The following is a 576,716-nucleotide window of genomic DNA, read 5'->3' as shown; positions in this document are numbered from 1 at the left end:
CCAAACAGCCAAGGCAACCTGGAGAAAGAACAAAGCTGGAGGCATCACTCTTCCTGATTTCAAACTATAGTACAAAGCTATAGTAATCAAAACAGTATGGTACTGGCATGAAAACAGACATATAGATCAATGGAATAGAATAGAGAGTTCAAAAAAAAAAGATCCATGTGTATATGATCAATTAGTCTACGACAATAGAGGCAAGAATAGAAAATGGAGGAAAAGATAGTCACTTCCATAAATGGTGTTAGGAAAGCTGGACGGCTACGTACAAAAGAATAAACGTAGATCACAATTGTATATCATATACAAAAGTAAATTCAAAATAGATTAAAGGCTTGAATGTAAGACCTGAAATCATAAAACTCCTAGAAGAAAACCTAGTCAATAAGCTCTTTGACATTGGTCTTAGCAATGTTTTCTTGGACCAGTCTCCTCAGGCAAGAATAACAACAGCAAAAATAAATAAATGAGACTACATTCAACTAAAAATCTTTTTCACAGTGAAGGAAACCATCAATGAAATGAAAAAGCAATCTATTGAATGGGAGAAGATATTGGCAAATCATATAGGAGATAAAGAGTCAATATCTAAAATTTATAAAGAACTGACAAATTTTTAAAACACTTAGGGGTTCACTAAAAGGGTTGTGGAACTTAAAGATATACATTTTTCTCTTACAAAAGTGCAAAATTTATTGATATTTTCTGTAATGATGAAGGGCTATTCACTTGGCAAATATTTTTGAAATATAAAAATGCAGTCTAGCTCTTTGACATAAAATTAACATTTTAATAACATGTGGAGAGGTGTCTGTTTTACCAAAAAAAAAAAAAATTCTTGTTTTGGAGCATTTGGAAAGTGGATATTTAGAAATGTTTCCATTGTTTTCTGATTCTGTGCCACATATATAAAAAAAAAAAACTCATACCTGCAAACTTAAAATAATTAGAAACATAATGTATTCATTTTTATTGTTGTATAACAAATCACCAGAAATTTAGCATCTTAAAAGAACACACATCTTTTAACGCACAGTTTCCCTGGGTCAAGAGTGTGGAAACAGTTCAGGGTCTACCACATAGGGTCTCGCTAGCTGTAATGAATGTCTCGGCTTGACTATTTTCATCTGGAGGCTCAACTAGGAAAGGTTCTGCTTCCAAGTTCATTCAGGTTTTGGAAGAATTCGTTTCCTTTGAACGTATGACTGAGGCCCCAAAGTTTTTGCTGGCTGCTGGCTAGAGATTACCTGCAGTTCCTACAAGCTCCCTTTAGTTCCCTGGTATGTGGGCTTCTCTAATATGTCCACTCATTTCCTCCAGATCTCGAGGAGAGTCTCTTATTCCAGTCTGGTAGAACAGAGTCTTGTATAACCAAACACAACCATGGGAGTGATATGCTATCACCTTTGTCATATTCTATGGGTTGGAAGTAAGTCATATATTGTGTCCATACTCAAGGGAGAGGGATTCCACCACACTTCAGGAGGGGAAAGTCATTAAGGGCCATCTGAGAATCTACTGGACACACAGAATTGTCCAATTGCTTTGCCCATCTTAATGAAAGTTTCATTGGGCTTCGAATCCATTTGTTAAAAATAAAAATATAAGAGTGCAACTAAAAGAACCACTAACTAACATCAGGGAAGTAGAATATATGTGATAATTTATTGCCAAGACTTTGGCATAATTAGTGGATGGGATTTAAAAATAAGTAATATGATTTCAAGCACACCCAAGAATGTGTTTCAATTTTTATCTATTTATCTTTTATCTATTTTTCAGCTTTGTCAGTCATTAATACCAAGGATCAAAATAAACTGAACTTAGTAACAGACCTTTGAATTGTTAAATTATAAGTATTGCAATATTAAATCAAGATTTTCAAATATAATAAGGCTTATTTTATCACATTGTGTTTACTAATAATAGTTATGTTAGTGAGACAAAATTTTGGAATTACCAATAAATAAAGAATTTAAAGATGTGCTTATTAGGAAAAAATGGACACACATCCCAACATACACAGATTTCTTTAGAAACTGTTCACATGGATCATTTTACAAGTATATACATTCTAAAGTACACAAAAACACAAATCAAATCAAATATAGATTAAAAAAACACTACAAAGATGTGTTTTATGTATATGATTTCTAAAAAGTAAAATAAATACGCATATGGTGGGATGTATGTTCACTTTTCTCTTAATGGTCACGAGCCTTAAAACAAGTTTGGAACCCACTGCTCTCATCCTGTGTTGTCTAGTATAGTGGCCACTAGCCTCATGTGCTACTGAGCACTTGAAATGAGACTAGCCCTAAACGAGACGTGCTGCATGTGTAAAATACAACCAAGATTTCTAAGACTCAGAAAAAAAAAATCTCACTTGAATTTTTTATGCTAATTACATACTGAAATAATATTTTGAATATGTCGGGTTAAATAAAATATATTATCAAAATAATTTTACCTGTTTTTAAAATTTTTTTTAATGTAGCTACTGAAAAATTAAAATTACATATATGGTTCACTTTCTATCTATTGGCTAGCACTGCCATAGAGGATTTGATGGAGTATTAGAAAAATCAGAAGTCTATTCATTGGGCTTTCTGGACTACGCAACAATGGGACTAATCTAAGTGACTTTAGGGAAGTCCTGGCCTTACCTGAAATGATTTGCTATTTTTCCTGCCTTTCTAGCTAATTGCTTTCTTCATTCATCACTAGTGGTTAGTGTGATATTTTAATGTCATTAATGGTTGAAGCAGATTCTAAAATGATAAACTGATTTCCCCTCTGGGCTGTACTCCCCGCTATTTACATCACCAGACAGGCTGATACCACTGATAACACAGCAGTGTCCATTTGGGTCTTAGGATTAACAGCTATGGCCCCTCAGGGAAACATCCCAACAGCCATGTGTGTGTTTGTGGAAATGCACTCGCATCGGTGCAGTGTGGTGAATTCTTTTTATTAACTATTAATGAAAGGATGCCAGACATAGAGCAAAGTGACAGGTAAATTCAGCCAGGTACTTGAGGTATAATTTTTTTTTTTTTTAAACTGCCGTATAATTAGTTTACATTAAGTCACACTCTTAAATAACCCAATCTCAGTTCTGATAATTTTACTTGCAAATTAATTACCCATGATTCTATTAAGAAATATACAACTTTCACTTTTTTCTCCATAAATTTCAGGAAGGATTCTCTCTCTAGAGCATCCTGTAACTGTCCTGGTGAGGCAAATCTTGCCCTTCATTTCCATTCTGAAAAAACCTCACACTTTGAGCTTTGCTCTTACTGGCCTCTCCTTTCTGATATTTTCCTCGCAACTGGACTCCCTCTGAGATGCTATTAAACTCTAGAAGCCTGTGATAATTATAATAATTCTCTCTGGAGGAATTAAAATAATGTCTAACTGCTGAAAGCCTTCCTTTTGTTGCTGCAATGCCTACTTTTCCGTAACTTCCAATTATTAGCCTTAAATCTTCGCTCTAAGGATATACAGAACGCACTCCCTCCATAGCTAATTCTAATACTTCTAAATCTTCTCTGGGTTACCCGGTTTCTCTAAGTATTCCTCTTATTCATTAAACAGATATTTACCAGATGCTGTATTAGTCTGCCCTCGCTGCCTGCTGGCTGTGTCCTCTCCCGGCCTTTCCTGTGTGTCCATGCTTCTGGTGTCACCTTGTCTTCTTCTGAAGATACCGGTCCTCTTGGATCAGGGCTATATGACTCTTATGAACCTTATTTCATCTGAATTACTTTCTTAAAAGCCCTATTTCAAAATACGGTCATATTATGGGTTAGGGCTTCAATGTATAAATTTGGGGAACACAATTCAATCCATATCAGGTGCTTATATAAAACGGCAGAAACTAAAACAAAATCCTGGTACTATGGACAAATGATATAGCTTCAGGTATTTTAAAAATGGTTGTTAAGGGATGCAGTTGCTAAAACCTAATCCAATACTAGATATGAGAACTGACTAACATTGACTGAGTGGGACCATCTCCTCCCTCTTTATGGAATTTATACCTTTACTTATGCAGCCCAAGATCGTATTTACTCTTGTAGCACACCTGTTGACATGAGAACCCAGCTTTATATATTTCTCTAAAATGACTATACATTTATCAGTGTAACTTCTGTCACCACACTAGATTGAAAGCTGGCTGGAATTGAAGGTAATATCTTTTCATTCTTTTCATGCATGTACTGTGACAAATACTGTGCACTGCAAACAAAGAATGGTATTTGCTGACCGGGGTCGGCTTCATGGGACTGTGATCTATGCACTTGTTTAATGCTCTGCTGTGGCAGTCTTAAACATTTGAACAAGGAGCCTCATATTTTCATTTTTTGCTGGATGCTACACATTATGTGACTTATTAAAAGGAAATGTTTATGAGAAATGTTTAGACTAGAAGTCAGAAGACTTTGGTTCTGCCCCCGGGTTCTGCCACTAACTAGCTAAATAAAAAGACCAATGCTCATTTATCTCCCCACCTAAAAGACCCTCTTTTCTAAGTCAAAAATTATGCGATCCTTCTTTAGCAAAAGCTTCATGCAGAGGACCTCTCCTGTTTTTCCTGCCAAGCATCCACTCCCCGATTTTCTTCTAGAACTGTTCCTTCTCACTCTCTGTCCAAGTGATTACTAGGTTCAGGTGAATGACCCCACTTCACCCCTAATCCCTACAGCAGGGTGGCCTTATGGCCCGAGTTTGGTCAATCGGCATGGGTATATGGCTTGGTCGAGGCTGATGGGATCCTAATACAGGAATTTGGTGGACTCTTGGGGTGGCAGTTCTCTCCTCTGGCACTCCTGCGAGGATGACGAAGACCTGGATATTCTGGTAATCACTTTGCTTCCATAAAAGGAAAGCTGCCTGAGTAAAAAGCCAACCCAAGGGAAGATCGACTGAAAGATGAAGTGAGTGAGACCAAGTCCTGAGGACATGCTACAAGCCTCTGGATGAGCAGCTGTGCCTGCAGCCAGGGCAGTTATAAGAGCCAGTGAAAGCCCTGAGTCTACTGATTGGGTGTCTGTCCCTTGTCAGGATGAGGATTATTCACTGCTGAAGCCCTAGCACACAGCAGAGTGCGGCCACATAACGGACACTGGAAGAGTGCTTTGTCATGCATAGAAGTCACTACAAGATATAAATCTAAGTGATGCAAGGTAAAGAAATTCTGAAAATATACAAATGATTTTCATTGTTTATAGATATATTTCAGGGCCTCAGAGGTCACTGAGAACTAGCAGACATGGCTCACAAATAATCGGTACACAAATAATCACTTTTTATGATTGCAAAATCAGTCTAATGGAGCAGGATCTAAGACAAACTTCCAGGAAATAGCTTCTGAAATTTAAAGTCATCTTTTAAATTTGGGAATTTGGCTTTCATGTGAGTGTATATTCTATTTATTAAATACATGTTTGTGTGATGAAGAATGAGGTAATGGTCTTTTCTAAATGAACAAATAAAGCTAAGAAAGCTTGAAACAGTCTATCTAAGTATGTGGTAGGTAATGAAATAGTTTAATTAAATTATTATCTTTAAAATACTATTATCTCTTTGATATTGAATTGTTTTACAATGTTTTTTTGGTCCCAGCAGAGAAGGTCTGCAAGTTTGCCTTTGGGCACATACTCGCAGCTTTCCCTATTAACAGGCAGCTGACTACATGAAAGGAGCAGAGAGAAGGGGCAGAGCCTGTTACGGCGCACAGAAAAACATGGATAACTGCTATCGCTATATAATAGTGCAAAAGGACATCTCAGAATGTAGGGAGCTCTTTGTTTCTAGAGGCATTACAATCAAAGGTATGTGATCTCTGCAGGGAACACTGGAGAGAGGTAATAGGTAGCTGATAATTAAATTGTTCTCGAATTCTGCAAATGTTGGGAGAAATTGCAGGAAATCCTGATATTCTAAGTTCGTGGCTTCATCTATCATTCTCGGGGTGAATGGAAGAGAGGAGAAATCTGACACTTAAGCAAATATGATTCCCTCCCAAAGATTCTAATTATTGATCTGTATACTCAGCAACTTGTCCATATGGGCCTCTTCCTCTCCAGCAGGGTTCTTGGCACAAAGTGAGCCTGAGATAACTATTTGTTAAGTGATTGAACTAACTAACTAACTAAATAAATAAATGTATTACTCAGCAGTTACAAGCTCAGTTTTTCCTAGATTTCTTTTTCCCCATACTTTTTTCCATTTAAAAATTAATCTTGCAACTCCTTGTGGCATATCACATTACTCGCTTTGCACTGCATTATTTAACTTCTTGTCTGTTTATGTCTTACCTTTTAAGATGGATCATGAGTTCTCTGAAGCAGGTCTTATAATCGTTGACAAGCCTTTCAGTATTCAAACAGTCTAAGCAAGCTAATGACAATGTTTGTGGAGATCACATATAGTTGGTGTAAGAACTGTGCCCCCTCTCATGAAGGTCCCAAAGCCCCACTGAGGATATTGCTAGTTCCTAGTATAAGCCCAGAATATCTGAAGATCCCAAAATCAGTTGTTAGCAATTCTATTTCTCAATTCACAGGATCACTTTCAACATGGTGGACTTTAAAAATCAACCCAAGTACAAAGAGATTGGCAGGTCACTGGAACTCGGGGATGGTCTAAGTCAATGCCCTCATGTTGGCTATGAGTAAGCAAGGCCAACCTGCAGAGTGAAAATGTTTGCTCAAGGTCACAAAGCAACTGCAGGAACTCAGCGATCCTGACCCCAGTAGCGCCTCTCCTTGACGGCATTACAGGCCCCTTGGTAATGGACACTGCATCAATAAAAGCTTAACTTTTTATTAACTAGATTTAAAATTTTCAAACATTCCTTTTCCAAAAGCTCCCATCAACAAATGCAAAAGAAGAGAGATTCCTCTGAGTATAAAATGCTCAGAGGTTTACACTTCCCCTTTTCCACAAATCAGAAAGATAAAAGATTGAACGTTAGGACTTGTACCACGCAAGCCCCCTCTGAAGGGATTGAAAAGATTTTACTGTACTCTCTGAAAGTTAGTGATTAAATTTCAAAAAGAAAATAAAAGTGATAAATATTTCCCCTTGAGTTCAAAGACTCCAGCTAATTTTACCCTTTAACACTAAACTCCTGGTATTAAACTATAAATGTGGTACAGATTGAAACACCATTCACCAGCTGGATGCCTGAGGCTGCGGGGGGCCTGTACAGGATCTATCCTCAGCACACACAGCTCATCCTTCAGTTACGGCCTTGTGTCATAGTTAGTGATGTAGCTTATCAGCTCCTTGAGGGCAGCAGTTGTGCTTTATTCTTACTGACTTTTTAAACACGTACATCACTTCAGGTCTCTCTTCTACTGAAAGCCGTCTGTCTGATGACTTTAAAATGAATTGAAAATAAACCCCCGCTCCTTTCCACAGCCTGCAAGGTACTAGAATAATTTGGTCGTGCCAGTCTTTTGGTCTTACCTTTTACTGTTCTTCCCTTACTCTCTCGGCTCCCACCGACATGGCTTTCTTCCTCGTCCTCGTACACACCAAGCTTGCTCGATGCCAGTGTATACTGTTCCTTTTCTGTGTATACAGGAATGCTTTGCTCCGAGATCTGCAAATAATGATCCCTTCTCATTTTTAAGGTCTCAGATCAAATATTTCCTCTGAGAGGTCTTCAAAGCACACTCTATCATAGTCATCTTGTTTTTTTTTTTTCTTTTAGGACAATTTCCATTTATTTGCTGATGACTCTGATTAAATATACTTAAATATAGCAGAGATTAAAGAGTCTGTCAGTTAAAGCCATTTCTTACCAATAGCTAAAGCTGGTCTGTGAAGATGAACTTGAACATCATCTTCACTCTGAGGTGGCTCTGGTTGTGACTAAACACACTTCAAGCATAGAAGTTACAGAGTGCCAGGTGAAGCCTTTTCTTGCTAATAACTAAGGGTGGTCCGGGGAGACTAAAAAACACCTGGTAGTATTTTGTTTCTACAGCAATTCAGTCACTGAAGTTATCTTGTATATTTATTTTTTATTTGGTTATTGTCTATCTGGCTCTTCTGACATGTAGGCTCTATGAGAAGGGTACCTGGCACACAGAAGATATTCAATAAGTAGTCATTTATTGCTGCCCCCGGAGTGCCTTATACCATGGTGTCATAGGCAGAGAGGTCAAACTCAAAAGAGAGAAGACTGCCATCTAGTCAATAGTTAAGATTCCATAAGCTTGATGGCCACTGTTACATGGCTAATGGAAAGATAGGTTATTTAGTTATCTATGTTCTTAAGTATCACTGCCATTTTAAAAATGATGATAGAAAAATTTTATGCCGGACTTAAATAGTTCCTTTTACTGTTGGACGTATCAACAGTGTGTGGTAGAAAGAGCCCTGACTCGTTAGAAATAGCAAATAGGTTTATCTCATGCGGACCAATGTGAACTGAAAGAAAATAGCTGTCTGGAGTACTGAGGTAGAGGCAGTTCAAGAATAAATCCAAATTCACATCTGCTCTGCTGTTTGGGGAGTGACTGTGTCAGTGATGATGAGTTCCAAGGCTTTCCTATTCTGATGGACTGCCTTCTGTCACAAAAAAAAGCAAAGTGCTACAGACGTGAGCTCTGGGAAAGTGGTTTAATTGAATTATACAAATATCAAGGCTAACTAAATCCAAGACTTTTACTTTCTCCTTGGTGCAATAGTAAAGAAACCAACTTGCCTCCATCATGGTTAGCATGTGGCTTTGGACAGATCATAACCTCTCCATGCTTCAGCTCTCTCGACTCTAAACCGGCTCAAATAATTTCAACCTATATAAGTCATAAAGTGAACAAATAAAAAAATACCGAATCGAAACCTTCATAATTATGCTATATAAATGTATGATTCTTTGTGGAAATCTGAGAGCCTTCAGACTATATTGGCTTCCTGTGTACCCTGAATTTTCTAAGCCTTACCCTCTGGCAACTTTGGAGTGCTGCTATGTGGTCACTTATCACCCCTAGCAATCACCCATGTCCTTTTAAAGTAAGCTCTAAATTCCACATAAGACAAAGGCTCTCAAATGGCACTTGATAACCACCTAGGCAGTGGATCCTGAGCCTTACTTTGTAAATATCTTGCCTCATCTGGGAATTTGTTTTGGAATATGTCTTGAACTACAGATTGTTAGCTGGGAAGCCGGTAGATTTATTAGCTTAATTAATGCTGGGAAAGTAAACAATAGTTTCTCAGAGATTAATTTTTAGGCTCAAGACTCTTTTTGGGAAGGAGTCTTGTGTATTTTTCTGTTCCTAAGTTTGTATGCCTTTCATTTCCTGGCCAGAGTTGAGACTTCTTGCCAGTTTTTCATAAAATATTCAAAAGGAAAATGAGAAAGAAAGCACCAGGGAAACAGAAACACAGCAAAGGGTTAAGCAATTCTTTAAAAAGTCTTGGAGCCACAAGAGAGAGGGAAGCAGAAGAAGGCTGTGCTGACTGACAAGACATGGAAAATCACTGAACCATAATAGACCTCGCTTGTATTGACATGTGCTAACTGAAGTGAACAGCTGGGGCAAAGTTACCAAGCATCTTATTTTGGAGTCTGGCAGTGGACCGAATTCTATTTGCAAAGCAGACAGCTATGACAGGATTTTACAGGTCTAACACAGAGCAAAAATGCAGTCACTCAGCCCAGCGACTGAAGTATTGCAATGGGCCATTACTTCTGTTAGACACTCTGCTTTTATGGATGGACACCCACCGGCTCTCCTTTCATATCACAGCATTTGAGGTAGCATGAGCCTGCATTTGATTCCCTTCAGTGGAGTCAGGATTGTAATGGAGCGGCATGTTTATGCAGGTGATAGGCTACAGCTGCCGCTTTTCCCACACAACCTGAAAAACAACACAGAAAAGAATTTACATAGTCTTGCTACTTCTAAAAGCCAACATTAACTGAACACTTATTCTGCGTCAAACACTGTGCTAAATCTTTTTATAAAGCTTACCCGATTTAATCCCCACAGTAACCCTATGTGGTTGGTACTATTAATATCTCAATTTTGCAGGTGGAGACCGAGGCTTGGAGACATGAAGTCATTTGCCTCAAGGCAGTGTTAGAAGTGACAGAGCGAGAATTGCAACCCAAATGTGTCTGACACTCAAGCCCGGGCTCCTCCTTATGCAATCCCACTATCTCTTTATTTACACACCTCTAGTGTCATGTTCTAGATGTTGCACTCTCAGCCTCAGTGTTTAACATTATATCGTGTTCTCATTTGTCTCCCAGTGTTTTCCTATGATGTTGATGCAGCTCAAGAGGGTTTGTCAGCAGGTAGCTGGGTCATTTTGGATTTACAAGTGATTCTCTCTTATATGGGAAGTTTGCTTCATGGAGTTAGAAAACTAGTGGAAGCAGGAAAAGAGGGAAGGCTGATTTCCATTCTGTTTCCTTGGGAGGATAACAGGCTTGAGCACCTGAAGGAGAGGTGAGCTCCATGAGGGTTAGTTCCATGCTCCCACCATTTCTACCTGGAGCACTGATTATGGTAATTCTGGGGTTTTGAGAATGTGAATGGGAGAAAAAAAAACATTTTATTTTCATTCTTGCCTTACTGAAACACAGCATTCTGTTCAATTGTAGACATAGACAACAATACCTATGATTTTGTCACCAACAGAGTTCAAATACTTTCATACCACATTTCGGATGCTTAGATAGCATGGAATATCATTTATGCTGAATACTTCTTCGAAATTATGATAGCCACTGACCTAACATTATAGTTTGTTATTTAATATGTGTGATACTATATCTCGGTTTAAAATACTTTGACTATTATATTTAAATATAATTGCTTTCCTCTGAATTCTTATTATTTTTAATTTTAAAACACTTTATTCTAAGACGAGAGATCTATAGTTTTCACTAAAGGGATGCTTAGCACAAAAAAAAGTGAAGAACTCCTGCTCTTCCTCACTCATTTAGAAGTATTTTACATGTATTAATCATTTGATCTGTACTCTCACACTCTGAGGTGAGTACTAGACATTATTATTATCCCTCATTACAAAGAAGAGGAAACTGAGGTACTAGGATGTTAAGGAAGTTTTTTAAGGTGAGTTCAACATTTACTGAGTGCCCATTGTCTAGATTCTTTATTACTAGCTCAGCATCATTCTCTTCCATGTCTGTACTTCCTACATCCCATGGAAAAAGCTGGGGAATGATACATCTTCCCAAATGCCCAAAAAGGAGGAATCTAGAGGCCATCTTGCTAACAAGAAGTACCACGTGAGGTTCGGGAGGTGAATGAGAAAGAGAAGCCATTGTCTCCTCCGGCATCAACAGGCATGTGCACAGGATGTTGGCTGGCTTGAGGTTTGGGCATTCCAAAGCGATTCATCCACTCTGATACTGCTGGGAGCTTTGGCTGCTGTTTTTGTGAAATTTCTGTAGTTTCCTGATCTTAGGAAAGACAACAAAGTTTTCTCTGACCTTCCTTCCCAAGTCCTTCCAAAGATTCTGTAAATCAATGGGCTAAATTCCTTCTGGAGTGAAATACCCAGAGGGGTTTCGGTCCTGACTGAACTGTAGGTCTACTAGGGGCCAGGAAAACATGGGTTGATAGCAGGAGACAAAATAGTCTGTTAGTATTCTAATAGGAAATGGGGTAATTGAAGAGTGTTTAACAAAGGGACTATTTACAAAGGTATAAGAGAGTTTAAGAGAAACCAAGAAAGGTAACAAGTACCCCAGGCTAGCAGGAGCCGATAGCTCTTACCCAATCCCAGCCAGGAGCTGGTAGGGAAGGAGGCAGTTATAGGAGCCCAAAGAGGTGTAGCTGTAATTGCAAGAGATAGTCTTTCCCACAGGAGTGACCCTGGGGCAAGGAAGTAACCGGGACATAACACCTCAACATTTCTGTCTTCCAAGACCCTTATCTACAGCTAATGCCCATTGTATTAGCCAAATCTGACCTGAAGTTTGAGGGTGGGGAACACTGATTGCTTAGTGATCAATTTTCTGGGGCACAGAGTAGCATGGGGGAAAGGATAGAAAGGGGACTTGGAGGGAGAAGCAGAGAATATCCAGCAAAGTGACATCACTGTAGACATCACTGTAAGTAAACCTATTTTCATAGTTTAAGTTAAAGAAAAAGGAGAACTTAACTGATTATATCATAATATTATAAACAAACCTTTTTTTAGAGTGACCAACTCTTAGTAATATCTCAATTTGTCAGTACAGCAGTTATTAATTAGAAATGAAGAACTTGAAGATTTTGAAACATCCCATAAAACCGTGCTGATCAACACATACGGGCACTTTCCTTCTGATGAGTTCTCAACCCCACCCAAGTAGACACTGGAGACACACTGGCTAGGTCTGTGATCTGTAACAGGGAGCTGTACAAAGATATTCTCAAAGGATGTTTTAAACTCAAACATTCCATCACTCTATGTGTTCTAGGGCTGGTTACGCATAGCTTTAGGTGAATTTTTTTGTGGCAGCCAGTATCCAGCTACTCATATTTTCCTACAGGTGATCAACTGCTGTGTCTGGTGGCTCTCCTATTAGTGACTGAGGTCCAAAACATCTGGATTTTCTGAGTGCGACTGAATAGAACTAGACTAGAGGGGCATTGGAAATAGTGAGCCAGTTACTGTATTAAATGAAATTTATCTGTCTGTCTACCTATCTATTTATCTAATTTTTTCTTCTCTAATCAGGTTCCTGAATTTTCTTTGTATATTTCCACTGACTTTATCTAGTAAATAGCATGGGATTATAACATCTTGCTAGTTCTTTTTAAGAAGTCATTAGACACATTATAACTGACCCTAATCAATTTCTCCAGTACCAACCCATCCAGTTTCTCATTGTTTGCTTCCAAGATCCCTAGTTCTTATTTATACAATGAGGACAGGCAATTCACCAGGCATTCTGGTTTCACACACACATTTGGAAAATGAAGCCTCTATTCGTTGCAGATATACTCAAAATTCTCTAATCATAAATACCTTTGGAAACTAATGCAAACAGGAAAAGAATAAAAAGTCAGTCAGTTCTGTGATAGCTTTTTAACATTCAGTATCACATTTTCTTTATTGTTATCATAATTAAATCTTTGGCCCATTGGTCCCTTTGAAGACCTAATGAGAGTGATGGGAAGATATGAATAGTTGTAAAGCCATCTACTCTCTACCTCAGCTGTGTCTACCAAGAATTCAGAGGTCCTCCCAGGTCTGATGACATAATAAGAGGTTTCACGGGAGAAATTATATGTAGGAAAAAAAATCTAATCGTGCAGCCCTTAGTACATGCTGTTTTCTGTCTGTAGTGTTCTTCCCCAGGTCCCCAACCTCTTCTTATCCCTTAGGTCTCTGCTTAAAAGTCATTTCCTCACAAGGGCCAATCTTGACCACAATTTAAAGTAACCCCCAGGCACTGTCTACTCCTAACCTTGTTCTATCTTTTTATAACACTATTTTCTTGTGTGGCTGGGGATTTGAGTATTATTGTCAGTCTGCAGTAGAAAATACACTCCACAAGAGTAAACACCTCGCTTGACTTGTATCCCCAGAGCCTAGAATGGCAGCTGGCACAGTCAAATGGATGAATAAATGGCAAGGAAATCAAGTTAAGACAAAGTTTCAAGCTAAAACAGTGTTCTATTTGTTAATCCATGCTTTTAAAAAGATGAGTCTAAGCTCTTTTGAGAAGATACGCTAAATCCAAAGGGTATCTTAGTACATGTACATATCTCATTAAATCACGGGGCAAGCTACGTTCCCTGAGATACAGTGGCTATTTTGTGTGAGCTGGAAGAGCTCATGAGACACAGGATTTGGTGTTTGGGCCTCTCACTTCTTGTTGTATATCTCTAGACATCAAAAAAAAAAAAAAATCAAAACAGTTTTCTTTCTTCACTGGTTTTACATCTTTTCCTTCTCATCTGTACTGCAGACCTATTTAAATATATAGACGATTTTAAAATAAACTTATTAAAATAAACATTCTCAAATGTCTTTAAAATCCCATATTCTTCATTTATTTTCCCCTAAATCATACATTAAGTTTCTTATGTATTTGATTTCATTTCTCCCTTTTCTTTCCATTCCTTAGTAATTATTTTGACTCTTTGGTAAATATCCTAATTATAAAAATGCAGCACTGACATGACGTAAGCAGGAAGGACAAGGAAGAGAGGAGATGCTACAAAGGATGAAAATGTGAGTGAACACACACCTATAGTCTATCCAAATACGAAGTGAATAGTCCTGAGCACTCTACTGGCTTAGCAATTGTTAAAAGCCAAAATTCAAGAAACTTAGACTTGAAGTCTAAATCTACCAACATAAGCTGTACAAATTACTTAATTTTGTTGTGCCTCAGACAACTCATTGTCAAATGGCAATAATAACAATATCTAGCAAGGCTGTTGTAAAGATTAAGTATTAAGTGAAGCTCTTTAACACAGAGATTGGTATATATGGAATATCTTCAAATCTGAAAACAGCCATAATGTAGTAATAAGTACTTGGACTCCCATTCAGAAAATGTGGGTTTGAGTCCTAACTTCACCAATTCCTAGCTGTACGATCTTGGAAAAACATTTAAATTTAGTCTCCTCATCTATACAATGTTACCATACTAATCTTAGTGAAAATGAATCTTTGTTTAGGGAAATACCTTATAAAGGGCCACTTAGTTATGGCTAAAAGGTTGAGTTTAGATTGGAAAGAACTTGTGAAAAAAACAGGAGAGACTGTTTCAGGATTTGTTTTCTCTTGAGATGGAGGTAGTTTCCAATCCAAGTTGGTGAAAATAAAGACTATTTTAACAGAAATTGCTCACAGTTCTGCAATGCAAATGCGCTCTGCCTTCCTACCTTTGGCTATACATGCAAAGGTCTTGATAAACTTTTTTTGTATTTGTATGTGTAAATGCAGACGTGGAGTCTAATTCTATGTCTGAGTTTTCTAGCCAGGAACAGCACTGTGGGAAAATGAGGCGACACTTAAACAGAAGAAACTGAGCACAAGTAAGATCTCAGAGGCAAAGCAGACCATGAAAACTTGAGCTCTTTGAGGGTTCAAAGAAATAGTGAGAAAGACTCTGAACCGGGTTAAGATGGAATGAGGGTTGGAGTCAATCTCTCTAGATATTCAAGAACTCAGTGACATCCACAGAGTTCTCTAGCTTATGTTTGTACTTTAGGCTGGATCTGATTTGTTCATTATCCAGTGGGGCCTATCATGATCCCCACAATACCTCGTGTTTAGAAATAAAACAAAGATTAAGAAACATGCTAAAGGGCACACAAGTAGAAATGAAAAATACTTGGTTTGAATGCAGCTTTGTCTAGTTCTAGAACCTATATTCTTAAATCCAAAACTGCTGGCTTTACTTCCAGCCGCTGCCCCTAAATTCCTAGTTTTAAATTTTCCTCTTTATAAGATATGATCCAGCGTGGGAAGCCAAAGTCATAGGAGATCATAGTTAATATAATAACATCTGAAAATGTGGAACCAGTGTATCTAGATGATATATTTGGCATCTTTGAATTTAAATAAAAAAGATTATTTCCAAAGAATCTCATCTTGGCACACACACACAAAGGTTAATATCAAAGCTTTCTTCCAACATAAAGGGATGAAGAGTTTAACCTTTGCTCACGGCTAGCATTATGGGTATGTGACCTGTGTAGTTGCATAATCACCAGCACTCAGAAGCACCCATATTTGTTTAATGCTCTGCTGTTACTGTCTTGGGATTCTTAACAATTTAATCTTTAAATTTGTGTTCTATAAGAGAAGACCAATGAGAATGTAGCGTACTTGAGATCAGAGAAGATAAATACAATATGCGTGTCCACCACTCATCTTGCACTGGGCCCTGCAAATTATGTAGTGGCTTCTGCTTGCTCCCCAAATGGAAGATAGGCTTTAAAGACATATATAACTAGCAACTAACCATTCTTCTATCTATCTACCTTATTGATTAAAATGGTTTTCTCCTAATTAGGAACCAGTTAGCCTTCTTTTACCAGAAATTGATTTGCTGTGGTTAATTAAATATAATACAAGGTCATGTAGCCTGTATTCCAAAGGTTCTTTCAAACATGAATATCTTTGGCTCAGAGATAATGTCCTAATTTTTAATATTTGATGCAATTCAACTTCATAAATTTTGATGGTTTCAGATTCTAAAGCTTTTGAAAAAGAAAAAAGAAATAGAATGATATATGCATGACCCTCAGGCCAGTGGATACTTGTATAGAATAACTAGCCCTTGGGACTTCAAGGATGGCAATGGCTAAGACTACAGGAATGCCTGGCTAGTGATGACTATGCTTTGCTCTCTGGCCATGTGATTCCTTTCTAGTGCTTGTATCAACACTTGTACTTTGTCTTCAAGTGAAGGTTTAATGAGCTGAATTGGACTGGGTATTTAAGAGCACAGTTCTTAATTTCTAGTATCTGCAATTAAGAATGATAATCACTTAAAAGGAGATAAAGCTAAGCTCAAAAACTGAACATATGTAGATGTTTGGGCTACAGGGAATCAATCTTCCCATTAAAATGCTAATAAATGCAGAATATCCTCATCCTTAATTAATTGGTTAACTAAACAGAAAGGCTAGGGTGAAATACAAGCATGATTATTTAACATGGAAAATCAAGAATGCTGGATGAATAACAATTACATAATTAACAAATAATAAAGAACATTTGAGTTTCAATTAATCCTTATTGGCAGCTTAGTAACATCCACCAGAACCTGTTTCATTTCATTGCAAACTGGGCCTTCCAAGTTTAAACAATTTTAACACTTGGTCTCTAATATAAATCTACTCATTAAAAATGTTCAGGATTAGCATGATACATTTAACTACAAGAGCAAGACCAATTAAGAAACTAATTTGGTCAAGTAAAGATGTATTATTCTCTTTGTTCGAATACATATTTAAAAAAAAAACATTTTCGGGGGGGTAGCCTTTTATTTTGATATAATTGTAGATTCATCTGCAGTTATAAAAAAATTAAAGGATTCTATTGCTTGAATTGAGTATGTTACTTTGTAAAAACAGTTATTCTACTCATAAGTTATAAGGAAAAAGATGGATGCAGCAGAATGTTGGAGAGGTCAGAGAACTGGCAAAAGTAGGCAAGATGCTTGATAATGAGACTCCTGGTTCTCCAGAAAAACAGGACCAATAATATGTATACACACACACACACACACACACACACACACACACACGTATATACATGCACACACACACACATATATGTGTGTGTGTGTGTGGATATGTGTGTATGTGTGTGTATATATTCACATACACACACACAGAATAGGAGATATTTATTTTAAGAAATTGGCAGGCATGATTGTGGGGGCTGATAAGTTTGAAGTTTGCAGGGCAGGCCACTAGGCTGGAGAGTCAGGGAAAAGTTGATGTTGTAGCTTGAATCCAAAGGCAACCTGGGGGCAGAATTCCCTCTTCCTTGAGGGACTTCAGTCTTTTCTCTAAGGTCTACAACTAATTGGATAAGGCCCAACCACATTATGGAGGATAATCTGTTTTACTCAAAGTCTACTGGTCTAAATGTTAATCACAGGTAAAAAATACCTTCACAACAACATCCAGACTAGTGTTTGACCAAAAACTGGGTACCATGTCCTAGACAAGTTGACACATCATAGAGATCTAAGGGTGTAGGAATTAAATTCCAAACCCCTGGGATTCTGATGTAATTGGCCTAGGATCAGACTGGGCATCAAAATGTCTAAGCCATCATCCCCAATTACCTTCTCCAACTTTTTCTCCAATTCAACACCTACCAAAGATTCTAAAAGACATCAAAATTTAAAAACCAAGAACAAAAAGTCTGGAGATGATTCCAAAATTTATTTTCCTAAAATTAGGAAAGGGAGAAGGAAAGGTAATTTTAGTCAAAGCAGAGAATTTGGGGGCAAAATCAAACCCTGAAATTGAAAACAAACAAGAAAACAAACAAAAATATGTCCTACCTAAGCAAGGTCTCCAAATCCATTGCTTTTTAAATAATCTTCCTAGATCTATCTGGATTTTAAATTTTACTGTGCCTCAATACCTGAAAATAAGTTGTCTCTGTCCATCACATAGAGAATTAATTACTAGTTTTTAATGAAATTGAACTTTCAAAGTGTCATTTGGTTAATTCCATACTATGGTGATTGAAAAGAGACCGCATGACCGGTGTGCTGGTTCTCCAGGAGCCTGGGGAACCAGGTGGTGGTGGCAGCGAATGTTGCAGAAGCAACTGTGGAAGGCAACGCTGTGACCAGAGTGGGTTCTGTAGAACACCAGCCCTGGAAGAGCTGCACTTTGAAGGGGTTTCTTGACCAAAAATGTTTGGGGACATGGAACATTATAGCCCCCACCCCTGAAGATTCATAATTTATTTTTGCTTAATCATCTTCAAAAAATCTTGCTGTAAAGAAACCTGTTTGATGTGCTTAATCCAGCATTTCTCAAATCCAGTGTGCATCATCGTTTTCCCCCATGCAATGCATATTCCCATCTCAAGAAGCACAATTTAGAAAATACATTTAAATAAAGGCCAACAACAACAGTCTATATAATCAAGAAAAATAACATCATGATTTGGGTTGCATTTAATGAACTGAAAAACACAGTTATGGTTAGATGCCTCCTTAGAGCAGGCCGGGAACATTCTCAACTTTCTGAGTCATTGAGCCAAATTCCTAGGGCTGAGGCTACTGCTGCTCACCTTGTCCCCAGCCTTAAAATTATACCACATTTGTGGATGACTCCACAAACCAGTAGATAAGTTGTTGGCTGCCTTTGCTAAAGCAGAAATGGTTTCTTTACTAAAATTGCCACTGGAAAAATGTTAAGACAATAACAATTATTAAGCCACATCCAAAACACCTAAGTGGGACTAATTTAAATGTCTTGAAACAGTGATGTCAATCTTTTGGCCCTCTGTGTTAGAAACTGGGGTAGAAAAACTACTTTGGAAATAACTGTTTTTGGCTATTTCCATAAAATCAAGAAATTAGAGGCAGGGTGGCACATGGCCATCTGCTAGCATTCTGGGGAGCCTTTGTGAATTGTAAGAAGATATTCCATCAGGGCACATTATATAAAGGCATCCTTCCTCTGGGTTCTCTGCAGCCTTGCACCAGAGCTAGGGCTTGAGGCTGTATTTCCACCCTCACTGGCCCCACTGGCTGGGTGTCTTTGTGTGGAGCAGAGTACGAACCAAACACTACATGTGGGGGTTGGAGGCAGTGGTGGGTTTGAGCAGGGAGAGATCATATTCTAGACAGAGAGAAAGAGTGAGGAAACGAGTGCAAGCTGGGATGCTGAAACTTGTTTCAGACCTCAAGGACTTCTGTAGAGTTTAGTACTGCACGCACGGTTGGTAGCAGGCATAAAAGGTTTATAACATATTTGTTTGAGTTTAAGGTAATCCTAGACTTAAGTTTTTCTTAAAAATAAGAATATATTTCCATTATTTTATTTAGGAAGAGAAAGACTTGGACCAAAAGCCATTGTTCCATGAGCAAATGGATTTTAGGACATTCATTTATTCATTCATTTACCTAATGTTAAATGAATTGAGCAATTTCAATGAATACAACACTGCTCTGGTCCCAGGAAATACCTTGCAAGACAAGTTAAATATTATTTCTGCTCTTTCTGAGCTTATACCCTAGCAAAGAAGATGAGAGAATTAAATAATAACAATAATTGGGTGAGAGTAATGGCAGAGAGAATAATGGAGGTGAGTAGAGGGGATATCCCTCTCTACCCCAGTATGACTTTCTTCATGGGCCAGGGAGGTGTTCTGAACAAAGTGGCCCTAAGAACAAGAAGAGGCAAAAAGGTAGAGAGGAAAGCTTAGAGAGTTAAGAGAATCCCAGGATAGGGAGAACTCAAAATCATATAATTATTGAATAGAATGGTGGTCTGAGTTAAGGATGGATATTTGGACAGAGCACAGGGCTTTTAAGGTTATACTATGGGTTGCAGTGTGACGAATTAGTGAGGAACAAGACTAAAAGCAGAGAGACTGTTGCAGTAATCAAGGAGAAACATAATGGTGGTAGTAGGGGTGGAGAAAAGTGACTGGACTAGAAAACTACTTAGCAGGTGGAGGCAACTGGGTCAAATGGACATCTATTAAGGAGGGAAAAAAATGGGATAGAAGAAGTTAAGGGAGAATGTTTCAGGGATGATTCCAAGGGTCCTGAATAAAGCAGCTTAGGGAACAATAGTAACATTTAATGAAATATGGAAGCAATTCTGGGAAAGAAGCATGTTAAGATGGAATTTAGTTCAATCATATTGGATCAGAACAGTCTATGAGACATTTCAGGGGATATGTCCAGTAATCAGGAATATCTAGGTCTGCAGCCACTGAAATGGATGATAAGATTACCCAGAGAGAGGTTACACAAAGAAATGAAGAAGCTAGGATGAGTTTGATGAAGAAGAGATGTTAGCTTCATGGTGCAAACCCAAAGGACGGCAGCCTTTCAAGAGGGAATTAGGATTGGGGTCTATGGTCATCGAGATATTAATAAGAACTGAAAAAATGCCCATCACATTTGGCAATTAGGAGGTCATTGATGACTTAAGCAATAGTACCTTGAGTGGGCATTAGGGACAGGATTCAGAGATAACTGAGTGTGCAGAGGGGGACTGGAGAGATATGAGACAACCTGGGAGGAGTCTAGTAACGAAAGGATAGGAAAAAAGTTTGGAGGTATAACATGGTTGGACCATTTTATGGTAAAAAAAAAAAGTTGGAGAGAACTCAAATATGTTGGAGAGAACTCAAATATGATGGCATTGAAAAATAAGAGGCTAAAGATACAGGAGAATAAAGGAATCAGTGATGGGGCAAAGTCCTTGAAGAAGGCAGAACAAAATGGACCATGGAGTTAGCCTTTAGCAGGATGGCACCTCTTCCCATTGAGCACAGAATCCAAGTGTGAGTGTGGACTGAGAGGTAGCAGTCAGGAAAGCTAAGCCAGTTCCTCCTTGATAGCTTTAATGTGTTCTATGAATTGGGCAGTAGGATAACCAGCTGAGGGATGGCCTCATTTATAGCTATTCACTATGCTTTTTCTATATTCTTTATTATTCCTCATTATACTGATTTCTCATTTGTTGTACTGATTATTGTTTGCATATGTCCCAAAAACGTCTTTCTCACATTAAACACTAGAGATTTCTGCCAAAGTATGCACACTGGATGGTTATTAGAGGAAAATTTCCTATAAAAAAGAGATATCTTGGATGATGTGAAGCACTGTTGTGACCAGAGAGAACATTTTACCTTGTATTGCACAAAATAAAGCTTTAGAGAAAAGATTTCCAAGCATTTCACTAAAAGAACATGAGAAAATTCTAAGTGACCAGGGGGACTTTCTCCTGCTACCTCCCTCCCTCTTGCCCCTACTTTTTTTTTTTTTTGTATCATTGTTTTCAATGAACCAGCAGTTGTCAAGTTTACAATACTGTCTTTCACTTCTGACCTAAAAAGTTTTTTGTTTGTTTTTCTTTATTTTTTCATCCAAAGACATTTATATGGCAAAACGTTTTTTTCAAGTTGTCATAGAAGATTGACAAAATACCATCTGTATATAAATATGCAAAAGATCCTTTTAAAACATATCTTAAGATAGTAGTTTGTTTTCTGCTTATCTTTATGACCTCTTTCCTTAATCGGGTTTATGGATGATGTCCAATATTTGGGCCTAGGTGAGAGATTCCATCTTATCCAGAGTTAAAAAGCTACAAAGCATCCTGAAGCTACACAGGGCAGTTAGAAAGGCTGGTTGAAGAGAGGCTGCTGACTTACCTCTACCCATGCCCTTCCGAAGTGTACTTTATGAAGATTATATTTCAGGGCTGCCACAATAATGCAAAACCAACCTAGATTGGTGTTTCAAAAACCATACTTGAAATGACCAAACAGTCTGGAGAAATCTATAAGTATTGCAGATTCGTGCTCCAGAATGAGTTCTGGCAATTTAGTGAGAAGTTTTTATATATTAGGTTCCATTTTCTCTCTTCAGCTTCCCTTTTCTTTTTCCTGTCTGTGAAAAGACTTTTGAAGAAGAGCTACAATAGTGGAAAAATAAAATTTGAGTCAAATGTGAATTTTTTTTTTTAAATTTTCACTTTTGCTCTTTTTCTTTGGGCACAAAATCTTGTGTAAAACATTGTACTTAATAGACAACCTTCTTGGAAGTATAGCTTATAATTGTTGTCTCTGCTTTTTCATTTCTCATTCATTCTTTTATTGATTTTTTAAATCATAAAAGTAATATAGGGTCAAATAACATGAGTTTTTTTTTTTTTAAGTTAGTATTCTCTGCTACATTCTTCTGTACTATCCGTCTCCCCTCAAGGAAACCAGTAATAATAATACTTTGGGTATTTCCTTCTATTCCTTTCTCTACTCTCACATCTAATCACTCTTATGCCTACTGCTTGGTCACCAATCAAATATCCATTTCTTTTCAATCCTTATATTATTTGACCTCTAAACACTATGTAACACTGTTACTCTTTCCTTCTTTAGACCTTCTCTTTTCTTGCTTTTTATGACCTTCTACTTTCTGGTTTCTCTCTTACCTTTCTTGTCATTTCTTCTTCCTCCTTTCTCCTCATTCCTCCTCCTTCCACCTCCTTCTCTTCCTCTTCCTCCTTTGCCCTTATTCCTCTGCCTGCCTGTCAACCTCAGTTTCTATCCTATGCAGGACAACCATATCTCAGAAAACTTCCTATAAGAATTTGGACTAAGAAAAAATTGTTCCAATCTCTTTGTTTTTATTGATAAATGAACCAAGGAAGAGAAAGTGAAGTAACATATCTAAGATTATTTTAGAGCCTAAAACAAAAACTTCCTGACTTAGAATCTAAATCTTGATAAAGATCATTTCCTGGTATGTTTATTTACTCTTCCTTTTTTATTCTTTTTTCTCTTTTGGCTTGGTAATAGTGGAATTGCAAGGTAAACCTACTCTTGAAAGATGCTTTTTATGACCCCAGTAGCAGCCACAGTATGCTGTGTAGGAATTTATCTGGGGCAGCCAACAGAAAGAGTGAAGGAGAACAACTTGATTTGTTTTATTTATCCTGAGAACATAAAAGGGTAACAAGCTCCTCTAAAGATTGGGATAAATTATAATTGGCACAGAAGGAGAACTGAAATTACCCATGATAAGGCTCTTCCCAGAAGTGTTTTGGAAGTTATGGACACTGGGAACAGCCATAACTCAAACTCACTGATTAGCTCAATAATTACCTCATCTTCTAAGGTAAAAGCCATGGAGTGTGCACTGAAGGTCTGGGGGTACCACTTATATACTTGGCCTTATGTTAAGCCCTTTGTATATAGTGACCACATTTTCAAAACTCAAAACTAGGGCATATCATATCATAGAAAAGATCATTTGAAATCTGAGTCATTTCATAACTGCTATTCTATAGAGTGTTATAGAAATATAACTCATGGTTTTTACCACCCAGTTATTGCAATCTATTTAGTTAATAAGTTACAGTATATAGCAGGATGGCAAAATGGAACCCCGTGCATCACATTTTAGCTGAAATCCCACAACCTGGAAACAAAAATTATAAATTAACAAAAGTTATAATTAAAGCTCTTCTTTAGGGCAGGCTAGGAATTCTAAAACCAGCTCTATCTGCCATAGTAATCTCACCCCACTGGCTCTGAAAGCAGTTCAGGTTGAAGAAGCTAAAGGAAGAAGAGAGAATTTCTGTGAGTTTGTCTCAGTTGTAGAGAACTGACTCATCCAAGGTCATACCCCTTCCTGAGACTGACATCCAATGACTGGCTGATGTGGGTATATGAAGGACGAGCCATCTGGAGAAAACTCCCAAGGCTCCTGGAGCTCTAGCACTCCCTGTGGGCATGGTCGAGGCTGTCACTAGACCCCATAGCTGCTCTATTCCCCCAGCTGCACAACTGCTTCCATATCTTTTCTTCTGTAAGTGTTGATCCTATAGGCACTCCTTAAGATTATCTTACACACTAAGTTCTGTCTCAGAGTCAGCTTCCAGAAAATGCAGCCCATGACAGGGGTGGGTGGGTGCTTCCCTCTCACTTTAAGCCAAGCCCGTGCGAGCTCTGCAGAACCACTGGAGACCTTAAATATGTGTCTCCTGGACTTGAGAAACACAACGAACTTGGATCCCTCATGTCAGGGAAGATGAAGAAACCACAGGTAGTGAAGCAGAGGACAGAAAGGAAAAGAGAGAAGGACGGGGATTGTGCAGGACTGGGAGTGAGTTGTCTTATTCCAAGGACAGGGCAAGTGTGTGAGAAAGCAGAGATCAAAATGGCATACAGAGCAATGAGGCCATGCAAGCAATTGGCCAAGGATGGAGAACGTGATTCAACTCCATGCCTACTTCAATTCGTTGATAGTGAATGCTTGAATATTAGGGTTGAAATGAGAGTTTCAGTCTGCATCTGGATTTAGTTAGAAAGATGCTAAAACTGATTAGCTACATTTCTATGGATGAAGGAAGTGGGGGATTGGAATATATATATTTTCCATTTCTGGAATAGATGAATCATGAATAGATGGGTGGGTTAAATACATTACTGATATTTGACATAGAAAATAAGTAGAAAGTGATTTGCCATCCTCCATGTTAGAGCCAGAAGTAAATTTTCAGAAAGACAGACCTGTTCTGATCACTCCTCTGATGGAAGCCTTCGATAACTCCATACTTTAGAAAGATCCAGAGGCTCTGCATGATTAACTATTGTCAAGCTTGCCACATGCTCCCGCTATTAGGCCCTCCGAAGCTACTCAGGGTTCTCTTTTCATATTTCTTTCATACCTCAGTATCTTTAGACAAGGTGGTTTCTCTGCTTAAAGTTTCCACCCCTCTCTACTCCTACTTGGTCCTTAATCCCCAGGCTCAAGTACCTTCTGAGAAACCTTCCTGAAACACACCTGCCTATCCAAAGTTGATCCCATTTTGGGATATCACTTTATTTGTATCGCAAAGTATGTATCATATTGTGTTGAAATATCTATTTTTCACTTTGCAAGTTCCTTGAATTTAGGTATGCTTACTCACCTTTGGTTCCTTAGCTTTCAGTATTTTAGCTGACATACAATAAGCATCTACTATTTTGAGATAGCAAGAATCATTAAGGGACCCTTCATAGAGTGGGTCAGAATTAAATACGATGCTGAAATTCTTGGGCCAAGTGGCTTGGAGAGGATTGTCCATTGTTTCCCATGAAAACCAGAATCCAAATCCCCAGAGAATCCTGAATAGATATTACTACAACTCAGCTTTTCATAGCTGAGAACTTTTATAGCATAGACAATAATCCACCCCACTTGGAATTCTTGCTATTTGAAGAAGGAAATCTCACCTGACAGACGGATTAATGTTCAGGCAGACTGTATTTGTACAGCTGCAGAATCTTTCTCAAATGAGATGTTTAAGCTCTCTTTATACAGGAAATTTGGTGACCAAGTGAAAACATTAAACCATTTAGACGGAGCCTGGAGAACCGTGGGAAGCACCATGTCCAGTAAAAATCACAGTTTATACAAATCTTTTTAAAGGTTTCCCTCTTCTTTCTGTGTGTGTATGTATTTTGCTTTGGGGTATAAGGAAAGCCCTTCAAACTTTACCATGAATCAGGTAAAAATGGCAGCCTGAATGGCCAGGTGTCTAGACAACCCATCAGAAGCCTGACCACATGACAGACACTCTTAAGCTGTGAAAATAGTGTCTTGTAGAGTTTGTCCTGAAGTAATTTTTTCAGTTCAGCTTCTCTTTGCTCTGTAACCGCCTTACTGAATGGAGAACTACAATGATGCAATTCAGGAGAAATAAGCTTTGGCCACAACTGCATAGAATGCTTATTCAGTACAGTGCTCATAGAGGAACTAAATTCTAAATTCACATGTGTAAGGTGGCCAGGCCATGTATGGCCACAAGACAGACATCAGAAATCTTCCATATAAGCTAAAAAGAGCTGCATGGTTTATACAGGGTATCAAACATTGTAGTGAGATTTCTGGGGGCAACTCTACTGGCTTAGCCTGTGGCTTTGAGACTTTGGGGCTGTAGGTCTCTCCTTTGTTGAATCACATAGGAAGGGTGCCTAGCCCTTTCAATCATTATATCCGAACTCTTTGAGGTTTAAGATAATGAGGGAAAGGGTCTTGAACGGACAAAAATATGGGACTTTGGGATTTAATGGCACCTTAAGTTCAAATCATTAAATGTGCAAGAAGAGTAGAGGCAGATATAGTGAGAGCTAAGGGGCTCCAGTCTTGGTTCCAAAGTTCTGTTAAATAATAATTACAATGGAAGGGTAAGTGGGAATAAAGAGTTATGGTATGCTCTACATTTCCAGTTTTTGAAGCTTTTCATGGTGTCTAGTACCATTCTTGGGAAGAGGTGTGATGGTTGAAAGATCAAATTCAACTGTTAAAATATAAAGAAAAGGTTGGGTACATAGAGAAAAATTAAAATCATATCCAAATATTCTGCCTCTTTCAAAAGGAGAAAATGTCCATGTGCCCTAGAATCTTTGAGTCTGGTTAAGAGAACATTCTTTGCCTCTGTGTAAACACATCTTTGTTCAATAGCGGGGTTAGGGGAGGAAAGGAGGGAGGGGGAAGTTTAGAGAGGGGGAGAAAGGGAGATAGAAATTGCAAACTCTCAAACTCCAGATCAGAATCTCTAGTGTTCAAAATCTGAATAGAATAATCCACTGTGATTATCCTTCAGTAGAAATATACCAGGAGGTCCAAATAAATGTAGCTTTAAGAACCAAAAATGTTATACTGAAGAGCCCAATGGCACATGGCCTTTGTTATTTTGGTGAATGGTTCAGGGATGATTATGTGCCTCAAGTCAAGAAAATGAAAACATATTGGACTTCTGCAGGAGCTATTGGTAAAAATAAAAGGACTCTCTTTGGGGGTTGCTGACTTGGAGAACCTGCCTGAGAAAATAACGAACAGGAAAAAAGGCTGAACTGAAAGATGAGGAGTGAGACTGGCCATGGTTGTCTAGTTTGAGGCCCTAGATCTGTCTTAAACCAGAAACAGCCCTGGATCTCCGGTTAAGTGAGCCAATCAATTCCTTTTTTTTTTCTTTTTATCTTTTTTTTCTTAAGGAAGTTTGAATAGGTTTCTATCATTTGCCAAAAAAAAAAAAAAAAAAAAAAAAAAGTCTTGCCTAATACAGAAATGCAGAACAGAGAGCAGAGCTGGAATTTCTTAGCTTGGAACCCAGACAACCTTAGCTAAGTCAAATTTCAGAAAACGAATATTATCTGGAACTCTGAAGTTACAGCTGGCAAAAGGGAAGAACACAATGCTATCATCTTATAGAAGCTCTTCCTAAACAACTCTCACACTTTTTTACAAGGTTGTCTTTCCTGTTCACTGGCATGTGGACTCTTAAGACAGCCTTGTAGCAGTGGATTGGTAAAAAGTATCTTTACCCAGTTTCTCCTTTGCCTCGTCTGAGCCTCATGCCATTCCCCCAAGTAGAACTCACTACTCCCACCTTTCTTACTTGACTTCTCCTTGTCTGTCTTTCTCTAGTGTAACATCTGGTACAACATCACAGGTGGATGCTTCCTAAGCTACCTATCCCTCCACATAGACTGCTCTCCCAGACATCAGAGACCACCCATATTCATGCATACATTCCTGGAGCCTGGTATGACGTCTGCCACGTGACATGTTACAAAGTTCATAGGTGCAGAAACTGAGGCTCGGAGAAATTAAGCAACTTGCCATAAATCACTCAGGTGTCCAAAGCTGCACAATTACTTAATTGTTTGTTGGAGTAGCATGGACCTAGCTCTTATTACTTTTACTTAGAAAGTTCTGGTGAAGACATCAGAGAACTCAAATATCACTAGGTGAACTGGCCTTTCGGTGGCTCCACAGCCACATGAGCCTCAGCTTTGTAGATAAAGAGCTTGCACCTTTGTAGACTCAATTCTGTGAAGTCAAACTGTGAGAGGAGCAGCTGCTGAAAGGAGAAAGAAAACATGCTTCTTGAGCTCTTACAGTATCTGAGAACCAAGGGCTGAACATATGAACTTACTATCCCATTTGAAGCTGTTTTGCACTTGGCCAGTGGAAGTGCTCAATGGCCAAGGGCGAACCCTCTTCCTTTTTCCTACTCTTCCTGATGCTCCTCATGGAGGTGATCTGGCACAAAATAAGAAAAGAGCTGGAAATTCTCTTTTAATTTCAGCCTTGTAGATTATTCAGATTGCAAAAAGGTCAATGTCGAGTCTAAAATTATCTAGATCAGCTGTGTGTATAGATTAAATAATCCAAATGACTGTGTGAGTTACTATAGCAGTAAAGAAAGTGGTTTCACCATAGAGTGAACCAATCCAGAAAGTTCTGGAACAATAGATTTTTTTCACATGATCGAATTTTTTCTTAGTTTAGCTGGCTTAAATTTACTGTGCAATTTCCAAAACTTCACTTCACTTGGGCCATTTAAATAGTCACGATGTTGCCTTTTTATATAAAAGATTAAAAACTAAAAAATGAAATTTGATGGGGAAGAATGGCATTTGGAATAAAAGATTAATCAGTTCTGTCACTCTTATTTGGGCAGCAAAATCAAGCCTCTTGTTTGGGAAATACTGCTAGGTGGGATCATTTCCACGTTGCCAGGCTCTTTTTCTTTTTAATATCACAGTTGATTTGCTGTGGCAGAGGCTGCTGCAAACTGCTGGCACCATTACTGGTTAGGAAATGTGTTTGCCAAACCACTCAGGGGAGAGGAAACCATACTGTATTCTTTGATGGTGGGCTTCTTTGCCAGGGAACAGGCCTGCATAGAAAGAGCCTTATTCATCTTCTCTCCTATATCTCCCCTGTATCAGATTGTCCCTGCAGAAAACAGTGATAGAAATTTCTATACTCTTCTCCAACCAATACTGCTGCTGGAGACTTTCAGCTGATGTTTCAGCCACATACTTCCTCTTATCCTTGCTTCTTAGTGCACATGGCAGCAGAAATCCAGAAAAATGCAGATGGCTCACCTCTGCCACCTATGTGCTTGAGAAACAAATGCCAGTGGGTGCCAAATGAATCCATCATTAGTTGTCAAACACTCCTGCCAGTTCTCTTCTAAATAGAGAAAATATAAAACCAGAAGGACCTAGACAAAATTATAAAATGTAACTCTCTCTCTCCTGAAAAATCTCAGATTAGTCTACTGTACTCTGCGAGTGATGATTTTTTTTTGTCTCCATTCACAGATGTCAATACATGGTGAGTGGTTTCCAAAAATTTACTTCATTTGCAACTAAAAGCAAGAAGGGAAGGCAGCACAAACCATACTGGCATGCTGACAGCTCAGCACTCTCCACTAGGAACATAGCTCTATGCCAATCTACTCCTGGTTGCCAAGGCAAGGGCACGCTATTTAAGGACACATTTTAAAACAAGAATTAAACTGCCGCAATACCTACCTTCTCCCTTTTTCTAAATCCTTCCTTAAAAATCAGCCTCTCACATTAGAGGAAATAGATAATGATTCAGAGTTAAAGGTGAATGAAAATGGAATATTTTAATTCATTTCAAACTTGTTTGGAGAAATGACATTGTTTAGTGAAACAAATGAAAAATTTCCTTCTCGAAACAGGCTACTGACATTAGTGAATAACAAGATAGGAAGGGATGGGATGAACGAATGGAACGAGTACCATGGCCATCACAGAATTTTACTCTCAGTTCTACAAGTCATTTGACTCCACTTTTCATTTATTCAGATATATATTCAATACTGAGAATTTAGAGTGGCCTCAGAAATAAAAATTCAAGGTAATTTTTATTGAGCTCTGACTACGTGTCAGTCGCTGTTCAAAGTGCTTTACTTGTATTAATACATTCAATCCTTACAAAACACTGAGGTAGATACTTCTTACCCGCATTGTACAAAGAGAAAATGGAAATATTAAGAGGTTAAGTAATTTGCCCAAGGTAACACAGCTGGCAAGTGCAGAGCAAAGGCATGAACTGAGATAGTCTTACTTCAGAGCTGCTGTCTGAAATAACTCTATTCCATTAGCTAGACAGGGCTTTGGAGCAGGCAGACAGCTACCCAATGAGCCATTTCTGCTTCTGAAGGGTTTATTTTTATTTCCTTCCTGACTTCTTTACAGGGGCATTTTGGGAATGAACAAAGGAAGTATCCTACTGGTAAGAAGAAATAGATGACTCATGTTGAAGAAGGAGGAGGGGGAAAAGAACCCTTTCAAGCCACAAGGATACCATTTTTTTGCACCAGAGGAGGTCACTGAATTCATCACAGGAGAGAAATGGATCTTGAGAGGTCACAAGGATAATAGTCTCACCTTTGGGGAGGACACCCTGCTGTCAGAAGAGAAAAAAAAAAAGACCCGAAAAGAATCCTTGCTGCAGTGAGGGATTAAGTTACTTGTGCTGAATAGAGCCCAAAAGCAAATGCTTTATTAAGTTGACCAGATGTCCTGTTTGGTCAGGCCTCTCTCTAGGTATTTTAATGGCTTTGAATAGAGTCCTGGAAATCTGAGCAGGCACACTTGGTTCTAGATCCCCTATTGACAAGTCGTAAAGGACTTTAGATTACTTTGTATGTTACTATTTGCAATTGTTCAGATCAGCAAATAAGTCAGAGGGCTTGGTAGTCTCGCAGTAACTCAATATTCCTTTTCTGCCCTAGTCTTATTTATTCCAACAATATTTCCTGAGTGTTTCTTTGGGCAAGCCACTAAGGATACACAGATAAGCAAGGAATAGTCCTTTTCCTCAAAGAGCTCACACTAAGGAGGGCTGAGGTCCTATGAATTCTGCACGAGATCCTCTGGTCCTCTGCTACTCACCACTAAGGATGTGTAAGATGTGGAATAAACAGGTTGTCATTTTTTCTTTCTTCTGATATTCCGTCCTCCAGATGCCATCTTTCTTTCCTACTGGACTTGATGTCATTATGCTGATCCAGTGTTTGACGATTTTCAGATATGAATAAAAAATAATGGCTCACAGTATAAAAGCTCTGCATGTGGCACTCATTTCAGCCTTGCAACAACTCTTTGAGCTAGTGTTTGTTACTATCCTCATTTTCTCAATAAGGAAATCAAGGCACGGGAAGTTAAAAAATGACCCCAAAGTAAAACACTAATCAGTAGTAGAACAAGAAAGTTGGGCTTCAAAGTGCATTATCACAACCATTGCTGTACACTCACTGTGTCTTTGATAATGCTGTCATTAAAGAGAATATTTCAAGAGGAAATAAGAAAGAAACTGAAGCAGAGATGGGCAAAGACTCTGAGGAATACATCATAGCAACAGTCACATTTAGTAAGTGTGCAGAGATTACCTCAAATGCTCAGAGCCTCACTGCTGGATGATTACTATTTTACATGCAAGGAATCTGAGACTCAGAGCAGCTAACCATCAAATAACTGGTATTTGGCAGAACCAGGATTTGAATGCAGGTCTACGTAACCTCCTAAGGCTCCTTTTATTGCACTATCCCACTTCCTGGCAGTAAGCAGAGTAGCACAGAGAATGAAGACAGAATCTGCCTCAAAATGGAAGAGAATATCACTGAATGAATGAGATAAAACCACAATTTAATAGAGAATATCAGAATTAGACCATCCTAGAAATTACTCAATACAACCTTTCATCTGATGATTTAATTTCCAGCAACATTCCCATTGAAAAGGTTGGAGACAAATTTGTGAATCAGAGTGCCTGATAAAATTTTGCTTTGAAAACCTAGATGTTGATCCAAGCCCTGGAAAGACCAGAGTATAAAGATGTCACATGATTCTTTGTTAAGTGAGGTCTCAGCCTAGGAAATTACCTTACTGGCTTGATACTAGCATTTTGCATTGTTTGTTCATATCACTCTGATATAACTTTGTTCCATTAAGGGAACTTCCTCAGGGCTGGACCACGGAAGCAGTGCTGGTAGATTCTTACTGTTTCCTTGGTGATGCAAGCTTAACAGAGTTGTCATTTGCAGTCAGAGATCTAGCTGTGATTAATAGAAGATTATTTCACTGATTACATAGGTCCACAAAGGGACAGAGACTCACATACACACTGTGTAGAGAAACCACAGCCTCTGTTCTTACCCGAGAGTGTTCTGTGTGTTTTAGATCTTGCACAGACCTGCCACTACCCTTACATATCACAATTTAACTTGCTTGATGCACCTCTTCCTTCATTTGTCAGTGAGTCTTTCTCATCCATAATTTTTTTTCACTTCTTTTGTGAAGAGAGTTCTACCTTAAGAGGAACTAAACTCCTCCAGCCCATTTTTTAAGGGCAAGGAAACAAAAGAATAAAAATAGATAATAATAAAAATTGAACGCACGCTCTCTGGCATGCTCTGAGCTAAGTACTTCACACAAATTAGCTCATTTAATCCACACAAAACCCCTAACAAGGTAGGTACTATTATTAACCCCATGCTACAGGTGATGAAAACTTGGGTTATGCAACTCAAAATACACAGTGATTCAGCTGGCACTCAACTCTGGCCCAATGGACCTCAGCTTTCATCATGGACCCGGCATCTCTTTGTCTCCCTGCAATTTTTGAAAGTATGCCAGGCCCTGCTAAGTTGAGGGTAAAAGCTATTTTTGGATGGATAAAGGAGGAAATATTTGCTATAATCCTCATTTCCCTATAATTCTAGCATGAGGATTCTGGTATATGGTTTAATTTTCTTAGTGACTTAACTATCGAGTTTACAACCTGCCAGATACACTTTTTTTTTTTTTTGCCCAATAGGAGCATTTTCTTTAGAAAAAGATATGTGAGAAAGAAATGTAGGCTCTGTGAAGGAGGGGTAATTGTTTTTGTTAACTATTCCATCTTTAGAACAAAGAACATGTGCCTGATACATGGTAAATGGTCAATTAAAATATTTATTGATTAAAGGGACATAAAGAAGTTTAAAGAGTCACATAAATGCCTCTCTGACAAGATCACAATAAACTTCTTGAAGTTACCACTAAATGCTGACCCCTAACTTCCCAGAGGCAAATTATTTTGAAATCTGGGGATACTGTTGCATTTATTGAAAGGGTCCCTTATCCCTGGGTGAGAAAACCAAGTTACATGTATTTGTGCCTCCGTGTTAAGTATCTATGTCTCTTTGGGAATAATTAGAGGGCCTGATAGAGAGCAAAAAAGGGGTGAACAGGCAATGCCATTTACAGTGTCAACCTATTAAAGCCATAATCCATGTGGTTCAGTCCATGAGAAACTTGAAATTCAAAGTCATGTCATTCAAATAGGAATTCTAATGAGTTGTAGCATCTCTCAAGCAACATGATGGGGATAGTATTAAAATGATCTGTTCTCTCCAATGCTCTCTGGGACATCTCATCCTCCTCTATCGAACCATCTCCCTCCTCATCTCCTCCATTCAATCTGTTACCGCTCTTGTTGCCACCTCTCCCTTAACTCCGTGCTCTGCTTAAGGTCCTCTAAACAGTGAGATTTCCTCTGTGCTTTCAGCTGTTCCCTTCACCTAGTCTCCTATTTTAGCATCCCCAGTGGAAGAACCCTCTGTGGAAGATGAGAAAGGGAAAGAGTAGGCAAAATCCAAACTCTTGCAGACAGAGAAGAGGGAAAGTTGTGAATACTCATAAACTGATATTTTCATTTATTTAATCACAAAGTGACTGCTGTGCATTACCAGGATAGGTCTCCCAAATCTGCAAAAGTGTTAAGGATCCACCAAAACCCTATTTCTTAAATAGCACATATCGGTCACCAAAGAACTCTTACTTCGCAGAGAGAAATGATGTTTATAAATCCATAGGCCAGGCTTAGAGCAATGTTTTGTCACAACTCAGCTTTCTACATTACTTGGTAGTTCATTTGCTAATTCAAACCAGCATTTAGTTATTTTGTGCAAAACAGATTTAGGATCTAAATCCTGGCCTACAAATAGATTTAGGATCTATGTTCCTTCTCTTTTTTCAGCACAGCCTACTTGGTTGGTACTATATTAAACTGAGAATGCTCACTTGATCTAGCCCCCCTCCTCGTGCATATCAAAACTTCTCATTGTCACATTTCTGCTCGGATATTAATAAACATGAGTGGGAAGGGGAATAAATGCAGAAAGTGGTGCTGCTTAGCCTTTTTAAGCCTGTGGAGCTTTCCACTTTGCTTTGGATGAAGATGGGTGGCGATTAAGCACGCTGGGAGTCCAGCTGTCTTAGGAAAATTCCCTAAAGGGCAAATCTGTCAATTGAAACAAGATTTTGGATTCCAAAATGGAAACCTGGATGCAGCCAATTTCCATGCTACAGCACTGCAGTCAGTACTGGGTGCATCAGGATAACAGGAGGCAGGTGGCTTTCAGGAGAATAAAAAATTCAAGGACACCACACATAAGGTCATATTTCCCCAACTTTGAAGGAATTCTGCCCTGGAAATTATATGTTTGTTCTCTCTCAAGCAAAAAGGCAAATAACCCTCAAAAGGTACCATGTATTTCTTTTAATAAAAAAATTGACCCTTGTACCTTTGGAAGAACAAACGTTTATCAGTCTTGGGGCTAGAGCAATGGAAGTCTGTTCCGGGAACGGTTTTTTATTTATTGAAGGAAGAAGAGGCTGTAAAGCTTAGAAATGACAGACCTGGATACAGCTATTCACAGGGATGACCTAAAGAGACCTTGGAACTCCTGTCGCCTTAGGACTAAGAGCACAAATTAGAGATGAGAGATGGCATCCAAGAAATCCAGGACAAGCCTCTACTTATAGGTATGTTTATCAAGCACTCAAAATGTTTAAAGAAACACATATGAAATAAATAGATGCTGGCTTTTTAAAATTAGGAGATTTTACATCAAAAAACATTCAGATTACTGACTTGTAGAAAAATCAGAAGACCTGGACCCACATTCCTGCACAGCTTCGAAATGCTTGCCACCCCTGCAAACATGCATGTGCTCTGGCACTTTCCATGGCCCCTTCCTGGCCTATTTCACTCATTTGTATTAATTTCCTTGACTACAAGGCCATGAACCCCTTTGTCTTGGGTTCCAATTCTGGCTTGGTCATTATGGTTATGAGTCCTTGGTCATGTCACATAAGGTTTTGGAATCTTTATCTACTCATCTTTACAATGGAGGTAAATACATCATCACAGTGTTGGGTGAGTTAAATAAGATATTGCATATAAAGTGCTTAGCCTATGACATATGTACTAAATATATTTTAACCATTTTTATCACTAATGTGGTTCTTAACATTTAATAAGCATGTCTAAATAATTTTACCACTTTTCTTTTCAATATAAATGAGGAAATATGAAAATAATGATCACAGATATCAGCCTCCCATTGGCCAAATCTTTTGGGTCACTAGATGTACTTTGGAATAATTAGGTTATGTAATTTGCCCAAAGCCATATATAAAATGGGCAACTGACTGTTTCAGTTAATCATCATAAGGAGACAGAGCTGAAAACTAAGGGTTCCATGGAGAACTGCCATGGTGTACAGCAGGCCAGATGTGGCACAAAGGTCCATGGCCTCATCTGGCTGGCTATACAGACACTCGCTAATCACTAGTGACTGCCAATGCAGTACAGAAGGACATCACAGCTGGGAGACACCAAAGTTTAAATCACATGTCCATTACCCCTAGGTCACTTTGGTCAGACAGCTCTGCAGAGTTTTGAGTTTCATTTCATAATCTGTAAAACAGAAATGGTGATTACCTATCTTGGAGAGTTGTTGTGAATGTTAATTTAAAAAATGAGCATATAAATGCTTAGCACGCAGTAAGTGCTCAATACGTGGTCATTGCAAGTAAGAGCCAAAGTAAATTATAATATGTCACACATTAAAAATAATTAAAATCTTTATTGAAAAATAATAATCCCTAAGAGTTTAAAAAAATCAAGTAGGAAATTATCACAAAATACACATAACCTCAAATTAGAGCCATGTCCTTTTGGAGCCCATTATAATTATCATTATTTACTGATTGTGTTATTTCCATTAATGCCTCATTACTCCCAATGACATTCCTGATAATGCTCCAGGAGGTTTTGTTTGATTTGTATTTTAAATCTGTGATGCATGGTCTCTTTCTGATATGAACGATATTATGCCTTCTTAAATTTTAATTTGTATATAAAAATTCTGCCTTAGCGCTCTTCTCTATGTCAGTCTAATCTTAGCTGATTAGAACTGAGAGTTGCAAATTATATTTGTACATAATATTAAAAATACCCTGCTACTTACTGAGGTTTTGAAGTGACTTGGCATGAATATTTCTTGGTTCTTAAAGTGACCAGCATGTTTATTCAGTCCAGTCTCCTCTCTTAAGCAGCCCTACTTCTAAAGCCTACAGAAGCAGCCTCTCTTTCTTGTTGATCCATGGTTATAATGGAGGTTTAGGATAGCATTTTATCCTTTACCTGGAAATCAAGCTGTAGTAATGTAATTTTCCTTCACACAATATTCTGCAACATTTATTAAATGCCTCCTAAGTACCAATCCCTACTCTAATAATAAACTGTAATGAGCATTTCTATGTCACCTGGCACTATGTTTAACTGATTTTATAATCCCATTGATTTCACCCAATGACCTTGTGAGATAGGAGCTGTTAATGTCCCTATTTTATAGAAGGGAAACTGAGGCATATAAAGGTTTAGTAATTAGCTCAATGAACTCAGCTAGTTAAAGGTTAAGCAAAGGCATAATTTATATCTGTTTGATTGCTTAGCCCTAACTCTTAAGCACTGCACCAGTGTTTCCCAAAGTGGGGTCCCAACTTTATGACCAGCTGCATTAGGATCACTTACGGTGATTGCCAAAAAAAATTGCAGTTCAGATGAATGCCCTACACCTACTGAGTCAAAGTTTGCATTTTAAATAAATTCCCTGGGGCATTCATTGAGAGTCAATGAGAAGCATTGGTAGATACCAAATCTAAGAGAATAAGGTGAGATGAGAAAGCAATTATTTAAACTAAAGGTGAACTTCCATGAAAGAAACTAGATAGGGGCTTACATTGTTAAGAGTCAGTTGTGAGAGATACTCTAAGGTTACTCTAAAGAAGTGTTATATAATTAAAATATACTTAAACTCTACTTCTGTACAAAGCTCTAGTCACAAGAAATATGATTTCAAAATACAGTTGCAGGTAGGATAGTACTGAGTCACTTTCTAGAATTATGAAAAAAAAAACATGGAAAAAATTTATGAAAAAGAATTCCAACCAGAATTTCCAAAGGAAGAGGTTTTGGGGGCGTCAATGTGGTTGGAAGTGGGTCTCAGAAACTTGAATATTTCAGTCAGCTTTGGAGGCGTTGAGAAAGATTAAAAGGTTATTCCCAAGATTCCCCTTATGTCATGACTGTTGCCAACACATAGTGACTCTCCAGCATCGTATAATGTCAGTAAGAAAGGAATTAACTCATATAGGGTAGACATTTATAAACTTGTATAACGAATGTGACAAGGCCCAAATTGCAAGTGTGATTCCCTGTACAACCAATTATGTGTGTGACGAAAACATCTTCCTCCAGGTAATTTATGTTATGAATGAGTTCCCTTAGTCCTGGGAGGCTGGCGTGGCCATTTCTCTGCTTCTCAGAAAACAGCTTTGAGCCTCCTACCTATAATACTCATAAGTCATCAGTGTCACCTTCGTGGACAAAGGCTCAGTTTAGCCTTTCCTGTGACCATGTTCCAATGTGACTAAGAACCTTGTTTAAATGCAATGCTGTATTAAAGCAAAGACAAAAATGCTTCAACATTGGGGGAAAAAACAAAATTAGAAAAATGAGAAAAGCAAAACTCAACAAGGAAAAAGGAAACCTTAGACATAAAATAACCAGTACTGTACCCTTACATGAACTGACTGCTTTTTAAAAATTTAAGTTAGTAAAAACTTAATAACAAAGGGAAAACATGTAACATGCTCTTCTTTTTGAGCTCTTTACTTTTTATGTTCTTAAAAGATTGAAGAGAATATATTTTAACTGCTCATTAAAGCCAAAGTCCCTCTGACTTTTCTTTCCATACCCATAAAGTTTTATGGCATTCCTTATTTTGGAGCCCTGCAAAGTAAGGATATCTGTCTTAAAACAGGACTGAGCTTTTCATCACTCCTTTGCAAAGCAAGAACTCCCAAAGGACACTGACCTACAGACCTCAGGCTTAATTCTCTTGTTTCATGCAAGATGCCAACTAGTCAAGCTTATTATTGGGTCCGTTAACATTGCTTCTTCTCTCTATCCTCCATTTATCCACTCTCTCCTTCCCTTATTTATTTTTGTTTGTCTATTTTTGGTGGCTTCACAAACCCTCTCTTCTTTCAGGGGTAATAATATTGACAGCTAGATTGGATTTTGCTTGTCCATCATCTCTTCTCTGTGCTCTAGTAGCAGGACCTCTCTTTTCCATTTGGTAATCCATCCACATCGTTTTGGTAAAGGTATTAATCAAGTGAAGGTAGACACATGACCCAAGCCCGCCAACCAAGATACCGAGCCCTGGATCCAGCGGCAGGTACAGGAACTGGCACTGACGGATGCAGGACCAACAGGGCCCTCGGGAAGAGAGTTACTCTATGTGGAACCACTAGCTAAGAAGATTCAAGTGCTTTCTAGGGAAAACAGCTCACCTCTTTCACTGGAAATGCTAGCTGTGAGAATGATAAAACCCAATGATAAGCTGTTGTGACCATATATACTGGCATGCAGATAGAGCCAAAGCTGAGAGAAAGAAATCTGCACATAATTTTAGTTCTTGGATTCGGCCATGTCTGGAGCTAGCTGCTCCCCTTAGACTTCCATGTTCTGAAAACCAGCAAAAAATATTTTTAGCTTAAGCTAATTTGAGTTGAGTTTCTATTACTTGCAACTAAAAAAGCCCAAATTCTTTTATTGCTTCCAAAAATTCTGCCATCTAGTGAAGAAATACATAACATAGGAAGGAAGACTGATATGTGCATGGAGGGGAACTGCGTAACTCATTAAAGGAACATAAACAAAGATAATTAAATCCAACTGAGGGCACTGAGGAAAGCTACAATGAAGGAAGAGGTAGCATTGGAAATGGGCATTGTAGAGTAAGTAGAATTTCCAGTAGTGGAAAAAAAATGAGCAAGGGAATGGAGAGAAAGTGATATTGAGAAAGGGCATCACACTCAGAAGGGTCATTGTGAAGAAACGTGTGGCATGTTCAAGGACTGATGAGTAGTTCAATGTGGCAGGACCTAAAAGTATGTGGACGTATACCTGGAGAAGGTAGTCTGTGGTCTGAAGTAAGGTTTAGTTAACCTTGGAAAACATTCTAAGAAGTAAAGTCATTATTCTGTAGGTAATGGGGAACTGCTGATGTTTTCTCTAACAAGATTAATATGATGGGATCTGTCTATAAAAAGAAAATCCAGACTCTCTCCCTGTACTCAGCTCAGACACTGTTTCTGGGAAGATGGTCTCCGTGGCCTCCCTGATTTACTGCATTGCCTTTATTATCTGTTCCTTGCATTTCATCCCACTTGAACGTAAGGTACAAAATCTGAGCAATGAGTTTCTGAAACAATTCTGAAACTTTAACCAGAAGATAGGGTTAGAGAAGCTGGCACAGCCTGGCCATCCAGCTTAAGGGCATTGGTACCACGTGGGTGACTTGAAGCATATCATTTGATATGGTGGACCATACTGATGCTTCACTCAAACTCCCTATCTCAGGAAGGTGCATGCATCTCCCAACTGATGATGATGATGTTGATGATGATGGTAATGGTGATGGAGATGGTAATAATGACGACAACGACGATGATGATGATGATGATGATGATGATGATGATGATGATGATGTGTTGGCTGATAACAGCTCACAGCTGCCTTTTTTCCAGAGAACTGTCTGAACCCTAACCCCTGCCTGTAGCCAATAACTGACTGATGGAAGGTCTGAATGACCAGGCCCCAAGACTCAAGTCAGTTCAACCTATAGTATTAGTCATACTCCAGGATGTTCACAGGATCCCTTGCTTCTCTCACTGCCTCAATAAATCACTTACCCTAGAAAACCTACCTTAGGCTCTGCTTTGAGGGAACCTAACACATTTGACTTTATTTGTAAACTGGTGTTGCTGTAAGAATTAATGTTAATACAAGTAATAAATAAATGAAAATCAGTTGATACAATTAAATAAAATTTAATGTATATTAATATAAATAAAATGCTTAGTGCCAGGCATATAGCAAGTGCTGAATAAGTACTTGTTTTTACTAAATATCTTATGAAAATCTCACTTCTTCAAATATCTTAAGAAAATCTCCTCACTTCTTTGATCTAACCAGCATCGCTCTAGGCAAGAATTTCCCCATTCATCATTTCAATGACAAAAAAGCAGTCTCCTTATCTGATTTCCTCTTCTCCTACCTTCTACAAATATTTGAGCACTAATTTATATCAGGCATTGCTGTAGAGGTGAATTAGGGCAATTACCTAATCTAGCCTCAGTTTACTCAGTTGTAAAATAGGGCTACTGTAAGTCTAACTATATAGGGTATTTGAGGTGGGGAGGTTAAATGAGAAAATGCTCAAAAAGCACTTAGCTTATGCTTGGAAAGCACTCTGCAACCTTCCCCCCACCCCACCCCACCCGGCTTTTTTTTTTTTTTTTTTTTTTTGCCCTCTTCCTGTTAATCATTTCCTGACCTGACATAGATAGCAGAGACACCAAGAGGGGAATTATTTACTGACCCTGGGTGCCATTTGATAGATATGTTATTCCTCTATTTAAAGGGCCAGAGGTAGAGCTTCTCTAATTATAACCTTGCTTTTCCCAATGAAAGCACTGTGATCCCTGCATATATTACTGTAATGTGCATTCATCAATATAAATCTTGTCAAATCATGACTTGATATTAAGTGCTATGTCATGAATTGCCATCAAGGAGTCACCTTGAGTAGGTTAGTGGTCTCCTTTATGTCAAAAGTCCACACTGCACGTTTGCAGGTAGCTGCTCATATTCATGAGAATGGGGCCCATGATGGAAGCCTATGTGCCAAATGCAAGCCTAGACAGCAGCAGTGAACTCGAGAATAAAGCAGAGTTTGAACCCAGTTATGTAAACAGTTCTTTCAGTTTCCTTGATCTCTGGGGGAAAAAAATTTTCATCCTGCCTCTTTCATTTCAAGTTCAGGGCTTCAGTTTCCTGGGCTCCTTTTGAAGTCTGCTATAGTTTAAATGAATAAAACAAAATAAGCAGAGTTTCTCTCAGATTCCAGCAGAAAGCAACAGAACATATTAAGCACACTGCTTGGTGAATTTGCTGTGTTGGTGGTTGGGGATCACACCTATGGGGAGGTGTGAGGGTGGTGTGCTGTGTGTGTGTGTCTGTGTGTGTCTGTGTATGTTGTGTGTATGTCATGTGTGTGTGTGTGTGTGTGTGTAATCACACTGAATCACTTCTACGCTTTCATTTTATTTTTGAATTTTTTCCAAGTAAAGTTCATTTTTTACTTGAAAATAATTATCTAGGAGTTTTGCCCTATTGAGAACTTACTTTTTTTTTTTTAATGTCAAATACAAGACAGTAACTGAAGTCTAAAATGCTGTGGGATTTCACCTTTTTAGTCATGACTTTTCACAATGATTTATTAAGACAGCACGTATTTCTTTTGATTTATACAATCTCAGGTAAATGCTGTCTATCATCACAGCTATGATGGTGCTTACATAGGCAAGAAACAAATAAGTTTTAGCCTGAATTTCTTGCTTAATATTTGAACTTCTACTGATGTTATGATTCTTTCATATAATTAGGTAGCTTACTTGAAAAAGGAATGCCTCAGACTGCATTAAAAAAATAAATATTAATACAATATAAAATGGTTAGAAATGAATAAGGAGTTGTCTTGAAATTGTAATAACTTGAAATTCATATTCAATATACTTTGCAGTATTTGCTCTACGAAACTATTATTCAAGAAGATTTGAAAGAAAGGTCATAATATTCATAATAATTATACTTATGTATTGTCCCTCTCTTCTCAAGCACTTAAAGTGCTTCAGAAACATTGTAGGTGAATCAACAGAAGGAAGGGAGTGGGTCTTTTAATGACTGACTTGAAAGGGAAAAGGTTAACAGGTTAGTAATGAGGAAACTAGAACATGAATAATGCAGGTCCAAGAGAGTGAATTGCTATTATATCCTTCACACAGGTACAGGGTACAGAAAAAAACAACTGTCTATGTATTTTATTATATGCTTATTAAATTTTTATTCTGCAAATCTCTGAGCTAGGTGCAATGGAGGGAAAAAATCTGAATCTTTCTTGGTCTGTGTCTCAAGGGAGATGAGGATCTCATGGTGAGACAGAACGAATAAAATGATGCTCTCACTAGAATGGTGTTCACACTTTAGACCACAGCTGAGGGTCATGGTGAGCTCTGTGAGAAAAGCTCTGAGGAGGGGTCCGAATATGAAATGAACCAGTTTCTGGGCTATATCAGGTAATAACACCATCACAATGCAAATTTACCCCAGTAATCAAGTTAGAGCATCCTACCTGTTGAGTCTGGAGCTGGAAGAGCACAGAGGTTCCTGCCAGTATACACGATTTCATCCTTCCATCCCTTCATGAATCCACTCATCATTTAGTAAAGTCTTGAGCATAGTGAGTTGTGTGCTGGGTGTTGAACACGGTAGGAGCTGTGATAGGAGCTGAGGACAGAGAACCAAAGACAGTCATGGTGCTTACATTCCGCTACAAAAACTGATAGTTAGCAATTATTATACAACTAACTATACCTGGAATAAGAGCTTCATAAGGGAATGTCTAATCTGGTATGGGACAATCAAGTAAGCTTTTAATGGAAGTAAAAATAGCTAAATTGAGGACTGTAGAGGATAGCTGAACGCAAGTCTAGAAGAAAAAGTAGGGGTACAGTGAAGGAAAGCATTCTGTGTAGAGAGAATAAGCTTAAATCCTGAAGGGATTTAAGAACTCAAAAGTTGAGCAGGGTGCCTGCGTGCTGTGGGTGATGTGGAAACCAGGCTCTCTAGGTAAGTAGGGTTTAGTTGAGAAAGAGCTGGGAGGGTCGCTTGTGAAAGTTTGTATTTGATCCTTAGAGTAATAGGAAATCCCTAAGGGATTTTGAACAAAGAAATGACCCAATAATATTTGCATTTTAAATGCTCTCTTGGGCTGCAGTCTGGAGAACAGACCGAAGGGGCCTGGATAAAGGAGGTGGTGATGGAGAGAATACAGACCTGAGAGAGACTTAGAAAGGGGGCTTGTTGGCAGCACTGAGCACCACCTTTCCCTTTTCCCTCTTTTAGCGTGGAGTCCCTGTGTTGCCCTCAGGAACCCTGGCTCTAAGGAGGGACATAGCAGTAGTGCTTGTGTCCACTCAGCAAAAAGGGTGCCTGATCGCCTGCACCAGTTTTGGGAGGCAGAAGCTGGTGTTATTATTACACATAGTTCTAAGTAGTGTGTCTCTCAGCCATTCAACTGCTTCACAGGCACTGTAATCAGAGAGGCAGATGTAAGTTAATGCTTTACATAGTATGACTACAACCCTTTGAGTAGGAATGTATTCTGATGGTAGTTTGATATACTCCATAGAATTTGATATATGTCATAGAATTTGCAAGTGGAATATAAAGTCAACTCATTTTAAATACCCAGACTGGTCTTTAAAAGGAAAAGCAGAAAATATGAGTTTCTACTTCAGGTATTAGATAAAATAAAAAATTCGTTGGCCTTTTTCAGTCTAGCCAACCAGAGGACTGCTAAGTCCATTTTTACTATTCGAGTTCAGTTTAGTTCCTAATTTAGTTTTGAAGTGAACTTACCTTTGAAATGTTTGAGTTGATGTTTTAGTACTATATTGACACAAGTTCTCTAACAATCTTAACGGCTCATGGGTTTCTTTGTTTAAACCGCTAAGGCCACAATTCAAAATGTTATAGCATAGAAGCTAAAAATCCAGGTAAATGATTAACTGACTTGTGTAGTGACCTAGTTTGATGACCTGGAAATGTGCCTTTGGATCATGGAATTGCATCTCATGTTCTGTAATTAAGGAGATTTTGGAAGTGTAGAGTACGCAGCATAATAAAAATAATAGCTGCTATGTACTGATATAGACACTACATTTTGTACTTTATAAAAACAAACGTGTTTAATATTTATATAAACCTCATAATGTAAATGCTTTTATTGCACTAATTTTACGAAGATAAATGAAGCTTAGAAAAATAATGAATTTTCTCAAGATGACAGCTAATAATTTGGAGCTTCGGGATTTGGCAATTCCAAGTCCAGAGTTGGCATTTAAACCATTACCTGTGCACTGTGCTTCTCTGAAAGGCAAAATAAAATCTGACAAATCATTCCTTAGTGTTACCATCAGAAATTTACCTCAAATTTATTTATTTATTTACTTACTTACTTTAATCACTTTTAATTATACCTGTGAATGTCCTAAGTACTGATTTTGTTTTTTTAGTTTGCATATTTGTCTTAGATAAACTGAAAATTATCTAAATGTATTTGGCTTATATTCAGACTAAACTGTGCTTGTAACCTTTATTGTTTATACATAATTACAGAAACAAAAGAAACTTAGAGATAGCCTTAATAAAACCCAGGCCCTTTGACAGCCATTAACGTAAATCTTATTATTTCAAGAAATGGGGAGAATTAAGAATTATGAATAAATGTGTCAATTTATTTAGATGATCTAAAAAGCTCAAATTTTTCATGTGTCTTTAATATATTGTTATTTTTACCCCCAAGTTTTTCTATTATACTGAAAAAAATCTGACAGGAGTAGAAGAAATAGAAAGCCAATTGAGAGATTCCATGGAAACAAGTAGAAGAGTTGCTGAGGAGAGAGAGGTTTGCATATTGGAGAAGACATAGACTTCGGGGAGAGTTAGGCCTTGGATCAAATATTGGCTCTGCCACTCAAGAACCTTGACCATTTGCAGGTCTCTTACACTCTCTGAGCTTTAATTTTCTAATGTATAAAAATGGAAAACTTCTTAAAAGGACTCATGTAAAGACTTCTATTCATTGCTATTTGGTTATATTATGTACTAGTCATTACTTATCTCAAACATAAGATGAAAAAAATAAACACTTTGAAGTGTCTTTATCCCATTTTGTAGATGAGTGAACTGAGGCTCAGAGAGGTATGTTATTTGTCTAAGGTCATAGAACTTTTGAGGAAAGGAGTTGTGATCCATGTACATCTGTCGTGACTGCTGAGACCCGGCTCTTCAACAGTTTGATAAACTGCTTCAGTGTCACAGTGAGAGGTAACATTTAACAAACTTTCTGTATGAGTCTGTGCTGAACGCTGTATGCACATTATTTGCTTCAGCAACAATCTGATGAGATAGGCATTAGTGTCCCCATGTCACAGATAAATCAATTTTGAAATAGAAAACTTCAGGCATTTGGCCAAGCTCACAGTGGTAGGTGATGGACCTGAGCTCTGAATCCAGATCAGTCTGATTTTAAAGCTACAGCATGCTGCCTTCCATGACATGTATTAGGGCTAGGTTAGAGTTGCCTTATTATAGGTGGTGCTGGTGGTTTTTATTGAAATTCTTTTGTTATCTTATCAATCTCTAACTCCACAAAATAGCTTGACAGAAGTTTCAGTAGAACTAAAAAGATGAGAAAACTCTTCTGGCTACTCCAAGCCAAGGCAACTCAGTTCTATCCTTGACTCTTTAAACCCAAAGATTTTTCTTCTATAACTTTTAATGGTAGCCCAACCTCAGGATTAGAATATCTGACTACGAGGAGCATAAAATGCTGAAAAAATCTGGTCAACAATTTAGTGTTTGTAAGCATGGCATGAGTGTTAGTTATTTAAGTGTTGTATGATTCTAGGTCCTCTTGGCGAAACCCAAAGAGAAGGCTTAATCCTTGCCTTGAAGAAACTTGCATGCGATGTAGTTACCCTCTCTACCTGGGCCTCCTCCCAAAGGACTGACAGTGGTGTTAGAAATGTTGTTTTCCATAGGACTGTTGTGCTAAACACCGAAGACTGACTGATGTAGGGAGTGCTTTGATACCTTAGGTTATACCAGAAAGATGATCTTCTATTCTGCTGATCCATTTCATGGGCCTTTATGGGCACCAGGGCTTTAGGAAAGAAAAACTCCACACTGTTATGTGTTAAGGGTCAATATTCTTACTAGGTAACTATGAAGTGGAAAATGTGTTGGACTGGGAGAGTGGAGACTTGGGTCATAGTTACGATCTGCCTCTAACCAGCTGTGAGACCTAGGGGCAAGTCATTTACTCTCTTTGGGCCACAGTTTTATCAGTGGCAAAATGAAGTGATGACCTGAATGGCTTCTAAGGTTATCTTCAGAGCTAATGAGGGATTTGAACCTGACTTTTCTTTGGTAAGGAGGCTCTTCCTGCTACTCATGTGAGGTTGGATCCTTGTAGTAAGTTAATAGGAAAAACGTGCACATAATCTGAATCTCCTCGTTTTCCCCTCCTGACCGAGGGCACCCTAAGTTATTGTCCATACCAATATTGATGTGAGGATGACTCTGCCTGAAGTTCTTAGTCACATGGACAGACTGCTTTAAAAGCAACATACATTCATCTGAATTCAAGTTTATCAGAAATTATGTTTATCCTCTTTTTTTACGTAAGAGTTATTGCTTGATTGCGACAAGCAACAACTGCAAATAGAAAGTGAATTTAAAAATAGAATCAAAGTAGGAATAGAAAGGCAAAATTACAGATGCTATTTTGTATTATCTCTCAAATGAAACTGCATTTTAGAGGTGCGGTAAGAAAATCTAATTTAAAATATCACTCTGTGAGTGCAGGAAGTGTACAGAAAATAGAAAACAGAATAAGTTATTTGGCATAGGTTTGTTCATAAGAAAGTTTTGAGTGGGAAAACAAGAGCCATTTAACAATTTTAAAAAATGTTAAAAACAATTGCTTTTCATTGACATTATCTTTTCATAACACAAAAGAATTGTAAACACTTTTGTCTTTTTGACAAATTATTTCCTAAAATGATCATTTTGATTATTAATGGCTATCAGATGAAGATTCACTGCTGGTCAGGCTCTTTGTCATGCTACTAGACCTAGAATTTATTCTATGAAGAATGTCTCATGTTTCATAATGACTCAAAGATTAATTTGCAGAGAGAACAGACCCAATTCAAAAGCTCATTTTATTCCCCATTGTTCCTTAACACTTATCCTGGGTTTTGAAAATGTCTTTTTTCCAGCACGGATCATGTCTATAAGCACTACATGAGTGGACTTTGATTTAACCAGCCCACTTAATTGGGAGCATCTTAATAGTCACTGGTGATCATAGGCTTTGATAGATTCAGCGACGGATGGATTGATCATACAATGTTAAAGTTAGTTCATATTGCCCTGGTTAAGAATACAGAATCAATTCAACTGACTGAGACATTTAGAGGATCCTGGTGGGTGAGCTATATCTGATTCTGCCAATATTGTAAATGATTTGTAGAGAAGAATCAACATGCTATTTAAAAAGCCTATAGACACTGTAATGTAAGATGTCATTAATATAACTGAAATTAATAAAATAAAAAATGATTTGGAGCTTCTACAGAGGTTAAAACTGGTACTGAAGCTGAATAATAATCGCCACAGAAAGAAAACAAAAACTCCTAAGATAGCGAGTAAGAATCACAAGCATAAAGGTTTTTGTTTGGAAAATATAAGATTAACTTCGTATAAACACTATCATTTGGGAAATAGAACTGAATTAAACATAGATGCTTGATGCACCAGGATGAGAAATACAAAGGTAGAGTCTTTTGGTAAGATCAATAAAAGAGAATTACATGACCATAACAAAGGTCCTTTTCACACTTCTCTGCTTTTAATTGCTGGTCACAGTTAAACGAGGCATTTGCAACTGCCTTTACATTGGGAGTCTCTGTCTTCTTTGAAGATTAGTCTTTGAAACAAAATTAAGCATGGGAAATACTGCATGGAAAGAATTCTAGGTCTAATACTGTGTGTGTGTGTGTGTGTGTGTGTGTGCGCGCGCGCGCGTCTGTGTGTGTGTGTGTGTGTGTGTGTGTGTGTGGTCTAAGAGAGTGTAGCAATTCCTAAAACCCAGATCCAAAGAGAGAAGGTAAGCATTTTTAAAAAATTATTTTACCCGATCAACTTAATTCAGTACAATCATGTGCAGTCAACAAATAGTAGAGAACATCTATCCTGAATCACATACCAGTGCAGGGATATCTTTATTATTTTAGTTGAAAACATTAATCATTTAGACTAAAAATCCCACTTCATTGTGGCAGAAGACTCACTTGAATCCGGATATTTTCATAGGAATTTTGTAAGATGGATTTAATTTCTTCCTTAAGACATTAAACTAATGTCTAGGTCATATGTGGTTCATTATTTATTCCCTCAGTATGTGTTTTAATGATGCATATTCTATGGTTGCATCCACACATGAGAAGTTAATGGAATAACTAAAACCATTGAGACCACATGAGAAAGAGTGGAGGGTCCAAAGCCTTTCATAAATATTTATTGAGAACTCAACTCTGTATGAGGCCTGCTTTCAATGCTAAGAGTGATGCAAAGATACGTTGGTTAATAATGACACTGAACTCTGTGTTAGTCAAATTATATCTGAAGAAATGTGTACAGTTTTATGTTCCTTGCTTTAAGTGTTTAACCTGTGGGTAAAATAACATGTTATATGGAGAAATGAAAAGGAATTAGTAGTGATAAGCCTGAAAAAGAAGAGGTTTGGTGAAAATAAGGTATTAACCTTCAAACTCCATGAGGTCAGGAACCAGTTCTGTTTTATTCCCACAGTTCCTTGCATCCTAGCATAGAAAAATATTCAGTAATTATCTGTGAAATGGATTTTTGAGAGGAAATGAATTAGAGAGGAATTATATATATTTTGTGCAGTTCAAAGAAACAGAGGTAGGAGTAAAGATAGAAGTGTTTAGCCATAGTTTCTGTTTAATATAAGGAAGAACTTTCTAACACTGGCTCATAGAGGCTGCTTGTAAAGTATTGAATTTATTAAAAGAATAAGTAAATGTTCTACTAAATTCTGGGTAGTTAATACAGAGGTCATTTTTGCTTTGGATAGAAGATTTAACAAAATAATTGTCAATATTCTATAATAGTATAATTTAGTTATTTGATAAGTTTTACATCAATTGTCTTAATGGTTTATAAGAAAACATGTCTGCACATTTCTTTCATTTTTTCTTTTCAGTATATCTGTGAAAATAAAGCCTGATCACATACATAAAGAATCATGACTTGGACACTTAATTTGTGTTTCAGCTGTTTTTTATTCTTAATGGTGAAAATGGTTCTTTGACAAATTTACAACAGAAATCCAGCCTCTATACCTAGCCATAAATATATGGAGCTGGGATGTTCATGTGGCATGAGTAGAAATATCTCCTAAAATTTAGCTGTAGCAGACTGACTTGTCCAAAACTGTGATTTATTTTTCAATTTTAACCCCAACTCTGATTTTCCACTGCTACTCTGTATAGACCAACATTCAGAGAGCAAGCCCGGCCATCATGCCTTCCTGTGATGCCAGCCAGAGCAGAGGACCTCATGCTGCTCTTTTAGCCACTTCCAGAGCAGTAGATAAGGTTCAATAATTCCACAAGTGAACAAACAAAGGTACGATTTCCAGCTGGACCTCTAGGCGTGGTGGGTACAAAATGAGAAAGGAAATTGGCAAACTGACCAAATTCTACTATCCCAAATTGGTTAGTGAAGATCAGATAGAATGGACTTTATTTATGTGACAGAAAAAAAGAAAAACCAGACCAGTTAATAAACTCACCATATTTTCAAACGACAGCAATCAAATGCCTATATTTAAGTCATAAGAACTAAAAAATTTTTTCTTATAATTGTTTTATGATTTATATCATCTAAAAATTTAAACTAATGACCTTAATATTTTATTTTGTTATATCTACCTTAATAACTTTAAGTACTTAGAGTTCTCAGTTCTATGTTTTGCTATTTTTCTACTTGAATTTACCCATATTGGGTAAACCCATATCGGTTTAACTGATATATAGGTTAAAACTCTCTGGCCCTAGCTTAAAATACTTCCAGTGGTCTACATTGGAAAGAACCCTCTAACACCACAGAGTGATGATGATGATGATGATGACAATGACGACAATGACGACAACGACGACGATGATGATGGCGATGACGACCACCACCACCACCGCCACCACAAACATATGAGCAATTATTATGAATTAACATCCTTTTAGCTACCTTAACAAGGGTGGTTATATTCTTATTCCTATTATTAAAATAAGAAATCTGAAACATTGAGAAGAAATCTGAAACAGTAAGCAACTGTCATAAGGTTACACAGCCACTAAGTGGTAGATGTAGGATTTGAACCTGTATCATTTGACTGTGGAGTCCTTCCTTTTATCTACTACCATCTCCTCCTGTTCATAGTTAGAGAATAAAAACACCAAGAAGACTCTCTTCTCACTGAGAATGAAAACCATCCGCACAGTACAGTGCCTACAATTATTAACATGAATACTATTCCACTGTTTTCATCAGCATAATTTTACTTTTCCAGAAGACTCATGAACAGGAAAAAAAAAGTTGCTGCAAACTTTATTGTTCCTTCTGGGAACTGAAAAACTCATTAAATTCTTGAATAGAATGCACCAAATAACAGTGTACATTCTAAGACTCTTTGAAACCCTTACCTCCATATCCTCACCCTGATGTTTCTACCAATATTAAACTGTTATATCATGACACTTATCCAATGCTACCTAAACCCGTTGAATTGAAACACCTATCTAAACCAGACTTTAAGATCTCAATATATATTGCAACTTTGTCCTCTTCCCTCAGAGATGTCACTAAGGTCCCTCACTTCACCAAGCAATAAACAGCTTTGTCAACAGATGGTTTTGGTGGTATTGTTGCATAATTTCTGGGGCCAACATTTAATATCTTTCAAAGGAAAGTTGATTACTTCTTCTAGAAAGCTTTCTTTGACATCCCCATGCCAAAAGAAAACAAATAGGACTTGCTCAGATTCTGAATATACCAAATTTTTTGACATTGTTAGAATATTCATCATTTTTCTTGTTATTAAGTTCAAGCAAAGTATTCTCAATATATAAATATTAGAGAATTCATGATGTCAATTTATATTAATGTTAAGTGTTTTCTCTTTGTTTAAAATTTCTATGAGACTTCATCAAAAGCCATGCTTTGTTTGCCTAAATGAATTATTGTCAGTAGAAACAGCATAATTTGGTGGGAAAAAAGGGAGAAAAAAAATGGAACATCTTTAGTCAGATGTCATCAGGAAGGTCTGAGATACAAATCAAATTGATATGTTGTGAAAATGTTAACTTCTTTTCAAAAATAATTTACTTTTTGTTTTGTTTTGTTTTTTTATATACATGATAATACAAAGAGTATTTAAAATGTGTATATATAGTTTAAGAAATAATAACAAAAGAAGCACCCATGTATTCACTACCCAGGTTAAAATACACAATGTTACCAGGACATGAAATGGCCCTATTTTATGTTTTTACAGTGTATTATCATGGTTTTGAAATACTTTTTCGAGGATAGTTCTCAAAATTAGTGGCCATTGGCTACGTCAACTTTCTTCTAGTGGCATCTTAGTCTGATTTATGGTAAGCATTTTACCTGTTTAGAAAGGGGGTTGACAATAAACCTTTCACATGAAATATCCTAGTAAAAACCAGAAAAAGCCTTGGCAGTTTACTCAATATAGTGACTTTTTTTTCTTTCTCCTTTAGTCCATAATGAAATTGTCCTTGAATGCTTCCCTGCTCCCACGACAATTTGGACCAGGGCCCACCCTCACACCCCTACATCATCCAGAGCCCTATCTCTGCACTATCACTTATAGACTTGAGTGGGAACTGTGTGTTTGCCCACAGTCCTGCCTCCAGCACCCCGTAGAGCCTTATACCTAATATGTGCGCAGTGCATTTTCATTAAATCAGTGGCTACCATTATCAATAGTCTGTCCTTTAACATTCTCATTCATGTCTCCCCTTTGCTCTTCCTACTCTCATCGCCTGTATCAGGTGTCTTCCCCCAGCACCGATCACAGGTTATTGACAGAGTATAGACAGATAGATTGATAGCTTTGATTTGTCATGGCTTCTCTTTGCTTTCTTTCTTTATTTTTTGATCATTTATTTTCTGTTACAAATTTTCATTAACTTCCCCCCCCCCCAAAAAAAAGTTATGTTGTTTGCAAGAAATGAAATGGTCCAAAGATATAGAAAGAAATGTCTTTTTTCCAATCCTACTTTTCTGCATAACCAATGGTAACAGCTTAGGATATTCCAGTCTTTCATTAATGTTCTCAGAACTACATACAAATCTCTCTCTCCCTGTCTCCACAGAATTTTCCTCAACTTGTCATACTTCCCCCAGAAGGAACTGTGTTGTACACATTATTCTGAAAGCTTATTTTTTTCACTTAACAATAAGTCATGGTTTGTGGATGTAAGTCTAACTTAAATTTTTTAATGGCTATTTATATTCCATAGTATAGATATGGTGGAATATATTAAACCATTTCTAATGTATATTCTGGTTTTGAGTTCTTTGTCATTTCAAGATCAAAGCTACAGTAAAAATCCTCATGTGTGTGTCTGTAAATTTTCTATTGTTTGCCATAAAATGCCAGAGATGGTAGATATAAGAAATATTTGGGACTTCTTTTCTTGAAATTCTTGTATCTTACAGGAGTTTCTTTATTGAGAATAAAATAAGATCTCCAATAAGGACATGAGGCATTTCAATTAATTTCTAAGAGGACATGAAATTTTGCTAAAAGATAAGCTGAAATGAGACTAAAAAAAAATGTTTCTAATTTCACTGTGGTGCTGGGCACACCATCAAAGAAACATAATCAAAATTAATAAATAAATAAAAGCTTTCTGTTCAAGAAAAATATAAATAGAGACCTAGAATAAGTCTGATGGAAGCAGTTCCTTGCTGGAAAAAAAAAATTGTTCTAATTCTTTTTGGGAGTGATGTATGTTTTAAGGCACAATTCCTCTTGTTAATCACAAACTCAGAAATTGAATCTTCAAGATATGGGAGGAGAGATTTCAAACACTCAGATGCCTATCACAGAAACTCTATAATTGGAGTAGAAGGAGCAGAGATAATGTATAGCACTTACTCCACATAAGGAAAGTCCGTAGGCTTGCAGAAATTGTTTGCACTCTATTCAAAATATTTGTGACAGAAAGGATTCTTATAACTAGTTTGGGAACTAAAATTTAAAGCATAATTCATGCTTATAAAAGTACTTATAATGGGAACATTTCTTTTTAGAATATTACAGAATTATACCAAACTTTGTTTCCCCCCACATACACACATTTACTTCATTCATCAAAATTCATTTCTTCATTTTTCAAGGATAAAGCCTTCTTATAAACCCCAAGCTATGCTATATAGAGTATATATACAAATATAGTTTCTCCCTACCCTGGCCTATAGTGAGGAAATGAGTGATTATAGTGCATTGTGATGAGTGTTATAATGGTAGAAGTCCAGGTGCCATGAAAGGAGGTATCTGTCCTTGGCTTGGAGTCAAGAAAAACCTCTGGGCCAGTGATGTCTAATCTAGGCTGTGAGATAAATTGTAGTTGGATGAAAATTATTTCAGGGAGAGGATACATCTTTGAAAATCAAAGAGTGATAGAGAACACAAATTCATTAAGACATTAAAAGACATTTGAAATAAAGAGAGCATAGTAAATAAGAGGTGAGGAGAATATGAAGGATCAGGCTGTAGTCAGAGGAAGGAAGGACATTTGAGATTTTTGATTCTGCAAGATCATGCTGGACTACAGTGTGAAGAGTAGGATAAGACCAGAGACCTGGAGAACAGTTAGGCTGTTGCCAATTTTTTAGGTAAGATAATGGCAATCGGAATTAGGGAAATGGTACTGGAGATGGGGAAAAAGAGATGGAATAAGTTTCTCAAAGTTACCCTTGGAATCTCACTTATTTGGAAATAGAACATCGGATAGTCCTGTACTTGATTTAATGGCAATATTTTTTTTTTCAAAAAGTAAAGGAAGCAAGATTGAGTATTCTTTGGATTTAATTCGAACCAACATGGAAAAAAAGCTTGATGCTATGGTGGCTGCTCCAATGGAAAGGTCTAGTAGTTTGACTGACTAACTAGCCAGCCAAAAAAGCTAGTTGTGACTCAACAAGCATGATGAGAAACTGATCCCAAACACAGAATTCCCTCTATTATTGAATAACTTTAGTTCTGGAAGTTTATTTTTCATTCTCATGTTCGAAATAACAGTATACAATTTTGTTTGTTGCTGGAGTTCAGAAATGATACACTTTTTATGTGATCTTTGTGCTTAAATAGGAATATTAATACATGTCATTTTGGGTATCATTGTTTAATAAAAGGGAAATTGGTCAAATAGAGAGTGCCTAGAACAAGGTAATCATAATGATAAAAGAATGCTAAAACATGACACCTGTTAGAATATTTTTGAGCATGGACTGTGAATAAGGCACTCTTCCAAGAGGCGAAGACATAGTGGTGAAGAAGGCAAACCCAATTCTGTCTTCCAAGAATCATATGGGGATACGTTAAAGAAAGCAGGAGCTGGAGAAGACTGAGCACAGGATCTGGCTTCAATGAGCTGTCAAGTAGAACAGGAATTCATTGAATTTATTCTCTGAGATGTTAGAAAATAAAAATAAGGTCGACGAGTAGAATCTGGGAGAGGAGGATTCCAACTCTCTAGGAAAAACAACTTTCTGAAAATTCTGGTTGTATAGTTGTGAGACAAACTGTCTGAGGTGGTGCAGTAGTGAGTTATCTCTTTAATTAACTGGATGCGGCAATTGACATGCCTTATTTCACTTAAACTTCAAACCACTCTGAGATCATTGCAATTATTAATCCCATTTTACATATAAGGCAGCTGAGGTTTGGAGATCACACAAAGCAGAGCAGAGGATGGTGTAACTGACTATGCTTTTGCCCATCATGAGCTCTACCACCTCCCCTTTTAGTAGAAAGCCTACAAAGGTGGCTGTCAAACGATTTCTCCAAGTAAAAGGAGGATTAAACTTAAGGCTGGAAGGGTCCTCTTGAATCTCACATTCAAGTATTCTACATATTTCTAGAATAAAAGAGACATATACAAAAAATATGTTTCAAAAGACAAAATTATAGAGACAGAACAGATTAGTGGCTGCCACAGGTTGGAGGATGCATGGTAGGTGTGTGTGGTTGTAAAAGGGATCATTGTGGTGATGGAACTGTTCTGTATCCTGATTGTAGTGGTGATTGTGGATTCTACAAGAACCTACACGTGTGATAAAATTGCATAGAAATCACATGCACACAAGTGCATGTAAAACTGGAGATATGAAAACAACATTGATGGATGTCAAGTTCATGGTTGTGATATTGTATAATTACATAAGCTATTGTTACTGGGGTGGACTATGGAAGGATATACGTGATCACTTTGTATTACTCCTTGCAACTGAATGTGAACCTATAATTATCTCCAAAAGTTAAAAATACATATGATCCAAGCATGCAGAAATGACTACGTGACCACTGGCTCTGGTCCTTCCCCTGTATGGAAAACCTGGAGTCACTGCAAAACACAATCCCTCTGTATTTCGAAGTCCAAAATGACTTAAGATATTTACCTCTAAGTTTCTGGAGACATTAATAATTCTAATTACTGCTTTTATTAAAACTCCTTCCCATCATTTATGGAAAAAAAAATGCATGCCGAGAGGATAACAAAAGGTCCAGTATTTAATGTTAGTTCATAGAAATATTGAAGATAATGGAACTAAGAAGGAAAAATCTGCATGACCAAACTACAAAATTAGATCCTGTCAGTATTTTATAAATACAGAATTTAGGTGGTAGCTGGAATATTATCACCAAATAAGACTGATTGAGAAATTCGAATTTCCAAAGAGTGTCTACAGGCATACTACCTTCTTATTTTAACCCTCTGATTATAAAAGTAACACAACTACATTATGTTTTTTAAGCCTAAAAATCACCTATAATGCCACTACTCAAATACACATCAATATTTTTTCAGTCCTTGTTCTTAATTATGACATTTAATTTTAAATGGTAGACACTCATTAAGACGTGGCATGCCTCAGGTATAACCAGATCCAGGGGCTCAAATGACACATTCTCAGGCTTTCTGACTTTTGGCTGTTTGCTTTTATGTTAGTTCCATTCCCAGGCAGATTTCTTCCTCTTGGTGGCAAAAGTGGCTGCAGCAAGTCCAAGGATCTATCTCATGCTTAGGCCCTGTTAGATGGAAAGAGAACTCCTCCTTCCTTGTAGTTTTAATAAAAGTCCCAAGGCTGGGTCTAAGTAACTGGACTTGGCTAACCAGCTATTTCTGAGCCAATCACCAACCAAATAGTAACACTGCACTCATTTTCCAGGTCTGGGTTGTGGACATGAAGTCAGGCAAGTGGTGAGGGTGCAAGATCAGAGAACTTTACAGATGTAATTCTATTACATTATGTATTAGTAATCACTAAATCACCTCTGTCACTAAATCACCTGCAAATCAACGGGTTTCTCCTATTTTCTAGTCTTTTGCTCTAACTCCGTGGTGGTAAGGATATTATCTTAAACATAAAGAAAAAGTGCAAATAAATTTAAACCACTATTGTAAAGCTAATATCCATACAGTACAACAAATCATTATAGTTGTAGGGATAACACAGCTTATCATATGCTGAGACTGAGAATCAGAGTTGGCTACTAGTTCTGAGAGTACATATGACTAACAAAAAGGGATAGTGAAAAAGACCATAAATAAGAGAATATCACTGTGCAGTTTGATGTTTTATGAACTTTGAGTTATGATTTATTTGTGGGTCATGAAAGCAATTTTGAGAGTTATGGCAAATTTAAGAAAAAGAAATAGTGTAGCAAACATGAATGTGCAGCAGATATGGTGAAGTTAAGGACCGTTTCATAGAACTTTGGTTAAGTTTATGCGTGAGCATGCACATGCACGGACGCGCTCTGGGTCACAAGGTAAAATATATTTAACCATAGGTTGGTTAACTGAAATCACTATTATGATTGGCGTAATTGTAGCTGGTATCTAAAATGTTAAAAAGGAAAGTCCATTTAATATATTCTGCACTGACTGTGAGTCACCACTGAATGAGCACTTTTCAATGTTCAAATCCCATACAGCCTGAGAGGGTCAATGGCTTGCATTGTGCTGGGATCATCTGGTTTAGATTAGAACAATTCTCACTGGGCTTGGAATAAAACTCACAGATCTACCTACATGTGTCTTCAATGCTATTTTTGCTAAAATGTCCTTGGTAAATATTGGAGTCTCCAAGGAACACTGGTCAAGGTATGTCGCCTTTTCTTTAAAATAAACACCTCTTTGTTTCTCAGTGAGGACTGGTATCAACAAAACTGAAAAATTCCAGCAAATTTCAAACTGGTTGAACTGCCTTATCATTTTTTTTTTTTATGCTCTGATCATTCCTTTTAGTGACTTGCTGACTTTTTTACACAGAAATGAATTATAGTTCTCATGGAAGCTGAATAGTTTTAACTGTCTAAAAGCACTCCCTATATGGGATTAGGCTCCCAGTGCATCCCTGTCCACCTACTTTAACCTCCCCTTTCTCAAGGTACCCACGTCCACCCCCACTGGGTGGGGGTTCCTGTGAGGATGGTAGTTGTGCTAAGAAAGGGGCCTCCAATCAGACTCAGTCCTAGCACTTTCCTAACCTGAGAACCCACACAATAAAAATGGGGACTAAGAAAATAACAACAATAATAAAATAAATAATAAAATAAAATAAAAGCACTGCCTGTCCACCTGATCAATGCATGAGGCAGTGGTAGCTCCTTGGAAGCCCTCTCATAATCATTGTTTCTCTTTCTCATTCTAAAAATAAACATTTATTTCTTCAATGAGTTGTAAACTTCTATATAAGCAAGCTTATGATTCCACCTTACAACTAGATTCCCACTTGTAGATTGCCTCCCCTTCCCCATTCGGAAATTCTGTACCAGTCACTCTCATATTTCTTCAGAATCCCAGGGACTCAGCGTCGAACCAAATCTGTCTTTCCTCAATGTCTGGCACCCTTCAAAATATCTTATAGGTAATAAATGAAGTTAAAATGGATCAACATTTCTTCCCACCATCCTTTCAAGAACAATTCCAAAATCTTTATTCCAAGGCTTTCAAAGGCCAGGCCTATAATGCCAAATACAAGATGTTCTCCATTTTAAAGTCCCTCAAACTCCATAAGTCTAAATCTGATCTCTTATTTGTCTCCTACCACAACTATTTCTCCTGCTGACTTTCCTGTGTCTGTTAGGACCCACTATTTTCCCAGATACCAAGACTTAAAATTTCAAGATCATTTTGGATTGCTTATTTGGTCTTCATCTTTCATAACCAATCTGTTACAAAAGTTTGTATCATTCAACCAGGTCTAAGTCTTCCTTACTGGGCTCTTAATCTACTCATTCTGTCCAAGAACATATCTGAGAGTGTTTCCTAATAGACCAGTTTTCTATTTCTAGCTTAAATTAAATCTTAAACATAATATGAGCTCATTGGGAAGAGCAATTGGTTTTATAATTATTTGTTATTTTCTTAACAACAGCTAATCCTCCTTCTCACTATCTCAATAATTAAATACCCATTCCAACATTAAAAAAGAATATATATATATATTACTGTGTATGATTATATTACTTCATTTCATATTTAAGTTCCTTCTACAGGGGCATACTAGATAGAAGTAGAACAAAACCCAAAATTCCCATTCTATTTTTTTTTTCTAATTCTTCTTTAAATGAGCTACTTTTCATCTCTCTTTTCTACAATTAGGGAAACAACAAATACACATTTTAAGCCAATGAAGGCAGATAGGTTTCAATTTCCTTATCAGCGGAGATTGCAAATTGCTACCTGGAAAGCTGTCAGAACAGACTGCGGGCACGGCCAGGTTCTGCCAGGAAGAATGCTGTGGTCAGTTAGTGAGGTTCACTGTGGGCATGAGGAGAGATGACGATTTCCATGTCACCTGGACTGTAGCAAGAATCAAGGACAAACTTAAAGAAGATAGAAGAGATCGGCACCTACATGACATCATTTAAATGGTGGGTAATTAAGCCTTTTGGCACAAAAGTTGCTACTTTGCCATTCTGTTACAATATAAAAATTCCAGGAAGAAATTCATGAAGAATTTGTGAGGACTTTCACTATCAAATTTTTTTTTTTTTTGAAAACATTTACTATTTAGCTACAACTATTTCTCTTTTCCTGGGAGAGATATGGACTTAAGATATCATCAGCAAACTTCTAAGAAGGGACTAATCTATCGGATTGCTTTTCAACCTTGAGTGTGAATAAAAGAAATGATCCTTTGCGTTGAAACATGGGAAAAAGTTATTAGAAGGAGAAAGTGAGAACTAGGAGGATAAAACTATGAATGGACAGAGAGAAAAATGAAAGAGAAATGGCATCAAAAATGTTTTTGCCTTCTTAAAATATAACACCCTCTCCTTACCCCCTGCCAGAAAACAAAAACAAAAACAAACAAACAAAAACTTAAAAAACTAATCCTCTAAAAACAAAAGTAAAAAAAGTCAAACTAAACAAAGGATAAAAACAACAACCTGATAAGATTTATCCCTAATATTTTTCACAAGGCTCCAACTGCCCCTTGCCCTCTAACCTTGATAGGGCAGCTGTAGGTGCATCCAAGGAGCACAGAATTGAATTCTATTCCAGGTAGAAATGGCTTAGCATCTGCTCAAAGGAAAACAGAAATTTAGGCCCTGTAGCTTGAGGTGGTGACAGCGGCAACAGTGTACGGCATGTCTCAGCTCTGCTCTGACTGTACACAGGGATCTCATCTAGTCTCACCAACTCCAGGGGGCATCACTCTTATTATCCTTGATTTACAGGTGAACTTCAGTAGGCTGCTTAGAGTCACACAACAAGGAAATGATGGAAGAATTTGCACCCACGTCTGTCTTAGGCCAAAGTTTATTCCCTCCTTCTTCCTGTCCTCTCCCAGCTCCTAGCAGTTTTAGTTAACTGTCCACATCAGCCTTGAAGCTCAGACAAGACTTACAAATGCAAGACATATGAGGGAGTTAAAACTTCACAGCATGAAAAGCAATTTTCTCATCGTTTATACTTAAATGGGACCCTCTGAACCAAAATTCTCTCATTTCCGCACTTTGTGTGGATGTATAAGTTGTTCCAATATGGGATTCTCATGACGTTTACATAGCAACATTAACCCTGAGTCTCTCAGTGGGGAAAATCCTGTGAACTAATGCTGATCTTCACATTGACATAGGAGAACATGGACAAACCAAAGAAAATGCTTTCTGGTTTGTGTACCTTATATAAACAGATGTTTAAAACTTGAGTTCGTCTACACATACATGTGTTTTTCTACGTTTACCAAGCATACAAGATATAATTAAACTAAAATTCCATGGAAAGCCTTCTAAAAGCCCTAGTTTACTCATCTAGTATAAACACCATGAATGAATAAAATGTGGTGTATTAAACAATTTAAATATAGAGCCGTGGTTCCTTAAATTCAAGAAATACAGTATTCCAGTTGTGCCAAGTGACCAAAAATGACTAAAGTTTTTTTTAATTGGAAGAGCAATTAATACAAAAAAGCATAATATATAAAAACATCCGTTTGTCCTCACTTCAGAATTAACTAATATTAACATTTAGCCATATGTACTTCTAAAATTGTTTTAATAAAGAAAAAATAAAGCAGTCTGAAGAAAGCTAAAGTGTGCTGTATTCCTGCCCAAGCCTAATCCCTCTCTGCTTTTCTCCCTCCCCAGAGACAGCTGCTCTTCGGAACTTTGTGAATACCCTTCTAATCCATGTTTTCGTATTCTACTAGGTAGCCAGAAACCAAATATTATATTACTGTTTGTGATTTTCAATTTTATAAAAATGGTCTTGTTTTTAATGTGCCTTCTGCTATTTGCATTTTTAAACTGAATGTGCCATCTATCCAGCTTAATACATAAAGATCTTAAGTTAACGGCTGCATACTTCTCCTTTTTTCAACTATATCAGAGTTTATGTGCTTCTTTGCCAGTGACGTTCTATGGTCCCCTGTCCCTATTTTTTCTATTACAAACTTGACTTCCTGTGTGCCAGTACACGTGTTTTTCTAGGCTATATATCTAGGAGTGAAATTGCTGGTTTGTAGGCGTTTGCGTTCTCAACTTTACTAGAAAATTGCCAAATTGCTCTCCCAAGTGATTGTATCGTTTTACACACCCCACCAGCAGTGTACTGGAGTTCCCATTTCTGATAGGCTTACAAAGACTACAAATTGTCTGATTTTTGATTCAGGAGTCCTATTTTAATTTCTTATTTTGCCGGCCTCTATGTTGGTATGGATTATATCACAGAAGCTGTTGGCAGGCATTTTTATTATTATTAACACAGAGCACAACATAAGTAGCATTGATATCTTAAAGTCACATTTGTAGCAGATTACATATTAAATGCATTTGGTTATGAGACAGTATAATAGAACAAAGCAAGCATTTCTTTTTGTAGAGCTTTACTGAATCAAGCAATTACTAGACCATAAACACAAGCTTGGAAAAGTATAATTGTTGCTTTACATTAGTTTCCATTACTTGCAATATCAACCACTTTTTATCTGTGCTTAGCACAGTGCTGACATTGACTTATTCTCTTTTACTTGTATTCAGACAGTCTTTGCTTGGTAAGGAGGCAAAGCAACTGTTTCATCTAACCACTCCTGAAGGATTGTATTAATGTTATAGTAGTTTCTACATAATACAGTCCTACAAAACTTTTTGATATAAAGGTAAAATGTCAAGCCCAAAGAAAGAAAGAGACGGTAAAAGGATAAGATAGGAACAGGGACATGATAAGATGAACTTTCCCTTTTTAAATGTAACATTTGAAATCGATATTTTCCATTACATCTGATTGTGATGATGAAATATATAAGATCTCAGCAGATAATATCTGAGTGGCTGATCCATGAAAATGTATTTCTGTGGGTTGATATTGATTCTATGTTCTCCTTTTAGACATATGAATGAGAATACAAGTTTACAAAAAGGGGAAGAAACAACTAAGTAGTACTTATAGGTGCCATTCAAAAGACAAATGAAAGCTTAGAAGCTTAAGAAAAGAAAAAGAAATATAATGTTTGCTTCCTACCTTTTTCCTCTTTGTGAGAGTAAAAATGATGGTAAGCCAACAATAACAACAACAACAAAAGACACAAAAATTTATGCATAACCAAAATTAGAGTGTCAGGGGCCACTGGAGAATATCCAATCTAATGCTTTCATTTTACAGCTGGAAAATCTGAGACATTAAAATAACTTGTCAAAGGCGCACTTTACACTTCATTACTCTGACTTTTATTGTTTTCTCCATGGAAGGGAAGTCACTGCTCCTTTCATAATGAAATGTCTGAACTTGGTTGGCTTCAATTACCTGATCTTTGGAGCTTTACACTGAAACTCACACATCAATGTGTCATTAAATTTTCCTCTGAAATAGCATCAATGGCAGAGGAATGTAAGCATTCACTGGGAGAACTTTTCAAATCTATTTTGAAAACCCACATAAATTTTGCACTTCATTTCATAATAAAACTGTGCTTGTTTTGATTTAAAAACACTACAAACTTTTGAGTAAAAGATTTTACCCCAGGAAAATGTGCCATGTCTGTCTCATTCTTTTATTGAACAAATATTTATTGAGAACCATTTATCTGATGAGAAAACAACAAAGGTCACTGCTCTTTTTGGCATTTATAGTATAATCACAAAATACATAATTATAAATAATTACACAAAGAAGAGGAAGGTGTTATGGCATATTTAGAAAGGAGAAATAAATCAGCCTAAAGTTTAGGAAAAGTAGGTTTAAAGTAAAAATTGAGTAGGAGGTAGCTTTGAATACTACCTAGCTCATATTCATTAAATTAAGAGAACCATGAAATAATTTTTTCACCTTGGTCTTTGCTTAAATAATGCTTTTATAATGCATTGAGCTTTTATTTTTTTCCACATATCATTTTAATTCAAATAGAAATTATATTGTTTAAATTATTGGTTGTTCTGGATTTTTGGCTCATTTTCCTCCCTATCAGCATATTAGTTGGTTAAGTGTGAGCTCAATAATCTTAGTGCATGCAAATGTTGAGAGAGGTCCTGGATTCTAAGATGGGAAGAGAAATAATCCAGAAGAAAGAATTTCAGGGATTCCCTTGAAAAATTCAACTTAATTGCCTAAGCATAAAACTCAAACCTCTGGAATACTGACCTCTGGTTCTAATCTTGGAAGGCCCTGCTTTTCCCCCCTCTGTGTAAAATGGGAATTGCACAATAGAGTTGACTAGTAATTAATTTTCTTTGGTACATATTTTGCATAACTCATTTGTCTTCAGCTTCTTATATAGTTAAGAAGACCAAGCTTTCAACTAATAGCAAAGATTGTTTGTTTGCTAAAGGTCTTAGATTTTCATTATTTATAAGAAAATGAATTAGGAATGATGAATAAACATGGATGACAATTAGTTGATTCTGTGTTGGGTCCTCACATGGAACCAGATGGTCAAGTGATGCATGTAAATAGATAATTTATTTCATTTGGAAATCTGAAAGTTGAATAAAGAATTCAATATTTGTTATTAAAGTGCATTTACCAATGTGCTCTAATTTAATACATTGTTAAAATAAATGCAAAGTAAAGTCAAGGGACTTAAATTATTTTGGTCAGCTGGGAATAAATTCAAAAGCTTCTCCAGGATTTGAAGCCTACAATTTCACTGCTATGGACCAAATGGTTGTGTCCCTTCTCAAATTCGTACAGTGACACCCTAACTTCCAAAGTGATGGTGCTTTGAGGTCAGCCCTTTAGGAAGTGATTAGGTTTAGATAAAGTCATGAGAGTGGGCCCTCATCATGGAATTAGTGTCCTTATAAAAAGAGACAGAGCTCTCCCACTCCCATTACCCCTCCCTCCCCCTTCTCCTCCTCCTTCTCCTCCTCCTCCTCCTCCTCCTCGTCCCCCTTCTCTTCCTTTTTCTCTCTTCCCTCCTTCCTTTCCTCCTCCCCCCCCCACGCCCCCACTCTCTTCCTCTACCCCAGTTGAGTATACAGTGAGAAGGCAGCCATCTGCAAGCCATCTCCAGGAAAAGGTCCCTTATCAGGAAGGAATTTGCTGGCACTTTGATCTGGAATTCCCTAGCATTCAGAAATGTAAGAAAATAAATTTCTGTTGTTTTAAGCCACCTGGTCTATGACATTTTGTTATATCATTTAAAAATTACATTAAAATTAATCATTATAATTAACAAAAATTGATTTGATTTGGCTTTGGAACCAAAGGCAATCTTAAATGCATATTCCTGATGATTAGCTCTTTCACTTCTAGGAATCTATCCTACAAGAATAATTATATATGTATCAAAAATATATATAAAAATGTTTGCTTAGGCATTGTTTGGAACATTAAAAGTAGTCAACATTAAGTAAAACTTACTGTAGGTCAGGCATTGCTCTAATGATTTATGGGTTCTACCTATTTAAACCATACTCAAACCTATGAGGTAGGTAAAATTATTATTCCTATTTTACAGTGAGGAAACTAAGGCCCATAGAGGTTAAGTAACTTGCCTAAGGTCCCACAATCAGTAAGTAGAAGGAAGATCCTAAATGCTCATCCATATGAAAAGGCTCAACATATTGTGGTTGATACAAACTAGGCAACTATGACATCATAGTTAAAAAGAATAAAGTAAAACCATTTATGTTCAGCAATCTCCAAGACATCACTGTAAAAAAGAAAAAAAAAAAAAAGCAAGTATATTCTCATCTATATGAAAGATTAATGTGTGCACAAGCATACATGTGCAAGTAAAAGTATATAAAGAAAGAAGGAAAAGTGTTCTCTAAACCTCTGAAAGTTATTACTTAACCTCCAGGGATGGAGGAGATAAAAGGGAGAAGTTCATGCTTTGTTCTTCCTGCTTCTGAATTAAACTTTTTTGTATGGAGATGCATTCTTCTATTTCATGTATAGTAAAAATTTAAAAACAATTTTAATGTTTGAATTCCTAGAAGAAAAAATTCTCAGTTGGCAATCTCGAAACTTAAAAAATTCTGGAAGTCAATCTGAGATTAAAATCCGGAAATGTGGAGATCTAAGCATTCCTGCCCAAGGTTACTTATTATTCATACCTGTGCTGGGCATGAATGGTTTTATTTTGTCTGGTTTTTATTTTAGTTTAATTTAGTTATTGAATCATTCACATGGCTTGGAAATGTCTCTAAAATTTGTGAAGAGAAATCCTCAAATGCTAATGGCTTTGCCCCTAAAGCAAGTGTCTGCAGTGGAATGTCACTTATTTTCAAGCCAGCCTGAACTGGTTCCTTCCTGAGTTCACCTTGAAATAGCAGCTCTTCAAAACTACCTTTTGATTCATTGGGAAAGGAGTCTGCAAGCCTGCTGCCATATTCCAGCCTAGTCCTGTAACACTAAGGTTCTGAACTATAGCCTGGCCTTGGCTAAGAACTGGCCATACTGCCATGTAACACGGATGAGCAGAGATTATGGCATCAAGAAGGTTACTGATTACACATAGGGTCACCCTGGTCCACAGGGACCAGAGTCTTGGTGAGGAGTGGGACCATCTAGATGCTCATTCCTGTCCTTTCGTCATCACCTGGTTTTATCAGCAAGGCAGTGGAGTACACAAGAATCACCTAGGGAGCAGTATATAAAACACATTCCTGAACACCATTCTCCAGAATTTTAATTCAGTAAGTCTTGGGTGGAGTTCAGGACTCTGCATTATTGATAGGCTTCCATAATGTTGTAGGTAGAATAATGCCCCTGTCCCTCCTTCCCTCCCTCCCTCTCCCTCCCTCCCTCCCTCCTTCTCTCTCTCTCTCTCTCTCTCTCTCTCTCTCTCTCTCTCTCTCTCTCTCTCTCTCTCTCTCTCACACACACACACACACACACACACACACACACACACACAGATTTCTACATCCTAATCCCTGGAATTTGTGAATATATTACCTTACATAGCAAAGGGACTTCGCTGAAGTGACTAAATTAAGAATCTTGAGATGGGGAGTTATCCTAGGCCTGATGTAACCACAGGGTCATTAAATGTGGATGAGGAAAGCAGAAAGACTTGACAAGCCATTGCTATCTTCGAAGATGCAAGGGGGTGACAAGCCAAGGAATGCAGGCAGCCACCAGGAAATGGAATGGACAAGAAAAGAGATACTTCTCTAGAGCCTCCAGAAAGGAATCCAGGCCTGCTGACACCTTAATTTTAACCCAGTAAAACTCAGTTAAGACTTCTGACCCCTAAATAAGATAATAAATTTATGTTGTGTTAAGCCATTACACTTGTTGTAATTTGTTACAGCAGCAACAGGGCATGAATACACATAAAATTATGAAAAAGTCTTTTGTCCTCTTCACTCTCTATACTCATTCTCATAATTTCTTCCACGCTATAAGTACCATCTTTATGCCCAACATCGCTAAATTTAGATTCTCCCAAACCTCTCTCTTGAATTCAACACTCATACATCTAACTGCCTGGGCCACTTCTCCAGTTGGAAGCCTAATAGACATCTTAAGCTTGACCTGTCCAAAACTCAACCACGAATGCACCCCTTGCTCCCTCCAAAGTCTGCTCTATGCACAGGCTTCCCCATCTCAACTAAAGGCATCTTAGTTCCAGTGTTTCTGAAAAGAACCATCATGTCATCCTTAATGTCTTATTTCCCCTTTTCTCTTGTATCCCACTTTTAATTGCATAGCTCTAAATTGTATTGATATCTGAGAGTCTAATCATTTTTAATTACCCATCCACCACCCTAGCTGAGTCATCAGCAACAGCCTCTTCTCTGGTTAACCCAATTCCATCTTGCCCTTCACATACTATTCTCAACTCAGTAACCAAACTCATACACTAAGACATATCTCACCTCTTTATTCAAACCCACCGTTAGCTCCTCATTTCACCTATAAGTCTGCAAGTCCTAAATAATCTGCTCCCACCTCCATCCACATCACCTCCTTGATCTCCTCTCCTTCTACTCCCACCTTGCTCTCTGTCACACTGCTCCTGCCTTAGGACTGTCCTCTCTCCCCAGAATGCTGTTTCTGCAGACATCTGTACCTGTCATTTCCCATCTTCAAATGCCATCTTCTCAAGAAAGCCTATTCCAATTACCCTACTGAAAACTGCAGCCCTAACCCCATGCCCCTGGCACTCTTAATTCTCAATTCTCTTTTTAGCTCTTCCTGATAAACACTATTGTTTATTCATTTATCATGTCTATCCTTTATTACCTCTCCCTACTGGAATGTAGACTCCTCAAAGGCAGGAGTTTTGTCTGTTTGGTTCGCTTTTGTACCTTGTGCTCATATTACAGTTTCTATAAGGGGCTAAATAAAAAGTTGTTAAATTTGTTGAAATAAAACTCTTTGAGAAACAGAAATAAGCATTTCTTGCAAGATGTATTTATCACATCAGCATGGTGGCATGAGAATAAATTTCATATTAACTTATATTATTAAATATCAGAATTGTGTTCTTTGAATAATTTGTGACTTCGGGATCACAAAGTCTCAGTCTCTTGTACAAGATAATCTTTTCTCCTAAAAGGTCAACTTATTTTGATGGTTTAATGAAGCATTTTAATGTGTGGCCCACATGGAGCTCTCTCAGGGATTGTCATTAGAACGTTTTGTTCCCTGGACCCTGAAACTAAGTTGTGAATATGGAGAAATAAGTGGAGCCTTATTTTTTACTTTTTTTAGAGAAACTGTAATGGTCTAGAGTTTACATTGTTTGTACTTCCACCCACTGAAAGGAACCAAGTGCAAAGTAATTACGGAACACATAACATTTCTAGGCTTATGCCTAAAGTTGAAGAAAAATGTCTAATTGAGGGAAACTTGCCAGAAAATAGTGTCATGCATTTTGGAGGTCAGTAATATTGTGTTTCAAATATGTAATTGAATCTGTATCTCAATCAACAGAATAAGCAAATCATTAACATTTGTCAGTTGGCTTTTCTTTCCTAAGTAGTCTAGCTTGATTTTCTTTGATTGAGTGTACCAGCAAGTTAAAAAAAAAAACCTACATTTTCGCTTGCTCAATAGAGCTGATTCTTCCTGGGATGTTTTAGAAAGTGGCAATTACTGAATAATGGGAATATTCTTCAGAAAGGGTGATTTTACCTTTGCTACCTTGCATTCGAGCTTCGCAAAACTACTACTGTACCAAACATTTATTGTGGTCAGTCTTACCTCAGCATCTTACACATTCCATTCCTCTTCTTTTTATCTTTTGAGTCTGAGCTCAAGAGCCAGCGTCCTTTACCTTCATTATTTAATCCCACCGCTTCCTTACAATCCTATGTTGTAATCATCTCAACCTTTACCATTCTATGTTGTAATCCTATTGTAATCAGGTTTCCTTGGCTGTTCTCTACTAGACCATATCTTTCCTCTCTGTGTTTATTTCTACCAAGGTGTATGGCACATAGTTCTAAGTGGGCACTTGGCAGAAAATCCTTTAATTGATCAATGGATGGATGAAAGGAAGTTGAGCACCATTGGGGGTTAGGTCATCAGCAGGCAGAGAAATTTTTACAGAGCCTGATACTTGGACATCAGGTAAGAGAAAACTACTCTGATCCCTGTAGAGCCTTTGGCTAGAAAGTGTCCTCTTAGAGAGGAATTAGGTAACCCCCACCAACACCCCTACCTCTCCATATTGTATACCGGGCACTATATTTATACCATTTCACTCCACTCTATCAATCCTCTGTATGAGGCCAATGTTCAGAGAGGCTAAGTAATGTTCTCTAGGTCACGTAGCTACCAAGTGATAAAATTTGTCCTCGGGTTTTGTTTCCAACCCAGAATCCTTCTATAACATCGCGCTGCTTCCAAAAAAAATCAGAGGAATCACCAAAGTCTTAGCTATAAAAGAGCATGATTTAAATCGCCAGATATAAAATAGAAGTTTTCTACTAGACAAAAGAAACAAGAGTGGTATGGTTGCAATCATATTAGAAGACCCAGACTATGGTAACTGCGAAGACCATTGCTTCATTTAACTAGCAACAACTCCAGCTTGCCCACAGAAAGACTCGTTGGTTTGTGACGAAGTCTTTTTCAGCCTAAGAGGGAATGTAGAGACTCCTTTTTCCCCTTTACAACTTCATCACAATTTTTTGGCAACCATGTAAAAGAGAACCATCCAGGAAAATAAAGATATGATTTTTTCTAAATGAGCCCTTTCTGTTTGGCTGGCACTGAGTGCTTCATGGGTACCTCGCTCAAACCTCTTAACAGCTCAGTGAATTAAATTCTCCATTTTATGAGTGAAGAAACCGAGTTCATTTGCCTAAGTTCACACAGATAGTGAAGACCAGCTCCTGGGTCTGAATCGTCTCCACCTGGCCTTGAAGTGCATTCTTTTATACTGCTACTCTCATTCCCCTGCCTTGAAGTTGGCAGCTAAACACAACCACCACCATTAAGTGATACTTTCAGATAGCTAGTATATTTAAAACAGTGTCTATTAATCATTATATAACGCCTCTTTCTCGGACTCTTCAGAGAAAAACTTTAGGAAGTGGGTGTAGGCTGTGTCGAGTGTACAGAGGCTTTTGCTTTGTATACTTTAGCAAGATGAAAAAGGTCTCAGCCTGTGGCATATATCTCTCCTGCAAATGAGAACTACTTCTCTAGAGGAAGCCATCTTTTGAGGAGAGAAACAATTAAACATAAATCGAACCCCAAAGAACAATCAATTGACCTAGGGGTTAGACAAGGAGCAATGGACCATTTCCCACTTGGTGTTCTGGATTAATAATTTCCTACCTCTCTGGGCACTCAATGCTCTCTCTAGAATGGCCTGAATAAACTGATGAGTTCAGTCCCTAATCCCAACAGAAGCATCCATTGTTCTCTCTCTCCATTTACTCAACCAGAATATACTGAGAATACACTATGTGTCAGGCCCCATATTGGGTGCTTAAGAGAAAAGAAAACAAAGCCCTTTAGATCCTGCTTGTGTGAAGCTTACAGTGAGAGTTTCTATTATTAATCAAAGAATCACACTGATAAATGTCTATTAACAAATTGTGATGCAGAACTCTGATAAAAAAGAACCAGGGTGACATGACACCATGCAGGAATTAAATGGGCCTAGACTCGGGTAAGGCAAGGCTTCACTGAGGAAGCAAAGCTTGAGCTGAGATCTGCATGTGGTGGAGGCGAGACTACTCCAAGCAGAAAAGATGGCACATGCAAAGACCACACGGCAGCAGGCAGCATGTGCACGCAGGAAATACACAATAGGAGATGGGAGGGAGTTGGGCCATGTGGGCAGGACTTACAGCCCTCATCCAGGACTCTGGTTACTGTCCCCGAAACCCTGCATAGGTCTTGATTTGTCACAGAGGTCCAGGAGGGATAACATGTACATGCCTTTATTCTAAGGCCCTCTGAGACCTCATGTCTAAGATGATAGTTATCTCTGAGTTTTAAGGAGGGGGCCTATAGAGAAGTTCTTTCTATTTGATTTCATTCTCTCTCTCTCTCTCTCTCTCTCTCTCTCTCTCTCTCTCTCTCTCTCTCTATATATATATATATATATATATATATATATAATTCTCCAAATATATATATAAATCAAATATATATATATATTCATTCTCCAAATATATATATTTGGAGAATGAATATATATATATTTGGAGAATGAATATATATATATATATATATATAAAATTTGATTTTTGGGGGGCCTAAAGGCAGAGATTTATTTTTTAGAACCACATTCATTAAAGCACTTGGGATTCCAGAAGTAAGACCAGACAACAATAATAAAGGTAAAAACTAATGCTTACTGGGCTTCATTAGATTCTGACTAGGTATCATGCTGAGCATTTTATATGAATTATCTTATTGAATCTGCTCAACAAACTTGTAATATAGGAACCCTAGAGACAATGGGGGTCTTAGATTCTGAAAACTTGAAATGTGGCCAGTGGAAACTAACACAAGCAAATTTACATTGTGGGCATCTGAGAAGAGCCTTTAAACCATCTGAGCAGTTACTGCAGGAATACCAAGCAGTGGTTGGCTGTTAATTATGCATGTGGAAAGGGCTTTCTGAAGCTGTTAGGAACATCCACCCACAGGCCTTTCTCTTTTTTATGTCAGGGGCAAGTTCTATCCTACTCAGGGTGAGTGTGCAACTACACATCAGAGATAATCATAATGCTCAGTGTTTGTACAGAACAGGTTGTTTCCAAATGGCTTTGCATTCAATGGCAAGGTCATCTCCAGGGCCTTCCTCTCTTGGGCAGCATGATTTGCCGCCTCCCTACTATTAGTCAGGCCTCTTGATTCTGGCAGTGGGAGAAAGGGATTTGATTGGCTTACATAACTGAAAAGCTCAGGGGTAGTCAGGCTCCTTCCTGGCTCGTCCTGTTCCCAGCTCATTGTCTAGCGTCATCCATAACTCTCCTCCTCCCTCTCTGTGCACCAGCAGAACTGAACCTCTCCTAGGTCTTTCGATTAGAGTTATTGTACCTGCCTTCCAATCAGCAAAGATGTTGCTTATGCTTCTCTCTCCATGTTGACTGATTTGTACTCATTTCTCCCCCTGGCCCCTATTCTCGAAAATAAAATTATTAAGCACCTAGAGGGGTGGCTAGTCTCTAAAAATGATTCCCCAATGAACCACACTTCCCCATGGTCATAACCTTGTGCAGTCCTCTCCTTTGCTGAGTCAGGGTTGGCCCTAGGACTCACTTTAATGAAAACGTAATATGAAGTAACTGTGGCTCCATTCCAGTCTTGCTTAGGCCTTAAAGACATGGCGACTTCCACTTTTACAGTTTTGGGATATCTTAGCTGTCATGTAAAGTCCAGCTACCCTGCTGGAGAAACCACATGGAGAGGTCATATGGAGTAAGAGAGGCCTTGGAACTGACCAGACAGAGAGACCCAGTGGTCCCAGTCATCCCTGCCAAGGTACCAGGCATCTGAGTGAGCCACCTTTAAATGAGCCATTCCTGTCCCTTTGAGCCCCTACATGACTAAAGCCCAAGACAATAGCATGTGGAGCAGAATAATCCTCAGTGAGATCCCACCAACCCATAGAATTATGAAAAATAATAAATTTTTGTAATTTAATGCTGTTAATGCAATCAGAGAGCCAGATGGTGTATGGCTTTTTAGGCTTTTATGTGATTTTGATGGAAAACCATTGGAAAGATGTGAGCAGAGAAATAAATTATCTGGTTTATGTTTATCTATGCTGGCTTATATTTATCTATGCTGAGAATAGGTTGAAGAGCAAGAGTGCGTAAGCCATTTAGAAGTTCATGGCAATAATCTAGGGGAGAGGTAATGGTACCTTGGGTCAGGTAGTAGTTAAGGAAGTGTGAGAAATGAGTGGATTTTGTTATAAAGTGAACAAGATTTTCTGATGAATTTGATAAGGATTATGAGCTAAAGAGAAGAGTTAAGAATGACTTCAAGGCTTTTGGCATAAGCAGCTAGAATGATGAGGTTGTCATTTACTGAATCAAGAAGGCTAGAGACTAACAGGTTTGGGGTACATAAAACACTCAATATATGATCAGTACACCACCTCTACCTGAACTTCAACAATTCAATTGATGATATTTCTAGCACAGGTAAAGCATGGCTCAAACATCTTCATTCTTCCCTACTGGAAGCTCTATTCCAGCTTTTAAGAATCAGATAATTTAATTTTATCTCTTCTATCTCAGCCATGTGTCAACCCGACTTTCTCTCCTTCAAATTTGTCATGCTGCCTTCATTGGGCAATCCACCTCATCCTTTTGAAGTCAGGTTTACTTTTTTTTTTTTTTTATTTACCTGGATGTCTTATCTTTAACCTAAAGGGATTCTACTGGGCTTTAAAAGTCCACCATAGTTCCCATCTAATCCATGGAAATTTCTCTGATTATATCGTTTTATCGCATAGATAAAAGGTACATTATGACTATTTGTAATATTCCTTCTCAAAGTATGAAGATTCCTGTTTGTTGGGTTAGGACCAGGGATTTCCTTTAAAGGTCCGATGTCAAATAATCAGCAGAGCGAAACACAAAACTGTGAAATCCGGAGCAGCGATAGAGGAGATAGAAACAGTTGAGAGAGTATACGTGAGAGTGAAAAAAATATATATTTTTTTAGGGCAGAGGATAAAATGCGATGAAGAAAGAGAGAGACTAGAATAGGCATCGCGTTTGTGAGTGCAATTAAAACTGAGAATATAGAAAAAGAAGATTCTTTAAAAAGAGTTGATGTTTAAGAACATATTCCTCCTTTTTTTAAAATTGAAGATACTGAGTAAAGATTGAATTACTTTTATTTATCTTTTTCTGCAGGTTAGCTGTCTCTTTAAATAAAATTCTATGATTAGGCTAACCATGTGGAGTCCTGGTTTTAATATTATCAAGTGGTCAGGGTAAGTCTCAGTAAGGAGGTGACATTAGAACAAAGTTTAAGAGGCAAGAGTGTAGCCATCCAGTAGACATCTAGGGGAAGCGCATTCTGGAGGAGGGTCAAGGCCTATACGAAGACCTTGAGCATGCCAGTGTGTTTGCAAAGCAGCAAGGAGGGCAGGGACTAGTGGAGTGCCTGAGCATGAACAAGGAGTAAAGAAGTTATAGATGAGTTAGAGAAATAATAGGGCCAGATCATGTAGGGTACCATAGGCAATTGTAAGGACTTTGGCATTTAATCCAAATGGGAAGGTATCATGATTTTGAAAAGAAGGGTGACATGGTCTGATTTACATTCTTAGAGCACCACTCTGATGAACTGAGCATAGACCATGGAGGTGGGAACAAGGCAGAGAACAGGAAGATCGGTTAACAGGCTATTGCAGTACCCATTAATCTGGCTGATAATTCCTCAGGCCTTAGTGACAACGGTGGAAATAATGAAAAGTGTTCAGCTTCAAGATGAAATTTTAAGGTAAACATAACAGGATTTTGAGAGTCTGGTAGAAAGAATATGATCAATGACAACTCCACGGGTTTTAATCTTAGTAACTAGAAGTTTGTATTTACTATTAACTAAGAGGTGGAGAGGCCAGTGGGTGATGAGGCTCACGGTGGGGATATTAGGATTTGGTTATGACTAAAATCCATGCCAGATTTGAGAACTCTAGATCTCTTAATGAAGATGTGTAATAGGTTGCTGGATATACAAATCTGGGGTTCAGGAGAGAGGTCTAGGTGGAGATGTAAGTTTGGGAATAATTGGCATAGAATTGCTATTTAAAGCCATGAGCCACCAAAAGTGTGAGTGTAGATAGAGAAGAAGGAAAGCAAGATTAAAAAGCTGAGCTCTGAATACCGCAATGGAAAGAGGTCAGATTGAAGAAGAAGTAACATATCATATATTTCCCTTCTATATCCTCAAAGAATTTAGCAGGAAACTGAACATACAAGAGAGACTAGATGCTGCTTGTTGAGAATTTGATACAGTAAAGATGAGTTCTCCAACATCGAGACAGAATAGCTATAGATTTCAAACGACTGCTAAAGGGTTCTGATACCAATTCTAATATGTGTTTTTAGAGGGGTGATTTCCTCATACCACTAAGCAGTTCTCAAACACTAGCTGGGTATCATACAATTGAACTCAATTCTGACACTGCCTGGAGAATAGCAACAGATCCCACCGGTTAAGGGCTCAGTTCCACAGACTGCCAAGTTCCCATGACTCCCTCTTTCCATTTGATTAATTTGCTAGGGCAGCTCATAGAAGAGAAGCATTTTACTTACTAGATTACTGGTTTATAATAAAAACATGTAATTCAAGAACAGCTAGATGGAAGAGATGCATGGGGCAAGGTATGGGGAAAGGGTGCAAAGCTTCCATGCCCTTTCCTGGCACGCCACTCTTCCCAAATCTCCACATGTTCAACCTGAAAGCTCTCTGAACCCAGTCCTTTTGGGTTTTTATAACAGTTTCATAATACAGGCTTGAGTGCTTAAATCATTGGCTATTGACAATTGGTTCAACCTCCAACTCTCCTCTTCCCTCTAGAGGTTAGAGTATAGGTGGGAAAATTCCAGCCCACTAACCACCTGGTGGGCTCTCTTGGCAACCAGCACCCATCCTTAGGTGTGGTCCAAAAGTGGCCTGATTAACATAACAAAGGACAACTTTATCGTTCTAATCACTGGAAATTCCAAGAGTTTTAGGAGCAATGGGCCAGAAAAAAAGATGAAGAGGGTATGCGCGCGCGCGCGCGTGTGTGTGTGTGTGTCTACGCATCACACCTGCTTCTTTCTTTATCAACTATCTCCATCTCTTTCTGGCTGTACCTTAACAAAGAGATTACTCATTCCGGAGGCAGGTATAGCTAACACTGATCTCATACTTCTCTTGAACATGTACTTCCTAATATTAAAAATATCATTCCTCCCATTCTTCTTCCTATTGTTACCATTGGTCATAGTAATTCCACCTCACAAAAGATTTAGTAACCTACTCTAAATCATTCCACTTGATTCTTCCACTGGAGGAAAAAAAAAGTAAATTGCAAAATAATAATTCTAGCTATGATTAAATGAGCACATCCTCTGTGCCCAGTACCATTATCTCACTTGATCTTTTCCTTTACCAAATGACGTAGGCAATGTTAGAATAGGACTAGACCTCAGAAATATCCAAGGGAAAATGACCTACTTAACATCATAATAAATACTTAGGAATGGACTAAGGTTATTTTGTACCCATGATTTGTAGGCAAACATAATCAGGGCAGAAGAGTCAATTGGGAAGATATATAAAATTTTCATGAAATGGTAAAAGCAAGCTTTATACTTTGCAGAATCTTCTTACCGTGGGGGTAAAATCTTTGGCAATTTTTATGACCTCATGAAGAGCCGAAGACTCGAGAAATCAGTATCTCCAACTGTCTCATCTCCTGGTTTATGTAACATGTCCAATTTTCTATTTATTTTTCCATAAAGTTTATAACCTTTTCTATAAAGTTTGTTGATGTTTGTCTATCAATCCCATCACTGTCTTGTGACCACCATACAATTTCAATTCCTCTCTGAGAAAACAGAGGTTCGTAGTGCATTAAAAACTTGCCTGAGATCACATAGGTAGTTAAGTGGTAGAGCCAGGTTTGACCAAGGTCCTCATGCTTCCAGACACTAAGCTCTGAACCTCTGCTTCATATTCTTCCTCTAAAAATGAGCATATTTGTAGATCTCTTGGAATTCTCCAGTTTCTGTCAGTCAGTAACCAAATGAACAGAAGAGCCACATGGAGCCATTTCCGCCTTCTAGACACAGTGAAGTCTCACTGTTCTTCTCAGCCATAGATGCCCCACAAAATGAACATGAGTAAAGGATTCATGAGTAAGGAAACTGCAGCTATTGTTGGGGAAACAAGACATAGAAGTTGGTATATCTGAGAGCTGAGATTCCACAAGTCATTAAATGTGGAAAAAAAGATTGAAGTAGAGTGAGATGGGGATTTCCTTCCTCCAGAACAAAGAACATAGGCGAAGGCAGGAAGAATGTGTGGTAAAGTCAAAGAAGACGACAATCTCCTATTAATAGGTTGTCCTCAAAGAAGAAGCCATGATTATCCCCTTCTTAAGTGAGGGCTTTGATGCAAATGATAAACATAGAAGAACAATGTTATATATGGCTGAGATATTGGGGGCATAGACCCCAGGACCTTGAATGTTAGGTTGAAGAGTATGGACTTCACCAGGCAGGTTATGAGCATCACTAAGAAACAAAGCATCTGAGTGATACGATCAGTATTGCCCTATAATAATAACCAGTAGAATGGATCTGGGTTGGTAGAGAGAGAAGGTGAGCGGGAAGACCAACCAGAAAACTGTTTCAGTAGATATGTGGTTATACGCTGTTGGGATAAAACTGTGCATAGTAGGTAGGTGGAAAATGTCTGTTGAGGAGAGGAAGCACCTTTATGCCTAAAAGTACAAATGTCTCAAACTGAATATGTTCTAAGATTACCTGATACTCTGCAAAGTAGATTATAATGCTATTTAATTTGAAAGCCTTATGATTACAACTTTTCTCTATGCCAGACATATAGTGGAATTTAGTCATTTTCCTTTACTTCAGAATCATTTTGAACACATGACTGGTCCTTTAGGTTGTCACTGAAATCTTACTCTACAGGGCTCAGTGTTTCCTCTGAGGTTTAATATCCTTGTTGTAAGTTAATTGCAAGTGCCTCCATACAATTTACAGTAATTGGAGTTTGCCTTCAATATGAATCAATGTTCAGAATGCTCCTTATACTGCCTGCATCACAAATTGAAATTAACATGTTGGTGGAGATAATTTTTATTTAAGAGTGCTGAAGTTAAGTTTCTCTAATTTAAAATGAGGTAAAAAAATTCACAGGGTAGGAAATTTAATCAATCATCTAGTTCTCTTCATGTCAAATTACTTAAAAACATTGAATGTGTTTTCTCTGAAAAAAAAAAGAAAGGAAAAGAAGGGATAAAAGAAGAAAAATTATATTTATTTGCAAAGGAAGAGAAGAAAAATGTAAACAAGGACTGATGCTTTTAGAACCCTCGGATTTATTATTTCCTATTATTGGCTTTGTATAGGCTAATTTCAAACAGCTATCTTCCTGCCTATAGTACGAGAATGGTGCATTTGTAACATAGCAACGTATTTTTAGAAATAGACAGGCCTCCCACCATAGGGAGAGACCAAATGCGCCCTTATTGAAGACCGTTTTTTCATCTACTTTAATGAGAATGACTGAAAAGATTGACTGCTTTGGAAATAGAATTCTGGAAGTTTAGGACATGGTAAATAAACTGTTTCAAGATTAAGAATTTTCACTGAGTATATCAGGAGGAAATAACATGCGTAGCATTTATTGAGAGACCTATATAAAAGAAAACTTAAATTTGTTATGCCTTAAAATATTTCTTTCTAAGCAGAATATTTTATTTTACATTAAATACTGGCATTCATAATTAGGTTTACCTTACTGACCAATGAGATCAAACCATCGGACATATACATATTGTTCCCAAATGTGCTCAAGTTAGGGCAATATTTTAGTGAATACTCAGCTTTCACTCAAAACAGATCCAATTCCATAGAGTAGTTAAGATAAACTCATATTTCAAGGTTTTTTTAAACTCTTAGTAACATATGAACGCACTTATAATAACAGTCCCTCTTCTGAATCTAAATCTATTGAAACATGTCTATATAGATAATTATTAAATAGAATTATTTGAGTGGCCTAAGCCAGAAGCCTGGGAGTCATCTCTCACTCCTCAGCCTTAACATGCCCTTGATCATAAGGCCCATCTATTTGACTTCTGTGGTAGACAATACTGATTGTCTACCCAAAAACTGTTTCTCATCTTCCTTCTTTCTTGATGAGGAAATTCCATTTTTGTTCAAGTACAGAGTGACCATGTGCTTCAGGAGAGACTGGGTGATCTAAGTCTAAGCAATCACAGTCTTTCCATTCCCCTTGCAAGTGACTGGTTCAGAAATGGGTGAGTCATGCAGTTCTGGCCAATCGAATAAGGAGACTACTAATAAGAAACATGTGGAGTTAAATAGTTCCCTCTCCCCTGTTCTGCCAAAGTGATTATTCTAACACATAGCAATCTATGTTGCTTCCCTAAATTCTAAACTTCACATACAGTTCTCTGTGCCAGGGCCTCAGCCTCATATCCTGATATTCCTCTGAGTGCACTGTGTCATATTAATGGAACTGCTCGTGATTTCCCAAATGTACCATGTAGCATACCCAAAGCACCTTTATGCCTGTTTATTTTCTCTGCTGAAATGGCCCTCTCCATCATTAATTCATCCTGGAAAACATTCATCCTATGAACATTCTCTCCCTATTAGAATTACTCATTGCTCATTTCATGCTATAGTATATACTGTGCACCCACTATTATAATGATCACAATCATTGTAAAAATTTATTGATGTATCTCTCTTCTCTATTTGTCTACAACTTCCTGAGGAAGACATTAAGGTTATCATTGCATTCCTAGAATCAACTATAGACCTTAGCTAGACATTCAATATATGAATATTGAAGGAAGGGAAGGGAAGGGAAGGGAAGGGAAGGGAAGGGAAGGGAAGGGAAGGGAAGGGAAGGGAAGGGAAGGGAAGGGAAGGGAAGGGAAGGAAAGGGAAGGGAAGGGAAGGGAAGGGGATCCATGAGTGAAAGCTTGCATAAAGTGAAAACTGGTTTGAGCATCTGAATGTACTGTATGGGCTGTTTTCTATGCTTATGAAATAATAATAGTAGCAGCAGTAACAACATCAACAGCTAACACTTATTGATTTGATAAGCACAATGCTAAACATTTTATAGTATTTATATCATTTAAAATTCATGACAAGCCAATGAAGAAGATACTAATATTATCGTCCTCATGTTATAGACAAAGAAACTGAGGCTAAAAGATATTCTTTTTTTCAAAGTAAGTTATTGCAGAACCAGGATTCAAACCCAGGTCTGACTCCAGTGCTTTAAACATCTATAAATAAGTTATTCTCTTATTTGTTTTACACACATGTTGTCATACCAAACAGAGGGAAAATCTGAGCCTGGGGCCTTTGGCTGGTTTTCTCTCTATTATAGACTATCTCCCTCAAAATCTCCCTTCGAGAGAACTGGAATTTCAGAAGGATCAGTCACTGAGAAGCAGTTTCGTAAACCAGAAATTTCTTCTGGTCCTCAACAGGAAATCCTCTTTTGAACCCGAGAGTTCACCAGAAGCAGCTAAGCTAATAACCTCATGAGTCTAATACCTATGCTATCTACCATTCGGGTAACTAATAATGAGTGCAGGTGAACAAGATGAATGACATGCAAGGCTGGCTAATCACTGCTAATAGCTAGAACTTTACTTTAAAAGGACCCCAGCAGTTCTGAAAGACTTCTCCAGAAAGACACGTCAGAAAGAATTCAACCTCCTTAGAGTAGGCTGGACCATTGACCCTCCACAAGGACTTCCCCCAAACCTTAGGCTTCTAATGAACCTTCTACTTGAACCCCATCCTGGGACAGAGCTTAAAGTTCTCTTTTCCCCACAACAAATGATGAGCCCTCCTCAGAGACTCTGGACCTCTTCATTCATCAATTGAGTTGAGTTGCCACTATGGACTACATACAGGTGCTATGCAGATATTATGTAGAATTAATGCAGACTTGGTTCCTATACCTAAGTTGCTGCAGTCTAAAATACACTTGTATATTTAAAAGGTAGAGAAAGTGTTATTTAAAAGTTGCCAACAGTTCTCACTCATCAGACATGAAAACACCTATGGAACTCACTTTGCAGGTTACCATAGTGGGAACTGAAGATAGTCTAATGTAATTTCATGGCTACTGTAAAAAACAAACAAAAACAAAACAAAAACCTGTAAGGTCATTACTTCCCTGAATGCAGATGCTTCAAACTGAGATACTGATTCATCTGTTTACTGAGGTAAGTTGAGTCTATTATAGAAATGTATACTTACATTGTTAAAGAAATGTGTGAATTTCTCATATGTATAGATTTTGATTAGTTTGTCCTTGATAATTTTTATTTATTCTCAGGAAATGCAAGGGTTGAAAATTAACTAGAAAAAATATATAATGAGAACTTTAGAATTCTATGGGAATTTAGAGGCAAACCAGCTTCTAGTTGGTGGGATCAATTATAGAATAATTCACAGAGAAGTTGACATTTGAGCAAGATGAGGTTTTTGACAGGTAGAGAAAAATCATGTGAGTAAAAGCATGGCAATATGCAGGCATGTATGTTCAGGTAATACTATAAGAGGTCTGCTTTGAAATGAGTGTTATATCCTTGAAAAGGAGGTGAGAAAATTTCTTTTAGGATATATTGGGTCAGTAATCTTTCATCATGCCTAAAAATGCTGCCCATTCTACAAGTCAGCTGTGGACGAGAAGCTAGCTGAAGTGGTCAGGTGCTTGGATTTTTTACTTAGCCTTATCTGGCTCTTTTCTGGATCAGCATTCTGTATAACTTGCTTAAGGTTTATAATTTCATGATATTCTCACACTATTGTCACTGTTCATGAAATTCCTCCAAACTCCAGTTATTCAATGCCTCTCTGATCTTAAAAATTCCCTCTTTATCCTCATTCTTCAAACAGAACCATAGTTTATATCTCTCTCAATGGAAATGTGAATACAATGGGACCGAGAGGGTCTTGACAAGAACAGGTGAAAGACAAGAATCCTTTTATATGGTTCTTGAGTAATAAGATTTTTTTTTTAAATATTACTTCAACTCCTATTAGCCATTGTTCACTAGTCATTTTATTTCTGTTAAAAGAATCAATGTTTCTCCCCTTGAAGTGGGTATTTGCTGCTTTGAGGCCACTCAGGAATCCCTTCCCTCTTCCTAAAAATATTTCAATTTCTGTTGGGAATTTAACTCTTTTTCATTGGGTATTATTGTGATGAAAGAGTAAATCTACAGGCCTGCCACCAACAATGAACCCCAAAGGAGTCCCTAGAGGCCATCTCTCATGGATTCTGCCTCTCATTACTCTGGCTCAGCCAAGAGACAGGTAACCAGAGCCCAGATAATCAGACACTCCCTTCCCAAACTGCTGATGGTGGCGCCCTAGCCAGAGTGCTATTTCTTCTTAGAAGACCATCCCTTTGCTTTCTATTTCCTTCTCATTTTCAAATGCAAATCTCCAAATTCCCATCAATAGTTGCTTTGTTTTGTTCTGTTTCTTAAGCATGCTAAAGGCCTTTGCACTTGCTCTTCCCTCTACCTGAAATTCTTACCCCTCCAAATCTCTGAAAATGCATGCATTGAATAGAAATGTTTTTCATTTTCCTAGGCAGTTATATAAGAATATATTCAAAGGAGTTACTGGAAGCACCAGAACAATTTCAAAGGTGATGTAATACCATCTAAAATATTAATTTATAACATTGCATTTTCTAAAAACTGGGAATATCGTATACCCAGTTTCTCTAGATGTTATTTTCCTGATCCAGTCAATAAAAAATATATATATATATATTATATATATAATATATATTATATGTGTATGTATATATATATTAATGTGTTCAAGAACTAAATTATTTTTTTTGACATATAGTATACTTTTTTTTTTCACCTAGCCAAGGTTCCATCCCACTGAACAACATGCATAATACACACAGGCTTTTCTATCACTATGTCTTAGCTCTGCTGTTTGCTTTATCCCCAAAATTTTTACCTCCTTCTTCTTTCCCTCTCTTTTCTACATATATATTTCTAGATTAATAACCACTTTTTCCACAAGTCTCTCATGACCAGCCACTCAGAGACATTTTCTTACTGAGTTCCCAACGTACTTTATGCATACTCTTTCTATAGGACTTAATACAAAGTAGGAAGTTCTATTTGTAAGTAAATTTTTTGTACCCTCCTAGACTATAAGCTTCTGACTAAGGGACCAGAGTAGGGGTCTTTGTTTTGCATCACTGAGATGCCTGACATCCAAGTATTTAATGAGTACTCTTCTATGCAAGACATTATTCTAGGTGTTTCAATTACAAAAGTAAAATAAGTAATGCTAGCTACTGTCATAACCCACATGTGAAACAAGAACGATCTAGGGAAGATAATAGTTAACATTCTTGTCTTTTAAAAATGATCTAGAAGTTACATTCAATCAAGTAGTAGAAAAATATACAACAAACTACACAAGAGAAATATTGAGAGAAAATAAGGTTGGAGGAATCATGTGTAAGAAAATAAATTCTCTGGAGGAGAAGGAGGTTTGGGTAGGCTTCACAGAGGAAGCACAGTAGTTTGCACATAATAATTCAGTATATATTGTGGAAGAAAAGGATATGCACGGATGTATTTAACACACTGTCTTATGCTGAGTTTTATGTTGGAGGGGAGACCAGTGCCTTGGAAAATGCATAGTCAAGAATGACTCTCCCCAAGTTTACATTTTGAATTTGAAATGCACTACATGATTTACACACCTGATTATTTCTGCCATTTACTTCCCAGAAATCAAGTCTAATACATGTGAAATAGACCAAAGAAGGAAAGCCATTCTGGAGCTAAAATCTACCGTGGATGATTCACTTAGTAATTGATTGGGAATTAGCTACATTTAGCTATAAAAGAATATAGAAAATCCGGCTATAAGAAACTCTTGGAACATTGGTACTGGAAAGTACAGCCATGCAGGCTACCTCTTCGACTTCGTTCTCCATGAAGACCGCAACTTGCCTTGCACCTGCAGGTAGGCAGTGATGAAGAAGTGCACTTTCTTTTGAGAATCCAGCTGTTTACTAGGCAGCCAGTGGATCTAAGGCAGGAGCTTTTTTAACCTGAAATGCCAAATGCATTTTTTTTCTAGTTAGATCTGGATCTACTCCTACCATGGTGAAGCTACCATGTTTATTTCCAACTGATCAATAGTGACACCTGCTGGCTCAGGAAGAGAGAGGCTTGTTTGTCTAAACTGACTAAACTATGGGGAATTGTGGATACAGCCATCAATCCTAAACACCAAAATAAAACAACTTCAAGACCAAGCTGATTATGTGGACATTCTCAAGATGATGACAAAAATAAATCCATATTAGGATGTAGACATTGTGGTCATGCAGAAACATGGCCCTACGCTTGTGTAACCCTTAGAGAAAAAGCAAAGATAACCTACTCTACCTGGCTCTCCTTGCCTCACCCCTGGATTAGGAGAGCACTTTCCAATCCTTGTTTCAGCTTTTAGTCTCATTCTGCTCCAATTCATCCTACCAAAGCAACTAGAATAATATGTTACATTAGGGGTCCCCCAACCCCTGGGCTGTGGACCAGTACTGGTCAGTGGCCTGTTAGGAACTGGGCCACACAGCAGGAGGTGAGCAGTGAGCCAGCAAGCGAAGCTTCATCTGTATTTGTAGCCACTCCCCAGCCCTAGCATCACCACTTCAGCTCTACCTCAGATCGTCAGGCATTAGATTCTCATGGGAACACCAGTCCCTGGTGCCAAAAAGGTAGAGGCCTGCTGTGTTACATTGCACTCATACTCCAAAGCCTGAATGTGATTTATGAGGGGAAAAGGAGGGAGCTATGTGTTACACAGTCTCACTGTAACACCCATTCATATCCAGAAGCACGACCCACGCTCATGACCAGGTTATTCTCTGACTGGCAAAGATGCAAGGGCTAAGGGTCTGAGCTGACATATTTCACAGTATAGTGCCTGTGGTAATAGGTCTGTGGGCTAGGATTCTCTCTTAGGCCCTCCAGCCCCTTGTTTCTGTTTTGCTCTCAACTTTAGCTGCTGCTTCAAGTGTCTCCTGAGGCCAGATTGCCAAGGCTATGCAAATTCCCTTCACTCCCACAGCTCTGCCTCCTCAGTCCATTATTCCCGAGACAGGGAAGCCCATGCTCTGATATTACTCTTGATGACTCCTCCTAGTTTCTATTCCAGTTGGTACCTGCTCTTAGTTATCCTAGGAAAATGATGATATCAAAGTCAAGTTAAGTAAATCCCTATTTTCAATAAGAACATGTTGGCAGGGTATACAGTTAGCCCAAAGTTATATATCTTCAATGCCCTAATGAGCATTGTGCCAAAGAGCAAGAAAGAGATATCTGGGGTGGGTAGGGGGTAACCCTTCCAGATCCACTGTAAATACATACATACAAATAATAATAAGTCATTGTTAATATTTATTGGATACTCACATGCATGAGATGTAGTACTATACATTTGACTTTTCTTACCTTATAGAAGAATTATAACAATCTAATAAGTAGGAATCATTATACCTAGGTTATAGATAAGGATACAATGTTCAGAAAATGTAAATAAGTTGTCTAAAATCACACAGCAAATACATAGTGAATCTGGGATTCCAATATAGGATATTTCTAATTCAAAACCCAGGCACTTAACCAGTTATGCTCTGTTGTATGTTTCCTGTAAGGCTGGCCCAGATCATCAATGATATCTAACTGCTTAGACTAAGGGAACAAAGGTATAGGCTCCACAAGTAACAGTCCAAAGGAACAATTTTACAAAAAGAACCAGGTGAACTGTGAAGCTCTGTACACCCAACTAATTATTATTTTAACAGAAAGAACATGGCATAAAGTTTTAGCTTTTCTATAGTTCTATAGGCAATATGGAGTGAAAGGAAAGTTCAGCATGACAGGAAGCTGGGACCAGATCATCCCAACAAACACAATGAATTCTTCATTTTGTAGCCATGTTTTCACATAAACATAGAGTAGCCAGGCTGGATTTTCCTAAACTACATCTGCCCTATGCTCCTCTTGCAATCAATCAACCTCATTCATTGAGCATCTGGTGTCACCAGCATTGCCTTAGGTCCTGAATATGTATAGTACCATAGAACTTTTATAAGACAAAAACCAAAATATTGACCACGTAAATCATTTACCTGCTTCAAATATAGAAATGATATAAAAAGGCATACATGAAGAAGTTCATTTTTATACCATCCCCATTCCCCTTGTTCCCTTTACCCGTACCATCTTATTAATAGACACCATTTCATTAACAGTTTATTTATACTTCCAGTGCCACTTTATGCAAGTACAAGAAATATAAATATATATTCTTATTTTCCCACTTATATAGAACAAAAAGTATCATATACATTGCTCTTCAAATTCATTTTTTTTCACTTAAACTTGTCCTAGAGATTTCCCCCTGTCTATCACCTATCTACTGCATAGTATTCCAAATTCTCTTTACTTTTAACCTATGTGGGCTACATACCAAAAAATAACAAAAGACTAGTATTTATTTCTAAGTGTGAGGAGTGATAACATAAACATGAGAGGACTTCAGAGAAAGGAGAGATCACAGATGGGATGGGCATCAATAAGCTATCTTGGGGAGTAAGGACGAGAAGGGACACCAGGCCATTACAAGGCAACTAAACTATCACACAGAACGGCAGGTGAATTCCTTACCCATGCCAATGAAACACTTTTTACATTTTCACAGTTAGCTTCCTCTAGTCTCCATTTAGATTCAAGCCAAGAAGCACGAACACTGTGTTAATTGGTACATTTTCTTGTAGAAAGTAATTATAGCCTGATGCTGTCAAAACAAGGCAAATTTTTAATGATGCTTTACCTAACAAAATAGAAATAAAACTATTTTGCCACAAAGAAGGATGCTGAGATTGTGTCACAAAGCCATTTTAATAACAATCATTTTAATAACAATCATAAAAACTAAGAAGACTGCTGGAAAGAATCCATTCTGGTCCCATCATGCTTACCTGGCTTTGTGGAGTGGGGGAAAATGGGAGGTGGGCGGGAGGGAGCATATGCCCTTGACTTGGGCTTCAACATTCCAGATGAAGGTACTAAAAATAAGAGTGTCTGTAGCATGTAGGATACGCAGGACTCCTGACTTTTTTCACAGATGTACACACAGACATTCTGTAAGTTGTTTGGAAGCATTCATTCATTTGTTTAACAAATGTTCACCAAGAATCTCCAATGTGCCAGGTACTGTTCTAGGTGCGGGGAACACAGCAGGTGATAAAACAGAATGAAAAACAAAGCAAAGCAGAACAAAACAAAACAAAATAGCAAAACCCTGTCCTGTGCTACTTACATTCCACTGTACAAGACAGGCAATAAATAAGACAAATAAGCAAAATAGATGTATGTCAGAAGACAATAAGCTCCATATAGAAATAGAAAGTAGAGGAATTGAATAAGGAGTGTGGGGTTCGATTTAAAATAGAAGAGCTGGAACGGGACTCAAAGAGAGGGTGGCATTTGAGCAAAGACCTGAAGGAGGTAAGGGATTAAACTCTGTGGGTTTCTAGAAAAGGAGAAAAATAGAGTAGGGCCAAAGCTGGCATTCATCCATGAAGTTTTATAAGACCAAATGGCTGTTAAAATACTGAAATACGTCTGCATTGTTTGGTATATCCACTTTCCCAAGCAGTAGATGACCAAAGGATGAACTCCCACAGCAGAGGGTAGCCAGGACTCAGCTCCGGCCCTCTGGCCAGCATGGACTCTGGCTGGTTCATACCTGAGCATGGTAGTTAAATATTTGAATATCACCTCTGGATCAAAGAAACAACAAGTACAGATGACCTAGGTGTCTGAAACAAGGAGGCAGGAAGCCCGATGGCTGGAATAGAGAGAATAAAAGAGAGGAGGAGTGGAGTGTGGAGGAAATGGCAGATGCCATAGTCTGGAAGGCCGCTGGAAGAATTGTGGTTTTTGCTCTGAGATAAGAAGCCATTGGAGGGTTTTGAACAGGGGAGGGACATGATCTTCAGCTCTGGAATGGTTAGTCTGGCTGTTGTGTTGAGAATATACTTAGGACGTGCAGGTGGAAACAGAGTCGAGTTGGGGAGGCTATTGCATTTATCCAGGCACAGCGTTACAGTGGCTATTTTTATTTCTCAGTGCTGCCATAACAAATTACTACAAACTTGGTGACTTAAAACAACAGAAATTTATTCTCTCAGAGTTCTGGAGGCTAAATTTCTGATGTCGAAGTGTCAGCAGAACCATATTTCTTCTGAAGTCCTCAGAGAAGAAGCTTTCTTTGCCTCTTCCAGCTTCTGGTAACTCCACCTGTCCCTTGGCTTATGGCAGCATCACTCTAATCTCTGCCTCCATCTTCACATGGCCATCCTCTTCCTGTGTAGTATCTCTTCGTGTCTCTATAACCAAATCTCTCTCTCCTTTCTCTTATAAAGAAACCAGTCATGAGATTTAGGGCCCACCCTAAACCTGTATGACCTAATCTTAATTTGATGATCTCTGCAAAGACCCCACCTAATAAGGTCACATTCACAGGTACTGGGTTAGGATTTAAAAATACCTTTTCAACCTATTCTAGTAGCTTAGACCATGGCAGAAGCAGTGGATGTGGGAAGATGCATTCTGACACTCAAAATATTTTGAAGACAAAGCTAATAAGATTCTCTGAAATTTTGGTGATATGGGATAAGACAGGAAAAGAGAAGTCAAATTTGATTTCAAAGTTTTTGTTCTGGGGACCTGGAAAGATAAAGTTGCTATCAAGTGATAGAAAAGAGTGAAGCTGCGGGGGTGAGGGTGGGGAGTGGGCAAGTTTAGGGTAGAAATCAGGATTTCAGCTTTGAATGTGATGAGACATCTATTAGACATCAAAGTAAAGGATGAATAGGTAGTTAGATTCTGTCTTCTAGGTTTTATATTTTCCTTATAACCTACCCACTGTGAGACATGTCAGATAGATTAATAAATATTGGACATATGTATAACTGAGTAAATCAATGACTATATGTAGGAAAAAAAACAGTTAAAATGAGAATTTTTTTAAAATATTAGGATAAATATGATACTTATTAAGAGCAGAAACTAACACTTGTATACTCTTTCCCATTAGCAAAATGCTTTTCACCTGCCTTATTTTAACTATTCCTTAAATAAATGGTCTATAAATGCTATACCTATACCTATCCTATTGTAAGCAGAGAACTAGAGAGGTTAAACCACTTAATGAAGCCCATCCTGAAAGGAAAGGAAGAATGGGACTTTGCCTCTGCCCTCTGATCCCAAATCCCAAAACCTTTTCACTACACAGAGTTCTCAAGGATGTACATTCTAATCGGGAGAGATTAGTGAACCTATTCCTACTGATACTTAGAAATTCTTCTGCCATACTCAGTATCAGAAAATTAGCTCAGGTTGTTGCAAATGGTATTCAAGTCACACTTTCTAAACTGCCAATCTTGTTCCATTTGAAATAGGTGACAAAGTTTGAAAGTAACTTTCCTAAATATGGATATTCCACGTCTTTGCTGTAAAAATGGTAGATACTCTGTGCTTCTACTCTGACATTCAGTAAAACAGTGCTGGTTTGGAGGAAGTACTTATCTACAACATAGAAATGCCTCCCTTTACTCTGAGCACATACAGCAGCGGGGAAATTGATAAATTTGAATTTTGAGTTCCACATGCCTCACCATCCCTTTGCAAAACTATAGTGAGTCACAGATATGGCAAAAGTAAAATGAAGGGTTGATACTTATTGGTCTCAAGACAGCACATACAACATGGTGGTTTCGACTGCACATGAGCTCTGAAGTCAGAGAGAATTGAGGTTCAAATCCTAAGTCTATCACATACTACCTATGTTAGCTCAGGCAATCATCATCTTTACGCCTTCATTTCCTCACTCCTAGGATGGAAATAATGCCTTCTTTACAGCATTGACGTATGGATTAAATGAGGCAGTGTACAAAAAGCACTTAATACGGTGCCTGGCATACCATAAGAGGTCAATCCAGCTGATAACTTCTATTATCATTAGGATATTGTGCATCCTTGCCCTTCAGAAAATGTGTGGTACCCATAACAGGTGGAAGCCAGATAATGCAGTTGAAAGAGTATAAAAATCAAAGCCATGATGCCTCATTTCTCTAATTTACTAATTTGTCTGTGACCTGTACTTTACTGTTGTCATGATTTACTGATCTTTAAAATGGGCATCAAAGTACTTCTTGCTTTCTTTTTTAAACACTCAGGGTTAAAAATTACTATATATTCACATGCCTTGTTTCCCTAATATTATCAATTACCCCTTCCCTTTACATCATTAGTTAGATTTAAGTCTCTTAAAAAATCTTTTATCTTTATTAGAAAAAAAAAATATGGAAGTCAGTTAACTGTGAAATGCAGCAAATTATGGCATCAGAAAAACAGGCAAAGCTGCTTCCAGTAACAAAACTTACTTATGACTAAGAACTGCTTAAGAAAGCACAGGCTATTTCCAGTAACATACAAATATAGATGCCCTGATATCACCTTAGTTTCTCCTGCATGAACAATATTGTTGCTAAGATAAAAAAAAAAAAAAAGACATTTTATTGATTGATTGGGAAGCAAAGAGAGAACACCGTAGGCAATAGATACACATAGGCTGAAATACGATTCCAGAACTGTATTGTTTGCTAAGTTGTGAGTTGAGAATCCAAGGCCCGGGTTTCCCAACAGTGGGTAACTACAAAGGAATGTGGGTGCTCCTCTCCGTTACTTAAGCAAGTCAAGTACAGTCTTTTGGCTCCTTCTGACATGGTCTGCTACTCAGAATTAGTTTTATGCTTATTACTTTGCTTTGGAGTTGATCTTGAATAAATATTTGTTGGGTGAGCAAGTGGAAATAATTCGAACAGTTCATTTGACCATGATCTGCCCTCCATTATAGCTACTCATACATGGACTGTTTTCTACCCAGCAAGCAAGGCTTACTCATGTTGGAATCTCAAATACCTTGCAGGTAGTAGGGACACAATCCATAGTCGGTTTTGTTAGATCAAATGGCTTTTAAAACTCTTTAGTATGACCCTAAGGGAAGCTGATGCCTGAGCTTCCCTTCTCCTGACACTGGTGCTTCCCTGAAGAGCCTCTCTGGACGCCCTGGTCATTGCTCACCCAGAGATTTCCAGAGTCCTGTTCTCTGCAAGAGATACACTGATAACCCAGGCAAGGTTGTTACCCTCAAGGAGCCCACTTTCTGGTGAAAATGACACACACAGAGATAAAAAAAAAAGAGAGAGAGACAGAGAAATGTGATAATGTGATAACAGAGATAAAATCAAAAGCTAGAGAACACCACTGTACCAAGGTGATTTGTTATGTAGGAAAAGTTTTATATTGAACATTTTAAAGATAAGCAGGTGAGACTCTCCCTTATAAAAGAGGTATGGCCAGCAGTCCCTGATGCAATGTATCATGACTCACCTCTTTGGGATCTAAGAAGACAATAAAAAGATGAAAACTAGTCACATTGAAGACTAACGCTTAAAGGAAGCCCATGGCTGGAATTTAGGATGAGTTTCCACTCTAAGATCAATGGAGCTGGTTGAGGAAACTCGATTAGGAAAAACTGTATCTGAACTTTACCTCTTCGAACAGCCTTTTCAATTATAGAAAGATGGCAGAAAGAACAATCCTTCCACCACTGCCTGCTTCCTGGTTCACATGTAGCCAGGAAAACATGGTTACAAGTTTTGAAGATCCCACTTTCTATATCCACTTGGAAACAACTTTCATAAAATAACTGGCTAGAATGGAGTGGTTGGAACTAGTTTTGTTACATTGTATCCTGAGATATAGTTCCTATAAAGATAGAAAAACTCGAGAAATAATGTGTGCTAGAAATTATCTGTGTTTTAAACACTGCATTAGCATCAAAGAACTAGACAGTATGTGTTGGAGAAAACGTTAGTCCCATGGAAGAGAGCCATACTACATGCATGGCTATTTGACATGAAGAACTGAACTGTAAGTTAGAAACCACCACCAGGAGAATTTAGAAGAGAATTTTATCAATACCCAAAAGGATGATGACAGGGACAAGCGAGAGCTTTATAATCTATCTATGAACAAGTACCAGGCTCCAAAATCTCTTCCTTTGCTTGAGGCTGAATAAAGAGGACCTAAAAATCCACCAAGGGCCCTACAAAAAGATTCTACAAAACAATGAAAAGCACGAATCATTCTGAAACTTGGGAAGAACAGTCTTCTAAAAATGATTAATATAGAACTCAGAAGAAAAGTTTAGAATATCACGTGACATGATTAATAAGATACTAGAAGATATGGTCTCTAATTTTTTTTTTTTAAATGCCTACAGCACCTGGTATTCCTAAGTAATCTCCCATCCAAGTACTAACCAGGCCCAACCCTGGTTAGCTTCCGAGATCAGACGAGATCAGGCACGTTCAGGGTGGCATGGCCATAGACTAGAAAACATGGTCTAAATGAAACAGGAGCAAAAAGTTGGCAGGAGAATAAGTTGAGATGAAAACAGGATGCAGTCTAAAGATAGTGAGCTGAGATGAAAAGGGAGCTGAATAATATGATCAAGAATTCAAGGGAACTAAAATTGTAATAAGATCATCAAAATCTGTATTGGAGATAGTAAAAGCAGGCTTGTCAGCAGAGAAAATTGAGTCAGTAATGTAGAAGACACACTTACAAATGCTCTCTGAGGACACTGAAGAAAAATATTAAAAATTGAAGGATGAAAAAGAAGGTAGTATGTAGGGAGAAGAAAGAAATAACAGATACCTGAGAATCAAAGGAATTCTCAAGGATCAAGCTAGAACAATTGAAGTATAAGAAATAATTGAGGGTAAAGAAAGTTTTCAGAGATGAGAAAAGAATGAATTAGGATAATAGAAAATAATGGGTAATAGTAATAACAAAGACTACTGAGCATTTACTGTGCCAGGCATTTGCATAAATTCTTCATTCATAATAATTTCATTAAGTCAAAACAACTATATAAAATTATGTTCTCCACTTTATAGATAGAGCAACTGACTCACATATTGGCTAGCTAACTTGCCCAAGAGCAAAGAAGCAAATAATGAGATTGGGACTCGATGTCAGGTAGTCTGGACCCAGAGCCGATGTCCCTAACCGCTAACCTATAACCACAAAAAGAAATCTGCATCCAGATAAATCTCCACAAACACTGGCGTTGCCCAGGTAAAGAAAAAAATCTGGCCAAAATACTCAAGCAAAAATAAAAACAATAAGAGCAAAGAAAATCTATTCATCTACAAGGAATAAAAATCAAATCTAGTGTTGCTGAAGTTTTAGGGAAACAACTATATTCTCACACAGCAAATGAGTTCATATCATGTGACCGAGGAATCATTTCTAAGATTCTAGCTTAGGAATATAACTGAAGATTTATATATATATATAAAATAGTATATATAATTATCTAGCCATCTATATGTATTTATATAACATATAAAATTTATGTAAAATTTATCACTATTACTTATAATAGCAAAACTCCAGTGATAAATGTCTAAAAATTAAGATGTAATTAAGTAAAGTATGTTTTGTATGTATAATGAAACCATTATACAGTCATTTAAATTATGTTTTGGAAGACTTTTTATAAAATGGAGATAGGTCTCTGATAAAGTGTTAAGAGGAAGAGCAAGAAATGAACCACTATATACAGTTTGATTTAAATTTTTATGATAAAAAATGTGTTAGCAGTGGTTATCTCTGGGTGATGAAATATCAGGTGTTTTTATTTACTTTTCAATTTTTCAGAATTTTATGAATTTTATATAATAATGATGCACAGTTTTAAATACAGAAGAAAAGACATAGTCTTTGCAAATGTTCAATGACAACTACCATCCTATGTAAGGAGAAGGCCAATGATGATAAATCAAGGGCCTTTGACCCAGAGGCCGAATAAAGTTTAAGCACTGGCTCTGTCCTCATTAGCTGGAAGACTTCATGCCTAGTCCTTAACCTTTACAGAGTTTCTACACCTGAAAAACAGCTTCTCCTTTTGGGAAAATAGTATCTACTATCTTTCTTACTATTATTTTTTCCAAAGAATCAAATGAAAGTGATATGAAAGCTAGTTGTAATTTGTCAGCTTTATGAATGGGAAGAACTCTATTGAGGAACTACATGTTATTATTTTAGGGATTCCAGCACCCTTTGTATGTCTTCCCTATGTTTGAAGAATTCCCTACCTTTTGAGTTTGTACCTCTCCAAGACAGACAATGGAAATTCACTTTCTAAATCTTTCTTGCAGATGGACCACAGGCAGTGACCTAGGCTTTGGCAATCAGATACTCCCGTATGAGACTCGGATTGCAAGCTAGGACATGAAGGAGGAGGCAGAGAGAGGAATTCCTTCTTTTGTAACAGATGAGGCCAGCTCCAAGAGACAGTAGAGAAGGTTTCAGGTGGGGCTCAAGGATGAAACAAGCTGCTGGAAAGTACCTGACAGTCGTAGACCGGGGAGTCCACTGCAGCAGTCACAGGTCTAATTAAGACTATTTTCCTTTCTATGTGGTCTCCATGTCTGAGAGTTACCTAACAATCTTAAATAAATAAATAATTTTTCTATTTAACATAGCTAGAGTAGATTCTGCCTTAGCCTCAGCAAATAACCTGGATTTGAGTTCTGCTCTGGCTAGTGATCAACAGAAGTCATATACTTGCTCTAAGCCTCAGTGTCTGCATACAGTATCTCATTTAATGACCACAATAACCTCATGAGATTGGGTCTGACTTCTCCCAATACCCTAGTCATACCCTTCAAAGGCAATACAAATGCTTTCTTCATTCCCAAGTTAAAAGCCTATCTCCCTACCCCTTCTGTTTGTAAGGATATGTAAATTTAGCCCATGGGGTTAAATGAATCAGAATCCTAGAATTTAGGGGCCAGGTAGGATTTTAAAGAATTTCTAGCTTACCCATTCATCTAATATATGAGAAGTCAACACTGGGAACTTGTATGTTGACATTAGAGTCCCAAACCATCCAAATAGCTGAACTTACCCTGGGTCTGCATATTGCCACAAAAGTGGAGCAAAATATGAAATTAGCCAGATGTTTTGTCTACATGTCACCTAGTTTGAGCACTTTTGATAAATTGACTGAAGTGATTAGTAGTTCATGTATTGGAGATGCTCATCCAAACATCCATTCCAGAATACAGTAGACATAACAATTTTGTGAATCATTTTCCTGAGAAAAGCTGGCCTGGCTCTTCACCTTTGTCAATCACTGTCACCTTCACTGACAAAATAATATCTTACAGTTCAAATACAATTCTGAAAGAGTCATGCTTGGCAATAAAACAAACTGTATTATCAAAATTGTTCTAAATTTGAACTTCGGCAGTTTCTTCTAAGTGAATTACTTACAAACCAGCTAGATCTAGAAAGCTTCTACTTAAATTTTTTTTTTGTATATTTATAATTACATGCTTCTCTCTGTGTTGTTGTCCTTTGTCCTGGTTAGCATTTCACGCTAAATGCCACAGAGGCTCTATCTCTTTGCGTACCTATGCTTTTATACTGTGGGCTTTTATTTTCTGGTTGAAGGCTCCCAGTCAGTGACCACGTTTTGCTTTCAGAGCATTATGTTTCTTATTTATGAGTGTAGGCTGGCACAGATGCCACTTGACACCACACACAGATGCTGAGGGCAAAGAAAGGCTTTGCAGATGAAGACCAAAAGCTGGGCACAGACTCAGAGACCCTCCACTGTCCAGCTTTAAATAGCTAGGATAGGCAATTCCCACCTGTTCCTAGAGTCATCATCTCAGAGGGTGTCTTCACCATTGCTTTGAGGCAGACATTCTGGGGCTGGGATTTAAGAGTGGACTTTCACTATCCAGTGAACTATTTGGCTCCATCATATGAGTTCTGCCACCCACAGGAGTGCCTTTGCATGCATGCATCTGCTAGTGTGTGCGTGCGCGCGCACACACAGACATACACACACCAGCACGGTCTGCTGGTCCACATGCAGACACAGTTATCTTCAATGACTCCAGCCCTGCCTTTGGCATTCTGGCTTGGCTCTCAATCCTAAGTGGCATTTGCACACTGCCCAGGGCTACAGGGCTCTCATCATCTCCTTTTACATACCAAATTGAAATCTCCTCTAAGTTTTAAAAAATCATTCACACTAAAACTTTCAGGCTGTTATCTTCTGAACTTCTTGTAACTCTTCCTCATTCGTCAATGACTTGGCCACCTGAAAAATCAGGGAATAAGACTGGAACACAAAGTACGAAAGATAGGAAAATAAAAATGCTTGCTCACATTGTAGTGAGTAACAACCACCCATAGCTTAAAATTCCCTGGATTTTTACATTTTGATGTCTTTACAATTCTCCCAATTAGTTCTGTTCATAAAAGAGATTAGATACTTAGTGAGAAATGGTGCTTTTTAGCAATTAATTAGCTTGACATTTATTGTGGTCAGGATTTTCACATTTTTTATACTGCTTAGTTGTGGGGAAAATCCATCCTGTTATTACAAATTCACTGAGTCCATCATCTTCCTTAATCTGCACATAAACTGAGCTGTATAAATTTGCATGTTTATTTGCTTCTTTCTGATGGGAGAGACTGATTCTGAAACTGAGTTCATACATGAGGAATGAAGCACAGCTCAATGCCAGCAGGCCTGGAATTTGGCTTTTTTTCCCCATGTATCCAGGACTTCAGCAAAGCTTAGATAAAACTAAAAGAATGAAGCAAGATATTGGAGCAGCTATACCAAACTGTGTAGACTCAGACCCTTGTATCAGTGTTTTTTACAATGGCCACCTATATTTGATGGGTCAAAAGTAAAATTCTCTTCCCTTCTGGCATTTCTTCAAATGACATTTGTCACCACTGAGAGGCAGTCAGGTCACTGGAGGTAATGATTTCAATTCTTTAAAGCTTTTAGTGAATCGCATTTTCATATGAAAAATGAATAGGCTGCTGTTTCTTTCTCTTGGGGACTTCACAGCAACCTCTCTCCTTTACCCCTAACTTCCCAGTGATTTTTTTTTAAAAGATAGTCTGGCTTTGACCTATTTTAGTGACTTGGATCACCTGAATTCCTGATTTAAAATATCTTCTGCCCAATTCAAACCGCCCATTTACTTTAACAGAGAAAGTTGATATTGAGGAATATTTTTGAGCAGCCAAAAGGCTAGAATGTAAATTATCTGAAGTGACATTGAGATGCAACAAAGACATGTTGGCACTGTCTGTTCTTCAATAAACCTTAGTTCTAAAGTGGTGGGAGCTATTTCATCTCCTTTTCAACAATGACCTATGCCTCTTGTTCCCTCAGTGGCCAGATGGATCCTGAACCTAACTTTAAACTGATATCAGGTACTTGAGCTCTTTCTCTAGGCTTCTGTGCTGGAGGGTTGGTTAACAGTCTATAGGTGCCTCCAGGACAGTGAGATACAGTTTGCTATGTAAGTATGATGTTCCCTTGGTCAATTTAGACTCCATTTGTTACTAAGAAGAAAGAAGTCTGAGTCACAAATCAGTAAATCAAAGTAAGCCATTCAAACTAGAGTAGAAGGAGTACATTTCTTGAAATGTTATAATAGTATCCCACGGAAGCCATGAGGAGGAATTGGACCCTATGAGACAGGCAGTCAGGGACAGGCTCTCCCCACCTCTTTTGCTCCATTCCTGCCTCCGTGCATCTCTCTTACTCATTTACTCACTTACTCAACATCAGTCTACATAGTAGGTAAGAGAGTACACTCTGGAGCTATACGTCCTGGGTTTGAATCCTAACCATTCTGTGCCTCAGTTTTCTCTTTTGTAAAGTGGTATATCATAATAGTATCTAACCCTGGTGTTGTCTTAAAAATTAAATGAGTAAAATGTTTTGTATAACACTTTGCACTATTAAGCTCCCCTTAAACTAAGCATTCTCTTCTTGTTTATAAGGACTCAAGGATGGTGACCCCTGTTCTGATTTTTATAAGCCTCTTTTCAGGTCTAAAGCCCTCTACTAATTAACTCTGCTATCCTGAGGGACAGTTCCTTATTCCCAAGGAGGTAGTCATGCCTGATCCAACTATCCATGGTTGAAGGGAGCAATGTTGAAACTGTATGAGCAGGAACTAATAATCATTGTATGACAAGTCCTGTTCTGAGCAATAATTCTCTTAATTCATAACCCTAGTGTAGTTACTATGATTAACTCCACTTGCAGTTAAAATGAGGGCCAATAAGATAAAGAAATGAGAAAATATATAAAAATATATGAGAAAATAATGGCACTAATAATGGGAGAACTAGAATTTGAGCAAAGGACCCATGGCCTGAACTAGGCTATCATAGTCTCCCTCCTCCCTCCCAGTTATGAAGTAGATTCTTGGAAATGAGGGAAAAGCAGGTTCAATAAGAAGGGGATTGCAGACAGGGAAGAATGACTAGCCTGGCTTGTTAAGAAAAACCTCGAGGGTATAAACCTTTGAAGAAGGCAGAGCCTCTGCCTATGTGAATTAACATTAAATTCTGATGTAATCTGAAACCCCAAGAAGCAGAATTATCTGACTCTAATTCTCCATGGCCTTTGAGTAAGTTGTTGGAATCACAGAGAGATTCAATATTACTGAGGCACATTGATGGAATTTGCATTTTAAGCTCTTAAATATAATTATCTATAGGCATTTGTTTAAAATTCCTCTCTCTCTTTCTCTCTCTCTCTCTCTCTCTCTCTATATATATATATATATATACACACACACATATATATATGCATGTATTTATATGGATGCATTTATATAAATGGATGCATATAATCCTAAGCATATATAGATGCCTTATGCTGCGAGTTGTGTGGGTGTATATAGTACTGTGGGAATTCTTAAATCCAAATATCAAATAAGGTTAAATATGAAAGTTTTAAGTTCCTGACTCATTTAAATTCCAGTAAAGATAAAAAATAAAATAACCCTCTAGTCACAGGGCTATAGTCTCTGATTTTCAGCTTCATTTTGGCTCTGATAAGAATAGAAATAGAGATCTTTGACTTTTTATAAAAGTGATGCTTTTCTCTTTTCCTCTCTGGATCTCTAGCCACCTTTATTTTTCCTGTCTCCAAAAAAAGAAATCTTATTATAATCCCCTTACCTAACACTTCTAACCCCCACTGGCATCAAACAAATCTACCACTTCTGAAATGCTTCTTTGTTGCAGACACAAACCTTCACTGTACACTAAGAATCACATATTGAAAAAGCACCTGCGGCTTTTCTGGTTCCCAGTGATTAACTAGAACCCCTGCAAATGAGATCCAGCCATCTCAAACCACCCCAAGAATTTAACGACTAAAAAGGATCCTTATTCAGTAAAGAGTTTTGAACTCCTTCAAATTTTATAAATTACTAAGCTCTAAGAGGGTTCATATGAATTCATTCCAAAAATATTAGACTGCCACCCACATTCAAATTGAATTTGGTGTGGAAGGAGAACATAAGATAAGTGAAACTTGTGGCTGCCCTTAAGAGTCTTAAAATTAGAAGGAGAAATGAAAGTGTGTATACAAACTGTATCTCAAGGGAGAAAGTGTTAAGAGCCAAACAGATTACTCTGTACCCTTTAACTGTCACGGCACATGTTTAAAAACTAAAAACTTTAATAGTTTAATGAAAAGACTCAAAGTAGCACTAAAAGATATCAGCAGCAATTATTGTAGCATAATGTAGGAAAAAATGTCTACCAGTGTATGGAAACACATTATAGGACCAGCACGACCATTCCTGGTCAACACTTTGGTTTCTGCCATTTGGCCACAACTGCTTACTGACTTGACCCTGTCATTTTAGATACTTAGAGGTAAAGTCCTCAGACATTCCAGTGAAGAGGCAATCTTTTTTTCATTTGTTGAACTTTGTTCTACCCTCTTTGACTCTTCTACCATCTAATTTCTTACATCAAATTATGCCCAACCCTGCCCCATGTCACAGGAGGCACTTACTTCAACATTCTGACACTGCAAAGCACTATAATGTCATATAACCTCTGTGGTAAGGAATGCTATCACATGCATTTGTATCAGCTCGGGCTCTTTTGTTGGCAATGGGTAGAGTAACTAACTACCCCAGTTTCCTCAAGACTGAGGGGTTTCCTGGGATGCAGGACTTTCAATACCAAAATGGGAAAGTCCCTCACAATAGATAGGAAAATCATTTCGAACTGATTCCATTTAAAAGAGCATTCGCTTATGTAGCAGGAAAGACAAGTAGCTTTGGGCGTGACTGGATCCGAAGGCTCGAAGATCAACAGTTTCTTTCCATCTCTTGGTTCTGTTCCCTCTCTCCGTGCTGGTTTTAATCTCAAACCTCATAAGGTAGCATATCGGCTCCAGGCCTAAAACCTCCCAGATTCAAATATAGCAAAATAAAGTGTGTGTTTGGGTGTGGGGGATGCTTCTCTCTTCTATTCCCAACAATTTGAACAAGAGTCTGGATTTACTGGTCCCAGCTAGGTCCTGCATGCATCCCTGAACCAAATCCTGAGCCAACAGGAAAGAAGTACTGGTTTGCTTAGGCCTAAGTCACATGCCCACTGATACAGCTAGTACTGGGGTCTAGCTACCCAAAACTATGGGAGGTTCCCCAAAGGAAACTCAAAAGTGTTTGGTGGGGGGGAGGGGGAGAGTAGATTCTGGGAAGCAAAAAAAATTAAAAACTATACAACAAAATTTGGTGATATCCCTGTAGCACTAGTATATGGACCAGATTAGTCAAGAGCTACTGGTTTAAGAAAGGCTTGTAGTTGTGAGAAGCTGCTAATTGGGAGAGACTGTTAACTTATGTGAGGTGGTAATACAGCCTGGCAGTCAGGGTCAGGGTGGTGCATATCGATAATTCATTAACACTGATGCTACTGATTTTAAGGTAGCTTTTCAGAGATCTTCTATTGTTTTTACTATGTTTCATAGTAAAATTCTCTGAATTCTGTTATTGCTTGTTCTTGTTCTAGGCGATAGCATTTTAGCTAAGCCATAGACCCACAGAAGGCAGAAGCTACATGGATGTCAGAGGGGGTTTGGATTTGGTTAGTTCTGGGTCAGTATCTACATTGGAGTTCATTCAAATTCCCTCATCTGTTTTTGACTGAAGTTTCAAGAATAGATGCTTGGCTTTGTCGTAAAGTCATAAAATTCATTTCATCCTGGTTTTAAAGAAAGTCAACTGGGGCCAGAAATTTAGGAACTTTTAATAAGAATAAAGTCTTGATTAAAAATAAATGATTTCAAATCATACTCTCTAGCTGGCTTCACGAATTCTCTTGGGGGGCTAAGCACTCAATTTTATGAAAAATAAAAGTAAAAACAGGTGTCAAGACTGTACCCTATCTAAACCATAGACAGGGAAAAATGAAATAATCTCTTAAAATGCCTTTGTCCTCCTGGGAATGAAACAACAGCCAAGTCTCCGAGTTCCACAGGTGGCCTATTCATCCTAAGATTTCTTGGGAATAGATAACAATTCTTATTTCTTATTATTTCAGCTTTTACATACAATGTTCTCATTCAGTTCTCACAACAAACCTGCAAGGTTGGGAGATAATCTGTCCCATTGTACAGATAGAAGAAGCTGGTGTGAAGAGTGGTTAAATAACTTGGCCAGGGTTACACAACTAGTTCACAAACTTAGGATCGCCCACCCCAAGCTGTGCTTTTTTGTGTCATGAGCACCAAGTACCATTCCCTATAAGCTGGGTAGGTTTGTAGTTCTGCTTCTCCCACACTGTACCCTGGTATGCCCACATACAGACTAATTTGTTAATTCTTCATTTACCGAATGCCAACTCTGTCCTGAAGACTCTGCTGGGTGATGGAGATACAGAGATGAATAAGGCACACTTCTGCCTGCAATGAGCTCTCTATCTAAACTAATTTACTTTCTTTATGTGTCACAAGAAGTTAAACATAAATGATTTTTGTACTGTGTATCATTTTTTTTTGCTTTGTATACTTCTATTGTAATTATTATAAATTTAGATAGCAAGCACAATAATTGTAACTATTTATTATATTCCAATAACTGTGCTAAGCACAAATTTAATTCAGCTTTTAAACCAGATGTGCAAAGCAAATAGACCTTATTCAATTTGTCTATAACTTATCTGGTCTTCCTTCCAAGGCCCCATGCTTTGGTTAAAAAGAAAAAAATAACTTTTGTTCCAATTCCCTTTAGAGCTTAATAATAATAATTTAAACAGCCTTTTAGGAACTGTTCAGGCAACAACTGGGAAGCAAGTCAAGCCTTTCTGAATAATTCCATTTTGAATGTCAAAGGTTAAATATACTCTCTGCTTCTCTGTATTTTTTTCTGAAACAAATTCAATACCTCCTTCCCCACACCCATTTCCCCTTTCTAGTCCTTCCCAAGATAGGTGTCCCATGCAACTAAGGAGAAGGCCTTGCACTCTGAAAGGCTAAAACATCAATCATTTAAAAAATATAGCTCCTGTGAAATAGACATTATCTCCCAAAGTTTTCACAGACACTCTAAGAGAGAGGTGCTATTTACAGATGAATTAGCTGAGGTACAGAGAGATTTAATGCCATGTTGAAGACCACAGAGCTGATTTGTTCTGACGTGTGCTTAATGATCTTGGCATGCTGCTTTCGGTGTGGCCAGGCCCACATTTTATAGCTGAGAAACCGAGGCTCAGTATTCTTTACTTTTGCAATGTCACAGTAATCTTAGGGCTGTCTGATTTTGGAACTTTTTTGAGAACTATGCACTTCTGCTTTCTAACGGAATGACTATCATTCTGTAACCCCAGAGTGTCTTAGTCATAAAAGAGTCAACTCAAGAACTCAAGCACCTACCTTGGTTCTTGGCAAGGCTTAGCTCTATATGTCTTGCTTTTATACCTCTTAGAGGCTGCAAGCCATACTGGAGAACAAGTAGAAAACATCACCATTGAAATTTGAGTTGGAAGATGACTCTGACAAGGTCACAAGCTTCATAGAAATGTGGGATGAGAAGCACTGTGGCCTTATTGTGAGGAGTTGCAGGGGCTGGGATTCTACTCCAGGCTCCAGACTGTATCTCTTCTTAGCTCTGTGCCCTTGGATAAGGTAACTGTGTTTCATGTCCTTCCCTCAGAAATCATGGTTGTGTACAGGGGTATTAAATGAGATAGTCTTCATAAAGTGCTGAGCCAATAGCTAGACCACAGTCAACATTCAAAATATATCACCTAAATCAGTAGTCCCTGACCTTTTACACACCAAGGACCAGTGCTCCTATGAGAATCTAACACCTGATGATCCGAGGTGGAGCTGAGGCAGTGATGCTAGTGCTAGGGAATGGCTGCAAATACAGATGAACCTATGCTAGCTCACTGGTCACTCACCTCCTGCTGAGTGGTCTGGTTCCTAACAGGCCACTGACTGGTACTGGTCTATGGCTCAGGGGTTGGGGACCCCTGATCTAAATGGAAATAAAGAGATGGAAAAGCTGGGAAAGAGCAGGAACAGCCAGGAGACTTGCTGAATTTAGACTCAATGCCTAGAAAAAGCTGGGAGACCTGAGAAGTTATTTCCATAATTCTGATATTTTTATGGCTTTATGTTTATCTTTCCCCAGCCCTGTTAACTCTGCATCTCTGTTAACATTGACCTTTCAATAAAAATAGCCAAAATGTGTTAGGTGCCCTATATGTGCCAAGCACTGTGTGTGCTAAATATAAATTATGTTAATCTTCTAAACATTTCTGTTCAGCAGGCATTATTTGATCCCTATTTTACAGAACAGGAAACAGAAGCACAGTAACATTGAGCAGGGGTGGACCAGGATTTGAACTCAGCTGGATATTTCCTGAGTCTTTGCTCTTAACCATTTGATATCTGTTGATGCTGCTGGTGCGGACAACCATTACCAGCATCATCACCCTCCTGATCATCATCCTTATCATCATCACACCTAAGTTCTACTGAGCTGATCACTCACAGCTTCTCAGGATTGTTTTTAAAGCCTTACATGTATTAAATTGCTTAATTCATGCAGTCTTATAAAATGTATATACTTAGCATCTCCATTTTACAAACAGAGAAATGAAGAGCTTTATTCAAAGTCAGGCTATTGGTGAATGGTACAGTTACAGTTTAGATCCAGGAAGTCTGGCTCCAAAGCCCATCAACTCAATTCTTTGCCAGTATAACACCTCATGATGGATTCATGTGCTGCCATTTAAAAAAAATTCATAGTTTCTGTTTTGAGCCTCACCATCTTCCTTTTAAGTAGAAAATATTTTTCTCATTTAATAGAGGAGGAAGTTGAGGTTCAGGGATATGATGTGTCAAAGGTCACCAATTGGTCAGTAGCAAAGCCAAGACTAAGCCAGGTCTGTCTGAGTTCAAGTCCAGCACTCTTGCTATCATACCACAACTGCCAGTAACTGCCTTAACCCCACTCCATCACACTCTTCTTCTCCCCAGTCCACGGACACCTTATATACCCTTGTAACCCTTTTTTTATTCAAAATATCTCAAGTATGATCTGATTCTAACCTCACCCTAGTCTTTAACTATAAATCAATCTGAAAAACCAATTCATGTGAAGATGTTAAATGTTAACCTACCCAGAAAAACAAAAACGAAAACAAAAACAGAACTTAATATGGTATTTAAGTTGAAAAAATTACACTTTAAAGGTAGGACTTCAAGCAAGCACCAGACCAGCAAAATGGTTATGACAAAGTTCTTCCAATGCCTCTATCACCACACCAGATGTCTGGCTGACTACAAAGGAAACCTGTTCTCTTTCATCCCCAAACAGGCTTTAGGAGGCAATTCAAAGCCTGATCTCAATCTATCCTTCTTTATCGTCAATCATCCCCCAGTCATCTTTAATCCAGGAAGAAAGTGGCATACAAGTCTGGGACTCATGCACCATAAAAGAAGAAAGAAGATTCTCCTTACTCTTCCCTGTCCCATAGCTATACTTCCTAGAAGAGAGTAGAACAGCTGAGGTGGCTGGAGAGAGGAGCTTAGGTTGGAGGAAATAAGGCGAGTAAGGATTGATTACTTCCTTACAATAAAGAGAATACCTACACCCCAGAAGAGAAGTCTGAGACCCAATATCCTACACCTCTGTATAAGCCAGTCATGGTGAAACCAACAAAGGAAAAGAAAAATAAAGGAAAAACAATCTTTCATCTGGTTATTAATATTACTGTGTGCCTACAGATTAAATTTGTGAAGGTTATGCTCTTTCATCTTGGTCATCATCTAAAAGTATTTTAACTGGATACATTCTTTGTGGAAAAAAGACTCTGTATTACTTTTTTCTTTTTTGCATATCATACACTGTATGGCAAATAGAAATGTTCAAGAAAAAATTTTTCATATCGAATCATTGATTTAATTAAAGTAGATTCAATATTTTTGCACTATTACATTAATGCTAAACTTTCTAATTAAAACCTCTACTTTCATTTTTATTCACTAATTTGCATATATTTGTTAAGTGCCTACTATGTGCCAGATATTGTGATATGCATTTAAACACACACACAGTTGCTGACCTTTGGGATAATATAAACAAGGCGGATGATTAACAAGAAGTAATTACAAATGAAATGAGTTATATAACAAGGAAGCCAGTATACTATAGGAAGACAAATATGGCAAATTCTCCTTGTGTGGGGCTTTGAGGACGTCTTCTCTGAGTAAAGAAGATTTAGTTTCAGAGCTGAGTGGAACTTAATGTCAGAGGGGGAGAGAAAATGGGGTCCGGGAATGTGTGAAGGTTTAGATGCCATAGAAGAAATGCTACTTTAGAAATAAAGTAGAAAATGAAGCAAGTATGACAAAAGTGAAAAGGAAATCAAGGATATGATGTTGCATGGCTTCTAAGCTATGGTAAAGACTTTAGGCTTTTTCCTAAGTGAATATTAAAAAGATCTTCTGACTGCTCCATTGGAGGACAGATAACCCAGAGTGGATAACAGGAGGCTACACCATACTACATACAAGCAAAAATGTGCTGGGTCACTTTATTCACCAGCAAAAAGAAATTGCTCAGATGGAGAACATTTAAATTCAGGTAACCACCATATAGTTTTTGTAGCATTCTCTCCAGAGATCTATAGAATTTGAAAAGGGAAATAATAAAAGCCTAGTGAATAAAAAGCAAGATCAGATGCTGAAGGGTAGGCAGGAAAAATTAAATGATTAGTCAGCATGTAAGTGTCGAGTGCCTTCTAAATGACTATGAATATTCAGGTAAATGTGTCTGGCTGGAAGATTACTGAAACGGCAGGCATTCAGTGGACAAAATGTACTCGAGTAAATGTCTAATTAGCAGACAATGGGATATTGACTGACGCCTGTTAGGTTCTAAGCCTGGGTGTACAGATGGCAGCCAACATCCAGACAAAAGATTAAATATTCACTTACCATCTGGATAGGCCATCACACCAGACATCTAGATCATTGGAAACATCTGGAATATTGATCCGAGTTTCTACTTTTTCTTTGAAAATCCTCAGTGCTGCAAGTCCAGCCACAGGGACTTGGTGGGATTACAGTTATCTACCGGCCATGGTAGGAGTTCAGAGAAATATGTGTCCAGGCAATTTGGATCAATTTCAATGCCTCAGCTAGCTGCTTCGATGCCCAAGAATCCATTTCTTCTTCTTTTGTTAAGAAAAACTTGACCTAGAGGGCTATGCTGAAATACTGATGACTCTAAATTAGTTGTCATTCCAAAACAATTAAATTCCCATCTCCTGAAACATGCTCAGCAAACATGCTATCCCATGACATAAAATGTCAGTGATTCCCCAAATTATCTCAGGCTGAGGTATCTAAGACAGGGACACCTGTCCCAGCTGAAGTCGAGGACTCCCCATGGTGTCCTGCAGAGTTGGCTTTGCTTGGTTATTTCCTCTTAGATGCCATAAATTAGTACTTCCCTACCTGGTCTCCTCCAGTTTGAAAATAGATTTAAAACTAGACTTTTAGGGACATTTGCTAAGTCCTGATGAAGCATCATTCTAGAGACACTGAAAGCGGACTTAGAAGAGAGCTGTGAAGACCACCGGAAACCCAGAACTTCAATCTCTCCTCCGGTGCTGACTGTATCTACAGGGCAATGTAGTTTTGTTTTTGAAGTGAACTGAGAAAAGAAATGAAAACAACTAACAAAGAGAACACATTTACTCCTTCCCAAGAATCCTTTCCTGATTAAACTGTGTCACTCCTCAGTTTGTTGAATATCAGACTGTGTTTTAACTTAAAGTATAACACACTCATCAAAATGTTTGGGAATGGCACTCTGCTGTATTCACTTTAGTTCTAAGAAATACAAATTCTGCTACTAACTCTGTTGCTTCCTAGCTGTTGGAACTTTTTAAGCCTAAATTTTCTCATCTGCAAAATGGGGGTAATAAAGCATAGATTTCACAGGATTTTTCTTTTTTTGAGGATTAAGTGTAATAATCAGCACCATGAATGACACTCTATTTAGCACCCAAGGAATATCAACCGCCAAACTTTATATGAAAGAGAACCGATGTTGGGTTCTTTTGAAAAATGAAATATTACCTCTAAGTTACTATTTGTATGAATTTTTTCATGTTCACATATAAAGTATACTTGAGGTCAAATACAGCTCTATAATCTATATAACAGTCCTCTTGAGTTCTTTTGCGATTCATTTTTCTTCCTACCCATAGTAATGATCTAAAGCATAGACATCTTTCTACCTACCGCATATAAGAAGGCTCTTCAAAGAGATAAATACATATTTGTTAAATAATCTGAAACAGTTCATCAAAAATATGTTTTAAAAAAGCTGATTGTGTAAATATAAACTGGTAGAACTTTTTTCCTGTTAGAAAAGTAATATGGAAATATTGTAAAGAATTGGGAGGAATATAGAAGCTATAAATAATAAAAAGGCATAAATAGTAAATTCACATATAATCACTCCATTGAGAGAGAACTGTCACTAACATTTAGCTGTGTTCCTCTCTGCTTTCCCTTTCTCTCTTTGTGTGTGTCCATGTGATTATTAGTATTTAACAAAATTGGGAGCACCACATATTGTTTTGCATCCTAACTTTTAAAAATTAAGAATATTTTCATTTCCCTTTATTATTTTATGTAAATTTGATTCTTAAAAGGCTGGCTAATTTATTTAAATATTGATACTTATCCATGAATAGGTATTGGGTAACATGTAGGAATTCCCAATGTCCTAAGTCAAGGATTTCCACTTTGCTATTCAAAGAGAAAAAAAATGAAGATTTGTTAGAAGTCCTTTGTCTAAATAATAATAATAAATAATAATAATCAGAGAGATTCCTACAAGATTTCAAACATGAGTTTAATTGTCTGCTACATGTTATCCCGCCTGAGGGTGATGGAATTAGTGACTATCTTCTTGATCTTAAACTTTAAAAAAGCAGTTGCAAACTTTGTAGTTTATCTTTTCAAAGAAAAATTTACCACACTTGGGGTGCCTACTTGCTTTCACCTATAGGAATTCTAAGATGAACTAAAAGTGAAAAAAATTTAGTGTCTCAAGAAGAAAAACTTTGTATCTCCAAAATTTGAGGAAAAAGGAAAGCTAGATGAAAGGGAACTTTACTCATACTGCAAATAGATTAAGCTTGATTCTTTTCTCTTTTTTTTCCCTGCAGAATAGGAAAAAACAAATTTTAAGAAATCAAAAGGAAATATTGATGTGACTGCTTTAAACAAATATTAATGATTTATGAAGACCTACAAGGCCTAGAAATAGAACTTCCAAAGCCCCTCCCATCCTTCCTCCTTCCCACTTCCTCTGCTATACCCTCAGCTCAGGCCCTGTCCCTCTTGGCTCATCCCTAAACCTCTCTCTTTTGTCCAGGGTGCCTAAGAATAGCTGGTCACAACCAGGTGGAAGAGAAAACAAAGCAGGATGTGTGCAAGACTTGTATTTTCACTTTCAGTACATCGGGGGAGCTTTTGAAGTTTTGGGTAGCAGAAATACTTGGGTGCCACTATTACAAATTTTTTAAAAACCAGCTCTTTTCTCTTCAATATGTAAACTTAATGGGTTCTACTGAATCTACTGGAAGTTGGTTCCTCATCATTACTACATTTCTGTAGAGTCCCAGGTATCCCAGTACACGGAAGCAAGCAAATTAGGTGAAAGGCCTATATCCTTCCCTTGAAATCTCTTTGTTTAATACTCCACTTATTAATTTTCATATAATCGATTGAGTTATTAGTCCTAAAACTTCATCTTTCTTTATCCACACCTTCTGTTACTGGCCAGTGGAGTGTGGGTAGATGTGACAAGGTACCAGTTTTTAGCTTATTCTTTAAAATGCATCATATGTTTCTGCTTGCTCTCCTGTGCTCCTGCCTCCTTCTGTGAGAAGAATATACTCTAGCTAGCCTGCTTGTCCAAGAAGGATGAGAGACAGGCAGCAGACCCAACCTACAGCTTAGAACCAAGCCCAGTTAAGCTCTAAGTCAATCTTTCAATAACTTTTAGATACATAAATTAAATTAATTAATGCTTATTGTCATATGTCACTAGAATTTTTATAGCTGTTACACAGCAATCATTGACTGGCATATTTATGCTTGCATTCATTCTTCACTCAACGGCCACCTGTAGAGAATCGACCATCAGGGAGGCAATGTGCAAGGTAGGCATTAGGAAGACAACAAAAATAAGATACAGTTCTTACCCTCACAAAACATATTTTATAGTAAAGGAGATAACTAGACAAGTAATTACCACATAGTATCCTAAGTGTTTGAGAGTGGAGAGTTCAAAGTGCCATGGAAGAAAACATATACCTCACCTAGAGAAGGAAGATTAAATAATGACAACTTTTTGTCTGGCTCAGAGTAGACCCTATTGTAAAATAAATTTTGAATAAAAAATAATGAATAAGCTAACACTGGAAGAATAAATAGTGAATCAAAAATAGTGTGAGAGGAAACAGCAGGGGCAAAGTCAAGACACCAGAAATAAGGAAATATGTATTCAACTCTCGGGCACCAGTTTGAGATCCTTGCATGAAAATCGATGGTGCTCAAACTTCTTTGTGTAAACAAATCAGCTGAGATACATGTCTAAAATGTAGATTCTTCATTCCAATAACCAGAAATTCTGACTTAGTAAGTCTGGGGGGGAGCCTGGGAATCTGAATTTTAGCAGCTCCCTAGGTGTATTTGAGAGAACAAAACCACAGAAGTAGAATTAATTGACTACATAAACGCAAACTTTTCTCTATTTCCTAAAAATCTTTGAAATCGAAAACAAAATACAGTTCTCAGCGCTGATTCCATTACCCGGTTCCTTTAGTTAAGTTTTGTTTTCAGTTCTTTTCTTTTCTGGGGGACAAGAAATTTTATGAGGAGACTAAAACTTTGGGGCCACTGACTCGAAAGCTTATTTCTCATACTAAAGCAAAATTCTAGCCACAATGGATAATTCTCAGTTTCCTCTCTCATGACAGATATTTTCCCCCTCAATTCTTTTTATCCTTTTTTCACTTGGTGAAACCCTCTTCAGCCTACAAAATCAGGTTAAAGTGCTGTCCTGGAATATCTCCCATAATTCCCTGCAGAATGAATGACTCATTCCTTATTCAATTATGCACTGATGTGACTGAGGTCCTGACAACTTAATACGTGCCAGGCATTTGGGATTGCATGAGAAACAAGACTTAGTTCCTGTCATCAATATTGTTATTCTTCCTAACAGCATATTGTTTACAGCTAATTTTTGCAGCTAAGTTTGCCAAGCTCTTAGTTTTGTCCAGGCTCTATGCTAAGCATCCTCCATGCATTGAAACCTATCATATATATATATATTTCATTAGTCCCATTTTATATGTTAGTGAACCAAAGTAGAGAGAGGCTTATCATTTTGCCCAAGAACTCACTGCAAAGTCACAGAACAGGGATTTGAATGCAGTTAGACTGAGTTCAGACACTTTGCCTTACTTTGCCTTAATATATCTTTATCACATTCATTGTACAGTATTACTATTAGGTATTTACCTGGCTGTTACTCTTATTACACGTTGAACAATTCCAGAGAAGGCACAAAGAGAAAATCAATTTTATATCACATAGCTCCTAGTACATAGAAAGTACATTTAAAAAATAATCATTAAATTATAGATTTTGAGATGCTTATTTCCAATGGCAAGTGTGCTTTGATAAGCAAAGCATGACCAGACTGAATTGCTGTGTATTTTTGGAATTGGAGGTATAATTTAGAGTTTGGATGGTGTTCAGTTTTAATCTTGTACTACTTGGCTAGATTCACATAGTCTAGTTAAAATAGTTTATTTTAATTTAGGCTTTAAAAAAAAAAGAAATGCATGGTAGAAAAATATTTAGTTTTTATTATGTTAATAGGAATAAAATCTCAAATCGGAGAAGTCTGATTTGATAACAAACTAAAATTTACTAAATACTCTTGTGCTTGATACTTTGCCAAGCATTTCATATGCACTATCTCACTGAATGTTCCCCAAAGACATTTGACACACATACTACTTTTATTTCCAACTTGCACTTCTGGTTTCAACTCCAACATGGAAAAGCTTGTAAGTTATCACTCCTGTCCTTACAACAACAACAACAACGACGACGACGACGACAAGCTGGGAAATCTAAAGATCAACAACTTTTCCTGGAACCATCAGAAAACTGAATTGAAGGACAAACAGCCACCCCGAAATATAAAGGAACAGGCACACACACACACAGTCGCAGCCAGAACTGCTTACCTGGAGCAAAAGCCACGAGAACCATAAAGTTGTAGGAACACTTAAAGGTGGTTTTAATGAATTGATGAAGCTTGAATATGTACTAGCATGAGAATAAGAAACAGTCTTATGAGAGGCTACAGACTTAGAGAGACCCTCAAACTTTTATGAGCTTTACCTGAAGGAACAATATCAGGTTTTCATAGTGAAGATTCAAGAAAAATCCTCTTCTGGCTTTGGCAGGAAGAGGAGAAGAGTAATCAAGGCAAAATAGTCTTGGTCTTCTCCATAATCAGCTCCAACTTTCCAAGGAAAATGCTTTCCCAGAATTATCTCGGCTGGAGGAATGGCATTTCTCCTCCTATTTCCCCCTCTTGCTTTTCTGATTCATTTAAGGGGTAGGGAGAGGGGGAAACCATAATCAACAGAGGTCAGGGCTTTAAATAATAGATTGGGAATGCTACAGCCAGGGAAGTGTGTAGGGAACAAAGGAAAAAAGCTACTCCTCTGGAGGAACACCTGTAAAGGTTGCTGCCCAAAAACTTAGGTTTACTAAAAGATTGTAATTTAATTATAAGATTATAGAATGTTCTCCCTCTTCCACACTTTATCACCACAATAACAGGGCTCCGGTATAATAACAGTAGTTTACAGCTAAAAGAGCTACAAGATACAGATTCTCTCTGAGGAGCAGTACTTAGGAAAGTCCAAAATCGAGTGGAGAGACGAAAACAAGGACACTAGTGGAATTTGAAGCCTCTGGCCCCTATAGCCACAGAAAGCATTAAACACACCTCCACTCCTGGGCAGATTAACATAAATTCCCACCAAAAATTCCTAATATCTAATATATGTTTGGCTTTCAACAAAAATTATAAGACATACTAAAACTCAAGAAAAAATATTGTCTGAAGATACAAAGCAATCATCAGAACCAGACTCAAGTATGACACAGATTGGAATTATCAGACAGGGAATTTAAAATAATTATAATTAATAGTTTAAGGTGTCTAATGGAAAACGTAGACGACATGCAAAAATTGATGGGTAACACAGGCAGAAAGTTGTAAACTCTAAGAAAGAATTAAAAGAAAATGCTAGGAATCAAAACGTAAAAGAAATAAAGAATGCCTTCGATGCACTTTTCAATAGAGTGCACAGAGCTGAAGAAAAAATTAGTGAGCTTTAAGATAGGTTGAGGGCGGATCCAGACTTCACAAGCAGCGCAGGCGGGGCGGGGCCTGTGACGCAGAGGGGCGGGGCCTGTGATCGCGGAGGGGCGGGGCCTGTGAGTGCGAGGTGGGTGCTGTGCTCGCTGGGAAGATCGCTTCTATGCATTTGGTGCTGACCGCGGCTCCGCGCTGCAAAGATTGGCAGGGTACCGCATAGATCGGAGGCTTTCTTTTGGCCGCTTCTGGCCTCGTCCATGCTTCTGGGGAAAGCCGTGGCCTCGAAGGCAGATCCAAGGTCACCTGTAACACGGCTCTCACTGGACTGAAGTGGAAACATAAGGATTAGGAAATACTTTCATTTTTGAAGAGTCGAAAACATGGCGGAGTGAGCGACATCTCGATCTCTCCCCTTGAAACAATAAAGCGAATGTCTAAAACTCAACAAAATAACACCCGAACTGCACACCAGCACGACGGAGCGTGGGATCTGCGCGTACGAACTACCACAGGTCAGAACCCCGGGTATCGGGTGGGAAACTGGGAGGAACTGGGCGAAACAAAGAAGCTGCCTCTCACAGGCAGAGCTTCCTGTAGGAGGAGGGGGGAGGGGAGAAAGTGCGGCGAGTTTCCTGAATAGCCCTGCCTGGGAGATCTGTGAGCTCTATGCGCTGGTGGCAGGGTGTAGTCATCAGGGCAGAGAGCAGAGAAGCGGGTGGGCAGAGAAATAGCAGTTGATTATTTCCAGCCATGACTGCAAAACCAGGAGGCCTAGCGGCAGCCCCTATCCCTCAACCCAGAGGGCCCCTCCTCCCATATCCTACAAGACAGAACACCCCAGAGCCTCAAGAGAATCTTAGCAAACACTGTGGAAACTATCGCTAACAATGACAGGGACTGAGACTGCGGGTAGTGAGCGTGATTGAATATCTATTAGAAAAAAATAAAGGCATTATTAAGACTATGTAAAGCAGGGATCCAAGAGGCTTAGGCGCCACCTACTGTAAACCAAAAGAAAAACACCTTCTTTGCAACAGGCTAAAGTGAGACCTTTATATAATAAATTTTCTTTTGGGGAGGGGGGGCGGGGGGGGGGAGAATACACTTCTATTAATGCCCAGGTGGAGAAATAGTCCATTAAACACCATGAACAACCAAAGTGACAAGGCAGCTCTGGAGAGAAAATCTCCAGAAAATAAGTTTACAGACATAGAAATATGCAGTTTAAATGACAGAAAATTCAGGATGATATTTCTGAAAAAGCTCAATGAGTTCCAAAATGAGTTATAGCAACAATTTCAAGAATTGAAAAAAAACAACTAAATTAGCAGAATGAGATCTTTAGTAAGAAAATTGAAACCCTCAAAAAGAACCGAATAGAACTTCTGGAGATGAAGAACACACTGAAAGAGGTGAAAAATGAAATAATGAGCTTGGGAAATAGAGCTGACCAAATGGAGGAAAAGGATCAGTGACATTGAAAACAGAAATCTAGAAATAAATCAGAAGAAGAGAGAAACCGAAGAATGAAAAATAATGAAAGAGAGAAACAAGAACTAGCAGATGCCATCAGAAGAGGAAATATAAGAATAATGGGCATTCTTGAAGGGGAAGAAAAGGAGCAGGGATTAGAAAACATTTTCAGACAAATAGTGGACGAGAATTTCCCAAATCTAAGGCATGGGCTGCAGCTTGGAATTAAAGAAGTCAACAGAACACCTAATTATCTCAACCCCAAAAAGCCTTCTGCAAGACACATTATATTAAAATTATCAAACATTAATAACAAAGAAAGAATTTTTAGGGAAACCAGAGAAAAGGAGATGGTAACCTATAAAGGAAAACCCATTAGAATATCATTGGACTTCTCAGCACAAACCTTTCAGGCCAGAAATGAGTGGAATCAAATATTTGAACTATTAAATGAAAGGAACTACCAGCCAAGAATAATGTATCCAGCAAAGTTCTCCTTTAGATATGAAGGAGAAAAAAAGACCTTTCCAGACATAAAAAAAAATGAGGGAATTCTCCACTACGAGTCCTGCATTACAGGAAATACCGAAAGGGGTCAGCTCACCTAAAACAAAGTAACAAAAAAATACATAACTAGGAGTAAGGTGACTAGCAAGCAGATAGATACAGAGGATTGTAACCCTTACTAAGAACAGGCATTATAAGCATAAACAATAAGAAGAGATTTGCTATAGCAAGATAGTAATGAGTGTTCAGTATATATAGGTACAAATTGAGACAACAATGACTGAGAAAGGAGGGTATCAAGGATCCAAATTCACAAAGGGGAATGGAGATAAGGCACACACAGAAGAAAATGGACTAATATATATAAAATTATCTTCTACATATACGTAATGGTAATCACACACCAGATTCAAAACTGAAGTATATAACAAAACAAGAAGGATCAGAGGGAAAAGCCACAAAACCCACCCCACCCCTCCCCCCAAAAAAGAAAGAAAAAAAGAAAAGAAACACAAGGACAAGGAAGCAATGGAAATTCAGCTATCAGAAAGTGAAACATAAAATGGTTATAGGAAAACCTCATATTTCAATAAACACCCTAAATGTGAATGGACTGAACTCTCCCATAAAAGGCACAGAGTTGCAGATTAGATCAAAAAACAAAACTCAACAGTATGCTGCCTCAAGGAGACACATCTCAGCTCCAGAGACAAGTAGATACTCAAAATGAAAAGGTGAAAAACGCTATTTCAGGTAAACAGCATTCAGAGAAAATCAGGAGTAGTGGTACTAATATTGGATGAAATAGACTTCAAATAAAAAAGGTAAAGAAAGATACTGAGGCACATTTCATGATGATAAAGGGAATCATACACCAAAAAGACACAACATTTATTAATATCTATGTTCCCAATTAGGGAGCCCCAAAATATATAAAGTAATTACTAATAGAACTAAAGGGAGAAACAGACCAAAACACTATCATAGTAGGAGACCTAAATACCCCACTGTCAGGTATGGACAAATCATCCAAACAGAAAATCAATACAGAAATAACATCCTTAAATGACACATTAGACCAACTAGACATAATTGACATTTATAGAGCCTTCCATCCCAAAACAGCTGCTTATACATTCTACTCTAGTGCTCAAGGAACATTCTGAAGTATTGACCACATACTGGGACATGAAGAGAGCCTAAACAAATATAAGAGGGTTGAAATCATACCAACCATATTCTCTGATCATAATGTTTTGAAGCTGGAGATCAACTGTAAAAAGAAATCAGGAAGAACCACAAATACACGGAGATTAAACAACATACTATTAAAGAATAACTGGGTCAGAGAAGAAATAAAAAGAGATCAAGAGGTACATAGAAACTAATAATGATAGTACAACATATCAAAAATTGGGGACATAGCAAAAATGGTCATAAGAGGAAAGTTCATGTCATTACAGGCCTATTTCTGGAAACAAGAATGAGCCCAAAGAAACAACTTAATGCTTCATCTTAAAAAACTGGAAAAGGAAGAACAAATGAAGCCTAAGGCCAACAGAAGGAAAGAAATAATCAAAATTAGAACAGAATTAAGTAAAATTGAAAACAAAACAAAACAAAAATGAAACAAAGAGTTGATTCTTTGAGGTTAATAAAATTGACAAACCCCTGAGTAGATGCACTAAAGAAAAAGGATGAAGGACACAAATAAACAAAATCAGGGATGCAAGAGAAGAAATTACGATAGACACTGCAGAAATACAAAGGATCATACAAAAATATGACAAAGTACATAACACCAAATATAATAACCTAGAAGAAATGGACAAGTACTTAGAAAGATACAACCTTCCTAGACTGAATCAAGAACTGGAAAATCTAAATAGACTCATCAACAGGATGGAGATTGATACAATCATCAAAAACCTACCAAAACGTAAAAATCCAGGACCAGATGGCTTCACCAGTCGATTCTCCCAAACATTCAAAGAAGTTTACCATCTATTCTACTCATTCTTCAAAAAAATTGAAGAGGAGAAAATACTTCCTAACTCATTTTATAAGGTCAATATTACCCTGATACCGAAACCTGGTAAAGATAACACAAAAAAATAAAACTACAGACCAATATCTCTCATGAACACAGATGCAAAAATCCTAAATAAGATACTAGCAAACAACAACATATTAAAAAGATTATACACCATGATCAAGTGGGCTTCATCCCTGGGGCACAGGGATGGTTCAACATAGGCAAATTGGTCAATGTGATACACCACATAAATTAAACAATAAGAATCATATGATGATATCAATAGATGCAGAAAAAACCTTTGACAAGATATAACACCGATTTATGATCAAAACACTTCGCAAAATTGGTATAGAAGGAAAGTACATTAACGTAATAAAGGCCATATATGATAAACACTCAGCCAATATTATACTTACTGGTGAAAAACTAAAAATCTTCCCTCTAAGGATCAGGAACAAGGCAAGGCTGTCCACTATCACTACCGTTATTCATTATAACATTGGAGGTCCTAGCGAGTGCAATCAGACAAGAAAAAGACATAAAAAGATAGGAAACGAAGAAGTCAAACTGTCGCTATTTGCGAGTGACATAATTTCCTATAAAGAAAACTCTAAAGATTCCACAAGAACACTACTAGAAACAATAAGCAAATACAGTAAAGTTTCTGGATACAAAATCAATGTTCAAAAATCCATATCGTTCCTATACTCTAATAATGAAATGTCAGAAAAGGAAGTGGAAAAAATAATTCCTTTTGCAATTGCAACAAAAATAATAAAATATCTCGGAATAAATCTCAGGAAACATGTGAAGAACTTATATAATGAAAACTATGAGACCCTATTAAAAGAAATTGAAGAAGATACAAAGAAAAAGAAAGATATTCCATGTTCTTGGATGTAAGAATCGACATAGTTAAAATGAACATATTACCTAAAGCATTATACAGATTTAATGCAATCCCCATCAAAATCCCATTGGCATTTTTAAAGAAATAGAACAAAAAAAATCATCAGATTTGTATGGAAACACAAAAGACCCCAAATCACCAAAGCAATCCTAAGAAAAAAGAATGATGCTGGAGGCATTACTCTGCCTGACTTCAAATTATACTACAAAATGACAATAATCAAAATGGCATGGTATTGGCAGAAAACAGAGACACAGACAAGTGGAACAGAATCAAGAGTACAGAAATAAACCCATGTTTATATGGGCAAATAACTTTCAACAAAAAAAGCCAAAAACATACAGTGGAGAAAGGAAAGCCTCCTCAATAAATGGTGCTGGGGAAAATGGTAAGCCACCTGCAAAAGAATGAAACTAGACTTCTGTCTATCACCATACACCAAAATTAACTAAAAATTGACCAAGGACCTGAATGTAAGACCTGAAACAATAAAGTACATAGAAGAAAACATAGGACCTAAACTCATGGACCTTGGACTTAAAGAGGATTTTATGAATTTGACCTCAAAGGCAAGAAAATTAAAAGCAAAAATAAATGAATGGGACTACATCAAACTAAAAAGCTTCTGCACAGCAAAAGAAACCATCGACAAGGTAAAGAAACAACCATCTAAATAGGAAAATATATTTGCAAGCAATGCCTCCAATAAGGGCCTAATATCCAAAATAGACAAAGAACTCATACAATTCTATAACGACAACAACAAAAAAACCCAAACAATCCAATCAGAAAAAAATGGACAGAGGACCTGAACAGACACTTCTCCTTAGAAGACATACAACAAATATATGAAATGATACTCATTATCGCTAGCTATTAGGAAAATGCAAATCAAACCCACAATGATATATCACCTATTAGAATAGCTGTCATCAACTGGACAAGTAATAACAAATGCTGAAGAGGATGCAGAGAAAAAAGAACCCTCATACACTGCTGGTGGGACTGCAAATTGGTATAGCAGCTATGAAAAACAGTATGGAGTTTCCTCAAAATCCTAAGAATTGATCTACCATATGATCTAGCAATCCTTCTATTGGGTATTTACACCAAAGACTTGAAAACTCATATCTGAAAAGATATTTGGGGACCGATGTTCAAGCAGCTTTATTCACAGCAGCCAGGACATGGAAGCAACTGAAGGGTCCTACAATAAATGATTGGCTAAAGAAGCTGTGGTACATATATACAATGGAATATTATTCAGCCATAAGAAGAGGTGAAATACTGCCATCTGAGACAACATGGATAGACCTTGAGATAATCAGGCTAAGCGAAACAAGCCAGATAGAAAAAGATGAAAACCACATAATCTCACTTATATGTGGGATATAAACCTAAAAGCAACAATGAACAGGACATACAGAAACTCATAGACATGGACAATAGACTAGTGGTTACCAGAGGGTAGAGTGAAGGAGGAAGGTAGATGGGGTACGAGGGGTCAAATATGTGGTGACGTTAAAGAATTAAAAATAAATTAATTTAAATAAATAAGTAAATAAAGATAGGTTAATAGAAACATCCCAAATAAAAATGCTTAGAGAAAAATAAAAACAGAAAAAAAGCATAACAAAACAGATCAGAACATCCAAAAACTATAGGATAATTTCAATATGGACATAATTGGAATACAAGGAATGAAAGAAATGAAGCACAAAAAATATTTGAAGTAATAATGGCTGATAACTTGCTAAATTAATGGCACACACCAAGTAACAGAGTCAGGAAGTTCAGAAAACACCAAGTAGGAAAAATATAAAATAAAACAAAAAGTACCTAGGCATATCAGATTCAAACTGCAGAAAACCAACTTCAATGAAAAAACCTTGGGAAAAGTCTAGGGGGTGGAGTGGGGAAACCACCTTACTTATTTATAGAGGAGCAACATAAGAATTACAGCAAACTTCTAATGAGGAATCATGTAAGAAGGAAGAGTGTGGAATGAAATATTTAAAGTATTGGAAGAAAAATCACACAAATCTGGAGTTCTATACCTAGCAAAGTTATCCTTCAAAGGGAAGAGTTGATGGAGGTTGGGGAGTCACATTAATATATAGGAAATATCTGTACCTTCTCAATTTTGCTGTGAATATAGGACTGCTTTAAAAAAAAGTATTTTAAAATATTTTTAAAGGGAAGGAGAAATATTCCCAAATTAAAGACGAAGAAATAAGACTTCAGAGAGGCTCCAACTTTCCTGAGGGCACAAGGACAGCAGGAAGAAGAAGCAGGACTCTAATCTGAGTGTAAAAGTCCATGCTTTTTAGACACTTCATAGTATTATGACCATAAGAAATACTTTCTTATCCTAATTATAAGTTTGTTGAAGAAGCATTAATGCCCTTCAAATGAATTATGATTTAAGAAAACAATGTGTTTTCTTTAAGAAAGAAAAATTTAAGTTTTAAGTATAAAGAATGAAGTTAAAACAAAAGCAAAAAAAGAAAAAATTTCAGATCGTTTGTGCTAAAATTTTTGACCTGAAATGTTCTAAAACTTGAGGCAAGGGTAAGCTTTGGGTAAATTTTTTTAAGAGAGTTGCCTGAAATCTTTATTATCCTTACCAATATCTGAGAACAAGCAATCCCAATGAAAGCCTCTAACTCCTTGGTTGAACCACTCTATTTAGGATTAATGAACTAAACTACCAAATCCGGATTATGCCAGTTAGTTATTAGTCTTAGCACATATAAGACATTCCAGAAAGTACCAGAAACAGCCACTGGTGGAAGGGAATACATTAAGATCCATCTCCTCCACTTCTAGGCTCTCACATTTACAAACCACATCCTGTCTACAGGCGCCCCAAGCTCAAGGTTAATGCCAATCTGATCCAAATTGCTCAGAGGAGGAAAGAGTCTTGTCTTCGGAGAGGTGCTCCACTGTCTGAAAACTTTTTCTTCTTCCTTTTATTATTCTTCTTTCAATAGCCAGATCACATGTCCCTCCACTGTGGAACATTCCTGAATCTCTACCTTCAGCCTCCCTCAAGACTTTTTGACAGAATATTATTTCCTCTAATACACCACTTTGTACTGGAACTTATTCTTCTCATGTCTGTTTTCTTCACTGGACTGAGAGTTCCTTAGGAGTTGTATGCTTGTCTATTTATCTTCCCTCCCCAGTATCCAAAAGTGTTTGGTGCATGCATGGAAAGTGCACACAGGATGTTATAAGATGATGATAATAATAATAATAGAAACTATTTATTGTGCATTTTATTCTATGCCAGTTTCTCTTCTAGAACACACATTATCTCATGGAATTCTCACAGTAATCTTTATCAGGTGAATATTGCCATAATTGTGATTCATATGAGCAAGAAAGTTGTGGCTTAGAGAGGTAAAATAATTGCCCATATCTCCCAGCACGGTACAATTTGAACCCAGATGACTTGTTTTCAAATCAAGATCTTAGGGCACTAGGAAACATTGCCCTATTGTGAATATCCCACCATCAAAATACAAACATAATTTCTGAAATGGAAGAATGTTTTTATCCTTATTTAGTATGAAATGTTGCCCTGCCAAAATTCTATTTTTCTACTCAGAAGATACATCTCAGAAAATTTCTTTGGAAGCACTTAGCAAATTGCCTTTAGGAGAGTAACCTTCCCTGGAGTCACTGAGGGTGGAACTTCTTTAAAAAGTGGGTGTGTGAGGAGGATGAGCGAATGGCTCCACTGCCAAGAAAAGGGAGCAGCATTAAATCTTTTGTGTTGAGGGATATAAAAGGAGACACTGTCCAGTCCCCTGGGAAGGGATTGGGTGAACCAAAGATAATCGGTGCTCTTCACCTATGAGATGTAGGAATCCTGAGCTAGTCTGTCTGAACCTGGCATCTAGAAGCTGGCTAATGGCTTGGTTAACAAAAGTTATTCTGAATGCTAGAAATGAGCCTGCATCAACACTTGTGCCAGAAGCCAGAAGATACACACTGCCACCGTGGTCCTCTGGACTGGTTGGATGTCCATTCAGTTCTGCTACTGCTTTCCTCTAGACCAGCTGCCACTCAGCTGCCAGAACCTCTACTCATGGTCACAGATAAAGATGATGTGTCCTTATTCACCTTTCCAGCTACCTAAACTGAGAAGATTCTTGCAGTAACGGCAGGGATTGAAAATATCTCTGATGCAATCATATTATCTGATGCAATCATATTAAAATGTATTGCTTTGTAATCAGCCATTTGGCTGTGTCTATGTGAGATTTTACTTTTAACCAATCTGACTAATTTCATCTAACAAAAACAGAGATGCATAATTTGGGGCAAAATGTAGACACAATCAGAGTCATCTATGAGGGGCCACTGAAGTAAATCTAGCAACTGTTGGTGGATGCCATCTAAATGCAAGACACTCTGCTTAAGGCAACAGGAGATCGAGGCTGGGTTGGGGAAGCTTTACTGTAAATTAATGCACAGAATTGGAAATCATCATTTTTCATGCTCCTGTTGAAAAGATTTGGGATCTAGAACTTTGACTTTAGCACAATTCAGCCTGAAATATAGTGGAGTTACACACACACACATAGTATAATAAAGTGGAAAAAGGAGAAAAACTACAAACAAAAGAGTCATCAAGTCTCTAAGCTCTTCTAGGGGCTTTTAAACCCTGTCCCACTACTGGCTGATGGCCCATTTTTGGTCACAGTGGGTCTTAGGGCTGCCCACTGACTTGTCTCGAACCTTTACTGTCACATGATAGGCATCTTATAGACATGGCCCCTGCCTCTGAATGTATACTCTCAGAATTGCATCAGAATTGAAATGCTGTTAAAGGGAACCTGTGTTTCTGAGTTGGGTTGTGGAGAAAAGAAAGGTTGCAAATCACATTCACTATCTTCTTCTACTGACCAACATCTCCTAAAACAGTTACTGATCTTGCAAATGCAGTTTGGTAGCTCTCATCGCTTTCAATGCTACTGAGGAAGCTTAAAAGCTTCCAGCACGCTTTCAAATTCTGGATTTGAACCATGAATACAAAAAGACTATACTGAAAGAATGCAATTTATCTAGGAATGGTGCATTGTTACTTTGAATCTCTACCTCTTTGAATATCTATCAGGGTTCCTAAAGTGGCCTGTACCTTAATTCGATATGGAAATGAGGGCAAATGGACCACAGCTCAACTTCTTTATCTTTCTACTTCTTGGAGACCTAATTTCACCCAGGATAAACTAATGGAATTTTCCAAAGGGAAGTTGTAAGAGAATTGCATTGCTCCTGGGGTTTTAGCAGTGGCTCTACAGAAAATGTTGAGCTTGGGGATTTTTACATCATCCACAGACACATCACTGATAGTTAATCCTGAAAGATTCAAGGTATGACTGGTTCATTTCAGACTCTAGAGAGTCAACAACAACAACCAAAAAGTGGCTTTCAATTTAGTAGAGACTAGTTACCTAGCAACAAAGGCCACAGGAAGTTGAGACACAATTAAGAAAGTGCTATGATTGCTCTGAGGCATTGAAATACCTCTTGAGTAGATGAACTTTCAATTTGTCTGTTTTACAAATTAGTCATTGCGTTCACCACGATTGTCTGTGTGTGTGTGTGTGTGTGTGTGTGTGTGTGTGTGTAAACAAGAAAGAATTCATAGCACTTTGTCATAAAGCAGCAGCACCGCAGACTGAATTACACTTTTCATCTAGATTGAAGATTTTGAAAAATATCTGCATACATTTTAAATATCTTTTTGACAATGGTAGGCCTCCTTTTGAGTTGAGAATTTAAAAGGTCCTTTGCTCTGAAAATGAGAAATTTTAGCTTGTTTAAGTTTCTCATGAATAGTGAAGTAGCAAATGAGATATTTGGATGTTTAATATCTAACCTGCATAATAATAAATGCTCTCAAAACAAGATCATCTTTTTATATTCTTAGTACAAAACCACATTATATGAATTTTAGAGGAAACATAATGCTTTGCATCTAGAAGGCCAATATTTACCTTCTGGTTTTTATAAAGCTGTAATAATAATTACTCATTCTTCTCCAGATCTGAACTTTTTCTCCAAGTGAATAAAAGTAAAGATGGGGGAAATTCTCATTTTTCATGCTAATGCTGAAAAGGTGTGGGCTCTGGAATTTTGACATTAGCTCAATTCAAGGTCATGTTGGAAGGAGGAGGAGGAGAAGGAGGAGAGTATGTTTGAGGCCTGAATTTAATTCAAAGTACTTGTAGACTTGTGGGTTCAAGTAACAGCAGCAGTTATAGTAATAATACTATAATGGCAACCATTTTTTGGGTGCTAATTACATGGAGATCTGGGACTAAGAGCTTTATATTTATCATCTCATTTAATTCTCACATCAACCCATGAGGTAGATTTTGTTATGATCCCTGTTTTCCAGAAGATAAAGGTGATGCTCAGAGGTTAAATGACTTGCCAGCCAGAAGAATCTAGAATGGTAGGGGAAGTTTTCCTCCCTGATACACTTCAAAAAAAAAAAAAAAAAATTATGGGTTCCCATCTGTTAGCACTTTGCTAATCATGAGAAACAGGTTATCTAAAACAAGAAACAGAATTTGGACCTAGCCCATTCCACTGCTGAGTTCATGCTTTTATTCTTATCCTACGGTCTTTCCATCAGGATCTTCTTCCTGCAAAGCAGGATACTATGCTACGATTTAAATTAAGGTCTTTCATCTTTTTTCCAAGTTGACTATGCCTACAGCACTCTTAATCCTCTGGGAAAAACTGAATGCTTCCTTTTAATTATTTTTTGTTTACTTAGTATCCAGATATTCGGGGCACAATTTAGAATATTTCCTCAAATGTAGGGTTCCTTTCCTAAATGTTTCAACCATAAAGCATACATTTAAGGAATAATTAGACAAAGAAGTAATTGTTAAGTGCAATTAAGTAATTATGCCAGAAAATGTGGTCTCCTTATTCCTTTTAGCAGTCATGTGTTCTGTATTGATTGAATCACTCTGAGAAGTTGGGTAAATCTCTTCTCTTTCTGCGCCTCCAGGACCTAAAATGTAAAACACGTATAACATGTTGAATGGGTAAACTATGTGTCATGATACAAATTTGTAACTCCAAATTTTGTTGTGTAAGAAATGTACATTTTTGTATGATTTCCATTTAAATCATCTCTAAGTCTCCACCTCCCAGGCTGGTGTGAAACTCAAGCAGAGTCACCCCGAGAGGTCTCTTTTCTCATCATCCTACACCTATCAAAGCACTGAAGACTCCTCTAGACATCTTCCCACCCTGGGTGCTCAGGAGACATTGACTGGTGGCTCTTTGTCTTGGCAGCTGGGGTACAGATTGTCACAGATACAAAATATTCTGGCACTTGTTAAAATGGTGAGGCCAGCCTTATTCAGGACTGTTGTGATAGCTGTAGGAACCACTGTGGTGGGATTTTGCAGGAGGGAAGAGAAATTAGGCTCAACTCCAAAAATGGCAAGGCAAAGTGGAGATTTATAGCCAAGAAGCAGAGTAGGAAAAGAGGTTGGTGGATGGAAAATTACTAAGACAGAAGAGTAATTCTTGCTGAACTGGCCTAACGAGGTTCTGAAGCCCAGCCAGAGCTATTACATGTCACCAGGGGGTAAAGGGAGATGAGGAAATTGGTCAGCTCCTGAGGGTGATAAGATCTCAAAGACAGGGGAGCTCTAGCTGAAATAACTTAGCAGGATTCTTGTTAAAATTGGACTCTACAAGTACAGAAATGGAAGCCCAGATTTGGGACCAGTCAAGTAGAGGGCTCAGAGGAGCCTGACTAATGTTTGCTCAAGGAGAGAGCCTTTGTCAAGATTACTATAGCATTATGCCTGGGGTCCACCTTCCGAAGTGTATCTGAAGTCAAGCCATCTCCTGCCACCTAACCTAGGGGACCACAATGCCGGACTCAGACCTAGATCTCTTACCAGTTAGCTGGGAGGCACGGGAGGCGTGGCGGGCAGCCAGCATCATCTTTAAGGAATCCAGACATTTATAAGAATCAGAAAGAACCATTCCTGCTTCTCAGCCTGTCATAAACCTCTTGTGGGTAAAGAACACAAAGCTTGACTACATTCTAGAAATGGGTGGGGAGTGGTAAAATTACAGACAGAAAAACACAAATTAGTACCTCAATAAAATCCCCTGCCCCACACATATAGTACCTAGCTCTGGGCCCATCATACAGTAGGAGCTCAAGAGAGAGCCACTCCACTATTTTTGCTCTGCTGTGCTAGTCAATTAGCCTGGTCACCGATTTTGAAAATTCTATTTTGTTTGTTCAGCAACACAACCTCTCTTCTAAGGAAAGCATATTGAGAAGTTATATTTGTTTTAAAAGAAGGATTGAGTTGCTGCCCTGTTGACCTACCTTCTCCCCTCCTCACAAGAAACCCTAGAGCTCCATAGGGCACATTTAGAAAGCTGGGACCCTCATTCAGGGCTCTTGCATCTCTACAGTAACTATTATGCTATAGACTGCCCAGAAAACAATGCTTAATAAAAGTCTGCTATAACATTTCACTGGATTTAAGATGTATCTGTCATAATATACACTGTTATTTTGTGTAGTACCAGACAAAAAACATAGTCAAATAAACTGTGACATGGCATTGATTATAAAAAATATTTGTAGTTTAGATATGTTAAAATATGGGGAAAAATGTGCTTTAGAATTGATGAAATTGAGTAATGAGATAAATTTTTAAGCAGCAAAGGAAAATGCAATCCAAAGCAAGCAAAATATTTGGATTTTCCTGTTATTTTTTATTTTTTACATGACATGCTTCAAAAGAAATGACACCTTTAAAATAACTATTTAGAGAGGTAAAGAGAGAAATGAAAAGATTATATGAGACTGTAGAAGAGTCTGAAACATTAATTTGATATAGGTCTATGGTCCATTTAAAAATGCTAACTCTAACAATGAACAAGGACAATGGAATTATTTTAGTAAGTTCTTGGTAATATATCTAATAATACCAAAATAACTAGAGAACTATTCAAACGTAACTCTAGAAAATTAACTATACATTGTTCATTTAATACCTTATGGAAACTCTGTATGTCTGATAAGCAAACAACAGAAGTTGTTTTGAGAATACATATCATAAAAGCCTCCTTTTTATGAATTAATCTTGAAAGCTGAAACATTGCTGCATGTATTACAAAGCTCCGTTACTAACAGACTTAAAATAATAGAATTAATTGTGACTACATCTTTATACTATGCTGCCTTACATTATGCTGAATCTCTGTGATCTAAAACAGTAATTTTTCTCTTTAGCATCAGATTTAGGACTGTGAAAACAAAGTGAGAAGAAGAACAAATGTTAGGGCCAACTGCTTCTCCCTGAGTGTCCGCCCCATTTATTATTTTCCACTGAATGGTTCAAGGCTGAAGGCACCCTGCTGATGACTGGGGCTCAGTTGGAAAAGTGGAGGGAACAGACGTGGAGGAAGTAATACAGGCAGCTCACATATCTGGTTAATCCACTACCTACATCAATGCGCCCTAGTCAAAATAAGGCCTTGGCAATGTGAAAATTAATTAAGACTGAAGACTGCTCAAATTGGAACAAGCAAAGCCTGTTTATTTAGAACTTGTATCAAGGGAGCCAGCCACCATTCCTTGGGTTTGGCGGAGACTCAAAACCAGAGAGAATGGAAAAGCTTTACAATGGAAAAAGGGAAGGCTTCCGGTAGGCCTTATTTGGAGGCTGTTGGCACGGGGAAGCTGGAGGCAGGCTAACTAGAAGTGAGCATCCTATGTGTGATACTGTAACTTATAGTAAATAATATATTTGGTCTTCATCGTCATTTCTGGCATAGAGCTCCTAGAACCCTTGGAGTTTGTCTTTTGTTATGGTAATGAGGTGACTTTTGGAAAGCACCTAAGGATGGGAGCTGTTGCCAGGGGAACAAGCCATGTAGTTGGAGGGTTGTAACTTTCAGTCCAACCTCTGGAAAGAGGAGAGAAACTGAAGATTGAGTTCAATAACTGATGGCCAATGATGAACCCAAAAGGCTAGGGTTCTGAGAGCTTATCGGTTGGGGAGGGAGGAGCCTTGTAGGACTGCACCCTTAATCTGTAGGATCTGATGTCACTTCTAGGTAGATAGTGTCAGAACTGAGTTAAATTGTGGGATATGCAAATGGTGTCAGAGAATTGCCTGGTGATGTGGGAGAAGAAACTACATATTGGAACTGGGAGCAGGATTATACTGTGTGATGCCCCAACCCAAGACTATCTTAGTTTGTGGGTGTTATCTTTTCTAGTTCATCAACCAAGGTTAACATTTTGAGGAGTCTGTTTTATGAGAGTGGCTTCCCACTTTGTGCAAGGTCTAGGCTTTGCCTCTGTCTCCTATGTAAAGCCAACTAAAACTGAAGATCTAACACTAGAGATTAGTGAATACCCTCAGGAGGTATCTTTGCCATCAACTTGGTTGCTTCTCTGGAACTGTGCTTTTCATTAATTTGGTTTTCCCTTATATTCTAGTGAAGCAGCTGGAAGGTATTTTTTGTTGTTATTGTTAGAGAAAATCTATTGTGCCATAACATAGGAAGCACTAATATCGCCAATCTATGTCTTAAAATACACATTTTATTATTTCCATTAAAAAGATAATTTGTTAAATGAGGCCCAAAGATAGTAGAAGAAAGTAAATAATAAAGATTAGAGCATAAATAAATGAAATAGAGACTAAAATGTCAAAAGATCAATGAAACTAAGAGCTGGTTATTTGAAAAGATAAACAAAATTGATAAATCTTTAGCTAAACTCCCCAAGGGAAAAAGAGAGAGGACTCAAATAAATAAAGTCAGAAAAGAAAGAGAAGTTACAACTGATACTTCAAGAACACAAAGGATCATAAGAGAATACTGCAATTAGGCCAACTAATTGGACAGCCTAGAAGAAATGGATAAATTCCTAGAAACATAAAATCTCCCAAGAATGAATAACAAAGAAATAGAAAATCTGAATAGACTGATTACTAGTAAGGAGGTTAAATCAGTAATCCCCCCCCCCACCTCGCCCCAACAACAAAAGAAGTGCAGGTCCAGATGGCTTCACTGGTGAATTCTACCAAACATTCAAAGATTTAATATCTATCCTTCTCAAACTCTTCCAAAAAATTGAAAAGGAGGAAATGCCTCCAAACTAATTTTAAGAGGCCAGCAGTACCAAAACCAGACAAGAACATCACAGAAAAAGAATTATTTAGGCCAATATCCTTGATGAACATAGATGTAAATTCTCAACAAAATGTCAGCAAACTGAAATAAACAATACATTAAAAGGATCATATATCATGATCAAGTGGGACTGATTCTACAGATGCAAAGATGTTTAAACATCCACAAATCAATCTACTTGATACATCACATTAACAAAAGGAAAGATAAAATGCATATGATCATCTCTACAGATGCATAAAAAGCACATGCTAAAAATTCAACAACCATTCATGATAAAAACTCTCAATAAAGTTGAGTATAGTGGGAACATACCTCAACATAATAAATGCCATATATGAAAACCTACAGCTAAAACCATACTCAGTGGTGAAAAGCTAAAACCTTTAACATCAGGAACAAGACAAGAATTCCCACTATCATTATTTTTCATACAACATAGTATTGGAAATCCTAGCAGCAGCAAAAAAGAAAAAGCAAAAAAAAAAGGCATCCAAATCTAAAACAAAAAAGTAAATCAGTCACTATTTACAGATGACATGATACTTTATTTAAAAAACTCTAAAAATTCTACCCCCCCAAAAACTGTTAAGATTAATAAATGAATTTAGTAAAGTCAAAGGATACAAAACCAATATACAGAAATCTGTGGCATTTCTATACACTAATAACAAACTCAGAAAGAAAATAAGAAAACAATTCCATTTATAATTGCATCAAAAAGAATAAAGTACTTAGGAATAAATTTAATCAAGGAGGTAAATGACCTGAACTCTGAAAATTATAAGACGCAGATAAAAGAAATTAAAGGTGACACAAATAAATGAAAGGATATACCATACTCATGGACTGGAAGAATCAAATCCATTAAAATGTCCATACTACCCAAAGCAATCTATAGATTCAATGCAATCCCTATCTAAATTTCAATGACATTTTTCAAAGAACCAGAAGAAATAATTCTAAAATTTGTATAGAATGACAAAAGACACCAAATAGCCAAAGCGATCTTGAGAAAAAAGAACAAAGGTGGAGGTATCATGCTCTCTGATTTCAAACTACACTATAAAGTTATAATAATCAAAACAGAATGGTATTGGCATAAAAACAGACACACAGATCAATGGACCAGAATGGAGAGCCCATAAATAACTACATATATATATGGTCAATTAATTTATGGTAAAGGAGCTGATATGGAAAGAACAGTCTCTTCAACAAATGGTGTCAAGAAAAGTGGACAGCAATATACACAACAAAAATGAAGTCAAAGACACAGAGACTAGAGAGGTGGCTAAAGGGGTGGGAAGGGTCAAATAAATGAAGGGGATTAAGTGTACGATGATGGCTGGTAACTAGACTCTTGTGGTGATTACTTGGTAGTATATACATATGCAGAATTATAATGTTGTACTCCTGAAACTTATATATTATATACTATTTTATCTCAATTTGTAAAAAGATAGTTTGTTATACTCACAGATCCCAAGAAGAGGGAACACATCATACCATGGATGGAAAGTTCTAGGATTGGTCAGGACGTAGAGGGAAAGGAAAATAAAAACTGTGGCAAGAGCCTTTACTGTGGTTTCTTCAGAAAGAAATTGGTGAGAAAGAGTGAGCAGGTTTAGCTTAGTCTGAACGATTCAGCAGGCTTTGGGGGATAGGGGTAGTTTCTAGTTGTTTGGTATCTGGCCCTGGGACGATTAAGGCAGACGAATAATGGCCTGGAGTGTAAGAACTCAATAAAGTTGCTGTTTGGGAATATGGGCTCTGGATCCATTGGTTTGCACGTGAAAGGTATATTCAGAGACAAGTTACTTGCTATCTTTAGGAATTAGCTAGCCCTGGGAGAAGCAGTACCTCCAGGGTTAGCAAGTCTATAATATTTCAAAGCATCAAAAAAAAAAAAAAGAGAGAATATAAAGACATGACAAATAAGGCTAATACAAATACACTGATAAATAAGGTATAACATATTTTTGAAGTAATAGTTACCTGTATTCATTTCCATTTTACATTCTGGATAGAAAGTTACATAAGGGCAAGACTTATAAATATCATAATCCCAGAGATATTGAAATTCATCTACAGTTGGAATCATGAGCTACAATTTTTAGAAACAATTAACAATGGAGCAGTTAAACATTTATGAATGAAATTCACTGCGTACTTTCAAATATTTTATTTATTTTCTTATATGTTCACTTCCCCCACCACCCAATAAATCTCTCCTGTTCTCCCTCACCATTCTTCAAAGACTCTTAAATTTAAAACAAAAAATTAAACCACAATAACATACAGTCTTTGCTGGGATTTTTTTTTTCAGGTATAAGTGATTTTAACTTTAAAATATTTGTGTGGTGGAACAAAGCAACTTCCTCCTTGGTCTTCTACTTCAACCAAATGACAACTGCTTTCAATTGTGAACTTGAGTAAATTATCTAATATATTCCAGTCTCATGTCAGATTTTTCTTCAATTGCAATTCTCCCCAGCAGTGTTTTAGAATAGCTTTCTTGGAAGGCATGCTCCTTCTCATGTCTAGATTGGATCCATGCTAAGGATAAAAGCAGTCTCTCCTACAGTTCCATTGGTTTTGCAAGGCTCTGTGCCAAATTCTCTGTCAACACAAGCGATCATTATCCAAGTTTACATGCGGTCTAAGTGTGAGTCCTATTTGAAGGAGGCTTCCATAGGAAGGGTGGAGACAACGCTGTGAACCCATATTAAAGGCATACCTTCAGAGCTGGCAATCAAGACCACCATGCCCATGTTTGTCCAAGGGCTCATGCCCAGTGGGGTGGATTTAGCACAAAATCCAGGACTTCCAATGTAACTGAAGTACTCTCTTTCCCTGCAGTGACTTAGGGTCTCTTTGAAGTTACAAACATTACTGTGAATAGGGTGGTGCTGGGCTTCATGCATGTGATAAATTCTGGGCACTTGAGACTTTAAACCATACCTGATGCCAGCAATCAGATCCATTTCTATCTGAAAATAGATATTCCCCAAAGCATAATCTTTTATTTTTTTTAGGAATACAGGCTTTCCCTGTTTCTTTGTTTAAGGCCACATAGAACAACGAGTCTTCAGACTGGCTCAATTTGCTTTCTGATAGTTTTATTCCATGTACCCTATGACAGAGGGAAGCCTTCGGTCAAAAGATATTCAGGGAAGGCTGTTCAGACATATACAGTAATATATCTCCTAAACAAAAGCCAAGGAATATTTTCTCATTTCCTCTGTCAAGTAATGACCTAAATGAATATGCTACAAGATGCTAGGACAAATGGAAGTAGTCAAATCAGTTCTCTTAGGTCTAGCTAGTATTATGGAGAGAAGGGGGTGGGGTCAACTTTAAGCAGGAAAACCATGGAGATAAATTTAGGAACTCCAGAAGCCTTCCAAAATTTTTTTCAGACTTTCGAATAGTTTTGATTATGTTTATTTGCTGAATGCTAGCTTTTCTTCAAAAAATCGTCTGATGACATAAATATAGCTATTTCTTATAGTAAATACTCTTTAAGCCTTTTTTTAATGTACTTTCCATTGGTAAAAACTTACTGAACATTCACCATCAATATATAAACCTATTTATAAATTTTCTGAATCAACTACTATTAATATATTGTTTTCATTATAAAACAGAAATCTGAAACATTCAAAGGATGAGATGAAGTTAAAATACCCAGTATTTAAAAATCTTCCTGATTTCAATAGGTTCACACTTTTGTTAACCAACTCCTCAAAGCATAAAAAATCGAAATAACAATAAAGCATTGTGGTATTCATTTTGTATATTATAAAAGCATGAATATTCACTTAGGTATTTTTTAATTCATATGTTCAAAATTCATAACATAAAAGGTCAGTAAAGCTAAATATTCATGCAAACATACAAAAATATGTGTGAAAAACACAAATTAAAGCAATTCAAAAAAAATTTAAATAGAAACATACATTATTTAAACATAAGTTTACAAATAAAACAATTATTAAAAAAATAACCAAAATATTAAATATAAAGTAATACAACTAATGAGCACTGAAAATGGAATATATTTGTTTTTTGGAATGCGATCCTAAAATGTTATAATTGTTAAAATATTATAATAATTATATACAATAATAAAGTGTTAAATTGTTATGATTGTTAGCACAAATTTGTTGCAGCTTCTGAAAAAGTTTTATGACTCTAGTTGAGAAATGGCGATGAGAGAGATATAAGCTAACTCCAAATATTTTCCTTTGAGTCCTTCCTCTTCAAATACTGTCTCTGTTGTTTTATTATTTTGAGGACATATTAAACTTCTTTTTTAAGAACTATAATTTTTTAAATGATAGTAAATGAAACTTGCTTTACAGAAAGCATTTTTTTAAATCATGGTATATACATTTTAAATTTTTTTATTTTTCAATTACAGTTGACATTAAATATTAGTTTATATATTAGTTTCATGTGTACAACATAGTGATTAGACATTTATATAACATATTAAGTGATCTCTCGATAAATCTGGTACCCACCATACATAGTTATTATAACAGCACTGACTATATTCTCTATGCTGTACTTTACATCCCCATGACTGTTTTGTAACTACCAATTTGTACTTCTTAAACCCTTCATATTTTTCACCCAGCCTCCTATTCCTTCTCCCATCTGGCAACCATCCCTTTGTTGTTTGTGTCTATTAGTCTGTTTCTATTTTGTTTGTTCATTTGTTTTGTTCATTACATTCCACATATAAGTGAAATCATATGGTATTTGTCTGATTTATTTTAATACCTTCTAGGTCCATCCGTGCTGTCATAAATAGTAAGATTTCATTTTAAATATGTAACACATCTTCTTTATTCAATCGTCTATTGATGGGCACTTAGGTTGCTTCTACACCTTGGCTATTGTAAATAATGCTATAGTATATACTACATATATAATAATAATAACACATATCTTTCCAAGTTAGTGTTTTGGATTTTTCCAAATAAATACCCAGGAGTGGAATCACTGGGTCCAAATGTAGTTATATTTTTAATTTTTTGAGGAAATTCCATACCGTTTTCCATAGTGGCTGTACCAATTTGCAATCCCATCAACGATATACGACGGTTACAGAAAGCACTTCCGATTCATCTCGGTCTAGTTTCATCATATATGAACTGAGATTCCAATGGGAATTAAGTTACCTGTATCAATTTTAGTACTGATAATTCATCTGCTATATAGCTGGTTAACATGAAATGACAACAAATATGAAATCCCGGTAAAGCTGCACTTTCCTTTTGCTTTAGATTGAAAGTAAATTAAGTTACATTTCTAATATTTCCTTCCCCCTTCCTAATAAATTAATTTGTACATCCCATACAGTGTCAGTTCCTAACCTGTATAGAGGAGACAGAACAAGTTTACTCAAAAAGATAGGCTATATACGGTGCATAGCAACCTAGTCCTGGAGAAGAGTTGGGATCCTAGATGGCGGTGAGGTGGGATAGAAACTGGAAGCACCAGGGTGGATTAAATGAGGAAGGTGGACTCATACTTTATTTCAGGCACCTCTGCTGGGGCCGTTAACTATATACCATTGTATATACAAACGGCCACAGCCTGCTGAGCACTTGGACATTCAATCAAAAGTTATTAAATTTAATTGAATTTAAAGAATTGGAACCATTATGTGACTAATTTAAGGCCTCTGGCTGGGTATACCGAACAGACAGCCAGCATTTGGCGAGGGCTAAATCAGTGCCTGCAGAGGTGGTGGTGCTACCCCAGTTCAGGGGATTGAAAGCTCCCTATTATCTGACAGGAGGTGTAGGAGGAGGAAAAGCTAGAAATGGCTCCACTAAGGAGCTAGATTCTAAATGGAGCTTAAGAATGTATAGAGGGGTTTTTGTTTATTTTTTTAAATGAGTCTTTTTTTAATATAAAGGCAAAACAAAATAATTACGACATATTTAGAAAATGCAGGTAAGCCCTCTCCAACAGAAATAAAGGAAAGCGAGGAAAGAAATGAAAAGGAACAACAACAACAAAATTACACCAACCGGAAACATTATAGACCAGAGGTAATTTTTTGGTGTATGTCTGTTCAGTCTTTTCTGTGTCAGTGTATACGTGTTCATAAAAAACAATTATTTATACACATGAACACCCTCAAAATCTATTCTTCACTACCTCTAGCCCAGGATTTAGGGTAAATCCTTCTAACTTCAGTCTTTTGATTAACACTATCATCATATTCAGTCTAATGGTCAAATACTTGAAGATAACATTAAGAGCTGGGGGAAATGAGTTTAGCTTGAAGGAGTCAGGGCAGAGTGAAATTGCTCTGTTAAGCGGGTTAGGAGATGGTTCCCATCTAGTGGCCATCACTGCTCCATAGAGGGCATCACTGCTACTCCCCAGAGCTCCCTGGCAGTTCCCAGGGTCTTGCTGCTCCTCTGGGTACAACAGGTCCTCCCTGGGCCTCCGAGACAAAAGTTCTGGAACACGCCATGCAGCATCTCCTGAGAAGTGGAGGGAACGTCTTTCTCTGCCTTGATTTACTTTCTTCCAGACACATGGATGTGATATCATTGGAGCACCTGCTGTTATAAATACTTTACGGCTACTCTACTATTTTAAAGATTAATACTTTACCCAGAGATAAACCTAGGGGACAACCCCATGGTGGAGAAAGATATCTTTGCACATAGAAAACTAAGCCTGGCTGCAGTTAGTGGTGACAGGGTCTTCTTCCTACTAGCAGGAACTCCTTCCCTGAGAAGATTCTCAGTCCTGTGCAGACTTCCCGCAAATAGAGAGAGCATGAAATTTTAGTCTTTACGTTTTTCTTTCTTCCCCAGAAGAGGCCTTACTTCTCATACAAATGGACTTTTAGCGGTCCTCTACACCTGTACCTTTGTGCTAGAAATACCCAGACATCAGAATTCTCTTAGACTTACTCATTGGCATATTTATTTCTGGCCTAGGCTCAGAAAAGTCCCAAGTACTAGCATTATAAGGTGCAAAGTAGGATTCAATCTCTGAACCCAAACTATATGAGGTCATGTTTTATAACATCTTAAGAAGAACGATGAATACCACAATAAGTGTTTGGATACAATTACATAGACAATGAAAGCCTTACATAGATAGGTGTGTAGGTGTGTGTGTGTGTGTGGTATGTGTACATGCATGCACCATTTGTTTTAAGTAAAACAGTTACTCGCTTTAGGAGCATGTGATATTTTCAGTCTGCTATGTATGTTTAGCTAAAATGTCAATATTCATAGATTTATTTTCAAGGCTGAAATGACCAGCAGTTGAAAATTTATTAGAAGATTTAACAAATAATTTGAACCAAGCCAGAGACCTTTGTCCACAATAGTGGGAATATTCTCATCTGCTCAGCATCCCTTTCTTGCAGGGAATCTTTCCTTCCCATTCCATGTATGTAGGAGTCATGAGCTAGCCCACCCACCTCCTCCTGCTCCTGGCATGTGTCTCAGGCTTAGCTGGTCAGGGTACTGTGACTTCTGGGACACAGCAGAGTTCAGGGAAGGGCATGTGATTTTAGCTCCTTCAATCAAAGTCTTCTAGAATTTTTTTTTTTTAATTCTAGAACCACAAAGAGAGATTTTTATCTCTTGTTCTAAACTCAAAGCTATAAGAGTATTGTGAGTATGAAGCCAGTCTTTGAAAATCATTTTCCCAATACAAAGAGAGAGAGAGTCTTCTGAGAATAAAACCAAACAAAGTCTAACTGAGCTGAGAGATGGAAAGAGAGAAACAGAATTCTGATATTATTTGAGCTCAGAGGGACAACCATGCTTGGCTCCCAAGCTGCATCAGCAAATAAACTGCTTTTTTCTTCTTTTGTACTTAAGTCAGTTTAGGTTGGTAACTGAACATACTTCATAATACAAAATAAACTCAGGGAAAAAAAATTGAAATCAATAAATTGACTTTAGCTCAAAAAGTGCTAAAGGAAGACTTCTCTAAACAAGAAGAAAGTACTGTCATTCTGTACTGCGATGGTAACCAGAAACCAATCAAAGGGAATCTGTTATTTATAAACTTTAATCTGTTACTAATGAGAAATTTGAGGCTCAGAGAAGCTTGCATTCTTAGCCAAGGGAACACAGCAAATAAGTGGAGAGGGCATGTATCTTCATCAGATAAGGAGAAATTATCTACTCGGTCAACATATTTCAATAAGCAAACACAAGGAGACCAAAAGAATAAAATGAGCAGACAGGTTTATAGCACTGTTACAGTCTGTTAGAATACATTATATTTCTTCCTCTAAGCCAGGAAAATGCCTGATCCATAGCAGATATATTTGATGCCCTCTGCAAACTGGTTGAGTTCCTGTTCTATGATAAAGAATTGACTTCTTTCAGCTCTTGCCAGAAACATCTTTCAATATCTCTATTCCCTCTACATCTGCTCCTATCCTTTTTTCTCTGCCTAATTCTTGTCAACTTCAACTCATCCTAACACAACAAATATTTATTGAGAATCTATCATGTGTTAGATGCCAGGCTAAGCAGGTAACCTGGCTGAGAAATGAATTGTGACTTCTCATCTCAAAAGAATGAGTGATGTTTACTTTTCTCTTGATTCATTCTCTACCCTTCTACCACCAACAACCAATCCCTCCATGGACTAGAGATTGATTCTTCTGTTGATAAAGAGAAGTAACTTGCTTTTAAAAGTCTGGGTTGAGACCACTGTTATAAGTTGAATAATATCTTCCCAGAATTCATATGTTGTAGTCCTAAACCCCATCAACTCATAATGTAATCTTATTTGGAATTTATAGGTGTAATTTGTAAAGTTAAGATGAGGTCATTGGAGTGGGCTCTAATCCAAGATGATTGGTGTCTTTATAAAAAGGCAAAATTTGGACAAACATACAGAGAGAGTAACTGATGTGAAGATGCAGGGAATATGAAGATTACCACCTACAAGCCAAGGAGAGAGGCCTGAAACAAGTTCTTTCCTCATAGCCCTTAGAAATAAACAACTCTACCGAAATCTTGATTTTCAACTTGTAGCCTCAAGGGCTGTGAGACAAGAAATTTCTGTTGTTTGAACCATATGATCTGTGGCACTTTGTTATGGCAATCCTAGCAAACTAAAACAATCACAAATTGTCTATCATCAGACATGATCTTTTTGGCCTTCATGTTTTTATTTTTTAATTGTGCCAACATGTTAAAGTCAGGAAGATTCACCTGAAAAAAATATGAATTTCTGCTTTTTATGAAAGACTGGAAAACCTACAGTTCTGGACTTTTATTCTCATGTTACATAAATCACCTGAGACTGAGTAGTAACTTCCTCCTTTAGATGGGCATGTGTTTATTACTTCACCCCAGTCCTTCCCAGTTCGCTTTGCATCCCCTGAGGCTGAGTGACTGCTACCATTTGCCATTATGCTCGAATCCACTGTGGTCCATAATGTAGGCTTACTGAAATATGGAGCTGCTCAGCCCAAGAAATCCTGAGGCTGGAGGAGGGAAAAGTAATATGACTAGAAAAGAGAGGCTGGATTCTGACAACTGAAGGGATATGGGGGGCAGGGGGACAGTGTCGAGTGACAGGAATTCACAATCACACATAAGAAGAGGCAGGGTGGGGATAGGGTATGGTTGCCTGAGTCTTGAGTTCATGTTCTGTGACATTGGGAGACATATTGAAAGGTCCAGAAGCCACTCTGGGCACTGAGGGCATAGAAGCCATGAGCAGGGGAGCTGCTCACTTCGAAATGGTCCATGTAGACAATGAAATCTCAGGGGCACCATAATGGACTAAAGAACAGTGGCCCATCCCATATTTTCAAGACAGCACTAACCCAGCAGAACTGCTGAATGCTTCTCAGGCCACTACCCTACCCCAATAATGGCCAACATTAGATTTCTTGTCAACCCTCACAAGCAAGATCCACTTAGACTTAGAAAAATATACATTAATTTCCTTACACTCTAATAATGTGGAAGAAATTTTTAAAAGAAATAACTAGTGGTAGGGCCTACTCTTTTACTTTGTACTCACTTTACAAATGAGGCCCAGAGAAGTCAAATGGCTTGCCAAAAGTATACAGCCAATAGTGATTTTGAAAACAAAACCTGTTCTGCATCTCCTCTGTGGGTTCATTAATAAGCTGCAGCAGTATGTCACACGCAGCAGAAAGCTGAGGTCACTGATTACCTCCTTTTTGCCTTTTTGGTTCTGGAAAGCAGAGTAGCTTACTTTCTCTATTCAGAGAACATAAGCCCTTTCAAAAAGGTGTCCAAGGAACTTTGCTGAGTAAGTATGAACACCAGCAATCATTCAGAATTGGAAAACAGCATAAATGGTCCCAAATGCCAATGTTTTCATCTACAAAGCTTTTCCCCAATGCTAGAGTTGGCATTTTTCATCACTGTGTTTTAGCCGATATAATACCTGGTGAGCCTTATTGAGGACTGATAATTGCAAAGATGGATTTCATAAAGTGTGAAGGAGAACACCAAATAACAAGATGCAGAAATTAATAATAAACTTACCTTAATTCTTAATTCTAGAAGTAATTTTTTACTGTGTTCAGGTTAATGAAAAGCTAACTTAATGAACATTTGGCAAAGTCTTTTTAATAGACGGATTACTCTGTCATTTACCAACGTTCTCTTCAGCTCTCAAAACCTTTCGAAAGTACAAGTAAATGGGAAGATAACCACCAGTGAAAATGGAGACTCTGGTCCTCACCTCTGTGCCCTGGACCCTTCCAGCCTCACCAGCTTCCAAAGATACACAGTTCTTTCTCTAAGGCAGATAGCACTTTTTTTTTTTTTTCTCATTTATAACTTCAAAAGAGAAGAGTGAGGAGGCTTCAGGGGACCTTAGCAAGGCTGCATTTATTGTACAGATGAGAAAAAGGAAGCCCAGAAAAACAGAGGAATATTCCCAAGATCCCTTGACTATTAACAGGACTAGAAACAGGAACTCAAGTTTTCTGCCTTTCTTCAGTACGGAATTTTCATCCTGCAGTAGGCTGGCAATGCAGGGTCATAGGGTCTCTGTGCCCCATTCCTCCCAAATCTCACAATAAGAAAACAAAGTATTTTTATCAACAGGTTTATTCTCTATGACAACATGCAAATAGTTCAGTATTTTCTCTACTTGGATGGTCTGCTTTTTAAGACTTTTCAAAAATTCTGCTTTTACTGATACCCAGAAAATTGAAATGTTTATTGGGAGCTAACGTTTATTGAGCACTTACTACATGCCAGGCTAATTTTTCCACAATGGGTAATCTCAGTTAATCTTCACAACTTTATGGAGTGAATTGCATTCAGATCTCCATTTTACTGGTGAAGAAAGTAGCTTAAGGAACTTTCCCTAGGTCATACAGATAGCAAGTAGCAGATTCTGGATGAAACCCATATTTGTCCAATTCCAAAGTCCATGTATTCTTTTTCTATTGCTGTACAACCAATTATCACAAATTGAGTAGTGTAAACAAAATCCATTTTTCTTATAGCTCTCATAGTTTTGCTGTCCTAGAGTTTTTATGGGTTTGGCTGGCTTCTACACAAGGTATCTATCTCAAGGCCCATATTAAGGTGTAGGCTGGCTAGGCTCCTATATAAAGGCTCTGGGGAAGCACCCACTTCCGAGATCATTCAGGTTATTGGCAGAAACCAGTTCCTTATGACTATAGGACTGAGGTCCCTGTTTTCTTACTGGCTGAAATTCAGAGTGCGATCTTTTCTCTTAGATATCACCTGCATTCCTTCTCACTTGTCATCTCCCTCCATCCTGAGGGCAGCAAAGTCACATTAATTAGATTAGGCCCACCTAGGCAACATCTGTTTCTTAAGATCAAAAGACATGAAACTTTAATTATACCTGTAAAATCTCTTTACAGCAATACTTAGACTTGTGTTTTATTGAATAAAACCAGTGGACAGGAATCTTAGGAATAGCAGATAACACAGATTCAGAGTTATAATATAAGTAGAGTGAAACAAGAGAGTGGTAGAGACTGGAGAGAACCAGCTCCTATGATGTTCGAACCAGCTCCTATTATCTGCAGTCACCACTGTATAGCTCACCCGGATTACTGCCACATGGGAAAGTCAAAGGAGAATTAACAGCTCTTTTCATTTTTAAAGGCCAGGGATCTGGGTTTTTATGTGAAACCACTCCATTAGAAAAAGTTTACAACTACTTTAAAAATAAAACTCATCCATCCTCAGACTAGGTGGAACCTTCAGGCCAACAGCTGGAAACTAAGCAAATTCTGTGACCATGACTGATTTTTCCCTGACTCTTTAATCCTATCACTTGTAATGTCCCCACATCTATAGTCCTGTCTTTGCCCACCAGTTCTGTGCTCTTCATCTTGAGTACCGTTCACACAACTGTTCAATGTCCTCCAAAGGGTTTTCCAAAGACAGATGACCTTCAGACTTAACAAAGTCTTTCTTAAGTACCTGTGGAAGGCTTCTCCAGATGGTCCCTATGATGGATCCTCTGTTCTCTTATGACAAATCTACACAGACTGCCCCCAGAATAGCCTTTTCCTGGTTATTGTCTGTTTGCTCCACTGTAAGTTATAAGAAAGCAGGAGCCAATCATGCCTTATTTGAACTGATATTCTCCTCTTCAAATTAATTACCTAGACACATTTAGTAATTATTTCTTGAACAAAAGGCATTCTGCAAAACTCAGCACTATCTATAAGCTCCAAAAAGTTCACTGGCCATCCAGGGTCTGCATTCAGAATGTCTCTGAAACCACAAAGGAAGACTGTCTACTTGAGAGTCTAAATACTACAGAAAGTAATCAAACAATGGAACTATTGTTTAAAAGTCTTTTGACTGGACATCCATTTTAAAAAGTCATTGTTGCTATAACAATTGAAAAATAATCCCCTCTGGGCAGGATGCAGTAGAGCTCTGGTGTGCTGAGCTGCAAATGAGCAGCTAGTGTTGTCACATAGCTCATTGGGTGGTACTGTCAGGGTGAATTGTACGAGGATTGCTGGGAATGTGGTAACTCCAAGAGCCTCTGAGTATTTTATATTTCAACAGGTAAAAGAGTCTAAAGGCACTGATTTACAAGTATATGTCTGTGTGTGTGTATACACACATAAACACACATACATGTATATATACACACACATATATACATATATGTATACATATCCTATATCTTACTCCTTAATCCTTATATTAGAAGGAAACCCTAAGGGAATATGTCTAGAAAATAGTGAGGACTAGGACCATCTGTTTTCTATCACCTTGTTCCTTTGGAGTTAACTCCAGTAATGCTGTTAATGCAAAACAGATCATACCCTGGGAATTCCAGGGAAACAAAACACTATAGTTCCGTGTCCATATTTCTGGGATGTTATCTTATGCCATGTACATAAACTAGTTTCTCTCTGATCATTATCACTGCTATGGAAATTCTTCCTAGTATGACTAGTTGGTAGCAGACAGCTGCCCTGGGCTTGGCCTTGCCAGATGCTACTCTTCACTTCACTCTAATTAAGTACTTGTTCATGCTTCCATGTTACCCCTAAAGGTAGGTGGTGTCAGTTACTTTCCTGTCTAAGTAAACATTAGTGGAATATCCTTGCAGAAAGCCCACTGACTTGGAGTCAAAAGCCCTTATCCAGTCTGATCTGCCATTAGCAAACTGTGACCCTGAGAAAATTACCTAATCTTCCCGAACCTCATTTTCTTCATCTGCAAGGATTCCCTTCAACTATGTATGTGTCACCTACTTTTATACTGACAAAAAATGGTCTTAGTTACGTCAGTACCTCCTTTCTTGGACTGTTGGCATGGATTCTGTGTGGAGTGATTTTCTTTGTTAAGAACTCAAACTAGTTCACATAGAACCCCTTCATCTCCTAAGACCAAAACAAAACAAAACAAACTATAGTTGAAACAAAACTACATGGTTACTCTAACCATCATTTTATATAGCAAAGGATACTTTCTTTGGTTATATGGGATTTGTTTTCATGCTTCTACTGATTTAAGAAAAAGAGTTAATCATTGTCTTAAAGACACTTAGGTTATTCCCACATCTTTGTTATTGTGAATAATACTACAATGAATATAGGGGTACATATATCTATACAAATAAGTGTTTTCAAATTTTGGGAGTATATACTCAGAAGAGAGATTGCTGGGTCATATGGTAGCTCTATTAATTTTTTGAGTAAGCTCCACACTGCTTTGCATAGAGGCTACAACAATTTAAAACTTAGTTTATTTCTGAAACTTTCCATTCAATATTTTTGAACAATGGGTAACTGAAATCATAGAAAGCAAAACCATGAATAAGGGGGACTACTGTAATTTCTTTTAAATAAGTTTAAATACTTAATGCTATATATACTATTATTATCCTCATGATTGAATGAGGAAACCATGGGTTAGAGAGTTTTTTTAAAAAGCTGGCTGAAGATACACATCTAGTAAGTGGAGGATCAAGGATTCAAATTCGGGTTGGACTTGAGAGCCAGATTCTCAGTAACAATACTCTTCTGTCTTTTCAAAGATTTGCTTTTCTGCTTGGCTGATCATTTGCTTGAAGAGCGTCAATTTGAGGCCAGCTACATTTCTTCCTCCCAGACTCTTTCTACATTCAACGTGCCAATTAAAAAGTCTAAAAATAATGTTCATGTTCTTATGAAAAAACTTCCCATAACAAAAGAACAATGAAAAATCCATTGAAAATTCATTTATATTTTGAAAATTAATAAACAGAAACCTCATTTAAATTAGAGTTGAAACAGCCTGTAGAGGAAGCTCTCATACCCTACTACTCATTGTCAACTACCCTAAATAGAAAGAGACATTTCATCTTCAGCGGGAAGATGTTTTTCTTCTCTAATACTCCAACAGAAAGGAGGATCATCTCTTCGTCTGGCAACCACTCAGACAATGAAAGACTGTTACAACTTAGCCAATGAAAAGCCATTACACTTCAAAATTCCTGTTTCCTCCAATGAACTCTTTGTTTAAACACCTCCTCTGAACTCCCCCTGTCCTCTTTAAAAGAATGTTCCTCTCCTTTGTTTTCTGGACTTGTGCCTGCATTTATCAAAACTGATTGGGTAGCCCACTTGAGATCTGAACATTTTTCTGAGTGTTAATTGTATTTCAATAAATAAAACTGGGAGATCTTATTCTTTAAAATAATCTCTGACCAGATTATACATGCGGATATCTATGGTGTTGTTGTCATGAGGGATGCCTTGCAAATGGAGATACGAATATGTTTATCACTCTTTGGTGTGTCCTGTTTCATTGATTTCTCAATGAGAGAGCAGTATTTGCCTCCAGGGGTCTGGAAATTACAGACTAGGAACAGAAAGAGTAAAGAAGCCTTGCCTGTGCCAACAAGACATCAGTAGTTGACTTATGTGGTTTTCAATTTCATATCCTGCCCTTATTCAGTGCTGCACATTGTAACGTCATAGATTTTAACAAATAGCAGCATGATAGGCTGACATTTCCACCAAGGCACAAGACTCCAGATGGCAATAACAATAATTTAAAGTAATTTAACACATAAATGAAGTTTACAAGTCCCAGGTTTATGAAGAATTAGTGAATATAGATGGTTACATCATGAGAATACTTAGGAAGTGCTGTATCTGTGACCTCAGGTCAAGGAAGATAACCAAGCTAGAGCAGTATCACTAATTTATTTTTGAGATACAAGACTTGACCTGTAAAGACAGATGAAGTCTATTTATATATCATGTCACCAATTAAAAAATAAAATCAGTTATACTGAATAAAATGAAAGTTTTTATATTTAACAACATACAAATAAAAGAGTGACAAAAAATTCTTTTTTATTAAATTTATTGAGGTGACACTGGTTAATAAAACTATATAGGTTTCAAGTGTACAATTCAATAATCCATCATCTCTATATTTGCATCGTGTGTTCATCACCCAAACTCAAATCTTCTGTCACTATATAGTCGACTCCCTTAAATGAAAAGTTATTGTACTGATAAGATGAAGAGTGAATGGCATTTATTGAAAATGTGTCATTGTTCAGGGGCAGCTGGTGGAACAATTGATTTATTCTTTAACTAGGAACAGATAATCAGCATGAGGAAATTATTTATACCTGTATGAGCTAACATTATTAAATCTGTCTTTGTGATTGCTATTTCTTCAATCATTTTGACCTTATATCAGTGCCCAAAATCAAAAGTAGAACACAGTTTATGTAAACAGAATTGCAACAAATATCATCCTAGAGGTTATAATGATAAAAGCTAACTTTATTGGTTATTTATTGCAAAATTGTCTCGATTCTAGGGCAGCATCAATTTATTAACATCTTTCAGAAAAAAAAAAAGAAAAGAAATACTATTAAGTACATCAATTGTGAGATACATTCCAATTTCAGAATGTGAAAATGTGTCTTAGAATACAGGAACTATACCATCTGATCCCGTGCTAAATGATTTGCATAAAAGTAATCAATAAATTTTTGCAACAATCCTATAAAGTAGAGATTATCTTTCCTATTTTAAAATTATCTTATAAGGACAATTGGCTTGCCCAAGATCATATAGTTGTAAGTGTAGGGCCTAGATTGAAGTGCAAAGTTCCCGCATTATAGGAGCTGGGATCATTTGTTATTTACTGGTCATGCTATTTCTTGTTTCTGGGCCATAAGAAGGAAAGGTCTTATTTTGCTTGGTGTCCTCTCTTCAATTATTTCTGAGGCTCCCTCATGGCTTAGCTCCAATCTTTTCAAATCTGTCTGACTTGGAACAAGATTAAAATGAAAGAAGACAAAGATGCGTGCATAAACACCAACAGAGAGTAGACACTGCAAAGGCCAGCAGACTCTTACAGAATATTTTAAGCTTTAATAGGCTAACTTGAGCAGTCTGAGGAATCTTTGTGCTTTGCAAAAACTACCACTGAGTAGCAAAGCTCCCACTCATGGTCTAGTTCCACTTCACCTGAGAAGGAGCAGGGCATTTTGTCCAAGTTATCTTAGAAGATTTAGACTTTCAAAAGCACTTTAGGAAGGAGCTAGCTTATCATTATACAAAAATAGAAGAGTCCCAGTAAGAGAAATGACTCTCCCAAGGTCCCATAGTAAATCACTGGTAGATCTATGAGTAGTATTCACATTTTCTAATCAGTAATCATTATTACTATTAGTTGTTGAATGTTTATTATGTGCCAGACCCTGTGCTAATGGTTTCATATGCAAAATTTCACTTAATCTTAACAACAACCCTGTGACATTGATCCTATTATTATTCCTACTTTACAGAGAAGGAATGTGAGGCTGTGAGAGGTTAATTACTTCACCTGAGTTCACTCACCTAGTAAGTGTGGCTTGCAGGATTCAGATTTAGATTTGTTTGATTCCAAAGTCCACAGCCCTCTACTCTTCCAATATACAACATAATTAATTGCATCAGCTCTGCAAGGCATGTCTCCCCAAGAAACCAAAGCAGAGTGACTACACACAAGGATGGAGATACCCACCATTAGCTGTACTAATACGGACAGCTACTATATTGTTTTTATTTCTTTCATCAACTAAATTTTCCTACAGAAAATAAACAAATAAAAAATTAAGATATTAATACAGCTTAGCTAATGTGTCCTTTAAAACATGTTGGCTATCTATCTATCTATCTAATCATCTTTCTAGTCTCTATCTATTCAATGATGATAAAGACTTCCCTCTTACTAATAGCCAAATAGTAACCCATCTTAGCCAATGAGTACGTTGCCATGATATTTGCCCCTCCTCCATCTCTGCTTAATTCTGTGCCAGTCGATTTCATTAGTTTGAGGAAAACCCTTGTCTAAACAATTGATTTAGGCCAATTAAGTTTTCCATAGGAATATCTGGTAATTTTTATTGCTGGCCTAGAAACCTTTACTGTCTAGAAATAGAGCTTAAATTGCCTTTCTAATTGGCAATGCTGTCCCCTCCAGTATTTCTCTATGTAATTTTGGAATTGCATAATTTCACCATGCTCTAATACCTTGCCATAATGGAGCATCTGAAAAAATGTTGTTGTCAATAAAGTTTAATCGGAACACAGACACACCTATTTGTTCATATATTATCTATGGTTGAATTGAGTGGTTATGACAGAGACTGTATGCCCCACAAAAATGAAAATATTTACTATCTGGCCCTTTATACACCCTTGGTCTAGTGGATCTATTTTCACTTTCAGGATTTCACACTGCAGTGTGAACAGAATACCTTCTTTGCCACTTAACATATCCTCACTCAATATTAGCATGTAATGAATGGCTTGCCTATATAAAGTCTGTAATAGTAGAGAAATAAAGAAGCACAAGATCTGGTCCCTGTCCTCAAACTACTATTCAATACTGGGTTCCTCTCTAAGGGGACCAGGACTTCTTATATCCTCCCCTTCCAATATTATTTTCTCTGAGAAAAGTCTCCAGCTACTCTGAGTAACTGTAATTCATGACATGTATAAGTCCAATGCAGCATACATAGAGTGCCTGCACATTTTATTGAATCCAAAGATGAGGATCTTTGTTTTCCTTCCACACTTGTAATAGAAGGCAGAGGTAGTAAGTCAAAAGCTGGAAATGAGTAAAAGTCTCCCTAAGTATGAAATACTGTAGAATAGTTATCCTACTGTTAACTAACAAGTGAAGAAAGATACGGCATAAACAATACTGATTTCCTAAAAACCAATGATCGTGACTATAACTGGTGGCCATATGATAAATTCATATAAAAATTCCTTTACCCAGAAGTCAAATTTCTCAAATTTATGACTCACTCATCATTCCCATCTATCATCTGGAACTAAATCAAATATTCAGGTCCTACATTTTGGGGATACTTCAGGTCTTAATTTATCATTCCTCTCTTTAAAAAGTCTTCAGGAAGAAGGTAACATTTTGATGGATTATATACTTCAATCTTTCAAAAGCAGTGTAGCATCCTACTGCCTAGTGTTAGAAGTAAAGATTGTTCCCTCTCCACATGTAAGCCTTTAAGTCCTACTCATTAACATTTTAGATTACTTAATGGCATTATATTTAGTGTAGCATACAATAATATCAACATAATAAATTTGTGGTGGTATCACATAAAAACAGAAGAAGAAAACCTCTATCAAAAGAGGTTTAAAAATACAACCCTAACTATTATGGTGAACATACTGCAATCTTTAAAGATGCAGAGTATGTTACAGATAAATGGATATGATTTATTGTAACTGTTTCCCAGTCTGGCCACATTCTCATGTTACTCTGATTAATGTAAGGGAGGATGATTCTGACATCTAGAAGTGTGACTTGTTTTTAAACTCCAAAAAGGAGCATGCCTTTCTGCTTAAATGTAGATATTAAAACATTTGGTAAGAATGAACTTTCCTAAAAATAATCTAGCTTTGCTGATCGTCGATATTTAAAATGAAAAGATTTACTAGATTTTAGTATAAACTACACTTTCATATAATTAATGTTGATGTTTCATATATTAACATTTATTTAGTTATTTAGTTATATATTAACTAAATGTTAATATATAAAATATATTTTAATTATTTAATAATTATTCAGTTACTAGGATAGCATTATAGTTTAATTAATGTTTAAATATTAATAGAGCTATATTTATCCATTTTTGTAGACACAGTTGATTGTCTACATGATGTTCATTCTCTCAACTTCTCTCTTCCAACTAGAACAATGATTTTGTTTGGATATTCACCTTTTTAATAAAGTCACTTGCTTCAAGGGAGAATATGTGCTTATTGATCTAAGTTAACCACATGATTGATTTAGATCAGCATGTGAAGCAGGTCAATGAGCCAAGAACAGAAGTCAGCAAGTGATTTTTGGGAAATGGTCTTCATTTCTCAAAAGCTGTATAAAGACAAGTTCATTGTTTGACATTTTGATGTCTACAAGGGATAGCTGAAACTGACAAATCATATTGTGTCTCATTGGGACCACAGGCAAGGAACTACCTAAGGACACAGTGAACAGGCTAAGGATGGCACAGGAGGAAAAAAAGGCTCTAATGACATCTTGAGCCATAGGACTAATCAACTCTGGAGTAAAGCTACCTGAAGAATTCTTGTTAGAGAAAATGATATGTCTTGAGTATTCAGGCCAATTGAAATTGGGGTTTTCTATAACTTGCAGCCTGACCGATATATACCTAAGTCAAACTACTATTAAGCTATTTGGGAGTTTACTCCCAAATGAAAAAAATAACATCAATCCAAAGGGAGAAAGTAAACATGCTGTCATCCACCATCTAGTGGGTATCAATTAATTTCCATTTCTTTACATCTAAAGAACACTTACAGTCTTCTGGGTGCCATGCTCTTAAAGTCACACTGCTCTTAATTAATCCAATTGTCCAAGGAGAAGATATTCATTCCTCTGTGACAAGTTCTCCTGTCTCTTAATTAAAGGACAATTTAAGCAAGAGTAGCAAGCCTTTTCACAAACTTGATAAAGAAAGAAACTATATAATGATTTACTAGATAATAAAGGAGAGGTCAGAGAGATTCACTATTTTGTTAAATCTCTTTAAATGTTAGCAATGAAATGAGAAAGTTCCTACTGTGAACGCATACTTTTAATCATTAGGCACCTGAAAATGTGAAAGTTTCTCACTGAGCTAGCATAAAATTTTTTCAAACTTTAAAAAGAAGTATATGCGTGTATACATATTACATACTCTTAGTGTATATTATGCACTTATGTATGCATGTATTCTCCCTCTCACACTTGTACATAAACATTAAACAGGCACATGCAGACATATGTATGTAAACTTATGTAGAAAGATCTGGAAGGATCCGTGAAACTGAATTCTCTGGATGTTAAAGCTGTGGAGGTAGGCTGAATAAGACAGAGATCAGAGGGAGCTGGAGAAGATGATGTCCATTGGTATTTTGACTTTATATAAAAAGTATAGATTTATTTTGTTTTACAGTTTTAAAAAAGGCTTATAAGTACAGGAGCCTTACCAATGTTCATACTTTTTGACTTAATTTCTCTTTACAAACTCATCCTATAAAAATAATTTTAAATGTGGAAAAGACTTATACTCAAAAATGTTTTCTACAGAATTATATATAATAGAAAAATATGTAAACATCTTTATAATCATAGTAGATTCTTATGCAATATTCAGCTAATAAAATGGTGGTTATGAAGAATTATTTGACATGCTGAAATGCTAAGTCATCAAAGAAAAAACTCAGGATACAATTACATATGTATAGCATTATCTTTACCATGTAAGAAGGCTAAAAGTTATAAAAATATATGTCAAAACAATATCAGTATTTATCTCTAGATTCATAGAATGTAGATGTTTTTATTCCTTCTTATTTATAATTTTCTGCATTTTCTATAGTCTAATTTTAAAATTTAAAAAGGTATTATAAAATCCTTAGCAATATAAAAATATATTTGACTTAAACACTACTAAGCTTAAACTAATCGAAAACATATATATTAAAAGTTTGTATATTCAAAATGAATACATAACATTTTAAAATATAGATGAAACACATTTCAAAACTTGATTTTATATTAAACCACAATGACAATCTCAAAAATTTTAAAGTATTTAAATATATTTTCCTGGATACAACACAATAAAATTAGAAATTAATAACAAAAGGATGACAAAAATAATACCCACTTGAAAATTATGACCAACCTTCAAAGTCTTAAAGAAGTAATCTAAATTCAAATTACAAGCTCTCTGAAAATTTAAAATTGGAACGCGACATGTTAAAACTTGTGGCTATGGTCTAAATGGTATTCAGTGAAAAATTTACAGCTTTTTAAGCATTTACTAAAAAATGAGGAAGAATGAAAATAAATCAGCTTGAATTTAGTGGAGGAAAGTGCTAAAATAACATAACAAACTGAAAGAAAGACTACTTACAAAGGCAGAAATAAATTACTTAAAATCTCAAATTTATAAAGAAACCAGAAATTGTTCGATAAAATATAAATAATTTTTAAAAATTTAATAAAATTAAAGTTTATTTGACACCCAAAGTTCGGCAAATCTGATCAAGAAAAAGTGGAAGAAGAAATAATCACATTGGAAATGAGATAGAGGACATAACTTCAGGTATAGAAATTTTTAAAATTATAGTACCACAGTATGTTTAACTTTTAAAACACATTTAAAATCTAGAATAAAATAAATATTTTCTAGGAAAAAAAACCCTAAACTATTCACAAAAGAAGTAAAAACCCTGAATAGACTATTAACTATAGAAGAAACTAAAGACATAACTTCTTTTTTAAAAAAAAAAAAATCATCAGACCCAAATGGTTTTATAAGATTTCTTTCATAAAAGATAATTTCCCTTCCTTAAAATAATATAGTGGAGCTTATAAAAACATGAAAAAGTTTCTAGGTTCTTTTATGGAACTAAAACAGCCATGTAACCAAAAATCTATCTGATAGCACATATGCAAAAATACTTCGTGCCAATTTTACTTATGAATATAGATTTTTTAAAAAACTAAGATATTAGCAACATGAATCAAGAAATTTAAAGAAGATGTATCATCATCATGTAGAGTTTATGCCAAGATGAACCATCTTAAGCATGACTCAATCTTAGGAAATATAAGTATCCTTTACTTGCTATACTGTATCTACCAGAAACCTATAAACATAAATGTCTTTATTTAGTCATCAGGTGGTAGAATTATTTTCTTTAAAGCAAACAAAATATAAGAACGCATATTTTCATTACTGCCATTCGATATTGGACTGGAGGTAGTAGCCAGTATAATAAGACATTTATTTGTAAAAGAAGATACAGCCCTATAATTATATTCACGTATTTTAATCAATTACCGAGAAATGAAAATTTATGAGTCCCTTCTATACATTCAGACAGGAACTTCTCCATTTCATTGCAGCAAAATCTGTAAAGTTATTTGTAAGGGTACCCATATTTCTATTTTCTCTCTTGTTCGAATAGAAAATATTTCCCTGTCCCTTTCGAAGATTACTCCCTCTACTCAGGCTTTGGATCTCATGCCTTCTCTCCTCTGCATTTTTTCTTCTCTCTCTCCTTCACCTTCGATTTCTTTCTTATGGATTATTTACTCATCTCAGCAGACAAAGGAACTCTGCCATCTAATAACTTTAGAACAACAGCAAATTTTTCTTCACCCTCTCTGCTCTTTCTCCTGCCACTTCATTTCTTCACTCCTTTTGCAGCAAAACTTCTTTAAGGGATTAACTCTCTACTCTAGCTCCTCATCTTCCACTATTATTCAACCCATTCCAACCTGTATTTCACCTCAGCATGGTTTTCACATCTTAGCATTTACTGCAACCATTTCTGTTGAGGTTGCAAACTACACCTCCTCTTTCCCAATCTCTTAGCAGCTCTCAATGAAATTCTTGATAGAGCTTTCTCCTTAAAAATCCATTTTTGGATGTGGTTCCATAGTGTAGCGGTTATTACACCTGCTTTACACGCAGAAGGTTCTGGGTTCACACCCCAGTGGAGCCATGGTCCATGGTCTACGGCCATGCCACCCTGAACAAGTCCAATGTCTGATCTCAGAAGCTAAGCAGGGTCAGGCCTGGTTAGTACTTGGATGAAAGACCACCTAAGAAAACCAGGTGCTGTAGGCGTAAATAATTAAAAATAAATAAAAATCCATTCTCTCTTGGCCTCTGTGACATCATTCTATCCTGATATTTCTCCTCCCTCATCTTCTCAGTCTCCTTTGTTATCTTCTCCTCCTATAGTTTTCTGTAGTTTGCTATCTCTTCCTCCAATAATTGACATCTAAATGTCACATTGACTCAGTTTAGAAATAGTTATTTTCTTCTGTAATTACGTCCTCTCCTTCCATTATCTCATCTGGTCCTATGGCTTTAAATTCTATCTATATGCTTCTGAAGTCCAAGTTTATATATCTAGAACTGATTATTCCCTGAGCTCTAAACTCATCTATGCAACGACATATCATTTTGATGTCAACTACATATTTCAAAATAAACGTTTCCCAGACAAAATCATTGATCCTCCCCCTCCCTTGACAAACCACTATTCCCCAGTGTTTGTTATCTCAGTAAATAACACCACAATCCATGCATTTAACCAAGCCAAAAGCCTAATAATCTCCTCCATTAAATCCGTCAGTTAGTCTGATTGATTCTACTTCATACGTTATCTTGAATACATCCACTTCTCTCTATCTACTGCTGCCAAATGTGTCAGGCAACCATCACCTCTCAACTCCTCCATTATAACCTCCTCTTACTTCTACTCTTATTTGCTGGAAGCTTTTCCTTTTACATGGTCCGAGCAATTGCTTTAAAACATAAATCTGATTGTTTCACTATTCTCATCTTTCAATAGCTTCCAACTGTACTTAGAATGACACTTGCACTCCTTGCTCTTGCCTAAAACTCCTCATAGTATCTTGGTTGTATCTACCTCTCTAAATTCCCACCTCATCCACTGTACTCTATCTACGTGGATATTCGCTTTCTGGTCCTTGGACTGCCAAGCTCTTTCCAGCTTTAGGACCTTTACACTTGCTGTTTACTCTGCCTGGAAAGTTCTTCACAAGGCTGAGTCTCTGGTTTCAAGCACCATCTCAGGGAAGCCTTCATAAAGTGCCCTTCTTTTTCTTTATCTCTTTCCTTCTCTTTCTCTCCCTCCCTCTCTCCCTTCTCATTATTCTCTTTTACTTCCTTTGTTGCACTAAAATTATTGCATTTGTATATTTGTTTCTTTGTTTTTGACTCATCTTTTTCCAGTAGAATGCAAAGTTTCTGCAGACACAGACCTGGCTATATCTTCAACATTTGACACGTAATAGCTGCTCCAAAATTACTTGTTTACTAAATTCGAGATGTTAACTGTTCAATTGTTAGAAGTAATAAATGTGTTTTAAAAGGTGACCAAATACAATTGCAATAGTAGTGTTTAAATGTCAATAAAGTTTAAATTTAATAGTGTTCTTTTTCACAAGTAATAGCAATTAGACAATATAATAGATTCTAAAAATCTCATTCATAAAGGCAGTAAAACCTTACTAAACTCTCGTCAGTAAACCTAACAAAAAATGCACAAGAATATATTTAAACAAAACTATGAAACCTAACTGAAATACATAAGAAAAATCTGAATAAGTACATTAACATATTATATTCCTGTATGATATTTAAAAAAAACAATTTTCTCAAAATAAATGTACAAATTTAACTCAGTCTTGATAATCTCAAAAGGATAAAAAAAATGAGTCACTTCTAAAATTTATCTAGAGAAAAAATAAATGACAATACATAATAAAACTTTTTTAAAGAAAAGAATGTTGGGGAAAAGATTCATTTTTTCTGGTGTTTAAAAAATTAGAATTAACTTAAAAATTAAAACTTTTTAAATAGTGTAGAGATGACATGGGATTATACAAAATCGATGTTAAGAACAGAAATCTATGTACATAAGAGAATGTGGATTAAAATACTGTGGATTAAAATAAATGTGGTATTTCAATCAAGGGTGAGAATCTTCTATTAATAGCTAAAAAATTAGCTATCAATTTTTTAAATAAAATTAAACATCTACCGGGCATTATACACAAATACAAATTCTTTACGGATTCAAGAGCTAAGCATAAAATATAAACCAGAAAAATATTTGAAAAAAATTATGATAATATTCTTAAAACGTAGTAATTGGAAAGATGTAAAACCCCAGAAACTATTAAATCGGCTGATAATTTAAATTTTTTTAATGAAAAATAAACCGCAATGATTAAAAAGTGAAAGACCTGAAGAAATTATTTGCAACATATACAATACACAAAGTATTAATGTCCAGACTATATAAAGAGTACCTACAAATCATAGTAGAAAAATGGATAGAGATTATGAACAGACAAGTTGCAGAAGAAATACAACTGGCGAATAAAAACAAACGAAAGCTGAATCTCAAAAGAAATTATGGAAATGCAAATTATAAACATTGATATTGTTTTACCCATCATCATTCTGGCAAAGAGACTGGGGGGAAAAATGGGCTTCTATAACTCAATAGCAAATAAACAAATAATCTGATTTAAAAATGGCCAGAGGAACTGAATAAAATATTTTACCAAAGAAATCAAAAAGAAACCCTGCATCACTAATCATCAGGGAAATGCAAGTCAAAATCAGAGTGAGATTCCGCCTCACACCTGTTTGAATGGCTATCATCAAAAAGACAAGAAATAAGAGCTGATGCAGGTGTGGAAAAAAGGGGATCCTTGTGCACAGTTGGTGAGAATGTAAATCGGTGCAGCCACGATGGGAAACAGTTTGAAGATTCCTCAAAAATTAAAAGTAAAACTACCTAATGTTGGCAGCTCTATTTTTAATTTTTTGAGGAACTTCCATACTATTTTCCATAGCGGCTGCACTGTTTTTACTTTCCTACCAACAGAGGAGTTACAGCTCTTCTTGGTTCTCAGTTCCATTTGGAAAATGAGGACCAAGCTATGTAATCTCTGCTTATTCATATGTAGAATGAGAAGAATAATCTGTCTCTTACATTCATTGTGAGAATTAAATTGAATAAAATAAGTAGAATTGTGAGCTCACTGCCTGGCACATAGCATGTCCTCAATAAGAGGACAAATTATTGCTGATGTTGACAGTCGTGATGAGGATAATGGTGGTGGTAACAATGATACAGCAGCAGCTCATGTTTGGCTGAGGACTCTGCTAAGTCCTTTCCATGCATCATTTCATTTTATCCTTGTAATAACTAACCTAAGGAGGAAGATATTGTAGTATATTTTATAACATCCTGAATTTACAGTTGAGGAGACTAAGTTCTACTGAGATTAAGTAACTACTGGAGGTCATCATTTAGCAAGTAAGAGACTCTGGGAATGGAGCTGAAATTTGACTGACTCCCAAGCCCCCACCCTTAAACACTGGATTGGTTCTTCTTCTTTGATCCAGGAACCTGGAAGAGTGCCTCACCTGGTTACCCAGAGAGGCAAATTACTCAGACATTGTTTCTTGAAGTACACATTTGGTGGAAAGTTTTTACCAGATTTACTTTCAGAACTAAAACCTGAGAGTAAAGCCCTGAATCATTTTTCTTTTTCTTTCTTTCTTTTTTTTCTTTTTAAACATATTCCCCAGGTAACTCTAATGAACTATGACTTTTGAGAACCACAAGTAAATCAAGCAAATTATATGGCAGAAATATGGCCAGATCTACTCTCATATGATTTTCTGTCATCAGAATTGCTGTCTGTTTTCAGGTTTTTTTCCCCTTTCTTTTCCACTGTCAAGCATAAGCCATAACTTCACACAATCCTCACCACCTATCCAAGGCACATTCTTATGGTGACTGGGGGTTACTCTTGTCCCTGATCTTTATAGTGCACTGGAAATTCCATCAAGGTTGGATTGAGTTTTTCTTTAGTCTAAGTAATTAAAGAAATCACAGAGGGCCAGGTCCTCTGGATGAGTTATACAGCACCATACGCACATAAATTCTGAGATATGCAAGCTGGCTTTAGACCAAGGAATAGGGCTGTGTGTCTTTATCTCTGCCTCTCAGCCTCCCTTTCTCCATCCCTCCTCCCCCTTCCTTCTCCTCTTCCTTTTTCTTCTCTCAGGGAAAAGAGGGAGAGGAAATTTCTTATCCTCTACCCCTTCTCTAGCCATAACTTTCGTGTTCCTGGCACCTCATTGTTTCTAGGACACCATACATTTCTTCTTAAAATCTTCTCAACCTCTTAGCACAGAAGAAAGCAAAACACTGGAAGTCATCCTCACAGCCTAGACACATGAAGGTGAAATGCTTCCTCTTTGGGAAACTTGTCACATATATTCTTTTGTTTGCTTTACTCTAGTTGTAGCAATTCTGGATTATATGTGAGTTTGGAAACTCCACAGAAACAGACCATCTATAATTTACAAGAGCATCCCTCTCTTGTTTAATTTGCATATCAGGTACAAAGGCAGGTTATTTTGGCTTCTACTATGTTCCCTGGAAAATTCGGGCTAGGAAGAGAAATGAGTCCTCTCTCAAGGAACCCATCTTAGGACAAAAGCCTGCTCAGCACCACTCAGTCTTGGTCACGCTCTGGTCCTGGCTTATACTTGTACTTGAGGGTTGTTGATTTAACTTACATTCTTCCTTTTCAAACATGCATAAAGCAGGGTCAACAGGCAATGTGAGTTTTTTCCCCTCTCCCCTCCAAAGTTTCCTGTTTGTGGGCTCTCCACAGATGTTTTTTGTTTGCGGCAGCAATGCACCAACAAGTTACTTCTAACAAAAAAGGCAAATGGCTTGCCTAATGGCAATGCAGCTCTGATGGAAACTGCCCAGCTAGTCAAGGCGGGAATGTGGTTATTGTAAACATTCATCAGGCAGTAGGTTTCTTTAATCCCCCACCCTGCTGAACCTCCATGCTGGCCTCTGACCAACCTGCCAAGACTTCAGGACTTGCTGAGGGAAGCTTGGGGCTCTGGAGGGTATAGTCCTTTCTCCTTAGCAGGAGAAGCCCTCTGCCACTTGGTGCGGGGAAGTTCAAGCTCATGCTGATGGGGGTTTTGGAGTGAGCCCCAGGCCAAAAACTGGGCCAAAGTTCTCCTCAAGGGCAGCTTGAAAGGGGGAGACAGCGTGAGGGTAGGTTTGCCAGATTTAGCAAATAAAAAGAGAGCACCCAGTTAAGTTTGAATTTCGAATAAATTACTTTTTAGTATAAGTATAACCCATGCAACATTTGAGAGATACTTACACAAAAAGTTTTTCATCGTTTGTCATAAATTCAAGTTTAACCAGGTGTCCTGTATTTTTTCTGACCCACTCTCTTGGAAGTCTTCTTTTTGACAAGTCATGGGCCTCTGCTGGCTCATTTCTTTCAAGGGATCACTGATTCTCCTTGCAGCCTGACCTGTTGGGATATGCATTTGGAAACTCTGAAAATGAAATATTCCTTCCTTCACTCCTTTCTCCTGAGGGTATCCAGGTGCATAGATCTAGTGAAGTCTTTCCTTTCATTTTCTGGCAGTGAATCCTCAGCATGGAGCCAGATTCTCCCAGTGGGCAAGTTCTTCTGTGAGAAAGGGAGAGGCAGTTCTGAAGTTGTGTTAACTCCTTCAAGCCCCCAGGATTCCGTTTAGTAAGAGATATCTTCAGGACAGGAATGCTCTAAGCAGCAAACAGCATTGTCCAAGTGCCTCATTTCGGCAACCTATAGATAGAGATCTGTGGATATCCATAGAAATAGGTTCGCATTTAGCTAATTACTGAGCAGCTGTGAATGGCTGTTTTGTTTTATACACAAACCAAATCAACAGCAATGGCCAAAGCCACCATTGGTGTTGCCCTATTGCCAGCAACGATACCAGTGTGCCTGCTGGTAATCTAACAAGTACCTGGGAACGGGGCTGAAAACACCCTGTTCTCCAGTTTCAGACCTCTCATCTGTAGGAGGATTTCAAGTTCTGTTGCACAGAACACTGGGTGGAGGCTGAGCAGTCTGGATCCTGGGCCCTTTCAGCCCCTTGCCAACCAGAGTGGCTCCATTCTTATTTTATACTTAGGGTTTTATTTAAGACTGTGTTTGAAAGAAAGGCTTTGTAGCTAAAAGTATGAAAATGACTGATCCAGGATGAACTCTAATTTCCTTAGCAATACTTCTGTTTGAAAAGACTGTCCACATTTCATCAGTTTTTTTCAAAACACTTCATGTGTCACTCTAGGCCATCCAAGCACTGGCACCGAGCTCCTCCACATGCCTCTATTCCATTTATAACAGATCGTTTATTCCCTAAATGGTCCACACTCCTTCAGCCCTCTACCTCTCTATTTTGAAAAACTCTTCTCATCTTTCTGAGCCTGATTCGAATTGGTCCTCCATGGGGAAGACCCCAGCTCTCCTCTCTTTCTCCCAAAGTTGGAAATAAGCTCTCCTTCTTCTACACTTCCAGGGAGGTTTGCTTATATCTGTGCTATGAACACATTCTTCATTCGTTATTTGTTGACACAACTCTCACACTCAGTTAAACTTTTGGAAAGTAGGAAACTGGTATCTGTGTCCCTCACAAAAGCCAGTGCAGGATCTTGCATGCAGCAGTGCCTGGGCTGATCCTCATCTCTCTTCACCAAATTCCTCCTTTCTTCAGGACCTGGATCAATAGTTTTCTCCAGGATGCCTAAGCCTACACATACATACAGTCTCTCTCTTTCCTTTCCTCCCTCCCTCCTTCCCTCTCTCTCCGTCCTCACCAAACACACTGTAAGTGCTTTTATTATATTATCACATTCCACTTATAACCATTTATTCATGTACAAATCAAACCTCAGTTCTTCCCACAAAGTGAAATCATTCAGGACACAATCTGTCCTATTCATTTTTGTAACAAAGCCCACTGTCTCATGTTGAATTTATACTTATTTTTATTGAATGAATGAATGAATGAACAACTGAAGAAAAGACCAAATGAATAACGTTCAGCCCATTACTATTTCTCATACATTAACTGTACAGTTAGGGAAGCTATATTGTGCACGAGATAAGAACATGGGCTCTGGGCTCTATTTGAATCCCAACTTCTCTACTTAATAGATCTGTAACTTTGGATGAATTAACCATATAGTGGCTCACTTTTTTTCCTCTGTAAAATGAGGATAATTATTCCTTTCTCATGGGATGATTATGAGAATCAAATTAGATAATCAAAGTAAAGCACTTCTTATATCTAATAAATTCCAAATAAATGTCAACTATGATGATGGTTCTGTAGTTCATCTAATTAAAACAGAGACAACTACTGTCCCTTCCCCCAAAAAACCAATAATCAATATGATACCTATAGTGACATGAATCCATTTTCAGCATTTCTACAATATATACAATTAGCATTGCATAACTCGTTGTTAAATATATTAAAACATGAGTTCAGGTCTACCTTGGAAAAAACAAATGCCCTTACACAAAGGCTAAACCAATCCCCAAACCAAGAGCAAACTGAAAATGTATTTTATTTCATCCCCTGACTTCACCACGTGTTTTCTGGTGGATGTGTACCGTCTGTAGGCAGAGCTGCTCCATGCCTAAGCAGCTCCATGCCTGGGGTGGAGACTTTGTCTAGTGGCTCTCAGAGTCAGCACTTCTCACGAGTCCTACATAAGCTGAATTGTGAAGGCTCTGACTGACTTAGTGACAAGACATGGAATCAGTGGCCGCTGGGGCTGTTGAACCTCAGGATTCACCTTTGTGCACTGCAGTGCCGTTTTATCTTTTACAGCATTCCTTGTCTGGTTGCTGAAGTGCCTAAGCTCTGCTGATTCCTATCATTAGCATGAGCTTCAGTAGCTTTTGGATTCGTCAGGCATAAAGTTCTGTTCCTTAATAGCTTGGTTCCTAGCCAGTGTCTGCCTCTATGAGGCATGGAAATGAGCCTGTGGAAGGAAATATATCAGGCTTGGCTGCCAACCATTTCTGCTCCAAGGCACATTCATGGGCTTGTGAGTACATACTTTGGGCTGGGACAGATAGAGGCAAAAGAGGACAGAAGGCAAAACCTACCTGAGAAGTCCTCACAGTCCAAAAATACGTAAGATTTCATAAAGATGTGGCGATACATGGCCCACAAAGGACTCAAAGTTAGCAACTGCCTATTCTGATTCCAGCATGGCCAGATCAGACCTTCCAGGTTCCAGCATGGAGACTCGTGGAGATCAGGAGCACAGGGTGGACTCTTATCAAGGCAGGAAATGTGTGGAATTTAAATTTCATGTGTGCTTCCTCGGGGGAAAAAGAATATTTGGCACACGTTATGAAAAAACAGGGTTCCTCTTATCCTTTATAATTACTGACTATTCTGCCTCAAGACTCAAATGAAGGAAGAGGACTTGGGGAAAGAGGAAGAACGTAATTTGTTTTACTTTGGTATTTCACTCCCACATGACTTAGCACTAGGGAAGAGCCCTAGATGGGGGATCAGACCCTCTGGCTCTGATTCGGCTTCTACCACTAAATTCTTGCATCCTCAGAACTCACTTCAGGGTTTTTCTATCCATGAAGTAAGGACCTCCCAGGAGCGTCTTAAAAATGCAGATTCTTGGGATCTGGTGCCTATACCTACGTCCTTAACAAGCCTCCCAGGTGACTGGGATATGGTGATCCTCAGACCACTCTTTGACCTCCCCATGACCTTCAAGATCCCTTCAACTCTTAAGTTTCATGATTTAGTCATTTTAAATGCCAGCCGAGTAACAAAATTCTATTTCAAAGGTTTAGGTTCTTATTTGGTCACAAGGACATCGGTATTCAGCCTGAAGATGGTTATCTTCCTTGGGAATTATTTGTGTTTTAAAGTCATTCCCCTCTAAATCCTTTTCTTCCAATTGAGTTTATGGTTGCCAGTGAAAGGCGGACAGTGACAGGCAGAAAGAGATTGAGATGAGTATTTGATAAGGTAAAATATATATCACTTTTCATGCCAACAAGTGTAAAATTGAGGCGTGAGAGACATCTAAAGGAGACCTGGACTTGGGGTTGATCCAGATTAAAAGACATGTACAGGAAATAGGTGTAGATCTACTTCCTCCACATTCTTCATAAGGGTTACTTCAAAAGACTCAACATATAGATCAATAAAACAGGTGGAAGTCCACATCATCTGGGGACTGGCCATCCATTGTTGTCATTATTATGAAGAAAATGTAAAGACAGGTTATCACACCCTATACTAAATATCCACTGGACTATAGGCTGCATTAGGAAAACAGGAACATATCCTCAAGGCCTAGCACAATACCTGACCTACAGTAGATGCTTATTAAAATTTGATGTACTGAAAGATGGATATTCTTTAAGTTACAAGCTATAAAAAAAAATAATAAAATGTAAATTTGTTTTGAGTTGCCTCTTAGGTAGCAATTTCAGAAAATGTACTTTGTCGTTTAATTGACAAAGCACTGTACTCCCAGTCTTTGCAATGCCTGAAAGTAAATTTGTTCATTAGTTTATGTATTCAACAAATTATATCCAGCTAGCAGTGGGCTACAAAGATGAAACAGACACTGCACTCAGGGAGCTGACAATCCGGTATATAATCACAACCTGTACAATACGATCTGAGAAATTGCAGAAAGCATTTGGTAAAGGTAACATTTTGTTTTATTTAGAATATGTAACAGAACCTCTCATACCTGACCTTCGTTCTCTCCATGGAAGAAAATTTCTTCCAAGGATTTATAATTCAACAGAGACACCTTAGATCTCAAAAATAAACCAAAAGCTCACATGCTGCAAAATAACTCAATTTCATTTCCCATCCTCATTCCTTCTTCCCTCACCACCAAAACTGCTCAGGGCCCATTTTCCTTCAAATCAAGCATGTTTCTAACTACTGTTTATCAGAGTTAGAGCCATTGAATTCCAAGAAATAAATAACCAACTTTCCAGGTGAATAAACACTGAAAAAAAGTAATAACATTTATTCTGAGAAATGTTCAAAGTTGTACCTGGAGGCTGCTGGCCAGATCTAGAACCTGTCTATCCTGCTTCACCTGTCCTTTTCCCATTATATACCTTCGAGAGTCCTCTAAGTAGGTGGGACTTCCTGTCCACTGCAGTAGGATGCTGGTTGGCCCCCAAAACTGCAGGCTCCACTAAAAACTGAGGTCCGATTGGGACTCTGACAAGGATGTCAGAAAAGCAGAAGTCTGACCAGGTATCGGCTGGTTGGAGATGGCAATGGGTGGGTTGTGTCATTTCTTTGAGAGCCCTAAAGAAATCCTGTTGACTTTGTCTACCATTCAGTACCAACTATGCCTCCTTTGTCCCTTTTAGGAATTAAAAAAGTTGAAATGCATAGTGATAGTTGAGTTTTCTAAGTTAATTCTAAGGCTACCAAATAAAGCTCCACATGGTAATTTCCTTCATAATATATATGCATGTATTTTGCTATCAATCGACAAAGTGTTTAAGTGAAATAATGTAAGGCTATTTAGAGAAATTTAGGAGTTTAATTCTGTAGCAACTCCAGTTGCTCTAACACTATTACATTATTAAAGTAGTTCTGAACAGAGGTGGTACAGCCCTTTAGTGGGCATTTGGAAATTTGTGGGGTTGTTTTGGTTAAACAATGATTGTGGGGCAATGCTCACATTGACAACACTGGGGATGCTAGATGTTCTGCCTATTTTGACAATTCAGCATAAGGAAGAATTGTCTCAATATTTGCATGATTTTTCATCTTCCCAAAGTACAATCCTGTAGCTGACTTATTTATCATTATCTTAGCATAGAACTTTTTTTTTCACATAAATTTATAGGGTTGTTGTGGGGGTTTTTTTGCACAGTTTTGATATAACACAATTTTCTAGCAGTGAAACTACTATGCCAATGAGGGAAGATTTTTTTTTTTTTTACACTTTCTCCAGAATATTACTACGAGCTGTTCACCATTTTAGAAGAATCTCAGCCTGCAGCAATTGTTCATGGCATTTTAGTCACCAATATAATTTCCCTGCCATGGTGATTCAGTGTACAGAGGTAAGCATCCAACTACTTCCATATGTCTTCAAGTGACGACAGGCCCAAGGATTCATTTATTTCTTCTTCATGTTGTAGTTGAGACATTTTAATTTTTTGCTGTTAATATTAAGTGTATAAATATGAAAAGGGAAAAATTAGAAAGTACTTATCACGGAAGAGGTAGGTAAGTAGGATTTTGTAGTCTTACTGCTTTTTAAATCTGCCTTAAAGTGAAATATACACAGTAAACATCTGAGCAACCACCATCCAGGTCAAACAATACAATATTTCTAGCACTGCAGAATCCCTCATCCCACTAGGCCCTTCTCAAAGATGATCTCCTTCTTCCACTTAAAGGTAACCAGTATCTTGACTTTCATGAAAATCCCTTTACAATTTACCACCTAAACATACCTTCCTAAATACCAGTTTAGTTTAATTTATAAATTTCAAAAACACCAGTTGTTCAAATTGCACATAAATTATAATATGGATGGTTATGATATTTGGTTTCTTTTGCTGGATGTTGTTAATGAGATCCATTTACATTTTTCAGTCTAGCTAGTAGTATTCATCTCTTTTTATTGTTGCATAATGTTCCATTGCATAAATATACCACCATATACTTTTCCATTCTACTGTTGATAGATATCGGGCTGTTTCCAGGTCTTGCTGATTACAAATAATGTTATGAACATCCCCGTCCATGCCTCCTTGTGTGTCTGTGCACACTTTTCTGAGGACTACATTTAGGATTGCCACACAAGTACAGGACATCTAATTAAATCTTAATTTCAGATAAACAATGAATTTTTTTTACTATGTCTCAAATATTGTATAGAGCATACATGCACTAAAGATTTATTTGTTCTTTATGAAAAATTCAAATTTAACTGGCATCTCATATTTTTATTTGCTAAATCTGGCCACCTTAAGTATAAACCTATGAGTGGAAATTGCTACTTCATGGAATATGTCTATCTTCAGCTTCACTAGCTAATGCTAAATTGTTTCTCTAAGAGGCGGAACTAAATTATACCTTCTCCATCAGTGTATGAGAGCTTTGTTGTAAATTATATGTCCACATTTGTATTGGCCTTTTTTTTAAAAAAAAAAAAATTCTATTCTTTTGGACTATTCTACGGTGGTACCAGTATCACACTATAATTACATAACAATAATTGATTTCTGTTAAAGCAAGTTCTCCCACCTATCTTCTTTAAAGATATCTTAGCTATTCTTGATCCCTTAAATTTCTACACAAATTTCAGTCAGCTTGTCAAGTTTGACAAAAACTTACTTGTATTTTGATTCATTATTATATTGACTCTATAGAACAATTAGGGGAGAATTTACATCTTATAATATTTAGCCATCTAATCTATGAATATTGTATGTAACTGTGTTTTGTCCTCTTTTTTTAAATCACTTTATCTTTTAACACAGAGGTCCCCAACCCCTGGGCCACAGACAGTACCAAACCATGGCCTGTTAGGAAATGGGCCCCACAGTAGGAGGTGAGCAGTGGGAGAGCAAGTGAAGCTTCACCTGTATTTGCAGCCGCACCCCAGCCCTAGCATCACCGCCTCAGCTCCACCTCAGATCTTCAGGCATTAGATTCCCACAGGGGCACCAGTGCCTCGTGCCAAAATGGTTGGGGACCACTGCTTAACATATATATATCATAGTTACTTCAAATTTTCCAGTTTGATAATTCCAATATAGCATTTATTTCTGGGTCTGATTCTAATATCTTTTCCCCCTTTTGACCATAAATTGCATTTTATTGCTTTGTTATGTATCTCAAGTTTTTATATGGTAAAAGAATAGAAGAAACAGCAGTAAACATTAACTCCCAGAAAGGCCATGTCACTTCTGAGAGGCTACCAGTAAGGAGGATTGAGAAGTCCAATCTAGAGGTAAACTGGGTCTAGCTGTGTTGCACTGTAATTCAATTTAGCTCATCACTGATTCAAACGTTCCAGAAGAGGAATGATGACTTTCCACTTATCAAGGCTTAGGATCTCGCCCTTAGCAGATACCATAGTTTTCTTTACACTTGAGAGCTTAGCCACCATGTTTCTGAACCATGGGAGATCTTACTTTGCTTTACAGCCTAGCTGCTAGCTTTTGGGGTCACTGAGGAATCCTCTTTACTCTTTAGTCAAAACTTCACCTCAGAATCTCTCCTAACCTCTATCCTGCTCCCAGTTTTGGAAAATAGCTGTGATGGACTCAGTGAACACCTGATTTTTCTTAGTTCTCTGTCCCTCCCCCAGACTTCAGAAGACAGCTTTAGTGTACTTGATGATAGTAGTTACTTTGTAACTTTTATCTTTGATTTGCTTTTTAAAAATCTAATATATAGAAATACAATTAATTACATATATTGAGCTTGTAAGCTTGTATTCAGTAACATTGATAAATTTACTTATTAATTCTAATAGTTTTTTCTTATTGATTCTTCTGAGAATCATATACAAGGAAGCTCTCAAGGACCTTGACAATCAAACCTCAGTATTGCCCACTGGTTAAGAGTAACTTCCTGACCAAATTCAAGGGTTTAAATTCAAGTTCTGCCACTTGCTAGCTGTACGATATTGGGTGAAGTTTTTTTTTTCTTCACTATTTTTGTCTTCATTTCCACACCTAAAGAGTGAAAACAATAATAGCAATTTGTTGTATGGATTAAATGAGTTAGCTTACAACAGTGCCTGGCACAGAATAAGTGCTCTACAGCTATCAACTTTCTCTGCCTTGATCTCTCTTCTCAGCATCTTTCCAGGTCTCTCTTCACATTGTTCTCTGTGCTCCAGTCTTAGCAAAGGGTCTCCTCACTGCCCAGAGCACACTTCTACTTTTCTGTACCCAGATACCTCCTTATTCCTTAATTTTCAAGTCATATAATACTGCCTTGGAAAGTGCAACCCTCACTACCATCAACATCTCAGTACCACGACAAATTATATGACCCTTCTACCAACACCAAATAGCAAGCAGCAGAAAATATTGTCCTCTGTTACATACATGCAAAGAACAGAATTCTTTTTTTTAATTTAAAAGAGCATTTCAATGTATTCCAACATTTGTACTGAATTAAGCTATTAGACTATTAGACTGTATCTTTGGTTAATTCTAAAAACTGAAAGAGGAGGATATTTTTCCATATAAAAAAGATTTAAAATTTTTTTATAAAAATTGTATGTGCTGTCATAAAATACAGCTGGAGTTTATTTGCATAATATCAGGTTTCTCAAAGTTTAGTGCGATAATTAGATACTGCTGTCATGATGAGAGTTTGGAGCTCTGCCGGGCATGTTTTTGAAAAGCTGTTGCCATCTCTAACTCTACCCTCTCTTTTGGAAGCTCTCTGCATTTTCCTTTGGTGCCAGTATAAAAACCCTATGGAAAAATATAATCATCATCCAGACTCAGAGAAAAGATCTGCACTGAGATACGCTGAAACAGTACACATATTCATCTGTTAGGGAGAGCTAAGATGTTTTGCTCGGAGGAGGAGGGTGGTTGATGCCTTCCTCATTTTCTTAAGTCTTAGAATATTATGCCTTCATGCTCTGAAACTCATTTCCCCTCCTCTGTCACCACCAATTTATTTAGGCATGCTGAGAAAATTCCTCAATTTTCTGAGTTTTAAATTAGTACCTTTCAGAGATGATCTTATAGACCAGAAGTCAGCAAAGTTTTGCCTTTTCTTCTGTTCTAAAGGGCCTGATAGTAAATCTTTATGCCTTTACAGGCCAGACGGTCTTTGCTGTGATTACTCAACTTGCTATTTTAGTGTAAAAGCCACCATAGCAATTCATCAATGAACGAGCATGGCTATGCTCCAATAAAACTTTATTTTCAGAAACAGGTGGCAGGCTAGATTTGGTCTATGGCTATAGTTTCTGAAGCCTACTGGAGATGACCACCTTAATAAATAAGGATATCATTTATTCAGTTGTTTGTTTATTCATTTACTCATTCACTCATTCAAGGAATATTTATCGAAGTTTAGCAGGTGTATCAGGCACCATTCAAGAAACTAGACACTGAGCAGCAAACCAGACAGGTAAGGACCCTGATCTCTGAAACTTACTTCATTGACAAAACGCAAACAAAAAAGTAAACAAATAATTTTAGATAATTATAGATGCTCTGAATATATTAAAGCTGAACTATCATGGGAAATATTCTGGGACCTATAGGAAAATGTGCATGGTATTTGAGATGAGTCCAAGGAGGTGACTTAGCACAGAGGCTGTGTGTCTGTGTGCTGGTGCCTTATGTAGCATTATCTTTACCCTTCATTACAACCCCACAGTTGTATTGTTAGAGCTTTTTTAAAGAGGAAAAAAATATCAGAGGCTCAGAGAAAAAAGATAACTTGCCTACAATTCACATCTAATGACAGAGCTGGGGTTCAAATTTAGGTCTACCTGCCTACAAGAGCTAAGGACTTCCAGTTTTTCCCAGGAACTATCATCTTTGCTAAGACAGTCCCATGTGATGCCCCTTCCAGCTTTCAATCAGTTACAGGAAATCAGGACTGAAAAGAAACTGACACCTTCATTCACTCAACCTTTCATCATTAATTCCACTAACAAACATTTACTGAGCACATACTCTGTACCAGACACAATTAAAGATACAATGCTGAGCTGAACAAATAAGCTCTGACCAGAGAAATGCTGGTAAATATTGAAAACTGGCTCTGCAGAGGTGGAGAGAGACTTGATTTGTACCATTTGCCAATTTCTGTGGTGTAAATACTTACCCCACGACTGGTTTCAAGCTGACAACTTATGAAATGGCTTGCAAAATTTCTGAAAATCTGACCATTGGTTTTTGTGAGCAGCTGTGACCCAGCTCTGCACACCATTGTGGGGCAGGCCCTCAGTGCTTGCCACCTAGTGGGGGCTGTTGTAATACAGAGTAAGATGTACTGTTATAGGGAGTGAAAGTAGGATGTTTTTGGTGCTGGGTTAATGCAAAGAATGGGCACTTAACCCAGACATGAAGATAGAGAGAAAAAAGCAATTGCTGTGATATACTTGACACTAAAGATGTAAATATTTGGAAACATTTGCATTCTGATAAATAGATATCTTCACTTTTTGTAACAATATGTGTCATCTTGTTGACACACTCCAAATGGTCCTTGGACCAAACAATTTAGATTGTTGCTTTAATTCTTGATTTTACTTGGTAAAAAGCGGCCTGATTTAACTAAAGGTGTGGGCAAGTTCTAGTCTCTTTCCTCTTAACTATTCCTGTGACCATGGGCAAGTGACTTGATTTGCTTTGTATTGGCTTCTAAATGACCTAATGTGTCAGCACTTCATTATTCAACCTCTTCAGTTATAAGAATTTTATTTGGAAGAAGTTTCTTTTCTATTCACCTCCTTCCCTCCTCTGCAGTGAGGACTCTCCGACAATAGGTGCAAATAAGATGGAATTCTGTTCAGGCATATTGCAAGCCACTCCCATTTTTCAAACCCTAGGACCATTAGAGAAGGCCCAATTTATAAGTGAAAATATAGTTGGACCCAAGTCAAAAATACATATAACATCCACAGTATTTTAAAACCAAGATAGAATACCAATGTCATGTGGATGGCCTTTTGAAAATGTCATCAGCTCTAAAATAGCTAGCAAACTAAGACAGATTCTGGGATTCATAGAACTTGAAAACTTTTCCAGTCACATCTCCAGGCATCTGCTCAATTCTAACACCCATCCTCTTTGTAAAGGAGACAGTGACTGAGACCTGTTCACACATTAGCTAGGAACATTGTTTGGGAAACAGTTGTTGTGAAAAGATTGATGACCAATATGTGTGTTGTCATCCACACACCCTAGAGTTGTAATTGCCTTTCCGGTATTGCCAACAGCCAGAATCCATAAGTATTTTCAGGCCGCGTCCCCAGATTCCCTGATTCTGATGGCTGACACAGGGACTGCAGCTGATCCCACTAAGACTCCCTTCCCACAGCCATCCCGATTCAGTTAGCCATTTCTTGAGTGATCTTTGTGTGCACGCAGCTCAGAACTGCTCCAGGACAAAGCACAATGATCCCAAGTCTTGTCTCACTTCATTTTTAAGTGAGGCTTACATCCCAGGGACTGGAGATGTGATTAATAAAAGGACTACAGCTGCAACCTGAAAATCTGTTTCTATGGTTGTTCCAAACATATGCATGGAGTTCATTTGGAATTCATTCCTCTGACTTTAGTTCAAAAGCAGCACCTAGTGGTCTTTAGAACATATGGAGGGTAAGCTGTGATGAGGCCTTTTCTGTAATGACAGAGCACAAATCAGACAGATCTAGAGACTCAGATTTTCCACTTAGACTATCTTCCTTGATGTGGTTAACCATGCAATGACCAAATCCATACTTCACTGTGTTCTTTATAAACCCTACTTCACTCCACATCAAAAAGCTACCCAGTATTCAAGTCTATGTGACCAACTGTAATTGTCCATCAGAATATCAGTAATTGCACACTCAACCAGATTGACTGACAGGCAATAACAGTTTAAAAAAAAAAAAATAGAGACCACAGGGAATGCTGGAGACTGTGGCAAAGTGGAAAACTCAGGCCTTGTGTACTGGAGGTAATTTCTACTTTGTTCTACCAGATTGTTGCCATGTGACAGTGTAAGCCCAGTGCTATGAGGTCTACTGATTTTTCAAAGGAAGCTTGCAATCTGGATTTTGATATAAATTCCTCTCATTTTTAAAAGTTGACAATTAGTTTTTGTTTAAACCCACAGACCAAACACACCCGTGGGTTTGATCCTGGCTTAGAGACCACCATTTTGTAGTCTCTAGAATTGGTAGGAACTACTTTCTACCATAACCTGTAATTTCTGAGATTTTGCAACAGCTGGAAAGTGTTCTCGTACTTAATCTCCCACCACTGATATGCACCCTTCTTTTAAAATGTATTACTTAAGTATAATATATATTCAGGAAAGTCCATATATCATAAGTGCACAGATTCACCAACTGAACATATATGTATAACTAGCACTCAATTCAAAAAATAGAACATTATCTGCGTTCCAGAAGCCCCTTACAGTCACAATGCGCCCCAAGATTAACCACTTTCCTGTTACCTTTTTCAAGTAAAATCAAACTAAAGAGTCAAATGAATACTGTCTGTGTATGAACTAGCTACAATAACGCAAACTGTGGATTGCTAAAAGGCAAAATATACATATATAATTGCCTTGCTAGGAACCCTGGTCTGATATTTCAGACAATTTATCAGCAGAGTTATATATAACAGCCTTGGCCAAGTTTTCCATTCACTTTGTCTATACAAACAAAGCCAAGGGAAAAGCTTTGAATTCATAGCCTTTACGTTACCTAATCCAGGTCATTTGAGCCAAATGCTTCCCTAACACATGTGTGGATAAAATCCAAGTCCATGTGCAGTTTCCTAGTCTCTCTGAATTAAGCATCAAGATGCTATCACAATTTTTTTATGGAATTAACTGTACATATAAAACACAGGACTCTGCTTCAATGCATGTATTTATCTTACCAAGTTTATGACAGACCATCAACAAGCCCCGCTGTGCTTTGGCTTCTCAATATGTTTCTCTTTTTCTCCTTCAGCAGTCACCCTACAGTTTAAATTTTTCGGTTCTCACATCCTTTGTTTTGAAAGCAACCTGAATCTGGCATCAATTTTTTTTTTTTTCTCAGTGAGAAATAAGTAATCTGTGAAGTATGTTATGGCACATTTGGCACAAGATGCTAAAACAAGAAAGACAGGGGTTTGTGGGTATGCATCAAAACAGATGCCAGCAATTGGCAAACGCAGTTCTGCTGGACTTACCATCGATTATGATCACTTCCTGATTAATTCAGCTGTTACCCATCTGCTTTGGCCTCCTGCTATGATCCTGAACTCTCCATGCCAGGCTGCGGAGCAGAGAAATAACCACATTACTCTCTCACCACACAGCTCTGCTGTCTGTGTGGATTTCTGTGTAACTGCATTGATTGACAATTTCACAAAATGCCCTTTAAAACCGCACTTCATTAATAATCTAACAAACACAATTCAAGCAACACTGAGATGCCTTTTCACCTATCAGATGTGAAGTGTGTTATTGCAATTTTCATTGCTGTTGGAATAAGACCCATGCCCGAGGAGAGGAAGGAAATGGAAATTCTCATACAACCCTGGGGGCAGCATGAACTGATACAAACATTCCTGAAGGGGACACATACCAAGTCTAGTGGGCAGGATTTCGGTCTCCGTGTCTTTTGCTCTTGACATTACAAAAGGGACTTTGCACTGGAATTAAGGCTACTAATCAATTGGCCTTACAATGAGGAGATTATTCTGTATTATCAGATGAGCCCAATGTGATTACAAGATCAGAAAAGGAGGCACAGAGTTGCAGCAGCAGCTTGAGAAGGATATGACGCCATTGCTAGTTCTGAGATATAACAAGTTCCATGTAAATTCTGGAGTGAACTCCAGGAGCTATGGGAGGTCCCAGCTGACGGCCATCAAGGAAATGAGGACCTCGTTCCACAGGTGTAAGGTACTAATTCTCAACAACAGGAGGGAGCCTGGGAACAGATTCTTCCCTCGTCTCTAGTAGGGAACCTGCCCTGCCGGCACCTTGATTCTGGCCTTCTGAGACTCAAAGCAGAGATATTAGCCAAACCCATTGGATTTTTTACCTGAAGAACTATGAGATAATAAATGAGTGTTGTTTTAATTCACTAATTTGTCTTAACTTGTTTTGGCAGTGTATTCGGTGTTCTCCAGAGAAAGAGAACCTAAAAGAGGAGAGGAGGCTTCTGAAAAATGCAAAGGAAAGGAAGAGCTTGCAGAAATGATCGACTCAACCAGTTAAAGTCCATCCCGGACTGCCCTCTCCCCCACCTCAAGGACTCTTCAGCTCACATCTGTTGATTCATGGCTTGCCAACCAACTAATGTTCTTCCTTATCTCTGTAGCTGTGTAGGAATAACAAGACTGTGTAAAACTGCCTGTTACATTACAATTGGGACTCAGCCTTTGGATAGGAATCCACTGAGCAGGTGTTGGCATTAATAAGTGCTGTTTCCTGCTTATGGCCTCGGTGTCTCATCTCTCTCCATTTGAGAACCGTATAACAATACTGAGAACACCAAGGTCACGAGTTCTATAAGACAAGTGGTCTGGAAATTCCTCCCCCCTGGCAGCCCCCTACCTGAAGCGCCTCCTCCCAATCCTGAGTTATGAGGTGCACGTGAAGCCTCAGACAAAGGAATCACGCACCCCTTGCATGGACACTGCAAGGGTATATAAGCTGTAAGAAATCTAACCGAGGGGAGATCGTGTTTTGGTGGTGTTAAGCCCCACGCGCTCTGCCGGCCAATACATTCTCCTTCCTCTAACAAAGTTGTCTGAGCCTCTGATTTCCTCCATTGGGTGGAACAAGCCAATAGGCTATAGATACAGGTATATTTAAGAGATGATAGGAATTGGTTCACATGGTTATGAAGGCTGAGAAGTCCCACCATTTGCCATCTGCAAGCTGGAGGCTCAGGAAAGCCACCGGTACAATTCGGGCCAAGTCTGAGACCCTAAGAACCGAAGGTCCTCTGGGGTAACTTCCAAAGTCTAGGACCCAAGAACCTGGGTCTTCAAAGTCCTAGGGCAGGAGAAGACGAACTTCCCAGGTTGAGGAAGGAGAGAGAAAGAGAGGTTCAAGATGGTGCCATAATAGAATCTGGCCTCACCTTCTCCACAGACACACCGAAATCCGCAGCGGCGTCATAGCGGGAAGGAAAGGCTGGGACACAATCTCACCATAAACCCTGGCCCGGTGCGGCGACCCAGAATCAGTAGGGGAGTCGAAACCCGGAGCTTGTCCCTAAGAAGAGAAAGGTTCGAACCCCACATCAGGCTCTCCAACTTTTAAGACCAAAACTTCTTGCTTTGAAAGCCAACGGGATCCCGTCGCCTAGACCCACACCGCCATGATGAGCTGAGACACTGCTCTTAAAGGGCCCGCACTCAAACTCACAAGCCCCAGGGCTTGGCGCAGAGAAAACTGAGTGAGAGGAGCCCAGACTTTATGCGAACAAATGCCCGTTTGCTAACCTTTAAGGATGCACCTGAGGGGCAGGCATCTAATTTTTCACATGTCTGGAGGCCTGCGGGCGGGCACACACCATCTTCACACTTTCGCTGCCTCACTCTAGCCGGCCCGCGCCATCTTTTTTTTTTTTTTTTTTTAACGCTATGCTTTTTTTTCTTTATCTTTTTTTTCCTTTCTTTCCCTCTTTCTCCTGCAGGCATTCTATATGTTGTTTCTTCTTGTTCCAGGTGGCAATTGCCAGCAGGCACCCTCTTTTTTTTTCTTTTCCCCTCTTTATGTGGACTTTTCTCTTTCCACATCAGATCCTTGAAAAATGTTGTTTGGTTCAACGTCATTTTGTTATAACATTGATGAGATGCCTTAGGAACTTAACTCTTGTTTGTATCAATTAGCCTATGGTAAAAATGGCTTCATTACACATCATTTCGTTTGAAGTCTCAGGTCCTATTAATGACGTTAAGTGAACACTTACTGTATGTGTGGATGTGCTGAAGTATATATAACGCCATGTTGATAGGATGTTCTAGCTGGGTTCTGACGGAGGCCCTAAAGGCCAAGAATAAAACCCTAGTGCGAGATGCTCCACAGTTAAAGGTCAGGTGCTCCACAGGACTGGCAGAGGAGACTAATGAAAAATAGCCATTCCCCTTACAGATTACGAAAGAAGTGAAGCTGAAACAATCCAGGAACATGATGCTCTGGGCCTCTTGACCATTCGTGGAAGGGAAAAGTAGCGCTTGGCCTTCGTCTTATAACAAATGAAAGAGAGGAGCTTCAAGGGGACATAGAGAGATTTGCTACCTTCCCTGGAGTTTAGAGGACACATAGATTGGGGTGTGGTACTTTTCTCAGTAACTCATTCATTCACTCATTCATTTAACCAATATTTACTGAGCCAACTAATGCATACTATTCATTGTGCTTGGCATTGGATTCCAGGCCTTTTTTTTTTTTTTGACCTTAATCTATTGTATTAAATAAAGGAACTAAAGTGCATCTTGAGTGGACATTTATTGTTTGCCTTCCCCAAATCCATTCCTCCTTAGTCTGGATAAAGTCCCTAATGTGAAATTGGGAATTTCCTCTGCTTCTACCTCAGGACACGTGCTTCACTCCTTCTTCAGCTCAAGTGTGGAATTAACGGCTTAAGTTAATCAGTGCTTCTTAGTCCCATGATTATAGTGACTGATTCCAGAATGAGCATATAATTCTAAGAGATGAATGAATGAGACACAATGAAATTTTGCTTGGGAATCCTCGAGAAGAGACAATTTCTCTTTTTCACTGGATGTGAACTTGAGAATAAGCAGAAACTGGAGCAGTTGCAGCCATTTTGCTACTATGAGAAACCTGGGAATTAAGTTACTATACTAGAGAAAGCCTGATGACATTGCTTGAGCTCAGAAAAAAAGCCATAATTAAAGCTAGACTAACCCTTGCATTAAATCTATGAGCTAATAATTGTCCTTTTGCTTAAGTCACTTTGAGTTGTGAGGCACCACTTACAACAAAAAATACTCTCATATTAACAAGATCCTGTACTACTTTCTGTTTTCAACTCTAAAATATTAAAAGCTTGTATTTAAGTTCTCAAAATAGATTTCGAAAATCAAAGGAAAGGTAGTATGATGATTTAATGAATTTAAAACTACACACACATTTTCTTTCAAATATGATAAAAATGAGTTTACATCTTCAAATATTCCTAAACTAGAATTTGAAATCAAAACACACTTAGGACAAGGAAAGTGTAATAAGCCAATTAAGAATAATGAATTTCTTTGATTAACCCTCTTGTTACTTTCTAGTTCTGCAGCCAATCTGAGAATAGGGGTCTGGAAAGAAAATGCTCAAAAGTTAAGGCAAGAGAAAAAAAGACACACTTCTATAACACCAAAACATCTGTCAGATGCCTCTGATCCCATAAAGAAACTTTGACCTTAGCTACCAATTTCTTTTTTTTTTTTTAATTCTTTTCAGCGTCTTTGCCTTCGATAACACACTAGAATACATCTTGTCATATACTTAACATCTGGAATGAAGAAAGATTTCCCAAAGGACTCTTGGCTGCCTTATACCCCTCTGGAGGAAATTCCATAAGAGTAAAGATGACAGTGTGTTAAATAGCCATCATTCATCTGTGTGACAGTTCAGCATCTCAACATATCTGAGAATAAAAGAATGAGGGCCCCTGATTTTTGCAAGCTAAGCTTGGGGCTACATTACTTGATGCCAAAACCTTCGGATTAAGATGAAAAATAGTCAGCCATCTATATATTCTCAAGAACCCAGATGTTTGACATCTTGTAAGCATAGCCTTTGATGGCACTAATTGAATAATATAAAAATTCCCATCTCCCTTGGTCATTAAGCACTTATTATCATCTACTTATGTGCCAGCCACATAAGGTTGAATTGATTCATACCATTGGTCCTGTCCATCATAGAGTTCACTATTTAGTGGCATACAAATTACACAGCAAACTACAAGAAAATGTGATGAATGGTGTATCAAATTAGAAAACTTGAATTGTAAGGAAGTATTGCATTCAATTAAAAGCAGGACTTCTACTAGCTAATTCTGTGCTTTAGTTAAAATTAGAAAAAGATGCCTCTTTCTTTGGGCAAACATAATCTATATCAGAGCACATAAAATAGTGAGCAGAGAATAGGAAGTCACCCTTTCCCCTAAAACACCCCAAAGAAACAACTACAAAGGGCTGCATAGTATGTGATCCTATTAATGTGAAATATTCAAAACAGCTAAATTACCCAAGATAAAAAGTAAATAAGTAGTTGCCAAGGGCTAAGTTGGAGAAAGGGAGTTAAGAAAGAGGATACAGAGTTTAATTTTGGGGTGGTGAAAATTTCTACAGTTAGACTATGATGATGGTTGTACGACTGAATATACTAAAAACCACTAAAATTTAAGTAAATTTTATGGTATGTGAACTAGATCTCAATAAATTTTTTAGAAAGATAAGTTATGTGTGTTTGTGACTAGCTATATCACCGCCTAGAGGCAATCATGTTAATATTTTTGTGTATACCAAGAAAACTCTTCTCTACTCAAGCATACAAAACATGCGTTTTAATGTTAGTATATATTCTATCATATATGAAACATATTTGATTTAATAATTCTTCCTTTAAAGAGAGAACTTTTCAAAGTGTGTTCACTCTGTTTATATTTGGTTTTTTATTTATGAGTTAGGATAAAAGTCTGACTCATGCCTAAGACTTTATAAATCCATTATAGGAAAAAAAAGGAAAACACAAGCATTAATCTACTTATTTTTAAAACTACTGTTGTCATAACAATTTTGTGTTGCCTTGTAAGTGAGACTCTATTTTCCTTCATGCTATATTTACAGCATTGGTTACCATAACAACAAGATATAATACATCATATAGAAACCCAACCCAAGGGGCATTCTCTATCAAGAATTTTTACATTATTTTACAAACGTCAAAGTCAACCCCATAGATTATTAGATCCAGTCTTCTGTCTCTAGGATAGATTGCCCAGACACTTCCAAATAGATTGCCTATAAGCTTATTTTAGAAAGAGAAAATAAAAAGCAAGGCTTAAGGAACCAAAACCTTATTCATTACATTTCAAAATTTGGTAAAGGATTCTGCATCCAAGGTGCAGGCATTCTTGGTGAAATATAATCCTAAATAACTCTCTCACTGATTTTTTACTGATTTTGGTGTACCAAAAAAGTGACCCAATAGCCTTTCTTAACCTAGTCCATGACTGGGCTTGAATCCTCAGTACAAAAACAAACTAGCAATGTACCTCTTTGGTCACAAAAAAGAGAATTTCTTCTATTACATTTGCTTCCACCTCATAATTAATACCAGTGATATTTAACTTTTTGCTCAGCCATCTTTTTGAGACTCTGATGAAACCCAGACTCTATTTCCAGAAAAATGCACATAACAAATGAAATTTAATTCAAATTTCAAGGGTTTCTTGAGCCCTCTGAAGCCCATCCGAATTCCTCTAGGGTTAAGATTCCTAGATTATAGACTCATAGATTTTTTTTTTACATTTATTTCATTCATTCACTTATTCATTCATCCAGGAAAACATGTAGCTCATGATATGCCAAAAAGTTCCCTAAGTCCTTTATAGTTATGTGAACTGCTGTGCCCAGGAGACTTTGTGGGGGGCCCTCAAGCTCTGGAAGGGTGAGAGTCTGCGCTCTGTGTTCCTATAGTGCCATTATACAGTGGGGGAGATTCTTCCTGTTCTACAGAGAACTGAGTTACCTTGTTTGATGCACTTCTGTAGCATCGTTTCCTTCTAGATGGATAATCCTATGTAGGTCTGTAAGAGCCTTTCTTCCTAGAAACACAGAGTTTCGGAGAGAACACAAGATTTCAGATTAGCAGGTTTGAATTTGGCCCCAGCAATACCACTTTCCAGCAAAATAGACATGGGTAGGTCATTTAATCTCTCTAACTCTTTTCACATCACCTCTCTCTGGGAGTGCGAGTAAAAAAGTAACAAAACGAGAAAGTGGATGTGAAAGTATTTTGTAAACCACAAAACATATGATCATTAGTATTATTGTTGTTGTTAGTGCTATTGTTGAAAGTCAAACCCATATCTTCACTTTGGGCTCTGCAGGGTAACAGAGAGGTGGGAGAGACCACACCTAATAAGTTCTAGTTTTCTCCTCTATATTTAATTCAAATAAAAGTTGTTGGAACAGAGCAAGTAGCACATTTACAAATCTGTGAGATCTCCCATGAGGCAATTCTCAGCCTCTTATTTGCAGCTATAATGCACTAAATTAGAGTGAATTATATTCACACACAAATATTCCCTCTACTGAAATGTAGATCACTTCTTCTAGACATTTTAAGAAATAAAAGACAATTTTAATTGTTTTTCTTAGGAGTATCTCAAAAAAACCTCTGCCAATGGCAGTAGGATTCTTTTGGTGCCAAGTAACAGAAACCAACTCTACTTGCCTAAACTTCCAGATGATGAATTTATTTTCCAACAGCAGGGTTTTATGGATCCCCTGAGCTGGCAGTCAGGAAGGGCTGAACTGCAAGTCAGAACCCTCAGAACTCCACCATTTTTTCTCTGTGTCATATGCTCGCATGTTTCCCAGCTCTTTGTCATCAGGTCAGCAGCTTCCTCTGAACCTCTGGTGCAGTGGCAGATAGAACATGGCTGCATCAACTACTGACTTGATGTGTCTGTGCAGATAGACCTAATCTAGCTCTCTGTCCCAATTCTATGTCCCCAGAGAAGAGGGTCTCATTGACCTGAGTTGTATTATGGGCCTGTTGAGATTTGAGAGGGCCCTAACAACCCCCAAACACTTTCTTTCCAACCCAGATTTTAAAACACTTGAGAAAAGAATAGGGAGAAGGAGAAGTAACCTATTAACTTTGTCATCAATAAATATGGCTTTAATGTGCTTCAACGGTGGGCTTCCAAAGCAACCAGACACCTTAATCCAAATGGTGGGGAGCAGGGCTAAAAAAATGCTCCCAATAGGCAGGAAGCACCCAGAAGCAGCAGGAGGGAGCGCTGAGGCTGAGGCTTCCTCCTGAACTCACCAATCAGGTGATTGGCTCCTCCTCCCTGAGAGGAAGCAAAAAAGAAGGCTGGAAATATAGCCCGGGACAGAGCTCTCACCACCTGGATGACAGTTTCAAGCCTGGGAAAGAAGTGTTGCCCTCAACCCTGCAGTGTCGACCCTCATTAATAAACTGTGTCTGTGGATGTGGGGTACAGTCATGGGGACGGGCATGGCTCTAGGGACCCCCTTAAGACAGGGGAAAATGAAAGAAATGACTGTGAACTGGGTATGTACTTCAAAAGATATGTACTACCCCTGAACTAATATAATATTGTATGTCAATTATAATTTAAAAAAAAAAAATTAAGAACCCCTCAAGGGTTATGATTGGGCCTTGGGTTTACTGCTGTCAGAAAAACAAGGCGGGAGGGAAGTGGAGACCCTTATACTACTCTTCCAAGAAGGAGGATTCTTCTAGCTCTTTCGTTCTTGGTGTGGCAGGAGGGGTTGCTGCCCCTTCAACTTCTCGACCTTTCCACTCTTCAACCCTAGGATGAATTTCTTGTTTTGCTTTGCTTTAGCCTAATGTGCTTTAGAAAAGACTTATGAGATAGTGACTGCCCTCTGTGGTCTTGACTAGCAAACAGGCCTGTGTCTATATGTTTTTGCTAGTGTTGCAGGGCACAAAATGAGGATGAAATTGAAGCCTTGCATCCTACTTCCTCTTAGGGCTCACCATCAGGCCTCCCCCTCTGTGTATGCATAAGCCTCTGTGTGCGCATAAGCCTCATCTCTGTATATCATAACATTGGGCTCATCACATGCTCTTGTTTATAGCATCTTGCCCCTGTTGTTGTGCAAATTGTACAGCAAAGACTAGGCTTTCCGTATTTGGTTTTCAGTCCTTGGATTAGGAATGAACCCTTCCATGGCCTATAAGTCCCTGACTGATCCCTGCCCTGCCTTTCCCCACCATCCCCAGGCCCACCCTGGCCATTCTTCTACCCACTCAGCTCTCTGTGCTCCAGCCCCTCTGGCCTTCTTTCCAATCCCAAGTGGCTTGGCTTCTTCCCATCTCAAAGCCCTGTGCATTCTCTTCCTTGGGTCTGATTCGTTTTCCATCCCCTCCTCTTTTCTCATGTAGCTGACTCCTAATTCTTATTTAACTCTCAACAGGAAAGCCTTTCTTGATTCCCAGATCAGACCAGTCATGTGTTATCAGAACTCCCACTGCTTTTTCCTCAGTATTTAACAGCTTATGGTTATATCTCTCTGAGATTATTTGATGAATGTTCATCTCTCCACAATAGAATAAATTTCATGAAGACAGGCTCTTTGTTGTTTTGCTTACCACAGTATCTTTGATGACAGGAATACAGTAAATGTTCAATTAATATAGCACAGTGGTTAAAAGTTTTATGCAGTGGTAATGCCTGAGTTCAAATCCCACCTCTACAACGTAATAGGTATATCTCAGTATCCTAATCTGTAACATGTGTATATTACAAGTACCCATCTCATAGGATATTGTGAGAAGTAATCTGACTCATACGTGGAAATTGCTTAGACTATCACCTGGCACACAGTGTGCACTCAATAAATATTAATAATAAATGAAGAGTAAAAAGATCCCAGAGGAAATTTTTTTCAGAGAAAGAGAGACAATGCCCCATTTTGAATCCAAAGACAAAAGAGACCGCTTTCTCCATCTGAATTAAGTCTAGATTATTTCCCAGTATTTGAATCCAGAAAATTCTGAGTGTTTATCAAACTTCGGATTTTACATTAGCTTGCTTATTACATCAACTTCCTAGCAAAGCCCTACAGAGTGCATATGCAGCACATTCATAGAAAAGCTTACGGTGATGAAAGAAATGAACCCATTTGTATTTACAGATATGATAAATTCTGGGGTCAGACCGTAATGTGGTTTTGTGTACTTAGTGGCAGCTATGATTCAGCTGACTCTTAACAGGACCCAGATGAAGGTGAGCTTGCAAGCCTATAGTACCTTATTCCAACTTAAGGGCAATATTAAAATAACTATTCACTCAAGATTCATTTTCTTGCCACACGTATTCCTCCAATTTGCTTCTTCAGGGAGCAAGGTAGATTCATCAAGAAATACAATGGATTTATTGTTAACATGGGTTCTCACTCATTAAAGTGGTTCTTTTGCTGCTTTCTGTTCCCTTCTAGACCATAAGTGGAACTAGGAATATGAACTAGGAATGCTGTCTTCCTGTTACTTGATAGAATCTCCAATTTTTTTTTTTTGTAGTATATTCTTTTGCTGAGCGGCACCAATGTGACTCTCCTTGATATGCTTCCTGTTCTAAAGGAATTTACCATTGATCTAGCCTTGGGTTGGAACAATTTATGGCACTTGTATGACCATGTCAGGCCACTCTAGAACCTAAGGAGCAGATGAATCTGGGTCTCACTTGAAACTAGGATCACATACACAGTCAAATACTTTCTTTCCAATTCCTAAATCTATTCTTTTTAAATATCTTTTGCTTTTCTTGCTGCCTATGGGCTTTTTTAAATAGCAGAAGTATGGTTTTTGACATTTCCCAAACTTTACGGCTTATAGCTTCACTTACCTCCAGGAGAGAATGACTTGATTATCTGGGGCTCATGTTTTACATTCCCAGAGAAATGTTCTGATTAGCCAGCTTGGGTGATGTGTCTCTCTTGAACCAATCACCTATGACAGATGGAATACAGTGAACAGTATGCAGGGATGTACTATGGAAACAGTGTGCCTAGGCAATGTATGCACATACCCCCCTACTCCTACATGTTTCTGCCATGGTCCCTACCACCTCTACCCTCCATACATTAGAGCTAAAACATTGACAAAGTGAAATGAGAAGTCAGATCCTGCATGTCCACTCTGATGTACATCACAGGCGTGTATGTGACGCGCCCCAATTCTGAGTTTCTTTCCCTGATGTGATTAAAGCTATTAGATGATATTAAAGTCACAACATCTGAGAGCTCCAGCTGGTTCTCTCTTCTACTCTCCATTCTCTAACTCTCTGGAGGAAAGAGATATTACTAACAGTAAGGAAATAAGGAAAAGCTAAGTCTCTGCCGGAACCATAAACAGAGAAGAGCTTTATTTTAAACAACCCCTGTCTTATTCCTCAATAAATGTTTCATTTCAGAGTATTTTCCTTTAAAAAAAAAAAAAGAGTACTTTAGAGAAAGAGTAAGACCCTAAGGGGGAAAAAAAAGATCCTAAGAAAATGAATCTTAAATAATGAGATTTTAGGTGTCAACAGGCAGGTTTGGTGGTGATAACTTTGCAGTAAAAGGCAGAATTTTCCAGTCACTCCTCAAATCACAACAGGACAGGAAACTGAGAGGATATTGCATGAGAATAGGACGACTAGTGGAATATTTCACAGAGGGGATGGCACAATAATTATTTTTTTAATTATTACTCCACCTTCCAGTACTAAAACATCACATCAAAGACAAACTGTGCCCTGTATTTTATACCTTAGTATAGTGCAAGTACTTTAGACTTTCAAGATGAAAAAAAAATCAGTCTGGTTGATGGGTTCATTTTGTAAATGCATTTAAGGAGGTCACAATGAGCTTTAACTCAGAAAATCAAATTTTTTTTTTAAGTTTCCATTTACTGTTGATAAGGAACCGCACATTTTACAGCTCTGTTCTGTTAGAAAAATGAATGGCCATGTACAATGATTTCCTCTTCGGTCTTGTAGAAACAATCCAGAAATTTATGGTTTTATTATCCTAAAGGATATTCACCAGTTTTGTATACCAATAAACATTCTTATTCTCTGCATGACTTATTGCTTCCCACTTCCTATGAAAACCCAGTTTTCACATCATCTTTGGAAACTTGCTTTGTCATTCTCTTAGTGCTTTCATGAATACATTAAATATATTCTTGTATTCTCTCATGAATACATAAAACCTTGACAAGTGCTCACTGTTTGCATGGAAAATGATGTTTTAATAACTCAGTTTCCCTCTGGATTCCAATTTCCCACTCCTGGCTTCCTTTCCAAATCCCTTGCTAGCTTTTTCCAGGCTCCTCCCCAGAGATTCTGGTTCCTTGAGATATTGGGGAATAAGCATTTTTAAATATTCTTTATGTGATTCTAATATGTTACTAAATTTGACTCACTGCCTTGATTAATAATAATACTAAAACTATTAAATTCATTACATTAAAGCATAGTCATAACAGTAATTATTGAGCACTTACTGATTAAGCAGCCCCTGTGCTATATGCACTTCATACATATTGTGCCATCAAATCTTACCTAATCCCTATCCAAACCCTGGAGATAAAGGAGCCCCTTGGAAAGCTACATTAGTTTTTAAAGGTGACGAGCCTAGATACTAGAATACAAAAAGGATGCCTTATAAAGTGAAAATAACAATAGCTGACCTTAATTAAGCTCTTTCTCTTTGCCAAGGTCACTGCTAAAAAAAACTTATACAGACAGAAATTCAATCTTTTTCCGTGATCCACCAATTAATTAATTCATACAAACAGCATTTGTCAGCCTTCTACCACTTTTTAATTACTACTCTTGGGACACTAAGGAACATAGTACCTTATCAAGAAGCTTATCCTGCTTACAAGGCCAAGGAATTACTTTTGATCAAAAAATAATCCCCTGGCCAACTTGGATACTTTTTATCCATATTCCAAAATTGACATAGGATTATGATCTCCCAAATGCATGACTTTGGATAATAATGATTATGGAAGGATCTGTTGAGAACTGACTACCCTCACAATTCCTGAATGCTTTGTTAAGAGGAAATTATTTTGGGGGATACTATGTCTGCAACTCTCAGTCTTCCACTCAAATGGAGTTTGATGGGGTTTGTGAAAAGTTCAGATTAAATCTTTGGTCAATAAAGAAGTAGTTATATGGCACAGAAGTCTGCAGATCCTAAGGGTTTATGGATAGAATCCAGGTCTCTAAGCTTGGATGAGAAAAATTACATATTTTCATTAACTTCTAAGTGAAATTTTAGTCATTTTTAAAGTATGCATTTAAGTAATAAGCCATGATAGTATTAACAAAAACTGAAATTTTGTCATCAATACTGATTTTTCATAACATATTACTTGTCGTAGGTATCTCTTAATATTGTTTATACTTACCATCACTTCGATGTTATAATGTTTATTAGACTTCCTGCTAGATCTTGTTATTTAATACATGAGTAGATAACTACATACATTACTATATCACACATGTTTTTAAAATATTTTAATAACTTTTTTTCATATAACTGGTTTCCTTTGTAATCCTGTGTTTTTTTTTTTAATGCATTTAAAAATGTTATTCTAAGACGGGAATCCAAGGCTCCAACACACACACACACACACACACACACACACACACACACACACACACACAAAGAATCTCTATGTAAAACTTTCTTTGTGCTTAGCCCCATGATATATACTGTAATACAAAGAGAAATATCAGACACTTGACATCTGCAAAAATGATATGTCAACACTATCATGATTACCTGAGAATTCATAAATGCCACCAAGTATAGCAGTATAAATCTCAGTATACAAACTCCGGTGTGCAAGAAGTTTATTTTCCATAACTTAATTCCTATTATGAGCCTCTTTCCATCAAGAAGCAAAAATCTAGTATCAGTCAATTCAGGGTGCACCATCTTTTTGAGGGTAGAATCTGTTTTCCAGGAGGAGGGTAGTATGGTATAGTACCCAGGCATGTGGGACAGACTTTATCAGCTTTGATGCCCTCAGCTCCACCTAATCTCAGTCCCTTGTGCCACAGGGAGCTGCTGGGTGGCCCTACCAGGTGTGTGGGGAACATCCTGCTCTCATCAAGCCATGCCTAGAGCTCTGTCCTTTTCCATCCTAGGTTCATCTTCCTGGCTACTTCTACTCTGAGGTCTCATGCCTGCTCCCTCCCCCCACCCCCAGGGCAGAACCAGAATCTGGGCACAGCTCCTCTTCTCTGTCAGATCTCTCAATCCTGTATGGGCTTTTGTCACCCCACTCCGAGAATTTCATCCACCTGGCTGGCTGGCAGTGGTGAGGGGCAAAGGAAAAAAAAGGTTAAAGAGCCTTTTGCTCAGATACATTCTTGAATCTAAGCTTTCTTACTTCCCTCTCTTCCTCACTTTAAATTTGAGCAGCTTTCCAGTCTGGGAGGCTAAGGAGCTTTGCTCCTACATTTTCTATGCCAGATTCCCCCTTCACTGCTACTTTTGAATTGTTTTGCTCTGTCTCCTCTGCCTGAGGCAATCTCTTAGTTTGATGGCTCAATTTAGAGAATTGTCAAAGGATTCACAGGAAATGCCATAGAAAACACAGCAGGTGGTTCCAAATATTATTCCACCACAGAAACATACAAATCCACATATCAAATACATGAACTATAGTTGAAAAAACTTATCTATCCATTTTTGCTGCAAATGAGAAATTCTATAAATAATTAGACACTAACAAAGGTATCATGAGACGTGTATGTTGGGCGTTTGGAGAGTTCAGTCACTTGTTACCGAGATGACTTCTGTGCATCATGCTCTCACAGTAGGGGAGTCAAAATGGTCACTCCATAAGATAAAAAATTTTCCCTGTCATCTATCTGGTAATAGGTTCTAAGCCCTCAGGTTGCATGAGTTTGTGTCCCCTATATAAAATTCTGGGTAAACATCTATCTTAAGTCAGGGAAAATTTTCAAGAGTAAGACGCTAAAGACTGAGCAATGAGGAGGAAGATTTTATTGCCAAGAGGAGTCTAGACTCTGCAGGAATGAGGTCCAAAGGAGAGGAAAAGAACAAACGTTGTCTGTGAGGTGGAAGAAAACCAAGGCTCTGTGGTGCTGACTGGCTACTTCCCCCCAGGCCAGTGGGCTGGTCAGCACTGGACTGGCTGCAGAGGTACAGCGCCCATCTCAGGACCAGTGTCTAGCTGCCTCTGCTGCAGACATGAGGGGCCAGGTTTGGATTATGGCTGTCAGTCAGGTCTTCGTTTCCCATACGCAAGGCAGTCAGATCAGGAATGACACAACTTACCACATTATTATCTAGTAATCTTTTAGCTTCATGTGACAGAGCTTGTAGAGGAGTTGAAGCATGCTTTACTCATTTTAATGATAGTTCAGCCTGTATATCCCTGTACAGCATGTACGTACGACATGCTCACTCATACCCACTCCCCAACAGTTATTGTGCACTTCCTTTGTGTGAGGTTCTGGATTTATACTTAAAGTGCACTATTCTATTTCACCTTCATAAAGAACCTCTGAGGTACAGACAGCACAACAGAGAGAATAAACACGTTGCCTCAAGTCGTACACCTGGTAAGTGACAGGGCCAAGATTTGAATCAGGAGTGGCTGAGAGAAAGCCTGAGAAGCATTCCACAGCTCCACCAGGCGTCAGGAGATGCTCTCGAGAGGTCCAGGGCAGCTGTTCTCAGAGTAGGTGAGGATTGTAGAATTTGTTTCCATGGTTGCTGGGCCTGGCAGGATTTCTGAGTACAAAGCACAGAGGTGAAAGAGCCTGAGGTTTTTAAAATTTTTTGTTCAGTTTTTTTTTGTTTTTTTTTTTGTTTGTTTCTGTTTTGTTTTTGGTCGAATGATAGATCTTGAGAGAGCCATAACTGTGTTCACCAGCTTCTTTTCCAAAGTTTCCAAAGAGGGTTCAATGTCCTGCAGCAAGAAAGCCCATAAATACCACAACCCCAGCTGAACGAAGCAGGTGCCCCAAGCTCACTGCCTCTTCTTGGGGATGGTTCTTAGGTCCCTCAAGCTCAGATTTGCTCATCCGTAAAAAGAGTGGTCGTGATTCTCACTGTGATTCTTCATCTTTGGACTGGCAACTAATAAGACTTTGAATCACAATTTCAGGTTCCTGCTCCACATGGTTTTTCTTTCAGCAGCTCTGTGGACAAATCCAGGAACCTATTTTTAAAACTCATATAGTGATTCTAATGCTCATCCTAGTTTGAAAAACACTAGTCTGGAAGATTTCCTTAGCCAATATATCATCAAAAGGCCTGCTTTTTGGATATGCAAAGATGGGCCTGGAGAATAGTCTAAGACAGAGTCGAAAGCTAAAATTATCATACATGAGTAACAACAAGAAATGTGTATTTGCACCTGCATGAGGCAGGGTTGGGGAGGGATGTGGAATGTGTTCTGGGAGAGAAAGGGGCCTAAGTAAAGTGGCAGCAGGCAAATTCCAAGCAGAAAAATGACCACTGAGACATTTCCCAGATTAGAGCTTTTGGAAATTATTGAGAAAAGCAATTTTTGGGTTTCCCCGTTAACTGCTGATAACAAAACATCTACTATGGCCCAGGCCACATACTTGGGGCTGGAGCTCTGATAAAGAAAAAGAGAGATAAGGCCTGTTTTTGTGGATTTTATATTCTAGGGAGGAGGCTAATAATAATATGTAGTATTTATACAGCATTTAATATGTGCCGAGCACTGTTCTCAGTGCTTTATATATATTAACTTCTTTAATCCTCACAGCATTCCTATGTGTTCCTTATTTTATGATGCAAAACTTTTTTGAAAACAAATCCCTTAGCCAGTAAATGTCCCAAAATCCTTAGTAAATGATGAGGTTGAGAATAGAACCCATGTAGTTTGCCTGTAGAGTTTGTCAATAAATGCAATTACAGATTATAATAAATAGTAGGAAAATAGTCTGGTGGAGAATAGCTGGGCCAGATCCACTTTTGACAGGTTAGTCCTAGAAGGCCTTTCTCAGGAGATGACATTTAAAGTGAAACTTAAATGATAAAAATGAGGCTCTTCTAGGTTGAGGAAAATATTGCATTATCCCTATACACAACAAGTTGGCCATAAATAACAACCTTAAAGGTAGTGGGGCTTTGAGGTTGTAGCAAAAAATCCCCCTCCCCCAAAAAAGGGTGACCAAAGGACCTAGGCCAAGGGATGAAGACAACACTGACCAGGACTAGACATGAGGCATGCTCACTTTCCTAAAGGTAATTCTAAAGGAAAGAAGTTCCCAAACCAAAAGCCTTAGAATGGTAGTAACAAAAGAAATAGATAAGGGCAAACCAGTCGCTGGACACTAGAGTTGTACAGTAGAGACCAGGACTGAAAGAAAAAGATAAGTTGTAGTTCCTTCCTCTCCATCTTCTTTAAAGTGTCTTTGCATAATATCCTCAGGCCAGTTTCCTAAGAGGCATTATTATAAATCGTCACAATGTAAAGTACTACAGAATCCTTTCCCCGTTTTCTGAGAATACTCACTGCTGGTGCTGTGGCTGCAGCATTTACCCCAAGGTAACTTGGAGATTACAATCCTAACCTTATCCCCAAAATTTGCCATGAAATATTTCACTTTTATTATTATTTTCATACAGCTCTTGTATAGCGATAGTCTTTAGGAACAAATGACATCATTCTATGTATAGCATTCTGTTTTTACTAGTTCGATCGCTGGAAATGTCAAATCCTAGAAAATATAGTATTCTTACACGTAATGTTACATGAACGCTAGCAGAGAGCTGCATTTTTTTTCCTAAACAGGAAAAGGTTAACCAGGTTGTGCAGTGTTCCAAATCCATGCCTACAATATACAATGTGCTTTATAAAAGCGAGAAAATGAGCCTATTTTTTAACAGAGAATATGAATAGTAACATTGCCCATTCATGGTTGATTGTTGGTTGCTAAGTGAGAAATAATTTTAACAACTTTTATTATTCAAAAGTCATCAGAACGAAATAGCTGGCGAAATAGAGCTTCCGCTGTTCAAATAAGACCCATTCCAAACTATTGCCTCAGATGTTCTGACTACAAAAAATGGCTTCTGGTAGATTTGATGTGTTTGCAGATCCATCTCCCTTGCTATCATCCATCTTGCTTCTGAATGAACCTCTCAACTTGATGAGCAATATTTGGTGACATCTTCTGCTGGCCCCTGCTGCTTAGACAGAAGGTGTTCTTATAGATCTCCACTCCACAGAGGCTCCAGCCTACCTTCATGCCTCTCCTCTCCTCCTTCCTTTTTCCTTCCCTTTGAACATTTATAGTTTCCTCATGGCCTGAATTAGATTATACCAATGTGGCTATATGCTTTCAATTAAAATATTTTCTTTAATCTTTGCAATGATTAATTTATATTAACTATTTATTACTGCATTGTGAATTCTCCTTAAACAGAATGGCTTGAAAAAACAAATATTTATTATTTTTGAATTTCTGTGGAATTTGTGTCAGGAACTCTGGAGCAGCTCAACTGGTTGACTGAGGCTCAGGGTCTTTCATGAGGTTGCAGTCAAAATGTTTACTGGGGGTGTAGTTATTTGAAAGCTTGAATGTGGCTGGAGGACCCCCATTCAAGATGGTTTATGGCTGATGGAAAAAAAGCCTCAGTTCCTCACTGGCTGTCAGGAGACTTCAGTTCTTCCACACATGAAACTCTTCATAGGGCTGCTTGAGTATCCTCATGACCAATCCAAGAGAGAGAGAGCATGGCAAAAGCCACAGTGTCTTTTAGGACTTAGCCTCAAAAGTCATGCAGCATCATTTCCATGATATGTTAGTAGTTATGCAAGCTGGCCCTTTTCAGTGTGGGAGGGACCACCAAGGGCCTATAGAATCATGAAGATCATCTTGGAGGCCACTACTACACCAGTAAAGAGTTTGTTCTTAGTCTCTGACTTAAAGATATGAAAGTATACAGAAATCAAACTGACTTGCCTAAAATGATAATCGGCTAACATACTCATTTCCATATAGTGGTATAATTAACTCACTGTTATGTTTTTGTGGATAAATTATTCATTTTGAAGATTGTCAAGGTGATTATCAAGATTATCAGAATTATTATGATTAACGGTATTTTTATTTATAATCCCTTTGATTGTCTTCCTACCATGTGTCAATCTTTGAGCTAGGCACTTTACCTGCATTTAATCTTCATAATGATCCCATGAAGTTGGTATTATTAATTAGCCTTGCTTTACGGATAAGAAAACAAACCTAGAAAGAGTCTCTAGTTTACAAACGATCTTAAAGATTGTCAAGTATAACTGCTTTACCAAAGGGACCTGAAACAGAGAGTTTAAGAGACTCATCTGAAGTCCATAGTAAACCAGTGGCTGAGTCAAGAACAAAGCCCTGGCCTCCGCAGCTTGGATGAAGCTCTCTTTCAACTACATAGGGAAGCCTTCTTGTGATCTTTTCTTCTAAACAAAATGCCAGAACTCTGACAAGACATTTTGCCCCTGTAAACCCGTTAAAATAGGCATAACGATAGAACTTATAGAATGTCATAAGGATTATACAAATAAATGAATGTAAAGCACCAAATGCTATGCCTAATACATGATCCTGTGGTGGCTGCTACTATTACCATTGTTGTTGCTGTTTGTCTTAGTCTGTTTGGGCTGCTGTAACAAACTACCATAGACCGGGTGGCTTATAAACAACAGAAATTTATTGCTCACAGTTTTGGAGTCTGGAAGTTCAAGATCAGGATGCCAGCATGGTCAAATGAGGGCTGTCTTCTGGGTTGCAGACTTCTTGCTGTGTGTGCTCATTGTAGAAGGGGCTAGTGAGCTCTGTGGGGTCTTTTTTATAAGGGCACAAATCCCATTCACAAGGTCTCCACCCTCAAGACCTAAGTACTTCTCAAAGGCCCTATCTCCTAAAACCACCATGTTGGCATTAGGATCCCAACACATGAATTTGGTGGTGGTGGGGGGGGGGGGGGGCGGGGGACACAAACATTCAGACCATAGCAATGTTATTAATTTATGAACAGAAAAACTAAACCAAGCCATCACTGAGCACCTTGATGATAGTTTGACCTTGATGACCTGTTTGATCACACCTTAAATTTAGTGCTGTGCTGAGCTCCATATCACACCCTCTAATCAAATCAGTCCGATGAGCTGATGCAACATTTTATGAACTAGTCAGCCTCTTCTATACTCCGACTCTAATCTTTTAATCAAAATGAGGTATGCCTGCCCTGGTTATATTTAAGATGATTCCAGATGAGACACGTTTTTATATTTTAATACTTATGTACTTATTTTAATAAGTATTAGAAAAATGTAACTAACAGAGAAACCCACTGATTTAATGGATAATCTTGCTTGGAATGAAGCTAAAATGGGTCAATTTAAAGACTATTAAGTGAATAATAGAAATGGTACCATGCAATCACAAAAAGAGTTGTGAAGATGGAATGCAAATGCAATTTGGGAAGCGTCCATTTAACATACCTTGAAGATTACAGGTGCTTGGCAGCTCAGAATAGCTTTATTTATTATTATTAGTTTTTTTTTTTTAATTTTACCAGTATGATCTCTTCTGAGGCAGCTCAGCCTATCTTCTTCTTTACACATACCACTCCATGTCTCTCTTCTTGTTCTAACTCTGGCTTAGCAACCCTTTTCCACTCTCATTACCTGGATAACTCCTGCTGATCCTTTAAGTTCTGAATCATTCATGGTATCGTCTAAGGAGGAGGCATCTCTATTACCTTTGCTGCGGCCTCCCAGAGCATCCTCATTACATACCTATCCTTACACTCTGTATTTGAATTAAATGATCCTGTGCCTCTGCTCTTCTGGAGCTTCTCAAGGGCAGCAGCCATGCCTTATTCATCTTTGCATCCCTAGCACTGGACGCAGTGCTTGGCATAGGGAAGGGCATTCACTTAATGTTTACCTGAAGTGAGCTATTACTATAAGCTGCAAAGTAAATAAAAGGAATGTTTCTTCTTGTTTGGCCCCTTATAACTGGCCGCCTGTCCAATGCACAGGGCCAGTCATGAACGAGCTTATAGCTGTTCTGTTTTACTCAAGAATACGGTGGCTATTAAATATTTCTCACCTTGCCAAATGTGGGAAAAGCAAAATAAGAGGTGAATATATTAAAAAGGTAGCAGTGTTCAGGCTCTAGAATATGCAAACTTCTATTCATTGGAACAGGTAACCTGATTTGAACTTGTAACTTTTAATTGGAACAAAACTGTGAAAAAAAAATCCCTCCTGTATGCAAATGATTCCATCTGTGATCCTGTTAAACATTCGTTAGTTCAGCAGAACTGTGCCAAACTGCCACATTATCTCTTCTTTTTGACAATTAACATTTGATCCAGCAACTAAGAAATGGGAAAACAAATGTAGACTATGAACTCATTTTCAATAAAATATTAAATAAAACACAAACCTGCAAGTTCATTAAGGTCCCAAAGAACTTGCCAGGAATTGCTCTTCCCTCCAGTGTGATGAATCACTAGACTACAAACTTTCCATCAAGACAGAAAAGAAAAGTCTACTTGGAGATCAAGAGATGTGGGCTCCAGCTCTAATTTTGCTCTTATGTAGGGCCTTGGAAAAGGTAGTGAGTCAACTTAGATTTTAGTTTCTTCCTCGATAAATTAGAAGTTTGGACCAGCTCTCTTAGGGTCTTTCGAGGTCCAATAAACTACCTCTAATTCATCTACCCATTTGATAAATACTTATTGAATATCTACTATATGTTAGGCATTCTACTGGATCTTTATAGGTAAGATAGATAAAGTCTGTGTTTCTATCAAAATGTTTAGTCTTGTGATGGAAGAATTAAACAAATGATTATTCATAATTATGCAAATAAGTATTAAAGTGGGGTTACACCAAGCACGATGAAGGGGAGCATGGTAGTGTGAGCATACACAACTAGAAGGCCTGAGAATAGTCCCAGAGGTCAGGGAAGGCTTTCCTGAGCAAGCGATATTGCATAGCTGTTATCTGAGGGATGAGTAGAAGCAGCCCAGGGGAAGAATAGGAGAAAGACTGGTTCAGCTAGAGGAAAGAAGCCAGGTGTTTGAGGAACTAAAAGTAGCCAGTGAGGGGCTGGGCAGTCGCATGAACTGAGACTGAAGAGGTTAGCTGTGGCCTGTCAACGCAGAACACTGTAGGCCATGAAAAGTTCAGCCTTCTTCAGTGGTAAAGGGAAGCTATCCATGAAAGTGGTATAATGGAGGTAAAAAAAAATTCACAGGAACCCTAATTAAGGAAACTTTCCTTTCTCTATCATTACCCCCAAATTGTGATAGACTCTAACTGACAAGGTCCTAACTTGAATCCTTTTGGATCAACTTACAAAAGTGACATTGCCACCTGAGGCTTCTCGAGAGTTCTTGACTAATTCCACATGGGCTCATGGACCTCTTGCATTTACAAGAGACTTTTTTTTTTTTTTTGCAATATTTCATCAAAGAACATACTGCCAACTTTTTGCATACCCTCACTAATGAAGTTACCACCCTAATGCTCTCAGAAAACACCACCTTGGTAAGAATAGCCATAGACAATGCTTTGAAAGAAGTCAGCACCTAACCTGCTATTTGGACTCCATAAAACTCACTTTCCCCACCTCTCTTCTTCTCTTTGTAAAGAATCTAACAGCTTCTATTTAGAAGTTGAGGTGAATTTAAATCACGTGCCTCCTCTTTCAAGGGCACTTGTATTCCAGAGTTAACTGTTGTATACTGAAATGCTTTGTACTCTAAGACTCTCAGAAACAAGTCAATAGGTGAGGAAGAAATTGTGGATATTGGAGGGTGGAAGGTTAGGTTGAGAATATTTTCAAGTGTGCCTATCTATATTTGAGCCATGAGTCACACTAACCCTGAAAGATATAGGAGACCCTTGGAAAATGATAACCCCTAATAAACATTATAGTTTTTTTTAAGTCTTACTTAAACAAAAATACGTCATTTTTTTCTGTGTTAAAAAAAAATACAATCCTTTCACAGTACACTGAACAATGCTATATATTGTTGGTATTCTTGATGTTTAACTGTAAACAAGCCAACCCAATTCTTTGGACCTGAACTTTTCTCTAGGACTAATTCAGAGTTCACAATCGATATAGTAATGTGTCATTATTCATCATTACACTGTTACTTTAACCATTTGATTTACAGCCAACCAAGCAGCTCACACAAAAGAGAGCGGAAGAAACAGGTAACATAACATCTAGGCTCTTTATTTTATAGAAGAGCTATGGAGTTATGAAATTGGGTTTCTAAGTGAGACTTGAGGAAAAAGCCCAGTGTGTCTGAAGATCTGCTTTACCATGGAGGTCAGGAAGGTCTGCTGGAAATTGTGGTAGTGAGAAGCTAGCTACACATTCAGACAGTGCACTGATGTTGGAGGGAACAGAAACACTGAATTCTGCTGTCCGGGGCCATACTTCAACAGTCCTTAAGAGTTATCAGAAAAATGATATAGCATAGTGTTTAGATTTTGGATTCCATGTTGATTGCTTCAACGCTATGTGACCCTGGACATTATTACTTAATTGTCTATGCTTGAGTTTCTTTAACAGTAAAAAAAAAAAAAAAAAAAAAAAAAAAATCTAGAACTGTGGTGAGCATGGCCAAGACTTTGGTGGTGAGATGAATGAGTCTCTCACCTTGGGCAAAATGGAAGGGGATGCCACAAAAGGCAGCAGTAGAGGTAAATAGTATTTTAATGTGGCATTTGCTTTCAAAAATCAAATTGAATGCCCACAAATGCACTGTGAACAAAATAGCAAAAAAGTCATTTTGAGACTGAATACTCTGACTTTTTTTTTTTTTTAATTTTTCTGAGGTTTTAACAAAAAGTTGTACAGTTGCATGCTCAGCCTTTTCTTTATACCACTGTTTTGGCAGCCATTTCTGACTTTTAGTATCTTTTGCCATTTAGAGAGTATGAGAATCTTCAAAATCATCCAGTCTTGATACTGACATACAATTTAATTATTGTATTCTGTTTGTTTTACTTCTCTCACTAGAATTTAATCTCTCTGAAGGTCTGGATTGTCTTTAAAATTTTTAGGTCGAAATAATTTTACATTTATAGAAAAGCTACAAATATAGTACAGAGAATTCACATATATCTTCCACCCAATGTTCCCTAATTGTAACATTTACATAATCATAGTCTATTTATCAACCAAGAAATTAACATCAGCACAATACTGCAACTAAACTACAGACTTTATTTAGATTTCTCCAGTTTTTCCATTGATGTCTTTTTTCTGTTTCAGGATCAACTTTGCATTTATTCATCATGGCTCTTAATCTCCCGCAGTTTGTGACAGTTTCTCTGTTTTTCCTTGTTTTTCATGATCTTAATACATTTAAAAGATATTGGTCAGATATTTTGTAGAATGCTCCTTAATTTAGGTTTGTCTGATTTTTTTTCCTCAGGATTAGACTGGGAATTTTGGGAAAAGAATACCAGAGGTGAGGAAAGTACATTTTAAATTTTATTTTGATCACTGATATGCCTAGCATACAAAAATGATAAAATATTTGTCAATTATTTGAGACAGAATTTATATGTGTCTACTTGATTAGGTGGCTAAATAATGTGTACATGCATCATACTACAGCCATATGAGGTTTTTCTAAAGAAAATACTTGCAAAATACTGACATCTTCTAAATAAAAAATAACTACTGTGAGAAATTCACTTATCTCCCAACTCAATGAGGAGAGTCTTGTTTTTAATTAACTCTAGGTCACTGACTACCAAAACCGCCTCCACGAACACACGAGAAAAAAACAAAGTCCAAAAAAACAAATTCCAAAAAACAAAAGGAGACCCAAAATGTAAGAAAGCAAGCTTGAAGCACAAATGAACAATATTTGAAAAATACTGGTTTCTTTATCAAATCATATAATCTTACCCTCAGCCAAGAATCTGTAGAAAGGAAATACTTGGGTCCTATTTATGCCCTGTACCACTAACATCCAGCATCTCACTCACCCCTTGGTGGTTCCTTATAAACACTTGCTTAAACTCGGTAGACACAATTAAACATACCGCATAAGGAGATGTGGATTGGCCCTTTGGCAGCTACTCCTCTAAGTGATGAGGCAATAATTTCACAAACTAAATCTGACTGAGACAAATATGCATTCCAATTCTAGCTCTAGTTGAGCAAATTTCTTGAACTTTCTGAGTTCTATTTTCTTCACGTATAAAAATGAAAAAATTCTTTTCACCTTTTTGTCAAGGATTAAACCAAATGACTATTTTCTTTTTTAAGTGCCTAACAGGAAAGAAGGTAGAAAGAGATGGTAAACAGTGACTTATTGCGCCTACTTGGGTGATTTGGGTAAATGCATCACACTGTCAGAGGCCCCCACACCTGCCTGGGCTGTCTCTACCCCTGTTCAAAGGGCTTTGCAAACACCACACTACTGAAAATGACTTCGTTGAAGCTCAGAAATTTATACTACAGACGTTAACATATTATTTTAATAGTAGTGATCTCACAGGCATATTGTCTTGTCGGAAATGATAAATCCACAGCATCTAGCAATGTGCTCAATAAATGTGTATGTTTCATTAGTTTAGCTATGTATTATGGTTATTTTGTTCAGTCTTATGAGTAGATTATAAGCTCATTGAAAGCAATAACCCATTTTTGTCTTTGCATCCAAGTTTGGCACTTGTCATAGGCTGAATTGTATCCCCTCCAAATTCATATGTTGCAGTCTTAACCCCAAGTATCTTAGAATGTGACTATATTTAGAGATAGAGTCTTTAAGGAGGAAATTATGAACTCATTAGAGTGGGCGCTAATCTAATATGACTGGTATCCTTATAGAAGGAAGGAAATGGGATGCAGATAGGTACATAGGGGGGACCACAAGAAGATACAGGGAGAGGATGGCTATCTACAAACCAAGCAGAAAGGCCTCAAAAAAAAAAAAAAACCATCTTGCCAATACCTTGATCTCAAGACTTCTGGCCTCCAGACTGTGAGAAAATAAACAAATAAAATAAATTTCTGCTATTTAAGCCAAAGTTTGTGGTATTTTGTTATGGCAGCTTTAGTAAACTAATACAGTGCTTGATACTTAGTTCTTAAATAAATATTTATATAAATATGTCTTAAGGAAGACATCTCTGCCCCTAGGTTAGATAACTCTCCAATTTATTGTAATAACAATTTATATTAGCCTCTATTATACCACTCATCTATCACATTGCATTATAATTATCTCATTATTTATTATTATATATTATTTATTACATCTGGTACAAGTGACAGAAAATCTGATTCAAATACCATCAAGGAAAGTGGAAATCTATTGACACTTCAGGAGTAGATCTAGCTTCAGGCAAATTTTGATTCAAGGACTGAAATGACGTCAGCAGGGCCCAGTCTCTTTCTATCTCTTACTCTGTTTTCCATTGCACTAGATTCATTCTCAGACTTCATGTAATGACAAGATGGCTGACAACAGATTCAGGCTTACATACTCTTAGGTTCAAGACCAATAGTATAAAAGAAGAAAAAACTCTGTTTTTCAATAGTTCCAGAAAAATTCCTCAGGTGGCATCTCATTGGAACAGTCTGGCTGCTTATCCTTGAACCAATAAATGTAAGCCGGGATGCAAAACTCAGCTCAGGATGGAGTCACATGCCCCACCAGGAAGTCAAACACCTCATACCCATGAACTGAGGGAAGGAAGGGACATGCTCTTTAGAGGAAAATTGAGATCCAAGAGAAGAGAGGATGAGTGTTGGGTGAGTAATTTGTTTGTTGCTCCTATATTACTGTTAAGCTCTCAAGGACGAGATACTCCAGTCTCTATCTTCTGGACCCAGCCAGATTCCCTGATTCTAATAGGCACCAGTAAGTGCGCGTTGAAAAAATGAATGCAGTAGGTTTGGAGCCATCGATGAAGCATGAGATGGAGATTTTCATTCCTCCTGCAACCAAGGCAGAGTCCCTCTTATCTGTCTCCATAGTTAGAAAATTACAAACCTGGCCTGGTGAAAGAAACGGCCTTCTTCTCTTCGCTAACGGGAAACACATAGAAACCTTGGTGAGATTGCGCATATTGACTGCACGATTATATTCTATCTGGACACTAAAGAGTGGGTGAAAATTAAAAGAGAAATAAATGGGGAAGGTGTGAGGACAAAAATCCTACCTCAAGCGTGTGTTTTTCACATCAGCCAGCCAGTGGGAATTACATCAGATAGGTTACAGAACCACCTAGTGGCCAAAAAGTATCTACACCAGTAGCATGACTTCAGTTGGTGCATGTGAGGAGCCTAATTATTGTCATCCTGGGCTCTGGGGAATAGTGCACCCTGTCACTGAAGGGTCCAGGTGCCCTCCACGGCTTCTACCTTTTCTCCTATTTTTGGGAATGCCACCGAGAGAAGAAATTTGGGATAAAATGAGTCAGCTATATTGTTTTCACTTCTACTTTTGTTATGGGAGGCGATGAGAAAGGAAAGATGTTGAAATGACAAAGCAGACTGAAAATTTTAGTGAAAATGTCAGTTAGTGAAACACGATCCTCTCATAACTGGCAATCTGTGGGGGCAGAGGTCATATGAGGAACTTTCAATTTTTACTTTATATACTTCTGTACCGTTTGAATTGATTTACATGTGTATGCATTGTTTCTCTAAGCATAAAAAAAAGAGGACATATTATAAACATAAAGAAATGGATGTTATTCATCTGGGAGGTTTTCCCCAATTTCCTAAGGCCAGAGTATGGTCTACCTTCACTAATCAATTTACAAATGTCCCATATGTATTGTTCAAATATACATTTGGCATCACAGGCACAGGCAGTGTCTTTGGCACTAAATGGTGCTACCTTTTCAACTGGAAAGTTAACCTATGGACCTCATTATCCTGAACACACCAATTTTCTCCAGAGAGTCTTGCTTCTGGAAGTATGAGACTCTAAGCCCCTACTCCTCATCCCCGAGGGAGTTGGTCCCCTGTTGGCATGTGCAGGAAATATGGCTGGGAGATGAAGGTGGGATGGTATTCCATTTGCTTGCGGACACATAGCTATGATTCCAAATGCAGCTGAGTGGCCTATGATGCTCTACATAAGGAACCCTAAAGATTTTAAATCATAATGTATATAACAGAGTTACTGACAGTTAAATACATGATATTTAGAAAATTATTATCAAAGTTATATTTGGGAAGGTTAATTTGTGGCCCGATGTATTAGAGAGAGACATGGGCTTCCAAGATCTCAATTAGAAAAGTATTGTAATAATTCAGGGGCAATTGCTATGATAATTGCCATGGCAATTTCTTTGCCAACATCAGATCTTCATTGTGCCTAGTACAGTGCCTGGCAAGGTGTAGACAATTAATAAGCACTTGGCTGAATAATGTTTATTTAAAACTGAATGTTTAATTACAGGACTGTAGCAGAAGGAAGTGTAGGAGAGATATGAAAGAATACGGAAGACTTATCTAGTACACAGATGTAAGAAGCTAGGCAGAGAGGGAATCAAATGATGACACCGCAGTCTTGATCATTATTGGAATGGCTGTGTGAGAGAGATGGAGATGGAGATGAAGAATAGGAAGAGAAAAAGATGGAGGGAGAGAGATTGCTTGAGAGAGAAAGAGAACTGTGGACTGTGGAGAGGGAGCCTATCAGAGCAGAGGAGAGAAGAAGACAGAAGATAAGTTCCATTCATTGTGAATACACTGCGTTTGAAATGGAACATCTTAAAGAAACGTCCAGCAGGCAACTGATGATAGGGATTTGAGCATGAATGAGAGACTAGTGTTCGAGATATAGATGTGGATATCTTTAATAGGGAGGCAAGAGTTGAACTGGAAAGAGCAAATGAACTGCCTTGGAGGACAGAATGTAAAGACAGAAAACTGAGGGCCCAGATTTGAATTCTGAGGAATGTTCACTATTTTAAAAAGTGTTGGGAACAATGGAGAAACTTGCAGGTGATAAGCTCCTCCAATTGCCAGTTAAACCCTTCTTTACTAAAGGCCAAGTGAAATTACTTGACATTTTAAATGTAGACTAGATAGAGAGTTATTCAAAGTCAGACATGAAGTGGAAAATCCTTCTGAGATACACAGAGGGAATAAAAATATTCCCATCTCTCAGTTTTGCTGTTTTAAAATTCTCAAAACAACAAAACCCAGGTACTTCAATTAAAAGTTTGCAGCTGAAGTTTGCTCTAATTCTCGTCCACTTGAGTGTACTTTTTCCCTTCTATTTTTGCTTTGTCTCTGCTTTGTAAAGAGGTTGTTTAAACCTGTGCATCAAATTCTCACAAAGCAACCCAGCCACTAAGGGAAAATAAAAAAGGATGTACAGTGCATTTATAACAGCTTCGCTGGGAATCAGTAGGAGGGGAAACCAAAGGATGCTGTCCAGATCAGTGACCCCTGAGCACTGCGAAAAGTTAATTGGCAAACCATGAAGGAATATAGTGGGAGGACCAAGAGTGGCTCAGGCAACCTTTTGAGGATGAAAGAACTATGCTTTTGGCAGTAACCATTTTTCATTTCCTTGCTTTCCAGTGGCCATCTTTTTGTACATTTACAAAAACAGTACCTTTCCAAACATAATCGGACATCTAGAAATAAGAGACGAGATGGGGAAGCGGCTCAACACAATTTTTGCCTTGAGTAATGCTGAGGCACCAAATAGCTTGGTGGAGGACATGTTGAAATAAATATATGTGACTTCTACTGATGGCAGAAGAAATAGTTTCTCTATCAGGAATAGAGTATGTACGTGTGTATATACACGTGTGTGTGTAAGTGCATATGTGTGTTACCAGCATCAGTTTAGACAGGTAAATGGAAACATGATTATTCCATGGAGATGAAAGTGTAATAGAAACAATACACTTTTTCACTAAGCAGATATCACATGGAAGCAGGGCCCAGGTGTTTCCTTTCTGAAGGACGCTCCCAGCAACACTGAAATTCACTGTCAACAATGAAAACACACTGGCAGAAAAGCCCAGTGATTCTCAAATCAAATATCCTAAGGCTCATAACACTGTAGTTTCAGCTCATTAAACTACTGAAAAAGGGAGGAATTAAAAAGCAATCATTTTAATTATCGTGTTTGTATCAAGTTTAGCCAACTGCTACAATAATATTACTTGGCTTGTTCTACTGTAATTAATCCAGTAAGTGTACAAAGAAAACAAATTAGAACTATTTATAGCTCTGCAGCTAAGTGGAAATGAGATATTGCCCAAGTACTATTACAATAAACAGAAGCTTGTTGACACTCCTTCAAATTATGCTTTAGGACTTTTAACTGTTCACGTTATTCTTCAACTGTATTAACCTCCATGATACAAAAAAAAAAAAAAAATGCCAATAGTGGATTTTATCAAACTTATTGTCAGATGTACATATTAAGTTGAGTGACCAGACCCTTGTTTTTATTTGCACCAAACTAGATGAATCTCATTAAAAAAATGTTAACTAATATGAAAATAATGAATACATTTCTTAAAAAGTCTCTGCAATGACATGCAAACATGAGTCAGTCCCACAGAATGAAAGCCACGGTCAAGATTCCCATCATTTAATTGGCATAGGTGCCTCCAGGTCCAGATAGTAATGAGTTATACGTAAATGAAAGGAAATATACGTCTGGCACAAACAGAAGAATCTGTCCACTGTTTAGGCACAATACACGTAAGAATAAGTATGTCTAAGTCCTCTCATGATATTGGTTTTTCCCCAATCACAGGCTAACATAGCCAGTGCATGAGCACAGAGACAGGTTTGTTATCTAAACAACAGCGCCCTACATGTGGAGCCCTTTGGACTTTGTAAAGCCATTATACGTAAGTCGTCTCTTTTGATCGTCTGGTCAGTGAAGAGAGCAGAGAAACTATTTTTATCACCATTTTATAGAGAGTATAAAATTTGACTTTATTCAAAGCCATATGATGGGTTAGGGGCAGAGCTAGAGGCAGAATATGGTTTTTGCCTTCCCGCCAAGCACTTTCCACTTCTGCTTGGCCCATCCCTATGAGGAAATATATACATAACATACACATAATTGTATCTACAACATAACTGCAGTGCCCAAAAGAATTCTCCAGGAGCCCTCTAGGCAAAGTAGGCTCTGCCCCTAACACCTAGTAGGGACAGAGCTTTATGTCCTCATGGATCTAGAATTTAGTGCTAGAAGCAAACATCTCCAGTATGTTTCAGAACTGAACCAAAATTCACTAATCCAAATCTCAGAGAGCTAGCTCAGCTTCTGATTTGTTGCTGGGAAAAAAAATAATAATAATAAGAGCCCTTTGAGAAAATAGGCAAAAGTTTAATATTCATTTAATTTTTTCAGCATATATGATTTATTTTTTCTAGTTTGCTATTAGGATTGAAAGTAAATTATAAGGTGGCAAGGATTCTTTTCAAATGTCACATTTTCAAATTTTTGTAACTATACTCTAGGTCAGATCATGGCTATACTCTCATTGTTAGCTGAGTAACAATTGGGCAAATACCTTGAGTCTTTAAAACATTCTAAAACAGTGATAATAAAAACACCTACCTCATTGAATTGTTGTAATCTTTAAATGAGATATGTATGTGATACATCTGACAGAGTGCCTGGCACATGGTATGTGACAAGTACATTTTACTTGTTGATTTAACTCCCCAAAGCATTTTTAAATGCACATTTGAAGCCAAGTAACAAATAGTGATTATGCTTTCGTTAATTTGTTTTATCTGAAAGTTGAAGTTAATCAGACTTATTGCCTAATCAAATGCATCATTCAACTGGGAACTGATATCATTGATTAAATTACATTGTTCTTCATAAAGGCTGTAAGGTGCGGAAGCTACACTGGCACAATTTTTGCCTTAGATGAGTTTCTTAGGCTTTCTCTTTACTCTCTCAAGTTTGCTTTGTTTGAATTTCACTGGCTTATGAACTCCTTGAAGGCACTGGTAGGTGTTTATATCTGTATTTTCCCATAGAATCTATCAAATAGTAGCCATGCAGTAAACACTTGTTGAACACTGATTTGATGCCAGGAAACTAAAAACCACTCGTCCATTAAAAGAATTTATATGCACTTTGAGATTCTCACTGTATTTAGTTAATAAGAGCACCTTTATTTTTCTGCAGTTAGCAAATCTGAATTCTACCCTTGGGCATGTGCTGCTTTATTATAGTCTAAGCAGCTCTTAAAAGGACCAAAAATAAAAAAAAAAGGAGGAAGATAAGAAGAGAGAAAAATATAAGACAGAAATAAGGAGAGAATAAATAGGTGAGGAGAGAAAAAAACGAATTAATGAATTTCACTTTTTACCTTTCACCAGCTACCCTTCAGTATTCAGTGATCTTTTTCTTAATATGCCCACTTATAACTTTTATAATTAAAAAGAAAAAAATGCATAGGTGTTGATTTCTGTATTAAAATATTTCAATTAGAATGGTAATGTAACTTGTGACCCGATTTGCTAACTGCAGCTATTCCCCATGATTTGGAGGTTAGTAAAAGTCCTGCAGTAGCAGAGCAGAAGGGAGAGGGAGAGAGCATGGCTGTGAAATTAGACAGACATGGCCCTACAGCAATCTGGATAACCTAGTTCAAATAATCCCTTCGAGCCTCCATTTCTTCATCTTCAAAATAAGACTAAATATTAATTATCCTTTGAAAATTAGATCAAAGTCAAGAGTACCACCTCTGGAGTTAGGCCTGCAATATGGCTCCAACATTTGCTGACAGAATAACTTTCTTTGTGCAAACTTCATTTTCCTTATGAATCAAATGTATGTTTTAGTAATAACTACCTCATATGGTTGTTAGGAGGAATAAATTAGATAATTAGGAAGAATTCCCTTCTACACATCAGTAGACTTTCATTATCAAAAATTGTACTCAGTTATTATATTTTTAAGTTTATCAAAAATTGGTGAAAATTTGTTTTCCTTCTTGATATTCATGTGGCTATATACCATATATACATTATATATATGTGTGCGTGTGTATGTATATATATATGTACACATAAATTTTATACTTATGTAATATATGCAATATATTACAAAGCTCAATATATTTATAATCTGATCTTTTACAGACAAAGTTTACTAATCTCTGGTTTAGAAGATAGGAAGTCATACTGTTCCAAGGTACTGTCTAAGGCATAACGTGTTTTCTATTAATGAAACCAATTCCATGTGGGTTAGAGCAGAAAGACTGAGGCTAGAGGAGGGAGGGAAAGGTAAACAAATTTTAAAAAGATATTCTTTTTTTTTTTACGGGAAAAAAAGAGTTTTTTTCCTTCTATTCTTTTTAGGACTAACCTAGAAAAATTCCTTATGGTTAGCTTATCGGTACCTTTCTCAGATAGACTATTAAACAAATGGGGATGGAACTGAAGATGAATATGGAAAAAAAAATTAGATTCCTACTTCATATACCAGATAGATAACAAATATTTAAATGTGAAAAAGCAAAACTATAAAACCCTTAGAAGAAAATATAGAGGCTGCTTTTATGGCTCTGGGAAAACATAAAGGAAAAGATATAGTACTTCATCCTTATGTAGGTCCCTGGGAAAACCCTGGCACACATGTACACAAGAAGACATGCACAGTATTGTTTATAGACCATTGTTTGTAAAAGCAAGCAACTGGAGACAAATAATATCCATCATCAGGAAAACAGATCAATACATTGCAATATAGTAATGGAATACCTCATACTAGTAAACAGAGCTTCACAAAGTATTCACGATAGCTAAATTTCACAAACTTATGAGTAGAAAGGGCAAGTTATAGAAGAATAACACAGCATGCTGTCATTTATATGAAACTCAAAAACATGCTAAATAATACTACACTATTTAAGGCTAGACACACATACAGTAAAAATATAAAGGAATTCTGAGAATGATAAGCCTAAAATTCAGAATACTAGTAACTTCTGCTGGAAAGACAGGCTGTAATTAGAAAATACACAGGTATTTCAACTATATCTAATGTCTTTACATTTCAACCTAGAGTCAGGATACATGAGAATTAATTATAATTCTTAAAAATCTCATTGCATATATTACATAAGTATAAAATTTAAATTTCTTAAAAAAGAACCCAAGAAACTTCCTTTCCTTTATAGGTATTTCCTTTTGAAAGCTATGCCAATTTTTTCTGTACTTAGCATGTTACTGAAATGGACATAATTGCTTTCCTCAAGAGTAACACAGCTTTTATTTTGCCCAAGACATTTTAGTTATTGAATTAGGAAAGGGTTACTGAACATCTTTGAGAAAAGACATATCCCAGGAGGGAGACCAGTGCTGATATAGATGGTCCTTGGTACCTGAGTGTGAATCAGGTTATTTTTATAAGATTAAGAGGGGTACTGATGAATGGAAAAGAAGAAATTACTCTAATGGCAGAATATCAAACTCTGGCCCATGGGTGATGTGGCTACTTAATAATATGTTTCAATGTGCTTAGACTAGAAGGACAAAACATTTAATTCGAAATTGCATTAGGAATTATTGGGACAAAATCACATTTTCTTTATAAGCTATAGTTAAAGTTTCTAATCATTTCAAAAGGTCTGGCAAAGAGTTTCTAGTTATTAATTCTCCTACTAAATAAAATATTTGTGCTAGATGAGAAAGGAGTATGTATGTGTGCATATATATATGCTTTTTTAAATAAAGAAGATATCATTCTATATATATTTTCATATAGCCTGATAAAACTAGAATATATATATAGAACACTTTCCCTTGTCTATGTATTCTTTCATTAATATAACTTAGATTTTATTACCACTTCACAAGTTACATGCATATTTATATATTTTATATACAAATTTATAACATGTTATATACAAAACATTCCATATTATATACAAAAGTTACATATATGTATTTCAGAATTACAATGCGAATCTAATATAACTTTATCTTATAGAGAAAACCAAAGCTCAAAAATGACTCAGTCAAGATCTCACTAAATTATTAGCAGGGCTAAGATAGGTATTTTTCACTTTCAATTCACAGTTCAAAAGTATGCAAGAAACTTTTTGTTCTTAGCTACACAAAAAAAAGTAAATGTAAGGTACCATTATATGCTTGTCTTCAGATACATAAAACATGCATGTCCTGATCTGGGCTGCACGATTAAAGAAAGATGTGAAAATGTGGAAGGGATTAAAAGAATTCAAGGGCAATCAAAAAAAGAAAATAAGTTGTGAAGAAAAGCATTAAAGCGGAAAATATAAATTTGTGAGGAGGAAGCCAAACGCAGTAGGCACTTAACGGCCTGGAATTGTATTCAGTGGGGAAAGCTCACTGAGCAAGCACGGGAAACATTTACTGAGCCACTGAACCAGGAAAACCTCAAACAAGGGCCTTATTAGTCCTCATATACCTTGTTAAAAGATATCCAATATATTTTCGCCACTACTTAGAGATAAAATATTTGGTTCATTTACTTTTTGAAGAACTGAGAATAGGCAACATTAAACTTTGATAAGCACAAATGTTACAAATTCATCTCATTTCTATATTAGAATCGATTAAAGTTTGAAAAGACGTAAACAGTAGCCTAGAATGAGACACCAAATGGATGTAGACAGGTAAGGATACTCCAGGCATTGGCTATATTGCCCCTCCTTAAAACACTGAAACTGCTTTTTTATAGGTTTTTAAGTGTTTCAATTCGTAGGCTCTGCTCTGAATTAGATATGCTAGCTGCCAAGGTGGAAGACTTTTTGGAGCAGCACCAGCAGCCGGAGCACTCAGCCTAGGAGGCAGATGAAGTAAAGCCCATTATGGTGGTGGTGAATGGATACTCTTCCAGGTCTTGGTCAGGTACCGCAGGTTCCCTGCTCTAGTCTTAAAGGATGGTGACCTGATTCTATATTTAATAAAGACATTGTAGCACGAGCAACTTAAATTAGTGGTTAAGAAAAATTTCTCAATCCTAGGATTGATTTGCATTTCTGAGGTTTGGTTTACTTTTAGTACTTTTATACCATGTCAATAAGTTTTATTTTGATACACCAAAAATTTTATATCATTGTGTATATAAGTAATAAAACAAATTCCTTGACATGACTTAGCAGTCTCTCCAAACTCTTCTCTGCTCTCTCAAGGCCCCAGATTCCCCTCTATCATCTTCAATTCAGTCTTGACTTTCATACTCTTAGCTCAGCTCCCATTCTGCCTCTAGCTGGGTCCTGGTTCCATGGTTTCTTCATAAATGATTCTCTCTTATTTTCATGATATGAATAAAAACAGAAAACCTGTATGACTTGTGTCATATTAAATTCTACCTTCGATTCAAAGTAGATGATCAAAGCTAGCTATGTTTAAACACCTCATTGGAGATGCAGGCTAATCTCTTAAACCACTGAAATGATTAAATCTTTTATAGTAAAAGCCCAAACCATGTTATCCCGCCAGGAAGATTGTGATCTGGACCAGAGTCAGAATAGAATGTGGTCCAAAGAGATTGTAAAAATCGAGCCTGGGTTAAGCATGACCTTATGACAGACACTGGCATTTAAGCTAGGGGATGTTGTTTAATATGCCTGCTCATTTAGTGGTTAAATGTCCCTACTACATTTAAACAGTACAGCAATAGAATTTTTTTTTTAAGTGCATTATAAAAAGCAAGCCTTCTTACAGGCCATAGAACATTATACATAAAATGCCAAAGCAAACAAATGCCCTCAAAACAAACAACTCCATCCAAAAAAAAAAAAAAAAAGGCAGAAGGAAAGCATTTTAAATCATTTTATTAAGAAATTCAACTCTTAAAGCTCAATACAAATTTATATAACAAACAGATTTCTGCAGATGTCTGAATTAAGGATGTTGATTTTAGTCTTCTTTTCAACTGCTACTGTGGTAAAATTTAACCCAAGAATTTAAATAGGAACAAATTGGGTAATGAGGCCTAATTTGAGCAAAGCCACTATCAGATTATATTAAACATTTGATCTTATCTCTGATAACGACTATTAATACTATTAAAACAAAATTGAGTTAAATGTTAGGGATGTCCTGAAATGCCTAAATTCCATGACCATGCATGAAGTTAAAAATAGGCACAGTTCAGAATTTTTTTAAAAAGCTATGTAAAACAATGACCTAAAAAAGACATTGTCAGAATGACTCTTTTAAATGGGCAAGGGAAAAAAAAGGCTCCCTTTGAATGAAGTCTTTCCTTCTAAGGTAGGAATAATTTGAAGTGTGGGTGAGACATGATCCTTTTAGCAGTCTTCACATTCCACTGCTTAAGAATAGTATAAAAACACTGAAATCATTGAGAAGCAAAGAGCAATGCCTTGCACAAACATGGATATGACTTGCCTGTTTCGACAAATCACAGAAAATTATACTTACATTAAACAGAACTATTAGGGAATAAAATGATTAAAATTTTGTAGAATTTAAATTCTGAGTTTAAATAATGACCAACCCAAGCATTATTAAATGCAAATGTGACACTCTAATAATGTACAATGCCAATACCAATGCAGCACTATTTATAATTTTTTTTAAAAAGCTACAAGATCCCAATAGTCCAACAATAAAGAACTGTAAATTAGATTCTGCTCATATAATTATAACCAGCTACTAGAGTAAGTAAATTTCAATGTTTAACATATTATAATGATGCCCTTAACAGATTGCTAAGTTTAAAAAAAAATAACTTTGAAAACGTTGTGCTAAATGAAAGAAGCCAGAAACAAAGTCTACATTTTATGCTTCTATTTATATGAAATGCCCACAATAATCAAATCCAGAGTCAGAACATAATTAGTGGTTGTCTGTGTATATGTGAAGTATATGAGTGAAATTGAGAGATATAGGGATTGTGGGGGTGATGGAACTATTCTGAAAATAGTAATGATGGTTATACAACATTGTGAATTCACTAAAACCACTGAATTGTATATTGCAAAACTTAAAATTTTCATGTTATATGAATTTTAATAAAAATTTAAGAGGCACATATATGTGTATATTCACAAATGTATACAATCCATTGGGGGCAGGAGGAGGGTTGGGGAGAGAGTAGTACTTGTATGTTCTGATAAAATGCAAACTGATCTATCCGACGGGAGTTATGTGGAGAGTGAAAGTGTTTTGGGTGGAGCAATTTCACTTTCTTGGTTCCGCATATTTTTTCCTCTGGGTAAAAGTACTAGACTTCTTTTTCCTCTATTACGATTCATTCTAAAACCCTTCTATTCTTTTAAATTCTGAAAATACAGATGTTATAACAGTTTGCTCTACCCTCCATTCTCTCTTTATGCTTTAAAATAATTGACATATAATTTGCGTATCATAAAATCTACCCTCCTGTTCATACATATGAGCAATCCCTATTCCCACCACCAGGCAACTACTAATCTTGTCTCTACATAGATTTGTCTTCCCTCATAACTCATATAAATGGAATCATGATAAGTGGTAGTTCATATTTGCCTTTTAAAAAAATTTTTACTTAGCATGTTTTTGATGGTTGTCCAGTTGTCTATGTTGAAACAATTCATTCCTTTTTATTGATGTGAGAGTTATTACTTTTTATCATAACGATGGTATGTAATCGGAAGAAATAGACACTCCCATTTTTTAAAACATACAGAATAATAGCACTATTAGGACCATTGATTACCTAAATGGGCTTTTAAAACCATTGATTGTCGTATAAATCTTATGAACGATCACAAAGCTGAAAAATATCAGCAAATGTGTCACTAAGTTTTACAAAGACTTTCCTTTGTTTAAACTATATTTACTGGGGGACCAGGGCGGGGTGGGGGGGAGGAGGGGATGAAATAACCTTATTGCTTTCTCTACTTTTAGGGGAATCATAGTTAAACCAAATAGGTATAAATTTACAAGCACCTTAAATGTTTCCAGAGTACTTCATGTTTTCTAATTTTTAAAATTATTTCTGTGCAAGTGTTGAAAAGCTATTTAAAACACCTTAATACATAATTAATCACCCTGCAAGCTATCAGCAGATTTGTGGTAGTTTCAGAAATAAAACCAAATTTATACATGCAAGGTAAGCCTAATTAGTTAAGCTCACAAAAAATGTTATATACAATTTTTAGAACCTAATGTGCTCAAGAAAGTATTTGTGCTTTTAAATTAGAAGAACAGCTCTATATTTAATTAGTCCTCATTTGAGTATGTCATCATTTTAATTTATTTGCACAAACACAGGACATTGTGCTCCATCAGCAGATAATGTTCTTCATTAACGAGAGTGGGAACTTTGTGCACAAGAGTAGAAGAAATATTCTCATCTGTGATGCAAAAATTAAAACTGCACACTACCAGATTTATTCTTCAGGTTTATGGTCACCATTCTAAGATACACATTCATTAATGATAATGTAAAACACACCTAAATACTCTACCAATCCCTAGAACTCTGCAACTTAATACTTAATGTTTCATTTTACCTATTATTGCCATTATAAAATGGGTATTTAACTATTAATGAACAAAGGAACTTATTGAAATTCAAGTAATAATAATGTACCAACATTCAAACTTCAATAATTTGAATGGCAGAAGTAGAGTTAATTTAAAAATTACTTCTTCATTGGTGTTGTAAGTAACAGCCTGATGACAGGCTTTGTTTTGGCTGCTTGAAAGGAAGCATTACATGCTTAATAAGCTAATGGCAGATCACTTATCTATTCATTTAAGCACATGAACCAGTTCCTCCTGATATCTTGCTACTTCTTCCCCCAAATCCTAAGCGCATCCTAAAAATAGAAATTCTTATGAACTACTATAATTATCGTTGCAAAGGTACTTGTTTTTGCCTCATTCTAAACGTTTCATTCTTAAAGTTCATGTGTTGAAACAAGCATATCATTAGATACAAATAATTTGCTTGAGAAATAATTTAAGCTTTCATTTTCAAATAAATTGAAATTTATAAAAATTGATCTTTTGGTAAATGGTGGCTGGAATTTGACATGAACATGACAAAATGAATCAGTGACACTTTGTGAGGATAAATTTAACTTGGGCCATTATTTGAGAAGGAAGCTTGCTCTAAAGGCCCAGTGCTATTCTTTGGTTAAAACTATTCTTTGTGCTATGATCTGTACCATGTATTATTTTTTGAAGAACTTTTGGTACTATTTTATGAAAGGCTAAACACTTTGTCATAAATATTTTTTCTCCCATGGGGAAGTTAAGCAAATCGTCTAAGTCATTACATTAGATCTGCTCTATATAATAGGCAGAATCTACAAATGAGGACTTGCTTTCCCATAATTGTCCGTGACTAGGTTGGGTAGCGCATAGAATGAGATATTATTTTAATTTCTACAGCTCTCTTTTTGCCTAAAGTTCTAAATTCTTCCATTTACATGAAAAAAAGTATATAATTTCAGAAAGGATTTTTTTTTGTAGGCAATGGGTAATACAAACATAATTGCATAATTTTAATTTTAGAAACAACTATCTTTACTTAGCTTTGGGATATATTTGAGTAATGACTACTAAGGTTAAAAATATAAACTTGGAAAATGTCAAATGCACAGTACTTAAAATATACCAAAAATCATGATTTTTTTTTAAAAATTCTTTTTGATAAGATGGCCAGTATGTGAGGATAGTCAGCATTTTAAGATTTATAAAACTTTGCACTATCTATAGTATAACTATATCTGGACAAAGAATACCTATTTCTACAAGCCTAGCTATACAGCTCTTGAAAACACCCCTTGATGATTTTACATTTATGCCATACACATCCTTGACATATATGCATAAATAATACACAGTGAGTTTGTTATTCAGTGACAAACACTGGGTAAGCTTTTAGCTATGTTGAGTGTCTCTAGTATTTAAAGGTAGATGTATGTTTTTGTGATATATAATGGGCCCTAAAAGCAAACCAGATGCTCGAGCTGGTATTAAATGGTAAAAAAGAACTCTATTTCAGTACTAGAGAAAAAAGTTACTCATATAATACTTTCTAAGACACACTATATCAGTTTTTAAAGTATACTTAAATATGGCTACATAAATTGTATTTTTAAGAGTTTTATAAGGGAAATTTTGGCTATACATGACTCTTCATGTAACCAAGCAAACTCTAGAACTAAATTCTTGCATCATTTGATGCAAGACAACTCTGCTATAGAGTTGTTTTGATAGAACAATATAGGTTTGTACCTAATCATTTGGAGTTAAATAAAAGACAACAACAAAAATCTCTACATTGATTTAAAAATTAGTTTGTTGGGGGTGAGGGAGGTAAATAATAAGAAAACTATTTGATCCATTTAAGGGATCTGGCTGGAGATTAAAAGTCTTATGTCTAACCAGAGGGAGAATTTAATTTTCAAAGCATCATCTGTCCTGTTCATTAGGAAGAACTAGATAGTACCAACAGGAGGCACTCATTACATTTGTCATAACAAGAACTGTATTTATAAAATTAATTGAAAAAGGCAAAAAAGATACTATCCAAGGATCACAATAAAAAATATTACTGTAAAACAATCTGATAGGTGAAAACAGCCAAAAACTATTAGTGTATTCCTCCAGAAGATGAAAAAAACATTTATGTGACTTCAGAAATTAGAAATCATCTTCTTGTCAGAAATATGTTTTATTATTTTAACGTCCTTTTATGATTGAAAACCAGCTCTAAAAAAGGACTCCTAATATGTCGGCTTGGCATTTTTTATTTAGTTGGAAAATCTCTTTTTCCTCCTCATACGACACCTTTCTCATAACTACAACTAAATTTGTCTCGAATCAGAGGAAATGTCTCCAGAAAAAAAGCTACAAGAAAATAATGTTGTTTAACTCAAAGTAAATTGCTTCACATTTAATCTTTTTTTCTGATTCGAAAATAGATGACTTCTCTTCTTAAAGCTTAAGATAAAATGGGGATACAAATCAAAATCAGACCCAAGTTAAATAAATGGCACACCAAGAACAGTGGTTTAGCAAAAGTAAACTCAACAACAGTTAAAATTAACTGGGAAAATTTTAATTATAAGCATCAAATGTACTTTACATTGATAATTACAACACTGAATGTGATTTTAAATATTTTTCTCAAAAAGGTTAATTTTCTTTTTCCTGGGAAACATGGAGATCCAACTATGAGCATTTACGTGGCCAGTCTAGGTCACTATGGTTTAGTTAACGCTTCAATCCAAACATGTAGTTGTCACATTTCCTGTCTACAATAAGGTAGACTGAGCTTCTTGTAGTGCTGAATTTTAGCAAAAGTTTCCATGAGATAATTTAAAGGAATGTCAAATTTTTGAAGTGCAAACTCAAACTCTACACTGGGATCACTTTTTTTGCTTGAAGTGCATCTGACTTGAGAATACAGGCAATTTTTCTTTCCTAATTCCTTGAAAAAATATTTCTGCAATAAGTCTTGTGTCTTCTTTACTACACCTGGGTTGTTTTTAAGAAAGATTATCAGCTCTGTGGTTAGTCTCCCACAGTTGATAAAAATCTATCAAAAACAGCATAATATAACTTGCAAGAAAAAAAGTTCTTTCAAAGGCTGCAGGAACAGGGAAGAAATAGCGCTTCTTATTTGTATAAGCACAAACATTTACAGCTAGTCATACTTCAGGAAAAATCAAATATAGTATTCAAAAGTTCCATAAAAATGAACAAAAGATACATGTTTACTTCCATTGCTCCGACAGTCAAATGTTAGGTCTGTATGAGAGTTGCACTGTAGCAGTTTCCTGGTCCAATTTAAGGGTCCGAAGTCTTTTTTGTGTATTTGGCCCAATGACGTCCACATCCCAGATAAATTCAGTTCAAAAAATGGAAATTAGGGCAAAGACTCCATATAACAAAGCACAAGGATATGCTACTAGCAGTTGCTGTCCTTCCATGGCTAGTGCAGAAATAAAAATTTTGGAAGCAGAAAAACTACACCATCCAATAATTCCAGCCGTGAGAACGATTCCTACCATTCCTCTGTAACCGAAAAGGAAAAACAAGGAGGACCAAAAAAGACAGTAGATGAGATTAGTTACGGAAGAACACTACAATAAGCAATTCTAAAGAAAAGCATTTTAAATCCACATGTAGACATCTGCAGAAATAACTAAGATTTTTTTTCCCAAAAATGTTCAAATGTACTTCACCTCAGTGATGCTGAACTCTTCCATGTGATAAAAAGCTAATTTATAAATACATTTTGCTCCTTTTAGCACAGGGCTCCTCAACCATGGCATTACTGACATTGGGCTGGATATTCTTTTGCTGCAGGGGACTGTTCTGTGCACTGTTAGGATGTTTAGTAGCATCTCTGGCTTCTAGCTGTGAGATACCAGGGGCACCTCTGCTACCCACAGTTGTGAAAAATAAAATGGTCTCCAGCTATTGCCAAATGTCCCCAGGGAGTAAAACTGCCCTTGGCTGGAGAACAGTGTTTTAGCAGAAAATATCTTCTGTAAAATTCATATATAAATATATCAATCTCAACAAAAGAGAAAGTGAAGCAGTTTCTGCACTGAAAATCTGAAGCATCATCTTGCCAAATTTCTGGTATCAAATAGTTGATATATGCTCTTCTCTTAAAGCTCTGTTTTAATTCTCCAAGTGTAACAAAGCCCAATCATTGCTGGTGTCCAGCACTAGCCACAGAAAGAGCCTGAACTGCTGAGAGACCACCTGAGCACTAGACACAAGGAGGAACTTTATCAGCAGTAATTTACACTTCTTTTTAACCTTACCTAAATCATTATCTAAAAATTATATTTAAATCTGCTTACAAGTACATCTGAGAAAGTGATAGGCTAGTAATAACCTTGTGCCCCACTCAAATGTTCCATTTTCAGTTAAAAAGCTGCCAAATAGAGAGTATGTTTATTATTCATTCACTTAGCACATGCCCAACATCTTCAAGAAATTGGATATAGTCTAAAAAATATCAAAAAGAAAGTAAATTTTTAAAAATTCACTTTTTCTATGCTAAATTTAATATTTAACAATCACCACTGTTTAATTCGTTTACTGGCATTGGTTAAGTGAACACAAAACTTGTGAAATTCTTTATCATAGGTAAAAGCGAGGATGGTATTAAAGATACCATCTTCAGTGTTCATCACTGAAAAGCATATAGCACAGTCCTCACTCACAAGAGGCACTATCTAGTATGTATGCTGAATCAGTGATTTATCTTAAATTGATGGCAAGTTAATCTTATTACACAAAAGTGGTCAATCAACATCCAAAATAAAGATCAATACTTACTGCAAAGAAAATATCACTGCAAAGCTGGAAAGTAGGATCATGGGAAGAAGACAATATCCAAGAACACTTGCCACACAACCAAATGAAACACCTGTCATACTCATTAAGTTTAATAAGCAAAACATCGCTAGACATCCAATTGCACTGATCCCGTATACATAGCCAAACTGGATTTTGCCAGCCTGTGGGTAAAGAAAAGATTATAGGTTAAAGTGTAAAAAAATGTTATTTTTGGCCTTATTTCACCTAAAACCACACACATTATTTATTTATTTATTTACTTTTATTTTTTTCCCTCCTGGAAAAAGATACTGTATTTATTATCAAGGAAGAAGTAATGAATAGGTGTAAATTCAAGCAACTTAATACTATTCGAAATACATCAAAAACTTCATGTATAAGCAATCTCAAAAATGGCTCTTGGTAGAACATTTAAAGATTATTCTTTAACCTCACAGGGAGAATTAAAATCTTACCAGTAACAATGTGGCTCCAAAGGCAAGGCAAAAAACCATGGGTCCTGCCAAATCGGTTTCATTCATGATGCTGCCGTCTGCTACTTTTAATGGATGTAACACTGTTAAGGTTTTTTGCCAGATGTGGTCAAAATTGATACCTAATTCTAAAGGAAAAGAAAAATAAGGAATACAATTAGGATTTGGTATATACCTTTAGTTTACCAAAATCTATGTTAGAACCAGAAACAAAATTAAATATCCAGCATTAAAAGAAGATCTAGCAATACCAGATGATATTATTTTGGTGAGTCCTCAATACCAGTTTTTATTGAATATGGTGCATATTCCATAAATATCTAATTTCTGGTTTGGTGTTGGAAAAGGGCATTAATATAATGGAACAGATACTCTTAGCTATTACTGTACATCAAAGAATACATGGACAGGTTAATAGTAAGGGGTCCTTTACTTGGGGCTTTAGGAATGCGTGGAGGCCCCCCAAAATTGTATACAGAACTATCTCTATGTATATGTATGCATTTTTCTAAGGGGCATATTCATAACCTTCATTAAACTTTCGAAGGGTACCGAATTTAAAAAATGTTCAGAACCACTGCATTATGGGTTTTGGAATACAATCTGAAACCCACTATACCTTTCAGTGATGTTACTAGTTCTTCCAGCTTATTTCCATGTATAATAATCAATACCATGCTATTTCCTTTTAATTTCTTCCACTGATAAATTGTTAAAATGAAGTAAAAGATGAGGCTAATAATATCTTGGCATATTTATCACTGCTAAAGATCTATGAAAAATCTAGTCCCCTCTAGTTCAATGTAGTTTCATATAAAATCTGTTCAAAATGGGTCACTTATTAGAAAACCATTTCTTGTAACATTATTCTTTTAAAGGAAAGGATAACTTCTCTAAACTAAGGTTTATTTTCATTGATCCTACCTTCCAATAAAGGTGGCTCATCCTCAAAGTTGTTTCCATAGAATGGCTGAGGTGTAGATGGAGTGTATGACTGAGTTGGCTGGTAAATCTGCCCGGTGTACGGCTGCTGTGGCTGCATCATGTCTGGAGGGACAAATCGGCCTTGCTGCGAGTAGTCATAGCCAGCGTACTGTCTGTAAATCAAAGTAAGTTAGTTACATTTCTCAAAATTATGTCAACCCCGCCAACAGCTGATATCCCTGAGACTAGAGAATCTTAGTCATGCAATTCCTGGGATACCTACTTTGTCAAGTTTTGTAAATAATGGCTGAAATGATTAATTACTAAGATCAAGCTGATTATCTCCAATAAGTTGTCTGTGTTTCATAGGGAATCTTCCTGTTGATGCCAACACTCGCTTATGCAGCACTCAAGCATTTTACAAACTATTAAAACTTTTAAATATTAGGTCAACAAATAAAACTTAAAAATCTTAAAAATCTATTTTTCTTCTCTGGGGGCATATTCATAACCTTCATTAAACTTTCGAAGGGTACCGAATTTAAAAAATGTTCAGAACCACTGCCTAAGACTATGAATGCAAACTTAGGATGACAGACTCTGTACCACATGGTATATAATTTTCCACTGCAATTTAGATCTCCATTGAATGAAAAATCATTCTTTACTCTTTGTAGCATGTTACTTTTTGCAAGTGTGTAAATCTCTTTAAGAACCACCACCATCAATTTCAAACCACAGAGTGGAATAATCAAGCTTCTTTTTTTTTGTGAAAGCTTTCTGAATATAAACCATTGAGTATACCTTGCATTTGAATACTGCTTCTAATTTTTCAAAGTGGCTGCACACCTACTGTTTCATTTGGTGTGTGCTATACAGCAAATCCTGCATTTTAGAGGGAAAGACCTTAACACGGTTATTTTAGTGATGAAAACAATAGGAAACAGAAGGATACTGAGGCAATATTTTTAAAAAATTGTTTCACCACGCTCTGGAAAACATATGACATCTAGAAGTGGGACTAATCTAGTTACATAGTAAGAAATACAGAAGTAAAATTATTGTTTTAAAAGCTATATATATATTTACAGTAAAAAAAATTTCCATTTTTGGAATTAGCCAGCTAGACTCATTTTAGATGATCCCAATTTTGTTGGCAACATCCAAAGCATCATAGTCAGGAGCCAGCCAAACACATGTCTTCTCTCCATCAGGCCTGATCAGGGTGTTTGACTTTGGCCTTCTCAATGTCATAGAGCTTCTTCGCAGATTGTTTACTCTGGTGTTTGTTGGCCTTGACATCCAGAAGAACACAAATGTGTTGTCTTCTATCTTCTTCATGGCTTGGGGAGAACCTGATGATGGCATAGTGGTCAAGCCTGTTTCTCCTGTGGGTGCTCTTTCAAGGATTTTTGGGCTGCCTTTCAAGCCTCAGTGTCTTAGGCCATGGAAGGGGGGTGACAGGCACATCATTTTTTTTTTTTTGTGGCTGTGGACACCTTTCAACACTGCATTCTTTGCCTTCAAAGCCTTTGCTTTGGCTCTGGGAGGGGTAGGGTTTCCTTCTTTGCTTTCAGTGCCATCTTTGTAAAAAGGGTTTTAAAAGTAAGATACAGAGCTGAGAAGCCTTAGAGAGCCTTTAGTCTAATTTTTAAAATTTTTATAGTTCCTTTTTGATAAGTATAAAAATCTAATGACCTCCATTAATTTTAGGTTTTTAAAATTAAATCTTAATTTTAAATTAATTGAGCACCTTGATTAAAAGCAAATCAAAGCGATGGCTAATTTTCAACTATGCATTGCCCTTTGGAAATTCCAATGGTGTTCTCAGGACTCACCACACTAGTCCAATCCATGCTGAAAAAAATACTATTTATTTTTCTGACTATATAATATACAATTCGCTGCAACATTATTTTAATAGCAAAAGGCATAAAACAAAATAATATGAATAACTATCAGTAAATATGTTGTTGTTTCATATGTAAACATATTGCTTTCTATTTACTTGCACCTATACGCACACATCCCACAAGTACAGCTGGTTGAACTATGACAAGAATTCACATTTTTGATTTATTGTATTGATCTGTTAGGATGCATAATAAATCTACATGTGAGTTTATGAAACAGCTAGAAAAACTTCCATATGAAGGCTTTTACAATCAGCATAAACAGATTGTATTTTCATCTGTCTTTGTCTGTCTCTCTCTCACACACTCACAATGAAAAAATATAAATATAAATATATATACAATAGAAAAACTGAAAAGAATGATATAGAGCAGTGGCTTTCAAACTCTGATTTTAGGACCCCTTTATAGTCTTAAAAGAGAAACCCAAAGATTTTTTAATGTGGGTTATATCCATCGATATATTTACATTAGAAATTAAAACTGAGAAATGTTTAAAATATTTAATTTAAAGTAACAATAAATCTATTACATTAACAAATATTTTTATGAAAAATTATTTTTAAAAATTACTGAGAAAAGTGACACTCTATTATCAATCTCATTTGTCTGGTTTAATAGAAGTGAAATAAAAATTCTTATATCTCTACATTCAATCTGTTGTGATACATTGTTTTAGCTGAAGTATCTGAAGGAAATCAAGTGTTGTGGACTTTCAGTTGGAAAACAGAGTATTTTAAAGAACTTTTCAGATGACCACAAATATTCCTTTTGAAACTACATCAACACTCAAAGCAAAGTGGTAGCTTTTTAAACTTAAGTTGCAACACAGAAATTGAAACAATATAATGAACTTTTTATAGTGTTTCATTAAAATACATCCATTGTCTTACACTTTGAATACATCCTTTCTTTACTCATTTTGTAGCATCATGCACTGGCCATTTAGAAAACATTAGTAAGAATTATGCAGATCTTCCAAATATTGACACATTTCATATAAAAAATATATATCATAAAAATATTTTTAAAGTCATGTTTGTTAGTGTCATCATTGCTTGCATCAAAAAAATGATTACTGGGCAGCCTGATAAGTTCATGGTGATGAATACAAATTTTCCAAAATCCTCATTTTTGCTTGAGAGCTCTAATTTGATCATTGGTCACACATACCATTGTTTTCCTTGAAGTGACAGGCTCATATCATTAATTTATGAGAAAATATCTGCCAAATACTCATATCTGAATAACCACATTTTATTATGTCAGTTGTTCTTTCCAATAAAAATTGTTTCTATGAAAAAGCAGCTGATTCAGCTTGAGACTCAAATTGCATAGGGGCTTTTCCTAATCACTGTACTTCGGCATGAATTAAAGTGCTTTATGACTGCTTTCCATTTTATCATAGAGAATTTTTTTTAAATGTGTGTATTCAAGAGTCAGAATAAGATTATAATTCTTACTGCTTCATCAAGGGCATCCTTAAATGAAACTGGTTCTCCCCAACAAGTGTGTTGCAATGAAGAATACAATGATTACTAGGACAATTTGATGCTATTGTCTACTCATATTCAGGTACCAGCAGTTTTACCATTCACTGCTTCTGCAACATCGGTGCAAATGTTAATGCACCTCAAAAGCTATACGATATCTTAGTATTGTAATAAAAATAGTTTTGACCTTAAAGATTCTCTGAAAGGTCTCAAGGATGGACCCTCTGGGGTCTGCAGTCCACATTTCAGAACCCCTGATATAGATCCAGAAATCTCATGTAAGGGAGAGAAATACTGCAAGCAAATGACAGCTTCAAAGGTGGCACTATCATTCCTTCTTCAAGATTCAAGGTGAGAAAGACAATATCATAGAATTTCATTATTTTCCTTTTCTGGTAGGACCTAATCATGAAAATTCCTGACTCCTCTGCTGGTTTTAAACTAAAACATAGTATGGTAGAGATAATCTTTATAGACTAAATCAATTACAGCAAGAAAAGTGGCAGATGTAAACCTGCTTTAGCACTGAGTACCAAAACAAACACAATGTCTCTTAACATACTTGGTTGGCTATTTTAAAATCCTTAGATAGTGCACAAGGCATAAAGGTATTATTAAGTAAAAAATTAAAAAACCTATTAGCTTTCAATACTTTGAAAATATGTAATTGGTATTACTATGTATTTTATAGGCATATCTATTTGGGTCCAGTCCAAATGTGACATTCATTAAACCTATCAGATTAAGATCAAATAGCCTTTCATTTTTTTGTTTTTATTTTTGTTGTTTTTATATGAATATATGAATGATACCTACAAAGTACCCAGAGAGGAAACTGCAAAATAGTAAAGCTGATTTTGTAGGGAAGATGCAAAACTATGGACTAATAGTCAAGTCAAACTTGAAGACAATCCAAGCCATATGCTATCTGACCCTAGAGTTTTATCAATAGCTAAAAGTTATCAGCTGATCTTTGTTACCAAGTTAGGAAAACAAAATATTATTTGATAAACTGAGATGGATATTTAAAATGTCATTAGATTGGAAACTTAACTGAAGGTACATATAGAAGTAGAAGGGGCCCATTTTTTAAAATAAAGCTAATACACTAGGCTTCTTGTTTCTCTAGACATCATCTATAAACTCATATTCCTTAAACGGCAATAATGGTTATGTACCTGGGACAAAACTTCTTTACTAGTACTGAAGCACTGTTTACTGGTACATAATTTGGTTAGAATGGAATTATGAGAATAGTTACCAACAGAATATCTAAACAATTGCTCTGGAAAACTGAAATGAAATAAGTGGAATGATAAATAACATCTTTAAGTGACGCAAACATGGACGGGATAGGAAAGAAAGGCAGAGACAGATAAATCTGGGAGGTTGAAATCTAAATGGAATAGTTCTGCTGAGTCCAAACATCAATATAATTGGTTTAAAAACAGGCCTGCATACAGAGCAGGTTTTCCAAAGCCTATGGCTGCACTCTGGCTGTACATTCGTCTTCTTACACAGACCAATCACAAAAAGATACAAATTTAGTTAAATAAATGAATGAAAATTTCTCAACATGATGTTTCCGATTTTGCCCAATGAACTGATGAAAACATCAGATAAATCCTTAATAATATGTAGTTGAGAATTTAACAGAAAGGAAAAAAGTGATTCATGGAAAGAATTTTTAACATGCTCACTTCTCATAGTTCACTCTGTTAAGCTTTAGGGGGAGAAAGCCTTAGAACAGGGGTCCCCAACCTCCAGGCCACAGACTGGTATCGATCTATGGCCTTTTAGGAACTAGGCCACACAGCAGGTGTGGCTTCATCTATATTTCCAGCTGCTCCCCAGCACTAGCATCACCACCTCAGCTCCACCTCAGATCATTAGGCATTAGAATCTCATAGGAGCACCAGTCCCTGGTGCCAACAGGTTTGGTGACAGCTGCCTTATGTCAAGTTAAGCAGATTCAAGGGGTCTGTAAGTTGTAAAATGTATAATCTATCCGAACAGACCAGGCTGAGGGGCTGAATTTGAGTTTTGCTTTGTTTTTTAAATTCTTGGGCCCTTTCATTCTAATTTATTAATTCAAACATGTTCTAGTACTACATGTTTCTCTCAGACTGATAAATAGTCTTCCTTTGCCCTCATCCTAAGGTAGTCTCCATGAGGTTTTTAATTCACAGCTCATAGATGAACATAAGATGACACATAAACTGGCTGTAGTCACATACACATTTCTGTGGATGTTTGAGTGCATGCACATATTTCTCAGAAATAGGCCTATACTTTTCACTAGATTCTTAAAGATGTCCTGCACCATCTAAAAAAGGTTAAGCAGACCTGGTATGGAAAATGCCTTCACTTGATGGTAGAGTGAAAAGATCATCTTTAAGGTCCTAAGAAACTAGGAATATAATGGCTTAGCAAATATTGGTAGAAAACTTCCAGTTAGTGTATTCTTGCCACAAATACCACAAATTTTTTTTTTTAAAAATCATTTTTTTAATAGTTCAGGGCTGAAAGGTTTTGAGTCCCTTTTCAATCTGCGACTGCCAACTCGCGTATATTGACAAGTTTTAGGTATAAAAAATAAAAATGACCATCAATTTCTATATGAAAATCACCTGATGAATCACCTGATGATTCATAATAAGAAACTTACACTGTTAAGTAGCGTCACTAAGCACTTTCGATTGATGTCAGGAAAATCTGAAAGTTGGGCTATTTTAACTACTAAGACAGTCATCAGAAGATATTAATTTTTAACTGGTCCTGTGGACTGATTAGCATATCTTTTAGGTATCTGAACTTCTATCCATATATAAAATGACGTAGAAATACTGTTACTACAAAAAGTTCAACAATCTACTTTTCCACCCAGAATACACATGAAAATTTTGCAGAAGATACTAAACTCTAAATAAGGCAGAACCTTCGAACCAGTGCCCTATATCTCTCCAGAAGAAGGAAGATTATGAAAAATCACATTCCTGATATGGGACATAATCACATTCAGTTTCAGGCAGAACCACTGCAATCTTGACTAAATAATTTGCAAAGTTGAAAAGTTACTTGCTATAGGGTCCTCCACTTCCTCCATAATCATAGGACTGCTGTGACTGGTCATCAATGCTGTAAGTCGTCTGGTAGAAATCCGTGTTTAAGTTATCAAAGCCTGACATTGCAAATGATCTGCAATAGAAGAGAAATGGCAAATACTGCTTATGCACAAGGTCCTATTGAATTCATTCCTGATACTTTGCTTAAGCAAATCTTCCCAGAAGATAGCAAATAATTCTGAAATTTTAGGAAGCAGCAGTTGGAGGGTGGGTCCAGGAAGGCGAGGAGAATGCTAAGGAATTGTTTAGTCTCTAACTCACGGCCTGGGAAGACACCTCCACTTCAAGGAACTGATATACCTTAGGTTAGCGGCCAGGTCGTGGGAGGAGTGGTTCCATGGGGGTCTAAAATAACAACAAAGGCGATTCCGCACCTCGGGACAGGGCTTTGTAACTGACAACGCGGCTGCCACCTTGCAAAATAAGGTGGGGACCTGCCAGAAAAGTGTAAACTCTCATAAGGCCGCCCCTGAAGTGCAGGGGCCGCGTCACAGCCAGGGCTTGAGAGCGAGGGAGGGTCCCAGGAAAGGAGCGGGCGCGGTGCCGAAAGGCGGCAACAAGCCGCGTTGCACAGGTGTGGGGAGAAGCCGAACAGTGTACCGTAGGCCTGGGGTACTCACCCAAAGCGGAGACAGCGGCAGTAGTTCCTGCAGCCCCAAATAACCTCCAACCTCAGCTGAAGACCCTGAGCTGGCCGGGTTGCTACGTGTTACAGAGCAAAGAACTGCTTCCGGGGCACGCTCACTTGCGCAGGCGTGTTGGCAGATTTTGCTTTCTTGGGTTAGACACCGACGGGGGCGGGGAACCTGATACGGTGCATGCGCAGTATCGACCAATGGGAAGACGGAAATACTTCTGGGCGCTAGTTAGCGGGAGGCAGAAAGGCGCAGGCTCAGCATTTGTTAGCCGCTGTTATGGGGCAGGAAGAATTATTCGATCGAAAAAGGACGTGGAGGAAGACATGGCAAGCGCCGATGCGGGACGGGCAGAGCCTCTTGTCCACAAACTACATACCCGCTCTCTCTGGACTTATATGATTCAGGCACTGTGCTAAAGAATTTATGCGTATTATTTATCTTTAGGCCCTACTGAGGTGGTTACTCTGTTATTCTCCCTTTGTAGGTGAGGCTCTTAACTTCGTTTAGTAACGTTGAATGCGATGTTACATGACAACTCTGCTATCTGTGCTAACTACTGGATATACTGGAGATACTATGGTGAATACAGGCTAGCTGGTACTGCTCACCCGGAGTTAGGGAGGAGGTAATTAAACAAATACATGTGAAATTGTTACTAATATTCTTATATGCTCCATGATTCTTTGAAGGGGTGTAACATTTATCTGGGAATAAGAATTTGGAAAGCCACTATGAGAAGGTGATAATCAAAAGGGTGACGTAGGAGTTTATTAGAGAAAAGCAGGAAAAGGGGAAAGGGGAGGAAAAAGGAATGGAAGACAAGAGCATGAATATTTCAGACAGAGACAGAAGCCTGTGCAAGGCCTAGGATTAGGGAATAGGTGTGAGTCAGGGTTTCTCAGCCTCTGCACTATGAACATTTTGGTCCTGATTCTGTTGTAGGGGGCTGCCCTGTGCAGTGTGGGATGTTTAGCAACATTCCTGACGTCTATTGACTAGATGCCAGTAGCACCCCCTGCCAGACTTGAAACAACGAAAAGTGTCTCCAGACATTACAAAATGTCCCTTGGGCAACATCAGTTTGGAAATCACTGGTCTAAATGAAGCCAGGGTGAATGAAGCATCAAGTGAGGCGAATCACATAGGAGTCGAGACTGGAGCTACAGAAAGGGCCAGGAAATAGTGTCTTGTTGGATTCTGGTGTTCTAAAAGAAAACAGACACCTCTAAAAGTTATGAACTGACGAGTGACATAATGAGATTTTCTTAAAAAAAAAAAAAAAAAGATTGTCGTGGCTACGGTGATAAATCACTTTCTCAAAGTGGAGGAATCCTTACTACCTACCCTTCACTCTCCTAACTCCAGATGCCGTGGTATTAACTGACGAGCAAAACTGTCTTCAGGATTTATAGTACTAAAGTTTATACTGTGAGCCCTTGCATTTTATGCTGGGACTAAAATGCTGTAGTCCTGACAAAAGCCACGACATTGCTCTGGTACCAGTTTCCAAAGGAATAATAAAATTTCACTGGTTAAAATAAAACAAACAAGTAAAAGTAAAACAAAAAACACACTCCCTATCCTACAGAAATAGCAAAAGCAAAAAAAAGAAAAGATAAAAAAAAAACACAAAAAAACACAAAGACTACTTTTGAGGGAACAGGCAGTTACCCTTTGAGGTTTTCTATTGCATCAGAGAATTTCTGAAATTGCTCATCTAACTGTTAAATTTACTACCTTTTACAAATTATGTTATAATTTATTGATGTAGGTACCAGCTGCACAACTGTAGGTAGACTGAGCATAAATCCTGATATGCTGGAGACAGCCCTGTTGACCCATTTTATGCCTGATATTTTTCAGCATAAGTATTAATGTTGTCCCCTTTTCACTCTCAAAAATATCCCAGTTTGATTGATAAAATATATGATGATACTTTCTTTAAGCTACATTACCTATGAAGCTTAGTTTCTAGTTATTAACAATATACAATAATCTATCACTTTATCAGCTTAATGATCTTATGAGTGAAAAAAAAATCTAGTGCCTCTTGATTTCCTCTGATGTTTCTTCCTATCCCAAAGAGATGTTACCCTTAAATTTGAACAAAATACAGGAATATGAGCATTAAAAATTACCTGCTTAGGATGCATTATTTAATATAGATGTTATTCAAATTATGCTGCTGAGTGTGAAAGCAATTACATATTTACTGGATTTTCTTTCTTCCCCAGCGCATACTCCAGTTGAGAAGCTAAGCAAGAAAATTGAGTTACGTGATTAAATCTTCCATATTGTTTGTTCAATTTTGAAACATAAGCCAAGGTATCCTGCAGAAGCTCCTCAGGGAGTTTGAGAACATCAGTCAATTTCATGGCTAGTCAGGTAGGTAGATGTTCCTTTTTTGGATTCGTGTGTGTGTGTGTGTGTGTGTGTGTGTGTGTGTGTTTTGAGCCTCCCTACCTCAGGACGGGCTCCAGCAAGTTTCAGTAAAAGACACAAATACTTGGTAAATGTGTTAACTTCTGTTAGAGCCATTAAGCTGGCCTCACTAGGAGTAGAAAGCCTCAACCAGGTCAACAATGATGGAACATCAAGTGGGTTTGTAACAGCTGCCTAGTCTTCTCCTGGAACCTAGTATGCCAATTATCAAACTTGTGATAAAGAAGAACACATTCTAATCACAAGTAATACCTTTTAATTAGTTTGACAGTCATGTTAGTATGCACACTAACACTTCACGAACATACTTCACAAACACAAAAATCTTCCTTTTTGTTTTTGGTTTAGGTTGGCAGGGGAATTGTACTTAGAAATCTTAGAAATGCCTTCTTTCACCTCTGTTTTATGTTAAATTGTCATGGGAAATTGTGCCAGAAAATTATGGTTTGAACATGGGTAGTTTTCCCTACTTTCAGCTATTTCCACAATCACCAAATAAGGTGGGGATTTGGCAGCTGTGAGCGAATCATGTCAAATCCCACAATGCAACCTTATAATTATGGTGAAAATCATTTTATGTGCCCAAGATCTGTTTTCACTATCTTGAATATTAATTATGTAACCCCATATCCCAAATATGACAAATTACCCTTTATCTCATAGGAAATTTCCTTGTCAAATTCTGCCTCTTTTATTTCAATTATTTTACTTTGAACAATAAGTTATTGTTTGGGGAAGACAGATTTACCCATAACAACATTGGATGCTTTTGGACAAAACTAGTTTTTAAGAGGCAAAGGAATTTAACCCCAATTTAACAATTATTCTTGGAACTTTGGCTTCAATATTGCAAGTCTCTCATGTTGTTGCAAAAAAAAAAAAAATCTTTTAAAGATAGTTTTTAAAGCAATATTGTAGGTATTTTTATTGTAGAGATCACGAACACCCTCTTAAGTAACAAATAAAGACAATTCTAATGTTAGGTTAGTGGATATTGTGGTTTGAAATTAGGATTTCCATGACAGTAATGGAAGGTCTTTATTTTTTAATTAATTTTTTTATGGTGAGGTTGGTTAATGAATCTGATAAGTTTCAGCTGTACATTTTAACAGTAAGGTATATATATATTTACTTTGCGTGTTCACCTCCCATAGTTAGATTTCTTTCTGTCACCTCACATTTGACTCCATTTACCCTATCTACCTTCCCCATCTTCCCTCCCCACTACCCTCTGGTAACTACTAATCTGTTGTCCTTGTCCATGAGTCTTTGTTTGTCCTGTTTATTTGTTGCTTTTAGGTTTATATCCCACGTGTAAGTGATATCACGTGATTTTTGACTTTTTCTGTATCTTAACTTAGAAGGAATAATGTGAAAAACAGCCTCAGAGGACTGGACTCTAGTGATGGCAGAGTCCTTCCTGCCAAAGGTGCAAGTGAAGCATTTGAAAAATATAACAGCTAATACCTATATATACTTAGTATGTATCAGGCACTGGTCTAAACACTTTATACCTTTTAACTCAATTGTTTTTCCTAACAACCCAATAAGTAGGTGCTCTATATATGACACACAATGAAACTGAAAACAGAGTGGTTTAAATAACTTGTGAAACATCATTAGACTAGGAAATAGTAGACCTGAGGTTTGAACTCAGTCTGGCTCCAGAGGCCTCATGGTAAACCACTAGACTGTATTGTTATTGTGTTATGTAATGTGAATATGGAAAAAGGCAATATTTCTGGTGAATATATTACTTAGCATGATTTTCTATATATGTACATTTTTAATATATATATAAATATAAATGTATATAATGTATTTATGCACACTAAAATTGCAATTAATTGATAATTGTATCTGTATTCCCAAATGTGTATATATTGAAGTTCATAAAAAAATTTTTCGTAATCTTCCCATTGAGCACATGACAAATCACCTAATGTTTAAGTTTACCCTATATTAGTCATGTAATTTAATTAATAATATATAGTGATTATGGGTGCACATTCTGAAGCCATTGCCAGGATTCACATCCTCTACTACTTAACTAGCTATGGATCTTCAGTAAGTAATTTAGTCTTTCTGCCTTACTTTTTTCATGTGTAAGAGCAGGATAATGACAGTATTCATCTTATTTGGTTGCTAGGATTATATGAGATAATGCACGTAAGTCTCAATGCCTAAGTACTAAGCATTCAGGGAATGTTTGCAGGTATTATCATTGCTGAATCTATATAGCTACAGAAGTAATAGGATTTTGTCAGCAACCAAAATGGATTTTTAAAAAACTATAATGATTGAGCTTGAACAAACTATTTCTGAGATTGATTACACACATTTCACTCTGATGCTTCCCTGCAGATTCTGTATTCTTTTATTATTATCCTTTTGATACAGTGAAGTGTATTAAAAATATGCTTTCTTTATCTTCTGTCCCAGATTCCCAAATTGGGCTTGTATGCATCATAAATTTTAATCTCACAAATATCTTTTGATGTCAGATTCTATTGGTTAAGAACTACTCATACATTAGAGCAGTTATACTTGAAAATTGTGAACAGTGCTACCCATATTTGATTTTTCTCAGTGTGATTTATGTTATTTCAAACACTAAAGAAAATGTGTTCATGTTTCTGCTTTATCTCCCTTTCTCTCTTCTTCTCAAACACATGAAATTTAATTTATCAGGAGACAGTGCTTAAGATGAACCATGTTGTGGAAAAGATGTTTATTTGCAAAGAAAGAAAATGGTGGTGTCCTAGCCATGTAAAACAATTGGCATAGAAATTTTAATATATAATGTTTCTTAAAATTATACAGGAATCAGGTTTTGTTCTACTCAGTAAAAGAGCAGCCTAGAAATTACTACAAGTGTGTAAGATATTACACTTATTTTAAGCAGTTCATCTTTTATATTTTTTGGTAAGAATTCTTCATGATTACCCTCTCAGTAACAGACAGTTCAAGCTACCACTGCTTTTCATTACAGTTTAACTCTTTGCAGTGATAAATAATGTAATGGTAAACTCTTTTATTATAAGGCAGTATTTCTAGGGCTGTATATTGCTGCTCTGGGAGTTTTAATTCAGATAAGTTTAAATATAAACTTAAAACATTCTTGTTTTAACTTCTCATTTTGCCTTATATATGCCCAACCTACAGAATTCTAATTTTTTATTTTAATCTGATTTTCACGTTAAAGCCTTGATAATAAAAATGTCTCACCTGAGTAAGAGATAAGTCTCTAGACATGGGAGAGGCAGCCACGTGGAAACCATGTATCCTAGTTTGTGGCCCACATATAGTAGCACAGCCTTTTTTAAATTCATTATTCTTAATTTCTTTCATGCTTTTCTAAATGTTGGAGAATGCATGTTCCCTGAGCACACAGTGTTTACTATCATGGTTATTAGAGAGAGCAGGTTACTATATCTTAACCTGAATATTTTTCATGTACTTAGATACGACTTTTTGTAATTATGACTACTAATTATAGTACTAATTCAGCTCTTTTCCTTAAATGAGGATATTTTTATTTTAAAACAATCGGAGACATATGAAATCAAACTTATGATTGTCATTAAATTCTGCAAATTTAGATCTGGAAGTCAAAGACAAACGTATTTTTTACTTTCTGATTTTACGTTAAGCGGTCAAGATGTTTGTGACTCTTATAGTCCTGAATTTGCAGAATTTAATGATAATCACAAATCTCCTACTGAGATAATTAAATGTGTATGAGTAGTTTTGCCAAGAGTAAATAGGAACATTTTTTGACTCTTGCTAACATTTTATTTTGGAAAGATTGACATCATTTAAAAGAATAGTTGATTTTAGGTTTATAAATATTTCTTTCCTGGGATTTCTTTAAAAGTTCTTCCTGATAACTCCAAAATTGACTCTATAGTAAATGTTGTTAACATACTCCCCTTACCAATCTCTGGAAATTAAATGCCTTAGCTTCACATTAAAATTAGAAGAGGGCCCTATTAGGTTAGTCTGAATTCACTGAGATATCTCCAAAGTGAACAAAAATAGACTGATCTTCACAAACAAATCATGACATCAAGTGCCTCAGAAAATGACCAACACACTGCTTGTTTGACTGGCTTTAAAATGAAAATTATAGAGAATTATAATGGATAGGAATCTTGAGATCATTCGTTCTCCATTGTCTGATTTTCCACATGGGGATCCCAGGCCAAGAGAAATGAGGAGATGTATTCTAAGATCTAACTTTCAAGTGCTTCCTTTAAGTTTCTGACCCTCAAGGAGCCCCAAAAGCCTAGCCATGAGGTCCTCTGCTTTTGGCAATTGTGTCCCATACCTACTGGGAAAGGCTCTCCACCAGGCTGGTTCTCCCATCAGTCACACCAGCTACATCCCACCTGAGGCCCTCAACCTAATTGGTTTTACCTTCCTACAAGCTGGTGAAATTATTCAAACTTATCTCTCCATGGGAACCAAGGATCACTTCACCCTATCGTTAATACAAAGTCGGCCTTCCACAGTCCCTCTTTCTGAGTGTAACCTCCACATGGCTCCTCTTGGCTTCTGGTGTCTTTCCCATGAGGGCTGTGAGAATGTGTGATTAAAAACTGCTGCCGATGTCACCTGTCCAGTGTCAAATATATCATATATTCGGCCAATCCCTCCTTTACCAACAGGGTGAATAGAAGAGCAGAACAAGGGCTTTGATCAGTTTTACTAAGGTGACTCATGTCAGATTCATCATTGTATCTTTTCTGCGACTTTCAGTTGGTGAATGACAAAGGTAAGATGGTAAATAAGTGAGTAATTGTAACCATCTAATTACATTGGAAACTCTATCAGGATAGCAGTCTTGTTATATTTACTTTATGTCCCCACTCTAGGACATAGAATAATGCTATGTTTGTGGTGTTTATTCATTTATTTAACAAATATTTATTGAGAATTTATCATGTGCCAGGCACTATAATCAACAGACAGACTCTGTCTGCCTCTTGGTATTTGAAGAAGTCCTGTTTTCCCACCTACACTGCAGGTCGGCTGCAAGCTAGCCATCTTCATTGGTCTGCTTGGAGCAATGCTCCTGTTCTCCACTGCTTCTGGCATGATGCAGTCACTAATGAGTTTCCATCCAGTGAGGCTTGCTGTTCCTTGTTTGTGGACTAGAGGTCCAGACCAGGAAAAGACTCCCATTTGCTGCTTGGGATAATGTTTATAGTAACCTGCCAGTGGATGTCAGTGATGATGACATTTGTAAATGAGACTTTCTTGTTCTCCAAGACTCTATACTTCTGAGCATTATTGAACACGGGATCATATCTTGAGAATCTATATATTTTTCTCAAGGCAAGGGTGAGTGGATACATTGGAATCCATAGAAGCACTAATTTAAAAAAAAACCCCTCAAAACTCAGTGGTTTAAAATAAACAATAATAATATCAATTTTTCTTACAAATCTATAATTTGGGCAAGGTTTGGCAAGGACAGCCATCTCTGACCCCCACAGCTTCGGCTGGGAGACTCGAAGGCCAGGTATTAGAGTCATCTGAAATCTCCCTCATTCATATGTCTGACTATTGATGCTGGCTACAGGTTGGGACCTTAGCTGACACTTACATGTGGCCTCTCCTTGTGGCATAGGCTTTCTCGCATTTCAGTGGCTGGATTCTGAAGAAGAGCATCCAGAAAGAGGGTCAGCTGGAAGCTGTATCATCATTTCTATAACATCCTTGGAAGTGATACAGCATCATTTGTGATGGATTCTGTTGGTTAGAAACAAGTCACTAAAGTTGGTCTATATTCAAAGAAAAGGGAATTAGACTCCTACTTTTGATAGAAAACTGTTAAAGATTTTTTATACATTTTAAAAACTACCACTTCCTAATGGGGTACAAGTGTAAAAAGGAGTAACACACGTTTCCTTTTTTAATCAGAATGACTGATATACATTAGTAGCATTAGTAGCAATGAAGAAATTAAGAAGAGAAAGAATGAAAGAATTTTAAATGTGTATTAGATCCTGACATGTGAGTAAAGGGCTACTTTAAGACTGAGTATATTGATTGGTGTTTTGTGGTTCTGTAGACACAATCTTATTATTCTATATATTTAGGGATACCATTCAATTACTAATGAAGTATTCTACTCCTTACATGCCATTATTTCTTAGAAAAAATGATCTCTACCTAAAATACTTTATTCATAGAATAAAGCACGCTTGAAACTATTCCTTAGAGTTCTTTCCTTACCTACAACAGCATATGACATTTGCTGTTTACTTATTTTATTTTTGTTGATGATGCAAAAGTCTGACTCCTTTTTATTTCTAGCTTTACACATCTGTAGAATGTTTATGCCATGCTCATTTTGCCCTCTAGTGGCTTTTTATGTCTTCATTCCATATTTACATTTAAGTTTCAAGTCTTTTGGAATGGAAGAAGGAAAAGTACCACTATGTTTCTCTTGCCACATGCATTTCATCTCATAGTGGAGGAAATTAAGACCCAGAAAACTTATGAGACTTGTCTCATGTCACACATCCAGCCAGAACTAGAAATTTAGTATTGTTTTCCCATTTCACTAGAAATAAGCGCCTCGAGAGGAGGACAGTCTTGTTCACTGATGAACAAGAACTGTGCTTGGCAAATGGAAGGTGCTCAGTAAATATTTGGTAAATGATAAAAATAAATGAATTAATGAATCAAGGCTTGAACAAGTATCTATGCATTCCATGCTTTACACTTTCTACTGTGTAATCTGTTTTATCATTCTCATCATAAATCATTCACATAGCACTCGATTCCATTTTATTCTACAAATGTTTCAGCTCTTTGAACTATCTCACCCTGCACTCGTTTTGTCATTAGGTTCATTCCATTATCTTTCATTTCTTCATTCAATGACAGTACCAGCTGCATCAGGTACCATGCTACCTACAGGGCTATAAAAAAAAAAAAAGGTACTTTAATTTTTTTATTTAAAGTATTTTTATTTTTAATTATAATAAAATACACATAACATACAGTTTGGTTGTGTTAAATATATTCACACTGTTGTGCAACCAATCTCCAGAATTCTTTTACCCTACAAAACTAACTCTGTATCCATTAAACGGCTCCCCATTGCCCCTTCTCCCAGCCATTCATCCATTGATGAACACTTGGGTCATTTCTACCTTTTAGCTACTGTGAATAATAGGTGTACATGTATCTATTCAAAACTCCTATTTAAATTCTTTTGGATATATACCCAGGAGTGGAATTACTGAATCATATGGTAATTATACTTTTAATTTTTTGAGAAGCTGCCATACAGTTTTCCACAGTGGATGCATTTACATCCCCAACAACAGTGCACAAGGGTTCCAATTTCTCCACATCCTGGCCAACACTTGTTTCTGTTTATTTGATGATAGCCATTCTAATGGGTGTGTGATGATATCTCATTGTGGTTTCAATTTGCATTTCCCTAATGTTTAGTGATGTTGAGCATCTTTTTATATGCTTCTTGGCCATTTGTATATCTTCTTTGGAGAGATGTCAATTCAAGTACTTTGATACAAAAAGGCATTTTTAAATCATCAGGTACTTCTGTAAACAGAAAAATCTCATCGACACAAGAGCCAGTTTTCATTTTTTGATATACTATATCATCACTTATTTAAGATCTAAATAATAGTGATTAAACAATAACTAAAATCACATCTGTACCTGTTACATTGTTCTAAATGTCTTATATTGTTAACTCATTTAATCTGCAAAACATCTCTGTAAGGTGGATACTATTACTGTCCTCAGTTTACAGAGGATGGCTTGGAGGCACTAAGAGGTACGTGACTTGTCAAAAGTCACATGGTTGCTGAGCAGTAGAGCCAAGATTTGTATCCGGACAGTTGGCTTTAGTCTGTGTACTTAACCTCACACTATTTCGTCTCTCTGACACCCACTCAATCCTTCTTTATATCGCCTTTTAAATATCACCTACATCTTTTTTTGTGACTCCTCTTCTGTATAAGTTTGGATCACAGATAACAAAAAATTAAATGAAATTGATTGTTTTGTAAGAAGAAATTCACCCCTGTGGATGGCAAGTCTAGGATACAACTTAAACAAACATCTTCAAGTCACATCTTTTTGGCTCTAATTGAGTCCCTTGCCCATTGCTGAAGTAACCAAGGCGGCAGGGAATGTGAATTCCCTGATTGATCTGCCTAAGTGAGTCACAGGCCCACACTTGGAACAGGGGTGGTACCAATACAACCTGAACCACAGCAACTCAGAGTGGCAAGGGTGGTCCCCATGCAGTATTACTAGACACCCATTCACAATTTATTGGTTTATTGGGAAGAGGGAAGGAGTTGTTTTTTTTTTTTCTTTTGGAACAAAAATGCAAGCAAAATGGTTGTTTTTAAAAGCTTTCTGCTTACAATGGTTTGAGTTATAAAAAGGTAACATCGATTTAGTGCTTACTATATACCAAACGCAGTCCAAGTATTTTAAATATATTGCTCAATTAATCCTCACAAGTATTCTGTGGGGAAATGCTATTATCACCCCGTTTTACTAATAAGAAAACTGAGGTACAGAAGTTCCCAGGTGTACCTGGAAGAGAACTTAGTAACTTGCTCTCAGTGACCCAGTCTATAAGTGATGCAGCCAAAATTCTCACCCGGGCAGGCTGCAGAACCTCTTCTCCAGTTGTATTATAAGGGAGGTTGCTTGTCATGTACAGAGGCTAAAGCCCACAAAAGAAACATAATTCATCACTTATGCAATGCCTGATATTCAGTATCAGGAAAGACATTGGGGACCCTCATTTGACTGACCCACTTTATACTTAATAGTTTGGGCTTATACTAGCATCTAGAATTTACAGATAAGGAAAAAATATAAATATGTGGTCTATTGTACTAAGTTTGTGCTAGACACTAATATTAAAAAAAATAGAGAATAATCAGCAGTCCTTGTTTAGAGTCTAAGGAAATATGATTAAAAGTTAAAAAACACACACATGCAACTATCTATGCTATCAGTCAAAATTATTCATCATCACAAGCATTGACTATTTTATCTATAAGAATTTCAGTAACATTCTAGTTTTGTAGGTGATAAAAAGCATAGATATAAAGAATCTCTCAAAACTTTTAAAAGAACCAAAAGAGGTTTTTAACTAGTTTGCAGAAGCAAGTACCAAGCTCTCTGACAAGTGTCCACATTTTCTCTTCAAGGCACTCCCAATAAACAGACAAAGCATCAAAGATAATATACCAAAGGTATGTTAAAGTGTTAATAGCTTGCAAAAAAAAAGATTAAGTAAGAGAGTTTTAAATTTTTCTTTCAAAATGGTCATACTTTAATGTAGTGATAAAAATTGTACAGGTTGGCAGTTCTCATTAATAAATTGGAAGGAGGCAGAGGATCATTCTGGAGCCAATTTTAACACCAGATGTGTGATATTAGCCTGTTAGCTTTTCTTGGCTTCAATTTCCTTGACAGAAAAATGAAGGAAAAACTAGAATGGAGATGTATCAATTTATCTATTCATTGAGCAGCTCTTTATTGAACACCTCTTGAGTGTTAGGCTCTGGGCCTGGTGCTGGGGATGGGCTATAGTGATGAACAAAAATAGATGTGATTCTTGCCCTTGCAGAGTGTGCAGTGTCACTGGGGGGAGACAAGCCTAATTCAAATAATCATTCATCAACTAGCCAAAGGACCCTTAAGATTTTTTATTTCCTAAATTCCATGTACACATAAACATAAAAGAATGGTTTATAGAACACAAATTATGTGTTTATTTGAGAGATCTGATAAATCTCATTTCATTTCTTAGACTCATTTTCCCTAGACTGTTACTTATGGATATTGCAAACCACTCATGACAATTTTCTTCCTGTGAATGACATAATTGTCCTGGCTCATTATTGTAATAGTAGTTACTATGCATATCGAATGTATAGTTTCAGGTAATATTTCAGTCTTCATTCTCATCTCATTCTTGGAACTGCTTTTTTCCCCCTAACAAGGTGAGATTGAAAAATAATAGTCTCTTATCTTGAAGTCTATAATAGCAGTTGTGATGTCAGTGTTTTCTTCAAATAAAATTTAGAGTTTAAAGGTGAGAGAGAGAAAGAGAGGTGTTTTTTTTTTTTTTTAATCTTTATAGCTTTAATGCAATATCCCTGTGTATTCCATTTTCTTCAGATTTAAATTTTGTTGGTAGAACATAAAGATGTAAAATGAGATGTCTTTACTGATTCAATGATAACCCAAGGCCAGAAAGAGGTAGACTTTTTAATTGGTTATTGTTTATTGAGTTTCTTCTTTGGCAGTTGATCTCTGTATTGCTTCATATACCACAAGTCAGGTTGTTAATTAAATCTTCTGCAAAAGTTTTGGTTTCATCTGTAAAAATTATCTTACAGTTTCTACTGAGGTAGGAAGCTGTTTATTGAGAGTCAACAAGTAGCTCCATTTATAATATTTCTACCTTAGGCTGTGATTTCATGAAAAGATATTCGCCCAGATCATTGCTTTAGTCACCACCCCTTCAGCTGCACCAGAAGTGGGTGTGGTTGGTTTAGTAGACAGCACTTTTAGCTCTGAGTATATCTTATGCATATTGCCGGACTGAGAAATTATAGATCTGGAGCCATTTTCACTTGGGTAGGCGAGAGGCTCTGATAATCTGTAGCCATTATAGCTTTCTTGCTCCTTGTCACAACAACAAGGCTGCTTTGATGTAAAAGAAGTTAAGCAGATATTTTGGTTGATAATGAACTTGTCCAAATCTTGAAGGTTTCATCTGGGTTTTTTTCTGTTGATGTGAACCTTCTCTGCAAATATTAGCTTCTGCAAAGCTAATATTATTTGCCTTGAACCACTCCAAGACCTAACTGTTATCTAGTAGTAGAGAATCAACAAGGCCAAAATGGCATAATGTCATCTTACTTTTCCCTTACACCTTTCAATAGACAGTCTATGAGAATATAAAATTAGTTGCAACAGTTCTTTTTTTGTGTGGAAGTTTAGAGATATACATCTGGAGGTAAGCTTTTTAATCCTACTCTTTTAACTCCTCCAGAATACTTAACCAAAAGTGGCAGACCAATGGTTAGTAGGTATGTTGAGCATATTCTATGTGCCAAGAACCACTTTAGGTATTGAGGATACAGCAGTGAACCCAAAATAGCCAAAGCTCCTACCTTCATGGAGCTTATATCCTAGACAATAAGCAAATAAACATGTCAGATATTAGATGATAAGTACAAGTGTGAAAAATAAAGTAGCATAAGGAGGATATCAATTACCGTGTTGCCAGGAGGGATATTAATTGAAAGTGGGCAAAGGGGACAAGGAAAGAGGTGTGAGAAATGTGTGTTCTTTAGGAGTTTAAATTTAAAATGAACTAGAGTAAGGAAAGATGTTCAAAAATTATTGTAATGATAATAGATATAACAATAGATACTACCTCTTATTATATTTATAGTGACTGTCTCTGTGCTAAGCATTATTTTATTTATTCTTCACAATAAACCCCAAATGTTATTAGTGTAATACTTTTAGGTGTAAATGAAACTGAGGAGAAGGAAGGGAGGGAGAGAACGAGAGAGAGAGAGGAAGGAAGGAAGGAAGGAAGGAAGGAAGGAAGGAAGGAAGGAAGGAAGGAAGGAAAGAAGGAAAGAAGGAAGAAAGGAAGGAAGGAGAGAAAAAGAGAGAAAGAAACAAACCAAGGCTTAAGTAAGTTAAGTAGCTTGCCCAGGTGATCCTACTCATATGTACAGCATGGACTTGAACACAGACAGTATGACACCAAAGCCTGCACTCTTAACCCAGACACTGGGTTGGGGGACAGAGATAAATAAGTCATACGGTCTGTCCTGGAATTGCTCATAGTCTAGTAAGAGAGACAGACTTGTAAACAAATAATTCCAGTGCAGTGATAGGAGCTATAATCGAGGTATAGCAGAGTTAGAGAGACACAGAGGAAAAAGTGACTAAGTGCCTGACTGTGGGTGGGATGGGAGGTCATCGAAATGCAGACATATTCATTTGTGTTATGTAATTCATTTCTCTCTCTGGGCCTGGTTACCCACAACGAATCTGCAGTTCCTTCCAAAGCCTCTTTCCGGTGGGTTTCCCCAGTCTGTCTTCACAGGTTGTGGTTAGTCAACCTCATCCTGCATGCAATAAGTAGTTCTGACACAGGGGCCACATACAGCCTTGAGAGCCATTCTGGAGAAAGAATAAAATAACCAGAGAGCAATCTTTCTTAATTACCCTCAGAAAAGGGTGAGAAATGGGACAACAAGGTAAAGTCAAATGAGATGACCAAGCCATATGATGGAAGAGAAAGGGAAAAGGATGCTGGCAACTCACCTGAAAAAAAACCCCAAGGCCATGTGCATTATGGCTGACAACACAGTCACTCAGATTGGAAAACTGTGTTCCATGAAGTCCTCATTCTCTAGCGTAAGTTGCTTTAAGCATCGAGTTCTTAACCTAGATCTGTGTGGACTTCATAAAATTCCTGAATCCCTTGGAATTGTGTGTAAACTCTATGTACCTGTTGTGAATTTTCTAGAGATTACACAATTCATGCAAATTTCAAAAAACAGTAAGTGTTCCCCAAGTAGGTTAATGAACTACTCATTTTTTACAGTATTAAGTTCAAACTCCTTAGCAACTCCCTTGCTTCGTTCCTTCACAGTCTCAGCCAAACTAGATCATTTACTGTTCTTTTCCCAACACACACACACACACACACACACACACACACACACACACGATTACTTTTTCAACTGATTTATTTTCTTCTGAATAGAACCTTAGCTTATGTTTTTCTAGATTCCACTGTCCTTCAAGGTGCAAGTACGATGTTGTCTAGTCAGGATATTTCCTCTACTCCCTCTCCCGTTCCCCTACCTTAAACTCTGAAGTTAGCCAGCTGAGTGTCTTCCTCTCTTTGCAGCGCTTACCAGATTTTCCCTGTATAGAACTCTCTCTGGACTTTGTTGTTCAGTTGTCTTCTGGGCTAGGACTGTTTCCTGGCTTTTCTGTATTTACCAGGCAGTCAGCAAATGTTTTGGAGTAAGTCAGCCTCTGGGTTTATAGCTACATATATGTACTTTTCTAGGGGTACAAAACAAATTCTTTGGGCCTGTCTGATGATAATATGTTAAATATAGAGTATTTTTTTCTCATATAGTCAATGCAGCTGAATTTCTGCCACCATCCATTCTGTAAAAGACAAAAACAATAGCTGATGTGTAGAGCTGGGTTTGTATTTCCTGAGACCACAGTGAGAAGGGCCATTTTCTCACAAGGCTTGGCAGGGCATACCTGGGTGGTAGACCAAGGAGGGAACTCATTATAACTTTGACTCAGAGCTTGAGACTTAATGAGTGAAAAGAAATGAGCAATAAAACTGTGGGACTCACTTCCAGATCCTATGTAAATAAACAGTGTTGTCTGCGTAGGTTTTTGCTTCTCTTCAAGGCATCAAATTGATACAAGAGACTGTGATAATACTGCCCCCTTCTGTTACTCTGGATTGTTAATCTCAAGTCTGGTTTGATGATCCTGACATGAATTTTTAATTTCCGAGAAATGCATGCTTAAGCAGAGAGAAAAGGAAATTATACATTCAATGCGAGGCATGATTTTATTCGATCAAGTTCTCTCTTTTTATAGTTAACTTGACCATTAAATTTTGTTGTGAGGTATTAGTTCAATGGCTTTGTAATTGGATATTATATTTCAGCGAAATGGATAGAGTCAAGGGTCATAACAAAATTAACCAATTCATTTATTTATGTGTGTTCTAAAGGGTTATTTAATTTCTTCCAGTGCCTGGAATGTCCCTGGAGTGTTAAACCACTGGTTGATGCATTGTGGCTTTTTTATTTAGGGCAGAACCTCTCAGATTAAGAGCAGTTAAAGAGATACGAATGCTGGTTCTTCACATATCAAAAGCCAGTACCACTTTCTGTGAGTAACACTGTCTGTGAAATGACTTATCTCGGGACTTTTGAACAGCTTTGTAACTCTTTTTTCCTTTCCTCATAAGCCCCTTTGTATGTATCTCTAAAGTAGTGGAGGGCAGGTACCATAGGGCTTTGAATCTATACATAACAGGGGAGCCAATTAAGATATCTGGGCAAAGGAAGGCCCCTTTAGAAGGATGGCGCTGTCAGCTTTATGTTGAATGGACTGAAATGAGAAAGCTTGGAAAGAGGGAAGACCTTAGCAGATCCATATAGTAATATCGTCACCAGTACCTCCGCAATGCATCTGAAATCCTCACGTGTTTCCTCATTTATCCTCCCTCAACCCCAGTCTGAGCCTCTAGCATCTCTCTCTTGGATCCCTGGAACCCTGTCCTCCTGGATTTCCCTACAACCAATCTTGTTCTCTCACAATTCATTATCCCCATAGAACTCAAATTCAGCTTTAACAAACAAGAGAGTGAGAACGTGTCACTTCTAACTTTAGGCATAGCAGTGACTTCCCATCACACTTAGAATGACATTCACACTCCCACCCCGGTTCAGGAGACCCAACATAGTATGTATGACCCCTGACTGCTTCTCTGACACACACTCACTTCTACTCACTGGGCTCCAATTCACTGGCTTTTTTTTTTTTTTTTTTTTTTTTTTAAGGAAAGCACAAGGTTTATTAAAGCAAAAGTGCACACTCAAGATGGGAATGCCAGCAAACCTAGAGAGAGAGAGCCATCCAATCTGGCTTCCTTGATTCCTTGAAAAAGCCAAGCTTAATCTGAGCTCAGATTCTGAGCCTTTGTTCTTGCCATTTCATCTGCCTATATCAGGGGTTTCCAACCCTCGGGCCACAGACTGGTACCAAAAGGTCCATGACCTGTTAAGAACTGGGCTGCATAGCAGGAGGTGAGCAGTGGGTGAGTGAATGAATGAAGCTTCATCAGTATTTGCAGCCACTTCCCAGTGCTAGCATCAGTGCCTCAGCTCCACCTCAGATCATCATGTATTAGATTTTCTTAGGAGCACCTGTCCCTGGTGCCAAAAAGGTTGGGGACCACTGGCCTAGAGTATGCTGTTCCCAGAATTTCACGAGGCTGGATTCTTGCCTCAGATTAAATATCATGTCCTTAAAGAGTCCCAACCTGCTGTACCCCATCCTCTTCTCTTTGTCCCCCAACCCTCAGCCCAAGACATTCTTTTTATATCACCTGGTTCTATTTTATTCATAGCCCATGTCACTGTTTCAAATTATCGTGCTCATTTATTTGTTTACTTATTTAAAGTCTGTACTCCTTGCCCAGAATGGAAGCTGCGTGAAGGCAAGAACTTTGTCTGCTTTGTTCATTTCCGGGTCTCCAACGTGTAGAGCTTATGCCTGGCTTGCGGCAAATGTTCAGGAATTATTTGTTGAATATATGAATCTGGGTAAAAGATAAAAAACAAGAGTAGGTCAAATGGAAATGGAAGAGAAGAAACACATGAAAGAATTATAGTAGAGATAAGGTGGATCGATTTGATTATTAGGTATCAGGAGTCAATAGAAAGGGAGGAATCAGATGACTGGTTTTCACCTGAGCAGTCGAGAAAGGCCGGCGATGCCATTAACTCAGAGAGAACTTGGTGGAGCATAATGGAAGGGAGTGGCAAATGGATATTTGGCTTTGGTCTTGAGTGTGAGATTCTGGTAAATTCATGTGAAGCTGCCCAGCAGGTATATAGAAGTTGGAAAGAGGCTGAGGCCAAACATTTATATTTCGGAGTCATTTTTATAATGATGATTGTCCACTGAGAATAAATCAGGTCAACAAGGGAGAGTATGTAGCAAAGGAAGAAGAGAACTTTTAAAATGCAGGTTTTTGCTCAAATATGATTGTGTACAAGAAACCATGCTGGAATAAGTGATATCTAACAAATGGGGAGCAAAAGCTAAAGCTTCATGGGGCCATAGATGGTAACATGACAATTTGACAAATAGAGAGTATGTTATCCAGACCAGGACTATTATAACATTGCCATATGGTGCCCTTTGACCTGCCCCAAACACCTCTCAATAGGAAATTCAGCATCCCGAAGGGGCTCTGTGTGACTGCTTTGCTTTCACCCCTTTGACTCTGTAAGGGTCCAGAGTGAGGACTGGCTAAGGTTAATGATGTATCTCTACCCTCTGATCTAGGGAGCAAATAATCTAAAACAGTTTGTGGAAAAAAAATGCATAAAAGTAGCTACATTTGTTGAACACTCACCATGAGCTTGGTGATGAACTAAGCATTCAATATGCATTCTCTTATTTAGTTCTCACAAAATCTCTAGGAGGAACTATAGTTATTATCAGTTTTGCAGATGAGAAAATTTTGGCTAGAGAGGTAATGTAACTTTCCTAGCTGGTAAATAATGGAACTGGGATTCAGACCCAGAACTGCTGATCCCAAAGCCCACACTTTTAACCGTGATGCCTGAATGCTTCCCTGCACAGGAAATGATCATTTTTAGTACTTAAATTGTGTCAGTATTTCTTTGTATTTTTCTTTCCCTTACCATCCCAGATTTGTGTCTATTATGTTAATAAACCAGGCAAACTTTATGAGCAGTAATGAAAGGTGACTACAGTTACTCATAAGGTTGTCATTTTGTGCTGAACAAAAATAACTTATTCTTTAATTATAAGATCTTCTCTGTGTTACACAAGTGCCTTAAAGAACTGCTATTGTTTACAGAAAGTCAACTTTCCCAAACCCTCAGGATATCCTTAATTACAGGGTTCTTAGGTTATCTGAAATAGAAATAGTATTTTGGGTCCTCCTTCACCTCCATCTGCCAGCCTTAAATTATAGGCATACCCCATTTATTGTGGGAACTTGTTCCTGGAAATAATCATATTAACTAAATTGATGCAATAAGGATTATTATGCCATTGTTACCTTGGAGATATGTTACTGATATCATACTTTGACAATTGTCCTTGTTTCTCTTCAAGTCTTCTGAAGGTGTGATGTGCCTCTGGCTATAATTTACCCTTCATACTGTGGTTGGTCAATCCTTTTGGGCTACAGTGAGGCCAATGCTGCCTTTTCAAATGTCAAAGGATTTCTACCAGGCAATAACAGTCTGCTAACATGGGTTTCTTAGACCCTATCTTTGGATATATTTGAAGCTGTTGTGAATTCTGTTTGCTACCATTCCATATCTTCCTTGATCTTTTGTAGAATCCTCAGCATTATCATTTACATATCTTTTGTCAGCCATCTTTAACCAAAGTGTTCACTGGCATACAAGTGATGGCAAAAGGAGGGACCTGGTGGAGTAAAGAAATGATTGGGAAGGGCCACTGAAATGGCTCAGTCCTCGTTGGCTGAGAACCAAATATGAATTAACTGTCCAAACTAGCACTGTGATGGGCTTACATTTATATATACATATAAAACATTTCTGAGATCAACAGAACACTAATGAGTCATCCCAGTTGGGCAGTTCTAAGTGAATTCTAAAAGAGTGCCTCTTTGCCTTCATGCCCGGTAAATGTGCAGTGATGCAGGGTGGCCCTTTCTTTAGTCCATCAATAATTTATTAATGGGCATTTTGTGCTAAGCATAATGTTCCTTAGAGTTTCAAAAAAAATGGCTTAATTTTGGTTAGTTCCATCCCTCTCTTGTATAACTTTTTCAGCTCTCTTAACAGCAGTTTCCACTTCCTTCTATGCATAACTTATTTGTCTCCAGCTCTAACTCAGTGAGTGAGTGCCTGCCTTTGTTTTGCCCTACTAGATTTTCAGCTCCTTGAGGGTAAATCTCTTGTCTGATAAATCTTTGCATTCTCTACAGTGTCTATCATAGTTCTTTGTATAAATAGATGTGTAAATATTCAAGTAAATGAAAGATGATAAGAGACATGGAGCAGAAGAGGAATTTCAAAGGGGCTCAATGCTTCTTTTGTTGGGGTCCTTTAACCTTAATTGTTATTACCGATTGGGGAGGACTCTACATTGACTGGATTATTGGTAGCTCTGCAGGTAAACTTTTGGGAAGGAGGAGTTATTATTGTGAAGCATTAATGTTCTCTACATGGACTCCATTGGTCACATTCATTGAGCAATGACTTTTTCTTTATACTTACAGTCATTAATGTCCTGGACAAAATGGCAATAAAAGGAGTGATTTTCTTACTGTCTTGGGTGCAAATAAGAAATCCATTACTTCTCTAGTCCATTTATCTAATTTTTTATCTTAATTCATGATTGTATTTAATATTCTATCTAGGGGTAATATCAGCCTCTGTGTCCAGTATAATGGCACTTGAACAAAACAGACATATGTAAGTAGTCTTAAGATCTCATTTAAATATATGAAAAATTAAAGGGGATGGTTAAGAGACACCAGGTTGAAATCAGTTTCTATCAGGTACATAAATCTTTGTTTGGGTCACTCCATTTGTTAATAGGGATTCTTTTTCCTGATAAATGGCAACCAGATTTATCAGCAAGATATACAACAATGGCTCCATTTCAAGCAGTTGCCTAATATTCTCTGACAGCCATTGAAACCATTCATTGCAACCTAGCCTGTCATTTTGAGAGACCTTTGGGTAATTGTGAGATGTGCTTGAGGCTCAGATCATTGTCTATAAAGGGAACATGCAATTTCCTTGGCAGAGCTGTGCAAATCTGCATTATACAGCAAAAAAAAAAAAAAAAAAAAAAAAAAAAAAAAAAACCAAAAAAAGTGATATTTTCCAACTCATATTTGAATTGTATGTTTTGGCTCCTGAAATCTTGTGCTGAGTATGTGTATCTGTATAGGTCAATTATTACCAGGCCTTCCTTCTAACCCAAACCCCACTGCACATGTATTTTTGGAAAGGGTGCAGAATGACTAATATATAAAATAGTTGGATTGAAATAGCCTGGTACCTTTTAGTAAATCATATTTTTTTTCAGCACCTAAACACTTAAAAACAAACAAACAAACAAGCGAACAAATCCCAGGATTTTCCTAAGATGTTATTGTTCTGAGGGAGAGTTATCCTAAAAGCAGTTTCTTATTTCTAAAAGCTTCTAGATTCTAAAACATAAACATAGAAATCTATATTATCCATCCTTTTAGATTCATGAAGAGTCATCTCTGATGCTGTGATTACAAACTTTTTATTTTTCATCTTTGGAATATTTTTCATCTTTGGAATCATCATCCCATTTAGAACCAACATTTTAGGAGTAGAGAAAATTACATATGACACATGAGATCAGACTATTGCTATATCCAGCTAAAATTTCTTGACACCATTGCCACCATCAGTAGTTCATTCATTCATTCATTCATTCACATGTGCATTCTAAAAGTCCTTTGACAAATACTTTTAGAGCACTTTCTCTGCCAAGCACTGAACTAGGAGTGGGGATGTGGTGATGATCTATGCTTGGAATGTGTTGTGCTATGTGATGCCAAATCCAAATATTGGGGTCATATTGAGGATATTAAATGAAAGGAGCTATATGACTAAATAAGTTTTGTGTAGTTAAAAGGGGGTTTTGTGATTAGACAGGCTGAGTGTGATCTGTTGTTAATTATTTAACCCCTTGGAGGAGCTTAAACGCCAATATTCAAGTATCGTTGTGGGATTTAAAAGCAATAATATATGTGAAAATGTCTGGCAGTTAGAGTTAGTTTTATTTGTTAATTTTATTAATTTATTTGACCACAGAAAAAGACATGGGCATTTTAAGAAACTGATGTCAGCGAAATCTTGAAACTGGGACCTTTGCGATACTTTACTCTTCCAAAGGTGCTCCTTTTAATGGTCTTTCATTTTTCCATTCCAGTTAGACCCCACACTGGGTACTTGAATGACCTCTCTGTAGTGGTGAGTGAAGAAAAGCTGGCTTTTACAGTCATTTCATTTCTCTGGGACATGACTACCTGAAAAAGTTCCTGTTAGCAAGGAGAACTCCATGTTTTGAGAAATAAACTAAAATCAAATACCATATATTCTCAACGAACAGCATGTTCTGACATGACCGTGTCAGCTTCTTAACATATCTTTTTCTTGGGCCATTCTGAGGATATTCTCTTGCTCCTGCAATTAAATTCAACAAACATTTACTGAGCATCTTCCAGATGCCAGACCCTATGCTACCTAGCATACCAAAATGAGTGAAAAACAATTTTTCCTCCATGGATTTCTTGCAAATAACACAAAAGGCAAGGAAAAAAAAGTGTCTGAATACCAAGTAGTATTAAGAGCATACTTGAAATTTCCAGCTTCTACTTGTTGGGTCCTGTAGGAAAAACAGTTCAGTTTCATTCCTTGAGCTGAATCTTTTTATTATCTGGTCTTTACCTTTCTCTCTGCCTTCTTTCCCATGTGCAGATGCCACTGGTGAGATTCATTTCACCCTACGAGTACGACATGTTTGGATTTAGTTGTGAAAATGCCTTCTACAAGCACTTGCTACACCAAAGTGACTGTGCTGAATCACTGTAAAATGATGTGAGATCATTTGAATGAGCCAGCCTATTCATTCACTTTCCTCCATTTGTCAACTTTTGAAAGGTATAGCAACTATCTAAGGCAGGAGAGTATGTTTTTAAATGAACTAATTATCCATCTCCAAGGACAAATGTTTTCAGAGGTCCTATATCTTTTTCTTTTTTCCTATTCCCTTCCCAGCAAGGAAAAGCAGACTTTCGGAAAAAGGATCAGTCCCGTCACCAGCACGAATGAGTAATGTGGTACTGCTCCAAGCACTCATTCACAAAAGCCCATGGGATATGGACAGAGGGTGGAGGAAGAGGGACAGAGATAATTGAACCGAGCATAAATATAATCACATTGCCCATTACTTATTGAATATGTGCTATGTGCCAAGCACTTCCAGAACATTATCTCTAATCCTTATATCAATCCTGTGGAGTGGATGTTTTTTATTTCTAATAGTATAGACATGAGGAGACTATCCTCAGAGAGAGAAAGTGATTAGCCCATGATCATGTAGCCAATAGGTACCTCTTTTAAACCCTGCTTGCCTAATTTTCAAACCTGTTCCTTTTCTTTGTAATCGGGATTTTCAAATGCTATTTCCTGCAAGTTGCTTCAGGGGGTTCAGTAAATTCCACTTGTATATACATAAAACTATTTAGAAAAAAATAAAAATGCACTTATTGCAATTTCTGACAGATTGTTTTTTAAATAAGTGTTTTTGAACTTACCACCTAAGCTTATTCGGTTGCATGTTTTGGAATGGCAATAAAGATGTCATTTGAAAAATAGATTTCCTAGGTAGGAGATAGAGGTTGACGATTACTGGCCTACAAATTACACTACTTCTTTACCAGCAGATATATTAAATAATATATTAAATGATAATTTGGCAAACATAATGAGGACTATACCAACATGAAAAATACAACCTATGTAACAAGCATCATACAGTGGATAATACAAAATTGTTAAGCAGGCTGCCAGCAGAAAAACTGTATAGGGAAGCAGATGGACTTCTTATGTTTATCATAACTCTTACTAAAATACTGCACGTGTATTTGCTGGAAACAATTGATAATATTTTATTTTTTTCTTTATTGGTCTATCCATTTGAAAAAATAGTCTGCATGTCTCTTGTTTAGGTTTCTTACTGATGAGATCACAGTTTGAAAACACATATGCGTGAATCGACCTTACGTGACTTCATGGCCAAGTTGTGCCCTCCTAACTTTGACCACTTTTCCAGACAAGTTTCCTTGCTTTGAAGAGAAATCAAAAAGGTGATTACACATCTGTGTGTAGTACAGAAACATGTATATTCCCTCCTCAAAACCATATAAAAAAACCTTAAACCCTACAAAACAGTCAATAATATCGCCTTCATGCCAGGAAGAGCAGTACTTCCTTTTTAGATCAGCATAAAAATTTGTAGATGCTCGGATCTCAAAATGACAGTTCACTTGGAAGAATTTTTTTCTGCAGACTTCCTTTCAGAGGCATCGTGGAGATATGAGCAGCTTTAGCTATTATTCGTATTTTATGAGAGTAGATAGAGTTCAAGAGTATTTTCCGGGGGAGACTGTAAGAGAAATGACTGCAGAGCATGTTTGCTATTTCCTCTGACTTTTATGTGGACCTGAGGCTGCAGCAGATGACCTCGACTGGTCTCTCCTTCCAACTTTAAGATTACACTAACCTAAGCCCAGTTTTTCCTTGTAAGGCTTTATGTTAACAAAAAGGACCACTGTTTGCTGCCCCCTTTGTGTTTCTTACCTAGCAAATTACTTCCTAATATGTCTCTGAAGATTTGACAGCTGTATTTTATCTTTATTTTTGCCACCAGTCACAGTATCTCTATAAGGGGAAACAATTTCATTTTATAGAAATAGAAGCAGAGGCCATCTGATGTTAAATGGTTCGTCCAAATCATATGTGAACTATGCAGGACCAATAGCTGAATGCAACAGCAAGCATCTTTCTGCAAATAAGAGAGACAGTGCTCAAACATCTAGAAATTTTTAATCTTTGTCTTCCATTGGTATGAGTTTGAGTATGAGTGTGCGCTTGTATGTGAGTGTTTGAGTTCAGAGATGGTATAGAATTCAGCTTTGTATTTTAAGTACCTAGCACTGTGCTGGACAAACATAGGCACTCTATAAATCCATGTGGAATGAATGAAAGGGAATGTAACTTTGTTTAGCAGAAGATAGTGGCATTTTCATTTTTAACCATTGTGGAACTGATTATTCTCACTTCTTCATTCTGCCACCCCACTTCTCCCACCAAACCCTGAAATCCTCCCATCATTAACAAATACATCTATAGCAAGCAATGATCTTTATCTGAAGCCGCATAGTGGGAAGAGCAAAGATTTTTGAAGTAAAACTGAATTTCAATCTTTTTACCTTCTTTATACTTCCACTTGAGTCCAACACCAACGAATACAGCAGCTTCTACCACTATCACAAATACTACTGGTATTTATATAGCACTTGCCTAGAGCCAAGGAGTATGTTAAGGGTCTTACATGCATCATAGTATCAAATCTGCACAACATACCTGGGAAGTAGGTCTTATTATCTCCATTTTATCCTGGCTCAGAGACATCGAGTCTTCTGTCCAGTGTCACACAGCCAGTCAAGCAGAACTGGAAGAGGGGTAATAACTGCTGTGAGTACTCGATGGCTGGCCCTGCATCAACAGGATAATGCTGTTGATAATGCTGATGATAATGCTGGAGTCTTTGGGGCCCATAGCGCAGTGAGTACAGAGCATCTTAGTATGAGTAAGTTTACAAGATCAATTCCCTCCCTTCTTGATAACCAAGACAGCAAGCAGTATAAAAGCTATCTCTGCTTGAGGGGAGAGGAAACTTAAGGATGGGTTGGGGGTGAGAATGTGGGAAGTGAGCACATTGTTCTAAAATTAAATTGTCCTTTTGAGAATGTACTCTTCAGTATTCAGTTCTGGGGGTGTGTGACAGTGGGGAACAGGAAACAGAGGCTAAGACACATTTTATCAACTCCACAATTTACCCACGGTGAATCTTGATGTGCTATATAGGCTTGACTATTACAAAGAACAGGATGGAACATTCTTCCTGGCTCTGCCCTAAAGAGAAATCTGTTGCTGTGTGTTCAGCCTTCGAGCAAGTGTGGCATCCTGTAATGTTTCAGCGGAGGGCTGCCGGAAGAGAGAACATTGGTAGTGTTATCCGCTGACACGCGGGGCAGGAATACACTCATAGCCCAGACTTGGCCTCTTGCCTCTCGTTAAGGCACCGAACAGCCAGGCTTACTGACAACTTTCCAGAGACACAGTCGCTTACTCCAGCTCTATTTAAATCTCTCTATGTCGTGTATTGCTTTGTTTCCTTCAACCCTATTATCTCTTTAATCTCACTCCTCATTAGTTTACATCCTCAAGACTAAAGGAACCAGAAAGGAAGGATACAGAGCAGAGGATTTTAACTGATCTTGAACCATTCGTCTGATCTCTCAAAAAGGTGAGAGAGAGGGCCAGATCTTCTCGATTTCTTGAGACTTCAGGTAGATTAAAATATAAGTATGCCTAAAGGGAGCCAGCAAAACATTTGTTTATTTTTTCTAACAATTTAATAAGTTGGCATTTTAACACAAGAATATAAAGTGATATAATTGTGCAAAGAATAGGATATTTTTGGTGTTTATTAAAAAATGTGAATTCTGAGTGTATTTCAGGTCGTGTGGTCCAGGTTAAGGCTGTCTGATGAACGCTGTATTTTTTCAGTTGTCAGAGTGTATCTCTTTGAGTGTATGTGTAATCTCATTTAAAAAAGAAGGTTCATAGTCCAGATTTACAGATTATTCGTAATGTGAGTACCTGGCCACGTGGTCCCCTGGTTCCTCTCTTTATTTAGCTCTTCCTAAGAGGCTTTGCCCCTGACACGGAATGCAAACTTTTATGCTTGTATGTTCATTTTTGAGATTTCATAAGATTCTATAAGCAGTCCACTCTCCAAAAAAGGTTAGAAACTACTTGTCTCAAAAATAGCTTAACCTTTGAAGCCCAGATCAATGAACAGAGCTCCTAATTTTTGAAATTCAGAATCACTTTTTTAATTGTAAAATTCTTTAGCCTCACAATTTAACTTAATATTCAAAACTGTCTTAAATGACTTGCTGTTTTTTTTTTTCCCAAATGTGTAGTGATCTTGAAATTCTTCTTTTTAAAAATTTGCTTCCTCTCTAGTCGTAACTCTAGGATATATAAGGTTAAAAACAGGAGATCGATCACACTGAATAGGCAGTGGTCCAAAACCCACCCTGCTACTCCATGGCTGTGTGATCTGTGGAAATGCTTTCCCTCTCTGGTCCTCAGTTTCTCTAAGATGGGATGGTGATTTTCATTTCCCAAGTTCCTGTTAGCTTTAAAAGGCTATGGATTTTCTTACTCCCAGTCTTCACTTGCTGCCAAACTTTCCACAGAGTATTTTACTATCCAATCTACAAAGTTATTGTCATGGTGCACTGCACTACTGTTAGAAATAAAACATTTGATTACTTTTAACTACAACCAAACCCAATACTTAATAGACACAGATTCAGACTTATTGTTTTCTTGATCTAGTGGCAACTAAACGTTTGTCTTGTCAAATTGGTAAACAGTGCGCTTCTAGTAATACTCAAGCCACTATGAAAACTTCAAGATAAAAAAAATCGAACTTTTGGCTCAAGTTGCCAGATACAGAGCTGCACTAATAGCTTAGGGACAGTAGATGGCGACATAAGTGCATCAAATAATAAACATTTCCTTCATTAGTCCAGCGTTAAGACTTCAATGATTGAGGCCAGAACAGGTTAAAACATTAGTTAAAGAAACAAAGTCAAATATAATTAGGTGTTAGAGTGTTAGATAATACTCTGTGTTCAGTAACCTGATAGTTATTGAAAGGAAAGATTATTAAACTGGAAATTAATTTACCCAACTGCTGAGTCTATCTTCAAGCTAATTCTTGGGGGTGAGAGTTGGCCATAAACAAATGTATCCCATAAAATGTATCTAATTCATATTTTCCATTTTGGGTTTTCATATTTTTTTTATAGCAGTTTTTTGAGATGGAGTGTTATTCACATGTATTATTTATAGATGAAGTACTATATTCTTATTAGGAATGTGAGTCCTAAGACACTGATGTTTTAAAGGGGAAATGGCTGACTTACTGTAAACTGTTGGCTGGGCCATTATTGACTGGCAGGATCAACTGGAAGCACTTTGTTAGTGGATTAGGTTGCCCTGGAAATGCCTTCCTGAAACTCTAATGATGCACTTAAGGGCGTCCTCTGGGACAAGAGTAAAATGTCTCTTAGCAGGCGTGTCTTCCAGCAGAGTCCTCTTGGGATGAGTGGGGAGGGGCTGGGGGCACACCCAAGGAGATGCTCAGTCAGGAAACAGCCCCAGAAAAAGGTTGCAGGTTACAATTTCTTACAGGTAAGCTGAGATATTGAAGGTAATGACTTACTGGTGTAAACTGTGAGCTTTCTGAAGGTACTAGTGCCCCCATGTATTCTTTGGAAAGAGCGTCATTCATTCATTCATTTATCATTTATTTATTGGGGGGGCAGGGAGATGGAGAAAGAAGGAAAAAAAGGAAGGCATTTGAGAGAACATAATTTAATCCCCTTTGATTAAAAAAAAAAAGCTGCTTTGTAGCTTGAAAGTTGAGACCATTCGTGTGTGTGTGTGTGTGTGTGTGTGTGTGTGTTAACAAGCTTTTTGCCCTTCAGCAGAAATTTGTGCAAAGGGTTTGTTCGTAGATTTTTCAAGTGAAAAATCACTTGTTTATCTCACCACTGGGTTGGGGACTAATTTCTGGTGGGTGGGGTGGCAATGGAGGTCTAAAGGCCAGAGGAAAGGGCAAAGCAAAGGCCCTGGGAAACTCTAGACCTCGGGACAGGGCAGGCGGGGGAGCGGCTGCGCCGCGCTCGTCCCCGCCCCAAGCCCTGAGCAACCCGAGTCGCGTGCCCACGGCCCGCGCTCGGCGTCCCCGTGCAGTCCTGGCGACCTGTCACTGAGAAGGACGTGACTGGAGCTGCCTCCGCTCTCTCCAAGCCATATTCCTTTAAGATGATGTAATAGTCATTTCCCTGGATGGTTTCTCGCCTGCACTGCTGAAACAACAGCAGCCCAACTGCACTGGGAACTGTGGAACCACCCAGCTCCGCCGCCCGCCGAAGCCCGAGCCGAGCCCCCGCCGGCATCTCCGCGCTGCGGCGGCGCCGGTTCCCACCGGCTCCCACCTGGCTGGGAACATGGGAGCCCGTTCGCCCTTGCCGGCAGGTGGGGTGGCTACCTGGGACACCAGCGGAACGCCTCCGTCTTTCTTTCTGCTTCTGGGCTTTCTGAAAAGCTTCTAAGTCCCGGTACCTCTTGCAACTCTCTTCCGTTTTAAGGATTCTTGCTAAAGGTTTGATTTTTTTTTTTTTCTTTTTCCTGGCGACGCTCTGGTTGAATATTTTTCTCTGCTTCTTCAACCCAGTCACTTCGCATCATGGTTTAACTTTTTGTGACTTGTTTTAACTTGAGATTGGCAGTGAATACATACATACATTCATACAAATATACATTTATATAAATATATATGTATAACTATTATTTTCTAAGAGCACATCTCCCTGGCACTTTTCTTTGATGCCTCTGTCCTTTACCTCTATGGGATTTGACAAGCTCGAGGTTAGTGTGGCTGTGGATCCTGACTGCTTTGCAAATGGGTATTTCTTCACAAGACTGGGTTTCCAGCACCCACTAAGGTAAGTTCTGAGGCTTATTGATTTTCCTGTCCAGCTAAAAAAATAATCACCTTTTGGAAGTTGAAAATTGCATATTCCTTTTAAATGCAGAAATACAAATAGAAACGTTTTAAATACTAATTGTTGGAGACAGAGGCATATGCATAAGCATGTAGACACAAAATAGCATGAGAGAAGCTACAATTTAGTTGAAGAATGGCCGAAATCAGTAATTCCAGGGCTGCTTATGTAAAATAATCTCTCCCTCCTTTCCTCCCACCCTCCCTCCTTCTTCCCTCCTTCCTTCTCCCTCCCTCTCCTCTCTCCGGTGCTCTCTTTTTCTGACTCATGCTGGGTTTGAGGAAATAATTTTCTTTCTTTTCCTTCAGATAGATCTCTGAGTAACTGACGACTTGGCCTGACTTATCTACTGATCCTGGGGGAAGATCGAATGGAGATGAGTTGATTATATTCCGTGAAGTAATAGCTCACCACCAGCCAAGGTTTAAACTACTTCACCTGTGGACGCTTCTAAATTTTGCTTTCTTGGGAGGGAAAAAAAAATCTGGGGTAAGAGGAGGTCTTTTTAAATGAAGTAGCATCCTTCTCCCTCCCTTACAAGTTGATGCAAAGGACAAGGCTGTGACTCCATTGGATTGCACTTTCAAATCAAAATAGGAGGAGAAGAAAGGGACAATGGCTCTGAGTGGGAACTGCAGTCGTTATTATCCTCGAGAGCAAGGGGCCGCAGTTCCCAACTCCTTCCCTGAGGTCGTGGAGCTGAATGTTGGGGGTCAAGTTTATTTCACTCGCCATTCCACATTAATAAGCATCCCTCATTCCCTCCTGTGGAAAATGTTTTCCCCAAAGAGAGACACTGCTAACGATCTAGCCAAGGACTCCAAGGGAAGGTTTTTCATTGACAGAGATGGATTCTTGTTCCGTTATATTCTGGACTATCTCAGGGACAGGCAGGTGGTCCTGCCTGATCACTTCCCAGAAAGAGGAAGACTGAAAAGGGAAGCTGAGTACTTCCAGCTCCCAGACTTGGTCAAACTCCTGACTCCTGATGAAATCAAGCAAAGCCCCGATGATTTCTGCCATAGTGACTTTGAAGATGCCTCCCAAGGAAGCGACACAAGAATCTGCCCCCCTTCCTCACTGCTCCCGGTGGACCGCAAGTGGGGTTTTATTACCGTGGGTTACAGGGGGTCCTGTACCATGGGCAGAGAGGGGCAGGCAGATGCTAAGTTTCGAAGAGTTCCTCGGATTTTGGTTTGTGGAAGAATTTCCTTGGCAAAGGAGGTCTTCGGAGAAACTTTGAATGAGAGCAGAGACCCTGACCGAGCCCCAGAAAGATACACTTCCAGATTTTATCTCAAATTCAAACATCTGGAAAGGGCTTTTGATATGTTGTCGGAGTGTGGATTCCACATGGTGGCCTGTAACTCCTCGGTGACAGCTGCTTTCGTCAACCAATATACAGATGACAAGATATGGTCAAGCTACACTGAATACGTCTTCTACCGTAAGTGAGAGGGTTCTTTTTATTTTTCGTGTGTAGTGATTCTCTTTACAGATATATATGGTCTACAGGTTCAGTTGGTGCCTAAGGAATTCTATTTGGAGATTAAAAAAAAACTCGAGGTATAGAGTATTAGAGGTTATAATTCAGCTCTCACGTCTTACCTAAGGCAACTTCTATCTGTTTTTTCAATAAAATCACAGAATATTCAAAGGCTTCAAAAATCACATGATGCAAATGATATTGGTATAGGTAATATGTGGAATGCAAAGATATATGTATGATTGTTTGCCAGATACTGAATTGTTCGGTTGGGCAACGATTAGAACTTGGCTGTTGGGCCATGGAGGTTGGTAGACTCAGTGGATGAAGTACTGCTATTCTTTTATCTGAATTTTGGGATCTATTAAGCTGGTTGCTGAAGACTTGCTTTCATCAGGGGCTTTGAAAACACAAATGGATGTAATACTGAATGACGTGATCTTGGCTAGATGGCAGTATAGACTGATAAAAGACCCCCTTTCTCTACCCCTTCAACCCAAGTCTAAAATTTGCTTTTATAGGCCTTATAAATCTACTCCTTGATTCTTTAACACTTCATACTGAGACCTGAATTGAACTGCAGACTTAATTAAGCTGAACTTCATTTAAGATCCATCTAAAAAGAACGAGATTCTTAAAATTGTTAATCACATGCAAACATCTAGACAGCTGAGGTGATAGAATTACTGACATGGAAGGAAACCAGAGGGAAAAAAGGAAAGTATTGTACTGAAGCTTTTTAAGTAAGAGTTTCTTAGAGGTCAGTTCGCTTGCTTAAATGACAACTTATGGTATGGATTGCCTGTTTTCTCGAAATGGCATTCTTCTAGATAAACTATAAGCCATTGACCTCTGAAGGGAGAAAAGTAAATCAGTCTGTAAAGTTTTAGTGCTTGATTTAACTGCTGATATTCAACAGGCCTGGGAGTTGGGAAGTGAATTATGTAAGAAATACGTTTCCAGTGTTCACAATCAATTTCCTCTATTCTTATTTTAAGGCGAACCCATACACTTAGGAGGTTAAAATGTTTAAATTTCTTTAAACATAAAGGAACAAATGAATTTCTTGGACTGATTTTTGCCTGCAGTTGTGTTTATTCCTTTGGAGATGGGAATCTGGGGGAATCGGCCAGTGGGAAGCTGAGTCGTTCCCTACTGGGTTATCACAATTTGGGTTTTCAGAAGCGAAGACACATGGATTATGTAGAAAGGACAGCCTGTGAAGAAAAACGAAATCAGCTATCAGTTCAGGAGCATATGATGTGTAGTAACAAGTATGATTTGGTCCAATAACCCTATCTATGGCCTTTATCTATAATCTCGATCTTTCTCTGTACTGGAGATCAGTCATCAGATACTGCTTTCTTTCTTCTGGTGAATTTCCCACTAGTGTAGAGATAAGACTCTAGCTTTTCAGCCTTTTCTAAAAAAAAAATTGACATTACCTGTGATTCTGTAGAACAAATATCTTCTCCTCACTTTTTTGGGGAAAAAAAAATCACCTTAAAGAGAGTCCAAATCTATTTGTGGTATTTCCCTTGTTCTCCAATTTCTAATATTTGAAAACATTACCTTTAAAAGCTTCAGTCAAATAAATAAAAACATTATCAGCCCCCCTGCCACCAAAAGAGACCATGCTAGATTTCTAATCACTGTTCACCTAAATGCGACCCAGAACCTAACTTGTATTTGCTTACTAGCTCAGTGACATTTCTGCACTCATCAAAGACTCATATGTCTAATACTATGCCCTCTTTAGGTTGATGTGGATGGGCTCTGTTCTCCTAATCATGTAATTGCTTTCTTCTTTGTTGGACTGCTGAGAGGTTGCTGAGGGGCAGTTTGCTCTCCATCCCTCCATGGACAGGATGGTACAACCACACAGCAACTTCATATTGCACAGCATGTATGTTGCATTTGACATACTTCCCCTTTGTGCCTAACATCTTTGGCTCAGTGTTAACTCTTCCTCTGTCTTAGGACCAATAAAATTGACAGCTGGCTTTCTAGGGTGCATAACAGCTTCCGCGCAGCTGCTTAGGCATAATTATTTAATTAGAAGCTGCCAACTGTGCCTATATAAGCATTAATTCATCAAGCTGTTGTGATTGGGTTAATGGGCTGAAACTTTAAAGCAGGGAGCTGACTGTCTGCAATCTTTGGCTAGTGAGCTCTAGCCCCATTGAGCCCTGCCAAGAGCCACCAAGCCCCAGGCCACTGTGTGCATTGTGGAGCTGAGTGTTCAAGGTGCAGGAGCTGTAGCCTGCTGGGTCCTAGGGGGCAGCATGCGTCCCTAGGAGTGCCCATGTACTCTCAAAACCAACCTACTGGCAAAAAGATGCTCTTTGCAGAGGAATTCAACTTCCTCCTAGTTTAAATTAAAAAATATAGATATAGATATATATGTATATATATGTGTATGTGTGTGTGTGTGTGTGTATATATATATATAAAGAGAGAGAGAATGAGAGAGAGAGAGAGAGAGAGAGAGAGAGAGAGAGAGAGAGAGAGAGAGAGAGAAAGAGAAACTCCTTAGATCCAAAGAATTAACTCTGAGCAGTCAGACTCTTCTAATAACCCAGGGATAATGCAGTTACTTTGCTTGGATCCATATCACAGTAAAGAATAAACAGTGGGAAATTAATATATTGAATATAGTGGTTGACAGTCATAGGGAGAAACCCCTTCTTCCCCTGTTCGCCTAATTTTCTTCCAAGCTTTCCAAGGGGAAATTGAGAAACCAAAATCTCTCTTGCCTCATATAATCATGTAGACCTAGAATTGATGGTCAGCCTCATGTAGTTTTGACTGAGTATTTAGTTAATGTAGAACTATGAACAATTAAAATCAACAAGTGTCTGTATGTACTTAGGAGGGCAGTAGGAAATGTGTTCGTCTACATTGCTTACACACCAAAATACAATACATGAGATATTATCTATTATGATTCACTTATCAGCAACCAAGAAAATGTGAGTGGCACAGGAACATAGAAGAGAAATGTCTTCCTAGGATTTCGATATGTCCTTTGTTTTAATTTAAAACAACGAGGAGGTACCTTTCCTCCTTTCCCACCCAGCTAGCTAAATAATTACCTCTCTCACCTTTTCAAGTGTTGCATAGAAGGCAATATCATGAACATCGGATTGATTTACCTTCAAGTGACATGGGAGCTAAGTGATTTGGAAAAGAGAAGTCCTGATTTTGAACCAGATACTTCATAGCCATTCACACTACTTAGAAACAAAATCACAGGTGCATGGAAATAAATGAACCTTTTATTTAGAGCCATTTTCCAGTGTCTGAGAAAGTAGGAAGATGGTTCTTGTTGGAGAGAATTATGCGCATTTCCTTAATCCTACTCATGGGTGAGTTACTTTAGACAAATGCCTGAAAGCACTCAGATAGAAAGCCATTTGCCTATAATAAAACTGTGATAACATGACTACAAGGAGGGAATTTAATTCATAGGATGCTCACTCTGAGTTCTGCGAATTATAGATAGAGATACCGATTCATCACCTTTTCAACAAATTGCATGTAGGTACGTTTTAACCTTCTTGACTTCATTTCCTGAAATTTAAAGGGTTGTTGCCACAAAAGTTTCTAAATTGCTTTATAAGAACAGTATATATCTTCAGGGCTGTTGACTGAGATGGGATGTTGGAGAAAAGCAGATCCGGAAGCAATTTCCCACTTAGTATTCAGCTGCATGGCCTTAAGTTAGGAGGGAATCTGTGGTTCTGGCTGCTATGAGTAACTTACCAACATTAACTTTAGAAGCATCAGGAAGAGAGTGCGTTTTTATAGGAAAACAAGTGGAAATGCATCTAACCGAAATGATTCCTCTTTTTCTCCTGGTTACTTGAAAGACAGGAATGATAAGTTCAGTTTTTATTGCCCATAGAGATATGACGTTGGCACATTCAAAATGAAGCAACAGAACAAACAGTTCAGTCAAAACTGTGAAGGTTTGGCCTTTGCCACTACAACATCTCTTTCCATGACAATTTTCTGTCTTAGCTACTTTAGCTGCTCTTTCTTCTTCCTTTTTAGTCATTCCTGCTTTCAAATTCTTTCTTTCCATGTCATAATCAAAACTTGTTGTCAGTAAAAATTCTGTTATGTCATTATTAGAATACTTTTCAGGCATAGTGTTACTTTTCTCAGGGGTTTTTGTACAGAAGAAACGTTTTAAGAGTTGTGGATCAGGGGACTTTGTACCTCGAAGTGTTCTTAAGACTTGAGGTGTCTAAATTTATAATTAAAAATACATAGCACAGTTGAAATGTAAAGGTTTCATCCAGGAGTCAGTTTAGGCCTGTGTTTGGGCAGATAGTGAATGGTATCAGTGATAATAAAGGGCAGGGGTGGTGAGTGGAGTTGTTTCTTATCTCTTTAAGATGCTGTGCTCTGAGCATTGGGCTCAATATAAAGTGATATAAGCATGTTAGCAAAATATTGTATTTTCTTTTTCATGCCAAACAAGATGTGTTACCTAAGCCCAATCCTTTGTGGAACGTGATTAAAGTAGTCTCTTCCTAGGTCTGTGACATTGCTGAATGAATTTGGCAGCAAGAAAAGTGTCAATACATAGACAGGAAAGGGAGGTCTCTGGGTGTGCCCCCAAGAGCCTCGATATGTTAAAAAACATATATATATGCAGTTGGAAGGAGAAGACCAAATGTTCCTGACAACCTAGGGAGGTTTAGATCACACTAGTAGAATTAGAAATGGAAATAAGTGATAATGTGCCACAAAACTCCATTTGGAAAACTCCAAGCGCAGACTATGGAGAGGAGTGACTATGCATAGGAGAGAGAGTGCCAGTCCAGTGCATGGAAAAACGTTCCTCCAGAAATTGACAGATCAATGCTTAGTTTCTGCATCATAACTGACCATTGCTCTTTTTCTTTGGTATTTGCTATCACTTTCCTCAAGTACTGGATTTCTTAGCAAGTCAGTTAAAAATTTTAATACAGAGATTTTCAAATGCATCCAAATATCAAGACACCTAGCTCCAATAATTACAATTATCATTACAAGACCAATCATGTTTCATATATATCCTACCTACTTTCCCTCTTTTCTGCACTGGATTATTTTGAAGCAAACTTCAGACATCTGTGATTTCATTCATCTACAGATACTGTCTATATGTTCCTAAAATGAAATGAACAACAAAAAAATCACAATTCAATTATCATATATAAAATTAATACAGTAAGTCCTCAATGTTTGTAGATAGTTTCTGTGACTTTAGGCAAAACATTGTATAACGAAACCAATTTTACCACGGGCTGATAGAAACAACGGTTAAGTCCCTATGGCATCTCATCAATATTAGAATGAAATGAAGTTGAATAAATGACATTACTCGAGGACTTGTTGTAATTCTTTAACAAGATTTATTTAGTTATTTTTTAAGATTTTTATTAAAATATAGCTAACATACAATGTTACAGTAGTTTCAGGTATACACCATAGTTATTCAATATTAATATACTTAAAGAAGTGATCACCATGGTAAGTCTAGCAACCATCTGATACCATTCAGCACTATCACAATATTACTGACTATATGCCCTATGCTGTACATTATGTCTCCATGACTTATTTTATTATACCTGAAAATTCCCTTTCACCTTTCCCCCTTTAAAAAATTTTTCAATTGCAGTTGACATTCAGTATTGTTTTATATTAGTTTGACATGTTCGGCATAGTAATATAATTTAATATGTAGTTGGCATTTAAACATCTTTGATTTTCTCACAATATTTTCTTAAAGTTGACTTGTTTAAATTAAGATCCAAATGAGGTCTATTACCTTTGGTTGCTATTCTCTCTTTCAAAATTTATATATATACATACAAATATATATGTATACACACACACACACACGCACATGCACACACATATACACATACACACACGTACACACATATGGCATGTAACGTTTATGCAACAAAGTGGCAAAATGTATAAATGTATATTTTAAATATCTTTTAATCTCTTCCTTCTTCTCTCTCTCTCCCCACCTTTTCCAATTTATTTGTTTGAAGAAACCAAGTGGTTTGTTGTGTTAAATGTCACACACTCTTGAGCTCTTGCTGATCTATCTCTGTGATCTCTGTGATGTCATTAACACATTTTTTTCTGACTCCTATATTTTCCGTAAATTCGTTAGATTTAGACTCTTGCTTCTAGAGACTTGATCAGTTTCAAATTCAGTATTTCTGGCAGGAAATCATCATAAGTGGTGGCAAGTCCATATTTAATTTGCTGTGAGACATTGAATGATGTATGCTATGGAGGCAAGGGAAGGGCATCTTTTAAATTTTTTTTTTATATTTATCATCTAGATAAATAGCAATTAGGATCTATTTTCTCCATTGTCTAAGTCGATTCTGATAATACAGCGGGCAATAAAAGAGATCCCTATTTTTCTTTCGAGTCATTCAAGAACTACCTGGTATTCCACTGCTCTTCTCATTGTTAGACTGGATTGCAGTCAGGGTGAAGTGAGCCTACCTAGATGTGCACTGGGTCCAGTTGCCCAGGAGGAGGAGGAATCATTTTGGGTGGGAAAGTTTACCTCCTGGCTATTCTAATTTTGTGTTCTTGGATTCTTTCAACTGTGCTGGAGCATCCTCTGTGTTTCCCAAACCTCTTCTTTCCCTATGTTCCTTATCTCAGTAAATGGTAATTCCATCACCCTGTTGCCCAGGGAAGAAGGAAATCTGGGTGTCATCCCTGACTATTCCTTCTTGCCACCCGCTCTCTCCAGTCCATGTCTAGTCCTCTTTGTTCTTTATCTCTCTCAAGTCCATCCATTTCTTTTCATCTCCACTGATGCTACTCTGGCCCAGACCACCAGCATTGCTTTTCCAGACTACTGTCCTCCCTATCCCATGTCTGGTGTTGTCCTTTTTGGATCCAGCAAACATAGTGAGATTTCTAAAATGTTAGTCCGACCATGTTACTTCCGTGCTTAAAGTTCTTTATTCCTTACAACTGCTCTTACAGTTAAATACGATGAATCATAGCCTTTCATGAAATGACCTCCACTTCTTTCCCCAGAACCTTCTGTTGCCATCCTGCCATTTGCATTTGTAACTTAAGCTTGTACTTGATTTCTTTGAGTTCCTGAATGCTGTTAAACACTTGCTTCTTCCAGGTGTTGTTCCCTCTACCTGGAACTCTGCCACCATTTGCGTTGATCAATAAACATTTCATGTCCGTATTTTTTTCTGGGAAGGTTTCTTTTTTCTGGGAAGCCTTTCCTAGCCCACCGTATCTGGGTTAGACACTCCTTATCTTTGCCCCCATGGGATCCTATTTTTCTTTACCATGTCACAAATAATACTGTATCATAGTTGCTTATATAACTATCTCTCCAACATTAAGACTGTCAGCTCTATGAAGATAGGAACTGTGTCTGTTACACTCATCATAATACCTGACATAGTACCTGGCAAAAATGTAGGTACTCCATAAATATTTCTCAAAAGAATGAAAAATAAATGCCCATTGTAGAGTTCTATTATGGTCGTGATGGCCCTGTCTCGAATAAACCATTATATATTATCTCTTAACAGAACTGGAGAAAAGTGATGGTGCGATGGTGCTTTAATAATAATGATATTTCCTAATACTGCTGGGTACTTCAGGTACTGAGCTGAGTGCTTTGCATTAAAAATTGGAATTCGCTCTGAAAGATGCTCTGCTCTTAGCACAAACACAGAGATTCTAGCTCAAGGGAACTGAGAAAGCGCCAGCAGCGAAGTCTCTTGTGGTCTCCTTTTAGTTGGTTCACCCAAGCAGGAGCACATTGAAGCTGGGGTGAGGCCCAGGTTTAAGGAATAACCCAGGAGGGATTTGGGATTCAGAAAAGTGCTATAAAATTGAGCAAATAGCCCCAAAAGGAGAAGAACTCTATCAGAATGCAAAGTGTGATGTGAGAATAACCATGTTGCCTTAATATTCTTACTGCTAAGTATTCCATTTCCTTCTTCCCTGCCTTCCCATAACCATTAATGATCATTCCTTGATGTCAGAGGCAGCATAACATGATGGTTAAGAGGCTGGGTTTTGGAGCCCAGGCTACTTGAGTTTGAATCCCTAGCTCTTTGATCATTGGCAGATTACTTCTGTGATCCATTTTCTCATCTGTAAAATGGAGATGACAACAGTAGTACTTGTCTCATAGGGTTGTTATGAAGATCAAATGGGTTGATAAGTATAGCGCGCAGGACAGTGCCTGGCATGCAGTCAATGCCTTGTAAGTGTTAGTGAATAATTATGAGGACCTCAAGGAAAACTGGTATGGATGAGACCCTAGGGCTTCCTCTAAATAACCTATCTGATTCTTTCTACTAGTTCCTCTTGGATGCTTTGCCCAATCTGTTGATTCTGTGCTTGCTAAAACAAGCAAGCATACAAACAAACAAAAACATCTAGAAGGGGCTTTTTAAGAGGAAATTCAAACTATTTATTTTAATTAAATCTGAATAAATATAAAGTAAAACTCTCAAAAAGCTTCAAGTTCTAGTAATTCTTTTTTCCTCCCTGGCTAGTCCATAATGGAAGTAATTAAGAATGGGTTTCCCCCCACCTTGTGGCTTCTCAGAACCTAGGAGAATATGTGGCAGAATTAGAAATTAAGGATTATAATTAAATTACATATGCAGTCATTGCAGAATTAGAATAACCTTTTATGAATCCCATCCTAGAGAATATTCTCCTTCATGGTGATAGAGAATGGTTACTGAGTATGCCACTGACAATAGGATCATTAACATTGTTATAGAAATGAAAACAAGACATTTTGCTTCACACTGTGAGTTGCTGTGTTGTGTGGCATTAAAAGGAAATAAGAGTGCTAATGGGGACTGTTGCCATGTGACTCATTCAAAAACTGCCCCATGTGACGAAGCTCGTACTTTTCTACTTTGATTCATCGGTCGCTTTGCAAAGCAGAAAATGCTAGTAATTTCCCCACACCAATTTATAGAGAGAGACCTTTTATTCTGAGAATATCTAATATAATGTGGTTGTGGACTAGTTATACTGACTAAAATAGAGGGCAACCCATTATACATAACTTGATGGCACGTTTAAGACACTTTCAGGCAGTAACATATTGTGTTTTAGACGATACTGTAGATGGTCCAGACCAACAGTACTGGGCAACTAAATAGAGAAGAGGATATCTAGGCTCTGGTAATGTGACTTTTCTGTAAAGGGAACCCTGGAGCAGCAGAGAAAGTCTGGTGACTGGGATAAGGGAAATGGGGCATATGGATGTCAGAGGGTGGCAAAGACATAAAATTAAAACCAAGAGAATTCTCTAGACTTGAAAAAGTGTTGCAGAGCTCTGAAAATACCCCAAACAGAAAAAGAGCTGGCCTACAACACAACACACATCCAGCATGGTCAAGCACCCAGCTTAAGCATTCAGTGACATCAGGTGGAGAAATTTTCCTATGGGCATGTGCCTACAAATTTATACTGTAATGCAAATGGGAAATAGAATTCACTTTTCATTAATTTGCTTTCTAGCCAACTAGGTGAAATATCTTCTTTTTTCCCCCTTTAAACAGAGGGATACCTATGTCATTGTACAATTTGTCAAGCTGCAATGAAATGGAAAGGTATTAATTCATCTCTGCATAAGAAAAGTATGCCTTAGAAAATGAGCAGTTTTGCTTGGCTTTCCTGGATAGATACTCCCGCTGGATGGAGCAGTAATGATTGATGCTATAATGTGTGATACATTCAACGTTTTAAAGGCCATTTTTAGGCCCATGGATACTCAGTAATGTAAAATATTTGTCTGAAAATATGATTGCTTCACACTTATACGACCTGTGTCGTATAAAGTACCCCCGTTTTTTTTTGGGGGGGGGGATTGTTCAGTTGAGGTGGGTAGAAAAGAGTATATCTGTATGTAAAGAACCAAGATCTTGATTCACAAAGTCCTTATGCTAATGATTTCCTAGTACTTCTCCACAGTCTGCCAGAAAAGTGATTCACAATGCGGACCTCATTGATTAGAAACTGCAGGCACTTCAGACCTTCCTTCATCTGCACCCTTCTGTAAGACAATGTGTGTATGTATGTGTGTGTGTGTGTGTATGTGTGTGTTATACGTGTATGTGTGTGTGTATGTGTGTGTTATATATATATGGTCTTGTTTTCTAACAAATCTTGACATCCCTTCATCAGAAGGATTTCCTTTAATAGGTAGATTTAGGTCTAGCCTCAGTTACTTGTCCACAATTCTGTTTGCTACCTTCTGGCCACCTGAGTAAATGCCAGGCATTGTTGACCTTGCTATGCCCTTACTTTTGTGTGTGTTAGATTCCTAGACATCTCTGCAATAATTGGCTTATACGCTACTAGACATATTTATTGAACACCTACTATGCACCTGAGACTGCATGCAGTTCCAAGAAGCATGTGGTCAGTGTACTTACAGAGCATGTGGTTTTAGAAAGGATTAAACCAGCAAGTGAGCAATTTCAATCTAGTATGATGGAGAAGTATAAATTGATTTGAGTAGAGAAGAAGCTCCTAATCGGAACTTGGGGAGTCAGAAAATTAAACTAGAATTTATATTAATGCTTAGAAGAAAATGCTTAAATCTTTAATGCATTTGTTGACTTTAAGATACTAGCTGGCTGATGGAGTCATAAAAGTTATATCCGAGGGTGGCTTAGGAGAACCTTAAGATCATTAGCAATCATTTCATTTCTCATTTAATTAGATTTTTTTCCAGTGATAGCTGTATGAATGATTTAGTTACCCAGGAACCAATATCTTTCTTTCTAAACTCTTCAGTTCTCTTTTCCATTGAAACCTTTGTCTTGCGAAAGTTCATGAGTGAAATCAGAAGCCAAATGATAGCCTTAGATGACCAGTAATTGATTTAGAGGTACTTTATAATTATGTCTAGAGTCTTTTTTTATAATTCTCAAAATGGTATGTCATTATTATTATTTTAACTTTAAGGATTTCTAATTTACCTCATCAGTCTTATACACAACTCATTTTCAGTAACTACCACAGTGCTGAACACATAGGGGGTATTTAAAAAGCATTTGTTGAATGTGTGTGTGAATTCATACCACCACATTTTAAAGAAAGAAAATGTGAACTATAAAATGAATGAAATTTGCTTCCAGCTTTATTTGTTTTGTTTGTTCATTTGTTTGTTGCTTTAAACCATGAATGCACCCTATGTGTGGGAGTGACTATATGGTTGAATACATTAACAACATCAGACCCATCTGGATAAAAACCTTAGTTTTGTCACTTGGTACAAGGGCCTACTTAGGCAAGTGTCTCAAACTTTTTACACCTCAGAACACTCATCTGTGAAAGGGGAATGAAGAAACTTCTCTCATGGCAGTGTTGTGAGGATTAAGCAAAGGTCATGCCATCTTACTAACTTGTCTCATCAACAGCCAGACACTTGTCACATCTCCCAGGTCTTGTAGTTCATCTTACAAACAGGTGTGTTTGGACATGGAAGAAAAAACTGAGAGAATATGGATCTAATAGAGCTGATCCTGCCCACTATTGAAACAAAACCCAAACTGCTGCCCACTGGTTTCACTCAGGACTATTATATGCACCCTTCATGACCTTAGAGGAAGGAAAAACATATCATGTAACACACATCCTGTAGTTCTGTCTCTATGCTCTCCTCTCCTGCCTCTTCTCAAGGCACTCATCCATCCACAAGGCTCTGTCACACCATCCGTTTGACACTTCTCTTAATAGGCCATTCTTTCTCCTCAATACACTACACTTGTGTTCCCTCTCCCTCAAACACTTTTCCTTTCACCCCTTGTCTTTCTGAGTCCTACTCATCCTTCAGAGACAAACTTTAATGGGTTTTCCTTGGAAGGGCCTTCCGTTACAATCCCAGCTGGAGTACCCTGTGTCTTTCTGGTGATTCTCTAGTCATCACCGTTTTTCCAGCATAGATGGCACTGTTCATATGTGCAATTATCTGCGTGATTTACTTGTTCATTCTCTCTCTCTCTCTCCGTCCCTCCATCTGTAGACTGTGCTTCATGGGTGCCGTAGCTGTGTTTGTCCTCCTGTCTTATATTCCTAGAACCTAGTACAATGCCTGGCACATAGTGAGCCCTCAAAAAGTGATTTTTTTCTTATCCTCCCCATCCTACTATGTAGAAATATAATAGTAGGAGTCCCTGTCATGGTGAAGACAACTGATGATTGATAGATATAGATATACATATGCATATAGACATCTATATAGATATTTGTGTATCTATATCTATAGCTATCTATTAATTGATAGTGAGAAGGAGAGACAGACAGACAGACAGAGATATATAATATCTGGCTAGTATAGTAGGAATGAATGAGGGAAAAAAGAAATGAACAACTTAAACCCTGAGAGAGAAGATAAAAGATGTAGACAAGAGTGGGGAAACTTGCTCTGATGAGTCACTTAGCCTCTCCAATCCCCAGATACCTCAACTGTGTAACAGGAATAGTGGACCTATTTAATTTCCTCATAGAACACCGAGCACCAAATAATATGACATATGTAAAGTGACTCTGTTGCTTGATTAGATGTATATTATTAAAGGTTATTTTATCTTAGCTTCAGTGATCATCCAGAGAACATCTTAAGGAAAAGTAACTACACCCAAGAAGAGACAGATTAAACTGCTTATTTAAAAAGTTGTTAAAGCATTTAGATACCAATAGTTACAATAAGCAGACCAGTTGTAATGGTTCTGCAGCACCAGCACTATTATTATATAAGATTGAGTAGCATACGGCCAAAAATATGTTGAGTGTATTTTGGTCTCTTCTACTGGTATAGTAGTCATACACTTATGGTGTGAAGATACTGGGCAAATAGATAAAGACGAATCCCTTATCAGAATCCTATAAACTGAAATTCTGGATGGGAACCTGAAGCATATCATTTATGATAGAGTACCAATTTAATTTATAAAATCAGAGTATCCTAGGAGGTGAGGGGAATCATTTCATGATCATTTCTTCTCTTTGAGTCTCTAGGCTTTAAATGAAGTACTGGGTAGAAGCCAACACACAGAATCTCTTAAAGTGGTGTTGCTGTGGATTGAAGTGGGAACGGGGTGTGAGTAAGATGGCCTTTCGTATTTCTGCTTTCTTCTTTTTTCTGATGACCCTTGGAGTTATTCTAGGAAACTTAGGGCTCAGTGTCACTGTTCCAAAAACCCTAGACCAGACATTCTAAAGAAATGGTGAATTCTGTCTTAAGAAAAATTGCCTCTTTACATTTTAGGTCAAGTTCTTAGCTGTGCATTCCTTTCCACTTCTTTATTTCTATCTGACTTACGTTAATACTCAGGCCAAGTCTAACTGAAGGACGAACCAGAGAAAGGCAATTATTAGAAATAGTGAAGAATAACAATAAATTAATTTTGCCTCCATCTTTGGTATGTTACAGAGAAAGTTACCTTCATTATCCACTTTACATTTTCTGCCATAACACAAGCAATGGAAGTTATTGCTATTGGAGGAAGGCATGGAAAATGGTCTTTACAAATGACTTTATATATTTTATACCTAGTAGTTTGGAATTGTTTTCTATACTGCGAATAAAGCCTAAGTTTAGTATATTATTCTATTAGATCAATATAATGTGTATTTCCTCCACAGAGCTTAAGGGACTGTGATACAATCTCTGGTTGAAATGGTGCTTTCTATCCTGACATGAAGAATTAATTGCAAACAAACAAACAAAAATCTATTTTGGGGTTTTTGCAAATAATCCCTCATATCAGTGATATTCTTCTGTATAAAAACAGCAGGAACACTTTCTTTTTATCATAGCTATATTTTTACATTGTTTACAGCCTGTGATTTGCCTTGGTAATTGGTTTCCTTTTATGGGAAAACAAATTTTCTTTCAAACAATCAGATGCAATGTAATCAAATAATTGCTGTCTTAATTTGCTACTGAAGACCTTGTAAGAATATAGAAATAAAACACAGGTAGGCAATGGCATATATTTAAACTCTGAGATGTTAACAGTAATCATAGCTATCTTTTGTTGAACTTTAGGTCAGGTCTCATGTCAAGTGTTTCTCATTCAATCCTCATGAAACCTCTACAATAAGAAACTGTGGCTTCGAGGTCCATGTTGGTGGTGGCTTCAGAATTTCTGTCTAGGAAAAACCTAGTAACGTTAAGTTTGAGAAAAGTTCATTCATTTATATCAAGAATGGTGGTGACAGTGAACTGATGGAGATCAAGGCTGGGTGACAGAGGGGGCTGAACTTTAAAATAACTCTCTCTACCCCACAGACCCAAGTTACTGCCATGTGATCTCATAATTGGTGCAAGCACAATTCAAACCCTGATTGCCCTGACCCCGATTCCAGCACTCTTCACTGTCATGCTGTACCAAAGAAATACCAGATGGCAGTACTTTCTTTTTTGAACTGCCAAAAGCAGCTCTTCAAGAGAACCGCCTCCCAAGATTAAGTGAGGAGCCCACGCACAGCCTCCAGCAGGGGGGTGGAATGGCAGAAGGTGCTGGACAGGGCTGATTTCCCTTTCTCCCCTTCAAATCTCAAGCTTTATGAACACGATTTTCCCATGATATAGCTTTAAAATAATTGAACCAGATTGGGCTGAAATCTGCAAATCTGTCCTCAGTTACCCACACAGAACTTCTGGGATACAATCTCTCCTCCTAGAGACTCCTACACAGCATTATTTTTAAGAATTTGATTTCCTCGGTACCAGAGATATGAAAAGGCACAAGATTTCATAGTACAAAAAGATGTCCAAAAAAAAAAAAATTAAAATGGAATGGGAAGGATTTTTCCCTTCTTGTTCCATTTCACCAAATATCTAAGAAAAAAAGTAATAAAAAGAAAAAAATATTTAAAAATTACAAAGGTATGTTAGCGGTTTCTGGCTCTTGAATGAGTAGCAAACTGAGATGAGTGACGTAGTGTTAAACAAGATTAATCCAGATGCTCTGACAGGTCGTTATTGGTCCTTAGAGAAAAGGCATATTTAAGTATGAACCTATGACTAACCAAAAACTCTGTTTAAATAATAAAATATACCAAAAATGAGTTCTTCTTTTAGCAGCTTGTCTAGTTTTAAATTTGGGGAGAGTTACTTAAAGAATATAATTTTGGTATATGTATTTTATGTTATATTAGACTTATTGTTTCATGACTGTAGAAGTGTAGCCATATCAACAGCAAAGCTACAACTGAAACTAAAATGAAAAATTGATTCTTAGTTTTAAAACCCGTCGACCCTCTGAACCCCTTCTCTTCTAAATCATGATCAAAATCATAGAACTTTAAAGATGGAGAAGCATAGGCTCTAACTCTCCCTGCCGCATTTCTTAGTTTTTGTTTTTCTCTACTTAACTGTTTACTTTTCTCTGAAATTAATTATAAATGCCACTGATCAAGTGCAAGTCACACGGAGAAACTGTGATAAGTGCTTCGTATATATCACAGTGTTCTCTCTTTAGAACAACTTTAAGTGAGGATTGTTTCTACCTCCATTTTATGGATGAGAAAACTGAGGTTTAGGAATATCCTTACCCAAGTTCACAGCTGGTAAATGATAAAATCAGGGCTTAGATTCCGGTCAAGTTTGAGTCTGAAGATTGTAAATGCTTTTGATTTGCTTGGTTACATCAGGGTGTTCATAGAGTACAGATATTTTCTATAATGTGAGATATAAAAATTAAAAATATAGCAAATGAGATCAAAAGACGGTTTTTTTAAGATGGAAGAAATAGCATATTTGTATGCTGGTAGGAAGGCTCTGATGCGTAGGGAAAAATCAATACAGGAGAGATAGCTGGAATGATATCTTTGGATAAGTAAGAATGAGATGGAGTACATACGGAGTTCATTATTTGTTATGAGCCTTGTCAGTTCATTTATAGTAATAAGATGTATGAATACAGAATAGGTGTGTAATAGATATACCAATAGTGTGTGTGTGTGTGTGTGTGTGTGTGTAAATGGATAACAAGTAGTGATAGAATATATAAGTACAGATACAGTTGGTATGCTTTGGTGGGATCTTGATGTCACCTTTAGATTGGTTCTATTTGCTCAGTAAAATAAGAAGCTGAAAGACTGAAGATGGAGAAAGAAGTATTTGAAGTTTGGAGAGAGAAAAGATGGTATAAAATTGTTATCTAGGACTATGAGAGAGTGAATGAACTAGGGCAATGTGTTATCGACTGCAAGCATTAAGGACTCATTTGAAGCAAGTGGCTTTGAATCTAAAGTCAGATCATTCGGCATGATTGTACATTTCTCTCCAGCCAAGTCCAACTTCATGGGTGCAGGAGGGGAGCAGGCCCAGATCTGATCCTAACAGCAGGCATGTGGTTTTTGCAATGTAGGGGCAGAAGAGCTGATGATGCACCCAAGAGAGTTATTAAAATATTGACTGTTAAATTTAAGTTAGAAAAGAAATACAGTGAGGACATGAAGAAGATGAAAGGTAATAAAAAAGTGTAGGATCAATGGATTGAAGGGTTGTAGGAACCTAGTACTAGAGAAAAAAGGTTGGAAAGACAGGAGGAGATGGTGGGATGTTTGAAACTGAGCTCACAGGGGTCAAGCAACTAATAGTGTCACAGTTCAGGGCATGACCGTGAAAGTTAATGGCTAAAGTTGAATAGAGGATATGACTGCTGGAAGAGAGAGAGAGAGGTTGGGAGTATTCAAAAATCATCTGTGCAGATGTTGAAAGCATCAAGAATTATTTTATTTCAACATTGTAACAATTCTTTTATTCTCATTTTAGAATGAAAAATTGAGGCTAAGAGTTGGTAGGTGAGTCCAAGATCCCAAAGGAAGGAGGCATCAGCACTGGATTTGAATCCAGTTTGTAAGACTCATCCCTCACTGTGCCTAATGGCTTCTTTGTATGGAACGTTTCGCTGCCTCAAAGCCATGTCTAGTTAAAAGGGGTTGAGGGACTTTCAGATGCTTTGTGTCATTTGCCTACCAAATTTGTCATTCATCAACATAGACTTACTAAACCCCAGTGTACTGCAGTGTTCCATGTTTCAGGGCTACAGGGATGAAAACCATTGTATGGAATTGCAGTTGAGAATTCAGTTCCAGCTGCATGATCATCTTGTATGAATGTGTGTGAATAATTATTTGAATATTTTATTGCATCTTGCCCTTATTTTCTTATGAAAATAAGTAGAGAATAGAAAGTGAAAATGCTGATATTGGTGATGAGAAACATATATCTTATAAACAATATAATTGAGACAAAGATGGAACTCTTTAAGCATGCTGGAAGAGGCAAATTTTTAGCCTCAAGTGGAATTTAAGTTAGTTGAGTGAGTTTTTAATTAGCAAGGGGGAAAAAAAATCATAGTTAAAAAAAAATGAAAGAAATGTAGGAACTCTATTTTAAAGATACTGTCTAAAATGGGAAGTGCAATTAGGCATGCTATTATTATTTTTCTTTTTTTATTTCTCAGTGCTCATCATATAAAGTATAAATGTACAGTTTGATTTATGCAACTAGATCTTTATACTCGACACAAAGGATATATTACATATTAATATATGGAACTCTTACAATATAGAAATGATAAAGGTGTTGGAAAAAAAACAAGAGGAACTAATTCCATGGAATAAATGTGATCTCTTTCTTAAGATGCAATCCTTAAGCAAAGTATAAAGAATGAGATGTTTATCAGACAGATGATACAAAGAATAGTGTTCAAGGCAGTCAGACAAGCAGGTACCGAGGCTTGAAAATGAAATTCAGCATGGCTTATTTTCTTAACTCATGGTTGGAATTTAAGGGCACGAAGCAGGCCAAAGCTCCATCTAGAGAGCTAAGTAGAGAGCAGGTGGTGTAAGGCCATATATGACATGCTAAGCTAGCTACTGGACTTTATCTTAAATGGTGGGGAGACTTGTAGGCATCTAGTAACCAAAAATATTCATACCTGTGTCTTCCGTCTGTTTTCATTGCTAGTTAAGTGTGAGCTAAATTCACGTCGCTGTTCTATGTTTATGTAACACCTTGTGATGGCTGACAATGATTCGAGGTCTACTTTTCTGGGCCCATTCTCATAAATTTCTTCTTTTCAGTTATATGGGTAACCGAGTCTTTCTCTTCATTGACTTATTTTTAAACATTTGTTGAGCACCTACTTTCTACCAGATACATGCTAAGTACTAGAGATTGAGGGAGAAAAAAGTTTCTGTTCTCGTAAAGCTTACATTCTAGTGGGGGATATAGGTAGATAAGCAAATTCATATACAAATTATGTTTTCTTAAATTGCTATTTCCTACTAATGTTATAGTTCTTTGTGTCTCATTTTTCTGACTGGGTTTTAATCTAGAGATCCAGTCTCTGGCATTTATTTCTATACTGTAGGTTAGCAGAAGCGGAGCCAACACAGTATAAGCTTAAATCACTATCCATAAATACTGCTTATAGGATTTGTATAGGATGAACGAGATAGAAGTTGACAAAGTCACTCCCCATCCTCCCTATACCTTTGCTCCCTACTAGTGTCAAGACTGTTCCAGAAATAGAAGCACCACAAGAAGAAAAGACAAAGGTTTTCAATCATATCTAATTCTTCATTATGAAGAGGGAGCTACTCAAGTCTTGAATGTTCATGCAACTTGATGGTTTTCCAAAAGATAGACTGTTATTCCCTTACAAATTCATATTCAGAGTCTTTTTCTTATATAGGGATTTTCTTAAATTCATGTTTGGAATTTCAGATGATCTCTTAATAATGTTCAAATAACAAAGCTTCTGCTAATGACAATAGTAATGGCTAATGTATTCAGGGACCTTACTGGCTAAATATATTAGATCCACTATCTGAACACTCAAAATAATGGGCTCAAAGTGGCTAAGCAACTTGCCCCAGGTCACAAAGCTGGTAAAAAGCAAAGCTGGGATTTGGACCTGTGCTCTGGGTTTTTAGAACCTGGGCTCTCAACCTGTACGTGATACGGACTGTGATGCCAGCAGGCCAAGCTACCAAATAGTCTTTTCTGTCTGGCAAATAAACACCTTTTGATGGAATCTGAAGTAGATGCCTCCCTAAGGTAGATTCTATTTCTAAGGCAGATTTTGCTGTATTTAGAACAGTACTCATCAGTAGAAACATTAAGTGAGTCATGTATATAATTTTATATTTTCTAGTAGCCACATAAAAAAAGTAAAAAGAAAGAATAAACAATTTGAATAAAATATTTTATCTTAATATATCAAAAATATTATCAATTCAATATATTTCTACATATTTTCCATCACTTCAATTTTTGAGTTTAAAATCATTGAAACGAGATAAAGTTTAAAAATCAAGTGTTTCAGTCACACTTGCCATATTTCAAGTGCTCAGTAGCTACATCTGACTAGTGGCAACTGTTCTGGAAAGTGAAGCCTTAGGGGGTTGGATTTTAAGTAGCCTCAAGCTGCTCCCTGACGTCATATATAGATTCATTGGTAGACCCCAAGATTTTGTGGTTATTTTTTAATGCAAAATTGGAAACATGGAACCTTTGTTTTGGGCAGAGCAATTGTTTTTTAACCATAATAGCATAGTCTTCCAGATTTCAATAAGTGTTTTGCAGGTACCTCCATATTTCTAGCTTGAGTGAGCCTCCGGTTTTATACAGGAAGCCATATCAACTGTTAAATCAAAGAAAGTGATTCAATCTTGAAAGTTAATGATTTTTTTGTTGTTCTTATAGACACAGGCTAAGATGAAGGCTGTGATCTTTATCATTTTTCCTCAACCCGTGGGGGAGTTCTGTCATTTTAAATTCATTATCTTATTATGTTAAAGTCTACATTCTGAGGGCTTGATACCATCAACTTCAATTCTGTTTCCATATGAATTTTACAACCAACAGGAAGCCTAACCAATCAGAGCTTTTTTCCTAAGCCTGGGAAAGAGAAAAAGAAGCAGGAAAAAAATGTTTGGAGTTTGCATGTCATCCTTCCTCACAGTTCTTTTTTATTTTCCCCACCTCCCTTTATATTTTGTTTTGTTTTGTTTTGTTTTGTTTTGTTTTATTTTATTCATTTCATTTCATTTATTTTATTTTATTGTAAAAGACAAAAAGTTTAGTGAGAATGGCTTCAAGCTCTGTCCATGGTAGTCCCATCCCCAAAGGACTGTGCTGTTACATTATTTGCACTTTAAATGGAATCTGTTGTTACAATTGGGTTTTTCTTGTTTTACACCCATTAGATCTTCTATAAGCAGGACAGATGATAAACATAAAAGAACCTTACTTAGAAAGATAAGGCAAAATTGCCCAGGTGTTTGAATCATGTTGACAGGTTTTATCTGGTCGTGATACATCCTCTCCTGTCCCTGCAGTCAGTCCTAGGGAAGGGGGCGGAGACTAAGAAGAATTTAAAAAAAAAAAAACAAAAAACCAGTAAGTAGTACTCTCCATTTAATTTCTGCGGTATTTGCTTTGCTCCTAGAAAACCATAGTTTTTATTAGAAAAAGGTCTCCAAGGATTAAACAACAATCATAATATTTTCACTTGGGCAAAAAATAACTAGCAGGAGGCGATGATCTATATTGTAAAGAATATAATCTTCAATTATTGTATTTTGCTTTTGTACAGAAGCGTTTGCATTCCCAGTCATCCGATGCCAAACAGGTGCTGTATTAGCAGCCAAGTTTCAGTAATGGGGAGGAAATGCGTTATTTTTGCTTTTGATGTTGCCTCTGAATGTTCCAAATTTAAAAGTCAAGATGAATTGTTCAAACCTTATTTGGTAGAGACTCTGGCCATTTATCTCCAAAGCTTGTGCTCCTCCCTCCTTATTCCACAAGAGAAAGTGCAGATTTTAACTCTCTTGTGAAAAGTGTAATATATAAAAGCGTCACACATTTTTATTTTCATTCAGTCTGTCTGGGTCAAATTGCTCCTATGTACTGCATATTCCTTCCGTCCCAGGGATCACAAATTATTTGAGTGATATCAAAGGTCTTGAACCCATGAGGTAATTTGTAAGCAAATTCACTCAAACTACAAAGACAGGTGAACACAGTGTCTGTTTAGTGAAAGATCATGGACTTAGAAACAGAAGGCTAGAGTTTCAGATCCCAGTTGTGCTACTTACTGCCTTTATGAGCCAAGGCAAACACTGGACAAACTGAGTCAAGCTTTCTTTCAAACACTGGGAACAGATTCACCTACCTCAACAGGTTGTTGTATGGCTCAAATAAGGTGATGTCTATAGGAAAACACTTAGCAAACTCTAAGTCACTGTACAGAGAAGATGTTAATTCATATACAAACCGTATACATCATAGTTCCTCCTTTTTCTACAGACAAAAGTTATTACGATCAAAAACGAGTTCCTAAGATAGGCCAGAAATCAATCTCTCCCTGAAGGGACCTCAGCCTTTTCTTCTCTCTCCTAATGAAAACGGAAGTACATCACCAACCATCTCTTTGGATGAAAGCTAAAAGCTGTCCAAAAAGCAATAAATAAATAATTGCCAGGAAATATATACACTAGCCTCACTAAAGCGAAGCTCAATTTCCACCTATGAAAGTGGATGGAATAAAAGGTGATGGAATAAAATGTTTACAGTTTATGCTTTTATGGGGAATCATTTTGCCTGGGTAATAATCTTGTTTTTATGCACAGAACTTAGTCTCCTAATTCAGTAATTTCAACCTCTTAATAATTCATTCCTCTGGATTGATAAAAGTCTCATGCTTCCCCTTTATTTGGAGGTCTAGTGCCTCTCTCAAGGGTGTGGCTTCCATGTCCATAGTTAAGAGAAGCTAAATGTCTGATAAGCCTCTGTCTCTTGATTAGCCCAAGGAGCTTCAGTGAATTCCTTGAGCTCTTAATTTCCATGGTTTGTATTTCACTAGAGCAGAAACTGTGGAGTCAGTCTGACTGGGTCAAACCCTCATTCTACCGCTTATTTTTTGTTTGACCTTGTGCATACAACTTACTTAAACTCTTGACACCTTGCTTTCCTCATCTATAAAATGGGAATGATGACAGTATCTACTTTATGAGGTTGCTGGGAAGGTTAAATGAAATTATGAATATAAAGTACTTAATGAAGGGTGTGCCTTAGAGTACGCCCTGAATAAATATTAGCTTTTATTTTTGCAATACAGAAATTAGAGAGGGTCTTTTAAAGCTTTTTAGATAGAAAATTATCATATAATATTCTCTCTTCCTTATTAAACTTCATACAGGTCTATTGAGATTCACTATTGAAAATGTATGCCTCTGGGAGTGAGCGTCATGCCCTTCAGAAACATTTTAATAGCTGTTTCCTATTTTAAAACCCACAATAAGAGTTTAAATAACCTGAGAGTATAAACACCCCCATTCTTTCTCTGTACCTACAAATCTTATAATACTTTAGGGGTACTGACCTGACACTTACTGACCATGATAATTATTATGCCAAAAGGCCATTGTTAATATATGGAGGCTAGAAAGAGAAAAATGGTATAGATTTTGGCAATGACTCTGCCATAACATTGACATCATTAGACAACAAAATGTTTACCTAAGTTCTCCTGCACACCAGGCACTATCAGCTGCTGAAGATTTGTAGAACCCTGTCTCTGCCATGAGGTGTTAATACTCTAGTGGAGAAACACACTCAAATACGAGTAATTATCAGATAATTTAAAAATGTTGGACCCAAGGTGCAATAAAAATGCAGCGGGAGAGATCTATTCTGACTTTTGGATGAAGGCAGGGAAAGCTCTGGAAAAGAGGCAACATTTGAGGTGGGTCTTTGAAGATGAGCAGAAGTTTGGCTGGTGGATTGGGGTCTGGAGTGAGGGGACGACCATCCAGACAGAAGGAACAGCACAAGCAAAGGCATGTAACTTCAAAGGGATGGTTCCATGGAATTTCGTGGAATTGGTGGTTAGCGTGGTATGTCTAAAACAAAGGATGATAGAGATCATGTTATTACACTTACTTAAAAATCATGAACATAGCTCTCATAGTGATGTAGAGATAACATAAAATATGAATAACTCATACTTTGTGAAATACAGTTGAAGATTCTGAAAGATACCATCTTAGAGAAACTTGCTTCCAGGATGGTAAGATTGGCAGGGAAATTTAGGAAAGGCATCAGGATGTGTACCTTAAAAAGCACATGACTTTTGGTAAGGAAGGGAAGAACTATGCAAAAGCCTTTCGCTGCTGGGACTCTGGGGGAGGCATCATGGCATAAATGCTGGTCTGGGAGAAAGAGTATTTGTTCTGCTTCTAACTGGGTGGTAACCTGGGAAAGCGGTTTAACCTTGTGGGCCTCAGTTTCCTCATTTGTAAAGTAAAAGCTTTGGACTAGGTGATCTCAGAATTTAAGGATTTATCATTACTGGCAAGAGCTATCTCAGTATTGGACTATGTTTTGACGACTTGCCTGCTCCCCACTGAAAAATGTACTGTGACTAATATATGACAGTAGGTCAAGTGATTAGGTACCAGTGACTAGCTCTAGATGGATGGAAATACTATTAAATCTCTACTTTGGTTCTCTGCCTTCATTGTGCCTTTTCATCAGTCCTAGGTTCTGGGGTGTTCTGGGCCCCTACCCAGAATGTTTCTCCTACTCTGAAAGTCTGTCGCTTGCGGCTTTGCCAGTTACATGCCTCTATTTGGTCTTGTTCAGAGTGAACATAAAGCACTAAAATAATTTCCAACCAAGTTGGTTTGGCTCTAGTTTCTCATCCTATTAAAGAATGGTCGGTATTTAGATCATATGCCATGAGGCTGCTGTCCTTGCTATCGTAATTGTGACTTGGCATATTGATACAGTAATAAATTCTAGTTGAGCAGATGGTGCCAGGGTTTAAACTTATGCTCATCAGATACAGATGGTCCAAACAGTGAACTTATCTCTTGGTTATTTTTATTTATAGCAGGTTAAACATAAATGACTTTGCATCATTTTTCTTGTGACTTTTGTCTTTTTAGTGATTACAAATGGTTTCTCTTATTCTTTATCTTTTTGTGGACAAAGACTTTAATTTTTAATTAATACATATTTTCCCTCACCGTTGTCCTGGATTGTCTCTCGTAAGCTTGTTCTATTTGTTTTCCAGTGTTTCTGGAATTGGGGGGCTGGGGGAGGGTGGGAGGAATGCAGTCCATACTGCTAATTGGTTTGGAAGAACAAGCTCTATGGTTGTTAAGAGTTCCTGATCATGTGATCCCACCCACCTCCTCTCCCAGTGACAATTATCAGTGAGTGGCACAGCAGAACTTAGCACCCAGGATCTGGAAGGGTATGTGCTCACTTTAGAGATGAAAAAACAAAACTGCAGCAGAGAAACTGAGTGATTTACCTGAGGTCACAGTGAAATAAATCTGTGGAAGAGTCAAGGCCAGAATCATGCCTTCAAACTCCTATTTGGGGCTCTTTTCAGACACCACATACACTCCTGGAACCATTCTTGTTGCTTAGCATCCGATACTGTTACTAGTGACTGGCGTTATTCCCACATGGGGAATTCAATGCCATCACTATGGAGAACAAACTCTCTGCCAACTTTCGGAAAAACCACAAGTCCTGCAAACATTTCATGGTTCTGATTCTGAAGCTGGAGCTTGTGCAACCAGATGGCTATGGATTGAAGGAAGATGTTGAAATGAAGGAGGTGGGAGCAATAATGTTGATTTAAAGTATAGGATAACTCGTGAAGGAGGTCATAGGATGCTACAGCTGAAAAAGACTCAGTAGAGCAAATAGTTCACATAGATTTCTGTTGTCTTCTTAAAGATGACAATGACAGAAGGCTTGTCAGCGGTACCTTGAGAGTTGGTGAACTCCTCTTACATTCATTTAGGATTATTAATTTCCTTTAGCTTGGTCACTTTAAGTCAAAGGTTGTCACTTCTTTTCTTTGGGGGAAGTGAGAGTTGCCTAGGGAGTATGACAGAATTGAACCTTGTCAGGTTAAAACACTTTCTCTGGAGACTGTGATGGTAACCAGTTTTCTTCTGCTGCTTCTCCGTGATCACCTGGTCTTGACTCATCTCAATGACAGGCTTTGCTCCTTCTCCAGGAGTGCAATGAGTTAATTTCTCAAAAGCTATGCTTTCTACTGGGAAGAATTGGATTGGGTTATAGGATGCTAAGATCTGAAAAAGGGACGATGTGATTTGTACTCATTCAAAACAATTACTTCGAGCTCTTTTGGCATATCCTTCTGCATCTTTTCCTGTATTCCTCATTCCTCTATTCCCAAGTGCTAGGTGCTAGGGATTCAACTAGAGCAAGACAGATGCTTGCCTGCATGCAGCTCACAGTCCAGGGAGGGTTCAGACAAACAGGTAGATGATTACAACCCTTAATGATAAGCACAGCAGTATGATAGGAGCAAGCACGTGGGGCTGAGGGAGCACACGGTACACGGGAGGCCCTCAATAAATGTTTGTTGAGTGAGACAAGAGGCCTAAATTGCAGTTCACTAATGGTGTGATTTTAGGCAAGTCTGGGCCTTGATTGCCTTATCTGTCTGCAAGCTGAGGATAATAATAATACTTTCCAGATAGCCTCTCAGAGTTTTTATGAAAATCCATTAAAATAATACACTTAAAAGCACCTAAGAAACCATAATGCTGTATAAGGGAATTGTTAAAAGAAATGACGTGCTCTTCCTGGTGTTGTATGTGGTTATGGTATCTGAATGTGAAAGTTATTAAGAATTTTGGGTAAATTTCCTGACAGAATGATTTCAGCCAAAGAAATGTGTCTATGGAAGTTCCTGAGAGGCTACTGTAAAGTTTCTTCTTTACAAGACAAAAACACATGACCCAGGCCCCAGAGACAGCAGTGAAGAATCTGATTTAGTTTGCATCTGAATAGGGTTCTGAAAGCCTTTTATTTCTTTTTAAAAGGGATTTTAAGGATATATATATACCTCTTCCAGTCCTCTTTTGACAGGTCTCTGAATTCCTGGTGATTAAATCCATGGGGTCACCGGAGTCCCCTAGAAAAATGCCATAACCATAAACTACCTTGCCTTTTCAAAGGCCCACTATATACTCAGTGTTGATGCCAAGGGAAGTATAAGAAGAAACAAGGTGGTCTTTACCATCAAGTATCTTATAGTCTAATCAATAAAACATGACTACCACACATAAAATGATAGTGAATTATAACTATACAATCCGTAAATCGTATGCAACGTTTGAGGGAGTAGAGGAGTTATCATGGGTTTATAAAGGCATTGATATTCCTTTGACACTTGGAGGATGGATAAGATTTGCATAAGGCTGAATGGAATGGGGGAATTATTAATGTTTCTGAGTGAAATGGCATAAACTTTGGAAGTTAATAGAGTGAATAGTGCCGGTTTCTATGATATATTATTAAAGGCTTTCATTTATTAAGTGCTTTCTATATGCCGGATGTGTGCTGAAAGCTTTGTGTACTACTCCATTTAATCTTCATAACGATCCTATGAAGTTGGTACTATTCCTATCCCTATTTTACATATGAGAAAATTGGATTAAAGAGAGAGGAACTAATGTGTCATTAGACACATAGCTAATAACTGTTAAAATCAGGTTTTAAAATAAGATATATCTCATTCTAAAGTCCAGATCATTAGCCATCAAGTTATGCCACCCTCTGACTGTGTGCATCAGAAGGGTTTCAAATGAATAATTCACATCCACTGAGGAATTAGTCAGCATTTTTGAACCTTCCCAAGTATCTCTTTAAATTAGAATCTTCTCTTTCCTTCCTTTCTTCCTTCATCATAACATGTGGTATTTTTTCTTTGCATTTTTAATATTTAATTTTTAAAAATTTGAGGTAATTCTAATAGGAGAATTGGGAAAAAAAATAGTACAAAGTCCCCATATACCCTGCATACAGCCTCTCATTATGTTAACATTTCATATAACCATGGAACATTTACCAGTACTATTAGCTAAAGTATAGGACTTACTTGGATTTCACCAGTGTTTCCACCAACATCCTTTTCCCAAAAGACCCAGTCCAGGAGCCTACATCGCACTCGCAGTCACGTCTTTGTGTTGTCCAGCAAATCTGTGACAGCGCCTTGTCTCTCCCTGTCTTTCAGGACCTGGATATTTTCGAAACATATTGGCCAGTATTTTGACTAATGCCTCTCAATTTGGGTTTGTCTTATGTTTTCTTATGTTTAGATCGAGATTATGCATTATTGAGAAGGATATCAGAAAGGTAATGTGTCCTTTTCAGTGCTTCATATCAAGGAATACTTGACAGTATATGGGTTATAATGTCCCTCAGTGCTACTAGATCATTTAGGCTGATGAGGTGATTGAAGAGGAACTGTATCTCAAGAGAACAAGGATTGGGTTGGGGTTCAGGGGTTGGAAGTGAGAGGCAATGAGCTCTTCTCCCTATATCTTATCCTCCACACTTCCAAGCTACTACAATGTAGAACGGGACAAATTCCTCTGTCAAGTCATTCATAGTACCTGAGCTTCCCTTCCTAACTCTGAAATTCACTCTGAAGGGTCTTAGCTTTCGTCTGAATCTGATTTTCTCCTTCAATAGCCTGAGGATGGTGATCGTGGAAAGAAGGTCACTAAATGAGTAAAAAGCATTTCAAATAATGTGATTTCTCTCTGACCCTATTCTTGCCCTCAAAACACTTTTCAGAGCATTAAAAGACGGAGTTGAAAACCCAACATATAACTTTCATTACGGTCGAGGTGGAAAGTTTATATTGAAGACACTCATCATGTCTGGGAATAAGAGGATATTACAGTAGAATCACTCTTCTCACGAGAGCCTTTGGATTTTACACGTAATGTAGATGGGAAATTGCAATCAAATCAATCAGTTAAAGGCACAGTATTATTAATCTCTGACTTTGGTGAATATTTTAATTTTATTCAGGAGCCATATAAGGCCTGTGTATGAATAAAAATGAAAGGATTGTGAATCTAAAGACTTTATTACTAGCGCTCCCCTGTTGAATAGAAAGATTTTCTGGTTACCTGATCTGAAATGAATCAGAAGTCAGTGGCATAAGAGCACAATGCAATAATTCAAGGCTCCATGTTTTGCCTGTGAAGCATAAATATTTGAACATTTGCATTACTGTTTTTGAATGAGTGGATTAAGTAGCTGTGAAATATTAACTCAAGTTCTTTTGGGTGTGATTGAAATATTACATTCAATCTTTACCCCCCACCCCCAGGGGAAAAGAAAAAAACAACACCAAAATCCTTGTGTCCTACAAAACGTTAAAAGAATCTCATTTCAATGTCTTGCTTCATTTAACTGGTGCCATGTTTGTGATATGATATGGTAACCATATTGCATTGGAGAATTTAAGATTTCCTTTGTGTTCTTGGAAGATTCAGTACACAAGTGTACCCCACTTTCCCACTTTCTCTAAAAGTTGTTGGTAAGTTGTAATTTATAAATTCAGAAGCAGAGCTGGAAATCTAAAGAGTTTTTTTTTTGTTTTTTGAAAGGGGAGGTTATTTTTGCAATGGGCTTTATGTTTTGCAAGCTTGTTATTTTAAGTATTAAGAGATATTAAAGCAAGATTCATTGCTTGGACTTCCAAGACAAGAACTAATTACTTATCTAGGGACCAAGTACCAATATCCCAGTTTATAGACAAAGGTCATATTAGTCTTATCTACAAAATAATAGAGTTCTTAGCGGGTGGTTTTTTATAGAAAATGATAAACATTTTACCATAATAGCATTTTTATTATTATTATTATCATTGGATAAAGAATACAAGCCACAGACAATTATATATTTTCCCCCTGAATAATGCTTTTGCTAACTTCCCAACTAATATGCTGTTGTTGTCACATATTTTAATTCTACATGGATTTTAAATCTCACCAGACATTATAACAATTTTGTGCAGTCAATATTTATTAGTGAACCAATATCGATATATTATTATTAACTAAAGTCCGTAAATTATTCACATTCCCTTAGTTTTTAACTAGAGTCCTTTTTCTGTTCTGTGATCCCATTAGTTGTCTTATTTCCTTCGGCGTCTCTTGGCTGATTCTTTTTCACGATTAGGCTAGGGCTGCTGGCTTTGGGGAGGAAAACCACAGAGATAAAGTACCATTTTTATCATGCCATATCAAGGGAGCGCATTATCAGCATGACTTACCACTTTTGATGTTGACCTTGATCATTTGACTGAGGTAGTGGCTGTCAGGTTTCTCCACTATAAAGTTACTATTTTTCTTCCTTTTCACACTGTACTCTTTGGAAAGAAGTCACTATGCACAGCACACATTAAGAAGTGGGAATTATTCACCTCTCTAAGAGCAGAGTACCTAAATAAATGATTTGGAATTCTTCTGCATGGGATATTTGTCTCTTTGATTTTTTTTTTCACCAGGTTATCTTTTATTTATTTATTTTTTAATTGAAGAAATTATTTAATTCCCTCCCCCATCTACCTCGCCCCTTCTTCCTCCCCCCTCCCCTCTGGTAACCACTAGTCCATTGTCCATGTCCACGAGTCTCTGTTTGTCCTGCTCATCTGTTGCTTTTAGGTTTATATCCCACACATAAGTGATACCACGTGAATTTCAACTTTTTCTGTCTGGCTTATTTCAATGTTATTTAATTATTTATATTGTGGACATTTCTACTTTGAGATAATGCAACTGCGCATTATAACTTTGCTTTGTTGTTCTTGTTATTTCAGCTTTGGCCATTAGGCAGTAGGCACTCTTTCATTCGGCTCCTGTGTTCTTTTGACACACCACCATTTGCGTGCGCACGCGTGTGTTAGCACTTTTTTACTGCTGGTGCTATAAGATCCTTCAGGCTTATTTTGAATATTTTCTGCCTTGGTCATAAGATCAACCATTTTTTAGGAACCCTGGTTTCTTTCGTTGAACAATAATAAAATCAAAATCTGGGTGCTGGGTGTGCTCATTGCTACTGGAGTTACATTGCTTTTAGGTTCTCTCATTTGACAGAGCAAAAGCATATGTGTGTATACTAACGTGTGTATATATATCTATGAAAAGTAGTATATGTATAAATATACGGATAGTGTAACCATCTAGATCTACATTAAGCTAAATATGAGTTCAAACTGATATCTAATCTGTTAACACATGGATTGTTCTGGCTTTCTCCCCTTACTTATCCGTAAATTGGCACTCAACAGTGAAAAACCTGTTCCAACTATCTGCCATGCATTTACTTAATTGCTCAATTCCAGTGTGCATGTATAGCAAATTCAGAATTGGTAAACTGTACCTTATGGGACACAAATATACCAACCAAATAACAGTGCCTATGTACAATTTTTTAAAGATTTTAGTCTTACTCCATTCATTTCTAAAGTTACTTAAGTCAACACCTTTTCCCTTTGCCTTCTTCAATGATATATTTTTTTGCATATATTTCAATATGATCAGATTGTTTGGCTCTTGATTTTTTTAAAAAAATCTTTTTTTTCTTTATGTTTTATTCTGGATATTATTTTCTGACCTATGTTCCAGTTTACTGACTCTCTCTTAAACTGTGTTTACTGGACTACTAAAAACCTTTGAGTTTACAATTTTGGTTATTATATTTTTCAGTTATCTATTTTTCTACTCTGTTCTTTTTAACAGTTTTCAGTTCTCTGTTAAATTTTCCACTTATGCCTATTATCTTTTGAACATATTAAACATAAGTTGCATCTCATGACTTTATTATTTGGGTCCCGCGTGAATTCATTTACATTGTCTTTTTTCCTTTTTGTGATCTCATTGTTTTATTTATTCTTCTGCTGGTTGGATTTTTACTGAATTCCAGAAATTATATTTGAAAAAAAAATGTCAGGATAAGGTGAGGTATAAGGTGGTCTTCTTCCAAAGAGGATTTGTTTTTGCCTGTAGCAGGAGGCTAGGGCCACTAGAAGTCCTGGATTACCTTCATCCAAATTTAAAGATTGAGAGGATTTGAAGTAGGACTTCTGCTGTTGTGAAGATTGTTCTATTTATGTAGCATAAGGAGTTTCCAGGGCTCGCATTTTTTTGGTGGACTCAGGTCCCCAATTTTTGCCTTTCTAACTCAATATTCTCAAAATCTCTCCTCAGCATGTCAGTCATATCTTTTGGGATTGACCAATGCCCAATGACTTCTGTAAAAAGGGTGGTTGGATCAAATGATCCATAAGAATCTTGAATGTGGGGCATTGAGTTGTTCTTAGGCATAGTTCTTTTCAGATTTTCTAGGAGCCTTGGTGTGGTTAGAATTCTAGACTTAACTTTGTGTCTTGTTAACTGTGTGGCATTTTAATCTTGAGTCTTTATCAGTAAATTGAATGAAATGTGAAATGAATGTGAAAGCTTAACCTGAAAATCACATGTGAATTATACATTATTAGTATTGGGGGTGGGAATATCATTGGATTATGAGCCATGGAGATAATAGGATTCAAAAGCTCTGGATATGGAAGACAATGATGAAATTCTGTTAAAAGCTGATTAAGACCCTCAAAAACCCAAATCATGACTTTTTTTATTTATTAATTTTTAATATTCATTTATCTATTTAACAAATAATTACTGGGTATCTTAAATGGGCCTGGTACTGTGCTAGCTACTGGAGACTGGAGAGCAAATATGCACACAATCTTTGTCTTTGTATAGTTTAGTGAGGGAGATGAAAAATAATCAAATAATCAAACTAATAAATGTGAAGTCACAACTATGATAGATACTTTGAAGGGGAAGTATCTATCATAGTTGTGACTTTACAGGTATGTTATTATGAGAATACATAAGGAAGGTATGGAGGGTTTGACCTGTTGAGTGAGGTCAGGGAAAATGCCCTCAAGAAAGTGATGAGTTGCTGTAGGACTTGAAATTTAGGAATCGGCAAGGTACATGGAAGAGGAAATGACAGTATTCCAAGCTAAAGGACTACCACCTGCACAAGTCCTAGGGCAAGAGGCAGCATGACACGTCCAAAGACCCTGAAGAAGTCTAGAAAGTCTGGAAGGCAGAGAGCAAAGAGAAAATGGGGCATCAGATGGGGTTGAGACAATGCAGGGTGCAGACCATACCACCCTGGTAAGGTTTCTGGCCTTCATCCCAGGGACAAGGGGGAAGCCATTGAAGGGGAATGAGATAATGATGAGGATACTATGTCCCCGTGATCAGGTGATATTCGAGCAAAGTCGGTCTTCTTAGGCTTCATCTCAGCTAGTTGTGTCCTCCATTTTCTGTCATTATGTTTACAGAGAAGAGTAATTTACTGCAAACTTTTCAGTACAAAGAGTGATTTGTAAGTTTATGCCTAGGAGTGCATTATCAAAAAGACACTGAATATAATATCGGAGAGCATTAAAAAATCATCAGACTGTGTCCACTTAGTCAGTGAATAAGTGGTGGCTATTTTGCAGAAGTCATTAGGATAAAAATAAGCCAAATTTGGCTTTGAGGTACATCCACTAAATATTCATTTAAAGAGCAAAATATCCAAACAATCAAATTTCTTCCTCAGTTAAGAAGACTAAAAGAGGCAACAGAAAAAGCCTTATGGATATCTAGAGAGTATATTTTGAATAGTAGTGCCAGGAAGAGCAAAGACATGAGGTAGGTGTTGGCATGCGTGTTCAAGGATCAGCATGAAGGCCAGTGTGGCTGGAGCAGAGTAAGTGAACGAAAAACTGACATGAAGTGTGAGAAGAGAGGTAAGCCGGAAAGATGTTATCAAGCTTCCTAGGATAGTGTGAGGACCTCGACTTTGACTCTGAGATAAGAGAAACAAAAGAGGGTTTTGGACAGAGAAGTAATATCATCTGACTTTTATTTCAGGGGGCTCCCCTGCTGGCAGCTGTGTTGAAAATAGACTGAAGGGAGACAAGGTTGAAAGCAGGGAGATAGTTAGGAGGCCATTGTAATGGTCCAGCCAGGAGGGGGGTCATATTTGGGCCCTGGTAGTAGCAATGAGAGGGTGAGAAATGGCTTCAGGCTTTGCTGATGAATTGAATAATCAAGGATGCCTTCATGGTTTTTGTTCTGAACGCTAGAAGCATATGATGACTATTTCTGAGAGAGGGAAGACCGTTAGAGAGAAATCTCAATTTTGAACATGTTCCGTTTGAGATGTCAGTCAGTCTTTGCCATGGAAAAAACATTTTTAAAGGCTTCATATCGCTGTCTCTCATAACAAAAAAAAAAAAAAATTCAGTGTTACAATGTGAACAAAGACTCTGCCTCTTTATTTGGTCTTATGAAAGATTCTGGCCATGCAAGTCAGATTAAGTCACTCTCCTATTTAAAACTATCCAGTGGCTTTTCACTGCATTTAGAATAAAATCCAAATCGTTACCACAATCTTTAAGACCCTTCCTATATGTCTTATCTGCCCAATTTACCTTGTAACACCTCCTCTTCTTTCATTATGCTACTTGTATAGGGGCTTTATTTCTGTGCCTCGAACATGTCAAGATCATTTTGGTCTTAGGGACTTGCAGTTGCTGTTGTCTCTTTCTGGAATACTTTTCTCATTTTTTTTTTTCCTGGTGCACCTGCTGACCGTTCATGTTACAGCCCTTGTGTTATCTCCTTGGAAAGTTCTTTGTAATCATTATCATTATCTTCATAGTCTTTATCATCCTCTAAAATTATTCATTCATTAATTTGCACATTCATTGATTGTCTCCCCCTCCCCCGCCAAAGTATCTTATCTGACTAGGTTGCTACTGTATTCACAGCACCTAATATAGTATCTGGCACACATTAGGCACTCAGTGAATATTTGTTAAATAATTAAACAGGTAGGAAGAAAAAGATGAGAGAGAGAAAACCCTATTATCTCTTATAATCAAATACAAAGCATATTAAATATTGTCATTATGTTGGCTACAAGTTTGCCTCCATTGATTAAAGCGTTGTATGTCGTAGACCTTACAAATTGTGAAGTATTTCATATGAAATTTTGTATTAACAGTACAAAATCAATAGGTCAGACCATTTGCATTTTACATATGAAAATGAAGCTCACAGGGACCAGAAAACTTTCTCAAGCTTACTTTGCTTTTAAGCAACAGTCTGACCTGACCTTGAATCCTTGTCTCCTTGACTTTGAATCCTTTTATATACTGTGCTAGTTCTCTGTGATACCCCAGGCACTGATACTGTCTCAAGAAGTAGCTTGTAACCAAATGGGTCTGAGAAGATTAGAGAAGTGGTCTCAAATTTTACTGATTCCAGTCTTTGTCCATTTTTAGAATCAAAATCAGATTTATTAATATATTCCAGCTCTAATATGTTTAAATAACTTTCTTTAATTTACATGCATATTTCTCAGATTGACTACTGGCAATGTAACTGAGAATACAAGAAATCCCTCAGGGAATATGCTCCTTTTCAATTTTTTATCTAATTTTACAGTCTCTGGTGGCTTTATAATCTCTGAGAAGCCAGAATTAATGTTAGTTACAATATTCACAAACCATAACATTCTCCCTGGCGCTCATAGCAAAGTGAGGGATTGTGAGCCATTTCAACCTGGGATCGGGCAGAGCTGTACAGAAAAGGACCCACCACACTTTAGATCTTTCTACAAGACTATTTCCTGTCAATCTACCCATGGGTAAAAATAGAGCACATTTAATAGAGGTAGTAATTCAAGGGAGTGGGGGAAGGGTGCTCCTCCCAAGGATTCAAGACTTCTCAGAAACCTTGAAATTGACATTTTACTTTAAAATTCTTTGCCTTTACTTACATCATTTCTGCAAACATTGTGCTCAGAACTGTGTATACATTGAGGGGATGGGGGTATTCAGAGATGCAAAATTAGCTTTGTTCCAACAAGTTTCATATGGAGATATAAAACCTACTCTCAAACAGCTGCAGTGCAAATTAGATTTGGAATTAATGCAGCCTAGAGTGTATGGTGAACAGCTTGCTTCTTGGAGTTGGACAGCGTTGGAGTTTGGGTCATGACTCTACTGCTTATTGGTTAAATTGTTTTAAAGAAGATATTTACCTTTCCTAAGACCTGGTTTCCTCCTCTGTAAAAATGGGAAAACAATACCTATATGTATTGTTACAGATAACTGCAGGCATGATATGTTTATTTAAATGGATTAACACAGTTATTGGCACATAGTAATGATCAATGAATGTTAGCTTTGACAATGATTATATATCTCTATATATTTTAAAATGGTTTTAATTCTCCTTCTGCTTTTAATAAATGATTGCATTTTATATTGAAGAAATGCATAAGTAAAATCGCAAAAAGGAGAAGGTTCAGGATGTATGGGGAAGTGGCCAATCCTGTTTTGGCGAGAGTCTGGAATCTGTGTAGAGAAGTCTTGAAATAGAAGAGTTAAATATCAAACAGTCAATTAAGGTGAAGCTCGAAGAGTTCTTAGTGACAAACTGAGGGATCTATATTTAAATCAATCGGTGTGGGCAGGTAGTAAAGAATAGTGTGCTGATTAAAAAAGAGCTCTGGAACCAACTACCTAGGTTCACACCTGAGTTTCACTGTTTACTGCTGCATGACATTGAGCAAAATACATAATGACTCTCTGCCTCAGTTTCCTCATTTGTAATAATATAACCAACATCATAGGCTCGTTGTGAGCATTATGAGATATTATATGTTCATTATTAGCTGAGAGCCTGGCAAACACTAAGTAAATGGTAGTTATTATTATTATGTATTGTTACTATTAATTTTAACAGAACTTAATTGTTGATTTGCAAGTAACAGAAACAAAAGACAGCTTTTCTAGTGTTATTTTATAATTAAAATGGGCACAGCAATAAATTTTGAGTAAGACAGCTGTAAAAGTGACATTTTAAACCTCTTCTCCAATCCCCAAATATTTGTTTTTTTTCTGAGTTTCCTGACCATTTATTCAGTCAGCTTCCAGTTAGAGGTGACTTTCAGAATTTCTATATCAAGTGGCATGTACAACTATAATTTACATATACAGACATGCCATTCAACTTGTAATTTATGATATATCAATACAATGTATGTAGTAAATCTATTCCTGAAAAGTTGAGTATACATTAGTTTTTGTGAATTGAATATTTAAAGCAAAAAAGAAAAGTTTTTCTTTAGAAAAATGCTGTTATTAATTTATTCTTAAAATGTAAAAGAGACTAGCAGCACTCCATTTTTCATCTTTCTAAATCCAAATGTTCATTCGGGTGGGCAAAAGGCTGGATAAATTCTGTCTACTAAGCAGCACTAGGAAGAGGGCTACAAAATGGCAAATCAGAGTTCATCTTGATTTTTTTCTGCCTTTTCAGAACATCTACAAATATTTCAACTTGCCATTCATTTTCGGTGTGTCAGTCATACCCAGTATGAACCCCATATCAGGTACAAATATAGGACAAGTGACCTTAATGCTTTTCATGATAACTCAGCATAGATGAGTAATATACTGGAAAGTCATTTCCCTAGATAAACTCAGAGCCAAAGTCCTCATCTTTTATTAGTACAGGCAAGGGCGACAGTTCACATCTGCAGTCTTATAGGTGAATTTTTTTCTCTCAGTGGGGTTCAACCAGATCACAAAGAATTTTTCACTGAGTTCTTCAGATTTCAGGGAGATAATGAGTCTCATGTTAGAAAACCTTAATGGAATGTTTTTCTGGAAAAGACATGTAACTGAATCATGCTACATTAGGCAAGTCAAAGGGCAGAGGCTGAGTGTCAGGGAAGTTTCATTTCATTCATGTCTAACTATTTCTAACGCAGTGATGAGAGCTGGCTATTACAGCCTAAGGCAGGTTCTTTTGTCTCCTGTTGTTTTGTCTTGTTTTTCTCTTCCTCCTGATCCCCACCCCACCTTGCTCTCTTTTCCTTCCTCGCTATGAGTTAATGTCTCTATTAGGAACTCATGTGGTCAGTGACCAATAGGAACTCAGTAGATCATTACTATGACCTATTATTTAAAGTCAGAACTGCTTTCTTTTTTGCTTTAAATTTCTAATTCTCTTTATAAAAGGGTTAGAGTTAAGAGCATTGTAATATCGATGTATCCATTTGGGAAGGTAGCACCAGCTACATCCAGGATAGTCTATGCTTGGAGATCCACGGCCATCTCACCATGTCTCCCTTTAAACACCTATTTCACTGTCATCTTCATCCCTAAGCCAGCATGTTTTCTCCTCCTACCTCATCACTTACAGGTAGATCCATATCTACTGGTATTAAATATTTATGTTATATATACATCACAGATAGATATCTTATTTATCACTTCTCTTCTAGTTACATAATATTGGATTCTGGGTATCAGTAAGCATTGTTGTTATTATGATGATCCTCAAACATCTATAAAAATAGTGAGAATAGTGCAATGAACCCCATATCAGGGACTGTGATACTTCATATATTTTTGTATCTTCATGAGCCCCAGAGTTGAGACAAGCACAAAGCAGGTACTTTATACAGGTTTGCTCATTAAGCTGACTCAAATTTATTTCCTCCTTCAAAAATAGGAAACAACTTTGTATAATTTTACTGTTTAGGACCCCTCTCCCCCTCCTCCCCTTTTTTGATTCAGAAATGAACTTGTTGCAGACCTGTGGCTGTAGAAAATAAAAGAATCATTCTTTTTAAAGGACAATTTGAGCATCTGCTGTAGTTTTCTAAAGATATACTTTTTGAATGAAGAGGGACTTTTTTCTCTACTAAAAGTGTGTCTTTTATTACAATTTGAGATCATAGCTATTTGAAGGTATTGAACCCTGAGAGATTAAGTGCCTCTAGGAGGCAGATATTAAATGTTAAGGAAAACTAGAAGCATATTTTCTACTTCGAACTTTTAAAAAAGTTTTTACTTAATTAAAAAAAAAAGTTCCTATTTTTTCTTTTTTTTTCCTTTGGGGATTCACACAAGGGTTGTTGTCTGTTATGTTTTTACTAAATCAACATCACCTTGGTTCCCACGGAGGACTTGGGGGAGAAGTAGGCCACTGATTGTGGGCATCTCCAGGGTGACAACCTTTTGTCTACTGACCTGTGTATCCAAGGCCTGGGCAGGTCTCAGGAAAAAACCAATCTGATTAGCAAATGCATACCCTAATAGAGTTCATTCTGAAATCACTTTGTTTTGCATCAGACTGTTGAGCGGCATGTAAAACTACCAAACCCTAAAGCAGTCATGGGGTTTTGAGCAAATAAAATCCATCGAGAATGTCAGACTGCTTAACAGATAGTAAAATGGAGACTCATAGATGTAAGTGACTTGGCTGAGGTCACCCAGATACTTGCTGGTTGAAGTAAGTGTTTAGAGAAGCAATTTCCTGGCTTATACACAATCACCCAGGGATATATTAATACCATAAATATCAGGCGGGACTGCATCTGTTTTTTTTTTACCCCCACACATTGTACGGGGATCCTTTCAAGCCTTCACTGGATAAAATGGCCATTATGTTGCTATTATCTATGTTCAAATCCAGACATTTCAGATCTAGATGCCTCCTTTCTTAAACTCCACTCTATTCCTTACTGGTCAGGAATTGCCTGTGGGAATAGGTACAGCATCATTTGGACAAAAAAAGAAAAAAAGTACAATGAGAGTTCTTTGCAGGAATACAAATATCACATTTTATATTCTATTCCTAGTATTTGGAGTCTAAACCCAAAGAAACCCTTCAGTTACTCTAAACATTGTGACCTTGGCCAAAACAATTGACTTCTCTGGGCCTCTATTTTTTTCCATTTGAAAAAACACAAATGGTCAATGAGATTGCAAAGTCTGGTGCTAAGAGAAAGTTTGTCAGAACATCCATGTGAGGTGCATCTGTGTAGGGTTATGCAAACAGAATTGCCTATAGTTTAGCTTTTACGAACAGAAGATACATTTACATCCATAAGTTCATTATTTCCTATGCTGTATTTTGAAGGACAATATTAAGGAAGACTGGTAGCTGAGGCCTCCAAAAAGTCCCCAAGGAGTCTTTTAATAGTGGATAGTCTGTCTGCCTGACTCCCCCTGAGGCTAGACAAAGAGGTGTGACTTCTTAACAAAACTATTAAGGCAACAAGAAGTCCTGCAAGGTCTAGTGACTAAAATGAGACATTTAGGGGAAATTCATCAGGTCCCTAGAGGAAAATCATTGTTTACTAGAAACTTTATGACTTTAATACTATTGCATGTGACAAATATGAGCCATTGGTGGGATTATATATTAGGTAAAGTAGAGGTTTAGGTAATATGTGTGATCAACCTCTTCCACACAGAACTCGAGAAGCTGTTTTGTGATACCCTAAAATCTCTAAGCAAATAATAATTTTTGAGTAGGCAGTAGTGAGAAATCAGAAAATGCAAGGTCAGCAATGTGGCAATAAATTTTGCTTTTTGTAAAGTAATGCGTGGATCATAATCATTAAGATTTGCGGGGGGGGGGAGGTTCTTACTTATCATTCTACATTATACTGAGTTACTTCTATATCTATTCGAATCTCTGCTAGACTGTAAGTTTTTAGAGGGCAGGGCTGTGCATTACATTATTTACCCCGACATACCCTGAAGTAGAATGTTAAATAATCGAATTTAATGAATTGTTTTCTTTCTGACAACCCTGCCACCACCACAATGAGGAGCCTTGATTTCATTGAAATGTAAGAAAAAGATTTTATAAATGTTCACGAATCGTGAGACAAGTTACTTCTCTCTGCGAAGTAGGACCAATTCAACTGAGGACTCTGACAGCTAGTGAACTACAAAGCCGAACATCTACTTCAAGTTTGCAAATCCTAAAACAGTTTCACACAACCATTTCTCTTCTTTACATTCCATGGCTTAATCAGCAGAGGTTTAGGTGTATTTTCCTGTTAGACTTTTGGAAATCAGCTTATCATGATGAGCAGTGCAGTGTTGGGACTGGCTTCACCTGGGATGACAGCATCACTCATCGGCACCCCCATGCTGGAAGAGCTACTAAAATCCAGGTTTCCAGAAGCTGTTTAGATAATCTACAGCCATATTTTTCCCCTTGACTATAGCTACATCCACTTAAGTCACAGAGCTGTACTCAAATGTTTCCATTTCACCAACTTGTATACAATTTATTCTTTTACACATCAAACGTATATAGAATATATTATCTGTACAAGGAGACATAATGCTACATTTTAGGAATGCTAAAATGAGTAAGATCAAGACATAGTGGCCAATGAGACTAGAAGAATGGCTGTATAAAGACAGTGTCCCACATACACTTCAGTAAGTACCTATAAATTGTAGTTTCTTGCCTTCAAAAAAGACTTATGAGTAGATAGGTATTATGGTTTGATCATAAGCATTTATCATATTAATTCAAGTTAGTTATTAGAAAAATGTACATTGAAAATTTTAAATATACTAAAAGTGCATGTATTAAAGATGCTAACAAGCCTTGTGCTCAAGGACCTTTCATTCAGCTGGAGAGACAGCATCTAGGATGGTTAAATGTATAACCATTGTGTAGTGTGAGTGAAGTATTAAATATCACAAGAGATAATAACTGATTACATATAATTACCATGAAATTAAAATGAACTTTAAGTCCGATATACACAAATTCACAGGAGAAAGAGATCACAATTGTTCAAAGTCCTTATGTTTTTCATTCACCGATGAATATACTTTAATTCTCAGGGGTGGAAATAAGGAAATTACTCATGTTTCCTGAATACTTACTGCTCTCAGGCTTTCTACAGCTATGCCTTTTTATACTTAACCTCATTTCCCCTGCACAACTTTATGAATTCAATGCTATTAATACCCATTTTAGAGATGAGAAAATGGAAGCAAGATTTAGTCATTTACCTATAGAGATAGGACTCTTAATTACGTGATGAAGCTGAACTCAAATCCGAGTCTATCTGTCTTGAAGCCCTGCTCTTACCACATCACACTTCTACCTGAAAACTGCTGGTGAGCTGTAGAAGAAAGTACTAAGCATATCATTATGAGAACAGCCAGTAGGTTAGCAGGTTAGACATGAACATAGATGCTGCCTGATCAGCATCAAATTGAGATGTTCTTCTAAACAAGTGGTGTATCCTTTTTCCTTTTCTGCGACCCCTACAGGATTTTGATGTTATTTCTAAATGTAGAGGATTCTGAGAAAATTTACCAAGCAAGTAGCTGGATGCAAAGATGTAGCCATTTGTAGACCTTGTATCTAGCCCCCTCTATATATTCTGAAGATGTCTATTTACATATAGTGACTGAAAAGTGAGTATTTCCATTTTTTCCATGCACCCTTTAAAGCATGCTTTTACTTAAAGAGAAAGATGTGTTTTCTTAGCATGTATATAGTGTAACGTGCTTTGCACTCAGTGGATACTCAATGAATATTTGATGTTGGCTGAGTAGGTGATGGTGATGTTACCCTGAGTTGCTTTCTTTCAAGTCAAGACCATCGAGCTCTTTGCCAATCAAACAGAACAGATCGGTCTCCTGTCAAAAACTAGAGAAGACCCTGCAGTCATCAAAAAGCCACTTATTTCGGAATGCCAACCATTTTCTTTATGTCCCTCAGTCTCTGTTTAGGATGCCTTGCCCAGAATAATTTAGTGATACAACTGTTTTCTGTCATGTCATAATGTTCAATACTATAGTGTCAAGATGATGTGATAAATCAAGAAGGCCAGGAGTTTACAAATCAGTCCTTAGGGCCTTTGCCTTCCATCTTTCCAGCCAGCGTGAAGTGAGGGGCATCTCTTAAGATAACTAGTTCAAAAGCTGGGAAAACTTTGAAGTAAATATATAGTTCACACAGTTCATGTATAAGGGGACAAGAGGAAATCCTGAGTTCTAAGGCTGTATGTGGGTGTACCTCTTTTGTGGCTTTGTGTGAAGTAGTCCTATAACCAGAATCATGGATGTGTAGTGTAGGATGCATCTAGCGATGAGCTGGTGTGTGCTCACTGACAGCGTGCAGGGCTTGACCTGGAAAGAACTCAACTGTGCATGGCCTCTGAGCAGCTAGAAGGGGCCCAGCTATCTCCTGAGGAAGAAGAGATTTCAGAGGCAAAGCAGTTAAAGAAAATCCAAAAGAAATATGATGAACAGAGAAAGAACATCAAGATCTATAGCTTTCAGGAGCAGTTCCCTAGGGCAAGTCTGTTGTCTGGATCCATTGAAAGAGTCAAGGAGTTCAGTCTTCTTTCAGGAAGAACAGTAAAGCAAATCAATCCTTCCCACTCCCGAGAATAAGTAATAAACTTATTTATTGCCTACATCCCTCTCTAAGCAAAATTACAAGGTTTAGAAAAACAAAGAAAGTTATATGGTCATTTGGGCACATCATAAGTACATAATTGATGTAGCATATTGAAAAAGATGGTTGCATTTTTTTTTTTTAAAGCTTGGCTTTTACTCTGACAGTTTTATAATAAATGTCTTATCTTTGAGTTCATATTTACCTTGCTGAAAGAGATCATTGTCCTAAGAAAATATTCTATTCTATTGGTATTTCTTAAGTAACTATTAATGCCATTTTAATAAATGGTATACTTAATTCATAAACTGGCAGCTTTCTTTGAAATTCTCTTCTCCTTTCTGAGCTTATTCTAATCTCTGACTGTAACTTGTAAACATCTGTCTAGGATTGATGAAATGACCCCGTTTGGGTCCCAATCAGCTCAGCAACAGAGACTGTCATGCTTAGGAACTGAGTATCACTGATGTAAGGTAAAAATTAACAAGTAAAGAGTTATGGAGGGAAAACCTCATGGATAAATCCTTCTAAAGATTCCCTTTACACAAAGCTGTGACTTTGTGAGAGAAATGTTAAAGGAAAATAATTACTAGAATAATAACTTGTGCGTGTGATTAAAACATTCATTGCACTGAAAATAAGTTTTCTTAGAAGATTAATTTGAAATATAATGTGCCAGAGGCTCCTCCTAAGTGTCCTCAACCCTGCCTGCTCCCTCTCTGCTTCCATAAAAGGGTATAATTTGACCCAACCTATTACCTCACTCTTTGTACCTCTCTGCAGAAATTCTTTCATCTAGAGATTTCAAAGTGTTTTTACAAATGTAAATTAACAAGCCTCATCATCGCTTCTCTCCATAGAGATGGTTCATTTAAGAAACAGAAATTTACCTAAATGGCTTAGTCAAGGTCACCTGGGAAGTCCTTTGTGTAATCTGGAAATGGATATTCAAAGTGCAATACCTTGCAGCCTCATTGCAGATCCAGATTCATTGCATCCTCGGCAAGTACCACTGGAAGAATGAAAAATCTTTCATCTTTACAGCAGTGCTCCTACTGGTTGGCCTTTTCTTGACCTCAGCAAGCACCCACATACCTGGACACCCAGATTTCAGCCCTTCTCTTTCCTATCTTATCTGCCCCCAAAGCTGAGTGAGAATAGAACGTGACTGTTCTTAAGATTTTGTATGATTCACTTTGATTAAATAGTTTGCCTCGTTTTCTTTTGTTACTCCAACTCCTCTGTTAATCCCGTCAACAAATATTTATTAAACACTTATTTTGCTGACACTCGCTGTGCTAGACACAGTCATGCTCCTCCCTTCATGGGAAAAACAGGCAGTAAACAAGAATCAGATATGGTGTGGCCAAAGAAGAATCAGATATGTTATGAAGATGACAAATGTAATGAGCTGAGTGAGGCGGGTAGGAATGAATGGATCAGGGAAGCCCTCGCTAGGCAGGTGATATTTGAACTGAGACCTAGACCATGAGAGACTAAGTCAGACTTTTAATGTACTCGAGGAAGAGCGCTCCAGGCAGAGGGAACAGCAAAGATAAAGAAAAGATGTGAAGTGGGTAAGAACTTGACATTTTTGAAGATGGCCGAAGCTTAGTGAACTAGAGTGAGACTAGCAGATGTGGCTGCAGAGGAAGGGCAGAGCTCATGGCCATGGGAAGGAGTGTGGATTTTATTCTGAGAACGGTGATCAATCCATGAAGGGATTTAAGCAAGGAAGTAACATAATCTGATTTATGTTTAAAACCAGTAAATTATCCTTCCTCTGCTAACATTTTTATCTGTCTCTACATATCACAAGATTCACCAGGCAGGGCAGATTTTCTTATGCCTTGTAATCACTAAAGAAATAAGAGTAAGAAAAGGTGTGTTTTCCCCACTTTAATCCTTACTACACTAGTTTCCTGAGCACGACGCACAGGGACACAAAGACATCTTAAAAGGGAAAGAACTACCTGCCTCTGTGGAGCCGAGTCAGTGTTTCCAACATCACTGACTAGCTGGTCTTGCTCTTTTCTCTGAGGAACCTGCATTGTTTCTTTGATTCTTCCATTCTTCTTCCCTGTCATCCCAACAGCATATGGCAGAGACCTATGTGTGACTCTTATCACTTTGTATTGTCATTAAGTGCTTCCCCGACCCTTCTTGCTCTGATCATCCATTCTTTAGTTCTTTGAGGGCTGGAAACTACCTTACTCACCTTTGTATTTCCAGTCATCATCACAGAGCCAGGTCCAGAGAAGGTGCTCAAGAAAATGATGGACGGATAAATGATCAACCTGGAGACTATAGTGGATTAGTCTACTATAGTGAATTACTCTCAAATGTGTCATTTGAGAGTAAAAGGGAATGTGATTAATGATTTAGCAGTGTAAAGTTGTACTGAACCCACTAACTGGGATGTGTGGTCACCTCGATAATCATTGCAAGGAATTATGAACAAAATTGTGAACTCTGCAATTCTGGAGGTCTTTTAGAAATCACTAGTACTCCATTTGCCTGAGCTATTTAGACCAGTGATTCCCGAGCATGGGAGATATAATAGCATGGGAAATATTTGTAAATAGCAAGGGCATCAAGATTAAATAACACAGATCCACACTTTCATAATATAATTCCCCTTTCAAGTCTACTTTAGCATTTCTAATTATTATAAAGAGAAACTTTCAGTTTGGTGCTAGATTATCTTTAACCTCCTCAAACTCCTACCAATTGTTCTTTTTAAATGAAAAGTGAAGAAACTTCAAGATCAGAACCTTTGAATAGGACATGGTATTTGCCTAGAATTTAATATTATTATGTTAATTATATTTATTTTTCCTTTTTTTCATGTGAAATTATCATTTTCCAGGGAAGATTGAGATATCAAATTTCATTTTCAGTTTATCTTTTGAAGTAAAAAACAAGATTTAAGACATATATGATAAAGGTCATACAGAGATTTTAGCAAAAAAGCATTAAGTTGATATACAAATGACTAAAGTTTGGGAAACTAAATCAAATGACTCCCAGCCTTGTTTCTGAGTCTACCTTGAGGGTCCACAGTTTTTTGAAAATATTCGTATGAAATTAATTTAGGGAAATATATGATATATATTACTTTTATTTATTTTTATAATCATTTTCTTGTTGTAAAGATTACGCATGCTTATTGTTGGAATATGATCCCAGAAAATACATAACAGCATAAAGATATTTAAAAAGTAAAAAACATTGAATAACACATTTCAGGGAAAAATACATTAAATATATGAGTTTCTTTTTTTTTCTTATTTTGTACCTTTAGAAATATAAGTTTGAATCTCAAAATGTTAACAAATATGTAAATCTGAATTTATGTAAAAGAAATAAAAAGGATATGGTTTTGTTTATTAAAAACAATTAACAATATAAAGACTTTTAGTATCAAACCTTCCCTTGTGTACTTAAAAGTTTAATTTACTCAAAATTACTTATCCAGTAATAAGATGCATTTTTACTCAATAAATTTCATACAATTTCAATCAGTTATAATTAGACAAGTGAAACTTCCTTTTGGAAATCATGCATTTTAAACCCTTGCTTTTCTTACTTGCTAGAGACATACGTGTTCCAGCTTTTGAAAAACTGACCTTTCTGCTGTGGAAGAATAAAAACGTAGCCGACTGATTTGTGTTTTAATTTTCAATGAGAGGAAATGGCCTTGGTTCTATTGCTATACCATGCCAACAGGTGTAGGGAGATGATTAGCCATAAGAATAGTACAGGTGTTGAAAATACCTATTTACATTTTTTTTCTCCCAAAGCAGAACGTAAGCAAGGTATAACATTATTACCTTAACATAAACAGGCAAACTTGTTAGAAAACAACTACTACGACGACAACAGCAATGATATCAAGCATTCCACACCAACATAACCTGCCACACCACGGGCAGCTTCACATTCTTCTCCCTCCCTGAGGATTTCTCTGTTCAGGAGAATGACTATGCCGTCACTTGATTTTGATGCCATAAGGTGAGAGAGGTTGGGATTACGTGATGTTGTTAGAGCGTTGCATCAGGAAACATTAAGCTAAGGGGTTAACCCGTGACCTTGAAACACACTGTCCATCCCCACCAGCTCTACCTAACCTGAATACACGCAATTCAAAAGGCTGTAGCCTCCACGAAGGCCAGGATTCCATGAAGTCGCCTGTGTTCTCTGTGCCTTAAACAGTCCTTAGTTCTGGGAAGACTCTTTAATATGGTTGCATGAAAGAGCCGTCATTATAATAACTTCTACTTCTAAACACCCAAGATGTGTATGGTACTGTGACTTATTATACCAATTTCAGTAGTTATTATTATACTGCCTCACTGAGGAAACAGGCTCAAAAATATTAATGTGTCACATTAATACAGTGATGGGACTAGGATGGGACTAGATATGTCTGAGGCCAATGCTTCATGTTTTACTCCTACAGAATAGAAAGGAAGTTACATGTCCTCAAAGAGGGCGTCACATATGAAAAAGGAAAACTCTAGTAGTGCAGACTCAGATTCTTCTGTGTGGTCTGATGATAGTAACATTACTTAAAAACAAACAAACAAACATAATCCATGTGCGTTCCTGGGTTTATGAAACAGATTTTCCCTAGTGAGTTGCCTTTCAAGGTTAGGGAAGAGCCTTGGTGAGTGAACAGACAGTATTAACACTTTTAGACTCTGTTGAGAAAATGACAACGTATATGTATATGTATGTGTGTTCATTGTCTTCAGCCTTCTTTTGTCACTGCCTAACCTCTCTTCACCCATCTGGCAGCTGGGGGTACTAGAGGCTCAGAGAGACATCTTGACTGGATCCCTCCTTCCCATACTTTGCCTCTCTCTCCTTGGCAGCTGGCAGCTGGGCTGCATTTTGAGGAGAATGGGCAGCTGTAGCCTTAGAGAGCCTAGAATATCTGCAGCAGAAGGGAGCAGAGGGTGACACCAAACAGCCCTGTAGGAGACGAGGACGTCAAAAAGATTTGTTCACCAGAGTTTGCAGTTTCCTGCAGCTTTATAAATAATTCACCTGGGTCATGTTTTATCAAGAACTGCACAATCACCTCCAAAGCCTGAGAATCTAATGGGCTTTTTTGTTTTTTGTTTTTTAAAGAAAATTCTTAATAGAAAAACATCAAGGCTTCGATCAGACAGCCTTCTCCAACTTTAGTGTGTTTTTCCTTCTTGGAAAAACATCAGTAACACACAAATGAATTTATTGTTGTTGCCCACCTACTGTGTCAAATTTCAGCTTCTGTGTCATGCTAATGGGCAACATGCACAAAGTACATGAACCCAGCGAAGCACACTCAGGATTTCTATTTTCTCTTTCTCAACAGCCAGCAGTTGGACCCTGTGCTCATCTCTGGGAAGAGGCCATTGAATCAATTCTTTATTTAACCTCTTTGCCGGCTTATATTCCCTGTCCCATGACAAAGATATTTAAGTCCATCTGCTTATTATTAAGCACAAATTTTCTCCATAGCATTTTAATCCACTGATTTGTGTTTCTTGACACATGTAACTTATTACATGCCCTAATCATAAAATCTGTTTCTCTAGTCACAAGTGAAACAGGCAAGAAAATGTGGATGATTCAGGAAACTGTATTATCACTGCCAAGGAGAGATTCTAAGTATTTGCCAAAGATGGTGGATCTTTGGAGAAGAAAGATAGGGTTGACTTTGTGGTAAAAGTGAGGGTTCTGGGTCAGACAGTCCGGCTTGAATCCAAGCCACACCCCATAAAGGCTGCGTGACACTGAGCACCTGCTTTAGCCCTTCTGTGTTTCACTTTCCTTACTTATCAGCTGCAGGTACAATTGTTCCTACCTAAGAAGGTTACTGTGAGGATTAAGTTAATAAATGGAAGGCACTTAGGGCAGGGCTGACCCATGGGAAGCGCTTTAAAAAGCTGGCTGCTCTCAATTATCCTGCCTTGTCTTAACACACTTGCTTTGTGAGGCTCTTCTGCCTGGCATGCAGAAGGCAGGCAGCAAATATTAATTGAATAAATGAGCAGTTGCTTCTCGGTTTCTACCTCGAAGCTGTGGCTGCGTATATTTCTGTTTTTCATTCTGCTTTCCATCACTGTAGGTTGTAGTTGATGGGTAGGTGCTGTCGTCTTCATATATCCTTGATTTGCCATGCAAGATTCCCACAGAGGCTGCGAGTGACCAGTGGAGGAGGCAAAAACAGTGAGATAGTTTGTCAAATTAGATGCTGTTCTTTCCTTGAAGTGACAAGTCTGTAGTGATCAAGTTGAACTGACATGATTTTGAGTTTTGACTTTTCTGCTTGTTAACAGATATCTCTATAAAATGTTCAAAGATAAACTGAGGCAAATTAAACATTTTAAGAGGTTATTTTAGCAAAAAAAAAAAAAAAAAAAAAAATTCGAATCAGGCAGCATCCAATCCAGCAGATAGAAGGGAGCTCCAAGAAGCTGTACAAAAGGAAAGACTTTTATAGGCAGAAGGGAGTGGTAACAAGGAAATTATATTAAGCAAAAAAGCAGGTTGATTTTTGCAAGGTTCCTTTCCTTTAGGGAATGGCAGGGGCCTGTCAGGCAGATTGCCTGACTAGTGCTGATCAGGTGACTCCTGATTTGACTGGTTGAAGATTCCATTTCTGAGAGAGCCAAAACTATAATTAAGTCTCCTTTTGGTGAAATAGGGTTCAGCCTAAGCAACTCCATTTTGGGTCATTTGTTTTGTTCTTTCAACAGTACAAAAGTATTATTTGCAAATTAAACTCATCTGGAGGCTTCTAAAGGGAATTTCCTTCAATAGAAAGAGATGTTAATCATTTAAAACTACATGGGCATTTTAAGGAGAACGGTTAAAAGGTTTTTCAAGAGATAGAATATCTGGATTTTCTTTTCCTTTTCTCTTTTGCCTGGTCCTCTCCTCATTCTCTTTCAAATTCTTTTTTTTCTTTCTCTTTCTCCTCCTCTTTTCTTTCTTCTTTCTCTACCTCCTCCTCTGATTCTTCCTTTAATATAGCACAAGGTGTGTGGCATTCACAGTGGGAAGTCTTCAGTGAGCCAAAGTGTGTAGGAATAGGTAGTTTGGTTAGGTTAAAGGTTACTATAGAATAAGGCAATTAATAGATGGAAAAGTAGGTAGAGGATAGATTCAAGAAAGCTTGAAATGCCAGTCTGTGGCATAGTAACCCGGAGTCATCGAGAAGAAGGAGGCAAAGAGAATGAGATGTATAATTTTTTATTGTTTTGCATACGAAGTGGTTACCGCATCAGGATTTCTCCAGAATCCACAAAAACTGAAGTGTCCATTCAGGGTTATGATTACTCTTGTGAAAATATTTAATGAGAAGGGTAGGCAGAAGCATTCACTCTGTACATTATTGGGACTCTACCTGTCTCTGAATTCAGCCTTCCAACTTCAGCAGACAAGAAATGGTGCACTGGCAAGGAACAGGAAAGAAAATTCTACCTTCCTCTTTCCTCCTTCAGAAGATCTTCCTTTCTTATAACTAACCTACCCCAACTCTTGTGTATGCATCTCTCTGCTTGAATATCTGTACTCATGGTATCAAGTCTACTTTTAGAAGGCTTCTTTTTTTCTTTCAGACTTCTGTTTTACAAGGAACTTTTAATGAAGCCCAACAAAGCCAAGGTGTTTCTGAAAGCCAGCTCTGTTTAAATTGTATCCAGGTAATTATAATTTCTTTAACGGTGGCTATTCCTCTGGTACTATGTAGTCACACTAAAAAAAGATATTTTGAAATTCTTTAACAGTATATTAAAATGCAAATCGGTCTTCCTATTAAAGATTTCTGGAAGTTCTCTGACAACACATTTAAATGCAAATTGCCAAAGTGTAGATGCTAAAATTAAAATTGGGAAACATAATACACCTCCATGGAGGTGTTGATGCTCTTAACGGCAAAGAGGAAAGCAGTGCTTCCGGACCCTGCATTGTAATCACACTGTGGGTCAGTGACCGGGTCTGGACAATGGCAGAGAAAGACGTTCCCACCTCCCACTTGCTCCTCTTTCACCTTCACTTAATTTTGCAGAATGAATCGAACAGAGTGGACCCGTTACAACCTGATGGCCATCACAGATTTTCTCCTTTTTCCTTATGTGTCATGTTGCCTAGACAGACAGTGGAAAGGAAAGCTCCTGACCCCTGGTTTTATTTACTTTGTGACTCTGTCTTGCCCTATTTACAGTCTTTCTGAGATTTCTCCCCTTTCTCCTGCTTTCTCCGGAACTGGATTGTTACAGGAGGCAGATCCCCATGGCAACAATACAAGCTGATGCCTTCCCAATTTTACTTTTGTGACACTGCAAGGCCCTTCTCATTATTCCAAGGGTATCAGAGTATTCTTAAACAAAGTAAATTTTAATTCACTCTAAATTTAAAAGTGAATATGTGTCATTCTCTGATTTGGGGCCATTGGGTGGTGAAGGATGTGGGCTGAGAGAGTAAGGGGTGGTGGTGGTGAGAGTGAAATTAAATAGTGATCTGCTCAAAAGACTTGAATTTTAATGTTATAGATGATTTCAGGCCTCTTTGGTTTCTTAAGAACAATGTAGAATGGACTCCTAATTCCTAAAATTCAGCTCCCAGATTAATATTCTAAAAGAGCCTAGACCATGAGGAAAGCCTGTGGCAAGGCTGACCATTCCATCATCTGACACTGTTTTTCCAGGTCACGTGTCTTTAGAGCCTTTCTAAGTGACCCTGTGCAAATTTCCTGATGAACTTAGGTCTCTGGTACTCTTCATTGGATCTTCTGTTTAAAAGTAATTTTTCATTATACAAATAATACATAAATACATTTTCCTTTAAGCCTCTTTTGTCTTACACCCAGTTCCTTCCTCTTCTCTTGGAAGTCAACCTTTGTTATGAATTTATGAATGTACCCTTCAAAAACAATTCTAATATATATCTATTGATGATACATAGAACTATCGTGCATATCTTTTTTAAAAAAGAAATGATATTCTACAATATAAAATTATCTCTCAATATTTCTTAGGAGATTATCAGTTTTGATGTTTTTAGCTTTAATTCATTTGTTTGCTTTTTGTATCATACAGTTTATTTAGCCAATCCCTTAATGGTAGACATTTAGATTACTTATAATTTTTCACTATTACAAATATTTTTTTCCCTACTACAGGGAATATTTTTACATGTGGTTCATAGTGAGGTAAATACTTAGAAGTGGAATAACTATGATCCTGATTTTTCAAAAAATTTACCCCTTTCTCTTAGCCTTCTAAATCTGACCGAGAACCAGAAACATTTTTATTTTGATTTGCAGGCTCTACTTTCCTGGAAGGAGAGGTTTTGTTCCCTATTAAAACTCTATTCCACAAATCTGTGTAATTAAAAAAAAAATAACAATATTGCAAGAAATTACATCCCCATGACAGGCACATCTTGTGTTTTATCCACAGTGCAAATGACAGGGTGTGAAGCAGAGCTCTGAGTGATGGAGTTAATATTTATTCAGTGTTGCTGCATATCCATAGATTCTACTTTCTTCCCTGAGGGTGAAAAATTCACTATATATTTTTCCCCTAAGTGTTTTATTTCTCTTTGGAAACTCTGCTATAGGACAGAAATAATTGCAATTGTACAGTTATTTGTGTCCTTTGGTGGGCCTCATAGTCTGTAGTATTAAATTATCTTGTGAATTCAGGCAGTGTAGATAGCTCAAAGTTGATGATGATGATGATGATGAGGATAGCTCAAAGTTGATAATGATGATGAATGACTTCCTTTTGTAGAGTGCTTGCTAAGCTTATTTAGAGAATAGACAGGCATTTGCATGGTATAATTTCAATTACAGATGGCTAAATTTGGAAAAGAAGTTAGGCCAATATCTTCATATTCCATCTAAGAAAATTGGATCTGAAAGAGGTGACATATCATGTCCAAGATCACTTAGCAAGATAATGTCAGGGCCAACATTGTAAAGCATGTTTTAAAAAATTTACTTTTTGACTTGCACACACTCCCCCCCCCTTTTTTGGTAGACAGTTCTGTGAATTTTGACAAATTTATCAACACAATCAGGATACAGAACAGTTTTATCACTCCAAAAATTTACATGCTATGCCTTTGTTGTCAAATCCTACCTTCATCTCTAACCTCTAGCAACTACTACTAATCTCTGAACTAGTAGTATAATTTCCAGGATTTCATAGAAATGGGAGCATACATTATGTAACCTTTTAAGCCTGGATACTTCCATTTACACAATATGTTTGAGATTCATTCATGTTGTTGAATGTATTAGAAGTCCATTTTTTTTTTTAATTTCTGAATGTCATTCTAATGTATTGATACACCACAGTTTGTTTATCCATGCACTCATTGAAGGACAATAGGGTATTTCCAACTTCTAGTGATTACAAATAATGCTGTTGTAAATATTTGTGTACAAGTTTTTGTGTGAACATAAGGTTGTATTTCCCTAGGGTGAATAACTAGGAGTGGAAAGGTCAACAACTAGAAGTGGGATTGCTGAGTCATTATAAGAAACTGCCAAAGTGTTTTCCAGTGTTACTGTATTATTTTGCAGTCCCACCTGAATAAGAGATCTAATTATCTACAACTTTGTCAGCACTTGTTATTATTAGTGTTTAAATTTTAGCCATTTTAATAACTTTGTACAGCTATCTCATTGTGGTGTTAATTTTGCGTTTATCCAATTCTAATCAGTTTAATATATAATGGCTCGTCTAGATCATAATCCAGAGATATCAGAAACAAAAATAGATAACAAAAATTTCTTCATGGAAATGGAAAGGAATCCTAGGGACTTGTTTTCTGAAGACCATGTCTCTCAGTACAGCATGAAAATATATGTCCCTGAACAAATGAAGAACAAATAAGAACTTTAATTACCTGGAGGATATAAATCAATTAGTTACATCAGTAAGCACTTTTTTGGTTGTGGTCACAGAAATTAAACACTATTTGGCTTACGCTAAAAATAAATGTATTTAAAAATCCAGGGTCAATATGGCATAAAAAAAATGATGGATCCAATTACTCAAGTTTTGCAGCCAGGACCCTGTCTTCCTTTTTATGGTGGTTTGTATAGCTTTCTGTTGGCTTCATTTGGCTGCAGGTTCTTCCAATAATATGGCAAGGTCACTAGTAATCCCAGGTTTATAATCTTTTCTCAAGTCAACTCCAGCCAATGGAGTGTTCTTTCCAAAACTGTAATTAAAAGTTGAAGGTTCACATCAATTGGCCTGGATTGGGCTATATTCCCATCTCTGGATCAATGAAATGACTATTATCTTGCTTTTCCAGGCCTAGGTCTAGAACCAGGCAGTAGGCTGAGCCCTTCACATAGCACCAAGCCACAAGTAAAGAAAGAACAAATCCCTCAGGAAACGTGAGGTCCTGTGGACATGAGAAGAAAGCCTTGATTGTAGAAAGGCAAAACAAGAGCTGCCCACTATGTAGGTGATGTCGAAGAAGGATGGAAGCTGTGAAAAGAACCCTTTCCCACTTCACAGCGTGGCTAGAAGCCTGTTTTGTGTGAGAAGGAAAGCCCAAAGTCTTGTTTCTATAACAGTAACAATTCTCTTTAATCCAGGGGAGTGAGTGAATACATTGAGTTTTTGTAGTCACTGATTTTAGCACTGACATGCATAGCAAATGCCATTCTCCAGTAATATTGAATGGCATATACAAAAGACAGGCCGTTCTCCTTTTTTCCCGCTAATTGCTCCCTGCTATACTTTGTTACTTATATAAAAAAAAAATAAGAAACAAATTTCAAGTTAAAAATACTTCTTTTCAAGTTAAAAAGCATATCAGATACACTTTTTAATGTCAAAAATTTTTATAGCTAAGGGGGAAAAAATCACTAAAAATGAAAAGCAGAACATTGGTTGAAGAAAATTATTTGGAAAGAGAAAATGGTAGGCATCTAAAGTTGTAGGCATTCCACTCTCTTCTTCCATAGCTCTCACCATAAATTGGTTTACTCGGGATTCAGGGTTGAGTGTCACAGCCAGAATCCCTAAGTGATGGTCTGAATTATGCCATCATAACAATACCACTGCCATTCAGCTGCCAACAGAGGCATAGAGCTGAGAAACTTGGAAACCAAATTGCTTCACAGAAGATTGAGTTTCTACCCATCAGAGGAGAGTTTGTTTGCAGGAAGGCACGAAGAAGGTCTCCACAAGGAGTCATATGTGGTAGCTGCATCACAAAAGAAAAATTTCCTGGGAACCAAGAAAGAGACCAGAGATTTAAGCAAGCCTTTTAGCCTGACGTAAATGCCAGGGTGACCATTTAGCATGCGAGAAAATCCGAGAGCCTCAAATTAGTCCTCAACATCTTTGGGATAAGAAGAAAAAGAAAGATAATGAAACAAATGTTTTAACATTTTATTGAGAGTCTGACTTGTGGAATAGTTGATGTGACTGTCTGAAAATATAGCAGAGTGAAAGTTTTATGCAAAACTTTCTTCATGTTTTTCCTCGCATCTATCCTCCTACACTTCCTATTTTCTCCTTGGCAGTCCCTCCTGTTGCAGCTCCTCTTTCCCCATCTCTGACCTTGCCAAGAGGCCTTAATATGCTCTATATGCTCCAAGTATCTACATTGAAACTCAGTGGCTTGACTGAGTTTTTTGTTCATCTGAGCACAGCACAGATACCATGGAGTTTTCACTGGGGTCTACTCAAAACATTTTCATGAAACACATGTTTCCGTAGACTATTTCACCTCCAAAGGTAAAACTACTAGATCATGAAAAAAAGCATTTCTTGTTTAATTCAAAAAATGCATCCTACCATATTGTCTATTTCACAAACGTAGGGTTATGGTTTCAAAAGAGAGTATTTTGTAGTTGATATTCAGATGATCTGACATGACAAAATACCTTTTATTCAATATACCTTTGTAAGTTTTTCCCCATTTATTCAAAACTCAGAATACTAGATAGAATGATTTTTAGATGCATAGAATTTTTGTATTTCAGCCACAGGCATGAGTGGAAAACGTGATAATAGTGGCTGTATACTAATTTTTTTTTTTTTACCCTCCCGTTAGGCCTTCTGCTAATGGTGATAATGAATGATTTTTTTTTTTTTTTGTCCTGATAAAGGATTTAAATCACTGGCATGATCACTTGATGTTCTTGGCAGGACATTTTTTATTTTGTTTTGATTCATTGCCAATTGCCAGGCCTAATTTAAGATAAAACCTGGAGGTTTGAGGGTTTTTTGTTGTTGTGGTTTCTTTTGTTTTGTTTTTAGATAGATGTCTTTATCTCTATATGTGTCTAGATGCTTTATTTGTGATCATAGTCAACCATTATATAGATCACAAGTGTACGAGTGAAGAGATGTCTTTTCCTTCTAAAAAATTAAATATTTTTATATTTAAATTTTACTCCCAATTTTGCGACTTATAGGTACAGGCATAAGTCTGGATGAGCCTATAGATTCTCCAACAGAGACATCACTGTGATTTACACTGTCATTTTGGGGAATCGACTTGTTGTACTTAATCCATAAAATGTATTTCAATTTCAAAGGGCTCTAAGATTTGTGATGGAAAATAAATCACTTAATAAATAATTACTCCTCTACCTCTCATACTGCAAGCCTCAGAATGAGCTACAAAATTTTACAATTCAATTCCACAAATAATTATGGACCTCTACCACAACCCAGCCACTGTGAGAGATACTGGAGCTGTGAAGATGAATAAGACACCGTCCCCAAGGAGAGGGCCTGGAGGTGGGGAAACAGATGTTATTACTCATGGACATTCGCATTGTGCTTTAGAGTTCGTCATTTAATTTTACTTGAAAATACAGTTTTTTGAGGGGGAATTATGCTTGTTTCTATTCTTAATTTTAAGAATATCTGCAAAGTCCTTTTTATGTAGATAGAGTTACCTAGAATTGAATTAATGATATCATTGTGAGAAAAATCTACCTCCTATGGTGCTTGTGGTAAGGGCAGTAGTAGCAATAGTAATTATAATAATGTTATGTCAAATATCTGTTGAGTACTCACCATGTACTAGATATGATTCTAAATATATTTTATGATTTACCTCAATTTATTTTTATGTATCAGTCTAAATCCTCCCATTAGCAGATGCCAAGACAGGATTCAACATGCAAGCATATGGTTAGGGGAAATGCCTGTAAGAAAATGTGAGGGGAGCCCGAAGAGGCTGCAAGTTCTGTCAGGTTATGATGCAAGTTTCCCCTCAAGTGAAAGAGAGAGGAAGGGAATGTTAGGTGGAAGTATTCTAGATTGCCATCAGTCTGAGGAAGTTAGGCAAGACCAGCAAGGAGGCCTTGATTCAAAATTAGCTATTAAAGGAGTCTCCTGTCTTCCAGAAATGGGCCTATCCTCCTGTGTCCTTCATTGGCAGGGGGAAGCCTGTGCGAGGTGGGGCGTTGGTGCAGATGCTACTGTGGATTTCAGAGCACAGGGGTCAGGGTCCTAGGTCAATTGATCACTTACATTCCCTGTAGTTGGGAGTCTGCAGATGCATTCTCAAGGCTGCCATACCTTACAACAACTCCATTGCACAGATGGGAAAACTAAGGCAGCAGGGAGATTAAATAATTTGCCCAAGGTTATCTCATAAGTGACAGAGCCAGGATCCCAAACCATGCAGTCTGGTGTCAGATTCTATGTTTTTACTTACTAGATCAACTTCTCAAGGTTATACTTAAGTAGTCTTTGATACTATAAAAATGAAAATCTTTGGTCTACGAAGTATAAAGTGCCATCTGAGGATGTAGATCAGTAATTCTTAGACTTGAGCCTACATAAAACCACCTTGAAACTTACCAAAGATGCAGATGAATCATTCCTCACCCTACAGACTGGTTTAGAAAGTTTTGGGGTGGGCTTCAGGGTTTGCATTTTTAAGGGCCATCCCTAGTGATCCTTTCCAAATCATCAAACTTTCACAAACACTGCTCTAGAGAAAGAATACCAGACTTGGAAATGGGAAAGAGTGCTTTAAATTCTGATTGTGACCATTTCTAGTTGTAAGATCTTGAACAACTCACTTAAATCCATTAAACTTGGTTTATAGAGATAATGCTAACAGCAACAATTAACTAACTAGGGCTGAGCAGTTTGTTGTGAGTTCCTGTTGGACTAGATGTGAACGCATTGCTTGATAATCTGGGGAGCATTGTCCAAACACCTGTTAGAATGATACCTGCTGGCAGCAGTGCCCTCAGCAACAGCATCATTCTCTGATTGTGTCACCAGATGGTTGGGGACCCTGGCTATTTTAGGGGATGTTTCAGATCTGAGTATATTTGATATTTGCCCTTGAATCCAGGTAAGGTAAAAAGGAATGTCTTTAAAATAGTCAGTAAATCAAAGAATTAATTTCTCCTCCAGTTCTGCAGCAAGTCACATTATGTCTTTAGAGAGCATCCTGAGTATGTTAGTGGCTTGGAAATGAAATCCTTGAAAAAAAATTTCACTGGTGCATCTTTCCCTTTATTCGTGGCATTACTACTGGTCCCTTTAGAAAAATTAACAATGATAGTAAGTCAGGGTGCTGTGGAAAATGAAGAAAATTTTCAGTTAATGTTTGTCTTTTCTTCCTGCTTTCTATGGGAGTCAGAATGTGCCAGAACCTGCATGGTATTGCATTTCCTGCTGGGCTATATAATGATCCTGTATCCCATGAAAGCAAATCTCAGGGATCGGCTTGAATGCCCCTCTGCTATGCATTTAAAAGGACTTAAGTTTAAAGCTGTGAAGTGCCTGTCATTAGTGTGTTCTGCCTGTCCATAAAGATTGCTTATCCCTGATCTCACATTACTCTTCCTTTGTCTGCCTAGGAAGCACCATCTGGTAGAAGAAGGGAATACCTATCTTTTAAGACTTGGCACTGCCACACACATTCTCTCTATTGGTTCTATCCTGGTGCTTTTTTTCCCCTCTACATTATGTTCTTGAGCCAAGAATCTTAGGAAAGAAAAACTTAGCCACTTAGCCTCCCCGAGCCTCAGTCTCTTTATTTGTAATGTGAGGGTAATAATACATGCCTTGTCTATTTCACCGAGGATCACACAAGATAGAGGCAACACCATTTTTACAACCTAATTAATTACCAGATTATGGTTACACATTAATCTGTCTTTAATACTAACTCCTATTTCCAATAGGCAAAATATGGTAATATAAACTTCTGTTTGTGCGAATGCATTTTATACTGTAAAATTGAGAGATATCAAAAATAAATAAAATGAAAAGAAAATTCAAATGGAAACTTTTAATGAACTTTATTAAGCATGTAAAACCGAATGATAGACACCTCTATCATAAATATCTCTTTTGGGAAATTTTTCTGCATGGAATAAACTGGATGAGATATACTAAAATCCGTTATTATTTTTTTGTGCTGGAATTTTACAGTATTCTTCAGTTTATTCATCTTACACACTTTTGTGATTGAGTCACTCACTGTACCTAAATGCCTGTCAATTAGAGCATAGTAAATGTTTAGGGAGAAGCAGTTTCTATGACTTCTTTTTTCAAAGAACCCTTGCTCTTTTATATTGGTGAGATCTGTTCTTCTGATTGTCCATCAATGACATTATAAACAAATGTCAAATTTTCCCTTTTAGCAGTGTAACATTACAAAGAAATTTGCTTGCCCTCAAAAAATCTAGTTTTTATTTTCTTTTAATGCCTGTCAAGAAGGGTAGTTTTACCTTCCATTATTTTAGCTCATGTTCCTAGAAATCATCCTTGAAGAGTCTGAGTCATTGCATGCAGCTCCTCTTGAACTCTGACCTCATGCCAAGCAATTATCTTTTTGTTCAGCCAGAGCCACAAGGATTTCAAGATATTATATTATATAAATTTATTTATACCCATCTTGGTCCAAAAGTATTTTAATGTGGATTACAAAGATGTAATGATATACAACATTAAAATAATTGGAAACATCCAGAGCTGAGCAGTCAATGAAGATTTTTTTTAGAGGAGAGAAGTGTTAGGTCTAAAACCAGAAAGTAGCAGTATGTATATATGTTAGCAAAGGGCGGGAGCAGTGGTGCTTAGAGCTGAGGGAGCAGAATGAACAAAGAAATGAAATTCAGCATGGACTGCCTAAAATCCTTCCTTGGCTCCTGGGTTGACTTTCCTAAGTTTATAATGTCTGGCTGGAACCAAAATCTCATATTCTTTACCTGGTATTATTCCTTTCTTTTTTCTTTTCTTTTTTTTTTCTTTTCTACCCTCCCTGTCTCCCTCCCTCTCTCTTTCCCTTTCTTTTTCTTTTTCGTTTTTGCAAGTTAAAGGAATAAAATTTTCTTTTTAATTACTACACATTTAATAATCTAGACTATTTAGTGTCTTTTTAACATTTTTATTTTTTAATTGAGTTATAATGGACATATTGTGTACATTTGAGGTGTATATCATGTTGTTTGATATGTTTATATATTATAACATGATTACCACAGTGACATCAGCTTTATCATGTCACATAATTATCATTTCTTTTTTGTGCTGAGAACAATTAAGATGTCATCTTTTAGCAACTTTGAAGTTTAATACAACATCGTTGAATAGAATCCCTATGTTGTGCGTTAGATCTCCAGAATTGATTAATCTACTAGTTGCAAACTGTCATTCCTTTCAAGCACCCTACACTCCTGCCTTGTCAGTGTCACCCAGCTCCACGCCTGTGCACACACACCCAGACATCTTGCTCAGATCATTTGTCCCCTCAGATATTTTCCTCCTCTCGCCCAGACACAGTTTACGGTTCTTTCCTTGTGCTTCCTTAGAACATAGCATGTACTACTAATATGACATCCAGTAAATTGTTCTGTGATTTGTTTAAAGATCTGTTACCCTCAACAGGTTGTGCAATCTTTAAATGCAGGTTTTATGACTTCAATATTATGCTTTATATATGGTAAGTAGTTGCTTGCTGCATATTTTAATTGACTTGCATTGAGCATGACATGTTTGAAAAATAAGATATATGTTTATTAGGGAGGAAAATTTTGTCTATTTGTAGGGGCTGCAGTGAGGTGGATCAAAAAATCGCTAGACCAGGGTGCAATTAAAATGAGATTTTAAAAACTAAGAGAATCTGGGAACCTGGTTGGGAAAATTTTTCATTAAACCTCATCTTAAATTTAATATTTATTTTAGTTATGAATTACACCAAGCAATGTAGCAGGTGTGGTACCTCTGACTTTGGCATCTGTAGAAATGACAAATATTTTTTGCATCATACCAGTAACTTCAGATTTTTGAAATATGTTTGAGATCCTTCTCCACAATTAGGGTAATTTTTAGACTGCCACTAGATCTTACTATTTAATGCATCAGCAAAGGTGCTGATATATTTCTATATTGACCTCAAAGACTGTTTTAACTGTTTTGCTGTATAATTCATTTCCTTTGTAATCCTTGTATTTTATTTTGTGCATTTAGAACCTTATCATGAGAAAAGGCTTATGGCTCTTCATCAGATTGCTAAAGGGATATTTGGCACCGAAATGGTTAGGAGTACTTGAATTGTAAGCTCGATGAGGGCGGGGCCTATGAGGGACGTTGGCAGTGGCTATGTAAACCCAGTTCAGGAGAGTGGTATTTTGGAACATGGTGAGAATGTCCTTGCTGTGGTAATGGATTTTAGATTGGAGGCTTGGGTAACCCAGGGTACTACTGAGTAGTTTTTGGTTTGATGAAATCATTCTTTTAGGAAAATGGATCTGGTTATTCTACACAGAATGGTTTGGAGGGTCGAACTCATACAGAAATCTATTGTAACCCAGGTATGAGATGAGACCCAGTCAAAGATAGTGGCCATTAGGATTTGAGATGAAGATGAAGCTCTGACCTGGCCTACACAATAGAAGAAATCACAAGAGATTAGTCTTGGAAGTGCTGATTTGAGTGGGGGGAGCAAGAGATTAATTTTTGTTATACTGTGTTCGAGCTAACATAAAAATCTTGTTGGTTTAGATGTTGGTTTGGAATTTCAATACGAAGGTAGGGATTTGAGAGCTATTAGTATAGAGGGAAGAGGTGAAATATAAAGAACAAAAGTAGTTTATTAATGGAAAAAGCAGAATGAAGGAAGAGGCTGAGCATTAGGCAGGGAGGATCAGAATCAGTAGAAAGTTCACAATTTCGACCTCTCGGGAGCCACCAGGGATCTCTGCCCAGCACTTAGCCTCAGTGGAGTCAGGATGCAAAGGAAGACTGGGCTCCCGGCTGCATATATTTTAGGAGAGCGCTGTGCTGCCCAGGAAGGGCCAGTGTTCAGCAGTGACCAAGGGCCCAGGTTGGCTTCAAACTGTGAAGCTCCAGGCACAAAATTCCTTCGCCTCTTTGTACAGAAGCTTGGGGACATTGAAGGCCAAGTCCCATGCACATTGTTACTTAACTCGTTAGAGCTTGGTTGTTTCTCTTTACTCTGGACACACTTCCTATAGCTCTCCCAGCACCCAAACCCTACTCTTGTTTCAACTGAAGCTACTCTCTGGCTGATCTCAAGTTCCTTTTTCTCTTCCATTGCATCCCCTTCTCTCCAGGGTTTTCCTCTCTGTTACATAGTTTGTTGCCCTTTTCTAGCCTAATTTTATAGTTTTATACTATCTTTCAAGCTTTAAAAATTAACACAATACAGAAACCCTTAAACCTCCAAAATTAGCTGCTCCCCTAATTCGTTCCTGTTACAAACGTTTAGGGAACCATACAGGAGTCTGCTCTTTAACATATCTTCTATTATTTAATGGTCTATGTTTACCGTTTGCATAATTTTTTTACTGTGGCTCTTCTAGAGATTTAAATCTTTGTTTATAAAGGTTTGCTCTTATAAAGATGCATTGCCGCTTCATTCTTATGTGTCATTACTGAAACTTTATTTTGAAGTACCTTACAATTTTGAATGAAACATGATCTATCTATAGAGACCTTCAAAAGCATTCATATTAAGCAGGAAAGATGGTAACCTACTTAGTAGACTGCATCTGGAATACCAATTCCCCTTAGGTCCATGCCAATTTCAATGATGAACTAACCACAAAAGCATAGTTTAATAAAACGAATATCCATTTCATTTCATTAGTCAGTTTTTATGTAATTAAACAAGAAGCCAATTACATTTTGCATATAATGTTGAATGTTTTTTAGAAGATTATGTAGTAATTTAACTAGAATATAAACCCTGCATCCTCTTAAATTAAAACTATGGGGTTTTTTAGTGAACACTGATGTCATATCTTATTTTGCTTTTGCTGACACTGAAATGAAAATAATGACAGAATAACCTGAAACAGGTTATCACGAATTTTTTAACAGTATCAACTTACTTTTAGTTGATGCCTATCAAAGATATGCTGATAACTCTATAATTCAGGGCAACTTCCTTTTTTTTAAAGACTATTTTTTTTAGAGCAGTTTAAGGTTTACAGCAAAATTAAACAAAGTACAAAGATTTCCCATATGTCCCCTGCTGCCACACATGTATAACCTCCCTATTATCACCAGCCCTCACCAGAGTTGTACATTTGTTACAGTTCAGGAATCACTCAAAGACCATTGTTTATACCAGGGTTCACTTTTGGTGCTGTACATTCTATGCATTGGGCAAATGTATAATGATATGTACCAATAATTATGGTAATTATACAGAGTATTTTCACTGCCTTAAAGTCCTCTATGTGCTACCATTTCATCCCTCCCTCCCCACATCCCCTGATAACCAGTGATCTTTTTACCGTCTCCATCATTTTATCTTTTCCAGAATGTTATATAGTTGAAATCATATAGTACATAGCTTTTTCAGATTGCCTCCTTTCACTTAGTAATACGCATTGAAAAGTTTCCTCCATGTCTTTTCATGGTTTGATAGTTTTTTTTCTTTCTTTCTTTTTTGAGTACCAAATAACCTTTCATTGTCTGGCTGTACCATAGTTTGTTTATCCACTGACCTACTGAAGGACATCTTGGTTGCTTCCAAGTTTTGGCGATTATGAATAAAGCTTCCATAAATTTCTGCAGGTTTTTCTGTGGATGTGAGTTTTCAACTTTTTTGGGTAAATATCAAGGAATACAATTGCAATTGTAAAAATGTTTAGTTTTGTAAGAAACCTCCAAACTGTATTTCAAAGTGGCCATACCATTTTGCATTCCCACCAGCAGTCAATGAGCGTTCCTGTTGCTCCATAATCTCACCAGCGTATAGTATTGTCTCTGTTCTTGATTTTAGCTATTCTAATAGATGTGTAATGGTATCTCATTTTAATTTGCATTTTCTTAATGACATATGATGTGGAGCATCTTTTGATGTACTTATTTGCCATCTGTATATATCTTCTTTTATGAAGCATTTGTTAAGATCTTTGGCCCATTTTTTAACCAGCTTGTTTATTTTCTTATTGTTGAATTTTAAGAGTTCTTCGTATATTTTGAGTAACAGTTCTTAATCAAATGTATCTTTTGTAAACATTTTCTCCCAGAACGTGGTTTGTCTTCTCATTCTCTTGACATTTTCTTTTGCAGAGCAGAAGTTTTTAATTTTAATGAAGTCCAACTTATCAATTATTTCTTTCATAGATGCAGCTTGCTTTCTAACTCAATGTCTAAGATGTGTATTTTCTAAAATACATGGAGATGTTTAATGGCACTCACATTCCCAGATATCTAACTCCCCTGGTCTGTGTGGACATGTTTGCCGTATGCATTCTTTTTTCTTATGGGAGAGACTTTTTTCTTTTTACTTACTGCATCATCAGATTTTCGGAATCAATTTTTGCTAATCCTTCTACAATTGATAGAATTACTTATAAATATGCTTGCTCCTGATCAGAGTCTTAAAAATACTTTCAGGAAGGAAGTCTTTCTTTGTTTTTTTCTGTGGAGAGTCTTCAGTCCTGTGTTCTTTTTGAATTGAACAAGTAGATTTAGGTGGCAAAATAGTACAGTTAAAGCATGGGCTTTGGAGCTGGCAAAATTGGGTTCTTTTTAAAATTATTTTTCAATTACAGTTGACATTCAATGTTATATTAGTTTCAAGTATATAGCATAGTGCTTAGAAATTTATATACCTTATGAAGTGATTTACCTGATAAGTCTAATACCCACCTGGCACCATGCATAGTTATTGCAATATTGTTGACTGTGTTCCCTGTGCTGTGCTTTACATCTCCAACCATTTTTATAACTGCCAATTTGTATTTCTTAATCCCTTCACTCTTTTCACTCAGCTCCCAACCCTCCTCTATCCGGTAACCATCAAAATGATCTCTATATCTATGAGTCTGTTTCTGTTTTGTTTGTTTATTTTGTCATTAAGCTAAGTGAAATAACTCAGACAGAGAAAGACAGATACCATCTAAAAACAACTCTTCTAATCATTGCTTCACTATTTACGATGCACATATGCTAACTTAAACTCTCCTTACCTCAGTTTCTTTACCTGTACTGTTCAGCCCCTGATTTAACTACCCGTTGTTGGGCATTTATGATATGGAAGGCACTATGTAAGCTGCTAGGGATAGGCATCGTCTTTGACTGGATGAAGTTTACACGTAAATGGAGGATGATAATAGTATATGTCATATAAATTTATGCAAATTAAATGATATTAGCCAAGGGAGTACTAAGCCAAGTGCCAGACATATAGTAAGAGTTTAGTAAATGGTAGGTATTTTTAATATAATTATTATTTCTAGTTTATAAGTCTCCTGACCAGCACTGCTGTCTTGTTCCACTGCCTAGTATGCTTCTTAGCACATATCAGCCTCTTGTCACAAGTAGGGTTCCTCAGAAGCAAACTCCAAGATAAGAATTTCTGTGCAAATAATTAATTAAGGAGTTTTCCCAGGAGAAGCTGGTAAAGAATCGGGGAAAGAAGAACAATAAAGTAGAAGAAACCAAGGAAGGGTGGGATTTAGGCAAACTCCAATGGAGGTGACCTGATGCTTCAGGAGACTCTGGAGGGTAAACTTCCTCTCAGAGGAGTCCTGACCCAAGACAAGAGAGATGCCAATCATTGTACCTGTCAATCATTGACGAAGACCATCATGGGGACTATAGTGGGCAGAATAATGGCCCCCAGAGATTTCCATGGCCTAATCTCTGGAACTTGTGAATATGTTACCTCCATGGCAAAAGGAACTTTGCCAATGTAATTAGAGGTATAAACTTTCAGATAAGGAAATTATCCTGGTTTATTCAGAGAGGTCCAGTCTAGTCACGTGAGTCCTTAAAAATAGAGAAACTTTCCCGCTAAGGCCAGAAAGAGATGTAATAATAGAAGAGTCAGAGAGAAGTGATATTATTGACCTTTAAAATGGAGGAAGAGGGACTATGAACCAAGGAATGTAGGAGGCTTTGAGAAGCTGGAAAAGGCAAAGGAATAGATTCTCCCATGAAACCTCTGGAAGAGAACACAGCCTGTCAACACCCAGTAAGAACTGTGTCTGACTTCTACAGAACTGATGTGTTGTTTTAATCCACTAAGTTTGTGGTTATTTGTTATGGCAGCAATAGGAAACTAACATGGGGACATAAACTCCTACGCAATTCAGGCTCTCTACTTTTATGTGTGAAGCAATTCTAGTCGCCTATGAGAATTTCTCCAAAGAATAATTGCAGGTACAGGAACTGGAGGCAAAAGTACACCAGAGTAGAATGAACTCAGAAATGGTAAAAGGGACCCGAGGAGATCTGGGGAACAACCAACAGTGTTTATTACAGTACTGAGTAAGTATTTGTTAACTGGATGGATGGATGGATGAATGGATGGATGGATGGATGGATGGATGGATGGATGGATGGATGGATGGATGAGTGACTAAATGACTAAATTAACAAATTTATTTAAACTCCTGGGTCAGAGAGGTTGTACAAGAAATGGCTTCTTGTCACAGGTAGGCATGTTGGCAGTTCCCATTTGAATGGAGTATTTGGCAATCAAAACATTCTACATTTAATGCCTACCCCTTGTTTTCAGGTTCTCCAAGGGGCCAGTAGATTAGAAAAGGAAAACTGTTTTATAGACATAATAAAAACAAGCAAACTTTAAATCTATGTCTATGCTGCAGAAATCCTCCAGAAAATTCAACAATCCTTTGGAGAATTCTGTTGCATTCTAAGTACCTGCCTTGTACGCTGCTGTAACTAACCAGCTGGAGAATTCATCATTCTCTGGAGCATTTGGCTGGCTTGACAGAAAAACAAAATAAATCTAACTAGAAATGGAAAGGGAGCAGCCTTTAGAAGAAAGTGTTTTGAGAAGTCAAGTTCAAGAAAAATAGCCTGAAGGAATATTTTCCATGTTTCTATGGTTATCCTCCCTCCCTACTTTCTCTTTCTCACCTTTGTTCCTGGGCAAGAATCCTAAATGAATTGTCTTTCTTGTGGCTAAATTAGACTAAAATCTGTTTGTAAATGATTGATTCCATATCTATATATTCAAGAGTCAGAGTAAGATAACTGATCGGAATATCAAACATAATAGAAATTAATTTGGTAATGTCCTGAATTTTAGGACATGATTTTCATAATTTTACATGGTTTCAGATCACCTAAACCCAAGAGATGCTTGAAATCTAATCAAATTAGAGATGAAACTATGAGAGCCAGCCTGGGAGATGCTTCTGGAAGTGTCAGATCAATTTCCCTTTCACTCTAGTTCTCCCTTTTATTACTTTTGAAGGACTTTTACTTTTTTCTCTTCTGCTAAAATTTTTACTAACACTTCATTGCAACATGAAGAATAAACTTATACCACCATGGATGTGCTCGTTTAAGATTTAAATGATACATTGGTAAGAATGCTTTTGGGCGCAAGTAAGAGAAAAATGCAACCAAAATAGGCTTAAACAATAAGGTGTTTATTACCTCTCAGAGGAAGTCAGGGGAGGTGAAAGGGCGGTGATAGCTGTTGGACACACACCCCTGGGTATTGGCACTGATTGCTGTGGTCATGAAAGGAGATGATTTGGGTAAGTCATCAGTATGGAACATGTAAGTACACTCAGTTTCAAGATGCCTCCTGGAACACTAATTTCTTGGGAGATAGTTTTCTATCATTAGCATTTTTAATGCCCAGCTGCAACACCAGGTCACTATCCAAACAAGTATGGAAAAATTTAAATATTTAATAAGTCTCTCAAGGCAGACACAGGGCAATTGTTTTGTATGCCACCAAAAAATATGGACGCGTTCTTTTTTCTCTCTCATTTATCTTCACCTCTCTAATATCCCCTCATTGTCAGAACTGCTCCTGTTGCATTTGGGGTCTTTCCCAGACTCCTGCTCATCTCTGAGTCCTTTTTCCTGAACTTTTTCTGTCAGATGTGGCTCTTTATTATCAATTTAGCCTCGCTAGTATTCTTTCAGATTTCCTTTTCATCCAATATTCTGATCAGGACAGTGGAGTCTCAAGAATGGCGCAGGCTAACACAAAATCTCTGAAGAGGCAAGGAATAAAATCGAGCAATGCGTTTTTCTTTTCCCCTGTCACTGAACTATTGCATGTTGCCTAGAGATCCCAGAGGATGGACCGCTAACACTTTGGTAAAAACCTTCAACCTTATTTAGTCTCTTCTCCAGAGAGGACCAAGAATGCAAACCACTTTGCCATTCATCATAAGGATCCACCCCGCTTTGCTGACTGCCTCGCTCTATGAGAATAACACCTATGACCTACATAGTTTGGCAAAACTCCAGGAAAGGAAGAAGTCCTGCTGATCTTAAACATACTCTTTGTTTTCTGTCTTTTTCAGTCCTTTTTTAAAAAAATTAAAGTGTAGTTCACATACTCTATTGCATTAGTTTCAGGTGTACAACATAGTGATTCAACATTTATATAACTTATGACATGATCGCCATGATTAAGTCTAGTAACCATGTGTCACCATGCAAAGTCATTGCGATAATATTGACTCTTCTGCCTATGTTGTACATGTGCACCCTATGCTGTACATTACATCTCCGTGACTTATTGCTGCTTTTTTTTTTTTTTTAATAACTGGAGGTTTGTACCTTTCATTCTCTTTCACCTTTTTCACCTCTGGCAACCATCAGTCTTTTCTTTTTATCTATGAGTCTGTTTCCATTTTGACTTATTTGGTCATTTTTTTTTCTTAGGTTCTACACATAAGTGAAATCATGTATATATAGTCATTGTCTTTCTGTGTCTGACTTATTTCGCCTAGCATAATGCCCTTGAGGTCAATCCATGTCGTTACGACTGGCAAGATTTCATTCTTTTTTTAAAATTCTCTTTTATTATTAGTTACAAGTATGCAGTAACTTGGTTAGACATTTATATGGTTTATAAAACAATCCCCCTAATTGCTCTTTCTCTCTCTCCTCTGGCTCTCCACCTAGCCTTTACATTAATGCTAACTGCATTCTCTATGCAGCGCGCCCCATCCCCATGACTATTTATTAACTACTAATTTGTACTTCTTTAACCCTCCACTCATTCTCCCAGCCTACGACTCCCCTCCCCTCTGGTCATCTTCACATTATCCATTATATTTGTGAGTCTGTTTTTGATTAGTTTGTTCTTTTTGTTCTTTAGATTCACATATAAGTGAAATCATATGGTATTTATCTTTGTCTGACTTACTTCACTCAGCATAATAACCTCTAGGTTCATCCATGTCATTGCAAATGGTAGAATAAATACCATTTTTAATTGGTGAGTAATATTCCATTGTATATATGAACCACAACTTCTTTATCCAGTCATCTGTTGATGTGCATTTAGGTTGCTTCCCTATCGTGGCTATTGTAAATTGTGCTGCCATGAACATAGGGGTGCATAGCTCTTTACGAATTATTGTTTTGGTTTTCTTTGGATAAATATCCAGAAGTACAATTGCCAGGTCAAAAGGTATATCCATTTTTAACTTTTTGAGAAACCTCCAGACTATTTTCTTTAGCAGCTGTACCAATTTGCAGTCCCACCAACAGGGTATGAAAGTTTCTTTTCTTCACATCCTCACCAACCCTTGTTGTTTTTTGATTTATTGATGATAGCCATTCCGACAAGTGTCAGGTGCTATCTCATGGTGGTTTTAATTTGCATTTCTCTGATGATTAGTGACTTTGAGCATCTTTTCATATGTCTGTGGCCATCTGTGTTTCCTCTTTGGAGAAATGTCTGTTCAAGTCGTTATTGTTGTTGTTGTTGTTGTTGTTGTTGTTGTTGAGTTGTATGAGTTTTTTTTGTATGTTTTGGATAAGACAACCAACTGAATGGGAGAAGATATTTACTTACGGTACATCTGATAAGAGCTTTATATCCAAAATACATAAAGATTTCATTTTTTTATGGCTGAGTAATATTTTACTGTATATATGTACCACATTTTCTTTATTCAAGCACCTAATGATGGACAACTAGGTTGCTTCCATAACTTGGCTATTGTAAATAACCCTACGGTTAACACAGGGTGCATATATTTTTTCAAATTTGTGTTTTTGTTTTCTTCAGATAAATACCCAGAAGTGGAAATATCTCACAGTGGTTTTAATTTCTTTCTGCCCAGGGCTGATGGTAACCATGCAGACTTGAATTCATATTTGCTTTCAAATTTTTATGCTGTATTCAAATGTTGCTCCTATAAGAGGGCACTCCGTTTGGATTTAGTTTTTCTTTTGCTACCTGCCTAACAATACCAGCTGCCCTCTAGGTTTGAAAGGAGAATTACTTACACCCGCCATTAGTTTTATAACTTTATTTTTTGTGCATTGTCTGAAATAAAGTGATCAGACGGACACTTAATTGCAGAAACAAGTTAGCTAGTGCCCTATACTTTGAGGATAATATTGCTGATTATGCCTTCAAGGGGTATTCCAACTGATAAAAGTAGAGGCTGGGTAGAAAATCCAGGTCCCTTTATATCAGATGCATTATAGTACCTTTATTTTTTTTAATTTGAAAACATCACTCAGATCTTTTACTGCTTAGGACAATTAGATCTTAAACAGAGAGATGTGTATCTCAGTGTGTCTCCTCTGGGACTTCCACTGACTTTCTTTGAAGGCCAAGGCTCTGTCCCTCAGACCTAGATGTTGGTTCATTCGAAAACAGTGGATGTATGAGGGGATGGCAACTGGTTTTTATTTGCTTTCTATATAACTAGGTAGAAGGCGGATCCCATTTCTAGCTACGATTTAGCAGGCAGAATGCTAGGAAGAGAAGTCTGGGCCCATGTCTCTTGATAACTTAGGTCATGAGACCAAGGACACATACCATAGTACTGAAGACAGAAGGCACAAGGGGTGTGGGGATGAGGGGGTACCAGGCGAACAAGAGTTTTCAGATTTGTATCCATCCAAGACTGTGACTGCTTGAAAGTACTTTTTCATGGGAGAATTTGGGGCAGTTCTGTCTATGTATTGGAATGAAAAGGTTGGTTTTGTTTTATTTTGAGTTCAGGCAACATTGATAAAAATAGTAGCAAAAAATTGGTATACTAAGCATTTCACATATATTATATAATGTAATTTTTATATAAGTCTCTGACAGTGACATTACCTTTATACTATTATTCTCATTTTATTGATTAGGTAAGAGGTTAGAGAGGTTCTGTAATTTGTTTAAAGTCCCACAGCTGATTCTAACCACTACAATAAATGACCTTCCTAAAATGCTGCAAGGATATATCAACATCCTTATGGAGAATGACATTGGAAAACGTGTAATCAAATTCAGATGTCCTCATTTCAAGAAATTCATTTTCTAGGACCAAAGCATTCACATGTCAATGAGTTATCTGGTTCATTAGAATCCTCTACTGAGAAATAAAAGGTATACCATTTTTTCAATGGTACATATATTCAGAAGTGATAAACTCTTGTTTTTTACAACCACATCCCTTGGCTTACTATTTTGGATAACATGCATATGCTGCGATTAAAATAATAGAAAAAAAGGGGACAGAGGGGTTCGGGGAGAATTTAAATGGGAAGGAAAGGTATTTCCAACTTAGCTTAATACAAAAATTAGGATTTCATTTTTTATAGAAAAAAAATATGACGTGTCTCACAAGAAAAATAAGAAACCTATAAAGCTGGTATTGTCAGCACAAAATTAAGTTTTATTGTACATGGAGAAATGAAGGGATGGAAGCCCAGTGGGTAATCATTCATGGCTGGCTCTCTTACAAGTCAATATAGATTGTTTCATAATCGATATAACTGCAGTGCTTCTAAACCAGTCATGCCTAGTGGCTGTGGCTGACTTGAATGGAACCACTCAACCACACTCAGTGGTGACCTGAGTACATGCTGTGTTATTACAAGAACAGTTTTAACTTCTCATTTGGAAGAACACTGAATCAAAGAAAATATGGATTTATCTGGAAAGTGTAAGGAAATAAGTCTCTTGGATTCCTGATAGAGCCAGTTACTCCTTTGCCAAAATAGATCTAGATATTTTGTCTGGCATCATGAAACATCTCTGCTTCACTGTCACCCTTCAAATCCTTACTCTAGATCTGTTTTCCAAAATCTTTGCAACATTTCCTGAATGCTGCTGCTAAGTTTGATAACTTACCAATTGTACTATGTAATAAGACACAGAATGCCTTGTACTATTTCAATGAGATAATGTAGCAGGAAGCATTTTATAATCCACAAGGTATTTTACAATGTCATTTATTATATGAATGTAATATGTAAGTTATAACTGATTCTACATTCAATCATGCAGTAAATACCTATTTATCATTCAACCCATGGCAGACATTCTGGTAATTACAGGGGATATGAGAGGAAAGAGCTATATCTCAGTAGCAAGGACCCAACATGAGTGTAAAACATATACTAAAACTTCTAATGGTGAAAGGTATAGCTATCTAAGCTCATAATTAATATGCAGTGTGTCTGGGGGAAGCAGAATTCTCCCAAAGCATCTCACACTCTTAGATACTCTATCCTAAGCACTAAGCAAAAGTTTGCTGGGATAAGGGGACAAAGATAGGCCAAGCGGAATACCCAGGAGGTATAGGGTAAGGGCGAGTCATGCACAGGAAGTGGTGGGGAGTGTGACTAGAACACATGGTGATGAGGGTGGGGTGAGATGAAAAAGAAAGATAGGATCGCTCAGGTGGTGAAAAACCTTGAAAGCAACGCTAGAGGAGGTTGAATTTTTTCTGAAGAATTTTAGGCCAGAAATGATTTGATCAGAGCCCCACGGAGATTGAACTGAAAGGGAGTAGGACCAGAGAGGTAAGATTAGTTGTAGGTAATTTAAATAGGTAAGAAGAGAGGTGGTGAATTCTTAAACTGGACAAGAGTGTATGTGTTGACTACAGCAAAACTCTAAGCTCCTTGTGGGAATACTAAGCATAAGTTGCGTTTTGCTTATATCATTCTTTGTTTCTAGAACAATCCTATGTCCATAGTAGATGCTTGGAAAATACTCACCTTATGAGTAGATTAGGAGCCCATTTCTACTTTAAAAAATTTACTTGGGCAATGTAATCTTGACTTGGTGAACAGTATGTCTTTGGAAAAGCTCTGTAATTTTTAACAATATGGAAATGATCATTTTATGAATCACTCCCTGAGTGAGAAAGTATCTTGATACTTACTTTGGCAACCAAGTAGCCAGAACTTTGCCATCGAAAACTCTCTCTTTTTGGATCTTCAACAAAGAAGCTTTTAAAGTTTTAGATGCTTTAGGATTCATAGAGATGAAAACAAGAAATTGCAAAATCATTTTTTTTCATTTTGTATTTTATTTGATTTTATTATTATCTTTAATAATAATGCTAGATTTCATTTATTGAATACTTATACTGGGGCAGTCATTCTTCTAAGTATTCATTTAATTTTTACACTAACACTATGAGGTAGGTTTTATCGCTACCCCATTTTTAAAATGAGAAAATTGGGGCACGGACAGCTTAAGAGGCTTGTTTAGCAACAAATAGCTAGAGGCAGAAGAGCTTCCAACCCAGATTTTTGACCCCAAAGCACACACATCACCATAATAAATGAAGAGACAGTGGTCAAGGGCTGAGACCCTAATAGCATCATTGTGGTGACATTATGGATTTTGGGGGACTCTGGGCAGGCTTCAGGGATTAAAAAAAAAAAGATGAAAAAGAAGAAAAGGAGTAGAAGGGAGAAAGATAGAGAAATGAATTCAAAACAAGAATATATGCTGTCACAGGAAGTGTACAGTAAATACTTTTTGAATGAAATGAAATATGAAAGACAGAAACAAAGGAGAATTTTATGGCAGGGAGTGAAAGAGGGCTTTTCACCATGGCCTTGGTATAAAAGAACTGTACACTTAGGCTATAAACATTTTTGTGGATTGCAGCTTTACTTACTCTCAAGCTATTTCTGGACCTGTTAACAAATTTATAAATCTTCACCCACCGGTTTTTCTTTCTGGTTAGAATGAGCCCAAATGACTCTAGCTTCCTGAATGCTTATTATTATTCTTCAAATACAGTATCAAGGAAAGAACAACTTAGCTGTGAAGCAGTCTGGTTTTTGATTGTGGGCCTGAGATTCTCATAGCCAATGAAAGCAGTGGCTCTGGTATATAAAATCTGTTCTAAAATAACATGAGCGATATGCCACAGTGGCATGTGAAGGATAGACTTTTTTATATTTGATACACACAGAATGATTAAAAAGCCCACTCACATCTTCCTTCTTCATCTTCTGTCTCTTTTAATTTGGATCCCTTTGGGTTGGCTGTAACCAGAGGAAAAGAAATGTAGTCTATAGAATGAGCAGTGGGATACTGTGGAATATGGAAATCATTTCTATTTGTAGAGGGGAAATCTAATTATCTCTATTTATCATTCATCTAGTCTTTCCTCTCTCCTGTTTTCTTTAGTATTCGGTTATATAATTGGCGTCATTAGAGCATTAGTGCCTCCTTTCACAAGGCATGTGGTTGCTGGTCATTAGCAATCTGGATAGATATGTCAAGGAGACCTGACCTAAGGATGCAAGAACACCTCCTCTCCACAGCAGCTTTCTTTAGTTAACTCATTTTTTCCCCCTGCAAATATCATTGCAATTATATTTCAGATGCAAGCCTTCTGAGCTTAAACTGCTAGTTACCTAAGCCTTGAAAGTGATTCTTCCTCTAGGGCAGTAGTACAGCATTATTATATAGGCTCCTGAGGTGTGTTTAAAATCTCAGTACTTTTATAATTCTTTAGGACTTCCAGGTGAGGAGGGCTCATGCAGAAATGACAGTAGAATTCTGGGCCTCTGTGTGGTGAGGGCAATCGGAATGGTCCAAGGTTGAGTCTCTTGTCAAAAATAAAAGTTTCAAAAGTGATAGAGCTTTTTCTATTCATTTTCGCAGATTAGTTATCTGTACCTGTTTGGTTGTCATCAAAAATATCAGTTGAAATACCCCACATTCTCGTTACTTAACTCCTTTTTCCCCCATCCCCCTGGCCATTATAATAAGCTAATAAACATGCTGATGGCAGGGCTGGGCTGGGCTGGGCTGGGTGATGAGAAGCTCCGGGTCAGGGTTCAGGCCCTCCATTAAGTAGCTCTGTGACCCTGGCAAGTTTTTTCACTCTATGTTTCATCCCAGTTGATTGGATTCAGGAGTTTAATCTCCTGCCATTAGAGGCCTGGAAAAAGAACATAAGACACAAGGTATAGAGAGCTGAGGTCTGAGGTCTGTGGCAGTTGGAGAGTGTCTGTCAACCTGGGTGAAAGGTGTCACAGGCCTAAACACATTTATAAATATCCCGTCACACAGAACACATCTGTGGGCAATACCTGGTCCACAGCTGTCAGTTTACTACTCCTAGGCTATATAATCTAGACCACCACCCCTTCCTTTTTTATTTTCGGTCTAAATTTTCTGATTCTTAAAAGAAAAATAAAAGAGGAGATGAAAGACCTAAATGAAATGTCTTACAGTGAAAAAAAGAACAAAGCGAATGATGAGGATAAGGACAGACTTAGTTTAGATAGAATGACGACAACAACAATAACAACAAAGGGTGTCATGTTAAATACAAGCTGAATGGGGATGGCTAGAGTGAGTGAGTGTTTTGTTGTGGGGAAGGGAGAGCGCGGCAACCTGATTCTGAAATGCAACGTGAAGAACAGTCACACAGCATCAGCAAGTCGTTTTGCCACTGTATTCAGCTTTGGTCTGACCTTCATTATAGGAGAGTCCAGACGTGGTCAGTGACTCTTAAAAGGGATGTGAAAAGCTAAGAAGCATCCAGAGCTTAAAATAACAAAAACTCTTTCTTTTGAGGAAAGACAAAAGGAATTTGAATTGATCAGCCTGGTGAAGAGAAGAATTTGGGTTAATTACTCTTCAAGGACATGGTGCGAAGGTAAAGCAAGCATTTTCCTCCCTGTGACTGAAGACATTAGCCGGAATAAGTGAGCACAAGCGACAGCCATGGAGATGTGATTGGTATTAGGAAGAATAAGAGCTTGAGTAGCAGGGTTGCAAAATGCTAGAAGGACCTCCTGAGAGTTGTTACTATGTCTTTGTCCCAGGGGATCGTTAGCCAGAGAATGGTTATCCTGAAGGGAACAGCAACCTTTCAGCAGTCCAACCTTGATGAGCATCACCCTCATCCTTTCCACCACTACCACCAGCTTGCCATGGCCTCCCTTAACCATAACGGTGGATCTCACCGAATGCAAGGGCCAAAGGTTCTTGGAGGAACAGAAACCTCCAAGCCACTCGAAATATCTTTTCTTTTCTGAGCTGTGCTTTTTCATTTTTACCTCCTGATCACTTGCTCTGAGTGGTTCGTTCACCTAACATATGTGAAACTCTGCATTAAGAGCCCCTTAGAGCAAGGGATCAGAGTGACTGACCATCTCTGAATTCCAATCCCAAACTCCCATAAGGAGGAAGATTCTGTTACATCTCTCTTGAGGCGAGAGTTCACCTCGCTTTAATAAACTATACCTCGGGTTAGGGTGAGAGTTACTTGGTAGGAGGACTTACCAGCATAGGTGGTATGGGATACATGGTCCCCCCACTTCCCCAGGTCATATGGTAAAGTCCCAGTACTTTAGAATATGACTCTTTGGAGATAGGGCAATTCAGGTAAAATGAGGAGGGGATCCCTAATTTGTAGGGAGGGGGTCGCTAATATGATCCAATTAGTGTCCTGACAAGAAGAGGAGATTTGGACACAAAGGGAGAAACCAGGAGCACATTGCACCAAGTAAAGGACATGGGAGGACACAGCTCGAAAGTAGCACAAGTCAAAGAGAGATGCCTCAGGAGAAACCATATTTGCTGACTCCTTAATCTTGGACTTCTAGCTTCCAGAATTGTAAGACAATAAACTTCTGTTGTTTAAGCCATCTAGTTTGTGGTGTTTTGTTATCGCAGCCCTAACAAACTAATACAGGTGGTCAGAGAAATAGCGTTTATTGTAAGCTGAGCAGATATCCCAAGAAATCTGCTGTATCACTATAATCATCACTTATATCAACAGTAGGTAATGGTTATATAGATACTTAAGTAGCTGTAGTCCTTCCCTTGTGAGGAGTTTATAACTGGATCCAAGTATTGTACTTTCCTAGGGTTGGAAGAAAGCAGAGCAGCTCAACCTTGTTCCTAAATTATTCTGAACATTCTCTAGTAAGTACGTGGTTGGGGCAGAAACTTCTGGGAAATTATAGCAGTTTGTGCTTTGGCAACACTGGCTGCTCTGAGAGGCATTCCCATTAGAACCAGTCCCACTGCCCCAACCAGAAATCCAGCCACTGCAAACCTTACCTGCCCTCTCTGCTTCCCCACCTCTGACTGCCACCATGCTTAGGGTGGATGGAAATGTTCACACCCACTTCATGCCAGTGATTGCTACTGGGACTGGCTTTACCATGCAGTGGGTTTACAAATGCCTCAGCAGGTATGAACTAACGACTAAGTGACTTACCCTTGGCCTGAATTGCTCATATTACTTCCTCAGTTCTCTGCTTGACTTTGGCCATGGGGACTTGCCTTGGGATTGCCTGGTGATATAAGGACAACTGTTAGCCGCAACTACACTTAACCTGAGGATTTTTCCTGTTTGCTAACAAACCTTTCTAAAGGCCCCCAAATAGAATTGGATGGATAATCCAGCTGTCATTTATCAAGGTCAGAGTTTCTCCCTTCTGGGAACTTCCTTGCTGTGTTGTAGGCAAACCTATTAAATTACATAGTTATTCTTAACACAGACTAGAACCAAGGAAAAATTCTGTCCCCTCTGATCTCCTCTAGGCAGATAATTCCTTTACCCTGAAACGGGTGATGGCTTCCTACTACTTACAGAATAAAGCCCCATTCCTTAGTGTGGATCCAAAAGGTTTCTAATCAGACTCCAGACGCCTTTCTGGCTGTTTCCATAACCACACGCCAGCCTCATGAGTCTACCTGCTGTTGCTCATTCACTTCTCATGCCTTTGTTCATGCTGTTTTCTCCATCCAAGGCACCCTTTCCTCTCATCACCACCTTTTAAATTCTATCCATCTTTGAAATCCTCCACTTAGCTTCTTAAAGACTGCAACAGTGTCATGTACCCTGCAGATCTATCCACCCCCCCCCCCCAGTATCTATCTAATGCCTTTAGAGTAGTAATTATCATTTACTGAGGATTTTTTATGTGCCAGTCAGTTTGCTAAGTGCTCAGTCTACATTATTTAATTTAATAGGCAATATATTTTTAATTGAAGCCTGCTAAGACTTAAAGAAGTTGGTAATTTCCCCTGGATTACAGTGTTTGGCAATGGTAGAGACAGAATTCGAACCCATTTCTTTCTGACTAGTGTATGATGTTGCCTTTCAGCATTCATTATATGCATGCCAAATTGATTTGGATGAAAGAGGCTTTCCATTTTCAGAGCTTATGTTAAGGTGAGCTCAAGAAACAGCCCCCAGTCACCATTGCTGTTGCTGTAGGTACTGCTGTTGTTACCAACCTCTTTCTCTAAGTCCTAGCCAGTGAGGTTGCCTGATAGAGGTTCAGGGAGATTAAGAGCCCCAGAGTGTCATTAAGGATTGAGGTGCATTGCTGATCTTGGCCCAGCCATGCGGTAGCTGAGCAAAGGTGATGTGTTGGATACATTTGCCATGCCAAGGAAAGAACAGCTGAATGTTAACCAGTACATTAATCATGCTGACAGATGGTCTGCCTGGCTTGGGCTCTTAAACAGACTCTTCCTATCTCACAAGCTTGCTGCTGTGTACCTATTAGTCTGAAGGCAATAATATAAGATATAGGTTGAGAAGGGGAACCAGAGAAGCATTAGTAATAGCTAGAAGAATAAGTTAGGTTCGCTAAAATTTTAATTGCTCATATTCTGCTTGCCCAACATTGACCTTTTTCTTTCTATCATATCAGCCCACCCCCATGTCATTGCCATTTAAAATATATGCTCCCATTCTGGTCCCACACCCAGGATGGTTCCCAGTTACAGCTTCACACATAGCACTGAAAGTGGCTACCGCCAACCAGTCAGGTAAGCGTATATGCTGAAGAAATTTGCTGTCCCTTGGCTTTATTTCTGTTGACTCAGTGGGCAGATTCTAAATTGAACCAGGCAAAATTTAGCTTGCCTGAGGCTGGTGGGCAGGTGTTGATTTTTGTGACTGGGCTGCTTGAATTGCTAGGGCATCCAGATATTTCAGTCTGACGTCATCTCAACAGGAAACTCAAGTTCCATTTGGTTGGGGAGTGGAGTCTTGGCAGATCCTATCTTGCACTGGTCTGACTGATAATGCCCTCATATGTTATTTGTGGAGATATTTAACTAGAGAGATGATATCTATCTATCTATCTATCTGTCTGTCTATCTATCTATCTATCTATCTATCATCGATCTACCTACCTACCAACCTGTCATCTATAAATGCTGACGCCCACTCAACTCAATGGACAAACCTCATCAGACACAAAGATAGATAAACCAGCCTCCATCCTCAATTTTTGAGGTGGGGCAGGGTGAGAGAAAGAAACTCGATAAAGAAAAATAATAGTGAAAGCAAAAAAGGGCAAAGTGTGATAGCTTTTCCTTTCTCTCTTTTGTTTTTGAATAGGGAAGAGAATAACTAGTATTCAGCAATACTCAGCACCGAGCACTGTTCACAGGGGCCCTCACTGAGTCCTCACCTAAAGCCTTTGACATGGGTTTTATTCTCCCTTTTTCACAGAAGGGAAGACTGGGAACCAGAGTAAGTAACATGGTCATAGTCACAGAAGTTGTAAATGATGGGTTGGGATCTAATACGGGTTTATCTAATCCTGATGCCCCCCTCTGTCTGCTGTGATAACTATTACATTTCTTAACAAGTTTCACATTGCCTCTTCTCTGAAACAAACCAATTAGTCATGAGAGGGGGTGAAATGTTAGAAGGAATCAATACGTTCTCCTTCATCACTGTGTTTAATGGACAGTTCTATGCCAAACTGCCCAAAGCACTTTATGTACTCTTAGAATACCCAAATTTGAAACTCTTGATCAATACATCCTCCAACTCCAGGAGAGAAGATGCCCACTCATAGTAACATTCTCTTGACTGGACACCAAGGGCATTCATATCTCCTCTGAGTTTTTTCAGGCAGAAAAGATAATAGTGGTTCAAAGTCAAGCCAATTGCTTGTAACACCCAGGAGGCATGATATGGGTTGACACATTCTTGGCATATTTTGAATGAAGTCTTCATTGGATGTTAATATTTGAGTCTTCCAAGCCTTGTTAGATTGGGAAATGGGCCAGGTCAATTTGTAATCCTGATGGCAGAGTCCTGAGACCAGACAAACTTCTGTTACTGTTTTAAGCCAAAATATTAGTGCTTAATCCTCCAGAGGTCTGGATACAGATGCCAGAATAGATCTCAGAGGCAAATCCTAGAGGCTACATAGCTGCTTAGTCAATCTACAGAGTTGTAGCTTTACAAATAACTCACACACTGGCCCTAAATTCAATAGACTCCCAAGGAAATCCTTGGAGAAATGGACCATTTTGGGATGCAGTTAGTGGGAAATGCGAAGAGTTATTTGGGAGAGTTTGTCTCCTTGGAACTTACTAAAGAACATGGAGGCAGAAAACCAGTGGGAGGAGAGAGGAGGACAGGGGAATGTGTATGCAGAGCAGTTTATTTTGAGTTCTGCGTGCTGTCATTGTGTATGTTTAAGAAATAATTTGTGAAATCTTTTTTTTTTTTAATGAATTATTTTCTTCCTTTACAAGTGTGTTTTGTCTTAAGCCAGCAAAACCGGGTTTTATTTTTAAATAATACTTGTCATCTTAATGATTAAAACTGGATATTAAAGTCTGACTCATATGACTGACCTCTCCAGTTTACAGAGGATTTCCTGAAACTTAAGAGTCAAGCTTATCGAATTGGCTTATTTTTTCTGCTTCCCACTTTATGTGGCTATGAGAGATTAATGCCGACTTGGTTGGCAAAAATTGAAAATTACCAAAACTTAAATGCATTGTAGACCTGCTTTCATGTGTTGCTCCTTCTGGTTGGGCAGCTCTGGGGAGTGAGAAAGTACATTCCCCACAGTGCCGAGGCACACGCATCCTCACACGACTGCGGTAGTGGCATCTTGGTCTTTTTAAAATAGTAGCGTAGGGTACATTGTAATTGATTTCCCAATGTTCGTTGGAGGTTGACCTTCGCCAAGTAGGTCATAGTAATTTCATCCCCTTTGCCATTGATTGTTTTAGATGTAGGCAGGTCAAGTCAATTTGGTCTTCTGAGATTTGCCTCAGAGTCCTTTAAGACACCACTTTCTCTGAGACTTAGTCTCCTCATCTGCAAAGTGGAGACAATAGTAGTATCTAACTTATTGATTGTTGTAAAGATTGAGTTATTACTTAGCAAATACCTGACACATAGTAAATACTCAGTTAAAGGATTAAATTTTCCCCATCTTTTTATCCAGACATTCTACTTCTAGGAAGTATGCTGAAAACACAAGAAATACATGCAAAGATGTATAGATACAGACAGATGTTCACACCACAGTATTATTTACAATTGGGATATAGACAGATGTTCACACCACAGTATTATTTACAATTGGGACTCTAATTATCCAAGAATTCTCCAGAAATAGTTAACAATGAAGTCTCCACCCCAAGAAATACTTTGAAGCCATTACAATTTATATAGTAGAATTATTTAATGAAATGAAAAACAGTTTATATTATTTCATAAAGAGCATGTTGTTTTTCAAAGATAAATAGAGATAGATACAACTACAAATGCAAATATAAATATAAATATATGGACACAGACAAGATATCTACCCAAAGTAGCAGAAAGATGTTTTTTAAAATTAATAGGTTTCAAAAACTATACAAGTAATATATATTAGCTGTATTTTTTAAAACAGAAAAAATATAGATATTGGAGAAGAGAATAAAATCACTTCTAACCTTACAAAATGTTAACAAAAATCTGGGAAAAATAACTGTCAAATCTTAAAAGATGATTTCTATTATCTTTGTCTCTTAAGCAGTTTCAAATGTTTCCACTGTGAACATGCAATACTTACTTATATGACTTTTAAAGCTACTAAACATATATATTGTTAAAACCATTTGCTGCAGTTTTCTGCTGAGACCCTGGTTCAGTTTCCTTCAGCAAATATTTATAAAGAGCCCACTAGAACCCAGGCACTTTGCTAGATGGTTCACATAAATGTGTGTAGTGTGCCCTTTTAGAGTTTAGATTGTATCAGGTCAACTCAAAGCGAAAAATAAAAAAAAGCGGGGTGGAAGGGAATGCATTTGACTTGGTTGTTTCTGTTCGCAGGGTTGGGAACTGGGGCTTCTGCTTCTTCTTGTCACCCTGCCCTGTGCACAGTGGCTGAGCCAAAGGCAGCTGGACAAATACTTAGCCCCATCAGTAATGTCTATCAGCCTTCACTGTTAGCATTTGTCACCCTGGTTAAACTTATAGAACTGAAGTAAGAATAAAAGTGACTTCCAGTGTAGCTTCAAAGTATGTCCCCTAACCTCCCCTTCCTATTAGATTGCCGTCCTTGAGCCCTTCCCATATAGAAACTCAGGAGCTTCCTCCACCTGTGGAAAGAAGCTGAGGCTATTTCCGGTGCTTAGTTTAGTTTGTTCATTGCCTTGACACATTGATACAGCCTCAAAATGGAATGCCATTTGCAGTCTAAATTTTTAGAATGAGCACATAGAAGAAGAGGAGAGAGAGTTCTCTGTCTTGAGTTTGTTCCCAGGTGATGCCTTGTAGGCAAAGTGCTAGAGGACTCTTCACTAGGAAGGGGTGTGAAGGGTTCACTTCTCCCTAGCACATCTTCTGGAATTTGGAATGGTGTTGAAACTCACTGTAAAAACACAATGGCAACACTCTGTGTTGGGAAGTGACAAGGCAAAAGAAACTGATTTGATTCCTAGGAAAAGCTGTCATATTTGTCTCTCCTAAGCAGTTTTTAAAGGAAGTTTTTAATAACTATCCTTCCACCAATTGCTTTAAGTTGAAACGTATAGGTAAGAGAGATGAGAATGGTAATAATAGTGAAAGATTGAGCAAACAAAGGAGAAGTGAAGAAAAACAGATATAAAAAGCATGGCAGTAGAGTTGTAGCCTATGCTCAGGTCATTTTGAGGATACTGAGAAAAACTGACAAAACATTGGCTTTTGAATTGGTGGTGAAAGCAATTTGGGATAGCTGGGGTTTTGTTCTGTATGGCTGTGATCAGATGAGAGATTAATAGAACACAGAAAGCGAGAATGTAAAATATACTGAAATAAAAGGCACATTAGGATTAATGGGTCACATTCATATGGCATCCATCTGCTGCTGGGTGTAACTATTCATACAGTCTCAACTTTTACCAGCAGAAATTTTCTGCCAAACATAGCGAGATTGCAGTGTCTTAAGCTAGAGACAAGCAGTTTTACCATGATGGTCTTGGGGCCCTTTTTACATGAATGAGCCTTGGATTATCACCTGTGATCAGACATGAAAATACTAAGGTTTGTGTTGCCAGACAGGAGATCAGAATTTAGAAACTTAAATTATGATAGCAGAAGCAACCGCTTCAGATTTATGAATGCTTTTACTTTAATGTAGTTAAATTTTATAAGCAGCAGTATCCTCCTCTGTTTGGAAACCAGAGAGTGATGACTGCCTTCTTTACAATTATGACATCCTCATAGTGGCTAGCTGAAAATGTGTGACAAAATTGATCCATGTGGGTAGTCAATCTGGAATATTAAGAGCCTCCAGAAGTACTTTTACCTCTCAGTAGTTTTTGTTGTAGTAGTAATAATAAATACTTATTGAGCCTACAGTATGTCAGGCACTGTCAAGTTATCTTCACATTGAAAGCCCTTGGAAGTAGTGTTTTTGGTATGTATTATCTTATTTTGTCATCACAATAGCATTTATTATTTCTGCATTTTACAGACTTGAAACTGAGGTTTAAAGAGATCATTGTGTTTTAAGACTGTACAGAGGTGAATAGGGGATTTTGACTTAGAAAGTCTAGTATCAGGCACTATGTAAACATACATTTACGAGAATCACATGAGAGACTGGAATTGTCTGAATAATTTCCCTCTTACTTTCATTTCATTGGGAAAAAAGAGATTTGGCAGTTAGCAGGTTTATTAGCAAATATTGGTGATTGATACAAGTATTATCTATCATCAGACCCCAAAGTATTTGGGTAGTAATAGAAGTATCTTGTTGTTGTTTACCTTCTCCTCCTTTTACTTCTCCTTCTTCTGCTTCTCCTTCTCTTTCTCCTTCTTTGAGACTGGGAGACATGAATTCTCTGGAACACTGGGAATGCTCAACCACAGCAAACTGAGACAAAACATAACTGTCTTGGGAGTAATGAAAACTCGGGCAGAGGAAATTTCTTGCACAAGTTTTAGGCTGTGTCATTTGCTTTTCTTGGAGTCCAATCCTTGGTGAAGAACCATAAAAGTGTGCCCTCTACTCTGGCTTAGGAGAGGTTGGGCAGGAAGCCCCCAAATAAAGCTTGCTAAAGACTGGACTGCAAACTCAGAGAGCACCCTGTCCCCAGATCTTGGTTTATTATAACACCAGTATCATGTTAGGCACTTAGGGCTTGTTTTGTGGGGGTGAGAGAAGTGAGGCGGAAAGAATGTCAGGATTATATATGAAAAAATCTGGTTATGTCTTCCGCTTAGGTGTACTTTCAAAAACAGAGAAGCTATTGTTTTATTTGAATACACAAAGCTTTTTTTGTTATATTTATCAGCTTAACTGTTCTTAATACATGTGCATGAGCACGTGGTGTGCACGCGTACACACACACACACACACACACACACACACATACACACACACAGAAAAATAGACCATTTAAACCTTAGAAACTTTATGTTGAAAACTGATGGGCTAATGAAAAGAACCGAACCACAACTCTAGGCTTGTATTCACTCCTCAGCCTCACCTTCCCACCCAGACTTCGGTTTTACTAAAGCTTCAGCAGAGACCCCTGGTAAACAGCAAAGAAGTATATAAAGTAGAAATGGAAGTTCTTTGCCGCCTCATCCCAAATATAATGATGATTATATTATGAAAATCAAAGTACATATTTATTAAATGTAGTGTTGTGCGATCAAATCTAAGACCCACGTAGCCAATTGAGATGAATCGTGAGCCTTTATTAGCCTGCAGTGACTGACTCTCTACCATGCAGGGTTAGAAGAGATCAGCCCTGAGCCTCCAGAGGGGATAGCTTAAAAAGCCTCCAAACCCCCTCTAGCAAGCAAGCAGGCTTACAGAAGCAGAGGGTGGCCATTAGCATATCTTTACACAGGATAACTACATGCTTAATATTAGCATATCTTTGCACAGAATATCTCCTAGAACTATACCCTGTTTAACATTAAACAATGGAAACAAAAGTTGGTTATTTGAAAATTTTCCACCCCTAACAGTGTGCCAAGCTAACCTTTAGACTATAGCTTTAGCAGATATATCCCTCACAATAGTTCTGTGAGGTGAGTAATATTATTTTTCAGTTTAGTATATGAAGGAACCGAGGGGTAAAAGGTTAACTTAACCTGTACAGCACCACACAGGTAGTCAATAGCAAAACTGGAACCTAAATTCCTGTATGTACTAAAATAGTAAAGTTTGTGCTCTAATTATTATATTAAAGTGGATCAGGGCTGATCACTGGAGGCACTATTTGAAACATTAAAGAAAGAAATAATAAAAGATGAACTATGCACACCTTACTATTTTAACTTAACTGTACATCATTTAAACATTAATTTTCCAACCATTGATGTAACACCAAAGCCATTTCTTAAGGATTGCTACACCAACTGGCTTTTGCCTTTCTTAAGTAAACCACACCCATAATATAATTTTCAACTGTTTTAATTTTATGGCAGGTGGTAAGTTCTTCAGAGTCTCTTAAAAAAAAAAAAAAAGTTCTCGTTTATAGAATCTTCCCAAAGCAATTAATTTAGTTCTCCTAAAAGAAATAACTCTTTCTTTTTGTTCTTGTATTTTACTAGTTTGTATAATGTCAAAAGAAACTGGGTCATTACAACAAGTATAAAACTGGCCTTAACCAGTTGGAGGACAAAAGCCGCTGATTCTTAATAAACAAACAGTATAACAGGTGAGGCCAGAAGTGCCTGGGGCTTACTAGCTCTCAACACTTAGCACTGCCCTTGGCATCAGCCTGAATTTTTTAGAGGAAAATAGAGCCTCTAGATGCATTGGTAAAGTCAAGTTGAGTTAAGAGGACTTCTTTACAATGGCGTTATCAGGTATGCTGAGAGGCACCCTTGAAGAAGTTGCTCATTGAGGGGAATCTGTTTCTTTTTTTCCATGCCCCCTGTATCTATGAGCATGAGCTTATCAAAGTTTGTTTACCCATTCTTTTTTCATTTTATACATCTTTTGTAAATAAGTTTGTATACCTCTCTACTGTCAATTAGTCTTGGCAACAAACTCTTCACAACAGAAATACTACAGAGAGTACAGTGAATTCCCCAGGAATTTCTAAAGCCACTCCCCTGAGACGGGGCTGACGCTAGAAAAATGAAACAAAACTTAAGAAATTAGTAGTATAAATCCAGCATTAAGAACTGCCTATGTTTTTTCATGGAGAAAGCCCAAACTTATTAGCATGGCCAGTAAGGCCCTGTATGATCTGGCCCGTGCCTCTTTACTGAGCCGAACACCCTACTCTGCTCTACCCTGCCATGCTTCTCATAATGTCAGTTCCTCCGGCTTGGTTCCTTCTTGAATTATGCACCCTCACCTTTTCCTTTCCTACCCCACCAAGACAATCTCTTCAAATCCCTGCCCACCTTGTCTCTTTTCTCTGATTCCTTCCTGGACATCTTATCTCCTAAAATTGAGGGTTTCCTTCACTCTGACTTCATTGTCATGCGCCCACTACACCTTGTATTCCTATCTGAGCATTCATCACCAAATTTGCAATTATGTTTTTGCTTGTGTGTCATTCCTACTACAACATGAAATCCAGGAGGGCAGACATGAGGTTTTATTCACCTGTATTTCCCCAGAACCTATGCCTATGCGTGGCAAATAGTGATACTTAACAAATATTTGCCAAGTGAGTGTACACAAAATCTGGGGAAAGCTGCGTTCCACTCAGTCTCCCACCTCACTGAGACTGGAAGGCATGAATGCACGTTCTCTGGCTGCGCTGCGTTCTCCTGACTGCAAGGCTTCTTTTCAACCCCAGGTAGGGGAAATTGAAGAAGGAGACTTCTTGCAGTAGACATCCTCTTGAAAATCTCTTTCCAGCCTTGAAAGAGGGATCAAAGGTGCCGTCCTGGTTTGCCTGCTCAAGCCTTTGTTAGTACTTTCCCTTTGCAGCTAGGGACTAAGAGAAGGATTTTCTGTATATATTACCACAGACTTTGATCTAATTTGGTTGACGTGGATGGTACCTTGTTCACAGTACATTGCCGGTGAGACTATGATATAATACAATAAGGGGACCATCTGTGTGACAGCAAAATGGTGCTGAAATGTATGGGTTTATTTCATTAGGAGTAATGTATTCTCAGCAGATACTGGTCTGCGTGGATAATGTGATTCTTAGGGTGCCACAGCAAATGCTCTCTGGTAGAGTGAAGTAATTGCATTACCTTGCTACTTTCAGATTCATTAAGGGAAAGCCTGAGCTCTCATCAGTTGTGTGAATCCTGCTGACATACAGAACTATTTTCCTGCAATCACCTTTTCATCAGGCCAGACATCTCATTGGCCCTGCCTAACAGCTGGACCCTAAATGCTTCTTAGCAAGAGCCTTGGCCTGACCTATGTGGTTGCAGAATTGCTTGGCAAAGAAAAGAAAAACTTTTTGAAGATGGAGAGACTGTCTTTAGGCTCCAAAGTGAGCTGTGCCCACTACTGATGATTTTAGGTGGTTCGCAGATAAACACAAATTTTTAATTGTTATATGTTTACATTAATGTGTAGGAGAAAAATAAAACCAGCACATAAAACTTGTGATTTTACGGATTTAATGTTTAGAGGAGGGCCAAAGTAGGTATTGAAGTAAGTCAATTAAAGGGAAAATTTAAATTTGGAAGGAGCAAGGAGAGTAGATCTTGAAAATTTCTGATCACAAGAAAAAAAAAATGTAAGTACACTAGTCGCCTCTTAATTTTCATTTAGCTTTCCACAGTTTCACAGTCTGAAACATTAAATGGAAAATTTCATAAATAGATAATGTGTAAATTTTAAATTGTCCCAAGTAACATGGTAAAGTTTCCCACCGTCTAGCTCTGTCCCCACGTGGGACATGAACCACTCCTTTGTCCAGCATCTCTACCTATTAGTCACTTAGTAGCCATCTCAATTATCAGATCGACTGCTGTGGTAGCGCAGAGTATATGTTCAAGTCACCCTTCTTGTACTTTATAATGGCCTCAAAGGTCAAGAGCGGCGATGCTGGCAGTTCAGATATACCAAAGAGAAGCTGTAAAGTGTTTCCTTTAAGTGAAAAGGAGAAAGTTCTTTAGTTAATAGGAAAAGAAAAAAAAATATAAGCCGAGGTTGCTGAATAAAGTAGGAACAAATCTATTCATGAAATCGTGAAGGAAAAAAAACAAGATCTTACTAGTTTTGCTGTCACACCTCAAACTGCAGAAGTTGCGGCCACAGTTCATGGTACGTGCTTAGTTAACATAGGAAAGCCATTGAATTTGTGAGTGGAAGATGTAACATTATCATGGCCTGGTGATCCTCCTTCTGACATGTCATCAGAAGGTCAGTAGCAGTGCCAATGTCATTTACTTCACATCATCTCATCACGTAGGCATTGTATCATCTCGTATCATCACAAGACACAGGGGTAAGTACAGTACAATCAGATATTTTGATCCGGAGAGAAAGACCAAATTCATATAACTAGTAATCCAGTATATTGTTTTAATTATTCAATGTATTATTAGTTATTATTGTTGTTGTTAATCTCTGGCTGTGCTTGTTTATAACTTAAACTTTATCATAAGTGTGTATGTATAGGAAAAAATATAGTAAATGTAGGGTTCATTACTCTCTGGTGTTTTGGACATTCACTGAGGGTCTCAATACCTATTCCCCATGGATAAGGGGGTACTACTGGATGTATGGTGTTGGACGTTAACTGGATTTATTGTGGTGAACATTTTGCAATATATTTATTAGAACGAATGAATAATAAAAAGTAGTAATAGTAGCTAAAATTGATTAAATGCTCATTTTAGGCCCAGTCACTGGGCCACAAGTGTTCCATACAATATCTCATTTGATTTTGACTTGTGATTTGTCATTTTATCTTCATTTCATAGATGAAGGAACTAAGGCATAGGAAAATACCTTATGCAACATCACACAACCAGTGGCGGTAGGTCTACTCTCTGTCACCAAACCCCAAGTGAATGTCTATTCATCCCTAGGTAATAGATACTGAAAAATATAACAGAGTTTTTATTTCCAGTTCCACTTAGATTCCCTAAGGTGGTAAAAATATTCCAACACATTAAAGGTTAGCTCAATTAGTTCTGTTGTGATGAGTGTGCTGCCAAGATGATGCATTTGATAAATTATGTCAGAGCTCGCCTGGTTAAACAGCATGTATTTTGTGAAGTCTTTTTAGATGTCCCTGAACAAGCTTGACTTTTATAGTCTCATCCTCTGCCCTCTTCTCTGGACTCCTGTTCAGCTTTACTGTTCGTGTTGTGAGACTGTCATGTCATGGCTTCAGCTAAGGTTTCCAGAGCCTTCATCATATGCTGACCTGAACAGTACTCTATCTCAAACAACTTTAATGGCAGTGACCGCTGCTTTGGTCACTCTGCTTTGAAAAACTGTGTTGCTTGACTCAAAAAAATAGCTCTGATGATCACTAAGACACAAATGTGAAAAGTACAGGTAAAGACTCTCAGAGTGAGATAAGAGAGTTTTTCAAAATTACTATACTATTTCTGTTGGAGATTTTGCATATGAAAGTATATTTAAATGTTATAAATTGATATTTGTCTACTTTACTTCTATTGCTAAACAATTATGCATTTAAATTGACCAAGACCTTCCTTCCTCACCCTTTGGTTTATATTCACAATGTGCATGTGCTGTATCAGGTACAATGACCTCTGAGCCAGGGCAATAAGAATGGGCTAAGTCTTAGGTCTCACAACCTCATAACTAAAATCTGGTTTTATTCTTGAAAGCTATTCTCAGAACTTTGGAAAATCTCAGGATACCAATAGCCTCTAATTTACCACAATTGTAAACTTTTTATATTTAAGACTATAGGCATTTTTTATGAATAGTCCCTAATCTGTGAAATCAGGGGGCTAAAAGAAAAAAGGCATTATGAAGAAGAATACATTAAAGAGTTTTCTTAAAATTATAAATTATTCCTCACATTTATAATTTCTTCTGCGTTACTCATTTTCTACCTAGGATAGGACATGAGTGTTATGGTTTGGAATAACTTCAGAGCTGAGTGACGTTTCTTAAAAGCTGAAAATTGTTCTTTTTCTCTTCATTTGCTTTTTTTTTTTTTTTCCATGCTAGTTTCATAGAAAAGAAGGGTCAGATCATAAGTAGATAATGGGGATCATGGGCCAGTGATCTCATCGTTGATCATTAAGATTGGAAGGAACCCTTGAAAATTTTTTTTTTTTTTTTAGAATTCCTCAAAATGTGGGTCATGGATCACCTGGGAGTGTTAAAAAAATACACATACCATCTGAATTAGTGTGTCCAAGGGAGACCAGGAAATATAGATTTCTCAGAAGCTCCCTAAGTAATTCTTATGAACATTAGAGTTTGAAAATCACTTTATTCTAATCTCTTCACAGAAATTGAGGCACAATACAGTGAAGTAACTTTTCGCTGGTAAACTAGACAGCAAATAACAAGTCACCCTGCTTGGCTGTTCAAAATCTCCTATGCAAGCTGCAGTTTTTAAATTCATTTGACGTGCATCTTTCCGCCTCAGCTCTGTAGTTATGTAACTTAATTACTTCTTAGTTTGATTTGATGGCCTTATTCTATTAGATAAGATGTGTTAATTACTCTGATGGCAATATGTGGTAATAATGGCTCTGTGTTACATTAATAATTTCAAGATTATGAATAATATGCAACACCTCTGTGTCTGAGCCATTATTAATTTGTTTCACCAGTGCTGAAGTGTTTAAAATTCAGTTTCAAGCATGTCTTCTCAGAGGAAAAAAGAATAATACATGTATTGAAAAACCTTCCCTTTATTCTTCTCTTAACTCTGTCCTTGCTACACAATTAACTGTATATTGCACCTAATTAGTGAGGTAAAATCCAGTTTTATTTTATTTAAAAAAAATACAAGTAAATCAAAGCAAAGTCTTTGCTGATAAAGAAGAAAGTAGAGACAATATAAATCCTGTTTAGTTGTATTAGTTATAATTAATCTCAAGGGATAAGAATAATTCTATAAGTAGAGTTTTTTTATTAGCCTTAATTTTTCAGTAGACTTAAGGTCATGTTCCCTTACCTAAAAAATAAAAAGTAAAAAATAAAAATAAAAAAAAAGTTCTTCTCCTTACTTACATGATGATAAAGTAGTTGATACCTAGGTAGCAGATAAGGTAGTAGACACCTCCGTCTATCTGCCCGCCCAGTATCAGTTCTCTTTTTCTGGTAATAGCACACTAATGTAGAATAACTATTTCCCTGAGTCTGTTTAGGAACAACCCTCAACATCCATAATTGGGCAGTCAACCCAGGACTGAGCAATCAGAATATTTCATCCTCTTATGAATTGTGATTGGCTTAAAGATGGCATGTGATGTAAGTTGGCCCAATCAGAGCTAATCCTAAGACTTTCCAGAGCAATTGAGAAAGCTATGCACTGAAAACATGGGTCATAAACTTGGAGAAACTGACATCCATCTTGCCACCATAGACATAAAATTAAAGTCTCCCATCATAGGAAAAATGAGGAGAGCAGCCATGAGGCCTGTTCCAGGTGACAGAATTTAAGCCCTGAATCCAGCCCAACCTTAAGTTACCTACTATTGTTTTTTTAAAATCACTTTTCAATCAAAATATTCTATATATTTTTTTTTTGCTTAAGCCATTTTAAGTTCATGTTCTGTTACTTATAGCAACAATAAGCAGACATTAAAAATTTTTTAAAAACCTTCTGAACTTATGAGTTTCCAGGAATGGGAATGGGAATGGGTTTGCACTGAATTTTGCAAACCTCCTGCCTCATCTTTATTATGGCCAGTGGAACAGATTGGTAGCTGGCCTCTGTTAGAGATGCAGTGACCATATAAAGTATTATTCAAATTATAATACTTTTTTCCCCCCTTATCCTTTTATTATAGAAAATTTTGAGCCTACATAAAAGTAACCGGAACAGCATAATGAACACCCCTGAACCCATAACCAAGCTCCAACACCAGCAATCCAGTCCTGTCTCACATCCCATCAACTCCTCTCACCTCCAGTAGTATTTTGAAATGAATCCAAGATGTCATCATTTCATTAGATAAAATTTTGAGAGGGAAAGGAGAGACTATTATGACAGGAGAAGAGGTGCCAACCAAGACTGTCCCAGAGAGACTGAAATTGAAAGTATGCAACAGATTGAAAATAAGTTAATCAGAATCTATAACCTTAGTACTATACTCTAACCATCTGCAACAGTGGACCAACTGGAGTGCTAAAAAGCCTTGAGACCTTTTCCTTTTCTATTAGCCTTTTTTTTTGGTTATATAAGTATTTTATTTAATACCATCTTAGTCTGGATCCTCCAAAAAATGGATGCCAAAACAAGATAAAATGTGCAAGAATTTTACTAGGGAAACACACCCATGAGAGAAAACAGAAAGCCAGAAAAAGCTGGGCTTAGTATCACTTAGTATCACTTAGGAGTTTAGGCCCAGTCTTTCCAGTCTGTCTCATTTTTTTTTTTTTTTTTAGTATGTTAAAGGGATCTTTCTCTGTCCTTCTCCTGAGTCTTTGCACTCAGTATTCCCAGTATCTAGATTACTTTCCTCACTCTTCTCCTCCTATATCTACTTGCTTCCTATTCATCCTTTTCTTTCAGTTGAAGAAAAATTAATTAGGTAAAACTTCTCTGACTCCACAGTCCAGTAAAGGTTGTTTTTTAAATGTAGCCTCCAAGAATTGTGCTCCTACAATTGCATTCCTTTTATAGCTGGGACTTTTGTTAGTAATTATACTTTATTCATATTTGATCAATGGTTGTCTTTCCCATGTGGAAGTAAGGATCGTGTCTGATTTTGCTTTCAATTTAAATGGCTAGCACAGCACTAGCTTAGTACGCACTCAGTAACATTTGTTAGCTGAATGAATAAAGTGTATCTGCCTCTCAGAAATAATCAAGTCCTTGTCAATAGTTTGTAGCCCATTCATAAGAGGCCGAGCCATAAAACTAGCTTGGCAATCCATTATCATAAAAAAGAGGAGGTATCGAACTAGTTCTCTTGGCAAACCACCCCATGTCCTACTTTTATTTTTGTTTTTGTTATTTAAAGATGTTTAATTTTTTTATGTGCTAAAAACACTAGACATAAGATCTACCCTCTTAAGAAATTTTAAATGCACAATAAAGCATCTTTAACAGTATTAGACACAATGTTGTACAGCAGATCTCTAGAGCTTATTCATCTTGTATAACTGAACCTTTATACCCATTGAACTGGAACTCCTCATTGTCCCTAGGCTCCAACCCCTGGCAACCATCATTCCACTCTTTATTTCTATGAGTTTGATTATTTGAGATACCTCATATTAGTAAAATCATGTGGTGTTTGTCCTTCTGTGCCTGGTTTATTTCACTTATCATAATGTCTTCCAGGTTCATCGATGATGTCCCATGTGGCAGGCAGGATTTCCTTCTCTTAAAAGCTGAATAATGTTTCATTGGAGGCATATACATTTTCTTTATCCATTCATACATTGATGATCATTTAGGATGTTTCCATATCCTGGCTATTCTGAATAATGCTGCAGTGGAAATGGGAGTGCAGATACCTCTTCGAGATTCTGATTTCAATTCTTTTGGATATATACCCAGGATTTCAGGATCATATGGCAGTGCTATTTTTAATTTTTTCGAGGAATCTCCACACTGTTTTCTATAGCTGCAGCACCATTTTACATTCCCACCAACAGTATACAAGGGTTCTAATATCTCCACATCCTCACCAACACTTGTTATCTTATGTTTGTTGGTACTTAGATATCCTAACAGGTGTGAGGTAATATCTCATATGTGTTTTTGATATGCATTTCACTGATGAATAGTGATGTTTGAACATCTTTTCATATACCTGTTGGCTATTTGTATGTTGTCTTTGGAGAAATATCTACTTGAATCCCTTGACCACTTTTAAAATCAGATCTTTATTTTGTTTTGTTTTGCCTTGCTTTGCTTTTGAGTTGTAGGAGCTCCTTATATGCTTTGGATATATTTGATAATTTTTTATCAAATATATGGTTTGCAAATATTTTCTTCCATTAAGTAGGTTATCTTTTCATTGCATTGATTTTTTTTCCTGTGCAGAGTGTCATAAATTGATGTAGTCTCACTGGTCTATGATTGCTTTTGTTGCCTGTACTTTCAATATTATATCCAAGGAATCACTACCAAGACAAAAGTCATGAAGATTTCCCTCTACATTGTCTTCTAAGAGTTTTACAGTGTCATATTTTACATTTAAGTCTTTAGTATAGTTACATTGATTTTTGTGTATCTGTCAAATGAAGGTATAATTTCTTTCTTTCGCATGTGTATATACAGTATTCTCAACACTATTATATGTACAACCTATATATACACACACATGCAAACACACACACAGATAAACTAATTCAATAAAATTTCAGGATATCAAAATCAACATACAAAAATCAGTTGTGTTCCTGCATACTAATAATAAACTATCTAAAAAATAACTATTAATGAACTATCCAAATAATCCTATTTACAATAGCATAAAAAAGAGAAAATAGTTAAGAATAAACTTAACAAAACAAGGAGGTGAAAGACTTACACACTGAAAAATATAAAACATTGATTAAAGAAATCAAAGCAGAAAAATAAATGGAAAGACATCCCATATTCATGGATTAGAAGACAATGTTAAATGTCTAAACTACCCAAACTATCTACGGATACAGTACAATTCCTATGGAACTTTGCACAAAAGACCTCAATTACCCAAAACAATCTTAAGCAAGAACACACAGCTGGAGGCATCACACCTCCTGATTTCAAAAGATGTTACAAAGCTAAAGTAATTAAAATAGTTTGTATGGTGTTGGCTTAAGAACAGGCATAGGTCAATGACACAGAGTAGAGATTTCACAAGTGAACCCAGGCATATATAGGCAACTGACATTCAGTAAGGATGCCTAGAATACATAGTGGGGAAAGTATAATTTCTTCAAAAAATAGTGTTGGGAAAATTGAGTATCCAAATACAAAAGAATGAAATTGGATCATTTTCTTACACAATACACAGAAATCAACTTATCAGATTAAAGACAAGATCAGAAACTGTAAAACTTCTAGAAGAAACAGGAAGAGCTTTTGACTTTGGCCTTGACAGTGGTTTCTTGGATATGACATCAAAAGCACAAGCAACAAAAACAAAAATAGACCCATAGACCCCATGTCCTATTTTAGTGTGACTGGAGAATCAAAATTGGTATCAGGGCGTCTTGTCTCAGCATTCATGAGGGGAAGTGAAAGAATGGTGAGAGAAACATATTGTCAGATGCAGTTAGGGATTTAAATTACTCATATATTTTCTCTAATCATGGTGAACTTTTCTCGCAGTGCTCCTCAAAATTTTATGTTTGAGAAGTACCTGGGTAGCTTATTAAATGTGAGTATTCCCAGGATACTCTGCCAAGATACTGACTTAGTTTTAATAAGGCAGGGCCCCTAAATTTGATTCCAATGAACATGCAGATCTAGAAATCACCGTCCTGCATCCCACTGATAATTCAGGACCACCAAGCATGGTCAGAACTTGGTAATTCATTTTTCCTGTCCACTGTAGTTGCTTTTAAATATGAGAAGTTTTCCAAAGATTTCCATTGCTCTCTACTTCACTCATTGCTATTCTCCATTGGAAAAAGAACTCAGTGAAAACAATGTATTTTACTTTTTCAAGCACATCGAGTGTGGAGATGGGTGGGTGGATATGTGCATAGTGTGTTTAAAAATTAGTAGTGTGAGTGATTGATTTATAGTGGACTACGAATTAGTCCACTATTTAAAAATCAAGGGTTCAATCTCCATTAAAGTTTGTATCACGATACCACATTAACATACAAAACATAAATATATAATAAAGAAGATCAGCAGATAGCAATTTATTATAATCAAGAATAACATTATCTAAAATCATGACCAACTTAAGCAGTAGCGATGTGCTTTTCCAATAGTTCATGAACTCTATGAAGGTAGAGACCAGGCCATTCTCTTTTACCACTGTATCACCTCACTTAGCACTGTGGTTGGCACTTAGTAAACACTCAGTAGACATTTTGGCATATTGAGAGCACAAGAGTTTACTTTAAAATTGTGGCAATTCTAGCTCTCTTTAGGTACATGTGCAGGATAGGAACTTTGCAATTTGCAATGTAATTTGAAACCCCAGTCTCTAAATACTAATAGTGGGTAATTTTTGTTATGAATGCCATATTTTATGAATCCTTAATTATTTCTCACAGTATATTATTAGATCATCTTTAGTTATATGTAAAAACAGAAGTATTTGGAAGAGTGGGCCATTTGCTCATTAGCTAAAGAAACAATTTGCATTTTGGGAGTACTTTGAGCACTTTCTGGAACTTTGAGAACCGCTGGTCTCAACTGTGTGTCAGTGTGGTAAAACAAGACTCAACCATAAAATTGATCATCATCTACCATAATCACTGTGGTGATCAAGAACCTTTCTGTCACTTTTTTTTGGGCTCTCTTAAAGCAGCTGTTTGCTGGATTCTCATTTTGTGATTATTTCTTCTTTGGTTTCTGAGACTATGTCCATTTAGTTTCTTCTCTGGGCTTTGTATGACTGCCATTTTGCCTGATTCATTTTTTTTTTTTTTAAGTAACTAAAAGCCTCTTTATTTGACATTCCACATCTCTCAGATAACCACTAATGACAGAGCCTCAGCATGACTGCATTTGCCTAATTCTTTACTTTCTGTTAGTAATAGACTTTATTTTCTTCTTGACACATCATGAGTAAAGTTAAGAACAGTGAGAGCTGTCGTATATTTAGCCTTCAAGCTCTATCCAAAGCTTCAAGTAACCATATACTTATTACTTTCCTACGGCATAAAGCTTCAGTCTCTCCTGTACATGCTGACAGGTCCCATAGAAGTACCAGTGACTTCAAGTTGTAGGGCTCCTTCATGTCTTACAGTCATATCCTTATGTAGAATAGGATATAAGGACTCGTTGCCACTGAAATGAAAGTGGCCGCGTTTGGAAATTCAGGATAATAGATTAATCCTCTAATTTGCTTCTCCACATTAGTGACAAACAAGTTGTGTAACTTTTGTTTCTCACTTGCTTCCAAAGTCAGTCTCTTCTCACGGGTTGAAATTCAGGAATGCTTTATAGAGAAATGGTTACAGGAGACAACACCATCTTCTCACTCAACTGCCCCCTCCCATTGCCCACAATTGCTGCAGTGTAACTAAATAGGACCCCAGGCTCCAGTCAGGTATTTTCTGAGCAGCCTGAGAGTCAATGTGTGTGTTTAATTTCCACCTATGAAGCAATCCGATGATTGCATTTACCAGCAATAATCAATCAATTGGATTTTTAAAGCACTCACCCAAAAGACTGCTTTTGTGTGCGATTTGTGGGTGTTGATTGCAGAGTTGTATAGACCTGATCTCTTCCCTGGAATCATTTGAATGAAAAGTAATGGCTATTATACTACACACACACACACACACACACACACACACACACACGCACACACGCACACACGCACACACGCACACACACGCACACACACACAGTTCTTTCCTCGTCTTCCAAATACAGGCGTACTTCATTTGATTGCACTTCTCTTTATTATGCTTCATAGATGTTGCAGTTTTTATAAATTGAAGGCAGGATGCTCCACCAACAAGAAGATTACGACTCATTTTATTGCAATACTCACCTTATTGTGGTAATCTGGAACTGAACCTGCAATATCTCCAGGGGATACTGGGTAATAGTTCAGGCACCGACATCTCTTGTTGAGATTTCTGCCATGGACTCTTCCCTAGCCAGTTTGGCCCCAGGCAGGCCTCCATCTGTGTCGTGGGAGATCCATGACCTGAGGTGACCCCTCACTGTCCTCAGGGCATTTACTGTCTAAGCTCTTCAGCAGCGTTCAAAGTTCTTCTGTGCTCTGTGTTTTCATCTCCGTGCTCCGTCCCCACTTCCCTCTTCTTCCCACCTTAGATTCCATGCTACGTCTACACGGAATTACGTGTCGTGTGCTTTCCCATTGCTGGGCCTTTGAATAATAAACTCCTCTCTTTGACTGGAACACTCTTCTCTTCCTTCTTTTCGCATCCTCTCTTCTCTTTCAGCCTAGCTATATATTGTTCTCCTTTAAGCCTCAGCTTGGACAGGACAGCCTTTAGGAAACTTTGGCTGACAAGCACATCCTGAGGAAGTACCTTGCCCAGGAGTTTACAGAGCACCAAGCACCTTCCCCTAAGCCCTTGTCGCACTGTTAGCTGCCTCTTGGCTCGCTCGCTTCCCCCTCTCTCCTCAGCTGTGAAGACCATAAACTTAGGAACTAGGACTCATTGCCAAACTGCCAGTGTCTAGAACAAGGTTTGGTACACAGTACACATCCAATAAATGTTTGTTCAGTAATAAAACAATTCATAGAGTGACTCTGCAATATGCGAATGACTTTACGTGTATTCCATTTTATTTTTATTAAAAAAACTATCAGAAAGGTATTAATAGTTGATAATGAGAGATTCAATAAAAGGTTTTTTTTTTTGATATGGTTATGTTATTGTTATGGTGCCATGTCCTGTTCTGTCATAGAACTGAGGCCATCTCTACAGTCCATTATAAAATGTTCTGCAGTTGTTAGGAGGAAGACACCAAATGGTACAAATACGTGACTATTTTTTTTCCATCAGTTACCATGGGATACCTTGCTTCAAAAACACCATCTCTCAGACGGATGCCTATGTCTATGATAATAAAGTCTAGGAAGTAAATTGACTTTGAAAGAGTTACAGTAAATATAGAATATCAATGTGATCAGAGATGATGGATGTCAGAGACCGGCAGGAGGAAAATAGAAAATAATTATCTGATAGAGGAACAAACACATCTATCTGTAAATTTTTTAAATGTTTATAGCCTTTTCTATCAAATATGCTAGTTTGTGATGAGTTGAAATACTTTGCCATCTAGCTTATCAAACTTCACTCAAAAGGTGTGCCTCAGTCTATTAAAATGAAAATGGAAACACTTGTGTCACAGATCAAATTGGACCTTGTAACTTATCGTTGTTCCTAATTTCAATACTGCCTGCTATTCTCTTCTCGATTATACATGACTGCAAGGAAATTTTTATGGGTGCTTCTAAGCCAGATATTCACCTAGTTTGAAAATCAATTTGGATTCACACAGAAAAAAAAGATAGAAAAAAATCCAGCTCCCTTCATCTGCCTCTGGGACAGATGCATCTTCTAGAATACCTTTGGGACCTGTGCTCCTCCAACTATGATGCTGGCTCTCTCTTCAGCTGCTACCTTTTTGGATAGCCTTGTTGGGCTTTCCTATCTGCTTCCTATTAGAATTCAAAAAGCCTTTCTTTTGTTTCCATGGCATCCACTATAGAGCTGTGTACGCTCGCCACACTATTTTTAAATAATTAATTTTATTTGGTGTTCTTATACACACACCTCCATCCTTCATTCTACAGATAATCACTGTAAACAGTTTCTCGTATTTCCATGAAACAAAAATTTTGCATATTGCCGTTATACATGCAACAAAATATAAATATGAGTTTTTAAAAATCATAAAAAAAGATCATATCTTAAGCCAGGAGTCCCTAACCACCCTCCCCTCTCCCCCAAGCAATGGGCATCTGTTAGGAACCAGGCTGCACAGCAGGAAGTGAGCATCGGGCAAGCTAGCGAAGCTTCATCTGTATTTGCAGCCGCTCCCCAGCACTAGCATCACCGCCTCAGCTCTGCCTCAGATCATCAGGCACTAGATTCTCACAAGAGCACCAGTCCCTGGTGCCAGAAAGGTTGGGGACTGCTGTTTTAGGCAATGTTTTTCACCTGCTTTTTATTTACTATATTTTGGATATGTTTCTATTAACACAAATAGACCTGCCTCATTCTATTAAATAGCTACCTAATAATTCCATTTCATGAATGTTCTATAATTTATAATTACCCAGGCTCTTAATTATGAGTAGTTTGTTTTACTGAAACTTTCCGTTTTTACAAACACTGCAATGAGGAATCTGTGGTGAACTTCCTTGAGTAGGTCTTCAAAATCCATCCCAGTGAGATTTCATGGTCAGAGGCCATGTGCCTGTTTAATATCAGTAGATTAACTGTAAAAAAGATGTTTCACATCAATTAGTCTCCCACTGATAGCATCACGCTATATATAAATGGGTTTATTTTTCTCTTTCCCCACCTAGAAAGTGAGAAAAATGAGTGTAGGGCAGTGCTTTTTATCTCTTGATCCCTGAAACACCTAGTACGGTGCTCAATAAATATTTGCAGAAGGAAGAAATGACAAATGAAATGTTCTGCTCATATTTTAACCTGTGTTAACACCGTCAGAGTTATGTCAGAGGTAATATTAAAGTCACACGTTAATGTGACACTAAGACACGTTTGATAATTCATGGAAAGGTGTGTGTGCGGTGGTGAATTCACCAGGCAATTAGACAGTCTTCTCATTAATCTTATTTAGAGGCTCAGGAAAGGGAAGAAGGGATAGTTCCAGAATCAATCTATATCTCTTTTCTTTCCGAGTGGGATGTCCCTTGAGGCCAGCAGATGTGCTGCCTGGTGATTTGAGTGTGTTGGATGAGAACAAGAAGGGAGGGGTGAATACTCTGTTCTTTGCCCCAAGCAAGGAGTGTGTGCTCCTGCCAGATAAAGTGCTGAAACATCAGTTTCCTCCTGTCGTTTCATATGCGCAGTCCATCATGCATGTGAAAACTGTGGACCCTAATGGCCTGATAGATAGCCTCTATACTCTCCATCCTGACCATCAAGACCCTTCATCATCTAGCCTCAACTGCGTGTCCTCCTACTCCCAGCTGCTCCCAGTTAATCCTGCTATGCCTGACAGCTGAAGACCCATTGTGGGCTTTGCCAGCCTGTTGCCTGATTCTTTAATGCCAATCATTCTTAGTTCAGATTGGCTGTCATGGTGACTTTTAATCTGTACCCAATTTTTTAGAGAATGAACTGTAAATATGCCACCCATCTATATTCTGGTCTGGAGACTCAGAGCAGTTTTTTTAAGATCTCCGGTGCTTTCCAAGGCACACTTACTTGAAATATTGTGTGCGTCCCACAATACAGACACCCCTGAGGGAGAGACAAGGTGAACTTTAGAGGTATTTACTACTTTCTCCTGACTTTTCACCGGGCTGATGCCTGTTCGGCTGATCAGCCCTGACTGGCTCAGTGAAGATTTAATGAATGTCTTAGATTACTCATGACTTTGAACTTTAATTTTTATTAGTTTGGCTCACTCAAAGAGCCCCTCTGTGCCTCCGTAATCTTTAGGTTGCCTCCTCTCTGCAGGCTGATAGGATTTATGGCCCCAGGGTTGGAAAAGCATAAAGATGAGATGGTCCTCCTGAGAGGTTTGTCTCTTCAGGTTAGTGTTGATGCAGAAGCCAGTATTTACCCACTAGCTGTATTTACCCAGGGCCATAAAAAGTAAATCCAAAGCACAGTGCTGAAAGATGGCTCTTGTTCAGAACCATTGCAGCATCTAAAACTGACACTGCAATCAATGAAAACATTTTATTGGCCCTCTTGGGTTTTACTACAGAAAATCGCAAATCTCTATTATGCACCAACACAGCAACAGATTTTGCTGGTGGCCTTGAATCAATCTGTTAGATGTATTTGAAGGAGTGTAGGTATTAGTGAAGTTGGATAGGAATTTTCAGGTAGTGCCAAGAAATAAGCTTCTACAAATAAACAATCAATCAAATAAACAAACACACAGACATTAATATTTGCATGGGTCTCAACAGTTTGCAAAATACTTTCACATATATCATATGTTCAACCCACGAACCCCAGGAATGGTCAGGTGTAATTTGTAGTCATTTCGTCTTAGAAATGAGGGCATTTGAAGTTCAGAAAAGTTGAGTGATTTGAGGTTGAAATTTTTATGAGTGACTTTGGTATCTCTCATGTGTGTTAGACTTTATGGCTTCAAAAATTACCAAGCTTCAACTCTAAATTCACCAAGGCTACAGTAGTAGGGTGAGCATCTGAACTGAAAAATAAAGTCACCATTTGTAAGATGTTCAGCTATTTAGAATAATATGGACAATCCATATGGATAGTTCAATCTCTTAAAAAAAGACACCTAGGCCTTTATTTACCTGGATTATAAAAACAATCTGATTTTTACAGGATTACTCATTTATCTCTTTATTCATTTAAAATTTACTAATTTTTCTCTATGTATTGTACTATAGTAGATATACAAAGGAGTAATGCATAAGCCCTGCTTTTAAGAAGAATAATAACAATATCAGATAATATGAGAAGTTAGGCAATGTGCTAATCACTTAAGACACATCATAACACTTATTCCTTATAGTCCCTTATATTATAGATTCTCTTATTATCCCTATTTTCCAGACAAGGTAACTGAGGCTCACACTGAAGCTAAGTAGTAAGTAGCAGGACTGAACTTCATTCAGATGCTTCTGTTATACAGAAGTCCATGCTTTTGAGCCTCTCGGTAACTCTTCCTTCATGTGCCCTTCTCTCTGGCTCCTGGTCTGTGGTAGATAGACAATTTTTTGGAACTTAGAAAGTGGATGGACAAGTGATAGCTAACTTTAACAGAGAAGAGAAAGAAAAACTTACATGGAGGGGAAAGGCAACAAGAAGCTAATTCCATGACCCTGGCAGGGCCAGAGAGACCGAAGATTCCAGGTGGCTAAGGACATTGAAGCGGACAAAGCAGAAAACAGAGGCACCCTTTGAATGCCTGAATAAGGAGCACAGAGGCTGCCCAGTGAATCACCCACAGTCTGCAGCCAAATAACCCATTCTCTCTGCCTTAGCAGGGGCAGGGAAGGTTTTATTCAGATAACGGAACCAAGGGGTCTTTGGACTCAGAGACAACAAACCCAGCAGAGGGCAACGTGAAAATAGTATACTGAAAATAGAAGGTTAAGTTAACATCCACACACTGACTCACAAGACCCTGAACCTATCTCCTCTGCATATCTCCCAGAACTCTGAATAGCTCAGCGAGAAATTGGAGTATTCTTCTCTAAAGAAACTAAAATGCTCAACAAGGAGTGGGGGCAGTGTTAACAATTAACATTCTAACACTTACAATACTAACACTTAACATTCCCCAAAGAAACAGCCAGGTCTCCATTTGATCATGTTACTGAAAAACCCGGGAGTAAATACATTATAATGCTATGTGTTCTTTTTTCCCCAACCAAGAAGATTGTTAAAAGTAATTGAATTATGAGCTTCTGGACTTCCAGGATGAAATGCTATTCCACAGCATTGAAAGCACTGGGCAGTTTTGCCAAAGGAGCTTCTCCTTCCAAATTCCCCAGCCAGAAGCTCTTGAAAAATAATACACATTTGCTACCTTCATGTGACTTTTCTTCTTTGCTTCCCACTTGGTCCCCGGTGTGTCAGTTATGTATTGCCGTAACGCTGCATAAGAAACCACCTCAAATCTTGATGGCTTAAAGTAAGCCTTTAGTTAGCTTAAGAGTGCGCAGGTTGCCCAGGTTATTGTGGTGTTGGCTGGGCTCACTCAACTCATTTGTGTGTGGTCAGCTGCTGGTGGGCCTGGCTGCTCTGCATTTTTTTTGCCTGTGTAGTCTCTGCATTCCCTTTGCATGTCTGAGGGTCAGCTGGGTGTCAGGTGGTCTAGGGCTGTTCAGGTTGGGATGATCGTGGGCTGCTCAGTTCTGCTTCATGTGTGTCATCCTCCCACCGTCTATTCTGGGAGTGTTGATGGCAAAGGCAGAGGAGCAGGAGTGAAGTAAAGCCTCTGTGTGTGAGTGATTTTCATGTCCCATTCACATCGTACTTGCAAATGTTCCAATGGCCAAAGCATGCCGCATGTCTGAGTCCAGAGTCAACGGTAGGTGAAGAATTGTGTCCACCGATGCCATCAGTCTGCTACATCTGGCTCCGCCTTATCCCTTCATCTCTCCTTTGTGTGTGGACTTCACTGCAATTTAGGGAGTGTAGATTTTGGAGGTTTCCCCTACCCAACAGTTTGCTCTTGGCTGAAAGGATCTCAAAGCTATATACTTTTTATCAGTTTACTTACATATACACGTTAGCACAAAACTAGAATATATTTGCCTCAGAAAGCCACTGACATAAAAAGGAATCCCTTAGAGGTTGAAAGGAGCCAGTTTATACAATAGACTTCCTGTTCTTTGAAATGTGGTTTTGAAGGATTTAATCAACATGGGACTGAATTTACAAATTCCAATTCAGAGCTGAAGTAATAGAATCACTTTGGAGCTTCCTCTGATCCATCTTCAAAGTCCAAACTTTCAGACCACATACTGAGTGGTATCCTAGTGGAGTAGATATCTCAGCACTTAGTTTTAGGGATCGATCTGGGTGACCTTGAAAAATCACTTGACTTGCTTCCTTTTCTGAGAAAGCGTGAGGATTATCCTTTTTGAAGAAAAGCCTATCTCATAGACTTAATGATTAAATGACACAAATAGGTGACGATACTTGTCTAAACATAAAATTCCAGAGCAATTAAAAATGGTTATATTATCATATGACAAAAACTTGAACTTACCTTGTGACAGCATTAACAACAAAAATAATAGCTGTCATTTGCCGTTTATGTGTTATGTGCTTAGCGCGATGACAAGTACTTAACCTCCAAAATTTTATTCAATCTTAGTGGGAACACCATGGGAGTTAATATTAATGTGCCTGTTCTACAGAAAACTGAGTTATAGAAAGGTCAGATAACTTACCCAATTTCACATAATATTGAAGGAGTGTAATGCAAGGAATCTGGCAGTCAGATTCAAGTGCCTATTTTCTTTTCTTTTTCTTTTATTTCTTTTTCTTTCTTTTTCTTTTTTTTTTTTTTTTGGGTATTTGGATGTTTTCACAGAGTGTGTTTTCTTAATTGCCTTTGTCATGTTGTACATGGTGACAGTCTTGTGCAATTGGAACCTTCTGCACTCTCCGAAGTGTTTGTCCTAGAACTAATCCCCATGATGTAGCAGCTTACAGTAAATAGAAGCCATGGTACTATTATTAATCTTTATTAAGTATTTACTGTGTGTTAAGAATGCCAACCTCCTCTGGCCTGCTGCTATAAGTGAGGGAATAAGAATGTGAATGAGGAAGAAGACTTAAGAAAAATGTGGTCCACGCTTAATGAAAGTAAATAGCTTATGGCCAACATGGGTGGAGGGGAGGGGAATGATGCTATTGAGAGGAGGCCGGAGGGCTGTACATGTGAAAGTGACTTATTTGTTTGCCCAACAATCATTCGTTGGAAGTCTATGAGGAAGGTTTAGGGGACAGAGAAGTGAGTAAAGCAAGCCTTGCCCTAAAGGATCTCAGGTTCTAATGAAGGGCGCAGACACACACACACACACACACACACACACACACACACACACACACACACTGATGGTGCAGCATGGCAAAGAGCTCTAATAGTGACCTCCATAATGAAACTGACTTTGATTTGGATGTGGAGAGAGGGGACAGAGTCCGAGTCCAGGAAAAGCTCCATGAAAGAGGTGACAATTGAACTGAATCATAAAGAATGGGGAGAAACTCCTCAGAAAGAAAACTATAAATAAATGGAGGAATAGAAAAGGCTCTTCTGGTGCATGCAAAGTGCTGAGATATGTGCAGGCCATAGCAGGTGTAGCATAGAGTTGGAGGGTGAAGGTGTGATGGAAAAAAAGGCAAACAGGGCTCAGGTCCTGAAGGGTCACACTGAGAAAATGGAGACATCGCTTAGAAAATGGGAGGCATCACTTTTAAGAATCTAAAATCTCCATCATTTAGGAAAAGTTAAAATGGTAAAATGCTTCAGTGTTCGTGTCAGGAGGGTCTGCCCCTGTTTTTCCAATAGGACTAGTGGAGGCACAGAGCGGGGATGCCACTTGTCCAATGCCATCGGTCTTGCTTCGAAAGGACCTTCCCGTGAGACCGCATGGCATCCCCACACTGAACAGAATCCAGGGACACAGGCTGTCTTGTGCACTGGCCCATAAAAATGCAGAGCTGCTACAGATCTGTTCCTGAAAGCTTCTAATTCTTCCCTTTTTCTGGTGCTGAAGGAGTGAGCGCCTGGTACAGCTGCTGACCTCATTCTCTGGCACCTGAAACAGCAGTATGGGCAGTGAATGAGCAAAGCATCAAGGTGTGTGCAAGCCTGTATCGCAGTGCACAATTGTGCACAGTCTGCTACTCCAAGACTGGAACAGGTTGTGAAAGAATGAGGCAACTCGGAAGCCAAGAAGAGCATCTGCATTTTCATGTCGTGAATTAGTAAGCAGGCTGCCACTGTGGATTCCCTCTAATGTCATCTTTTACTTCTGTCAGTCTCAAAGCACTTGAGAAACCTCTGTCCCTGGTCCCATACCTGACTGATGACCTGGAGATTATCACTGCTATGCTCTGGTTACATCCAGGGCATAATTTTAAAGTTCTGGGAATTTCCTACCTTTTTAAATTAAAAAAGGTGCCAGGTTTCGACAGTAGGAACTTGGTAAACCTGTTTCTGTGATTTCTTCTAGATGAAAAAGACAAACTGTTCTATCGGAGTTCCAAGGAAGAAAGTGCTCATTTACATGTTTTGGATCCATTGCACTCACATGCTCCCTCTCTCCCTTTGAAGCCTGCCCAGTTACCCTGGCACACACATCACACCCTCACCCAGACCCACACATACTTCTACATGTATCATAGTCTCAAAACTAGATGGAAGGTTACTGAGATCTGAGGAATTCACTTATACAAAACTCAGGAGAGGAGAGATAGATATCTGTGTGGGTGTGTGTCAATATTCATATTAATACACATGATGATCATTATTGTATATATTACCTTGTATTTTGCTTTATTCAGATAATAAACATAAATGTTCATAAATATTTCCCCAAGTTTCTTCACTGTCTTCATAATTACTATCTTAGTGACTACTACATAATATGGTACTAGATGATGTATCATAACTCACTTTAGTTATGGTTTAATTTTGGACATTTCCATTTTAAATCTTTGTGATTATAAGCAAGGCTATCATAGGCATCTTTGCATTGTTTGTTGCAAAAATGATTTCTCTTGGCTAAGTGTCCTAGAATGGAACCATTGGGGCAAAGTCTATGAAAAACTATAGCTGCTAATATTTATCTTCACGTCGCTTTCCAAAACAGTTGGCACAAACTTTTATGTCACTAGGAGTATGAACATACCAATTTTACCAGAATTTTCACAGAAGCGTGCTATGATTTTAAGATTTTGTTCTGTTTTATGACTCTATTAGGTGTAAAATGATAGAGCATAGTTGCCTTAATTTGAAATTCTGCGATTAGTAGAAAGCATGAACATTTTCCCAAGCTTACATAAATTTGCATTTTCTCTTATATACATGGTTCATTTACATCTTTTATATATTTGGTGTCTGTGGATTTTTCTCATGAAGTTTAATGAGACCTTAAATGGTATAGATGGGTGCTAGAGTAATTAGGTCAGTCACTTCATAAATTATATAAATGCCTAATCATTGTTCTGTGTAACTGAAACTAATACAAATATAAGTAAATAAATAAGAACAAGGAAAGCAAAGAACAATTTTTGCTGGTAGCTAACAAGAGAGAGGCTAGCATTGTGGTTTAGGATGTACTGAAGAGATATCCTTTCCTTTTATTTATACCCTGGGGCTTGAGACAGAATTATTCCAGAGAAATGCTTTCACACATACACAGAACAACTGTGAGTCACCTGGATTAGCATCACGTTTGATATGTCTCATCATCTGCCATTGATGGAGCTCTTACTCTGTACTAGGTACTCTGCCTAGTGCATTATGTGCATCACCTCATTTAATCTTGTCAGTAACCCTAAAAGCGTGTGTTCGTTTTATTCTCATTTTGCAAATGAGGAAACTGAGTCTTGGGGAGTTTATGAAGCTAGTAAGTGCTGAGGTCGGATTCGAATAGGGACTACCTGTCTCAAAAACTGCTGCTCTTTGTAGTCTGTAACATTAACTTTACACTACCTCTTTGCACAACTATTGTTCAGTTGCTGCCTTCTCTCTTTCCCCCGCTGCTTTCCCCGGTGCATAGCATTTCCTTCCTTTCCATCTCTCCACTCTTACTCTTGCCCTTGCCCAAGCTCTGGCTCATGTATTCAGTCTCTCAACATACACGGAACACATACAGTGTACCAAGCATTGCGTCAAGCGATTCTCTTTCTGTGTTTCTGTTTCCCCATACCGCTCGACACAATGCCAGCAGAAAGTACTCAATAAATATATGATGTTGTTAGATGTGGTCCAGTGCCCTCGAGGACATGAATAAGTGAAGGATATTTCAGCTGACACTCCCAAAGATGGGAAGCACTTGGCTCGCTTTCCTTCCTCTCCCTCCTTCTCTCCCCCTTCCTTTCCTTCCTTCCACAAATATTTGTCATATGAGTGTTCTATACCAAATATTATGTTAGAAGCTAGAGGTACAGATAAAAAGCACAGGGAAATGAATCTAATTGAAACATGTTTCTGATCCACAGTCAGGCTGCAGTGCACAGCTCCTGGGCCTCTGCTCTGCACTTATCCCTCACTCCGCAGCTAGCCAGGTAATGCTTTCACTGATGCCTTTTATAAAAATCCCAAATGTGACCAAGCTATTGGACAGGAAGGGCAACACCAAAGATTAAATGAAGATGGAAGGAAGTTTGGGCACTTTTATCTATTCTGTTCCATCCGCTGACCAGACTTTTTGGAGCAGGGCAGGTGGAGTCCTATGCTTACAAATTCAGATCTGATGGGCAGAATTAGAGAGAGGAGCCTGGCAGGACCCCAGGAGCTGGATGAGGCTGTGCTGGGGGCATGAAGCGCCCAGCCTGAGCGTCCACATTTCTCTAGCAACATGACTAAGTGGCTTCTGTGAATGGCTAACAGAACAGGCAGCGCTGTTTTTCTCCCCTGGGTAGATGGGTTGGGAGATAGAAGGATAACAGGATACTATCTCACCTCTCTCACTTGGGAGAAACAGTGTTTTCCACATCAAACACGCACATCAAGGGAAGTTCTGATAGAGATTGGGCAGGCGATTCTATAAAGGCGTTTCTCCTCATGCCTGCCTCTAGCCCACCCATGGACCCCTCTCTACTGTGAAATGAGGGCATAGCAGAAGACCTTCTGTTTTCTCAATGGAGATCTGAACATCTCCAATGAGCAGGACTCTGTTAGAATGGATTAGTTTCATGACAAACGAAAAGCACCTTCAAAAGTGTATTGACGTTGTTGATCTTTAATTAAAAAAACAGAACAGCTTGCATAAGTTCACACACTACTAACTGGTTGATTTAGTGCATTATGAGAGGGGACTTGTGCAACTCTGAGCTCATATTTCTCAGCTATAGTAAGATATAGAGTATGAATGATAGGGATCAGGGTATTCCCACTTTCCTATAGCATATGCTCATATATTTATTAAATTAACAAGCAGAGTATGCCTAGCCCCATAGGAAATGTAAGTGCTATTCTCTCATCCTTTGCCACCCATTAATAGTGCACATTCGTGTAACAATGGTCCATAAATCAATTTCATGCAGTTTCTTATGTAAGTCGTTTCATAGAAATTTTCTAGTAGTATATTATTGCCTTTGCCTTCCTTTCAGAGATCTCCTGGGAATGTCTGAAATATGGGACTGGCCACAAAGTTATATTATGGTAAGAAGTTTAATTAGCAGAAAATGCTATATAACGCACATGTCACACATTAATTTTTAAGGGCTGCCTGCAAATTAGATATTGCGAATTCCTGGGTGATTTCGGTCTGCAGCCCATTTTCTCCAACCACATTATTTTTGTTTTATTCTTATCCAGGCTTGATATAAAAACTCAGGGTTATCCTTACCCTCATTCATCATTTATTTGTTCAGAAGATATTTCTCGAGCACCATCTATGCCGGTCACTGTCTTAGACAATGAAAATACAGCAAGGAGCAAGACAAGTAAGGGTGCCGCTTCTGTAGTACTTACACTCTAGATCAGCACTAACTAACAGAAGGTTCTGTGATGATGGAAGTGTTGTAATGTGAGTAAATGAGGGAATGATTTGCTGTCCAATATGGTAGCCCCTTGCCGCGGGTGGCTACTGAGCACTTAAGACATTGATAGTGCTATAGAGGAGCTGAACTTTGAGAATTATTTAATTTTAATACATTTATATTTAAATAGATACACAAGGCTAATGGCCCTGGTCAGTTTCAAAGAGGTGGTAGAATAATTTAGAAACACTTTATTATTTTTTTAAATTTTAACTGGTATTATAACGCAAAAATTTAACAATTTCCATAGAGGACTTGGATTTTCAAGAACATTTTTTTTTTTGTAGATTTCTTGAGTTTGAGAACTGTCGATTTGTGTTTGTTGATTCTGGTCCACAGTCCTACTCAGAGAAGGCAGACTCTTCCTGCATCAACCCTGACCAATACCTACCAGCCCCATCATCTCCTTTTGTAAGTGCAGTGTCCATAGGCTAGAAGGGGAAGGAGCCCAGCTGCAGGGAGCTGACAGACCCTGTGGGAGAGGTGAAGATGGGGTCTGCAGGTGAAGGCTGTGACTGTTCTTCCTCCTCTCTGTTGGGGAGGCCCTGGTTCACAGGAAGAATGTTCGTTGACTCATGTCCATCTGGGCTAGCGGGATCAGACTGTGGTCTTGTTTATGGACCCAAACGGTAAAACTAATGAACATTTTTGTACATCTCTCTTATTCTCTCCTATACATCAAAGCATCCTGGGAGGAAGGAACTGTCCTGAAATCTGAGGGGTGCTGCCATGTGTTGTTTACAGGTGCTGCCTCTGTATTTTCACTGCCTAGATCTTAACCCTGGCTGAATCTCTTAGCCAGCCATGCGACCTTGGGCAAGCCTACCTCTTTGTGCCTCAGAATTAATTCACACATTTATGTCATGGTCCCTAAATGTATTTTAGTTTTTAAACATTGGTCTCAATCCTCCTCAAAGAAGAAAGCCCTGGTGTACCATACCCCACTCCCCATCCCCACCATGACAAGGACTCTTTTTATTTTTCCATGTGGCCAATGGTGCTGAATCCCTCAGGTATTTTCTTTGCTTATTAGAGAATTCCGAGTGGCATACAACTTGCATAAATTTCTCATGCTAAATACAACAACCCCTAAACCCAGGTATGTAAGAAAACTTAATTGTTGAGAAGCAAGGCAGTTGTATTTCTACTTATAATTAAGGAGCGGACACCACTGAAGTAGACTATGCTTTAAAAATAGGTTACAAAGTGTAATAAAGTGTGTGTATCCGATGGGTAATAGGTGAGAATTCTTATGATCAGCAACTTATGTTACTTCCATTCAACATGTTTTATGGAGAGGACTTTTGATCCTTGTCTTCGTTCTCTGGCTCTGTCCTCATCTTTCACATTTTCATTCACTTATAAGCATATCTTGATCATCCTGTGGAAGGTCCAATACTATACAGGGATAGGTCAGGCATGGGCCCTTGACTTCAGGGCATCCACTCTAATGAACAAGAGAGGCACTACGCAGATTGGCTCACAAATAGTATAGTATGAGGTAGCAGATGGGATAGCTGTGATATGAGTAATGTGCCATTTGGACAAGGAAAGGGACCATTTAATTCTTTTCCTGGAGTCTTTTCCAAGGATTTGATATTGGATTTGGGCCTTGGACAATGGGCCTTTACCAGGTACAGAGGAGAGGCTGGGGCAAGAGAACTCTAGGTAGAGAGAGTAGCATGAATGATAATCTAATGAAGTGAATGTGTATAACATGTTTTGAGGATGGGCCATTGTTCATTATGGTGAGAGAGGAGTGAGTGTATTGATAAAGGGTCATGAGCAATGATTTTGAAAATGTAGAATAAGACCAAACTTGAAGGCTTGCTTATGCCATGCTAGTGGATTTGTACTTCATTTTGTAGGTAACAAGGAGCTAGCAAAATTTGAAAACAAACATAATATGAGCATGTCTGCCTTCTAAAACTATAATAACATCAGTGACAAATAAATAACCTTGGGCTGTTGATTCCATCTGCAGCTTGGGGACTAATCAAATACAGGAAGAAGGAAGGTAATAAGGGTAAAAATGTGAAGGATCTGCAGATAGTAGAAAACTTTCAGATTTGTAATGGGTACCAAGAGAAGAAATACAGGCAGAGGATAATAGCTGAGCAAATGTAAGAGACTCAGTGGTGTCAGCTGGTACCTCCCTACCACCTGAAACAATCGTGATACATGTACGCCTTCTCTTGTTCTCCCCCCAGCCCCCATACTGGGGCTACTTGGAAAGTTCTTTTCATTGTCCTTTCTACCCCCAAGGCTTTCATTCCAAGTTTTCTGTCTCATAGCTAATTGTTCTTCATTTTCTATGGTAACAAAACTTAGCAAATTGAGCACTGAATTGTGGGTGTTAAAATTTACGATAGAGCGATTCGGTTGTGCCCTGTTTCCAAAGAAATGGAGACACTTAATCGTTACCTGCTTCAGTGGCAGCATTCACTATGATTTCATATGCAAAGGCAGTGCAAAATTATTTTTGAATTATTTTACCACGTGAAATCTGAACATTGGAACGATTTGTGGAAATAAATCACCCGACTTGGCACTAACGAGTATTTGAGCCTCATCTTCCAGCCATTTATTTTTAACCTCTCTGAACGTCCCCGGTTCTGCCGCCACTTACATTTACTTTTGAAGGCGCGGAGCTGTCTGATTATAAATACTGAATCAACCAACAAATCACATTTAATTAGGCTTCGTTCATCCACTTAGTTTTTAAGAAAGGTAACATGCCTTTTAAGCTGCACAAACCTTGGTAATCTAAATAGGAACAGACCTGACAAAATTTTAATTAGGTACAGACCAGGGCTAATGTTTGCCACCTGCTTCTATTAAACCTGTAGAAACTCTTGAAAATAATGGCTGCCCCAAAGGGCCATATTCGGACTGGTGCATTCTGGGGGACTTAGAACCCAGCGAGCACATTCGCTTTTGCTGGATCTTTGAATAAAGTCCTTACACTGGTCTGCCCTGCTCATTCTCCCCCTGTTTGGGGAGCACTTTGGCTCAATCACAGGTGAACACAAACAGTAGTTTCTAGGTACATTTATGTTATTTCTTTGGTCAAGGGCATGGAGCTAGAAAAGAGGTGGAAGAGGGAGCAGTGCAGTGGCTCATAGTGAAGCTTTAGAGGCAGGCAGAGCTCCGCAGGATTCCCGCCCTGGCTTCACACTCGCTACGGGCTCGGCATAATTTTCAGTCTCTAAGCCTCAGTTCCTTTGCTTGTAAATTAGGCTTAACATACTGGACTCATTTTATGTCGCTATTGTGAAAATTAAATAAAAATGCATATAAAGTGTTCAGACCGGTGCCTCATGTATTGTTAAGAACTGCGATGATGTACTTGTCCTCATGTGTTTGCATCCACATGAAGTTATTTGAGAGATGAGAGTCCTCTAGTTCCAACATTTCTTGGTTGTGCTATTTTACCACTGGAGAGCTTTTCTAGGTTTAAGGAACTAGCATTTAATGGTACTGAATAATATGCAATTTATATATGCAAATACTGATTTTCTATAGATATATACACATTTCTGTGACCTAGTTTATTTGAGTGATAATATGAATTAAAAGTAAGAGGCTTAAAATTTATCTACTCTGAGGATGGTTGTTTTAAAGAAAAAAATCATACAACATATATTTACTTCTAGTAAAGAATTTTAAGCAATTCAGAGATATATACATGTTGTATTTTCTTGACTTGAACTTACCCCCAATTGCAAGACTTATCATACAATAAAAAGTTTTTTTGGGAGGAGCAAAGAATATTTGATTATGTGTATATTTTGATTACATGGTGAATTCTGATTTCATAAATATTAAAATGTAGAGAAAATACAACTTACTGAGAAAATAGTATAGTTAAAAATGGATACTTCATATGTTAGCTTTAATACTTAACAATAACCTATATTAACCATAGAATATATTTTCTAAGCTCTTTAAAATATGTACATAGTATATACTCACTTATATACTCACACATATACACACGTATGTATATACATATAATTTAATTTTATAAAAATATACTATACATGCTGTATATGATGTCTACTTAGAAATACTACATGTACTTAGTATATATAAAGGTACCATAAATACATTCTGCAACTTAAAAAAATACTTCTGTAACTTGCTTTTATAACAATATATCAAATAAGTTTTATAAATGTCATTACATATAGATCTACACAATTATTATAAGAACTGCTACTGATTAGTCTGTTATGTGTATGGTTATTGATTTTATCATTCCCTTATTGATATTGTTCAATAGGTCCTAAGCGTTAATTATCATAGAGTCCTTTGAAAATCTGACTATAGCTATAGAGTCTTTCAAGCATCCAAGACTTACATACACTTTTAGGGATCTTACGGTACCTCTGGAGTTACCCTAGCCCCTCTCCACCCCACTACTTATAATGGCCAGTTAAGAACCTTGGAGCCTCTAAACTCTGCAAAACTTACCTGCCCTATAAAATCACACATAAATAATAACAATCTGTAAAACACAAAGCTTTACTGTATGTTGAAATTAAAATGTCTTAGTTCTAGGTATCGTGCTTGCAAAAGTTGGAATATACTCATCGAAATAGAATGATTTCATTTATGGGGAATATCTGCTTTGCTGGGTCTTAAACATATACTCAGTCCATCTATTGATTAATACAAAAATAAATTTCACTTGTAAACTAGAAAGCAAAGTAAGTTGCTAAGTGAATTTCACATGAGACTTACAAATCAGTACCTACTCTGCCACTCTAGGGTAAAACTTTCAAATTTTCTTTTAAAGTGCTATGTATTTTAAGGTATTATAGCTATAAGAGAATATTTACTGAGGACTCAACATGTTCTTGGCTCTTTATCAAGTGCTTTGTATGCCTTGTTGTATTTGGTCTCTACAAAACTGCCAGGACATAGGTGATTTTATCAACCTAATTTTAGAGATAATGGAACATAATTTATAGAGTTGAAGCAAATTGCTTAATGTACACATCTAGAAAGTTCTGGAGTCAGGAAACAAACCCGTGTCTGTGGCCTGCCCTCTACCCATTCTATAGATTAGTACTTACAGTTAACAATAATATTGAACATGTTTTTTGAGGTCTGGTCCTCTGGTTTGCTGCTATTCATAAGGCCTTATATTTTCAGGTCAAAATAAAAATATAAACTACATCAAAAAAGAAGAAAAACATTTGTTTTTTAAATTTATGTTTTCACCATTCAATTCAGAGGCTTATAAAAAGAATATTTTTAAAAAATATGTCTTTTTACATCTAAGGAATATCAAATCTCCAAACTAACTCTCAAACTAAATCTTTATGTTAGGAAATATGAAACTTCCAGAGGCATGCCACCCACTGGGAAGAGACGGGTAGTGGGCCTGGCGGGCTTGCTGCGAGACCCGCGTAATGCGGTGTGTCTCTCACACTCCGTGGGCCTCGCTTCCCTCCTGTAAAACAGTGGGCGGCGATACAATCCATCATCCTCTGTGATTCTCAAATTCGTGTGTGCCCCTGCTTATCTTTTTTCTTTTTCTTTTTTATTTATTATTTATTTATATATATTTTTCCTTTTCTTTTTTAATCTATCATTTTTTGTGTGTGTGTGATTTCTGAAAATTGGTCCTTTATAACCATTATCCATTCTGCCTTTTCCTTTCTTTCACCCCAGATTTGTTCAGGCTTGTCTCAGGTATGTATTAGGCATACACCATGCTGATTTATGGCTTCATTTTAATTTCTTTTTTTTTTTTCTTTTCTCTAGCTATTCCCCTTGCCCAGAATGCCCTTCCTGTTCTGTTCTCGCTATTAAAATCCTATCTATTTTTCCAAATCAGCTTAAGTCTGGTAAGGTCAGCCCATTTGGGAGAAATATCTCTGTAGCTTCTGAGACATGGAAAGGAGAAATTCTAGCCCTTGTTGACCTCCCTCTTGGGAGCTTGTAGAACGCAATTAAATTTTCAGATCTTCTCAATTTATTGTGGTCTTGTTTCCAATGTGAGTGTCCTTTTTCTGAGAAGATTGCAACAGTCTTAAGGCAGGGACCATGTCGTATGCTTCTATAATTACCACATAACTTAACATGGTTAGAATCTACCACAGTCTTATTCAGTGAAAAGTGCACATGCCGCGTCTGGTCTGGATGTTTATGTCCCCACAAAAATGCATACGTTGAAATCCTAACCTCAAACATGATAGCAGGTGGGGCCTGTGAAAGTTGATTAGGTTGTGAGAGTAGAACCCTCACAAATGGGGTCAGTGCTTTTATAAAAGAATCTTCAGAGAGGTTTCTTGTCCCTTCCACCATGTGAGGATAGGACAAGAAGTCTGCAGAAGAGGGCCTTCACCTGACCATGCTAGCAATTCTCTGTCGTCTCAGGTGTCACTCCGGAGTATAATCTTCAGCAGCGTAGGGTGAGAATCCATCCCTTTTCTTGAAATTTGGAATCATCTGCAACAAGTTGTAACAGAATGAAATGATAAAATAGAACACCATAGCTAGTAAATTGATTGACTGTGCAGGGTGCCAGGCACTGAGTAAATAAGTCATAACCGAGTGTGTGATCTGTCTCTCTAAAAGCTCACAGCTCAGTGGATGTTGCGATGACTGATGAAACAGAGGATTGTCTAAAAGATTTCACAAGGAGATGGTATTTGACCTGGGCCTTGAAGAATAAGCAGGAGTTTATTAGGTGAGAAGGAAGCGAAGAAAAATGTTTTAACTGTAACTTTTCAAGTTACCCGCAGTTCTCTGTAGTCCCCTTTGTCTAATATCCTGGGAGAGATACCTTTTTTCTTCTCTTCTCTTTAGCTAAAGCCCTGCCTGTCGAAATGTGCTCCCAGGACACCTGTTCAGAATCGCCCAGGGTGCTTGTTAAAATAGAGTCTCAGGCTGTACCTCAGACCTACTGAGGTAGAACCTGTAGGGGTCGGGCAGATGCATTTATGATTTTGTAATAAGCAGAGACTCAGAGGTGGTGAGATGTTGAAACTACTTCCATTTCTTGAAGATCCTGGCACAGTGAAATTGAAGAAATGCCACAACAGGGGGACCGAATCTGTGATTTTTTAATATGCCTACACTTAGTGAATTAATTTTTAATATATGTTAAAAATTTTGTGATTCTATTAATGTGTGTTATATAGATAGAGATGGAGATAGAGATAGGTAATCTCAATTGGTGATAGCACAAATATTTAACATTTGAGGCTCTTTATAAATGTGAGAGCTTAGGGAAAATGACACTCCAAGCCTCCGCCCCCTCACCCATTAACCCTATCCACAAGTTCCCCAGGGGCATCTTATCCAGCTTGCCAAGTGCTAACCTGCAGACCCTCATTTTGGACTTGCCGTGTAGTGTGTGTCCTCAGTATGCAGAGGAAACAGGGCCTCCGAAGGTTAAGAAAGTGAGAGAGATATATCTTTAACAGTATCTATAGATCTATATCCATGCCTATGTCTGTATCTATATTATCCATATCTTTATCTATACCTTACACATACCTTAATAGAATCACAATATTTTATGGCTGAAAGGACCTTCGATGTCATATGTCCATTTCCTCATAGTCCAAATGAGAAGAACATGCTGAGGATGCAGTGTGTGCCTAGTGATTGCTTGCTCAGTGGGAACCTGTACTTCTCCAGGTGCTCACTCCGCCCTGTCTCTGTAGGACTGATTATAAATGGAACAGCTTTCCAGAATGTTTCTCCCAGTTTAGGTTACAAGTTCTCCTCATTACAAACACTTCAGAATGTTTTCTGCAGAAGCATTTCCGCTCAACACCTGTCAGATGGTAGCATGAGCGGCAAGGCCCAGGAACCCTTTAGCGGAGCCACACTCTCTAGTCGGTGTCATTAGCTCTCTTTTGCGAAGAGAATGGTCATATATGTCATGAATTAAGAGCACAGACAGATTTGGGGGCGGGGGGAGGAATGTTATACTTTTTGTACGGCACTGCTTCGCTTTTTATTAAACTCCAGTTTGCTGTGTGTTGTATACTAGTAAGCTATTGTCTGCTTCTCATTCCGTATGTGAGATTTTCATGCTCCCTCCTGCAGAGGAGTGATCTCGACTGGGGCAGCACAGTCCCCCAGAAGGCATTTGGTAAAGCCTGGAGACAGGTTCGGTTGTGATCACTGGTGGTGTGCTGCTGCTGCTAGCATCTAGTAGGTAGTGGGATGTTGCTAAATGTCCTGCGTTGCAAAGGACAGCCCCGGATGACAAAGCATTATTCGACACGAAATACTAACAGTGCCGAGTTTGAGAAATCCCGCTCTAGCTCCAGGGTTCTTAATCTGCAGGTTTTATTCAGTAGTTTAGGAGTCTATGAATGGACTTCAAGGAATTTATGGACCCTCTCAAAAATTTGTGCAAAACATCGTGTGTGTATACACTGTCTGGAGGAAAAGGCCTATGATTCTCATCAGAGTCTCAAATCGCACAAATGTGACAGGTCACAAAACTCTGTCCCTGTCATTTCCCATACCAAGAAGGTTTTCCCTATGGCTTTTTTTTTGTTTGTTTTTTTCAACCATGCCTCTTCCCTTCATTGTGCTAACTGAGCATCGCTCTGTAAGTGAGTGCAGATGCGGGGGCCAACTGTCTGTTCTGAGACGCTTGGCCTAATTACTAATGACATCCCCTTTCACTCACACATGCGTCCAATCCTGGTTTGGATATTAAGTTATAAGATCATCGGTCAGATATACTGAATCCATTTCAAGCCTCCCATGATTTCAGAAATTCCTCCCTGATGAGGCATAATCTGTGTTTTGTTTTGTTTTGTTTTAAAAAATAAACTATGTATGAAAAATGCACAAATATACAGAACCCCTTCACTTCTGACTACTACTTCAGGCTTTATAATGCTTTCGGGGTATAAGAGGAGAAAAGGCTCTATGACAAGTATCACAATTACACTAAATATTTTGCTCATGATGTCTTTATACGCTCCCAACAGATAACATTTAGAAAATCTCATTATGGATACAAAACACTTGCCAAATTAGGGTGTGTTCTCATCACAATCTATGGCCTATATAGCTTAAAAATCTATAAGAAATCAAAAATCTGCATAAAACTTGGTCCCACAGAAGCACATTTTATATGCTTTATATACTTTACTATTATGAGGATGGTATATGTGTGTATGTGTGTGTGTGTTACAAATTTACCTAGAAAAATTAACATTATTCAAAATCAAAGAAAAGAATTCTGTAAAAACGTTAACATTTTTCTAAGTCCAAGAAAAGAATTCTGTAAAATGAGGTAGTTGGAATAGTTTTAAAGTCCCTTCCAGTCTAGAATTCCATGTCTGTTCATTCATTTATTCATTCAGTCATTCATCTTTCCAAAGTGCTCGAGCACCTGCCCCCAGCCAGGTCCTGGCCATGTAGGTACAGAAATAAGAATTACCCTTTTAGACCTCAAAGCTATCTGAGCTCCTTTGGGAAAGACAAGAAGTCCATATCCAGGGGGCTTTGGGAGTATGGAGGTGAAAAGCACAGCCCGGGGATAAAGAAAGGTGATTTGGACAAGGAGAAGAAAATGTGCTCATGTACCACTTAAATATGATTCAGTAATGAATTCCTGTGGGAAGTATGATTCCAAGGGAAGACCAGTGCTCCTCCACTGGATCATAAACCTCTGTATCGTATTAGGCAAAAGAGTTCACTTCATTAAGGCAGTTTCCTCATCTGGACAGCAAATGATAATAGAATTATCACTATTTAATAGGGCTACTTAATAAGCTTTGAATAAAATGATGTGTGTGGAGCACCTGGTACCGGTAAGTACTTACCAAAACTCAGTTTAATCAGTTGTTGGATGTGGGTATCCTAGTTGAATAAGGATTCAGTATGAAAGTCTGGGAGACTTGAGTACAAATCTAAGCCCTGTCACTTACTAAGTGTGTGATATTGGAAAAGGGACTTCTCAGTCCCGCTTCATCATCTTTATCAGTTAAATGAGAATAATAAAACCCACCACACAGAATTCTCGCCAAGATTAAAGAAGATGGTGTATGTAGAGTTATTGGCTCTTAGTAATAGTTTTTTTAGATGTTTTTATCTTTCTTTAATTCCTTTCATTCTTTCATTCATATTGCTCCTTAACTGAAAACTTCTATAGAGCCCCTCATTCACACATTTACTTATTTGTTTAAAAAATGTTTATTGTGTGGTAAATTTCATCCAGGCTTCAAGACCAGTCTTCAAGGAGGTTAGCTCCAATATTTTATCTGATTTATGTCATCACTATCTTTCTGCTGCTGTGGCCCCAGTATTAGTGGACTCAGCTCTCTATCAACACATGTTTCTCTGCCTTTGTCTCTTTCTGCTCTTTTGTGACAGGCTCTTCTCTATGAGATGAACATTTGACAAGTCAGCGTGGTCACTGCTCTAAGGACATCAGGGGCAAACTCTGAAGGAGCGAGTTTTCAGAGAATGATGGCCTCTGGAGCAGGTGTGTGGCCAAGGGTAGGAGGGCATGTTGCTAGGTTGTCTCCTCATTTAATTCTCACCTCACCTGTGCATGTCAGGATCTGTCCCTCAGTGCGACACCTCTCAGAGAGCATAAATAACTGCTGGGAAAGTCATTTTCTCATCCTTTGTTTTCTGCCTCCTTCAAGCTCTCTTGCCATTCATGGCCTTCAATTGCTTACACAATTGTAATGTGTGTAGTAGCTCAGGTGTAATGCATTTTTTATGGCCTTTATTTAGTTTGGTGGTGATGAACTTATTTCATGTAATTAAGATTTTTGTGAAATCTACTTCAAAGGAAAAATTATTTAAGTCTGTTAGAGGATTGTGTCTCTAAACTCTTTGTCCTCAGATACTTGATTCACTATGATCACTTTTGGAAGCAAAATAATATCCTAAGATCTTAAACAACACATTTATAATCTAGAACCAAGTTTAAGCTTCTTTCCTGCTTTTGAATCCAGGAATTTTGTGTGCAGTGATTATGTGTAGGTGATGTCGTGGTGGCACTTTCAAGCTTCTGCACCTGCAATTTTTGAATTTAAGCCACAGCTGACAAGTTTCTGTCATAAAGGACACATGCTAAAAAAAAAGAGGGTTAATTTCACACCTGTTAGAATAGCTATAATCAACAGGACAAGTAATAACAAATGCTAGAGAGAATGCTGAGAAAAAGGAACCCTCATACTCTGCTGATGGGACAGCCACTATGGAAAACAATATGGACGGTCCTCAAAAAACTAAGAATTGATCTACCATATGATCCAGCAATCCCACTGCTGGGTATTTACCCCAAAGTCTTAAAAACCTATATCCAAAAAGATATTTGCACACTGATGTTCATAGCAGCATTATTTACAGTGGCCAGGACATGGAAGCAACCGAAGTGTCCTACAATAGATGATTGGATAAAGAAGCTATAGTCCTTATATACAATGGAATATTACTCAGCCATAAGTAGAGATGAAATACTGCCATTTACAACAACATGGGTGGACCTCGAGATAAGCGAAATAAACCAGGCTGAAAAAGTTGAAAAACAGATGATATCACTTCTATGTGGGATATAAACCTAAAAGCAACAAATGAACAGGACAAACAGAGATTTACGGACATGGACAGTGGACTAGTGTTTACTAGAGGGTAGGGAATGGGGTAAGAGGGGAGAGGTAGACGAGGTAAAGGGGGTCAAATATAGGGGGAGAGGGAGAGGATGAAGTGAGTAAAGGGGATCAAATATATGGTAGCTGAAGGAAACTGGACTTTGGGTAGTGAACGCACATTAGAATATATAGATGGCAAACTATAATGTACACCTGAAAATTATATAATTGTATTAACTAATGTTACCCCAATAAACAATATTTATGGCACAAAAAAATAAAAATAAAAATAAAAAAGAGGGTTAGAAACACATTTTTACCTCTCATTTCTTAAGAAAGAAAAATGGCCTAATTGGTGTACTTGGATGAGATTGAGAACTGGTGGGAAGTGTTAGATGCACGTTTTAGTCTACTGGATTCCAGAAAGCCATGCAGAACAATGTGCATGACTCCAGAGGTTGCCGCGTGGAAGTAGGTCCCATGGTATCTTTTTGTACGTGGCTCTGAAAAATAAAGATGGACTTATTAATATGTAACTACACAGTCATTACATATTTATGCTCTATAGAATACATAATTAGAGCAACACTGACTGTATAATTTATCATTAGTCGGCGTGGTTAAGACTGTTCAGATAACTATGTACTGTAATTATGTGGTAATTGCCATTCTTTGAGTAAAAGTAGTAACCGATAAAGTGAAAACTGGCAAGTAATTGCTTTATAATTATTTTGGGAAAGGAATTGTTCCAAGCAAACAACTGGAGATAAACAGATGCATCTTTCATTTGATTGGCAATGCTAGCTAGCTATGAGAAGCCCTGCAGTCATGTCATGATAAATTCCATGCTATTTTTATTTATTCATCTTTTTTTTTTTTTTTTTTACTTTAAGCCACCTGGACAGTAGAATAATTTCCATAGAATAAATCTTATGGTTCTTTTAGTGGTTATCATTAGCGGTTGCTTTCAAAACTGTATACAAGTTAATTCAGAAGAGAGCAAAACCTTATTAATTAATTAATTTTCATCTTCCTTAGTTGTTTCCTTAATGATGAGTCGTCATTACCACAAATGTTGCACTGAGCTTATCATACGTAGGAGCATTTCCATTTGCTATTTTTAATAATCGCTAGGACAACGCTTTCTATACCCAGACTTCTTTGTTGTGAGATATTCTTTCTAGAAGAGGGTTTAAAAGATTTCCCTTAGAGAGATTCTGATTTGCTATAGCTACTAATTTATTTGGTACCAGAGGGGGTGGTGTAGGGGAAGATAGATCATTTACTCAAGGAGGTCTTCTAAACTGTCTTGTGTTCTACAAATGTGCAATTTCTTTAATATTTCTTTATTTAATCACTACTAATTAGATCAATGGGGAACATTTTTTTGTTCTCAAATTGGTTTAAGGAAAAAAAAAAGACGGTTGTAAACTAATTAAACCCATGTTGGCTTAACATCCCTTTTTCCACTTGTTTCCTATTCCCATTTGAAATTCAGGTAACATAATTGCATGCATCTCCAGGAACTAAACCAATAAGGATCAATGCTTTTTATTGTTGCTTGAGGTTACTCTAGCCTGCTATTTTCCTGAAAAATCTTTGTGTTGCAAGTAATGTAAAAGGCAGTGGGATGTGAATAGCAATTAGACAGAATAGTGGGTATAAATGAATGTGTTAGTCTGCACCAAGTTTCAATCAATGCACAACCCAGTAAAGGGTTAGAGTCTGTGGAGCTCATGGAGCCATATTAGATAAGTTAGTTTTTAAAATTATTTAATTATTTGCTATTTGTTATAAAGACCAAAGGATATTCTCAGTTTACTATAGGGTAAAAAAGACTGCTGAAGAAATGTAGGAATATTATTCTGCCATCGATATAAAAATAATAAGCTATTGATCTATGATTGTTAATACAAACACTGTCACTGGAAGGATACGCAGGAAACTGGTAACAAAATTTGCCTTTGAGAAGGGATCACAGCATCAAGATGAGAGATGTAGACTTTCCAATTAATGTATTTATTTTTACATATACATGTTTTACCTTCTCAGAATCTGTACATACATCCACATATATATATTTACATAGAATAGAAGAGTACTTAATACTAATAAACGCTCAGTGAAGATTCGCTATTATTGCTATTGTAGTGAGTCATCTAAAAGCTGGCCCATGACAGAAACATTGGTTGTACTTACTTCACTAAAGCTGGTTTCACTTTATGACACCTACAATTCCAAGTACCCTATCTAAGATGTGCCTAGTTGAAATCATCAGTGTCCAGGAAGGTCACCTTCAGAGTCTTATTGAGCTGCCGATCCAATGGAGAAGTGTAAAGATATTAAATGTCCAGACCACTGGGGTCTTTTGGGGGGGAGGGTTGTTTTTGTTTTCATTTTTGCTAGACATCACTTAAGCAAGTCTTCTCTCCCCTGACATCCTTTGCTATCATTACTTGCTGTAAATGGAGCATGTGGCTATAAGATGTTTCCATGAATTCTAGAAACTTTTCTAAGAGAGTATATTGGAAGAATAAGGAATTTAGAGTCCCAGCTCCTGGAATAAAGACCGAGCTCTATTTGTGGGTAATCCATGAAGCTTCAAGATACTGCTGTGCCTGTGGCCCTCTCCTGGGGAAAGAGCTTAAGGAAGGTCTTTTTAGAGTAATCTCAGGGATCAACACTATGTATCTATCTAGAAGAAAACCAGTCCTGTTACCCGAGTCACAAGTGACCGAGCAGGGGCGCAAGCCAACAGTGGCCATATATGGGCTGACGCGTCACCTAACAGCTACTCAGCACAAGTCTCTGGCCTGATCAGATGGATGGTGTCAATTGAATATGATCAGATCCTTACTTACAGAGAGTGTGATTGCTCTTCAGAGAGAGAGAGAGAGAGAGAGAGAGAGAGAGAGAGAGAGAGAGAGAGAGAGAGAGAGAGAGAAAGAAAGAGGACTCTTTGAGTTCTAGCTGTATCATGAAGAATGCTGAGAAACCCACTTTGGCAGCGTCTCTCCAGCGCATGGTCACTGCTTCTCTGACGGTTGTCCTCTGCAGCAGACATTCACATACACATTTGGGCCATGTCCATCCCACATGACTTTGCCCCTCTGGTTATAGGGGATTAGAAGAGAGATGAGCGACTGACTTATGCTTTCCCCCCTGAATTTAGAGTTGAACCTAGAAATCCTGGTCAAGTTTGTCACTGGGTTTGAGGGAAGAGTGAGTGTGGGGCTATGCAAAATGGCAGGTTTGCCTAGGTAAAGATTGAAGCAGATACACGGAGATGAGTGACCACATAGGAGTGCTGTGTGGATTTTTCTGAGGCTTTCTCATTCCTGGTTCCAGTTGTTGGTTATGCGAGATCCCTTTATACCCTTATAATTAAGTCCTACAGGAACTGAACCCAGGTTTGTCTGCAAGAGGCCCAAACCCAAGTTGTTCACCAATTGAGAAGTTAAACTGTAGCCATCCCAAACTGAGAGGTGCCCCCTCCATCATCCTGGAAGGTGCAATGAGTTCTACGGACATTTATGCCAGGTATATAACTCACATAACATCTTCTCCGCGTGCTTGTCTGAGAGAGAAAAGGAGCCAGACAGCAGTGCAGACGTGGCAGTGCTACCCCGTCAGGGGCCACTTAACCCTCAGGGCCTGGCTGCCACCCTCCTTGGCAACCTGAATGTCATGTCATAGTTTCGGACCATAAAATGGGGTTTCGCACTGAAGCCTGAGAGACACCGTGCATCGAGTTTGGTTTGGCTATTTCCCCTGCTACTGTTTGTTTTTAGAGATGAAATAAGGGCAAACATGAAAGAGTGTCCCAGGCCCTTCCTCTCTGTACGATAAGGTAGTCAGTGGTGCAGGCAGGCATGCAAGTAAAAAGAAGATAGGGCAGCTCTCTGCGCCTAGCATATAGTCAACATTCAGTATGCAGCTGTCATTCTTGTTGTTATTACTACGGCCGTTATTATATGATTATCTCAGGGGCACGGTGGGAAAAGCTCCCTGCCTCCAAAATGTCTGGAGTCAAAAATAAGAGATCTTTCCATTCCTTTGGTTTAAGATTAATGCCCTGTAAAATGTTTTCTTACGTTTGTCATCCATCCCCTGACACCTCTGAAATGCACATTGTTATGAGCAAATAGCAAATGGCTTAAAAGATGTTAGAGATTTTCATTCAATATAAATCTAATACCCCTGGAAAAAGGTGTTTGTCATTCATATTCTGGCAAAGCATCTCGCAGGTGTAAAATGCATACCACTTGGGGTGTGAGAAATGGTCTTAGGTGATTCACAGATGAACACATGATTTTAATTGTTATGTGTTTTTAAGATGATTGACAAAAAAACACACGTAGAACATTACATGCATGGTTTTTAACGAGGCTAAAGTTGGTAATAAGTAAAAGTAGTGTGTCCATGGGAAAAAAAATATTAAGTAGATAACTCTATATAGGGAATACGAAATAGGAAGACAGTACGAAGGCACTTCGTGGGTGACGCGTATCTGGAAATCTCTGCTTTAGTGTGACTTCTCAGTTCATCAGATGAGTACCAAAGAGGCCATTAAGAGAAAAAAATGATCTTGGTCACTTGAGGAATAAAAAAAGGACAGGTTAGAGGTGAGTGTCAAGGCCACTAGGACCTGCTGAAGAGGGCATAAAAAGCCCCTGATAGGGAAATTTGAGATCCTTTATGTCAAATGCAGCTGCCTTCAATTTTTTTTTTTTCTAGTTCTTCCTGGACCAAAGGAAAATTAAATGTGTTTCCTATTGTCCTAAGAGAGTGACTATGGCTTTCAAAATTGCTTTACTTGTGAGCAGGCTATACACTGAGAGATTCATTTATTTATTTTGTGATGGTGGAGTATACTTTAGCGTTATTTGATAGAACAATAGTTTTCACCAAATGGTATACCAAGGGAGATCTGGTTAACCTCATCCTTTTACAGACAAGAAACCTGGAACACGAAGAAGATAACTGATTTCTCCAAGGTCTCGCAGATAGCTGATGTCAGGTCTGGACCACCATCCCCGTCTTGTGACTCTTCCTCAAATATGCTCATTGTCAGAGGCGGGAAAGGAGTTTAACCTCAGGCAGGCCCCGCAGAGAGGGTCCCAGTCCTCGACTTCCTTTCTGCCGGTCTCATACCTTTGCTTGGATGTTGCTCTCTCTTATGTTCCATCGTTCTAGTCTGAAAAACCATTACAACATGTTACATATTTTACATTTTTAAATACTCGAAAAGCCACTTGTGGAGAATGTGCTCAGAGAGTAGGCAGCCGCTTTTCCCGTAACCCTCTTAGTCAGAATTCTGCATATATGCCCCCTAAAACTTTGTTTAAAGAGTGTTCGATATGACATTTTTCAAAACACCTTAAGCCAGGGAACCTGAATTAGAGTGTGACTGAGTTCTGTTAGAAATAATACTCTTTCCACAGCCCTTTCCCCAATGGTTGCATTTCCCGTATACAAGAGGCTTGGAATTCTTCAGCTCATGGGAACAGTTGTTTAGAAAGGGGAGAATCTGCTAATGATCCTTGGCATCTATTTGGAGAATAGGTATGACACAGATTCTTATTTATGGGAATATACATTGTACTTATAAGGCAATAAAGATCAAAGGTGAATTTGGCTGATGACCTGGAACAGCTGCCTTGTCTGCTGGCCTCTCCTCCATGATACTTCAGAAACAACGATCTTTTCAAGACGATACAAATGTTACTGAAAGGCTGGTGGGGATCACATTATTCCATCAGCCCTCTATCACAGTCTTAATGAAAAGGGGGCACTTCATTTCCTTGTGGGCGCCTTCATTTGAGAAACAAAGATGGAGAGAGTTCTGCTGGATTCGCGTCTCTGGTTGTGACTGCCCTGCCCTTTCTGTCCCTTCTGTTTGGGGGTATAAACTTCTGAGTTCCCCCTTTTGGGCCTAAGACCGTTTGGAGTGGTTTTAGCCACCTACAACCAAAAAGTCCTGCCTCGCTCTGCATTGAGAAGATGAGCATAGGAACCTTGTGTCTATTCGTCTCTTTACCCGAATTATCTATATCGTACAGTGTTAGGCTTTTGAGATATTTCTGGAATGCATTTTTTTCAAACATTGGTCTGAAATAATGATTTCAGTATTGTGGCATAATGGAAATTGTCCCTGTTTTGTCATTTCTACTGTGACTGAGAGGCATGTAGTTCAAGACTATTTTGGGATTCAAGAGTCAAACACTACATTGCCATGTGACTTTGCCCAGATGACAGAATTTCGGGCCTTCTGTTTCTCTCCAGTAAGATGAGGACATATTACCTGCTTCTCCTGCGTATCTAATAGGGAAGGTCTTGGAACACTCCATGTTCCTAGGCACCACACACAGCAACCAGAAGCTGCCAATTCTAGATATGTCGCCATGTGGAAATGGCTAGTGAATTGACCACTGGAATTGAAAACATTCTGTTTAAGTTCCATGGCATTGATGTCCAAGGAAAAACTCTAAGGAAGTTAAGAATGTGATGAGGAATTGAAATTCACCTTGGAGCTGTCTTCTTAATTTAGATCTAAGAAATACTTGATCAAAACCATTTCTCTTCTTTTCTCCTTTCATGCCTTTTATAGGATAGCTGCCAGGCAAGAGCTACAACTCTTACTATTAATGAATAATTAACACTCTACTTAATAACCTAAGCCTCCCTTTCCTCTCCTCCCACTAGCTGTCATTGGGTTCTCACCTTATGTTCTGTTTAATAACATTCTTCCTCACTCTCTCACCCCATTATCAAAGCAAGAAGGAATAAAGGACAGTAGATTGGACATGTTCGTCTCACTGACAGGTTAAGGATTAGGCCAGAGCCTTACATGTTGGACACTAACAGGAAAGGTCAGGAGGTTCGTCCGTCCTTCCTTCCTTCCTTCCTTCCTTCCTTCCTTCCTTCCTTCCTTCCTTCCTTCCTCCCTCCCTCCCTCCCTCCCTCCCTCCCTCCTTCCCTCCCTCCCTCCCTCCCTCCTTCCTTGCTTCCTTCCTTCCTTCCTTCCTTATAGAATTTAATGTCAGAGTCAGACTGTCTCAGTTTCTATGCAATTTCTAGATGGATAAATTTGGGAAAGTTATTTAACCCCTTTGTGTTTTAGGTTCCTTATGTATGAAATGCAAATAGTAGTCACACCTATCTTATAAGAATTCAGTTGGAGAATGTTTACACTATGCCTATTACAGAGTAAGCATCCAATAAAAGTTAGCTCATTCATTCATTCATTCATATGTCAATCTATTTGGCAACCATTTATTAAGTGCTTATTTGTGCTAGTCACTGTGCCATGTGCTGAAGGATACAGCGAAAAACAGAATGCAGTATTTTCTTTAGGAGCTCATCGGTTGGATCAAGTTGGGGCTGCAGATTCCATAAACAGTTAATTACAGTAAAACGGCAAATGCTCTAGTCTCTAGCTACATCTATGTTATGTTATGAGGACTATGAGAGTTAAGGAACTGAGAAACATAACTCAGGTAAGTCTTTACAGAAGAGGCCACCCAGATGTCAAATCCTGGAGGACGAAGCAGTGTTACTGGATAGACCAGGCGGTCATGCCGGGCGGTGAAACTGCATGTTTAAAGGCTTGTCCCTGGGAGGAGAAGTTCTGGATTATTGTCACAATTGGATCCAAGAGGTCTGGGTGGGGAATTAAGAAAAAGAAGACAGAAAGATTAGAATTAGTAGATTTTGAAAATCTGTCCCAGGCCCTTTGGAGGGCTCCTGGTCCAGAGTGAAGAGCCCATGAAGATTTGTAAGGAGGGCCACAGCTTTATTTTTTGCCTTTGAAGAGGGGAGTTGGACAAACACATTATAGAGTCAGCGAACCCAGCCAGAAGGGCATTACATTAGTCTGGGGAAGAAACGGCTAGACGACCTGATCTAAAGGTACTAATAATGGCAATGAAGAACAAGGAATAGATTCAGGAGAACTGAGGGTATAGAATGGGAGGATTTGGTAACTGATGGGTGGTAGGATGTAGAGAGGAATTAAAAACAACCCTGACGCTTCTGGCTTAGGCAGCTGGGTGGGAGGTAGTGTCATTAACTGAAATGGGAAAACAGGAGACAGAATTGGGTTAGGGAGAAAACGGAGCCTCCTGTATTAAAATCCGTGGTACTCCTAATTCTCAAGTTCACCTTTATTTCTCCCACAAAGTAGACTGGTGGTGCTTTTGGTACCGATGCAAGGGCAGCACCCTGCATGAAGGGTGGTAGAAGAGACCAGGACTGGGGTGGCAGGTACAGAAATCCTGGAAAGTCACGGGCTAAGTGAAATCTCTGTGGGCAAATAAAACCTTTCTTTGTCTAAGAGAGAAAAATCTCCATGGATTTTCAGATTGTTAAAATAATAAATGTTCATCGTAAAAAAGAAAAATTGACTCATACAGAATTGAAGAAAAGGAAGGTCATCCTGAAATGCCACCATCTAGAGATGACCACACTGATGAATTTGGAGTTTATTCTTCCACACTATTTGAAGGATGTACTCAGTTTCTGCATGCATGCTGCTGCTTATTATCTTTTACGTGATCTGTCATCTACATACAATTCAGCATATGGGTCAGTATTTATAGATCCTTCTCATTCTTTTTAATGAGTGCTTGAAATCCTGTTGGGTAAATATCCTTAGGAAATATTCCTAGATGTAGAGTTGCTGGCTCAGGCATTTACAGATGGCAAATCGAATCTTCCTGTTCGATTTATATTTGATTATTGGTAAAGTAAGATTAGTTAGCCTATTGATTTCATTGTTAAGTGGGAGAATACATATATGAGTTTCTTATTGCTGCTGTAACAAATTACCACAAATTCAATGGCTTAAAACAGCACAATTGTATTATCTTAGAGTTCTAGAGGTCAGAACTCCAAAACGAGTCTCGAAGAGCTAAAATCAGGGTGTCAACAGGGCTGGTTCATCCTGAAGGATCTAGGGGAGAATCTGTTTCTTGCCTCTTCCAGCTTTCAGAGGCTTCTATTTCAGTCATCACATCACACGCTCTGTCTTGCTTTTTTCTTATGTGGACCTTTATAATTACATTTAGGGCCCACATGGATAATCCAGGAAAATAGCTCCATCTCAAGACCTTAATATAATCACATCTGCAAAGACCCTTTTGTCATGTAAGGGAACATAGTCACAGGTTTGGAGATTAGTATGTGGATGTCATTGGGGGAGGAGCATTATTTAGCTTACCACATAACAAATATTTCAAAAACGAGAGGCTGGGATTAAGAAAGGATTGAGATCCGAAGCATTACCTAAATTAGGACCTGTACCATCCTGATGCTTTGAAAAGCGATGGCAATGAGTGATGTCCGCTGTGCTCTTCTAGGTACCCTGGGACATAGCAGAGGTTATGACATAATTTCAGCTTCTGAAGACAATAAAATGTATCATTTTTAAGGGGAATGCACCAGTGAGGTCAGAGAGCAAGGTTAACATTGGAAATGGTGGAAAGTTTCACACAATACAATAGCATCATCTGCTAAATGTGATGCAGACTAAATGGAAGAGAGAAGGTAAAGGAATTCAAATTTCTTTATAGATCTAACTTCTCTTGCTATAATGATATTTCACACTAGTACCTTTAGTTTTCCATTTCTTTCTAATGAAATTAGAGTTTGTCTGTGTGTGGCAGAAAGGAAAGCAAGCCAGTGTTGAGGTCTGTAGGCTCTCTCAAGAAACAAAAGTAGCTTTTTATTCTGATAAAGTTCTACTCGGCTAAGGTGAATGATATGCCTGTAGCCCTCATTACCACAATCTCTTTTCTGTGCTAGGCTTTCCCCTGGAGACAAGTTTGTTTTGACTCCACCTTCTTAGGTTCCACCCAATGAAAAACATGTGAAGTCTCCTGCCCATGGGTTTTCACTTTTAGTCTGCTTTTGTCTCTTGGCCTGTACTGCTTTCTTTGTTGCCCCTCAGCAATAATGTATTTTTTTCGATGAACTAACCACTTGGGCCAGTTGGGTAGCAAACTTCAGTGCTGCTTTATTCCTAACAAGAGCATCGACTGTATCTAGATGGGCCAGCCATGGTCTTCTTAGAGAAGGCCTTCATTCAGAATCTATTCATCCACTTCCTGAAGTCTCGCTTCTTCGCAGCCTGTGGTATCTTTGCCTAGCTCTTTGAGAGGGAAGACATCGAAAGATTGCCAGAGCCCTTGGCTAGGACCCTCATGTGGCTGGAATAGCCCATGATCTCGGGTGAGCATCTTCCCTTCTTGATATTTACAACACTTTGCTCATAGTCCCTTGCAAAGTATTATTCCTTATTTTTCCATTATGGTAGAATTTCAGTTGCATGACTGGGGCCTTCCATTACACACCCCTGTGCAGATAAGTGGGGAAATGTGACCAAATTCTCACCCATTAAATCACATGTGATAAAGAGTTACTTGCTTACAAAGCAAATGCTTGACTTGGACTTCCTGTCTTTCTCCCCTCCCATGATTGGAGACGTGGACATGCCAATGCCATGCTGACCTTGCAGAAGAGGATAACATCTTAGGCGATGATGGAACCACCAGATGGGTGGAACCTGGGTCCCCGAAGGGCTCATGGAGTAGAACTGCCCCTACTTGAGTGAGAAAAAGAAAATCTGTATTTCAGCAAGTGTATTTGTGTGTCTGTTTGTCACAGAGAACTTTGCCTTAGTGTTCCCATCTGAAAAATGGAAAAGTGGAACCCCAAGAGATGCTTTCTAGGGCCAGTATTCTAAGAGGACCACATCCAAGTCCTTTTTCTTAGCTTTGCCTTTCTCATTCTGACTCATTTCTACATTTTTCCTTCTCTATTTATAAATTCTTTCTTCTTCCTTGGGACATCTGGATCCCAATACTCTTCATTTACGATTTAGCTTCCGCTGGTTGAAAGCTGATTATAGATACATGTTTCCAGGAACATTCATTTTACACTGTAACTATAGAAAGTACAGTCTTTATCAAAAAGATTTATACTGAATGCATGTGTAATGATATGGATAAAATGTTATAATCTTGGTTGTTGGTATAGCAATTCTTTTATAGTGAGAGTTAGGCTTTACTGAGAAAATGCTTTGATAAGACCTGCTCATAAGAGAAACGAACCTCTGGGCTCTAGGCACCCAGGTTTCAGGCAGAAGAGGAGAGCTATTCTGCATAATAACAGAGTGAGAGGAAGGAGGAGACGGTTCTAGTTCACACGAGGACAAGGACAGGGTGAGATAAGTTAAGGATGTCTATTTATAGAGAATCCAGATATTCTTAAGAGAAGAATCATATATCACATACCTTTTTCCAGATGAAATGCAGTGTACAGCAGGATATGAATTTTTCCCATGAGCCCTATTTTTCACTTAAATCTTGCAATATTCTTGGTCTGTTTGGCTTTCTGAGAGAAGCTTATTAAAAGGCTGAGTTGTGTGTTAATGATAGTGAGATGTTGAAAGTATAAATTGGGAATTATCACCTCCTTGACTGTTGTCACTAACAAAGTAAATATGAGAGGCGATTACTCTTCTGGTATTAGTGCTGTGCTGTGCTCCTTTGTCATCCATAACCGAGCAGTCTGTTAGCCACTCAAGCTCACAGAATAAATCCAGCAGGATATCCTTTACTGGAGGCTCGGATGCATATACCTGCCCATTGAGGTTTGGGATAACGCTGGATGAGGTGGTGGAGTTTAGGAAGCAATTTCTATACTTTCCTCAACTCATTTCCTACCCCACTTTCTCCAACAGATCTTCAATCTTAGCTCTTCCGTGTCGGACATCCTTCTTGGAGCCTTTCTCTGTTCAAGGTGAAATGTTTCTATTGAACTTTCTCTCTTCCTACTTTCCCTGGGGATTCCTTGACCATCTTAACCATAACATCCTCAATTAAGCTTTTGTGGCGATATTAGATATAACACACGTGAGTAGAGTAACCAGATGTCAGACAATAAGGAATGGTGATGACCGTGGCAAACTGGTGAATCTTTTTTTATGCTGGCCAAAGGGGACAGCTGGTCTCAACCCCTGATTGCCACCAGGCAGGAAAGGTGTTGAGAGTAGCCAGATCTTCTGTTTTCAACAGAATATGGAAATTAGAAATTGTGTGTGATATTTACTAATTTTATTACATTGTATAATTTTAAAAAGGTATGTCTGGGGAATGCCTCAGTTCAGAATTCATCAGCGTATGACCTCTGGTTAATCCTGTCTTCTCTAAACTCCCCAAACCTGCCACACAATAGGTTGAAGAAAGGTGAGGAGAAGCCCTCCCAAAATTTAGGCCTCTAGGAAGATTATCTAAAAAGCAATCAACCCTTTCACAGTGGGAAGAAAACATCCTGCAGACAAGTCTTCTGCAGAGTGTCGTGTGCTAAAAGTATCATCTCAGGTTCACTGAGTCCTCCAACTTGGTAATAAGTAGGGATGCGGAAAGGAGGACCATAATAACAAAACCCTCCATTTCTCTGTACTTGGTAAATATCTCTCTCCACAATGCCAGGATTTTGTGCAATTAACTAGAAAAAGGTCTGTCCCATCTTTTTATACTGACTTTGTTTTTCTTCCTTCTATTAAAACTAGGTGAAAATGTTTTTATTAACCAAGGTCACTCCAGTAATTTTAATAAAAAAAATGAAAGTGTGTTGTGTGTGTGTGTGTGTGTGTGTGTGTGTGTGTGTGTGTGTGTGTGTAGGTATCTATGTGTCTGTCCTCTCACAAACATACATATCCTTACATGGAGTCTGCTGGTGGGGGCAGGGTGGCATTAATCTTGAGAGAAAAAAAAAAGAACTTCAACAGTCCTCATCTATTCAAGTTTCTATGCGTAGTTTGGGGTCTTAAGGATGTTTTCATGAATTTCAGAGGGCATGGACTTCCCTCCTTTTTTTCTTTGTCTCTTCTTCCCAGGTGAAGGAATGCTACTAGCTGTGAGGCTGGGGTAGGAAGGTACGTTTAGAGCTATAGGAAAAATCCGTAGTGAAAAGTAGTAGAACTTATAGCTAAGGATTCTAAACACAAGAGTGAAATAAGACTGATGTGTGTAAGGATAAATCAATACATATTATCAAGAAAAAATACCAAATCTAGTTTCTTGCTTTGTCAGATCATTGATAAGTGGTTTACAGGACTTAAATCCATCTTATTTTTTTATTTCTCAGATGCCGATCTATTTTAATCTCTTATTCTACTGTAAGCTTATAGGTAGCTCATCACAGAATGGTTTTCATATGTATAATAAAGTTAGAGAAATAATTACTTAACTTCAGATGTATGCAGATACACTAAAACCAATCTGCAGTGTTTTTTTTCTTTTTCTTTTTTAACAGCTTTGGAATCCAACTTTATTGGCTGTGTCATTTCTATGCCTTTGTTACTTTTATGTATAATTTAAATAAGATGTTTTAAGTACATCAAAATCATTTCACATGTGTCACTGATGGCAGATTAACTTTATCAGATTTAGCTCTGGTCAAGGCAGCAGAATAGACTTGTGTTCTTAAATTATTCAAGTACATAACTAATGTACCAGGCATAGATTGAGCTGGGCCCATGTATTATTTGGCCTGTTTTCTCCGCTTCACTGCATATAGACACATGGTTGCTTTGTCTTAGAGGATTTCTTACAATGCATTGATCTTAAACTAACATTCATCGCAGGAGACAATGCAAGCGTCCATGAAATGGGATTTTGCTATATTAATTGTAGGCTTTTTCTTAGGTGCCTGGCTTTGGAGTGAATATTCATTTACCATCCATAGAGAGGGGGGATACATACTTTGATTATTGCCGGAATCACTTTCTGTCCTTAGTATGTTTGTGCTTAAAAGGGAATTCAGTTCTTTCTCTTCTGCCTGTTAGGCTTTCCCATTTTTGTAACTGTTGTGTTGCTGTACTCCACGGACATTCCCAAAGATGGCGAGAAAGTCATGGGAAGGAGGCTCTGTTATTATTTAGGCTGAGTTTACACTTTAGGCGGGCTTTGGATGAGGATTGGAGGGTTAGTAAATAAAAAGATCTCTTATGTCCTAAATGAAGAGGGACTTACTTGAGATGGGTTTTGAACTGTAATGAGATGAATTTAGGCTTCTGTAAGGAAACTTTGTGGGGTCATAAGAGAACAGAGAGTTTTACTGAAGGATGCTCTGGAAGATGCTTTTGGAGGTTATCTTTAATACATCACTATGATAGATTAGAGACAAGTAATTCATTAAGGGGATTTGGGACATACTACAATCTTAAATGTAGGTATTTTGTTTCCAAAGATAATATTGTTGACAATTTTTCAAATAGATTTCTTTGCGCGAGTATGACAGAAAATACCAATATGGGACTATTTACTCCTTTTCAAGTTCCGCAAAGACAGTCCCTGCAAAAGACACCCTATAAGATTCTCCATGCTTTCCCCCTTGTGGTTAGTGTCTGCTATTGAGAATTTTATCTAGAATGAATCAGTGGTTGTAGCTTCAAATCCTCATCATTGCCTAGAGAAGTATTCCAAGGAAATTGTATTTGTATTTTTAAAAAGTAGATAAAAGAGTAAAGCAATCATCCAAGTGTTCCCAACACTTACATGAACTATATCATAAAAAAAGTCTATATGCTCAATTTTTCTTATTTTCCTCATATGCAAACTCCGTGCCCCAGCAATGTACCAGTTTCACATATCTGTTCATTTGCAAGAGTGGTTTCCTCTGCCTAGAATGTCATTCACCATTAGACAGAATTCACCCTTAGAATTTAGCTCAGACATCAGCAATTTCAGGAAGACTTCTTGACCCCACAGCCCCAAGTCTCTGCTGATAGCATGCTTAGGCTCTTCTTACTGAGCTTAACTATGTTTAGCTGCTCAATAGACATGTATTGAGTGAATGAATAGATACATAGCCTTCCTCCCATATTAGAATTTCAAGAAAACTGGAAATTAATCTATTCATATCCACATGTCCAGCAGCTAGCACCATTCCCAACATGTAGTAGATATGCAATAGCCAAGTGGTGAGTGAATGAATGTTTATTCTGGAGGAGACAAAGTCTATTCAAAACACCTTGGGATCCACTGCAAGACCCTTGATGTCCATGTCTTTTACTTCAGAATTCTCTCATACTGTTTTTTGGAGGTGCATTGAATTGTTCAAGGGGCAGCCTACTTGGGTCAAGAAAATGAGACTTTGACAATGAAATCCCCACCAAATTCTCATCACTTTGTCTAACTTATGCATATCTTGCGTAGTATTCCATCATTATTTGCACACGTTATTTCTTTGTTATTTGCACACATTACTTCCCTTCTGTCCCAAGCACTCAGAACTCTCTGGTGGGGAGCACCAGGTTGCTTTCTTGCTGTGCTCTGACAAAACAGCTTTGGCACTTTACCTCTACCCTCACCCTTCCCTACCGTTACCTCTGCAGAGGAGCAGAAACCTTCAAATTCGCTTTCCACAAATAAATGGGGCCATTTCACCTTCCCTGGTGTCTCACAGATGCGTTTGAAAAAAAAGCAGAAGAAAACCACAGTTGAGAAGAACCTGGGGACTCTCTTGAATGATAAATGAGAATTTAGAAAATTTCCTACCTTAGCTATAATCTGCACTTGCTGAACCAGTTGAGGAATTAAACTGCCATCTTTCCTCCCAGGGAGCTGAGATTTCTCTGCAGTCAGAGCTGCCATCTTGACCTTCCCTCTCACATTTTATTGAGTTAGTCACTCCCCAGCTCAGCTTCTTTTCTTTAAAATATTCATCATCTACCTTTTTTTTTTTTTCATGGGGATGGATTCTTTGTTTTCTCCCCAGCATTTACTCATGCCACTGAACTGCATCATGTGTTAATAAGCTTTTTACTGTGCTAAATTGCTTTGTTTCTGTAGCTGATTTGAAGGCAAAAAGGCCCTAGAGGGTGAAGGGGAAAGAAAAAAAGAAACATTCTAAAGTAATTAGAATGATTACAGCAGCTGAAACGTTGCTTTCCTAAAACTGCAATATTTTCTCAAGAGATACGTGTTTTTTTGTTTTTTTGTTTTTTTGTTTTTTTTCTTATATAGCCCATGAGGCTCCAGGACTAGTGTTTGCAAAGCAAATAGTGGCCGGGAGTTTTTCATGATAGAGCTGAACGCATTATTGTGACCGCCCTGGGGTTACCTCGTTCACCCTATGTTTGGTTGTAGTTAATGTCATCTGCCTTCAAGACCATTTGAGCCACAGGCTTAGCAGTAATTCTGCCGGGATTGAAACACTTGGTTAAAAGACAGTTCTCTGATAAATATATGTGAAGATCTATTCATTAAAAACGGTGAGTTGTGTCTATCTCTTTGATTAGAAAAACCAAAATAGTAAATATGGCAGCTATGAATTCACAGTTATAAAAAGATTCTTCCCCTAATGGAATATTATTAGTCCTTGTACAGTGTAAAAATAGTACTTTTTTCTCCAGGGAAAAGTTGGGTCTGATTTTCAGGCTTAGCAGAAGCCAGTGAAGTGAGAGAGGGCTTACAGTGGAGAGTTTCTGTGTTTCGCATTGTTCTCTCATGCTCTCCCCTGCTGGTCAGGTAGTACATGATGGCTCATTTCCAAATACATTCGAACCTTCGCATGAGGGGCCCATCATTTCCTTGTAATGGATATACGAATTTTAGATACGTTTTTAGCACCCTCGAAGGCTGAAAAGCTGGTAAGTAAGCAAAGGTAAGGCATCAGAACAGGAAGCTGAAGAAGAGGGTAGGAAGGAGATCGGCCAGTGCACACCTGAAATCCTTTCTCCGTGGTCTCCACCCGACATCTGCTGCCAACGCAGCACTAGCTGCATGACTGCTGAATATGTTAATACCTCACAATGACGCTTTCAACATCAATGTATTTTCCATGTAACTAAAATAAAATTCCACTGGGAGCATCAACCTCCCAATGTATATTACCCACTTTGCTAACTTCTTAGGACAAAATATGTTGAACATAATTCAACCTTTTTTCGATGGCTCAGGATGAGTTTTACAAACATTCAAGAATTCTGTCAGCATCGCCAATGTTTGCAGTGTTATTTATTTAGTGTAGAGACTAAACCCTACTAAATGAATGGACTTTTATGGTAATCATGGCCAATTTTTAAGTTGTATTTCTGGCTTTCAGCTTTTTTTTTTTTTTTTAATAATGGTTGCTTGACTACTTTTTTAAAGTTTTAAGATGGACCAATAGATAATCAGGTGTGTAAAACAAGATGTAAAGTCTCAATATAATTGTAGGATAAACCCCTTCATGAAACAAAGTACAGACATTTTGTGCTCTCTGTTGGCTGTGTAGAAGCCTGTTCCCTTTTGGACTCATGGCTAGAAGTCTGACGTTCAGATAAGTGGGGCACTGCAGTTTGTGTTTTGGCTGAAGGAGATGTGTCTGCAGCTGGGAATAAAGAATGAGCAAACTTATGAATCATGATCCCTTTCATAATACATTGTGAAATAATAATATATGAACTTGAAACTACCTGCCTTGATTATAGCTGTCAGTAAAGGAGAAATGTTGATTCGGGTTATAACCTTTCAATTAAAAATAAGGTGCACAAATTCAGAAAAAAAAAGTTTTTATTTACTCATAGGTACTGATGACTTCAGTGAAGACAATATAATATCAACAAATCATTGATAACAGAAATGTAATCAGGAACATGACATGTATTTGTTTCTTATTTTTCCATATTTACTTTTAAATAGTCTTCAGTGCTTTGAGTCAAGCCATAGGGATTTTTTATTTCCTTCACATCCTCTTCCACTTCTTTTGGGGGCAGTTCCCTGTTCGTGTTTGGAATGTTATTCTACCTTCACTGACAATGGGTGGAGTGGACTGAATAGAATCACTTTTTTTTCATATTAAATCTCTGCTTTTCCTCCATACATCTGCTTCATGCCACCCCCTTACAATAGAACAATTTTCCGTGCTTCCCATTCTCACAATGGAAAATATGGCCACCGTAGGCTCCCAAGTTCATGTATTATTTGTCCTGCCATCCAGAATAGATCGAGTCAACTCTTGACCCCAATCCCAAATTTGGAAGAATGTAAAGTTCAGAACCAGTCAGCTGTTCCATGAGTCATGCTCATATTGCACAGAAATGTTGCCCTTACTCAAGTCACAAGGCTGTGTGTGTCTGTGGAGTGGGAGCAGCTCCCTGCAAAAGGGAAAGTGGTTCCCCAAAAGTGCAGTGTCTACCTACCTTATGGGGCCTAATTGTAACGTCTATTTTAAAAAGGCATCAAGGTTGCCTTTAAAACGTTTCACATGCCATCTGCTCCTTATTAAAAATATTGTTGATGGAGAGTGAGACTGAGCTATTAGTAATCATCATTTGGGATTTTAAAGATTGTTCTTATGTGGTTTTCACGTCATCTAGCTGCCGTGGAGAGATTGTACCTCCGGAAATGTGTATAGACCGAAAATGATAAAATGAGTGCATCTTACTGGATAGGCAGAAAGACTCAGTTAAGAGCAAGGCAAATAGTGTTTAATCTCTTCTCTTCCACAGAGCTGAATCACTGTTGATTTTCTCTGTCGGTTGATTGCACAAGGTCCCTTGTGGTGAACTGAGTGTGCGCCTAGGGTGGGCGCCTTGCATATGCCTAATAGCAGCTCTGCCATGAAAATATCTCTGATGCATAGTAACCAGTCCCAGGAAATTCCAAATACCTCTGTGAAGTTAGTGGCAAGAGGAGTTTCCTGGGCATATATTCCTGAAGATTTCTAGGCATTGTAAAAAAGACTAATGATTGGTGATTTGAGATTTATGCATTTCTTATTGTTCTTAGGTGGGTATTGACCACTTTGTGGTAGCACTGTGGCACTGTGGTCACATTTGGTTTTTCATTTACACAGATTCTTACTTTGAACTCTGTATTTGCTCATATGACTGTGTAATGCATTATAAATGCTCAATATACATTTACTAAGTGAATGAATGTGTGTGTTTATAAAGGAAAAGGAGACATCCCTTCCTTTTTGTATATCCCCTAGGTTTATTAGCTTAATACAATGCTTATAAGGAAGGATCGATCAATACGTAGTGAATGAAGGAAGGAAGGAATGAAAATAGCACATTCTAAAGTGCTTTAAAAGCTTCATTTGGAAATAAAAACACCACCAGTTTCTCAAAGCATTAGAACTGAGCACGGGGACTCAGACTACATCTGTTTGACTAAATTAATGCACATGGGAAGATTTGGTAAACCGTAAAGGGGTATTACTGTTATCACAAAAGGCAACGCCAGGCTCACCCAACTCAAATAGTTTACATCTGTAGACACCTTTACCAATTGAGAAGCACTTTCATATACAGTATTTCCATCACTTTTCCTAACAACCTCACGAGGGTGCCATTTTGTTATCTCCATTTTGCACATAAAACAGGTTCGTTGAGAATGTAATTGGTTTGAGGTCACATGCTTAATAGTGAAGTCACAGTTCCAGCTCTGTATTTCTGAATCTAAGTCTGAACTCCTCCCTCCACACTAGAATAATCTCAAGGTAATAATCTTCTATTGAGTAATGTTGCTTCTTACTTATTCAACGTATAAAGAAAGAATTGGTGTTTCTTTGCTTCATCAGAAAGGAAATCAACCAACCCACAGGTTTTGGAGCTGTGCATGAGCCGAAGGCTAGGCATGGAGGTCTCTGGTGAGAGCCGAGGGATTAAAGAGCTCAGGAGTGTGAGAATTTCTGTCAGTCACATGAATGACTTTACTCCTTCAAACATGACCCAGCAAGAGCTTTGCCACTAGGTGGACACAACTCTTTAATTCTAACCTAGAAGGGGTAGATAACTTTAGCAACAACTCTGACTTTAGGAATTTGTTGGTGGCCCCTCCCATTTTATTTAACCAATCAGCAATTCTGGTGTCAGAGAGGTTTAGAAACTTGCCTAAAGACCTAATGCTAGCAAACAGCAAAGCTAGAATTTTACTCTCTCTATTAATTCTTTCACTTTTTAAGGTAAAATATTATATAGAACACACTGTTTATTATTAATTCAAAAAACAAGCTAAATTTCAATTTAGAGCAAGCTTTTAAAATAAATTAACTTCTTTTGTACCATTGTGCTCCTTTCATTACCAGTCTTTACCTTTTCCTTTATTAATTTGTTCTAAGTATTGTCTTGAATTTAATACTCTTTCCTGAGATTTTTATCCTCAACTTTTGGCTTTCGAGAATTGGATACCATAGACTATCCATCATTTAGTACACAAGCAAATTTTCATTTTAACCCTAGAAGAGTAATTTATTCAATCTCAGCCGTATATGCAAACCACAGGAAGGTCTTCCTTTATGTTTCAGCCTTCGTGATTTACAGTAGAATGGACTTTCTAGGCTATTTATCTAGCCTATTACTTTTTCTCTTCTTCCCTGCTATGCTAATAGGCAGAAACATGAAGAAAAATCTTTAGTCATTCAACAAATAATTACTGAACACCTGCAGTGTGTGGGGTGCAAGACACAGAGAACGCATCAGTAGACTCAACAAAGACCTTATTACCCTGAAATTTTCATTCTGGTAGATTAAAAAGAGGAATAGATTTTTAAAATATGTGTACGTGTGTGTGTGTGTGTGTGTGTGTGTGTGTGTGTGTGTGTGTGTGTGTGTGTATGAGGAGTAGTAAATGCCACAGAGAAAAATAAAGCTTAAGTAAGAATGATGAGGAGTAATGGATGTGTATGGGTATTCTGTACAGGTGGCTGTGGAGGACCTCTCCTGTGAGAGGTACTGAAGTCACTGCTAAGGGTAGTTTCCTCTTCCCCTTCCCAACAGGCAAGTCTTCTCTGGGGTTGCTTGTTGCAACAGAGTAAGTGAGTCCCAGGGCAGATGGAAATTCCTGCTCTGTGAGCAAGTCATTAGAAATAAATGATCGTTTAAGGAATACTGCGAGCATTGTAAGATGTACAGGTGTGTGGATAAACATTTTCTTGATTGTATAATGCTACCCTTAGTGTTGGTTATGAAAATTTTAGGTTCAGAAGTGATTTGAGCCTTTCCTTGTTTAGCAGAGAGAAAATTTAGTTTCTCTTTCTTCTAAAGGTCTTGGTTATTGCCGGAGCAGTGACCTAATTAAAGCTGGATTCCAGCACGTAGACGGTGTCTGAATGTGCGCTATCTTCTATGGAGCCTCTTGAGGATATTTATTACCTAATCTTATATTTCAAAAAATTCTTTTGTCAAGACTAATGATTCTTATCATTTATCTCTGAAGCAAGTAGCTACACACAGTTAATATTTTATGCAGCTCTTTTATATGAATGTGACTGGAATTATAGCCAATCTATTTAGCCCTTTTCTCTGTGTGTGATAAGTTATCATGGCTATCTGCCCAGTCAGGTGGTCTGCCTTGTTTCTAGTTCAGCCCTCTGAATAGTGATTTTAAATCTCCTTTTTGAGAACAAGGGGGAGCACGCACTGGGGGCACTGTGTGGCAAGAACTAGAAATAGGGGTGTGTTTAAAGGAAAAAGGGAAAGTTTGGAGTTGGATCCCATGGGGAGAGGGCGAGAGAAGAAGAGGGTCTAACTCCAGTTGTTGTTGGTAGGGCTTGTGCTTGGGGGTTGGGCGCGGTGCTCAATTTCACAGTGGTTGAAAAATCAGTCATTAAATCATTAAATAAGTTCACGAGAAAAAGTCAAACAGGCTGTAAGAAATTTTCTTCTCAAACCAGGATCCAATAGATTAGACGTATCTAGGATACAATTGTGACGTTTATCTTCTGTATTGTCATCCTCTTTTCTTTTTTTCCTTCTGTGTTTCTTCTTCTTGTTCCAAAGTGGCCGGTGCCTTGATGAGCTTTCTCCCACCCCCACTCCCAACAATTAATGCTCATTTGTTCTTTCTGTCTTCTCCCATGGGATTCTACCAAGAACTATCCTGCACTTCTATAATATTCACTCTCATAAGTTATGTGACTCCATTCCCAGCTAACCTGGTATATTACATCACGCACAGCCTCTGGCATACAGTAGGTGCTCGAAATATATTTCTCGAATACAGGTGGTCATAGTTTACCATATAACCTCTACCAAATACCACAGGTATTTCATAAAACCTTCTTAGAAACATGGAATGTTCAAAGCCCTTAAGGATGTCAGAAAGAGAGATATTTATAAAGCTGAACCCTTGATGAAGTTCTTCTTTTGCCCAATCGATTCCTTAGGGCAGGGATTCTGAAATGCATACTGAGACTGAAGGTCATTCTCTGCATATCTACTCGAATCTGGCCCAGGTGTTATATTAATATTTTTTCTTTCATTAACTCTGTCCCCATGTGAATACTTCTAAGGCTGACCTTCTTGAATCAAGAGACAGGACGGCATGTGGAAAGTGAAGCAGGTGCACTGTCAGAAGTCTCTTATTCACCCTCTGGCTCTGCCTTTTCCTAGCAGTGTAATACTGGGCGAGTCTCTTCATTCCTCTCAGCTTCTGTTTTCTCATTGTAAGATGGTAACTCCGTTAACTGACCTATCTACTGTGGATTTGCAAGCTCATTTGTCTTACTGGACACAAATCTTCTTTCCAATCTCTGAATCATTGACAAAGACATAAAGCATGTTTGATTCTAACATTTGGATTTTCACTTTAAATCCCAGATTAGTGGCTTTCTGCTATACACCTTTTAACTGAGTCGTTGATCTTTATTAAACATTAGCAAAAGGATTGTGTCAAATTTACTTATTCATGTAGTAGTTGAGGACCTACCATATGTCAGGTAGTGTGCTCAGTGCTATGTCTAGATGGTAAAATAAAATTATACTTCTTAAAGAATTTACAGGAGTAAGATATGAAATAAACACATACATAACTATATAATTATACATTTATAATTCAAATCATGTTAGTTACTCTGAAGAAAAAAAATGAGGTCTGTGAGACAGAGGTGGTGGAGAGTGAAAGCCTAGTATTGAAGGAATGAGCAAGAATAAGGATGCAGAGGGAAAGCACGTGGACAAAGTTTCATAAATTCAGGAAATTTAAAGAAGACCAGTGCAGCCAGGAGTGCAATGGGTGGTGGGACGTCCTTTGACTGGATCAAATACTGTGTAGAAGGACGAGGTCATAGATGCAAGCAGGGGTTTGATCATGCAAAGCCTTATAACCCATGGTTAAGATGCTCGATCTCGTTGTTAAGTCCAGTGCAAAGCCCCTGAAGGGTATTGAAGCAAGAGACTGATAGGACCTCTAGATTTATGTTAAGAAAGAAAGTGGGAAAAAACTTCATTCTCTCTGCATGCTATATGAATAGGTTAGAGGTGGACCTATGTGGAAACAGACTGGCTAGGAGTTTATTGCCATAGTCTAGGCAAGAAATGTGGGTGATTGTGATTGTCACTACGTATTTCTAGCTCTCCTTTTTCTGGGAACACAGTAGGACTTCATTACTCAGCTCCTTTTAAGGCCAGGTAAGAACTTTTTAAGACTTGGTGAACAAAACTGAGAAGTAACTTGTGTCATTTCTGGAGAGAAAGTTTAAGAACAAATGTGTGATTTTCTGTGTACCCTCTCTTCCTCCTTGATATTCCTGGAGACACGTGGAACTTGTATCCTGTGAGCCCCTATGTGAGCGGCTATGATTAATGGAATCTCCTGTCGATCAACGTTAGATATCCTGTGAGCTAGATGTACACCTTTGTTGTGTACTGAACCATTCAGATTTGGGGGTCATTTGTTACTACAGCAGAAAGTGTCTTGATTGATGCAATGCTTATACATAAAATTATTTGAAAACTAATTTTCAAATAAACTTTTCATTTTTACAAATATGTAGATACTATAATGAATGACCCTTTAGAATTTTGGTAATAGAACTGTAACTCATCTCTGTCATAGTCATTTTATACAATATTCTCATTCAGAGTAGAATTCTTATAACTTTAATTAATGAAATATAATAAAAACCTGATTTTTTAAGGGATATCTTTTCAGGACTTTTGTAATTCTTTTAGTTATTGTCTTTTACTCATTATCATTTGTATATCCTTCAGAACAGAGATAGAGATGACCAGTCAAACATATGGGTGGTTTGAATTATTATATTCTCTAAGTTGCTTTTTAAAGCGTTAGTGAATTTGTATGTTTCTCTATGTGAATATTAAGACTCTTGTGAGATGCTTTTCTATTTCTATGTCATTTGTACTCCACCGAGGCAAGAAGTATAATTTGGGGGATTCAAATATCTGTTCTTAGTCTCATGGGTACATTCAATAGGTATGTGTGATATATATACATACACACATATTTAAGATGTATATGTTTGTGTGTATGCGTATAAAACCTATATACTATATATATTTATATATATTTAGTTATGTATATATAAAAACCAAGTTGGTTCTTCCTCGCCACCTGCATGCCTATTTCTTACCCACTTCCCCACCCATGCTAATGGAGAGAGTAGGCCGTATATTTAAAGCATTCCCTAGCAACCTGCATTCTGGGGTCTAAATGGTTTGTAGGCTGCAGCAAGGACAGGAAGAGTTAATTGCCCGCTTTATTTTGTTGGGAGAGGCAGCTTTCATTTCACATTGATTTTCTGCATTCTCCCTGCCAATTTGCAACAGCTTGTTTCTCAGCCTCACATTTGTTTAAAGCTCTCTAACAGACTGATTCTATTTTTTTTCCCCCATGATTTTTTATTTTTTAAACTTAGGAGAACATGTCTTTGCACGTGGTTAGGAACCCAGATAAGCCACCCCCCCCCACCCGCCCAGAGACGATGATTGGCAGCTCCCCCTGTCATGCAGATGTGAAATGAGGAAAGCTAATTTTCCCACCGACTTTTTAGTTTCCATTACTATTTGTCATTTCACTTTGGCGCTCATTACAGACATCTTCTTGCCAGATGGAAGTCTGCCTACTTACTGGGTGTCTATTTTCTGCCACTCATGGATCATGACAATGTCAGACAATATGTCAGTAAACTCCTTCAATATACTTTTTTTTGCACTGGATAGATTGGTGACATTATGTAAAATACTTGATCCTGGCAGGAAACTACCTTTATGTTATATGTGAGCAAAGGAAAGGCAAGTCCAGAAAATCCAGGTTCTTTGAGAAAAGTTGCCCATGATACCAGAAGAGATGGATACCTTTGGCAACGCAGATGAATCATTTCATAGCTGTAGCTGTTCTCTGAAAACTGATCTGGAGTGACTAATGACCCATGTGAACAAGCGGAGTGTTGCTATGTGCCCAACTCACACCAGAAGGTCCTATTCTTGATGAGATGACAAGTCTCAGCTTGGCTTAATTCAGTGTTTCTTAGAGTGTGGTCTTAGACCAGAGGCATCAGTTTCTCCCAGGAACTTGTTAGAAATGCACATTTTCAGGTCCCACCCAGTTCTACTGAATCAGAATCTCTGAAGGTGGGCCCAGCGATCTGTGTTTTAAGAACCTCTCCAGGTGATCCTGATGCTTGCTTACGTTTGAGAACCACTGACTTAAACTAGCATGGATGTCAGAGAGTGGGACTGTTATTCAATTGGGTTGATAACCCAGATAGTTGTTGGTGATCTAGTTCTTTTTTCACATCTAAGCATCGCACAGGGGGTGTTTCCGTATCTGATATAGCAAACCAAATAACTTCTGGAATGTAATGAAAATGCAAGCTTGTTTTTATTTTCCAAGCTACCTTTAAATTTTATCCCCAGAAAGAGAGTCTTCCCTCCCTTGAGCGGAAAGATCCTGGAAGCCACTTCAAGGCATTCTGAGGCAATGAAAGCCTTATGGATGCTTTAAGAGCAAATAGGTTTCAATGCAGTTGTCGGGTGCTCTTACCCCGGCTGGGCTGGCTGCAGTGGGAACCTCTTCTGGGCCCCTTTGTCTTTCCTCACCCTCCCTTCTCAGTACTTGCATTCCCTGTTTACATTTTTACATTCTGGCAGCTCCCTCCACAGTGATCTCCCTGTTGAAGTTCTAGTGCCTTCCTGTAGTAGTCCTTTTGGGCAGAAGTCAAGCAGTTCCAGGGTGGCTTTCTCTTCCCAACATGGTCCTAAATCTGGTCCATGGGAAACCCTGCAAGAGCTGTGGTCAAGTAGACTGACCGCAGTGCAGCACTCAGTCTCTGGACTCTGCTGCCTGAGTTGTCTTTCAGCCTCTAGGTAAGGCTGTGTCAGCTTCTAGACAAGATACTGGTAAACTATGTATGGCCCATAGACCAACTCTGGCCTGCTGCCTGCTTTTTTTAAGTAAAATTTTGTTGGAACACATTTACACTCATTTGTTTATGTATGTCTGTGGTGGCTTTTGTACTATAACATGATAAAAACTGCATGAATGGAAAAACTAAAATATTTAAAATCTGGTTCTTTGCAAAAATGTTTACCATCCTTTCTTCTAGATTTTGGGGGGTTGGGGAGGGAGAGAAGAGAGGAAGAGAGCAGAAAGAGGAAATAGAACTCAGACCCCAGTCCATTTTTCCTCCCAAACCCTAGGGATTTATCAGGTTCTCGAGGTAGTCTTCTTGAAGCACCCCTTCCTCTCCCTTACTTTTAAAAAAAGGAAGTTGCTACATGGCAGACACTCTATCCAATAAATCTCTGTAGAAATCCTGTATTTTCCAGCTCTCAACACCTTTTTTGCCTTATATAGGTGAGGAGTCCAAGTGTCAAAAAGCTGGTCTTGGGCACCCATTTTGAAAACACACAATTTAGGTTCGATACCTCCTTTTGGTGTCTGATTCTTATCATCTGAGGTCCTTGGCCAGAACTCATTGGATTTATATCCAATGACATTTGTGTTTAGACTGTTAAATAAAACTCAAATGACCGGATCTTGATTTGAGAAAGCTGTAGGGAAGCTACTCATGGACTAAATTAAAACTTAGCTGATATTTTCTTGTGTAACTGATACTTGAAGGTCAGAGGCTTAAATTAAAAAAGTAAGCATAGAAGCTTTCTCAGATTATTTATGGATGACTTGTTAAACTAATACATTTTAGTCTCTTCTCAAATCCATATCAGGCTTTTTCCGATCAAACCTGACATTGCAAAAAATCTAAGCATTGCTCTGCTCTTTCAAATAGGTTTCATGGCAATCTATGCTTCTAAGTCTCGAAGAAAAATCAGTCTGCTTTCCCACATCTGAGATATAAACTGACTTGTAACATCTTCCAGTCAAGTGCTTTTTTATTATTGTTGGGATTTTTTTTTAGCACTCATAGAAGTATTTGTCTAGTATTATTTTTGAAATGATGGAGACACAGGCAAATGATCCATGGAAAAGAATTGATCCCCCATGCTAGTAGGGAGACCATGTCTCACATTCCCCTTGAGATGATCCAAAAAAAATTAAATAAAATGACCATGAACAGAACATGTCACACGAGGCCTCAAATCACAACAGCCCTCACTCTGGCAAGCAGTTACATCGCCATGTAGGTGAGCTGGTTTGATGAACAAGTAATGAAAATAGCTGTACCACAAAGCCATGAGTTTGATCATTTTATATGCTTATTACCCTCATCCAATGGACCATGTGGTGAACTTACTGACTTGGTGCCTTGCTGGAAATGGATACTCTGCAGCATCACCAACCCACCATATTTTGCTCAGCTTTTTATTTTCTAGTAGTGATGAGGTAGTTTGCTAATTTATACTTCAAAAAAAACATTCTGCAATGTGTTTACTACCACTTTTCATATTTACAGTGGAATGGTGGTAGAATGTCAGGTTGCAAAGAGAAGAACTGCCTGCATCTGTTATTTTATAGACTTTAATATTTTTATTAAATCTTGATTTTCCTCAGTCTTCCTATGTTTATGTCCAGTGGGATTTAGTTTAGCCTGAAATGGTTATGAGCTCATGCTAATTTACATAGGGAGAGTACAAGGCAGACTGTTAAGAGAAAGTGAGACTTTGTGGCTAATTCCCCATTAAGTCCTCTCCGCATGAGCTCTAAAAATATTAGTTACCTTATATTTCCAAGCTGTTTTTAAAATTTATTCACAAGTTTTGAAGTTTGACTGGATGTGAAAATGCCTCCTCTATAAAAAGGTTTCGAGTAGTTAACACAAATCAGCTCCTGGTATAAATGCTTTTGAATATATTGTGCACACAGAACCACCTTCACCACCACCACTGCCACACATAGACACATTTATACACATTTCACCACAGAAACTCTGGTATAGATGTAACTGTTTTAACTATGTATTTATACTATTTTTTTTTTCAGAATATTTTTATTTCTTCAAGATTTAGGGAAGGTCTGCAGTATAAACAACCATGTTGCTGTTTTATTTCAGTAATTCCTTGCATTTATACCCTATACACCATAACTTTTTAAAACCTTTGCTGGAAGAGTAGAATACGAGATTCTCATTTGGTTCCTGTGATTTAAAATCTCCATGTGCATCTTAACTGCAAGTACCAGAGAGAAATGGCAGCAAGTTGGCTAATACGGAGAAGCAGGGAGCTGATTTGTATTCTCTTGCAGCAAACGTTGGCTGAAGTCCTACTATGTGTGAAGCATGATGCCTGGTGCCAGGGGGAATCTGAAGATTAAAGCAATACCGTTGCTCTGCACAGTGAGCCTCAGGAAAGCTCACGACCTATATGTACTGTTTTATCAGAGTTATCTAACATAGAAGATGATTCACATGAAATTACATTGTGCCCCCAAGTTATCTCAGTCATCACTATTTTCTCAATTCTTTGAGTTATAAGCAGCTTGTCACTAACTGGGAATTTTTTCCCCTGGATTTTTTTTCTTTTTTTTTTTTATTACTTTTTTAATTTTTAGAATCCAGCATTAGTGTAAAATCAGAACATCACTTTTTTTTAAAGACAGTAATTACACTTTTCTGCTTTCATACTTCATTCCTTCTGATCATTTCTAAATAGAATCAGTTTTCAGTAAGCAAAGTGGGGGTGTGTTTTACCTTTTGAGGGGCTGCCATAACAATTACTAGTACATTTGTTGAAGTACAATTGTTTGACTAGATAATGAAACTATAGAAACATTTTTCTTATTTTAGAAATCTTATTGAAATGTTAACATATATTTCAGTAATAGCCACTCCAGTTCATGAAATACATTCATTGTAATCTTCACTAGTCTGATTGATAAATCAGATGAACAAGCAGCATTTCATACATAGAAATGAGTTTCTCGTGAATATAACAACAATTACCATGATATTCTTATGCTCCTCTCATTCTCATCCTCTGTCCTTCTTTTAGCATCAAAGGTGTATTGCAGTTCTGTACGTTCTAAATCTCAACATAAGAAAGGATCTAAGATTGATTCTACCTCTAATAGCAGAGACGAGGACTAATGAATTTTGCATGCCAGAACTTCTTTGAGAATCTGTAAATTTTAGTTCAAATCCTTTATTGTTTCAGCTTTTCTTTTAACTGATGCTCCCATCTTCCCCATTTATAAAGCCATAACCATAAAGTAGACACAGCTGTGCTCTCAGTGTCTCTTCACTTTCAATATTTTTACTGTCTAAATATATTGATTATTTTCAGTGCATGATACAAACTCACCCTTGGTTTTGTAACAAGGAGAGTTTCTCTCAGTTCTGCTCTAAGCAGGGAAGAAAGTAGTTTGGCTAGAGTAGTTGTGGGAGCAGGTGCCTACTGGACAGGGCAAGGGCTTTGCGGAGAAGAAGGAAAATCACTGGGACGGCATCCCTGCGAGAAGCTCACACATGCTCGATTCACATAGATGTGATGTCCCTACTGCTTTGGAACAAGGAAGGGAACCAGAGACCAAGGAAGGGAGGGGATAGCTGACTGGAACTCTCCAGAAGACAATTAGGAAGGGTTCCAAAGCCAGTATTTGCATCGGAACCTCTCGTCCAGAGCAAAGCTGCTGGGAACCTCCCACCACGCAAACCCTCATGTAACACATCAGCATATTTGTCTAGTTGTACTTTTGGTCACAGTGCTGCTCTGAGTGAATAGAAATGTAGGATGAGTAGCAGTAGGTTAATACATGATATGGAACATTAGACCTGGAGGGAATCTTAGGAATCATTCATTCACCACTATTTATATGTCGGGCACTGTTTTAGGTGCTGGAGTTTCAATGATGGGCAAGGCAGATAAGGTCCTTACCTACACAGATCTCACAGTCTAAGGAAAGGAAAGGGGAAAGGAGGCAAATAGTATTTTAAAAACAAATAAATATCAATGAATTATTAAATATTCATACATACTATAAAGAAAACAAACAAGGTCATGTGATAATAATTGGAAGGCAACTTTAGGCAATCAGAAAAGACCTCTCTAGGTGGAGGCATTGTTCCTGAGACCTGGTGGAGGAAAATGAGCCAGTTATATGAAAACTTGAGGGTTTATAGCACCAATAGTATGAAATTTTTAACAGAAATATTGATAAGAAGTAAGTGAGAGCACTCCCAGAGGAGGGGAACATACTGCAAACTTGCATCATCTTCTGCATGGTGTGGCACTATGCTCATTCCTATGTTAGACCAAAACACACAAAGAACACACAGATACATTAGTTTGTGCATACATGTATGCACAAACTAATGTATGTGAAAAGGAGATCAAATCAAATCAATTATACTTTTAATTTGTTTCCATGCAACTCTGACCTATGTCCCTGGGGAACCTCTGTCCATCTTGAGTCCATCAACAGCATTGAGAAATGGGAGCAGGCAAGACTTCCTGGGTACTCTGCTGACAGATAAATGTTTGCAATATTAGCATTACTTAGGGGCAGCAAAAATGTATCCAACTTAATGTTACCATCCATCCATCCACCCATTAAATGATGAACACTTACTAAGAAGCAACTTCTATGCATAACATCTTACTGAGATCTATAATATGCCATAAGACAAAGTCCTTGCTGCCTTATATCTGACAGATATGGACACAAGCTCAGTGGGGCGAGTCAAATTCTCAAGTTAATACAGCCGATATGAGATAGAAATGGGATCTGGATCTCAGCACATTGGACTTCTGTTCCCTTTATTTACGAAGTCTTTGTGGAACACCTATATCCCAGAGACTGCATTAGCCTTGAAATCAGGCATCAGACATGGTGCCCTCGTGGAGCTTGCAGTCTATGATGGATAGCCTTCCAGTGCCTCAGAAGTAGCCCAAAGAAATGGAGAGGAGAAGAGGATTTTCTCATATTCAGTTTTTGGAAGAACAGTTCAGCTTGGTGCACAAGCCAGACTCCACTGGCATATGCAGTGCCCAAGGCTGTTGTTACTCTTCTTCCGCTAATTGGATACTGGCACCATTAACTGTTTGGTCATTGGCTATAGAAGGGCTTTGATGAACTGATTGATTATATCACAATAGCATTTGTGGCAAGAAGATGTTTACTTGGCTTCTCTTTCACCGCTTCCCCATATGTGGCCAGGTAAACAATAGCTGTTTCCTTTGTAGGAAGACAAATAACAGGTGTGGGACTTTTGCAGCATTTGTAGGCCAGGCTTTCTGTCCAGTGGTTAGTGTGGTCATCTCTCTGACTGCAGATGGGTGGAAGAAGAGTGTGGCTTAGTGATAAAGGAAAGTATAAGCCTCGGAGTCAGATTGATCTGGGTTCAAATTCTGATTGCACTACTTACAGGCTACAAATTATTTAATGTTCCTGGACCCCAATTCTCTCAGCTTTTTATTAGAAATAATAAGAGGATTTATTGCAAGGGGTTGTTTTGCAGAGTTTAAGAGATCATCCCTCAAGAGGGCTTAACTGAGTGTTATAACCTAATTGTTACAGATTTGTGTCATGATTTGGGTGTTCAAATTCTACCAATCACTCATTTTCCTTTTGTTAATAGAACTATGTCCCCAAGTATTAATGGAACATAAAATACGAAATTATAATTTTTGAAATTACGTAATTTATCCATTCCCATTTTTGCTATAACAAATTACCACAAATTTAGTGGCTTAAAACAACACAAATTTATTCTATTGCAGTTCTAGAGTTCATAAGTCTTAGAAGAGTCTTAAGAGGTTAAAATAGACGTGTCATCAGAGCTTATTCTTTCTGGAGGCTCCAGGGGAGAATCCATTTCTTGCCTCTTCCAGCTTTGGGGGCTGCCTACATTCCTTGGCTTGTGACTGCAACACCCCATTCTCTCCTTTGTGGTCAGCCTTCTCTCTGACCTCTGCACCTCCTGCCCTTTTATAAAAACCGTCGCAATTTCATTGGGCATGGCTACATAATCCAAGACAATCTCCCTCTTACAAGATCCCTAATCACATCTGCAAAGTCTTTTGTACTCTGTACCGTGGGTTACATTGTATCTCTTAAAAAGATATGTTGAGGTCCTAATCTCTGACACCAGCAAATAAGACCTTCTTCAGAAATAGGGTCTTTACAGATATAATCAAGTTAAAAGGGAGAGGAGGCTAATCCGATTACTAGTGACCGTATACAATAAGGGAAATTTGGACACAGATGCATAAAGAGAATACCACATGAAGACACAGAGACAAAAGTGGCATACAAGAACACCATATGGCAACAGAGGCAGAGATTGGAGTGATGTGTCTATAAGCCAAAGAAGGGTATGGCTTGTACGGTCATCAACCACCAGAAGCCAAGAGGAAAACATAGAACAAATTCTCCCTGTGAGCCCCCCAAAAGGAATCACCCTGCCGACACTTTGATTTTGTACTTCTGATCTCCAGAACTGTGAAAGAATAAATTCTGTTTTCTTAAGCCGCCAATTTCTGGTAATCTTGATATACTCTGTAAGGTAATATATTCATAAATTCTGGGGATTGGGACACACATCTTTTGGGAGACCATTATTCAGCCCACACATATTTCTCAAACCTCCTCCCACTCTTTGGTAAGTAGTACCAAAGAATGAATTGAAGTTCTGGAAATAAGGGTAAATGAGGTTTCCAAAATCCCACCCCAATTCTAAGTTGGTAGAGCAAATGCAGGGTCCACTTACTCTACCATATGCATGTGTAATAAGCCCAAATAGCATGAGAGGCAGGAGCCTAGCTAGGCCTGGGACTCAGGCCTGTGCTTCCCCTGGGATCTTGCTACATGGGATGTACCCTGGCAATGCAAAATAGAACTCAAACTTTAACACATGGCACTCGATCCATTTAATAATAATACTTCTTTATGGGAGAAGAGAGTAAAAGAACAGGGAAAGTTTAGAAAATTTCTCTATAACAACCCCTTCAGCCATTGGAAGAAGGGAGGAAATGCTATGCCCTGTGGAATGATATGAAAACAGAGAGCAAAATGGGGAGAAGTCCCCACCCTTACCAATAAGTAATAAGCATCCAATGAATATCAACTGATATTATTATCATTATGTTAGCAGCTACATTCTGCCTTACCCTACACTATGCCTTACACTACACTCTAGATGGTTGACTCTCCTTCAGTTTCAGTGGATACTTCCCCCTTGTTCATTTGGAGATGTCATTTGGAGATGATGTATCTGATCTGGTTGGTACATACTCTGATAATGGAGAAATATCCATCAACTATAATTTGTGCATAGTGTCTCCTTCCCTATCTGTGTCACAGAGACATGAAGACCATACTACATCTGAGTTGGCAGATATGGACATATTTTGGAGAGAGGAAAGCAGAAATGTACTATTACAGACAAAAATTGAGTAGGCACAGCCAGGGGATTGTACTCTTTGTTGAGAAGCCAGAACAGGGCATTTGGCATCATGGTATGTTAGGGGTTTTCTATTTTAGTCTCACTATGGTACAGAGGTGGCAGGTTTGCTTGATACTCATTATGTAGGTGGAGAAACTTACACTAGAGACAAAGCTAGGGATGTCTTCCTGGTGTCTGGATATGATCAACACAGCTGGATGCAGACTGTTTCATGGTTGAACTGCTCTCCACTTCAGCAGAGCTGGAGCTAGCTAGACCAGCCATTTGGCTTCCGGTCTCTATCGGGAGCAAATTAAGACAGATCTTTCCTGTATTGTGAGTAGAATTAGGAAATGAATAACAATAGTAAAAATAAGACTTAGTTAATATTTATTAACTAATACTTTAGGGTAACCGGTGCTTTCTTATACACTGTACACATAATTATTTTTCTCATGGGGAAACTGAAGTTAAGAAATTTTCCCAAGATCACAGATATAAAATATCAAAGCCAGGATTTGAACTAAACCTTTCTAACTCCAAAGGCCAAGTTTTAAACTGAGAGTAATTGCCTCTGGAAATTAGTAGTCCATATTAAGTAAAACCCATTTGGTCGGGCATTTCCCCTGTAAAATGTAGTTTGGAAATTATGGAAAAATCAACAGAAAGTTTAAGCATAGTTTTCTACAGACCACATTTAGCTGGAGATTGGGGTGAGCTGAGGCCAATGAGAATGTCATGAGCTGAAAAGACTTTTCTAGGACCCAGTGATGTTTAGAAAATTACTTTCCAGGATGCCATAATCCCCGCTGTCACAATGTGAATCTCATTCCTCTTGTTCCATCCTCAGTAGAGGTGGAGACCTGCCAGAAACTATTTCCACAAAATAAGCCTTTATTGTGCCTGAAGACACTTTTTGGACCCCTGTCTTAGTTTCCTTTCTATGTCACACGTGAGAAGCCTCATCCTGCTAGGATGGGTACTTAGATTCTCTGCTTTTCACAGCTCACCAGGTAGCTCTGAGCTCGTAGCTCCAGGACCAGGCATTCTAGCAAGCATCATATCTACAGGGAGCTGGTTCCCTGATGACGCTGGTGTCATTGTCTTTTTGTTGCCAAACAGCTCTGTTTTTCACACAATTGATTGGGATAGCAGAAGGGACCAGTGGGGTTCTCTAGCAGAATGACTGGAAGACCCCAAACAATAGGTCCCTCTGCTCAGGCTGTGAGTCTTATTTTTCCCCAACATTTGGAAGCTGCTGGTGGTACTAAGCTCCATGGGATACCCTGCCTAAATCTGAGTTTCTGAGGGAGTGGATGAAAAGCAAAGCTGATCTTGATTCTATTTATAGGGCAGATTTGCTGAAACATAGGAAAATTGTTTGATACTCTATGTTATTCTGGTCAAATACGGAAGCTGGTTGTTCATAGCGATGTAGGTACCCTGAAGACAGGGCCATTTGCATTAGCAAATGATGAGCCTATCCTCGCCCTTGTGCCTAAGCACAATGAGAAATACTTAGATAACAAGAAAGCACCCTGGGAATTCCCAACTCTATTTCAGACTAATAAAAGGAAACCCACACCAAGCACACAGTGTTCTAGTTTGGACAAAGGTTGTCCTAGCCCTAAGCAGTGGCTGAAAGGCAGTGATTGATGTTTTCCCATCATGAGGAGCAGTTGGTTAGGTTCTTACTTTATTTTATCATCGCTGAAGGACGTTAGTTTGCTACAATATGCCAAGAAGGAAAAAAAAAGTTATTTAAAGGTCAGATAGTTATTAATGACTTGAACTGAAGAAAGGATTTAAAAATCAACTTTGTGGTAGGTATCTTTTGAATGCTTTACCAATGATGGGTTCTAAAACTTCTCATTTATAAGTGACAGTTTTTTTTTACCCTAGTTGTCAAAAGGCAAGATTTTCTCCCTCCTTATCCTGAGTCCAGATGCACTAGTTATGGTTCATCTCATTTCATAATATCACATACATCACATTGGTGCAAATAATCAAATAGGCACCTGTTTCATTAAATGCAGCCAACAACACTTATTCAGTAGCAACCACCAATGGCAGGGCAAGTGTAGTTGATGGTGATGGAGGGCGAAAGCTATTAGCAATAGAAAAAGGCAGAGGATTTAGACAGGGGAGAGTCCAGCTAAGCCAGTAACGGGTCCACCAATACAAGCTTCTCCTTGGATCTTTTCTTTCCCTGACACTTACCTTGCTACAAAACTATATGGCTGGGAAATTCTTTGGTCATTGTCAAACTTGAGACTTCCCAGGATTTAAAAACTGAAATGATCTTATTCCTGATCTACTTCCAAGTGGCTAGTCACTCTTCATGCTTAAACGCTGGGCACAAGGACAGGATTTTTAGCGGATCTTTAAAGGTATAACCCAGTTCTCTTGGTCCTGGGGTTAGGTGAGCAAACATGAGGCTTTTGGTAAAGCTGGTGAAGGGCCTATAGGTAGGCACTTCCCTCTTAAGTTCATGCCTTTGAGAGAAGAGAGGCAGATGGAAAATGGCATGTGTAGCATTACGAATCTCCAAACTCATCCTGCTTCTCCTAATATTCTTTTGTGTAATTTCTATCCCCCCAAATTTTGGGTTGAAAATGTTAGAACAGATAAGGCAGAAAATAGTTTCACCTAGGGCTTCATTAAAATTCACCACTTAAAATCATATAATTCATGTTTAATATAAAGCAAAAGTTTGGAGCCTTGAGTAACCAGGTATGTTTAAGGGAAGGTATTAGGATCTCAGCTATATTTTCTCATCACCGCTCTTATGCACATGACTAGCTCTGCTAAAGCACAAAGCCAGGAGCAGAAAGGCTGGTATTTGAATAATTTTTGTAAACAATCACTGGCTTTGCACACCCCTGGCAGAAAGAAGCCTCACCAGAACCCCATTTTGGATGCTATAACCTGGTTGAATTTGCAAGGCCTAGCTCACTGAAAGCCCCTATGCTCCACTTAGATTGCTCTCAGAATTCATTTTTATATGAGTATATTTATGTGTAACTACAAAACTTCCTCTTGTTTCTGGGAAATATGTTGGTAATGTATCCTTGGCTCATTTGCTGTATTAATTCATACATTTTTCACCCTAGTTCACATACCAGTTTAACACTGTGCTTTGGTGAAAAAAAGCCTTAGAGGTAAAGGTTTATCAATTACATCACATCTTCTCAGAGCTTCCCACTGCATCAGAATAAATGCAGATGCTTGCCTTGGCCTGGCAGGCCCTACGCGATGCGGCACCCACCTTTTGCTCCCACCTCATCTTACTTGATTATCCTTGTTGCTCTGTATGCTCCCACTGTTGTTACCTCCTGTCTCTTGCTCCAGTGCTCCAACCTTCTTCCCATTTTATTGCACAGCAGGATCTTCATATGGCTGACACTCTCTTGAACTTCAGGTCAAATGCCACCTCTTCTGAGAGGCCTTCTTTGACCACTTTATATAGCATTAAACTCTCTATTATATGTTTTTTGTTGTTGTTGTAATTCCTTTTTCACCTATCTGTTGTCTGTCTTCCCTTTCTAGAATATACGATTTATGAAGACAGGATTCTTCCTCCTCTTATTCACCCTCGTGTCCTCAGTGGCTGGTACATATCCGTGCTTAATTAGTACAACTGAATAGCTGAATGAACTGGAAGTCAAAAGATCTGTGTTCTGCTCCATCTCTCCCATCATTAAGCTGTGTTAATTCTTAGAGCTCTCTAGGTCTCAGCTTCACTCTTGTAAAAGTGCAAAAAATTGAACCAGAATCCTAAGGTTCGTTTCACATCTGACTTTACATTTTTACATTGGTTGTACTTCACTGAATCATGTTACACTTTATGAGCTTAAAAGACTATTTCCACAAAAGCGTATTATGTTTACATGTGTAAACAGCTCCCACCGAGTGAGCCTTTGACATGGTTTTTGGAACAACTGTGTTACCCATCATTCATTCAACAGACATTCTTTGAGAATCAGGCACAGTGTTAGGCTTTAAGAATGCAGCGATGAGCAAACACTTCTCTATTCTCAAGGTTCTTACCTTCTCAAGAAGACAGTTATTACAATAATTTCAATCCAGGGATAACTCCCATGATGAGGGAGTGTTCTGTGATAACCCATTGGCAGAATACCTAACGCCAGCATGAGGCATCAGGAAGACTTCCATGATGCTGTGATGACAGTTCAAGCAAGACCAAAAAGGTAGTGCTCCCCAGGAGAGTATGAGGAGAGAGTTGCAGGAAGAGGAACTGACATGTCTGAAGTCCTCTAGGAGAGAGGGGGCACAACAAAAGCTTTGCAGTTAGGCCGGCTGGAGCAGAGGCTGCACGGAGATGACTGGGAACTGCAGCGAGCATCGCCGTGTGCAAGGCTCTGGATCCTGCAGAGGGAGCCCTTCATTAGTGTCTTTGCAGACACAAGGTCCAGAAGAGGACAAATGGTTTGGTTTATGCAGCCATTAAATTATTTATTTTCCACAACACTAGCATATTAACTCTACTTCAATGGAAGATAGAGAAAATCTTAGTTCTGCCTTGCTATTTCATTTGACTTTTATGATAATACCTACACATGACTTCACATTTAATTGGGGTAAATCCAGAAGACTATTTGCAGAGAAGTTCCTTTTTTCTTCCCTTATGGAATATAGAAAATACTACTAGATGCTGTAGTGGACTGTCTTTTGTATTTTATTTTATTGTCTTTTGTTTTCTTTTCTTTTCTTACTGCTCTTCATTTTTTTTTCATTTTTCTTTTTATTAAATTTATCGAGGTGACATTGATAAATTTATATAGGTTTCAAGTGTGCAATTCAGTAATACATCACATGTATATTGCATTGCGTGTTCACCACCCATAGCTAAATCTCCTTCTGTCACCATATATTTGACCCCTTTACCCTTATCTACCTCCCCACCTCCCCTCTCTTCCTCTGGTAACCACTGAACTGTTGTCCATGTCCATGAGTCTCTGTTTGTCTTGACCATTTGTTGCTTTCAGTTTTATATCCCACATGTGAGTGAAATCATATGGTTTTTAACTTTTTCTGTCTGACTTATCTCATTTAGATTTTCAGACTTTGCCCATTCCCAGTAACAGCCTTATGTGCTTATTCATTAGTTTTGTGACATTTAGTCTTTATTCTGCTTGGTCTGATGTGTCAAGTTCCCCAGGTTCTCAGCCCATGTTGTCATGGTACCAGGGATTGGGTACTAGGTAATATATTATTGAGAAAATGGCACTTGAAAAATTTTTTGCTCTTAAAATCTTGATTATGCCTATGAATACAAAAGAAGTTATCTTGTTCTCATCTGTAAAATTCTTATAACTTCAAATTTTGTTCTTAAGATATAAACACGGCTCTGCTATGGACTGAGCATTTGGGAGCTGTGCCCCCCTCCACACACACAATATGTTGAAGTGCTTCATATAATATGACCGTATTTGGAAATAGCCTTAAAGAGGTAATTAAGGTTAAATTAGGTCATGTGGGTGGGCCTTTATCCAGTATAATTAGTGGCCTTATAAGAAGAGATTAGGACACAGACATGCACAGAGAAAAGATCATGAAAAGACAAAGGGAGAAGACAGCTACCTACAAGCCAAGGAGAGAGATCTCAGAAGAAACAATTCTGCTGACATCTTGATTTTGAACTTTAGCCCCTAGAACCATGAGGAAATAAATTTCTGTCATTTAATTTAGCACTTCGTTATGACAGTCCTCACAGACTATTAGCTCTATCTCATTTTTTAAATGAATAAATTGAAGATTACATGTAATTTATCAATCTGTGAACTACACTAGTATATCTTTTATTGATTTTGGGGAAAATGTTTACATGTATTTTTCAGAAATGTAGTATTAGTATTTGCTGTCAAGAATTTTATCAGCTTCCCCTGATAAGCCTACAAGATTTTGGGGGGTAGGAAATAAAAGAATATACAAAAGATTAAAATGAATGAGTTTGTTATTAGGAATTGCATTATTTATTTTAATAACAGTCACTCATCTCATCTTTGGGCCATGGTCATGATGAAGAAATGTAAGCTGAAATTATACCACAGGCTTTGGAATGAATATACAGTTTATAGTTTACACAATTTGTAAGTACTCTTTTGAATGGACAGGCATCAGTGGTTTAAGTAGTTGGTGTGTCGAATGAGCATCAGTGTAGAAATCTGGAGAGTGGGGTTCTGTTTCGAGGTCTGCACCGGGTCTGTGGAACCTTGGGCACTCTACTTGTTTTCTGCAAATCTCACAGTCTTCATCTGTGAGCTGAAGGGATTGTCCTAGATGACCTTGTAGGCCTATTCTATCCTTAACATGCAATGTTAAGTACGTGTCCCCAGTGGAAAAATGTAGCTGAAAAACATTTTATACCTATACAACTTTTTGGTAGGTTTAAAACCAATCCGTCCAATTACAATTTTAGAAGTCAATTTGTAGAAAAGCTTAGCTCTGCTTCTGAACTTTTAAAATGTTAGTAGAGGCATTATAAACTGTGATTTTTTTTTCAATGTTCCTCTAGTTATTTCGTCCATATTTTCCTCTCCATGGGGTCAATATCATATAGTATCGTAAAATAAATCTACTTTCTGATTGATAGTATGAAAAATGCTCATACTATCAATGCCTTTAGAACCCAAATGGGTCGTCATAGCAACTGATGACATTTCTATCCTGCAGAGTGTACTAGGAGTACATGGCTTTTGTGTCCCTGCAAACTGTTTCATGTTATTTTTATAGTGGGAAAGTTGGAGCCAGTAATGGTGTGAAGGCAGGGAGTTAGCCAACAGAAATTTTTACTTTATAGGCTTAATAGTTAGGGACAATGTCTTCTTAATCACTGAATCTCTAGGCTTCATAAAAATAAGCACTTAATACATGGTTTTTGATAAATGAATGAATAAATATCACAATCTTACTGGTACCTGACCTCTAGCATAAAATATTTAACTAATTTGACTTTGAAAAGTTTTATTTATAACAGTGAAGTGGACATTTTGGGGGTTAGCTGAGCAGCATTTACTTATACCCAAATTTTCTTCTGGGTTATAACTCTCTCCCCAACTAGTGGGTTTTGGGTCGAAGTCACTTTTCTGCCAGCCACAAGAGTTGGAAAAGTGACTTAAGTCTGGCTAATTAGAGCATTATATCTTTGCAGCCACAGTAATTGGTTTGGGGATAAACATGTGAACCAGTTATATCCAGACATGCTGTTGAGAGACAGAGGTACATGTTCCTTTTTAGACAGTCTTAACTCTGAATGTTGATTGGTTGGAAGCTGTTGGGAACCATATTATTATCAGTGGAGCTTGAGGATGAAGTCATTGTAGGGCAGAGCAGAGCCAGAGGAGGAGGAGGGACTTGGACCTGGTGGCATTGTTTGAGTCACTCTAAAGTTAGACCTTCCTTTGGCCTTATCAATTTGGTGAGCTAATAAATGTCCTGTTGTTTAAGATACTTGGGATTGCATTTTATGTCACTTGCACAGAAAACATGTCCATAGCAATAGGCCCACAGCAAGGAATAGTGGGAAGATCCTGGTCTATGGACAAACTCTGACTATTTAGTTATGGGTAAATACCTCACTGAAAAGGAGGCCAATATTTTATACTGTCCTATTTCTCATGCTTATTAAGATGATCAAACCTGAAAATATATTTATGAAGTGTTTTATAAAATGTAAAACTCATCTACTGCTGTCAGCTATTAAAATTTTTACAGTTATGAATAGGATAAGTGAGGTGACAAGGGCATCCCAGACAGAGGGTACCAAATGTGCACAGACTTGTTGATGACAAAGACTGTGGTGTTTCTGGGAGTTATGGTGACTGATCTGGCCAGAGTGAACAAGAAGCGAGAAAGAATCAGAGCTGTTGCTTGAGTATAGGGCAGAGGCCAGGTCATGATCTGTTATTTTATTCTAAGAAACACAGACACCATCCTATAGGTATTGAGGAGCCTTTGAATAGTTTTAAGCAGAACTATATCTTAATCATATTCGTTCCTTAATGTCTGGCTACAAAGTGGAGGATGGGCTTGGGAGGGCATGATTGGTTAAGAGGCCACTGCTATAATTTGGTGAAAGATTCAATAGCTGGAACTAAGACGAGAGTACTGGGGTAGAGAGGAATGAAGCAGATTATGGTAATATTTAGGAAGCGGCACTGACAAAACTTGATGACCAATTGAATCTGGGGGATGAGGGAAAAGAAGGAATCAAAGATGTCTCCAAAGTGACTTCTTAAATTGTGTGTGTGCGTGTGTGTGTGTGTTTCCTCTTCCAGATATCATGAATAACAGGGCATCTGTAGTTTTCTTGTGGGGACTGAGAACTGAATTCATATTTGGGTATCCTCAGAAGGGGAACTGCCTTTCATTTCCATCTTGGGAAGAGGCTGAACTTGAGCCTGATATATCGTATGTGGAGATAGATGATAGATAGATAGATAGATAGATAGATAGATAGATAGATAGATAGATAGTTAGTTGATGCTTAAAAATCCAAAGAGAAAATGACTTGCTTATAGCAGCCTAATATATCTTGGAAGGTGATATTCTTGGGGAACCTACAAAGGAGAAAGAATGGAGCAAAAATAGCTGTATTGTGCTTCCTGATAACCCTCAAAGTCACTCCACTCATGGCACTGCTTTGAATTGCCTTCTAAATGTGAATTTCACGCTTGGCGTATGTCATCTCAAAACCAGTGGAAAGAATTTGGGCAGACTAAATGAGATTTGTGTCATCTGCTTTGGCCTCTGTTCTCTTCCATCATGTCAAGCGTCTCTCTGCTCCTTCTCCACCTTAGTGAATTTAAGCTCCACATTGATATTCTGGTTACTCAGACCTTTTTCTAGCTGTGGTGTGGCAGGCCACAAGCGCAAATCTGGGTATGTCTTGGTCACTTATTTTTAACTGGAAAATCTTGTTTAGAATGTACATAAATAATTTTTATTTGTTTCTTAACTTCAGATGCTTTAATGTGGATGTTTCCTGATTTAGTTTCTCATAATCAGACAAACCATTTCATCTCAAAGTGAAAGCAAATGAGTCTCCCAAGCCCCACTTCTCCCCACAAGGAGGTGATTTTGTGACATGTACTGAGAGGATGTTGTTCCTCTGAGCCCACACTTACATTTACATTTGAGCTGTATGTGAATCTGTTACCCTGGGGAGTCAGTCAGGCATCTATTTGCATGGATTGACTTATAATGGGGAGGGGTGCTAAGTGTTGCCTAAAAGAGTAAGAAGCTTTTCTTATGTGTGTGTGTGCCTTGGGGCCTGGGATAAGACAGAATGACATGCCATGAGAACTCCACCTGGCTTCTTTGGCTGGATTTGAATAACAGTGGAGTAAGAAGGTAAACCAGAGCTGAAGGGATTTGTTTTCAAAGGCTTAAGTGAGAGAGTGTAACAGACAGAGATATGGCCACTGTCTCTATCTATCATTGCACAGACATCACAATTACTCTCATAACTGGCAACTTGGGGAACATCCACAGCTAGCACACACAGTATGGGCATTGATTGTAGGAATGACAAAGATGAGAAACAAGCAGACTTGACTTGAGCACACCTGAGTCAGCTCTTGAGATCTCCAGGAAGTAACTGAGAGAGACTCTGATAGGGTGGGCCTGAAGCCTTCTAAAATAAGTGAACAAAACTTGAATGGGGTTTGGGTAATCCTACCCAGTTAGTTACTGAGAGGCATGTGGGGCCTGGGGTGTTGAGTTAGCCATAAAAAGTCCTGGGGAGAAAAACATTTGTCCAAATATACAGCAAAAGTTTAATCAAAAACCTGGAGCGAGTTCCCTGGTAGAATTTAAATCACTGTTTCTTGTCTACTTATCACATTCTCTCTCAAATGTCATCTAAAATCTCTGCTTTCCGAGGACAAAGCAGAGAATGTGAGACTAGAAACAAATTGTCTGGCTAAACTCTGGGCTGCTTTTATGTAAAATCCGAAAGCACCATTAACTTTGTTGAGCTGATAATCATCAAGGCTGTGGTCTAGTGTTCGTGAAGCAGAAGCCAGGACCAGGCTCTCTGAGCTGTTGATTTACATCTAAATGTTTCTGTTTGATTGTGTGTTGATTTGGGAATCTGTGTGGCATGCCATGTACTCACTTACTTAGACAGCTTGAAAGTTAGAACATCCACTTTTTAAAAATTCCAAACAGATCCACAAATGGAAGTATTTATGCTCCCCTATTTCTGTGAAAAATACAACAGGCTGTACTGGAAATTTTCAGCAAGTGCTATTTATTCCTATTGCTTGGCACAGGTCCATCTCAGCTCTGTCTCCGAATAGCACAGCCCTATGTGTTTCATTTGGTTGTCCGATTGGAGGAAATGATTGATACTATTGAACAACATCAAAAGTCAGTTTCACCCATCATTTTTGTCTGCTGAATGAATGATAAAGGAGCTTATTTAATGGGAGAAGAATAGAAAACAAACTAATACCCAACAAAAAGTAGACTGTGATATTCTATAGAAGAATATGTTGCCATTTAAAATGAAGATATGGTTAAGAAGAATGTCTTATAACATGAGAGATACTCATAGTGTCATGCTAAGTGAAAAGTAGGTTACAAAAATCAATACATATCTCTGAATGGGATATGTGGCAGCATTGAGGCTGTGTTTGCTTCACTTATAGGTATAGTAGGTCTTTCTTCCTTCCGTAGACCACATGGAAGGATGCTGACTTCATTGGCAGTATCCCCTAAAGTTCTGTACCCCAGGTACAACTCCCTCACTAGAAGCTTGCATTGCTACTTGCTGACTCCAGACCATTTGAAATAGATAATGGTCAACATTCTTTTCTGTTGCTCGTCTGTTACTCAGCATCTCAAAAACAGTTCTAGACACCAATATCCTCCTTGTCTACCTGATGCCAGCATTTGTATAACAGCCAATTACAATGCATTTGTCATCGTTGCTATACCATAACTTGGTAATTTTATTTAGACAGGGGCATTTTATGCTGATAAATTTAGGTAGATTACCAAGTCAGAATACATTTATTAAAACACCAATTAGATCCTGCTCCCTCATCCATCACAAGACCTTTAATTCTTGTGTGGTTTCACGCAGGGTGTTCCAAGAACCATGTTTGCCTGAGTGAACGACTTAAATCAAACTGGCATTTTACAAAGATTAACTTATCTCGAAATTTCAAGGCAAGCCACCCTTTATGTATTCGATGAATAATAAGCAATATCGTTTTTATTCCAAAGGGAGATAATTTCCCAAGGTGCTTGTGGAATTGGAAAGAATGTGCCAGTGACATGAGCACAGTGGGAAGTTGAATTAGCAGCAGTTCTAGTCTGGAAAAAGAGATGGGGGCAGTGAGAAGAGCAGATGCCATTTCCTAAATGATTGTTTTGGCTGTTCCTAAGCTGAGCACAATACCATTGCCCTCCTCTGTCCCAGCCTTTGTTTTCTGCCAACATTGGTTGACTAGAATAATACTTCTTTTCTCTTGAAATGTCTTCTCTGTGTTGGGTATTCTGCTGCATGCTACCTGCCACTGACACCTTGCATGAAAACACCTGTAGCAGGTGGCAGTAAAAGAGTTCCTTCTGAAAAAGAAAAAAAAAAAAAAAAAGACAGTGTGGGCAGGAAGGAAGCTCAAATCTAAGGAAGCAGAGATGAGAAAAATGGAGTAGACGCACTTGGATGACAAACCCTTCAGTAAATCTTTATTAAGCACTTATTTGGGGCAAGGCATTATGAGTGTATTTGTCAGGGACTTTGGTCGAAAGTATCAGAAATCCAGCTTGAGCAAGCTTAAGCAAATGAGAATTTATTGGAACCATACCGGTATTGCTTACAGAATACTAAAGAGAAGAGAAGAAAGCGGGGCCCCCTATGGCTTCTTTCTCCCTCTGCAAGTTGCTCTCATTCTCTTTAGCTGTAGGAGAATCCTCCCTGAGCGAAAGGGAACATGGCCTCTGACAGTGAGCTAACACCATTTTATTCAAATAACCCAAGATGTAGAATTTTCCCTGACAGTTCAACTTAAGCAATCTTGTGCAGGACACCATCCCAGGTTGGGTCACACAACTCCAGTCATGTGGCAAAGATGGGTTGGTTGGCTGTGATTGGCTGGATCTGAGTCATATACCTATCTTTGCTGTTGATGGTATACCACGATTGACAGTTACCATGAGAACCACATGTTTCAAGTTGGAGAAACACTATTCACTATGAGAAAAGATGAGAGTGGGAATAGCAGGCAGATAGATTTTCCCTAAGCAGCAAAATGGATGTGAACTGAAATGAAGAATATAAAGATGAATAAGGTAGACAGGGATATACATGGCCCTCAAGGAACAGACATCCTGGCAGGAAACTAAGACACATTCACAAATACCTTTACCATCCAGAGATCAAAGCCAAAAGTGAAAAAAAAAAGTTAAGAGAGAAAGGAGAAATGCAAATGAAAAAAGTAAGAAACAGGCTGAGGAGAAAACAGATAGGACTAGCTCTTATAAGAAAACAAATAAATGAATGAACTAGTAAGATGAGTAAAATGACGGTAAAGGAAAAAAGCAGGAAATACAACATGAAGTGTACAAGCCCAGCTAGTCTGCATTGTCCCCGTGTAAGCTCCTTGTGTGGTCACTTTTTTTTCTTTTTAACAAGCAAAGAGGCAACACTAGAAATGTCACTTTCCTTTCTAACTTTGCAAATATGCTTACTTTCTGATTACTAATGAGCATTATTTTATATTCTGTGGATATAACCCACTATTTCCTTAAAATAAAAAGATGAAAAATTTGAATTGGGAATTGCCGACAAACCAAGTGGCAGAGAACACCCACAAAGAAAGGTGGAGCTAAGCTCAGGCTGGGAATGAGGGAATGAGGTCTCTGTGTTTGTAGGTTGGCTGGGGCGGATGCATTTCACTGGGAGGCCAAAGGGTTGGCCTCTAGGCCAGGCTCTGACTTGCCTATGGACCAACTTGCCTTGAGGCGAGTCATTTCACTTCTCTGGACATCAAATTTCTTGTCTCTAAAATGAGAGAGATTGAATTAAACCAGGGATGGCAAATAGTTTCACCAGATGTGTCAATACCGATCAATTCGCAGTCAGGGGTTTTGGGTCTGGATTCCGTGAGAAAGACTTCAAGCATTGAGACAGGTAACATGTTAAGCCATCATCTGTCTTAGATGAGGTGTCAGAGATGAGGTGTTTTCCCCTCTGGGGAAGATTATGAGGAAACTACTGCAGACTCCCATTCTTCCAGCTAAACAACATCTCTCTGTCTTTACTGATAACATCCCTGGGATGAGTTTTCTACATATCGCTTTCCCAGTTTTTATTTTATAGTGGTTTGCAGCTGTTTGTTGGTTCATAGTCCTCCCTGAGAATCTAATAGTGGCCATGGACCTCTTCCTCCAAAACATAAATATCCCATTTTGTGTAAAATTTTAGGGCTTTCATAGTCCTCCCAAAGACCAAAATGTAGCCACAGGAAGCTGTCCTGGATCATGGATATTTAATGCAGCGTCACCTTATCATTGTGTCAAAACATTTCTAATTATAAATCGTGAAACTGGAAAAGAAATTTCATTATGTATTTAAATAAAGTTGCCTCTGTCAAAACTAAGCAGCAGCCCACCTGCATGTACATATAACATGTTTAGTCCGTTCAGTAGAAAGAAAATCAGGAAAACGTTTTCTTTTTTAAATGACTATTGACTTCACTTAAGTATAATTGCCATTGAGTTAGGTAGTTAGTCACTTTAGAGAGGTGAAGGGACTTGCTTTAGTTTTCTCTCAAGTACAATAAGGGGTTGGACGTACGACTTCTTAAGGTTAGTGTCGGTTCTAACACCTTTCCTGTCCTAGTACATAGTTAAGTAATGCACCAGGTCACCATTTACTAGTGGAATGGAGGTTAGCTCTTTAGCTTAGTTGGTGTTAGCAGATGAGTGGCTCTTCCGCCTCATGGTGCACACAAATCATCTTGCATGTTAAAATGCAGATCTCCAGGTCCACACTGTAAAACTTTGAATCCCCAAGGCTATGAGAAGAGGCAAGAAATATGCATTTTTAAAACATTCTCCTGGTGATTCTGATGCAGATGGCCCCAGGATCACACTTTGAGAAACACTGAGCTATAGGCATTTTAGTGTGAGGCAAAGATCATATCTTGTTTTTATTCTGACACAATACCTTGCACGAAATAGGTACTTAATATGCACTCATTAACTTGAATTATTCCTGCTTTAGTGAATCGTAGGAAAATTGCCTGGGCTGGAAGCGTTTTGCAGAGCACTGTGCGCCGTAATATATGAAGTAATGGAAAATGTTAACACCAAGCCATATGTCTTAGGAATCACAACGAAATTTTCTATATGATGTTTTTTCAATATGTTGATCATTTTAAGCTGCTCATTTTCTAATCCTGCAAAAAGAGCCATGTGTGCTCCACAACTCAATAAAAATGAAATAGATGGCATGGTAACTTACTTTTTTTCTTATTATTCTAATGCACCTTGCAAATAGATGCTTTTGATAATATGTACATTTAGATAATCTTAGTGCCATTTCGTCAGTGTTTGAAATTACTCTGGATTTTATTTAAAAATAGAACCACCTTTTTTTTTTCTTTTTTAATCTGAGTAGGATGTTTTTCAAATGAATCATTGAATAAAGGTAAGTGGAATCACCATGTGTTCTGTTCCCTTTGTGTGCCAGGAACTTTGCTGAGGGCTTTGCAGACATCAGGCTGACTAAGCCTCACCACAACCCCTTTAGCAGCAATTGTTATACCCTTTTTACAGATGAAGGCACAGATTCAGAGAAGTAAAGGCGATTGTTCAAAGTCACCTAGCTAGTAGCCAAAAGAATTGGAAATTGTTTTTAACTAACTTTAACGACCATTTTCCAGCACACGCATGTTATCAGGACTTACAGAAATGATTCCTTTGGGGGGGAAAAAAAAACATCATGTATCAATGACTATGATTCATCAGTGGTCACATGGGCCAGAGAGAATGGTTTATATTGGCACAGATTTATACCCCAGTGGCAAATACTAAAACTAAGCCTGATTATATAAATTTACAAATAAAACTCCTCGATATTGGGGGAAAAAAACTAGGTCACTAATAAGACTCTTTAGTTTATCCAAACAAATAGCCATCCTCTGCTAATCTAATACTGTTATATCTTCTAAATCAAGCCAAATTTTCCTTGAATTACCTCTGCTTTCTTTTTCTACCACTTTTATGTTCTCATTATATGCCAATTCATATGTATATATGCACACATACATATATGCATATACATACACACATATCTACATCTAGTTAATATTCATAGCTGACAAAGAAAATAAACATTATTGCCATAAGTAGTTCTAGTTTACTATGAAAAAAAAAAAGAAAAGATTGTAGAGCGATCAAGTGATTTATTCAAGGCCAAACAAAATTAAGTGGGAAAACCAGGATTTGTTCCCAAGTCCATCTGACTTTGAAAGTCTCTTCTTAATGCTTCTTACCGGCTACAGCAGGTGTCACCAACTCAAGCGCCCATTGGAGCCAGAATAGCCATGAAAATGAGTGAAGAGCTCAGGATTAAATAAAGGAAGTGCATTTGTTCTCTTGGCTACTCCTCTGCCTTTCCATTTTGTATAGGGGCCTGGGTACGGAGAAATATTTCTCCGATATTAGAAAACAATAGGGCAAGGGGAGTGATACAGTGCGACTGCTACTGATCCCGGTGCCTAAACGCAGAAGGGAGGAGTGCAGACCGAAGGGAACTGTGCCTTTGAGAGGAGCTTACGTGACTCACGCCAACTGTTGCATGAGCACATAATGACCCACAGGGGCCCGGTTTTCTGAGTTTTCGGAAAAACGTGGGACTCTGCGTTTTTGTTATATCTCCTAATTTTTAAAAATTGGCTTTTTTTTTTAGGTTTTATTTTCAAGCATCAGCTAAATAAAACATGTATGTGGACCGAGTGAAGGTTCTAGACCACTTGTTTACTACCTCTGTCATTATTACTCACTTAACATTTAAAAATGAATAGAAACTCAATGTACGAAGTAGCATCCAGCTTTTCTGATTTCCCAAGTAGACTGTGATAAACTTCTGTTACTTCAGCTTTAGCATATTCCCCCCTTCCTTCTTGTGTCCCTGGTGGAGTTAGCATGTCTACAATAATGATGTTTGAATCCTTAAAACTTTGCCTTTCTGCTCTGAACACTGCGTTACAGCCTTTTGCTTATGAAAAACAATGTGGCGGTGTGCGCTGTTTTGTAGTCTTTGTAGTTGCTGCCGTCAGGTTTCTCGGGGAATGCACTGTTGTGGAGGCAGCTGCCCCGAGTGCTGCGGTGTCCTCTGCTGACTGTGCCGACCGGAAAGGATGTGGGAAGTGGTTCTCGCCACACACCGACATCACCAGCGGGCAGAGCCCTCAGCTCTACTAATCTGTGAAATTGTTTCCCACTTTCCAGCACACGAAAACCTAATTGCTTTCTTCAATGAAACAAAACTATCCACTGGGCCAGTTTTGTTGAGCTGGGAGATGACTCACCTGTGACAGCTTATCTCTGGGGTTGTTAAAGAAATGGTTCCTGTTCAGATAAAATTAACCTTAAAGAATGAACTCCCCATGTGGGTATCTCTACCATTATGGGTGATCTTTGTCTCTTATTTTAAAACCTGAAATTCACTCCCCAGCTAATAAGTGATTTTCCTTTACTTGATATTAGAAGTAGTCATGTACTTATGGTTGATGTAGGAATTAATACTTAAATTAATTGTATTCCTTAAAGGGCATAACAGTATCGATAAACATTATTTTCAGCATGTGGCTCTTAAATGAAGGTGGAATATGTAGCTCCTGGAATACTCTTGCTGAAATGAATTACAGTAATCCTCTTAAAAGGCCAGAGGGAGGGAAGATTAAGCCCCATCGACCACATGCTTCATCTCATTTACTTAAGCCCGTGTTTTTCAATCAGTTTTGATGCAGTGCTATACACTATACCTTTTTGCATATGCTACAGAATGTTGATTGCAACTGGACAAACCTCATAATGTTTTGAAAGAATCACTCAAAGCTAACTTCTTCATTCTAGTTGAAGTGATTAGAATATTGGCCTAATCAGTACCTAAAAACGCATGTCATAACACAGTTGGATCGCAGTGGTACTTATTATGAAATAGGTCACATAAAACGCTGTGCTCTGCATTTTTAATGTTGCACACATCTTGGAATGCAACTGAACAAGAGAGGCTTTAGTCTGAATATCAATACATGTTTCCTCATGGTGAAGGCTGTTGGCTGGTGGGACCATCTTTCTGAGGAAATGAGGGGAGCAGAGTTCTTTTTGTCGTTTCACAGTAGAACAGGGAAGTATGTAAAGAACGGAACTGAGAAATGTGCTCTCGGGTTAGGCGGGAAGTGGCCAGAGGTAAGCGTAAGAGATTCTGTGGGTCCATAGTTTCTTTGGGTTTCTTAAAAATATTTTTATAGTATTGGTTTTCTTGCTTCCTTACTCCTTTTAGCTTTATAAAAATGGTAATTCATTGAAGAAAAATAAAATCATATGGAACTGTACAAAGGAAAAACTGATAGTTGGCTTCTCGCCCTCTCTGAGTTAACCTTGGTTTGAAGTATTTTACCTCTCTGTAACCTGCTTAATTTCTTTATCTAAGTCAAAGATACAAATACGATTACCCTTATAGGTTTGTTGTGAGATTTAAATAAAGTAATGTGTGGAAAGCACTTATAGCAGTGACATTCCAGATTAATGTATCTATTGATCTAATCTACTATGATATTCCTTTACTTGCTTTTCCCTACACCAATTTATCAAGAATATTATCTCATGTCCTCTTATATAGAACCATCTCAATCTTTCAAAGTCTGCCTAATCTTTCAAAATGTGAATATAATTATCAGTCACCTGTTAATAGATATTTAGGCTATTACAAATTCTGTAATAAATATCCTTCTACATATACTCTTCTATATTATCAGAAATGGAATTGATAAGACAAAGGATCTACTTACATAAGTTTGATAAATATTGTCGATTGGCTTTCAAAACAATTGAGTTGATTTACACTTCCGTTAATAGTATATGAGCGGTCCCTTCTTCCCACACTTCGCTAGCATCAATGGAGGTGATTTTGTTGGGTGGTAGCTGTTGTTTTTGTGTAATCGTGTGTTCGTGAGTACTCTGTGGGGTATGTGTGTTACAGTTTTATTTTAACTCCACTCTCTGGCACATTGCTTTCAGCCATTCGCACACCCAAAGGACAAAAAAGCATCTGTGTTTGCAGAAGCATATTTATAGAGCTGTTCTATCTAGCTCCCCATGGAAACCACTTTGGTTTTAACTAGGTGACCTGTTGTGCAGATGTGACTCCGAAGTGGAAGATGTCCAAGTCTTGACTCTTTTCTTTTCTCTCCGTTGGGCTAAAGCTAAAGTCCTGTGGGACTTTAATGAATGTTTACTCTGTGGGACAGGAAGACCTGGTGTGGCAGCAAACGGGGTTGACTGACAACCACCTATTACGATTATCGGTTCCCTAAATATGGTTCATGCTGCTCTGCCATAGTGTTGAACATTCTCCTCTTAGGATTTAAGTTTTAGAGACCGTATGAAACACCATGCACTTTATTTTAACCCTTTGCATTCATTTAAAAAGGATATTTTTTTGTGGCCTAGGGAAAGGGCATTACGGAAAGAAATCTGAATTTGGGGTCAGGAGACCTAGATTCTTCTCCCAGGATAGAAGGTAGTTAAGAGACTAGAGGTCTGGGTCCAAATTCCACTATGCCAAGACTTATTAGACCATACTGGAAAAAATACTTAATGTTTTTAAAGATTTAGTTTCTTCCCGTGTAAAATAGTTATTTCCTACTGGTAACCATCAACGTTCTTGATTCTAGATAATAAATATTGACTGGATGTTTCAAGCAAAAGAATATTTCTTGTAAGGACATCAGGACTTCTCAGATAAACAGGAGGCTACAGATTCAGTTCTGGAAAACAGGCAGAAGTTCAGGTCCTTAGGGGGCTGGGCCACAGGCACAATCTAGCTAGGGTTTCTCATCTGCTGCCTTTGGCCTCCACTGTGAATAAATTCTTATAGATCATTTGTATTTACACTATTTCCTCAAGATCCGAATGTCCGAATGAGAGTAATCAGTTGGGCAAGCCCGAGTTAAGTGCTCTTACCCATGCATCCAGGAACCAGGAGAAGGAATAACTTTCATTTGGGCTCCAGTAGGAAACATGATGCTGCCTCCAAGACCACAAGGGAATGATTAATAGCATGGATCTGAGATCCAGATGCCAAGGGTTCAAGTCCTGACCCCACTACTTAACCCATGTGTGCTTCATGGGTAAAATGGGGATGGTTAAGGTACTTACCTCATTAGGATTATTCTGAGGATCGAATGAGTTGATATGTATAAAGTTTTTAGAACATTAGCTGACCTACAATAAGCTCACTAGACATCATCCCTTAGTATTATTAATTTTCCCAGCTAGGAAGGAGTTAATACTGATAGCCAAACACAAACACAAAAAGTAACAAACCTATCCCACCAATACTTACACTCACACACAGTAAGCCTTCAGCACTGATAGTTGTTTTACTTATTGCTGTTTATGAATTCCAGCTCTGGAACTAACTTAATTTCCTCAGTCTGGGCTATTTATGACTTTGTTCATCTGTAAAATGAAAATGTAGACCACATGACTTTTCAGGTATCTGACAATTCTAAAATATTCTGAAACAGAATTCAGGAGAAGGCAGAGAGTCTCTTTTGGGAAATGGTGGGGAATTGGCCAAGAGATTGGTTGCCCAGTGAGTTGAGCACCCACCACGTGTGGCTGTTGAGCACTTGAAATGAGACCAGTCTTAACTGAGAAGTGCTATAAGAGTAAAATGCAGAGTAGGTTTCAAAGACTTTATACAGAAACAAAGACTGTATTCTAATAATAATTTTTAAATATTGAGTATAAGTTGAAATGATATTATATGTATATATAATACATATATATGGTTGAATAAGATGTATTATTAAAATCCATCCCACTCATTTCTTTTGACTTTTTTTATGTGGGCACTAGACAATTTTAAATTACATATGTGTCTCACATTGTATTTCTCTTGACCAGTGGTAGGCTAAAGGAACTACATAATTGAGAATTCTAGACACATTTTAATGTCCTTTGATCCCTGTATTAGTTAAGATATTTTCATTTTAAATTGATCGAAATCCAACTTGACATGCTCTCAAAGAAAAAGGAGTAATTGAAATATAATGGCTCACACATACTGAAAAGTACAGGAATAGCCTAGCCTATCTTCAGACTTGACTGGATCCAAGAGCTAAATCAATGTCATTAATACCGTGTATGAATATATATGTGGATTCTGTGTAAGTCCATCTCTTTGCTCTGTTTTCTGTGGTGTCCTCACTCCTAGGCAGTTTCTCACTTTATGATAGCCACAGTAGTAATACGTGTATAGCTTTATACCTCCTAGTCTAAGAGAGCAAGAGATGGACCCATCCCTTCAGTTCTAGCTTGGGTCATGAACTCATACCTGCACCAATCGCCATGGTACAGCATATTCCGCTTTGATTAGCCAGGCCTGGGTCATCTGGCACTCCCTGGAGTACACCTGGAGATAGCCATTTGAACCTCATGGACTGAGAATGAGGTCACCAAGAAAATATAGTGTCTGTTACCAGACCAAGTCAGGGTGACTTTTGGGCAGGAAAAATCAATAATCAAAGACTCTCCGTGGGGAGAAATAATGCTTCTTTTCCTCTGCTGTTTATCTCATGCTCACCTGAGCAATAAACCGTATGTCATCTTCTTTCTCACACACTTCATCCAGTTGGTCACCAAATCCAACTAACCTGCCTCTTAGACAGCTTCATAAGTACCTCAGCTTTCCCTTCCTCTTGCACTAGCTTCCTATATGTTTTGCCTGGTTCTAACCTCATCTGGCCAAAATCCAAAATCTATTCTCCACACTACTTTCAGAGTAATTATTTATTTAATAATAATAATAATAATAATAATAATAATAATAAAAAGTTTAAGCCCCACAGATGTAGAAAACTATACAAAACAAAATGCATGGCAATGAATTATTCTAAAGCAAACATTTTTATAACCACAAACAGGTAAAGAAATAGAACATCACCAGACACTCTAGAAGCCCCTTCCATGTGACCCAATCCAAACACAACCACTTCGTGCCTCCATAAGTAACCACCACCCTAACTTTCATATTAAGCATTTCCTTGACATTCTTATAGTTATCCCTTTATCATTTCCTTTGCTTTATGATTAATCTCTTGAAAACTCAGGATGTTTGAACTGTAGAGTTTCTCAGAGTTTAGATGTGGTTGAATGGAAACCATGTATAATATGATAATACAATGTGCTCCTCTGTCCTCTGTATTTTCTGCAAAATAGCAGCTGGGTCCAGAGACTGGATCCCACTCAGAGTGGATTCCTTGGCTAGATTATGGCAAACATGTCTGGTTGTTTCTTACTTGGTGATCGGTAGCTATGCCTATATCTATTAATTCATTGTAATTTGTGGAATAATGACATGCTAATTATGTTATTTTATTTTTAATTAACATATTATTTATTTTTAACTATTGTGCTACAACTCACTTATCATACAAGTCACCCATTTAAAATGTACAATACAAAGTTTAAAAATATAACCCTATGGTTGTGAAACTGTTACCATAATCAAATTTTAGATCATTTTGTTTTCCCCTAAATGAAACCCTGTACCCATCAGGAGTTACTTAAAATCCCACCCAGCCTTCCCTCAAGTCTTGGGCAATCACTAATCTACTTTCTGTCTCTATAGATTTGCCTATCCTGAACATTTCATATAAATGGAATCATATAATATGTTTCTGTTATACTTGATTTATTTCACTTAGCATAATGATTTTAAGGCTCACTCATGTTGGAGCATGAATTAGTACTTCATTCCTTTTTAATAATTAATAACATTCCATTGAATATACTATGTTTTTTGTTTCATTCATTCATTAGTTAATGGATGTTTGGATTATTTTTACTCTTGGGCTATAATAAATAATGCATCTGTGAGCATTCATGTACACATTTTTGTGTGAACATATCTTTTAATTTCTCTTGGGTGTATACCTAGGAGTATAATTGCTGTATAATATAGTAACTCTATATTTAACTTTTTGAGGAACTGCCAAACTGTTTTCCAAACTGGCAGCATCATTTTATATTTCCATCTCTAATGTATGAGGGTTCCAGTTTCGCCACATCCTAACCAACACTCGTTATTATCTGAATTTGATTGCAACCATCCTTCTGGGTGTTAAGTAATATCTCACTGGATTTTTTGATTTGTATTTCTCTAATGACTAATAATGTTGAGCTTTTTTGATGTGTTTTATTGATTACATGTAGATTTTCTTTGGAGGAATGTCTATTCAGATCCTTTGTCCATTTTGAGCTATTTATTTGTTATTATTGAGTTGTGAGAGTGTTTACATATTCTAGATGCAAAAACCTAATCAGGTATGCAATTTTCAAATATTTTAGCCAATTCCGTGAACTTTTTTCTTACTTTCTCAATGGTATCATTTGTAGCACAAAGTTAGTGATCTGCAGAAGAAACCATAGCCCTTTGCCGTAGAATTTCATATATGGTTGGTTCAGAATTTAGAGAAGCTGAAGAGGGATATTTGATAGGACTTGAAGGTATTTAAGGTCTAGCTGATGCTAGAAACCAACAAGGTGATCTAGAAGATAGCAACTACATGGGCAAGGTATTGTCCTATGCTGGCATTCACAGAATAATGGCTTCTGTTTCATTTGTGCTTTCAAAATCGTATGCAAATGTTTTTATAGATAATTGTAATCTAGGAATATACAGGGAACAAAATTCTGAAAAACATAATTGTAGCTTAGCTAAATTGACAAGGTAATAGATTCCCACTTGAAAAAGTATGTATTTAATATTAACCACATGTCCTTATCTTAACATCTCTCTAATATTTTGATTAGCTATATTTTGTTTTAATATAGATTTCCCAGAAAGCTCTCAAGAGAAGTATATTCCCTTAGTTCTTACAGTTGATTATAGTTTATGCCATTTATATCTATAAGTTAGTTTTGCTAGATATGAAATCCTTGGCTTATACTTTCTTTCCTTGAATGTTCTAAATAAGATACTCTATTTTTTTTCTGGCATAAAATATTGCTGTCAGAAAGTCTAATGATAATTGAATATTCTTTCCTTGATAATTCACATACTTTTTCTTTTCCTTAAAGTCATATATGCAAATATGAAATAATTAAATTTTCTTGATTTATATTTTTTAGCATTTGTTCTTTTCCCTTGCTTGAATTTTCTTCTGTAGGGATGTCTATTATCTGTTTGTTGACATTTTTTTGTGCCTATCTTCAATATTTCTTACTTCCTCTAGAACCCTTTTGATTTCTTATTTTTATAAGTACAAAAGCCTCTGAGGTACTTTTAACAACCCTGATGCCAAGATTATACCCTAGACCAACTAAACTGGAAACTCAGAGGGTGGAACCAGGCATCCATATTTTTAAAAGCTTCCTAGGTGATTCCAGTGTTTGAGAACCATTGACTAGAAGCCTCTTTAAAATGTGTTCTGGCTCTTATCTGTTTCTCTATCTCTCCATGTTGATATCTCCTGACAAGCCCACAGATAAGCCATGCTTCGTTCATATCCAACTACTTATAGTACTAAAATTCATCACCTTGCTGATGCATTTTGTCTCTTTGCATATACTGTCCTCTTTTCCTGGAATTAACTCCATCCCACTAAAATAACTATACACCTGGTAGTCACCATATAGCTTGTAGGTAGCAGATCTAAAGATTATTGCAAGTATCTGATTTTAACATAAACCAAATAAAATGGCTGATTCATTGTAAATGTGGGTTTTCTTTCTCTGTACTGTGTCCAGTTGAAACCCATATGGGAATATGAGCTAGTTTCTGCTTGAAAGTGAGACTTGAGTTCTCTCTGGTTATATCTGTGAATTCCTAGGGACCAAATTTTGGTTTGGGGAAAGTTTATTGAGAAGAATGAGTTCATGACAAGGGCCTGTATAGGGTATTTGCTGCTCTGGGTGATGATTTATATTCATAACACTGAGGCTGAGGTTGGAAATTAGAGCTGCCACTTTAAAATATGCTTGGTCTGGCTCTGGAATTGTGAGGAGTGGATTCTTATCAGTGGTTGCATTAAAACAGCATCAGAGACAAGAGCAAGTGTATTTTTTAAATGACAGCTCTAAGAAGCCTTCTTGTTTTATATTAAATCATGACTCTAAAAGGCTAAGCCCCAGATTAAAGATTTTGAATTGTCTCCATATTTTCTTAATCAGATCTCCTTCTCTTAATTCTTCACCCTTAGGAAAAATGAGAAACCACTTCTTCCTAATAGCTTTTATTATATCATTAGTTCCCAGTAGATACCAAACAACTCATCTTGGTTTGAAGCAAGACAGATTTTTGGTACAACTAGTGAACCACTGCGAAGCTGTTAAAAATAATATCAAGGATTCATCTTTATCATTTGGAAAGATGATGATATAAAGGCTGGAAGGATTCACAGCAAAATAATAAAAATAATGAATCTTGGCGATGGAATTACAGGTAGTTTTAAGTTTTTTCAGTGATTTAATCTGATTATTTTATGTTCTTATAATGAATATCTATATGTATAGATACATTTAAAGAAGTTAAGTGTAGTTAGAGAGTTTTCCTCTAAGATAGTAGAGGTTGCCTTTTTTAAGACCATTGAGGGGTTTGTAGAATATATTACTCTTCATATATTTTTCATCCAAATAGCATAAACTAGCCTCTTAAAGCAACTTCATCTGCTTCCTTTTACTTCTCAATTCTATATTTATAATTACTAAGTTATAATTCCCAATTAAAGGAGAGAAAAGATTTTTTTTATCAGAATAATCAATTTGTTAATTGATTATTAATGTATACCTGCGACAGATGACACAGGAGGACACAGGGAAGGCCAACTTGTGCTTCTGTGTCTGATTTTGTGTGATGAGGATCAAGTCACCCCATAGAGCCCCGCTGTGACTCTGCTGGGTCTGCCCCACCGAGAGATGATGGCTAAGAGGGAGATATTAATTACATGTTAGAAAGGACAAACCAGTGCAATAACGAGGGACTGAAACACAAGTCTCACCGTTCTTTTTTTTTTTTTTTTTTTTTTTGGAAGCTCTATTAAAATCAAATTTTAATCACGAGTTGTGAAATAGAACACAGGCAGTTAGGAGCTGCTAAAATATTAACACATCTATTGAAACAGAAACCCAGACACTTTATTATCCTCATGACCAGCTCTGGGATTTCATAATTAAGTCTTTCAGTTTGATTTATTTAGACTCTAAGCAAACTTTCAAAGTGAGTTTGAGGGGCTTTGTACTTGGAACATGAATGCACTGCATTTCCCGAGGCAATTTGGAACTGGGGTTTCATCACTTCAACACCCTGCCTCAGAAGCAGGTATTCTGAGAAACTTCTCTTGAGCTTCTTTACTCATTAACTGTGAGAAGGACCCCAGACATGTCCCTTAGGAGGGAGGGAGGGAAGGAAACATGTTATACTTACGAGTGAAACTCTATTAGTCAGAGCATATTCATTTCTCTTGGTCTGTTCTTTTTGGTACTACAAATGGATACTTCCCTCCTATCTTCCATCTAAGCCCTTAAAGCTGGTTCTAATATTTCCCCATTGGGCAGAGTGAGTGGAAAGATGTACCCCTTCCACATTTAGACACATTATTCCTTTCATTCTCGAAGATGTACTGAGGAGCATTGGATCTAGCATAATCCTGAAACTGAATATGTTGCAAATTCTCAGATAATTTGAGTTGAAGATACTATGTAAAATTTAACCCATCTCAAGGAACAGGATTGGTGAATCAAGGAAGAGAATGAAACCTAAATATAGTACAGATTCATACTGTGACACTGTATCCAGTGACACCTAATAATCTTTGTTCCAGACCGGAGAAGGGAATGAATCGCACAGATGTGTCTAGTGTTAGTACAATGGGGGAGGTGGAGAGAGAAAGGAGAAGGACAGGAGAAAGAGCACTGTGACAGGAAAGTGTCCAGGTTTAAAAGTATTGGGTTAACTTTGGGATACCCACTTCCAGCATTTGAAAATGACTAGTTGACCTTGGTCATTTGCCAAATTAGCTGCCAAAATTATACAAAAACGAAGTAGAGTCTTTGATCACCATGATGATAGAGACAGCATAAAGGCTCAGTGAGGGGGGAAAAAGAATAAATGGCACCCCAAGAGAACAGGAAAGAACGCCTGGACCTTCCCCAAGCGCTCACATCAGTGGAGAATTTGTCCATCTTTCTCTGAAGTTCCAAGCGTCCCAGCCTATTGTTTGAGAAACAGTACAGGCTCCCTCAGAATATCTTAGTAATCATACCTGAGATGGAGGAGCTGGCTGGGAAAATCATTCAGTCTGGTGCTACCACAGATATAAGCAGTGGAAGTGTACTTGGGAGGAAGTGGAGATGTCGAATGTGTTTCACAGCATAAATTTGGTCCTGATAGGCCCTTTCGTCCCTGGAGACTTTCTTCCTTGAAGCCTGAGCTATCTGCAACTTTCTGCATTGTTAGGAAGATAATCTGTAAGTAGAACTCATCTTAGACCAAGAAGGGATAACTATTTGTCTCTGCAGCCTTGCATCTCACCCCCTTCGGTGCTCATATCCCTCCTGCTCTGTGGTGATGCCCAGGCTCCCTGTGCCTGTGGCAGCCTCTGATGCTTCAGAGTCCCTTGATGAAGTTCCCCAGCCAGCATGCTTTGACTTCCTAGTCTGATCACCTTTCTCCCTCCATCAAAGGGGTCAGAAATATCCCATCCCTCCAGTCTTCCTCTTACCTCGATGTTGGAAAGAAGCTGTTTCACCCTAAGTTGTCAGTCTCCTTATTGCTTCATGATGTCCTTTTGGTATGTATGGATTTTCATAGGAGACTCCGGAAGACAAAATGCCATGAGAAATGATGGCATTTAGACTCAAAAGCCCCCACTTTGAGTCCACACTAATTGTGGGACCTTGGGAAAGGTCTTTACATAGTCTGAATCACAATTTGATAATTTGGCAAATGGAAGAGGGCACAGTTTATTTCATAGGATAGAGTAAAATGTGATTATAGCTATGTAAACCCTACTAATAAACTATTAAGCATTGAGTGATTGTCAGTGTTTTATTTTCATCATAGTAGAATTCTTGATTGACTAGCAAAAGAAGTTTTTTGGCAGAAGAGGAGGGTGCTTCCATCAAAATTCTAACATTGGACTAAAATTTTAAAATGTACCAACCCTTTGCAAGAATTAAGTTCTCTAAGGTCTCAAAGGTGCCCCCTTTGATTCTAGTGTGACCCCATGGAAAGGCTACCAGTGTAATATTGAACATAGTCACACTTTTAAGTTGGCGTCTACCATATGCAGATATTTTTCTAGGCACCAAGGGATACAACAGAAGATAAAAGAGATGACATCCCTTGGTTTCATGGAGCTTACATTCTAGAGCATAAGAGGGGCCTTAAGTTTTGACAAGACTCGTACAAACTTTGGTGTTTTGGATGGAAGGGCCTGAGAGGTCACCGGCTCCCTGCTTTACCCTGCATGTCGCAACGGGCCCTTCTTTCTTTTCTTCAACATGGCAGCACCAAGGAGCATGCATGCACCTGAGTCTTGAGCAGATGGGAGAAAGGCAAGTGGGAGTATCTCAACTTCCTTTTATTTCTGTGTGGCCCCTTCTTTTCCAAAGTATGAAAACTTTTTTTTCTTTTTAGCCACAATCTATTTCTCTACTTAATGAATAACTCATTGCAGCACCCTAGCACCATATGACAAGAGGAAAGTACATCCAATTTCTATAACAGTACCTAGTTTTACTAAATAATAGTGCAGTCTCTTGCTGCGGTAGAAGTCACGGTGGCAGATAATTTGGATACCAAGAGATGGTAGAGAGGAAAAGTCAGAAAAGGAAATTTAGTGAGCATGCTATGGGGCCTTAGAGCCAGCCCCAGGAACTGTGATCCCTCTGACTGAGCAGTGGGATGAGGGCAGGATCAAGTGAATCCCTCGTTGGATGGAGAGAGTTGGATTGGAAGGATGGGTTGACCCTGGTGCGTAAGCAGGGGAGCAAGGGATGGTACCAGCCCCAAAGGTTAGCAGGAGAGTGAGGGAGTGGGGAAGGAAAGCTTCCAGGTAGGACTGGCAGTGTTCAAAGAGAGCGATGAAGCATTGAAGTGGAGGCTTCAGTAGCCTATGTTTTTTCAAGAAAGAGACTTCCATGGATTGGAAGAGCACCCATCTGAGAACATCTGAACAATGCTGCAGTTCTCCAGGCACGGTTGTCTTGGTGTCCTGGGTCCATGCCTGATTCTCTTGCAGCAGCATCACAGAAAGGAAACTTGTGCCCCACATTTGAAGTGCTAAAAATATGAACTCGATTCAAAGGTAAACTGCAAACCATCACCATGTCTCATACTATGTCATTTAAAAATTGTACCAAACTTGTATGATCTTCTACCCACAGCAATAAATGAATGGTACATACATCATCCTCAAATATTAGGAACAGGAGTATGATTTTGGAACTTAACCCTTTTCAACAAGTTTATCTAAAAAGACACATGTAATTCTTTGCATATATTCACTACTTTAAATTCTTTATCTATTTTCATTCTTTTTAATTCTTCCTCTATTTCTACTCCCACACACAAACAAAAGAGTGTAACTTTTCTGGAATTTTTAGCAATAGGCATAGCATGAAAACAGTCTACTTCTTTTTGACCTTTAACACTAACATTTTAACTTATGAGAAAATGCGTGCTTTTCTTCTGACTAAAATTAACTGTGACTGAAAACATGGCCTCTCCCTCTACTCGCTGCGTGCTTCTTTCTCGTCTCTGACTTGGTCTGTCGCTTTGTTCCTTTCCATTCATCTCCTCTCCGCCCACTCCGCCTGCCCTCAGGCAATTTATCCCAGGCTAGACTCCTTAGGCGGACATATTACATTGCAATTTGAGTATCAAACTTCTCTTGCCTATTTTCCATTCAGCTGAGGAAGGTAAGTTGCCATAGTCTCAGCTTTACTATTCATTTTTCTTAATGCATGATTCAGTGACTTCCTTTAGATGAATGTATTTTTGACTGATAAAACTGAATAGATCTGGGCTTTTGGATTCATTTTGGCACCATTGGTTTTTGAAACCACACCATATTTCTTTTTTTTCCCCAGTGGATGTAAAAACAAACAAAGCACAACCTCTCGTAACGACTGTAAAGATGAGTATTTAAAAAAGATAGACAATTTGAAATGACCTTTCCTTCAACAGTCTTTTACAAGCCTTGTGTTATACAAACTATTTTTATTCAAAATTGATATTTAAATATCTGAGAGGAGGGGGGAAATGCAGACATTTTCTAAACAAAATATGCACATCGCCATAGATGACAAGTGTAGTTGAAGCTTCAAGTTGAGGAAACAAAATAAGCTATGCTTCGATGAAGTACAAACGTGTACGGGAAAGGCAGTAATCTCTGGGCTACAGTCATGTGCCACGTAGTGACGTACCCGTCAATCTTGTAAGATTATAACAGAGCTGAAAATTTCTCTTGCTTCGTGACATTGTAGCTATCATAACATCATACCAAAATGCATTATTCATATGTCTGTGGTGACGAACAGTGTTTACAAAGTCCACAGTGGTGTCGTAGGCCTTCACATGCTCTCACCACTCACTTGCTGACTCACCCAGATCAACTTCCAGTCCTGTAGGGTCCATCCATGGTAAGTGCCCTATATAGGTGTACCATTTTTTATCTTTTGTGCCGTATTTTTGCTGTACCTTTCCTATGTTTAGATGTACAAATACTTACAACTGTGTTAGGATTGCCAACAGTATTCAGTAACATGCTGTACAGGTTTGTAGCCTGGGAGCAATAGGCTAGTCTGCATAGCCTGGGTGGAAGTGTACTTTGTGATGTCTGCCCGAGGGCAAAATTGCCTTATAACACATTTCCCAGAATGTATCCCCATCACTAAGCAACACATGGCTGTATATGCATTTAAATGTAGTGAGTACTTAATTAATCCATAGTCAGAGAGCCTAGTTGATTAAAAGATGTGTCGTTTATTTGCTCACTCAAATGACCATGGTGGGGTGACCCTGACATGCTGAATTCTTTGCTCTTTTATGGGACTAGAAGGTGAATAAGCATGGTCTCTGCTGGTAAGGGGCTTAGAGCCACTCACAGAAACTCACAATGCTGTAAGTGCAAGAGAGCCGTGCCCTGGGCGAAATGGGAGGGCAGAAGAAGGGCCAGTGACTTAACCTCTAGGGGCACCTGAGGTTGGGCATGGAGGACATCAGTAGGCTTCCAGAGAAGGTACAACAAAGCTGACACTCCACTGATGAGTTACCCACGCAAAGGGAAGAGGGGACAAAAAAGGTACTTAAGGCAGAAAGGACAATCTGAGTAAAGTCAACGAGGCAAGAAACCTAATGTACAAACACTAAGGAATAGATTTAGGGAGCAGAAGGAGACCAGATTAAGGAGAGAATCAGATAGCAGATCAAAAGTCTCTTCTGTCCTGCTAAGGAGAACCATCCAGTGCCAATGAGACCAAACTGAAGACCGATGATAGAATGGTAATAATACCCAACATACAGATTCTATCTCAAATTTATATGTTTTGTTATTATTCTCACTATTTTGAAAAATGTCTTCATGAGTATTCTGATTTGACAGAGAGACCCTGGCAAGGAATAAGTAGGTTAGTAATACTGTCAGAATTAGGGATGAGAAAAATACAGGGATTTTAGGAATTTGGCCAAGGCCATGTAACTTGTTGGTACCAGATTGGGGCTCGGGACATGGGTCTTGTACTGTGACATGGGCAGTATTCCTCCTGCCTATGTAACTGAGGCACCTTTGCGCAAAGCCTTCACCATACAGTGAAATCCAGCCCAGTCAGCTTCTCATCAGTGGAGTTGGTCAGATGAACTTCTGTTTGGTAGAGTACAGTAGGGCCGACCCCACTGATGGGGGAAAAAAGCTCATAATGTATCATTCATTCTCTTCATAGGAGAGAAACAGATTGAGAAATAATTTGAAACAGTAATAATACATTAGTAATAATTACTTACAATTAGTAATAATAAATATTACTAATATAAGTAATAATAATAAGAACTGGTAACAACAGTGACACGTATATTTATTTCAGGAGCCAAGCACCAAGCAGAGCACTCTGCGCTTACTTCTCAAACAAGCCCCTGAGGCAGGTACTGCTCTTGCCCCCATTTGACAGGTGAGCAAACTGAGGTTCAGCAACTTGCTCAGGTCACACAAGTGACAAATAGAAGCACAATTCATTCTGACATTTGTCTGACATCACAGGCCAAGCTCTTTTCAAACCATGTGAAACTGCCTTTCTCATGTACTGCTGCTTGATTTATATAACACCTGCATTGTATCACAATGAATAATTGATATTTAATAAACCATGTGAAATCGCACATGAGAAGGTAGTAATGAACCAAGTAATGAATTCTACTGTAGAGGCAGCTGTTCTATAGATATAGATAGAAGCCCTATCCTATGATCTTTACTAACTACTCCTTGGTCCCACTGTTAAAAGAAAATAAATTAAATTAAAAGAAAAAAGAAAAGGAGAGAGAGAGAGAGAGAGAGAACATGCCAAATGTCTTAGACTCTAATGAAATTTGTCTGTTTTTTGTTTCGTGTGTGTGTGTGTGTGTGTGTGTGTGTGTGTGTGTGTGTGTGTGTTTCATTTGTTTTTACTAATTTAGCTTCAGGGGCTGGGCTGGAATGGAAATCTATTAGAAACTCTGTCCCTTGAATAAAAACCTAGTATACAAACCAAAGGAATGATAGAAAGCTGAACATACTGAAAACCTGTTAATTTTCAATAGTGTTTGAACTTCAGGTTTGGCTCCTGTTCCTAAGAACCCAGCAGAATACATGGTTGTCTTCTTGCATTTCAATGTGTTTGCAGCTATGTTCTCTCTCCCTGTTGTAAAGAACACACAATCAGGTATTAAGATGTGACAGGATGATAGAAACGGGAAAGTGAAGACGGCACATGGGAAGGCGGTAATGAATCGGAATGCATATTTATCATCGTCTGTCATTGTTTACAAACAATATAATGATTCCTGATTTAGAATTAAATGCCAGGCTCCTAATTTGTGAAGTCAATCAAACAACCCCAGCAGGTGCAGATCAGCAGAAGGACTAACCGAGTAAGTGTTCGGATATACAGGATAGAGCTGGAGACAGCAAGAACATCTTTCAAAAACCAGTTGGTTTAAGATTCAAAACAATCTATATTTTCAGATGCCTTAACCATTGACACGACTGTGCCTTAATAGGGAGGAACTGGACTTAATAAAAAAAATTCTCCACTCTTAATACCTAGCTTAGACAAATCCTTTGCTTTCCTGAGCCTCACTTTTCTCATTTGTAAACCAGGAATAAGGAAAGTTACCTCATAGAGTCTCTGCTCTCCGTGTCCACTCCTAGAAGTCATCATTAGCTCTTGCCTGAACTTGGAATAGCCTCCTAATTGGCCTCCCTGCCTCCATTCTTGCTCACCTATAATCTGTTCTCTGGAGAACAGCCAGAGTAAGCTTATAATAAAGACAGATGACATAATTCTCCTGTTAAGGTCATCCTTCCTGATGCCCTGGTCTCTCTCCAACCGCATCTTCTACCATTCCCCCTCTCTTAGCACATTTAAGCCACATTGGTCTTTTTTTGTTCCTTGCATATGCCATCTTATTCCTACCTTAGGACCTTTGCATCTCATGTTCCTTTTGCCTATAACGACTTCTACATTGTCTTCACAGGCTGGCTTCTTTTAGATATTAAGTCCTCACTCAAATGTCAACTTCCCTGAAGATGCCATCTGACTATTCTATCGATTGCAACTCTCTTACCCCAAGTCACTTCCATCATATCGTCATGTTTTATTCTCTTCACAGCCATCATCACTACCTAAAATTTTATTATCTTTTACTTGTTTATTGTTTGTTCTTTTTTACTGGAATGTGAAATCTCTGTGGCCAGTCGTGTTCGCATTGTCTAGAGAGCATCAAGTAGAAGGCAATCAGATATCATTTGAGTTCTGAGTGAATAAATGCAAAGATCAAATGAGGTATAATGAATGGAAATGGTTTTATAATCTATTAGGTATTATACAAATACTGGGTTTCACAATGCCTTCTCACTTGCTAAGTTATGGCTCTTCTTAAATCTTTGTCAAAGTAAAATGAGTGCAATTTTCAGCCAAGAACTCTTTCAAATGGGAACTTGCTTTCCAGAAACTTATAATTCAATGAAAGACAAAATTAGCAGAAAGAGTAAAATAGAATATCTTATAAAAATTTTAAGATATCCTGTTTCATTTTGATAAGGTTAGTTTTCTTTTTGCACCTTGCCACTCTATACAACTGTATGGATGTATGTGTACCACATAGAATTATTGAAACAAAGAGATTTTTATAGAATTAGAGGAAACACATGGGAAAAAGGAGATTTGAAATAGTGATCATGAAAGAAGATATCAGGATTTATCAATTTGCTATTTCATAGATCCGTAAGAATTCCCAAATTGACCTCATTTCCTTCAACCTCACCTTTCCCCCTGCCTCTTCCTCTTCCGGACACCTTTTCACCTACCTATTAGCCAATTGGATGTCTTCTCTGGGAAATGTATATTCCGTTCCTCTACCCATTTTAAAATCAGGTTTTTTTTCTCTTGAGTTATATGAGTTCTTTATCTATTTTTAATATTAACCCGTTATTGAATATATTACCTGCACATATTTTCTCTCATTCTGTAGGTTCTGTTTTCATTTTGTTGTTTCTTTTGCTGTACAAAAGCATTTTAGTTTCATGTAGTCCCACTTAATTGATTTTTGTTTTTGTTGTATGTGCTTTTGGTGTCATATCTAAAAATCTTTGCTAAGACCAATCATCAAGGAGCTTTTCCCCTATGTTTACTTCTAGGAGTTTTACGTAACAAAAGTATTTTGTTTAAGACTTTAATCCATTTTGAATTAATATAATTTCTATCAAAATTCTAATGGCATTTTTCACTGAAATAGGAAAAAAAACTCCTAAAATTTGTATGGAACTACAAAAGATGCCAAATAGCCAAAGCAATACTAAGAAAGAACAAAGCTGGAGGCATTGTACTTCCTGATTTTAAACTATATTACAAAGTAATAGTGATCAAAACAGTATGGTCCTGGCATACAAATAGACATACAGACCAATGAAACAGAATCAAGAGCCCAGAAATCAACTCTCACATATACTGTCAACTAATATTTGACAGAGGAGTCAAGACTACTCAATGAAGAAAAGATAGTCTCTTCAATAAATAGTGTTGACAAAACTGGATAAACACACGCAGAAGAATGAAATTGGACTCTTATCTTACACCACTCTTTTGGTTCTCTTTTATAAAAGCTCTTTCCCATCTATTTTTCGGATGTTAACAATTGAAAGTGTGTCTAATTATCAATGCAGTAAGAAGAATGTATTTAATAACATGAGACCAAGCAATGTACAACTCAACTCACATCTCTCTCAGTCTAACTTCCTCATGGTTATCACAGGGATCATACTATTTATTTTCCATTCCCTCTGGTCTGGAAATCTTTAGTGCTAATTTATGTTAGTAGCAACCCTTTGCTTTATTGCTTATTAGATACATTTGTCAAACCCCGTGAACAACTGTTTTAAATGAATTAACCATGGAGGTGGTAAAGGTGGGCTCCACAACTGAAGGATATCTCTCCCTCTAAGAGAAGGGTGAGTTGGACAATCTTACGAGGTTGGGCATTCAGTTAATGTGATTTACCAAAAGAAGGAAAATCATGTATAAAGGAGTAACGGTGAACTATTATTGCAGTGGTACAATTTGTCTCCTCTTTCAGCAATTCTTGTAGCTCTTGAAGTCACTGCAGGTCAAGAATGGCCATACTTGCTCTAGAGCCACAAGGAAGATTTATATATTAATAGATTTGTTCATCAGTGGTGTTTTCCTGTATATTATCAATCTATGCAATTGAGATTGATTTTTTGGTAGACAGCCCATGATGAGAGTCGAAAGCAGAGATAGTGAAGCAATATGAAGGCAGGTTTTAAGGCAACTGTCTATCGAAAGGAGAGCAGAAGAAATGAGATTACCTATATAGTTAACTTTATTGAAATCACCTTTTAAATATTTCACATATTGTGATTAATATTAATGTTGCCATTTGGGTATGAAAAGTAATTGGTTCTCTTTTAAAAAGCCATTATTAGTGGGCACTGGATATATTCTAGGCACTGGTCATGCTATGGACAAGTATTTAATTCTCACCCTTCTACCAGAGAAGTATTGTTATTTCCAGCATTTTCAGATGAAGAAAATGAAAGTCACCAGCAGAGTCCCATTCCCATTTCTTTGACTCTAAATCCCAGGTTTTGAACCACTAGACACTCTGCCTGGCTCATTATGGAATTCCTGGGGTCAGACTGCCCAAGTCTGCATGATGGCTAGTCTCAAAGACTTTGGGTTAGTCACTTAGCCTTTCTGCTCCTTAGTTGGCTCCTCTCTAAAATGTGAATAACAACAGAGCCACTTTATAGGGATGTCATAAATCTCAAATGAAATTCTACAAGGCAAATGCCAAACAACACCTGGCATAAGTAAACATTCAATTTAATGCTGCTTGTTATTATTGCATGATCTTAATATAGGCTGTGGGCATGTGGGGAAAATCCTCAGTTAGAGCCTACTTTGTCCCATTTCAAAATCCTAATTAAAGAATAGTGATTAGTCAGTGGACTAATCAATCCCACTTGCAGAGATACATGTTTGGACAGAGTTGCTAAATGCTGTAGATCTTTCTAGTCTGTTATCATCTAAGGATAGCCTGGTGAAAATGAGGCATTATGTCCCCCCTGTGACTAGGCATGGCCAAAGTGAAGAGGACAAAATAGAAAAAGGAATCAAGATGGGCCATGGAACTTCCCTATGCAATAGGCAAGTGAGAACTTTTGGGCAGTAGTAATCAAGCATGACCTAACTGAAGAATACTGAGACTAAGAGAAGGACATACAATAAGGAGGAAGAAAGCAAGAAAAAGGCAAAAAGGATCTGGAAAAGGAAATAAACATGTCATCAAGGAGCACTTAAAAGGTCAAGGCAGTAGACTAGGAAGCCTTGTACAAACCATTGCATTCCTCTGTTTAGAGAGAAACCCCATCGGTGAAAAACCTGAGCTAGGAAGTTTTAAGCATCACCACAATTGGAAAATGGTGTGAATAGAGATGAGGTATTGAATGTTTAGGAAGTTAATTTTTACTTAAGTTGTATAATGCCTTAGAGGTTGTTTTATATGTATCAGTAAATAATTATGACTGAGGATCAATGAAAAATAAATGTTTACATACATACATAAGCAATTATTCAATTCTGGATAGGCCTATGGATTTTGCCATTATCTCTACAGGTCAGCATGTTTTTGTCACATGCATGATGTTAAATGTCTAGTGATGGTCCTAAATATTTTTCATTCCAGTGACCTTTACATGTCAGATTTTTCAATCTTTTCTTTTCCCCCAGCACAAGGTTCACTCTAAACTAAAAATTACTTTCTATATACATCATTTGTTTTTTCTTCCATTCATGTATCATGCAGATATTCCCTGAGCATCTACTATGTGTCCTGGAACCTTGGCCTGTATGCTCCCTGGAGTGTGTATTAGAATTCGGAAGGGGACAAACACAGGCCTTATGGTCTGATTTGGGAAACAGACACTAAACAAGTAAACCTAGAAACATCCATATTTGCACATGGTGATGGTGTGAAAGAAACAGGCTAGAGACTGAGACTGGCTAAGTTGGGCCGATAGCTAGGTTAGGCCAATCTGAGAAAGTGATGTTTAAACCAAGCTCTTGAAGACAAAAAAAAAAAAAAAGCTAAACAGATGAAAATCTGAAGAATAAGTGTTCCTATCAGAGAGATGAACAAATGCAAAACCCTATGGTATGTATAAGAAAGGGTAGCAAGGCATGAACTTAGGTGATGGCTTTATTTTCATTTCCTGACTCCTCATTCAGGCACCTGTTCCAGCAGGTCAAAAGCTGTGTTTTTCTTTTTGCATCTCAGGCAGGGTGAGTGTGCTGTTATTAAGCCGTTGCGTCTCAGCTCCAATCTACTGTGCCGTATGACACTGGGACTGGGATTCAGCTGACCACTCTTCCCGTTTGCCCAGCTGTCTTCCTGCTAGATTCTCTCCATCGAGGATGCTGCGGGAAGACTGAGACGTGAGGCCAGGAGGACTCCTTGTCTGCTCATGCTCATCAGCAACAGCCCATCTTTTATTTACCCCAGAAGCAGCTGGTCCCAGCTCCCAATTTTTTCTTTTTTTCTGTAATCCCCAGAGTCAGGCCGCTTCAGAGATACCGGCACCAGCATGCAGCATGTCCTCCTAAGATGCCTGGGTCCCACCTCCACAGGGTAACTCTTGCAAGCTTCTGGGTTCTAATAACCCATCCTCTTTTATTTATCTCCCCAGCCATAAGGGTGGTAACTGCCTCCTGCTGTCACTATTTTTATCTCTTCGGTGTCACCTTCTCTTGCATTTTCACTCCTCCAATATCTGTTTAACCAATTCCTTACATTAAATTCTCCCTGTTAAGATAAAAGGAGTATCTGTTTTCCTGACTGGTCCTGACTGATGCATAGATGGTCCTTGCCCAAACTTGCCCCCTCTTAATGAGGAGCCCCAGCTGGGCTCATCCAAGGCCAAATGTCCACCAGGGGAAAAGGTCAACCACAAACAAGAAATGATGATTGTCAAGCCCGAAGATGCATTTTTCTCACAAGCTTGCATAGCCTGCCTATTCCCAATCCTCTCTATGCAATATCTTTTCCAAGGTTAGCAGAATTATAAAAACATCAATTTGGCCGTTATTGACTTTTCAGCCGGGATACTAAGAATGTCTTTCAGCAGCTCCGATAAATTAAATCTGGCCATCTAGCTCACAGACGGGCAGGCTCCTGCATCACTGATGGAGAAGACAGAGGAAAGCAGTTTTCCCAGCTGTCGCTGTAAATGGTGTGCGTTGCGCTCACAACCATTAGCAGGTGGAGAATTTGAAGTGTGGGTAGATTGCAGAGTTGCTTCTTTTAAAACTGCAGAAGCACTTCTTGAGCTCGCTAAGTTGTTTTCCTCAGCTCCATTTGAATCTTTCATAGGGGGAAACATTCTGTAGTCTTCCTCTTTTTTCTCTGTCAGTAAGGACTCCCACAGAGCAACAGTGGAACGGAATGAAGTCCAGTCAAACGGTTTGCTCGATGGGCCCTCAGTGTTTCCACGTTGTAAAATATTGGAAGATTCGGGCTGTAAGGACTTAGGGCAGTTGAATTTCCTGTCCTTCCCCAAAATTCCTCCTGGCTCTGGGTTTAAATTTAATTGATGGGCCTTCAAATAAATTTTTACCCTGGATGACTCATCCATTTGTGAAAGTCTAAGCCCTGCACTGAAAAGGGACCTTCCTTCCCAAACTATCCCCTGGTCACACACTGTGTCAGACACTGTACCCACGCCAAAGTCGGACATTACTAAATCTTCCACATACATTTTCCCGATGAGTCCAGTTATAGCATCAGCGTGTTTCTTGACATGAAGCTCCAACCAGACCTAAGAATTGGTTGTGGAAACATAATAATCATATCTGACAAGCTCTCGACTTGTTTGTTTATGTAGATCAGTATCTGCCTTATACTTGAGCAAATAGGTATGAATGACTAGAATGCTTATTGGGTGCCATAAACCATGAAACACCTTTACATTATCTCATTTAATTTTCTTAAAACTTCCATGAGGAAGATACTATTAGCTTTATTTTTCAGATGAGGAAACCGAGGCACAGAGAAGTGAAGTAATTTATTCAAGCTGACAAATTGTACATCCTGACTTGGAAGCCTGAAATCTGTCCTGCTATGTCATCAACTTGATACAATTTAGCACATGTGTTTGGCTCATTCATTCATTCATTCATTCATCCAACATTTATCAAACTTCTATTATGTGCCAGATACTAAAAATGGTATAATAACCCACAAATTCAGCAATAGATATTTTAAAGTAAGGTAGAGCTGGTAGGCCCTTTGACTGGCAATTATTTAATAAACCCCAAAAAGGCAATAGATTTTTTCTTTTTTAATATCAGGAAATCAGACTTTTCTTGGAATGAAACGATTTTCTCCCCACATCTGGCTAATCAATTGTATCCTATTTTCTCCTCAAATGGAGAGAATTATTATAGGCAGTATTGAAACCTCAGCAAATTGGGAGCAAAAGTATGTTACAATCTGAGTACCAAGGTATTTATGAGATTGTTATTTGCTATAATTGGGAGGGATTCTCGGATGCCTTAGGGTTACCTTTCATGGGTTCTTTCACACTTTCCAGGACTGGGGAGCACACGTCAGTGGGATTGCAAGGGCAAGAGCACCCACGTGTTACTGCTTTGCGCTGGTTTAAAACCTCTGCGTGTGGTTGAGTTCTTAGGAAGGGGGTAGTCAGACAGACAGTGCTTCCAGGAAAGACATGTGTGGCTATCTTCTCACGTCTGATTGTTTTTCAAATTCCACTATCACTCTTCTCGCAGCACCTCCAGCTAGACTATCTTAATCCCATCTTTCTCCTTAATTTCAACATAATATATAGACTTCAGAAGCCACCTTATGAATCATCTTGCCAAAATGGTAAAACATTCACATGTTCTCATAAAATATTGGAGCATGTGGTAGTATGACAGTCTCCATTAAAATGAAGTCGTTCGATTTCCCTTTAATAATGTTCATGCCTAGAACAATGGAAAGTGATATTTCTATTTGCCTGGAAGATGGAGGATCCCTGCTGACATTTAAATCCACAATCGTCCCAGCCTCCAAGGTTGGAAGAAGCCGAGGCCACGTCAGGGTCTCAGCTTGGACACGTAGTGGGGGGCTGCATGCCAGTTTCCATGTCAACATGCATGGCTCCCCCACCCAATGGTGTTTGTATTGTTAAATGGCTTTTAGTCCAGTGACTGTTGTAACTTTACCTTTTTCTCCTGGGCAGAAATACACAGGCTTGCATTTTTGTTGGTTCAACAGGGTTTAGGAACAAAATATTTTTGTTTTCTTGGTTTAAGGTAATATCCCAGCATGTATTTCTTCTCCTCGTGTTTTCTGTCATTCCTCTGTTCTGCCTCTTCTTTTTTTTTCAAAGGTTAAGTTCAATATCTGAAGTTTTCTCAAAAAGGATCCAACTAGATCAACTCTGGATTAATGTAATTACTTTTTCTTGACTTGATTCATTGGAGCCATTTTTCCATCGAGTCATATTGGTATGAGAACAGGCAGGTTTGGTGAGGCAGAGGCAGAGGCAGAGTCTCCCTCTGAAGGAGAGGAACAGTCTCCTCAAAACCAGGCTGGCCGATGGCAGTCACCTTCTACTGTGGTTATTTTCCATTGCCAGCCGGTTCACGTTGAGTGGTCTGTTGCACGGAAGATATTTATTTGTCATAGCCTGGGGTAACTAGGACATGAGTGCCATGGTGATTCCTTTTGCCTAATTGGATCATTACATTGCATTTAATGGGTATATAAATACAGTGATTATTCAGTCACATTTTTAAAAGTGGTTCGAAAGAGTGGATATACGTTAGAGATAGTCTTGGAGTTGTGATTTATGGGGAATTCTTTGTTTTACTCCCTCTGGAAAACTGTATCAAGATAATTTGCTATAAATAGTTAAATCATTTAGATATGTAGAGCACAGGCATTGTACCAGAAGACAGGGCATAACTTTCCTTCTAGTTTCCATTCTAGATTCCTCTACTTTGACCATATTTGAAATGGCAATAAAGCGGGATCTTATTCTAAAGTAGCTCATTATTTCTAAGAATAAGTTATAGTGCACATAAAAACTAGGTCTCCTATGAAATATATAAAGATACTACATCATCCTGGTCCCCAGTATTAGTATCATAAAGGGATTTTGTTTCCCTTTATTTTTCATGGCTTAAGTGCAATGAACTATACGAAGTGTCCAGTGCATAATATATGATCAGCAAATAGCATCAGGTTCATGACTCCAAGACGGTGGCTGTTTGGAAGGCTGGAAGCAGTGAATGATATTTAGGAAACTGCTTTGTGCCATCATTGTGAATTTTCTAGTTCAGGGAGCCACCACCTGTGTATCTAAAAAAAATAGCTCTGCCTTCAAATAGCAAAATTCGGTGCTGCGTATCAAGACTCAGGGGAATAGGAAGAGAAAGACTCACACTGGTTTAAATGTAACTTAGTGGATCATGTAACTAAAAAGTCCACTGATAGGACTAGCTTCAGATATGGCTGGATCCAGGTACTTAAAAGTCATTATAAGGGTAGAGTCTTTTATTGAATTTCTGCATTGTTCTCTGAGCAATTTGCTGGGATTACAATAATGGACACTTCGTTGTGCCCATTTTAGGGAGCTCATGATATAGGAGCTGAGATGCAGAAGACAAAAAAGAATTAGAATGTGATACATGCAATAGCAAGGACAGTTAAAAAATAAAAAAAAAAATGATTCAGAGGGAAAAACTGACAACTATTTCTGAGGAGAGGTGAATAAAACTTCAGAGTGACGTTAAACCTTGTACAGTGCTTGAAAAGGGAAGAAGGAATATTACAGACAGACAAACAGAAGAAAAATGGTTAGCTGCCTTGGATACAGTATTTAGGAGATCTGTATTCAAATCCTAGCTCTGCCACTTACAGTTTGTGCGAACTATGGCAAGTTGGCTTAAACGCTTATGGTCTTAGTTTGCTTGTATGGAGCTACCAACTCCATAGAATGATCATGAGAATCTGACGAGTTGATGGGTGCACAGAACTTCCGTGGAAGCTGGCACAGAGTGAGCCCTTCCTGACTGATAGCTGTCGTTCTACTCTTACAGACCCCCTATTGTACCTACTATCATGCAGAGCTTTGAATTAGGGTTTCACATTAGCCACAGTAAAACTGGCTAGCATTTATTGAGTGCTTACTGTGTACCACATACAGTGTTTAGAACTTCACTTGACTCATATAAGTCCTCCCTGGACTTTCAGTTCCAAGCAGTACGAACATTATTATCCTCATCTCAGAGATGGGGAAGCTAAAGGTTTGTGAATTTCAGGGGTCTGCCAACATAACAAGGTTAGTAAACAGTACAGCTAAGTATCCTGACCCAGGGCTGTCGGACTCCCCTGGCTGTGAGCTTAAGCATTATATTGTATTTTTTTCTTACACAAACCATTATTAACCTCCCCTCAATGGACGTGGCTTCCATTGCAGCCACTTCTTGCAAAGATATGGTTGTGGGTGCTTGCTTGTGTGCATTCAGGTGCTATACTGCTACTCCAGCTGAGCTGGCTGGCATTAATTGCTTGGGTCCTGTGCTTCCTTGCAGGTGAGCCTTCTCGATGGTCACCCTCACATTGTGATTGCTGCTGCAAGAATGGCAAGGGTGACAAAGAAGGGGAGAGCGGTACGTCCTGCAACGACCTCTCCACCTCCAGCTGTGACAGCCAGTCTGAGGCCAGCTCCCCCCAGGAGACAGTCATCTGTGGGCCCGTGACACGCCAGACCAACATCCAGACTCTGGACCGTCCCATCAAGAAGGGCCCCGTGCAGCAGATCCAACAGTCCGAGATGCGGCGGAAAAGCGATCTGCTCCGGACCCTGACGTCGGGCTCCAGGGAGTCGAACATGAGCAGCAAAAAAAAAGCTGTTAAGGAAAAGCTCTCCATCGAGGAAGAGCTGGAAAAATGCATCCAGGATTTCCTCAAGATCAAAATTCCGGATCGGTTCCCCGAGAGAAAACATCCTTGGCAATCTGAACTCTTACGGAAGTATCGCCTATAGGGGAGGGTTGGGGGGTGGGAGAGGAAACCGACGTGTAAGCATTTCGAAATCAACCTCCTAAAAGAAATTCATATTTGAAAAGAAAATCAACAACTAACAATACACATTTGTTAGAACACAATACCCATGGATATACTACTGCCTATTTACCTAATTTACCTTAACGCATAAATCCACAGGGTAGATTTCTTCTCAGATGTGGAAGCATAAGAAAATCTTTTTTGGGTTATTTGTTTGTTTGTTATCTCGGTCCCACATACTGAGTATCTTATATATAATGAGAGCCGGCTACATAAGTGTAGCTGAGAGGCCTTGGGAGTCATTTATCCCAAACTGGTTTTTCTCTCATCTCTACCTCCCTCCTTTGAAGGAGAATGTGGTAGAAAGAGATGTGGCCTAATGGCATACGTTTGATTTTTTAATTTTCCTTTTCTCTTTGTTTATGGGGTAAGGGGAGAATGGCAGGTTTATATGACTTTTCACTCAAATATATTGTGTGCCACTTTATATTGATTCCGTGTGCATGAGGATTTGTGCAACACAAGCACAACAAAGTCTGTATATACACACAGCGCACATGACCCCAGGGCCTGGAATGCTGTGGGGTGCGCCCGGCCCCAGCGCCACTCTCCCAGGGCACTTCAGACAGATGAGCCTCTGCTCTTTTCTTAAAACCCTTTTGGGAAGATTTCCCAGCCTCTCTTGGCAACACTTTCTAACATCGAATCACCCTCATCACCAACAAATAGTCTTCCTTATTTTGAAATTAACACCCTCAGGCTCCATTTCACGCTGATGCTCTTTCTCTGCGCTCAGAGAGGGTGAGAAGAGCTAATCAGTTTTTGTATTAAACGAACATGCAGATGCACAAAAATCACTGCTAAACGGCCCCACACTCAGCCTTCTCTACCTGGAGCTGAGCAGTCCTTTTTTCAATGTTTTCAGAGATCTTACTGCCCATGTTCTAATGGTGTGGCCTTTCCACATAATCCACCTTACGTTCTCTCTGCATTCCCACATAGTTGTGGAAGTAAGACCACCACACAGTTCACACTTGAATCAGGGTCCAGCCTTTTCTTTGTTTAAGAAGGAATTGTGTTCTACACACCTAGTCAGTTCTCATAACTTTTTAAACCTACAGTACTACACTGCTAGTTTCTTGTAGCCAACTGTGTTTGCCTTTGGGATTCTAGGATTTGACTGTGTCCATACGAGGATTAGCTGTTATTTCTCTCATGTCTGTGAGGAACCCAACTAGATAACTGAAGCTCCAAAATTAAGATTTTGGCTTTCTAAATTATCTTTCTTAACTATATCTTCAACCTGTATAGACACAGCCAAAAATAAACTGTTAATAGCCATCCAGCCACGTGACTCTGTATTCTATTAACATACCAACAGTTCTTTCTAGAACTTGTGGTAAATGAAAATTAAGAGACCAGGTTTTATTTTTAGCATTCCTTACGCATTTCAGTGGGAACCGAAAAATAATTTGTTAATCATTAATTGTGTGCCAAGCACTCCTAATTTTTATTGTGTGTGTACATATATGTATCACAGGTAATAAAGGCAACTGGATTATGTCTGTAGGAGGGAAAAAGAATGACCAATTGCTTTTTGAAATTTTTCACTGATGCACATTTATTATGTAAGAGTTGTCTTGATTTCTGCTATTAGTGCCCATTAGTATATGGATATCTTTCTGAACGTTTGTAATTCTTGCCTTTACACCTGTGTGACAGACTCAGCCAATGTCTTCTTGTGATGATTTGAATGGAGTTTAAAGGTTTACTTAAGTGAAAAAGAAAGTTTATTTGGGGAGTTAAGTTATCAAGAGAACTATAATTTATAAATTTAAGTGGTGGTGTTTTATGTGCTAATATATTAGCAGACACTTGATCTTAACTACAACATAGCTTTGTAAAGCCTACCAATATGTCTTCATTATTTTTAATGTTTCTTAACATCATATCAAAATACCATTCTCCTAACAATGAAAGATTCTACAGAGTCACAGAACTTACTTAATAGGTCAAAAAGAAGTGGAATTTGGTGAAAATATCCCCAAACTCACTTTGGTCAAATGATTCTCGTGCCCCTACTGGAAGTGCTGTCTAAGAGCTAGCTGGGGCTTAAATAAAATGGCCAAAGTCCCAACTTCCTTTAATTTCAGATCTGGCTTTGATGGTATCAAGGTGGAGACACACTAAGCATCAGAGAACTAGTACGATGGCAGTCAACCCACTACTTTACATACTTTAAGTAGGAAATTAACCGCTTTAAAGAAAATGTTCATGGCATTATTTCTCTGTCCCTTGACCTGTTGTGGATTTCTTTTCTGCTTAGGCGCTCTTTTATAGCCCTAGTGACAAAACTAGGGGTAGGACATCTGTTTAACAACAAGGTTTTTTCATCTGGGCCAGTGATAGACTGACACCCATCCCAAAGAGTCCAAATAGCTAAGACGATGACATGGTCTTTGATAGCTTGGCTATTGGTATAGAGATAAATATAGTCCTGGTCAGTAAAGAACTCTGAGGAGGCACCAAGTACATGGAAATCTTCAGTCCTAGTTTGAGTGGCATTATCAAGTGACATCTTGAGGCCTGCAACATTGGAAATGATTTCTGGGTGAGTTATAAGATTAAATGCTCTGGTGGCCCAGGTAGTCAGTTTGATTCAGACTTGTTTTCCTAAACTTAAAATTGTTTTAAGAACTTTAAGTTCAATTCTGGACAGAACGATATCTGTGGCTCGCTTCTTAAATATTGGTTAGGACAAGGGCTATAAGTTGCTGAAGTGAAAAAACGAACAGCATCCTATGGGTCAAATGAATGAGGAATCATATGTGTGGAGTCCCTACTTAGGTTACCCCTGGGAAATCCTGCAGCGCTAAAATCCAGTGACATTGGGAAGGTCATTCCCTACAGGTACGTGGCTCTCCTGAAGTAAGAAACATATTTATATAGTCCTCCCATCCACTCTCAAAAAGGGAGTAATCTGTGTTTATCAGAAAAACAGGAAGACGGGAAAATGCTAGATCATTGTGGTAGGGTGCTCTTCCTCCCCTGCTAAGAAAGAATGGCACTGAGATGTAGCCATAAAACAAAAAAGTGAAGAAGTTTCCAAGATATGCAGAGATGTTGTCTTTTGTAATCGTAGGCACAGTCATCTTACTGGAAATGCATGCATGGTGAGTTAAAATAAAAGGGGAACAATGCACAAATCATAAATGTCCCCCTTGCTCTTTATTCCTCCATAGTTCTGTCTATCCCCAATCGATTCATTCGCGGTGGATACACTTATGAAAGGAGAGTCAACATGGAGATTTTCACTGTTCAGTTGGCCTTGTTTGATTCAGAGACATTTTTATCCATAGGCGCAGATGTTGTTCATTCTGGGCCCTCTTAGTTGCCACTGCTTGCACTTCTGGATTGCTTTTGCTTTTCTCAGTTTTAGATTCCTCTCTGATTATCCTTTGTCTGTGCCAAGCAAAACATTCTATAGTGAGAAATTAAAGGCATGTATGGTGTTTTACAAAATTACTTGATATCATCTCCCATAATGGGAGGCAGTTTGAGTCTCATACTTTTTCCTTTGCTTCAGTTTCAACCTTCCAACTCCACGGTTACCATAGTGGATTAGCCCAGAGTGCTTGAGTGCTGGTATTTCTGCCATGTCCTGGAAGATAACATGTCATGGAATCTGATGAACCTCAGTCTCCTAGGTGATCTTTACTAAAATTAATGAGACACTTTCTGTGAACTTTTAGGGGGAATTTTTTGTCACTTTCACCTGACATAGCAGTTTTCAAAGGAAAAGTGAAGGCAGTTACCTACCCCCACGCTGCCCCCAGTGACTCTGAGACAGATAAATATTTTTGCTAATTTGTATGCAAGGTTATAGGTTTAGCATGGACCATTTCTCTCTTTAATGTTTTGATATTGTTGGTATCTCGCAATCTTGATGGCTTACTGTTTCAATTTATTTATTTTCTTTTATATTGGCAAAATAACACACTAGAGAAAGAATCAGAATAACTGTTCTGTGTTCTAAGTTAAAATGGAGCTAGATGTCATTTGTATAGGACTGAACAATGATTAATATCTGCAGAGAAATTAGACCAAATGAAACCTGCTGGAATGAGTTTGATTTATATTGCTTTCATCATTCTGGTTTTAGATGAAATAGTTATTGCTCTCCATACTGCTAAGAGTCTTCAACTTTAATAATCACAGCATTGTGATGCAACACAGAGCTTATTTGTTTTAAGGGCAGGTTTTTCTCATTTTGCCATATACTGTGGAATGGAGATTCTTTTTCCAGTGACCTCCATTGCAAACTTTTTACCAGTGTTTTTTAATACTCAGCATGCAAAAAAATCATTTGTAGCACTTTTAAAGTGCAGGTTCCTTCACCCTAACCTCAGAATGTCAGATTCAGAAACTTAAATTAGGGCCAAGTAATCTTTATTTGGGGCTAGCATCTTTAATGATCTGGATGGGATGGTCTGTAGACCTTACTTTGAGAAACTCTCATGTTTAGGGATAATGCAACATTTCTCTCACTTCCTAATGGCACTTCCTCACTTCCTCTCATTGTCTTTCTACTACAAATAAGTTAAAGCATGCATTATTCCTTAAGAGAAAAGTCCCAAAGAAGACCATCCCAGGACTAGGGGATAGATTTCCATGATTCTTTTGCCCTTTCATCTGTCTGTCAACCATAACCTCTTCTCCATTTTGCATGTGCTTGTGCCTTTTATTGACTTCTTACCAAACTGAAAGCCTGCATTAATATAATTTTATCCCTCGGTAGATGGGAGCACATCTGAGTGAGTTATGTCTTAATGAAGCCCAACAGGGAATAAAAATAATGACCTTGCCCAAGGACAGTTGTTTGTCTCCAGACCCTTATGCAGTTGGATTTAGAGGGACTTAAGAGTGATCTCTAATTTAATGTGTAAGTCCCCAAAGGTGGGTGGGTTCATTAGCTGCACATACAAACATCATCAAGATGAATATGGAATGATCAGTGAATTTAGCTGTATTTCACCAATAAATACTGAGTCATTGAACTGCTGAGTTCCTCCAATTTGACATAAGCAGGACTATAAAGCTCTCAGAGAGTTGGAGTTCCTGAACCCCAACATTAACTAAAAACTTCAATCAAAACCCATGAGGGAGAATAAATAGAAATAAAAGACATGAGGAGCGAGTTCAAAATAGTGATCATTCCATGTGTAATAACACAAAGTTCTGTATTCTTCTAGTTACTCTGACCATGGGAGATGACTGTATTATGAATATTCAGATAGAAAAATTTTGGAAGGTTTCATTGATCCAGTTGGTCCAAAGAGCAGAATATTTGGAGAGGTACCAACTCCCCACATGCTACAAGAAATAGAGAACTGATGGCTTAAATTCATGCTTGTCATGACTATTAGTGAATATTTAAGTTAGACTGCTGCCAGGAAAGTAGAGAATGGTTCATGAAACTAATGAACTTGAGCTGCTAATTAAGACTGTTTGGCTAAGATTTTTAAAAATGTTAAATTTGATTCTACTGGCCTTCCCTCCTCTACTTTCCAAGTAGAATCTCTTTACTGCCCCAGGTTCCTAACCTTTAAAAAATGTTCCTCTCATTTGTGAACAAATTATGTTTATTAGGTAAAGAAATTTTAATTCCTTAACTGTCATCTTTCCTTTATATCCTTTGAAAAAGCTAAAGGAAAATGTGCCCTGGCCCAGCAACTATTAAGGGGTTTGTCCTGGGACAGAAGGGTGACGATTTCCTTGTTTATCAGCCTCCTAAAAGCACTTATATGCCAAGTGGAGGATTTAGTAAGTCTTTCTCCAGCAACCTCTTCCATCTTGTCAGTGTATTCTTAGAGTTGACCTTTAGCTAATTCACCTGCATTTGCACAATAAAAATCAACATTCCTTCAGACTCTCCCCCTGGCTATATTGGCTCCATCCATCGCAGGGGAAGGAGGATTGATGCATAACAAAGCAATGGAGAAGGGTTGCTTTATAATTGCAACTCTGTGTGAGTGGCACGCGCAATTTTTAGGCTGGTGTTGAGTCAGCGTCTAATGTCTGTGGTAATACTATTGAAGTACCTGGAAAAGTCTTTGGTTACAAAGTTTAACAGCATCTAATTCAGCACAATGGTTTGTTTGTACCGAGAATGTCAGCCCTCAAAAATGTTGAGTAAAGCCGATTTCCCGATGCGAAATTCAAACATTACAGATCTCTGGGTAAAAATCAAACTCAATTTCATTCATATAGTCACTAGTGGAATTTTACAGAAAAAAAAAAAAGAAAAAGAAAAAAGGAAAAAAAGAAAAAAGAATGCCTTGAAATGTAAAATATGCACAGGCTTCGCACTGATCTTTAGCAGTTTCTCTCGGTTGCAGCCAGTGGTCAGTGGTTTATCCTTGTACGTGAGAGACAATTTCAGGAGATGCTTTTCTGATTTTTGTGGGTTATGTGCATTTAAGGCAGTGACCCTCATCCAAGGGTGTGTATCCCCAGGGCACTTTTGGCAATGCCTGGGGACATTTTTGATTGTCATGACTTGAGAGGTGCTACTGGCATTCAATGGGTAAGGTGGGGGAGGGGAGTGCTGTTAAACATCCCACAATACACAGGACAGTCCCCACAACAAATAACTCTTCAGCCCCAAATGTCAATAGCACCGAGGTTAAGAAATCTTGAGTTAGAATTTGGCTCAAATTTTTCAAGGCATTCTTACTGTGTAGACGGGGACTTCTAGGTCAAGAGATAGTATGAAATGGAACAATGTAATTAGTGCCACCTTAAATCTGCATAGGGTTTATTCGCAGCTAAATACAAATATGAACAATTTAGAGGGAGAAACGTGTCATTTTTTCCAGGGCTCCGGGAGCAATAGGCAGACCTGTGGCCCAGGCCTGTCTTCTGCTTCAGTCTCTTCCTGTCTCTGAAAAATGATACTTCAGTGAAGTCATCAACCTTATAACAGCTAAATTGTGTTTACTGTAAAGCACTTTAGGAGCATTTTCAGTTCACCTGACCCTATCTGAGATGTTTTTCAAGCTGATCAGCAGTAGACCACAGGGTGCCCTCAGAAACGAAACAGGAAAGGGGAGCAAGAACAGGCCAATGGTTTCATTGCCTTTAACCGCTCATTGTGGACTTCGTTTCTTTAGGTTGACTATCCTCTCACTAAAAATGACACTAAAATCATGGGAAATATGATTCTCAGACTCACACAGGTGGCCCCCTGCCCTTGTTTTCAAAGATGTGACAAGTCTAAGCACGATCCCTGGCTACTGAGCCTTATTATGTCATGTGTATGTATGACTTTTTAAGGACACAGAACATATTTAAGTGTTAAATAATTTGACATATTTTTAAAATTTAGCATACTAACCTCCCAGGGATGGAATAAAGGTCCAATTATTCTATCCCCAATGTATACAAGGGAAACCAAGGACCCAGAGAGTTTAAGTCAGCATTAAATTATTCCTTAGTTCATTTATTCATTCAGCAGGTATTTGTTGAGTGCATAGCATGTATAGGTCACCATGGTGAGATTCTACCAAACTTGGGATATAGACTAATATTATTTCTTTATGTAGTTCCGATCAACATTCTAGATTTATAGTTTAGAAATTGTTACAAATAATGTATATTAAGGAATTATTATTATGTGCCAGAAACTGCACTAAGTGCTTCTACATGCCTTATCTCATTTAATTCTACAACCCAGTGTAGTGGGCCTTGTGACTGTCTTCTTTTTACAGATAAAGCTAATGAAGGCTCAGATAGGTAAAGCAGCTTGTAACTCGACAGTGGCAGGCCCAGTTTTTCAGCTGGGTTTACTTGACTCCAAAGGCTGATGGCCAAACCACTTCACTACACAATATTTACCCTCTGTTCTTTGTATTTCATATGTCTCTCGTTTCTTCTACTTCAAGCAAAAGGTAGCGAGGAAGAAGTCAGCCTGACATCCTTCCTGAAATTACTAGCTATTTTAAATGGCAAATTCATGAGGCAGGCATCTCCCTAGAAGATAAAGGAAAGGCATAGTGGACGGGTAGTTTTGCCTACCACAGACTGTGCTTTTTGGCACAAGCCTTGTTGGAGGCCAAGTATCTGGTGAGTGCAGATACTCTATGAAATGCAAAATGACAAGATAGCTTCCATGTCCGGAGCGCCGCACCTGCAACTGTTTGCCGTGCTGTTTTCAGGTCACCAGGTGTATGTGCCCACGTGTGTGCACATGCAGGTATCTGCTATCTCACCTTTCAGCTTTTCAAACGTGCTCAGTTTTTGTTCAAGACAGACTGGAAATCCAGATATGACTGGCTGCCCCTAGAATCTCATCATTACTGTTCTAAGTTGGAAAAATGAGAGGCAGCTACAGAAAAGAAACTGCACTGAAATATGCGAGTGTGTCTGAGAGGAGTGTGTGTATTGTATGTGTGTGTTTTTGTATAAAATGTGTATATATGTATATATGTTTGTACATCTATCCTAATGTATATATCTATATCTATACATATGTATACACACATAAACATATCTCATAGTTTGAAACTAGAATTCTGAGTTTGAGGGATGATGATAATTGATAATGATGATGATGATTTATATTTGGTTTCCTAGACAGTTTAATATAGTTATGTTTTCCAAAATTCTCTTCCACTATGATGTATTTATAGTACAGAAAGTATGATTAAAATACCTTGGCTTAACATCTATAAATACAAAACCAAACAAAAGTGCATTTAAGGAAAAGCCAGGCTTATAAAACCTGGCTTTCTTATTTGAACCATTTGTTGGAATTTGAAACGATGTGTTTTTAAACATGTTCATTCAAGAAACACACACACACACACACACACATACACACACACACAATAAATGAACATGATGGTATTTAGGAAGAAAAGAATAAGAAAATCTAGATAATCTATTATGTCTATGATAGCACAAATTCAATGTTATCACATGACTGGTACTTCATCTACCTATTGGTTAATTTACTATTTCCTCGTTAATTTCACTTCATCATTCATGGAGGTCCCTATGGCCCTGCAGGATTTATAGGTGATGCTAATTATCTGTTTAATTATTTTAAGCTATAGTAAATAATTTATAATATGTACATTGTAAATATATACTAAAGCTCAAGGGCACATTATAATAATAACCAAACACTTTCTAGCCTCCTGCAAATAACCCTTTAAGCCTGTTTATACAGATACCAAAATAGCTGTTCAAAGAATGAACAACATAAAGTGAAAAGAAAGAAAATATTACTCATCTGTTTTGGCATCTTATAGACATAATAACCAAAAGATTAAAAATTTGGGCACGCTTAAGGATACAGTAAGTTATGTTTTCATTTGTAGCCACGTGCTTTGCATATTGTGGAGAATATGAAAAGCATTTTCAGTCAACCTATGCAAATAAAACTTCCCTGGTGCTTCTTGGGATCAGTTTGTCTGCACACAAGCCCAAACCTTCAGAAACTCAGCCTGGCTCTGAGCCAAGGGCTCAGCTGAGAGTCGAAGCACAGAGTCCTCCTTCCAGGGACCTGTCAGGCTTGCTAGTACAATCAGAAGAAGCATTTGCAAACTAATCCAGTATGGTCATTCATTTTTTTCCATAGGCTCCCTGTATGTGCAATCTTAAAAACATAGGAAAGAAAATTAATTTTGTATCAATTAAATGTTCTAATTAGGTTTAAGGACACTCGAAGATCGAGTGGTTGTTTTCTCAAAAATTTTGGAGGAAAGGGGGAGGTCTTACCTCATCCTCAGCTTCAAGTTTCTCTATTGTTTTCTTTCATTTATTTATTTTTAATTTCAAAGGAGAATCTTGAATAAAGAGAATTTTTCTTAAATTATTATGCTTAGTTTAGAAAAGGACGGATTCACATATTTTTGTAAATCATGAGGGATGGGATGGAGAAGTGGGGGTGCCAAACCCTTCATTACCCTGTTTCTGACATAAGGAAGTGAATTCATGAATCAGTGGAGTGGTATCCTACTCAAAATACACAAACATAAGCTTAGGGAAGCTTCATTTCTGAGAATCCCACTGGCAGCTGTTAATGGGATCTGCTGTAAATGGGTCACTGCTTGGATTAGTGATGGCATCCAGCTTGTTTCTCTGATAAAAAACTTAGTCTGCAAAATCAAGAATCTTTAGGTTGGCTGAAGGAATTAGACTAGTGGTCGCAGTTGAATTCCCGTTCCCCTCATCTTTTAGAACCAGCAGGGCATTGTGTCAAATCTAACGAACAAAATAATTTGTTCAAATTAAATCAACATGTTTAAATATTATCAGCACCACCCTCGACACTTATAAAGACCTGTTGCTTAGGTTACCTGGAGTTCTCCAATAAAGTTTGCCGGGGATTATCAAGTTCCTCTTATACCCATCCCTGATGCTTTGAATGTGATATCACCATGTGATAGAGGAGTCCAAATTTTGTTGGGACTGACACTGAGTGGTGATGTATTGGGGCTTTGCTCATGTTACTTTTTTCTGACCTCATTCAAGTGCTTGATGACTTGGGTCAGTTTGTTGCACATTGATGTATACCAAGTGACACCCACTGAAATTACCTCTTCTCCTTTCCAATGCAGTTCACTTGTACATAAGTGTAATGTCAAATTGTTTACAGGTTCTGTTTGTGTGTAATTGTGATAGCAGATTTAGCTCAAACTTTAAAGGAATCTGTTTACTGATTGGTGTTAAAATGAATGTGCTTATTGCAGTATAAACATCATTAATTATTGACTCACATGAATGCATGTCTACATGTCATCAATTCCCAACAGCTCGGTTATTCAGCAAAAAGTCTGTGAATAGCAAATATACATAAACTACTGTGACTTTGATAACTCAATAACTGTTATTACCTTGGTATGTAACACTGTAGATTTTAGCCTGCTATATTTATTTCTTACCTATTTGTTTTATGAGAGAAACATGGTAAAAGATAGTACTACTAACTACTGTCCCAATGGAATTGCGCATCATTTTGGCAATCATTGGTCCACCCAAATGGCAACTGCCTATTGATGGAACAATGGCCCTGAGCAACATATGTATGTTCATATATATGTATATCTATATATGTATGTATAGATATAGACACGCATATAGATATACATATATATGCACACACACACACACACACCTATGTATGCAATATCTACAATGCTAATTACTACCATCTCACTGCCAATGGAAACAAACTACTATTTTCTTTGGAATCATTGATGGATATAGAATATTAATTTGCTATTAACTGCTTTCATATTCTGTTTAGTTGTTATAACATGGTAAATGATACAGGTGCAGTATCAGTATTGTAAAATTGTGTGATGAAAACTACAAAAGTTATTCTGTGGATATATTTTAACAGGCAGACCAGAAACTATATTTCAGATTCTTGTGTGAATATAATTACAGAAATAGGTAACTATTTTTTATGTGTTTCCATAAATGACTCCATTTCATATACATTGTAATTTAGCACCAATCATAATAAATCATTTGGTAACATTTAGTTGTTATATATATATACATACACATATCTATTTTCAGTATACATAAGAGACTGATGATTCAACATTATTTCGTGCTAACTCAAGAATTTTAGATGAAAGGTAATTACCATTGCAATTAGTTTATTTCTGGTTTGTTGTGGCAGCTTGCTGGATTGGGGTATAAAAAGGGAGACTTAATAACTTGGTTATTTAAAATTCTTAGAATGAGACTGCGAGGAATTGAGGTTTTGCCACTGACTCTTCTTAATTGGGTGGCTTTGCACTATTTATCAAGCCTCTTTTGACCTCAGTTCCCTTGTCCGTAAATAAGGAAGAAAAATAATAGATACCTCGTAAGATTGCTGTGAGAATTAAATTAGATAATTCAAGAACAGTATTTAGCATAGTATCTAGTACATTAAATAAATGCTTAATAACCCCCATTCGTTCTTTTTACTGTGATCCAAAATGCAAATTTTAAAGAGGAGTTTGACTTCAGCATTCTGAATATATATATATATATATTTTAGGGCATTGCCTATAGGGCTAAGCAATCAGTATGTTTTTTAATCAAAAGAGAACTTTACACAGAGAGGAAAAAGAGAACCTACCGCTTGGAGGGGCTTTAGAAATAATTTAGCCTTTTGCTGCTGTGAGCTGTGATTGGCAGAACACTTGTTCAGAGATACATATTGAAAAAGGGGAGGGAATTGGGCAGTATACAGCCTAGGAAATGCGACCTTTTACATCCTCCGCTTTGTAATTTAAATGTGTTCCTTATTATATTTCAAGCCCTGGGAGTTATACAGTATAAGTCCTTTCAAACTTCATTTCACCCAGAATCTCTCCAACTTCTCATAAGGATTTCCTAGTTTTGAAGTATGCATTTTGGAAAATGCTGTTAGTCCAATTTCTTCCTGGTACAGGAGGAAAAGCTGAGACCCAGAGAGAGGAAGGGATGTGTGAGATGTGGCGGTCCTAGGTCTGGAACCCTATCCAACCACTCAGGCTAGGATGCTTCTCCACAGCCACTCCCAGGCAGGCTCACAACAGGCATGGCACTGCTCTGAAAAGTTCTAAACTTCACATCTGTCCTGCACAGATACAAAGAGTCCCATGAGGTACTGAAGGTCAGGCAGGAGCAAGGTGAGGACCCAGTGGACAGGAATCCTTCCTTAGACTTAGTCACCCCTGAGACTGTTCAGGGGCAGACGCAGGCCTGCTCGGGCCTCCCTCAGCTGTCATCAGAGGTGGATGCTACTGCGACACAGACAGGGAGCCGTGTGGCCCCTCGGCCTGCCAGAGAAACAGAGCTTAGACAAACCAAACTGGAGGAAGATTTTTCTATGAATTCTTATGTGGGAATCTGTGGGCTTTCCTCCCAAAAACTGATTAAAGAGAAAACCCTGGTGTTGAAAAATTGTGAAGTCAATGCCCTCCAGAGCCCCAGAAACTGTGTACATAGAGCCAAAACATTGTTCCATGCAGCTCGTAGGGAAAGGCTTTGCCTCCACTGTTCCGGAATAACAGGGACAATGAAGGATCCACGTCACGAGGAGGTGCTGGCTGCAGCTGACAGCTTGAAAGGATGAGGAACAGCAAGGAATCCATTTGTCCCCATTTTTCTGCCTAGGACAGCAGCTAGGTTCTCAACAAATCAAAGGTCCCTAGAACCTCTGCGATGTGGGTAGCGAGGAAGCAAGGCCGCTCTCTCTACTCCCTGCACGGAAAAGAAGGTGTGTGGGGAGCCTAGCCAGGAATACACTGGTGGTAGATCAGGAGAAAGGTTCCCTCTTAAGCTCTTTGGAGAGACTTGGGTGGAATATTCCTTATCCATCTCAGCACTGTAATTACAAAGAACCAGTGACTGCAAACAGCCACCATCAAAAAAGTCATCCTTCTGACAAACTGAGTTGAACAGGCACTTGATCCGAAGCATCATAGCTTTTGGAAGGACGGCGGTGAAGTAAGGGGAAAAAATGCCTTCTCAGATAATACTTCTCCCTGCTTCTCATGTCAACCTGAAGGCAGCATTCCCTCTCATGCCTACCGCACATCTAGAGTCCTGTCAATCTTGGCCCAGTGGCAGCTGCCACTGAGACAAGTCAGGCAGAACATCTTCAGCTTCAAATAGGCCAGATTCACCTTCCAAGGTTTAAATACAACATGTCAGCAGCAAAGGCCCAGTAGGGCAGATTGTCCAAATGCTCAGATTCCCCAAGAGCTCCAGGGATATCCAGGAAGCTATTGTTTAGTCTCAGCAACTATGTCATGAAAGCATCACAAAGAAAGCTGGGGCACCAAACTCAGCCTTTGACTCGTTTTCCCCTTTCTGCCGGCTCACCATAACAAGAAACAAAACACTATGTAACTTGAGGGCAGCCAGTACATTGAATGGGACAGCCGTTCCCCATGATGAGGCCTGGGTGCCGAGGTGCTGTCCAAGCCCATGGACGCCCTGGTGGATTCGAGCCTCCAAGACACTGAATCACTAAGCCACATGCACCCCTGACACAGATAGAGGGGTTTTCTTTCTATCTCAACTGGCCTCTCCAACTGTGCATCTCTGCATTTCCGTTTATCTGTTTTTATTCTGTTTTCTCTTTGTGTGTCTGATTTATGAGAACGTATGATTAATAAACCACAGCACCCTTTACCCGACACTCTGCCTCCACCCCCACCCCCACACGGCTCTCTAGGCCTCAGTTTCCCCATCTGATCTGTAAATAAGGGCTTAGGTAGGAACGCTCCTACGTACCATTTGTCATCTCTCTTCTCCACTAATCTTTACTTTGGTCCTGCTAGGTCTCCCACTTGGGGGCATGCGTGGGAAGGGACAGAGGAGGCCTTGGTAGCTCCCACAGTCAACCATTTCAGTTTGTCTTTGAGAGAAAAACAGATAGTCTACCTAAGAGAGAGCAAAGGACAAGCAGGAGGTAAGTCGAATGCTGGTCGAATGCTGGTGGATCATTCAAAGTGTGTTGTTCCAAAGCTATTGTGAAAGGATCAACTGTCCTTACTCTTCCATCTGAGAATGGGCCTCCCAGAGGGGGAAGTGGGTCCCTAAGCCATTTTCCTGTTGACTTCCACATGTGCCCAAGTTTAGTGACTCATCTCCTGCCTTACCTCGAGCGGCAGCTTTTGTTTCAGCAAGCCCAATGTGAATTTCCACGTTATCTTCACCATGGATAGATGGGAAGGGACTGGCATGGGTAGGTAAACAGTCCTGTAGTTGGAGCTGGAGATGGAAGTGCCACAGCTGGCAGTAAATTGTTCTTCCTCCCGTTTGTCCCTGGCAGTGTCCTTTAGTACCTCGAAATAATAAACTGTTTGTTTGTTTTTTAATATAAAAAGATGGATGCTCTACTATCTCTGCTATGTGGCATTGATAAATGTTCATGGGTATGAGAAAAGAAAAAGATGTTATTAACAATCACGTCTGTACCTGGGGTATAAGAGAGTTGTTCTTTTTACCTGATGGAGCGGATGAATTGCACAGTAATTACCTTGGTTTACTCTTCAAGGAGCTGGTACCTGCAGGTCCCTTTGCAAAGCCCAGTCACTGTGTTCATGATGGGATGAAGTCCACAAGGTGTCATCTGGCACCTTGAGGTTCACGGTCAGTGTGCTTGTTCATCTGAAGTTTCCAAAAGCAGAAGCACAAAGTCGGGATTCAGAAAGGATGACATCGTTTTCCAATCAGAGCCATTTTTTACATAACTTTACATGGGCCTGGGTAGCTTTCAAGTACCTAGCATTGATTTTTATGAGGCCCTGGGGAAATGCTCAAAATACAGCAGAATAAAAGTTAGTAAGAAAGCATAGAAAAGTTCAGTGCAACTATGTCCCACAGTTTGTAGTCTTATCATTAAATAAATGTCAACCAAAGACAAATAAATGCAAGGGGCGTATCATCCATCTTCCACTCCGCGTTCCACTCTGCTCTGGGTTGTAGTGGGGAGGTGGACTTCCAGAAAAACTAGTGCTCAGGAGGTCCTTGGACATCACCGGAGCCAGTGACTCTCAACTGGGTCCAACATTGCCCTCAAGGGGACATTCATAATATCACTGTCACCATAGGTGGGGGCCAGGGGAGGCCTTTCTGCCGGCATCTAGTAGGTAGAGGCCACAGGTACTGTCAGACATTATCAATGCATGAGACAGGCTCCAGTCCAAAATGCTGACATTTTGTGCCGCAGTTGAGATGCTGATATGAGCACGTGCGCCCGCGTGTGTGTCTAAGGGTTAATTTCACCTCAGGCCTCTGAAAAGGTATATGGATAAACAATCATTGACAAATTTTCTCCGTGCCAAGGAAATTTCCTTGATGGGGAGCAGATAATGATTTAGTTCATTCTGTAATGATTTTGAGCACAAAACTCACATTATTCAAATCGTTTGGTGCTGTGTTACAGAGTGAGAGCACAGGTATTTAGAGTATGCCAAAGTTAGTTTAAAAATATGAACCAAAGCAGTCTTGTGGGAAACAAATTGATTATCCTAAAGAAGCAGTTTGGCAGACATCACCTAAGCTCCTCGCGAGGTCAGACTGAAGAACCCAGGAGAAAGAGCCACTCGGCTAAAATGATGCTGAGCAGGAGCAGTGAAAAGTGATGGAAAGAGATGGTGCTAAGGTCAAGGAACCCATATTCTCTCCGGCACACATCGGACTCATTTGGGGACACCGGGCAAGTCATCTAATAGCTCTAGAATGCTTTCTCTCTTATTTATAGAAGAAAGAAAAAAATATATATGTATTATGAATCTACTACTTATGAGATACATTTAAAATGTTCTATTATTGAGTCCTCATCATGACTTGATGAAGTCAATATTAGTATCTCCATGTTACATACGAGGCTCAGAGAGGTTAATTTACCTGCCCAATATCGCACAGTTCGAAGGTAACGGGGCCAGGATTTCGATGTAAGTATCCTGTCAGCTTTCATTTTTCACCTTGCCATAGATCCTGTTTCCTCAACCTGTAAAACAGATGATGCGCGGTTTTTATGCCAAGATTTATTGATTTAATGTGCATAGCCTCAGAGGAACATAGACATTTAATAGATGCTAAGCATTATTTTTATTATTATTATTATTATTTTGATGCTCACGTTAAAAAAAAATGTTTGTATGAAATGGCTGCTTAGAAATGAAATTCACTCATTATTATTAGATACTAATTATGAAGCAAATGTGCAAAGTTCCTTTGGAATAAAAACTCCCCTGATTTCTCTTTTCTGGCTGAATCAAGAGAGGCTTGGGCGGGACCTAAAATCCTGACGCAGAGACAAAATTCAGGCTTGCCCAGCTTGAGCGCCCCATTTACCAAGCAAGGGCTCTCCTGACCACGGGCAAGCTGGTGAGGAGGAAATGCAGCCACAAATAATGCCACTGTGCTAAGTGTGTCCACCAAGAGATCAGGAGTTGCCTCTCTTCTTGGTTATCAAGAGAGATATTTTCTCTTTTGAAATACTCTCCGGGGATTCTCAACTATTAGAGTAAATGATCCCAGTATGGGAGGATGAATAATTCAGTGTTAGCAGTAAATTTGGGGGAAAGCGTAACCGTGGGAGACACTCCGGGACATCAGTAGTGTTTAGGGGCATTCCCTTACAACACGTGGTTTTAGACACCCGTAACCTGCCAGCACCCACACCACCAGCACCCCCCTTCTGCCAACACCATCAGGCTGCTTGCAAGCTCCATCCTTAGAATCACACCTCCTGTCAAGGCCTCTGGCATTAGAATGCAAATGCTTCTTGGGAGCAATAAATGCATGAATATATTAGCACATATTAACACTGTGTTTGTTTATTAGATTAGCTGTCCCTTCCAGAGAAGATCCCTAGGGGACTGGGAGCTATTTTGCATTTGGATGGTGTTGAGAAGGACCACCCAAGCAGGGTTTGGTCTCCATTTTGGAGCTTAAGAGAGATATCACATCCTTTGATTTTTACAAACTTGCTCCAGGCTTGGCAAGAAGCCAGGCCCAGAGAGGTTAAGAACTGGTTCCAGGGCATAGGACTGGGAAAGGAGCAGGGTCTCCATTGACAGGTGGGAGTTCTAAATCTAAATTCCATGCTGGCAGCTCAGTGGCTTGTTAGTAGGAAGGTGAGGTGTGCAATAGCCTTGGGGAAGAAAAGCCTGAACTTGGTGCTTATGTTTGGAAGATTTGGATTTGACAAGGTTTGGGTTTAAGAGGACAGGTTACTTTGCCTTAGTTTAAAGAGGACAGGTAATGTAGGAATGCATAGTTCAGAGGGTGAGGTGGGGAGGACAGGGGGACAGGTGGGATGGGCCTTTATCTAGAACCTGCTGCGACTTTATTTATTGTCACTCGAAGGGCAACGTTTCTTGGGTCTGGGTTCTTGGTCCTTTACAAAAGGGAACCCTTTGCCTTTGTTCCCGCCCTTTTACATGCAGGGGGACAGTAAGATTGGTCTTAGAGAAGATCTGCCACCCCTTGGACCCCTGCCTAGACCCTACCCGTGACTTCCGTATGTGTAACAATCTAAAAAGCACCTAGCATGAGGGGGCCTGGCACATAGTAGGGATATATAGTTGGTGCCGAATGCCAGAAAAATGTCCTGGACTCAAATTCAAATAGAACCTGTGTGAGACTTCATTCGGGCAGCTAGCTCCTCACTGTACTCAGGCCAACCCCTGCTTGGCACTCTCAGGCCCAAGGCAAGGACGCACGTGGAAACAGCGCATCATATACCTAAATGTTTAAAGATAATAAATCAAACTTAAAAATTGTTAAATAAAATATATTCTGTCATCCTACCTTCACTTTCATGACAAAATAAAAACGTGCAAAACTTTGGCTTTTATATGACCAAAAATCTGCAAAATACCAAAGATGACCAAATTTAATTATCATTGCTGTCTTGTTAATAGGCCAGTAATATTTGAATGACTAATAAAATAAAGAAATGCATGACTAATAAATTATTACTACACATTCACTCAATTTTTTCCCTTGATTTACTTCGGTCCAAGCACTAACAATGCTGGGATAAGATTTTCCCAAATAATTGATTTTGTAATAGTAACTCTAGAAGTTAAAAATATAATTGTATCCAAAATGTCCACGATTTGATTATTTTTCCTCAAAAAAGTATGTTACAATAAATGTAATAAGTCGTGAAATACAAAAACATTTTCATGTCTTTTCGAAGTTATATATTTCTAATTAATGCAAAATCGTGAAAACTCAAATTATTAATAATGAACATTAACACTTATAGTTATTTAAATTTAAAAACTTTTAATTTTAATTGAAAATCTAATTACCTCTTATTAAATAGTTTTATATTAATTAAACTATTTACAATGTTAGCATTCAATCATCTAGTTGACATGGGAAGAATCAGCAGCATGAAATGGGAATTTAAGAGAAATATGAATTATTTAATACAGCAGACTATTTCTCAGCCACCAAGTTGCTAATATGGTACCCGCACAATTCCTAAATTCCTACGGAACTATGAATTGGAAAATAAATAGAAGTGAGAAACTGGATGCGCTCTAGGGAAAGAATACTTCGTTGTGTGGGAATCTATTGTCTTCATACAGCCTGAGAGAAAGGATTTGACAGGTTAATTTGCCTTGCCTTTTATCTAAGCACTTCTGCTGCTCAAATCTTACACTCTCTCTGAAGCCACGTTTGTCCTCAACACCTGCAGTAGACAACCACCGACATTCACAACTTTTGGACATATTAGAGGGAACAGGACAAGAGAGGTAGAGAAATGTTTCTTTGGGCTGAACAGTATTAATTAGGAGAGTGGTTGTTTAGAGTTTAAGGTTGCACTGTGCCAGGTCTGGGTGCTGGATTCTGAGTGGCAAGGTTCATATGCATTCTCAGATTTATTTTGTGTGTGTTTACATTATACATGTCTCTCCAAGGCACAGAACCTGGAGCAGGCCCCCTCTTGCCTGGGTGTAAGGACAGTTATATCTAAGATTTGGGGTAAGTCCTTTTTCTAAGCATTGCTCCTCCTACTTGAGAAATGGGAACATGACCTTAAATCTACTTATCTCATGGTATTCTTGAGAAAAAGTATGACAGTATGTTTGCAAGCCTTTTTAGAATATATTTATAATTTTAGTAAAAGCTCAGCATTGAATGAGCATACATCTTTCCAAAAATAGTTTATGGTTCGCCTGGATTTATTTTTTGTATGTATGCACCAACAAGGGAATCAGAATGAAATAAGGAGATATATTATTATCTCTACATATCAAGTGTTAATCAGCTAGGAATTTCTATTAAAATGGGCCCTCACACATGGGATTCTAGGAGGGTTTTATTCTTTGCCTTACGGATATCCTAAAGCACAAAGAAAATGGAGGTGGCATTTATCCCATAAAGTTCATTGACACGTGACAGCAACCTTATCACGTTCCACCTTTCAATGGAACAGACCAGTCCCTGAAATCTTGCCTTCCAATTCTTTATCTTGCTCATTTTTTCAAATAATACTTTCCAGGTTTTGAGAACATATTTAGTGCCAGGACTAGGGCTAAATTTTTACATGTAGTATCTCATTAAGTCCACAAAATAACCCAGTCCTATTATTATGACCCCCTCTCTCATTCGAAAATAAGAAGACAGATAAATTATTTGTTCAGGAGCTGAGTGAAAGGACTGGACACAAGTTTAATCTAGTTTCAAAGCTCAAGTTGTATATGATTACACTGAAGTGTCTGCTATAGAGATTGTTAAAGATGTCAATCCAGGTTCCAGATTAGACTCATCCTCTGTTGAGATTAGCGATACTGTCCTGATGGCTCTGGGGCCCACAGCCCTTTAGAGAAAATCTGCCTGGGCCGGCAGTCTGAGTTGGGAGCGCCCTGGCCTTTCTTGCCTGTTGCCCTTTGGGTCGGGATATGTAGAGTGCTGATTCTGAGGACTGTGGTTCAGGACACTGTGTAACTTTGATGAGAATGAAAACATCAGCGTGTTGTTTGGGGCACAGCTGTGTAATCAAAGCCACACAGCCAGGATGGATTTCAGCTAATTCGTTCAATGGAAACTTGCAGCTGGAATGGGATGGAACGGAGTCGTCTGCCGTCGTGCATGCAGACCGGCCTCGGTCACGTTCCCTGGCTGCCACTGAAACAAATGCCCTACTTTGGAAAGAGGCACGGAGTGGTGGCACACAAACAGTTTAACATTTGCAGACATTCACGGTAATCTATTTGCTGTCAATACGCTGCACACACATTAGGGGGGATTGTGACAGCATCGCTGACACACTATTGATTCATGGCACAGGCTGTTTATCTGTGACAAGAAAACATCAGTTGATATTGACAAATCATCCGAAAATACTCACCTACTTGCACTCCATCAAGTTGAGTGAAATATACAGTAAACTGACTGCTGGGAGTCAAAATGGATCCACAGGAAGATGATATCCATAAGACATTAGATATTCTCTATAAATACATAGCCCGGGTTTACTGATGATAAAGGAATAGTTTTCTCCCTGTAAGGTCAGAGACTGAAAATCAGTTATGTTAATCATAAGGAAGAACAATGAGCAAATTTGGAGCGGGGTTTGTTGACATAAATCTGTCCTGCTTATGGACCTTAAAAAATGAGTGTGAGAACCTGCGTGATATGTAACCCTAGAAGGGTGAAATATTCTAACATGTTATTAGGGAGATGAGAGTATGCCCTTATGTTTAAAGAGCCAGGTTTGAGGTGGAGGGTTTTACATAAACTAATATTTTGCAAGCATATTACAGGCTTTTCTCACCATTTCTTGTTGGAGGTGGAAGTCAACAAAGATATTTAAACTGTAGTGGACAGTCTGTCAAGCTAGGGTATTCCATATAGATTACCTGAAAAAAAGACTGCCATTGGTCTATCAATGCCATTTCAAAATACGTATCCACTCATTCGTGCCATCCACTGCGCCAGGCGGCGGGGTAGAGATGAGAGCGAGAGACGAGTCCCTATCTTCATGAAGCTAGTATTTTACTTTGGGAGGAAGACAAAAATAAATATAAAATAAAATTAGTAAATATAAAAATAATTTTGAGTTGTGAGAAGTAACATGCCAAAGACAAACATAGTGTAGAATGGATTTCAACCACGTGCAGCAAGAAAGTCCTTGACTGGTAGCACTGAACTGTGTTGGGCATGTCTGGATGCTCATCAAATCCTCCACATGCCCATTCACCCAGGGTAACAGGGAAGAGGGCTTGTATTTATTTGGTAACTACTAGGAGCAAGCACTGTACCAGGCACGCTCACGCACATTAGGATTAGCAGCGTGATGGAAAGAGTTCAGGATTTGAAGAGTTCAGGGTTATCTCGAGTTTAAAACCTACCCTTATCCTCCTACCGTGACTCTGGAAAAGTCACTTGAACTCAGTTTTCTCTTTCATAAAGTGAAGATAATATCTTGTTGGATCATAGTAAACATAAATGAGATAATACACTTAAAATATGTGGCACAGAATAGGTAATCAATAAATTCATGTAATCTTTATAATCTGAGATGGGTACTAAGCACCACTATGCTAAGTCTGAAGCTATTAAAGGCTGTGCAGCTTATTTAAAATGCTTAGTGCTTTTAAAAGGTGGAATGGTTAGGGCTTTGGATCCTCATCTAACTGATTAGATCTTTACTTTTTTCACTGTATTTAATGCTATGTCATAATACTTCAATAACATATTTCTACTATTTCTACCAACATCATCACCACCTCTGCCACGGGATCCACTATCGCCACCCCCACCGCCACCACAACCACTTCTATAAGCATCTTACCCTGGTTAAACCCTTACAATGTACCAAGTACTGTGCTAAGCCATAGAATGTATCACCACATTTAATTCTCACAACTCCACATGATAATATTATAATCTCTTATTTTATAGATGAGAAAATGGAGGCATATCGTAGGTTAAAAAAATCCATTCAAGTTCAAATAGCTTGGTAAGGAGTAGAATCGTGATCCAAACCTAGGCAGCCTAATTCCAGAAATTTCCCCCATAAATTGCAGATGCAATGCATAACCTGGCTGAGGTTTCCTAAGGCAGTCTACAGTTCTGATTGAGTTGTTAAGGCAGACACAGGAACCACAGATGGTCTGGTGGCTGTGCTCATCACTAGCCTGGAATCCGCTGCACCAGCTGGCTGCCTATTTGGCAGCATCCCAGGCTGCCCTTTTTTCTTCGGGGAGTAGCTTAGGTCCAAAGAGAATCTGTCTCAACAAGTGCTAATTGATAGTGTTATGATAAGGAAAAGGCAGAATGAAGATCTGTCAGTAAGGCAGAGACTTGGAAGTAATATGTTTTATTCAAAAGCTTTCTCATGAGTTATGAAAGAAAGTTAAGAAATTGGTACTTCCTAATTTGACTGGGTCCCCAGTTAAGGATTGAGTGAACTCACACATCTACCAATGTATTGAAAATAACTTGAAAGGTCATTAAATGAATTTCCACTGAGTTCAATTTCAATCTGCTCTATTTCTTTGTTTATAGCCACTATTTACTGGGATACTGCAGGGAACACTCTTTTTCTTCAATAGATCTAATAGAAGCAAGAAGGTATTTTGCTGAATTTATAGGAATTCTTTTCCCTAGCTTGTCTAAATGTCCTTAGTTTAGTTGCCTATTGTTTTTTATGGTTATTTTGTGTATGATGTTAATGGCGCGGCTATATGTCTTGTGAATCAATTTTTTTTTTTTTTTTTAAGAGATAAGCCTATAAGGTCTTCAGGGGCTATCTCTGCAGTGGAACAACTTTATAGGTTAAAAAAGAATTTACCTTATAATAAGTTCCTTCTGGAATTTTAACAATAAAATTGTATTGGATAAGGTCTAAGACCCAGGTCATGTCAAATTTCAGGTTAGAATGGGTTTTGCTTTAATAAGACATTGTTATATTGTGGATGGATGTGTTGGAGTGTAAACTAACTAAAGTGACCTATAAATTATTACTCAATGTAACTAGGAAAAGTGTTTTCAGTTACGTCATTTATACCTTCAAAGTGAAGTCCCTTCTGCTTGGCTATTGGTGTGACAATCACAAAGTGATACAATACGCTTTGCCTATTTAATCAAATCTTGGTTTCTAGGAAGAACAAAGTAGTTCTGCATAGCTGCTTTTCCAAATTGGAATTCGTCAATGGGTTTCCTAGGGTGACTAGTTCACACAATTTCTATTCACTGAGGAAGCCAGTATTTGGTGGTCATATTTTCTCATTTTAAGTAAGGTAAAGATATAGTAACTTGTCTAAAATCTTGCATATAGTAAATGTGCTAGGATTTGAATCCAGGTCTTTTAGACTCCAAAGTTAAACTTTTTTTTTTTAACTCATCATTGTATTCTGACTTCCTATGACAGAAAAGAACTCACATATTTCTAATGACCTATTTAATTTATATGGTGAAATGTAGTTTTTGAACCTTAAATGTCTCCCTGTCTTTCAGATGTTATAAATTCTTTATTTAAAATCTCATTCATTTTATTAATCAAGTATTTATTAAATAAATGTCTAAAGATAACGGCAATAAGACAAGATAGTTGCAGTCAAGAATCTCATAGTACACTGACCTATGTCCTGTTACAAATTCTGTTAAAGCTTTTCATCATTATATTTTTAAAGAATGCTGCAATGTTCATTCTGTGCTTTTTAATTCATTGTTGACATATGACTAATAGCCTCTTCTATGTTATACCTTTATAAGTCCCAGATTAGATGTTTAAATGATAGAAAATATTGCTTTACCATATTGAAGTTAACTGATCTTCATTCTCCCCACATTCGATATTATAAAAGTTTTATCCTAAATCATCATGAGAATTTTATTATTTGTCTAAGGAAATATTTGCATAGTTATTAGCATACAACTAGTGTAATAGTTGTCATGGTTTTCACTGGAGCAGCTAATCTAAACGGAATGGTTAACTAAAGTGGACTGCACAAGACAAATAAGGAAGGAAGTTCCAAAGAGCAGAGAAAACATATTGTTTGCAGAGATAATTCCTTAGTGTGCTTATTATTGCAGTTCTCAAACGTTCAACCTTGTGTATAAATATTCTGTTTTAGAGATTTCTTAAGCTAAAGAGCTACTTTTTCCCCCGTAGTATCGAATGTTCGAATCACTAGCAGGGCATAGGATATTAATTGAAACTGACAATAGCTTGTAAATTTTAGTTTTCAAATAATGTGTTTTATCTGATGCTTTGAGAACCCTAACTAATAAGAGTATTTATAGATATGTAAGGGGAAGTATGAACAGAGTGTGGAATTTTTAGTCAAAGAAGCTGGATCTGAGACAAATCTCTGCTGCTGAGCTGTGGTGCCCTGACAGCTAGGTAAATGTCTCTGAGCTTCGGTTCAGTTTCTTCACCTACAAAGTAGAAAAAATAATGATGGCAATGCCTGTTTTCTTGGATGTTACAACCTTGTTGGATGCTATGGAAAACTATTCTTACATCTATTTTGTTAAGTTGAGCACATCTCCATTGTTTCAGATTTATCATCTACTCAAGCTATATAGAACTCCAATTTCCAGCACCTAGTTAGTGCCTAGCAAACGACTAGAACCTCCTTAAATAATAGCTGTTATGATTCAACATAAAAGTTCCACTGATGGACCTTAATGGTCTGTCATAAAGCCTAGAATGTCAAAGTCTACATAAAGTACTCTTGTCCGGTCCCCAGATTGGCTCTGTGTTATGGGTGCAAAATTTCTATCTCCATCACTTGTCTTTTGGGATTATTCTGACTGTATACACCTGGCCAGTCATACTCAACAAAGACTCCAGTCCCTAGAAAGATGTCCCAAAAATAAAAATATTTCCAGGTATAAAGAACTGAACTCTATCTTGTACCACATCCACAATGCTTTCTCTTATTCTTCATATTTCCTCTAATAATATGTTGACTAAAGAGGTAATACAATTTACTACCTATGTCTTTTTAAAAAATAATGTTTATGGCTTTGGTAGTTTTAAGAGATCAAGAAAATTATCAAAAATGTGTGCTTAAAGTACAATTGCCAGGCAGGGTGTATTCCTAGAACTCAGGAGAACTTAACTCAAGGAAAGTTCTTTATGATTCAAACCCAGAAAAGAGGAGACGGCAATGGATAGAAGGAACTCAGTGTCATCAGAAAAACTATCTTTGTCAATCATGGAAATGGTTGTGAATGGGAGATAATGCAGACCTTCTGCAAAGACAAGTCTATTTTCTTGCATTGCCTTTGCCTACCAGCCCCTATCAATTTCCAGTACTCGGAGACTTCTGTAGTGCACAGTAGGATTCTCTGTGTGTAAGAGCATCCAGCGTTATAATTGCAGGCATGAGCCATTTGTGAATGCTTTGGGGTAGGAGAAACTTGACTTACGTGAATAGAATCATGCATGCATGCTCCTCTATAGCCATGGTGTTTCTGTTTATATAACTTTGGGAAGGTTTACTCTTAAGGTACAGTTCACCAGTGGCATCTTGCTTTTACATTTATATCCTTATTTACCAATGTATTGCTCTTACCCTTCGATTTATAAGAAACATTAAGAGGCTTTGTGTATAACTAGAGAGTCAAGGCAGAAAACTGCTACAAATACTTTCTACTTTTTTTTCTTCTTAGTAAAATAAAAAGGAATTTTAACAAGTTGTGTGTTTTTCGAGTTTGCGTCAGCTTTTATTAAGAAAACATTTGAAGATAGGATACTCTGCTCTCTATGGCTGATCTCGAAAGGGTTGACTCTGGATTCCGAAGTGGATTGTTTACATCAAAAGAATAATTCTCTACTCTCCACTATAGTGGTTCCTAGAGAATGAGAACTGTTCACTAACTGGCAGCTGTAGTCACCTGGGAAGACCCATATTCTGATATTCGAACTACATCTGTGCCTTGCACAAATGTGTGATTATTTGAGTGGTACAATCTGCTAAATGAATCACAATGTCATGGTCACTCCATGCGAGATGACTACATTGTTGCTCTTCTGGATGTGTTCATGCTGCTAATGATTTATCTTCTCTACTATCCTCAGTCTGAGGAGGGTGCTGGCTCACTGCTTTTTGCAGCTGCTACTAATTTTGCTGGTTTGGCTAGATCAGGGGACCCTACTCACCAGGGATGAACTAAATAAACTTAAGTTTATTTCAGATGCTGCTGCTTCTATGCATGGACTTCACTATCACTGCAAAGATAAAGATAAGATAAAGATAAAGATGATAAAGATAAAGATAAAGAAAGATAAAGATAAAGATAAAGATAAAGATAAAGATAAAGATAAAGATAAAGATAAAGATAATGCTAGTGCTAACCTTCCCATAGGTCAGAACACGGGTAGGTTGCTTGAACCGCCAAATGCAATGGTCCTTTACCATCATCCTATCCAGGCTAGACTATCTCAGATAGTCATAGCAGTGGACATCTGAAGGGGCAGCAAAATTTTATTGGTCAAATTAGTTTCAAGCTGTAGAAACTGAGAAACTGAAATGTAGGAACCCAAGAGCAACAGAGGAATAAAAGTACGAAGGGGTCAGGGGCTACTATTCAGACCCAATGCTCTCTGATTTTCCAGGAAAAATGCAGTGTGCAGGTATACCATGAGCTAGGGCAGCCTAGAATTGGCCTTTTTTACATTAATTCCATTCCTAGTTTTCGGTCACATACTACAGTCGGAAAAGACAAATAAGGACCTCTCTTAAGATTTAAGTCACAGTTCATCTTCCTTCAGAGGTCTTCTTGACCATCACATCTTGCCACATTTCCAGTCTGCATTCCTTCCCCTACCTCCCAAATCTGAGTTGATAGAATTCTAACTTACTTTGTATTTCAGTTAATTTTATGTGTCAACCTGACTGGGCTAAGGACTACTCAGAGAGTTGGTAAAATATCATTTCTGAGTGTGAACTGAGTGTGTCCATGAGGGCATTTCTAGAAAAGATTAGCATTTGACTTTGTGAACTGAGAAAAGCAAATGGCCCTCCCCAATGTGACTGGGTTTCATACAATCCATTGAGTCAAAAAAAAAAAACTTTAAAAAGGTGGAGAAAGAGAAATCATCTCTCTCTGCTTGAGCCAAGACATTCATCTTCTCCTGCCATTGGATTTTGGTGCGCCTGATTCTCAGGCCTTTGGACTCAGACTGAAACATATCACCAGCTTTCCTGGTTCTCCAGCTGGCAGGGAGCAGACTGTGGGATGTCTGTCTGTCTATCTATCTATCTATCTATCTATCTATCTATCTATCTATCACCTATCATCTATCTATCTTTCTATCATCTATCATCATATATCTATCTACCTATTGATTATTTATCTATGTATCTATCATTGTCTATCATCTATCTACCAATCTATTTATTTATCTACTGATCTATCCTATTGGTTTTGTTTCTCTGAATAACCCTAATACACTTTGTATTTGTTCAATCCTTATATATGACTCACGTTATATTTTTACAGGCTGGTTTACATTTTTTCACATAATGTCTATTTCTTTTACCTTTACTGGAATCTAGTCCAGTGGAACAACTACAGCTCTATAGGTCAACTTTACTGAAATCTACTGCAGTGGGAGGACTGGATCCTGGTGCCGTATCCTGTATTTAGTTTACTCCAGTGCAACATGTCTATTATATGGACAAATGTAGCCTTCAAGAACCTGGAGCCTGACATTGTTAATGAAGTCATTACCATCACTTGGCATGCCAAGAGGCAACATCATAAATAAAAGATTCAAAATCTAAAAGCGGGTTTGCAGAAGGTGACACTATGATGACAGCAATACACACACAAAAAATGCAGCTGACAATCAGATTTCTTATTTGCTATATCTATCTAGAAGGATCTGTTCTTTAACTAGATCTTTTAGTTAATGGGCTTAAAGTAGCATCTGTGATTACTTAAAATCAGTCCTTCATTATTTAATCTGAAACTTCAGTTCTCACTTGTTTGATCATATGCATAGAACTAGTATGGATGTTAAACTGAAGGTAGATGTGTTTACCTGACACCCAGCATGTAGACGAAAAGTAAAAAGGCTCTATCAGTCAATTAAATGGTTCTGGAACAAGCTGTACACACAATGCCACGTAGCTGAACATTTGGGAACATCTGGCTGATTCACAGAATCTTCTTTTAAACATTTAAATGTTTGATACCACATTGACTTGATGAACACAGAAGCCACACTTAAGATTTGGGGCTTAGAAAATCATCCTCACTTAATAGAAACAATTCTGAATCAACATCCATATAAAAACTTGAAAGTTTGGGAATTAAAAAAAAATGTTTTTTAGTTAACATCAGATTTTATGTTCTTTAAAATATTTCCAGCAAAATATAAGATTCATCTTACAAAAACCTAGGAGATAACCTAGATGACCTTAGGCTCAGTAATGACTTCAGATATAACACCAAAGGAGTTCAAAGAAGTAATTGATGACTTGACTTCATTGAAATGAAAACTTCTGTTCTATGAAAGACAAGCTCAAAAGAAGGAGAAGACAAGCCACAGACTGGAAGAAAATATTTTCAAAAGTCATATTTGATAAAAGACTATTGTCCAAAATGTATGGCAAACTCATAAAACTCAACAATAAGAAAATAAACAACCTATTAAAAAAAATGGGCAAAAGACATGAACAGACACCTCACCAAAGAAGATATACAGACGGCAAATAAACATATAAAAAGTTGTACAATCCAAAAAGATATTTGCACACCGATGTTCACAGCGGCATTATTCACAGTGACCTGGACACGGAAGCAACTGAAGTGTCCTATGATACATGATTGGCTAAGGAAGCTGTGGTACATAGATATAATGGAATATGACTCAGCCATATGAAGAGATGAAATACTGCCATTTGTGACAACATGGATGGACCTCGAGATAATCATGCTAAACAAAATAAGCCCCATAGAAAAAGTTGAACATCACATGATATCACTTATATGTGGGATATAAACCTAAAAGCAACAAACAAAGAGGACAAACAAACAGATCCATGAAAATGGACAACAGATTAGTGGTTGCTAGAGGGTAGGGGAGAAGTGGGAATGAGGGAGGCAGGTGGGGTAAAAGGGGTCAAATATGTGATGACAATACTCTAACCGTGGGCAGTGAGCACACAATGCAATATATATATGCCTTACTGTTGAATTGTACACACAAAACTTACTAGATTTTGTTACCCAATGCTATCATAATAAAAATGAATAAATTTTTTAAAAAATGAAACAAACAAACTAAAAAAGTTATACATCGTCTGTCATTAGGGAAATACAAATTACAATATACCACTACACACCTATTAGAATGGCTAAAATCTAGAACACTGACACTGGCAAAAACAAAAATAGATAAATAAAAGAGAAAAACTAACCTTAGAAACATTTTCTCCTCTGCTCTTGGTTCATCAACAGTTAAGGAGTGCAAATCCTGCTAGCAGAACTTTTCACAGAGAATAAATGCAATCATTATATAATTGTCAATTAATAAAGTACAGAACTAATGTGTCTTTGCTTCCAAACTCTTCCTCCTCCCCTGCTGTTAGGAAGCAGTGCTTTTTTTTAGGTATCAAGGCTTTAAGCATTCATGTCATATTTAATTTCCTCCTCTTCTTTGCCTTTAGTTTCCAATCAGTGGGTAAATGCTTTCTCTTGAGTCAACTTAGAAGTATATTTTTGATGAATCTTTTTGCTCTCACACTGGAAGTACAAGTCCATATCATATAATCTCTTTTCTTTAAATAAAACCTTTAATTTCTTTTTAATTATAAGACTAATGCCTGCTATTTTGGTAACAAATTCAAATAAAACAAAAGTGAATGAAGTCAAATCGAAAATTTCCTTTTCTTTAATCTCATTGCCCAACTGTTATAACTGTTAAAAATAGTTATTTTATTATCCCATATATTTATATGTACCTTTATCTATCAATAGAATATATCTGTATAAATATATGCATAATAATCACAAATTAGGTAATATTTGAGAAATTACTATGAGTCAGCAGTGTATTACACACTTTCCACAAATTTTCTCATGCAATCCCTATTATACTATCTGATAAGTGATTGTTTTGCCTAGCTAACTCCAGAGCCTCAAGGTTTACTCTTACTGTACATAAAATGTATTCTTTTTCATAAATTTGTGAAGACATTACACATGTTATTTTGCAAAGTTCTTCCTTTTACTTAAGAACAGATTGGAGACACCTGTCCTTATATCAAACTACCTTATTCTTTTTAATAGCAATATAGAAGTGTCCTGTTGCATCGAAGAATAATTATTCAGTTAAAATCTCTCTTATTACTAGACATTCAAGTGACTTATTCTTTTTTAGCTATTATAAAAAATGCAATAAATATTTATGTATACTTGGGTTTTATGTTTCTATTGCATAACTTCCTTTGAAGGAAAATTGCAGTAAGTTCTTAATTTATTTGCCCACCTTTGCTTTCTGCTCTTGCAAATCTGTCTTTCTCATTCCTTCTGGATTTATCACCATGGAGCATAGTTCTAATCCCACTTCCTTCTTGCTCTGGGCTCCTCTGAACTTTTGGAGAAAATATAAACACTTAGCCTCTTCTTGCATTCAAAATTTCAAAATTCCCGATATTTTCAACCCAAATTCATTTACTCAAATCTCTTTTACCCACTCAGTGCTTCGGCGTTAACTGTTCCCAGTACTGCCTCAGCCTGGAACCTCCTCCTGCTCCTCCACCTTTTCAAACATGATTCCTATTTACCTTCAAGATCTAGCTCTGTTACTACTTCCTTCACAGATTCTACCCAGCTAGAAATTAGAGCTTCATGACTCCAATTTCCTGAAGTATTGGATTCGTATCTCTATTTGCACAACTACCAGGTCCTATTTTGTATTAGTACTAATCTCTAATACATGCTTTATCATTCTCTGAAAATTGTGAAAGAGAAAAAAGGAAGAAAAAGAAGAAAATCTTTGTGGGCATGTTCCATGGCTAGTACTTCCCATATTCCCTATGGCATCTCCTATTGGCTTGTGAATTAAGTAGTTATTTCATAAATTAACTTGCGTTTAAATACGAAATCCATTTTACTGTTTCCCTGAGCTTCTTTCTCTACATAGATGGAACCATTGTAGATGATGATTTGAGCTGCTTACTTTTCTAGGTAATAAACATTCACCTACCTTTAAAGGTGGTCTTATTGCTACTTTATTGGTGGTTTACTAAAAATTTCTAAAAACTGAAATATTTTGGCTAATGATATTACATGTGCCTTTCACTCATTTTATAGAAAATGGCCCTGTCTACAATTCCTTATCTTAGGCAACCATCTCCATGCCTCTCTCCCTATGGCCAGGAAATTGGACTGGAGATAACCAGTTGTTCTACGGACAATCTTGATGCTGGTTTGCAAACTATAGTCTATTATCTGGAATTAAAAAATGAGGTAAGGCAATCAGGTTCTACTTCAGAATTTGGAACTGAGAACCATGAGGCTGAGATGTGATTTGGAAGGCAAAAAGATACTGTGGGAGCACATCAGGGCTCAGAGTTATGAGTGCATAAAAGATACACAGTGGAATCATGTATTGGAGTCTGGTAACTAAAGGCAGCTGGTGTTACAGGCAGTCAAATTTACCCTTGAAAATCCCCTATGAAGGTACCACTTGGGGAACCAGCAAACTGTTTCTTGGTAAGCTTAACATAGCATGACTTTTTTTATAGCTTTGGAACAGATTATTGCTTTTTCAGAGCTCTAGATGAAGCAGTTGGTTTGCATTTAGGGGCCATGTTTTACTGAAAATATGTATCTTTAAATACTAGAATTATACTTGGTGCAGTGAGATGATCATGATATGGGAGGCACCTGGAAACTGAAACCGACTGAGAGAACAGCAGTTTCAGGGGACCCATCTTATGCTCACTTCTGTGCTTATGCATAAGATAAACCCAGACATAATTTGGCTCCGGAGTTGAGAACAGGGGAAAATCCAGGAGAGGGAGAAAGTGGAGGAATCATGCAGAAAGAAGAGTTCTCATGAGCTAGAGGCTGTGAAGCCCCTGAGGGGAGATAGGAGAGCAGGCAGCCCCTCCAGCTGGTTTCGGTTTGGAAGACTCCATTCTCATGCTCCAGTCCATGTCTATCTTTACAGCAAACCCCTTTCTCAAGATACCCTGATGGGATCTCTGTTCATAACAACTGAAGTTGTCCCAACTACCCAATGAAATGGTAAAGACACTGCTTCTTGATTTCTTCTCAAGCTTGTCTTGTATCTGTGAAAATGCTTCTGGGTGGTAAGTGGAGAAACATCTATGGAAAATGTTCTCTGCTATATGCCTTCCAGAGAAATTACGTATTGTCATTTATGTTAGCAAAGAGATTAGAAGGCAACACAAAAAGAGAACAGACAGTGTTTGGACAAAGTAGTGTCATCTGCTAATTTTTTTTGTACATGGCATGTCCGGCATGTTTTGTAGGCACCCAAATTTACCTTTAAAGGTAGTTCAGGATGATTTCAGCATTTTCAGCAATAGAGGAGTCATATTTTGTGCATTTTTAAACAGACCAACTTTTACTGAGAAATAAAAAGCTTTAATTTTTTTTTTTTCCAAGGAAAGCAAATACACAATTTCAAATTGTCAGATGATAGTCAGCTTTGAATAAGTCCTGCTCCCTCCTCTTTGTGAGAAACATGTACAGTGAACATTCTGGGATTTAATCAGCAAATAGTAGCAGAGAATTAGCTTAGAAAAATAGCCCTCTCTAACACATCTGCTGTTCAGACAGACACTGGGTATTGCATGGAAACATCAGACCTCAGAAGAGAAAACAGGAAGGCTGCCAGGAAAAGGATGGCAAATCTTACTGCCTTTTGCAACATCTGTTGAAAGTCGACAAACTCTGGTGATGTGCAGCCTGGATTACACTGATCAGCTATGTGCCAGCTCCTGACCGTAGGGATATTGGTTTCCAGGTCTATTGGGCTGATGCTGAGAAGAACACAGAAAATTCTTGGAGCAGGAGAAGGCAAATGGTTTTGCATGTGCTTGGCCACAACAAAGATCTTTGTGGAAAACTTAGCTTTCCTTCCCCTCCTTAGAGAATGTTGGTCTTGTGATCTGTGCTGAAACTGTTTTTTTCTTCATTTGCCAAAAGCTTGAGTTGGCACACACACACACACACACACACACTCACATTTCTGATGAGAGCTCCAACTGGCACATGCCACTTTATTTTCAAGGAATAAAAAAAGGAGCCTAGTCTCTGAGGCACTTTACAGTAGAAACATGTCGTCAACCATAATAGCCTCTTTTGTTGCAATATCTCTTTTCTCCAAACCAATAACTTCTGTTTCCCATGAATGCACTTGTCCCTTCTTGCCTAAAATGAAAGATGACACATCTTTGCTCTCCACTGATCAGAGTCATCGTGCTGGCTTATCATCTGCATTCAGACAGATTCCACTGATGACTCTGGCAAGGCTATTTTTGTTTATGAAACCGGAATCCAAAAGTGTCTCTAGAATATTCACAGATGGGGTTTGACCAATGAATGAGGAAGCCAGATTTATCAAGGGGCTAATTTGAATTTACACACATAATTTTTAATAAGAAAAACTAGCCAGAAGACAGAGAAACAGACAATGAAATGAAACATCTATTGGCATGTAACGGAAGTAGATTTTCACAATGTGCCAGCTCTACAGTGTTTTGTGTAGGTTTTCTCACTAGTCCTTGAGAGTTGCCTGTAAGAAAGGTATTGCCATGCCCATTTGCTAGCTCAGAGATATTGTGTAATCCGGCTAACATCATTGTACTTAGTATAAAAGTTTGCTTGACTCCAAGTTTCAATATATTCTATCTCCTCCACAGAGTATTATTGCTCATTCAAGAATGAGTGCACACCCATTTTGTGCCAGCCATCTGCCTAGCACTGGGAAACAGCAGTGAAAAAGAAAAAAAAAGAAAGGAAAACTGTTCTCATGGAGCTTACATTCTGTTGCCAAGGTAAGAAAGGCCCTGAGAGGGACTGTATAGTAACAAACAGCCCTTCATTCAGGGCGAAACTCAAGGATGTTGGTGATGAAGATGATACTGAGAGATTCTGGACAATGGTTACAAGAGTAAAGAGTGCAACATTTTAACTCAGAGAGAAGACCTAACTCAGAGAAGACAGTGCTTAATTTTAGAATCCGGGGCTCTTTCATAAGGGAAGTATACTGGTCTCAAAAGAGATTTTAAAAAATTAAGTTAAACTACAGTGCTCATTCACCTGAAGAGTTTTCGAGGCTGATGATCACAACTGCATGAGTCCCTTTTGGCATTATCTCAGCAGGTCCTTGGCCAGGGATTTGCCTTCTGGAGAGGCACAGGGACAATGTAGAGATCCAGCATTGATTTGCGGAGCAGAAAGGCTCAAGAATTGGCATTCCTCATGTAAGAGGGAACTTTCTTTCTCCCTATTCACTGCCCTTCCTCTTCCCCGCAAAGGAGGTGAATCATAGTGAGAGAAACTAATAGCCTATTGGTTAGGTGCTAGATGAGAAAGAAGGCAGTGAAATTAATGCTTGAGTTGTGATCTAGAGAAGGTTTAGGAATTTGGCTCAATGGATGTATATAAGTCTGGACATTCAGACTGTTTTGCTAGGTAATCATGTTCGCATTGACACAAGTTGTTTATGAATTCCCAAATTTTAAATGCCTGGATTAGCTTAACGCTCTCCACTGGCATAACTCATAAATCCTACCCAATGTCATTCAGAGCAACACAATCTGGCAACCTCTATACTTGTTAATTAATATGTCTTTAGGTGTTAAAGACTGAAGATTTTGCGTTATTTACATTCCATAAGAGTTATGAGACTAGGACAATTCACCTTCACTGCCTTCTGCTGACATCTTTGTTCAAGTACACAAGGAGACCTCAAGTGAAGAATTTAACCTCTCTGTGTCTGAGTCTCCTCAACTATGAAATGGAAATACGTCTGTCTGGAAACTTGTGAGGCCATATAAAAATAATGAATCTTAACACTTGGGTTACAATGAATGTCTCTAAATTTTCACAGAGAACTGATGGTACAATTCACTTTCTCTCTGTATTAGTTTTTAATACCTCTCTTTTCTCTGTCAGGCCACAAGTGACGTCAGTTTAGGAATATGTGTCTACTTCATCTCTATACCTTTCTTCTACAACCCCTTGCATGATCTTTGCTTTTTTCCCTGTCTTTCTTTAATAAAAATTTTGAGTAGCTTCCATGTGCTAGGCTCTGTGTATCTGGAAAACTTTTTCTTTTCTTTTTCTTTTTTTAATTCCATCTCTTTCCACTTTTATTATTGGCTTCAGGGTCAGACTTAAGGTCAGGAGGAGGCTAATAAGGGAAAGTGGACAGACAGTCTCTTACATGGATGGTATTTTCTTTTTAGTAAATAAACTTTTGATTTTAAAATAGTTTTATATTTAAGGAAAAGTTGCAAAGACAATGCAGAGTTCTCATATACCCTTCAACCCTTATGTTTTCCATAATGTTAACATTTTACATTTGTCACAACTAAGAAACCATCATTGTTACATTGCTATTAACCAAACTCCATAGTCCATTGGGATTTCACATGTTTTCCTACTAATGTCCATTTTCTATTCTAGGTTCCCATCCAAGATACTACTTACATTTAGTTGTCACACATCCTCAGTCTGCTCTGGTCTGGGGAAGGTTCTTAGTCTTTCCTTGCTCCTCATGACATTAACAGTTTTAAGGAGCACTGTTCAGGTATTTGTACTATGTCCCTCAGTTTGGGTTTGTATGATAGTCTTCTCATAATTAGACTGGAGTTACGAGTTTTTGAGAAGACCACAGAGATGAAGTCCCCTTGCTATTATGTCATGTCAGGGCAGGTGCTATGAACATGACTCATTACTGATGTTGTTAATCTTTATTATCCGGCCAAGGTAATGTTCACCAGGTTCTACATTGTAAAGTCGCTTTTTTGCCTTTCCATACTTTATTCTTTGGAAGTAAGTCACTAAGTCTAGACAAAACTCAAAGAGGTGGGGAGAAGGTGCTAAGTTTTATCTCCTGGTGTATATACATAATTTGGAATTCTTTTGTAAAGATTTGGTTTTTCTATACCTTTACCTATATATCTACCCATCTACCCATCCAACCATCCATCCATCCATCCAACCATCCATCCATCCATCCATCCATCCATCCATCCATTATCTATCTATACCTATACCTATACCTATATCTATCTATCTATCTATCTATCTATCTATCTATCTATCTCTTATTTTTATCTCTATCTCTATCTAATCTATCTGTCCACCCATTGATATCAGTGTGGACTCATGTATATTTATTTTATAGTTTGTGTTCTAGTAAATAAAATTATTTATTTTATTGCTCAATTGTTCTACCTTTGGCCATTGGTAGCTTTTTCAGATTGGTTCTTGTGTCTCTTTAATAAGGCCCCATCCTTTTGAGTTTTGAGTGTTTTTTTTACTTTTACGAATTAAGAGAGCCTATCCTGCCCTTGCCTGAGAATTAGCCATTTCATTTACTGGAGAACAGTATTAGAAACCAGGATCTGGGCACTCAGTGTGCTTATTGCTACTGGAATGTCACAAATTCTACGCTTCTCAATAGCTAGTATAGTTTTACTCCAACATTGAGTCCTCTGTGTACCGGAAGCTTAAGTGACTCTTTTCTCTTGGAACATGCTGTGGGATCCTCAGTTCCCTTCACTGGAGTCATCCAAAAATGATTACTTTATTGGCAATGGAGACCGTTGATAATTTTTAAATGTGGCATGATAATTAAAGCTCTTCTAATAACATTATTTGCATAATAGTTCGGGTGATGAAACATAGGGAGGCCAGTAAGGAAATTAATGTACTTGTCCTAGGGTAACAAAAAAAGAAGTCTGGACAAGGGAGACAAATATAAGAAATATCTGTTAAAAGTCTTAAAGATCTGAGTGTTCTTAGTTACTTCTTGCCATGGTTCTATAAGGCTTTTCTGATACCCAATTTTGCTATTACTGCAATATGTAAGTCAAGACAGCTTCTAACGTCAGTCAAATTCTCAGGTCATTTTGAATGGGGACTTCAGAGTGGTTCCTGTGGTCTTCAATTCTTAGGGCCTAAGTCACAAGACTAGGTTGCTCACAGCTTCTCCATTTTAGTAATATAGGACAGTTTTTCTCTCTCCTCCTAGGCAGTGGATGGATCCAGACTGTTAAAATAACTGGCACCAAATGATGGTTTCAAATTGCTCTTACAATACTCATCCTCCATTTGCCTATTTTCTGTATCATCTAAGAAGAAGGATATAGAAAAGTACTAGAATAAAACATTTATAATTTTGTGTGAGAGAGAATGTACCATGTAAGAGCTTATGGGTCTTAGATGGCTCTTCACAAGAGATAAGATTGTAGCTCTCTAGCCCAAATGTCCAAAATGTTTTTCTGGTGGATATAGAGAGTTGTGAATGGCTGTGCAAGGAGTTGGTATATGCTCCTAGAAGACCTCTCTTATTACCTAAAAAATGCAGTCCACAGAGCAGCAGCAGAAGCATCACCTGGGAGCTTGCTAGAAGTGTTGAGTATCAGATGCCATCTACTGAAAACGAATCTGTATTTTAATAAGATCCCCAAATCATTCATATGAACAGTAAAGTTTGAGAGGCAATAGTCTAGACTAGACCACTGATACACTAACTGTAAATAAGAATTTTTGGGGGGATCTTTACAAAATACTGATGCTTGGGTGCATCTCCACAGATTCTGATGTAGTTGGTATTAAATATGACCTGAGTATTTAAATTTTTAAGTTCCCAGTATGCAGCAAAATGTGAGAACCACTATTCTAAGCCAAAGGCTCTTAATTCTGGTTGGACATTAGAATCACTTGAGCTATTTAAATACAAAAAATGTTTGGGTCCCAAACATTGCCAACCTCTCTTTCTTCAAGGTCATTAATCAACTGCTTCAATCATTTTGTCACTGTCTTTGTCCCCTCCTTCCACCTGGAGGACATTACAGCATGTATAGAAGCCCTTACTAAATTCACCCAACAAACTTTAAAGAACGCTGGCAAAGCCCGGCTTTACTGAACACTGAAATGTTTCTGATAAGAAAATCTGTCCTCCAAAATAGAATGGCCCAATGTTGGGGGCCATTCCATATCAATAATCAATTCACTGGACATCAGCTGGGTATCCTACATGTCAACTCAGTTCTTTCACTTTCTACCCAGGGATAGTATCAGATTCTACAGGTTAAGGGCTCAGTCCTACAACACTGCTTCTCTACCCCAATTCAGATGCCTGTTGAAAGTGCAGGTCGTTACCTATTCCTCTGACCTACTGGCTGTAAATCACAGGTTTCTAAGAACCCTTCCTCAGGTTTAATTAATTTGCTAGAGCAGCTCCCGAAACTCAGAAAAACATGTTACTAAATCACTGATTTATTATAAAAGGCTATATAACTAAGGAACAGCCAAGGAGAGAGGCATAGGGCGGGGCAAGAGGAAAGGGCCAGCAGCTTCGGCACTCTCTCCAATGGTGCCACTCTCCTAGCTCACCAACCTGGAAGCCCTCCAAACCCCATGCTCCTATAGTTTCATGAAGGCTTCATTACATAGGCATAATTTGTTAAATTATTGGCTTTTGGGGATTGATTCAATCTCCAGCCTCTCCCTGTTCCCAGGGAAGGGAACTGAAAGTTCCAAGTGTCTAATCAAGTGGCTGTTTCCTCCGGTTATAAATCCCCACCCTTAAGCTGGGCCCGATAGTCACCACATTAACATAACAAAAGATACCTTCCCTCCAAGCCCATCGCTTAGGATATAACTAGAGTTTTCGGAGCTCTTTGCCAGAAATGAGATGAAGACCAAATATATATTTCTTTTTATAAATCACAGTATCACAAATGGCCTTGGACATTATTACTGCCTCGCAAGGAGGAACCTGTGCCATAATTCAAACTGAATGTTGTGTGTTCATACCTGATGAGTCTGCTAATGTATCATCTTTATTAAATCACACGAGGACACAGGTGAAAACTCTAAGTGATCCTGCTCTTAGCCTGAGGGCCTTAGTAAATTGATGGTCGAAATGGCCGGGCTCCGAAGGGGGGTGGGGAGGGGAACACACACACACACATTTACTTACTTACACTATCATTAAGATAATGATCTTAACGTGCGTTTCTTCTTGCACATGCCTACATTGTTGCTGCAGCACCTGACTCCAATGTAGCCAAACGGCCGCCAAACGAGCCGCCTCCAGCCTAACAGAAAGCCTTGCCGACCGCGCGGGGCATTAATGCGGAAGAGGAGGGTGTAATATCCGGTCACCAAGGATAAGACGTCGGAGGTGGTGGCAGAGAGGACGTCGCTGCTAGTTGGCCCTGGCATTACACCCTGGCAATACGAGGCCCACTCATCCCTTCCCCGGATTTGGAATGCGCGTTTCAGGGCGCCGCGGTTCCTCCCGCCATCCCACAGCCGGAGCCATTTTCAAGGACGCAGCCATGAGGGAGCAACGTGTGGTGACCAGCAGGACAGTGTGTGTGAATGAACACTGCGAAGGCCTCCATAGAATCTTTTAAGATTCTGACCCCCGGGTCTGGAGTTCTACTCGGCGTGCAGACGCCGAAAACGAGCCTCATGAGGAAGTTCCTTCGCTTATTAAACCTGCCGCGTACCAACCTGGAGCGGTCCGCGCCTGTCTCCTGTCTCTCTTTGCTCTCTGTAGGGGACCAGTTTTTGAACCAACATCATCTGAGAGTATTATTTAGTTTGTTTTAGGGTTTAGTAATTATATTTTAGAGCCTCCCAAGTAATTCTAATATGTGGCCAGCACTGAGAAACTTTGCTTTTAGGCTCCTGGAAGCCACACCTGGAAACTATTTTCTCAAAGTGGAACCGAGGCCTAGAAGCTTCGAAGTAAATGACTTGCCGGGAGGAAACTCCAACCCGAGTCGAGGACTTCTAGATTGCTGCTCTAACGACGAAATGCAGCTTACTTTCCGTTTTCAAGATGCATAGCACAATATTGAGTAAGTACTAAATATTATTTCTCGTACAATGATTTTATTACTTGTTCGACTCCAGTGGGTACCTGAATTCTGTGACATTTGCAAATTTGAAAAGCACAAAATTATCAATGCATTTCACATTGCTTGTTGGAAGCTAGGATTAATCACTGTATTGTGTAACTCCCTCATCTTTGCACATTACAAGTTTTAAGAATACCCCAGCAGGTTTCTTCCCTCTACTCCAGAGCACTACCAGCGCATCTTGGCAAGCTTGACTTCTTCCATTGCCTGAAGTGACTTGGAGACTAAACAGTCTTTTTCTCAAGTCTTTGCAATAAGCCCGTATTCTCCTTACAAACACTGGTTTCAGCTTTTATTTTTAGAGTCTTCTAATACACCCTGGTAAATGCTCTCCTCCTCAGGGCTTGTCAGGAGCAAGGGTGATTGATAAACTGTTGCAAAGGAAAGAGAAAAATGTTCTTTCTAATATCTGCCGCTTTGACAGATTATATAAATAATGTTCTAAGGCTAATCGGTACTAAATGGATTTTATATTTTAAATGTCCTCTGCAGCCATCTAGGTATGAATCACATTTCTTTATCAGAATCATTATGGGGGTCGCCTTGACTTGTAAAATCTAGCAAATAAATAAGGAAAGCCAAGTGGTTCTGGGCATGTGTACACGCGTTATTAGGGTATTGTTTTTTCTGCAAGCTCATAAATCATCACTCCATGTGAAAAGATTGGCCATGAAAAAATAAAAGATGTGTCCTTGGTTGTCAGCATTGGCTTCTTAAAGAGGTGTTACATTCTCAGCATCAGACGACTGGGGCTTCAGCTGTTCGCTTCTTGTTTCTATTTGATTATTTTCGCCTATAATTTAGGACAGTTCTTTGAGACGGAGGTTTCTGAAGTGAGTCAGGCAGAGTGACTTTAGGTGGTACATGAGCAAATATTTTGATTTTGGCAATTGCGATATCTTTGCATCTTTGTAGCAAGTCTGCTAATGGAGTTTACTTACTTTTATTTTCATCCAGAGGCTTAGAAGCAGGAAAAACTAAAAAGGAACACAAGAAGGAGTAAAAGAGAGGAGAGCTAAAGGAGGTGGAATGAGAAGGGATCCAATGCTAAAAGAGAAGTATTGGACCCTGGGGTCCTATCAGAGATACAAGGATTTAAAGATGTAGAAGTGTATGTACGTGTTTGTGGAAGCTTTTTCTGAACTTTCACATTGTGGGCCTATCTCCCCTTGACCATTGGAACTCTAGTTAGAGAACTTTGTTCCCGATTTAATGTACCTATCCTTTAGAGAAGTGTGAGTGGAGAAAGAGATGGTCAAGAGGTAAAGATAGGTGCAGAGGTTGGAAACCAGGTCGTAAAACTACAGCTACATGATTTTTAGGAGAATTGGAAGTTTGTTATACAACTCTGGAGGTGTGCATGCTAGAGACATGTGCTAGGGCAACCATAAGAGGGATCTCTGTATTAATAATTAATTAAGCAAGATCTAATACGCCCCCGTGTGTGTCACTGTATACCTGAGACAAATATATTCCCTCTGAGCCTCAATTTTCTTTTTTGTAAAATGCAATGGTTAGATTTTAAAAATACATTTTGTAGCCATTTTGTAAAAGAATAAATTCAGTATTATGGTTTTATCGTTACTGTTGTTAATGTATTTATTTTTTAAATTAACTTACATTCATGGTAAAGTAGACTGGTTTACCATTTATCTTTAGGTTAAGTTACAATGATTCTACTTGAAAATAATGTCAGTAATTATAGTAAGAGTTGATGCTTTTATGAAATTTATTCTGTCAGGCTTTACATATATTTGATCATTTGATCTTCACAATTTCCAAAAATACTATATTTTCACTGCACAGATGAGGACTTGAGACATAGAGGTTAAATATCTTGCTTGATGTCGCACAGTTCATAAGCAGAGGAAGCCAAATTCGGAATCCAGACACCTGGGCTCCACAGTCAGTGTTTCTCTGCTATAACAACGTTATTTTACCCCATTCGTCACTCTACTACCTCTTAAGTATCAATACAGGAAGAATTATATGGCAAAAATAGGAAAGGTGCCACTCAAAGATGCCTGCCTTAAATTTTACTTGGAATCATGAAATTTTGTTTTTTATCTTATATACTTTGTTTAGTATATGAGGTGGCTGCTCCAAAACATTGTAATAGGTAAACAGAGGAATTTGTTTTCTATATCACATTGGTAGCGTCTTTCTAAAGCCCAAATTATATAATGTTACTTCCTTGGTTAAACTTTGTTAGCTGCTTAACATTTAGGTTCCCAGATTAAGCAAATAAAAATACAGCGTACCCAGTTAAATTTGGATTTCAGAAAACAATGAAGTTTTAAAAAATGTTTCAAACAATATGAGACATACTTACACTAAAAATCATCACTGTTTATTTTAAATTCAAATTTAGCTGGGCCTCTAGTATTTTATCTGGCTACCCTCAGAATAAAGTCCAAATTCTTTAATTTGCTTTAGAATTTGTAATCTGTTTACAGCTTACTTCTCTAACCTTCTCTCACCTCACCCTACCCCATTTAGACTTTGTGGTCTAGCCATGCCTGAATATTTGTAGTTCCCTGAACATACACCTTCTCTAACCTTCTGAACTTTTTCACACGCTGCTCTCTCTTCAGACCATCCTTCCCCTAAGTCTTTTGTCATGCAGATTAGATGTCACTCCTCCTACCTCCATGCCCTGCTGTTCTCCAGCCAGAGTTCCTATTAAGTTGGTAGCAATTGCCTGATTATCACTCTTTAGACTTCAGGCTCTTTAGACTTCAGGCTCTTTGAAATCAGGGACCATATCTGTCTTGCTCACTGTTGCGTTCTTATTGTATGCCCAGTACATGGGATTAGCTGAAGCAATATTTGTAGAAAAAAATGACCTCAAAATTGTAATAATGGAGAAAGTTCAGATCTCCTTGACTGTTTTGTTTACTCAGGAAACAAGAGGCTGACAATGTATATACATGATAAAATGACTTTTGATGCATTTCTCTACTCTGCATGTTTTGCTCATGCAAGATCCTTTATTCAAATGAATACATTTAATGTTAGAGATAAAGCTCTGAAATTTTTTTTCATATGAAATGTACATGATGGGCTCCTTTCAAAAGCGGCATCAAGCCAATGATGGATAAAATTATGTTTTTAATCATCTCAGTAAGTCATTACTACTTCATAGCTTGTTTATCAATTTCTACAGAATTCAACAGCAGGATGTCATTGGCCCAGTTGATTCTATGTCTTCTTATTGGCAACCTTTGCATATTCTTGATGTATGATAAGTACCGGAAAAGAACCAAGTAGTACAGTATCTAGTGCTGAGCTAGTCAGGCGTTTTGGGACATTCTTGGCAGATGTCTTCCCAGAACTTGAAATGGTCAGCAGGCAATCATTAACGCAGCGTTTCATGGAGGGCTGTCTTCAGAGTCAGCTGTGACTGTGCCAGGCTAATGTGGATCTGGCACCTTCATCACACAGCTCACTGAATAGGAAGAACTTACCAAATTGTTCTACTTTATCAAGATCAACTTTCATTTAAATCAACATTTTTTTTTTTTTTTTTTACAATGCATTCCCAAAATGGCATGTAAGCAGACGATGTTAGCAGTTCCTTTCTGGAGGGTAGTGCTGGCTTCAAACAAACAAACAAAAAACAAACAAAAAAAACAGAAAACATTTTGAGTCAAAGATTGCTCCAAAAACTTACTGGTTTTGTGACTCCGACCCTCATTTACTTTCTTTGTAAAATAAGGTTAATAATATCTACTTATTGAAAATGTTGCTTTCGGTTTCTAACTTAAAAAAAAAAAACTGACTTGAGCAACATTTTCAGTAAATTTAGCTAGTCTGTTTTTTTGTCTGCCTACCTGTCTTTTCTTCCTCTCTTATTTGTACATGCAAACATGAACATGTATGTGCACACATATATACACAGCATTGGGAAATTTGAATGAAAACACCTTCGCTATCTATGGATCAATTACTGCCTCAAAACAACCATATGTGAGCTGCACATTAAGAAAGCCAGCCTCTTCTGTCCTGGTTTGACAATAACTCTATTTTTGCTATTTTAGGATGTATAAATACTAGCAAGCCTAGTGAAATGGGTCACTTACTTCAGTTCTAATTGTTACTCCAGGTGGTGTTCAATGAACATGACTGTTATTTGTGAATCTTGCTGCATTGTGAATTTGTAGACCTAGGAAAGATGTCAGTGCAGCTGATGGGGTTATAACCACTGTTTTCTTACATCTCTACTTTTCTTGGAGCCTTTAAAATTCTGCTGAAAATACAACTGTCTAAAATTCTATTATCAGATCCCTCAACTGGGAAAATATACATATACCAATGTCTATAACGATTTGCTTCTAATAACTGCAGTTTGGAAATAGCATAAATATCTAAAATTAGTGGCAGTAAACAGCTTCCCACACTTCATCATTAAGGGCTGGCGTTAGAACCTTGCTCTAACACAGTATTCTGAGTAGTCCCCAGCCCTACTTGGCTGCCCTGAGAACCTAGTAGATTCACATCTGGAAGCATATCTGAAACCCATTTATGGCATAATGGAAAGGTCTGAATTATGATCTATACACATAATGGAATATTTACAGCTAGAAAAAATTATATAGACCTAAATGTATTGGTGTTAGAAGATATCTACAGAAGATGGTATAGGGGGAAAAAAAGGTTAGAGTTGAGTACTTACAGTTTATACAATTTAAGCACATGTGCATGACTGAAGAAATATCCAGAGGGAGATATTACAAAGTGATACAATTCTGAATGCTATTGTAAATATTTTTAAAATAGATTTTGGGGGATTTAAAAAATATTCACCATTATCAGGTATAATTTTCCCAAGGTAGTAATCCTATGTATATTAAAACAGGAATGGAGTTCTACCTGCTGTTTTGGCATTGAGTTTATTTCCTGCTATCCTGCTTTCGTTCCCATAGTGTGACAGCCTTGAACTTTATGAGATTGACTTCACTTTCCTGGGAGTTGCCATAGTTAGTCCAAGCCTGTTTTGTTAATTCTACCGCTTTTACCAGTGATTGATTCAGAAAACTGTGTCTAGGATAATAAGAACCTGTCATTTTCTCAGGCCACAGGGATGGGTTCAGGATTGGGAATTTATTTGGAACATTGAGATGATAATAGTTTACTGATGGTTTTTGGGAAAGTTACCTTGTTCTTAAAATAGAGACTTAGGGAAGAGATTGTCTTTTCTTTCTCTGGATTTTTCCCCCAGTTGTCGATGGGCCATTTTGCCTGAGCATTGAATCAGAGCTAAGAGAATTGAAAATAAATGGATAAGAGACCCTAAATTAAGCACTGTAGAAACTCATTTTACTCAGTTTCCCGAGCAAATACTTTTCCTATAGCTTAATAAACAGGTTGATTTTTCTTGTAGTTGAAAGAATTTTGATGGATTAATCTATTTGATTAGTGGCAAGAATGGAATTATTCCACCTCCATGCAGACATGTCAAAGAGGTCCTTTATCAGGCATGGTGATATAATATTTTTATGTTACATATATCTGTCTATATTATATCCGTGTACACACACATACGACAAATCTCATGAATTGTTTCAGTGCTGCAGAAATACGCATGCCACATGTGTAATTTAAAAATTTATGGTTGCCACATTTAAAGTAAAAATCAACAGACGAAATTAATTTTGATAATATAGCTTATTTAATGCAATATATCTTATATCTTAACTATTTAATCAATAAAAATGATTCACAGTCTATTTTACATTCTTTTTTGTATTAAATCTTTGAACTCTGATGTGAATTTTATACTTACAGCACATCACCATTTGGGGAGCTATATTTGAGGGCTCAATAGCCATAGGTGGCTGGCATTCTTAAACATCATAGGTTTCTCTCCATCCTGGTATCTTCCAAGTGCCAGCAGCCTCAGCTAATTTGGGAGTTTATTTGAAATGAATTCATTAGGTCCCATTCTAGACCTACAGAATCAGAATCTGCATTTCAACAAGATTCCCAGGTGATTTGTTCGAGCATTAAAGTCTGAGTAGCTATTATTTCTATTATTGTTGTTATTTTGCTATTGGCTAAAATAAACCATTCATTCCTATGTCCTTAGCCACACTAAGCTATATGGCTGGCTTATGGAAAATTGAAGATACAGTCAAGTTATACTGCAGACAAATGCTTGAACATAGGCCTGGTCAGAGCTAATCCAAGAACATCATAGATTCTTCATACTGTACAGGCCTGTGCTAGTCCTGAAATGGATGCTACAAGCCTATTAGTAATAGAAAAGATTGATTATAAACTCCATGTGAATGGCACAGCTGTAATGTGTTGATGTCTTCGTAATCAACATATTTATTTATAAAATCTTGTTTTGCATGAGAAATATCTGATATAAGATTGTTGGTAAAATATTTACAAATCTTCAAATTTTCTTTTGGAAGGATGGGCTGTAAATTGAATTGAACAATATAAGGTCTTCATTAGGCCCTCATCACATGCCAGGTTTCTGTTCATTTGTTTTGGTTTGATTCCTGTCTGCTTTGCATTTTCCCCATGTCGAATTGTATCAACTCATTAGATAATAATTCCTCATTCAGTGAAAGGGGAAAACCAATGGATTTCGACAGATAGCATAGCTGGTCCTGCATTTCACAGTGGGCATAGACCTGGGTGCATTTGTCTCCTCCATAGTTATTTTTCTATTCATCTCAAATCTCATCCTAACGGATAATAAACCACTTCATGAGCAGATGTGCCACTTATTCATCTAGTTCTGTAATGATAATGAAGAAATTTTAATCTGGAGTGTCTATGGAAGATGAACTAAAGCCAGATTGGTATGAATAATAAAGGCTCTGTTGAAATGTTGGGTCCCACATGAAAAGCCAGTCATTACATACTTGACAATGCTGTCTTTGATGTAGTCCAATGGTGTATAGAAACAACCATCTCTTGGGTGCTGGACTCCACATGGAGCAACTGTTTCTGTAGATGTAAACATTCTAAGTTGCTTAGAGCATAAAGGAGAATAAAAGATAAATTGTCTTGCAGCTGGAAGCAACATCTGATACTGCAAAATGCTACAAATATGTTGGAAGGATCGCTTTATTCAGACAAATTTAAGATATACTCAAACACGTGTGGCTTAACATTTTTTGTTTAAAAAACAACAACAAATTGAGATCAATTTCCCTCCAAAAAACTATGCAAAATCATCTCTTACAGGATAATGATTAGCTTGAAATCTGCTGCACATTTGACCTATGTTTTATACATGGCACGTAGCTTCTCTTGACAGAGAAACTTTTGGTCTCTGTAGCCAGCAGGCAGCAGTATGTTCAGTGAACTCCAAACAGAGCTTTATCATATGGGTTGTGTTACTTTCTCATTTCTTACCGAATTCCATGCATTAAGACAACAACTTATAAACTCTGAGAATGTAGGTTTTGTCCCACATTCTCAACTTGTCCTATATTTTAAACATAGTTACTTTTCATCTCTGTTCTCTTGTGTCTTTGGGAAATATGGGTAAGATTATCAATTTCATTTTTGGATTTATTGACCCGAATTATTTACTTTTTATTTAAAAGTTGTTCTTTGGAAGTTCCTTATTGCAGTAATGGGCACCTAAATAATTCTGTCCTGCCCAAGCAATTGGAAAGTAGTGTATGTTGTGCATAGAAAATCCTGCTTTCGATCTTTGTATGCAGCACCATTCAATAATTCAATTAACCAACCCCATGGGGAACAGTTCATAATTATTTCTTAAAAGTCAGCATGGTTGTAAAACAACTTGCCAATATAAGCTGAACAGGGAATTTACAATCAAAGGTCCATGCTGTACTTGAATTTCTTGGCAAATTTAATACTTTTTAAGGTATCCAAACGCAGAGCCCCTGAGAAAATATAAAGTTTCTCTATAGAACAAATAGAATATTAAGCTTTGCCTCTGAGAAAGCTGTTTTGTATTCAAATCTTATTGCTAAATGATATTTACGGATATTGAAAACTTCATATTTATGCCACCCACCTTCCTCTCAATGGGCTCCTTCTTTCCTGTTCCCCATTTCAATAAATGTCTTCATTATTCACCTAGGCTTTTTGTCTCCGACCTTTCTTCTTGCAGTTACAATCTAGCTTTATAGATTTCCCACATCTTCCTAAACTCGACCAGTTCACGGTTGCCACTCTGATGTTCACATGCTGTTTCTTCTGCTGGACTTTGTTTCTCCTCTCTCTTTTAATCACCTGTCTACCTTTGGCTTCCTTACCTGCAGTGTGACCTCGGATATCACTTCCTTCACAAAACCTTCGTTGTTTTACATTTTACTCCTGCTCTGGCTTATCTGTGCTCTCATGTCACCTGGCGGAATAAAGGCCCTTCCTATTCTGCATTACATCCCAGCACCTACTTGTTTCCCATGCTTTTGATGAGCTGCATGAAGATAGACACTGAATTCTGTGAATCTTTGTATCTGAAATCCCCAAAAGGTTCTTACTGGTTAGGGAGGACATAGGAGGTGCTTGTTATGGGACACATGAGTTAACCTGTGTTGAGGTGATAGAGACTTTAATAACACAATGAAGTAAATTACACGGGTAAGCTACAGCCTTTTCCAATTCTCTCCCACCTTTTCTTTTATCTTGAGGGGTTTGAAAATTTCGTTAAGATCCAATGACTTGAATGGCCAGACAGAGGCTTATAAACCTTCCTGTTGTTCATTTCATTAGCACTGCTAATTGTTTTAGGACGTCCTGGCTAATCCTCTTTATCTTTGTTGTGAAAAGGTTTTTATGGCTCTGAAGGGAGTCTGGACTCATGTTATGTAGAAATTAAATAATTTGCAATCTTCAAGGCAGGAAGTTTATCATCCTCTCATCAAAAATCTGACTGTCATAAAATGACTAGAAATGTTTTCCAAAAATATCAGAAAGAATATAGAACTCTTGAAAAGATTGACACCAAAAGCCACCCTTCTTGATGTGCTTGGGAGGATGGGGTAGTTGGTGATTTGGGGTAATACGTGTTTCTTTGTAAGAAGCTTGGAATGACACATAACATTTTCCCCAGCACTCTTTGGACTTCATTAGGAGAGTTACATTTCCCAAGTTACTACATATCAGCTTTATCTGTTTATTCTAGGTAATCCCCAGGATACATAAGAGTCAAAGATTGTGGGGCATAGAGTGGGCTTCTAGGGTTCTTGGATTTATTTTAAGGCTCATTTTTTTGGGGACCTCCTCCTCTCTGAGAATTCTGAGGGTAACTCTAAGACCCAGGGTTCCAGAATGAAGGAGATGGCTAAGGGGAAAGGACAGGGAGTGGCCTCCCAGCCTGCCTTTAATTTCATGTTAAGCAAGAAGGATGAAGAATCTTGAAGGCTCATATGTGCTTCTACTCAAGGCCAAGTCAAGGCCTCTCCCGTTGTCTCAGTGAACAGAGTTTAGGATGTTGTTGCTTGATCATGCAGCGTCACTTCCCTGGTGGAGGTTTGCTCCAATTTCTCCACTATCTTCCTCATTTCTATTTACCTATTTAAGGGACCTGAGTTCTTCAAATATCAATGTAAATCTTGCTTAGATCGGATAAGGTTTTCTGACCTAAGTCAAATTCCTGCATTTTTTAAAAACCATGTCATATATCATTGACTGAATTTAATTCCATTCAGTAAACATTTGGTGAGTGCCAAGTTTGTTCTGGGTATTTATACATGTATTTGCTGTCTAACTCAATCCTACTTCTAATCACCACTCCTCTCACAGTCATTGCAGCATAAATACTGGTTGAATAGCACTCGGTTTTACTAACAATGATAGCATAAACACCAAGATGTACTTCTGTACTCTGCAATTTTACCAAAATATTGTGCAATCCATGTTCCTATGATACCAGTTGCCCTTGCTCTCTTGGCCACTGTCTATGTGTCTATATCCAACAACTTAACTGACAAAACATTTTAATGTATTGACTAAATGTTTTGATGTTGCAAAGACATTTTATCCTTTGTAATTTTGAAATAAGGAATTCTTATTTCTTATTTAAATAATCTATAATCTTAAATAATCTATAATTTAAACATTTTGCAAAAATACTTAATAGCAAGTGATGTTGACCAACTCTAATTTGGCTAATGACAATGAGTATTCTTAGTCTCTATTAAAGTTTTGTAAATTCGATCTGCTTTTTGAAGCACTTTTTCGCTATCTACACACCTTTAACAATTTTTACTCCATTTTTTCCAGGATTTTTTTTGGCCCTTTTAACTGTATAATCCATTTGAAGACATATATTTTCTATTCTGTTTTTAAACACCATAAGTGGAGGTATAAGTTACAAACACTAAAATTACCATTTTGAGTACAATTAAAGTTTCTCCAGTTTAATACAGTTACATATTTACCCCGGCGATAGAAATGGAGAGCAATTCTGTACTCCCAGTAGGTTCCCCTGGGCCCGTCGGAAGCTAATTCCTTATCCCTACCACCCCTACCACCGTCTCTTGCAACAGCTAATCTTTCTGTCACTGTAGTTTGACCTTTTCTGTATTTTCATATCAGTAGAATCATATGTAATCTTTTGTATCTGGCTTATTTCACTCAGTATAAATGCTTTGATAATCACCTGTGTCATTATATATTTCAATAGTATGATTCTTTTTATTGAGGAGTAGTATGCCCTAGTATCTATGTGCCACATTTGTTTATTCTTCTAGTTTATAAATATCTTGGTGGTTTCACATTTTGAGCCATTGTTAGTCAAGCATCTGTGAAGATCCGTATACAAGTCTCTGTGTAGACACATTTTTATTTCTCTTCAGTAAATACCTAGGAGTAGAGTTGCTGGGTCATATAATAATTGTATTTTTTTTTTTAATAAGCTGACAAACTTTTTCCAAAAAGGCTATATTATTTTATATTTCTGCCAGCAGTATATGAGAGTTCCAGTCACTGCACATTCACTCCAATACATGGTATTGTTATCCTAACAGTTTGTAATAGTTTCCTATTGTCTTTAAATATCTGTAGTCATGTCACCTCTATCATTTCGACATTGGCAATCTGTATCTTCTTTCTTTTTCATTGTCAGTGTGACAAAGCTTTATCAATTTTATTGATACTTTTGGTTTTATTGATTTTCTCCACAGTTTTTCTGTCTTCTACTTCATTGATTTCCACTCTTTATTATTTCCTTCCTTCTGCTGACTTTAGGTTTAATTTTTTTCTCTAGTTTCTCAAAATAGAATAATAGATGATTGATTTGAGACCCTTTAAAAAATATATAAGCGCTTAATTCAATGAATTTCCCTTTAAGCATCATTTTACCTACATCTAAAAATTTTAAGATGTGGTTTCATTTCTATTTAGTTCAGAGTATTTTCTAATTTTTATTGTGATTTCTTTTTTAATCGATCGCTAATTTAGAAGTGTGTTTTAAATTTTCTAATTGTAATTATTTGCTTAAATAAAACAGTAACATGTACTTGGTGGAAGTCGAGAGTCTTTGGAAAATTCAGTTTTATGGAATAAAGCTTAATTTACTTAAATTTTGAGCCAGCGTTTTAATGCAGAACCTGTTCACTTAGGATAGTGTCTACATGTTATTAATATAGAGAAGTATCTTACATTTGAGTTACAAGTAGAACATCCTACCTTATTTGAAGAATAAGGCATTTGAAGAATAAAATACCATTCTACAGTCTGATTCTATGAGTTTGACTGTAAGATACCTCATGTAAATAGATTTCAAGTAGTGTTTGTCCTTCTGTACCTCATTTATTTCACTTAGCATAATGTCCTCAGGGTTTATTTATATTGTCACATATTGCAGGATTTCTTTTAAGGCTGAATAATATCCTATTGTGTGTGTATAACACAATTTCTTCATCCATTCATCTGTCAGTACACGTTAAGTTTGCTTCCATGTCAGACTATCTCTACACTCCCATGTTCTTTGCAACATTCATCACAAGAGATAAGATGTCACTTTCTTCGTTAATTTTTACAGCTAAAATTTTTTTTAAGCATTGATTTTACTGACTCATTTAAGTTCTGATATGTTTTCATTACCATTCATATCAAAGTATTTTCTAATTTCCCTTTTGATTTCTTCTTTGATCCACTGGGTGTTTAGGAATGTGTTATTTACTTATCACATAGTTGTGCATTTTCCAAATTTCCTTTTGCTATTCATGGCTAATTTCATTTCATTGTGGTTGGAGAACATACTTTGTGTGATTTCAAACATATTGAGACTTTTTTTTACTTGTTTTATGGCCTAACGTGATCTATCCTATAGACTGTTCCATGTGCACTTGAGAAGAATATATATTTTATTCTTGTTGGGTCGAGTGCTTTCTAGATGTCTAGTTAGTAGAGTTACTCAGAGCTTCTTCCTTTCTCATCTGTCTAGTAGTCCTATCCATTATTGAAAATACAGTATTGAAGTTTCAGCTATGTATGTTGAATTGCTGATTTATTCTACATCTATTTTAAAATGCACTTAATTTTGCCTGTGACAAATACAAACTACTATTCGCTTGCAAACATTATATCATTTATGAAGCATTTGCTCACAATTTGTCATCGAACTTTCTCAGCAACCTTAAGAAGTGCTGTTCTTTACCCTGTCATTTAACAGCTGAATAAATGGTATTAAAAGAAATAAAATGTCCTGACCAAGTTGAAGCTGATGTAGTTGATGCTTTAACTCTGTTTTGTTAATTAAAAATCCTGTATGTTTTCCACTACACAATCTCCCTATTTCCTCTTTCCCCATGTATCAAGATAATGCCTCCATAACTGCCGTTTATGAGCAGAGCTCTGTTCACCTTTGTTTTCCTTCAGACTACCTGGTCCTGCTCCTTCTCAGCTTACTAGCTTTGGCAGAGCCCATATTTGGCTCCCACCCAGATACCTATGTCAGCTCATCTCCTGGGTTGGCCTCTTCTGGTATTAAAAGCCCACCCAGGTTTTTGGCCAAGTGCCAACAAGCTATGGTGATGACAGCCAGACCTACCCCCTGTCTATTCAAACACTGCCAGCTGGGTAGCATCCCTCTCTGCCAACCACCTGTCTACATTTATCTTCTCCTGCCAAAGCACCTCTGTTTCAGACCCAGCTTAACCCTTCTCTTGGCATATCTTAAAGGAACATGGCAGGACAGATTTATTTAGCAAAGACATTTTTCAAAATCACTGCATAGCAGATGAATTACCAAAGGCTGGATCTATCTCCTCTGAGAGAACAGCTGAATGAAAAGCGAAGAGTCAGTCAGTGGTGTGTTTACAATCTGCATTAAGAAAAAGGAAGGAATTTGACTGATTTTCTTGGTGAATTGGGTGTCTTCATGTCATGTAGATTCTTTGTGGTTCAGAGAAGCAGACGTGGAAGGAAGGGTGAGACTTGATCTACACTGAATCCACAATATTGTTCCATATAAAGCCTAAAGTTCGAATTTGATGATCTGGACATCTCTTGGATTTAGATGTATGAATATATAGCAAGAGGAAGACAATGAGTTTGGTTGGGTGCCACAATGGAAGATTGGAATGCCAGAAGTGAGTGAAAGGAGAATATTTAAAGGAATATTTTACCAGGACATATAGTTCTCATTTTTGTATAGATTTCTTTATTAAGCAACCTGTTGACAGGTAAATTGCATCCGAGGGTTATATAGACAGTATATGTGACAATGTAAAACCTGAACCTGAAGTTTTGATTACAATAAGAAATAGGTTCAAAATCTTAAAATCAAACCCAACGACAAAAATAACTTGAAAGTCAAGGTAGATGACTGAAGTTGTCAGGCAGTGTGTGTGTTTGTATGGATGAGTAGCTTTTCTTGGTGGGGAGACACTTTTGGAAAACATTTGGAATGTATACCAAAAACTACTTTAAGATTAAAAAATGTGGTACCTTTGTCTTTCAAAGTTGGGTTATCAGTCTTCTAACTTTTCTTTGTCACTTAACTCTATCTTCCCATTCTGAATGTGTTCTCAGACAGCTAAGGGATATTTAAGGGAAAAATCTCTTTAATTTTTAGGTGTCTTTATGGGACAAATATGGCCACTGACAGCTCCAGGCTTAACATGACCTTACAAATGTAATCTCTGTGTGAAGTATGTCTGTTTTTTGCCCCCAATCTTTCCAACAAAAGTCCTTGGAGAAGGTCCTTCCTGCGTCACTGAACCAATGCTTATTGCTAGAAAGAAGAGATTCCATGATTGGCCAGCGTGGGTCATTTGCTTACTCACAGAGCTGGTGGAGTCAAGGAGACCTCAAAGATGGTGGGAACTGGCATGGACAGAGGGAATAGTATGCTCAGGGGTATGTGCACACGAAAGAATGTTTTCTGCCAGTGGAGGAGTGAACGACTGCCTACAGCATGGTACCCAGGGATCAGCCAGGAAAGTAATGAGAGGCAGCACTCTCTCCCATATTGGAATGGCAATGTGGGACCAGATAATAAAAAAAAAGAAACTGCTAGGACAATGATTTTTGAATTTGTGTGTGTATAGTTAATAGAAATCCTTTACAATTTTAAGCTGGAGAAATTAGATATGTGCTTGAGAGAGATTGATTTGGTTAGAAGTTTTAAGATAAATTGATGAAAGGAGGCATTATTAAAATACATTCCAATGTAATGGACAGATTTATAACTTTCAATTGTTCTTAATAGTGATTACAAAACAAACGTAGTGAACGATTCAATAACAATCTATATTTGGTTTTATAATTTGCAGAGTCGTTCTTTCAGCTTGCATTTTTTTTTTTTGTTGGTATGTGTACCTTTTTTTCAGAGAGGATGTGGGCACTTCTTACAAATTAGTTTTGACTTAAAATAAATTTAAGAAATATTAACTCCTTCAGCTTTATTGAGGTATAATTTACAAGTAAAATTGTAAGATTTAAAGTGTATATTTTGATGATTTGATATACTTACACATTGTGAAAAGATTTTTCCCATCTAGTTAATTAGCACATCACATACACGGAGAATATTTAAGTGCTACTCTTAGCAAGTTTCCACTTTATAATATAATGTTATCAGCTACAGTCACCATGTTATACCTTAGAGCCTGAGACATTATTTATCCTGTAGATGAAAGTTTGTACCCTTTTCCCAGCCTGTCCCTATAATCTCCACCCCCTAGACAAATCCATTAACTTATGTGATAAGTGTTGCCCTCTGTTCCCTGAGACTAAAAATAAGTATAGAACTCTGTCTTTAAAGAGCTTTAAATATAACTGGTGAGGTAAAACATAGATTCACTAAGTAATAAAAGGAAAATATGAGAAGGGCTTTGCCCTTTATTCTTTGCATACCTCCAGTTGTAGCATTGTATTGGGGACACAGCAGGTGGCCCGAAAGTATGTCAATGAAAGTGGCCAAAATGCCACTATGTTTCACATGGAAATTATCCATTTGCAGCTGCACTTAGAAGATTAATGAGGAAATGGGTATACACAGAAAACATCTAAATGACTATATTTTTACATTTGGAAGCTGCTGGTGACACAGGCCCACACCATCTGTTGTCTTGGCAGCTGTGACAGTTGACAACGTTGCTCAACAAAGAAGCCAGGATTCACTTTTGGGAAGATAAACTCACAGTTAAACATGGCTGGAATCAGTTCAGCAAGCCCAGGATCGACTTGCTTTTTATTTACACGCATCCAAGGCTAGGAACACTGAAAGTTCCTTCTCCGCACAACCTTCTCATTTCTCTTCACTCCAAGTACAGCTAGTCTCAACCCCAAGGCCCTCCTCTCAACCTTAGGGCCTTTCTTATCAAGGTTCTCATGCTTTTCTACCTGCCCACAATCTCTTTATTACCTGCTGTATTTTTCGCCCTCGACTTATGCCCAATTCAATCTGCCAACTTCCACTTCTGAATAAACTCTATTTTGCATTTTCTTAAAGCATCTAGGTTTCTAGATAACTTTATGTGAAATTGCTGAGTTCTTTCCTAATTTTATGGAAACAAGACCATACAATTGTTTCAATTCCATATGTGTAATTCTAATATTTAAAAAAAAATTCCAAAAATTAAACGATTTTATAATTTACTTGGTGACAAAACCTGATGTGGCTTCAACTAATTTGTCAACGACCTGAACTGACCCAAGGCTATTTACTGATTATTTTTAATGGCAAGGTTCATATTTCACTATAGATACATAATTAATTACAGGATGGTTCCCTTGAACCTGTTTGGGTTGAAAAATAGCATATGTTATTCCTACACTATTATGTCTCTAAAACAGAAATTCTGAATTGTGAAGCATATACAACAATGAATGTCAGATAAAGAATTGTGGGCCCACATACCCTAAGCTTTATGGGTTATAAATAATTTCACCTGTGCATTACTGTATTTTGTAAATGGAAATAAATAACCTCTACTAAAAACAGAATGCTATAAATAGAATGTCATTTGTTTCCAAAGACTCTTGACATACTAGAGCAATAAAAAAATAGTAATAAAAGTGAAATACTTCATGGCAAATATAGGAGTAAAGGTTAGAAGTACAATCTGAATTTTCTTGGGGTGAACACTGCAGCCACAAGCACTGCCAGTGAGTCTTCTCAGGGCAAAGGGAAATGGGTTAATAAATGGCTCAAAGTTTAACTGCACTTAAATTCCTGGAGTAAATCCACTTGGTCTTTGTGTGTGTAATTATCTGAATTTATTGCTGGATTCTGTCAGCTAACGTTTTACTTAGGATTTTAAAATGACATTTATAAAGGAGGTATACAGACTCGCTTTGTCTGATGTTTCCGAATTTCTGGTATCAAAGTTATGTTCATTTCATAAAAAAAATTATTTAGAGGCTTTTCTTATTTTCCTTCTAGAAAATTTTAAATAGCATTGTAATTATCTCTCATTTTTTCTCCCAAATTTTGGTAGAAAAGTAGAATTTCCTTCTAAAACTTATACGTCTTGTGCTTTTGGGACCAATAATGTTTGGTGATATTCATTCTCTCTACCTCTCTCGCCCCGTCTCCCACCCCCCTTCCTCCTTCCCTTTCGCACTGGTTCTCAACTGGGAGTAGTTCAGTGTGGACCAAGAAGTGGGGAGATGGCTCACAATGCAACATCTGTCTTCTTTATTTCCAAGGAGACAGACTAATTTCTGAACATGCAGTTTCACCGTGTGATGAGTTTCTGTGTATGCGCTGCTTCCTCTGGCTGGTTGATGGAAGTCTCATCTTGGGAAGCCTCTGCTAGCAGCCGCTGTGCCCCTGTGCAGGTCGGGATTCAAGGGTTGCACCAGCATGCGCTTCCTCTCCCCAGCAGGAGAGTACTTTGAGCATTTGACTGTCTGAGGCCACAGCCTTGCTGCAGTCCTTCCCTGCATGGTTTCTTGCTTTCCATGGCTTTGGCAGTCCTTTGACATATCTCGAGATTTGAGGCTTCAGCTGTCTCTTTATTTAGCTGAAGATGGAATGCGCATATTTTCCGTTGTTTTTAGATGATTTCTTAAAAGTATTGAAATGCCCACTTTGTGACTTCTTCAAAAAAAAAAAAAAAAAGATGGTTAAGAAGCATTTTTCTCTTTTTCTATTCCATGAATAAATTTTCAGTTTATAAAATGCCTCTTGTCTCTCATTTGGGGGACCCAGTGTTTTATGAACACATGTTAAGCTTGTATGAATGCTGTTTTAGAATTTATCAAGACGATCACATAGTCTTTTTTGAGCTATTAATGCAATGAATATATTAGTACATATTTAATATTAAATCTTCGTTGAATTTCTCAAATAGATCTATCTAAAAAGCTCACAATAAGAAAAGGTACTTTGTATGCATTATCTTTTAAATCCTCATCACAATTCTATTAAGTCAGTATTATTAATATTTTACAGTGGAGGAAGTGGAGACGCACTGAGGTTTAGTTACATAAGTTCACAAAACTAGTGTAAATGGTGAATTCACCTTTTAAACCAGGCTGACTGATGTTACAACCCATCATTTTATTATTTTAATGTACTAGTAGATTTAATTTACTAGTATTATATTAAATAGTTTAAATCTATTTCAATACATCACTAAGATTTTGGTGTCGTGGCTATTTTTTGAATGAGGTGAAAAAAATGGAATGGAAAGTTCTGTATTTCCCTTCGTGTTGTGTTAGGTGATGGAGAGTGGGCATTATCTCTATTTTAAATAAGTCAGTTGTTATCACTTAAAACCAGTGAAGTGCAGTGACTAATTTTAGAAGCAATTATTCAGCATATTTTTCTATTATTTCCAATGTTGCCGTTCTTCTCAAGTTGTCTTTTTTCTTTTTAGGCAGGTTTTGGTAATTTTATTTTTCTAGAACTTGTCCTAGTTATTTTTATTTAAATTTTCCATGTTGTATACTCTATATGTGTACACTAGTGCACAGACTGTGTCTACCTGCATAATAATATGTAACTAGATAAATAAGATATAAATATACAATGTGAGGCCATGGTTTTCTCTATTTGCTTTGTGCTCTTTTCTCGATTCCCCCAGACCTAAGATTTCTCTGCACTCAGGAAAAAAAAAACTTTTATAGTAAGATATCAATTATTTGCTTTCATCTGTTTGATTTTTTTTTTCTGATTAATTCACTTTTAATTAATCATTTCTTTTTAGTTTTCTTCAAGTGTATTTTAATGGTCCTTTTTAAATCTTGGAGATAAAAGTTTAGTTTATATCCTTTCATTTCTTTTAAAATATTAATCTAATTCAAAAGTAGAAATTTCTTTAGCTTTAGCTATTTTCTATATTATAGTTATCGTATTGTCATTATTTTCTAAATAGCTTATAATTATAGTTTTGATTTTCCTTTTTTAAAAAAAGTTTTCTTTGGTAGGTTTCAAAAATATACTTTTATTGTTTAATTCTACCTTTATTGGATTGCTAGAGAAAATGGTATATAATTTCTGTCTTTGAGAATTTATGCAGGTCTTTTTATTGCCACAGAATGTAACCAATTTTGACAAATGTTCCATAATCTTTGGGAAATGGGTTGTATATAAAAAAACTGTACTATACATAATCATGTATTATATTTGAAACCTCTACATATTGTTTGTACATATTATTTTTCCTGCTTATTCTATCAAAAACTGAGAATGGTATATTAAATTTCCCCACTTCATTTTTGTTTCTGACAATTTCTTTCTGTAATTCTGACAGTTTTTGATTACTATATTTCAATTCTGTATTCTTAAAGGTTCATGACTCACATTTTTAATGTCTTTATTCTATATTTAATTTTGTCAAGAAAATGACTTTTTTTTTCCATTTTACTTTAAACCATACTTTGATCATTTTCTCAACCCAATTTTTTTCCTGCTATATCTTTCTAAGTTATTTAATTGAGACTCTGATCCCCTCATCTGTAAGTCCTTTTCTTTCAGTAGAGGATTTAATTGGAAAAAAACAAGGTATGTGACCATATCTAAACCCCAAGTTTGTGGAACAGGTTATATTATATTTTTATTGTAATTGCGATTACTTCTATATTTTAAAAAAGTTTGAATTTATTTTTATTTACCAAGATCTATGTTGAAATTAAAAATTGACTGTTGACTGTGTAGGATAGAAAATGTAGTGCAATTTTTACTTCTCTCTTCCACTTTCAATCTTAATGTTTGTTCATATAATCTTGGATTTTAACCCCAACTCATTATCGATTAATTACAAGTCGTTAAATGATGTACCAAAGCCTAAAATCATTTTGGATTCTTACACTAAATGTCAAAACCGTATTGACAGAAATTATTTCAATGCTATTTTGTTTGATTTAGTTGTATTGCACATAGTTAAGCCATTCTCTTCTGGAGGTATTTATTTTGATTTTTCTCTGGAAAGCTGCTACACATCTCAAGTAATTTGTTTTTCAAGAAGAGTGTTTTGGGTGCTATACAATTAGCATACTTCTTCTTGGCTACTTATATGTGAAATTATTTTCATCCTTGAAATTAAAATGATTATAACATATTTTTGTCTATATTCATTTTAAACACTACTAATGGTACTTTATCCTTATAGTACGGTATGGTACTTAAAGAGCCTGTTTATTTTGTGAATTTGTGTCCTTCCTCAACTCAACAAAATTTTCTTCTATTTTTTCTTATTTCTTTCTATCTATTTATTCTATTACTTTTTTTTTTTTGTTTTGTTTTATTCTTCTATTCTCCATGCCTTTTTTGGGGATTCTTTTATATACATCTCTCTTTTCTCTCATCTCTTTCAACATGTTAATATTTTTAGCATCTGTGAATTTATCAAATTTGTCATGTACATTGTTATTGTTGAGTATCTAACCTGCTGTTTATTGTCCCAATATTTTAAAAATGCTTTATTTAACTTTTACTGATTTTAGAAGATATCTTTCAAATTAAATGCTTAGTTCCTGTTTCACAGATAAAATGTTTCTCGATTATTTGGGGGAAGACACATCAGAATTCTTTAAAGTGCTCATCTGTTTTATTGCTGTGTTAGGTTTGTCAGTTGAAAGAAATTCGTGTGTGTGTGTGTGTGTGTGTGTGTTTTTTTCCTTTTGAAGTCCCATTCTCTGGAAGTCCTGCCTCATACCATCCCTTTACTGCCTCAGTCATAAAGTATTACACTTCCTCATCTCTCATTTAGAGGATGTAAGCAAAATTTAGTGGAGAAGTTGTTCAATTCTCCAGGAAGCCTCTCTCATGAGAGAGGCCATCAGTAATCTTCCATTCTACCTGTATTCTGCTACTTCCTGAAGATTACTTGGCAGAAATTCCTTGATTTTTTTTTTCTGGCACCTTTCTTATTTAAATCCCTAGTAGGAAATTTTCTCTACTAAAAAATCTGTATGAAATATTTATAAAAGTGGGGGTACGAGATACTAGTGCTTGTCTGTACTATCTGTTATAGGATATTTTGTAGTCTATATTACACCATATTTTATTTAACTTTTACTGATTTTAGAAGATATCTTTCAAATTAAATGCTTAGTTCCTGTTTCACAGATAAAATGTTTCTCGATTATTTGGGGGAAGACACATCAGAATTCTTTAAAGTGCTCATCTGTTTTATTGCTGTGTTAGGTTTGTCAGTTGAAAGAAATTCGTGTGTGTGTGTGTGCTACACATGCTTCACATACTACATAATATATTTTACAAAAATTAGCAATCCTTTGTAAATCTCTAGCTGCACATGCTTCACATACTACATAATATATGCTACACATGCTTCACATACTACACATGCTTCACATACTACATAATATATTTTACAAAAATTAGCAATCCTTTGTAAATCTCTAGCTGTGATAATATACATAGCATGTATTCCAGACCTTTCTTAATCACTTTAAGACATCAGGGCACTTCACTGCGAAGACTGAAACAATTCAATGTAATTTCCCTCAGAGATGAAAGATTCCTTTCTCTCTATTCCAAATTATCTTTCCTCTTTCTTTTCTTATTGTCTTTTTTCCTTTTAACTAAGGGATCTCCATCAATTTCATGCTCATTATTTCTTTTGGTCTTTGATTCATCACTTATCCTTTCCTTTCTCTGAAACTTCAGCTATTTCTACTCACTCCTTTTCCTCAGATGAAAAATTTGCCCAAATCCTTCCTAGGAGAATGTAGCCTAGATATGATACATCTTCTTTATCACCATAGACTCATCTCTCAACCTCCAGAATTTTTCTGCTAAAACAATTCTTTAGAAAGTAACTCATCTCAGGTCTTTAACTCTTTCCTTATTCTCTTCCATCTTTTTGTAGCCTATTCCATTAATAGTCATCCCTTCATTTATTCTTTTTTCTCTATACTTTCTTTTTCATTCTTTTCCAGCTTTACTAGCTCTTCTGATTCTTCCTCTTCCCCAAGATTTCTAGTGCTCCCACAAATCTTTCCCTTCCATATTCTCCTCTTTGGCGAATTCATCCATTCTTAAAGCTTCATCTCTTATCACAATGCTGATAACTTTTGAATCTACATCTTTCATTTTGAGTACTTCTCATGAGGCAATCTCAACATTTTCTCCCAACTACCCGGTAGACACAATATCTAAGTCTTAGTTTGAGTACCTAGAATTTTGGGATCCCCTCCGTCTCTCCTCCCATGTTGTAAGTAACCGAATACTATCGTTTTTTTCCCCCCTGTATATGCCTTTTGTGTTTTTGTATTTTTTCACTCTCTTGCCATGATAACAGCATATTCCTTTCAAGTCCCATGCCCGTCCAGTCCAGGACAGTAATGTTTCAAGTATCTAAACAGTACAAGGAGGTGAACTTAAAATAATGTTATTTTTAATCAGTCCCAGGGAACCACATTTTGAGATTTACTTATCCTTTGTGACTAAGCACACATAACAGTGACATTTGTATGATTTTATTAACCAATGTCACCCCAATAAATTTAATTTAACAAATGATACTCTAAAGTAACTCATATAGTTCTTTGTAACATCCCATCCCACTTAGTAAATTATTCAACTTGGAATTTAGATTAAATCTCCAGTGTGTAGCAGAGGAGAGAAATAGTTTATAAATACTTAGCTCAAAAGTAGTATTTAACCAAATGGTCATGCTGAAGTAATGGGTTTTTAATGTCATAATGATATAGTTCCTCCTTTGTGAACTTGGTTTGGAGACAGGGCCTGGGAGTGCCGCTGCAGGACTGAGTCCTTGGTGATTAAATCCCAATATGCAAGTTCAGCATTCATTGTCTGGGCAAAGGTGGTAGCACACATCTGCACAACACATTAGCATTTATAAAGAACTTATATAATTCTGTTTCACAAGTCTTTACAATAACACTGAGATGGGTAGAAAATTCTGTACTATTCTCACTCAGTGGGAGAGGTTGAATGATCAAGAAGGTGATAGCCAGAAAGTGTCAGATTCTGGCCTTGAGTTCTAGCCTCTGACTTCAAGATTAGTGTTCCCCCTTAAACAGTATTACCTCAGATATACACATATTAGATGTTCCTATAATATACTTGAGTCTCCTCTCTAATTTGAGTAGCAGCTCATCAGTATCAGCTCATCAATATCAGTGATCCATTATTCATCCTTGTATCCCTAGAGACTGTAACAGTCACAGTGTACAAGCTGCCTACTATGCTGGTATTTGATAAATAAATATATAATAGCTAACATTTATTGTTTCCTTTGTTTCCTATACTAATACGGAGACTGCTTTGTTTCAGATGCCAGTAATTTTATTAACGCATTTGATTCTTGCAACCACTTAATGAATTAGGTATGGTAATTATTACCTCTATTCAATAGAGGAAGAAATTGGGACAGAGAAAGGTGAAATAATGCACCCATAGCTAATAAGTGGTAGAGGTGATATTTGAGCTCAGTACTCATTTAGCTACTATGCTCTCCTGTCTTTCAATATTTGAGTCCATTTTATAAGAATGATATACTAATGGGGTAGTGGTTTTAAAATGTGGCCCCAAATTCTTTGACAGCCCTCCCATAAGAAGGTGTGGATTTATACCCTCTCTTATTGAATAGGGAATTTGGTGAAAGTGAAATTATGTGACTTCCAAGATGGGACCACAAATGGCCGTGGAGGTTCCATCTTCTTACATGGAGCATCTGCCTGTAGAGCCCTGAACTGCCATGAAAATAGTCTAACTAATTTGAGGATACCAACCTGTGAGGAAACCCAAACTCTCTAGAGAAGCCATGTATAGGCAACTCTTGTTAACAACCCCAGCTGATGATAGCTTTATAGGTTATCCTGCCTCTGCTCTTAGACATGTAAATAAAAAATCCTCCAGAAGTTTCTTATCCCAGAGGTTTATATCCCCACTCCCAGCCATTTTAGTGTTCCCGGCTTAGACTCTATAGACATTGTGGAGCAGAGATAAGTCAGCCCCACTGTGCCTTATCTGTACCCTTGATTCACAGAATCTGTGAGCAAAACAATTGGTGGTGGGTTTATGCCATTAAAATAACCAGAATAATGGGGTTTAATCATAGCTAAATGAACATTCCCTTATCCTGAGGCCACGTGCTTTCTGATAATAATATTTCAGGGCTGTGTAGTCGAACCAATTAAATAGGTTATATGTTACACACCCCACACCAGAGGATGCTGCACATTAAGCTGACTAGTGTTTAAAGGGATTGGCCTGCTGGACAGCTCCTTGCTTCCAAGAAAACCACAGGAATATGAAATTTCTTGTTTTTGTTCTGCTGAGCTCAGTGGGTTGTGTGTTTGTTCTTGGCTTCTTGCCCAATAAGTCTTGGCAATCATGTCACTCCCTCCCTGATTACCTTGCAACTGGGTATGAATTGCTGCTGCTGCACCTAACTGGGTGCATTGACCAGCTTTCTTAACTATATAAGTCTCTCACTACCCTTAGATTTGTTGAGGGCCCGCCAGACCTACAGAAAGTAAATAAAGAATGATGAATGTGAGCTCAGAGTCTCTTCCTGAGCCAGGGTACATTTACTTGGTTGTATTCTGTATAGACTCTGCTATGGACTAAGAATATCAGTTTGCTCTTCCAGGTCCCAGGCATCACTAAAAACTTAACGGATTTGTAGATGCTGGAGACATGAAAGACAACAAAGGACTCAATTACTAATGCATATGAGTAACTTCAGCTGTAATGCATTCCCTGAGCCAAAATTGCTACTTGAACAATTCATTTATTCACTCATTGAAAAATTATTAATTGAAGTCTTTATGCAAAGTGTTCTGCTAGATGTTAATGAATCTACATCTAAACCAGAAACACTACATTTATTTTCATTATTTTTGCCTTTATAATACCTGTACCTGGAATGCTGTACCTTCTAGCCACATGGTACCTGACACAATTTAGGGTCTTAATTCATAATTGTTGAACAAATATAAAAGTGATTTTTCCATTCCTAGGAGCCTTTATTCATAAAGCCTTTCCTTATTATTTTATGCTCTATATTCATCTTTCCTTTAAGCTCCTAGAGGGCTCAAATTTGTACTTTAAGTGTGATGGAATTTAGATTTTCTGACATAGTTTCATGTGTTCTGGCTTCATCACCCATTAATCGATATCTGATTGATGAACTACTAAGCATTTGATGGTGGACAAGTATTTCTCTCTAAGCTTCAATTTCCTCTTCTGTAAACTTAGACATTTGAACTAGGTAAGTGGATTTCGGTCTGTGTGCCAAGAACCTCTTGGCAGGGTGGGAGAGCAGCTCCAGGTTCGAAGACCTTCATAATTATATTTAAATATTTTTAAGAATCACATAAAACACAAATTATTTTGTAACACTCTGGCTTTTCAAAATTTTCAAAATTTTCAAAAATAAAAAGAGGTCCTCATACTGTTAAAAGTTAAATTATTAATCTGTAGATTGAGGGTTAGCAAACTATGACCTATGGGACAAATATGGGTAATGGCCTGTTTTTGTATAGTCCACCAGCTAAGAATGTTTTCTACATTTTTAGAAGGACTGTTAAACAACAGAGTGTGTGACAGACTATCTGTGGCCTGCAATGCCTAAAATATTTACCTAAATGTACTCTGGCCCCTTACAGAAAAAGTTTGCTAACTCCTAATGAAGATCAAGGATGGAGCATGCATAGTTCATGTGGTGATATTCCGTTCTCTCTTGTCAATGGCAGACATCTTTAATGGATTACAGAATTTTTCTCTATATGCCTTAGGGTCCTATCAACTTAGTACTCCTGTGAGTTATTACCAATTGAGTGGAGCTGGCAGTTTAGCCTCTAAGTTCTCGTTGTAGGGAATATCCATACTCAAGAACATTGAGGCAGTCTGTTAGGGCCCCCAACCATATCTTTCTAAATGTTTAGTATGTTCTAGCCTGCTCCCTCTGCCAGTATCTGCATGTTTTCTGACCAAGGGCCTTCTCCAAAGTCTTTGAAGGTAACACTACTTCTACTCACGGCAGGCAGAAATGCCAGGAAATTAACAGACCCGGGCAGAGCCTCAGGAGTCATGTGTAAATATTCCAGCTCTCTTGTCTTTGGGGTTTAGTAATTATGAAGCATTTTTAACAATCTCCCAGAGTCTCCCCGAGAGGTCTACTCATTGGGAGAGCTGGCTACATGATGCACCTTTACTAGCTGTCTTCCCTTCCCTCTGACACTGTTGTTTTTCCTGTTTGTGTTCTCTGCTTCTCCCAAATAAACTACTTATACTCAAATCCCTATCTCAAAGTGTGCTTCTGGGGAAACCCAAACCAAGACTGATTTGACACCTACTCCTCCATGAAAGTAATGCTTTTACAAAGGCCTCTAACTTAAAGTATCACAAGCTTCTCTTGCAAGTCCTGGAAATTGCTGCCTGTAGTTACTCATTTTGAGGACAACCTAATTTTTTGTGGTCTGATGTCTTTATTATTGACCACAACATTATGGGTGGGTCAACCAATTAATTTTCTGATTGGATACTGGGAGCGTTTTGGCCTTCCACTGTAAGGGCACCTAGGAAATCTCTCCCCTATTAGTGGAGAGATTTCCTAGGTGCCCTTACAGTGGAAAATTCACAACCAATAAACAATTGAATCTTGAGATTTACATTGGCCAGGCAGGTTGCTATACCAAGCTCTAATAATAACTCCATTTTTTTTCACACCCTGGCAGAAAATGCAGGCAGCTGTATCCAATTATGCTGAGCACAACAAACTCAAACTTATTAAAGGTAGGAAACAGGCTGTTTCAGGATGTGAAAAACTCAACATAATGTGAAGATAATTTCTCAAGTGTATGGTTTAGTTGTTGTTTTTATATTTCATTCTCAAGCCAGTATTATGTTTTTCGTTTCCAGTGTAGGTAAGAGAACAGTTTTTGTTAAGATGTGGAAGTCAAAGTCCAAATATATAAGTTCTATTCCTGGACCAACCAGCAACCCTTATTGAATGACCCACACAAATCATTTGTTCCTCTACTGTTCCGAAAATGCAATTAATAATGCCTCCTCATAAGAGAGGACTTTTGATCAAAGTTTATTTGGGGCTTTGAGGTCTAAAACCAAGATCTGTAACAAAGCAAGATGGTAGAACATTTTAGAACTGACATTTTAGAGCAGTGTTTCATGAAATGACTTGCATGATCCTGACAGAAAATTTATTTTTTGCTATGATATGAGAAAAAAATATTCAGGTAACTTTTCCTCTTTCCAGCTACCTCTGGCTTCCCTAGGGAACTTGCCAAATAATTCTGATGGATTTCCAAGCATTTAAGTAGAGTTTTCCATGCTGCAACAGAGACCTGGTAGAACTTTTTCTTTATTAGCAATAATTGATCCCTCTGCTTTCTTTCTCTGCTGAAGGCCAGCCAGGGATCAGTCTCTCCTCTCATCTTTTGCTAATTGAGTACCTTTTTCTGCATCATGATATTTTACAGCTGTTACAAAATAGTACAAACAGTGGCATTTCATGCTGCCAAAAGCTGGCACTTTATTTTTCTAAACAACTTTTTTGTACCCACCATCTAATTTAGATCCCTTGTTAAACTTATGTTATCATGTGTTTTCCCTTCATTAAATTTAGCAGTTTGTAATTTTGTATTCATTTTATTGGTTATATGACTAATATATCTTTGTTTCTTCACTAGTCTGTATGACCCAAAAGGGCAGGATCATATTTATACATCAGTATAGACTTACTGCCAAGATTTTCCCTAATACAAAGTATTTTGGATGGTACTAATTGCGTATTATATATACATTTTGACACATATAATTATTCAATAGTATTATGTTCTATGAACATACTTAGCCCTAGGGATATATAACATATACATGTGCATATATAATATGTAACATATAGTATAATATGCTTTATATAATTTAATGTAAAATGTAATGACACAATATGTAACATGATAAAATGTGTAATACATTAATATATATGCTATGCAATATTCATATGTATGTCTACATACTCTAATGTATACATGTGTGTTATACACATATATACATATATAACATATGTGTGTGCATATATATTAGATGAACTAAGTCTGAATTATTCTTTATCTTTCAAAATGCCCAATTTTCATAAGTTTTCACCAGAGGGATAAGAGGCTTATTAAAGTCTGTTGTCCAAGTTATGTTTATTTTTAACCTTTTTTGTTTTTAACAGATTAAGTTTGTTTTTTATTGTTTCAGACTGAGACTGTACAGTGCTCTGGCTACATTTATATTAGTTGCCATGGTTTCTGTTACTTCAGAAATGGTCCAAGAAAGGAGTGGAATTTTTTTTTGCCATGAAAAGATGTTTTTCCCTAACTTGTTTGTGCCCACGTAATGTACCAGTTTGAATCGTCTGCTTTTCTCCTCCCCATCTGTGCTGTTTGCAAGGGGCGGGGAGAAAAGGGTGAAAAGCAAGAGGAGGAGAGTTAGACACAGCCTTCATTCCAGCAGTGATTAGCTCAAAATTAGACCCTTTCCTGTATACTGAAGTCTTCTTACTTACGCATATAGACAGCATTGGCAGTATGTTTTGCTTTCCTCACATCGCTCCTACAGAAACATGTAATGGTTGTTGTGGAGAAGATAGGGCAAAGACCACTGGTTCTCAAGAGGCAGCACTGTCAGAAGAGATTTTATGCTAACGCCTTTTTTGTTGCTGCTGCTGTTTTGGGTTTTAGTTAATTTTTTTTCCTGACCAATCGGAAGGATCTGCTTTTGCAGGGATGACTGCCTTTCGTTCTGCTCTAATTATTTACCCATATTACTTTCTCGATTCTCCTAAAAAGGAAAATGCATCTTTCCCCCAGGAAAGTGTTATTTACTCTGCATTCTATGCCTTGTTTTCATTGTGGCAGCCATTGCCAAGTACAGCGGGTTTTGTTCGTTCCGGTAGGCGTTACTGCGTCATGCCACGACTCTCTCAATAACAGCTCTCATTTATTAAACACTTACTATGTGCTTGGAACTGGGGTCAATAGGGTAGTGTCAATATTTACCTCACTCACAAAATAACTGTGAAATAGCTGTTATTGCTGTTCCATTTTGCAGACAAAAAGACTGAGCCAGAATCTAATGTGTGGATTCTGTAAAACAGATCTTTCTAACATCAGGCATTTATTAACTCATTCACTTAAGAAACTGAGGGGCAAGGTAAAAAAGGTGAAGGGATTAAGAAGTACAAATTGGTAGTTATGAAATTATCAATAGGGATGTAAAGTAAAGCATAAGGAATATAGTCAGTAATAAGGTAATAACTGTATAGCATCGGGTGGGTACTAGATTAGTCAGAGGAGTCACTTCGCATGTTATATTAATGTCTAGCCACTGTGCCGTGCACCTGAAAGTAATATAAATTAATATTGAGTGTCAACTATAAAAAAATTTAAAAAAAGGTGGGGGACAAGGTGAAGGAGAGTAAGAGGTTCAAACTTCCAGGAATAAACTAAATAAGTCATAGGATGTGGGGTACAGCATCGGGAATACAGTCAATAATATTGTGACAGCATTGTATGGTGTCAGATGGTTGCTGGACTTGTGATCACTCTAGGTATATAAATGTTGAATAACTGTGCTATATACCTGAAACTAATACAACTTTGTATATTAGATATATTTTAATAAAAATCTTTTTTTAAAGAAATCTGCTGACAACTTACTATGACCTGGGTAATTTTGTCAGTGCTGGGAATATGTTACTGAACAAAAGAGGCAAAATTCCTTTTCTCATGGAGCTTCCATTCTGGTTTTCACACAAGGCTACATTACCTCACGTGTGTCTTATTGAAGCCAGAGAGACATTTTTGCCAGAAATATTAGGATATTTCACTCTGTTAGTTATGCTGACTCTCATGTCAGTAAGCAGGCTGGTCTATTTCTGAAGAAGGAAACTCTAATAGAAAGTTTGAAGTGCTTGTTCAATCTATCATTCCCTAAGTTCCTGCCACCTACAGAAATAGGCCCAAGAAGTAGTGTCTTTATTAGGTCACTGTATCCTCTTGACCACCTATGGCCTTAGCTGATGGGCTCTTACCATGGCTAGGCAAATAAGATTTTATTCTCAATCTAGAATTGGGAATTAGAAATCAGAGATACTTAAGAGACTGCTTGTTATTTGAAGAAAAGAACTTTAAACTGGTTGTTGACTATCATTCTTCGGTATGTGCACATAGGAATAGAGGAAATTTGCCCTGAGAGTGAGAGGGAAAAGCGAGTTGTGGAGGAAGTTGTGTGTGTGTGGGCGGGGGAGGTGGTCACATCAGTGGGTACAGATGGAGAAGCAGCAATGCAGAAGCTGCTTCCTTATCACCAAGGTGATAAGGAGCACACTGGACAGTGCTGGCAGCACATGGTCCTTGAGACACTCAGTGTGGCTGTCATTGCAGACAAGGACTGACAGTAGGGGATGCTGAGATTCCTGGTAGCAACAGAGATTATAAGATTCCAGACTGAAGGCTAGCAGGCAATGCCTAGTCATCAAAAGCAAGACGAGCTTAATTATTCTGAAGGGCAGCAAGGCTGGGATGGCATCCAAGGGGCCTGATCTATGGGAATCGATGAGATGTCTAATAAAGCCCGTCCTCCATAAGTCATGAGCTTCCAAGTCCTTAGTTTAGACTTGAATTCTGTGATTTCTCTAGGGGAACTGACATAAGATAATGTCTACTCCAGCCACAGAACCGGCCAGGCCTTTGCAGTTCTGAAAGGATAGGAGAGAAGCTTTCTCATTCCAAAATGAGTCTTCCAGGAGGTGTCTAGGCAGGGATGGCAGGATGGCAACAGTTGCTATGTATCGTGTTATCACAGAGCCAAAGCAGCCATTTTGCCTCAGCCCAAAATGATAGCCCTGAAAAGGCTGCTTGAGCAGATTGTCATGAGAGCAGTGAGTGCTGTCCTGTGGTGGCCAGATGGTGTGTACTCAATACAGAGGAGGCACGTGGGTTCTGTCTGATGGACAGGGCTGGGTTCGGGTGAGTCAGACAGCAAGTGAGGGTCCAACTTGGTCTCAAAGATAAGTCTCAATAAAATAAGCATATATTTTCCTAAACGTCTTGGTGCTTTTTAATTAAGTGGCTTTTTTGGTCTGTTTTCTCGTTGGACACTGTATTAGAATGAGTTCTTTTTGGTGATGCATGAAAGGAACAATACTTGAATTAAGTTCAGTCTAAGAAGGGAATTTCTTAACTCACAGAATTCAAGAAAGGGTTCAGGATACATACCACAAAAAGGCAGATAAGCAACTGAACTTCAAGAAACCATGGCTCCAAAATTTCAAATGCTGCCAATTTTTTCCCCCAGACTCCCGACAGTGCTTCTTTCCCAAGAGTCAAGTTCATGCTCTCACTGCAGCCAGACTCTTTCCTTAAGGAGCAAAGGAGAAGCACGAGCGGGCTCTGTGTTTTATATCTGTGTGTCTTTAATCTTCAGAAAGAAAATCCCCTGACTCTCTCTGGTCTAAAGTGCAAACATTTCAGGGAACAGAACTGGTTAGTTTGTCTTGAGTTTGTTGCTTACAGGTAGATGAATCAGCTATAGCCAGAGGGGCAGGAGCATGTTCAAATGTGAGATTGCTAAGGAGAAGGGTGGCTGCTTGGTCATCACTTTCATAGGTTTTCATTTTAAAACCTCCATTATAAAGTTGAAGGTGGAGCAAGGTCGCAGAGCTGCTCTCGTTGGAGGCGGTGGGACTGAGTGTGGAATCGGGTCTGGGAATCTGTGGGAGCCTGCTGGTGTGAGGGAAAGATCTCAGAACAGGAAATCAAAAGGAACAGAAGTTCAAGTGGTAGTTACCTCACTAACTGCATGAACAGGACTCTTGTTATTTACCCTCTCAGAGTCATTTCTTCACTATAAAATGGGAGGAATCTCTGTCCTGTTTATCTGCAATTATAGAAATTAAATAATAATTGAAAAAGGCAAGATAGCATAGTGAAGTCAGTTCTGTAGAACGACAAATCCAGGTTCAAAACTCAGTCCCTCTCTTACCTCTTTCTAGCTGTGGAATCCTACATATGATCCTTAGGTGTTCTGTGTCTGTTCACTCATAAACAAAATGGAAATGCTTGTATCTACTATATTGGGTCATTATGCGAATTAAATGAGATGACACATGCACAGAAATAAAATACAGTAGTAAGGACTCAAAAATGTTAGCAACCATTATAATGATGCTAGTAATCATAATCTGGCAGTCAGAGTTCCATTCAATGTGGGGATTATGTTTTATGCACATTATTACTATAAAGTAATCCCAGCATAGGATTTGCCATGCTGTCCAAACTTAATATATATTTTCTGAAAATTAATTTCAAAATAATCCACCATTCTTAAAAACCCATTTACCCATTCATTGAGAAAGTACTGTTCGGACACACACACAAACACACCCGCACATACAAGTTTGCATTACTCTACCACGGCAATGACTGTATTGGAAGCTGTTCATTTATATACAGGTCAGCACTTGGGTCATTGTGCTTATGGGGAACTCCAGTGGATTTATGTACGCTAGCAGATGCATTAAGTATAGGAACATGCAACAAATACCACAGTTATCTAGTACTTTCACACCTGAAAACTTATTCAAGGCGCATGTACATGGAGCTTGTATTATTTAGACACGTTTCAGCTCTACATTTCACTCAGCATATATAGATACATGCTTTCTAAGGATTTTTGAAATAACTATTTTCCTTTTCTTTATCTTTTCTGTTTTTCTGAGTCTGTTGGACAGATTTTCCTAGAATAGAGGAGAAAGGAAACACATGTTAATTTTGTTCTCCTGGAGAGGATGCTAACCACCTGTCTCCTGAGGCGCACCTGCTCATTTCCAGCTCTGGCTCAGAGCCACACCTTCCCCAGACTGTCTCATTTCTGGGGAGAAAGCCATGATTTTTCAGACCCACCTGGAGTGAGGTCTGAAAGGGTCACTTTAGTTTCGACCATTGGTTTCAGAAGTTTCATCTCTCTCCTTTGGTTGGGAGGCCCTTTAACAAGCCTTGGCCCTAGAGAGACTGGACCCCCAGAGCAATGAGTTCTGTTCAGGCCTGGAGGCAGACCAAGAGTGAGAACCTCCCCCTAAGAAGAGAAAGACTGGCCATTTATTATTTGCCTGTTTGCAACTGTGTCTCTTCTGGCTTACAGAGCTGTGGCAATGTTCCTGTTGAATGACTTAAAGCGAAGGAATGCTTTTTCCAGAAACTTCTAAAGGAAACAAAACACAATTCTATAGTTATGTCACAGTTTTCTTCTTCCTCTTTTGCCCCACCCCAGTGTGTTTAAAAGCAGCATCGCCCTTTGCATATACACATGCTGGGAGGTCTCGAATAGTCTTAGCCTGAGTTTTTCCACAAAGCAGAGCCTGGGGAGGGAGTTTGTTGGTACCACTTTCCATAAAGGATGCAATTCCAGCGAGCCTGTTTAAGGAGAAGGGATGTGAGGCAGGGAAGGAGAGAGAACCAGTGAGCCCATACAAGCCATGTTACCAGTTAGCAACCGCTTGGTATCTAGTGGGAGTGGTCCTCCATCTTGGAGGGCTGTCTTCACAGAAGTTTATAGACTGCTTCTCCAGATGATTCATGCAAGGGAAGAAGAAAGACATTTATCTGACCCCCTCAGGCTTCCATTGGTCTGAGTTCTCCCTCCTGCCATGAATTCCTTCCTAGTTCCCAGCAGATCCGTCACATCAGCATGGAAGGGAAAGACCTGAAAGCAGAGCTGAGCGGTGCGCAGAGCACACACGAAATGCGACGATGCTGTGAAATGAAGCTGCTTGTGGGGAGTTAGGTCCAGCAGGTCAAAGGTAGCTGAGGCTGAGATGAGTGGCCAGACACTGAAGAAACCAAGATCTGAAGTGAGACATAAGAGGTGTTTAGTATACAAGTTAATTTACAAGGAGACATTTTTCTTAAATAGATCTGTAGTTAGCATGCTCTTTTGGGGGACAATAATGAACAGTGATTAAAAGAATGGGCTTCCAGTGTGACAAAGGAGGATTCTAGTCCTTGATTTGCACCTCTCTAGCAGTATGATTTTGGGCCATAGTTTTCACCCCCATACAGTGAAGCTCGGTGGGGTTTTGTGAGGATTAATTCACAATATCTGACCTCTGATAAGCACATAAAAATTGGCAGGTAATGTTATTATTTTCTCCATTTCTGAGATTATTTTGCATTTCTTGGGAGCAAGACTTTATTTACAGAGCCCTTCCGCAAATTTTCTTCCAAGTACCCACAAGTTGGTTTAGCAATAACTGACTCTGTTATATTAGAGACACTTAAATGGAAGAGGAACAATTAGCTGTCAGAGGGAGGCAGGTAAAGTCACCTACTAGCACAGTTTCAGGGATGAGATGGAGGGTAATGCACCTGTATTTTCTGTGTTCTCAGATGATTCTGATACAGTTTGTCCACTCAGAAACTACTTTTATAGACTGAAACTATCTCTAACCACAAGCTTTGACATAGCTATCAGTGATAACAATGGGATTTGTGAGCTTTTGGATGACATTTTTCTTTTATAATTTCCTTAAGGCAAAATTATAAACTCTCTCTCTCTCTCTCTCTGTCTCTCTCTCTCTCTCTCTCTCACACACACACACACACACACACACACACACACACACTCTTACATGTACTAGGTTTCATTTTGGGGGGGGGGGCAGGAATAAGGGGTTGGACACAGGGTACAAGGGAAATATTTGAATGCCATAAGTGGCATGAGTTTAATTAGTTTGGGGAATGTATAAAAAAGAGAACTGATGAGTTTCCCCCAAATCTTCCCAACCCTCATGTATATTCTTAGTAACTATAATTTTTAAAATGTCTTATGTGGACTCAGTTCTCAGTTCTCCTTTGGGAAGGTTGTCTGCTTTGTGAATTATGAGTGCCAGTTTTGTCTCCATGGCCAGCCTGCAGTGCTGGCTGGCTTGCCTCCCCCACTGTGGAAAGCATGTGTTTACCCAGGGAACAGTCACTCAATTTTAACACTGGCCTCGGCAAAACCTATTTATGAAGACAAATCCAGTACTCCTGCAAAATTAAAATTCGATTTGAACACCTTCCAAAACCCAGCTGAAATGGCTTTTGGATTATCCACAGTGGTGGATTATTCACTGCTCCCCTACTAACAAACAGTTATTCAAGTTCACCGTCCAGACGGTCTCAAAACTGTGAATGGGCACTGCTGTAAGTCAGTTGCACGCAACTCAGAAATGATACCGGATAAGCTGTGGTTAGACTCCAAGACCAGTGGTTCTCAAAGTGTGGTCCCTGACCAGCAGCCTCAGCATCACTTGGGAACTTGTTAGGAATTCAAGATCATTAGCTTTCTCTGTAATTAGATGTGCATAATGAAAAAAAAAATTGTAATACAGAAAATGAACTACCTTATAAAGTGGTATCACTCCAGCTATTTGAGTATTGAAGTAGAGATTGGAAAAATTCAGAGGTTTTTAGAAGAGATTCTTGCTTTAGACAAGGCATTGAATAAGAAGGCTGCTGCTGATGCTTCTCACACTAACGTTCTTTGGTCCTATCAGTAGGAAGCGAGTCGTGTTTCAGTATGGATCTCGTAGGTGGTCCCTGCAGCCACACTAGCATTCATTACATTCAGATCATCGCAAATCCTTTCCTGAGTTTTGCCGCAGTTCCCACATGTGCTCCAAATAAGTATTCAGGAAACCATTTTCCAAATTGGTCTGTAATCAAACCAATCTGTATCAATCAGACTAACCAACCAAATCTGTAATCAGAATTTCTGGGGTTTCTAAAGACTTTAAAAAATAGTGAAAACCAAACACTGAACCTGTGTTAGGGTTGAAATAAAAATGTTTTGCATCATGAGTAAGCTATCGACGTTTTCATTTTCATCATAGGAAGGTAATTATTTTAATATGATTCATCAAATTTTAGTCAAAATGGTTATTGTCATGGATAATGATAAGGAAATAAGCTTTGTGTAGTGTTTTGGAAGGTGCAAAGCACCTCCATGTATATGAGCGCATTTCCTCCTTATAGTGCATTTGATTATTCTCATTTTATGAAAGGAGAACCACATGTTGGAGAGTTCAGTTACTTATTTGGGATCACTGCTAGTTAGTGATGCAGGAGGAAATGGAGTCCAGGCCATTAATTTTATGAAGTCTGTTTGTTCCCCTGTATCAGTGGTTCTTAAATGTATTTGCCTTAGAACTAGAACCCCAATTACTGCAGATCCCAAAGATGTTCATGATGTTAATATCTATAGACATTTACCATACTAGAATTTAAGCCTGAGAAAATTTTAAAATACTATTTATTCTTTCATTGAAAATAACATCAATAAACCCATTACATGGTAATACATATTATTAAAATTATATTTTCAAAATAACTTAGTGAAAGTAGTTGTGTTCTTATGCATTTAAAAATATCTTTAATGTTAGGATTAATTGAAGATAACTGGATTCTCATATTTTCTTCTGCATTTAATTTGTTGCTAGATGATGATGTTTTAGTTGAAGAGTGTGAAAAATTTTGACCACCCAGAGATATGTGGTAGAAAATAACTTCTGTAGATCTCCTACAGATGTAATAATTTTGGATACTTTTCTTCGATACTATACCAGAATTCAATAAGTAATGGTTTCTCAAAGATCAGTTGTGATATCTGAATCTGAATCCTTTTAAATAAACTTGTTGTACTGTACTACGTTTAAACATAGTGGTCTCTTTGCATTCTGAAGGACTGTTTCACCAATGCATGATTTTATGACATTGTCTTTGGTTATTTGGAAAATATCGATTCACTGAGTTATGAAGATTTTCCAAATATTGTCACATTTTGTTATATAGTATCAAAAAATCACATCTATTAATGGCACTATCAGTCTCATCAGAAAAGTTCTTATGTATGGAAAGCTGTCATTTATAGTTGCAGACACAACACTTTCAAAATTATAATTTTTTTCATTCAAATTTTATCTTTAGCAACAAATATCAGCTGTTTTCCTTAAAGTGACAGACTATTATTCTCAAGTAATTTTCAAGAAAATATCTTTGTCAAATGTCCAAATCTGAATGATCAGAGTTTACATTTCATGAAAAAAAATAAAAGCAGCTTGTTCAGCTTGCAGTTCAAACACTCACATGAGCGTTTTTCCTCAAGACAATCATACTTTGATATGCAGCAGTAATGTCTTATGCATATTTTCTATATCGTCACTTCACATATAATATTAAAAAGATGTACTTAAGGTTGAGATTTAATAAAATCCTTAATTTATATTGCATCAGTGAGAATACTCTCTTGCAAAATTAACTTTTTAAAAAATACATAAGCGCATAGTGGTTAAGAATACAATGATTATTAGTATAGTCTGATGCAATTGATTTGATAAGTGTGAGGGCACTAGCAAGTTTACTCACCATTGCTTTTGTACCATCAGTACAAATATCAACCTGGTAAAAAAGGCAAGTAATGTCTTAGTATGAATGTGAATACAGTTTTGATCTCATGGGTGCCTTAATAGGGTCTTGGGGACTTTGGTGTTCATGGAAGAATTGATGCTTTACATCAAGTTGCCTTTCTAGTAGCTGGATTTTGAAGAATTTGATAACTCCCCTCCATTTTAAAGTAAACACGTGTGATGCCAAACAGCTTAATATTGGTGACACTGATATTTTTTACATTTCGCTTCTAATGGTCCATTTTGAACTATTATCCTTGCATACTACACTCATTGTTACATGCTGTTGAACTGGCTCTGACTCCTGGCTACCTTAGAAAGGAGCGATGTCCACAGTTCCCTGCCCTCCACAACCCTGCTCAGCTCCTGCAGACTCAGGCCTATAGCTTCTTTTATGGACTCAGTCCATCTCCTATTTGGTCTTACTCTTTTCCTGCTGCCTTATGTGTTTTTCTAGTATTATTGTCTTTTTCAAAGAACCCTGCCTTCTCATGATGTGCCTGAAGTAGGACAATTTCACAGTTTTGTCATTTTTGCCTCTAGCAATGTTTCAGGTTTAATTGCTCTAGGTCTCACGTGTTTGGCAGTCCCGGGTATCCAACAACATATTTTAAATGAATTATTTTTTTTCTCATCAGCCTTCTTCACTGTCCAACGTACACATTCATACACGATAACTGGGACTACAAGGGCGTGGATGATCTTAGCCTTGGTCTCTAATGACACGTCTTTGTTCTTCGTCATCTTTCCTAATTCTTCCATTCTGGCCCTTCTGAATCTCTGCCTTCTCTTGACTTCTTGGCCACAGTCTCCATTTGAGTTGATGAATGAACCATGGCAAGCAAAATTTTTAATAATTTTGACATCTTCGTTGTCAAAGTTAAAATTGAATTGCTTCATACTAATGATTTTTATCTTTTTGTTGTTCAAACACTACAATGTTATCCCACTAACCTTTTCTTTCTTTCTTTCTTTTTCTTTTCTTTTTCTTTTTTTTTAACTCTCTTCATTTTCTCTAGTTTCTGGGACTTTGCTAACATTGGTCCTTCAGCTAGAAACTCCCCTCCATTTTCATGTATGAGCTTAAATGTCATTTTCTCAAAGACATGCTCACTGACACCTACATTCAAACATACTTTTAAATACCTATTATATGCCAGAGAATAGGCTAGGTATTAGGCATACATTTGTAAATATTGGATGTCCATCATTATTATCTGTTTAATGTCTGTCTTCCTCATTAAGTCCATGTCTGCATCATTTGCTCTTATGTCCTCAGCCCCCAGCATGGTGCCTGTTGCATAACAGGCACTTAATAAATATTTGTCGTGTATTCGTATATATTTCACAGTCCACAGCACAGGTGAGAGAAAACTGTTTTTCTGTAACTCATTTTAATCTCTGTCATTTCTCTTTTACCTATCAGCAGAGAAAATTCATTTGATTAATTTGAGTAACTCTATTACTTCTATATTTATAGGTAAAGTTAGTCAAATTCAGGGTCTCCCCCCCCCCCCATCCTTCCTGATATAGATTTTATCTAGAGTTCATTCAAGATTGTTATTTGTGGGGATAGATGTCTTGCTGTTTGGTCTGGATCCATCTATTGACTCCCACCAAGACATGCCATGGGGACTGTAGCGTTCTCTGTTAGCCTCCATCCATTTTGGCATCTGCAGATGAGTCGGGTGCACTTCTACCACAAAATCTGCTAGAAATGGCTACAACATATACTCTGTCCTCATTATTCATAGATTTCATATTTGTGAGTTTGCTTACTTGCTATAATTTATTTGCAGTCTTACAGTCAATCTATTCATTTTGGCATCTGCAGCTGAGACAAGTGCACTTCTACATGAAACTCAGTGGGGCTGCCATATACAGTCAGTCCTTATTTGTAGATTCCATATTTGTGATTTTCCTATTTGCTATAATTTATTTGTTTATAATCTTAGATCAATAGCTATGGGCTTTTGCGGTCACACACAGACATGATTAGAGCAGTGAAAAATTTGAGTTGCTTGACACATTCCTAGTTGAGGTTGAACAAGGTGACACTCTGTCGTCTTGTTTTGTCTCTCATACTAGAAGTGTCAGTGCTGTGTTTTTCACATTTTTGAGCTTTTTGCTGGTGATCTTGCTGTTTAGAATGGACCCCAAGCATAGTGTTGTCTACTGTTCCCCAGTACAAGAAGGCTGTGATATGCCTTATGGAGAAAATGCATGTGTTGGAAAGCTTGTTCAGACATGAGTTTATAGTGTTCCTGACCATGAGTTCAATGTTAATGAATTAAAAGTAAAGATATAATAAGTTTTTTTTTTTTTTAAGACACATCCAAAAAAACAAGGTTATGCCTTAATTGGTCAATCACTATATGGAAGACCAGGAAAGGTTTCAAAGAAACTTCTTTAAGTATTAACAGACCTCTGGCTAGTCCTCTCTCCTTTTTCCTGTTGTAGGTTGTGGTATGTCCCTAAAAACAGTATGTTAAAGTCTTAACTCCCAGTACCTGTGAGTGTGACTTTCTTTGGAAATAGGGATTTTGCAGATGTAATAAAATTCAGATGAGATCATATTGGGTTAGTGTGGGCCATAAATCCAATAACTGGTGTCCTGATAAAAAGATTTGGGGACTGAGACACAGGGAAGAAAGGCCATGTGAAGAGGGAGTCAGAGATTGGACTTCTAATGCCACAAGCCAAAGAACACGAAGGATTGCTGGCAACTGCCAGAAGCTAGGACAGAGGCATGAACTGCATTCTTCTCCAGAGCTCCAACAAGGAATTGACCCTGTAGACATCTTGATTTTGGACTTCTGGCCTCCAAGACCATGAGGGAATAAATTTATATTGTTTTAAGCCTCCAGTTTGTGTTCCTTTGTTACGGCAGCCCTAGGAAACTAATATGTAACCTTTAACACTTTGAGGTAGTATTATTGATGATATCCAGCAGGAAAAAAAACTGCAAATAGACCTATGAGAAAAGGGCATTTCATTAACTGCACTCCGGTAGTTCAGGGCTGGAAAGTCCACTGCTAACTAACTAGAAATTCTAGCCTTCAGATTTCAGGTGGTACGTGCCACTGAGAGAAGCAGGATACTGAAGAACGGGCCTATGAAAAAGTTTTCGTGTGTGACATTTCACATTCTCAGATCAAATGTTGTTTAAAGGAAGAATGATAAATGCTAATGTAACACCTGCTTCAATTACTTTCAACTAGCAGGAGCTGACAGAGAGCGGCACACACCGACCCTCAGGAAGCAGCTCCCAACACTGCTGCTGAACCAGATCCAGTAGCTTTCCTAATTGTCCCTCTGAAGTGGCCCGTCACACACCAGCGCAGGGGCCCTAGGTCCTGGCAGCATGGGAGCTCTGTCCACTGCCTCTCAGGACGGTGGGGAAAGGGGCTGACCAGATCTCCCTGCAAGGTCCTGGCCACTGGCCTGTGGGAGGTGAGCTGCTTCCTCTAGATTGGAGGAGCCACGTGCCTTAGGCATTTCCCTGAGGTAGAATTTGATTCATTTGCCACTCCCAACTGTTGCAATGGCCACACACTCCCGTTAAGCTGGTGGGAAAACTTTGAGGGGATAGACCTTCCCCACACTTTGAGTTATTTATGGGGGTACCAGGGCCTGGCAGCCTGCATAGGAATAGATTGAAATCAGGCAAGCTGCAGTAAGTACCTGCACCCAAGTCTAGACTAGCCAGTAGCCAAGTGGATTATTTAGAAATTGCTCAGAGTAGACCTCAGTGACAAGCTTCATCTAGAGAGCTGGGAGGAGTGATAGTCTATCCTCCAGAAGCTATGTGGCCAAAAGGGCATCTCCAAGTGAAATTTGTCAGTCATAATGTATAGAGGAGTCTAGGTGTGCCAGCTGCTACATGGAATGCTTAATAAGCCTTAGTTCATTAAAGTCTAGCAACCCTAAGATGGAACAACTATTGTTAGCTTCATTGTACATATGAAAACTTCCAAGTGTAGTAGAAATTGAGTAAATTTTCCAGGTGACAGCTAGTAAGCGATAGAACCTGCTTACAAACACAGGTCTGCTTGAATTCAGTTTAATTCTACGTTCCAAGTGCACAACCCCTGAGCAGAGCTTGAAATAAATATATTGGATTCGAATATACACACACACATACACACTCACCTACCCGTTGGATTCAGGTATATGTTGGATACCTGGGTTAGAATAAAACCTATTTACAGCATAATACTAATACCTTACATGGATATAGTACTACATAGTAATGTCTATACCAGCAGGAACAATTTCTGTTTTCCCCACCAATGTTTATGCAGAAGGTAGTACAGTATCTGGCACAAATTATACTAAGTAAACATTTGTTTAATGAATAAATTAGTAGATGAAGTTAGCGTTTATTGCAGTGTTTTGCATCTATTACAACATTTTCCCAGGACAGCCTCAGGAAGTAGGCAGAGTAAAAATTATCATTCTTACCTTGCAATTGGGGAGCTAGGAACTTGTTTTTGCTCTCTTTACTCCATCTTTCGTGTATGGTAGAAATAAGGTAGGGGCATATCAACCTTGGGTTCATCCGTTACCCATCATATTCTTGTTGTTTTCATAGACATAATTTGAGGCACTAGACAAATGTTGCTGATTGCCAAAGAAGGGGCCAAGAATGACATTGACATTCCCAAAGTTTCTACTTTCTTCCTTCAAATAAGCTGTAAATATGCTGAGATCTCTTCTAAGCTTGGGGAAAGTTAGCTAGCTGCTCCCATTTGAATAATTAAGCTCGAATCTGGGAACTTAGCACCAAATAGATGGTTTTATTTCTGGAGCTAGAGATCCTGAGTTGAATCCCAAAATACAATTTGGCAATATTTGTCCATTTCATTGTGTCGTTGGCAATGCAGAACTCTTTCTATGGTTGGACATATTCATTTACCTCAAGTAATCTAAGGAATGAGCCTCAGTATTATGGGGGAAAAAAGTAGATATAGATATAAATGTACCTAGAGTTACAAATATATATGTAAAAGTTCACAAATACGCTTTTAAACTATAATCTCATTTTGAATGATACTGGAAAATTCTTATTGGGTGAGGAATTAAATGTCACACATATACCTTACTGCTCCACAGGCAGGATGTGCAATTCTTAACCCAGTCTATGGGGAGCATCTTCTGTAATGAAGGACTCAAATGAAAAAGACCAATCAAGAACAAAAAGATTGTTTTGGCCCTTTTACCATCTGTTATCTTTCTGTGGAAAGAGATAGTTTAATTAACCAACTTCTCGGTTTTCTGAAACAGAGCTACATCTCTCGAAATATGCTATTTGGATTCATTACAAATTTGCAAAGCCCACTACTTGGGGTGGATTCCCACCCCCTCCCCCCCCGGATTCTAGCTAGTTCTTTTATTTATGTATCTGATCCTATGGATTCTTCTCTCATTCCCTTTAGTTTATGTTTCAAATCATCATCAAGCTCCTATTTTCTTTATGGTGATGACATTTTTTTCTTTTTTACTTTGATTTAGAGCTCTTAAGTCCCTATATCAACAGTCAATTCCTCTTTCTATTTACCCACAATATCTCACCAGCTACCAAGTTTAATTTAATAAGCTATGGCTTCGAGTTTCTCTTGATTCTCTTCTTTGAATTCATACTGTAATCCTACCCTTTCTTTCTCCTAGAATTCTTTTACTTCCTATTTACAACTATTAAAATTAAAAACATCTTTTCATGGTAATCTGAGAAGCTATCTTTAAGTGTCTTTATAAAATTGCATCTTGCCCAATAAAGTTCGAGAGCACTTTTTCCTGAAATTCTATAACAATGTATTTCTTGTTGTATGTGTAGTCAACATTTTACTATAGTTAGCTGTGCCTTGTTTCATTCTTTTCATTGGAATATCAAAAGCATCACGCTCAGTACCAGCCCTCGAGGGCTGGTGCTATACCGTATCTATTAGCTTCGTACCTACTAGACAGTCTAATAGAGAAAGTTAAGTGTTCTGGAGTCAGACCCCTAGATTTAAATCCCGGCCTAGACACTCTGACATGTACGACTTCAGACAAGTCACTCAACTGATTCAAACCTCATTTCTTTTATCTAATAAAGAATAACAGTTATATTGGAGGTGTGTATTTTATTTTAATATAAAGCTTTTATCAGTGTTGTCTGGCAATTGTAAATGTTTACCCATTCAGTTCGTTCAGGTGTTATTTTCTGAGCAAGTACTCTGTGCTAGATATTATTTTTGGCTCAAAGGATGCGCCATGCTGAATAAGATAGATAAGTGCCTTGCTTTTAAAGGGTGTAGGTTCTAGTGGGAAGTGACAGAGGCTCCAGTTACTCTGTTATGAAATAGCATGGCTGTACTAGTTGTTTTCAGCTAGTTTCCATTATGATTTGTAAGGTTCCATGCCACATTAGTTGTTAAAGATTTTGAATGCAGTTCTAGATACAGATACTTAATAATGTGATGTCGAAATGGAAGTTATAGATGAAGCACCATGACAGTGAATACCATATTCCAAAGTGAAATATGAAGTCATGAAATAGACTAAAAAGCGGTGTTGAAATTTACTTCCACATCTGTTAGGACCCTCACCAGCAAGCAATGAGCATAACAAAGTTAGCCTTTAAAGATAAAAGAAGAGTACTTTTGTTGAGAGCATTTAGGTTTCTCTGAGTACTACCTCTTCCTCTAAAGATAGGTGAGCCTGATTCTCTCTTCGTCTCAGGTTAAGGGAGGCCCTTTAAGGAGACCAGTCAAGTTTAATAGCATGTCATTTTAGTTTGAGGAACACAGTACATTTGAGTCTGATTCCTTCTGGAAAATTCAAAAAGTGAAATGTGGGTTTGCCAGTTGCTTTGATAGTGGACCGATGGAACATTGAGTGGACTGCAGACCTTAAGTTTGTTGAGTATAATACTTAACTATTCCCCATGAATAGAATGTGCATGAAAACATGGGTGGGGGTAATGACTTACTGCCTGTGTAGGGGGGCTAGATTGAACAGACCTCAGAAGAAAGAACTCGAAGTACCAGGGGATGCTTATGTCCAAGGAAGCAATATGTGGCCAGCTGCAATTGAGATGCATGTATTCTCAGTAATCAGGATTGACTGGATGGTTTCGATACCTAATAGAGTGCCCATTATTCTTATATAAGTGAACAAGATAATCTGAGAGAGTGGTAAGCGCCATGGAGAAGTTAAATTAGGACAATTTAATAAAGATTGACTAGGTTGGAGCAGAAGTAACTTGAGAATGGATACAGGGAAGGTCTGCATCTAAGGAAAGATCTCTCAGAGCAAGTGAAAGGAGGTTGGCAGGAAATAGGCAAGTAATGTACTGGATACCGAGAAGGTTCTGTAGGAAATGGGAGTGGCAAGCACTAGGGTCCTTTGTGGGAATGAGGCTGACATGTTATAGAAAGCCAGTGTGAAGAAGCTCAATAAAGGGTGAATGCTGGGAAAACACTGGATGTCGCCAGAGACAACTGTAGGGGCAGGTCAGGTAGTGCCTTGCAGGGTATGGATTCACTTTCAATAGAAAAGGAAGGGACTAGAGAGTGTTCGGCAGGGAGAGACATGAAGTGATTGACATTTTAAAAGTATCACTTTTACTTTTGAGTGAAGTAACAGAAAACTGCAAAGTACAGAATAATGGAATGATCAGAAACCTGGGGGAGAGCAGACTTGAGCTAGATATGAAACATTTGGATTGGATTTAGATAAGCTGGGAAGAAAAGGTAGAAAGTAGATGGAAAAGCAAATAGAAGTACAGAGGTAAGAAAGTATATAACTCAAGGCACAAATTGCTGCACAAATGAAAGACTAGAAATCGGTGTTCTGAATTATAGGTTGGTTGCTTAGCTATAGATTGGTTGCTGGGACTGGCCAAACAAGGATTCGGAGGAAGACACCAAGATATAGACTCCAACCAATCCAAACCAAGTGTTTAACTATGATATCCATAGGAGCAAGTGAAGACAGATTCCAGAAGTAAGGGAGCAGGATAGAAATCAGGAAGAAAGATTCTGAAGGATGGGTGGCTATAGGGTCTGAAGAGTGTCTGACTGGCCTATGGCCACAGCCGGAGGGGAAGCTATAATGAGGCTGATCAGAACAATACTTGACTGACTGGTGGGTGACCGTCCTCACCTTTCCATTGGCAATCCCTTGCTTAGAGCTCCTAAAATCTAAATGAACCACTATATAGCAACTTCAGGGTGTTTTACCTGAGCTATGCTGCACTTTTTCATTTGTTTGTGTGATTATTTAACTAGCATCTGATTCCACAACCAGTCAGCTCAGTAAAACCAGAACTTTTCTGATTTTGCTTACTAATATTTCCCAGCATAATGCCAAGCACATAATAGTTTACTCAAACATTTGCTGGATGAATGAATGAATGAACGAATGAATACGGCTTCACCTACTAATCATTTCTTGAGTTTATGTCTTCCTTCTTCTGAAGCCAAGCAGACTAGTACCTTTCTAGATTGTGACAAAAAAACATGCTTTAATTAGTTTATTCATTTATGTATCCAAGAGGATTTGCTTGGCACCTACCATGTGTTACCTACTGTGAAAGATGTTCATTGATACAATGATAAACAGGACAAACCTGTCCCCTGTTCCCAAGGTACTTAACAGTTTAACGGAGGATGTTAAATAACTATACACAAAGATATATAATTATAATTGACATCTATGCAAAGAAAGAAAAATATAGTGCTCTAAATAGTATAAGATTCTCTACCCTCAAAGAAAAATATTGTAATCTTGAAGGAAGAAAAGAACCACAATTTTCGTTTTTATTCATAATCTGCGTGGTACCTAGCGCAGGCCCATTTATAGTAGTTAAATGCCTGTCAGAGTGGAAAATCAGTGCCGACATACTGACAGTACACACCACCCATGCTAATCAGTGTGTTCTATCAAAAGAGCATTGATATCGTGAAGTCCTTATCCTTGTTGTCCCTGGGTCTGGTAGACAGGGAAGTCATTGAAGAGTCTCTCCGTGGGGCAGGATATCAGACACTTCTTTTCCATCTCGCTATGCACTCAGAGACGCTGGCTCATTGCCAGTGTGAGAAATCAGATTGATCAGTATACAGGTGCTGAAATTAAATGTCTGCAGAGAATATAAGATTCTAATATAAGATTAGAATCTCCTTAGAGATTTTAACGTGGGCCAGATGGTCATCTACATAAAAGCACTAAAGAAATTCAGAGGGAAAAAAGACATTTTAGAAATGCATGTCAATAATAGCAGGGAATTTGAAAGACCAGAGTGAGGATGCCAGGATGTAGTGAGTTCAGAGGGAAATGTGTTTTGTTGCTTAGCTGACCGTAAAACCATACTCCTTGTGGATGCAAGCCACCTCTTTGCTCGTACTTGCTATTCCTTCTACCTGGGATACTTTTATTTTTCCTGCCTCTTTTTCTAGTTATGTTTATATCTTGTAGGTTTCAGCTCAAGAGGCTTTCCCTGATGACCCTTTGTATATTGGACTCTTCCCCTTTACTCTTCCATTGCCCTGTTATGGCCTTTATAAACTTAACAATGTACATTTATCTTGTTGATTTGTATGCTTTTAAATTACCTTTCCCCCTTATTAAAATAAAAAAGCTCACTTTATGAGGACAGGTATCATTAACAACTTCTGTGTAGTTTGTTACTTTAAACTCAGAGCCATTCATTAGGCAAGTAAAAAAGTACTACATAAAATATTTACGAAGAACGCAGTGAATGATGATTGACTCTGTTGCATGGATATAATTTTCTATTGGTGGAAATCACTTGGATTTTTCAGGCTGATAGAGAAAGAAACTTTTTCCCTTATCTGTCCCCTTATTTAATGAATTGTTGTAGATATTTTTGTGCAAATTTGTGTCCTAGAGTATACTTCTATTTTCTTTTCCCAGCTTTATTGAGGCATACTTGACAAATAAAAATTGCATATATTTAAGGTGTACAACATGCTGTTTTAGTATTTATATATGTATCATTGTTAAATGATTACCACAATCAAGCCAATTAATAGACCAATCACCTCACATAGTTCTGATTTTGTGTGAGTGTATGATGAGAACACTTGAGATCACTCTTAGCAAATTTCAAGCATATAATACAGTATTATTAACTGTATTCACAACAATGCACATTAAATCTCCAGGACTTATTTATCCCCCATAACTGGAGTTTTTTATTAGTCAAAATTCTCCAATACTTAAGCTAAAACTTGCTGCCTATCGTTCCATCCTCTGCTGATGAAAATGGCCTTACATAGATAGTTCATCTTCTCAGCCTACTTTTCTTTAAACAACCCATCTCCTCATCCCTCTCTTGTGGTGAGGTAAAAATGAGTACTGCACTGTGTGTCGGAAGAAATATTAATTTGCCATTGAGATTTCGATTACAAAAGCCCTTCTCTCAGATTTGTCATTTGTGAAAGGAAGGAGTTGGACTAGATGATAAAGTGTCTTCTAGGTCTAAGATGCTATGATTCATAGCTATTATATTTAAATCTTTTATTCATGCTTCCAGTTACTCTTTCTAAAGGTCAGAATTGGACAACAGATGCTGAAGACAGGTATTGTCCAAAGCTCAGGTGAATGTTTGGTTAGCATGTAATCTTGCTGACCTGGTAGTAAGAGGGGCCCACGAATCTCTAAATCATATGAGGGTCTTAATTATTAAAATTCGCTCATCTCCACTGAGATTCTTTTGGAAATTCAGACATAGTTTTCAGAATTTCAGAAGAAGCCACAAATTTGTCTAAAGAGAAAATACCAAGGAGTAATTTTTTTCAGAAAAGGATAACTTTCTAAATAAGAATAAATCAAGAACTTTCATGGTTGTTAACAGAACCTAACTTCCTACCAGAAGTATTTTTTTTTAATACAAATTTTTTTTTTGCCATTGATTTAGATAGCAGAGAGAAGCAGAAAGGAAAATAGTGAAGATAGTGTGTAGTAGTCAGGAACTTATACTCTGGACTTAGGTCAATGTTTGGACCACTCAGCTAATCTGTAACCTTCGGCAAGTCATTTAACCTCCCCGAGTCTCATCTTCCTCCTCTGTAAAATGTGGTTAATAAGAGTACTAGTATCATAGGTATGCTTTGGTTTTAAATGATGTAATTTATAAAAAGTATCATAATGCCTGGTTCATTATCATATGCTCCATAGATGTTAGCCATGACTCTGTTACTGTAATGCTTGTGATACTCAACAAATATTTGTAAAAAACATTAGTAATAAGATTGAGTAAAAAGTCTTTCCCTAGTATTCTCAATTCCCTCCTCACCTTTGCAAAAGCATTGCTTGTTTAAATGGTAAGTACTTTAAAAACAACCCATATTTAGCAATGTAACAACCTGTTTTAAATGATTTAAAAATACAGAAGAGAGAAAACTACTCCTTAGTGGAATTTCCTCACCCAATATATTTCCTGGAACTATCTTCTTCACTTCCTGCCTTAAAATGTACTTATTTATTCAACTCCTAATGGATAAAATACAGACTCAATATTTTTACCAAGTGTACTAGAGGATACAATAAAAATGCAAGGTCCTTAATCTACCCTCAAAGAGCCTACAGTACAGTGGTGAAGAACACAGACTTCATATTACACAGAACTAGTTTCAAATTCTGACTTCCTTGTCTCCTAGCTACACGAACATGGAAAAATTATTTATTAACTCTGAGCCTCAATTTTCTTGTTAGAAAATGCAACACCTTCCTTATATAGTCTAATGAATATCATTCATGTAATGAATAAAAGGTAATTTTCATAAAACACTAAGCAGAATCCCTAATACTAATAAGCACCTAATAAATGGCTATTATCACTCAAATGTACTTTAGTATACAATTAAAAAAAACATTTTTATTTTCCCCTACTTGCAATTATTGTCATTTATATCACTTTATTAATTGAGTTACTCTGGGCTTATAGGCAGGTCAATAATAACAATAATAAAACCTTCAAATATCAGTGGTTTAATACAGCAGTATATTATTTCTTGTTGGCCTGAAGTTTTCCATAGTTCCAGATAAACTCCTCAGGTAATCTGCCCTCTAAACAGTCAACCAGAAATACAAGTTGCATTGCTTTTTTTGTCCCCACCAGCTTAACACAAAGAGACACTTCTGTGGGTCCCAAGTGTAAAATGAGTCTCAGGAGCTCTAGTATTTTTTTCCCACAAGCTTCTTTTCCCCAGTAGACTCATAGCTTTACGTATTAAAAATGTCATTGAAAAATGAGAGAAAATACTTCCTCATGAAGAGAGAAAGAGGAAATAAAATGGACATTTGCAGGGTGTTTTTTTTTGTTTTTGTTTTGTTTTTGTTTTTGTTTTCAATCTCCCCTGCTAGTATCAGTTCATAATAGGTAATTGTCCAGAGGGCTTGGCTAAGAAGGTTAATCTTGCTTTTTAGGAAAAGTGCCTTAATCATTTAACAATGCCTTCCATCAGCACAGAATGCAGGTGTGGTAATACATACCACTTTTTTGCCATTCCTGGCTTAAGTAAACATCTTGAATCCATTCTTACATAGTTATTTTTACCAATGTTTAATAAAAAATAGAATAAGTAAAAGATACTCAAAAATAAACAATATAAAATATTTATGTACTTATCACAAAACAATATTTTTTTCAATGCTAGTTCTTATTTCCACTACCCACTCATTTTTCCTGTTACATTTTAAAACATATTACAGGTAGGATATCATTTTATTAGTAGATATTTCAAGACACATCTCTAACCGATGAAGTTATGCTAACATCACTGCTGTGCCATTGCTGCATGTAAAGATAACAATAATTCCCTAATGTCATCTAATTTCCAGTCCATGTTCAAGTTTCCCAATTACCTAAAAAATGTCCTTTTATAGTTACATTTTACAATTAACTTATAAGCTGGGAGCAGTTATAGCATTTGTTTGTTAGGTGTGCTCAGACTTTTATCCTGTAGGCCCTCATTCCATTTTTATTTCATTGATTTGGTGGAGGAATTAGATCGCTTGTCCTGTAGAATGTTACACGTTATAAATTTATCTGTTCCCTCATGGCCTGGCTTATCTTATTTTTCTTTTTCCTGTGAGTTTGTAGGTGGATGGAGAGAATTGATTAGATTTAGCATCTTCATATGTGGTGTGTGTGTCTTTTATTTTTCCTTACTTTTGCTTCAGTTTCACAATTCAGGCATTTCTTTTAAAAGTTTCCCTAGGGATGTCTTACTCTGAATAATGGTGGTACAGATTTTATTAGACTAATATTTCTGCTATTAACAATTATAAATGTCAAACAAAATATATACAAGAGTTATTTGAAAGCACGGGAGAGTGACACAGTGCAGGCGGAAACTTAAGGGAATAAAATTTTGAAAAGGGAAATATAGTTGCAATCCATATTTAAATGGCTTTTCCCTAGTTGCAGGAATGACTAGAAATTGAAAGTGGAATCTAGTAAAAAAAGAAAGTCATGGAGGGTGGAAGCTTCAAAATCTGAATGTGTTCTCCCCAAATCTTTGATATAGTTTTGGATCGTACATGCGTGGGATGAGGCTTCAAGGAATTCAAAAGCTAGAAAGCTGAAAGAGCAATTAGGGGGATTATTTTATAAACTATGTAAATGTCTAACTAATGTACTGTATACTTGAAACTAATAATAAAATAAAATTTTAAGAAGCTAGAAGGCTGAAAGAACTGAGAATTCGATAGTTTTCTGCTGCTGCAAAGAGAGTTTGGGGTGCAATCCTCATTAAGTTATAAGAAATTAGTTAATACCTTGAGCTTTTGCATAAAATCCCCAAAGGTTCATGCTTTAGGAGTAAGAACTGCATGACAGAACTAAGAGGTACACCCTAGGACCGAGGGAAAATCCAAAAAGACCTTCACTAATAAAGCCTAATACTAAGATGCTATAGGATAAAGGTGATTCATCATTAATCTAGTTATCTGCTGGAACAAAACTCTGTACTCTTCATTGGAATACAAATAATACAGAGTACCCACAGTATATTTATAGCATTCAGTGTACGATCAAAAATCACAAGACAACAAAATATGACTACAAGAAGAAATAAACATTCAATAGAAGCAAACTCACAGATCGCCTAATAATTTCAACATCTGGGCTAAGACTTTAACAATTAAAATATGTTTTAAAAATTCCACATGAAAGTAAGATATGTGAATGATGAGAGAGGCATGGACATTCTAAAAGAGAACCAGGCAGAAATTCTTGAACTAAAAAAATAAAACCTGAAATAAAAAATGTGGTGTTTGAGTTTAAATGCTGATCATAAAATACAGAAGAAAGGATCAGTGAACTTGAAGGTAGGTCAACATAAATTTTTAAACAAAGCATAAAAGAAAAAAAGATGAAAACAATAAAAATAGCCATAATGTCAAGTGGTTTAACATATGTGTACAAAGACTCCACAAAAAGAGAAAAAGGAGAATTGAACAGAAAAACATTTTAGAAAATATTAGCTATTTTTTTTGAAAAGTAATTACAAAATAGAAACTGCATCTACTAATCCAAAAGACTCACAAAAGGGGGAAAACAGAATAAAGTCAAAGAAAATAAAATGTGAATACATTAAATTACAAAACAGGGAAATTTAAAATGATAAGTCTGATGAGTAGCTGGGGAGATTAAGTTGTAAAGAGGCACAAGGGACTTTCTGGGCTGATGGGAGCGCTACATACTTTACGGGGGTGATGATTACATAGACATACATTGTCAAGACATCAAACTGCACACTTAAAATCTGTTTTATGTAAAGTATGTCTCTAAGGAAAGAATATTAGATAATGATTGTTATACTGGCTAATGTTAAGTTCAATAATTTGTCCCAGCATCATACTGACAGTTTTTAAATTATGGACTTTAAAACAAGAAGTTGAAATAGTAGTTTTATTAATTTCATATTACAGCTTTAACAAATTAACAGAAACTTAGTGTCATAACAAATTTATTATCTTACAGTTCTGGATGACAGAAGTCCAAATGTATCGACACAGCAGTGTCTCTTTAAGAAACTCTATTAGAGAATTTATTTCCTTGACTTTTTCAACTTTTAAAGGCCGCCATCGTTTCTTGGTATCATGGCCTCTTCCTCTGTCTCCAAAACAGTAACTTTGTATCTCTCTCAGGCCCTGACTTTTGCTTCTGTTGTCACATCTCCTCTGAGTCTGTTGCCTCCTTTCCCTTATAAGGATGCTTGCGATTGGATTGGACTCATCGCGAGAATTCATAATTATTTCCCCACCTCAAAATCCTTAATCACACATGCAGAATCTCTTTGTCATGTATTCACAGGTTCTGGGGATCAAAAAGATCAGAATGTGGACATGTTTATTCTGTCTTCTATAGTAGTATACCAAACACTCGCCACACTCATTATTCTGTCTTCTATAGTAGTATACCAAACACTCGCCACACTCACTGTTTACTCAGATTCATTGATTGTCAGCAATCTCAGTCTTTCTCTTCCTCTCCCCTTTCTCCTCCCCTTCCCCCCACTCCATTCCCTACCCCCACCCCGCCACATCTCCATCTCTGTCTCTCTCTGTCTCTGACTCCCTCCCTCCCTCCATCCCTCCTTTCCTCTCTCTTTCTATCTGTCTGTCTATCTTTCTCTTTCCGCCTCCCCCCCCCCCCCCCACTTTCTCCCCTCTTTCTCTCTGGTTGCAACTTCGGCAGTAAGGAAGAAATAATAGACAAGGCATAGAAGCATGAATAAATTAAGACATGAATAAATCTGGATTTTATGTTATCATTTATAAAGTCCATAATTATTCTAGGGATGTGGAACATCATTCTTTTTTGCTTTTTTATTATTTTTTAAAATGCTACTAATTTTGGAAAATGGGGCCATGATATCATAAAATCAAACTAAAGTCAATGGATTTCCAACTCTAAGAGATATATACATTTATACATTAATTCACCTTTTTAAATTCATTCAACACATTAATTAAGCACTATTATGTATACTTCATAGCGCTTTTTGTGCAAATAGCTATTTGGAATTGAGACGAGCTGATATATAACAAGTTTTATTGGATACCTACTGTGCACACACACTAAGCTAGGTCTGAGAGAGAAAGCAGTAGATGATGCAGGGATGTTCCCTGTGTTCGTAAAGCCACAACCCAAAGGGACACCCTAGTGAGAAAACACCAGAAGGGCATTTAAGAAAAGTTTTATCTATTTTTTCAACAAAGGGGTCTTTCCCTACAGCCCTCCTGGAGATAGAAGAAACTCATGGTTATCAGCATATAAAAATGACAGTATCAAATATATATTGAGAGTTAGTGTAATAAACATTTTAAAAACATGTTGTAACATGGTCAATTTGGCACTTGAAAATTTTCAGTGTGCCTTTGAGCCACGGTTCTCTTGCTCAGGCCCACTTCTACATCTAGAAGTATACTTTCTTTCTAATAAAACTTTTCTTGTCTGCTGTAAAAAGAAGAGAAAAAAAAAACAGTAATTGATTATGATGAAAAAAAATTCTAGAACAAAAATCTAGAAAAACAACTGAAAAGGAACACTGTTCACAACAGAGTAATCTCTTGGGATGACAGATTGGTGCTTAGTTTCCTGGGACAGTCAGAGAGTGGTGGTAAGAAGCACAGAAAAAAAAAAGAAAAAACCCATAGTAGAGATTCACTGATCATTCTACTGCAAAAGACTGAATTCACTCTTCTATCTGGTTTCGATTTCTCTTCTAAATATCAGCTAATTTAGTCATGTGTGCGTGCGTGTGTGTGTGTGTGTGTGTGTGTGTGCACGTGCACGCCTGCCCCAAACTATTTTTTTAAAAATGTTCGAATTCTTATACTTGTTATCTTGTGATTTTCCAAACAGTAGAGAACGTATTTAGTGGGAAGTTGTGATCAATGATTGATAGTAATCAAGATCTAACTTTGTTTGTAATAATTTTCTTTGATGTGTGTGTCTGTGTACCATACACACAAATTAAACTATTTAGATAGGCTATATTCTAAACATAATTGAGAAAAATTCATAAATGTTCTATAAGCTGCACTGTGTGAGAGAATTATATATTTTTTTCAAGTTTTTTTTTTTAGAATTTATTATGGTAACATTGGTTAATGAAATTCAGTCAGTTTTTTTAAGTGTACAATTCAACAGTAAGTTTTATATATATAGAGCATTATGTGTTCGCCTCACATAGTTAGATTTCACCATATATTTGACTCTTTTACCACATCTACCTTTCCCGTCTCCCCTCTCTTCTGGTAACCACTAGTCTCTTGTCCATGAGTCTCCGTTTGTCCTGTTTGTTTGTTGCTTTTAGGTTTATATACCACATATAAGTGATAGCATGTGGTTTTCAACTCTTTCTGTTTGGCTTATTTCACTTAGCATGATTAGCTCAAGGTCCATCCATGTTGTTGCAAATGGCAGTATTTCATCTCTTCTTATGGCTGAGTAATATTCCATCGTATATATGTACCACATCTTCTTCATCTAGTCCTCTATCGTAGGGCACTTCGGTTGCTTCCATGTCCTGGCCACTGTGAATAATGCTGCTATGAACATTGGTGTGGAAATCTCTTTTTGGATATGTTTTCAAAACTTTGGGGTAAATATCCAGTAGGATTCATGGATCATATGGTAGATCAATTCTTAGTTTTTGAGGAACCTCCATACTGTTTTCCATAGTGGCTGTACCGACTTACGGTCCCACCAGCAGTGTATGAGGGTTCTTTTTTTTCCCCACATCCTCTCCAGCATTTATTATTACCTGTCCTGTTGATAATAGCTATTCTGACAGGTGTGAGATGGTATCACATTGTGGTTTTGATTTGCATTTCCCTAATAGCTAGTGATGTTGAGTGTCCTTTCATATGTTTGTCGACCATTTATATGTCCTCTTGGGAGAAGTATCCATTCAAATCCTCTGCCCATTTATTAATTGGGTTGTTTTTGTTTGTTTGTTTGTCATTGAGTTGCATGAGTTCTTTGTATATTTCAGATATTAGACCCTTATCAGAGGCATTGCTTGTAAATATATTTCCCATTTGGACGGTTGTCTCTTTTCCTTGTTGATTGTTTTTTTTTTTTTTTTTTTTGCTGTACAGAAGCTTTTTACTTCAATCTAGTCCCATTCATTTATTTTTACTTTACTTCCCTTGCCTTTGAGGCTAAATTCATAAAATGCTCCTTAAGTCCAAGGTCTATGAGTTTAGTTCCTATGTTTTCTTCAAGTAAAATACAATTAACATTTAATATTCTCTTACATAATAAAGATTCTGCAGAACAATGGTCCTGGATTGCTTTATTGACTCAATAATCATCAGAGACTCAGAGTGTCCCCATCTTTCTACTGCATTGTCGTCCTCAGTGTGCTGGTGAGGATCACATAATAGTGGTCACCACATCCTTACCCAACAACGTTAAAGAAACATTAGGTGGTCCAGAAAGTTGTCCTCATGCGTCTCTATTATTATCAGAGTGGAAGTTGTTTTTCAGAATCCTCCCTGAAAGATTGTTCTGTATCTCAGTGACTACACCTGTGCCACGTATGAGCTGGAGGTAAAACTGGAGTTATCAGCATTCAGATGGCATTTAAAGTCACGAGACTGAATCACATCACCAGTAAATTGGATATTGATAGAAAATTGAAATCTTTGAAGTTCTTCAATATCAAGAATTTTGGGAAATGAGGTGCCCCTTAGTAGCTTAGTAACTTAGAACAAGTTGGTCAATCTTTCTGAGCTTTTATTCTTTCAACTCCAAAATGAGGATAATATTTAAATTGCCAAACAATCCATAACTCCTAAAGTTACATATGTTTGCCTTTCAATGTAATATCAATGCTACAAAGATTAAATAAAGTAGTGCATGTGCTATACATTGTAAGTGTTGATTCCCTTTACGCCAAATGTTTATCTGTTTAAACAGAAAATGCCATGGATAATTTTTTCTTGCTTAATACTTGGAGTAAATTCTACCTTCCTACCACACCATGATGCTCAGTGCTTCCCTGCCTGTCCGTACAACTTGTCTCCTCGCACTCCTCTCCTTGTTCTTTGCTGACCAAGAAAGCTTTAGGGTTCCCATCAGCTTGAATAAACTGTAGACAGGCTTCTTCTTGATTCTGTGGCCTCACCTCCCTTTTCTTAGGTCATTTTCATTAGAAAACTTGTAATTGTAGAGTCTTTCTCTGATCCTTTGAGATGTAAATCTTTTAAAAGGTCTCTTCCCAGTTTTACAACATGGACCTTGGAGCCATCCCTTTGTAATGTAATCAAGGGAGACAGCACTCTTATCTCCCAGTGTTCATGGAGGGCAGGAGCCTAACTTTACTGAGCCTTTCTCCAAATTATAAAACTACTTCCAGTCATGAAGAGAGGAGAAAGTTTACTTTCACTTTGAGTAAGGACAGTTGGCAAACACGGATGACCTACAACTCCCCCATCTCAGCTTTTAAAAATTCTCCTATTCTTTGTTTCAGTACCTTTGGGTTCAAATTGCTTTCTGGTCTCTCTCCTCTAATGCAGTGGCCTTGAATCATGTCTTCGTTAGCTGTTTAATTTTGTCTTATGCAACTGGCCTTTCTCACCCAGGTCTTTCAGACCTCAAGGTATTCATACATTCTGTTCTTACCCTTCAGTTGCCTGAGGTCATTGTCTAGTCATTAAGATGTCAGCTTAAATGTCTTCTCCATAAAGGCCTCCCATGCTTACTCTCTCTCTTGCTTCATTCCCCATTCAAAAGTCATTCTTAGTTATATCACCCTGATTAATCATCTCCATATTACTTAATGTTTTCTGAAATGTTATATTTACATGTTACTTACTTTCATATTTTCTTGTTATCCCAGAATATGAGCTCCATGCAGGATAGACCTTGTTTACCTTGTTGTTGACTTCATCTGTGCCTAGAACAGTGCCTGATATTTACTCAATGAATTTTCACTGAAGTCTAATACTTGTAGTGTGTGGGCCTTCCTCTCATATTTATTTTTAAAAATTAAATGTAACATATTTCTTTATATTGTCTTTCTATTTTACCTGCCTTAAATTGTAGTTTGACAATATTTTTGTCCAAGGCCCATCCGTTGCCTTCTAACTTTGTAGATGCAAGGAAAGTATATTAAGGGCTAAGCTTCAGCAAACTGGCCTATGTGTTGTTGATTTGGCAGTTTGCCGCCACAACAATTACTCCTGATGTAGACGCAGGAATTGTATTAGCATGTGGCTGCTGTGTGAGCAAGTGACTCCAAGCTGAAGTTTTCTTGCTGAGACACTTGCGTCTTACCATCAAGAAAGCAGTTATCTACACGGCTCCGCTTTTTGCTGCAAGAGAATGCTGACTGAGATTCGGCCCTGAGCACTGGGTATTTCTAAGTCACACAAAGTGCAGAAAGCAAGCGATTCTAGGTCCCCAAAACACTTTCTCCAGAATAGCTAAATAATCAATTCAGGTTAGAACTGCTTTACCAAGATTTTCTTTCATTATTTTACTCTTAAAAAAAAAAACAAAACTATTTGCATACATGTTACTTAAGGAATGCTCAGGATAAGGCAGACTAGAAACATAGCTGTCATTAGCTTTGTCATAATTAGATAAATGAATTAACCAATCACCATTGCTTTATTCAGAAGCTGAAATTCAAAAGCAACTTCAATGGATTTAAGTCACCGAGTTACCTCCTTTCTTCATTTTCAGCTCTAGTGTCCTGTTCACTGTCTCTTTCCACTGCAACCAGGCAGAGAGTGAAGAATTTATCTAGGAAATGTGATTGATGGTGACATAGTTCAGAGCAAAACTCTACTTCAGTATGAGTAGCAGCTGTTGCTTTTAAGGTCTGGAGTTTCTGAATAGTTGTTTCAACTCATTTCATTTGTCCTTTGAAAGCACAAGAGAAGCAATTTGATAAGAGAAGCTTTCCTGGGAGATCCATATATTAGCCAAGAGAACCTCAGCAGAATATCTTCACCTTTCACACCATTGGCATCTGATCATCTCAGTAACATTCATACAAATCTGGAGCAGAAGGCCACAGAAGATGAAGTGACGTTTGGTGCAGAGAAAAGCAGAGAATAGAGCAGTAGCTGTAGCAGGAAGAAGAGACTAGAGTATTGAAAATGTCGAGGAGCAGAGACAAGAAATTCAATATAACAACTGCAGCTGTACCTTTTCTGAGTTGGTAGGAGGTGGATGGGGAGGAGAAATGTTAAGTAGTGAGTGGCAAGGCAAGTATGTTGTTGTGGTTGTTGTTGTTTTTAGTTTTATAGAAGGGGAGAGAGGAAGGGGAAAAGATTTGGATCACAAAGGTCTAAAGAGTGATACGGATTAAATAGAGGAGGAATGAGTTAGGAATCATAAACATGACAGTTTTTACTTTGTTTTAAAGTGCAGAAGAGTTCTTTATATATTCTAAGAACTGCGAAATCAGATATGTGATTTACAAATATTTTTGCCCAGTCTGTAATTTTTATTTTCTTCACAAGTTCTTTTAGAGAGCAGAAGTTACTAATTTTGAAGAACTTTAGTTTTTCAGTTTTTCAATTTTTTCCTTTTACAATTGGGCTTTTGGTGTCAAGTCTAGAAATTTTACTTAGACACAGAAGATTTTCTCCTACGCTTTTTTTTTTCTGGGAATTTCACAGTTTTATGTTGTACATTTAAGTTTATGATCTAGAGTTAACTGAAATTTTTGAATAAGGTGTGACGTTTAGGTTAGAATTTTTTTGTTTTTTTGCCTATGGATATGCAGTGGCCCCAGCACCATTTATTAAAAATTCCATCTATCTTTCATTGAATTGAATCTTTCATTGAATTGCTTTTGCTAATTTTCTGATTTACTTTTAATGTCATTCTTCGGCCGTCACTGCAATCCAGCCACTTGACGATTCAAACATTCTGGCCCACTGATGATGTTCTGTCTATAAATAGAATCTCTCTCGTTTGAACTGAGAGTAGATTAGGATAACAGAGGAGAGAGCTGGAGAAAAACAGTCAGCAGCCCCTTTTTCTTCAGTATGGTAAAGTGTCTTTCATTGCCCTGGGCAGAATTTGACTGATTGAGACCAATTAGTGTTCAGCATCTCAAACAGTTATTCCCCTTGATCTTTGTCTTTTCACATACAAATATTGAGATGTTCAAAGGGATTTAACTCTAGTCTCTCAGCAGATTTTTTTTTCTGTCTCAGTCTAACCATTGTGAAATTTCCAGGTGTTAGGCTAGAATATTCTGAGTATTTGCCTTTTTGTGACTCTTCATTTTATTTTATATGCTTATGGATGTTGGGACAAGTGGCCTAAGTATCGTTTGCCTCTTCACTTATTCTCTTTAGTTCTGATCCATTGTGTGTGTGTGTGTGTGTGTGTGTGTGTGGTGGGAGGGGGAGGGTGCAAGGTAAGAAGGAGTTGCATTAGATGGGTTTTTTTCTGTTTTTTTTTTTGTTTTTTTTGGTATTTTTTAGTAGTTCATGATAAAATGGTAAGGTTATGAAGTGGCTAGTGAGCAAAACCCTGAAATTGTAATCTATACCCATCTCTGCATCTGAAAGAGCTTAGATCATATTAGCAGAAACTTTTAGAGTATTTGAGAGCTGGTTTTCTTTTGACCACATTTAGAGAAAAAGAGCACTTGGGCAAGTCAGTGAGAAGATACGGACAGACATGCATATTCATGTTAGAGTCTTAGTTTAAAGAAATTTTAAGAGCTAACATTTAAAATAGCTGTTATATTCAAGGATATTTCCAGTGAGGCAGTATTTATTCCATAAGATGAGGATTCGGCTCTTGTCAGTGTACTAATATGCCCTTACATACATTTTTGGTTGTAGAGAGGGGAAGATTACATTTTCCTTTTGCCTGTTCTTAGACATTGCTCTGTCCCAGGACCTGGAAGGTGTTTCTGATGAGGGTGGCCCATGGACAGAGGGACCACATTAAAGGTAAACATTAGTGTTAGGAGGATCCATTTTTTACCACGTAAAACTTTAATAAAGAACCCTTAAAAATTAGACTCTGAGCAAGTTCTTTGACCTGAAGAGATACTATTTTCTATACGATTTCTGCCATTTTCACAAAGCCTTTGTCTGCTTGGGACAGTCAAATCCACATCAGCCACAAGCCCCCATGCCAGTGAAAGCACAGACTTCTAAGAAATATGTTTCATTCGCTTCTCCTTAGGTATCAAAGTCTGTCTCTTAAGAAGCCATTCCTTCATTAAGAACAGAAGTCTCTTTGGCCCCAGGAGCCATTAATGGGATGTGGAAACTATAAAGTAATCTCATAAATCCTCTAAACCCAAACATTAATCCCTTTTGTTAAGGACTAAATAAAGCAGTGTCTTTAACATATTAAAGCAGTTTTTGCACATGCACAATTGACTGATTAAACTAGAAATGTGCAATTATCTAATTGTGAGAAAGGGAGGGAAATTAAGATTAGATATGGGTTTTTTTTCTATGAAGAGTAATTAAATTTTTATATCAAGGAAACATGAATGATATTTAAAACAAGCAAAAGAAAAAGGAAATGTTTTACTTTTAACTTTTGCTTATGACAAAAATTGGAATAGAGAAGGGAAAGAAATGGGTTGACACAACTGGAATTGGTGAAGCAAGAAAAGGAAAAAAGAGAAATGTAAGGGAGATAAGAAAGAAGATGAGAGAAGCTTATCGGAATATGCTAAGGAATATAATTGGAACACTTAAGATATATTTCCCTAAGATTTTGTCATGGGCAATATAATAATATATCAGACAAATCACTTCCTATATGAAATCCTGGAGAGAACGCTATGGAGTACAGTCATTTTAAGACAAATAATGAAAGATAGTAATTGATCCTGCAAGCCTGCTGTTTGTGTCCTTTTGAGTTATAAACCAAATAAAGAGATATTCTGAAAGAGCTGCATTTTTCCAGAGGATGTAGCCTGTTCCGTGATGGCTTGAAGCTCAGTTTTTGGGGAGACAATGAATCATGTAGGTGGGAATTGTCTTCCAAAATATTCATCCTACTCTGTCTCTTCTCTCTCTGCATTCGAATATTCAAGCAACATGTATGAAACACATACTGTATATCAAGCGCCACACTAGGCACTGGTGATGGATATAGTAGCCAAAAAGATTAGCATTTTCTCTCCCCTAATGGGGTCCCATCTTTCTCCTTCTGTGATTTCTTTCTCCCTCTCCTAATTTCTAATGGGAGTCAGGTGATAGGTTTAAAAAAACTGTTTGGATACTACACAAACATATAAATGAAGCATTTGATGTTATGCTTACTTTGTAGATTTTCTCTAAACCTCTTTTTGACAGTGATTTTTAGCAACTGAGAAGAATTCCCAGATAACTGAAATTATCTTCATTTATAACCTTAGAAAGTTTAGCTTTGGGACTCTGAGTGTTTCGTTTGTTTATTTTGTATTTCCCTTCTAGCTAAGAAGCCATCTTTTTTTCCTCTTGATGCACCTGAGACTTGTCATGGGTTATCTAACAGGACATGTGCTTTCAAAGATATTCCAAATGATTTCTGGCTTTATTCCAGAGAATTTACTGGCAACCAAGCCTTCACTAGAAAATAGATCAAATGTTCTGAGCTCCTTTAACTTGAGGGAAAACCAAGGCAGCAGTACCCTGAGACAGAGTCCTCTAGGAAGATGGGGGTCATGAAAAGGAACACCTTCCCTGATCCCAAATATCGATTGACAGAGTCATTTATCAGCTTTGCAGATTTGGAAACTAAAAGGAGGGTATTTTGAATCTAAGTATTTGGCACTCCAAATTTGGGTGGATCACCTTATATAGTATTGGTAGTTTTCACGTAGCAGGGTTTCTAGGTCTTTCATCAGGTGAATGAAAAAAAAATTCTAAAGAATCAAATTAACTGTTATTTAATTTATGTAAAATCGTTGTTCTCATTAGGTTTCATATTTAGTATTAAGTAATTTAGTATCTAGTAATTAAATCATAGGAAGGATGATGCATTTAGGGTAGGTCTTTCTGTGATGATTGCTGGGCTTAGCATTGCAAGGAGAGCATTGTTTTATTGACTCCAGTCACTAATGAGTCCATATTCTTTGAACTCATCTTGGAAATAGATTTTTTAAACCTCTTTTCTTACCCTTTACAATATAAGCTTCTATTCAACTGGTTTATTTGATTTTTTTTTTTTTTCTGTACTGACCCAAGTTATGACTTGGTGACAGGTGAAAAAGCCACATCAATTTACGTGATTGTTACTCTCATATGATTTTTATGGTGTGTTATCTATACGTGCTTATGAGTTTAAATATCATTTTACTAGATTCAGCTCTGGCCAAACGTGAGTAAAATGCAAATGAGGTAGTAATACCCATCTCTGCATTTTTAACGTCTCTGTTGTTAAACCTAAGCTCTTATTCCCATGCAGTACCCCCATGGATAAAGTATGTCAGCATACGCCGGAGTGGTGAACAGTTCCAGGGGTTTTTACTAAGTCATTCCTACTTCACTCAGTGGGTCAGGGAATAGGACTTGGAGTTCTTACATTTTTTTTTTTTTCACTGTATATTCTAGGATTAGAGGAAGAAACAATATGGATCACTTTCCCACCAGACCCATTATGAGATGGTCTTGGGTCAAGAATTCATCTATTACCTGACTTACATTAGGAGTGGTAGCTTGTAGTAGTGTTTTGGGTCTCAGGAGATCCATTTTACTATAGAGTTAGTATCTAATAGCTCTCAGAAAGTGTGATAAATGTTCACTGATTGGATGAATATTTATAGTCTATGTTAGCGGCCATTTGTTGAAACTGTCCTTGGAGGTATCTTCCCCCATCATCAAGAGAATCTGGATTTATGAATTAGCTTAGGTCTGAACACTGTGTAAGAGGTCATGATCAGCCCCAAAGATGTGAATTACATTTCTCACCATACCACCAATACCTAGAATTTTCTTACATATGTCAAGTAGAATTTCGAAAGCTGCCTATCTACTTATTCCTAACAATCTGATAGCCCATTAACCATTGCCATTTTATCCATACACATCAAAACACTTTAATCACTACTCTGTTCCCACTGTATCTTATAATAGTAATTATTCCTCCTACCCTCTACTCCAGGATCTGATATTTCCACAGAAGTCAAGAAAGCAACTTCCTTTGCAACACCTCCAGTCATCTCTACCCTAGACAGACAGCCGACATACTGTTTTCAAAGGAAGCCAGTGTTTTTCATGGATATGTTTTTAAGATTTTAATGAAGGGAGTGCCCTCTGAGTTCTCCTGAAGTTGTGGTGGTTTGGGCATGGCTGAATAGGTTGTATCTATGAGGGCTATTCTACCATCCCCATTTCCTTGAAACTTCTGATTCCTTCCCTTATGAATATGTATGCCAGGGAAGTTCTGACATCTCAAGTTCATTGGGCCTAAGCCTTTTCTTAATACAAATTTAATGAGCCAAACAAGCAGACTATTAATTTTATTCCCAGCGAGGTGAGTGTACCTATATCAATAGATTTGGCCTAAATGCAGTTTTATATTTTATCATCTTTGGTCTAACACTATTAGTGTCCACTCCCATGCATGCTACCCCAACTCATTCCTCCTGATATAAATTGGCAATGTCCTATAGCTCTTTTGGCATATATGTTATTTCTTCCCAGGCCTTGAGTTCTCCACCTTGGGTATGCTTGGATTTACCTTTTATTGTTTCTAGTTTCCCTGCTTCGGTCAGGGAGATTTACAGATGCAAAGTTCTCAGCAGCATCTGTGTTCTGCCCAGATGTAGCTTTCTCATATACCAGGGTCTTACTTCTTCTCCATCAGAGCCATGACATAAAATATCTGGTGGAGGTGAGCATTTAATTGGTATCCCAACCTAGCATTACTTGCAATCAGGCTGTGGGTTCCATCACAGACATATCAGCCTGTGAGTACATGAGAAAAAGCACAACCGCAAGGTTATCATCAAGGCTTTCTGATTTTATACTTGAGTTATGAGCTCAACAGTTAAAGATTCCAATTTGTCCTTTTCTCTGGGGGTCTGTCAGCTCTCCAGGGCTGCCAGCAGCAACTAAGTACCCCCCAAAACATTCTGATCAATGTCATCACCATGGAAACTAAGTGCCACAGCCACTTAATCTTTCAATCCCTTGCCTTCCATTTGCACTTCATGCCAGGCCATCTCCAGTGATAACTCAAATAATTATAATGCCACTGCATCACATAAAAACTGGTATTTCACTCCTACAAGGAAAGTATCTATGCCCTCCTCAAATATATAAGCAAACTAATCTCAGAATTCCATCAAGGGGCTTGTTTCCTCAGGCCCTTTCTATTATATCAGTTGTTTTGGTGTTGGTAGAAAACAAATGAGACATTCATATAGGTCAAAGAAATGTCAATCAAATGACTATTTACAAAGTGTGATCACAGTTTAGAGAGAATAACAAGGGATAGTGAAGCCACTCTAATGCTAACCTGGTCATTCCTTACCACCTCTAGGCCTGAAGGGGCGAGGGGCGGGAGTTGTTAGCAGAATCCAGAGAGAGAAGTTGTGGTTGCAGGAGAGGACAGTGGAACTGGAGCTTTAGCTTGGGAAAAGAGTAGCCGGCAAGCCACTGAGACCTACTAGGAAGGGATCCAGAGGAATAAACACCCTTACCTCACTTTGTCCCACCTCTGTTCATATCTTTGTTTTCCATTGGCTACATCCAACTGAAAGTTAGATACAAGGCGGCCTGTTGATCTACTTTTCAGAGGCCATCTCCAGGGGTGAGAGCAGGATGGCCAAACGGGAAGAAGGATTGTGAGGGAGCAGTAGAAAACAGCTAGCACAAAGAGGCGCTGTTATGGTCCCATTTTACAGATAAGAAAACTAAGGTTCTGCAAGCAAGCGTCACTTGCCCAAAGGCGTTCACTTCACTAACTGGGATTTCAACAAAAATAGACCACTTCGAGTTAACTGCCTTGGAAACCTCTCCAAAGAGCAGTTGTTTGGCATTTTATTCTATGAAGAACTTTTATCCTTAATAGTCTGTTTCCCACTAAAAATGCTTCTGAAATGGGAATTGTTATTATTTCATTTTACAGAGGTGAAAGCTGGAACCTGGAGAGTTTAAACTCTGTTCCCCAGTATCATGCGTGATGGGTGGACGAGGGCACACAGGTCTGCTGGACGCCCCACCCTGTGTCGGCAGATCAGGGGTCGCTTTTCTCTTTGCTTTCCTTGCCTTGCCTTTCCCTTTCCTTCTTTTTTACTTTTTTCTTTTCTCTTTTCTCTTCTTTTCTTCTTTTTTTTTTTTGGCAACCTCCTTTTATTTTTAATGTAGATTATTCATAGATCTAACCATAAGACCCCACTCTCACCCCCTTTTTTTCCATCTGTTTCCCAAGGTCTGACATTTGACAAAATTGTCAAATGGGCAGTTTCTCTTCCCAACATTTCTTGGCATGATCATGGGCACCTTGGTGTCCATCCCATCTTATGAGGTTTGCCATCTCTAGGCAGTAAGGAGCTATCTGCTCCCGTTCACAGCACTGGATGTAAAAGCAGGGAATTTGCCTGTTGCTTTGTTGGGACAAATGTTTCAGCATCAGCTCTGGGATTTTAGATTTACTGGACTATAAATAACACTGATTTTTAAAAAATGCAACAAAATTATTTTTCAACAGCTTAGGGCTTAGCATTTTATCAGCAGGAAAAATAATAATTAGTGAAAAAATGGGACAAATGCTGCTGGAGTATTTGCCTAACCTATTTAAAGAATTGTTAAAATGATACTATTCTCTAACACTATTATTTTATTTTTGGTTACTTTTCTCCTGGGAATTATGAAGTCAGAATGGTTTTTCCTATTATGATGTTCTGGCAATCTTAGGTAAAAGTAGTAAGGAAATTATTTGACTTTTTTTTTTTTTTTGAGGCAGCTGTAAGTTTGCATCATGAGAGGATTTCATGCAGGTCTATTTTCTATTGATTTTAAGTCAGTACTACCCTTTCTTTGCTGTCACATTATGCAAAGAATGAATTTTCATTTAGAATGTCAGATAACAAACTCTAGTAACTGAACAAATTCTGCACCTTGCTCTGCCTTTCTATTAACATCTATGCCTTAGATGTGGTGTTCAAGTAGGGATAAAAAAAGTTCTGAAAACTGTTTTAATTAGAGGATTACAGGTACCTTCACAGGTTCCCCTTTTGACTGTAGGGTTTTGTAGTGCATTTAACACGTTTTTATTGAGTACCCACTGTGTGCTAGCACTGTAACCCATGCTGGGGGGAGGCTAGGGTGCCTGAAGCAAGGTGTGTGAAGAGGAAGGTTTCAGGAAATGTGTTCTACGAGGTGGCTGTGGGCTAGGTCGTGTGGCTGTGGGCTAGGTCGTGTGGGATCTCGGTAGGGAGATCCCAGGGCAATGGCATCTTTCTTCTCTCAGTGGTTAATTTTCCAGTAAAATGGGTTTGGGTGAAATGAGGGCCACATGCAAAGCTGTTGCAGAGCTGGAAACAAAGCAGAGAGTGATAGCATCTTTCACTGCCATTTAATCTTTGAAATAGCACTTCCCTTGACTTCAAGCCATTAACCAAGAGCCAGCAAATGGCCAGTTCCTATACCACACCCTAGGGCCTCAACAGGTGAGGCCTCAGAAGCGTGTTGGCCCTCCTTTAGCTAGACTTTTCAAAGCATACATTTCCTCATTTGCAAATTGAGAGCAATAATTCCACCCTCATGAGAATGTTATGAGTATTCTGTGAGACAATTTATTTAAATGTTCATCTCACATGTTAAGGGCTTAATAAATATTTTCTATTGAAATGATTATATAATGATTCTAAACGTTTTTTTTTTTTAAGCGTGGCTTAGGACTATTTAAAAAAAGACATATATGGTCATTTGGCATATAGACATATGGGGTCATTTTCTGAGAAAAGATAATCAGCTTTAGTGATGATGGCAATTTAAGCAAAGAATTTCCCTTTTGAGTAATATCCTTTATCTTATTCCAAAGCATTCTTCAGAAGTGTCTTTTCTTTAATCCCCAAAACAATAAATTATACTCCATTAGCTAATGAAGTGAATAATGCTACTGATGGGTTTGACATTTTCTGACCAGCTGGAAAAATTAACCCTGCTGACTATAAACAGCCAGGAAATTGGTGACCTTTCAGGCGTTAACATTGTTATAAAGCATAGCAAAGGTAAAGAGAAAATGATTTGTGCCTTGAAAACGCATCGCGGAGTCAATGCTGCCCAGAAGCACAGGACTGGCTTCTAGGGAGGCCGTTTTCTCAGCTGCTGTGTAAGTACAGAAAGAGGATTATGGATTAACACCACACTATCTCGGAAATGCAGATTTTTTTTTAACAGTCTGTCTTTTTTATTTAAACAGCTTTATTGAGGTATAATTAATATACAAAAAAAACCCTGCAGATATTTAATGTATACAATTTGATGGGTTTGGACATACACAAACACTCATGAAATGTCACCGTAATCAAGGTAACAGGCATATCCAACACCTCCCAGAGTTTCCTTGTGTCCCTTTGTGTGGTAAGGGCACTGACCATGAGATTTACCCTCTTAACAAATTTTGAAGTGGGAAATTCTGTGTTGTGGCTATACACACTCCGTTGTACAGCAGGTCTCTAGAAATTATTCATCTAGCATAACCGAAATCTGATACGCATTGAACAATAACCATGTTTTTCCTCACTCCCAACCCTTGGCAACCGCTATGGTATTTTCTGCTTCAATGAGTTTGACCATTTTAGATTTATCATATAAGTAGAATCCTGCAGTATTTTTCCTTCCTTGACAGGCTTATTTCATTTAGCACACTGTCCTCCAGGTTTATCCATGTTGTCACATATGGCAGGATTTCCTTCTTTTTAAAGGCTGAATAGCCCTCCGTTATTTATATATACATATTTCCTTTGTTCACTCATCTGCTCGTGAACACTTGAGTTACTTCCATATCTTGGCTATTGCAAACAGTGCTGCAATGTATTGTAGATGTAAAGATACCTTTTTGGTTTTAATGTGTTTATTACCATGTTGCAGCTTGGCTCTCCGAATATTGTGTGCTTGTATTGAAAAGTTATTATTATTAACCCAATTTTGCAAATGAGGAAACTAAGGCTTAGAAGAACCCCATTGAAGTGTAAATTTCCTGTATCCTGCCTTCAAAGATCATACTGTGAGACCGTGAGTAGGGACTATAAGCTAGGTTGATCTATACTTAATGTCATATAGTCATAGAAAGTGGTACCACATGGTCTAAATTGCAGTGAGAGTGCACATGTTTACCTTCAGTATTGTACTTGTGTGCTCCTGTGTCCCAGGTACAGCGAGCCATATGTAATGATGTTGTAGTAATGGCATTTATACAGCACATACTATCTACCTGGCGCTGTTTAAGGTGTTCTACCTATTTTAACTCATTTAAGCCTCATAGTAACTTGTGAAGTTAAGTGCTATTATTATTCCTATTTTATAAAGAGTAAAAAAAAATTAAAGCCCAAATTCGGTCAATAGCTTTTCCAAGGCCTCTCAGTAACCCATGCAGCCTTTGAATGCCAGAAGTCATGCTCCCAAGCAGCGTACAGTATACCTTGACGATAGAGGCGATGGCGCTTTTCTATCTCTTGCTCTCAAAGTCTCATGACCATTGGTTTGGAAAGAAAACCTTTCATGATCTGAACTCCTTTGGGGGGGGGGGTGCATATTATGAACCAGTACCAAGTTCTAGAGATCACAAGGTAAAATGGTTAAGGCCTTTTCCAGATGAAAGTCCTGGAGTCTGAACTGAGCTGATGCCTTATGGTTCCAAGACACAACCATGTGACTCAGAGACTCCTCTAAGAAAGCTCAACATTTGGGCCTCATTTCCTGTTTGTGTGGGAGGACACATTTGTTGGTATTAGCTCTTTATGGTCTACTTGCCCATATCCTAAGACACATAAACTTAATAAAAGAGGGGACCTTTCCTGGCTTGTTTTGCATGCACAGTTCTTAACCTAGTGCTGGAAAATAGTAAACAAACAAACAAACAAATAGTTCAAAAATTAAATGAACTTTGTAAGGAATTTTCAGGAAGCAGTGGTAAAGTGGAAATAGCATGAAAATTTTGGAATCTGACATACCGAGTTAGTGTCCCTGTACTCCCGCTTTATAGCAACACGACCTCGGGCAAGGCACATAACCTTTCAGAGTCTCAATTTCTTCATGTGGGAAACAAGGGATAAAAACATTCCTACCTCAAGGGGTTATTTCTGAGATGCGTCCATGAATGGAAAGTTCTTAGTACAAGGTCTTGTTAATTATAAATATTAGACTCTTTCTTATTCTCTCATTTCTCATTCTGTATTGCTTTTAGTGGCAACTGTAATATTAGCACATACCAAAGGCATCAAAAGAGGCTTGCTTTTTGCTTTCTTCACTTGCAAATGCTTAGCTTTACTTTTCGTTCTAACAATACATTCACATATATATGGTAAATATGCTGATCTAGGATATGCAATGATAGACAAAGATGTTTATGTTATTTCAGGATGTATAAAAGGGTTATAGCACAGGATGCAGGGTGTGATTTCATGTATGTAAAAAAAAATGAATATCCAAAGGAAAATTTTAGAAATACATACACAGAATGTTAAAAGTGCTATTACTAGTGGTAGGATTATGGATTATTTTCTCCTCTTATATTTTCAAAAAACCTAATTTTTTTTTTACATATTCCGCAATGAATGTTGTATTATTTTGTATACAAAAATATTGTGTTTCAAGTTATATGGCCTGACTAATACAAAACAGAGGGGAAAAGACTCCTTACATATAGTTGAGACTTTATAGTTCAACAAAATTGAGTGAGAAAATGAAGATGATCTCATAGACCGGAATAATTTTCTTTATGCCTCCACCTATCTATTTCTAAAAGGATTAGAGATAAGGAAGTTGGAAATTCTGCCCAAAAGTGGTATAGAAGACCCAACATAGATTTTCTCTCACATACACCTGCTAAAGCAAGGTAGAGAATGCATGTTTCTTTATTACCGATGCTGGTATCCACTAGCGTGTAACACAATCAGATAAATAATGGCCATCGCCATTGTGGGGTGCAGGCCCTGATAGCTCTCACTTAGTTCAGATATACCAACTCTCTATAATAGATATGCACCTAGAAAGATTTGAGGAAGTCAAATTTCTGTGAATTGAATTGTTAAGGGAGCTTGCCATGTAAATTAATTCTGTGAAACATCTGTATGAGAGATAATCAGCCTCTCCTCTTCTTTCCAATTTCTCTCAATTTACTTTTTACTTCTTTTGGTGCTCATTCAATGAAATAAAGTAAACATATTTGTGTATTATTAAACATTGCATATTAACATTTTTAATAGTTGCTTTGTATTCCATTGGGTGTATGTCTCAAAATGTATTTAACTAGTCTCTAATTGCTTAGCGTTTAGATTGTTTTTGATATTTGTTATTATTCATAGCATTTTACATTATTATAATTATAGATTTGAAAACATCTGTAGGCTATATGTTTTCTAAAAATATATGTTTCTGCAACTAGTTGCATAATGCCAAACTGTTTTACAGAATTAGCACACAATTTCCATTAGCAGCAGAAGAGTTAGCTTTTCTCATCAACTAATTTTAGCTGTTATTATTATTAAAACATACCAATTTGAAAGTTGAAAGTGGTCTCTTATGTTGGAAGATTTCTTTGCTTATGAATGTGGTTGAAAACCTTTCCATCAAATAGTTATATACCATTGCTGTGTCTTTTGGTTCTTGTAAGAGATCACAGTACAAACTTGGGAAGCAAAATTGTTTGGGTTTGAATTTAAAGTATTCTGTGTATTAGCTGAATAACCCAGGGCAAGTTATTTAGCTTCTCTGTGCATCATAAAATGGTAATAATAATAGTACCTACTCCAGAAGATAGATGTAAGGATTAAAGATATTAAAATATATAACATTCTTGGAACAATTCTTAGTAAATAGAAAGTATCCAGTAAACATTGACTTTTATTATTCTTCTGTGAGGTACCCATTTGGTATTTTTCTCTGGGCACTACTTTTAAAGAGGGCCATTGATACACTACGTGGAATACAGAGGAGAGTGTCAGGATGACGTGAGGTATAGGAAGTATGTTCCATGAAGAGTAGATAAAGGCTAGTGCTGGTGTTTTGACTAGGGAAGATTTGGTGTGGTTTAGGAGTACAAGGGGTGTTCTCGTACATGAAGAGATCTGTGTAAAAGGGGGTGTAAATCATCTCTAGATGACTCCATGGGGCAGAGCTAGAACATGTGACAAGCAGCTTTGAAGAATTTTTTGATAATGTGAGTATGGTGGGCTTTTTTTTTTTTTTCCCCCCTGCCCAGTACCTATTCGTTCTCCCTCTGGGAACAATGGCGCCCCAATTGATCTCTGAGACCAGCTTTCCCTGACTCTAAATCCAGGTAGTCTGGGTGGGATAAACTCTTCCCTCATTCATCTTCTTAAAATTCTATGAGACCCTTTTTCATTATTTTGAAATCTTACCCAGTTAAAAACAGGTTACTTGATGGTTTACCCTGATTTATGTTTGAAAATATGTCTGTTAGCCTGGAAATCCTAGTCATTTTAGCCAGGATAGGTGTGTTTAATATCTTCTATTTCCACTCCAGATATACCCTCTGCCCTTTCCCACATTTTCTGTGCCTCGAAAGAGCTTACCTGTCTAGGTTACATCAGCGGGTGCTCTTTCCCTCAGGTCTATGCCAAGAACTGGTAGGAGATTAGAGGCCTGAAGAAGGACAGGGAACTGGTATTTACTTCCCTGGATGCATCCCTGTGATATCACCATGGCTTGACTGTCTCCTTTAACCAAAGCTGTAGTGCTTTCAAATGGCCCCTTCCACTCAGCATTCTCTGCCTCCAGGTTCTAGTGACTTCTCCTTACCTTGCCCTTTCATCTGAGGAAAGGTAGTGATGTGATATCTTGTGGTTTCTTTCCCAACGCCCCGCTCACATGTATGATTCTCCTTCAGTTATCCAATTTGTGTATACCATCTGTTTCTTTCTAGGATCCCAAATGACACAGAGATGTGCATTTTCACATTCTCTGGCTGGTTGCCTAAGGATGTAGTGTTCACAGACTCAGCTGTTAGATACTGGCCCAAGAAATCTAACCACAGCTCAACATCCCAGAACTGGTAGGCCTGGATAAAGCCACTTAGAATTCAGGTTGAAGTTGTCGATAACCCAATCAAACACATCACAGTAAAGTAAATTAACCAAATTAGTATATAATTATGGAAAAAAGTAATATTGGAAACGTTGAGTATGAAGTTCTTACGTTTATATTTTTCATGTATGATGAGCTTAGACAACTGTCACTCTAAATATTTCTGTAGAAATTCTAATAAAGATAATCTTAAGAATCATTAATATAAAATTACAAAGAGCACTAATTTCTAGTTCATTAAGTTGAACATTTTGTATTTTACAGACCTAGTATATATATTAGTTGAAAGTATACCCTTGAATGTAAAAAAAAAAAAAAAAAAAAAAAAAAAAAACAACAAAAGAAAGTAGATTTGATTCCTGAATCAACTACTAGCAGCCTGTATGCCCTTGAAAAGTTAAATGTCTTTTCTAACTTTTGTTTTCCTCACTTGTAAAATGAAGATTATAATAGTATTTATTATACATGGTGTGTGAAGTAGTAAAAAGTACATGCTCATTTAAATGTTATCTATTATAAGCAATATCATGCATACTATATTTTCTCTATGAATAGCCTCATTTTACCATCAATATCTAAGGCTCATGAACTCAGAAGTCTGTAGGTGCCGGCAGGTTAACACATGAGTAAAGATGTATAGTCATAGGGAGCCAGTTCCCCCTTAATCTCTCCTTTATTCTATTCTGATAGAGATTTTGCTGTTCTGAGAGAAACTGTCTTGTGAGCTCAACAACAAATGGCAAGTGACCCTGAGCCCAGTTTCTCAGGGAGAGCAGCAGGCACCTTTCAGTTTCTGGTGTTTGTTGCCTTGTAGGGAGAATGGCCTAAGTATTGGTAGGCTTTTTTCAAGAGAAAAAATGCTTGATTTTTTTAAAAAGAGAATTAGAATTTTGGGATTTTTTTTTTAATTCAGATAATTTTTAGAGCATTTTTAGGCTCACAGAAAAATTGAGTGGAAGATACAGAAATTTCCTAACACTTCCTCTCCTCCCCACACCCCCACATAGCTCTCCCATTACTGACCTCACCCACAAGAGTGGTATATTCGTTAGAATTGGTGAACATATATCAACATATCATAATCACCCAAAGTCCATAGTTTACATTGTAGTTCACTCTTGGCGTTGTACATTCTATTATTTTGGACAAATGTAAGATGACATTTATTCATTGTTATGGTATTGTATTGTACAGAGTATTTTAATTGCCCTAAAAATACTCTCGTGCTCTGCCTATTCATTCCTTCATTCTCCCTAACCTCTGGCAACTGCTCCTGTTTTCACTGACTGCATAGTTTTATCTTTTTCAGACTGTCATATTTCATATTGGCTTCTTTCACCGAGTAATATGCATTTAAGGTTTTTCCACGTCTTTTTATGGCTTGATAGCTCATTTACTTGTAGTGCTGAATAATACTTAATTGTCTGAATGTATTACATTTTATTTATCCATTCACTTACTGCAGGACATCTCGTTTGCTTCTAAATTTTGGCAATCATGAATAAAGCTGCTGTAAACATCTGTGTGCAGGTTTTTATGTAAACATAAGTTTTCAGAGTCTTTGGGGAAGTACTAAGGAGTAAGATGCTGGATCATATGGTAAAAATATGTTTAGTTTTTTAAGAAACCACCAGACTATCTTCCAAAGTAACTGCACCATTTAACATTCCCACTAGCAATTAATGACAGTTTCCATTTCTCCATACTTTGCTAGCATTTGGTGTTGTCAGTGTTCCAGATTTTGGCCATTTTGATAGATGTGTAGCAGTATCTCATTGTTTTAATTTGCATTTTTCTGATGAAATATGATGTGCAGTGCTTTTGCATATGCTTATTTGCCATTTGTATAACTTCTTTGCTAAGATGTTTATTTAGCTCTTAGTGCCATTTTTAAGCCAAGTTGTTTGTTTTCTTATTGTTGAGTTTTAGGAATTCTTTGTATATCTTGGATAACAGTCTTTTTTCAGATGTGTCTTTTGCAAATATTTTCTCCTCTACTGACTTATCTTCTTATTCTCTTGACTTGGCATTTCGCAGAGCAGAAGCTTTTAATTTTAATGAAGTTCAGCTTAAGTATTGCTTTCATGGATTATTCTTCTGGTGTTACATCTAAAAAGTCATTGCCATACCCAAGGTCATCTAGGTTTTCTCTTATTATCTTCTAGAATTTTTATAGTTTTGTGTTTACATTTAAATCTGTGATCTTTTTGAGTTAATTTTTGTGAAGAATGTGTCTAGAGTCATTTATTTTTTTGCATGTGGATGTCCAGTTGTTCCAGCACTATTTGATAAAGAGAATATTTTCTCCTATTTACCTCTTTTGTTTCTTTGTCAGAGATCAGTTGACTTTATTTATTGGAATCTATTTCTGGGCACTCTATTCTGTTCCATTGATCTATTTTTCTGTTATTTTTATCAATACCACACTGTCTTAATTAATGTAGATTTATAGTAAGTCTTGAAGTTGGGGTAGTGTCAGTCCTCCATACATATTTTGTTACATTTATACTTAAGTATTTCATTTTTGTATGCTAATGTAAATGCTATTATGTTTTTAATTTCATATTTTACTTTTTCATTACTAGCATATTGGAACACGATTAACTTTTGTGTATGAACCATATATGTTGCAAGCTTGCTTTAATTTCTTATTTGTTCCAGGAGATTTTTATGTTATTGTTGTTTCAGATTTTCTACATAGACAATCCAGTTATCTACTGACAAAGACAGGGTTATTTCTTTCTTCTCAATTTGTATGCCTTTTGTTTTATTGTCTTATTGAGTTAGCAGAAATTCCAGGACAGTGTAGAAAGGAGTGGTGAGAGGAAACATCTTTGCCTTATACCTCTTCTTAGTGGGGGAAAAGAAATCTTCTCAATTTTATCATGTCAGCTCAAAAATTTTTAAGTCAATACCAGGAAAACAAAACACATCTGCAGAGTAGATTGAGAGCATAGGGCACCAGTGTGAGTTCTGACCTAGGAAATCGAAATCACTTGCTCTAATCAGACCAATCTATGGAGGGCAGGGAAGTCAATGGTTGATTCAGCTTACATGTAATTCTCTTCTGTGATGGAATTCAGAATAAGACAGCACTTGAGAAATTAGTAATTAACTAGAGTTTCTGTGCCATTCACACCTCCCTGCCAACCCCAGATACTCTGCCCCTGGTCCCAACAATGACAAGTGAAGAGGAGAAAAGAGTGGTGGTGAACCGATTCTCAGTGTAACACTCATGTCCTCTTGGCAAAGAAGCTAAAACAGGAAAATGTAGAAGGACTCTGCATCTTTGGTTTTCACTTATCTCTTAGCTCACAATTAAAACACACTATGCTAAAGGGGGAGAAAAAGGATCTTGGCCTGACCTCCTTTTTATGTTGTTTTTCCACTTGCCTGTGGGCTTCATTAAATGTGCAGGAAACAAGCGGGTCTTCAGAAGCTTATAGCTGGGAAGTCAGAGAGCAGTGTCTAAAATAGATACCCTACTGAAAAGGGCACCCTGCATTCACATAGTCATTCCTTGCTAAAGAACTGCTGATATCCTTGAAGCTCTTCAGCATCCCAAAGAGTGAAAATAACCTAATAGTCATCTAGTGGTGAGGATCAGTGGGAGAATAAAGTACGATCTGATTCTGAATTATTTTGAAAGGTTTTAATTTTCTGAAATGTCTTTCACAGAATTCATAGATCCTCTAATTGATCTTTCTTTACATGCTCCTTGTTCTCCATTCTCATTTTTTTCCCTGGAGTTATTCATTTATTCATTTAATGATTCTACTCTTCCATTCATTTAATTTTTATTGAGTATTATGTTCTAGACATTATGCCAGGCGCTAGGGATACTATGAAAATAAAGAAACATGCAGGAGATGAGAGAGATTTTTAGTTGACTGCTGCTAGGAGATGATGCTAATGGATACTTTATTCTTCTCCCTGCCTCATTTGATATAAATATAATTTTCCACTACTTTGTAACATCAAAACTCATCAATTTTACAAGCACTGTTTTATGTTTGAATATGCCCTCCTTTGCTTGGAGTCAAATTGGTTGGGTTTTAATCCCAGCTCCTTCACATCTGCTAGCTGTGTAACGTTGAATACGTAGTTCGACTTTTCTGTGCTTCAATTTATTTCTAAAATGGGATTATAATAATAGCTGATTTAGAAGAATATTGTTACAATCAAAACAGGGCATAAATGAGCTTGGCAAATATCTAACTCATAGTTAATGTTTATCATACAAGCTGCTAATCAGATATAATTAATTTGTTATGCTATTATTAATTGCCAAATAATAAATATATAGATCAGAGTGAACAAAAGACTGTTAAATGAAAAGATTGTATGGAGGATTGACATAAGTATAATCGAAAACATAGGAAAAACAAAAATATATAGATTAAAAATGGGAGTTAGGATTTGAATTTGTTTAGAATTAGTTGTGACGGTAATGATTTGTTTGCTTTTTCTGTGAGTTTAATTAATATGGACAATTAATCAAGTCCCACATTTTTGTGAAAAATCTATATAATCGCTTCAAATCTATACTTGATTTAACCGATATTGACATCCAGGTCTTAACTGCTGAGTACAGTAGACAGGATGCTATAGATTGCAAATGACAGAAATCAGACATGACTTGGGTCAGCATAGGTTCGTACAGGGAAGAACTGAAATCAAGAATAAATAAGACTTGATCAATATTTCTCTGTCTTGTCTCTCTCTCCCCTCTTTTTCTCCTTTCTCTGCTAATCTCTGCATAGATCAGTTTTTTATCTACTGTAGATGGGTGTTCTCCACACAGCAGGGACCATGGCTTCATGTTCTTATCTTTTTAGGAAAAAAATTTTCAATCCTAGTTTGATTTTGAAAAGTTCTGATCAAGTATTCTGATGGGCTTTGCTTAGGCCACACTCCCATACCTTGGATCAATAACAGTGGCTACAGAGGAGGAATATACTATGATCTTATGCTCTTGAGCCAGCATCCTCCCAGTAACCAGGACTTTGGGTATATTACCAGGAATAATGCTGGAATATGGGGTTGTAGCCCAGGTTTGGAAATTTTGTCAAACATTCAGCCATTCTAATTTGTGTCCACTACATGGGAGTTGGGGAGAAGTTAATAATCTTTCCTGACTGTATTTTTCATAGTGTATGATGATTGTTAGATATAGCCTATAGACATTTGAACTATAATGAACCTTTAAAAGTTTTACTGTAAATTCAATTTATATTGGAATTCACCATTTCTCAAAAATATATCCTAGCCCAATTCCCCACAATGTCTTGTTAGTCGCTTGAAATCTGTCCAGGAAATTCTACCAACTTCAAAAGAAATCATAGTATCACTAACATTTAAAAACTAATGTGTTTTATTGCTAAGAATAAGACCCCAGGGAGAGAAAAAAAGTGGCATGTTATTTATCTTTATAATTTCAGATACAAGATATGCACAGAAGTGTTTTTTAAGAGGGACAGGAGTAAAACTTAACAGTCCACTCTGTGGCATGTAGTAGGATTTCAGTGGAGGTACATCCCTTTCTTTTCTGCCATTTCCCTTGAGGAAAGCTAAGGTATTTCTGACCCAGTTTGCAAGCAAAGCTTTATCTACCAGAACAGATGTTTTACTCTGGTTTTTACACTATACAATTATTACAGGAGTGAAATGAGGATTCCTAGACACAGAAAACTCAAAATATTTTTTTCTCGATGAAGCACTTTTACAAATTTTATATCAATTCTTCTCCCAAATCTTTCCACACCTTGAATATTCTCTCTCTTTATTGGAAAACAGATAAATCTCCAATTTATGCAAAACTTATTTTCTGAAGATATAATATTCATAAAGATCCACGAAAGTTAGATGCATATTATTCAAACATTTAGGGCATGAGTACCTGATGTACATTATATTTTATATTTTGATAAAAATTAAATTGCTTGATGATGAGTTTCTACATTTCAACATTACACGAAACATTTGGCTAATGATAGGCTATCTCTCTTGAAACCAATTATGATCTTATTTTACAACCAGCTTTGCTATCATCTTTTAACTCTAGGATAATACATTTAAATTTCAATTAAAATTCAAGAATCTTTTTCCAATGAAATGCTTCATTCAGAGAAAATTCATTAAGTAGCTACTATAAGTGAAACTCTGTACCAATAGAATTAGATTGACTGCAGGATAACTCTGTTATTACTCTAATATCATTATTGTCAGACCAATGGAAGATTTACACTATTGTAGCAAATGTTTCCACAAAAATGCAGTCGAAACTGCAATTTTTACCACTGTAATTTTAGATTTTATCCATTTAATGGCTAACCTGAGAAATACAGAAAGTTGAAATAACCTCTCTGGAGTGACATATGGTGTTTACCTAGATATTTAAATCCCAAATATTCTGTTCCTAATCTTCCCCATAACCTACACCATATGTCAGTGGAAGAATACTATTTAATGTTAGGAAAGACTTAAAAATAACTCTTTCCTTCTTCTTTTTTGAACTGTGAGGTAGTATGGCTCGTTCATTGAAAGCAGACTCATTCAAGGGTTTGTTTTTGAGCTTGAAATTCAGCAAAGAGATGTAGAGTCCTTTTGTTGTGCTCAACAGTACACTTAGGATGTGTATTACATATTGTGAAAAATTTCCAGACCCAGTTACATAAACATAAAACAAACTACCTTGCTCATAAAAAAAAAAGAAAAAAAAAAAGAATGGATTATTCTGCTAGGATAATCAACTGTTGATTATATTCCAATATTAAAGTCATTTCTGGGCTTGGAATAAGTTTTGATTTTTTTCTCTACATTAGGGGAGGAAAAAATAACATTTAGAATAAAATTATATTTATAGGGTATCGATTGGGTGAAAATGACTAGATTGCCCGGAGAGTGTACATCCTTATAACTTCCATCAGTACCTGTTGGTATAGTTATGGCTCATAATGGATATTCAGATAGAGGGTGATAAAATGAATGAACAAATAAACAGATGTATAAAATAAGCATAGTAGTAAAGGAAATGAAGCTGTTTTGAATATTGACCTAAAATAAGAGCATGGAAATAACCTAAATGCTCACTGACAGACAAATAAAGAATATGCGTGTACATACAGTGGAATGTTACTCAGTCATAAAAAAAAAAAGAAGAAAATTCTGCCATTTGGAACAACATGGGTAAACCTGGAGAACCTATGCTAAGTGAAATAAACCAGTCACAGAAGGGCAGGCAAATACCATGTGATTCCACTTACATGAGAAATCTAAAATAGTCAAACACATAGAAGTGGAGAATAGAGTGTTGGTTGCCAGGAGATGGAGGCAGAGGAAAATGGGAAGTTGTTGTTTCATGGGTATAAAGCTTCAGGTAAGCAAGATGAAGAATTTTTAGAGATCCTCTATACCACACTGTGCCTGCAGTTTACAATATAGTATTGTGCACTTTGAAATTTGTTTTTATGAAACACATAACAAATTAACAAAAAATATGACATAAGTTAGAAAAAAATTAAAGGAGAGCACAATATGAACAGTTCAACAGGTCCAAGTCCAAAATTGGCCTCAGAATACAGCTTAATGGATGCCAGGAACCGCAGCTACCAGAGCTGCGTGGGTAACGAACACCCAGAGAATTGACCCCCTGAATATTGCATTTGTAACTAACTCTGTGTTCCTCATGCGGTTGCTCATAGGGATCCATTTTTCAAATTGGTGCTCATGGAACACTTTTTTTTTTTCTAAAATAATTTATTTGAATTAGTTTCAGGTATACAGTACATTGGTCAGACATCTATATAATTCATAAAATGATCTCCCCAATTGCTTCCTCCCTTCCCTGGCCCTCCACCTAGCCATCATATTAACGCTAACTTCATTCCCTATGCCGTGCTCCCCATCCCCATAACCAATTTTCTTTCATGATTTTAATAAGCAATGCAGAAGGGGTTCCATGCCTGTAAGTTCGAAAACACTGAGTCAAAGCAAATAAACAGAAATGTCCAGATTTGTTCACAGACTTCTTAGAGCCTCTAATATACTAATATGAAATGTGAACCTCTTAGGAGACACAGAGTACTCTTTTCCCAAACTAATTTGAACATTGAGTTTTTTGTTTGAAATATTTGTTTGTTATAGAATTATTCTGATTTGGGATGTATTTATTAATATCTCCCAAAATTAGATTTATGCAGAATACTATTTGAGAAACACTGGCCTGGAGAATTAGACAGAGCTAAATTTAGCCACCTTTGTAAATGGCAGAAGGATTAATTTATCTATTTGACATGTGAAATAGCACATCTAGTGGAAGATGAACTTGGCAGGAGAATGATGAGGATGATGATGATTACAGCTAAAATTAATTGAATGTTTACCACGTGCTATGCACATAGTGCTATCTCATTTAACTCTAATAAATCCTGTGAAGAGAGTGTAAAATTGAGAAACTACATATCAGAAATTTAGCTTATTCATCCAAAGTCATAGAACTAGTATTAAGCTAAATTTTATTCCATACCACTATACTATATGACCTCCTTAGAGGTAGAATTTTACAATTAGCAGAAGGTATGGTCTAATTAATACTGGATGACAAACCTGTTATTTTTTTCACTCTTTATAACATCTTTGTTATATATATCTTTATTAAAAATATTTTAGTCTACAGCCATGTTACCCTGAACATACCCCATCCTGTCTGATCTTGGAAGCTAAGCAGGATTAGGCCTGATTAGTACTTGGATGGGAGACCACCTAGGAAGACCAGGTGCTGTAGGTGTAAAAAATAATAATAATAATATACAGAGAATTAGAGAAAAAAAAATTATCATCCGTATACTCCACTATTAGACTTAACAACTTCCATATATACATATGGATGTATGTGTGTTTATTTATATTTTCCTACAACTGTAAAACATTTTTTAGATTATATAAAAACTACCGAATGAATTTTATCTTTTTGCAGTTCTGCTGGTCCTTCTTACATATCTCATTATGTATGTTCAGTTCAAGAACTGTGTTGTAAAAGCATCCAAAATGATTATTCTCTCTGTGGTATTAATGATCTTTTTGTTGACTACTTTGGATTTTTTTGAATATATAAAATATTTTCATGGTTCAAGAGCAAAAACTATATGAAATTATAGTCTCAGACCATTCTCATTTTCTTCCTTATTTCCTTCAGCACAACTCTTCCATCTCTTATAGGCAACCATTTTTATTAATTTTTGATTTATCTTTTCATTGATTCTTTTTTCCAGCAGAAGCATATATGCATACACATTATTTCCTGTCTTTTCATAAACAAAATCCAGCCTACTTTATCTCTCTCATTTTTCACTTAGCTATCTTGGAATTCACTCCAAGTCAATACAGAGAGCTTTTTCATTCTTTTTACAACTGTATAACACTTCGATGTATCTTTCTACCATCACTTACTCAACCAATTCTCTCTTGATGAACATTTGTGTTGTTTCCCATCTTTTGTTATTATAAATAATGTCACAACAAATAACCTGATACAAAATTTATTTCATTCTTTTGTGAGTATACCTTTAGTATTGGTTCTTAGAAATGGTATTGCTGGCCAAAGCATAAATGCAATGTAATTTTGTTTGATTTTACCAGGTTTTCTTTTATAGGGAAGCTTTATACTCTTAATAAGTCTGAGAGTGCCTATTTCTGTATCTTGTGCTGCATAAGATACCACTCTAAAACTGAATTGCTTAAGACAACTATTATTTAATTAATTTATAATTATGGGGGTGGGTAGTTTAGACGAGACTTGACTGCACAGTTCTGTTCTGAGCTGGGCTCTGTTACAGATCTGAAGTCAATGGTAGGTCAGCTTCTGAAGTGGGTTGGCTGTTATTTGGATCGAAGGGTGGTGACTAGGCCAA

The 576,716-nt window shown here is 37.7% G+C and overlaps 2 protein-coding genes, 1 long non-coding RNA gene and 2 pseudogenes across 9 annotated transcripts; 2 read left to right on the top strand and 3 right to left on the bottom strand.

Moving 5' to 3' along the window:
• Positions 1-7,520: 7,520 nt before the first annotated feature.
• LOC107500863 lies at positions 7,521-173,230 on the bottom strand. Its single transcript, XR_001594605.2, has 5 exons — positions 173,098-173,230; positions 171,191-171,276; positions 42,645-42,799; positions 9,758-9,891; positions 7,521-7,621 (listed from the first exon to the last, which is right to left on the bottom strand). It is a non-coding gene; the product is annotated as an uncharacterized LOC107500863 (long non-coding RNA).
• Positions 92,022-92,140, bottom strand: LOC118605710 (annotated as a pseudogene).
• Positions 173,231-212,838: 39,608 nt separating the features above from the next.
• On the bottom strand, positions 212,839-223,799 carry YIPF5 (Yip1 domain family member 5). Its single transcript, XM_016126587.2, has 6 exons — positions 223,670-223,799; positions 223,003-223,122; positions 216,519-216,691; positions 215,577-215,722; positions 215,101-215,282; positions 212,839-213,819 (listed from the first exon to the last, which is right to left on the bottom strand). Exons 2-6 carry the CDS (start codon positions 223,110-223,112, stop codon positions 213,657-213,659), a joined length of 774 nt encoding a protein of 257 aa, XP_015982073.1. The 5' UTR covers positions 223,113-223,122; positions 223,670-223,799; the 3' UTR covers positions 212,839-213,656.
• Positions 223,800-223,939: 140 nt separating this feature from the next.
• Positions 223,940-459,886, top strand: KCTD16 (potassium channel tetramerization domain containing 16). Of its 7 annotated transcripts, none has more exons than XM_016126561.2 (4): positions 223,940-224,171; positions 225,922-226,072; positions 253,754-254,892; positions 453,110-459,886. In XM_016126561.2, the coding sequence occupies exons 3-4, from the start codon at positions 254,061-254,063 to the stop codon at positions 453,562-453,564; spliced, it is 1,287 nt and encodes a 428-aa protein (XP_015982047.2). In that variant the 5' UTR covers positions 223,940-224,171; positions 225,922-226,072; positions 253,754-254,060; the 3' UTR covers positions 453,565-459,886. The 7 variants fall into 7 exon arrangements, with proteins under 7 accessions (XP_015982047.2, XP_015982048.2, XP_015982046.2 ...); XM_016126562.2 differs by having other exon boundaries at positions 223,940-224,312; positions 253,758-254,892; XM_016126560.2 differs by having other exon boundaries at positions 223,940-224,312.
• Positions 459,887-575,474: 115,588 nt separating this feature from the next.
• LOC118605951 lies at positions 575,475-575,593 on the top strand (annotated as a pseudogene).
• The last annotated feature ends 1,123 nt before the right edge of the window (positions 575,594-576,716 follow it).

The sequence above is a fragment of the Rousettus aegyptiacus genome, unplaced genomic scaffold (assembly GCF_014176215.1).
Source record: "Rousettus aegyptiacus isolate mRouAeg1 unplaced genomic scaffold, mRouAeg1.p scaffold_m13_p_7, whole genome shotgun sequence".
In the NCBI taxonomy this organism is placed as follows: Eukaryota; Metazoa; Chordata; class Mammalia; order Chiroptera; family Pteropodidae; genus Rousettus; species Rousettus aegyptiacus.
The sequence above is the reverse complement of the archived record's forward strand: the minus strand, read 5'-3'. Positions and strand labels throughout refer to the sequence as shown.

Bases quoted from the DNA above. Each gene is read 5' to 3' on its own strand.
- YIPF5 (XM_016126587.2), bottom strand. From the start codon at position 223,112: ATGTCAGGCTTTGATAACTTAAACACGGATTTCTACCAGACGACTTAC. The intron at 215,723-216,518 runs GTAGGATCAATG...CTTTTCCTTTAG, and splicing joins TGAGCCACCTTTATTGGAAG to AATTAGGTATCAATTTTGAC. The intron at 213,820-215,100 runs GTAAGTATTGAT...TTTCGGTTACAG, and splicing joins GCAGTGATATTTTCTTTGCA to AGGAATGGTAGGAATCGTTC.
- KCTD16 (XM_016126561.2), top strand. From the start codon at position 254,061: ATGGCTCTGAGTGGGAACTGCAGTCGTTATTATCCTCGAGAGCAAGGG. The intron at 254,893-453,109 runs GTAAGTGAGAGG...GCTTCCTTGCAG, and splicing joins CACTGAATACGTCTTCTACC to GTGAGCCTTCTCGATGGTCA.